At 33.3% G+C, this 438,943-nt stretch overlaps 33 protein-coding genes and 3 long non-coding RNA genes across 83 annotated transcripts; 16 read left to right on the forward strand and 20 right to left on the reverse strand.

The window, feature by feature from the left end:
* The first annotated feature begins 311 nt into the window (after positions 1-311).
* nvy (CBFA2/RUNX1 partner transcriptional co-repressor nervy) lies at positions 312-33,303 on the forward strand. The gene is made up of 8 exons (XM_067352987.1): positions 312-861; positions 11,586-11,961; positions 21,752-22,179; positions 23,114-23,260; positions 27,535-27,806; positions 29,247-29,917; positions 30,219-30,517; positions 30,933-33,303. The coding sequence occupies exons 2-8, from the start codon at positions 11,607-11,609 to the stop codon at positions 31,185-31,187; spliced, it is 2,427 nt and encodes an 808-aa protein (XP_067209088.1). The 5' UTR covers positions 312-861; positions 11,586-11,606; the 3' UTR covers positions 31,188-33,303.
* LOC136999310 (uncharacterized) lies at positions 11,981-15,263 on the forward strand. The gene is made up of 2 exons (XR_010889684.1): positions 11,981-13,437; positions 13,582-15,263. It is a non-coding gene; the product is annotated as an uncharacterized lncRNA (long non-coding RNA).
* On the reverse strand, positions 32,536-36,421 carry LOC105669198 (nucleolar protein 9). Its single transcript, XM_012362008.2, has 2 exons — positions 36,253-36,421; positions 32,536-35,700 (listed from the first exon to the last, which is right to left on the reverse strand). The coding sequence occupies exon 2, from the start codon at positions 35,658-35,660 to the stop codon at positions 33,723-33,725; it is 1,938 nt and encodes a 645-aa protein (XP_012217431.2). The 5' UTR covers positions 35,661-35,700; positions 36,253-36,421; the 3' UTR covers positions 32,536-33,722.
* Positions 36,422-36,470: 49 nt separating this feature from the next.
* On the forward strand, positions 36,471-37,759 carry LOC105669200 (BOS complex subunit TMEM147). Its single transcript, XM_012362011.2, has 4 exons — positions 36,471-36,677; positions 36,768-36,906; positions 37,016-37,237; positions 37,333-37,759. The coding sequence occupies exons 1-4, from the start codon at positions 36,601-36,603 to the stop codon at positions 37,582-37,584; spliced, it is 690 nt and encodes a 229-aa protein (XP_012217434.1). The 5' UTR covers positions 36,471-36,600; the 3' UTR covers positions 37,585-37,759.
* Positions 37,760-40,895: 3,136 nt separating this feature from the next.
* LOC105669199 (6-phosphofructo-2-kinase/fructose-2,6-bisphosphatase) lies at positions 40,896-51,641 on the forward strand. Of its 2 annotated transcripts, none has more exons than XM_012362009.2 (6): positions 40,896-42,096; positions 46,339-46,503; positions 46,715-46,878; positions 47,015-47,398; positions 47,656-47,925; positions 48,133-51,641. In XM_012362009.2, exons 1-6 carry the CDS (start codon positions 41,898-41,900, stop codon positions 48,559-48,561), a joined length of 1,611 nt encoding a protein of 536 aa, XP_012217432.1. In that variant the 5' UTR covers positions 40,896-41,897; the 3' UTR covers positions 48,562-51,641. The 2 variants fall into 2 exon arrangements, with proteins under 2 accessions (XP_012217432.1, XP_012217433.1); XM_012362010.2 differs by lacking the exon at positions 40,896-42,096 and adding an exon at positions 45,068-45,216.
* Positions 51,642-51,874: 233 nt separating this feature from the next.
* On the reverse strand, positions 51,875-55,990 carry LOC136999308 (uncharacterized). Its single transcript, XM_067353004.1, has 5 exons — positions 55,476-55,990; positions 54,729-54,783; positions 54,548-54,610; positions 53,584-53,698; positions 51,875-52,745 (listed from the first exon to the last, which is right to left on the reverse strand). The coding sequence occupies exons 2-5, from the start codon at positions 54,744-54,746 to the stop codon at positions 52,309-52,311; spliced, it is 633 nt and encodes a 210-aa protein (XP_067209105.1). The 5' UTR covers positions 54,747-54,783; positions 55,476-55,990; the 3' UTR covers positions 51,875-52,308.
* Positions 55,991-57,102: 1,112 nt separating this feature from the next.
* LOC105669157 (neuropeptide CCHamide-1 receptor-like) lies at positions 57,103-117,841 on the reverse strand. 5 transcript variants are annotated; one of them, XM_067352999.1, is made up of 9 exons: positions 117,577-117,841; positions 115,163-115,558; positions 114,846-114,886; positions 61,323-61,589; positions 60,815-60,963; positions 60,065-60,264; positions 59,629-59,810; positions 59,277-59,491; positions 57,103-58,816 (listed from the first exon to the last, which is right to left on the reverse strand). In XM_067352999.1, the coding sequence occupies exons 4-9, from the start codon at positions 61,587-61,589 to the stop codon at positions 58,558-58,560; spliced, it is 1,272 nt and encodes a 423-aa protein (XP_067209100.1). In that variant the 5' UTR covers positions 114,846-114,886; positions 115,163-115,558; positions 117,577-117,841; the 3' UTR covers positions 57,103-58,557. The 5 variants fall into 5 exon arrangements, with proteins under 5 accessions (XP_067209100.1, XP_012217370.2, XP_067209102.1 ...); XM_012361947.2 differs by lacking the exons at positions 114,846-114,886; positions 115,163-115,558; positions 117,577-117,841 and adding exons at positions 84,040-84,127; positions 84,294-85,825; XM_067353001.1 differs by lacking the exons at positions 115,163-115,558; positions 117,577-117,841 and having other exon boundaries at positions 114,846-114,989.
* Positions 85,902-114,851, forward strand: LOC105669263 (neuropeptide CCHamide-1 receptor-like). Of its 4 annotated transcripts, XM_067352996.1 has the most exons (8): positions 92,502-92,526; positions 109,185-109,287; positions 109,549-110,006; positions 111,241-111,430; positions 113,392-113,525; positions 113,787-113,960; positions 114,166-114,416; positions 114,606-114,851. In XM_067352996.1, the coding sequence occupies exons 3-8, from the start codon at positions 109,692-109,694 to the stop codon at positions 114,817-114,819; spliced, it is 1,278 nt and encodes a 425-aa protein (XP_067209097.1). In that variant the 5' UTR covers positions 92,502-92,526; positions 109,185-109,287; positions 109,549-109,691; the 3' UTR covers positions 114,820-114,851. The 4 variants fall into 4 exon arrangements, with proteins under 4 accessions (XP_012217556.1, XP_067209098.1, XP_067209097.1 ...); XM_012362133.2 differs by lacking the exons at positions 92,502-92,526; positions 109,185-109,287 and adding an exon at positions 85,902-86,100; XM_067352997.1 differs by lacking the exon at positions 109,185-109,287 and having other exon boundaries at positions 92,256-92,660.
* A 9,628-nt stretch (positions 117,842-127,469) lies between the features above and the next one.
* Positions 127,470-267,692, forward strand: nrm (neuromusculin). 10 transcript variants are annotated; one of them, XM_012362048.2, is made up of 23 exons: positions 127,470-128,521; positions 209,191-209,377; positions 215,232-215,386; positions 225,844-226,014; positions 226,692-226,853; positions 233,618-233,802; positions 237,432-237,582; positions 239,186-239,297; positions 239,501-239,679; positions 240,050-240,394; positions 240,948-241,214; positions 241,645-242,001; positions 242,256-242,516; positions 242,869-243,126; positions 243,717-243,734; positions 244,292-244,432; positions 246,778-246,814; positions 252,693-253,129; positions 254,698-254,808; positions 255,815-255,933; positions 259,754-260,326; positions 263,578-264,413; positions 267,450-267,692. In XM_012362048.2, exons 1-22 carry the CDS (start codon positions 128,416-128,418, stop codon positions 264,409-264,411), a joined length of 5,166 nt encoding a protein of 1,721 aa, XP_012217471.2. In that variant the 5' UTR covers positions 127,470-128,415; the 3' UTR covers positions 264,412-264,413; positions 267,450-267,692. The 10 variants fall into 10 exon arrangements, with proteins under 10 accessions (XP_012217471.2, XP_067209554.1, XP_067209552.1 ...); XM_067353453.1 differs by lacking the exon at positions 267,450-267,692 and adding an exon at positions 262,441-262,495 and having other exon boundaries at positions 263,578-263,859; XM_067353451.1 differs by lacking the exon at positions 259,754-260,326.
* On the reverse strand, positions 131,959-203,173 carry LOC105669215 (uncharacterized). The gene is made up of 5 exons (XR_010889800.1): positions 203,072-203,173; positions 202,370-202,520; positions 166,241-166,298; positions 159,842-159,964; positions 131,959-133,984 (listed from the first exon to the last, which is right to left on the reverse strand). It is a non-coding gene; the product is annotated as an uncharacterized lncRNA (long non-coding RNA).
* Positions 267,676-277,072, forward strand: LOC105669175 (heme transporter FLVCR2-like). 2 transcript variants are annotated; one of them, XM_012361967.2, is made up of 7 exons: positions 267,676-272,823; positions 272,902-273,130; positions 273,245-273,482; positions 274,060-274,271; positions 274,433-274,536; positions 274,637-274,747; positions 274,858-277,072. In XM_012361967.2, exons 1-7 carry the CDS (start codon positions 272,612-272,614, stop codon positions 275,207-275,209), a joined length of 1,458 nt encoding a protein of 485 aa, XP_012217390.1. In that variant the 5' UTR covers positions 267,676-272,611; the 3' UTR covers positions 275,210-277,072. The 2 variants fall into 2 exon arrangements, with proteins under 2 accessions (XP_012217390.1, XP_067209560.1); XM_067353459.1 differs by having other exon boundaries at positions 267,676-273,130.
* Positions 277,073-277,747: 675 nt separating this feature from the next.
* On the reverse strand, positions 277,748-280,655 carry LOC105669261 (leucine-rich repeat-containing G-protein coupled receptor 5-like). Its single transcript, XM_012362131.2, has 5 exons — positions 280,367-280,655; positions 279,756-280,177; positions 278,868-279,527; positions 278,566-278,765; positions 277,748-278,390 (listed from the first exon to the last, which is right to left on the reverse strand). The coding sequence occupies exons 1-5, from the start codon at positions 280,464-280,466 to the stop codon at positions 278,111-278,113; spliced, it is 1,662 nt and encodes a 553-aa protein (XP_012217554.2). The 5' UTR covers positions 280,467-280,655; the 3' UTR covers positions 277,748-278,110.
* A 140-nt stretch (positions 280,656-280,795) lies between these two features.
* LOC105669168 (DNA polymerase delta subunit 3-like) lies at positions 280,796-282,742 on the reverse strand. Its single transcript, XM_067353460.1, has 2 exons — positions 282,418-282,742; positions 280,796-282,340 (listed from the first exon to the last, which is right to left on the reverse strand). The coding sequence occupies exons 1-2, from the start codon at positions 282,484-282,486 to the stop codon at positions 280,985-280,987; spliced, it is 1,425 nt and encodes a 474-aa protein (XP_067209561.1). The 5' UTR covers positions 282,487-282,742; the 3' UTR covers positions 280,796-280,984.
* A 491-nt stretch (positions 282,743-283,233) lies between these two features.
* Positions 283,234-289,014, reverse strand: LOC105669238 (valine--tRNA ligase, mitochondrial-like). 3 transcript variants are annotated; one of them, XM_012362087.2, is made up of 16 exons: positions 288,873-289,014; positions 288,101-288,332; positions 287,456-287,702; positions 287,124-287,352; positions 286,780-286,959; positions 286,541-286,665; positions 286,065-286,339; positions 285,703-285,985; positions 285,481-285,603; positions 285,277-285,384; positions 285,000-285,159; positions 284,512-284,801; positions 284,116-284,331; positions 283,845-283,956; positions 283,502-283,734; positions 283,234-283,417 (listed from the first exon to the last, which is right to left on the reverse strand). In XM_012362087.2, exons 1-16 carry the CDS (start codon positions 288,988-288,990, stop codon positions 283,364-283,366), a joined length of 2,985 nt encoding a protein of 994 aa, XP_012217510.2. In that variant the 5' UTR covers positions 288,991-289,014; the 3' UTR covers positions 283,234-283,363. The 3 variants fall into 3 exon arrangements, with proteins under 3 accessions (XP_012217510.2, XP_067209559.1, XP_012217511.2); XM_067353458.1 differs by having other exon boundaries at positions 283,234-283,431; XM_012362088.2 differs by lacking the exon at positions 288,873-289,014 and having other exon boundaries at positions 287,456-287,745; positions 288,101-288,241.
* Positions 289,013-296,318, reverse strand: spn-E (spindle E). The gene is made up of 12 exons (XM_012362086.2): positions 296,059-296,318; positions 295,576-295,873; positions 294,733-295,190; positions 294,169-294,529; positions 293,725-293,888; positions 292,720-293,362; positions 292,299-292,645; positions 291,923-292,135; positions 291,170-291,850; positions 290,490-290,942; positions 289,963-290,306; positions 289,013-289,877 (listed from the first exon to the last, which is right to left on the reverse strand). Exons 1-12 carry the CDS (start codon positions 296,158-296,160, stop codon positions 289,733-289,735), a joined length of 4,209 nt encoding a protein of 1,402 aa, XP_012217509.1. The 5' UTR covers positions 296,161-296,318; the 3' UTR covers positions 289,013-289,732.
* A 415-nt stretch (positions 296,319-296,733) lies between these two features.
* On the forward strand, positions 296,734-310,508 carry LOC105669257 (SIN3-HDAC complex-associated factor). 5 transcript variants are annotated; one of them, XM_067353461.1, is made up of 7 exons: positions 296,734-296,850; positions 301,473-301,575; positions 301,697-301,850; positions 302,171-302,339; positions 302,706-302,865; positions 303,261-303,645; positions 306,576-310,508. In XM_067353461.1, the coding sequence occupies exons 1-7, from the start codon at positions 296,754-296,756 to the stop codon at positions 306,579-306,581; spliced, it is 1,074 nt and encodes a 357-aa protein (XP_067209562.1). In that variant the 5' UTR covers positions 296,734-296,753; the 3' UTR covers positions 306,582-310,508. The 5 variants fall into 5 exon arrangements, with proteins under 5 accessions (XP_067209562.1, XP_012217545.2, XP_067209565.1 ...); XM_012362122.2 differs by having other exon boundaries at positions 303,261-310,508; XM_067353464.1 differs by lacking the exon at positions 296,734-296,850 and adding an exon at positions 299,317-299,457 and having other exon boundaries at positions 303,261-310,508.
* On the reverse strand, positions 298,124-299,876 carry LOC136999419 (uncharacterized). Its single transcript, XR_010889799.1, has 3 exons — positions 299,719-299,876; positions 299,200-299,403; positions 298,124-298,352 (listed from the first exon to the last, which is right to left on the reverse strand). It is a non-coding gene; the product is annotated as an uncharacterized lncRNA (long non-coding RNA).
* A 76-nt stretch (positions 310,509-310,584) lies between the features above and the next one.
* LOC105669219 (rhythmically expressed gene 2 protein-like) lies at positions 310,585-312,764 on the forward strand. Of its 5 annotated transcripts, none has more exons than XR_010889797.1 (4): positions 310,585-311,137; positions 311,523-311,865; positions 312,376-312,533; positions 312,625-312,764. XR_010889797.1 is itself a non-coding variant. In XM_012362055.2 (3 exons), exons 1-3 carry the CDS (start codon positions 310,853-310,855, stop codon positions 312,426-312,428), a joined length of 681 nt encoding a protein of 226 aa, XP_012217478.2. In that variant the 5' UTR covers positions 310,585-310,852; the 3' UTR covers positions 312,429-312,572. The 5 variants fall into 5 exon arrangements, 3 of the variants coding, with proteins under 3 accessions (XP_012217478.2, XP_012217480.1, XP_012217476.1); XR_010889798.1 differs by having other exon boundaries at positions 310,586-311,137; positions 312,388-312,533; XM_012362055.2 differs by lacking the exon at positions 312,625-312,764 and having other exon boundaries at positions 312,376-312,572.
* LanB2 (laminin subunit gamma-1) lies at positions 312,753-327,450 on the forward strand. 2 transcript variants are annotated; one of them, XM_012362052.2, is made up of 23 exons: positions 312,753-313,135; positions 314,264-314,525; positions 315,502-315,803; positions 316,249-316,454; positions 316,710-316,813; positions 317,946-318,134; positions 318,339-318,564; positions 318,733-319,162; positions 319,325-319,676; positions 319,936-320,124; positions 320,445-320,630; positions 320,796-320,998; positions 321,283-321,498; positions 321,613-321,883; positions 322,052-322,230; positions 322,511-322,641; positions 322,826-322,936; positions 323,012-323,210; positions 323,287-323,524; positions 323,639-323,814; positions 323,973-324,155; positions 325,963-326,080; positions 326,300-327,450. In XM_012362052.2, the coding sequence occupies exons 1-23, from the start codon at positions 312,977-312,979 to the stop codon at positions 326,533-326,535; spliced, it is 4,866 nt and encodes a 1,621-aa protein (XP_012217475.2). In that variant the 5' UTR covers positions 312,753-312,976; the 3' UTR covers positions 326,536-327,450. The 2 variants fall into 2 exon arrangements, with proteins under 2 accessions (XP_012217475.2, XP_067209558.1); XM_067353457.1 differs by lacking the exons at positions 312,753-313,135; positions 314,264-314,525; positions 315,502-315,803; positions 316,249-316,454; positions 316,710-316,813 and adding an exon at positions 317,364-317,730.
* A 551-nt stretch (positions 327,451-328,001) lies between these two features.
* Syx6 (Syntaxin 6) lies at positions 328,002-334,761 on the reverse strand. 3 transcript variants are annotated; one of them, XM_067353469.1, is made up of 7 exons: positions 334,357-334,756; positions 333,221-333,438; positions 332,884-332,978; positions 332,508-332,567; positions 331,567-331,799; positions 331,314-331,408; positions 328,002-328,232 (listed from the first exon to the last, which is right to left on the reverse strand). In XM_067353469.1, exons 1-7 carry the CDS (start codon positions 334,389-334,391, stop codon positions 328,156-328,158), a joined length of 813 nt encoding a protein of 270 aa, XP_067209570.1. In that variant the 5' UTR covers positions 334,392-334,756; the 3' UTR covers positions 328,002-328,155. The 3 variants fall into 3 exon arrangements, with proteins under 3 accessions (XP_067209570.1, XP_067209568.1, XP_067209569.1); XM_067353467.1 differs by lacking the exon at positions 328,002-328,232 and having other exon boundaries at positions 328,843-331,408; positions 334,357-334,761; XM_067353468.1 differs by lacking the exons at positions 328,002-328,232; positions 334,357-334,756 and adding an exon at positions 333,773-333,949 and having other exon boundaries at positions 328,843-331,408.
* Positions 334,762-335,289: 528 nt separating this feature from the next.
* Positions 335,290-338,691, reverse strand: LOC105669247 (gamma-soluble NSF attachment protein). Of its 2 annotated transcripts, XM_067353466.1 has the most exons (9): positions 338,405-338,691; positions 338,063-338,130; positions 337,752-337,836; positions 337,481-337,498; positions 337,187-337,394; positions 336,782-337,030; positions 336,360-336,617; positions 336,126-336,269; positions 335,290-335,351 (listed from the first exon to the last, which is right to left on the reverse strand). In XM_067353466.1, the coding sequence occupies exons 1-8, from the start codon at positions 338,452-338,454 to the stop codon at positions 336,138-336,140; spliced, it is 1,068 nt and encodes a 355-aa protein (XP_067209567.1). In that variant the 5' UTR covers positions 338,455-338,691; the 3' UTR covers positions 335,290-335,351; positions 336,126-336,137. The 2 variants fall into 2 exon arrangements, with proteins under 2 accessions (XP_067209567.1, XP_067209566.1); XM_067353465.1 differs by having other exon boundaries at positions 335,290-336,269; positions 338,405-338,690.
* Positions 338,692-339,748: 1,057 nt separating this feature from the next.
* Positions 339,749-340,672, forward strand: Chrac-14 (DNA polymerase epsilon subunit 3 Chrac-14). The gene is made up of 2 exons (XM_012362069.2): positions 339,749-339,870; positions 340,184-340,672. The coding sequence occupies exon 2, from the start codon at positions 340,184-340,186 to the stop codon at positions 340,574-340,576; it is 393 nt and encodes a 130-aa protein (XP_012217492.1). The 5' UTR covers positions 339,749-339,870; the 3' UTR covers positions 340,577-340,672.
* A 1,396-nt stretch (positions 340,673-342,068) lies between these two features.
* LOC105669224 (E3 ubiquitin-protein ligase LRSAM1-like) lies at positions 342,069-348,092 on the reverse strand. Of its 4 annotated transcripts, none has more exons than XM_012362064.2 (13): positions 347,711-348,092; positions 347,278-347,520; positions 346,784-347,167; positions 345,255-345,284; positions 344,634-344,735; positions 344,378-344,486; positions 344,109-344,270; positions 343,940-344,039; positions 343,505-343,748; positions 343,316-343,441; positions 342,963-343,157; positions 342,633-342,830; positions 342,069-342,396 (listed from the first exon to the last, which is right to left on the reverse strand). In XM_012362064.2, the coding sequence occupies exons 1-13, from the start codon at positions 347,792-347,794 to the stop codon at positions 342,271-342,273; spliced, it is 2,103 nt and encodes a 700-aa protein (XP_012217487.1). In that variant the 5' UTR covers positions 347,795-348,092; the 3' UTR covers positions 342,069-342,270. The 4 variants fall into 4 exon arrangements, with proteins under 4 accessions (XP_012217487.1, XP_012217485.1, XP_012217486.1 ...); XM_012362062.2 differs by having other exon boundaries at positions 346,754-347,167; XM_012362063.2 differs by lacking the exon at positions 345,255-345,284 and having other exon boundaries at positions 346,754-347,167.
* An 83-nt stretch (positions 348,093-348,175) lies between these two features.
* RpS15 (ribosomal protein S15) lies at positions 348,176-349,228 on the forward strand. Its single transcript, XM_012362068.2, has 3 exons — positions 348,176-348,333; positions 348,523-348,608; positions 348,839-349,228. Exons 1-3 carry the CDS (start codon positions 348,325-348,327, stop codon positions 349,185-349,187), a joined length of 444 nt encoding a protein of 147 aa, XP_012217491.1. The 5' UTR covers positions 348,176-348,324; the 3' UTR covers positions 349,188-349,228.
* Positions 349,229-349,297: 69 nt separating this feature from the next.
* Positions 349,298-352,127, reverse strand: Rbsn-5 (Rabenosyn-5). The gene is made up of 7 exons (XM_012362066.2): positions 351,529-352,127; positions 351,266-351,388; positions 351,003-351,143; positions 350,735-350,896; positions 350,305-350,656; positions 349,733-350,132; positions 349,298-349,620 (listed from the first exon to the last, which is right to left on the reverse strand). Exons 1-7 carry the CDS (start codon positions 351,662-351,664, stop codon positions 349,393-349,395), a joined length of 1,542 nt encoding a protein of 513 aa, XP_012217489.1. The 5' UTR covers positions 351,665-352,127; the 3' UTR covers positions 349,298-349,392.
* A 146-nt stretch (positions 352,128-352,273) lies between these two features.
* On the reverse strand, positions 352,274-355,355 carry LOC105669165 (uncharacterized). 2 transcript variants are annotated; one of them, XM_012361955.2, is made up of 3 exons: positions 354,660-355,355; positions 354,127-354,318; positions 352,274-353,944 (listed from the first exon to the last, which is right to left on the reverse strand). In XM_012361955.2, the coding sequence occupies exons 1-3, from the start codon at positions 354,915-354,917 to the stop codon at positions 353,762-353,764; spliced, it is 633 nt and encodes a 210-aa protein (XP_012217378.1). In that variant the 5' UTR covers positions 354,918-355,355; the 3' UTR covers positions 352,274-353,761. The 2 variants fall into 2 exon arrangements, with proteins under 2 accessions (XP_012217378.1, XP_012217377.1); XM_012361954.2 differs by having other exon boundaries at positions 352,274-353,998.
* A 1,000-nt stretch (positions 355,356-356,355) lies between these two features.
* LOC105669223 (uncharacterized) lies at positions 356,356-359,163 on the reverse strand. Its single transcript, XM_012362060.2, has 7 exons — positions 358,816-359,163; positions 358,251-358,427; positions 357,732-358,125; positions 357,399-357,592; positions 356,959-357,300; positions 356,745-356,873; positions 356,356-356,654 (listed from the first exon to the last, which is right to left on the reverse strand). The coding sequence occupies exons 1-7, from the start codon at positions 359,008-359,010 to the stop codon at positions 356,580-356,582; spliced, it is 1,506 nt and encodes a 501-aa protein (XP_012217483.2). The 5' UTR covers positions 359,011-359,163; the 3' UTR covers positions 356,356-356,579.
* A 96-nt stretch (positions 359,164-359,259) lies between these two features.
* LOC105669222 (ribosomal protein S6 kinase-like 1) lies at positions 359,260-362,803 on the forward strand. Its single transcript, XM_012362059.2, has 6 exons — positions 359,260-359,658; positions 359,741-360,883; positions 361,000-361,133; positions 361,208-362,240; positions 362,321-362,416; positions 362,480-362,803. The coding sequence occupies exons 1-6, from the start codon at positions 359,563-359,565 to the stop codon at positions 362,582-362,584; spliced, it is 2,607 nt and encodes an 868-aa protein (XP_012217482.2). The 5' UTR covers positions 359,260-359,562; the 3' UTR covers positions 362,585-362,803.
* Positions 362,623-367,468, reverse strand: SMC2 (structural maintenance of chromosomes 2). The gene is made up of 8 exons (XM_012362058.2): positions 367,195-367,468; positions 366,684-367,106; positions 366,336-366,614; positions 365,350-366,123; positions 364,692-365,279; positions 363,927-364,548; positions 363,605-363,858; positions 362,623-363,226 (listed from the first exon to the last, which is right to left on the reverse strand). Exons 1-8 carry the CDS (start codon positions 367,360-367,362, stop codon positions 362,801-362,803), a joined length of 3,534 nt encoding a protein of 1,177 aa, XP_012217481.1. The 5' UTR covers positions 367,363-367,468; the 3' UTR covers positions 362,623-362,800.
* Positions 367,469-367,531: 63 nt separating this feature from the next.
* Positions 367,532-369,978, forward strand: RpL15 (ribosomal protein L15). 2 transcript variants are annotated; one of them, XM_012361963.2, is made up of 5 exons: positions 367,532-367,664; positions 368,035-368,215; positions 368,795-368,931; positions 369,291-369,401; positions 369,653-369,978. In XM_012361963.2, the coding sequence occupies exons 2-5, from the start codon at positions 368,044-368,046 to the stop codon at positions 369,845-369,847; spliced, it is 615 nt and encodes a 204-aa protein (XP_012217386.1). In that variant the 5' UTR covers positions 367,532-367,664; positions 368,035-368,043; the 3' UTR covers positions 369,848-369,978. The 2 variants fall into 2 exon arrangements, with proteins under 2 accessions (XP_012217386.1, XP_012217387.1); XM_012361964.2 differs by lacking the exon at positions 367,532-367,664 and adding an exon at positions 367,722-367,746.
* A 144-nt stretch (positions 369,979-370,122) lies between these two features.
* Arpc3A (Actin-related protein 2/3 complex, subunit 3A) lies at positions 370,123-371,409 on the reverse strand. Its single transcript, XM_012362019.2, has 4 exons — positions 371,256-371,409; positions 370,729-370,905; positions 370,456-370,651; positions 370,123-370,349 (listed from the first exon to the last, which is right to left on the reverse strand). The coding sequence occupies exons 1-4, from the start codon at positions 371,259-371,261 to the stop codon at positions 370,195-370,197; spliced, it is 534 nt and encodes a 177-aa protein (XP_012217442.1). The 5' UTR covers positions 371,262-371,409; the 3' UTR covers positions 370,123-370,194.
* Positions 371,410-371,833: 424 nt separating this feature from the next.
* On the forward strand, positions 371,834-375,127 carry LOC105669201 (zinc finger protein 271-like). Its single transcript, XM_012362012.2, has 3 exons — positions 371,834-372,007; positions 372,081-372,254; positions 372,331-375,127. The coding sequence occupies exons 1-3, from the start codon at positions 371,834-371,836 to the stop codon at positions 374,578-374,580; spliced, it is 2,598 nt and encodes an 865-aa protein (XP_012217435.1). The 3' UTR covers positions 374,581-375,127.
* A 2,759-nt stretch (positions 375,128-377,886) lies between these two features.
* LOC105669156 (uncharacterized) lies at positions 377,887-383,664 on the forward strand. Its single transcript, XM_067352885.1, has 8 exons — positions 377,887-378,023; positions 378,856-379,023; positions 379,197-379,503; positions 381,541-381,640; positions 382,154-382,289; positions 382,398-382,565; positions 382,882-383,021; positions 383,290-383,664. Exons 1-8 carry the CDS (start codon positions 377,891-377,893, stop codon positions 383,455-383,457), a joined length of 1,320 nt encoding a protein of 439 aa, XP_067208986.1. The 5' UTR covers positions 377,887-377,890; the 3' UTR covers positions 383,458-383,664.
* Positions 379,630-402,781, reverse strand: LOC105669202 (pyrokinin-1 receptor-like). Of its 5 annotated transcripts, none has more exons than XM_067353255.1 (6): positions 402,233-402,779; positions 395,822-396,594; positions 395,107-395,516; positions 386,966-387,183; positions 386,130-386,568; positions 379,630-385,571 (listed from the first exon to the last, which is right to left on the reverse strand). In XM_067353255.1, the coding sequence occupies exons 2-6, from the start codon at positions 396,193-396,195 to the stop codon at positions 385,309-385,311; spliced, it is 1,704 nt and encodes a 567-aa protein (XP_067209356.1). In that variant the 5' UTR covers positions 396,196-396,594; positions 402,233-402,779; the 3' UTR covers positions 379,630-385,308. The 5 variants fall into 5 exon arrangements, with proteins under 5 accessions (XP_067209356.1, XP_012217436.2, XP_067209355.1 ...); XM_012362013.2 differs by having other exon boundaries at positions 379,630-385,574; XM_067353256.1 differs by having other exon boundaries at positions 385,491-385,799; positions 402,233-402,781.
* Positions 402,782-409,677: 6,896 nt separating this feature from the next.
* On the reverse strand, positions 409,678-416,777 carry LOC105669248 (glutamyl aminopeptidase-like). 5 transcript variants are annotated; one of them, XM_067353249.1, is made up of 17 exons: positions 416,560-416,777; positions 415,748-416,040; positions 415,592-415,641; positions 414,521-414,779; positions 413,774-414,164; positions 413,532-413,679; positions 413,161-413,449; positions 412,867-413,037; positions 412,688-412,785; positions 412,464-412,598; positions 412,088-412,392; positions 411,935-412,020; positions 411,729-411,856; positions 411,370-411,585; positions 411,051-411,294; positions 410,823-410,958; positions 409,678-410,717 (listed from the first exon to the last, which is right to left on the reverse strand). In XM_067353249.1, exons 4-17 carry the CDS (start codon positions 414,741-414,743, stop codon positions 410,336-410,338), a joined length of 2,952 nt encoding a protein of 983 aa, XP_067209350.1. In that variant the 5' UTR covers positions 414,744-414,779; positions 415,592-415,641; positions 415,748-416,040; positions 416,560-416,777; the 3' UTR covers positions 409,678-410,335. The 5 variants fall into 5 exon arrangements, with proteins under 5 accessions (XP_067209350.1, XP_067209349.1, XP_067209351.1 ...); XM_067353248.1 differs by having other exon boundaries at positions 415,592-415,644; XM_067353250.1 differs by lacking the exon at positions 415,592-415,641.
* Positions 416,778-417,964: 1,187 nt separating this feature from the next.
* LOC105669260 (acyl-CoA Delta-9 desaturase-like) lies at positions 417,965-434,618 on the reverse strand. Of its 3 annotated transcripts, none has more exons than XM_067353269.1 (6): positions 434,572-434,618; positions 423,457-423,719; positions 423,158-423,288; positions 422,735-422,940; positions 422,234-422,416; positions 417,965-422,156 (listed from the first exon to the last, which is right to left on the reverse strand). In XM_067353269.1, the coding sequence occupies exons 2-6, from the start codon at positions 423,707-423,709 to the stop codon at positions 421,799-421,801; spliced, it is 1,131 nt and encodes a 376-aa protein (XP_067209370.1). In that variant the 5' UTR covers positions 423,710-423,719; positions 434,572-434,618; the 3' UTR covers positions 417,965-421,798. The 3 variants fall into 3 exon arrangements, with proteins under 3 accessions (XP_067209370.1, XP_067209371.1, XP_012217553.1); XM_067353270.1 differs by lacking the exon at positions 434,572-434,618 and adding an exon at positions 432,331-432,872; XM_012362130.2 differs by lacking the exon at positions 434,572-434,618 and adding an exon at positions 430,743-431,303.
* Between the last annotated feature and the right edge of the window lie 4,325 nt (positions 434,619-438,943).

The following is a 438,943-nucleotide window of genomic DNA, read 5'->3' on the forward strand; positions in this document are numbered from 1 at the left end:
AAAACCTACATCGCGTGAAAAGAGTGTTCCGTTTCTACATGGGGGCGTAATCGACCTGAAATAACTCCGCCAGGTGCTTCGCAAATTGTTTCTATCAGCGTACAGTCTCCGGGGGGATCATCGGCGATGCCGAAGACCACGCCTGGAGGTATCAAGAAGCATCGCAGGTTAAGGCCGGCCGGAGGTTGCGTGGTGGAGGTTAGCAAACCACCACCGCTTCTCCTCTTCGCCTCCTCCGCCACCGGCTGGCAGCCTGCCTGGCTCGCGTCGTCCTTTCGGTTCTCCAGCGAGACTCTCAGTTGGCCGCCGACTGCCGTCCGGGCATCGCGTTCGTTTGCGTCACTCTGCGTTTGCGTTGCTGTTTTGGAATTCGCTCTGTCAGAATACCATCGTGCGTTATCATTTCGGTATTAACATTTCGAGAGAAGAGCTTTCCGTTTATCTTGAAAATGCTCGGTTCAAATGCGTTATTTTCTTCCGATCTTGTCTAAAAATTTTGTTTCCATCTTTACAGGTTTCAAAGTTTCATCTTGTTTTCATACGTTTCGAAATTTTGTCTTTGCTTTTGCGCGTTTTTCGAGATTTTCTTTTTATTTAAAAAAAAGTTACGCAAAGTCGTCGATTCGTCTTTCTTAACTTACACGCGACTGCTTATCTCTCGACCGGCGCGGAAAATCGGACCACGAGAAGAGTGCATTTCCGCATGATGAAGCGCATCGTCGACGTTCGCTCGCGAGAGCACCTACGGCGCTTGTGAAAGCCCGCAATCGCGAAACTGTGACTGATTGACAGCCCGCTGCCTTCTCTGGATTTTTTTGCGGTTTAATCTGACACACTGCGTGAACATCGATCAGGCAGGAGGTGAGAATCTGCACAGTTATCTGCTAATTTTTTCAGCATTTTCGATGATTGTCGCAGCGGATGTCTTTTAAAATAAAAAATTATGCGCTACCAATATTTACGGATTTAAAAACATCTCTTACCAAATGAATAAACTGCAAGTAAATTAATATTTGTCCTATGTAGAACTAAGAGATTATAGATTATAAAAAATATGGAATCATTTGATTGTGGAGAAGTTTTTGAAGAAGAAAAACGACGTGTGATTTTCAGAATATGTGAGCTTGAATATCGAAATAATGAAAAGAAAGATACATATAATCATACATGACCATATGTCTGTAAAGTTCGCGTTGCAAAGCTAAGAGCCTCGTAACGTTGGGAACGTGATAACTAGGAAATCGCGTGCCACGCAAAATTACTGTCATTTCAACTGTCACTGTAACGTTGCAAACTGCAATTTTTATCAAAAAAAGTTTCACGTGTACGATTTCATTGCATCGATCAATCTATTGGAAATACCATACCTTGACCTTTTTAGCCGCATTTCTTATTGATTTAATATGTAGAGCTACAACACAACTGCATTGTTTTTTGCACATTATATGTATTACACAACATTCGTAAATTCTCTCATGTTAATTTTGTCAGAATTAAAATTAATAAATTTGTTTCGTCATAAGCAATATAGAAATGTTTTGGTGGTTTATAAATATTCTTAAATATATATTTAAATATTACAAATATAAAAAAGTCTATTTGAATTCAGATGAAACGTGTTGAATTAGTCGATCTGTAATGTCAATTTATAATATTTGAAGAAAATAAGAGCAAAAACAGTCATATATTGCAACAGAAAATAAACAGCTCTTTTTGTTTTCACCTAATTTGACGCAGGTGTTAATGTTACGTTGTCAATATTAATGTTTCTCATATTGTACATTTATCAAATTTATTTGTGAAATATTTAAAAGAAAAAGTTAGAATCAAGATTTTAATGATATTTTTAATGCAAACGGAATGTGTAATGTCTGCAAGGACGTCTTTCGTCTATAAAAACATTAAATAGATACTTATTTATTAAACAATGTAAAATGAATTTGAATTGCTTGAAATTTTCGAGCACTAAATGAAGCAATATTTGATTATTTTTCTCCAAATATTCTTGAGAACTGTTCGAATTTATCTCGCGCATGTATTTGTAATACACACTCGTGTCTCAATCTTGCCACGAATTCATATTGTAAAACAATGAAATGTTACTTGAAAAAGAGATTTTAATCTGAAAGAGTTAATATGAATAGCTGAAGTAAACGATAAGATTGCTGAAATGGAAGAACGTCCGAGAGATCATCGCATGATTTTGACAGATGTTGATAAATCTTTACGAAACATTTCCGTTGATATGAATTAAATGGAACGATCCGTGAAAAGTGATCGCAATATCCACCAACTATCGCGTTGAGATCGCTGAAAGAATTTATCGCGCCAAACAGCGGAGAATCAAGCTATCGAAGCGCAAAGAGTACGTATGTAATGCGGGAGTAGAGAGGGTGGGATGGGATGAATCGCCGTGGGGCAAAGACTACCAGAGGGAACTTGGAGTTTTCTTCGACGGGGTGCACGGAGATAAGGACCGAACAGCGCGACGAAAACCCCTGTCAGGTGCACCCTTTCGCACGGTGTTCGCCAATAATCGGTTCCCCGACGGCGTATAGCGTACGTCACGATTAACCATGGTGGAAGCGTGCTACGAATTCGTACTCACCGCGCACTTCCGCGATGTCGCGCGCGCGGAACGCGAATTGCCGATCTGTGCGCTCTCATCCCCCGCATACTTTACCGCCGCTTTCTCCCGATGCATAATAATAGTAATAATATCGAGTTGTAGTGCAATTGTTTATAATCACCTCGGTCAGAAATTAAAAAGTTTCTCAAGCTATCGAGTGACCGCGACACTTGATAGCATTTTCATCGATGCATATATTTTTTAATAATCAAATCGACATCCATTCCGGGAGCACTTTTAAATATCATGTTCCGCAAATCGCGGAAACCGAAAGAAAAGAATGGCCGATGCTTTACAGTCGTATCGACGAGCTCGTTAAACAAGCCCTTGAGTGCTTGTTTATGAGATGCCCCTTGCCGTGCCCGCCGACATCCCGATGAAAATACCGCGTATTCCACGCTCGTGAGTACACGCGCGCGGGAAGGAACGTACGCGCGTGCACGTACGCCGTCAGTGCGGCGTGTTATACCGAAGTATTATATCGATTAACTGTTGGCAACAGAAGAGAGAGGCGGAGGAAAGCTTGTCAGGGTCTGCGGCGTGGCTTTGGCTTTCCTATATTATTAATCTTTCTCTTTCTGCCTCCCTTCCGCTTCCTCGCGCTCCCGTTCTGTCTCTCGCTCTCCCGACGGCCCACCCCTGGTGGTTGCCTTCCGCTTTTGCCCCTCGTTTCGCCCCTCGGCCATCCTCCCGCCCCCGTCGGCGAGCTCTGTCTGCCCAGCGAGCTCTGTCTGCTGCTCCGCTCCGACCTGCCATATACGCGTCCGTCGAGTCAGTCAGGTGTTGCGGGCAGCTTCCGCGCTTCAAAGAGAATCAAGAGTTACGGCCGGGGAGAGAGACTCGACCTCTCTGCTCGCTCTTCCGCGGTTCCTTCTCTCACCGGTACACCTTCCCCGGTTTCTCGTCGGTCCCTACGTTTGCGTTGCGTTGCGTTACGTTACGTTGCCGTATCATAGCGATACCGTCGGCGGAAGTCCTCCTTTTTCGAGGACGCGTAATTAATGCAAACTTGCGGTGGCACTTAAATTACATTAACTGATGATGTTTGCGTAGGAAAGCTTTGGGCTGTCCTATGGATTAAAACAGAGTTCGTTGCGAATGTCCGAAAATCCTACGGAGAAATGAGGTAGAGAAGAGTTACGTAGTAATTGCATTTTGTTTTTATGCTGGTGCAAAATTAAAATGCATAATGTGAGATAGATTTCGATAATAAAAATAGAATTTTTGACTTAAGAAATATATAATGTGAAAATAACACGAAACATCATTCGCCGTAACTCTTCATTTTGCGAGATAATTTTATGCTTCTTTACTTTTTCCGATCGCATAACGTTGCTACACTTTTCACATATTTCATTGTTTCTTTTACCGGGAGAGAACTGACGGCCGAAAAGTCGTGTTGACATTGCTAGCTACATAATTCGAGGAGAATTGTGGCTATCGAAACTTTTATCGGCGATAATCCACAGACGATTGAATTGCACGTGTCGTCGAAGTCGCTCGGTGGATGCGCAACGGTGAAATAGATTCATACCTTACTGGGCTATAGAAATGCCGGCAATTGTGTATCGGTATGTGTGTTGTGTGTTGTTGCTACCCATTCGCGCATCTAAACGCGTTTAACGGCCCCAGCGTAGTTAACCACGTGTCCGACAATTTTCGCTGACGCTGACGAACCGGCCGCACTATCGGCGCACCTGCGAACGCCATCCGATATTTTCATGGATATATTAAGTGTCGATCGATCGATTGTTGTTACGTCAGTCATCTGGACGGATACAGCTTAGAGAAAGTAATCGTGATATTCTGAATGTTACAAAATGTATTTTATAATCATGGAATTAATTAAATTTCCGACTATAGAATATATATTTGAAAAAAGAAAAGCAATTAAGTATTTTAAATTGCATACTTTACAAGCAAAATGAGATTGAAAACTTAAACGACAAAATTTGTGTGTGACGTTAAATATAAATAAAACAATCACGAAGCCGCAAATTCACACATTTATGATAATTCTATAACATAACTATGATGACAATTAAACCGACATTGCTTGAAATTTGGGCTTAATTATCAGCGAGATGTGACATACAATTATATACGTTCTGCAATTTGATGATTATTATTGCTAGTATTGAATGTCAGACTGTAAGTGACTAAAATATTAATTTACTTCATAAAGAAAGAGATGCTGGAATATTTTTTCAGCATAGATTGTAATTGTTTTAATATATTTAATTTCTGTACTCGCGCTTGTAATCGCATCAACATTAATCATAGATCGCAGATTAGTATGTTATTCATAGTGTGTTATTCATAGGACAGCCTATGTAAGAGATAAAATTGTGTAGACGCAGGGTGACGAACGTTGATGGACCAGCGCGGTAATTAATTATCCGTGCATGCGATGACGACGCCCTCGATTATCTTCTCGTTAGTCTTTCGTGGAAAAAGTTTGCGCATTTAACGCGTTTGCGTCTCGCTAGCCCGATACGCCCGGTAAAATGGGACAAATCGTTTTGTTTAATTGAAAACGCAGATTTTTTTTGCACCGAAATGAGGTGGGCGCAGGTCGGACTCTTGGGAACGTTACGGATATATTTTCGATGGCGAAAAAAATATCGCTCGCCCGGGATTATCGCCCGGAACATTGGCAGTCTGTGTCATGCGTGAATAAAAGAGTTAATTGCAAATATCGGAGCAATATTCGGTGCCGCGAAATTCGTTTCCGTTTTAGCATTCCATAATTTCCCCGGCGCACCCCGGCCGTTCCGGTTTAACGCCAAGTGTGTATACAACGTGGCCGGGACGTCAAAAGCGGGTATAACTGCGACGTACCTGCGCATGACATCTTTGTAATGAAACCAAGCAGAACCTTCGCGAAGTAAAGCTTCGATACCATTAACGATGTAACGGTTTCACATCGGCTCCAAAGAGCCAAGTATTTACGTTTCGTTCTCTCTCTCTCTCTCTCTCTCTCTCTCTCTCTCTCTCTCTTTCTCTCTGCTTGTTACAAACTTTATAATATACGACGCCGGTCAGCCATTTGCATTCTTTCACGAATAAAAATAGAAATGGAAGATTGTAGCAAGCTCTGTACAAAATACCTGCGCCGAACAATCTAAATAATTTATATTGATTATTATTGCAAACTAATCAAAATGAATCTGAGGCGTGTTTAAGTGAATACTCGCGACGCGAGTGAATAATCAAACGTCAACCAACGAGCGACTAAATCTCGATTAAAAATCGCACTTTTCGATCGCGGCGGATAATCCTGTCCGGGGATTTTCGCGCGGACGATTCCACTGAATGCATTAATTGGCGGCGGCTGCTAGTCCTAAAGATCAGCTCGACAAGCTTCGCGAGTTCTCTTCATCGCGATGACGACGACAGGCCAGGGAGAAACGAGAAATCGAGAAAGAGAGAAAAGCGAACGAACGCATCGTCGAGAGGTCGACGACGACGGTGCGAGAGCGCGGGACGCGGCGCGGCGCGGCGCGTCGCGGCGCAGCTCTGTGCGTGACATTTTTGTAATGAAACCATGCTAAACGCACGTCGCGCGCGCTCTCGGCAGTCAGTACGGTAGACATCTGGCCTGCCTCTCGCTTGGCCGTTCTAATATTGGAAATTTCAGTACGTCTCCACCCGCCACCGCGGCCGCCTCCTCTTCGGGGGCACCGTACCATGTGCGGGACATATGTATAAACATAAGCTCGGTCTGCCGCGAGAGACGCTAAAGCCGTTTCCTTCGAAACGTGGCCGCGATCGATGTGCACGATTATTCGCCTGACACCAACAACTTTCCCTTTTTCATCTCCTGTCTCTTTCTATTTCGCGCAGATTTTTAATCAAGATGTCCGTTACGTCGTATATCAGGTTGAAATCGCAACGGTTGAAATAGGAAAGAAATGTTTCGTATCGGCTGCTGACCTACATACTTGGTGCAGCATTAATTCTATTATATTATTTGCACGTTGATTTTTTTTATGTACAATCGAATTTTTAACCGAACATCTAACGTTATCTGAAAATCATACGTGATATACGGATGAGGTAAAGTGAAGTAATCAATAAATTATCTTAATAAATGATTTTCTCTCTTTGCAACTCTTTTTCTCCGTTAGCCAGAACGGAATAAATCTATTTCTATCTATCCATCTATTTATCTTTCTCTCATCCTCTTTTATCCGTATCGCTTTTTTCCCACCGGCTGCGCTGGCCTGTCCGGCACTTTTTTCTCCTTTCTTGCACCGCCGTTGAAAGTGGAGCGAATTTAGCGAAACGTTTGATGGAGTCGTCGTCATTGCCAGTGAATCTTGCGTTTTATTTCGAAAATCGCGAATAGCACGATTGTAGGGAAAATGGGTGGGTGTGAGGAGCGCGGGGCTGTCCGTTTCTGTTTATTACGCGCTATCGTTACAATTATAATAATAAATACAATCAATTAAGTTCGGCCCACAGTTGTTGTAATATTATTCATGACAATAAACGCCGTTTATAATTACATCGATTGCAAGTATAATTAATAAAATTAATTCGGTACGCCGACGTTATTTGCAATTTACCACAGTCCTCCCCTTTTCCCCGATGAAAAACTGGTCGTCGACGTTTAACACATACGAGGAATAAAAAAAAATTCGAGGACGGTTTGTCTCTGATCTTCATCGAGATCTGCGTTTCCACTCGCGCCGCAAAGCGTGACGCGCGCGCACGCGAGAAAGAGGAAGCTTTTAGATCCGCGCGCGTAACCACAGCTGCGCGCAATTACGAGCGGGAGAGCCGCGGATTTTCTGTCGCGGCACGTATATCACTTCGCAGCGGCAGCCGCTCTTGTTTGCTTAACTAAGCGTCTTAACGAATTGCCGGAGACGCGCGTCTCCGGCAAGTCGGGGCCAAAGCTCACCTTAACGACGCGACGAGGGCGGAAGGGGGACTCTCCTCTCGGAGGCGATCGATCGCAGGTGACATCCGAGTTAATTGCGTTTTCAACGTTGCGCGCGTAGCGTGCAATATCGCGAATGTAACTACCTGCGAAAGTTCTCGCAGCGCTGTAAATGCATTACTTTTCCCACCGAGTGTTAAAGGTACACCGTACACCGTTGGGATAACAGTTAACCCTTGCTGTTCCGTCTTTCTTTCCGGTTTTTCATTTGCATCTGCTTTTACATTTGCAATGTGAAATTCTACGTCTAAGCATCGAGGGATCTAATCGAACTTTTCGATAAACTTGAAAAAGTCAATATTAAAATATTACTTTATATATAATTGTGATCATATACACGTGTTAATTAATATTATATTGCACAGCCACACTTTTAAATAACTGACTTTCAATTACATTCTATTCTAACTGTAGCCTTGTGTAACGGACAGCGACATGGCGATTATAAAGACAGAAAAAATAGGTTTTTTTTAACACAAATAAATGACAGCAATTGAATTATTTGAAGCGTCAAAGGCAATTGAACGAAATGTTTCTGGATTAAAGCAAGAATTTTTGTTTTATGTTTCAAAGCAATTATGAGAGAATTCAAATTGCGCAATTTTTTGTAATACATGATTGGTATTCTTTAAAATCAATACTTTGTATCTTGTGTTCTCCATTTCGACAAGTGCGTCTCGCATGCGTAGAAATATCTGTTTATATTGAAATTTAAAATTTTTACATGATGTGGAAAAAGAGTAATCGCGAATAATGTGTAGCGATATTAATGAGTTTGATACACAAAGTAAAGTGTCCTCTAACAATTAATATTACTCTTTCATTAATCAATGTTCGCATTCTATTCGCTTTATCACCGTAATATGTGTCATTTGACAAAATATATCGCAACACTTGTGCGTGTACTGTGCGAATGGATTGTAGACAACTGTAACAACAAAAGAAGACGCCAATTATGGTGACCATCTGTCACGATAAAGATCGACGCGTTGCGTCCGCGATTTGCTCTCTGTACACCGTGCGTGAATCCGCCGAAAACTACGCAACCTTTTTCCATCGTTCGCACGAAATACGGGGGTGGATTGATTGATGAACGGCCGTACAAGAATCGAAGAGCGTTGTTACGTGACCAGAATATGGGCTGTTGACGTTTTTATTACCCGACAGTAATCACGCTGTGATTTTATCCGAATGGCGTTTCTATAATTATTCCTTTCTAATCAAATAATCACGATGATGAATTCTTCCATCGCGTCATCCAATTGTTTGATTCAGAACTGTTACAATCAACATTAATGATCGAGCAGAGATAGAAAGTGATTGTATCTTTTTATGGTCAAATTAATGAAATTAAGAAATTCAATTGATCGACGTAAAACGATGCAAAAACGTTAACGACTGATCACAATATTCGGCAAGCGTTTTTACTCGAACGCTGAGATTGAGCAGAGTGCGACAACTGTGCGAGTATATGTTACTCTCTAGCATAGACTTTATCGTCCGAATTCATCGCGCAATTTGCTCGGAAAGCGAACGAAGACCCCCGCGCGTCCAATTTCCCGGTGTAGTTACGAACCACGTTAAAATTCGACGGCATTTGGCGATGCAGTTTCGCGCGAAAAATTATAGCGAGTCATCCGAGCGGCCGTTTCTTGGACGCAACGAAGGGCTCGTTTGCATTTCACGTTAATAACGGGACCATGTGGCACCGAAGGCAGTCTGCTGCCAGGGCTGTGTGCGCGTCAATAAAATAAAATTCCATCCGGCAGGAACGGCGGCGGTGCGCCACGTGGATCTTAAAGATTACTCCCGCGTTTCCGCATTCGTGCCATTTAATTTTTCTTCCCATGTAATTTTGCTCGCATCGAAACAAAAATATTACGGAGCTGGTGCGTATCACTTGGCTCCAAATCGATTTACACACATGTGCACGATGTTGTAAATTACAAGAACTGTCTAAACTTTTTTCATAAATTAACGATATGGTCGCATGAATATTTATCATATTTTTATCCGATTTAATTTTAATGATAAAGCATCGGGTGATATTATATAATTAATTTTCATTTTTGTTTATTTAAATTTTATCAATTAAATGCTAAAAAAAATCTATTAACTTTCCACAAAATTTTCTAACGAAAAATCGTTTTTGCGTGTATACGCGAGGTGGATTGTATGGAAAGAAAAGTCAATTATTGTAATTCAATAAAGTCAGCAAAAAAATGGCACAGCTGTGGGATTGCTCGTTATGATTATTTCCTTCACTAGGCGCCATTCAATTTCCTTACAACCGTGCCGTTTCCGGTGACATGGTTTTGTCCTCAGGCACCGAATGGCACATGCTGTAGAACCGATGCACGTGACTTTCTGGAAATAATATCGCTGGAGCATTCAATTTAGAATATTATGCATACAAGTATATCGTTCCTACTTATCGCTTCTATTTATCTGTCGGATAATTATTAATCTAAAATTGTGGTAATATTCGCAGGAAGTTGGTGAATCGGTAATATCGGTAACGTTTGATATTCGTCGGAAAATTATTCATACATTACATTTGTTCTCGCTGAATTGTAAAAACAGGAACGGAATGTTCGACCGTTTTTAATGCCGGATATAATGTCGGCGCGAAGCACCACACTCGTAAAAGTCCTAGCAACGCGATTATGGTAATAAATATAAAACGAGATCTTGCAGCGTAAGTACGAGATAAAGAAGAAGAGGCGCGAGCGCGAGCATAAGCGGAGAAAAGGAGGCTAAATCGTATGTGGTATTGCGTACAAAACGCAAGGCACTTACGCAGTTGCTGTCGCGTACCCACCGGTACCACCTGTCAAGTTCATGTAAATCTTCATAAAAAAAATTTACGATTCGTGTGCGTGTTTGAAAACATTCGCGCGGTATTTATATGTGGTAAAAAAATGTGAATAGGAAGAGTAGAGAGCATTGGAACGGAAAGTTGATTATTTAAAAATCTGATAAAAAATCTTGATCCATAGTTTTATCACCGCAGTCTAATAAATCCTGTGTGTTATGAGAATCTTAAATAAGCGTAAAGTTTTTAACGCGCATTTCTAACGTTCGCATAAAATTAGTTTACGAAAATTGTCCGTAAATTTTCCGCAATATTATTACAAGTGTTTTCCGAGAGTTTCGGGTCTCATTAGAGTTTCTAATGAAAAAAATCTTTCATAATACTTTCCAATAATTTCCATAACAAAAGGTCCGCCGAGGTAAAGCGGACAGTAAATGACATTTCAATTTACCGGACTGGCTAAAGATATATGTATTTCGATTTGCGATTTAACGAAGTTTTGATTTTGACTTTTAATTTCGTTATTTAAAGAGAGTTTTAATGTAAAGTGCGAAACACTAGTAACAACAGTTGACGTTCAATCAAACTTTTCAATGGAAAATCAACTTGAGCGAAAGGCGAGAGAGATTTGCGAGACTCGCTGCTGCGCGTCACCGCGTATATTTGCTCCATGTTTGGGAACATTTGCCGAGATTTTCCATGATGGTCCATTTGTAGGCCGCGCCCGTGCCGAGTGCAACCAAAAATGACGGCGGCGTGATCAATTATGGGCGGCAGCGTTCGCGGATCCCCAATAATCCCGTGCTCTCGCGTCGTGACGAATCTTTGTTGGTTTGTAAAACTAACGTCCGTCCGTTCCATTAAAACGGTCATCGGTATGCACGGCGACGGCTCCGTGGCCGGGCACGTAGACGAAACATGCGGCTGGTACGGCACTCTCATGAAATAGAATCAATCAAATATGAATCGTGGTGCGCGATGACGTGCATATGGGTGTCCCGGTCTTCCGCTTGCTTGTTTTTCCGCGCGCGTCGGTCGCGCTTGTGTCGATTCGAGCTATAGCTAAATCACGGTGGATGCACGTTCTCGCATCGTTACACGTATGTAGCTACCGTTAGCTTTAAGTATCTTAAGATCCGACACGAAAGTGTGTAAATATTTGCATCTAATTTGTGTTGGTCGCGTATCCACAGGTGAGAACGCGGTTCGCGAGCATGAAAGTGGAGAGCGGAGCGGCGACAACAACGGTTCTTCATAAGGTCAAGGTCAAGGAAGAGACGAAGGAATGCTGCAACTACCAGCAGGCTTCGCCGTCGTCCACATCAGCGGTCACTACTACGACCGTCGCGACGCTCACTATCTCCGCCGCGACGGCGATCACCACGACCGTCACTAACAGCAATGGCATTTCCACCGTGGGCGCGAATCCGTCGACGACCACCGCGGTGGTCGCCGTTGCCGCCCCTGTTCTGCAGTCCTCCAACATTATCTGCCATCCGCCGACGACGACCGTCTCTAACACCGTCGATCCTTTCCCGGTTGATCTCGATCTTAAGGCCAAGAATAAGGGTGAGTAACCTGATTTTACATTCGCGTAACAAAATATTATCGATTGTATGTAGAGTAGAAATAATCAATAGCGAGTGAATCGCACAAGTGTTTTCCACGCAGCCTTGGAAAAATATTATCAATTCGTGTGACATATTACGTGACTTCTTCTATCCTCTTTCTCTTTAATATCAATGTCACTTTTGTCCTATAGAATAATTTCTGTTTTGTAAAAGCTTTTGTAAAGTAGCTTTTGTAACTGCCTAGTAGCTAAGAAATCTTTAGAAGCGAATATTTTTGCTTTCTTTGCGTGGAAGACGATCGATCAGGTGAGGTTGGCCTGTTTGCCAGCGTGTTAATATCAATTTGTATTGATCTATTGATTTCTCTTGGTATTGTGGTCTGGCTAATGTCACGCTTTGCAAAATGTAAGCGAAGGTATCGCTAGACTCTTGACGTAATAGAATTAGCTAGACCATTGTTTTCGTGACACAATAGGGCACAGAAATTTAAGATGATTACTTTTCATCATTATTTATCTCGTTCTTAATAAATCTGACAATTTCTATTTCTCTGTTAAATATATCGATGAATGATGTAATATTCACAATACAATATGTAACTTTTATTGATTATCTACACACTTGTAAAACACCGAAGTATGATTCGGTAAAATGATATAGATTGGCGAATATGAGTCTTAAATTTTGGTCCACTACTATATATATATATATAAAAAATTGCGGTTGTCGTCGCGGTCAGCAGGTTATTGCAGACAGTTCTTATATTTAGAAAAGCGCAAAGAGGGAATTGAAATTGAAATACATGCAATTTTAATCGCCGTTGTTAACGTGAACGATTGCGTATTATTATTACTTGATGTTTAATTATAATTCAATCGGCCCGACGATTCCAAGTATCTCATTGCGTAATATGTGACGTTCAGAGTTGTTAATACCCCCTTCACTTCCATCCCGGTCAGCAATATGTTGTAATAACCCGTCGACGGAGTGACACATGTCGTTTAAAAATTAACAACGTGACCACTCTAGTTTATTTGATCTATCGCGCGCCATAAAAAACAGATTATTCCGGTACCCAGCTGAATCGCTCGAACGCGAGTTCGCTATTCTATTAATTCGGGATATCGACGTTCCTCGCTCGAGAGCATGTCGATGGTATAACGCACAGGTGCGGTAAGTGCAGTTTATCTAATTTTAGACGCGCATCACGGTACATTACTTTTTCCGCACTTAACGCGGATTTCACTGCTTGGTGCAGCTGTCACTTGTCAACCTGTCGCTTGCAATCTGTCACTCGCCATAGCCAAGATTATGACATATGGCGACTGACCTTAAATTGCTAACAAAATTATTAAGTTTTTAATTAAAATTTATACAAGTAACAAAAGCAGTAAAAATTCATTAAATTTTTTATGAAAATGAATCAAGTTGTCACGTAAACGCTCTCTATGTACAATAGATTGACATAAATCCTGTAAGTTCAACGCGACTACAATCTTTCTCAATTTAATTGAATTAAATTCAATTCAATTTATTCGGCCGAAGCTGCACAGAAGCAGTCTTCATTTAACTATTGCGAAATTACACACTTGAAAGCTTGATTTCGTTTCCTTTTCAGTAAAACGTACAGCGCTCTTTTCCAAGTATACTTGCAAGTTGACCCCGATTCACCGAAACTGAAAATTAAAAAGAACGACCTCGCCAATGTCCGCGCGAGAGCCCACGCTGTGGGCGCGTCGTGCATTAGTTCGAAATATTGTATGGCGGTACCCGTATATCCAGCCCGCGCGCACTTGCTCTCTCGCTCGAATCGTACATTCGGCCCGAGCCGGTTATCTAGACGGGCTGCGAGCCCGCAGCTAACTTGGGAACCGGGGCTCAGGAAAAAAGCCCCTTCTGGCACATCAAAGCCCCGTCATCGCGTCCGAGTGCGAGCTTTCTCTCTCTCTCTCTCTCTCTCTCTCTTTTCACCCTCTCTCTTTCTCTACTCGTTTTGAGATTGATCAAATTTTTTGACGCAACATTCCATAAAATCATCATAGAGTGTTGAAGTGTGATATCGCTTACTGTCGATTGATATAATTAAAAATTTCAAAAAAATGTGATAGAAATATAATATATATAAATACATAATAATTTTTTAAAGAAAAAAATCGATTTTATGTTGGCCGAAGAATTTATGCGATGATTCGCTAATTAACTCGGTAGTTTTGGATTATCCTGCATGTGTTCTCGCGGTCTTTAGCACGCATAGGTGCATAGGCACACATATACATGCGCACACATATATACACATACGTATGTGCGATCGCAAGCAGGAGAGAGACAGAAAGAGACAGAATGCTCCGTAGGGGATGATGGCGAAACTCCTGTGAGCAGTCAGTCAACTTGGTTGGTTGGCCCGGTGTGTGTCGGTTAGGTTCGTGCGCCGCCTGACTGCCTGGTCCAGACGCGATAAGGCACGTCCAACACTTCCACTGGGATTCTGCTCGGGGCTGATATCATATCCGCCGCAGCGCCGGGGCATCCCCGATGCTTCGCCGTTCGAGGTGTATTTCGCGATAGTCACCCGCACACCGCGTGTACCTACGGGTGCGGCTTACGACCTGGAGCCTCTGCCCGACCCCCCCTCTCCCTCTTGCCGGCGTACGTTTGTCCTCCTCCTCCTCGCGACCGATGAGTTTCATAAAACTGAAAGATCCGTAATAGTAGACTCTGACGAGAGAATACTTTAGCGACACGAATTTTGCGATGTCACTTGGAATAGATTAATCCTTTTGAGATTATATTCGACTAATTATGTTTGATCTTTTAGAGCGGTAATAAAAGTAACGCGGCACAGCCGTGTCTACGAACATTAATTAACGAGATCGCTTTAACAGATTCTCCGCGCACAATTCGGGTGTGTGAGTCGGGCGCTAATCTTAATACGAGTTACGAGCAGCTGCGATTAGTGACACATATATTCTTCTGTCGTCCGTCTAGAAAAAACATTGTGTGTTATTAGATAGAATATATTTCAAATTTCGTGGCAACTTGTATAAACACACAAATCAAGATTAATCATAATTGCTTGTAACTCGATATTTTTCGTATTTTTGCAAGTTAGTAGATAAAGAATGCACGAGTCAGACATAAAATTTCGATAATTACGAGTAGTAGAGATTTTCTCTTTGTACATAGTTGCAATGAATTGAGACGTAACTAATTCTTATCTTTCTGCACTTTCTATTTATAGAAAAAAATAGGAAATTAATGAAAACATAGTTGATTAATATTTATGAGAAAATGAAATTAGAAGGCGATCCGGGATTGAATGAAAAATCTCGTTGTCAGTTATTTTTAACTATAAGAGAACAGGCCGTATACATCTTCCTGCATTAATTCCTGGTAAAGAACAAAAAAAAAAAAAAAAAAAAAGACATTGAACGTTATGACGCACCGAGAATCAAGTGTGCAACCGATCAGAGTAGGATAGTGACCGGGATGAAATCTCGACGTCCTCGGCCCTTAAGTGACACGCTTGTCTGCGAGATGAAATCGAACACATGGAGTTACGGAGATGTGAGATCGAATCGGCGGGGAGGAAGCTCGCGAGGAAGGATGCGAGAAAAACGGCGGGAGCGACGGAAGAGAGATGAATGCTCTACAAAGTGAGAGAGCAGGACAGAGGCGAAGGAGAATTCGAGAGTGGGAAGACCGGGGTAGGGATTGCGATCAAAGCCATCTGTTGCATTGTCCCGGCAATTAGGAGGCGACAGCTGAGTCCCACCGTACTTACTTCCAGCCAGGGACTCTCAGCCGTGTGGAGCACGTGCGCTTTATCGATCTCGCTCTCTTCGTGCCCCGTCGAACGTCGCCCACGAAGACCACCTTGTTCCGTACGAAACTTTGCGTACAATTCGAGTGCGTAAGGCCGGGCACACTAATCTTAGTACGAGCAGCTGCGATTAGTGGTGCACACATTCTCTTGTCAGCCTAAAAAAACATTGCATGTTAGATCAAATATATTTCAAATTTCGCGACAGTTTAAACATGCAGATCAAGATTAATCATAATTGTAACTCGACATCAATTTTTTTTTGTATTTTTGCAGTAGATGAAGGATACAACTAGTCAGACATAAAACTTTAATAATTACGAGTAGTAAAAAATGACAAATTCTACGAAAGAAACTTTATAACATAAACTTGTAAAAATTTCATAGTTTCTTATAATTATACGTTTTCTAGAATATTTTAATAAAGTGGTAAGAAATAATAAGAATTGCCGCAAGCGTGCTGATTAATTGCGCGAATATTTGTGTTAGTAACAATGCGCTGTAAGGTAACTTGGAAAAGGAACGGTTGATTGACGTAATAGTTTGCGGCGAACTCCTTCATGGTTGCGGGATGTCTGGTCGTGATGCGAAGAAATAAAGAGCTTTGATAAGAAGGAATTTGATACACGGGGGGAATCAGTGTGTGAAAAGTCCGTGAAATCAAAAATTCAATAACTCAATTTAAAGCGCGCTAAACTGCAATACACACGTAATAACAATTTTAGTGTTAAAGTCTGATTAATTGCATTCTTGAACTACTGATTCACAAAACTGCGATCAATAATAATATTGTTGTAAGCCATATAGGTACATATAAGTTACAGTAAAAAGATAACAAATAAATACATCGGTGATATGTTAAAACAATTTACATTTTCTTCGCGTAAGCTTGTCAAAATAAAATTAGGTGTTGCTCGAATATGCAGATGTGTAGGAAATAATTGATGTAAATATGATGTTCCTTCCTTCCAATTTTTGACTCTTATTCTGAATATAGCACTACATCTTATATGATGGATATCTTTGAGCGGAACTCAAAGAAAAATTTACCCGCGGCACCAGAGAACCGCGACGCTTCAGACGCAAACGCTGCTCCGAATTGTGCACATGTGTGCGCGCATATGGTCCGCCAAAGCCACATGGGTAAATTTTGATTTTTTACTGTCACGAAGATAAACGGGAGCGTGCGGAAAAACGGCGTTTAGATTTTCCTTCCGTCAGAAATTCGTTCCGTAACTATATATCTGTGCTCAGTCGTCACATATTCTCTGCGACATCGATCCTTAATTTTGCTCATTCGGCAATTATTATTACGATAAAAAATAGTAGATAAAACATATGCGTATATCCGTTCAGCAATATAACGCGGCGTAGATGTTCGTCACGATTAAACAAAATCGGCGAAGGAGAGAACTGCGCGCATTCCTCCTGATAAGCCTCCAGCGACGGAGAGGAACGGAGTGACGGGCGCGAAACAAGGATAGAGAACCGCTGCAGGAAGTAACAGCTGGCCGAAGGGATAGCAACATCAGCAACACCAGTGGTAGCAGCAGCAGCAGCGGCGGCGGCGGCGGTGGTGGTGGTGCGGCAGCACCATCACCATCACCCAGCTAGATACCTTCTCTCCGGGATTCTTGTACATACGAGTGCATAGATATGCACACACACATGACATAAGCGAGAGCTGTACGCTGCAACCGGCAAGATTGCACTCGTCGCAAGAGAATTGAGTGACAGTCGCGCGCAATCACAACGCGACGCTGATTAAACATTCGCGTATCGCGCACATGCTCTCGCATGCTGATGGTCTTTAACCTTGGGCATGCCCATAGAGAACTTGACAATGCACCTGAGAACTGCCAGCATCGGCATTAGTGCACAGACCATCTATGCCTGTGAACATACGAGGATAGTCTGGAGGATAAAATGTGCAGTAAAAGTGAAAAATAAATATTTCCTGCAAAATTGAGTACGGTGATTACGTAGAAAAATCACGACGTGCATACGTGAAGAGCGTTTCCACTTAAATTTGACAGAAGATGATCATTTTTCTTCATTTTTCGTCCCAGAGAGAAGAGAGAGTTTCTAGTGCCAGTTTTAAATAATTAAACAGACTTCATTAACTGCCGCGTATCGTTAAATGGTAGTACATCATGACAATTTATATTACAACTATTTCTCCGGCGCAATAATGGAATAATAATACCACAACATCGTATAATATATAATCATGTTTGTTAATTACTTCATTACAATCTATTTACATAATTGTAGCGTTCGCTTATTATTTGCATGTCATTATACCCCGCGAATAATTGTAATTATAATTTTATTTGGGATATGCGATGGTGCGCGCGATCTAAAATTTCCGAATCGAAAAAAAAACGGGCGTGCGACCGCGAGTTAAATCTCATTGCGAGTATAATTAATCTTTGTTTTATCGCGCGGCCCACTTGATCACCAGCGTATTGAGACATTACGATTTGAAAATGGATGAATCCTGGATGCTTGCACCCGCATTGGTGCCGTCATTGTGCCGCGGAGATACATCGCTGCGATTTCGTATCGTAAAGTCATCGTCATTAGAGAGAAGCAACCGTTCTATCAGCTCGCTCGACTGTACTCAACCGCTCTGAATCGAAACGGACGAATTATGCCAATAAATGTGGCGAAACTCGTTTCGAATGCGCAATAAAAGGAAACGTTTGTCATAATGTAATTAATTAAATTTGTCTGATATATTTTACTTTGACTTCGAATTGTCACGCGGAAACGACATCAATGTTAATAAAGCGATAGCGAATAAACATCAGCAGAGAGAATGGGCAACATTTATCACATATTTATGGCGTATTAAATCGAGTAATATTATCACAAATGTTAAACAACTGAATATACAGATTACAATTAAGTACTGTTCTACCTGTTCACCTATCAACTGGCAAATTAATTCAATGGCAGACGACAGAAAGAAGCGCGAAACAAATTATATTAATAAAAGCACTGATAAAGGGGTAATCGATTCTTCATATACGATTGGAAATTATTATTCAATTCTTAAGCTACTAAATTATTTGGATATTTTCTAATGACGTAACGATAACGATTTAACGACGATTTAATGTATGCAACGATGTGTTAGATAATTGAAGTTTACGACTGAAGGCATTAGAATTGCAATTCGTAGCAAAATCGACGATTACTTTTTGTACTTGTATTTTTTTTCCAATTCGTTTAATCATGCGAAATTGTGTAAACGCTATTTTCGCAATTGCTGTTCGCAATCTTTCCCGGCCAGCAGCTCGCGGCGGCAGTTACCGAGGCCATCGAGAAGATTTTTTCCGTGGGATATCACGATGACGCCCTACGTAACCCTCCTCGACTTTATGCAAGCGATGGAAGATGGGCTTGTGTATACTCAGGCTCCCCGTCATATCGCATAAGCCATGAGTTTAGTTTGTCGGGAGTTCAGGTACAGGTAATTACCTACTGGCTACCGGCGTCAGGTGGTAGTGACACAGTAGCGTCGACCTCCTCCTCGTCTTTTTCTTCCGCTTCTTGATACGCATCATTTCCCTCTTTCTCTCTCCCCCTCTCTTCTTCTCTCCCTCCCCCTCTCTCGCTCGCTCTTTTCTCCGTTGCACGTCTGCTATGTATTTACACGCACCTACGCAAAAATGCTTGATGGCGATCAGTTCCATTAGCTTAATGGGACTGTCCTTGCCTCTCGTCAATAGATTGACTATCTTATCTGACAGTCTTCTCATGCAAGCGTAAAGTTCGAGTTCCGCATCAATTATTCGGTATCTCATTACGCGCTGCTTAATGCCTGGAGGTTAATTATTTTCATGATGATTGCGAAACATGCAACTTTTACGTAAAGCAATAAGAAATTGTTTGATTATTCCGAGTACAGCGCGTTCTGCGTGTAACAAACTGATATAATCAGTTTATCAATTGCATTAAACGTGTGCATCTCGCGTTAGCGCTTATAGCCTTGCGTTATACGTTTTAACGTACGTTTATGGGATACCTGCGGCTGCTCTTCGATTATGGGCGAGTCATGCGAGTGTACAGGTGTAGCAATAGTAAAGCCAGAAATGCCTCCATGTGCGAATTATGGTGATGGCACTTGACGGACACAAGTGTGATTTCAATATGATGATTGCGTTATTAGCATGTTCCAGAAGATAAAATGGTTGAGATTACGAATCAGTGAAGGAACTGGCTAATTATATTTTAATCCATTTTTTATTTTTAAAACGCGAATAGCTTTGTAGAGTTTGCTCTTGACAGTTTTAATATTTGTAATTTTTACATTATTTTATTTTTACCTACGCTTTTATAAAATATTTCTATCAAATTGTATTAAAAATCGTAAATGTATTAAAATGTAGTAAAAAAATTGTAAAACTGTATTAAAAATCATAAAATATTATATCAATTTTATATTAAATATATAAAAATCTGTTTAAATTCAATCTGATTGAAATTGTAATGTATCTTACGATATATATTGTCGAGAGAAAGAAAGAGAGAAGCTTTCATTGTTTTGCTTTCACAACTCGTTTTATCTTGTGAGCGGTGAGCGAGGAGCGATATTGCGAATTCAGAAAACGATTCCGAGTAGTCGAAAAGGAAAGGACATAGGAAAGGACCAAATAAAATTCTAGAGATTCCGAGACTAATTTCTTTTCATTGCCATCCACCGAGTAAATTATTTAATTAGTGAAGTTTCTATTCGTCGTGATTCTCAATCGCCATTCGCCATGTACTGTCAATTCCACTACGCAGAACAATTTCCACAAATTATTACGTAACGTTATTTAAATTTTTAAGTGAATAATTCTTTTTGTAAAATTTTATTCGTAATTAAATATTTGTTAATTCACATTCTCATTCGAAATCAATGACACAGATCTTTTTGCTACATGAAAAAAATTAATATTGATTACAGCGATCGTTACTAAGTGAAAGGATTAAATCCATATCAGTATATATACATATTTATGCGAATTTCTCTCTGATAATTCCACGATGATCAAACTATCGATCGCGATGGAGTAATTGCGAACATCGAAGATCGCGAGCAAAGGACCATCTTCGCAGGACTCTCCGTCGGATCGATGATGCACGAAGTACGCTATGAGAGTTGGTGTCTGTAACGTTTCGTTATCGGCATACTCGGTATGCTCTCATCGTTTTCGCCACGCATGCCGCAGGCGTTTCACGAGAGATAACGTGCACTGTGCGCGCATAGAACGGGAACAAGACAAGGTGGATGACACGGCCCGTAATTGCATGTTATCCGTTGCACCCACGCACGGGCGTGTCCGCACGTGTGTGGGCATGCAGACGCACGTGCGCACACACTCACACGTGCGCACACATATGTAAGGATGTGTATATGTGTGTAAGAGTGCATACGTGTGCGTTCGTGCGGAAGAGTATGCGCGCGGCGGGATTCCGGCTGCCCGTTCCACGTGCTTCGTGCTTGACGTCCCCGGATATACGACACAAAGGACGCGTGGGTTTTTCTGGACTCAACGGCACTCTTTTAGTTGCAATTAATGCTGACATTTCGAGAAGCTTGTCATAAATCGACAGACAGTGATACAGATTAGTTATCGAGATGTGCGAATAAATGTAAAGGTTCAAGGTACGTTAAGACTCGTTTATAAAAACTGCAGATCGCAAAATGCAGCTCGAAACGCAAAATAATGTAGTCGCTACGAACGCAAAAAAAATTGAATCAACTCATGGCGCGTGCGGCCGATTTGCGTATGCGTGTATCTTGCATACGATGACACGTTGGGTTATTCATCATTTGCGTTTGCGTCAGCGAAACACGTTGAGCGAATAGCAACCTGCATAGATGGCCTTTGACTGTCGACAACCAAATTGAGAACAACACCTAGCTCGATTCTACAAGATTTCTAACCACGTGGACCACTGACTTTCATTGCAGTGTCCTCTGCGCCGCGGGAGAAATCCTCGCGGGAGGAAATGGTCCAGCCCGAGGCGCACTCGCCTTCGTCTCAGCATCAAAGGATCAATCAGCAGAAGCAGGCAAACGGCTCTCGGTCGGAGTACAAAGGCGCGTCCGGTTGCTCCAGATCCTCCGACAACGACAGCCCTTTGCCCTCGCAGTCGCTTAAGCCCGAGCTGGAGGAAGGGCCCGGCACCGCCAATGCCGCCGCGTCCAGGACGGACGAACAGAGCGGCGACGGCGCCGCGCTGGCGAACGGCACCGGTGGTGGTGCGTCTAGGTGCGTCAGCGGCATTTTTGCGGGACACGGCAAGCTCAAGAGGTTACTGGGCACCCTGGTGCAATTCGCCACCGACATCTCGACGGACACGGGTGACACGGTGCGCACGCTGGTGCTTGCGCTTCTGGTAGGTAAACAATATTCGCACGTTTCACGAATTCGGCCAGACGCGAGAAAATTGAAAGATGTCGACAATTGCTAACATGTCACTGTGACGCTTGATAATATGATTCTAATAAATGTTAATGATTCTTTTAGTAATCTGCTTAATTTTTCGTTAACATTTTGATAAAAATCTTGAGCGCCATGATTTATGCGACATGCGCATGCAGCAATCTTTATTAGCTTATCGCGTATTGCATCAGGTATTTGGCTGAGCATCCGTGTGTACCAACAATAAGTACCAACATACGCGTACCAGTTGATAGAGTTTTCTGCCGCGTACTGAAATCACGGAACGTGCAACATGCATGAGCGTACTTTCCAGCGCGCTGGATGCATTCTTAAAGCAAGCCGCGGGCATTCTTGCAAAGGATATTACATTATTTTATTAAAATCAATTACTATTTTTGGTGAATAATATTGAATAAATATTGTAAAATTGAAACTGTCAATTTTGTAGATTTATAAAGTAATAAATTTTAATATTATTTTATCGGATATTTCGATAAGGTCATCAAAACTCGAGATCTGATTGCAACTATAACAAGCAGATTTTGTGATATGCATGCGTGCACGCGGCACGAATGAAAAAAAGCATAGTTAATCGATGCCGACCGTGCCGTGTCGTTAAACAGCTCGTAAATATTCAAAGTACGTACATAATGCATAATGTCATCGTGTGTACCGAGCGTGCATACGTCCCGGAAACGTGACATCTGGTGACCGTGCTTAACTGTAAAACGATCGCGGCACGTGACAAACGCAAAACCAAATCCAACCAAAGCCGCGCGCGCAATTCGTTTCGCGGACATTCCGGAAATGTATCGGGATTCGATCTTTTTGCCGAAGATTGAATTGTGCACGCGGTGATTAAACGCTCGCTGTGTTGTTAATTGCAGAGTGGCAGCATGACCGCCGAAGAGTTTCACTCGGCATTGCAAGAGGCGACCAACTTCCCACTCAGAGGATTCGTCTTGCCGTACCTTAAACATACCTTGCCCTCTCTTCAGAGGGACTTGAGCAACGCTGCCAGAGCGAACAACCAGGTAAACTATATTTTTACGTTTAAGATTTTCTCAGCTCAGACTCGGCGGAATGTATTTAAAAAAATACTTAACAATATGTTAATTTTTTTAAATGTGGTGAACCTTGCTTGTGTTGTGTCATATTATGTAATTTTTTTTTAATAATACTTTTCTACAATGCACGTTATTGTCACAGTGTACTGACAATGAGCGTTTTGTCCTGAATATTTCAAGAATTTATATTTGCATAAAGTTTTGATTCAGTGACGCAAGTTGTAAGAGAGAAAAATTTCTATATGATTTCCTCAGATTTGGCGAAATGTGCAATGAGTGCACGAGAGTGCAATGAGAATAACGGTAATGTCTGATCCATAAGCAGTCCGATGCTTTATTATAATCACCATCGCGGTCATAAATCATTGAGCTCATGTGCAATGTGGTGCGGCGCGCAACAAAGCATGAAGACGCGCATTTTCTGCGTCGCAAGAATTGGTATCCGTCGTGAGATTAGAATCTGTGCCACAATCAGAATAAGTCATTTACAACAAGTAGTTTACGCGCGCGGTTTCTTTTTTATCGAGGCTTTTACTTGGCCGACGCTTACAACAAGACCCAACATACTAACACTATCCGAATCTAATTCACAATTTTAAACTGTTTCTCTCTTAAAATTCTTAATTACTGCGTGTATGTGAGTTTAAGTGTACGTGTGCATGTATGACCGCAGTGCGTGAGCTCAGGTCTGTGGGTTTGCCAAGCCCAAATGACTGTGCGGTTCAGTCATCCTTGCAGAAGCCGATTCTCGTTTCAAGAATCGGCGGAATGCGCGACATCTCGAACAAGGGAAGATCACCATCCGCAGTATTTGTTATGCAGGGGTCGGTCCGTACGCTTTCGAAGATGCCGCACGTGCCTGATGTCTCTCTCTTGGGTCGCGCGCCGGATCATAAATTTGTATGCACTACTGCGTTCGGACGAACTCAGGCACGCCTCTGAATACTTTCGCGCATTCATTTTTTCGTGATATTGTAGCCGATGGTACCATAAATATACCGTTTAAGATAATGAACAAGACATTGCAGAATCGTGCAGTAAACTTTTCCCCTTTAAAATTGAAAGAAAGAAGAATCGAATTCTTGAAAAAGAAAGGCAGTCTTCTTACTTGGTGAAAAAATCTGTTTACGATTATAATAAGTTTAGATTTGTATATGATTCCGTATAAGTCTTATTGACAGAAATTTTAATAGAAATTAATTTCTTTTATTACATGAGAATAATGTAATTTTTGTATGTCATTGTAACATGATGCTTGGATTTAGACTTTATTCACATCTCGCACAGTAAAATGCTGGTTGATTATTCATTAGTTAAATTTTAAACCTCGAGCTCTAAGCGGCTGCCACGTCAGATGCCAGTTTCCCAGATTATAAAATTCATTTTCCAAACCAGCGACTACGGCAGTGCATTCGTCACTTCATTTCTTTGTGGTTCTACAATATTTAACTAACGCGATTGTGAAACGGCCACTATAATAACATTCTACGATTATGCGAAATGTTATTATCCCCTTCTTGAATTCGTTACAAGAGTAGCAATTGTTTCATATTGTTAATTTTTTAAGGTGTGTTGTCAAAATATTTAACATTAATTAATGAAAAAATTGCAAGTAAAAGCATCTCATGAGTTCATTGCCGGGGAAAAAATCGATTTTAAACACGCCGAAGAATCTGCGTGAGAAATTGCATATTCCGGGATGCTCTGTATAACGAGCGCGACGCGTAAGCGCGGGAGGACCCGGTAAAATCAACAGAAGCAAGCCTGGCCGGCTGGCAGGCTGTTTTAATTTCCCAGGCTACTTTCCGATCGTCGGTGGGAGCTCGCCAGTCTGTTCCAAGATGGATGAACGACTCGGGACGTCGAGCGAGACGAGCGACTACGGAAAAAAAGCTACAATTTTTGCTCCGCTCCTGAATCTCTTCCGAGCAAGAATACGCCGAGAAATAAAATTTTGATAGTCACGCGATATTGTGCGCGATACGTGACACGCAATCACGTACGTTCAGCAAACGATAATTTAATTATTACTGATATCGCAAAAAAACTTATACTTTTACTGACTCTCAATCTCTAAATCTATTTCGTACGAACCGAACGGTTTGAAAAGTTACGCGATCACAAATTTGTATAAAATCAGCTTCTCTATATGAAATAATTTAGATTTTGGCGGAAAGAATTACTCGGGAGAAAAAACTGATTAAGTAACACTGCATTTCGGAGAATTATACCGGAGCTCGGAATTGTTCGTCTGTAATGTATATAATCTCGTTCTTAAAATTATCCCTTGCATACAATTTCTCGCGGTAAATCCGTGGATGTACGATTTAATCCGATATACTTTGCCATCCATGCACGCATTGGCTGGTTTGAATCCAGCGCTCGTAATTATTTATGTGTACCGAAAAAAATAAAGGCATCCAACACCATATTTTATATTGGACGGTAATATTCATGCGAATTTACGGGGAATTAACGTTGGAAAAAAATGCATTAGTACTTCTTTATACGTCTCCGTTGAATATACAAATCTGGCGTATTAAAATTGAAAGTATTTGCGAAAGATTTCTCGGACTTTACACGCGCCGAACACTCGCTTCTGCATGAGCTCAGGAAAGAGAGAAGCTTGGAATATTTTCTGAGATGCAAAAGAACGGTTTACAGACAGTGACGTGACTAGGAAAATATTATACGATAAAGCGATCTTCGCGAAACAATTAGATAGTGAAATCGTATGATAATAATCATTTTGTGGCTAAATTACGTTTTTCCTTTATTCACTATGAATTAAAAGTCATTGTTTAATCAAAAAAGCACAGCACTAATCGAGTTGAGCAAATTATGTTTTCCATTGAAAAGATGTGTTCTTATGCGCATCAAGTAAAATCAAAATTGAAAACAGGATTAAAATTAAGGTAAATTAAGGTGTTTAATTTTGTTAGATTTTCCGATAGAGTATCAAAATTGCTGAAATCTAATTTCGTATTCATGCAATGCGAGCTTTGACGCGAAGAAGCCGTTGTTTCCGGTCAATCGATACACGCTACGTCTTTAATTTCCGCGAAATTCGAATTCGGAGGATTAATAGAAGCCTTCCGTTTACGCTACTGTCCAAAGGTGCAGCTGTCGAAGGCGAGTGAAATGGAAAGAGTGAAGCGCGCCGCACCGGGCGACAGAACGCTTTCGGTGAGGTAACGAATTGCAAATTAATAGCGAGCATTTACATTTCTGCTGGCGCGCGTGGGGATCGAAAGTCGCAGGCACAGTGAGACGGCTTGGTTCTTCCCTTCCCGTTTTCCCTTCGCGGTACGTCTTTCGGCGAAACTCGCCGTTATATACATGTAAATCTTTCCAATTTCTCGCAAGATTTATTTTTCACCAATGATTAAGACAGTCAGGCATTTGTATGTGTTGGATTAATATTTTTATAAACTAGTATATATATATATTAATATTTTAAATAAGAAAAATTGTCACGATTAATTTTCACGCGGAAATGCACGCAAAGAGACGACGAACATTGTCGTTGGCGAATGTACGTTTTCGCATATGTACGTGGCAGCGGTCATCACCTGGTCGGTGGATCGATGATCGTTAATTGCAAGTCGTGAAAGCGAAAGAACTCGAAAGGGAAGGAACGACAAGTGGCGAGGGGGGATCGGGAGGAAGGTACCGATATTGAATTAGAAGCGATAAATCCCATCCTACCCTTTGGTATTGGGGGCAAGAGAGAGAGAGAGAGAGAGCACGACGGAATAAGGCGCTCCACGGGAACTTCAACTTGGTGGGCGCGAATGGCGGGAACGGCGATAAAGAAAGCAGTGAAACGAATATTAAAAGTCGAAACCGATGTGATCGCGCGGGCCAATCAGTCTCCAACTCACTGATTTAGGAAAAGACTTACGTTAGTATATTGTTCAGCGTTCTAACGTATTGCAACTTTTTGCCGAAGTTGGGGTTACAATTTTTTATGGAAAAATTAATAAAAGATATATGCTTTGGAAACAAACGTTGAGAGCATTATGTTACGACAAAAGATAGTAACAATATTATTTGTTTTAACACTTTATCATTGTTTGCATCTAGAATAATTAATTAAAACTGTCGGGAACTCAGAAGGATCGATGTACCGAGTGATTGTAAAATAATTTTTGCATTTAGAAAAGAAGAATGAACATATTAACGTGGAACGGTAATAGCGAAGGCAACGAATGTAAACACAATCTTTTTTGCATTCGCAGAGTTGCGTGCAGTTTCTCCGTTCCAACGAGTCCGCCGTTCTAGAGGCCGTAGGGTTGGTCTCGACCGGTGAATCCGTCGAGGTCTTCGGTGAGCACGGGAGTGCAAACGGGATCGGCGGCGCTAATCAGTGCTCCACTCAGTACACTATGCGTTCAAATTCTAATCCTGGCGTCGGCGCTATTCAGCACGCAGCAGGCAGTAACGCTGCAGGCGCGTTGCATCATTATCCTGGCGTCGCTCACGCACCGAAACGCCGTGCCTCCGACACCCCGTGAGTGTATACGTGTATTATTGTATTTTATTCATAAATTTAAGATGCTTCTCATAGACTACAATGGTTCTCCATGGATTTTTTCTATCGCGGTAGAAAAATCGACTTCACGATAAAAGAGGTCTCAAGAGCCCGGTGAGACAAGAATGAAACAAGGAATCGGAGTAGTTTTCTAAATGAACTACAGTGAAACTTTATCTTCTTTCAATTAACGAGGGCGCGTAAATTGCCGCTCAAACAGATTTACGCGCGACAAGATCGCGTGGAATCTTTGCGAGTCTATAGTGATAATTTACGCTATAAAACGAATAGCACTTGTCTCTGCGCGTACACGAGCGCGTAGTACGTTTGCCAAGCCGCAAATGTGTCGTCGTTTCGGAAAAATCTTGGCCGCCAGCCTGCACTTCTCGCCGATATTTATCGCGGTCAAATACCATTAATGCGAAACTGCCCACGCGGTATTTAACACTTTGCTGCTATCGATAATTTACGCGGAAGTATCTCAAAATGCTAAAAAGAGTCCTAAGCGATTGAAAATCGAATTTAAATGTAATTCACACATCGATTATTTGTCGAATCATATTTCTCTTATTGTTCATAAGAGCTATCCATACCTTTTGTACTTTTCAGCGATTAAAAATAAATAAAAAAAAATGATTTTGATGAAAAGAGATTCCTTAGCACACGCGTTCCACGTGTCATCTCCACCGCGAGGTGAGGTGTTGATGAAATTAGTGTCGGACGGTCGGGATTTCCGGTCAGGATAGTATGCACGTAAACGGAGGGGCGGGAGGGAAAGGGATCGCCGTACGAAGCGAATACGAAGGCGACAAAACGCGGTGTGCGCCCTGGCAATGCCACCCTGGCCTCCTCTCGATATGTCTGCTGGTGACGTTTCCATATATCATCGGAGCACCGCCACCTTTCCCGAACACCCCACTACGTCCTCGCGCTACCCCTTCACGCTCTTCGCACGAGTACCAGCGAACTTGCCTCGAGTGCCTATCGGCATCCTGCTAATACACACCGCATCGCGGCTCACACGTGTCGACGAATGTGGATGTACGTGCCTACACATAGACGAATATCTTTGATTCGTAGGCAAACTCGGCGCGACGCTGAATACCCCAAACAATCGGCTGTGCAAAAGAGTTTTGTAATCAACAATGCGAGGACCGAAGCGAGTTAAGAAATGCTCCAATGATTGAAAGAGAAAATAAAATACATCTATTCAAATGTGTCCAATTTTACGCAAGTTGTTGCCGACTCAATGTCTCTCAATTTTCGCAATTGTCCGCTGCAGCTAATAATTCAAATTTGCAGTAAATAATTCAAATTTTTCTATAGCAAAAAATTAAATTAGCTTTTTGGATTTAAAACTTATAGTATTAACAACTTTCACTTCTTTCGTTAACGTTAGTGAATCCTAACGCGCTTCAGGTACTACGAAAACGGAGCTCTTCTAGACGACATGCCGGTGTACGGCAAAAGATCTACCAATCCGTGGAGCCATCACCATCAGCAGCAGCAGCAGCAGCAGCAGCAGCAGCAGCAACAACAGCAGCAGCAGCAGCCGACGGACTCGTCGTATTGCTGGTACCATCCGCTGCATTCTTCGGGTGGATCGATTCAAGGTCACGCGCACGGCCATGGCCACGGACCGAGCCCGATGCCGCCTAGCCTCGTGCAGATTAATCAGATAAACGCGTTCTCCACGCCGCATCATCTCAGCCAACAGCCGCAACAATCGATGAGTCACGGGCTGCAGACACCGAACGGTGGCAGCCTCGACGACGAGTGGAAGAACATCCACGTGATGCTCAACTGCATCCTTGGCATGGTCGAAAAGACGAAGAGAGCACTGGCGATCCTCCAGCGGCGGGGTTGTTCCAGTCCGGCGGCGGCCGCGGCACCTCCGCCGAGTGTGATCGCGGCGCAGAATGGCTCCAGTACCAACGGCAGCGGCAACAATCCCTCGTCAACCAATGGCGTGCAGGTCGAATCGTCCACCGGCGATCGGGATGGCAGTTTAAAGCGATTGTCCGGCGAGATCGTCGCGCAGACCATCAGGGCGACCGAGGACAGGGTCGCTGAGGTCAAACGAAGAGCCGGTCGGTGTTCTCGTTATACACGGTGTGGCTAAAAAGTTTCGAGGAAAGAATAATCGATCGAAGCCAAGAGTTTCAAGGTGTAAATCAATGAAAAAACACCAAGATTTTATGACAAGATGTGTCAAATGTCGTGGGAATTATATAAAACATTAAGAGTAAACCTTATAAATTTTTTTTAAATTTAGTCTCAGAACTTTTTAGCCACTCTACATTTTATTAAATCTTTTGACTGTCTTGTATTGACTCAATATTGAAAGCTACTAGGATTCTAACCGGAAATTAATCTTATTAAAATTTCTAGAAGAAGCTGTGTTAGAAGTGAAAAGGGCCGCGGTAGCGGAAGTGCAACGCGCCGTGGCAGTTGCGGTCGCGGAATCGAGAGCGAACGAACGTTTGAGAGTTCACCGATTATTAGATCTTCCTCTGTCTCAAAGAAATCATGGAAGTCTCCGTCAGGGCTCATTCCTAAGGATTCACGGGAGTTCGAGTGCGGTAGAGACTAACGCTAGAAACGTGACGACGCCGACGACGACATCGAATTCGACGCCGTCCACTACAGAAGACGAGAAAGATGTCCATCTCACCAGCATGATGGGATCCGTAAGTGTAATCACATTTCTGTGTAAGAATATGTAATGTTTAAATTATTATATAATGAATAAATTCAGTTTATGTGACTGCGATAACGAGTAATTAATTTCTTCACTAAATTTTTCGCAAGTATCATCAATTTTTAATATAATATTTAAAATAAATGTCGTTCAAAATCTTAATTTTTGCATAAATTTTTATCTTTTGAGATTCTTCCACATTTTTAGATCTCCACTCTATTTTTCTCATTTTTTTTACAATGAACAATGTACAAAATAAAATTGATTTAGAATTAATTTTTTTAGATGCCTTTTATTCGATTATTAAATTTTTATACTGTTCAAAAATTAGTATTAAATTATTCAAGTAAGAGCAGAAACCTATCAAAGTAGAACTTTAATTAAATATTTTATTTATTTTCCAGAGTTGTTGGAATTGCGGCAGGCCCGCTCTAGAGACTTGCGGTGGTTGCGGAATTGCCCGGTATTGCGGCTCTTTTTGCCAGCATCGCGATTGGGAAGCCGGTCATCATGCGACTTGCAACAATCTTCCTCCGCGCGAACCACGAAGATCGGCCTCGCGTAGTCCGCCGAGGGTCGCCGCCACAAATCTTTCCGCGAGCATAAACGAGGTTGACGCCGCGTCGGTGGCGTCTACCGGCGTCTCAAAAGGAAAGTGACGTCGCGGTGCGAGGAATCTGGGCTACCGATCGGTCAAATCAATAGATTACGAATCGCGCTGATCGCGCGTTCGCGTGTTCCTACGAGTACTCTCTCTTGTAAAAAAATGGATGAATTAAAATGAACCGAGAGGAATTTGTCTCTTTGGTAAAATTGAACACGTTAAGCTTTGAAATTGAGGATTAATTTAAAATGTCGTTAAATCGTTAGAACTGAAACAATAAGAATAAAGCAGCAAACAACGAGTTTTAAAGTTATTCTGTAAGTTGAAAATTTAAACGCTCATATATGTTCACAAAATGAAATTCTGCTAATTCTTTTTAATTCATCTATTTTCTGCAAGGTCTTCACCGATCATACATCTTCTGCGTACTCTCACTATTGTGTGCTTTTCTTCCCACGAAACTAACCGGAAATTTTTTTTAATCTGGAAAAAATACGCGCGGACGAGAATCCAAGCAACTCAATATATCTATATATCAGAAAATTGATTATTCGCTTGTCAAGAAAAATAGTTGGAAAATGTTGGAAATAATCAATTATCCATTGAATAGATACTTCTGTAGTTTCAGTCAGACGATGATATATGATAAATAAAATTTATCAAAATTTAATCAATTAGAAAAATACAAATCTCCAACTGATGAATCTCAATTTTGACATCTCAGTAGTGTTTAAAATTATACTTAGCAATGAAACAGCACAAAAGTCCGGAAGACATTTGAAAGATTGAAGCATTTTCTGAAAGTGTCTGTTTGTATATAATACTTCGATAACTTAATATTTATTTTACATTATTGGCTGAAGTGGTTGATATAAAAAAAAAGCACGAGAACATACAGGAAAGCATGTGAACTTAGATAACTCGATTACATGTCTTGGGTGAAACGTCAAGTGTGATAAATGTGTTTTAGGACTTTATCAATTAATCACGTAAAATGAGCAACTGATTTCACGTCAAGTAGCGTAACCGACCAAATAGATGTTTGCGTTTTCCAAGTAGATAGCGCCGGCAAAATATGCACAGCACTGTCGTGAATGTACGCGTTTATCAGCATCAATCGTTCTCTTTTTTATCCTCTATCAAATTGCAGATTTTCAATGTTAGTAGAATTACACAAAACAATAGAAATAATGCGTGTCTTTAAACACTTTCTTCCTCGAACGAAAGAATAGATAATGAATTCGATCAGTGAATCGACGATGCGTGATTCGTATTATTCTGAATCGAGATTAGCGCAGTAAATAGTAGTATTACGAAAATAACTCTCTCATTAGCGTAAGCGTTTTCTCGTTTTCATCATTAGCAGATTGAATTTTTTTAATATAAACAAAGCGAAACAAAGCTGAAAAACGCACTCGTTTAATTAGCAAACTTTATGTGGATACAATTAAGAAAATGCATCTTCTTCTTTGATAAAAACTTGACGAAGCACAAAATTTATTGCTTTCGAAACCAGTTAACATATATATGATGGATAAAATTATATACGATTTGTTATACGAGTTAGTTTCTCTTCTTGTTAAACGATCGAGCAATATGTGTTCTCTCACATGGATGTAACTTTTTACTGTGATTCAATATTATATTGCAAAATATCGTTATGAAAATAATATGTATCGCGAGGTGAAATTGATATAAATAGTTACACGCACACATACATACACATACATACACGTATCACGCACAGCCACACATACATCAATGATTTGATTTTTTTTGCGTATTTAACACTCATCTCGATGTTTCTTACAAGAACGAATCACATCGATTTTGTCCTAGTCAATTGATAGATTTAACAATTGTTCGACTAATGTAACGAGAGTCGAATCCTTTACTTTGCGCGCACACCTCAGGCTATAATTAATAATTATATTATATTATATAACATACAATATAATTATTAATTATCACGTACATTTAAGTCTAGTCACGGGAAGATGAAGCGGATTTGTCGATCATACGCGTTAGCGGACTTTGCTCAAATCTAGACTATGAATTATTGTAATTTTTCCTAGGCATATTGCGTTGCGGGGATGTATGATGGATCCTATAAAATGTATTTATAAGTTAACAAAATATATGATTATTCTATGTCAGAACGTAAGAAACAATATCGGATATTTTCATTTTACCTCACGATTATATTAAGAAACATTAAATGATGAAATAATCAAATACACATCTAAATTTTGTTTATGTAATATCAAGGTTAAATATAAAGTACATTGCTTTTTAAGTATATATATATATATATATATATATATATATATATATATATATAATAAAATTTTTAATACTTATTTTTAATAATGCATCATAATATTTTTCCAAAAGATAAGAGATATTTGTATCCTTGTATCCTTTCTGTGTATCTTTCTTGCATTAAAATCTATTTTTCTATCATAAATTTATAAAAAAGAAAGATGTGTTCGACATTTTAGAGAAACAAAATACTAATTTTTTGTCAGTTATTTAATATATATATCAAAAGTAATATTATACCATAAACAATGGCATATTTTTGGAATTTTTATTTTTTTGTTTTTCCAATGATATCCGCGAATAACGCTCTGGTCTTCTCCTCTTTTCCTTGTGTTTCCGACCAGTCTTTCTTATTTCTCGCAAATAACGCAACATTCAGCTTGGTAAAGATAATCTGGCCCGATTTTGTGGATCTTAAAGATTCTCCAGCTGCGGCTAATTCCTCCATGATGAGGAGTTTTTGCTTCATATGCGCCGATGCCCACATTTTGTCCACGCATCTAGATCCATGCGTGCTTTTAGCTAACTCTGCCCAGATACCGTGTAACTTCTTGTATAACTTTTCTCTGCTCTTCTCACCGATGTATTTACTGTCCATGAAGGCATCTAGAATGCGACTGCCCTTTGGATCACCGAATAACCATAACAGTTCTTCATTGTCCATCTGCAATAGAGAGTTCACGATTTTGATGGGCTTGTTGAAATTCAATATAGCTTGTGTTATTAAACTTCCATGTAAATTAAGAATTGGTCGTGATTTATCCGAGGTTGATTCCAGTTGAGTCGGACTCTTCAAAGTAACAATACAACGCATGAGTTGTGCTTGATCTTCTGTAGACTTGTCACATTCCAACGACTTGATCATTGCATTAACAAATGCACCTTGTTTTGTTTGCAACCTCTTACATGCATTTCCAGCACTAATTAATATTCCAGTAAAACCTCGTTGCAAAATTCTTGGAAAATATTCTGAAATTTCGTCAAATATCTCTTCAAAGATTTCTTTGGTAACACAATAATCCATCAATCTTTGCACACTGAAATTTGAACTTTGTGCAAATTTTTGTGTCAAACATAAAAGTTCCAATTTTCCAGCAAAAAATATTTTATATAACTTCTTGAAAGTTTTTGGCTGTGCCACCATTAAACAAGCTTCTAATAACCTGACACAACTCTCTGTGGCAAATACATTAGTTATAAAATGTTCATCTTCTTTCGATTTAAAACAAGCGATTATAATTTTCTTGATGATAGTTTTTGTTAAATCTAGATCAACATCTTTCAACGAATATAAGACACACTGTACTAAGCCAGAAGTAATGTCTTTCTGTGCAAAGTCACGAAACAGTGGCCATTTCTGTAGTTGATTGCAACTTTGTATCAGTAGATCTTTATACTCCTGTATCACAGGACGCCTTTTTGCAAGGCACGGTACAATAAATTTCTTTTTATCTTCATTATCAGACTTTCCAATTAATCCTGCTAGACATTCTACGACTGTCCGCAATACATGGTTAGCGTAAGTGTCAAACGCAAATTCTTCAATATTATTCAAAAAATATTTACTTAGCTTCAGGACAATGGCATTGTAAGATTTCACTTCAGATGGTTTAACTTCAATAGTATAAGTATCAAGTTTATCTTCTATGACAACAGCATTGTAAGATTTCACTTCAGATTTAACTTCAATAGTATAAGTATCAAGTTTATCTTCTATGACCAATTTATCAGTTTTTTCTAATTTTGGTGTGATTGTTTTATCTTTCACAAGCTCATTAATGGTAGATGTAGGAATTCTGTTGCCTCTGTCAGCGCAGACCACTATTATTTCTTGCAAGACATGACTCGCAAATTTGTCGCTGCTCAATTGTCTTAGAGAGACTTCGAATGCTTGAACCAATGTCTGAATGGCCTCCAAGCTAGCATGCTCCAGCAGAGATTCCATGACACGAGATCCAACTTGATTACGCGCGCATTCAGCTTCGCGACCTGTTATTTCCTGATATACGTTCTGCACAAACATTATCTTTTCTTCAGATGTGGAAAAATCTTTGCGCATTAGGTCGAGAATACGTATCAAGTATTGATAAGTATCTTGATCAAGATTGCTGCCGGTATCTCTCTGACGAGCAAATTTCTTCACCATCTGCGTGTGAGAACGCCTTTGTTTCCGTTTCTTCCCCACAGCTTCGTGAACTTCTGACATGTTTCTCGATTTGATAAATGTAGAAAAAGATTTAAAGAACCTAAAAGAGATACAATATTTAGAAAAATTAATTTACTTATATTTTAAACAAAGAAATGATTTAGAATGTTAAAATGAATAATTTTATCAACCCTTATACCTTATAATATATCAAAACATTTGTTAAGTTAGAACTTTAGAATATACATTTTCTTTAATGTGATGCATTGAAATCTTATATTTTAAGGAAAGAAAGAAATAAAATTCTATAATATAAGACAATTAATGATTGCAGTAAAGTTCTAGGTCTATCAAATGATATGATATAAGATTCTAAGGCTTAAAAATAAATAAAATATATTTTAACATACTATGTCACTTCTTTCTTTAGAATATAAGATTTCAATGCATCGCAGTAAAGTTCTAGGCCTACCAAATAATAAGATATATGATTCTAAGACAAAAAAATGAATAAAATGTACATTTTATTCGAAACAATTTCAATGTTTAAAATATAAAATTTTAATGCTAAACAATCAAAATCAGTATCACGTGAGTTGAAAAAATCTATAACAGATCAATCAAAATTAATAGAGTTGAATGAGACACTTACGTAGAACAATATACGCAATATACGTAATATACGCAATATACGCAATATACGCAATATACGCAATATACGCAATATACTCAATATATTCAATATCCTCAATATATACGAATCAAATTAGAAAACATCACGTCGACCACATGGCACGTTTCGTCTGCGACTACCTAACCAAACCTGACCAACCTAACTTGCTGGACCACTGACTCTTGCTTGCATTGCATGTGTTCTTACTTTTATACGCATGCGTTGAAGCCGACGGTATAGCGATGTGTAGAGTTGTAGAGTAATTCATAATTTTATTATGAGTAGTTAATTTTTTTCGGACCTTAAATTAGCTAAATATCACTGAAAATGACGCTATATCACTTCGGTAACTGTTTGGCATTGGTATATGTGCCATACTACTTAACTTACAAATATTCTGGCTTGTAAGTATCCAAGGAAGGATTTATTATGAAGATTCTCTAACCTAAATTTAGCAATATTGAATAAAATGTTTCTTACACTGACATTTTTAGATCAGAATATGGTGCTTTCTGGAAATGCATTCAGGCAGGTGGTATTTACATCTTTACACAACTCGTAAAAATGCTGGCACTTGCCACATTTTTTCCAACAGCTGACAATATTGGTGAAGAGGGTTTTGATGTGTTTGGAGTATGTATTATCAGATTTTTTTTCTTTGCAAACGTTAATACTTTATTATTACTTATTTTATTGGTTCAAAAATAAATATTACCATTGAAAAGTAAAAACATATTTTTAGGAATTTTTAAAGTCATCTATTGACTTAGCTGACTTGGTAGGAATTTTGCTGGTACTAAATAGCATTCCTGGGAAAGGCCATGCCAAGGTATTAACTGCTGGTATAGGATGGGCAGGAGCGGAAGTGCTACTTACAAGATTCTTACTGCTTTGGGTCGGAGCTCGTGGTGCTGAGTTTGATTGGAAATATATTCAAAAGAGTCTTGAATCAAATATCAATTTGGTAAGTATTTTTTGTCTACATTTTTTGTAATTATTTATCGTGAAAAATTGTAAGAGACTTTTTCTGTACTTATATGTGTTATTTATTTCTAACAGGTGCAACACATAGCAACTGCAACGTTGGTTTGGTTGTGGTCTCGACATGATTTACAACGTCGCTTAGTTCCTGTAGTAGTTAGTATGCTCATACTCACAGTGTACAGGTCACTTGTGCTGGACTTTCTTACATCGTTCTTATTAGCTGGCCCATGGTGGACACTTATTATTAAGGCCATTACTACTTTGTTCATAAGCGCAACAACATTACACATTTATGCAGGTCTCGCATATTCAATTGGAATTTTCTAAGCAACATATTTATTTTCCTATTTATTAATGTACAGTTGCATTGAAGAATGACTTCCATTCCATTTTCCAGTAATGTAATTATACATTAATAATATACGTGATACATATGTATATTCATAATACATGTGTATATTCACGATATATATAAATAAATGCTGTTATTTGTGTTATTTAATTTTATTGTTCTTTTATTTTGCTTAATTAAAAATCTCATTGCGATATATGAAAACTATGTATATACGGAAAGAGTCATTTCTATAAAGATAGTTGAAGTGGAATTTTGCAATAGATATGCTACGGTATATCTTTTGCAGTAAGAGAACTTTTTCAGAGATAATTAGTTCTCTATTTCTACTTGATTGATTCTTTCGATCAAAAATATAAATTGTGAAATTATTTTTTATTATATTGCTCTGTGTGACTGTGTGTACGCGCGCGCGCGCATGTGTGTGTGCTCTGTTACACAGAATCCTTAAATTTATTGTTAACCATCTATGATAGTCAATTCAATTCAAAATATTTCAATTTATATTCCCGTGCCGAATAATTTTTATTATCTCTATTCTTTACTTTAACGACACATCTCTATTGCGGTTAATGGACGGCAGTGACCGCAGGCCTGTATGTAGATATTTGTAGTGACAAAGTTATTTTAAAATAGAGCTCTCCAATGACAGGCCTTGATTGTTTCAGAGCTGAAGCTAAGCCAAAGCTAAAAGGGACGAACTATTTTTCCTCTCCTTTGTGCATAAATATCTTTTTGGAAGGAATTTAAAAGCTTAATTTTGATTAATTTCATGATAAATTCCCAACTATATCTTGTAATTTTCAATAATATACATCAAACTTATGTTCCAAATATGCAATAATATAAATTGATAAAGAAACTCGCGCGCATAGATAAAAGAAACAGATTTGTAATATTCGATACAACTTACTTTTAGTTTTATTACTCGTTTTAAATTACTTTATTTTCTTTAAATTCAGTATCAAGTTAAAATTTTCTAAAAATACATTCTCTTAGACTCTTCAAAGTTTAGCAAATCGTAGAAGATGTTACTTTAATTTATATAATACGTTATTGAATCATCCGAGTAAGTTGGAAAATCTTCCATCGTTAATTTGTACACTGCAAGTATATAAATTTTCCAGTTTTCCTTGTTTTGACATCATGCTGAATTAACGGTCGAATAAATCAATGATTCATGAGATTGTGAGATTTTGCGCAAGTGACTCAAGAATCTACTTAGGGACACGATAGTTCAGTTATACGGACCTGTCGAACATTCTTCAGATTAGTTCGATAAAACTTGATTGACAATGCTGGAATAAGATTGACCATTAACTAATATACATTATATCAATAAACTCTCATCAAGATTGACGAGAATACGTTCTAACAATAAGATCGATTTCGCCCAGCGATACTGTTCTGTATATCGATTCGCACTTTTATTGCATACAATTGATAGAATTTAATAAAATATTTAGAATTGATTTTTCTCTAACTAAAAATAAAATTTTTATATAAAACTTTATGAAGTTCTGCTATATATTAATGAATTATGTGAGAATTATGTAAGAACGAAAAGTTTGAACTTGTGATAGTAGTTTGATAATTTTGTTTTGTTATAATCTTTTAAATCATGTATGACCTCTATCACGCATCGGAGTAGTATTTATCACGTGTAGCAAGAGATATACATTTTGATGTGCTTTCTCCTTATCATCTAATAAGTTGAGCCTTTGACGTTTACTTACGTAATGGGTAAGTAGACATAAAAAAATGGGTAGGTGTAATTACAAAAATCGAATGTCTCATGGCGTCATTGTTTATGAATGTCTTATTATTGTAAACAAGTTTTACTGTCGTAATGTTTTGTTATCATAAGTATATTTTTTATCCATGGTTTCTTCATCTATCGGAAATTTCCTAATTTTATATAAATTTATAGAGCTGATGCGCTAGCGGATATTTACCTATTTTTTAATTATGTTTTTTATATACATATAAAACATAATAAAAATAAAAATTTAATATAATGAAAATACGAAGAGTATGAATTCATAATACAATTAATAATATTTGCAGGTGAAAGAGAGCGAAAATATGATTTCATCTTTTTTAAATGTCCTACTAGCTATCTTTCGGCCAGGTTTCTTTTTGTGTTAACGTCTTCGGAATGGGCACATTTATTTATAACTATTTCGCAAAGGATGCATATAGCAAAGGATTACTCTTGTAGTTTATACAAACATTGAATCGATAATTTCACGGGGGGTATTGCAAAAATAGCACATGCTGATATACACGTGTAGGTGGTATCACTTATATTTTAGTGTTCTAATATTACAATTCGCGGTGCTTACGTATAAGATTTTCTCAATAAGACTTATTTTTTTGTGGCTAATGTTATTTTGAAGCGACACCAAAACAGGTTCCAAAGTTCACGTTTTGTCTATACGAAGAGGCTGCTCCATATTGCCCGGGTACACGTGATGTAACCCAGCAGGTCAGGACATTAATGATCCGGCGTCACCTCATTTAACTCAGTGACGCCGAACGTGCGTGCGCTTGGATAGCTGTTTGCCAAACGATTACGTGAAAATAGGAAAAAATGGACTTTGGACGTGCGATCGGCCAAGAAAAATACAAGCCGGTTTCATCAGGCGTAACATGTGCAATTTACGATTCTAATCAAATATGTATGTCGCAGACAACATAAACCATCGAGACCATCGAGACAATCGTTTAATAATGTTAGACACAACGACAGAGGCATAAGACTAGTTAAATCTCCAAAAAACTTCTCACTGCATCGAGACCAATCTCTTACGATTATCGCGACTTTATCGCAACACTATCGCAAAGAATTTCAAACACGTTAAAAGGTTGAATAAAAATTGTAGTTTTGATAGAGAAAATGTGCGGCGACATACGTCATAAATGTGTAAATTGACTTAAATCCCTGTTAATAATTTTGTTTTGATGTAACTTTACTTGTGAAAAACTTACAAAGCGAATCAAATAACAATTGTAAGATTCAACAACGACGAAAGGTCAGCGGAGCTAACTTGGCGGATGCAGATAGCAAGAATTTTCCTATTCTCCGTGGAAAGTTTGCGCACAATTTTGGAGTTTGCGCGAAATTTCCCTCGTTTACGATTCTCAGTATAAACAGATGCATCGATTTACAGCCACAAGGAAAAACGAATATTCGCTCATGGCGCGCACGTTTGCTCATCGCGATGGAGGGGCCAGCTGATGTTCGATTGGCTCGCTACGACGGAGAACTCGCTCATCGAGTTCTGGTCGATGCTGCTAAAAGCCGTGGTAGCACGAGAAGCACTAGTCGTCAGACAGTTGGGAAGTGTATATCGACCGTTTGCGTCAGCAACAAGCACGATTCTATTCTTGTACAGCGAAGCATACTTGCGCTTTGGTCGCGATAGAGTGTGAAAAGCGAAGAGCAGAAGCTGAGAGAAGCCGTGGATGAGAAGTCGTCGAAAAGTTTCGAGAAGTATCGACCGAAATTTCTCTTTGGGTGCGCATCAATATTGATACCACGTCAATCGATTATCGTCGAAAGGGAACAGAAGCGGAAGGGAAAAAATTTCAACAAAGCGGGAGAGATTAGAGCGATCACGACAGTGATCGTCCCGGTTTGTGGCCCAGAATTTCGAAGAAGAAAAGCAATCGGTGAGATTGGAGCGAGCTGTCGTTGTTACTATGTAAATTACCAGCGAATAAGCTCATCTGCGCGCGCGCACTGCTGTCAACGAGTTACGATACCAGAAGCGACGACAACAACATCGTCGACAGCGGCGGAAGGAACGGACGCGAGCGAGAGGAAATTGCGCGGCACGCCGCGAGCTAGAGGCCTGGGCTTTTCTCTGATCGATCTCAAAGAAGCTCGCAAACTGGCTCCGGAAGTGAGGATCAAGCAAATTGGAATGCGGGAGGACCTGCTGTCCATAATACGACACACGAGCAGCGACCACTTTTCGGAAGAGCTTTAGCCGGGAGCTTAACCTGGAAGTAGAAACCGGAGCAGCGGAGAATCGGCCAAGCTGGCGCGACGATTCGCGGGTAGAAATATTTGCGCGATAGAGTAGAGGTGGCTCCTGCTCGTTGGCTTTTCGAAGCGACTCGGGTTATACTCGGGCTTCCTTTTGCTCCGAGGATCCTCGCAATTATCCCTTTGATTGATCTTTATTTTGTCGTAATCAAAAGAGAGAGAGAGAGAAAGAGAGAAGGAGAATCAAAAATTTCCGGAAGACCGATCGTTCTCCGTTATACGGTTTCCTCGGTTATGCCCTGGGTCGCAGCATGTTTTGAGCTGCTGGCGACTCCGTTATTGGGTTACTGTCTCGCGGTCAGAAAACTGGCTCTACAAGCCGGCGTCCTGCAGGAGAAAAAGAGCGATCCCGCTGGGCAGCAAACGTCTAACGAGGAGACACCCTTGAACGCTGACACCACCATGGTTCCTAACGCGGAAGAGCAGCGTCAAGGTAAAGTGTTTCGCGTGTAGCGACTGACTCGAGGGATGCTGACGTTTGCTTATATAATTCGTATTTTTTTTTGTTCTAATCATTCCTTTTTAAATGCCTACTTTTACATTACTACACGATTGAATGACTTATCTAAACACAATTGGGTAAATATTAAAATTGCGAAATTTATATTTCGGTCGAATAAGAAATGAGGGAGAAAAAAAATACGCATGTATAATAAGATATATAATCGAGACTTTTGGTTTTATAAGTGCATTTTGTTATGCAATCTTTAAATTAATGAAAAGAACCTTGAATTTTGTAACAAGAATCATAAAATCTTAATTATAGTCCAAGTCTTGTGGTTGCATCATTCCTTTTAAATTAACAAGTATTTAAAAATTTATTAAAGCATTTAATTAATTTCATGGGTGCCTATTATATTAATAGGGTTTTAATACATTTCGCAGAAAAAATCTCCAAATATTGTATTTATGATAATCTCAAAAGTATTAGCATACAATTGGATTATCTTTTTAAGCGCGACATAATTAATATACTATTGTTTGAATAACTTTACTTGTTCGAGCAGTAGATTTATCATTTAAAAAATTATTATCGCTAACTACACATGCATTTATGTTGTTCATTATTAAAACAATATTAGTTAATTCGCTTTAACAACATCTTAAGCAAACATTTATTGCATGTTGCAGTAAAAAAGAAATTTATAATTTATATTCTTTACTCTATTTGAATTTGCTTTTTTTTATTTAGAAAAAAATGAACACACACACATAAAATAATAATATTGCGCAGATAACTTTTCTATGATGTACATTGTTCTTATGTCACATTAGAAGCCGGTTTAATAAAATCCGATGAAATGAAAGAGATGAGAAGTGAAAGGAAAACAACGATTCGATTATTGAGGTCGTCGTCTGTGATATTGCAATTCAGTTCTATTCACTGTATACTAGATTTATACTTTATTCACTCTATTTCTTGTGTAAAATTAACGGCATAGATTTTTGCGTACCTAGCCTGTAAAGACTGTATAAAGAACGTGCACGAATTCATATTATATTGTTATTGTCTTCTGGGCACAAGGGAAGGCGCGAGTGGCTAAAATTATAAAAGATATAAATAAACATGTGGATATGGTTTACGAATATAATCTTCATGATTTTTATTTTTTATACGCAACGCGTTTAGTAAATTATTGGTACGCAAAAAAAAAAAACAAATAGTGTTTCATTTTACACAGCTCACAATCAGATTTTTTCGAGCATTAATGCAAACTTAAGCAGTTATTATCCTGCACGTGCAGTTATTATCCGATCAATCTACGTTTCACATTTGTTACAACAATCATTTCTTTATTTTTGACACTGTTCTCGAGTTACAAACGACATTTTTTTCACGTAGGATCAGATTCTTATAATTTGTTCGAAATATAATTCTGTGAAAGAATCGGTATATCACAATGCTTGATGAAAAATTTGGAGTTATTAAAATACTATTAGAAGTTAAATCACATTTTTATGTGATTATTTAAATTAATCACATATTATATGTAATTATATTATTTTTATGTAAATTATTTCTGCTATTATAAATATAAAAAAGAATTTGAAATTGAAATTTATAAGCAAAACAATAAATTTTTACGAAAAATTGCATAATATAATACTTTTTATGAAAAAATTTTCGCCCAATTAAAAAGCAAATATTATATGTCTGTTAAACTCGTGTATATTGAAACGTACGTTCAATTTATCATTCTGACTGACATTGAGAAATCGATAACTTATCACTACACGTGTGCTATCGGGAACAAAATCGTATTCACATTAAGTAATCTTATCTTTTAAGTAATTTATGCAAGTTTAAAAAGTTTTAAAATTGTCACAATTTCTCTCATTTGTAAATTCAGGCACAAAAAAACTTATAAAAACTTTACGGAATAACGTTAATTATTGTGACTTTTTAATGATAATCTGAGGCACAATTTAAAACTTAAATGAACCTTTTATTAAAAAAAGTAAAACTTACGTAAAATTAATTTAGAAATAAAATTTTTAGTCACACAGTTATTCATATTTTGTAAATTTAATTCTATAAAATCTTTTCAATTTTGGTATTAGATAAAAGTTTAATAAATTAAATAAAATTGCAACAAAAAAGGATCAATTACAAAGTTGATAAACTTTTCAGGCTTTATCTTAAAAAAATTATCAGGTTTTTAATGTGAGTTCTTTAATACTCTTTGTTTATATCAGTGAATAAATAAACACATTACATGCAATATTTATGTATATGCCTGAGAATGTATACGATAAAAGTGTTTTTCAATATGCGCAAAGACGATAAATTGATTTCACACGCATAGTGATCGAAAGTATTAATTATCTCTTGATGATGTTTTGATTAGATAACATGATTCAGAATATAAGGAGTAGCTGTGTCATGGTTTCATACTAACAATAAGATATAACATGAAAGATAAACTTATATTCAAACAGGTGATGCTCTGGATTTCTCTCTTAAGCTGTTATTTCCGTTTTGTTTGTAGATAATCACAATGATAATTATTTAATAATATAAATTCAATATCATTATGAATCATTATAAATTAAAATTTAGCGTTTCTACTAGACTTATAAATATAAATAATATGGTTTCAACCAATATAATGAACTTCTTGGCATTTAAAATCCTTGAAAAATATTTAGTAGTAATAAAAGACATCGCAAACTTGCAAAAATTTACATAAATTAAAGTATAATTATTGTTTTTTCGTGTCGGATAATTTAAAGTATTACCACGTTTGAAATATGAATTACAGAGTTGGCTTCAACTTCGACAACGGAAAAGTTCAAACAAAACCAATGCACGCGCATTTGCAATTCTAAATATAAAATTCATTCCCGGTAGCGGCAACGTACATATTCAATTGCTCGCCCATTCGATGTCTCAGTATTCATTAGATTCGTGTAGAGTCTGCAGCGAGCAAGTATCGATTTTTTTTCCGTCGAATGTTGCTTCAATTTGTCACTCTTGTCAAGTGTTCGATGACAGTGAAGCGTTCTTTTTATTTGTAATCTTTGCGCTTTTACGGAAACATGTGTGTGTTAGGTGAGATAATTTATATGCATGTGCAAAATAGATAAATAAAGTAAATATTGATGTTATTCATCTGTTACGCAAAAGGATATAATTTAAAAAAAACACGAGATTTGAAAACAATGTACTTTTAAGATAAAGTATTTTTAGAAAAATACTTTAAATAATGCACTTTATTGAATAAAGTTATAGATACTTTTTGTACAGCAATTGTTTTTTCCTCGATATGTAGTAAATTTTTTTGTAATCTATTCACCTTGGACACATTTGGAAGTTTGAAACTTTTATCACGTTCTGACTAATCTATTTACGTAATTAGTGGTAAAACATATCTTACATTAGTGGTAAAACATTTATGAGAATTTCCCGTTTTTTTGTTCATATGAAATACGTTCCACAGCTCCGATTACTGTTGAGATAATGTTACAGCCTTTCTTAAAAACACGTATAGTTTTCGCAACAGAGAATTAATGATTGTCGCAATATGAAATTGTTTTTCTGCACATGATAATACGTGGTGTTTCATAACGCACGACATGTTTTCAACTTATGCTACGTAACGCTAACGTAAAAATTTAGAATAATGAATAATGTATGTAGCATTGTCGTTATGCTTGTGGGTTTTATCTATTACAAACATTTTACGTTTAATTTTCAAGAGCGAATTTCAATACTATGTTTTCGCGAGTTCAGAGTCACGTTGTCATGTTGTGCAAATTGCATATACCTAATCGTTCTCATATTTCCGCTGCTCATATCTATAGATCGTAAGATCATATATATTGCCAAAATGTTTTCTCTAGTAGAGCGAAGTGTGTCTCATTTAACGAACCTATGACTAATAATTATATTTAGCTATTCTGTATTTTCCGAAAATTTTATTTACTTCACAGTGCATTGGAAAATATGTTTCACTGAACATATGCTTTATCGTCATTTTTCAATGTATGTTTCCTCTTTTAAAAAATAAAACCTTACGCAATAATAAAATTAATTAAATTAAATAATTAAAAGCTAAACGTGATTTTAGCACATTGTACATATTGTGCATATTCACGTGACAGTTTGTTAATTGTTGCGATATCAATAAGTACAAATAGAATTTTAACGCTCCACTGTCTGTTTTCTATTTAGATCTCGGCAAAGAGAAGGTCGCAGCAAAAATCCCGGGAGTAGCGAAATCATCGCGTAAATTCGCCGGGGTTGTCATAGCCACTTGCGGCTTACCAGCTCGTGGAAAAAGCCAAATCGGGCAGAGTCTTGCTCGCAGACTCAATTGGAATGGCGTGACCACAAAAGGTAAATATATATTTAACAACTATTTTAATTTACTTGTTTTATTTAATAAATTCTTTCTTCTCTCTTTCGCTTTCACTGCATGCGCGTCATCCGTGTATGTGTTGTATTTTAGTCTAGAGATTTATCTCCTAGTTATTATTGCATTTGATTTTTACTTTTAATGAAACCTACACACGGATTAAATTACAACATACTATAAATCTTGTTTTAGTATTCCGTGTGTGTGATTATCGAAGAAAACGGCTTGAACCCCATATATCTCACGACGAGCTCTTTCGATCGGACAATGCGGCAAACAACGCATTAAGAACTCTCGCTCAGAGAGATGCCATGCAGGATTGCGCAGCATGGCTGACATCCGGAAATACCGTAGCGGTAAGTATTCCAAACCTTTTCATTATTTTCTTCGCGAAATAACAATTGCAAAGACAATAGCAATATTCTTGATTTAATTGTGTGATGATTAAATAAATCGCGTAATTACTTACAAGAGCTTTCTTTCTCTTTCAAGCTCCTGGACGCTATGTTGATCACACGAGCACAGCGCACAGAAGTTTACGATTATTTCTCCGGTCAACTCGGTTATCGCGTTCTGTTCATCGAATGCATTTGCAACGATCCGAAAGTTCTAGAGCACAACCAACAGGAGATCGTGAGACACAGCGCTGATTACGTAGACGTCGATTCTACTTTAGCAGCGGAAGATCTGCGCTCAAAAATTGCCTTTTACGCTCGATCATACGAGCCCATGAACGAAAGAACTTATCCGACGATCAGAATCGATATTGCTACTATGGATATAGAGACCTGCAAAGTATCTGGTCATGTCGAAACCAGCGTGCTCGGATACCTTGGAGATATCAGTCTCGAATCTCATACACTTTATTTTTCGAGGGTAAATAATTATCTATAAATATACAGCATCATTTTAAATAATATTAAGTAAATTCGAAGAAACCAATTCTCGAAAACATTGAATTGTTTGAAAAATTGTCTAGTTTCTCAATTTTGTTGTATATCAATTTCTCAATTGATAAACTCATAGAATTCATAAAAGCATGCATCGCTTATTTCTTTGTATATTTTCTGTTTCGTTCTTTCTACTTTTATAATTTATTCTATAAACTTTGATGGTTTTATATTACGTTACAGCACGGCGAAAGTGAGTACAATGTGCTCGGTAAAGTCGGCGGCGACGCAATATTAAGCCCCAGAGGAGAGCGATATGCTCAAGCTTTATCAAACAAGTTTAACGAGATGCGTATTCCCGATCTTCGAGTTCTCACCAGTCGTCTTCGCAGAACAATCGCAACGGCACGGGGAATCGAAGCCCCTCAAGAACACGTAGCCGCTTTGAACGAGTTACACGCCGGCGTGTGCGAGGGCCTCTCTTATGAGGAAATGCAAGAACATTATCCGCAGGTAATTATATGTCAATATTTTTTCATTCAGCGATTGTTCGAAGAACAACAAAGATATTTTGATTATCAACTAAAATATATTCGAATGCGAAACGATAGATTAAATCCAAGTGAAATTCGGGGAATAAACTTTTATCAGAATTAATTGTTGATTACGAATGATAAGCGCGATTACGCTATTTTTGACGCCAACGTAATTTCACGATAGGAATTCGCGTGGCGTGATCAGGACAAGCTGCGTTATCGTTATCCGTGGGGTGAGAGCTACATCGACGCGATGCACCGCGTCGAACCGGTAATCGCCGAGCTGCAGCGCTCAAACAATGTCCTCGTGGTGTCGCATCAGGCAGTATTACGCTGCATCATCGGATTCTTCCTCGATAAGAAACCCGAAGAGCTGCCCTACATGGAGGTACCGCTGCATACAATAATACGTATTACCAACCAAGGCTACAATTACAAGCTCGAGTTCTTCAAGCTGCCGATCGAATGTGTCAACACGACTCGTGTCAAACCGACGAATTGCAGCGGTGACCGCACCGCTGCTGATGCTCTCATCACGGTTCCCGATCATTTCGATATACCGGATCCTTGGCGAAATCCCGGCAGCGGACCCACTCTTGTGCAACAACATTAAAAGAATCGATACGCCTGCTTCGAAAATGGTGTAAATCGAGATTTGAAATACGATACGAATACCGTTCTTGAAAAATGTTAATATGAAATAATCGTTGATTGATGCATGGTTTGCATATAATATATAAAAAAAAAAAAAAAAAAAAAAAAAACACGATTACAGGAGCAGAACTAAAATATAAGTGATGATGTTGACTCTCGTTACAAATAAATCATATTTATAACGATTATACATATTTTACAGGAGAATTAATGAGGTTTTCAAATATTGATTTATGCCAAATTCGAAATGTGCGACTCACATGATTATCGCTTACGTCAATAATTGTCTGCAGACCTGCGGCGCTGCCGGAATTAATTATTCATTTGTTTGTAGTTTTGGATATGGATAAATCACTACTATTATGGAACGAAATTAGTATCACTATTTTATAAGTATTTTTGTAGTGGCAGCTAACGAAATGTTGTTTACATCGCACAGTAGCTTGTAAAAGAACATAATGTGTCGATTTGATCTACTTGTAATCAACATGTGGGTACGGTAGACGTAGAAAAATGTTTCTTCTTGAGTTCACAAGATTTCTTTTACGTAACAACAAACAACTCACAGATTGTCAAACATGAATATATTGACACTGATCGTTGACGAAGTTCTGAGGCTGTTTTGGATCGACTTGGATTGACGATAGGTCTACGATAAATCAACATTTTGCAACACGCCTTCTTAATGAGTAGCAATTGGAAGCCCATGGTTCGAGCCCTCTACGTATCACGAGTTTTTTCAGTAGTTTATAGTGGTTGTTCGGTCATAGTATGCTCGATAACTTGTGTCATATAGATTAAGATATATTACCTGTTGTGCTAAATATACGTGCAAAATTGTATATAAAACAAGCGGGAATTTGATGTTAAAAATTATTTGTGATAGAAAATACATTACTCCACAAAAGATAAGAAGCACTTTTCAGACGCTCAAAATTCAACAATTTTCAAACCGTTGTAACTCGATATTTTTTATACAAAATGTAGGACTGGTTTCAAAGTCGCGTGATTCAAAAGGAGAAAAAAAACGTAGCAAAATAAAAAAAACGCATTTTATAGGTAAAACGTTGTAGTTTTTGACACTTGTCATAAATTTTGAGAGAAAAATTTTTTTATCAAGCTACACAGAGTGTTGAAAGTAAATAGTTCCAAGAACAAAACAATCTGTCCTTTTTTCAAGCTTTATTTTTCGAGAATTGCAAAAACAAAAAATTTTTTTAAATGACTAAAAGCACGCAAAGTACAAACTTGAAGCTTTAAAATGCTTTTTTAGTTTTTTGTCTGCGATGATATTTCGTCAAGTTAGAGCGGTTAAAATTGTTCAGTTTTGAGCGTCTAAAAAGTATTTTTTTGTGGAGTAATGTAATAGCGCGCAAATATTATCATTAAAATACAAATCATCGTTCCTTTGCATCTCGGCATTTTCAAAAGTGTTTTTTTCTTAAAGTAATTACAAAATTTTTATTTCGTAACTGTGATTATTTTTATCGATGCATGATCTCTTCTATTGCAACTTTTTATTGTTTCAATGTTATCGAATTTACAGTTTTATTGAAAAAAAAAAAAATACATAGTAAAAATGTTTAAATAGCTATAAATACATGTAATATTTTATTTTACAATATTAATTATACTTTAATTAATTATTCGGCTTTTTGTAATGATAATCAAAATAATGGAAAATTGTTTATCTGGTTATTCTAGAACTCATATTTTTATAAAGTGTAGATATTAAATATAATTATAATTATTTTTGTTTTATATTTTAATTAGTAGTGCAATGTGTTTGCAATTATTTTTAAGCCATAAATATATTATTTCGCGTAATTATAGAAAAATTCTTTACAACGAAACAAATGATCGAAAAAGAATTTTAATATTGAAAATTTGTTTAGATTTATCAAAAATTTATTACTTTTTAATTTATCAGCGGCTTAAATCATTACGTTTATAGACAATGAAAAAGAACTTGTTATCCCGATCAATTTTTTATGAAAGAAATATCGTCTGTTACGATTATTGCATTAAATGATTTAAACGTATAATCAATAAGCATAACAAATTTATCTTTACTGAATCTTTTGATCCAAACAAATTGTTTTGCCACACATATTGACAAATTAGATCTGTTTAATTCGACATGTTGCCTTATAGACTTGTTAGAGAATATATAACTTTTAGCATAGATATAATACAATACACCGGAAGAAAAATAAACATTTAATGATAAATGCATTTTGGCATAAATAAATTAATAGTTATAGTTAAGTTGTGTGCAATTTATAAAATAGAATTCAAAAATTAGCATCTTGGATGAGTTTGATATGATTTATGTGTAACTAAGATGTTGTTTAAATGTAACTAAAATATTGATAAGCAAGCAAAATTTTGTAGAATAACAGATAAATCCTGCACGCCAATGATTTTATTGATATTTTACTGTGTTTTATCTCGCTAAGATAGATTATTGTATAATCACGCATAATATTTGATTAGATTTAAACGTGAGATCTCGCAGAGAGAGAGATTCAATGCAAATGCTACGAATCTGAGATTCGCGCTTCCGAGGATTAGTTCGATAGTATACTCTTTTCAAAGAAACCCCTTTATGTGTGCTATATATATATATATATATATATATATATATATATATATATATATATATCTTCCTTTCGAATAAGAAGTCGATCTAGTCGATCTTCCAATATTTCGACTGCTAAATATATATTTCGTGACTTTAGAACTAAGTAAGATCTGCAACTTCCAGTTGATTCAAGTAATTGACAAATGATTGTAATGAAGACGCTCAGTTATGAGCCACTAAAAAATGCGCGTAATCAAAAGACGGAATACGAGCATCAATTATGAAAATCGAAAGATACAGATCTTGATTAGCTCTATTCGAGGTACTCAAGTGTTGCGAAAGATGAATTATAATTTGTAATAAGTACATTATATGATTAAGATATATTATATTCATAGTTTGAAAGCCTTAGGTTTTTTATTTGTACACTCTGAATAAATTTTTTTATAAAACTGTTTTGTCTTTCATATTTGTTGTCCCAACTACTTATCACAAACAGATGTATTGGAAAAAAAACCGTTAATATTATAACTGGCATAGATTTTCTGCGTCTATTGATATAGATTTTCGAAAATTTATAAAAAACGCATAGAGAGAGAGACAGAACGAGGAGAAAAAAGAAAAATAAAGAAAGCGGGAAAAAGCAGGAAAAATTTAACAAGAAGTAGTAATTTATAATAATATTAAATTATTATGGTGGTGAAATATTTATTTATTTAGCATCTTACAGTATATACATTTATAGAGTATATACTGCTTATAAAGTTTGCAAAATTAAAATTTGCAACATTATAATAAACTTTGTGACTATAATGCATTTATAATATCTAAAATAATTAATCAGCTTTATAGAATAATCATGCACGTAATGACTAGTAATAGTGGATGACTAGATAGGTTTTCATAAATGCGTACTGCATAGATACGATATCTTTTAGGCGGCTTTTTATCACGTATGAAAAAAGTACTAATAATATTTAGTAAGTAGAGATGTCTTGGGAGAAAATATACTTTGTAAATTATCATTATCTTAATACCAATGCGGCACATGCTGCAGCTGTAGAATATAATTTAGAGATTTCCTCCTTTATACTTATCTATTCAAGAATGTCATACGCAGCACTATATACCCGATCTCATTAATTTGGCTGTGTAGTCTCTTTGTTTGACGGCCAAATGCAAATCCAGACTTCTCAACATTCTCGTCCGTATTTCTTGCACGTTGGATTCTCGTTTACGCAAATCGCTGGCTAGAATCCTATCTCTCGAATACAACAATTCGTTCTGTTGGAACGATAAATCGTTGAATTTGGCCGTATTTAATGAGGAGGATCTGTTTCGCGATTCCCGCATAATGGTCTTCATAAATTCAAGAGCCATTCTTCGACAAGTATCGAAACCTAGTAATTGTATTCTGCTACTATGAATTGCGTTCATACGGTTCTTGCAGCGCATTTCTCTATCTACTATTTTAGCGACCGAACTGGATGTTCCGGGTAAATCTTGAAATACTTTGACAAGAATTTCTTTAGTTAAATCTTCTTCATTGTCCGACATGTCTGTAAAATAATAGAGAAATATCGATAATGAACTGATTTTGATGAACGTCGAACGAGACGATAATCGATTATTGAAACTGGCAGCACGAAAATTAAAGAATAGAAAGAGAGAATATTAATCTACGAACATGTAAAATATTCTTTTTACAAAATTTAATTATATGTGTTTATTATGGATTGCATTCTACGATTGATAAATAAAAAAATAAAATTTTTTTCCCGTAATGTTGCAACATTTGTCAGTAAAGAATTTTATTGTCTGTGGCATAAGTTATGGCAAGATTGACCTTTCCTTGGACAGCAAATCAAGTGACTTATTCCGCTCCACATATTACACGGATGACACGGGATTGGCGTCATGTCGCGTTGAGAATCACGCGTGAATTTGACGAAATTGCCAGTGTACCTTGCGGCTAGATTTTCCACTAACCGTATATAAACTGACGTCGTTTCGTGTATGATTTTTATATTATGCTGAGACTGATATAAAAGTTTTATATAAAGATTTTCAAGACACATGCGCATATCTGTGACAATTGATAAAAGTTCTATCTCAGCATCAGATAAATTAATAAATAATAAATGAATTTATCTTTTGCAAATCGGTTATCCAAAAAATTGTATAATTAATAATAATAATTAATTGTTTAAATTATCCTAACATGATATTAGAGAGTTTGTTGTAACTAGATGAAGAAAATAAAATTCTGTTCAAAACTTTATAATAGAATTTTAGAGATTGTCACTTTTTTCTCATAAGATTTTACGAGATTATAGTTTAACGAGATTATGTAATGTCCGATGAGAAATGAAATATATAAGAGAAATTTTATGTTACCCAGATCATCGTTATCGTTATTAGTTTCTGCGACATATGTGCCGTCCTTGATTTCTTGTTGTAATTCTAGGACTCTGTTTAAAGCCAATTGGAGATATTCCTTTGTATTTGGATCCTGTGGAAACATGAAACATGCACTTCGGATGTGGAGCATTACTGGATTTGCTCAAAACTTGCTACATTAATAATATAGATAGATCGTTTTATCTCGAATATATCAGATAATAACTTTCCTTATCATTATCGAAAACTATTTATTAGACATAGCTGTAACATGTTTATTTATTTAACATACAAAATAAACCACCTTTCTATTTTAAATAATTTAAAAGTATGAAAAAAAGCTCTTTTCATTTACACATTCTGTATAAAAATTAAAACAAAAAAAATAGTATGTGCATTGATTTGTTTGTTGCATATATTGAGCTTCTGTCGAACCGCTTTGTTGCGGTTAAATTGGCTACAACGATCTGTACAACGTTCAAAAATAAACTATCAAATGCAATTGTATTGCGACTTTATATATATATGTCAAATATAAAAAATACACTCCCATACACATCTTGCAAATTATTTTAATTGGTAAATTCAAAATATAACAATTCTCTTGTTAAGATTTTCTAAATTTTGTAAGGTTTTTTAGTATCAAATGTGTAACATGTAGCCATAAAATAAATTGATACGGCAAAAGTTGAAGTTCACCATACTGACCGCAAAAACGCAATTCGGTTTTGTGATTTTTGGAAGGCAAAACTTGGCTAATATTTGACTCTAGTGAATTGTTTTGTATCTTTACGAACTTGTTAAAACTTGAAAATAAATAAGATTTTTATTTTGTGTCATCGAGTAAAGTTAAAAGCGATCATATCGTTTATTAAGGAGACCGAATTGGAACAACTAAGAACGTTATTTTAATTATAATAATTTTAGTACAATAATAAAATAACTAATTAGTTCAACTTACCGCATATTCTCCAATGCCTTTTGTTCTTTTAAACTCACTACCAACATCTTCTAAACACGGTGCCTATGTCATATATTATAATCCATTAAAATTCTATTTTATAATCTTTTATTATTTAAATTATCCCTATATTATTTTATTAACTATAGCTATATATATGTTTTCACTATAAATATCTTACCGATGAATATCTCTTCATTATAATTCGATTCAACTTAATGCTGCAAGATTTCTACCTGCAATCCAATGATGCTTGATAATCAAGAGTAAATAATAAATCTGAAATTTAATTTCTTATGTTTTTCGAAATTACATTCGTGAATAATCGCAACAAATAAAATTTTACGAAAGAAACCGCAAAATATGAGCAGCATTATTTTAACAATTCTTTTTTACCCACATAAAATATGAAAATTCAGCTATTTATTTTGCTTACAATTTTGTATGATGTTATATTGCCTCGAGTAGCAAATACATGTTGCATTGTAATGCGCTGTACTGTATAAACTGTTATTTGAGTTAATATACTAACAATATACGAGACAACTCTACAATACACTTGCATACGATGTTCTGTGCTTTACCGTACAATTTCTGCATATTAATTAATTTTGTTAATGCATAAATGTTGTTCTGATTTCAATAATTCTTGCGTCAAATATGTTTAAATTTATACATTTGTCATTGTACATTTTACACGTTACAGTTTCATATTTTTCAAATTTTCTAGAAATGTTAGAGGAATAAACGACTCTTAATATCTTTCGCCAAATATTTATGTTATAAAAAACGCTGCAGCTTTTAAGATAAAATTTAAAAAAAGATTTGTATAGACTACATGTAACAAGAGATACAAAGCTGGCATCTGTGTGGGTGGATCATCTTGCAGTCTCATCGTCTGCAAGTAATGAAACCTCGTATTACTTACGCGACTCTGCCTTCGTGTAGAAGCGTGCGCTTAAAGTTTGTCCCTTAACTTTCGGATCGGTTATCTGTTGTATCAGCTTCGTTATCAGGTGCAGTCAGAGTCTTGAGAAATTTTTCGCGCGTGCAGGCACACTAATGGTTTCTCTATCGCGCCAAGTTTCTCGGGCAAATCGTTTTTCTTTTGCAAAAAGAGTTTTTTTCACGTTCTTAAGTTGCGCAAAGCACCGTATTCTCGTTATTCGCTATACTTGTCCAAAGAACTATCAATGAAATCAACCGTTGACTAATGCCGGTAGTCGCGTACTACCGATCTCCTCCTGACCGTTGTCTGGGAAAGGGCCTCACGCGGGGGAGCCTGTCTACCCTATCTATCCCCGGTCCCCTTCGAGTTGCCGTTTAACCGTCACGTGAAGGTCCGAAAGAGCAGCAGATGTAAGCCCCCCCCCTCCCTTCTCCTCTATTCAATACCCTCTGCGCACGTTCTGTTGAAGGGAATTGACGAGTGGCACGTGCGAGCATGTTGTACGTGCGTCGACGAGCATTGATTATTTTTACTGGACTTGGAAATTAAGTCCTCGAGTGGTCTTTTTCATACGCACGTTCTAAAGTTTACTTGGGTGAAAAAACAATAGGTTATTTATAAGAAAAAAATGATATATTGTTCAAATTAAATAATATACACGACGAGTTACATTTATTAAATTCAATCACACGAAGCATGTGAAAGATATACAAAGCACATATCTTTGTTAGTTGGGCCTTCTTGTAAGAGGGATACGATACGCTTAAACAATATATGTACAATATATCCTGAAACTATCAATCTTTCAAATTATTTGACGTCAAGGTTAAAAATCATTGATCAAAATTATATATACCAATGCCGTCGTGCGCACATTGATGTCTCATTTACTTCAAAGATTTTTTAAGGTAATGCTCGCTAAATATCTAAGGAATGTATTTATTTATTTTAGCCATTTTGCTCTCATTTTTCATTTATTTTTGTATTTATTATCAATGTATAATGCCAAACATCTTGTATACACGGTGTCCAACAAACCTAACAAACCTAAAGTTTTCAGAGTTCTACCAGGAATCACACTTGGATCTTTGAGTTACTAATCACGTGTCTAATTTGATGTGATTTATGAACATTTCTACTTATGTTAGATAGCGAGTTCCTGAATCTATTTCACTTATACTAAACGACATATAACTGGGGAAAGGCCCGTGTGCATTACATATACATATACGAATACACATATGTACATACACACACATCTTTAAATTACTAAAGACTAAATTATTTTATAGAATCGGTGCAACCATACTCTCAAAATTTAATTGGTATTTTTTTTCTATTATTGAGATCAACACTGGAATCGATAATTAAAGCAAATTCGAGAGTAACATATTGTCGGTATCATATTTTTGATAAGTTCTTTTACGAATTTTTAATTGTAAGTTACTATAATATTCACTACTGCCTAATAATATCTAACAATGTCTAATAATGCTCTAAATCTGTACAATATCTGTACAGATTTTTCTTTTGAAATCCATCCTTCCTTAAAGTTTAACAAATCGATAATTTCAGGACATCTTGTATAGAATGACATAAACTAGTATTCAATACAGCCATCATCGAAAGTTTTTCCATTATTTGAATTATTTTTTATGTACTTGTATGCTGCGAGTAGTACATCGTACATTTAATTGAAATATAAGTAATGCTACAATAAAAGGTTCGCTAAATATTGGCTAATAGATCAATTATAGGATCGATTCTCGCCAATGTTACATAGTTTCACGTAATTTTATAAAGATCAGATAGTTTTATCAATATACATTACACTACACATTTTCGGACGATAGAAGATAAACCTATTTTTATCTGATAGACATGTACTTAGAAAAGATAAATTTAATTTGTATATGTATCCACAATTAAAAAATATAAAATAATACGTTTAGCATTATTTATACTTACAGTTAGTTAAAGTACCAAGATGTTAGATAAATTTTCTTTTATACCTTTCTCGTGCTTTCTCATGTTTTTGCTTTTGTACGATATTTGCTGTGAAATTTACAAATTTATAAATTAAGCGGCGAATAGTTATTTCAGTTAAAAAAATATAAAAAATATAATTGTACAAAAAATATAATTGTACTTACTTTTTAGTATTTAATCTTTTAGATAATTAGTCGTTTATTATATTAACAAACAAATTCAATTTTCGTTGTTTTTATGATTTTAATAAACACACATTAAAAATTGTTACCATGAAAGATCGATTCTTAATCGCAATTCCCACAGATATGAAAAATATATGGCACGATAATGCCAAGTTATCGGCAAATTGTCTGTAACTTGACTAGGTTGAGCAAGAAATTAGTGTATGTATAAAGTATACATATAGGTATACGTATTTAAAAATAGTAGAAAGAATAAATTCCTTTATGATTTTTTTCACCACTACATAATGGGAAATCTGTAAAGTGTGTATTTTACAAAAAAAATTGTTATTAAAATAAGACTAAGTAGAAAAATAATTACTTTGCGAACATAGGAGAATGTTCACACGCGCTTTATGGCTTCACTAAGCCGGCACTCTTTCAACTGTTCAATTCAATTACATTATCAATCTCTAAGGAAAGGTTTGACGACATAGGCTACCCTGAAAGTCGCTTTGAATGAAACGTAATAAAGAAGATTGCAATTTGAGTTTGCAAATATATGATGTATGAAAGAAATTATTTGAAAACGTGCATATATAGTGTAGAGCAAAAATTGTCGACTTATATATACGTGTAATTTCGTAAATTTATTTCTTTTAAATAAAGAAGTCATACGAATAGACAATTGTGACAGTCGAAACAGTATAATTACTTGAATGAAAAGTGCTTGTGATCTGTCGTCTTTTGATCGTTGTAACGGTTTTGAAACATTAAGCATCAGATTAACACGCAATCATCCTAATGAGGCCGTGATCACTTTGATTTTTCATTAGCCAATCGATAACGGCATAACAATTGCGTTCGCAATTTGCAATAGGCGTTTGTACCTCGTTTATACTTCGAAATTACTTACGAAATAACGAGTTTCGATCGCTCGGGATAGATTTAGTCGTTTCTATGCTGCCCATCTCGAATACCCCGGTCGAGTTAAACTCCTGCGTACGCTTTCGAAAGGTGGAACCAAAACTAGTTTCACAAAATGTGCCCTGCATATTACCCCGATTTCTTATGGAACTACCATTACTACGGATTCTCCTTTCCATTCGATCTCTACCGCAGATAGCCGAGCCACCCGGTATACAGTAGCACAAATATTTGTTAAACCTACAGCAAACAAAAAAACAAGAGCGGTAGATTAAAAATACGTCGCTATCCAATCTCCATGCACAAGATTTTCTCGACGCAGTTTGTCAAATTACCAGCGATTTAAATAATAAATCAAAATAATAATCACATTATGAGAATTTTTTAAATTTGATAACATATAGGCCTATTGTATGAACTCGAGAGAGAAGCAGCCGGCAGGAAAAATATATTCAAACGGTTTTCTCGTAAAAATCTCCATGAAAAATGCATACATTAAATTTGCATACGTTTGCGATATCACTAGGCGAAGAAAGTCGTAGAATGGCAAAAAAAATTATAATGTAATTTTTACCGACGTAAATAATGTTTGTTAATACAATTACTTTAGAATTGTAAAAGTTTCGTTATTGCCATGAGTGAAAAATTATTCAACGACTTTTATTTATGAGGCAATAATAAACGTCATACATGCGCTTACCTTTGTCGAAACGTGCGGCTGATTAAATACAGAGCAATCGGATTAACGCAGCTATTGCTAAAACTTAGGCAGAAACCGATTATTCTGAAGATGTGCCAGAAATAATCATAGTCGTCCTGCGACGAAGGGCAAAAGTGGAACCACAGCATGAACACGTGATATGGCAGAAAACAAATCACGAAAATGATTATGAAACACACTACCATTCTGCCCACCTATTAATTACAGCAATGAATTCGTTAATAATAATATCTAGAAGATAACTAGAACTAAATCGTATATATTGCTCCATGATGTGTAAAGCATGCCTATTCAATACTTTGCTTTTAAGAGATATGCATTTCTTTTTTACCTTTCTGCGCGCTCTTATCTGTTCCAGATGATGATCACAATCTGGAAGTTCACTTGGTATATTTCTGGTGGACAATGTTAAATGCCGCGCCATGCCCAGATAGAAACCAGCTATCACACACAGCGGTATTGCGTAATATGCCAGAAATTTAAACATTACCATGCCTTTTTTGTAGGTGTCTCCTACGTAATGCAAAAGCATGTTATAATTGCATGTATATATAATGTGTATTAAAATTACTCTTTTTTCTCTTTCTTCTACTCTTCTAATATTTTCTCATTAATAAGTTAAATGAAAAAAAGATAACTTTTTCTTCCGATAGATGAAGTGACATTATCACAACTGTCATTACAAACTTTACAATTTACATATACATTTACATATTTTTGATTCGCGACATTCGTGATTGCACGTTCGAGGGAGCATTATGTCTTACCATACTCGTCGGGGTAAGGATTGCAAATTAAAATGCTGTAGTTGTCATATATCATTATAGACGGAACGTGAGAGAAGACAGCGGCAGGCATAGCTAAAGCAATCGCTAAGATCCAGATGAGGAGTGTCGTTAAGATGGTTAGTCGCTTTGCGCTTAAATTCGCTACGTGGTGACGAATGGGGTTCACGATAGCACAATATCTGTGAGAAAGTGCACGAATACATTACATCTGTGTGTGCAGAGAAGCAGTATTTAACTCACTTATTTCGAAAGTAAAGCACTCAAGACCTACATAATTGATTAACTTGCATGTATTTGCATGTAGTTGCGCATTATCGCTTTTTGTCTAAACTCATTCTGTCCTCGATTCAAATAGCATTTTATAAAATTAAAAGAAAGAAAGTATTAAATTATTTCATCGAATTATCATAATCATTGAAAAGTAATAATCGTCAATATAAAACATTCAATTTTACGTGTATTTAATTTAGCGATAATTTTTTCTTACATTCATTAAAATGAGTTATATGCTATATCTATGTCAATTATTTACAAGAATTAATTTTGCGAAATGCTTGAATATATTATAATTGAAATTTCAATTTAATCGCTTCATTAAGATTTAAATTAAATTGTGGATATTACTATAATAATACTATTACGCTAGATATATGCACACGCACAACTTTGTCTAATTTCTTGACTTAATCTACACAGTGCAATAAGGTTCTCAGCAGTTTATGTGTTTACCTTTCGGCTGATAAAGCTGCTAGAGTAAATACTGACACACCGATCGAAATGTCTTTAGCAAATTCGGATAATTTGCATATAGTTATGCCCCACGGCCATGATTCAAGAGTATAAACAATAGACGTGAAAGGTACACAAATTAGTATCACCTATAAATAATAAGTTAATTTTAGCTATATTTTTTAAATCTCTTAGAATAATTTTTAAATAATAATTATTTATAGACGTTGTAAATTGATATAAAATAAAACGTAAAACTATACACTTTTTTTTTTCATTGCAGAATAGAAGTATTTTCCTCAGAAAAATTTATTTCCAAGAGGAAAAATTTATCCTCTGATATTTTTATCTTTGTCCTTGAAAAAATATTATAAGACATTTTTTGTCTTTATTAAGATAAAGTTATTTATTTCAAAAAAATTCTTTTCTTTAAAAAAGTATTTCTGGAAAGAGGTAACTTCTTGAAAAAATGTTTGTTAAAAGAGTGTTCAACGGAATTGATGCTTACCAATAAATCGCCCCAAGCCAAAGATAAGACGTAAGTATTTGGTATATTCCTCATATTGGAGTTACATAGTAGAATAAGAATCAAGATACCGTTTCCTACTACACCCACAATCAAAATTAGAGAAAACACTAGGGGTACGATATAAGTCTCGGGTCGTTCACTCAACGGTATGTATTCGAAATCGGGATCACACTTTTCGCAGCTTATATTGCTCGCGTTCAATTTCTCAATGCTCATGCTTATGTTTAAAATATCGTCTTCTGTCATCTACAAAAAAATTACTTTTGTTAATCTTATGAAGAAAACAAACAATAGGAAAGAGTTTATCGTTATCAATGCACGACATAAAAAGAAAAAAAATCAGAATAGTTGCAAAAAAAACAATATTACCTTATTTGCATTCACAAAAAGAAAATAGATTTATGAAAAATATTTTTTAATTATTACACATTGATTAACAGCTAGAGACACACTACATTACATGCAAATGTGAAAAGCACTACGAATGAGAAGATTAATGGGGTGTTTTATTGATATGTGACCTAGTTCGCTTGCAATCGGTCTTTAAAAAATCTGTACAAATTAAAACACGATGCACTTCATCACAGCATATGAATGTATAGCTTAAATACTAGGCAATGTGTGCTGTGCAAAACTGCGCACAATACGATCTGTCTCAAATATGACAATAAAATGCATCGTGGGCGGAACCTATGATAAACATGATAAGTATTCTTAGGCGGATACGCGCAGTTTTTTATTCTGGAATTGTAATCAAGCAAAATACATTTTTGTTCGTGATATTTTTATCATAGATAAAATAATAGAGATAATTGAAAATTATAAAGATTATAGCGGTATTAGATAATAGCGCTATGTTGTGCAAAACTATATTAGTCAGATTAGATTTATCCGATTTTAATAAAAAAATTTAGTATTTTGTAAAGGGAATAATGAAAATATTTTTTTAGTGTATTATATCTATATTGTAAAAATTGCACATATATGCGCTATATATAACATATATAATAAAATATTGTCCGCGTTCTATGATCATTTACATAGCGTTACATGTAGCAGTATGGATTCAGACAGCTAGATGCACGCATATGGTACGCGATCTAAAAGGCCTTGATTCTGTTTATTCAAGTTGCGAATATTGTTGTGTAGAGAGAGATTTGCTATCTTTAAACATATTCAATACAGTTTCTATCACATCAAACGGATTGTAAATTCGCTGCAACTTTTGCATATAATTTACCAAGTATTGCATACTTCTTCTATTACAAATTGTTAAAAATAATCGGCTTGCAAAAGATTAGCAAAAAAATATTAATTTTTACAATATTTCTATTTGCTACACGTTTCATTCTTATATTTTTATGTTCTAATCAATAACCAGCCATTAATCTAATTTAAAATTTATTTCACTTCTCTGCATTGATATGTGTTTCTTTTTTTATACAAGTTTATCATCGAATAAAATTTTTAAGATTTTAAGAACAGGTAATCATCTAGTCATCTATACCTTTATACATTCAATACATTAAAAATTATTCTATCATTAAATTTCAAAATTTTCAAGTCTTTGTAAGAGATTTATGTAATTAAAAAATCTCAATGAAAATATGATTGTATAATTCCATGGTTATTTATCATATATTTAGTAAGCTTGCATATTCTTATAGATTTTATTATTATGCGCGCATGTCTCAGTATGGTTATGGATATTGTACTCACATCACTGATCAACATAATTAATAAATATAAATATAAAAATATGCAATTTATTTCAGAACAAATATTTTTTTCTTTTTGTCGTAATAATGTAGCTTTATACATATTTTAATAGCTTTTAACATATGTATTAAAAAATCATATTTATGCCTTGATATGCAAAAATGTAATTAATCTTTTAAAACAAGTTAAAACGCATTAAGTGGAAATATTAATAATGATCCAATAGGTATTCACTTGCAATTGGATGGAGCGCAATAAAATGCAACTTTGGTTTTTACGTGCCAATAATTTCTTGTTCAAATAAATGTATTCGTAATTTAAATTATAAAATATAAAAATGTTTAGTAAAATTTTAAATTGTTTGAATCGTGAAATGCATCTTTGCAAAGTTTAAAGTTGACCGACTATATTATAGATTATAAGTATAATTTCTTGAAAATTATGCTATAAATAAATTTACCACATTTTGAGTTACGTATTCATGAAAGTTCTGAAGAATCAACTCTACGCAACAACAAAATCGAACTTAAATCAATAAATCACCGTGATATACTTTTAACCTGTGTACAGAGAAACTTCTTTATCAAATTTTATCAATATTTTATCAACTGTTCAATCGATGAAGTTAAAACTTTTACTTGTAGCTAAGCTTAAATTTCACAGAAAGCAATCAGGTACGACGCATTTGTTTTGTTTCTAATTAATTTTTTTCACTAAACTCTTTACTATGAGATTTAAGATACAGTATGTCTAAGAAGTACGTAGCCGATATTTCTTTTATTCAATTAATTTCAATAAATCTAAAAGAAATTGCGCATGGCATGCTATTTACTATAGTACGAAAATGTCAGACATTGACAACGATAGCGACTAAACGATTTACTGATGTGATTGTCACAGGTATGTATTTTTATCATGACGTGTATCCATATATGCATATCGTTATGTAAAGTATAAAACAGTGAATATGAAATAAAAAATATTTGGAAATATGAAATACATATTCATTTATGAATATAACTCATGCTTAGCACATGGAAGTTGAATTATTCAGTCTGTTAAAAGAATTATAAAATGAACGAGTTACAAGCTGCATGGCAAAGTGAGCTAATATAAATATTTGAAATGACGAATTCCGAAGCTGTAATTTTCTTTTTTAAATATTCCATATTTGCTTGCATTTCTAAAGATGCGGTCGCTTTAATTCGCAAAATATGTTATTAAACTACTTACGATTTTAAATATCTATAAAAAGTACGATGTATTAGAACAACTACGCGGTATTATACATCTATTTATTCAGTCTCTCGAAAAGCGTCAGAATCCAGTGCGAAATTTCTGGACTTAATTTTGAACGGACCTTTGACTTGCAATATTATTTATTATTCCGGATGCGTTTGTTTGTTATTTTCTATTTATACCACACTTGAATGCAAGATCGTATCAGAACTCGATGAAAAATATTTTGGTTCGTGCATATATACATACAAAGTAGGTGAAGGAAAACTTTCCATCCCGTTTATTTTGTAACCGATGCGCGAAAAATACTAAAAAAGGTTAATTTTGTTTTCGAGAGAGAATTGCTGACAAATATAATTGCATTGTTTTATCCGTTTGATTGAGGTAGACCACCTTTTTAAAATTTTGAAATAGAGATTAAATAACACATCGTTTTAAAAGTCGTTCGATTATTTTTACAACTGTGCTTTTTTATGTATTTAGTAAATATTTATATAGAAGTTGTATCCATCTGTTTATAAGATGGATTATAGTGCGTTTTTAAAATTATTTATCAAATAATTATCAACATTGATATGTATGTAGTTTCGTCTAATTGGAATTTAAATCGTATTAATTTTCTTTTGCGAGTTTTCCTTTCTCGAGAACAAAAGAAATGATATAAAAAGAAAGTAATGGTATTATTTTCTTTTTAGTGTATGAAAAGAGAGTTGAAATTGTTGTGTTTTATTTTAAAAATGATAAATGTGCTACTAGAGCTGAGCTTTGAATATTCAATGAGAAACGTTTAGAAAAAAGTGTTTCTCATATTTATGTATTCATATGTATTTCGAATTTGTTAACAAAATTTATGAACACTGAATCAGTAATATATAAAAAACTTTATTCGGAATGCAAGTTTATTACTGACACTAACAGTAGCTTCAGATATACTTTGTATGGACTGCTCATGTGCATGTATGTATATACAGGGTGAGGCAAAAGTATGGAAACCCCCGAATAAGTTTTGAGGAAGGCATTTTACGAAAAAATGTTAAATACAAAAGTTTTAGGAAATTTCTCTGGCTTTTCAATGGTGACCTTGGATTTGACCTTGAGCTTGACCTTCAAGGTCATTTCAAGGTCAGAGCTATTTTTTTAAATGGAAACCCCTATTTTTGATTCCAAAATCTAATAGCTGGTGTCAAGAGCTTTTCAAAACACTATAATGAAGTTATTTTTTATTAAGTACTTTTCGAGTTATGAGGCTTGTAAATTACAGTATTTTGACATAAAATACAAAATATCTTGTAAAATATTCAATTTTTGGGAATCTTACCTTAATACTTTTATGCATAAAATAATGAGACGAATTAATTGGTATAAAGAAAACACATAGTTGCTTTCAAGAAAAAATATGTAGTTTGCAACATGCAACTGCATACTTTTTCTTGAAAGCAACTATGTGTTTTCTTTATACCAATTGATTCGTCTCATTATTTTATGCATAAAAGTATTAAGGTAAGATTCCCAAAAATTGAATATTTTACAAGATATTTTGTATTTTATGTCAAAATACTGTAATTTACAAGCCTCATAACTCGAAAAGTACTTAATGAAAAATAACTTCATTATAGTGTTTTGAAAAGCTCTTGACACCAGCTATTAGATTTTGGAATCAAAAATAGGGGTTTCCATTTAAAAAAATAGCTCTGACCTTGAAATGACCTTGAAGGTCAAGCTCAAGGTCAAATCCAAGGTCACCATTGAAAAGCCAGAGAAATTTCCTAAAACTTTTGTATTTAACATTTTTTCGTAAAATGCCTTCCTCAAAACTTATTCGGGGGTTTCCATACTTTTGCCTCACCCTGTATATGTATGTATGTGAAAGAAACCATGAGCTAAAAAGTTTGAAGATCAAGTTGGGCATAAATTGTCGCGGAAATGCGAGATTAACCAACTAGGAAACATTTTGTCTGATGTTTTTTATAGTTTGCTAGCGATATGGCTGGTAGTTTCTATTCTGTTATGTGTGAGATTACAGTTTCTATAAGTAAATCTTTACTTCTTCAAACTGCGACCGATTACTTAGCACAGTTTTGTATCGATCGGCCGTTACTGCTCCAGCTTCTACATTCCCACCTCAAAGTAATGAGCCCATAATAAACGATATTGAAGCAGCACATCACACTGTGACCCCATAATCATATCAGTGCGTTCCTTTTAGCGAATAATAAGATTTTTATTAAATTTGTTGCGCGTTAATTTAAAATTAATGAAAAAAAAAATCTGAACCATTGAATAGTGCTATGAATAATTTTGCAGTTATAAAGATATTCTTTTTATGCAAACATTATTCTTATATATGTTTACAGATAGATGTTTTAATTAATAATTCGTAATGTGCAAATTGAATTGTGTGTATTTCATTATTGTGTAATAAAGCGAGCAAAACATTAATTATGTAATTAAACAGATTAATTAGCTGTCGGTATTGTGATTGTAACGGCTGACAACAAATCAATCCGCGAAATTCCCATTCTAAAGTATCTCAAACGTGAATTAATATCCGTGTAAGTTATCGTAGCGTGCAATATATGCCACTAGCATGGCATATCGATTGATATCATTATTGTGATACATTGTTCAATATTGTTGTCCGTCAGAAGTAATTAATACTGTAATTGAAGATCAATTCTTGCTAGTTCGTGGCGAATTATTGTTATGAAACTAGAGTTGGTTGCAAATTTTAATTCAATTTATTCGTCGGCCTGTTATGTAATAAATATATACCAGGATTATAATTATTTTCGCGTTTATTAATTTTAAGAGTAACTGCATTCAACGTGCACGCGGTTGCGGTTTGTGCATTTATGCGGTAACACGCATCGTCCTATGCACTGTCAATTAAAAGATTTCAGTAAAACTACCGACATGACTTCAAAAACTAATTATAGATTTTTAACGAGCTTTTTCTTTTATTCAAAAATATCCATCAAATTGCGCTCACAAGAAACGCTCTATTAATCTGCACAGTATTAAGAACGTATAGCTTCTATTAGCTTAATCTTCGATTACCGCTTTTGTCGCTGGGAAAATATTTACGCTGCACATCAATTGATAATGCCTCGTAATTAACGAATGCATTAATTAGTGAGAATGATGCATTACTTTGCATCGCTCAACTTCTTCTGTTTTCTTGCATAAAAAAAGGTTTCATTTCATTATTAATTAGTTACGGTAATATTCTATTACAATATACATGTATATATTGCGATATCTCTTACAATTGAATAAATCATAGCTTTTTCTTAAAATTACATTGAAGATTTTGTTTGCTTTTTTAGTAAACTGAATAAAATTGAGTCTTTGATTGAGCAAGAATGTAACATTTTCTATTTAATCGACGGACTTAACGCAATATTGTAGAAGTGGCACGATTTAACGATTTGTCGCTCGTTTCGCTATTTCGGAAATTAATTCAATCTTTCCTACCGGCGTTCGATATTCTTGGTATATTCTCGACAACTTCAATTTCTACAGTAATTTCGAATCAAACGCAATTCTTATCGATTTTGCCCCGGAAGGAATGCATTTTTCGTTCACAAAGTTTAACCATATTCCGATACGGAATCAAAATTCACGCTATATTGCACACTATGATCATATATTGTGCAAGAATCTAAAACGTGCATAAAGCTTTAATGGTAGCATTGTAACTTGATATGTATGAAATAACTGTAAATTTGTAACAAATGTTCACATGTGATAATACAGTGTGTGTCCTTTAAAGCATCCGGAAAAGTATAAAGACTATCATTATATCAAAAGTAAGTGATTTTGAAAAAGATATTAATGTATAATACTTTTCCTATGTCTGTTTTATGAAAGTTATTTCTGCTGCCAACGAGTAAAATCGACGATAAATCTGAGATAAGTACATGCATAAATGTGGAGATATAATAAACTGTTCATTTTGACATTAAGAAATTTTGGAAGATAATAAATTTAAATCTGATTCGGATATAAACAATATCATTAATCTATTTTAAAAACAGATTCGACATTTGTTCCATTTTAAAAGAAAATATCTCACTTAACTACGTGGGAAGAAAAAGTTGTTTTCAAAAAAGGCAAATCAGAAATCGATCGTCATAACGTAGACCACGTTGCAATTGAATTGTGCGTTACTTTAATGACGCAATCAACTTATTGGTATATTAGTGAATAATAAAAGGCCTTAATTTATCGTTGCGACATTGCAATTTGAATGCGTTCAAAAACTTATTACATTACTACAAACGTATTACATATTTTAACTGTTCGAGCATACTTTCAGCTCGAAAAGTATAAACTATTTGAAATTTCATCTGATCCGAACTGTCCGAACTCGATTATCCGAACTTCAGCACTATTCTAAGCGAGAAATGGGTTACTCATCCTTTGTTTTTATTATTTTTCTTTGCCGAGATTTACATCGATATTATGGCGTAATTATGAGACACATTCTTTTGCATTTGTGTTTTTGTGCCCGTGTAGAAAAATTAATTATATTCAAAACATTTTTATTACCTTAATTATATTCTTGTTCAAGTTGTGCATTTTACATTGTTTAAAGTTTATAATTATTGTATCTTAATGCTTGAAAATGTACTTTCAAATATAGATGCAGATAAATTTTCTTCCTAAAAAAAACTTTGTATAAGAAATTTACATAAGTATGATTTCAACTACGTAGTATATAAAAGATTAGGCGAAAAGCGTGAAATATTGTGTAAAATTTTTCTCACGAAGTATGACGCCATTTGAAACTGTATAAAGCTTTTGCGAATTTATCATGGACTGCTGTTTCTCCATCTAAGAGAAGGTCTCGAGTTATATTCCGCGAAACTTTTGTAAAGTTAATCCATGGCTGTAGATTTTGCTGTCATATTTTTTACGAGCTGCAATATCATTTATATTCAATGATATTTTTAGCTATTTCGATCTTTGCTTCATTGGCATTTCAGTTAATGCTTCTCATTATTGTAATTGATTGCTAATTGGTATTTCGAAATTATTAGAATTATTGATATTAGAAGCATTGCGTTATTAATTTGTATATGTATTGGCTCGACTAACAGAAGTGCATCATGATCGATAATATTTGTTTACGAGTATCAGTACAAAACTGGTGAACAATTGGTGGATCGATAGGTAGAATCAAACGTACACATCTTTCGAATGTACAATACATCTATTACCTTTTTGGAAATGCAAATCGACACAGAAATTCTTTTTCTTCTAATTCGTCAATAAGATAAAATCATCATTGACGGTTTACTTATTACAGCTGCCCACTAGTTTAATTTGTGTGCGCAAATTTTGTGAATACTTATTAAAAATTTATATCAATATATCGGTTTCATAAGCTACAAAGTTGCTGACGATAATTCACTACTCAACGATTATGGACCTAGAAGTTTTGCACTTTGTGATATCAATTGTGTATTTTTGCCGATGTTTTTCACTTTTTGCACTTTTATTTGCACATAAAGGAATACGCGCCATTGGCAATGTAAAAATGCAATATCCTTGTATTTATGAGAGTACGACTCACGATATAAAAGATTTTAGATGGAGCGCGCAATTATTAGACCAGCAATTACAATCGCTAAATAAATATAAATATAACTAAAGAGCAAAAAGAATTAATATTAAGTTTTACGTAAAAACATCTCGATGTTGATTGGAGTCGTTCACAGTACAATAATAAAACTAAAAAAAATTCCATGTTTCATAAATAATAATTTAATGTTCCGTACAAATGTATATTATGGAAAAAGTTGAAAGAGAAAGTCATTTGAAAGAGAATTTACTTTTGCACTATTTTGAGATACTCAACTCCTTGATGCAAATAATCACACCTTGGAGGTTGGAAACTTTGATACGACGCATATGATCCAAAACTTTCAGAGTAGCGCACGTGCAATGTGAAACAACAGTCGACTGCAACAGGTCTTAGCGAATTATCGTTATCGTCTTTATGATATCGCTTTTCATTAATTGCGAGAGTGTAGTAGACACTGCGAATTGTGCGTTGTGATAGTACCGAACCAACTTTATCGTTGCGCGTATCTATATGTATATGCACTCGTTGTGATATGCGTAACGAGTGAGAGATGAAAAGACGTTCTCAAGAATTGTATTGCTCTTAGCACGGTTGCCGTTTGTACAATCACATATACCTTTCGTATATTCCTTCTTTTCTATGAGAGCGGCTTCTTTGGCATCCGAGGAATTTCTTAACTTTATACGAAATTGCAACTCAAAAGATACAGGTTGCATTTTATTCGGCATATTTTAAAAGGTTCAAATGACATGGAAATCCGTACCTAGTCACTTGATCGCGCCAATGAATAAAAGAGCGAGCGCAATTTCGGTGGATAACGGACCCGAGAACGTGAGCTACGCGACGATAGAGAGCTCAAAAATGATGACGCAATAGAAAGATGAATAAATGTCGATGAGAAGAAATGTGACCATATTGGTGATATTGCCCTTTAGATCAATCGATTCAGATCAATCGATGAAATAAAACGTATATTTCGTGCTACCATAACGAAAACCGCTTCTGGTGCTGACATATCTATGAAAAAAGCTAAAATATTGTCTTTTGTATTGCACGTTCGTCGTCGTCGTATATTCAACCATTTATTATTTAGAAATTGAATTTCACTGCGGGGGGTTTTTGTTACCGAGTCACATCTGATAAAGTTGACACTGACGTCGGCATTGATGAACCGCATCGAGTGTTTTCATATAATTTACAATTTAATCTTACATAAATATTTATTCCATAAATGTAATATAATTAATAACATATTTTCTACTTTTTATTTGTTAGAGAAATTTTGAGTTAACACACTAAATTTAAGTTAAAAGTAATATAAAAAATGGCCAACGGCACGCATGCAAATGAATTTCATGCGGCACCGGTTTAGCAATTTACAGATAAAATCGATAATTTACATTATATTTTGTTAATAGGTGAATTTATTAACGCATTTTTGTTTTATTATATATGTATAGGTGTATGTATGCATGTATCCGATTTGTGCATTAACATTTTGCTGCAGTTTTGTTTTTATATAGCATGCGTACGTTTTTTCTTTCCGATTTGTGTATTCAAAATAGAACGGCATCAAAAGTTGGTATAATGTTAAAAATGTTTTGATCATGATATTTCTGTTTCTTACACATATATCGCTATGGAAAAACTCGAAAACAAACAATTAATAAAAATTAAAAATATAATTTATTGCAAAAAAATCAAACGTTCAAGTAAACAACATGTAATGCATAATTTATATTCATAACTTTATTCTATTTTATTCTAGTATTTTTATATAGTATCGCGGTAAGACACGCGAGAAATGCCGGATATCCGATAATACCACGTTTAATTCGCAATTTGGAACATTTGTCGAAGTAATTGGTGCAGCGTGTAAAGATATCAAATTCCATATTCCATTATAAGCCGCTTATCGATTATCGCGCGATTAAATTGTAAAGATTAAAATGTAAATTATATGAAAATACTCGATGCGATTAATGAAGTATTAAATTATTCTTTATATTTCCTCTACATCTAATTCTTCCGAAACCGATCGAGTTACTGATTATAAACACATTCAGGTTGTAATAATAAAGTGTATGATAAATTATAAAAGACACTTTGTTAAGAATCCGACTGTCGGTTCCATATTACTGTTGACAGATTTGATTTCATTTTACTCGTGTAATAATCTCTTGACAGTTTAATAAAGAATCTCCGAGAAGATTGTAAAAAGAAAGATGAATGTTTCGCAATGATGAAATATACGCTCAAACGAACGTTTTCGCATGTGTCCCACGCCTTTTTCCTGTAACTTTTTCTGTAACGATCTGCAGAATGTGATGACAAGAACCCCTCGCTTTTCCCCAAATGCTCGCTTTCTCTACTAGACCGTTACTACAAAAGAAATAGTACAAGAAAGAAGAAAGACGTCAAAGTATATGCGCGTCAGATATATCATGACGGAAGTATTGAAATGTAGCAAAGGAAATGTTTGGTAAATTCGCATCATCATCGATGAATAAATAAACGCAAAAATTGCATATTGTAATATTATTGAACGTAAATTATTCTCGAGAAATCTTTCGCAATCTTATTAGAGCTTTTCGTACTAAAGGAGGTGAAAACTCGCGACCCGGCTATAAAGCGGCACAGCGAAGAGCGCCAAGCTGAGTGAGATTGAAATGAAAAGACAATTTATTTGAGATAAATCTAAAAGAGTGCATACAGTAACGATTACGTTGAATAAATAAGGCAAAGCAGACTGCCAAACGAAAGAGCGGCTACGTCAACTGCCGGTTATTGAAAGAAGGAAATAAAAGTTATGCCGTAATATCGCTTTTATGAAAACATTGTGCAGAAAAGAAATCAAATCAAAATTCTTAACTGCAAAACAATTGCGGAGCACCCCATTATTTGTATCATTTCACGTGCACAATAATCTATACATTTTGTCACATTACATATTATATTATTAATTTTACGCGAATATAGCGCTATTTTGCGCGCTAAAATATACGCTTGGCATACATACACATATGTGTAATATACTCAAGAGAATACGTTGAAATATACGTTCTTAAGTACACAATTCCGAATATGCCATTATAGCGGCACAGTTATATTTATTATACATATACGGTGTGTCATGTAACTTGCGTGTACCAAAATTGGTTGTTTGCATTACATTACATGATTCTCTGAATTGAGGTGAAACGACCTCATGGTAATTCAAATAACTATGTTCGCATTGTGAACAGCCGGAGCAGTACGTATGTCCAACGGAAGAGTATGCATACTTGGTGGAATTTTTAATATCCGATTTTCTGCATAGAAAGAGAGCGAGAGAAAAAGAGAGAGAACGATAAAAGCTGAGAGTAAAGAGAGGGATTTTACGCGTAAATCCTCCCATCTGGACTTCGTTTAATCGCACCGAGCGATATATGCGACGTCGAGTTTAAATTGCATGAGTTGTCCAATGTTTGCAGGAAATGCAAAACGATACTGGAAACACAATCAAACTGTTGTTGACGCGGCAAGCCTCTTATTACATTTTATTGTAAATTTCTTTAAAAAACGGTAAGAGATGCTGCTAATTCTGTCATCTAGTATATTTCAAAGGAATCATCTTTCACACAGCGCGAGCTTCATTATTTAAACATAAACTTGAGCGTGAATCAATGGAAACTTTTTTTTTACGAGATCTCTTTGATTATCAGATCTAAGCTCGCACGTGTCCTTTAATTTATATTAAAGGACGTATGCACTTTTTCATTACACAAATTTCAATAAATTTGCGTAAGATCCTATAAACATATACAAAGTAATCAATAAAATTACTTTGACGAATGCAAGCTTGATCTCGGAAAGAATTTCTTCCGGAAAAAGACTACGCGAAACATTCTTTAAATGCCTGAGATACTGGTTCGATGCCTGATATCTGACACGCTTTGAGGCAGCTGTTTGCATGTATGATCGTTTCTATCAATTTCCAAGAACATTTAGAAATTAAAAAAACATTTCAAAAGTTTAAAATCATTTGCTATCTTTCATATCGTCTTTACATCAAAATATATTTGACAAAATAAAATATTTAGGTAAGAATTTTATAATAATATAATATGCTGCTAATTTGATTTAATAAATTGATTTCAAGTAATTTTTTAAATTAAATTTATTTCAATCAATCTAAAAAAATTATATACATATATACTAAAGGTAAAAAGGTAATTTAATTTAATACAACTGCATCAATAAATCGTGAAGTCGCTATTGTTGTCGATAATGCCTGACACCTTTTCTGGTATCCTATTAACTATAGAAAATCTTTTATAAAAGGTGAGATATGTATATATATCTATCAATCTATCTTTGTAAATTCCATAGAAATGATACTTGTTTGAAATTTAAAAATAGTAAAATAGTATGTGTATAAGTATAACTTACGATCGATTAAGAATCTCGGTCATCCCTTTATACAGATCAATCGTTTCAAATTTAGGACAAACTATAGAAATATAACATGCACGGATAACAGGTGAACAAAATTATGTTAGATATTTAAACTAACACACAAATAATGTTATATGTTTTATGTAGAATAATGTTTTCTAATATATTTAGTGACAAATTCTATGCACTTCGAATACACTGCGACGGCCACAGAAATACTACAAAATATATCCAACTATTTAGATATAGTTAGAAATAATAAAAAAGTTTTTATAAACGTTTTATCTTCCTATATATTTACAAAAAAATATATATTTTCGACTTTTTGCTAACATTGCGAAGTTGCACAGTTATTGTATCCTACTCAATCCTTGAGGATTTCAATTCCCTCGGTTTTTATATACGGTGTTATGTAAAATTCATCATGTATAGAAACTTTTCTAGCACACTTTTCTAGCAAATATTTTTACTGATAAATAAAATAAAGTTACTAGCAAACTTTCTTTATGTGCAAATTATGAATGATGTTAAAAGAACTTTATCGTTCTTTGTTCTTTCAAGTGTAATTCCAAGTCCTGTAATTTTTAACAGCTAAAGATAAAAGAAAATCTCAATGTACATATTTTACTAATTGTTTACTCAATTAATTTACTTGCCATTTAATTGTTTGTACGGCAAGAAAAGAAGAAAAGCGAAAGAGAGAAAGCGGAGATATACATGTTACATTTAATCATAATCAAATTGCAGTAGATGTATAGTTTTCCATTAAGTATAAAGAAATAATATTATGCATTCTCTATTTAATTTATCTTTGTTAAAGGTAACATAATAATAATGTAACGTTATTGCTTGTTAAGAATTAAGCAAGAGACGCAATCTAATTTCATAAAAGCGGAGATGCAAGCAAAAATATCGCTTTCAAATTTTTTATCCAGCATCTAAGAAAAGAAGATTTTGATGCATTCTTTGCAGTAATCCGTGCTTTTTTTCATATCATTGTCGCGTGTTCTTAAAGATCCACAAACAAGCATTAATGGCATCTCACGTTGCGGCAATGTAAGCAATTCCAGAAAAAATGCTGAAAAATCTCTTTTTAGAGAATATTGTATGCGAAGAAATAATAAATTAATGTTGACATATTTTCGCAACCTGCGCTTTAATATAGTAATCTCAAAATTGTTTTCTTAAGTAGATTTTGGAACTCGACATCACGTCTGAATACAATACTATGTATACTAGTATGTATAATACTATAGTATATTCAAATAAAACGAAATGGAAAGAATTGTGAAAACGTGTCGGAGTAGTGTATGGAAAATCTACTGCAGCGAAACGTTATTATTACCTTTGCGATTTGAAACTCTACTGACAATTGAATTCGAGGCTAACATGCGTAGAAAGATACTACAATAAAAAAAGATAAGAAAATTGAAATTGCATGTTCGAAAACAGGAAATATAAAAAATATTTAAATAAAAAATGATTAAATGTTAGCTCCCTTGCGGTTACTAATGTATTTAATGCTTTTATGATGATCCATATCTCTCTTCCGTTTTATTTTTCCGGAAAAAAAATTTTATATTAAATGCGACATATAACTGAGTGCTTTATGCACGTCTCCGACATAAATTCTCAGCTTCATACGATAGACTTGGCCAACATACTCGTAACGGGATATTAATCGTCTACGAAGACAGGTGGACGTAAATACAAGATGCAAGTGGCCCTTTAGGGAGTTAATGTTTCATGGAAATAGCAAACGGGTGTTATCTAAGGAATTTCCTATGTTCCTTGATTAAAGTTGCTATTTGAATATGGTTTAACGCTATATCGTCTGTACCGTACTTCCCGCCTTTCACTGCACCTTTTCACTGTATCGAGAATTGCCTAATTTCCTCGTGTTTTATCTTTCTTCACCTCGTTTGCGCCCACGAGCTAATGTCTTTTTGCGGAGTTTGGCGGAATTAAAAGCCATCGTTTGGTAAATGGTAAGCGTTGGATAAAAATATTTTTCGCGACAACTTTTCGCGATTTGAGAGGTTCCAATAAAACTCGAAAAATATATTGACCTGTATTCTCGCATCGTTGTCGCCGTGCGCGACTAAAATGTTGCCAATTGTAGGATCTATAACTGCATCAGGTATCAAGTCGACACAGTTATGCCCGACAGATATGTCTTTCATGTTGAAACGTAGATTGACTACGTTTCGAAATGGTATTATCTAGATTAATAATACATTTATACCAATTATTCGCCCCTATATTTACTGAAGCATGCGATGAACAGAATACAAAATATTTTCAGCGCAAAAGCGTACGATTAAAGAGAAGTGATTAATCATTGCGGCGAAATTAATATTTTTCCGATAACAGTTGCGTATTTCGATATTATTCGGGATATTTATCAGTTCGGTGCCGGAAATACCGATGTTATTAACCGCTACAGTTTTTTATACTTTTAAAATAATTGAAAAATTTTGAATGTTGTGAAAATCTTTGCTCCTCCTATCAAATATCTCAACGAAAAGAGAACTGTCTCGTGACTGGTAATCGTTCAGGCATTACTTACTTTTTCTCAGCAGTAATGCCTGACGACGTTTCATCGAACAAACAAATCGATATTTGTTCTCGAGGGAGCTTTTAACGTCAGAAATTATTTTTCAATAGGTCTCGCATACATTTTCGCATAACGTTTATCTCTTAAGGCGAAATGATATGTGTTCGATACGATATCAATTGCACATAGATTTGCATACGATATATATTGTTGCTGTAAATGGCTCTATCGGAATTGTTGGAATTTTACATTACAAACGATTTCATCGTCGATAAAATGTTAAAATCGACGTATTGCAATTTGTTCTATCTCAATAATATATTTTTATGATACGATTAGTTTTTTAGAATTACACCAAAATTATTTTTTATATTTATTCAATCGCATACATCGACTCAGCGAAAAGGATTATTTTTAATGACATTATTTTGACATACATCTAAAGTATTTACCCTTATTTCACCGTGTCCTATATTGTCAAATTGCCGCCAAATATTTCATCGATCCATTTAGCATATTCATATATTCATCAATGAGTTAAGAGCTAGGGATACATTTAGAACGTAATCATCGTATATTGTGAATGTGGCAGAGGAGAAAAAAGTCTTGAGTAAATATTCACTATAAAAGTTGCTCATTTGTTTCATGCCGTAGTGCGAATACTCGTGGAAAAGTTTCATTAATCGAAATCACCCTTGAAGAGTAAAAGTCTGAAGTGCGCTCTCATGTTCGTAATCTTTTAACATTTTTCTGAATATTCGTGAAACTTTGACATAGTCGTACATCACTTGTCGATAGAACTTCGCCGCAAGTTTGGCTTTCATAATATGCATCCAAGCTTTCATTAGCCAAACCGCCATAATCATAGTACATCAATAAGTTCGTTATATGCTAGCTGTTCGCTAACTACAAATCAATCTTAACTCTGGCAATAGCGGTGTACTTCATCTAGAAACTTAACGAGTTTCTTATGACCTCATGAAGCTTCTCCCCCCCCCCATGCTCTCATTACTTTACTTAGAATCTTATAACTGCGTAAATAAAGTTACTTTAATAAATCATGTCTTGTTAAATTTGCTACAATAAGACATGGAAGATATCGGTATTGTCGGAGACAGAAATTGTAGCGTTTCTCGCGCTACGCAATTAAATGTACGAGGTGTAAATGTATTTTAATGGCTAATTAATTGCAGATCAATACTTCCATCATTTATTATTATTATTAAATAAAGTGACGCGACCTCGTATTTTGATCTCGAAGATAAAGCAAACATTTTTCTAAAATATTTACAATTATTAAGCATTTATTTGTAGACTGTCGATCTATAAAATAAAACGATAAAACGATTTACGAGATTATTATGGGATGAGAAAGATTTAATGATATATTGCTGGATTATTTTTAGCGCTTTATAGAAACTTAAATTTATATTTTAATAATAAAAAATTAATATATAAAATGAAGATATATGAACTTGCTCATTATAAAAGGAAAGATCATTATACTCAGTGTTAATAAGTTTTTAGTAACTATATTCACAAATATATATAAATTTTCTCTCCACTTTGAAAAGATAGAAATAATTTCATTTAAGTCTTTTTTATTGCGCATGAAAAATATAACAATACGACATTATTTTTTATCATTGTAATACATGTCATCGGTGATTTAAGCTCAGAAAATCACAGGATATTTACAATACTTTTAAAGTATATTTTTATATCATCATCACTTCCGATTTTTGTTAAAAGTCGCATTTCTTTTATATTCCAAAAACATTTTGCAGAAAATAAATAAATCAGTTTTAATTAGATAGAATCTTCCGTATAATTGAGACAATAAACATCGCAATATTGGCATTGTATCTGTATTGATTTTCATTCTACACACAAATATTCAATTAAAAAAAAAACTACTTTTTAAGCCATGGTTGATTTCATTCAAGAACCTTTAAAATTGTTCATTTGACATTTTCAGTATTGCGTTTTAAATGTCGAATATACAAGTGAGAGACGATCAATCTGATTTGATGTAGTCAAGTTTAATTTGTACGTCAAGTCTCGTCCAAGATAATAAAGTCACGATTCATAAATCTCTTCCCCTCTTCTTGGCTGCTAAAGTAATATTGAAAGTTGAGGTCAATATGGATTTTTCTATTATCCCTTAATAAAAATCTCATTTGAAGGATTTATATCAAAGATGTCGATTATGTAAAGCACGAACAAACACTACAGTCTCATAAAAAAAAGCAGTGAGTATTATGAGAGAAAGAGAAAGTATTTGTCCTACAAGTAAATTTTAATACTAGTTGTATGTATATCAATTTTATCATTGCAATTTTATTATTATTTTTATCGTTAATTAATGTAATCTGTAAAATATTGGTATCTATACAAAATGTAATAACAAATTTATTATTAAAAAATGCTTTTTGTAAAACTATATTCAGTCTAATGATATTATTTCAAAAACACCATCAGAAGCAATAACTGAAAGCAACGTAGTTATATTAACTGAATTATTCATCGTGCATGTCAATGTACAGGAACAAAGTTTTCAAATACATTTTTTTTTTTTTTTTGTTTTTAGGAAAAAGGAATATATCTATCCATTCGAAAGCAATGGAAACAAGGACTCATTACTAAATTAATGTACTGCAATTATAAATAAAAAATAATAAAAAATTAAAATAAATTGTTGCAAAATGATAATTTAAACAAATAATACAGCATAAATAGCATAAATTCTTTCAAAACATTTTCAATTTTCTAATTTTAACATTCCTCTAATATTTTTTGTGACGCAAAGTGCACAAACACTCCAAAAGTTAAAAAATAATGTGTTTCTTCGTTTACGAAAATTTGTGGAAATGATTTACTGCTACTGACTTGAATTATACATTACAATAGTAACATTATCGAGTTATTTCTTTACTGAAGTTGCAAGAGGTTTGTTTTTGTTACGAGAAAATTGATGGAAAACTAATTTCGAACTGAGCTTGCAATTAGCAGCATCTTAACGAAAATAAAGGTTAATAAAATGAAAAGTATGTCGCTTTTTCGCAGTAACGTTGATGATTTTACACAAAGTCTTTCGAAATAATTTTTCCCGAATAAAAGATCGGTATTGCGTTACGATTTTATTTCTTTCTCCTTTCAGATTTTAAGTTATTTTTTGTGCAATTGATGTTGAATATTGTAATAGTCCATCAAAAATGCAAATAAAAACAGCGTGTTTTCGAATCCCTTTGTTCAAGTTGCTGCGATATGAAGTGGAATTAAATCGAAGGTGACGTTGCGTGCGGGTGGTTTCGGGGTCATAACTTATACTCTGATAACAATTTCTGCTAAAGGGCACATTGATTAATGCGGCATCGAGATGTTGTTTCATGTTATTTGCCAACATTGCTCTAAACAGTAGTAAACTTAGTTAGAAGTACTACATATCGCTCTTTTCGATTATTGTGTGAACGAAAAAATATTTCAAAATTATTTCGATCCTCTTTTTGGATCTGGAATATTTTTCTCATGCGAAAATCAAGCGTAGAACATATTAAGTCTTTTGCATTGATACTGTTATTTGATGTTAATTTCTTCTAATTTATTATGCTGTATTGTTTGGGCATATTGATATCGTGTATACATTTAAGTAAGAGTGCTCAGGTTGTAGCGAGATTGCTTACAGCTTCTATTGTAGTTGAGTTGAATACTCGCTCTCTAGAGAATATCGCAACATGTGATTTAATTTTCCACGCTGTGTAGAATGTATTTCGTAATATATCACGCAAATGCCGCACAAATTATTCTACAATGCACGTAATGTGTTTTGAACATTATATATGTTTTTATTAAGGGTAATAGTTTTTTAGAAATTTTAGTTTATATTAAATTACGTTATTTCTCTTTCCTATATTCGTGTTTTTCCAAAAATAATTTGAAAACAAAATTTAGTATATTAAAATAATAATCATAATCACTCATTTTCCACCATACATCGGCCACCGGAAAATTTCTTATGTAAAATAATATACAATAATAATAAATCGTGTAAAACTTAAAAATGTTATATTACCAATTAAAAAATCTATAAACTACTATGTCCGCCAAAACGGTAAGAAAACTCTTTCCTAGTACGATAAGAAAACATTCTTGGATAACAATCGTATCGTTCAAAAAGAACGATAAGTTAAAAGATACAATAAGATCTTCATATATATAAAAATAATACAGCTGACATCTCAAAGTTCATTTTTTATCTCGTCAAAAAGCTGCGTTTTTATAAAACTGAGTTCTAACTTCTTGACGTTTATAAAAGGATTATGTTCTCTTTTACAGGAGATTTTAACTTTAGAATTTTATTTCCAGTCCAAATTTCATAAAAGCTAATGATACGCGCGAATATAACAAAATTTTTAAAAGACAAAGTCAAGTTGAGTTTTCAATTCTAAATAATTCGGATAAACCGCGATTTTAAAATGCTATTTGATGCAATTTTCTTTTGAAATTTCTTCCTTATATGCATTTTATAATGCGCAAAATATTTAAATTGCATTAGATTTGAATGTGCATTTTTAATCACTGACAAAAGCTGTTTTTCCCTTGTTATTACCATAACTCTCGTATTTGAGAGATCGTTTACAAGTCGGGAGATTGCAACAAGATACTTCGCTATTAATAACGCGTTAATAACGTGTTCTTAGTCAAACGAGGTAACGACTAAACTTTAATGTGCTTCTGCTAATATGTTTGCTAAAGCTATATCTGCAGAAATCTAAGAATCAACTTATTTTACACATCACGTATGCTCTCTAGTTGAGCTCACGTATGCTCTAACTTGATATCATGAGATCACCCAGTGATCTTACTTATCATAATGCAATTTTCCTTTATTTTACAACTTTCTTCGGTTGCTATACTTTTAAATTCACTTTACAACATAGGATTACTAAAGAAACGTATAAGTATTTATTTCGCTACGAGTAACTCTATTTGTATTCAATGATGCAAAAGAATGCAAATATAGAAGGATTAAAGAATGTCTTCGCGGTATGCAAATTACACAATTGAATACTTGACCTGAATTTCAGAGATTATCATGAGAAAGATAATTATCCGTTTAAAATTATAAAGATATTTAATTCTACTATTTAAAGAATTTACCATAAAAGTTTCGACTGTACTACAAATTTCACTCGTTTCTCTTTTAATTACGTAACACATTCTTGTTTAGTGTCAGCACATTTTGAAAACCATACTGTAATATCGGTGTTAAAAACATTCTTATGAAACAGTGCGTTTAAATCTTTTAATCGCATTTGAAGAGGAATTTAAAAAATAGCAAAAAAGATCATGTATTTGATAAAGGATAAAAGATAGAAATACGTGCGAAATAGAAATGCTCAGCTTTAAAAGTGAAGCATAGAGTTATTAAATTATTTGCAACAGTTTTATAATATTATTAATATCAATTTAATAATTACTAATATTAGGACATTAACAAAAACAAAATTTTTATTATATTTAATTACAAATAGTTATGTATATTTTTAATATTGTCGTAATTGATAATTCAGTTCATGTAAATATTTTTAATTAAAAAATTGTTTAAGTTAGAAAATTTAATATTAAAAACTATAAATAATAACAGTAAAAAATGTTTATAATTACTTATAATTAAAAATAATAAAAATTTTAATTAATATTATAAAGCGTTATTAAAAGATAATTATTTTTGCGAACGGTATCTCACTCTTTATTGTAAGCAATTTTACAATATATTTTTCAAATATGCTGATAGTGAACAAGATCGTCGTGATGTAATTAGGTAAAAGAGGCAAGTGAAGTGATGGAATAGTCGAAACTTTCGTGTGACAAGATCAAAGAAACATTACACCTATCAGAGACGGCGGTAGCAAATATACATTCGAATATCGATGTCTCTGGTCTGTCGAAACTATCCGCTCAGATGACAGGCGCCAAATAGTGCTCGTTGCAACAAGCTAGAAAGTGCTTCTAAAGTTGCTTAACATTAACCTAGTTATTGATATCGTGCCTACAGTGAACCGAAAGTAGGTCTTTTCCGTCCTGTGTGTGTTAACGCGGAAGTCAAAATTCCAGAATGAAATGTGAACACGTTTATGTTCTTTACGCGTTATCTCAGAATATATTGTTATGCTTGCTGACAAAAGTAAAGAAAATTACAAAAAAAAAAATTGTAGTTAGTATTATTCAACATGATAAAAGTTAAGGAAATATAAACTTAAATTACATTTAACTAATTTCATTTCAAACTTATTTTTCTGATTAAAAATAGAAAAAGAGAGAAAAGACATGGAAAAAAAGAAAGAGAAAGAAGAGAGAGAGGAAGGAAGTATGAGGAAGGAAACACGAAAAAATGCTAAAAAAATACAGATATAAAAAATACGTTTTATAAAAAGTTTCACAGAAATATAGAACTATAGAAATTAATAATATACCTACATATCTTTTAATATATTAAATTATGTAACTAGTAACTGAAGGTAGAAAGCCAAATAAAATCATCTCCTTATTAATTACGTTTTGCTAGAACTTACTATAGAGAATAAATTAGAGCAGTCCGTACAAATCATGTTATACAAATCTTAATTATGCGTTTCGTGCGCGATATTAGTCGCAATATTATTAAAACACATACTGTTATCTCGTAAATGTATTAAAAAATTTAAACTTATAATATACGCAACGCAAGGGAAGAAAACATGTATTATGTGATATACTTAGCTATGCTTGCAAAACATGCATAAATGCAGAAAAGATATTAAAATTAATCACATTTTCATAAAAATTATATAATTCTCGATAATAACACAAGTAGACAGCTTTACAAAAGATCAATTGATTTAAGCATGAAACAGTGATATACATTTTAACGCAAAGAAAAATTAATTTTAATATTGTTAATTGTGCATTTCTTCACATATTTTACGCAAAAATAAATTGCAGCTACATATTTGACATATAGATAATAGATACATGTATATCAAATAAAAATTCTGCTTAAAAAAATAACCCTGAATACGCTGATAACGCAAAAATGTCATCTAACTTGTCTTCAAAAGTTTTTAGTTGATCGAAACACTAAAAACAAAAAGTAAGTTACGAAAACGATTTACCTTGTAAATTCCTCTCTAAGCGCCTGCTCTTTTATAAAACTGGCGCGTTTTCTTGAGATTAGACTAAATCGATTTTCAGCTTTTAATGCTAAAACACATTTTGTTGATACTTTTACGATATACATTTATTTCATACATTATATAACTTGTTTTACTTATTTTAATTTTCTTTTTAAAAATTTGCAAATACAAAATAAAGTCACCATTATTAATTTTTACTAAAAGAAATGTCATATTATAGTTTATAGTAATACCTTAGGAATTGATTTTTCCAGGAAAAATTCTACCAATTCGACCGATATATTAATTAAATATTTTAAAGATCAAAAATTTTATATTTATCCGGAGAAAATGCGTTACCAAGTGTCAAAATAATCAGGAAATATTAATAAAACACACTAATCGCATTAATTATCGCATCACAGAGAAAAGAAATAATCTATTAAAAATTGCTTCATGTACAGTAACGAGATATCAATTCGACAGATCGGGTGCGCAGCGTGAACTGAAGGAAACCACGGATTCACAGACGATCCACGACCGCTTGACGCAGTCGCAAAACGCGATGCCAGCAAGTTCTCCCATCTTTCTCCCTTTATACTCTCCATCTGTCTTACTCTATTCTCATTCTACTCTCATTCTACTCTCATTCTAGTGCACAAAATCATACTTTTCGAAAAAAATATAAAGAAAAAAATTGTGTGCTGTAAATGTACAGCGTAATTATTACCTGCCGCGGTTCTATCAGCTCTTCGATTAGCGATTACAACTAAATTATGTACAAGAATAAGTCGTGTAGCAAATAAGACGGATTTATATAAATCCTTACGACCAAAATCTATTTTTTTTAATAAAATAAAAAAAAATTGCTTGTTTCTAGAACTTGAAGAAAAAAAATGGCCATATAAAAATGTGAAAAATATGTAAAAATGCAAAAGCGTGAAAAGTTACAGTTTTATGAATTCCAAATACTCTAGGGACGTCATTTTTTATAATGCAACTTATATACTTGATGGCATACAAATACTTTGCAATTACTTTAATGGATTATAATATTTTTTATTTGTGTCTCTGCTGGAAATGCAACCTGCAATTTATCTTTCATTTACGTCGTAAAATATTAATAGAAAAATATTCATATAATACATATGTAATAGTGGTTGCAACATCACACGGAAATTTTGATTTGCTTTCGGAATTCCAATTCGCAATCGCAATCTATCCTCTGATCCATGCTAAATATGTATTAAATTGCAGATTCAGATTAATAGCAAACAGATGGTTATCATTTGTGTCTCTGTCAACTCTCTTGGCTATCATGATGATAATTAATGTGCTACGGTTACGTCAGTTGTACGACACAATGAATCGCTTATCAAAAAAGGTGCAATTTATGATTTAATATTTAAAGATATTTTGATCTCACGTTGATAATGTAATAATTTTTCCCAAGCATCTAGGGATGAAGTTAATGAGAAATAATTTTCTTATGTCATTTATTAGCATCCGTATATTTGTTTTATCGTTTTATCGTTTCACGTGGAAATAAATTTTCTTGATTAAAACTTTTTTTCATCACACGTGCGCCAAATGATTATCGTGTCGAAATAATCGCATGAGCTTTTCTTCATTGTCGCGAGGTCATGTGTACCGAGAGACACCGAAGAAGATATTCTAGAAACGATCAGCTGCCAAACTATCGCCGTCAGTTTTGTTTGCGAATCCACTTGAAACTCAATTAGAATTCTAGCGATAAGTGAAACAGCGAACGGGCCAATCGTACCTGCATCGAGTACACTTCCACTTTCCCGATATCGTTGCTCATCTTTTTCTTTCGTTCCTAACTGTCGAGTACAGAGTGTCAAAGCGCATGATCCTCTTTGCGGCTTTATTTTGCAATACGAACTTTTGTGTTCATCAACTTTTATCGCGAGTGCCTCGATTTTCGGATTTCATTCGAGATTTGTTCGCGATTGTATGTGATTGATTACGTCTAGAACCATCGTTGGAAATAAGCAAAAATAGAAACGACAGAACGGGACAAAAGTGAACGATGCACAGGTACGTTTTTCGTACAATTTCGTAATTGCTTATTCGATCATTTATTATACAAAAATTTTGTTTGAAATACGCGAGATTAATCAGTGATGTTATTTACGTAACTGATTGGTGCGGATTTCGATCTTCTTTGGTTAAAATAGTTATTAAAATATGCAGATTTTGATTGAGATAATTTGGTTAAAGTTAGATTTGCAATTAAAACCTAACATAAGCATTTTAGCGAATTGAAATAATTCTCTCATCGCACATTGCGCCACGTTAGCCAATATCTTCTAACAAAATTACGTCGCATATGAGAATCTCGTACATTTTAGTTCTTATTCTATTGTATTTGCAGTAGAATTTTAATTTGAATAGATTTTCTTTTGATGCATGTATTTCATATATTTGCCGTGTTTTTAGCAAATTTAATTATGTGTTTACATACATCGTATTATCTATTGTATATCATGTGTTTCCTAAATTGCTGAAAAGTTCACTTAAAGCTAATGCTCTAATAAATACTTCATATACCCGCTTGATCTTTGTGCTACTCACAGTGAACTATATATTTATTTATATTTTATATTAATATCACGATTTATTTATATTAATATCACAATTTATATTAATCTTAAAAGAATAACACAATTTATATTATGGTATTTTATTGTCCTCTAGAAATTTTCTTTATGTGACTATCAGTTTTACATGTACATATCAACTAAAATGAGAAAAAAGTTAAGACCCTTTATTAGATGCGCGTTTAATATTCAGTAGAGTTATCTCAAAAATTGTCCATTTCTATTAGATGTACAAGCGTTGTAAGCAATGTACTTTAAACTTAAAGCTCGAGAAGCATTTTTAAGATAGAAAGGCTTTACGAGTTCGAGAGACATTTCAACGCTACAAACTTAAAAAAAAAAAATTATAAAATGTTGAATAAATCATGCGTGTTAAACATCGAGTTGTGTGCTACAAAGATTTTCTCATAGAGTTTTCCTTTTTATTTTTTCCTTTTTTTAGATTCTCTCCTAAGTAGTTATTTCAATAGGATTTGTGAGACGAACCGCATTGTACATGTTATTGCTTTCAATCATTTGTAAAGTCTGCTTTATGTGAGAAAATATGAGGTAAAATATTCGCAGCATATAAAGTGGAGGTATGCTTTTTTATGCATATACTGAACTGAGCTTGCAATTGAATTTCTAGCTTACGCTCTGTTTCATATTTTCCGTAGATCATCGATTTGCAGGACCTCGGCTCCTCGTTTTCTAAAAAGTTTTTTTACTGTTATCGATATTTCGTGTTTTTTTAACAATTAAAAAAATTTAAACGTTTTATGAGCAAAGTTTCATCGCGTAAAATTGTAATGATATATGTATGTAATTTGTTTAATAGAAAAATTTGTTTTTATTAACTTAATATTGATCAACGTAAGTATTATATAATGATGTATGAAACAGATGTAAGTAGAAATTTAGGAATAATAGTAATATATATGTTTTTATTTTGGTGCTTGTTTTTTTAACAGAGAGATCTTGTAATTCTTTAGAAGATTGGTAGGAAGGACTTTCTGCTTCTGACATCACGACATATGTACAATTTAACCAAAGCAAAAAGATTGTGGCTGACCAATGCAATTATGCTCTTTGTTTGTAGAACTTCATTAAAAATGAAATTATAAAGATGTGTATTAAATATTGAATTGACTTTATAAAGATCTTACTTTGTTCTTTGAATAACACTTTGTCAACGACGATTATAACATACAACATCGACTATAATAATAATTAAAAATAAAAGATTTGGGAATAATATTAAAAATTGATGTTAAATGACATGATAGAAAATTATCAATTATTTTCAGAGAAGACTATTTTATGACAATGGTTGACTATTTAATGGTTCAAAACTGAGATTTATGTTGTGATTTTTCCGTACGTATATTCGCGATATAAATTCGCTCATAAATAGCGCATTTATGATACAGCATGCACCGTAGTGAGGTGAGTGCAATCATTTTGCTATTCCGGCTTTCGGAGGCTTCAAAGCGTTATACGCAACGAAAAAAGAACTAGCGGGGAAGAGCAAAATCGACACGTATCCTCGGGCGTATCGAGAAACTAGTTGCACGAAGGATCGCGAAAATGGTAAAAGGGTTCGTGTAAATAGACGCCGCTTCGATGCGTTGGACGCAATTCTACACAATCAAAGGATCGGACACTCGACTGGCATTCAACTGACAGTCTATAGTTCTTTCGAGCTAGCAACAATTGCTTAAATGCTCGAATGCGTTACAATTCGAAGAACGTTTTCGAGCACTATCTGATGACAGTATTATCGATCTTGGAAAAGTGAAAGATGCAAATGAGATAAACGATCAGCGCTAAAATATGACTACTATTGTATAATTTATTAACTATTGTTGATTTTTACGATACTAATACTATTAAAGTTCTATATTTTCTAGAATTTTAATTAAATCTTTTTTTGCCATTTTAATAAGTTTGTGAAATTGTATTATAAAGTATATAAAGTCATTAGATAGTTTATTTATTATTAAATCTGATAGATATAAGCTTTTCGCGATATCCGCGTGCTCGAGATTTGCAAAATTATCGTTTATCGTCATCGCTAATAATATTTAATACATAATAAAATTTATAAGTGAATAAAACAGTTTTATGTAATTTTCTACTGTGTAAAATTTATTATTTTGCATTTAACTCATCCGTAACAATAAGTAATAAAGTGTTACTGCAACACAGATGATGCTGATATACTATGTTAAAAGCATAGAACGCGCAATACGAATTGTGTCATGTGTCATTTTTATGTAGAAAAATCTATTTCATGGTATAAACCATGTATATATAACCATTATAAACCATGTAAACCATTGGAAATGCAACATTCATAGAAGTATACGTAAACATGGCAAAACTATTACTAGCTGCTTTATCTTTAATATGTTATGCGCATATTCATGTAATTAATTGCATCGGCTCAAGTAGATGTTGTTGACAAAAAAATAATATAAAATAGAATCTTTGAAAATTGAATAAAATCTTTGATATTAAATCTTTTTTTACAAGATAATACAAAGCTATAATAATTAAAAATAGTAGAAACATTTCAGACATTTTTAAAATAATAGCTATTGTATTTGCAAAATATAAATGTAAAAAAATATATGTATTTCAAACAAGTGTTTATTGTTTAATTAATTTGTAAAGCTGCTACAGCAGCCTTTAAAATTTGATATTGAGCGAAAATGTTTATCTCTCTATTTCCATTTCTCTCTATATAAATCCATTTATCTTTCTATTAACTGAAATTTGAGTATTTGTTAATTAGCAGGTTATACAACAAATATGCAAACTTGATATTCTGAACCTGCATTGATTTTCTTTGCATGTTAACTGAGTGTAATTATATCTCAAGCTCAACATATCTATAGGCTCACATTATCTATACGTATGCACTATTTATCATTATTACTTTCATAAATTTTTTTTTTCTTAAAAAATAATTTTAAAATAATCATTGGATACAATTAAAATATACGAATAAATCATTATGTGTTTAATTAATAAATCTGAATGTTTGGATAATATTTATAAAACCACAAAAAGATAACATTACTCAAATATTAATTTAACATTTCTATCAAAGATATTTTTTCACCAGTTCAAATTTAATAGAAAAACTTGGTCATTAAGACGGAGAGACCGTGAGATCGTATTCATTACATAAAAAATTAGAAGTTAGATAGTGTTATAATGTTGTCATTTACAAAATATTCGTTTGATCATCGATTAATTATGAAGAAGCAAATATATCATATTGTATTTTAACATAATGTTATTATTAGTAAAACAATGTAAAATCTGTTATATTAGAAACAGTCAAAGAACAGCTGAAATATTTCCTCCAACTTTTTCTGCTTTGCATATTTTAATATTTAATTTAATTGTAATAAAATTATCTTTAGTAATAACATGACAAATATTATCATTTTTCAGTAAATCAAGTACTATGTTATCTGCTGCGAAAAGCTGCAACTGCTTGGATCGATACAACAACATAGCCGGCTTAGTAGAAAATGTACAGAATATCATCCGATAAATTCAAATGTTCCATGTTCTACTTATGGTATACAATCAAGATATAAAATTTTTCAGCCACATTTCACTATTTTTTTACATTGAAAATCTTCATGTTAGATACACATACGCGCATAAAATTTTATTGACATATCCACATATTGTCAGCGATATATTATTCATGTGAGAAATAAATGTGTTTTATACTTATATGCCGTTGACTATAATCGTATACAGTATGCAAAATAACTATGAAGTAGAATGAATTTGTTTTTTCAATTTTTTGTGTAAACAAAAATTACACAAAAATTTAATGGCGACCATTAAACCGTTAAAGTGAACGTAAAGCTTCGAAACTCTACTAATTGCTAATAAATAATGCTTAACAAAAAATGAAAAAAAGATACTAATTAAAATAGATTATGATTAAGTTTTTTTCTACATTAGAATAGAAATAGATTTTCTAAAATTTGATTAAGATATTAACTAAGTAAGATATTATTTGATAATTTATAAAGTCGTTTACAACTTAACAAATGTTTATTGTGGTAAAATATATAACTATTTTAACGATATAAGTACATACTTTTTGTTTCTGAATAGAGCTTTATATATTTTTTCAATTTTTAAACGTGTATTAATTTTGACTGTGATATTTCACCGTAGAACGATTACCATAAAACGATTAAATGATTAAGACGACGGACTATGTGTAGACGTAATGAATTTACGCGCGCGTGTACATTTGCTTTCAGATAAGAGCCACCGGGATAATGAGCGCAGTTTTATCGGAATAGGATTTAATCGAATGTGGCGTACAGTGCTTCTTCGTTTGCATATTACAGTGATTAAAGGGAATATTTTAATAACATCGCGTTACATGTTTATGATGCGGTAAAGCAAGGTCAAGATAAAGTAAAAGTAACGCAGCAATACATATAAAATCTAATTCAGACGTAAACAAGCTTTTTCACGATTGTACCTTCAGCAAATTGAAACGGAATATACAGGTGCGGAAAAAGCGTGAATGAAGATGTACAAGTGTTAAGTTAAGGTTGATAGACTTTCAGCACTTCTGGAAAAAAGTAGGTAATAAGTATAAAAAAAATTATGAAAAACAAATCTATATTTTTTTGATAGCACCGAATCGATTTTTTTGTTGTAAATATTCTATTAGATAATGTTTTTCAATTTTAATCGCTTTTAATTCAAGTTAAATATTCTATGGACCTTGCAGCATATGTACAAAGGTGATAATTCGACTTCAGATTACATCTCAGATAACTAATAATCTTATTGAACTTATCTAGGTACGTTATGGAGTTTTTGGAAGCATAAAATCATAATCATAATTAATTCAGTCATATATCGTTACCAAGATTCTTCTTTATCTTTATAGATGTGCTTAAACCCTTCATTGAGCATTGTATAAATAATATTCATTATAATACTTTGTCGATACGCACGTAATAACGACAGTTTTTATTAAAGCCTCATTTAAATATCATAATTAAACGTTTGGACTTTCAGAATCATAGCGCTAATTTTCTTCCTGTCTTAAATTGATTGACATATTATAGCTTGTAGTGATAATAAACATACTTTTTAAAAAATATAAAAAAAAGCAGATTAGATTTAAAAATATTTTTTCGGAAATAGAAAACATTGTACGCTTAAAATTAAATCCCCAATTAAGTGGCATTCTTTTTATACAATGCAAAACTCATTTAAGATGCAAAGGTATGATCTCATTATTTCATCAAAATTTATAACTTATGAGTATATATTTTTGGTTAATAATTTTCTTTTCAAAAAAACTTTGTATTAAAATTTAAACAACGAGAAATTACAATAAAAATTATATTAAAAGCAATATTTGGAAATTTATTACAAACATTAAAATAACCTTGTGACATAAAGTAAATTTTTATTAAATCTATGTTTCTGATACACAAAGCATTGGGTTTTATTCTACACAGTGCACTTTTTAATCAAAATACTGCGCGATTGTGGAATGTAGAAATAAATAAATGCGCACAAGTTTATATTAATTATTCTCACTTAATTAAAAAAACATTTAAACAAAAGTTTAAACTGTTACGATAAGAAATAAATTTTTGATTGGCGAATCAATATATAGATTTGCATTGAATCATGCAGCATGCTTTTATGGCTATAAGGTTAATCCATAGAAGGGAAGGAGAGGAGAGAAAAGAGAAAGACGGTAAAGGGCTGATTCTATGTATCTCAGGGGTAAGTGGTGGTGGATCGCACAGGGAGGGCGATACGTTCGTTCTCGCGCGGGAAACGCCGCCAGTAGCACCGCGTTTGTAGACCGGTGCGGTTCCTCTTTGACTGATCTTACCGCTCTCTCTCTCTCTCTCTCTCTTTCTCTCTCTCTCTCTCTGATTTTGCTTTACTTTCAATTTTTGCTCCAATCGCTTTAATTGAGCGTTAATTGATTATAAATTCGTAAGTACGCGATTAATAATACTTTTTTTTTTTTTTAATCGGAAACGTATTGAAATCGACAGATTTGTGCTGCAAACCTAACTATCAATTCCAAATACGAAATATTGTTTTTAAAGTTTTCTATCTCTTTTTGTATTGCTTGAAATTTGTATATGTGTGTGCGTGTGTGTGTTGCCAATAATTTTTTTAAAAATATTTGAATTTTTCGTGAAAACTAGCGGGAGATAAATATCACGGAAAATAGGAAGAACGTATGGCGATCGATAAGTATTGTTTTGTATATTTACATACGTTAATTAGTTTTTAACTTTTATAACTTGTAAATTGAATCTAAAATACAATAAAATAATAAAACAATAATAATTCTAAAAAGTTTATTATTAAATTTATATGTTATTATCGTTTATATATATTTCTACGAATTTTTTTCTATAGCATAAAAAGTAACTACACATTTCGTTGCTTTTCATACAGAGTGTTTTAAAACTTACAGATATTCTTTTAACAATACATTCTCTGATTTATTTAAAGTTGATTTTTTTATACAAAATAATATAGAAACTTTTATCTTGCATGATTTAAACACATAACTCTGATAAATTGCGTAGTGTTAAATTTGATCCGCGAAATTAAATTTATTTCATGATAAAAATTCAAATATGTTTTTATTTGCATTAGAATGAAATGTCCATTGTTCGAAGGCGTATATGTTATATGTTCTCTCGAGAATGACACTCGAGTATGACAGTGTGACATACAATATTATCATATCAATGTTTCATATAAAAATATCAAATATAGTTTCCTAAATTCTGTGATTCCCTCCGCATTCATAAATTGTGCGCTTGCTTTTATCCTCTTTATTTCTTATTTTGTTCCCTCAACTAGCTTTACAATTAAGTAGATTATAAATACTAATTTTTAACAAAAAGCTTTAAAATTGATCGTTTCGACAAAATATTCTTGCAATTATTTAAGAATATAGTTTAATTTAAAACAATATGCAAAGAAGAGATTAATAGATACAGATATATGACTTTTACCACCAACCTATTGTATATTATACTGAATCAATGATTCCTTTGAATAAAAGTTTTGTGTAAATGCACAATATATTCGGCAATTACACAGAAATATAAATTAAAGAGTAATTTAATATCGCATATGACAACAATATACGACACAAATACATGCAGCTTATAAATTTATTATTTTTACTATTTAGTGTTAACACTTTATCAAAGTAAATTTCTTAGCATTTGCCGTCGCCGTCTTTGCAGTGATTTTCTAAACATCTATGAATTACGTTATCACTTTATCTCAGTATTGCAAAGATTAAAAGAAATACTAGTAGAAACTTTTTACTAAGATACTGTCAGCAATCTCTTTTCGATAGTTTTGTAGTTGCTTGTTTCCATTCATCGATAAATACAGACGACCGGATTTCCGTACAGCGGGCAGAGATGCTGCATACGAATCGGGAAAGTTTTTGATTAGGTGCTTTAACTTCTTTTTCGCACATTTAGGTCGGATGTGGGCTCTTCGAGTTTACGTTTGTTGAACTATATTTGCTGATCAAACGTGTTCCGTGTGTCAATGTCTCTGTTACAGAACTCACGTACCTAAATATACAGTTGAACGAGGCAATCTTATAGCAACAGTTTTCGCTTATTTATATCGCCATTTATCATTAAATTTCAATTTTCGCGATTGCTGAAAATAGATGTCGAAATTTTGTCATCAAATAGCCAAATTACATATTAATTAGTTTAATTTGTTCGCCGTACCGTTCATAGGTCAATCGGGCGCAATACTCGTGATATATTTAATTCAGATACATGTGCATATTACACTTTTATTTTACAATTTGCAATTGTAGAATATATGTAACGTTAATATAAAAATAAACAAAACAATTTATTGAATTCATATTTAAAATAGTTTGTTAATTTTCAATATATTCCTCTATATTTTTTTCCAAGTAACGTAAAAATATGTATTGTTTAACTATACAAGTAAAAGTTCAAATAGGCAGTCTGCTAAACAAACCCTTCACATAATATCCTGCATAAACTAGATCAAGGTCTCAGGGTTAGCAATCTATAGTTAATTAAACATTATAATAGGGACAGAGTAAGTTAATACATCTGCAGTAGGCATACTATCCTCATTATATTCGTCCGTTTCATATTCCTATTACTTTACCTATATTTAGATAATTATCTTTCTATATAACTTGTAAAGCGGAATATTCTCTTTTATATTATCCCTTTAACACAATCATTTTTGCATGTAAAAAGATTTGTCAATTTTCTTTACTTTTAATATAGTTATTTAAATTAGTTTAGTCTCATTTTTATGAACTCAGTTGGATTGTATTTTTAATCACAGATTTAAGAGAGAAATCTCAAATCTCAAGAGAGAAACCTCGATACTTTAATATAAAAAAATAATAAAAAATATAAATAATTTCGAAATCATAAACATTATTATAACATTAACAAAAATTATTGTTGTACTCATAGATGTTTTCAAATTATTTACGATTTTTTTACCTAAAAGCAATTTTTTGCAACGTGCTTCTAATTGCTGTTACAATGCATGCCTATTTTTGTAATATAAAATAAATTGCAAATGCGTCAGTAAGTGTTAAATCAGAAAATACTTAATGATAATTACGACACGGAAATTGAGACTATATGATTGAGATTATATGATGAGCTTTTTCTGAGATAAATAATGCGAATACTCGTTAAAGAGATTGAGTTATCTTTTCGACATACAATTAAAAAGTCTAAATGCAAACTTTATATTTCATATAACTGATAGCTTACTGTACAAATAAACTTGCTGAAAAAATTATAACTTGTAAATAACAAAATGGGAGTTCTTTGTAAGATCAAAATACAATTGAAATACATATTCAAATGTACAACTTAATAGCGTAGAACAAAAGTGCCATGCATTTTTAAACAAACCAGTTCGTATTCGAGCTTTACACGAATTTATAGTGGTGTTCGTTCGTGCAATCAATCCTATTGTTTTCCGTGTAACCGTGCATGAATTTTTACACGCAAATACTACCGTATTAATTTTTTCAAAAACTCTTAAAAAGACAAGGCGCGTCTTCATGAGTAATTAAGTCATTTATGAATAGTTATGCTAAGTACATATTCCCTCTCTCTCTCTCTCTCTCTCTCTCTCTCTCTCTCTCTTTCTCTTTCTGCGTATAATTTGAAAATAAGCGTGTGTGAGCAGGCACGTAAATCAATTCTAAATTGTAAGATTAATGTTCACAATATAGTATAGGTGTAAAATGTTTTCTTAATGTGTTACCATAAAAGCTGAATCTCTTTTTGACATTGTAAACGACTTTTATTCCCTTTTGCACAAAGGGTCTCAGGGAGTCATTATAAAATCTGACACACAGATTACATGATTAAAAATCATCTTTCTGATACATTCCTCTTTCTAATATGTTTAAAAATTGCATCAGATCTAATCATTATTTTAGTACTACTCTAAATGTTCTGTCACCTAAATGTGTCTCGCACTTGTGCAAATGCCTTTGGCGATACTCCTTTACGCATTTATGGCTTATAGTCACAGTCTACCAAACATCAATACGGTAGATTTAAACGTTTAATTACTTTCATTACATCTGACGTGAAGCTTATAGCGTTTATTCGCGCATTTTCTCCTTTTCATTTCGGTATGTCACAATCTAGTTTACGCCTTTCGGTTCAATACAGCGGAAAATCTCGTAGCGCGGTTGCGAGAGTAGACTCACACATAATATCAAACATCGGTTTAATATATACCGTATATATGTATGTACATCAAATATTATGCAGTATGTGTTAATTTACCCGTACGACGTAATATTATACATTATTTATCAGTAAATCACAATGCGTTAACGCGAGTACAGAATGCGCATTAGAAACATTATGCGATTAACTATAATAGAATGAAGTACACTTGCATCATGAATCGCTAACGAGAGAGTTGCTATACAACCTCATGAGAGCTAAAGCTTTACTGATAAGTAAAGCGTTGAAAAGTGAGACAAAAGAAAAAAAGCGTGATAGCATTTTTTGACACGAAACGAGAGAAGCGCAATCGCTTGACACTTTTCGCACGCATTCTCGCGACCGTTTTCGATCTTTAAGACCTTAAACAATTAAAATCAAGCATTATAAGTCATTTTCATAAATCTGAAAACGATTCATGCGCATTGCTTTTAGGAATCCGTCTCTCCTTTGGTCATTAATATTCAAACGCTGTAACTTATGCGTAGCCCCCGGAGGAATGATGACGCACTCGTGTTCCTCGAATATTTCAGAGAGAGAGAGAAATCATAGAAGTGCGTCGAATAAATTCATACATAAATTTCACGAGAACGGTTCCAATTTAATGTGAAATTTCTCGCCAATACACATGTTCACATTCAATCCGTAAACTCTAAGTATACCTCCTCCACTCGCGTATATCTTATCCACTGTTACGAAACTTCGCAGTACAAATAAGCCCGCCATCGTGTGATAAAATTTTAATCTTTCCATTATTTATGACAACCACGGCAAATAATGGATTTTCGGATAGACGGATAATAAGTTCGAAGATTAATGTTCGGTTAATACGCAATCTTTTGCGCATTATCAGTTGCTATCTTAAAAATTAATGCAATCATGTTGCTAAGTAAAAAAATTAAAACTTACAATTAATGGAAGTCTAGTATGTGGATTAATGCCGCATATCAAAATTCGGAATTAATGTTCAATATACATTCATGAATAAAAATTTATATATTATATGCGCTAATGTGCATACAACTTTATTCGCTTTTGGTTTTTAGTATAATTTGCATTTTAATATTTTCCTAACATAGATTTGCTTCTTATGTTCTCGTCTCTACCAGAAGATGATGTGACGTAAACAAATTTTAGCATACAGCTTGGAAAGTCGCAAATCATACAGCATAAAGGATGAAGTTGGCGTTGTCGATATTAATAGTGATAATAACGGTAACGAAGATTATAATGATAAAGCTGTAGGATTGGCACGGGATTTAATGAGAGTTAGTGAATAGCAGCATCAGGTTCGTCGTTGAATTTATCGATATTTCGCGTCCAAGAAAAAACGAAAAAAGTAAGAATACGACAAAAAAAGGAAAGAATTATATCATAAGAAATTGGTTTGAAGCAAAAATACAAAGCAATGCTCGAGATCAATTTTATGTTTTTTTCATAATTAATTTTTTAATGAGGGTTTTTAATTTTTTATAAGAGTTTGTTATATTTATTTTCATAATATTTCATATATTTATCATCTTACCGTGAATATGTATAACGCACTACATAAAAATTCCCACGTTTCATGACACTATTATGTTTCGCAATAATGCTATCCTGAAGAGAGAACCGGCGCTGCTTACAAATAAGCTCACTAAACACGCATATTTATGTGTTCCATATATTTGCGTTAAGTACTGTTTTAAAAGTGTTTATGTGCTATTAACATGAACTCCTTGTAATTCTTTAATTTGTTTTGATATACGATTTGACGGTGATAACATATTGATCTCAAGCTTTTAATCGCATAACATCTATAACACGAAGGAGCAACATTTTGTCTCAATTATGAATCTTAATATCTTTGATCCCCGGATGCAAACCTTCCCACGATGTTGTGTTCTATGGATCATGAATCTAGCAAGATCGTAAAATGCATATTGCAGTTAATAAGTGTCGAGAAAATTAATGCAGAGATCTGTTATTCTCCCACAGCTAAATAAAACTAAATATTAGGTCTATAACTTGAAACCCGATTTTTTTATGTTCGTGAACCTAGCATATCATTTTCCAGCAGATCAAAAATAAAAGAGAGTTCTTGTCGCATGCAGTCGAGTTCTATAGTTCCTTATAGTTTTTAGTAATAGTTCTGGTGATTTTATCCAAAAAAACACCAATCGAAAAAATGATCTGCTAACTTCCCGTAGCAGATCATTTTCTAGCAGATCAAAAATAAGAGAGAGTTCTTGCCGCATGCAGTCGAGTTCTATAGTTCCTGATAGTTTTTAATGATAGTTCTGGTGATTTTATAAAAAAAAACACCAATCGAAAAAAATGATCTGCTACGGAAAGTTAGCAGATAAAAAATAGAGGACACTGAACATATATGTGATATGCTGGCCGTATATTGATAGTTCTGTTGATAATTAAAGAGTTTTCGTGTAGTTCTGAGCCAGTACATTGCTTTTCCAAAGAGTTCTGACGACTAAAATAATTAGAAAATTTTTTAACAATTATTTTACCCGAAAAACACGCATTTTTGTACATATATGTGATATGCTGGCCGCATATTGATAGTTCTGCTAAAAATTAGACAGTTCTCTTCTAGTTCTGGGCGAGTACATTGCTTTTCCAAAAAGTTCTGACGACTAAAATAATTAGAAAATTTTTTAAACAATTATTTTACCCGAAAAACACGCATTTTTTAGTATATGTGTGATATGCTGGCCGTATATTGATAGTTCTGTTAATAATTAAAGAGTTTTCGTGTAGTTCTGGGCGAGTACATTGCTTTTCCAAAGAGTTCTGACGACTAAAATAATTAGAAAATTTTTTAAACAATTAATTTACCCGAAAAACGCGCATTTTTGAGCATATGTGTGATATGCTGGCCGCATATTGATAGTTCTGCTAAAAATTAGACAGTTCTCTTCTAGTTCTGGGCGAGTACATTGCTTTTCCAAAGAGTTCTGACGACTAAAATAATTAGAAAATTTTTTAAACAATTAATTTACCCGAAAAACACGCATTTTTGAGCATATGTGTGATATGCTGGCCGTATATTGATAGTTCTGTTAATAATTAAAGAGTTTTCGTGTAGTTCTGGGCAAGTACATTGCTTTTCCAAAGAGTTCTGACGACTAAAATAATTAGAAAATTTTTTAAACAATTATTTTACCCGAAAAACACGCATTTTTGAGTATATGTGTGATATGCTGGCCGTATATTGATAGTTCTGTTAATAATTAATAATTGTTTAAAAAATTTTCTAATTATTTTAGTCGTCAGAACTCTTTGGAAAAGCAATGTACTTGCCCAGAACTACACGAAAACTCTTTAATTATTAACAGAACTATCAATATACGGCCAGCATATCACACATATACTCAAAAATGCGTGTTTTTCGGGTAAAATAATTGTTTAAAAAATTTTCTAATTATTTTAGTTGTCAGAACTCTTTGGAAAAACAATGTACTCGCCCAGAACTAGAAGAGAACTGTCTAATTTTTAGCAGAACTATCAATATGCGGCCAGTATATCACACATATGCTCAAAAATGCGCGTTTTTCGGGTAAATTAATTGTTTAAAAAATTTTCTAATTATTTTAGTCGTCAGAACTCTTTGGAAAAGCAATGTACTTGCCCAGAACTGCACGAAAACTCTTTAATTATTAACAGAACTATCAATATACGGCCAGCATATCACACATATGCTCAAAAATGCGCGTTTTTCGGGTAAATTAATTGTTTAAAAAATTTTCTAATTATTTTAGTCGTCAGAACTCTTTGGAAAAGCAATGTACTTGCCCAGAACTGCACGAAAACTCTTTAATTATTAACAGAACTATCAATATACGGCCAGCATATCACACATATACTCAAAAATGCGTGTTTTTCGGGTAAAATAATTGTTTATAAAATTTTCTAATTATTTTAGTCGTCAGAACTCTTTGGAAAAGCAATGTACTCGCCCAGAACTAGAAGAGAACTGTCTAATTTTTAGCAGAACTATCAATATGCGGCCAGCATATCACACATATGCTCAAAAATGCGTGTTTTTCGGGTAAAATAATTGTTAAAAAATTTTCTAATTATTTTAGTCGTCAGAACTCTTTGGAAAAGCAATGTACTGGCTCAGAACTACACGAAAACTCTTTAATTATCAACAGAACTATCAATATACGGCCAGCATATCACATATATGTTCAGTGTCCTCTATTTTTTATCTGCTAACTTTCCGTAGCAGATCATTTTTTTCGATCGGTGTTTTTTTTTATAAAATCACCAGAACTATCATTAAAAACTATCAGGAACTATAGAACTCGACTGCATGCGACAAGAACTCTCTCTTATTTTTGATCTGCTAGAAAATGATCTGCTACGGGAAGTTAGCAGATCATTTTTTCGATTGATGTTTTTTTGGATAAAATCACCAGAACTATTACTAAAAACTATAAGGAACTATAGAACTCGACTGCATGCGACAAGAACTCTCTTTTATTTTTGATCTGCTGGAAAATGATATGCTAGGTTCACGAACATGGTTTTTTTTTGGAAAAATTAAATCTTTATTTAAGAAACAAATGAAAAAATACATTAATCAAAGTATTGGCCATCATTAGATGTGACTTTTTCCCAACTTTCTGGCAATAAGCGGATCCCACGGCGAAAGAACGACTCATCTTTAGAGGCTATCCAGTCAGAGGCCCATTTTTCGACGCTTAAGAGTTGAAGTGTTCCTCAACAAGTGCGTGTGCCATCGACCGAAACAAGTGGTAGTCGGAAGAGGCACAGTTTGGTGAATAAGCCGCATGGGGTAGCACTTCCCAGCGAAGTGCTTCCAATGTTTCCTTGACAGCCTTAATGACGTGAGGTCGAGCGTTGTCATGAAGCAAAATCATTTTATGCTGTCTTGTCTCATATTCTGGTCGTTTTTCGCGCAATGTTCGGCTCAAACGGATTATTTGTTGTTGGTAGAGATCCCCTGTGACTGTTTCACCAGGTTTCAGTATCTCATAATATACCACACCCTTCTGGTCCCAAATACAGAGCATAGCCTTCTTCTCATGAATATTGCGTTTTGGCGTCGATGTCGATGGTTGGCCTGGATCGCAAATAGTTTTTCGGCGTTTGGGATCATCGAAATAGATCCACTTTTCATCGGCAGTCACAATTCAATGCAAAAATCCCTTTCTTTTTTGCTTGGCAAGCAGCATTTCGGAGATGGTTTTTCGCCTTTCGATATCTCTTTCTTTCAGTTCATATGGCACCCATCTTCCTTCCTTGTATAGCTTTTAAACGCTTGGAAATGGCTGCTTGAGCAACATCCAACGTTTCTGCAAGTTGATTTTGTGTTTGATATGGATCTTCATCCACCAATGCTTGCAGTTCTGTATCTTTGAATTTTTTTTGCTGGTCTGGACGTTCTTTATCATTCGTGTCAAAATCACCAAGTTCGAATCGAGGAAACCATTCATTGCAAGTTGTTTTCGATATAGAGCAAGTTCCCTATAAGCTTCAAGAAGCGTTTGATGAGATTCAGCAGCAGTTTTCTTCAAATTGAAACAGAAAAGCAAAGCTTCGCGCAAATAATGCTTATTTGGTTGAAATTCAGACATTTTGTTCGCAGTAAAAAACTATGTTGTCACAAACACAAACTTTTATATACTGAATATTGTTGACAGATGTCAAAACTATAAATGATGCCTTGTTCAGTTATTACAGTTGACGATTGTCAAAGTTACAGTTTATCGCTAGATGGCGGATTTCAAGTTATAGACCTAATAAAACAGACCGATAATCACGAAATGCATCTTAATATTGAAAGAAATAGATTCTGTTTTGATATACACGCACACACATACCGTCTTCTATAATTCGATATTGGAAATACGTCGTACGTCAATAACATGGAAAAAGAAAAGATGATGTTATTGGAAATTGTTATTGGATATGACTTTGGCGGAATCACTGATAAGAGGAAGAGAAATGATACTCTGTTAGCGATCCAGGATTTAAATAACAATCCTGAATAGTTATACGATCAATTCTGTATATGGGTAGATTTATATGCACGTCAATGCTTTATATGAGATAAAAAATAAAGAAAAAAATCTTTTACAAAGATAGGTCATTTAAATTTTATTTTTTAAATTATAACAAATGAAAAAAGTGCTCGTCTTTCGCTGTTCTATTCATCACTCTGAAAAAAATGTTTAAAACATATAGAAAACTGTAGCAAGAAAATGTGATGGAGTTTTATAATAAATACATAAATCACGTGTAAAACAACCACGTAGGTACGCGGAAACATATCTTAGAAATTGTGGTAGAATATTTTGTAAAAATTCGTGATAAGTAGCTCTACTTAGTCTTATAGGTGCGAAATTCCATATTGCGTTACAGTAAGAAATTAGCACTTCGAGCACTTACTTTAATTTGTTATAACTCAAGAAACAAACTCTCAAGACAATCTACAATTATGTTTTTTCCTCTATTTTTCATTCTGCATTTATTCTACGAAGTAACATTTAAGAATCAAGTATATAAAATTGAATGAAAGACTTTTGTTAAATCGAGCATAGTAAATGGTTTCTCAAACTGTTGTTTAAACCTTTTTCTTCCGTTCTTGAAAATTTGATGGAGTAGAACGGTAAAACATTTGCAGCGTTCCGTACTTTATCACGTAATAGATTGCGATATTTCATGATGTTGCAGAAACACGTTTATATATTGCTGCACCACAAACATATATTTAGCATTCTTTCTTCGATTCGATTTTGGCTCTTATTTGCCAAACCAGTATCTGCAATCTAGTCAGTAAACAGTAATTTATCCCGATCTCGTACGCAAAAGGTCCTTTATATCAATTTGTGTGTCTAACTTCATCATCTAAACTGTTTACGAAAAGATCAATGCAATCATAGCACAAATTTCTATCGAACAAATCAATAGTGTAATAATTACCTTTCTCTGGACATATTTACAATAACACGATTCGCTGCTATCGATTATGAAACAAAAGTTATCATTTCCGACTACACTACATAGACGTATTATTACAAGAATATTTCCCGATCGTTACTGATATGGAACCGATCGCAACATTTCTCGTATAATAACCACATCACATTGCATATTCGCATTTTAGTCTCTTAACATAAATTTCCAATTTTAAAACTGATTTTAAATTAGGCATTTGATCATTTATTTTACTTCATGTTGATCATAAATATTTAAGTATTTTGCAGCACGTACATTTCATTTAAATTCATGCACAATAATTTCCAAGAAAAGCCTGTTCTAAATCCACATAAGTCATACAATATATTTCGATAATTCAAATCTGCAGACTCTTGAGTTTGCAATTACGTGGAATTTAGGATGCTAATTTAAGTATAGAAGCACATTAAATAATTCTATAAACTAGAAATTATTTTCCTTTAGCCGATAAGGAGGGAGATAAATGTGTGCGTATATTCCTTCGAAGCGTAATTTCCTTTGAAGATTTGTACGACCGCTACTTTTTACATTTTCCTAACGTTATCGCTACTCTTGCCAATAATTAGTCGGACTTTCTATGAATTGCTTTATTTAATCTGTGTTTAATTAATTTTTACGGCTGCCGCAACTTTTTTTGTTTTGAAATATAAACATTAATAGATTATAAAATCTTGGATTTGTACATCGAATTCATCAGAATCCAAAGCTTTGATTTATTGAAACGTTTGTTACGTAAACATGCTGTATTTAAGATAGACGTATGCTTTTGCATTGGTTTTCCGATAACGAAATATTTGATTGCACATGCAAAAGAAAACAGAAATGATTTTGTTCGTCGTGTACACCTGTCCACACAAGACTAGTTTTCCTTCTTTTTTTATTCATTTAGTTTGCATTACAACGCGCTTCATACTGATATCGAAGAAATGTAAACAATTTTTTTATGCGTTACTATCATTGATTTACGTCTTGTTTATTAAGAATGGTCAATATTAATAGTCTTGCATGCATAGATACGCTAGTAAAGAAAATCTTCGATTAAAAGCGTTGTAGTACATAGTCTTATCTATTCTAATTCTAAACTATGTTGTGTCGAAATTTTAATAATAAAAATTTAGGGATTATTTTATAATATAATATTTTTCGTTAATTTATAATAAAAAAAAAAGAAAGGAGAAAAATAGATGGCAGTATAAATGAGTTGAAAATCCACCGATCCTCTCATTTATACATATATGTTTGATATCAAATTGCGCGCACACGCGCGCGCGCGCACACACACACACACACACACACACACACACACACACACACACACACACACACACACACACACACACACACACACACACACACACACACTCACACACAAAATCATTACATATATAGTATCTAAATATTAGAGTTTCTAGTTCAACAAATTCTAATTTTCAACAGCGTTGCACATATGGTGAATAGTTAGAATCAAATCATTTTGATATTAATATTATATAATGACGGATGCACTTTAAATGTTAATCTTAATTATATAATAATATTAATTAATGCAAAACTATGGTTTAGTAAAATGCGATAAAAATGTTGATACGTAAGAAAACAGAATAATTTTCCGTGCAAAAATAAGTAAAAAATGTAGAATAACATTTCTTCATAGGTTTTATTTTCGAGAAAATCGATTTTAAGAGATAGAAAATTAATAATAATTTTTAATTTAAATATAATGGAACGATGATTTTTTTCTCTAATTTATAAATATATGCACAGAAAAAAATTGTTATTTAAAAGTGAAAAGAATAAAAGGTAAAAAGTAATAAAAATTAGAAAAAAATACGAAGAAATAGAATAGTATAGATAGAAAATAGAAGAATAGAAGATAGAATAGAAACGTATAGATAGAATATCTATTTTCTACTCTCAATAATATATCGCATTTAAGGTATTGTAACATCAGATGCGTCACGGTATATCAGGTACTATTATCATCTTTCGAAAGAGTTTTGAATTCTAGTTGTTGAGTTGTTTATTTTAGATGTTTATTGATTTTGCTTCAGTGATAAATGTGGAAAAAATTGATGTTAAACCCATATCTTTTAAATGTAATAAATCAAAATAAATTTCCATTTTTCAAAATTCAAAGATAAAAAAAATGTTTTATATCTCAATAAATTCATTGTTTCCTTCTAAATATTGCGTAGAAATAAAAAACTTATTTCCGTAGTTTGAAATCTTTTTCTTTGATTAAACAAAGAGTATATATGTATGAGCTTTCACATTTCGTAACATATACCTAATCTCAATTATTTTAACATAAAATTATGTTTTGGAAATAAATCCTTTAAATAATTTGTACATATTACAAGCGACAAATTTTGTAACGCAATTTAATATTTGTTTATTTTTTTTATTAATTTAATGTAGCACTGTTACTTCTGATTCCTAATGTATGTAATGTAAACGCGACAGTTTATGTAATCTAATTTACCATATAGAACCACGAAAGATGACATTTTACATTTTGGCGCAAGTGAATACGTTGGTGAATATATGTAGTCCAAATATAAATAAAAAATTTTTATGAAAAAGAGAAATATTTGAATTTATAATATTTATACAAAAATCTGATAAATTAATAAAAAATTGGAAAAATTTATAAGCCATTAATACGATTATTATATGCAATTTTTATTTCTTCAGCATATTATTAATTTCCTTGTTCACAGCACAAAAATCTATTTCATATGAAAATTAGGCATAATTTAGAACATATTTGCATGCCTTATTTTCATTGGAATAATTTTAATAATTTTAAAAACAGGAAGATATTACTTCAAGACGTTTCTGTTAGAAATATATTATTTTGCTTTAAACTATTGTATCGTATAAAGCGGTTTGTAGCAACAATTTCCTTCTCTGTGTAAAGTTATCCCAAAGAAGGTGAGGCGGCAAAATATATTTCTTACTTACTCTGGAACGCTTTTAATCAACTAACATAACTCGACACGTGCCAAAGAAGCTATGAAACCTTTTATCGCGAAGTCGTTCACGAAGTGAAAATGCGAAAAGGAAGCAGATGTGTTTAAAGGGTGGCTGAAGGATAACGCAAGGCATAACGGCGAATAAAGGCAAATGCTTTTGTAATTTTACGGCAATCCACGAGAAGAATTGCCAACAATTTTATGTCGATCCTTTCGAAGGGGAAACTCACATCCGACGGTTTACACGTCTGACCTATGCTCTTAGCTACTAAGCGAATACATTAATGCTGGTCGTTTTTTTTTGCCACTAAAGAGCAATTATAAAAACCGCGTTGCCAATGAACAAGCTCTATCGCTCTCCCTTATTCGTGTGGTCTTACATTAGTTTTCCTACCGTCGGGCGGAACGCGTTTTGGTTCTAATTAAACCGTTCATTATATTCGTGGCAATGAGACGGGCATCAATTTTAATGACGATACACAACTCTCGCCACTAACTTAATTATATCAAGACATATTTGCATTTGAACATTGGGTCTTTATAAGCAATTGCATTTTTTAAATGTTCCTACTTTTAATACGAAAAACGTGAAAAATTTATTATAGAGAGAAGTCGATCATTTGATCGTTTAACTTATACATTACATTTATTTCTTTTGGCAATAAAAAAAGTTTCATAAATTATAATATATGTTGCGTAAAACATAAATTCAAAAATGAATTGTGTGACTGGAAGGCAAACACATAATAAAATGGCAAGTTGTTCATGAAATTGCCACTGTTAAAATGTAATCCGCTAATCCTCTAATTTTTAATATTAAATACTTTGTTTTATATTCATAAGTTTATTAAGTTCTCTCGTTCGTAATTTCGCGATTCTCTAAGAGATAAGCATCTTATATTGAAAAGTTTTGTGAGAAATATTAGCACAAGATGTTTAATAATAAAGAGGGACCATTTTCGATCACATACGATTGAATACGAGGTCGAATATGCATAATTCGTTTATATCATGCATGCAGACAATCGCTCTCATCGAAATTTTGTCGTTACCCCGAAAGTTTGCAAAAACAATGTGTTGCATTGACATGATTTTAATATTGAATACTATAGACTAGAGATATATTGCTTTCATTGTTTTATCAGCGCTTTATTGGCGCTGACAGCTATTGTAACGTGTGGCACGTTAATAAGTTTCTCATGCATAATTTATATAATCAATGTGTAATAAGACAAAAAAAAAAAACAAAATGTTTTTCGAAGAATTTATAATAGCTAGTTAAACGAGATTTATTTGACATACGTTTTGAATACGTGTTGAAGACTTGTCATCCATTTAAAGTCAGTTAAAAAATAGAATTATGTTATTTACAATGTTATTATTTTTTAAATTTAATGTAGCTTATATTCTGAATTCAACACTGAATAACTATACAATCGTACATGCGTAAGTAAATTTTTATTAAGGAAAACTCGGAATTTGTCAAGAAATATACTTCTGCTAGATTGTTACATTTTACAATTTGTTTTAAATGTGTAATAAAAATGTATATTTTCTTTGCAATTTCTATATATTTTTCTTCTATAATTGTTATTTAATCTGTTTGACTGATACTCAATCAAGACGATTTTTCTGTTTAAAGTTAAAAATTCTGTTTGTTACTAATATCTCTTAATTAGAGAGTTAATTGAACTTCATTAAAAACATAAACTTTGTCACTCACAAAAGTTACTAAGATCGCTAATACGGCGTCAGTTCTGCCTTCGATGGTATTGGTAGTTGAATTATTACGAGGTCAGGTAGATCGTAAATGGACGGAAATCACCCGGGGCTGACAAAAAGAAATTTCTTTTAGCTTTCGTATCGATCGAACGCGAGTGTGAACAGTGTGACACGCGGTAAATCTGCCTAATGTCTTTGCAGAAAGCGCATTTAATCGTGCAATTTAATAATTATAACTTAAAAATTTAATATTTATTTTTAAAACAATTGCTTTTCTCTTTTCTATACCTGGTTTTTAAAAAAAAGTCTGACAAAATACACATTGTAAGAGCAAACTGTCGAAGAACTGTAAAAGAACTCAAAAAGAAACTTGTGAAAATTAAACATTAAACTATTTATTTTGCAGAATGAGTTACTACTAACTTAAGAAAGAAGAAAAAAGTATTTCTAAAAATACAGAATTAAAACTGTATTGTCACTTGTACTTTAATAAAATATGGTTACAACATATAAGTTCAATGGTAATTCAATAGTTTAATATATCAATGTTAGACTTAATGTTATAATATTATTTTTTGTCGAACATTATATCTCTGACAAAGTAGAAATATTAGATTTGTGAATAAAAACGTAAAAGTAAAAAAAAAAATATAACTCTGAATAATGACTGGTCGTTTTGAGATAAACAGCAACGAAGACAGTCTAAACAACTGCAAATTCGTCCGTCCACGTATTCAGATTTGATTATTTTCCCGATCCAAAATTAACGGCCACCATTTGATCCGCGATACTCCCTAAGAGGGAAATGGTTAAAACGATCTTCGTCATAAGTCGTTAAAATGTTTACGAGCTAAGCTATCAGAGATTTTACACGAGGGATCTTTTTTCGCTTCCGCAAAGAGAGATGCGGCAAAGACTAATATTCCACGATTTTCTGATAATATTTTTTTGCTGCAAAAAATAGTTATTCCATCGTTGAAAAAATTTAGATCGCAAAAATTTTATTCGCGCAATTTTCGCATATTTTGTAGCGCGTGCATTTACGCACGCACACATCTGATTTAACATATGTGACCTACAATATAATATCTAACAAATTATAATAGCGGTAAATTGTGATATTATTGGCTTCAGGTAATTATAATATCATTAGAAATAATCATAATTTCACAATCAATTTGATAGATTAGTTATCGGGCATTCAATATTTAAAGCTCATCACTATTGTATTATTATCGCCATCATTAATGCTTTTAGAACATTTCGAATTACATTAATAAGGTTGTAGTTTCAAAAATAAAACTCTATCGCGTCTGGCTGTAGAAGACGGTAGTAAATGAACTTTTCAGGCTTCCTACATAAAAATCTCATCAACGTTTTCTTTCTATGTTACAGCCGGTACATGCAATTGTCACCGGAAGCTTTGTGATACGGACAACGGGAAAAAGAAGATCGAAACGTAGAGAGAGAGTGATATTCTATTAACGAAATAAAAAAATCCTTTTTCCTCGAGACTGTTTAAACTAGAACGAATAGCGATGTCTTTGTCATATGTGACAAATACCTCGCCGGCCTCTATGTTGATGGAGACAGCGCGATCAACGACGTTCACATTAACGTCAAATTGCACGGAATGCTTCAATGTAACGAACGAATTCAACGAAACGTGGGAAGTACCGTACATACCGTACCGTGAACGACCCGAGACGTATTTCGTGCCGATTATTTTCTTTCTGATCGAGGTGATTGGTCTTACTGGAAATGGTGTACTCGCTCTTACAATTCTTCGACATTCCAGTATGAGAAATGGACCCAATGCATACATTCTGTCGCTGGCGATTGGCGATATACTGGCACGTAACATTTAAATTTCTTTTTACAGAAAATTCTGTGATACAACCTACAAATACCTACGCAAAAACAAGCTTATTCGGAATGCCGTCAAATATTTGCGTTGTTGTAAATATTTATTAAAAGATATATGCTTTAAACAAATTATTTATACACATTTTTGCTACGCTATCTTGCTCATTTTATTCTTTCCGTATTTGTATATGCAAATCTAAAATTTCATAAATGTTTATGTTATATTTATCGACAAATGAGCAATACGGAAGAGACCTTAAAAGTAAATAAGGTCTCTTTTAAGAATACTTTTATAACAAAAGACATTGTATCAATCATATTTAATCTCTTTATCATGAAGATAAAAGATAAAATATTATAAAGTTATATTACAACGTCGCTTTAAACTTTTGACGGATGATGAATCGCTACTGGATCTTTATTTTTCTAAAGACTTTGTTGAAATTGATAAAGTTCCTTTAAAGCAAATGCGCTTTTAGAGCGCTTAAAGAGCGCTCCACGCATTTAATAGCGTGAAATGCGATTTATTTGTTTATTTCATTCATTATAAACCTTTTTACATCAATAAAATGAAAATGTTTATATTACGCATAAAATGTTTCTGCAGTTTGATAATTTTATTATTTGATATAAATTGTACTTTGCATGTGTGGCAAACAGTATGTTTATAAAAGATATTAATTTGACTGTCAAACTAATGCATCTCTCTCTCTCTCTCTCTCTCTCTCTCTCTCTCTCTCTCTCTCGCGAGATACAAGAGCATAATCGATTAGTTTCATTGCCATGCTAGTATGTGTACATTATGTACAATAGTATAAATCCATTAATTTTTGTATCATCGCTTCGTGGCAAATCCTATAAGGATAGCTCAATTCACGCCTCCCAACTTTGCAAATAATTAACGCCTGTACGGTTTTTGGCTTGTATATAATTCTGGAAATTTTAGACAACTTTGATCTTCAATTGTTTCCAAATTACCGCTTTTTTTATTGCACCGACTATGTGCCCCGCAACAGGTTCAATACCAAATTTTATTTTAACACTTTAACAGATCGTTAGCAATTTTTAATAATAACTAAATAAAAACAAATCTAATTGAGCTTTCAGTTGTAATTATTAAATTAAAGCTTAACACTGTGTGCATTTCTTTTTTGTAATAGATATTTTTGTTCATGTTTGATTATCATAATGTAATTTCTCATTCTCTCTCTCTGTTTTCAGGTTTTATTAATATGTGTCCCGTTCGTCGCTACTATCTATGTCTTTGAATCTTGGTATTTTGGATTAATAATGTGTAAAGCCGCTGATTATGCAAAAGATCTTTCCGTGGGAATATCTGTTTTCGCATTAACTGCTCTCTCAGCAGACAGATATTTCGCCATCGTGGATCCTTGGAAATTTCACGCCACAGGTATATGACTATAGTTTCATAAACTGAGATGATGTAAGAAATTGCATCAAATGTAAAATATCAAATAGAATTCTAAGTGCTACAAAAATGGATTTTATTAATTTTATTCTGCTGATTTTAAATATATTTTAAAATATTAAAAATATTTTTATATTGACGTATATTTTATATAAATAAATAAAACTCGCATTTTAAAATACACTACGCGTCAAAATTAAGGGATAGAAAATTTCGGGTCGATTTTTGGGTGTTTTTTGAGCGGTTGTATCTCCGCGAAAAATAAACGAAAAAAATATTTTAAAAAGGTGTTTTAAAGCTTGAATTTTCTAGTTTCTGAATCTTCGAAGAAAATTCCCGTATCATCATTTTTAACTGAGTTATCCTCCATTGAACGGACCAATCTGGAAATGAAAAAAATTTTCCCAAATTGAGCAACGTGCATGGATCAGAAAAATTTTTTTTGTCAAAAATCGATTCCACGATGTTAAAGCTCGCACAATTCTCAACAATTTGCTTTTTTAGTGAATGCTGTGCGATTTTTTTTGACCGAGTTATTGGCGGTTAAAGCAAAATTGGTACCTTCAACTTTAAATCCGTAGCTCCGGAACAAATTGTCGTACGACATTCACCATGGGCTTTTTGGAAAGTTCTCCCCTATAAGACGCTCTCTTTAGAATTTCGATCTGACATTTTTTTTATTTTGATATATCGATTGTAAAAACGTGTTAAAAATCGCATTTTTCTCTTTTTTCATTCATCTGGGCGGCACTTCGTGAAAAATGATTGAAACCCCTTAGTGTCTACGTTTTTTTTTAGTTAAAGGTATGCCCAGTAATCACGCAAAATCCCGAGAGCGCTGGATTTTTCTTTCCTAGTGTTCTGAAGCTCATAAGTTACGTTAACGTACGAAAATGATTAAAAATCCTTTATTTCGCCTCAAAAATGCCAATAACGCAAAAATTCGAAACATTTTCCATCTGATCATTGATCCTTGCTTGGTTATTTCCACGATAAAAAGTCAAATTTCCGATATGATTCTCAATACAATAACACGGCAGATTACCGTCGGCATTAGCGTTACGCTGCTTCATTGTCTGTAGCCCCAATGGACATATTCACGCGCGTACTCGTATCGAACTCATCGATGAAAGGGCGTAAGCATGGATACGCGATAAGCTCGAACGCAAGGCGCCCTCGCGCAATCTGCATCTTATTATGGAGATGAAAACATTGTTGTTTCGAGCGGGATTAGTTCGACGTGCAATTGCGTTCGCCGTCACGAACGGTTCTAGATGCGAGTGCCGTACAAATGATCTGTCCTCTCGGACAGACGTTTGGCGTCTTCGGCCTTGCCCGCTACGATGATGCAGTTCGCCAGTTTGCCGAAAGCGAGCTATAACTCTGCTGACGACAGACTGGCTAACTCCCATCCTGTTGGCGATAATCGTTTGTGAGTGACCTTCGTCCAGAAGCGTCAAGATTCGTGATACGTCGGTATCCGTTAGATAACGCCGTGGCATCTTCGCGAAAACAATACAGTCGAGAAATGAGTTAAAAACTCGCAATGAAAAGCCGTAAGCTCGCCTAAGAAAAAGGTGAAGTGTACATCACCACCGCAGGAGTCCTAGCACGTCTATTGCAAAGATCCGCACGCACGTGCGCGCGCGCGCGAAGTGTAAATCCGATCAGCAACCTCCTCCTTGGTCCGTTTAATGAAGGATAACTCAGTTAAAAATGATGATATGGGAGTTTTCTTCGAAGATTCAGAAACTAAAAAATTCAAGCTTCAAAACGCTTTTTTAAAAATATTTTTTTCGTCCATTTTTCGCAGAGATACAGCCGCTCAAAAAACACCCAAAAATCGATCCAAAATTTTCTATTCCTTAATTTTGACGCGTAGTGTATAATAATAGTACAGCGTGGAGCATGTGATATTTAAATCATTTGTTTATTTGTTTAAGGTAGTAAAAGACGAACAATGCGATTTGCTGCGGCCTTTGTGGGACTCATTTGGTTTTTGGCTATAGTGTGTGCGACTCCCGCTGTTTTCTCATATCTGAGATATTTCAAAGTTAATCGACACATAAGCTTTCATGTAAGTAGGATCATTGTATTCATAACTAGAGTTTTTATTATAGAGAGAAAAACACAACCGATTGGTTTCGATTATTTTTTTGTATTAATTATTATTAAAACATTTAATATTAAGTTCAGTATTAAAATTTAAACAGAAAAAGTTAGTATTACCAAAATAGAAAACAATAAAAAAATGTAGTAACATTAAAATAGATAACGTTCTTTTATAAAGCTTTAAATGTTTTTATATAATGATTTTAATATATTTATATAATTTAAGGTATGCTATCCGTTTCCCGAGGAATTTGGACCGAACTATCCAAAATTGATAGTAATGGGCCGTTTTGTTTTCTACTATATGATACCTCTCTGCACTATCGGCATTTTCAATATATTAATGTCTAGGCACCTCATGCGCAGTACGCGAAATGTACTCGGTCAACTGCGAGGCCAGGTAATTTAAATATTTTAATTATAATGTATGCAAAAGTTAGAATATTTCTATTTTTAATTTTTTCCGTTTCTCCCGTAAAAAAATTTTTTTTATTATTTGCAAGCAATTCAAGATTTACGAGATTATTATAATCTTAAGTTATTATACTTTATAAATTTAATAAACATTATGCACTGTTTGCGCGTCAATGTACATTGTATTTCAGATGAGGCAAATGCAAGCACGGATAAAGTTAGCAAAAATGGTGAAGGCTCTCGTCATCATATTCGCCATTTGTTTTTTGCCTCAACACGTATTCATGCTGTGGTTTTATTTCAACCCAAATTCGCAAAATGATTACAATTATTTTTGGCATTACTTCCGCATATTGGGCTTCTGTCTTGCTTTTATCAACAGTTGCATCAATCCGATCGCTCTTTATTTTATGAGCCAAAATTTTAGAAAGTATTTCAACAGGTAAGTTTAAAAGTTTTTATCACAATTCTATAATGTTATAGTAGAATAAAACGATAAGCGAAAAGTTAATAATATAGCTCCATAAGATCCTAAACTCTAACGGAAAACTTGTCAAGATTTTCTTCTTCAACAAAATTGTATTAGTTTAATTGATTTATTTGATTAATTATGTTCGAATAATTTTGTTAGATACTTGTTCTGTTGCGCTACAAAAAGGGTGCGGAAAACGTGGCACCAATGGTCGTCGGATATAAGCTCTCGCCGATGGCGAAGTTTCTCACGTGTCAATTCGAGAAAGGAACGAGATGGCATGCCCCTTTCTACCATGGTTAGCGATATGCGACCTTCTAATACTCCAATAAAAGAGCAAGAAACTACCCTCACCGCCACATTTAATAAATAATAATAAAGATAATTGCATTCACTCACCGATCGATGCGCAGCAGCGGAGTTGTCGTTTTGTTGATCATCTGCAACACACAAAAATAAATCCAGATTAGAGCCGCATTCAAAATGAATAATATTTGTAAAATAATAATGCGCACATTCAACTTTTTAACTTATTTATCTAAGCAAATATCTAATAAAATATTTATTGAAAAAAGTTTAATTATTTGGAACAATAATGTACGTGTCAAAAATTTCTAATAATCAAATATAAATATTAAATGTTGCAAATATTTCATTGAATATTTTTATTTTACGCATAGCACTTTGCAAATAATAAATAAGAAATGATCACTTACTCTAAAGTTGCTCCGCCGGCGCCTGATGCTCCTCCTGAGCCTCCTCCTCCTCTCATGTCAGTCCTCGCAGTCCTCGCAGTCCTCGCAGTTCTCGCAGTTCTCGCACTTTTCCAAAGCACTCACATCACTCACATCACTCACATCACTCACATGCACTCACACGCACTCACACACGATCGCGATCGCGACACGAATAGTTTTCATGACACTTTTACACTTACACATGAGGTACGCATTGCACGCATTGCACGCGTGCATTTTCGAAGATAAAAACCGCGCGATACTTTAAACCGCATTCCCGACGTCGCCAGTAAAAATAAAAAAGCCCGAAGGCGACGTTACACGCGACGCGAATACGATAATTGCTCGATATTAATGCGCAAAAGCAGAATTGATCTGTAAAATACAAAATCGAGTTTAGATTAGTAATGTGTTAAACATAATTAATATTTTATAAAGAAAAATATTATATGTATTAAATTTTTCAATTATTTCTCATAATATTTAATAAAATACTTATATATTGAGAAAGATCTAATTTTTTAGTAAATATTAAAAATTTGAATTCAACTTGATTAAAATTTGGAAAAATTGAAATTATTTGCGTTGTAAGAAATAAATAATTATTATAATATTAAATTTATAATACTAATTATAATACTAGTAAAATGACCTAAAGCGATTTGCGATATTTAAAGCATTTTACTATCTCGTGTTATAATGTACAAATTGTGTCTAGATATATGTAAAACGTAATTGAGAATAAATAACCGTGAAATCAAAATCTGAATTGCTGAATGCAGACATTAATAACAACGGAAGCTATTAATCGATAGTTATTTAGAAGGATATTAGAAGGATTGTGATTTCAAAGCATAATTACGATAGAAAAATAGGAGTAATAATATTAAAAGGAAACGCGCTACGCGAATGATCTGATCTAGTCGAAGGACAAGGAGCGAATGATAATAAGGTAACAACAAGAAGGCAATATCTAATCTGCCTTACTTAAGTGTCGCCGTACGAATAATAACAACGCAGGAGCAAGGACAAGGTCGCGCCGGGGGATCGAGATACGATTTGGAAAGAGTAGGGGAAAGGAATGTGTGTACCGATACGCGCGCGCGCGAGAAAAAGAGAGGATATATCACGTAGCTAAGTGCGTACAAAAACCACCCCACCAAATCCTTTACATCGCAACTCAACGTTCAAATTCTTTACGACATATTGTTCATATTATAAGATATTCCTTGCATTCAAAATTTTAATTTCAATAAATAGTTTACTATTGTATTTTTCGCCTTCTCTATTATGTATCGTATCTTTAAAATCTTTACCTGTAGATTCGTTAGCATTGTCTAAGATAAAAATTAATTTTACTCTATTAAAATTCCGCGTTTTAAAGCTTTTAAAAAATTTTACTATTTCGTGTTATAACACAAGTAAATAAAATATACAAGTTAATATTATAAAGATAAATAATCTACGGAATAAAAATGCCATAAGACACATCGCTTTGTGCAAACATTACTGTCCACATAATAACTTTCGATAGAATAAATTATTAATTATAAATTAAAATTTCGAATGCAAGGAATATCTTGTAACACGTAAAATATTTCATATTATGTTAAAAGTGACCACTTTCAACGTCGATTAACTTTAATGTAATTAATTTCATTTAATTAAAGTTAATCGACGTTTCAAACTTGTCGACAGAATCACTAACATAAAAAATTAAATATCGTCATCGAAAGAAAATAAAATATTAAATTTTTTTTCTTTTAATGACGATATTATTTATGCTAGCAATTTTGTCGACAACTTTTAACGGTTAAAAATAATCGACGTTAAAAATAGTGAAAATAAATGATACAATATAATAAAATGCTCTAAATGTGAGAAAATGCGATCGTATATTATTTTACATACGGAAAACACAGAAAACGTATTAGGTAGTTAGGTATAGTTTAGTTTTTTTAATTTTTATTTTTTAATTCATAAAGTTCTAGAGTTTATTGTTTAGATAAATAATAATAGTAATATAAAAAACAATTATAGAAGTTAAATATCAAAGTTTTTAAAAAATTAACTTTCATATAAGTATATAAAATTTTACACAATTTATACTTTACATAAATTTTTATTATAATTTTTATTTATATTCCTTTGTATTCATATTTTATAAACAACGCATAAGATTGATCAAATATCTTTTGATTTATATATTTATTTATGTAGAATGTAGATCTTCTACATAGTAATATAGAAGTATCTATTCAATAAAAATTCGAAATGTGCGACTGGCAAAACGCAAGAACTATTATAAATCAATATTTTCAAGAAATATGACCAATTAAATGTGTTATTATTAAAACAATTTAATTTTTAAATAACAAATAAATGATAAATACCTCCATATTTATAACATGTTCCTACAGCATCCGGTACTCTTCCTAATTTGCCTGTTCTTCTTCCTCTCGCAATTATAGTTGTTATCTGATACTCTTCTTGAGCGGCCTCCTCATTTTCCTCTCACAATCAGACTGATTGATAGCAGTCATTCGCAAAAATATGTTAATCTGTAAAATACCAAATTCAGATTACAGTTATGCTAAATTTTGTGCATTATTACATTTTCTAAATTTTTTTCAGATATCAATTGTGTTATTAACATAAATTCGTTAACATCGGTCAAATCGCGTATTTTAAAATATTTATTGCATTAACATTTATTGTGAGACAGGTGTGTTTGTACAAAGTAACGTGTTTTGAGCTATTTTATGCCGTGGATATTTATCTTTATATAATTTTGATTCGTATATTTAATCTATCTTAAACAAACATTTTAAGAGAGTGACATGAATATTATTTAGCGCCTAATTTAATTCCAATGAGTTAAATTTTCGACATGCTATATTTAGTAAAAGTAAATATACAGCTCGCATAAAGTGTGTTAATAATATAACAATTTGTACTTATCGAAGTTGTATCGGTGACGGACATTGATAATATCTCTGGATTAAATTTTTGACATGCCACATCTAATGAAAAAAGGCGCCGTACGTTCAGCAGCTTGTTGTGGCAGTGCAATCTGTGGGCACTTGAATTTCATTCGTTTCAGTTACGGTTAATTGCGAACATTCACAGTAAATAATACGTTCTAGTAATCGCGCGTCACTTACATATACATACCTAATGATAATTAATCCTTGTTGTGCATTTTTATCTGGTAAAATAGGCGACTGATCCAGAACGTTCGCGCTCTGTGTCCGACTTGATGCGAGGTAGAAATTGTAATGGCAGCGGATTCAAAATGGATGCCAGTAGATAGCGCAAATAGCATCAATATCGATCATCGATATATCTACACCAGTAAAGTAGGTAGCGTTGTTATCGATCATTGATACATTCAATACTAATCGACTGTTAGGTTAGTTGTTCATTGTGCGTGTCCGCTCGGAGCGCAAAGCGTAAACGCTCCGTGATAAAACGCGTATTTTATCAAGTGCGTAACAATATATGTGCAATGTGAATTTTTGTTAAAGATGCCGAATGAAGTGACGGACGATTGCTGGAATGAATTATTTATCGGGAATATCCGCAAATAACGCCGATTTTATCATCACGAATCATCTAGCGACTACATTATCGACATACAATTACAGCAAGTACAGATTCTTATTTTTGAAGCGTTACGAGTATGCAGCGAATATTCCTCTACACATGTAGCACACGGAAATTTGAATTCGTCGGAATTGCTTCTCACACAGCATTCGTGCGCATTAATTAATTTAACAAATCTCTGTAACAAATTTCTTTTTGAACAATGCAAGGTAAAAGTTGAACAACGCGCGCGCGCGCAATACTATTCTGCAGGTAGAAATGTTTTAGAAATATTTATATGGAACTAAATTAAAAGCCTCAGATTCTAGACCAACTTTGGCGACTGATGAACAGTACCATTTAACAACAGTGAATACTAGCGCGAGAGACAGTAACCTTATTTATTAAATAAAGATAATTTAATACTCACTGAATACGCTATGTAGCTGCAATGTTATAACCCAAATGTTAATCTGTAAATTACAAAATAACATTTAAAATAATTAATAATTCAGAAGATAGTGAATAAAAGTAAATTTTTTAAATTTGCTTTTAAATAAAAATTTATTAAAAAAATAAAATATATTAAAAAGCTGGAATAATTACATTTGATTTGTCGTTTAATATTTGTCTAGAATATGTTCCGAAAAGTAATAAATCGCGCCTATGACTTCATTATGTGAATAGGTAATCTTCGAAAATGCTAAATAGCACGTAGTGAAAAATCAACATATCATTAAATATTCAATATTATCAAAATTAATAATAAATAATACTCGATTGATTTTAATATTAAACACAATATCATTTTTGAATTTTATTTTCTTTATACGTAAAATTATCTATTTATTGAGGAAAAAGACGTAAATTATAATTGCATATTGATATTTGTATATAAAATTTTTGTTTCTGATCCACAAATATAAAAAAAATGTCTCGAACATTAAATAAAATATTTGTAAAGATATAAATTACTGCCAATACATATAAATGTATGCTGCAAAAAAAATTAATTAATCTTTATACACATTATGTGAATAATAAATAGCAATACATATAATAATTTGATATTTGCTGAATTAATTTAAAGTAGTAATTAATATTGCAGTTATTAACAAGCAAAAATTTGCGACAGTAAATAAGTAAAAAGTCACAAATAAACTAAAATTCCAATTATTAATTGCACATATAACGCGTTTTAAAGTGAATAGTGAATTGTAAAACTGATCAAATTAATGCTGACGCGCGCGCAAACTGATTCACAGGTAAAAATAAAAATAAATCTACTAACTTTTGCAACAAATAGAAAAATAAATTATATAATTTAAAAGGGAGATTTTTATAGAATATAACATTCTTCATTAAAACTCACCGCATATTGATATTAAGCCATTACGTACGTAGTTTGCAAATGTGTAGTCTTCTATTGATATCAGTATTTGTATCTCTTCAGAGGAAATGTTGAACATCAATTTCTGAAATAATAGAAATAAATAATAATGTAATAAATTACATATAATAAATGATGCTATTATAAATCGCTGCGATATGGCAGTTTTACATTCTATAGTAATAGTCCGCAGCGTACGAGCGGAATGAAAAATATGCGCAGCAAGAGTAATCGCGACTAAACTATAATAAGCATATTTCATTACGGTAATAGCGCATATCGCGTGGCTGTCCATCGCATAACCGTGGGGAAATAGTAGACTAGTATACAAAGAAAATTAGTACATAAATTGCGGACCACACCCGTCCGATTAATGATTAGGAAGAATTAGCGTCGTTTACAATTAAGGCCTGGCACGAAAATTTCGTGGCTGTTGAAGAAGTCGAGTGCAAATAAATATACTTTATTCGTATAAAAGAGTACAATGCAAATAGATCTTGAGTATGATTGTAATTCGCTTGGACAGATTTTCAACTTGCTTGCGTCGCGCTCGTTTCGCATAATACCAAAGCATAAAGTTCCTTGTACGTTGCACGAGAGCTTACTACAATTGGATACCTCCACAGGTACTTTCTCGGTTGCGCGAATTCGAAGGCAATCGCAGCCACGGAGCAGTTTCTACCCCGCAGTGTTAGTAATCTGATTTCGGTGCAGCGAGCGGCTTTACTGGTACCTTTGCCTGCTAAAACACTTGAGCGTAGGTAAGCAGATTGCATATATCTGTTACGTATACGCAGCAAACATAAAAGTCTTTCCACATTAAGTTTTTATTTACGTGTACTGGATATTCCATTTGCATTATGTAAAGGTCTTCATTTATGGTTTTCTGGAAAATTTTATCGCTAATTTTTTCAGAAAGTAAACTTTGCGACCAATAATGTGTGAATTACAAATAACAAAATGTTTGTTAAGTCAGCAACATATTTTTAGAATTAATAAAATTGAGACTTTTTAACAATTTCTAATTGTAATTTAAAAAATTCAATTAAATTTAAAAACACTCTTAAGTCTAACTTTTACAGGCTTGAGATTTCATGAGTAATATTTTTAATGATTGATTGTAAAGTCTTAGCTATTATGCCGCTTTATTCCATTACACACAATGCGTGACAATAAATTAAAATCATTAAATCTGACTGATAACGTAATCATTGCGGCTTTTCACACGCAACGCAAGTTATAATATACGTAGATATAGTTGAATTATTCTTACATAAAAAGCGTTTGTTTCGGCTTTAGCAAACTGGGATGCGTGATATTAAATTCTCCTACTATTGCAAAGAATTCTGAGGCGCGTCACGATTTCTGAAAAAGAAGCTACCTATGAGGATCAAATAATAGAGCGGCATGTTTTATTTGTATATATTTTACATTTTTTATTTATTCCGACATATCAGCAATTCCATATATGACCAGAAAGATGTGAATGTTTCACCGAAATATTTTTGCATATAAAAATGACATTACATAATTTATGTATAAAGCATTATGGATCACCGTAAGTTTTAATAAAAATTCCGAGAAACTTCAGAGAAAATGGAAAAATATGTTTCGCACAAAACGCGTCCGATAGAAGCTGACGTCAAAGCTTTTTTGCAATTTTATCAGATCGGTTACGTGAATGGTTAAAAGGGTAGAAACTTGTTAGGCGACTGATTCAAGTGAACAAAAGCTGGCGATTCTAAGGATAGGCTTCTAGGACAGAGATAGTATGTCCAATGTTCATTGTCCAACGTTCCCTCATCATTGCTTTCTCGCTCGAACGCGGCTCATTCGCCAAGAATGAAGAATCGTCTTGTGCTTTCTACTTTTATCTCGCAAATTGCTAGCATCAATACTATTATCCTTTGACTAACTCGGGTAAATGAAATCCTGGTTTAGCAAGATTTTATCTTGTATGTAAGAATAAATTGAGTCAATCAGATAGCAGGTTGTAAGTTATTTTTTTTTTTCATAAAGCTGACAATTTCTTTCTCTGCGATGTATTGTACTAAAAAAAAATGCAAATTTTTTTACAGTAAATTATAATATAAAAGCAGTAGTAAAAATAAAATTATTTGATCTTCTAATACTGCAATAAACATATCGAAATAGGGCAGATTAGTTCTTTGTAGTGATAGCAAGAAAGCTTTCTTAAATTTTTTTTAAAGTGAATATTTTCGCTAGAGATTACCACACGTTTTGAGCAAATTATTTCCATCCAACTTCCGTATAATATTTAATGGATTATGCGACAATGTCACGCAAACGTGCGACATAGAATAAGATAGCATTAGGGAGCAAGTCACGAAAGTGGAGCACGCCATATTATTATCGTTGTTCAAGCTAGAGGAAATCATTAAAAGACAATGTTAAGTGTTTTTTATCAACGCTATGTACTCGATGCTATCTGTATGCATTTATTTTACTAAACATTTAATTTATCATTTAATTTTAGTTTATATTATCGAATAAAACTTTAAATAAAGAAATTTGAATATTTCCGAAAATAAGTTTATGAAGAAAAAGGGGAATATTTTAAACTTTGCATGTTTTTGCGAAACATAATGCAATACATTCCTATTTGCGCGAATAATTATTTGGCCAAACAGACGAGTCGTGCAAATGTTCGTAATGTTGCATGTAAATTACATGCATCAGCTGCATTATGCTACTGATAATTCGAATTATCCGGACGAATGGTTCGAGACTTTTTTCAGCGGTCGAAATTGCCGGAGGTAGGATAGGAATATTGGAACATTTTCAGGAGAATTTCTTCGCTATGGTGACGACAATTGCACCAATACCACTCCGTCTGGATCCCTGAGGATCACCCCCGTTCCAAAGATTACGGTCGACATCTCCAGCTACAGTATTTCGATGGAATCTTTCTCTCCACGGTGAAAAACGGGAACACCGATAAGATTGCATTCTACCCAAGGATGGAGCACCGTGATATATGTACCTTGTTCACTTCAAGTCGCTTGATTAATTATTATAAAAGTAATCTCGGTAAGATTATTGTTCCAACGTCTTATGGTTGTTCGATGTGCGCGCGCACGCGATTAGATCGAAGCAGCTAGATGTCATCAAAATTAGGTATTCTTCCTTGCATGTTTTAAATTGAAAAAAAGAATTATTTTAATCGGCAATGATGAAAAATTCTTTCGGAGTCATGACTCGGGAAGCTAACTCGTTTAAAGTAGAACGCGATATTCGACGAACCTATTAAAGCAGCTGTAAGATATTGATGTATCGACTAGTACTTGTCGAATATGTCGCATATATGACACACATTTAAACAGCTCTGACGTGATACACACAGCGAATGAAATTTTTATGCTGCATGCCGCGAATAGAAGGTTTCACGCCGCATTGTTCCTTCGAATTCTATCATTCGATCATTCTATCATTCACCGTGAATGCTCGTTGTTTTTAACCGCACGCGAACAGACGGAAATGATCTAGACATTGCCAACAGACTGGGCCAAACTATTTTGGAAACATCGTACAGTCTATACTTTTTAGTTCTACGTTTGCCATAAGACAAAACAAAAACATGATAAGATATATTACTGATTTTGCTTTTACCATAAATACATTTATTTTACTGAGAAGTAATAAACGTCCTTAATGTATGCACAATAATTACTTCATGCGTAATATCGATTGTCTATAACATGTTTTTGTATCGTCATATTGGAAATACATTTTTATATTTAAATTTCTTATATTATTTTAATTAGCTTGTTTTTACACATATAATCGGGAAAATAAAACGGAAGAACATTCATAATAATATATATTCACACACAGAAATATATGTAAAACTTCTAAGGAAACCGAATTTATAGTGCAATAGTGTAGCTATTTCAACTGTCAGTTATCGCGGATGAGAATTACAGAGTCAGATAAGACGAAAAATTAGTCTGATGTAATTTGTTTATGACATGCTCGCGCTGTCTTTTACTACTTCTTCACACGTGCAGCCCGACCAATAAAAATAATTAAAAATTCAAGCAGAAAGTTATATGTCAAATTCTAGATATTCAAGTTTGTTCGAATGCAGAGAAATGGAACCAATGCGCAACCTGGCTATTGAAAGTTCGTCTACAAACTACCTGGACACAATTGCCGGACATCCTGCGTGTTCACACTAGAATTATGGTAAAATAGTTTGAATTCTCACTCACAATAGAGACGTAAGTACTATTGTGCGCTGCACGTTTGAAAGACTCTTCATATCGAATCGAGAAGAACCTGGAAGATAAAACAATAAAAAGAAACGATACAATTGTCGAGGTTAAAGTATTTATCGTGACACATAAATGTCGTGATTGACCTACTTCTTTCTGGATTTACTTCCCGCGTCAAACGTTATCATGCTTTATTACAATAAACGAAAAGATATCTGTTATATTGTATATTGATTTTTTACTTTATAAATCATATAAAATTGTTTCAAATATAAAAAATATTCTAAGTCACTCATAGGATCAATAAAATTTTTTTAAAAATTTATTGCACTCTACTTGCATTAATTGTATTAATTTTATATTAATTTATATGAATTTTATATTAATGTTTTGACAATTAATTTTTAAAACCCTTTTTGAAAATTTTTTATATATACGTTTTAAGTTGATGTTTCTTTAAACTTTCTTTTTGCATACAGTTTTAAATGGATATTTTTGAAGTACTTTTTATGTATCGTACTCTTTTCTATTTTTATAAAATTTTTTTGACGTGTAACTTAATTATTCATACTTTTATATTATCTTTATTTGCAAAGTAAATCAAATTAATAATATGGAAATAAAATTTTGTTTAAGTTTATCGTCAAACGAGTTATTCGTTTGAACGTGCACAGAATACAAGTACGTATCGCATATAAAAATGCAGATAATAATAAATAGATTTCACGCCATTAATTGTCGATAATATATTTCCATTTATATATTTGGCAACACATTTTATATATATATAATATATGTTCAAGTCTCTTATATCTTTTTAATTGACATTAAATTCATTTATATACTAAATTTAATGTCGTATGACCTGGAAAGCTTATTAAAAATTTAGTAAATATCTACATTTGTATCCGAAGAATAATCAATTTACAGCCATTGCGAATAGACGTATATATCTTGTAAAAAAAATTTTTATATTTCTATTTATATTAGATTTGTAAAGAAAATTTTTATTAAAAATACATTTAATTTATATATATAAAGAATAAAGAGAACTCAATAAGAAAGATATAAAAATCGTTATACTTTATTTTACATTAAATGTGACATGAAAGCTTGAAAGCATCTTTATTTCGGTCTTTCAACGCTTCCAAACAATACTTCAACAGTTTATACACATCCGTGAAAGCATTTGAAATACAGAGTGCAGTTAGTGTCGCAAGAACGCAGACGCTATTTTGCGGAACAGTCTAGAAAGAGAATATCCACGGCTGGATACGCTTTTATGTGTGGATGGTGCCCGATCTTCTTTTGCTTTAACAATATTTTTCAGTGTCACAAAGCGTGTCACGCGAGGCACATATACCATTGTACTGAGGCCAAGGTACAGTTCCACACAATCTTTAATATCTTGCGAGAAAGTTTCGTTTAATTTTTACGAAAGGACGTACAAATCTAATCCCCACTAAACGTTTATTAAATTATAGCATAATATAATTAAATTTAAAGCATTTTAAATATTAATTATATTTGCAAAATATTTCATGTTCTGTAGCTTCAACATCTTTTATTTAAATAAAGTTAATAAAAATGTAAAAACAACAAAATATTATTTTTTAAAACGCATTTTCAAAACAAACAATTAAAAAAGTATTGGTTTTGTTATTTATATGAATAATCCGAGTGTTTCCTCTTTGAATATTTTATTTTGTAAATATACACATATGTATAGCATATGAAAATCGGGGGACAAAGCAATAGCATTCAGACATCTATTATTACCTTAGTTTCCTATTATCACAGCAGTGATTAAGTCGATCGATTATCCAGTTATTAAATCTCAGTCGAGCTTGGCAAAAGTGAAGGTACGGAAATGATCACACGTTCCCAGCTGTTATTCCGTGGAATTCTGTCTCTCATTATTCGAATGAGGTCGAGCGCTTCATGTTTCTATTATTCCGTAAAATTTTTCGGTTTCAGCTTTCATCGATAATACTTTGCAATATATTGTTCTTACTAAATAATAAAAAAAATTTTTTGGGTCTATAAAAAGTTGCGAGCATTTAAAGTTCCGAATGTTCTTTGAAAATAGTGGTGGAATAATAAGTTATTTTGCACATTTGTATAATTATGATGTCAAAAAGCTTCACGCATCCATTTTTTCATATTTTTACTTAAGTAGTCGACTTGTCTTTTTTCTGTGATGTATTCTCAAAAAAAAAAAAAAAAAAAAAGTCGAAGAGTGTGAGATCAGGTAAATGAGAAGACTACTAAACGGACTCACACAACCTATCCACTTGTCGCCAAGTTTCTCATTCAAAAGCCATTGCATAATTTTAGCAAAATGCGAGGTAGCACAGACTTGCTAAAACCATATTCCTCTTCTCACACTAAGTGTTACATTTTCCAAGAGTGGAAAAAGTTGAGTGTGCTATTGCACACGATGCAAAATATATATATATATATATATTTAATTATATTTAACATCATTTTTATCTCATCAAAACAAAAAAAAAGGAAATAAATAGCTTGAAGGAAAGAGTGAGAGTAATTTTTTAATGCGTATTAATATCTATTATTATTCATCAATTAATATATCAATTTAAAGTTCTTTTTCAAACGTTGATTGTTTGCACAGTGTTCAAAGCTGTTTTCATTAAAGTTGAATAATTTTACAGTTTTTATCTTTCGTAAAATTTTTTTATACGTAGCATTTAAATCGTTGTATTTGAAAAACGTTTTACGAGCATGTTCTATTGTTTTACGCGACCATTTTCAAAGTTAAAAATAAATCTTGCATATATACTTGTCATGTATAAAACTGCAAACACATCGCGCGTGAAGTATCACAATCTGTACAACCCCCGTCTGTTCAATCATAAACGCGGTTTCTGTCACTTCTGTCAACAAGCATCACCCAACAAGCCCTAAAGTCGTCTTCAACAGTTTCAATCGCTTGATGTCGAGAGGAAAAGAGAGAAAAAGAGAAAAGGGAGATATTTCGCACACGAAGAGAATCTTAATTAGGCAATCACAGACCGGCACCTTCGGTCTCCGCAGGCCTCGTGCTGCTCTCGTCTCTTCTTTCCTCTTCAACAGCTTTCCGCGCTGCATAATCGCCCTCATCGACCCTCGCACCTCGCATCTCTTTCTCTTTCTCCCGCACCTGCAGCCACCCACAACACCCTCAGAGACGGAAGAACTCTTCTGGCGGCCGGTTGTCGGCTTCCCTCTGTTAGGGACATGCGCAGCGACCCGCGGAACGACAGGTGCGCGCCGCGTCGACGGCCGCGAAACGCTTAGTGTTGGGTAAGCGCACGATTCGCCTCCACCTCGGCCTCGAGACAGACCGACCCGCCAGTCGCTCGCGACTCTGTCTCTGGCTCGGTTGCCCGTTCCCGCCAGCCTCGTCGTTATCGTCGATCTCTGTTTTCTTACCTTGCACGGGGCTGCCAGCGATCGGAAGAAAGATCGTCACACCGTAAACGATCGCACAATCGCGTTTCACAAAAATTGCGACAAGTCGCAGATTCTCGCTCGTGGAGATCATCCCCTAAATTCCCGCTGGCTGTCGACGCCCCGGAACCGCAGAGAATTCACCGCCGCTTATCGAGCGCGCACGTGTTTCGCTCCGCTCTTTCTATCACTTCTCTCTTCCTGTTAGTCTTCCCTCTCTCAAAAAATTTCCTTCGTACGACTTTCTATTGAAAAGTGGTGGGTGCGCTTTCCACGCGTTTTTCTCCTCGATCGGACTTTCGTCGCGTGTTAATTTTATCCCGATAATAATAAAGGTGCGATCATTCCCTACTCCAAAACAATTTCGGAGTGCTGGTGCGGCTTTTCCGGCAAGTGGTATCTTCGTCTCGAGCTGACGAAACGCTGAGTTCTCGCCGGTTTCGCCAATTCGACCGTGAGTGTGGCTATTTTGAGTGAACGTCACCGTGCGGTGCTCTTGATGAATGCGGTGCGTTAAGAAAGTTTAGACCCGTCGGCATCCCGGCATCCCAAGTGGATTCCTCCTGACCATGCATCGAGGACAAGATCTCCTCCGCAGGATCATGGGAATGCAAGCGGCTGCAACGATCGTCTTTCTGTTTCTCGGCGGATCAGTTGTTTTACGTGGAGCCGAAGGTGAGTCACCGTTCTTAATTTCTCGCTTGAAATTGGCTTCTCAATCAATTATCCTTAAGATTTCCGCGATCTGTCTACACGTGTGTGATGTATTGCACGCGTGACAAGTATTTGTCTGAACAAGAAGAAAACCACCAAGCTTGCGAGCATAAATTTAGTTGCGTGTGATTTAATATATCGGAGTAAAAAAAGCAACGTACAAGACGAATTTGAGATTAAATTCTGCCTTCATTTTTATCGTTTTTAACCAAAGTAAAAATCGTACGTGTTAAAAATCACGATAAAACAATCATATTTTCTGATGCAAAAACAAGGCTTCAGCTGTAATACAGAAATAAACCATGCCGTGAAATCTACTTAATCCGCTGCCTAAAAGATGTTTTATCATCCATAAATAAACGGATGTAAACCGTTATGACGCTGTTCGCGGAGCAAAGCTTTCTTGGTAGCTTAGTCACCCTGAGAGACACAGTTTCAACTGCTGAAGACTAGAAGTTAGTAATACATATCTGCGAATATTTTGATATATTTAAAGATGAAATAACAGCACACCGAGAAAAACAATATAAAACGAAATTATATTAATCTAGTGTTGTATAAATAATAGCATATTTTGACTATCAGTTTTTGCGACATCGTTATTAATTTACATATTTCTGATAGTTTTGATAGATACATATAATATATGAATGACATAAAACTGTCTGCAAAAATGATTTGGAGTCGGGATAGCTGAAAGTGTATGACATGTTAAAAAACAGTATTGGACCCCTTTAATGTCTCCCTGAAGAATTGAAAATCTCGACGAAGAGAAACAGACCGACGAGAGAACGGGGAAACAATAATGCTCAGCGAGCAGAAATCCAGAGAAAAACGCTTTTATGTGCAGGTATAATTTCCCCCGTGGAAAAGCGGCGCCCACTGTCCCACCTGCGATTCAGCGAAACGAGATTTTAATGTTGCACGAATGGCGAATGCTTGCGCGCACCGTAAACTGCACGAGGACGGGGCCTCGCGTGCTCAAGGCCGTGGAATAATAGCTGTGCACAGCCCCCGGATGTGTGTACGGCCATTGAAAATCAGATGAAAGGGAAAGAAACGGACGCGATATCTGCACATCTTGAGGGGCTGCGGGAAAAGTTCAACCTGCATGCATACGCGGCATTCGCCGCGACACACGTACCACACGCACACACGCACGCACACACACACACACAATTGAATATGTACGCACTGCCGCGCTCTCTCGTAATCAAACTCCTGTATCGAGTGAAAAAAGATTGTCCCCAATCGCGCTTCGCCGTGGGATTCCAATATTGCGAGAGAAAAAAAAGAGGGAAAGGGTGAAAAATATTTTCGTACCCCGTATTCCGGTATTCCTCGAATGTATATTGCTGCACTTCGCATTGCACCCGGATTAGGATCGCGGATTGTACGGATATCGAGCTACTATTCGTTACATGCAAGATGTTCCCGCTGAGATTTTGCGTAAAATTCACTATTATAGGTCGTACAATTACGCACTGTTACGTTACATTATTTTACGTTAATAGTATCGTTGAAATATATCTTTGTGAGGAAAATGCAATTTTTTGTGCGTATATGTGGTGAAAAAACTTTATTAGAATTTAAAAATACGTAGCTAGTGCATCAATATACTGTGCGGCAATGAGCAGGCTCTTTAAATACACTCTTCGAGAATAAATTTATGTTGACCCTATCTACGCTGACCCTTACACGATGCATACATAGATGCTATCTCGTGCGAAAAAATGTATATCGTATGTAAATCATCGCGAGCTGGTTTTATCGTTGATGTGTATCTTTGCATATAAACGACATTCTGAAAATCACTTAGCGATGTTTTGCGGTGTTAGTTCCATAACTTTCGTTACACGAAACAATTTGGAACTGTGCGCGTGATGTATTATCGCGTGTCGCTGATGCGTTGAGAAAAGAGTTACTTTTGAAGAGAGAAGAGAGAGCAAGTACTGAATATTGAGTCACGAATCAAACATAAGAGTGAAATAATTCACTACTTTTTCAAATGCACAGAACAACACCGCTGACTTTGACTTTTTTCAACTTCGATATTTAATACAATATGTAAACATTTAATATAAAAGTGTGCATAGTTTCTTATTCGTATTTAAATGATTTTCCAGTGGAAAAAAATATAAAACATTCTAAGTTTATGTACCGTTTAATCCGTATCACAATGTTAATAACCATTTTAATAAAATTAATGCACAATGCAATTTCTCATTGTCTTGAAATAAAATCTTAAATATAATATATCCTAAAAAGTCATATCGTATTGCACATCACGCGCGCAGTTATATCGGAAATACTTGAAATACTAAAAATTTGAAGGCACGTCACGTGTTGGCCAAGTCCCAAGCAAGTTCTAAATCCGTGTGGCTCAGGAACTAACAAATATAATACGATAGGCCGCGAAACGTATTCGCTCACATAGCGAGCACATGAGGGTAGCAAGCGCAACAGAAGCTTTCTAAAAACGGCGCCGACCGCTTGGAACGCGATATATTACATCCGCATAGCGATAATACACAAACGTGTGGAGTAATGCAAATTACGGTATATTGCTTGTGTGCTGCTTCACAGCGTGTAAAATTAGAAGTTGACATCCACTAAATTGAGCAAAAGTAGGTATAAAGTTCGGTGTACAAGGAAACAGTGTATGCAATAAACATTATAGCTTGTATATCAAAATTCAAATAATTTTTCATTCATTTTAATCAATACAAATATTTTTGTTGACCATAAACCGCACTTTGATTTCGATCTAGAAATATATCCAAAATATCCGAAATGTTATTGTTAATCGGTTTAAAATCGTGATAGATATTTTGTTACGCCATATAATACGAGTATACCTCTATTAAATTTAGGTAAACCAGTTTAAATAAATAGAATGGACCAATATATTAAAGGGAGACATAAAACTGGATATGTTTAATGCGTGTGTTATTGGAGTAATTCCAATAATGGGTATACGGGATATTACGTGGGCAGCAAAAACTGTTACTCAAAATGCAGCGATCCGATTCAGCAAATATAGATTTATTATTGTATCATCTCTGTATTTGCGGTCACGCCCAGTACTTTTCACGCATATTTTTGTAACAATAGCTAAAAAATATTTCGCTGATTTTCAACAACAAATTTTGTTTTAATAATAATGCATAGCAATTTTTATTTTAATAAAAATGTGATATAAACGCATATTTTATGTACCTTCGCTTTTAAGTGTATTTGATGTGAGCTTCAATTAGCAAGCGTATAAAAGAAAACTTGGTAAATGTCCTAACAATTTAAAGAAAAGATTAGTGAACAAAACAGTAAATTGTCACAAATATATGTCACAGTGACGTTACTGCCTCGGTAACGCGTTCTATTTATATACTTTTTTACATTTTCTATGCATGCATCTTCTGATATTTTTTGAACGGCCACACCCCTACATATTGTATCGTCGCGAAAACGAGCGAGCACAAGTACAGCGGATACTTTTTTTCCGGATATGCTCCAATTTTTCGGTTCGATAAAATATGTAGCAATGATAAATGCAGAAAAATCTGGAAATACGATAACGCGACTCAGTGCAATAATTTCGTCGACATCATTAAAATTTGCGTAGTAATGAGAACTGTAAAACTTTCGACCGGTCATCAGATACAATTAAAAATTATCAAATTCTAATGAAAACCACACATTTGAGTATACACGTTCTCTTAAATAAAAATAAAAATAAAAATTATTTTCAAATAGTGTGATAAAATGCGAGTAAAATTCACATAAATATAAGTACAAGTTCTTATTACGTACATTTATTAATATTAAATTAATGTTTATTGTCTTTAACAAATATTTCCGCAAAGTATATGCTTAATTAATTAGAGGTGTTTCTGATTGCAATTGCCATCGCGTTAATTTTAGATCTCACCAATGTTTCGTAATGGAACATCGTTTATAATTGCATAAACAGCGGATTCACACATTTTGGTAATTACCGTGATATCATTGCCGTATATTTCGCAAGTATTGCTTCGGCTTGCGCGATAGAAATAAAATAATATATATCTATATACATATATATATATATATATATATCGGGGTTTTTGTAGGAAATGATTTGTCATAAATTTCATTCTAGACTTCATCGCACGGCAATCAAAAGTTCTGTTAACTTGTACAAAGTTTTATCAATTTACATTCAGAAGGAGACTGTCAGGGGATGATATTAATGATAGTAACGCCGTGAAAGGAAGTCTGGATCTCTAAATACTTACTTCTCGTCGAAACTTTTGAATAAAGGTAAGCAGAAATATACGAATTTCCTCGGTAATATCTGCCTGTATTTTTTTCAACATTACTTTAATAAGATACTTAGCAGAAATACTGTCCACTCTTCTCAGAAAGTAATGGAACGTTCGAAATAGCTACGCGAATCAACGAACTGTGAATAAACGGGTTCTGGAAATAGGAATCTTTCTCTATACGCGGTGTCGCAAACAAATGTAGCGAATACAGATGTCTTAATAAAATTACAATCTAATTCTTTTTAGGAAAAATGTGACAAAAATGCTACATAGATATAAAAATTGTTCAAGTATTTTGACAGTTTTAAATAAAAATCTATTAAAATTAAATTTATTTACACAATAGTATGAAACAAAAATTCTTAATTACGCTTGAAACGTAAATGATATGTGGTATATTTATCAAACTGACCGTGTGTGTAAAAGCACCCAAACCAAATAATTATACTTTAGTCGATGTGATCTCGAGTTTCACGCTACTCGTCGCAGTCTTACATAACTGGAAATATACGCGAAAACATCGCGGCTTCGTTTTACGCTTATCAATCCCGCTAGCTTGGGAAGTTTAAATGAAATAAGTTTTTGGATAGGCGTAGTGTGTGTATATGCCTTGCATAACTTTGGCGTCATCCTCGGTGGCGCCAGCTTATTTCGCGGCAAGCATGCTGCTGCAGACGGAAATAATTACCCTCGCTGTGGGTTCACACGATAATAATAATTACTCGCGTACTTTTCGCGCCCGGTATACGACAGAGTACACCGCGGGTGTTGCATAACAGGAGCGCAATCATAAAGTGTAATTCTTCCCGTCATTCCGCGCAAAAATTCATCAAAAAAAAAAAAAAAAAAGAACGCTGTTACTTTACCAAATACGCGTAGAAGAATATCACTGGCTTCGAGAGTTGTGCGATTTACCAGCAAATACGTTTACCTTCGTTTACAGTTACGCGGCTTACGCAAACGGTTACGGTATCTCGGTCCCTCCTGTAAATTTACTCTTACGAGGATAATCCTTATCGAGACGTATTGGATACCAATTCACACCAATGCAAATTCTGCGTAAAGCGTCGATAAAGCGAGTTAGTTTGTGGATCCGATGAATCCGTTTCGCAATACAAGTCTGCTTTGAAATAAGAAGATTATATTGACATATGAGTGTTTTTTGTCCATACATAGGCAGATATAGTATAATTGCAAATAGTAAAAATATGTAATGGAAATTTATGTTTGTCTAATATTACCTAATCTTGTTTATTCTATAATTTTCGCAAAAAATATTTATAATTTTGTAATATGCAATATGATTGCAATAATGAAAATAAATATTAAATCACAGTGATGTGCACACCGTAATTCATGCATAAATCAAATAATTTTATTCCACAGTATGTTGTAAACGTGTTGACGCTATTAAGTCGGAGTTATGAACAAATTCGCACCATTGCAAATTTGTAGAATAAGTAGAACCGATTTAACAAGAGAGGAGAGCTAATGGTTCGCGAAACATTGCTTCTGAATTTAGTATGATGCCGCACATATGCATATTCGCATGGGAAGAATTTTCGGTTCTCGCTGTGAAAAACTGTATAAAATGCGAAATTTTCATTGGAGTGTTATACCTGTAGCACACATGTCTTCAACAGTAATCGTACTGTGAAATATAAAATAGCTACAATATAAGGTAATAATGTAAAACGTGTAAATTAACAATAAAATTTTTACGCGTATGCCATGATGCTTCAACGGTTAGTCAAGATTAGCGCGAAAGAGAGAGAGAGAGAGAAAAAGAGAGAGTATATACGTTTCTGTGTACAAAGGAGTTATCATGCATATTTCAGTTTGATATTATGAATCATAATACTTATCAGCACTGTGTTGACGCGCAACTATGAATTAGGTGTGCAGATTGCAATACGTGCATCGTATATTATTATCACCCGCAAATGCATATCGATTGTGTTTTGTGACGATGAAGGTGCTGATTACAGGCACCAGTATGCTCATCATCTTTGCATTGAATTTACCACAGATACACATCGCGTCATTGTGACGGAGTATAATGCAATTACGTCACTGTGAGTCTCTGTAAATATAAAATCTGTATCGTAATCTGCCATAAATGAAATCCAAATTAAATATTTGATATAAATATTTGATTTTTCTCTGTAATTTGACTGCACTATTATATATGCAAATGTTTCTCTTCATTATTTATTACTAATATTATTTTTCGATAATATTGAGAGAAGCATTAATCTATCGAATATTGAAGCAGATTACAACTCTTTGATTTGTAATTAGTTAACAGTGTAATTAGCTGAACGTCGAATATTGCTTCTGAGGGATTAATATACACGCGGCAACGTGTATTAGTACATTATACTTTTTATTGATTTTTTTGTACATTACCTACAAATAATAATTTCATCCATATTTATCCCACCATTTAAAAGTAATTATACAAATAAGATATTAGATCGGTGAGTTAACAAAAGCCTGAGTAATAATAAAAACACGTTCGTGCGATGTTATATCGCGCGTTTACCATCTATCGAAGACAAATGATTATGAATGTTGTGGCTATGATTTGATGTGAAAGGGAAGGGATCTTAATATTTGCCGCGCAATGCTCTACGTACATCAATAACGCTTTACATTTTCGGCTTCAGACTTTTCGGATCAAACGCATCATGATTCGATGTTAATACATACATTGTGACTATTGATACAAAATTTCAAACTATAATTGATTAATTGATTTATTGTATCAGCTATTGTCAATATTTGAACTTTAATCTTTCACACATGTCAAACGCTTGAAAACAACAAACTGTTAAAAATAGTTCTGAGTCATGATGCACGAATATCCGAACGTGATGCACACACAGCCCGAAGAGTCTTAAACTAGTAAGACATTATTGACGCCTGATGTACACACACGAAATCAATAATGCCTTAATACACGAAGTTGAACCAAGTTTCGACAATACAAGTCGGAGCATCGTGTTCATGCAGGGCGGTAATCGTGATATAGGATAGATATAGGATAATTTCGTATAGATGTAGGATAATTTCCTGTCAAAAAACAAGTCAAAATTTTGCATTGGTTTGTGTGTTAATGCCTAAACTACACATAATTGTTCTAATTATATTTGGTACGTTTTAACCAGAATTCAGAGGTTTTTTGTATGATCAAGTTACATAAAATGTATTATTTGTGCGTCAATTCTTGCTAAAATTCTCGTAGCGAAGAAGTGAATACAGGAAGAGATTATATTACACACGCAATTCGCATTTACTAGAATTAAAATTGTTACGGACTCTCATCGTGTTTTTCATTTGCTATTGTACTGTAATCGCGCGAACGACGAATTTGCATGTGGAACAATTTTATATCTCTTTTTTTGGGCAACACTTTGTACGGATTTAATTTAATGTATGAGCAAAGCTTTTTGTGTCGTGGTAATATTTTTCAAAATTTCTCCAGTAATATGCTCTGCATAGAAGAAGCAAAACTACGAGCTCAGAAAGTGCAGAGTGATCCACGAGTGGTGGAGCACCAATTCTGCCCTCACTTCCACGAGGGAAAATTGTAGGATGTAATTTCGTGTTCTTTACTGCGCTGTTCTGCTGGAATTCGTTTCGACAAGATTTCTGTGAATACAATTCAAATGCTCCTTCGAAATTTTGTTAATAGTATTATATTAATGATAAAATTTTTTGGAAAAAATGTTTTTAAAATATATAATCGTATTTCTGAATTTTTTAAAGTTTTTTTTTTAAATAAAGAAAACTGTTAGTTTTGTGATACAAAAAACCAAGTTGAAAGAAGCAGAACGAGGGCAATTATAATTACTAATAACTAATAACTAAGCTTATTAGATCGAAGTCCTATATTAGCGAGCTTTGGATCAGTTGTAAAAATATTGTTATGTGCCGATGCAGATGATTGCGCGGTTTTATCTTATGAAAAAATCAAAAGATATAGAAGAAAGCTATAAAGAACGCATGTAAACTTTACCTTTACATCGTAATATGTTCATTTTTCACAAACTTCTAAATTTGTGAAAAAAGATTAATAAAAGAAAAACTAAAAGAATCGCAGCGCGGAATGCAAAAAATCTCTTTGTTATAAAAAAAAAAAAAAAAAAACAAAGTAATGAGAGTTTTGGTCCAATTTTAAACCCTCCTCAATCTGATAAGATTGCAATCGATAAGGTTTCAAAAGCACGCTTTAGTCGTGCTATTTGTTCGCATTAATGCCACGCATGGAAACTGTCTCAACTCAGGAAATTTAAATCCCTTCCTGTTATCGACGTTGAAAATCAGTATCGAATATCTACACGCGGATTATTCGCATTCAATATATCGTAGAAACTCTTCGAACTGTAAATGCAACCGCAACGATGTAATCGATGCGTTTCATTTTCGATACTCATATCGAGGGATACATAAAATGTCGCTTGTCGTTATTCTCTTGTGTTTTTCACAATATCTATAACAACTCGATGCTATGTATCACAAAGTATTTTTGCGTGTCACGTGCCATGCATGTGGGTCCCATTTTGCTTCTGTCGAGCCGCATTTCTCGGCTCTCGGCTGACGCGTTAATTTGTAAGCGTGTCAACCATGGCCCCGTTCGTCTCGGGGCATGCTGTTAATTGCGAGCTCGCTGCACTGTCAAGTGTGCTGAACAGCCTGCTTAATGATTATATTAATGGATCGTGCAGTCTCCACGAACCTGAACATGTTGCGCAAATTAATCATGCACCATAATCGAACCCGTTTTCATTACACGATCCCATATTGAACGCTAACATATTATGCACTGCTGTGCGAAAAAAAAAATTGTCGACCTTTAAACTACGCAATTTCCTTATATTACACCCTTATGGTCCAGAATTAAATATCTATTGCGCCTGAAATAGGAACGCATGCATCTTTCTCGATATATTTGCCTCTTTATCACGCGGCACCTAACGTTAACGCATTAACCGTCAACTCGTGCGTGAATTTCCCACTTGATATATCGCACGATAATCCGCTGATGGATTTAACAATATACGTATTTTTCAAAGGAATATCCCGATATCGTACACGAGAGCTTTAGAAAAATTTTTATTATCAGCGACTGTAGAGAGATGGATAGATCAAGAGAATATCAAAGTAGTTGCATAAATCTGATATGCTTTTATACCTTTCGCGTTGAAACGATAAGGAAATGTTTTGTAAAGTTTCTTTTAATAAACTCAACCAAGATGCTTCATCGCATAGCTGCTCTGTAAATTGAATTATAAGAGAAACAGAAAACATATCTGCAGACGCTACATGTATTATTTCATTAATTTATCTCATCAACTTTGAATTATTTAGAAGCACAAATCAATTAACTACACAATTTAATAAGTAGATTAAAGAGCTATTATAACAAATCCTTTGTTGAGTTAATTTGACAAAGCTGTATTATGATAATATATAAAATATAATGAATTAAAACAATTTGATTGATTAATATATTGATACAAATATTACATATACAATTACAAAATAAAGCTTTATATTTCCAAAACATATGAATAGTTTTCGAGAAATGTGATAATATTTGTCAAAACCTACTTAATTTATAACATTACTGCGGCAATCAGTTATTCAATACTTGATATTAAATTTTCACAGATACAGTATTATTTCTATTTTCAATAAATTACTTCAATCAACTACTTCACAAGTAGAGCATTAATTAATGATAATTATAGAATGTTCCGATAAAACAACCACAAATTTAACAATTTATATCACATTTAACACTTTATTTAAATGTGATATATCCATTACAACTACATTTTCGATACTTTTTCTCACAGTATTTCTCATTCTTTTTTCTTTCTCTTCCCTCTAATTTGCATTGTAATCTGCTTTGTTTTCTGACGTCCTAAAATCAACGGTCAGAAGCATTCTGCCGGACGGCAAAATTAATACGGTCTGCGCATAGGGTAGCGAATTTGATGAGACAACATGAAATGTTCCCAATGCGGTAAAGGAGACACTAGGTATATAATGTGTACGTAGACGTTCTCCATGTACATGATGTACGATTACACGATTGTTAACGGCATGCGGCTTTCGGGAGATTAGCACACATTGATCATATATTTCATTCATGATACATTCGATATTTACATCTTGATACGACATTTGATACATATTGCAGAACGCTGTAATGCTTGTCACAATAAACACAAATGCCATTAAAAATAAAGTATAAGAAAAACACATCTTTCTTTATTTAAAAATCTTGATCGAAATATTTAACATTTATTACCGACTTCTTTTCTTTTCAATTTTTGTTTTCTTCTCACACAAAAGTTACATTATATAAAAAGTATAATATATAAAATGTAAAAATTGAATTAATTGTATATATTAACATGTTTTTTTATCAATTTAATATAGAAAGTTATTTTGAAACGGTTTGTCCACGTGAAAATATATTAAGACAAGTTATTTTGGATGTTATTGCAAATTATTGAGATACAACTACCGCGGAGTTGAACGCATAACCGAGTTTCCAATAGTGACCGATATGAGGTCACATAACTTAAGCTAGTTTAGATTCAGCAAAACTTTGTTATGCGAAGTTTGCCTACGTCCAATGCTGGGATAGAGATTGCGAAACGACAAGGAGTGCAAGAGGGAAAGATAGAGTCGCAAATCGAAGCGATCGGTTCAATTCATAAGTACAATAACGTGCTGCATTTTGCGCATCAGATATCTTGTTTACACTAATTTCAATTTGGAATATTGACCTTCATCAATTTGCGTAACGAGGATACAATACAATAGGTATGCGTAAGGCTTAACCGAGTTTCAACAATCCGATAAACATTAAACACAAACAGAATTACAGATACGCAGGAATCCTGATTAAAATGATGCAATTTCAAAACGATTTAAGATCAAATATTCCACTAACAAATAATTTATCAAAGATTATGTTCTTTTTTGTCGTTTCTAAATTTTTAAAATATCTTACATATGTAAAAACATTTAGAGAGAGAGACATGTAAAAATTTTTACATATTTTAAATATTATTGTCAATGCAATTTATGAGTTATTACAAGTGTAAACAGTTAATGTGAAATTCTATAGCAGTTATTATCCCATCTGACAAGCTCAATGCATTCAACTAGTTAGCTACGCGCGTTGACTTCCGGAAGATAGAAACAGAAACGATGAGAAAACGACGAATCTCGAATGACGAATCTACGTGTGAAAGACCAGGTTCCCAGTGTGCCGTTCGCTAACTCATATGAGAGAAGCGGGACTTGCTAGTTAACCACTTTGATATATGTAATTCTGCTGACTTGTCTTTTGTGGACAGATTCTCTACGTTGTGTATGCAGTATGGAAGTACTTGCTTAGATGCCACAATTTCATTTCGAAAATTGAAGAGAAGCATGTTCATTTATTTGTAAAGCTCATTTCTATATTCAACAGTAACAATTTATGAAAGAACAATTTAGTAATTTTATTTCGGTAAAATAAAAATTTATAAAAATTTCCACAAAACAATTTTGTGGTAATTATTAACTGATTCTAAAACAAGGTTTCGATTGGATTTAAATTTTTTAACATGTTGCTGTACGCATTAAAATTGAAATTTTTCATTTAGATCAATAGATTGTAAAAAAATAAAAGTTTTCACTGCTAAAGTTCAATAATTTTTATATTACAGAATATGTTGAAAATATAACTCCTGTATTACAATTAAAATACTCTAAACTGAGAAAATAAATACAGATCTAGACATACAGAGACATAAAGCATTTGTCAGAGTCGCAGACGAGAAAGCATCCATGCAGTGATTACGGGCTGACTAGGTCAGACCGTACGGAGCCGCGTAAGCAAGTACTAAAAGACAGCGCGAGTGTGTAAATTAAAAAATTGCGTCAGATTTATTTTTCGTCTTATCTGACCTCGTAATTGCTATCCGCGGTGACAGTTTAAATAATTAGGTACACGAAAATGTACACTCAGTTTCTGTGTAAAATACGAAATATATTTATAAGTGTTAACAAAAAATCTTGTAAATTTTATTCCAAATTACAAATCGTCTAAAGCAAATCTAAGATTTTTTTGTTTATTTTAATAACTAGTTACTCTATACGTACCTAACATTTATGAGGGAAAAGAGAGAGAAGCAAAGTGTATCCTTGCATAGACACCAAATCAAAAGGAAAAGCGCTATTGATGCTGGTGTGTATCCCCTTTTTCGTACTTTTTATTTAAATAGACAACTTGTAATCAGCAAAAAAGTATCTCTTTGATACAGAATCTTTTTTTAACGGGTCATTCCTGATTGATCTGCTTTTTTTTTAAAAGTAAGAGCGTTGCACAAAAAAATGTTGCACAGCGGCCGACCTCATAACATCCTGTATGCTTTCTACAAAGAGTCGATTGCTCTAATAATCATCAAATTCAATAATAAAACTTTTTTTTGTGCAAAAACAAGATAGAAAAGTTAGAATATAAATGGAAAAATTTTACAATTTTAAACTTCAAAAATGAAAATAGAGATAGCAACGTTGTCCAAAGTGATAATAATTTTGAACGAAAACATGTGTAAAAATATTTCTCTTTTAATGTAGCTGTATGAACGACGATGCACGATTTCGTCGTCAGTACGATTTCGGTCATTTTCCTGCTGTGGCAATATTATCTGAACGGAAATACGTAAACACGACGTGGTTGAATATCCAACACAATCTCGACGTGAATCGCGCTATCGTGCGGTGCTTTAATGAAATCCGAGACTGGCCCTCTCTCGTCCAATGCCATATATTTTGCAGAGTGACGCGGGGAATTCAGCATACCATTGAAACTTTAAATATTTGTTATTTATATAAGTGAATTAAAATGCGAGATAAAATAGAATAGTAAAATTATAAAACGTAGGTAGATTACAATTTTACTAAAAGCACGTAGGAAATAGTGAGAAAAATTAATTAAGATATTGCTCGATTGCGCCGCTAAATATTCCTCTCTACCAGTTTCTATCATTTTTTTCTCATTCCTCTTAATAATATTGCAGCTTTTTATCTCAACAAAAAGCACGGAATTAACTGCTCACAATATAAAAGTGTAAAGCTATATTAAGGTACAACACATGATAATGATGAAATATACCTTAAACTCATTATCAACTACTTAACATTTCCGTGTTTACTTATCGCTACTATACTGTCACTCGTAAATACGTCTTAACAATCACATAAATCACCATCGTTGTTTGCGATGAGGTATTTACCAGGGGATATACTCTTATTTGCAGTAATTTGAAGCCCGAGCAATAACTCATTGCGGCTATGACGAAACTTTGGGTGCTCATTTGTAACTGAAGCGACGGTTTACCTTTCGGCCAAGTACACGGTAATCTGGCGCGGTATCGGAAATCTAAATATTTGGTGGACCCCATTGGTAGACTACCGTGTGCGTAGTATATGCGCGGATGTAACATACCATCCTGTAGCCGAGCTATCAGCCGATGGCTAGATTTTCGGTCGATTGAGACTCAAGACACGAACTCAATTCTGGATCGCTGCTAGCACTCCGCCCATTTAGGAACAGCGGCCGCACTCAATCGCGCACCAGCCTCACCGAGCCTCACCGGTATAGAGTGTCTTAAAAATTCCGTCGCGTTTTGTTTCCATTTACGTATTTTTCGGCCAATTTAAATGCTATTTCTTCATGAGAAAAATATCCAAGTTCAGTAGTTTTGGCTTAAATAACAAAATGTTTAAAAAAAAATGGAAATGTGTGGAATTCTTCTTTTGCTATACAGAATTTAGTTATATAAATTTTATATAAAAAATAAAACTTTTGAAAAAATAATATCAAAAATAAAATCTTTTTGAAAAAAAATTAAAAGAATTACAGACTATACTTCCAAAAATACATAGACAAAACGAATAAAATTGGTGATAATTCTGGAACACCACGTACGTCGACTAAAACGGCGAAAACGGGAGGCTTATCGCAGTTGGAATTAGGTTCGCGTAGAGTTGAAGAACGTTGTTACATCATTACGTTAGTTCGTTGCTCGCTATAACTCGGACGTATCTTTTTCTTCATCGTTTTTGAGACTTTATGTAGCTAGATAATAGCAGATGATAGTTAAGATAAAAGATACCCGATATTGATTTTCAGTTTCGTGTCTTCGAGACAGCGAGAAGATGATATACGCCGTGGGGGGATGAGGCATGTCGGATATTAAGAACATATCGAATATAAAATGCATACAGTGTATGCTTCTTCAGATAAATACGTCGCGATATTAAGAAATCTTCATTATTGAATATAGAAAGATGTAATTTGTGGATACTACGAGAAATTAAATTTAATATTTTTTATATAATATTTTATACTCGTGTAATATAACAATTATATTTAAAACATAAATATCGATACTGGACTTTCCGTATGTAATGTTCTTGATATACATATATGAATACTTTGAAAAAGCAGCTCATCCAAGAGTGAAATAAAGAAAAGCTTGTGAACGAATCTTCCCGTTTCGGCCACGATGAGTAACATCTCATTTGAATATCATCACGATTTCTTAAAAAGTTTGGCTAAAATTTAGGGTGCGCACGTGTACGCGTGCGCGTGCATCACATCATGGTGAATGAATAAATTACGATCGTGTGCCGCATCATCGCATCTACTCGATCTTTAAATATGATGGATTAGTTTGCACGTGCTTTCCTTTCAGACACGTGACTAATTTTGAAAAGACTTAAGACACTTTGGAACGTTCAATAAAATTTTGTTTACCATCGCACACGGATATTTTTAATTAGAAATAAAATCAAAGAAAAGCATAAAAATACTAAATATATAGATGTTTTGTATAATCATTAAAAATAACTTAAAATTTTCTTACAGTAAAATTTTGCATATTTCTACTATTTTGAGTCTCGGTCATTTAATCAACAGCGAACTACAAATTAGTATAGCGCAATATTAATTAAAGTCAAACTGGTTTTACGATAAAATAATGAATATAGTGTACTTAAAATCGAATGTCGTACTTTGCTGTAGTTTGCTCAGGAAATTCAGTCGTAACGAGCAAACGTTTGCCCTGACAAAAAAAGAACAAAGTTCCCACAATTAGAAAGTTTCGTCCGCGGGAAAATGGAGACTTTGCACTCGGTGATAGTTAAAGGTATACATGCATTCCCCGCTATTCACGCTTTTCGCCAGACACGTAAATGTTTACGTGTCTGGCGCAAGTAAATTTTCTAATCGAGACCACGTTAGATTAAAACACTCCCCGCGGAGCGTATAACTTCGTCGATTGCAGATGCGATAAATCGATCGCAAATTTTTTACTCGCTTCCTCTCAGTTCTTTTTCTCACTCGAACTTGCGGCGTATAAATCGCCTGAAAAATGGTTCCTCGTAAAAACAAAATGGAAACGATGATCCGTTTATATCGCAATTTTTCACGCGTCCACGCTCGGACATGGATACAGTTTGACAATAATAAGATATTATTAAAAGAAACTACAATGATTCAGAAATATTTAGCACGTTACATCAGGACACTCTGTATACACATTATACATTCAATCAAATTATATAATGCATTTAACGGAACAAAAGTCGGTGTTTAACTCTCTGCGTATCTCTTAAACGCTATTTCGCCACGCAAATCGTCCGAATTTGACGAAAATTTAATTAGCTTAACAGAAGTTTCATGAATCTATGTATACCGATTATATCGGTAACATAGTATCCAGGGATTATATGTTCGACGTAAATCGAATTATGTGCAAAAGTTAGTTGAGCGGTTGCCTAAAACGCCCATGATTATCGATTGACTTTAAACTCGCAACCCAGTTGAATTTCCATTAAACAGTAATATTTTTATTTTGAATAAACTTATACTATCAAAGTTCTCTCTAACGAGGTTCCATTAAGCTTTTACTTCTCAGTAATATTTGTTTTAATTTTGCATTGAAAATGTGCCTTTCTGTTCATAGAAAACTTCTGAAATACTTGTAATGAACATGAAAGAATTTATCGTCTATAGCTATTTTTATACCGGTATACCAAGTTAGCGAACTGGATACAGAGACAAATGATAAACGAGAAGCGATGATTCAAAATCGATTCTTTCTGTTGTCGGTAGCACTGGAGTTTGAAGCGTAATTCATATCTTCGCCGTACGAAGAAAGTTGCGTTGGAAACGTATCGCTGTAAAACTTAAATCATCCTAACGCTACGTAATGATAACAGAGATCAGCACAAGAGTAGTTTTCTCAGCCATAAGTGGAAGATCAAAACGCGTTTTATTATTTCAGTATTTGATTTGTTTTTCCGCGTTGGATTTCAGTATTTTTCTCTTTCCTTTAAAAACGATCTTTGTGAGAGAAGACTTACTTTTCAAACAACTTATATTGCTCAAACGAGTACGATTAATCCATACTGCTATTTTTGCACTTACTCTACTTATTTTGAAGAACCGCGTGAAAAGTGACGTGACATATGAAAGCAAAACCTTACACTTTTCCACGTACAGTAAGGTCAGTTAGCTCGGAGACGTGTTTTGCAACACAGCGTAAGACCAAAGTCAAAAATAGCATCAGTTTCGCCGACATATCCGTCATTATTTGAACGGACGTGTTCAAAGTTCCTTCCTCACTTCCTGTTCGATCCATTGCTTCTCACGAAATGTCCCTATCTAAGGGCCGCGGAATCAGCGTTCTTGAATATCAATCTGGCGAACCGGAAATGTAATATCCGTTATGTATCTCATGGATGTCAGTAGATATCTGCGCGGAGTTATACGACAATAGCTCGCATGTGTTTTCTACGCGTTGGGGAAAATCCCTTCATGCAGGATGGTGGATATGTTTCCACGAGAAGAGATCGAATTAATGGGGTTAATGCGCCATTAAATTTATCGATTAATTTATCTGCGCGGAATAGAAACAATTCTTATTGACTTTATTAATATTATTTTATAAATAAATTTTTAATAATTGCTAAGAATCGAAAATAGATTTCTGTTGCAGTTCGAATTGTCTGTCAAAAAGAAATTTCTCGAGACTGTCAAAGCAATGCGTGTGATTTTATCTACCTTTCTACCATGAATTCGAATGCGAAACACTATGCTTATGCTTGGTATTCACCTCAGTGCAAGAATCAAGAGTGCTCTTTCTGTTGGGAATGCTACAGAAGGAACCTACTTCGCATACTTTCTACGATGGAACGAATCTTTACGATAGAATGATGTATAAAGTTGCAATGCGTCTGAAAGAAACTGTGAGAAGTTAAAACGCGATCACTTTGCAACAAGTAAGACAGCACTTTGAAACAACATCAAATCACTGTGAATAGAATAAATAAACAATAAGTCAAACAGATACAATAAATTTAAAAAATTTTAAATTTTAAAATAGTTATATAGCTTTAACAACTTGATCCTGATATAATACAACGTAATTACCATTATTCTTCGTCGATATTCGTCGCTCTTATTATGTACAAATTTTCCGATAATAGCTGTTAAATACACTGTTAAATCACTGTTAAATACACCATAATGCGGATAATCAAATGTTCTTTCTTAAACCACGATGCATTATTCGTCTGCGAGTTACAAATGAAGATATATATTCCGATGTAAATCTCAGAATAAAACATTAAATGTGCGATTATCCGTAGCCACATTTTTAGTGACTGAAGTTAAATTATACAATGCTCCGACAACCGCGCTTCTGGCTCTTCTTGCTTTCTACATCATTGTTGAAATTGCATAACTCGAAAAGCGATTCTTCGAGAAAGAAAAATTACATAATAATAGATACCCATGTATAATTAAAAATTATTTTTCTGAATTATTCTGTTTAAAATTACACTCGGAAATTAATAATTACGAGTGTACTGTTAATTCATAAAGTTCTATGTAATAATTATTTCTATTTGTTCAATTTCACAAGAATCTAATGATGTTTGAACACAACTGTGTTGATTCATAGTATTGTTTCATTAGCATTAATATTTGATTTATTATCGGAATAGATTATTAGCATTAATAAATGATAATTTAGAGATAAACTCGCGCACACAATGCGCTAATCTTTTTACTCTATCTAGCATTACGCTTAATGCCGCTCCAATCCTTTTTTTTTAAGTCTGCACAAAGGGTAAAGCGATAAAATACTTTACGCCGTTTCTTAACGTCTGGTTCGCGCACCCACGAACTCATTACACATTTTAAACCGTTTTTTAGTCGACCTCATCCAACTTTTCCTTCGATCTTACTCGGCAAAACTCTAACGTAATTTCATAATATTGATGTTTGGTCACATTTCCAGGCTTTTTAGACTCGTGCAGCTTCAAGCACGAATTTTAATCGCGATTGTACTTCGAGAGAAGCTATTTTATTTAGAAATAAAATTTCACGTAAAAGACGAACAAATGTATTTAGCAAAATTTTACATTGAAACACGTTCGTATTCTTTCATTATTTGCAGGAAACTGTTTACGGTTTCCGCCGTGATAGGAATGTCTGGCATAACCCCGCCCGTGATTTCCAATTGTGTTCTATAAAGGTTCGGAAACAGCGTTAACAGGAGCGAACTCTGGTCAAGTCATCTAATTTTCTTTTTATTTCATTTTCTGCGTCCTTTTACTCAATTCCCAAGTTCCTAGTTGCTCGTAAATGGTAAGTTCGTTGCTCGCAGTTTGAAACAATAACACATCAGCATGTCATCAAAAACATTACAACTTTCTTGATCTATTCAAATCATTAGATAAAGTCAAAATTGAAAACATAAGAATATCGTGAATTGTAATATGCTTAAATGTACTGAGATTAATTTTTCCGCTTTATCAACTTTATAAAAGTCTATTTGCCAGCGTCATCAATATTCAAAATGCAATTAATTATATTTTATATAAAAATTTGCTGATGCTATTGATTCGTGGCTCAGAAAAATTAACTAATAAAATATTATATATTCATAAAGTCTAAAATTAGCTTAATGCAATTTATATTATTTTCATTAATCTCATCGTTATTTACAATAGCGTATTGATAAATTTAAAACTGGAGCTTATTTAACAATTCACGATATTCAGAAATATCAAATAATAAAAATTAGAATTATTTTTAAAGATTGCAAAATTGGAGCATTTTTTGTTAAATATGTTGATCTAAAACACGTGTCTCTCAGATAAATTAATAACGATGTTATACATAATTTTAGTTTAGAAATTATAACTATATTTTTAAGAAGAAAATTCGAATGTTGTAAAAAAATTAGTCGAGCAAAATATTTATTATAAAAAATTGTATATATGACGCGTGTAATCATTGCTCTGCAAACTTGTCGCACGCAGAAATATATCCGCTAAATTTGAACTAATGAAATTATTGATGACATTAGTGTGTTGTACTCGATGCACAGGAACATAATTACTAAAATATGTAATGCTCGTTAATATGTAGGCTAGTTAAATAATTGCTGTAATTGAATCAAGTAGAAATGCGCACGACCTTAAAAGATGTAGAAATTCCTGATAAAAATTGCCAAATATTTGATGGTAAAACTTGACTGAGATCTTTATAACCGAAAAATATTTTTACTAGTTGCAAAAATCAAAGCAGATACTTCCGGCATATCACATTCCCTGTGACGCACTACACCATGGACCATGTTGCAATGTCGCACAGTTTATTTCTTTTTTTTTAATCAATTTGCTACGAGCAATGCGACACCCGTTGAAAAAAACATCGCCCTCCCTGACGGCTCGGACGGATACGGCGCACATATGTATGTACATTTTAGCGGGCGGAGACATATGTTCTACTATTTCTATTTTTGAAAACAGCGATAAATAGTGCAACACCGAAAAACGTGACTTTTTACACCATTCTGCATGTACGTGCAAAACATGTTTAATCTGCACTTCAGGCATCGCAGTAATGTCACAAACAAAGATACACAACTTTTAAACTCTTCTATTATCGTAATAAATTATTTACGTATTTTGTTATAATATAAAATAATTTATTGTTATAATTTACTGTGTAAACTATTCCTTAGTTTGTAACGCAAAATTAGTTGCTAAATCTTTTAAAAGTCACTTTAGTCGTTTTGCAGTCTTAAGCCAGCAGTCTGTAAGAGCAGCGATAAAAATCTTATTTAGTATCGCAAAGTATGGACGAAGTGGAAAATTAGCTATAGCTTTGCGTTACTGTAATTACGAAGATAACGTTTCATCTTGAAAAACTTTCGAGTAAAGTCAGACGAAGATGTTGAATTTTTATAATACGATGATGAACCTATGAGAATTAAGACTGTATATAACATCAGGTGTCAAACTAAACGAAAGGGATCCAAAATTTTATTCTCAGATTTAATGAACAATAAACTTATTTGCTTCTACAATGGCAGCTTGATTAACATTTAACTTAAAATTTTCAATTTTTTTTTAAACTAATATATTAATAGTACAACTTTAATGTTATTAAATAATTTGAATTAATCAGAAGTGCTGGCAAACTTAGTTTTCCAATCGATGTAAATTTGTTGTATTATGACAATCCGGCCTGATTACAGTCGATATGTAACTATTTGTAATGTTCATTATAAACTCTCGCGACAATTTCGCATGCGTAGATTGACAAAAGCCCGTATCCACATTCCGCATTTCATGCTAAATGTAACTGCATAATTCTCACATCACATTAATGTTGAATACAAACGTCATCAAATGTCACAAATGCAATCCAGCAGCGGAAAGTGTGGTAAATATTAGGTCATTTCATAAGTTTTGTCGTTTTTCTAATCAAAAGTTTGACATAAAATTATAGAAAAGCATTATGAGTTCAATCATCAATGTATTCTCATTTGTTTTTTCTATCACCTCTTCCCATTTAGAAACTAACTTTTCTATCTCTAACTTATAAAAACTCTGAGATTAAAAATTAAAATAGTCTTTGATGCCATTTTTGACATCATCAAAATTTCCCTCCCGTTCTTCAACCACTCTGTCAATTTTTTTGAAATTTGCACCAATTAAAGATTAAATACTAATAAAAAATAAACAACTAAAAAACAACGTGGTTTTGACAGATAGGGAACAATACTTTATTGAAAAAGTCGATAATGAAAAAACGATAGAATTTATGAAACGATTTAATATAAAATATGAACACGTAGAAGATTATTAAAAAATTTATCTTTAAAAATTTCATGCATATATATATATATATATATATATATATATATATATACATAAATAAAAATAAAATTTCTAAGCAATTATTTTTCAAAAAATCATATATTCTATCTAGATCGAAATTGAATAAAGTCGCGCGTTGTTGGAATCCATGAACGGTGCGCAATGGGAAGAGTAAATTTTACAGTTCGCACGCGATGGAATTTTAACTGGCCGCTCCCAGACGTAGCTATCACGAAACATAATCGCATTTGCTCGATTGTCTGGACGGCGATCGACAAAAGTGCTATTCGCGCTACCGCATTAGTACCGCCCAGATCAATCTGTGTAACCTCGGAAAATAGTACGAAAGCTCTATAACTGAAATGCAAACGAAACGAATCCATTTATTTCTCAATGTAATTCGGTGTGAAGTAATCGAGAAACGTTTTCGTACGGAGAATCATTGTTAACCCTTGCGTGCTTCTTTTCTATCGTGAAACCTGAATAAAGTTAAAATTAATTTATAAATTTTTGATTAAAAATCGAACAATCTCAAGCGATAAGCCGAGAGCACAAGCTTTTACATAAAGCATAACGCATAAGCATAAGGAAATTGATTGGTCTATATATAAGCATAAGCAAATGCATAAGGAAATGGACCAATCAATTTCCTTATGCTTATGCGTTATGCTTTATGCAAAAGTCTGTGCTCCGGCCAATACTTTTTCTAACGTGACTTAAATTCTGCTAACGCAATTTTACACCAATATGCTTTTTTGTTAAAAAGTAGTGACACTAGTTTGCTCATGTTCTGAGAACTTTTACCTAGTGCAAATCCATTTCCCAATGTGACGATGCACAAAGATTACCCGCGGTAATCTTCCATGAAAGTTTTATTTATGAGCAAAGAGAATAATGTGCACACGGTGGTATCATTTAAACTGCACTCGCCTGTTACCGTCTCGGCAATCTCGTTTTCAACTAATTATAAAAATATATTACATACTGATTACCCGGTGAAGTGCACCGGTTGAAGATCGATTGTGTGCCACCGTGACAGGCATTGCCATACGAATATATTTCTCTTTGGCATGATGCTGGATTCTCTCGGCTCTTGCCGTACTTACATCATAGTTGACTTAATGGAGTGCTTCGTCGTCCTCATTAGCAGAGGCGCAACAAACAAGAGCAAGCTCCGCTCGCATACATTTCCCGTACAAGAATCTCGCATACATTTCCCAATATACGTGCCTATATTCTTACGCGCGACGAGCAATTCTCTTTGCGCTTTATTATTTTGCAATCTGCACGGAATATATATCACGCTTTCATTCAACAAAAAATTTTAAGTGAGGCAATTTTTGGTAGTATTTTAATCTTCAATAGCTATTCTATTCGCGTTTTTCCCCGATTTTTCAATTAAATTCTGTTTTATATTAAAAAATAACCAACTAAAATTTACCAAACTTTCGATTTGTAAATAGTTGCTATTTTACTGAAAATTATCTTTTTAATTATGATTACGCAATAACAATACCATTTAAAATTTAACTGTCAAAATTTTTGGTTTAGATACTTAAAACGTCAAAAATCATGAGTAAACAGTTTTTACGGAGGTGTTATTTTTATCATATGCTGATTTAAAATTAATAAAGTAACTATCAAGCACAGTTTTGAGTCATTTTTATAAGCATTGCTGCTAGTGATCATTGTATATGTACGATATTTATACGATATATAGATATAGATAGTTTGTGCATTTCATATTGATAAAAAAAAAGCGGATACGTACAAAGCCTATATACACTTGCTACCTTTGATATATAACCACGCTCTTTTTCCCATTCGCTGTTCTCACTAAATCCCACTAAACCTTTCTCTAAAACCTATTCAAAATTCGGCGAATTTTAATTTTTCTTTCAAACACGGTATTGTGACACTGCGAGAATATTTATTCATTCCACGCTGTTCAGATATATAACACCAAAGTTACACTACAATAATTATATACCGATATACTTTGCTCAAAAAATTGAGAGAAATAAACGTTTATCAAGCCTTCTTTATTTTGTATTGCGTGCTGTCGCATATTTTTATCATTTATTTTCTCTGCAAAAATAATTAAGTCTGCAAGCGTAAAACGGTATATAAATTTCAGCATGAAAAACATGCGTTGCGTGTGGCTGCGATATCATTTTACACATGGTTCTGTTCTCGATGTGAGAGCTAACATCCTTCCCAAATGCTTTTCAAAAGTGACATAAATTTTTTGAGCTTACGATTTTACGCATTCTCGTATAACGTGATTTAATGCAAAATTTCATGACGCACAAAAATGGAGACGACGCGTTATGAAGTTGCCAGAATTGTTAAGCACATCCATATTTTAACAAGCATAAAAGAGTGTGATATTATCACGAATCTGTTTTCAATTTCTGCAAAGTAACGCATCGCGATTTATAAATGTAAACACTTTCTATAAGCTTTTGGCGATGTTTTCATGAATATTTAAAAAGCTGTTAGAATGTGCGGAAGCACGGAGATGAGTGTGTATCTGGCAAAAAGCAATTATAGGTGGAAAAATTGATGTCGCAGAATGAAGCTAAATTGCACTAACATTAATTTTGTTGTACAATTGTAAAGAATAAAAATTGTAGTCTTATTAGAATTGATAATGATTATTTATTCCTAGATTTTTTAAAATTACTTAATATAAAAAATTAAAAATTCTCTATTAATTTTTCCAGTGTAAATTCTTTTCATTGTCCAAATTTTAATATGATGTGTAGATGTGTGTAAACATGTTGTGCTTGAAATCTGACACATAAATAAACAGAGAATTTGAAACGTTAATCTTCATCTACAATAAAGATCGAATAAAAAACATGTTTTAATACATTCATTGTTAAATTCATACGAAAGACTTTGTACTTCAATCTGAATATTCACAACGCGATGGAGACGTCGTTCTTTGCAGATAAAAATTGCTTATATTAGTTTTTTAAATTTCTATCGAGCAAATTATTAATATTCGATTCATGTATAGTATTTTCTTTTAATAATTCACTGTATCGCGTGTAGATATTGTTATTCCATAACATATAGAATTCATCTTGAATATAAATTAACTCGCGCTATATTCAGAGAAATATGAACACTTAAATAACTTCGCAATTTCCATTCGGTGATGATTTGATTTTTTTCTTCATTTTCTTCCTACATTTGCGATTATTAATTAGTAATTTGTAATTCTGATTAGATGTTGCAGTTAGGCAAAATGCAATGCACTAACCTTTGAAACAATAGAGATATAAAATTTACTCGTTCATCCGATCGGTGAGTACAGCTTGCTTCCGCAATATTGCTTCCAAAAGGAAATTGTGGGAAATGAACTACATTGCATCTGAACCGGTCTGAGAAATACATGTAAATGGGTGCATTTCTCCAACATCGCGATTTTCATTCCGAGCAAAACACATTTCTCAGTAATAATGCATAAGTTTAATCTCGATTACTCTAAAATTGCCAACGAAATGTGTGGACACAATAATGAAAAAAAAAATTTAATTTTGCAGAGTGTTAATGGCAACATATTTTCACAATTCTCCATTTATGAGCCCGTGTCACTAGAAGATGAGTTTTCTCGCTTTCACTATTTATGATCAAAATGGGAATTCATAGACCGCAATCGATAGTTGCTGTGTTACTGTCGTGCTTATATGCGTAGCCTGCAGCTATATGAAAATTGAATTCTACCATGCAGTCTCTATTCGATCTCTAAACGCCGTGCCTAAATCATACCGTGCCATTACTCAAGTGTTTTAAAAGGTGTTCCATTTGCAGGATTCGTTTTCACATATTGCACAGTAAAAAGAGTTTTTAATTGCTCGGAGCCAAAGTTAAATGTATCGCAGAGACAATGTAATCATTCTCTCTTCGACCGTTGCCATTTGCAACGATTATCATTTATGCACAATAAAAATGATTTCTGAAAACTTTAATGAAAAACAGATAAAAGTAGAGAAAAGTGCGTTAAAAATATTGAACAACTTCAGTGATCTCCAGCAAGTGGAAAATTTTAATCGCTCACGCGATAAAATCACGTTTCCCTCAGATTTATTCGCCGAAATTCTAAACTCGAATTTTCGCTTCCTTGTTTCCTCACTGCCCAATTCTTCGAGCATAGCAAAAAATCCGTCGACAATGCAGTGAAACCCAGTTTAATTTAAGATCAACTCGATGCTGTTTTTATCGAATTAGAGATTCGTGCAGTTGTAATCGCGGGCATAATTACTCTTCGACATTTCCACGACGCGAGAGAAATTCATTGAAACGCTCTCGATAACGGATATATATATTGCGAGATAGAAATTTTTTAGAATACGGGATTGATAATTTGCAATATGAAATTAACAGTGAATGACAAGCTGGGAAAATCACTTTAAAAGTTAAACGACGGCAAATGGAATATTTGCCTGTGCTAGTTCAAATTTCGATAAAACGTTGTTTAATTTGAACAACATGTTTATTACAAGAGAGAATGCGTTTCACAAGGAATATAACGCGTATACGCGTGCACCGTTTTACAAATTGTACATATTTGGTAGACAATGCATTTTCCACGCGGATCAAACAAATGGTTCAGAGTATTCCGCGCAACTGTATATTTTTCACCGTCTCGTCGCTTTTCCAACCGAGCGCATCTTGCACTTATCTTGACGAACAATATTTTTATCACAGAAGATTTGCATTCTCTCTTCCAAAATGTCACACATTTTTCTCAAAATTCCTTTCGCAAATAATGCATGTACATGCAGCAGCATTTGCGTAACGAAAGTTTAAAGACTGACTCAAAAGCGAAACGTTCTGCGTTCGTAAGATTGTTTGTCGTATATATTTCTAATTAGAAAATGATACTTTATTCTACAGATGTCACGAGTGCAACGTAGCAGATCAAAAACAGATAAGCGCAATTCATTACCGACTCGATTGTGCAAACTCCGCCCGCGCTTGCCTTTGGTTTTAGTTTATTCAGGGACGATGATGCAGCTACGTCAAAGTGCATTCGCGTGTACACCGCGCTAGTATCTTTGGCCGACTATTCGAGAATCTAAAGCTGCTGCAACAGCAGCAAAGCGTAGTCGCGCCCGATGAGAAGCCACCTTTATAAACTTCCAAGAAATCACTAACGAGGAAACTCCCTTTAAACAGTTCCACGATTCAAATAAAAATCGCAAATTTGCAGAACGTAGCTATACCTTACACGTGACGAAAAAAACGAAAAAGAATGCCCAAACAAGCTGCTGTAGACAGTTTTCGCAAATGAGTACGGTTTTTTGCGGAATAGACACATCCTAATGACCGTTGGAAAGCAAAATATTCCGTGATAAATTACAACATTCTCTCATTTATATGGAAAAATATTTTAAAACACATCACAGTTTAAACTGCGCTTGCAAAATAGAATGCAAAAAAGAACTAACGTTTCTTTATTTCACAGAGCAGGTAACATAAAAATCGCTATAAGAATAATAAATGGAATATTTTTTCCGTTTTCTGATTATTCAGATCTGATTTTCGTGATTGATACTCTAGCGTAAGTGATGTAAAACGTAAAAACATTTCCTTCTCTTCGCTATACTCTAGTGGCACAAATTTGCTTTTAGGCAGCGCGACTTGATGTGATGCATTGTCTAACGACGTTTGTAGATATAAACATACATTTATAATGGAAGAGACGCATTGTTCATTGGACGAGGCACGCTGGCACGCCATTTATACGTTCCTTAATGTAGCGACTTGTTATTTGCGACTTTGCGCAACGCAACCCGCCGCGCGAAACTTTCTCCCTTCTGGTTTACAACAAAGAGATACGCACCCGTGCGAACATTCTTTGCATAACATAGTGTTTTTACACACCCAGAAAGATTTCTCTTTTCAGAAAAATTTCGTTTTTTTAATGTGTTGGCAAAAAATTACGGGGGAAAAATCTGCTATTTCAGGCTACAGTTTCAGACTAATTGTCAAATAGTAATTTATAATTTATAATTATTCAAGTACAGTAAAAATATATTGAAAAGTGGGTTATGGCAAATTCACTGCACTGCAGTCGTGCTGAAATGCATATTTAATAGGTCAGGTTATCTCGAATGGAAATAATACGTTGAAATTCTGCGCAAGCTTATATTTTTCATGAAAATACGTTCTCTCGCGGCTATTTAAAGTATTGCTCTTTCTCTTTTAAAACATAGAATAAACTTTCCAAGCTCTCTTGTTTTGCTTCCTTTTGTTTGCCAAACGACCCTTTAAGAAGCTCGCTATCCACTCGGAGGTAAGAATTCCCTTGAGAATTATGATCTGGATTCTTTTTGGCTGCAAGTGGCTAGCTATGTGTACCTATCTAGATCACACTGAAGCATAGTAAGACCACAATGTATATATGTAGAGTAGAATCCCACGTTCCGTTCCGCATTTTTGCGCAAAATATCGCCGCAAAGTATTCTGCCAATGACCGGCTGGATTATTATCAACGCGCGTTAGAGTCGAAATTGCGTACGAAATCAGACGATTCTAGTTTAATTACATGTTCCTTGAGCAGTTAAGGTTGGTTTCGCTCTGTCAATCAACGGTTAGACTAAACGGCAAACTATTGTCTTTAATCGTCAACTGTTTGCAGCATTCGAGAGAAACTCGTTAACGTACATTTTATTGACGTGCACTACTGATGGCAACTACTCGCGTTACTCACGTCTGACTAGAATGCGTCATACTAGTATGCAAGCGGTTTCCGACTATGAATTAGTAATTTGCACATAGCGTTAAGAGCTACGAGCACATATTCTCACAGTGAAATGTCGAAGCGCATACTGCGTCAAGTGCAGCTCAGACACGCCGCGATCTCACACGCTCGTTTACTGTAACAGTGTTCCTTCCGCGGTGCGCCCTAACGATCCCGTGTGTCATCGCGGTAAATAGTTAAGCAACAAAGCAGTTTAATCGAAAGATCAATCAGCGTTTGATGGTTAGTCGATGCTATCGACCCTATCAGTGCTGTACAATTGTTCAGATTCAATGATATGTCAATTAAGCAGAACTGTAGTCCGACTAAACGTATTCCTACTCTCCTATTGTGACGTGTATATAGTGATGTTAATCGAACGGGATGGAAATGCAAAATAGGATATTTTTGAATAGCAAAACGGACGTTTATGCGCGTCAATTCAGCATATCAATTGCATACGCATATCACTGTGTGCACAGCTTGATAAATATAATCAAACATAAAATATTCCACCGTACGCGTGCATTTAATGAATTTTTGCGTACTATGTGGCAGCGAAAAAATCACGGTGAAACAAACTTTTCTCTTTCCCCGTAAAATAAATCGCCCTCTTTCTTTTTACACGATTCAATCTGACATTGGGCGAGAAGAGTGCAAATGTGCCAATGGCGAGTGAAACGTTTCCATTCAATTATCTCGAGCGAACCCAGACGGCGAATTAATAAAAAAAGAGTGAACGAAATTTTACTTCACAAGCCATTCAACTGTAAAATTATTATAATTTTCTACGTTTTTTAGAACGCGTTCAACTCATTTACTAGTTCAATTAAAATGTTCCATTAAAATTTTTAAACTTTTTAACCGCCACATTTTTATCACGAACATTGACAGTCTTCTTTCGCGTTTACGTGTGATCATCAGGCCGGTTACAATTCTACCAAACTGAAGAGAGCCCGAAATTAAATGGAAATGTAAAGTACTTTGCTTGGGTTCTTGAATTGATCAAATTACAATCAACATTATTCATAAAAAGTTTACACGGAAATGAAATAAAACGAGGTAGTGTAACGATATAAGAAAAACATAGAAATTCTGAATGTAACTAGGTTAGAAAAATATGCTTCGGAAGGTCAAACACACCGTTAAAATAATGCATAACTAACATGCAACTTGGAAAATATTAAAATGCAATGCGAACGTGTGGCAGCATAAGTAGTCCCGATTTACATGCGGTTAAAATTACGCTGAACACTCTTATCTAATATACGATCGCGATGTTATCGCGATGCAAAAAAAACGTAACTTTATAACACGGCATTTAATAAGATTGATAAAAATCGGGAAAAAAAATGCATTTGAGGCACGAATTAATCGGCTTTTACGATTCGACACCACCGATCTAACAACCTAGAAGTAAAGCCGGCTTAATTATCCAACAAGTACACAGACGTGATTCCCGAAGGACGTGAAACTCTCGTGTATACGGAGTAAACTCAAAAGGTGGAGTCGTCCGGCGAGGAGGGTTGTTAGACACAATGTTTGGAACGGAAAATGTAAATGTACTCTTCTCCGATTCGCTAGCGTTTCCATGTTACAATGAAACGAAACTTTTAAGACAGCCAGCGTGAGGCAGTGTTTACCTGACAGTGAAAGCACTTGACTGTTAATATAATTGTAGAAAGTATATTTAAATTCATAAACTTGCACATATGCATTTACAACTTGTAATCATTGCTTTAATTCAAAAATATGTAATCGTAAGAGAGATATGCTCAGAAATGTTCAATAACGAAAGTATAAAAAGATTACGTTAAGTAAACAGTATTTTTTGACTTTAAATAATCTTTAAATAAAAACGCATTAAAAGTTTGCGATAAAAGACTATCAAGTAATATAACTCAACAGCAAATAAAAAGTATAAGTGTATTTTTTGCATATTATAATCTTATAATGTAAAGATTGTGTATGTAAGCGCGCGCACAAGCACGAAAGTACGCAGAATGCTCTGAGATGGATTAATAATGATTAAAGCTTATAGAGTTAATCATCATTAACGTGCGGTTATCGCATTTGACGTCGGTGATAAACGGCTTGACGACATTATTGCATAATGCATCGCCAGCATGAAGACAGGAGGAGATAGGAAAATTGGTAAGACGGTTGAATAGCAACAATCTCTCGTATGAGTGTAGTTAGGATAAGAGAAAGCATTTTCGTTTCTCAAATATTTGTGTAACTTTACGCTTTGTATTGTTGGCATATAAATAAGAAAAAAAGTAATGTATCACAGTGGCATATACATGTATATATGTAACGAAATTTAGCATATATAGCAATTTACAATTTACTACTATATTATACGAAGAAAAGTAAGAAGTAGAGATATTTTCAATTAATTTAGAAATAAAAAGTTTTCGTTGAATATAATTTTGATATTAAACAATAAGTTAAATGTAACTTTGCGTTGTGGCCACACTTTAAAACTTTAGGAAAAGACTTTAAAATAGATCGATATATCAAGTCATTTATCACCGATGCAATATCCGCAAAACATTAATGATATATATATAAACATACAAAGTGAAGCACTCATTTACTAAAATCACAGGTAAAAATTAGACATTCATACTGTGTTTACGATTAAGTCAGATCATATGGAACAAGTAATAAAAAACAGCATGTAAATAAAAAAAAATATGTCAGACTTATTTTTCATCTTATCTGACTCCGTAATTACCATTCACAGTAACGGACAGTTGAAATAGCTACATTGTACTCTACACTCAGTTTCTGTGAAAAATTCTAAATATATTCCTACGTTTGCATATAAATTTTTTTTCGCCCGTACCTCGCAACAGTTTTTTATTTCTTGACTTTTCCTAGTATGTCTCACATGTTTTATTTTAATCTTACATTGTTGTATACTACGTTTCAAAAATATATGAAATCTTGACTCACCGTCACGATTCCTGGCATCTCAGAATGCAACTGTCCTCGCGCTACGAACTCTACTGTCATCAGAAATCGTCGTAACTTGGTGCGAATATAAATGTCCAATCACGTCGGCGTTCTTATATAAAACTAGAGGAACCAAAATAGAAATTGAATTTTAATACAGTTGTACTGCACTTTTAAACAAAATGGAAATACTTGATATGGCTGATATACTTCATCGTGTTATCGTGAAATACACCGTTGTGTAATTGGAAAGCAATTCTTTGACAGCGATAAATGCGGCATGAATTTGCAGAGACTGAAGAAATGGGTCAATTATGGGGCTTAATGCTTCAGGAGGATTTTTGTTTGAGATACTGATCTATTGCAGTACCAACCAAGAATTCTAAAAACTTAGTATCTGAAATATCACCCCATTAGTGGTAAATCCTATTTTGTCAAATAGGTAAAATTACAGATTTCTTTAAATTAATGTAACTTGATGCAACTCTTGTTACAAATCGCAATAGCAAGTCATTAGATTCCATATGTGCAGACAAAAAAAACATATTTTTTTGTTGTTCGATGAATCTATAAGATAAGAAATGTAATCTTTGTATTAGATTTTTTGAGAAAAATCTTAAAATTATATATTGTTAAAATTGTTTGTCGCATTCGTATAGAAAACAATGGTTATTTTGTGAAGTTTGTAATGGAACAAGGGAAATAAACAGTGTCTCTTTACGGCCAATCCTCCTGTGTTATCGGAAATGTCGGATCAATTGTGTGAGGTCAGTGTCTCAAGAGGAAGGAATTGTAACAGTGACATATCGGCCCACTGCAGTACACCCGCAGTGAACCGATACAACGGAGTTGGGGGACCAATTTTGGAAGTTCCTCACATTACGTTCTATGCATACGAGTACGTGCGCATGTGGGTCAATGGCCGCTTTTTGGCGATTTGGCACCTCTACATGTAACTAAATTAAATTGAACTTTTTTCCCGTTTAATCGATATCGCATACTTTGATAACACAACATAGTGCTCGAGTTGTACAATATTAGTATGCAGATACTTCGTTATCGGGAAATATAGATGAAAAAAATTAGGATTAAATTGGCGCATTATATAAGAATAGATATAATTAATCATTTTTAATTGTGCTTTTTATTAGTTTAATATGCCGTTTGAAATATTCATTATCTATTTAATTTACGTTGATAATATTAATAGATAATTTATGCATTTTATAAAATTCTCTTTTCTACACCAATTATAATATATTTAATCCTGAAAAGACAATGAAAACCAAACGTTTACCTTAAATTATTTAAGAAATATTTTACAAAGAAAAAAAAATATTGATATTGATAGAACACAGAAAAGATTAATAATATTTTAAGCGTGCTCTTTCTTTCCTCTTATTAAAGATATTGTAAGCTTTTTTCGTTTCGTTTGTCTGATTACGTGCCCCGTAACATAATTAATAATTGATTATTTTATTTATTTCTTTCTGCAAAAGTAAGTAAAATAAAATTATAATATACGTTTCTGATATTTTCTGACCTATCCATTCATGTACATTGATAACAAAGTGTCTATATATATTTTATAGTTGGTATTATATTGTATTGTGTTATCAAACAACAAGATATCGACTAGATAGCGACTAAATGACAAAAAAATTTGATTTAATGGAGTTGCACATTGAAACGCTAAATTATAAAAATGATCAAATGCGATCATTTAGTTTAGGCTTTTTGATGTTGGCGCGCGCAACAAAATGTGCACAAATTTACAATTGCGTTACCGATCATTTAACGCAATTCAATCAATTTTTTTCAGTGTTTCATTAAAATTCACTAAAATTACAAATAAATTGCAATAAATGTTTCGCGGCAAAAATAATCACTTTATCCAATTTAAAACAGTTCACTTCTCTCTCACACATTCTGTCCAATATAATTATTTTGCATTCAAATATTGTAAGAGCTACACAGAGCTTTATGAAAATTAATTAGTATTAATTGTCAGCTCTATTTCGGAAAGTAAGATATAATGCAATTTACACATTCTCATCAAAACGAAACTAATAATTATTTGCAAGACCATTTGTAACTAAAAATACAAATGTATTCCTGATGCTTTAAAATAGAACATGATGTAAAAAAACAATATTGAGCCAAAACCTTGCACTAAAATAATGCTGATCAAATATTTTGCAAAGATAATATTGGCACAGTATATTGCTTGCTATTTAGAAAAGATTAATGTTCCTCGTTTAAAATATGTTAAACGTACGGGAAGATCTACGCACTTTGCGCTATTTGGGCTCGTGATATAATAATCTTAATATGAATGTTTATTTTGTGTTCCTTAAAATGTCTCCTATTTCTATCAACATTCAGATTAATTACATGAAAAAGTTTTGACTAAAAACGTAAAACTCCACATTCTAAAGTGTTAATATTACATTTGCGATCGTTACTTGTAACCTATGCGCTCGTGCAGTCCCAAACAAATCGAGGCAATATCTCGCACGATTAGCCGACGGTTTTCGCTAATTCAATTAGGTTCTTATGAGACCCAGGCCGGAGCCATTTGTTATTGCAGAGCAGAAAAGGCGGATCTCTCGAGGTAGATTTCCTGAGTGCACAGCCCGTTTGGCGCCGCTCTGTCTGGCAAAGTTTCAACCCCTTAAACGGATTGAGAAAAAACTTTTTCGCCATATTGCATTAAAGAAGCGGCCTCGTGATGAATTTATTTCATCCGGAAATTTATGGTTATGAATACGAAAACGATAGCAGACAGTGCTCCGGAAATTTTCACCCGAACATGTGAATCGGAATGGCTTTCGCTACGAAAGGTCAATTCGTACGTTAAGTTGGGAGCGTATTTGGACTAAATTATCGCATATGTTTGCAACAGAATCAACAAATTAATAGAATCAGGGATGTATCTATAATATTAATAAAATTCAGGACATATGCATATATGTATATATTAACATAATTAATTTATCACACATATACAGATAATGATTTTTAATATTTTCATCTGTCACATTAGAGCACTCTAAATTTATTATGTAAATATGTGTGATATCATATATACTCACACATCGCTATGCGCATATATGTGTACGCATGTTACATTGCCTTAAGCGTACACCAATTGCGTATGCGAGCCAATAATGCAACGCATAAATTTAGATGGTAACACTAACGTGCTTTTGAGTTGCATAGTTGAGAGCAATTCGCGTAGCGGTTGTTTAAACCGACCGATTTAGGCAACGTTGATGCGATTAGTTGTGAATTAAATCCGCGTGCACTATTTCGGTAACTTTAACCAGATGCTTTTACGTTAATGATATTAAACGTGATACGAATAATCACGGCACATTTTTATCGTGCGTTTATCGATTCGATACTTTTGATTTATTTATTTAAGTATATCTCACACAAACGAGCCGCGATAACGTCGAGGATGTTCTCATATTTACGCGCATAAATCCTCGCCACCCTTTCTATGGTTCGTAATATTTTTGATGCCGTGAGTTTGTGCACTAGACACGTTTTACGTACGAGCTCTACGTGACTCGTACTGCAAGGATTCTCTTTGAAATACAGGATTTTGCCAACAGTGCCGAATATCCTGTCAAATAGGATCAAACTTAGAAAAACTGTGCATGTTTCAATATTCAATATAATAAGACATCCGCTTGCAAATATATATCTTCTGTTAAAAATTAAATTTTATCAAATTAACGCATCCACGAAAATCACTGGTGGGTTTGGAGTTTTTGCAAAAAATTTCCATGTATTAAAAGTGTAAAAATAAAATGTTTAAAAAACAGTATTTTATATTTTTACGTAAAAACTAAATTTTGTTTTATTTTTTAATTTGTAAAATTTACATTGCGGTTTACATCGCAAACGTGTTAATTGCCTACACGAGTAGTTTTAGGTTTCCCCTGATAAAACGTACACATATGTCAGCTCGACACACAGTAGTGGCCCTTATCACGCTATTCTCTGCGCATTAGAATGACCGCACTAAATTTGATCCTCATTCAAGTTTTAGTATGAAAAGACGCTACGAGCGACAACCAATGGATCTCAGAGAGAAGCAAAAAGAATCGAAATAAGAAAGGATCTGCGGAGGGCAGAAAGGGAAAAGGGGGTAAAAGCACGCTTTGTGTGTCTACGGGATTGTCGTGGTGCACTGTGATTTGTTACAGCCTCTGGAGGACGATTGTACTCCATCTTGATGAATAATTCATCAGTCAAGCACACACCGAAACCGTGCAAGTTCTGCGATTGGACCACCCGGTAACGTATCCCAAAATGTTTCAATAAATCCTCCGGCGCGCCGTTGCCGCCGTTACCGTCATTGTTCTCGCTCGAAAGCCGGCTGCCACGTCTTTAAATCCCGAGCAACATTTTATTGATTGCGATTTTATGATATATGTATCGTCGTCGTTGCAATAAATTGTCCGATCATTTCCCGACGCAACGACCGAATGAAATTCAAATACTAAAGTATTAACTGCACTCCCCTTCTTTTCTTTCCCCTTCTATACAGAATGTTACAGTCATCAACATTTCATCTTCGAGAGCATATAGCTCTTCTGTATTTCTGAACTTGTATACGAAACCAAATAGTCGTTTCGCGCGCGCGGCAAAAGTCCGAAACATGCTCCGCATGGTTGTCAGGAAGCGTTGACATCCTGTAAATCAATCTCTCGTTTCTTTTGCGTCCCTACCTCCTGTATCGCGGAAACTCGTTTCCTCCGCTGTTTGCGGAACACACTTCGTGCAGGAAAACATTCCGGGACATCCTGCGCGTTCGCCGAGGGATACCCTCGCGCTCCCTGCCGTGTTTGCCTCTCCGCGCAGTCTCCCATTTTCGAGAAGATTTGTATCCGTGGGTGTGCCGGAGACTCCTGTTCTGAATTCCGTGAAATACTTTAGCGTGTGCTGTCTCTGATAAACGTGCACCGTGTAGACTCCCAACTAACGAGCCGATTCTGAGGTCGGGTGCATATAGGGATGCTTAACGAGGTCTCGCGCGATTAATCCGCGGCATACCGGGCGCTCTACTGTATCGCGGCAGCATCGAAAAGCACCGAAGTCGAATACTTGTCGGAGTACGAACAAGAAATTGCACGAATACGTGGAATAATTCACCAATCGCTTTTCTGTTCGCACTCGCATAGATTGTCGGTAATTACGTCATTTTAGTGAATTCGAAGGAAAGTTTAAAGCGATGAATTTCGCGATGTAGGGAAATTACAACGTATTTATTGTTATCTCTTATTTAAGCGGGAATTATGGAATTGTCGCAGATAGACGATGCATAATTTGAATACGGAATCATAAAACGAGTTTAATGCGCGAATAATTATGATCTTTGCAATTTATTCATTATATTTTCCGGTATAGTTGACAAATTTTATAACGATGCTTTAGAAATAGCACCGTAAAAGAAACGTCATGCATACAAAATTCAACCAATAATTTAATTTTATTCGTTTCAGTTGAAAAGAACGTTCCTATAAATTTTAACGGAATGCGCGCTGTTAGAAGTTCTATATTGATCGGTACTTTAGCAGAGAACATTGAATTCACAATGAAAAAGAAATAATCAAGGAAATAATAAGAAGAGTAATTACTGTTTAGCTAGTTAGCTTTGTAAGCGTCTAATTTATTTTTCATTATCAAAAATTTATTTTTATTTTTATTTTAAAAAAACGATAATGCCATTTCATTTCTTTCATTATTACGATGAAAAAATTAAAATTACTCAAACAACGATAAAATTACAAAATTGTAATATGAGTATTAATATATAAAAAATATAATTTTAATAATTCAGTATTAAATATGAATAACTGGATATTTTGCAATAATATTTTCTAATCAAGTGGAAAAGAAGTATCTAATATTTAATATGAAGTTAGTTTATGCGAGTAACAATTGCACTCCATTGGTCATATACATAAAACTCAACATGTATGCATGAAACTTTGAGGTCATCTCTCTCCGCAATGTACTAATATATTCTAGAAGCAAATGCCTTGCGGCAATAACACGCACGTGAGGAAAAGCCGTGCGAAACTCTTACTTTACTTTAATTTACGAGTTCAGTATTAGGAACAATTCGAAAGTTTCTGTGTATGTGAGAAGAATACTATATCTCATTAAACCTAAATTATTCAGTTAATGTGTAAGGAATGCATATTAAATATTAATCCGATAAGCTTCTTCTTTTTAATCTTTCTTAAGGCAGTTAAGGCATCAAAAGATGAGTAAGATCTTTTTTAATTAATTAAATTAAGTGTGCCTGTAATATGTTTTGTCAAATAGTATAATTTTGCTATAAGAAAAATCTAATAATTTAATATTAATTTTAATTCATACCTGACATCTTTTCATGTTTGTTTGCCGCCGCATTAGTTCCGTATAACAGTTCAGTCACCTGAAAATCAATAATTTTATTTATTACCAACAAAAATAAAAAATTCTGCAGTACAAATGTTTATTTTCGAAAAGCCATACAAACATCAGTAAATAATACTTTTGGCAAATTCATACATTTGAAGAAATACAATTAGTATTAAATTAATGATGTTTTCTCCTATTTTTGCATTCATGCACAGTGTCATGAATCATGCGTAATGTTTAATTTGATGAGCACAATTATCGGATTTCCTCGTATTTTTTGCATAAACCGTAAAGTTTCCTTACTCGACAGACGCAATAACGACCCAATAAATGCTTTACTATTCAGGAAGCGTAAAAAAAAACTCACTGCTCTTCTGCGAGTTTCTTAAACTTCCATCGAAGTTAAAGAGCGCGTTGATTTATAAGATAGGCACTGAATATTAAAGTTTCTATTCAAGATTCATTGTTTTTCGACTAATCATCTTTTTCCTGGCGCTATTTGCAAGTAGAATCCGCATTTTTACAATTAGATTAATTTTTAAATTGCGATATTATTGCCGCTTTCTTCCGATTCATTATCATTCTTTGCACGGCAAATGCGTGAAAATATTTATAACATTATAATAATACAATAGCAAAAATAAATAAATAAATAAAAATATAAAAGACGAAGTATAGGTGTTTCTAGACTTCATGGTAAGGTTTAAAAAGGCAGACACTTCGTATAGCCGTAAGTCGCTCGTTCCTTCGACTTCGTTACCGGCGCGATGTGCGATACCATACAAAGCAGTGGGAGCGGTAATTGTTCCGATGCAACGGGCCGTCTTAAGTAGAAACGACGTGCGGCGCACGAGGTTCCCACGTACAGGCTTCCTGTATATTCGGGCGCAGTCAACGACACGTAAAGTCGCGCGTCTAGGGTCACGCCGACGTTCCCTCAAGCGTGGTTCCTTCGACTCGGTTCTCATCGACCGACCGGCAGGCATACCTTCCACGGCTACGTCGAGGAGCTTCCAACGACCTCGAACGTCCGCGCTGAAACTTTAAACCGACGAAGCGTTTTCACGTGGTGCCCACGTAAGAACCCAGCTGTTAATTATACATGCAGATTATCCTCGATTCCGGTTAGATATTAGAGGGATAGAGAGGAAAAAACAGGAGAATAGATTTTATTCCGAGATTAATAGGCTATTTTCTAGAGAAAGAATTATAGAACGATTACGGTAGTGATTAAAAAATAAACGCAAATGACTAGAAATACGTGTGCAGTATAATAAAGTTAAAAATATTTTGTAATTTACTTATTAAACTACTTAATAACATCCGAAGATAGAATAATCCAAAATAAAAGAGAGGAAAAAAGAGCGAAAAGGAAAGACTTATTCTGATAATTAAATTTTTTTAAAAGCAAGAGATAAAAAATAAGTAAAAAAAAAATTCAATCAATATAAATTAATAATGAAAAAGATAGGTTTATGGAAGTAAAAATGTCAAGATGAAACAATGTAAACCATAATAATTTCAACAAAATGTTATGAATAATTTTCAAGAAAATATAATGAATAATGCTTCGCATTAGAAAAATATAATGTGGTCGATATCTTTTAAGAATTTTTTAAAAAGAAGTGGCTCTGATAAATCTTTTTGAATCAGAATGTAAAAATAATATATGTGTGTGTGTGTGTGTGTGTGTGTGTGTGTGTGTGTGTGTGTGTGTGTGTGCACCCGCGCTAGAAAACGACTATTAAGAATACGATTAGAGAAGATAGTCCCAATTGTCTCAAACTTTCTGCGTCCCGTTCCTATCTATTTTCTCTAATGTCACTAATAACGTCGTTTCTTCGTTTCTTGCTCTTTTCGGGAATTAGACCAAGCCGCGTCGTCGAGGCGTGAAAAGGGTAAGAGCACATCGGAGCTCCAGCGTACGGACCTACCTAAATTACTCGTGGGACATTCATGGAAAATTTATATAGCCTTGATTACGTAAGAAATTTATGCAAATTGGAGATAGCAGTTTGATAGAAGACGTGCGCTTCATCTTTCAAGAAAATAGTGTCCGGAATGAAATGGAATATTGTATGTTAAGTGGATTCTTGGATTTATCAGTGACAAGGCGGTGACACGACGATGACATGGTGGCGATAAAACAATGACAAGATGTCAATTTATCCTTATAATTGAAATTTATCCATTTGTCAGAAACGAATTTGTCACAAGTGAAAGAAATGGATGTGGAATCAAAGAAAGAGACGCTATATTTGCCAGCAAGATAATATTATTTACGAAATAAACTATCTTGCAATTTACTAAGGTTTTGTTATTCCAGCGCATCAAACCGCGAAATGGTTACCGCCGAGGAAACGTAAATCTTGGAAAACAAAACTAGAGAAACTTGAATGAATCGCACGGCACGTCGACCGTCTTATTAAAACCGACGAAGAGCTTGATTAACACTTCTGTCGATATTCGCGTCGCAAACTGGAATAATCATAGTTGTCGTATTTCGAAGTAATGAAACAATGCGGGAACAATTTGTATCCGAGATGAATCTGCGCGATACGAAATACAGACTATACGTACTTCCGTTATAATGCGCATTAGTACATGCAAATATATATGCAATATGCAATGGAAATAAATTTTCTAACGTGGGAGAGATTCAAGACGTCTCTTATTGTTAGATGATAACAGATTTGTCATAATTTTTCAAGCATATATTTTCACGCTTCGCGATAGCAGCATGACGAAGATATGCTGTTTATTAGTATAATAGCTCTTGTGGCTAACTAGTCTTCCAAAATAATATTAGTACACGTGCAAATTGACATAAACCAGACGATTTAGATTTTAAATTAAATAGCATTAAAATAACAGTATAGCAAAAAAGTTCTACACAAATACGATACGTTCTTACGATATTTATTCTTTGCGTTTAAGATCGATAAGATAACAGATAAGCAAATTGGAAAATATTTCCTTCCCATCAATCATCGCCAGGGAGCAAGCAAATCGAGTCAAAAAACGTGCTCAATGCTGATCTCGGGATGATTTCCGCACGGAAAACAATGGCACTGATTTTCTCACGATACCGACTGCATGGCAGGATGTAGCTTGAATTTAATTCAAATCGGGAACGTGCGAAGTGCAATCTGTTATCGTCACGTATACCTCACCTCAATCGTGAGCAAAGTAACGGTCCATTTACCACCATAACAATGGCGATAATATATCTATATATATATATATATATAAGTCCGCAGAATGGTACAAAATATAATGAACATAATAATGTGCTAAATTGTATAAGAAATCGATATTAACGTAACAAGGCCATTTCAAAGGACAGGCGAGTTTAAAAAATCTAATTAATTTATGTAAATTCTAGATTTCTAGAAGCGAGAATTTTCAAATGTTCGCTTGCCATAAAAAGAGATATTTTATATCCGAGGAAGATGACTTTGGTCACTCGGTAACACTTCCGCGGTACTTTCTTAGGAAGTTTCTTCGCAAAGTTTCGCAACTACATCTCATCCAATTCGCATTGTAATGAGGCTGTTAGACTGGCCATCGTACTGTGTTAACTACTAATTCAACCTGACCGACTACGATCACTCTTGCAAAAAATATACCGCAATGTATGTGAAATTAATCGAGAAAATTAGAATTTCTAATTGTATGTTTTAAAACAGAATGTAACTTTAAATACATTTTCGATAATATTTTTCTTTTTAATTTCAAGCAACTTATGGCTTCACAAACTTTCGAAAAATATATTACTCTGTTGGAAAAAATAACAATTAAATTTTTGTGACAAAAATGACATTATTCAAAACAGCTAAATAAAAAGGAAACGACAAAAGAATAGGTTATAAAAGATGACTGTGCTGTGAGTTGTTTCTTGTATCAGAGGTAAATCGTAAGACATAACAATTTTCGAGAGATTCGAGGATTACATTTCAGCATTAAACCACATTACTTCGGTCACGCTTTGAGACAGTGTACACAGACAATTAAATAATAATCCCTTTGTTAGAAAGCATCCCTTTGCTAGAAAGCATGTTGATAAGATTGTACTTGAGAAATGAGCAAATAAAATGTTTATGCATCGCGGTTGTCAAAGAAAAGTGTCTTTTTGACTCTTGGCTCTTTTAAATCAAATGTAGAGTGCATTATTGTTAACACAAGTCAAATGTACTTATGAACTAAATAACTTATCCTTGCAACAAAATACATGTTGGAATTTTCCTATTATAAATACAAAATATAAATAATGCTCGTGCGGTTATATTCATTAATAAAATATCAGTTTGCAAAAGGTAATGTGAGAAAGTTGGTAGATTGATACGTTTACAGAATCAGTAGAAATACTTTCGAAAATCAATCGTAGCAATAAAATGAATCGAAAACCAATAACCGAAACAATTTTGTTACAAATTAATAAGCATTATCTGTAATGACTAAAGCACGTTTTACATAAACTAAGAGAGCTAAATATATTGTACAATAATACAATATAATTGTTCAAAGACCGTGGTTAGTAAACCATTTTTAGAATTTATATTCAAAGAAGAATTTTACGATATAATCTAATGCATAAAACATTTCGCAACATTTTAAATATTTATTTTCTACTATTTTGTACAGACTTCGATATTTTGGTAATTAAATATCGTTTAATCAAGTTTAATCAAAGAGTTTCTCGTCGCGAGAAAGTCTCTTAGTACGCCGACTATCACCTAATTATAGCAACGATGTGGTAACTTCGTTTTCACCTTTGAACATTAAGCGAATATAGAACGTTCCTTCTACGATCATGCCCTGGAGACTTTCAGTGTCGGTTTAAACTATACTCAATATCGTTTTAACTTCAAATTTGACAAACTTAAGGAAGAGAGTTTAGCATCGCATTAAACGATCAATCAAGAAAGCTGATAATTGAAAGAAATATTCCTGAAATATTTAAAACACTTATTTCTAATTAATAAGTAAATTTTTTCGAATTTATAGATGTGTCACATTCTAATAATGTTTCAGTATAGCTATATATGCGAGTGCTCTTGCGATATTTCACGTTGTAACTAATTTTTTAAACAAATCGACGTTCGTTTATACAAATGGTAATTCACAGGAATTTTTTTTCCGATGGGAAGTAATCGGTATAGTAGCGATAATGTTCATTGTTCGATATAAGCAGATCGATATTAACGATAATAGATGCATAAAAAATTTATATTATTGGATATAAGTGCTTGCAAAGGAGGCGATCAAGTGAATTCTCGTTACAAGAATTTTCCGATTATTGGATTTGACATATCACCAATTGCTTCGGATAAATAAAATTGTGTGGCTTTTTCCTTTAGATATGAGATATTTCTATATAAAAAAAACCAATCAATATTTATATGATTCGTATAAAATATCTACATATGTACAGCATATAAAAATTATAGAGAATTGGAATTACAATAATATGTATAGGATTTTTTCAAGATAAATGTTAACATTATTGCATTTTGAAAAAGATAGAAAAAATATTTTATGGTCTCATGTCAGAACAACTTTGACGATTTTTTTAACAGTATAATCGGTTTTATGTTTCATCTTTCTACAGTATAGTAGATTATACAGCGAGTTATTGCATATGTGTCAGTTTCTATTTCAGTATATCGGGAAACCATTTCGTCACAGCGCGAATTCTCTGAACCGCAGATATTTTGTAAAACGAGAACAAGGTTATATTTATCTGAATAAATTATGATTTGTTAAAAAAAGTTTTCTTTGCTAAAAAAAATCTGCACTAATAAACTATATGTTTTTTACTATTAAATAATCATGTAATATGATAAACCGAACATACTTAAAATGTTTATGTATCCAGAAGTATGTATCCAAAGTAGATTTGATGTATGTTCCATTTAGACATGCTGTATCCTCATCAAAGTGAATATAATTATATAATTATGCGTGTCTTTTACATGATGGAGAGAGCTTTATTTACATATAATTAAGCTACGTAAATGTAATTAAACATAAATTTAATTGTGTAACGATGCTACGAAATTACTACCGTGTATACTTTCATGGTCGTCGTAATTCTAATATGTATTTTTCTTTTACAAGCTTGACCAATCAAACAACATAAGTAAAAAAAAAATTTAGTTGGAGCGAGACAAATATTATATCAAGCAACAAAATTAATTAATAATGTTGTAACTTGAATAAACAATCTTAAAATATCAGATAAATACAAGTTCAGTTTTCGTATTCAACTTTCTTTTACAAATCTTTTCTGTGAAAAATAATGATACTTTTCGATATCTCTAATATATATATATATATATACATACATAATAATTCATTGAAAGATATAAATAACACGTTCGCAATTTTAATGGTACGACACGTGTAGCAAAACGATACATTATTCTTTGGTTTATGTTCTATTTATTACCACTACACCGACTTACCAGACGTCAGACACAATCGATAAATATAATTAACTAAAGCTTTTAGCATGTATATACCATTTATAAATTTGTCAATGCTTCTGGATAAAGTTAAAAATATATTTTCTGCCTTTAATTTATTTTTACATTTATTTTACAGTCTAATTATTTTTTTCTATTTCTGTATTTTTACTCACTTTGTAAGATTGTTGATCAGACAACAATAGAAAATTTTAAATGTCAAAAACAACAGATGTGAATAACATACCAATATTATTTGCCTACAAAACATTTTGTAATGACATTAAAATAAATACTAATAAATTTTATCTCATATAAAACGTAGAATCAAGCTCCAACGTGCATGCATTTAATATGAATCTCGAATATCGATAAAGCAAGAGTGATGTATTTTATTCAGGAAGTTCGCGGTTGCTTTCGAAATGTGTGTATATTCCCAGCATCCCATTTATACTACTTTCCAAAATTTCCAGAATGGTTCGAAAAAACCTAGTTCAAGTTAGGAACTTGTCAAATCTTATAATACTATCTTCTAACATTATATAAGATGCAATAAGATTTTATTTAATTTGTTTATATATTTTTTGTATTTGCTGTCAAAATAAATTTATTGAGCTATGAAAGTGTCATATTGAAAGTGATATAAGCTTGAAATAGAAAAATACTATACGCATGAAGGTGTTTAATCTCCTTCTCTATCTCTCTTTCTCTCTATTTATCAATCTACCTATTCATCTCTAGATCCACGACCTCTACTTATTTTCGTACAGCAAGAAATTGGCATATCGCCATGCCTACAGTGGTTCCCAATTGCTTAACAAAGCCACAGTGCCTCTGACATCTACTGCCAATTACATCGATTACATCATGTGTCTTTCACGCCGCCACTACGAAAATATATCTGTCTCGCGATTTCACGGGAGGATTTCGCGGAAAGCAGCGAGCATCTCTATTTGCATGATCGCGAACCCTCGGTGACGACGACGACGCGGTTTCTCGTTCGCCTCCAAAATCGCATAGATCGTAAAACACTTTTTCGCAGGAACGGTTTCGTATGCCGGGGATCGATACTCTTGCCCGCCCGTCGAGGGCATCCCCGTCTCTCCTAGTTCCAGCTCGCCAAACGCTGCAAACTCCAGGAGATTTACTTGGGTTCCGCACCGAAAGGTTCGTTTTATGCGTTCGTTCAGAGCGGGCGGTGGCTCATGGTTAATTTCACCGTAATTAATGTAAGTTAATACACGTGTCACATCTCGATTTCGTTTATATTATCACAGAGAAAATATCTGTCGGAAAGAATTGGACGACTTTTTTAATTTCAACCTTCATTATACGAATTATGTTAAATTTGAATTTTTTATATTGTTCATGTAAAAGAAAGTTAAATATTGATAAATTTCATTAAAGCATTGGGTTTTATCTAATACATTAATACAATATTACTCATGTTAGTAAGCTTTTCATAGTTTCGTATAATCCTCGTCCTTATTCATATTGAAATATACGAGTAGTTCGTATCCGCAGCAGAGTGAAGTAATAACTATTATAATGATAGCGGAGAGAAATTGCGTACAAAGTTCTGTATTTCCTAATTAAGCAATTATATTGTGTATTCTAAGGCAGATTTGAAAAATGTTTCAGAACTTTTATTCTTATAAATAGCCGTTCTATTTTATTTTTCCAAACTAACAGATTTCTAACTCTATTAGCGCTATCCGCTGAAAATGAGGGAAGCTCTTATTACTCCAGTTATCCGCATTACAAGAAATGTTTACGCGCTTTTCATTTGCAAACGGAATTAATATCGGACGAGTTGACTGTTACATGGCATTTGCGGTAAACGCAAAAGCTGCACGCATATATACAGATGAATATTATATTAATCCGCTAATGTAATCAGCAATTCCCACGTTCCAACAATTTCCCGACAAAGTATTTACTCGTTGTATCTGTTGTAGTGTACGCAAACAAAAAAATTATAATTATTAATCCTGTCTTTGGAAAAATCTGGAAATAAAGTAGCGGCTTGTAAGTTTGAATCACTATATATGTAGTAGTTTCGAATTAATTCAATTTTTATTTGTCTTGTTTCCAGACAAGAGTCAATAGGATCTATAAAATTCTTTCCATAATGATGTTTCCATTCTTTTTCGTGAAAGTCAATAAAGATACGGGCAATACGTGCGACTACTGCAGACTATATTTCCTGAACAAATTTCATCCGAAACATTTTCCGTTATCTCTTCAATTCTGAACGATATTCGTGTCGATCATATAAGTTTGCATGGCAGGTCTTATATAAAATTCACGTATTATGAGTATTTCAACGAAACCGATTTCTGAATTTCGATTTCGCTGTCTATAACACGGAATTGCAACCACTGTTTATTCGATGTATGTATTCTTCAATATGTTCATTAATGATTTTTTCATTGGCAGTCAAGGCATTGCTCCTGCTGCGCCACAATTTTAAGCTCGTTGCCTCGAATAGCGAAATCGCGTGAGCATTGCCACGCGAGAACAATTCACGTGCGACGTTATCTGCATCATCAATAATACCATAAGACCGCTCACATAAGTATGATGCGCACGAGAAAAGTTTACTTCAATATCAATAATTATACCAACTTCATATTATATTACTTTGTATTAAATAACATTTTGTCTTTATCCTCGATTTTTCATTTTTTCTTTTGCAGGTAAGATCCTGAGATGCTAAATTACAATGACGTTAACGGCTTCTAGCAGCTTCCAACTCATTTGCTTCCGACTCACCGCTAAAACGTAGCGGCTCTCGTAACATTTTCAACACTTGCAATCGTATGTATATAAATTACATTACTGAAACGTTTATGGTTACATGAAATATTTAGTTTAATAGAACTTGTTGTCTCACATTGCACAGATATAATTAATTTAATTAAATCACATACAGTGGAGTTTATCGCCAATAATATTAATAGATTACGTTATTTTAATTCTCTGAATAATACGTAATATATAAATTGGCAATATAGTAATCGGTACCTACATGTGAGGATATTACAAAACTATTAAATTTGGCATAATCTATATTGCAATTGATATAATACTTGCAATTAATAACTGACACAGAATTATGCGGTTTTTTATAAGACCCTCCCCAAAGGTTTTTCTTAAACGTCGATTAAGCTTTTCCTTCCGATTACATCGCAAACATAGGTGCTCAAGCGAATTAATCGCAGTTGCGGCGATCGCTGGCGTATGACTTCATCCGCTTCCCTGCTGCTAGCAGCAGGATATAGATCTCCTACCCTGTTCAACTTCTCGAAGCAATGAGCACTCGGCATTCGAACTTCGCGCACGCACACGACTCCGCGAATGCACACGGTCGACCGACCGATTAGGTGCATGACTTGGGTGCGAGCCAACCTGCGTGATGCTGTATTTACACATTTCGTGAAAATAGTATGGCCCTGCTAATTTATATTATTAAAATTTTTTTAAGTTTGGATATTTTTAATGTGATCGGTAAAATTGCTACAACTAATGTTACTGCTGTGTAACTCGTGTCGGCATTCTCTTTGCATTCTCACAATCAGTGTGTAAAATAGATAATAAACCAGAGAGAAGAAAGTATCCATTTTTAATATCGGTTACAAAGAGAAATTTCATTGCACGGTACATGCACTAAAAATGAACGCGGTAATATACACTATTCTCGTAATATACTATATATTGTCCAACCGGGAGGAAAACGTTTTTGCTACGGGTCGACATGACCACTGCTTCATATATTTCAGTTTCATAGCTTTAACGTCACATTATAATACCATACTGCGTATAATAGATAGTATAACGGAAAAGTCAGTTTAATCTATACGGCCTTTAAAATGTATTCACTATTGCGTTTACTAAATTATTCAAGTTACCTAATTATCCTGTGTATATTCAGTGCTGGCAATATGTTAATGTTGTAACGAAGAGACGTGACTGGTTCAATAAAATGTCTGCGCACAGCCTTAACGAAATATTGATAAAGCAGACTTTTGCAGCCCATAAAAAGATTTATTAAAGTAAAACGAACTTGCTTAACTTATTTGGTTACTTGAAGGTTCTTGAGAGATCTAAGACTTGTGAAAGAAATTCGATCGAGATTTTTAGTAATTAATTTGAACGGGAAAGTATGTGCCATTTAGTTAGAAATCAAGATATGACGTGCGCTATCGTTCTCTTTTACGGCAATTTTGTGGATCCTCTTGATTATTGATAAGAAAAAAACATAAAAGAACTAATTTGACGATGCGAGAAATAAAACGATGATACATTTTATCCCATTATTCAGCAATTTAAACAAATTAAATAAAAAAGTTTGTGTGAGTTTTCAGTAATTAGACTCGCTGGTGTGAATAAAAATTATTGCGTTACGGTAATGAAAATACACGTGGCACAGTAATGTTAATAGCGACCGTGAGCTTGGGATGGTTATATTGTGTGAATAAATAGGTTACTGGCTAGACCGATGTACCAATTAGATTTGCGAGAAACTCATTAAAACGTTAACAATTTCATGGCCAGACGCGCGTGACGTAAGCAAATTGTCGCGGAAAGGACCATGGCGCGCTAACTTATTTAGTATTTAATTCAATGCAAAATGCGCCTTTTAGTGCATGCGTATGTCATTTCTTTGAATATTCGCGTGCAATGAAATTCGCACGCTACGGAAAAGATTTGCATTTATTAGCTGACGGTGGCGATTAGATTTAATGTTCGAAGGCATTTGTGAAAGTTTCGTTTTCTTTGCGATGCTGCGTTAAACAAAATTCTCTTTCCATCGATCGCCCTACCCGCAGCATATTCGATGCTACACTGCGGCACATCGACATGTTGAAGTTACAAGAGCTTTCCTAACTTTACTCGATTTATTTGAAATATTAATGTATCGCCATTTCAATCTTTTTTTTTTTTTTTTTTTTTTTTTTTTTTTTGACTTTGAGATTATTGCGCGAACAAATTGACATAATCACAGCTTGGCAACAATTTCTGGGATATCGCGCTGCACCATTTGAAATTGGAAGAAATGCAATTGAATGGAAAGAAATATTGCAATGACGGAAAGATGGCTTGAATTGCTTTCCAGAACATTAGATACGTATGAGTTAAGCAAGCATAAGAAATCAAAACAAATTTCTCTCTGGACAACTTATATATTCTGTCCAAAATATTAAGGTTTCTATATGGATCAATAAGCTATATTTGAAGATATACTTTCTGATGCATTTTTTAAACAGTATTTATGCAAACGGTAAATGTAAAATGCATGTGTACCACGTGCGAAGAAGTTCTACGGTGACACCATAGTATTCGTAAGCATCGTGTGAAAGTTTCATAACAACGTTGTAGATAAGAGAAGATCGAACACCTATTCGAGTCACGCGCTTCTACACGTGCATGATTTTCTCTCTAATATCCTATCGAACTCCGGTCAATTTCAGCATTCTTGCCTAATAAAACAAATTGATGGAACTTGAGATTACTATATTCCTAGTACTATTGAAACTAGCCAAAATCGCATTTCGCCGTGACCGTCAAGATCCTGGTAATAATTCTGCGGAAGTGAAAGGTCAGCAAATTAGAAATTAGTTGTAAGGGCTCATAGCCACAAAGGGGCAAAACCTTTCGAAAGCTGTTAGACAGTTGCGATCAATTGCTTAAGGCTACCTTGATTTTATTTTTGATAATATGAATTACCTTATTAATTGGGTACTCAAGAATATTTTACGATTTCGACATACAACTTGAAAGATAAATAAGATGGAAAGAATAAATATTTTTGTTACACAAAAAAATTATATATTGATCGTAAATTATATGTAATTATATAGTTATTATGTCAGTATTGAAAGATTTTATAAATAAGATAATAGATGAACGATTTTGTCTTTAGATTACATGCTATTCTCAGGCTTTGTGATATAATTTCCGGCGTATATCCTTTTATATCAACGCCTTGCTCTCGACAGCTACCTATGTCATTCTAAGATCAAAGAGAATTTTAACACAAAATATATATAATATATTGTGCATTTTAGGTTAGCAAATCTTTTAAATCTTTTATTACATTTTATATTACGTATACAGACTATATGTTGCTTTTGTATATATTGAAGTAATTATTACCCAGTTTAACAAATTTGGAAAATTTAATGAGAAAACAAATTTTGAATATTTTTTACACTTAACAATCATCAAACAACTATTATTCTAAACTGAACGGAAAAAAATTTATAATAGTTTATACGCACACACCAAAATATCTTAAAAACTTCTCACAGAAACTAAGTTTCTAGTACAGTGTGACTATTTCAACTGTCCGTTATCGCAGATAACAATTACGGAATCAGATAAATCCGAAAAATAAATCTGATGTAACTTAGTTATGTATACGCTCGCGCTGTCTTTTTCTAGCTCTCGTGGCAGAGATCATGCGAAATTAAATAAAAACAAAGATTCTATAAAATGAGACTTATTAAATGAAATAATAGAGCAAGTGTTGTGAGCGTGAAACATAGAACTAAAACAAGGATAGTGAAACAAAGCATGATGAAACAAAGCTAGTTGTGTGTAGCTTCGGAATTCGAAATATCGTTTCGCTCTTTAATAGCGGTTCATCGACGGTAAGCGGTGAAGCAATATCTACCGGTTGACTCCGAAATAAAGCGATGGCTCTGCTCTCTGCCATTCGACAAATGGAATTTGGCTTCTGCTTTCACGTTATTCCCACGGGCACACTAGTCGTCGCACATCCACACCCTCTCGCTCCATCTCTCATGTGATGTAACGTGTGTGCACCGTTACGGCTTCACGCATCATATGCACAACCGATCCGCGGAAGAAATTTGATATATCGCAGCAACTCGAGCTACCAGAGTTGCGACGACACGACGGTAGAAGATTTTTCCCATATGTATCCTTTCTGACCGCCATATTTTCGCTGCTCCACAGCAAGATGTAATATTATGCCAATTCGATTCTGTCACGACTTTAAAACATACAGCATGTTCTATAAATCGTGTCCCATTAATTTTATTAACAGATTCTTTGGCTTTAAAATCTAATTTATCCTATCAAAATGTTATCTAGTTTTCAGTTAATAAATAAATAAATTCGTAAATAAAAATGGTAACAAAAAAAGCTTTGTGATATTCTATTTATATGTCAAAACAGGTCAACCAGTAAAAACAATGTCGATGATAATAAAAGAGAAAAATGTTTCGAGAGCAAACTAAAATTTCGCAGTTTTCGACTAAATTAACAATCACGATTTTATTTTTCCAAACTTTGACATTTCGACTATTTATCTAGAATAGTATTGTAATAGAAATTAAATGTCTAATCATTTTTAACATAAAATTTTTGCAACGTGTTCACGTGTAGCACAGTAGAAATATTCTGCTATTACGATTTTTAAATTCTTAATTCCTATTTTGTATTATGTTTTGTTTCTTTTCTTTTTCATTTAAATTCAAGTGTAAAATTTTATTATTGTGCTGCTTTTTACGCATAATAAATCAATAATCTCGAGAAATTACTAACTAAGTTTAGCTTATTACCAAAGTTGGAAATGATTAACTAAAGTTAAGTCGCGAAGGACTTAAATAACGAAATTTGCCACGCTAATATTTCACAAATTGATTATTTACAAATTTTCTTAATTTATAACTAATTAATAAAACCAATGCAAAAATTTTGAGCGATTAACATTTGTAGTCGACTTTTCAAACATTGTAATACAATTTCTATTTATTTGTATTGTATTAAAATTTTCCGTTTTACATACGTGATTATTATAGCGTATATATGTACAAACAAAATATACTGTACTGTAATTAATTTGATTGATTTTAATCAAAAAAGCTTTATTCATCAAAAAGTTACTACGATAAGTAATCAGAAATCCACATTTTCCTGTTGCACACGTATCATAATAACTTTAAAAATATAAGACATATTTGACTTTTATGTTAATCAAACTTTTGCACATGAAGAATAAATTTATTTAATATATCTAATCGCAAAAGCCAGTATTTATGTGTATTTGTGTAAAATAGCAAACAATTGAATTAAAGTCATATAAAGTTGCAATATTACAAATATCATATTCCACAAACAGTTGATAAAATGAATCTTTTTGAGTAAAAATGACTGACTACTTATCAAACAATTTTCCCGTTACATTAGAAGGAATATTTTATATCGTTAAGTTGGCGTTTTATGTCAAAAAGTATAATTTATATGCTGATCTAAATGCGTACCTGTCAGCTACGTCATCTTAATCTCAGATTTCATTGAATAATTCCGCGACGTGTCACAAAAAATTTTTATTGCATTATTGAACAATGGGTTATATTATCTGACCTGGATGCTTAAACTAAGATCAAATTGGAAGGTATATAAAATCCATATTTAAAAGTAAATGCAACAAAAATTATCTTGATAATAGTACAGAGAGACAACGTACTGCGAGACAAAGGATAGACGATTAAAATTAACATAAAGAAAGAATGGAATAGAAAATATTGATCCTTGCAAGAAGCCTGAACAAATAACATTACACCAAACTGAAACACATGTTAATTACTTGCATGTGTAGAGAGAGAGAGAAATAATATTATTATTTATGTCCTATCTTACATATATTGAGAATATACAGCATGCTGCTGCGCAGTAATTTATTAACACATTAAATTTGCTTAGAGTTACGAGTAATGAGAAAATAACAGCCGTAGGAGATCAACATCGCATCTCAGCCCTTACGTCTTGAGCTTAATACAGAAGAGCAAGTCGTCAAGTTGTTTATGTGTCACAGTGAAGCACCGCAAACATAGTTATAATATCAGAGACGCGTATTTCCTCAAGCATACCTCTTTAATACTAATTTGCGCTGGATTTTAGTAAAATCAAAATACATCAAGAAATTTAACGTATGTCATATTATCGATGTTATAAGCATATTTAGCATCGGTTCAGTTATATTATTGCCATTTATTTTTTATATTGCTTGACCGCAATATTTGTTCAACCTTCATCAACTTTACCATTTTTCACACCTCCGTATTTCCTACTAGATACCGCAGAATGCATTACTAACAAGCAGAATTCGCGAGTTTGATCTTTTTCTGTTAATAGCATTTTTGATGAACGCTGACGATGCACATTTAAGAGAGCGCTTCTATGAATACGAGAAGCTTGATCGTGAATTGTAGCGCGTTACTTCTGCAGTACTCGTATTCGATTGGAAAAAAGTGCAACATAGAGAGATTCCTCTTGTGCCATTAAATAAATTTTTTTTTCTTTACGCTCTTTACCGATAAATTGTAAGTACCATTCAATAATGTCTCTTGATTTAATTTTGAAAAGCGTTAAGGAGAAAGAAATAGAAGAACGTAAAAGACGACTTTTTCTTCTGAGAGATATAAAATTTCGTTGCAGAATCTTGAGATATAGTAATGCTATTCGCATAATACAGAATATTTTATTGCGAAAATATATGTAAATCATCATTTTTACTGACAACTACAATTTGTTCCTTTCAAAAAAGTGCTTCAACTATCAAAACACTAGAAAATCGAAATGTAACATTAATCAAAAATCATTATTCCTCATTTTGTCTTTAAAGATAATCTTTTCATATAGAATATGCATAATATATTAAATATGTCACATTAAGATTTTTCATAAAGATAGTACGAGTCGGGGCACGACTTCTAGGTAAAAGATAAGTGTACCTGGGATTAAAAGAGCGGATGGGGTATCCCGCGTGAGATAGCTTCTGCTCAACGAGGAAGCTCTTTTCCACGGTTTGCGTTTTCACTTTCCTAGGAGCTACTCTCTAATGCACACTGTTGCACGCGAAGATGGAAGTGAAGAATAAGCTTACTATCCCTTCCTGATGATACACATTATAAGTGCGATCAATAATGCCATTTAAGCGTAAATAATAATTACTTTAGAGTACTTCTGACTGCACATTGAATAATTAAATTATTAAATTATTTTTTTATGCTTTTACGCAATGTTGTTACTGCATAAATGTTACATTATACATGTATAAAATTGTAATTTACCATAATTCGATATGGTTCAGTTCCTTCGACGATGCGAGCAATTGAGATATAGAGAGTAATCGTATTCAATTTTAATATAATTTGCAACAAGGATGTAGAAATGAAACTAAATATCATTATTATTCATTGGATCCCTATTTGTACCACCATTGTATAGATTCACATGTAACGAGACAATGGAAAAAGATTCAAATAGAAAGCGAGAATAAACGATGAAACATTTTCAAGACACTTATTTTATATAAGGTTTTTTTCCTGAGAAAGTATGAATATTGCAGTTTCAAACTTTAACTACTTCATAATTTATATCTCATACATATGTAAGAGCGAAAGTACTAAGTATATTGCCAATCGTACAGCCTTCGAACTCATCTCAAACTTTGCACAAACACACCCTTGTGTATATAAAATTGTGTATAACAAAGATATCGGGCAATGTGGCGCAGCTATCTAACCGTTGTCTAAAAAAACAGTACGACCCAATTAAAAAAAAAAAACAGTAGAATAGTGATGTATGTATATGTACAACTACTGTGGAACAACTACCGCGAAATACGGCTTTAGAAAAACATCTAGTCACGCATGCAGTTTTAGAGATGTGTGCTGGAGCGAGCTGTGGCGAAATGCGTAGGTCATGAAGCTTAATCAAATTTAATTGTCCGTTTCCTATGCGAACATACGCTGGCAGGAATATGTACGGTATACTAAACTCCAGTTAAATCTGCCGCTTCTCGCGAGAAGCCGGCTTTATGTATCATCTGAACAGCTGAAATGGTTGTTTTAAGCACAAAGCATATATAATTAGCCACTTGAAATTTTTTGTAGTTAATATTAGTGATGTAATTTGTCGAAAAAAGTAATCGGCGTTGTCTGGAAATTTGTTTTTTTCAACTTTTATGTAGAAAATAGAAAAAAGATGTTCTTTTAAATATCCACAAACTTTTAATTCAATAACAAGAACTGCTTGCGCGCAGATTTAATTATCAAACAATTCAAAGACAAGCATTTTATTAAATGAACGATACTAACTTTATTATCGCGGAACGACATCAATGTGTAAGCAAAATTAAATCGAGACTGTTTAATATAAAATATTTTACTTCAACCGATTAATCGCCCAATCCCCGAAGAAGATAAACTACGACAAAGATTTTTTTAAAGATTTAAAAATTATCTTTTTTTGCGAGAGCATTCATCAAAATCGCGGTATCGATCATAATCGCCGCTATTATCGGCACAAGTTCCTTATTCATATAACTGACAGAGAAACCCGTATTTGCAATGCTAACATTTGTGAGCGGGTGAATTCTCTGTCTATGTCTCTCGATTCGGTGTACTTATCACTGATTACCGTTCGACTTATTGTTAGAGAGATTAATGTAGGCCAGATTTCGAAGATAATAGTTTATTTTCGCAATACGCACGATTCGAACGAAACGAATACGAGAGAGCGTATATATGAGAGCATGTGTGAGAAAGCTGCCTCTGTGAAGGTAGATATATGCGATTTCCATAGGTAATCCTGCAGTTCTTGCCGCCTAATTACGTAGCAGCACGTGCTGACATTTCGCACGCACCAGAAGAAAACAATAAATATACTCGAGCACTTCTTATAATATTCGGTTGAAGCAGCACGTCGTTTTCGAAAATTCTCCTACATTACAGACAATTTACTTACACATAATTTTAAGAAAACTTGCGATATCTTGGCGACATTCTCGACATCATCGCTGTCGCCGCAATGCTCTCGAGTGACGCTTAACCGACAACTTGCAGTGGAAAAGTTCTTCGTGTTATGAACATTTTGAACCGCGAGGTCGAAAGGTTATTGCAGATTTCAGACGTGTTCTAACAACATCGCTACATGACATGAGTATCTACCGTTATGTAGCCATCCAGCCGAGATGAATTTCTATTCCCTCCGCTCGAAAGTTACGAAAGCAGTGACTCGACGGCTTGTCGGCTTACAGAAGAGCGGAGGATTATTGACCAAACCCCGCTGGTTCTCGGTAACACGAAGAGACGTACCTAATGCAAACACTGTTATTCAGCGATGATCAATGAGCACGAGCATTTTTCGCTTACCCGACAGACTTGTTCGATGATGAACTAACGAAAGAATCGAGTGTCGATCGGTATCACATCTCTAAACAATATTTTCATAATAAAGGTATAATTGGAGCGACAGTATTGATCGCGAGCGAAATAACAGATTATTGTTATTGTAAGAAAAGTTAAATTCGATAAGTTAAGTGTACAAAGTTACTATAAATAATATTTTATACTTTCTTCAGCTTTTTATTTTAAAAAATTCTCAACCACAACACGTATAAAATTTTGGTGCAAACATTAAACAAAAAATTATTTTAATTTAAAATTTTATAAAAGTCGAAAAAAATTTTTTTATATGAAACAATTACAAATTTTAATTATTTGTAACTCTTTTACTATTGAAGTCTTTCATTTATTTTAAACGTAATTCTGTAATATATATTTACGCACGATTTGCTGCCAAAGGCTAACCACGATATAAATAAATGTTAAAATAATACTAAACTTCACAAGTATAGATTAAACGGTAGGATGCAAATGGCGCGGTGGAATTCGCCGCATAGTCACCCGCACATTTTGCCATGGATGTGTAAGTGCGTCGTGCTGGCAACTGGTAAATAAACGATCGTACAAAGAAAGCAGGAATACATATAAATTTCCTGATTCTCTTTTCTAAATTGCGGTCGTTTATAAAGAGTCCATTTAACTACGTAAATAAGTCATCGTTGCAACCGCAAATATTTCATTATTTTTAAGAGATAATTATAAAAATGGAAATTATTACGATATGAAAAAATAATTCGATGAATATTGACATTATTTTTTGCTATTCAACGTTACACGATTTAAAGAAGTTAGTGAACTAGTCACTTAAAGAAGTAAGAGTTATTGAGATTTGTAAAAATAGATCATTTTTCTGTCGGTCGTATGGCATAGATTCTGCAGCACAAAAATCGAGTTCTGGGAGCTTTCCAATCGCAATGGCACAAGCCATTGAGCTGTGGTGCATCGCGGGTTTCTTTAGAACAATGGATATCCGTAGTGGTATACCGGTCGCGGCATACACAACGAAATGCACATTTCATTATTATTCCAACACGGAATCTCCGTTGGAGCTCCAAATTCAAAAAATATTATGCAATTAGGGGTATCTGTGTATAACGCACGGTGTTAAAATTATTATAAAATCTTGCTTCATCATCATTTACAATCTGTCATTAATAAAATTTGTCGAGCGCTTATGCGTACGACAATGTTTGTTTGATGTAATTAATTAACGAAGAATGCAGAATTATCGATTCGGTTATCTATTGTTATACTTGGTGTTAAAATTCCTAACATGGAATATGATTACAACAATATATGTTAAGTAAATATAATAAAATTCATTTATTCATTATAAAAGAAGATAGAAAAATATAAAATTTAAAAAAACAAAGGAATGACTGATATTGCTAATGGCGTATCTTTAGAGAGAGAAAAATTGTCGACGTTTGTACAATAATATTGAACATTCAAAGCCAGACGATTGATCGAACTGATTCCATTTAAATGGGAAGTAATCGAAGTCGAGCTATCGAAGCGCATATATATAGCGAATAATTCAGACGCTATAAGCAATGCGGATGTTGCATCTCTTATCGAGTAAACAAACCGAAGCAAACTGTAAAAGACAATGTTATTCTAATGTCACTCTTTCATTGTTCGCAAAGACGTACAAAAATGCACGTTTCCCAGTTGATTGATGAGTCTTAATCATCTTTCATCTTGTGAAAGTAACCAATAAAAGTCATCTAAATCTTTACTTTAACTTTGTCAAAGAGTTTGTAACTAAAAAAATATGTAATTTTTAATATACGTAATTATATACTGTGTGTAATATACGTAATATAAATATGTAGATATGTAACTCTAAAACACAAATATCCTTTGACAGAATTGTACAAAAAGCACAAAAGAAATTGACACTGCAGGTTTGAAATTTTACGCATGAAAATGTGTACGTACTTTTTTCCAGAAAATATGTCGAGTCATCTTTTTGTTACACATATAAATCGCTATATGGCGATTTTAAAATATTTATTTTAGAGCATACGATGCAAGCATTGCAGAGAGTATTTTGTTGCGAGCTCGGAATGTAGGTCGCCTGGCTAATTTTGCTCAAACGAAAACATTCAAAATTTATGTATCAAACTGGATAAAGCAGACTTAAGGGCCTTGATAGCATGATATCTAAAGCTGTACCACCATCAATAGATAAAAGGACGCTGAATACAAGTGCTCGAGCGGATATTTTTCCCATTTTCGTTAGCAGAAATGCAGGCTCGACTTTTATTCGACATTTTTTCGCGTTAACGCTTGCTTGGAGCGTTCAACCGATTGTGATAGAATAGCTCAACGCCATACCATGGATATTGATAACTTGTGTGATCGTATCATGGTAGAATGAAACCGATATTTGCTTTTAAACGGATGCAACAGTATTTATTCTGTCATTCGTATTACGCGGTAACGCATGTTAGGTACATATATGTATATCCAGCTTTTCGCTTTCCGCCACGGCAATCGAACTGTGATTTTCAATTCTTTGAATCCCAATTCAAATACAATCAGCGAACGCTTTAATCTCCAGATCGCAAGAGCCCCACCTTTTATCAGTAATAGTAAAATGTGAACAACCAAGCTTTCTTACGAAAAAGTGAGTAACGAGAACAATTCGTGCTGCGGAAAAGTAATCACAAAAGGGTCAAATAATTTCGCTCGTGTAACATTTGTTTCGCGGAATGAAGATTTTCAGAAGATAAAGCGCGGCCTGTTCCCATTTCATCGAGATTGCCAACGTAAGATGGTGTCGATGTCGCGCTCACGACAAATGTACAGCAAACATTGCATCGCCGTCAGACGCGGGGTGCACTTACTCATTGTCAGTCTCATCGGTCTCTCTCTCTCTTCGCACGTACACGTATGTATATATGCTATACGGGTATAACGATCTCCCACAGGGGGGCCATACGTGGTTGTGCCAAAAGTGCATTGACCCAGCGGTGTGCAATACTATTTCGCGCGCGCTTATATTTTGCTACGATGGCGAATATCGCTCTATAAAGCGCCGCTGAATGCGCCGCAGAGGTTCATTCGCAGCGGCATCGCGAAATGCTGACGTCGGGATAAAACGCCCTGTAACATATAACATCGAGTCTAACGAAACGCGTGGTCCGACACGCCTGTTATGTATAATCCGCGCCGGGCGGATCCAGAAGCTTTCTCATCCTAGATCGAATGCACGTTGCATCCTGCAGCACGCTTGGCGCCGGATACACCGACGCGGATTGACTCGAAGTAAGTAATATTTATTTTGCGCACGTTATAGACAAACTATGATTCGAAAAATGATTGTATATTGTTAATGAACTGTAGAGTGGCTAATTTAGATTATCGCTGTACGCGTAATAGTTTTCGGAATTAAATCAAGCGAAACGTACGAAATATGCAAGACGCTAAAGTAGAACTTTTGTAAAAATTTATTATTTATTTTACTTTTTTTTTAAAACATATAAAAATTGTTATAAAAACTTTTTAATACAAACAGTGCATACATCTCCATAATAATTGTTTGGAATTGCATATTTCGCATACATTTCACCATTTGCTTGTTTTGAAAAACTAGTTATATTTGTTTGCATATAAGAATATCTGATATGTATAAGTATATTTTTATGTTTGTAAAAAAAATTCGTATGAAATCCACTGTTATATAAATTGCGTATTTCATACAAAAAGAAATTGAAATTGCTATTGCAATACTATATGAATTTTCCGCCATTGATAAACGACGCAAAATTCAAGAGTAATGTAAACCCATGTGTTGTTAAAATACGTTCAACTACATGTTTATTATTTTGTATCAAAATAAAAGTCCAAAATTAATATCGCAAGGCAAAAGAAAATTTTTTCATATTTTGTCAGCCAATATTTGCATTTTGCAAAGCTTTGCATAAAATATGCATGTACATTATTAGTTGTTAAAATTACTTTCTTATACCATCAAGTGACACTTTGTTTAAGACAATGTAAAAGAGGAAAATGAAAAACGAAAAAACACTATTCGTCGTATATCACATATATAGATGGAATAATTTGAAGTTGGCCTTTACCCCTCGACCTCACAAAGTGGTTAAAGTTAGACCATTCTCTTGCAGTAATTACTTCCCCTTACGGGATTAATGGAATTGTGTACATAGACTGCGTAATTACTTTGTCTTATATTACTAAGCAGAAAGATAGTACGTGAATGTGGTGTGGATATTATCGAATTATTAAATCACAAGCATTTTGAAATCATAAAATCTTTTAGCGTAACAACTCACAATTATGACGGCGTAATCTATGACAAAAAATTAGGTTTCCGGATTAACTTATTTACAATATTCTGATCATATAAATAAATATTCATTTCTATCTGACTTTAAAATACAAGACTCGTAAAAATAAAAAAAAGTTAAATTCTGTTTATTTTACAGATCAACAAGTTTCGTAAAATACCGTAATAGAAGAGAAGGAATTTACCGTAAGAACTTGAACAGCTTGTTTCGAAGGACTTTAAACGAAATTTGATCTTTCCTGTCGTGAACACAGAAATACTGAGAGTACGAGAATACGAGAACATTTCGATCTCTTGTCTCATGGCACAAGAGAGTCTCATTTAATGTTACCTCTTGCCAACTTTCGACGAAAACGAGTAGTACTTCTGTTGTAATGTACCATGCTCGCAATGCACGGTACGATACAATGTCTAATCGGATTATATTCGAACGTATGCTGCTGAATATAAGTTAAGATTAATTGAATTATGACTAAATCTGCGCGACGTCATAAAACAGATTCATTAAACGATGATCTCAACTGCAACGTGCATCGATCAAATTTTATCTCATTTATTTTCATAATAGTATCAATGTTTAAAAATACAAATAATTTGATTCTTTATCTACTTATACATGGTACTGTAGAAGCTATTCAATTTATTTATTTAATGAAAATATAAATTTTTAATTTGTTAAACGTGCCTTGTTATGTTTTTGTACAAAAATATTTAACACGAAGATGGCTTCTGCACTACTCAATTAATAGCAAAATGTTTTTGATGACTTGGTAGTAATTATCATTATTTTGATGTAGGAATCGCATTGCGAACGCTATTGTAAATAGAAAAAAAGAAAGAAAATTGCTGACTAGTACGATATATTATTCTTTCTTTGTATATAAGTTACTTTAAACGCTAATTGTATTCTCGTCAAAGTCCAAATCCTACATTAATAATTTATTTTGCATCGTACAACAGTTTAAAACGCCGTCTTGCTGTGATGATTTTCCGAAATCTGTAACGTCCAAGTTAATCGCGCTCCGCATTTGCCGAGCACGATTTGCATTTATATAAAAGTGTGCTTTTCCCGGAATTTACAATGTTGAACTTATCAAGCAAGCCTGTAAGAATACGACGACATCTGCCGAGTTGTCGTATTCTAGCTGTTGTATTAGCTGACAGAAAAACGCGGCGCCATGGAAACGACGCGGGCCAATGTTAAAAGGAAATGAGCACGTTTTCGTGAAACGGAAAATTTCAACTCGACGTAACCTGTACGCAGTTCGCCATGCAAGATTCGCGATGTCTGCGCAAACTCGTTTTCTTGCACTTTGGCACACCTTTCCGTTCGTGAATAGATCGTATATCACTGTATCACCGTTCCTTCGAACTTTATTCGGTCCCTTTTCGCGGTGCTACAATAGCGAGAATAAACTTGCACCAAGAAATTTTGCTGAGTAATTTCGTGCCAGTCGATTCGCGAGTATTTCAAGACAATTTTTGCATGAACGATTTGTAGATAGAGAAGAAAAGAATATGAAATATCAGTTTCGTCTTTTCCACGTAAATCATTTTGAAAACAAATGCAATGTATAAAACTATACATGTATTGCCGAAGCACAAGTGCGTACAAATTGTACTTTTAAAACAAAGTCAATATTTTTTTATTTGCTAGTAAACGAATAGCTGAACGCTTTATGGAGAACAAAAAAAAGACACGAGATTTTTTAATCTTCAATAATTTATAGTATTTTAGACTATTACGAGTTATGAAGCATCTCGTGAATGAAAACGCCTTATCTAGAAAACTATTTTATGGCGCGCAGGTGCATGCAACGATGCTGTAGCCTTTTACTCTCAATGAGTTTCGCTCGTTACACCGGCGATGTTATGCTAGCAACGCGAGATGATACGAAGCGGCTCGATTTTGTTATAACGAACGTACCGTTCTCATTTAATTTTGATTTCCAATCGATAAGAGAGAGAGAGCAATTTTTGCACAAGCGTCCTCCACTCGTTGAAATTAGTTCAATTAGTATTTTTCAACGATGTACTCTCGCATTATTTTATAATACAGCGTAAGTATCATCTACGTGACAAAAGCTCTATGTAATATTTTTAATTATATATCCGTTAAGAGAGTTAAAATTACAAAAGTGTGTAGTAACTGGTATTTCTTCTTGAAACAAAAGTAAGAATAAAGATGCGCCATATTATAAAAAAACACACTCACGTGAATCTAATAAAATATTATTTTCTTGAATAGTAATATAAAGAATCATGTTCTTATTTCAGTTCTGCAAGAAGTTTGAAATTAGTTTTCACATAACTGTGACAGACGACTTCCGCCATAGAGTGGAATAACTTTATTCTCCTAAAAGACTGAATACCAAATATTTTAGAAGAATAAGCGTTATTTCAATAATATGCAATTTTATATTGAATTCTATTTTTATCAGTTATGATTCTATATTAATATGTAATTAATATATCTTTTATTTCAAAAAATATTTCTGATCTTTACAGTTTTCTCGATACGTAAATAAATCTAGAATTGCTTTTTACTTATATCAAATTTAGTTTTTATTTAATTTCTTAGTTATAAAATATGTAATGTCGATCTTAGCAGCAGTGTAATGGTAAAAGCAATTTTGTGATGAAATTATCTATAAATAGCATTGGAGATTTTAATAATTTTATATCGTAAAAAGTCGAACGACTGATCGGATTATTGAATGAATTTATGGAATCCTCGTTTCAATGTGGATTACTACAGAATAATCAGATTAATATCTAATCCTACCTATAATTGTAATTTTCAAACATGTACGAGTATATCATTATAGAGCTATAATGAAGTTAATATGAACGTAATAACAGTTAACACATAAATTAAATGAAATTTTACAATTTCTGATTTGTGCATTTGTGAAAAAAAAAAAAGAAATCATTCAACGTGCGTAAAGCAATAAGCAAAAATAAAAAAGAAAACTAGTTGAAAAGAACGACCGCGGAACACGTAGAAAATAATTTGAATCGTGCTTTGTGATTTATGAGCCGTTGCAACAGTCGCAAGAAGTAATACCAGATTTACTATATAAAAGCAATATTTCTCGGAGATGTTGCGTTGCGTCTTGAAATCGAAGCAATGAATTTCCTTGAGAGTAGCGGTCAATATTTTGAAATATCGTCTTCGGTGACATTGTTTTTCTTGAACTTTCAAGCACATTTAAACGAACTTTACGTAGGATATTGCTACTGTCAATGCTGATTGTGGCTGAGATTGTTTTGTATTAAACTGGGAAACTCGAATATCACTTAAAGGAAAAGCAAACAGAGAGCAATTCTATTACGACAACGCACTAAGAATTATTTATCAAACACGATATTTTAAATGCGTATTTGTACGCTTGCAGTATTAATGCAACTATTGAATACATCTAGAGTTATCTATGATTATTAATTTGATCCTTATTAGATTACATTTGCATATTATATTTGTCTTCTTATACTGTGTGAATAATGTGAGATAAAAAAAAAATAAAAAAAGAAAGAAGTGATACTCGAAATTTGTCACTAAATTTGCGAGTGTCTACGACAATCCGGAATTGTGGCAATTTAAAGTACGAAGATCGAGGTGCGGATTACACGTTACAAGGAACGTTTCTCCAAAGAGAGAAATTTATTACGGTACGGCCATGTTCTGTCCGCAATGCTAAATCCGATCGATGAACGTGACGTTGAAAATTTAAAGCAGATCTGTTCCACTTAGCAGTTTTTATGCTTAATCTTCCTAACACAACGGTAACGGCTTTAGTCTCTCTCTCTCTGCTCTGTTTCGAAAATTCTCTCTCCCTTTCATCTTGTTTCGCACAGACTATCCTCAGATAAGCTGTCATTTGACAGAAGAAATATGCTAATACTAAGAATAATGCATTCATTTGTTTATCGTTATCATGTGTCACTTTAAATGCCTTTGTTCGATTTAATCTGTTATAATGAAACTAACAATGTAGATAATTATATCCGCTACAATTATTGAATGCGCCAAATAGAATGTCGCGAAAAATACACCGCATTTCCGTTTAAAGATTGATCGAAACAAGTTGGAACCAGCCCGTTTGTTATGAGAAATTGCTTTAACTTCTGTTCATACTATTCAAAAGATAAGAAAATCGATTTGCATTCCTTTGCAATTTTCTTTTCAAGAAGGATTTTTCAAGAAAAATGCAGAGTTAATTGCTTATTCAGTAAAAAATTGTCAAAACTGTCAAAAGCAAACAGATCTTTTTGAAAATGTCGAAATTATTTATTACGCAACCTAATATTTTTACTTGACTTTATCAACTTAATCGGCAATGCATTCAATTCTCTTAATGTGTCATTACTCGCGCGATATACTTTCAAATGAATAAATAACGCGAAACACGATAATTATCTATAATAATTGCAACCGTACACACTAATTAATATTCCACAATAATCGTCTGTTGTTCGCGTGTACATATGATGAAAAATGTTTGTTGCAAATGCCAACCGTCAAACCAAGAGAAACGGTCGTATCTCACGCCAAATTACATGCCATCCTATCTCTATAAATTCGGCACGTCGGTCGGCAGCGACTATTTTGCATTTTTATGCTGCTATACGGAAAGGGTTAATTTTACTTTTGTAATTAAAAGATATCTTGCAAATTATTCAAGATAAATTATTCTAGACTTATAGGAAGCAATCTCAACTGTCGATTAAAACTTATTTTTTGCTACTTTTCTATACGAAGATATTGACATTAATATCGATTTTATTTCATTCTAATTGTAAGCTGCAATCGACCGACGCTGCAATTATCTGTTCTGTATAGAGCAATGACCTACGGAACCGTGATCTATCTTATTATTACTGATCAGCTGATGTGTAGTATACATAGTTTTATTACATTTTAATACATATTAATACTAATAAATGTAAAATAAAAATGTTCACAACAAACAGATTTTTTTCTACTATGTAGACGTTTGCGTGGTTTGCGTGGTTTGAAACATGTCTTCCGCGTGAATCAAGAGACAGATGCAAATGATAAAATCTAATATTATTTAATTTTATTTAAGAGATGGAATATACGAAAGTAAGGTAAAAGCAAATTTGATTGATATCGTGCGGTCACTCGGTGACTCTGTCTCGTTACGATCGCGACACATTTTAGTCAAAGTTCAATATAATCGATACGTCATCTTGATACGCTTTTTTCTCGTTTATACATATTCCTCTCTGTATCTCAATTTTTTCGCTAACATGTCAGCAATAACATTATTAAACGATATTTCCAAAAATCAGAAAACTGAGTGCAACACAATAACATTGCTTAAATTAAATAGGACAGCACTATTCTGCACATATAAATATACACGCGCGCTCCAGATTTCAAAAACGTTACAATCGGTGAAAAATTGACATAGCGTCAAAAACGAATTTTCTGAAGCTCCTATTCTGCAGATGCTTATACATAATGCATGTACTCTTATCATGACATATATGCTTGTGCAAAATTTAAAAAACAATAAAAAATATAAAAGACTATATATATTTTATCTCACGATTACAAAATATATCATCTGTAAATGTTTTTATTTAGCTCGACAATTGAATTATTTAAAATCTATTAGAGGGAATAATAAATTTTATGAGTTACTGGTATTGTATAACAAAGCGCAAAAATATATAAATTTATTGAACGTAATGACAACGTAATACTTTTTTAATGTTTGTTCTTCAATTATATTTCAAAAGATATTTTATTTTGAATAATGCGCAAAATATTTGATAAACTATTTAATAGTAAAATAAGTGTTTGATAAATACTTTTTTGATACATAATCAAATGGGCTTTATTTAAAAGTTTACGAAAACAGTTAAGTTTTATTACTTACAGAAGCAATCAGAAAAATATTTTAATTTTGAAGTTAATCTACCAAAAGAAGACTCAACACAGTCAGATTCAATATTCTTAATGTAAAAAGTACAAACAGCACAAAAACAACGAAGGCGTGCCAATATTGAGATTAATTTTCCATAAAATTACTCGTCTTTGAAATTGGCTACAATGCATTCACTCGGCTCCCCTTTTCCTCGAATAACAAACCGGATTAAAGCCTTCGAAGGGATTATTACCACCCGATCGCAAACTAGTAGGATGTGGTTTTGCCAGAAAGTCGAACCGTTTCTTTTATGCTGTTCTGTTCGATACACCCAGATACATCCATAGTTTTAAGTTCGTTATTTAATAACGCAAAGTTTGCACACACAAATATTTTCCAATTTTTTTATAACATCTACACTACTTTTAAAGATAAATTAGTGTATGAAAAGTTGCTAATATTTCAAAAGTGTATAAATATCGATTAGAGAGAGATTTCCAAAGAGAATTTATTCTCTGATATAATGAATTTCCATCGATTATATATTATTTCCTTATTAAACTATTACAAAAAATGGATCTACAGAGAATAAAATTCTTTAAAAAAATCAGGATAATATTCTTCTTTTAAAAGCCTCAAGAGAGAAAGGCCTTCAATGTATACCTATGCGTAAAAGAGCTGATAATGAGATTATATCATAAGCCGCTCGTGGCCTCGGAAGAGCAAGTTAAACGATCTATCCAATTTTCTTTTTCTTTTAATTGGTGATAGAGCTAACTATGTTTTAATTAAAGTGACTAAAGCCGTAAGAGAGTCTACGTTCGGGGCGACGGACACGTTCACCATTGGCCTTGCGGTTTTCCGATATCGCATTCAGTCTCGTCAATTGAATCGCGTCGTGGGTTTTGTTTTAGTTACAAGCGGAGAACGTGCGGCGGGGAATCTTTCATGTCCACTCCTCTCACTCGAGAGCGAAATTGGATTGTAGCGAATACCACGTGGTTGGAAACCTTTGAAAGAATTCCACTTTGAACGATGTGACTTCGTTCATCTCCAAACCATGTGGACCATGTATGAAAGAATCGCTAGTAATCGATGCACATTATGTACTTGCAACTGTGTACAAAATCAAAAATTTTCGCACGACACGAAAGAATCATAACATATGATAAAAAATAAAACTCGCCGTAAACTAGAATTGACATTTATATTATATTGTATGTGCAACACACATTGTCAACAAAAAAGTGGATTAATGTTAAGGCTATATGCTTTATAATAATTTTTATGATAATGCATTTAAAATATGAATAAAATAATATGTTTCATGAGATATTATTTTTTGTTTCACTTCCTCAATATCAATATATAAATTGCGTTTCATATAAATTTCATAATATGTCCAAATATTATATAAATTTGACTATCTTTCCGTGTGATTTATTACTCATTAGTGTGTAAAAGCTTGTTACGTCCGCATTCTGAAATGATCAATATTTAAAAAACATAGAAATTGGACTTGCATAAAATAACGAAATGATAACGATTCTATGTAAAATTATTGAAACATTTTCTTAATATACGGCAACGGCTTAAAATTGGAATAACGTTTCTGGAGAAGCTATCTGGCAAATGTGTGTGAAATCGCAGTGCGTCACTATGACAGGAATGTGTTAGAAATGCTGACAATCTGCTAAATGTGGGTCACATATGTGTCACTTATGACAAGTATAATATCAATTCGCAACAAGCTGACATGTACGATATACTGCAACATATATGTTTTGCTAACAATTAATCTAATGAAAACTTGTAAATAGAAATCTATTCCAATTGTGCAAGTAAATAAAAATTGAAAAAAAAAAAAAACAGATTTAATCGCGTTCTCTCAATGAAATTTCTCACGTTTGCAATTACATTTAATCCTCGAAGATAATTTATTTCGTTGCGCGAGCTATTACCTGAGCTCGAACAGATAAAATTTCACGTTCAACATTAAAGAATAGTGAGGGCGAGTAATCAAGCGCTGATTCGATGCTTTATATTTGCCCGGGCAATGGATATTGCAATTTGCTTTTACGGTACGCGCGGAAAGACCAATACATTCATCGCATATCGACGTACATGCATGCGTTTATTTCACGGGAAATACGCATCGAGTTGGCGTTATGGATACACTCGTGGATTAAATTCTGAATACAGAATCGCGATAATTTACCACTAAATAGCGTTGCAATAAACATAACCAACATCAGTTAGGACAGCGTGAAATTCAAGAACTAGTATTAACAATATTTATATCGTACTATTAACGATAGTAATGAACGTCCTATTAACGATGCACGACATTATATCACGCATTGAATTCCTTTTCAACGGCCTCACAACGTGAGCAACCTCCATTAGAAGCTGCGGTACACCTTTGTTTTCTGAAATCCTTACGTATTCAGATGCACGATATATTTCAGAAAGGGAAACTGCGCAGGATTCTCCTGCTGAATAAGAAATTCCGCATTAATACAGAGATACACGACAAAATATGAGGCGCGAAAGCTACAGAAGACAGCAGTTAATACAGCGAATTTAATATATTGTCTGCGTAATTTACCAAGGCACTCGCGACATACGTATATTTTACACGGAATCCGCTCGTAAAACTAATGTCTTTTAATGTCTCTTACAAGAGTTTACGCAAGACAAATAGTATAACCCGCAAATATCTCTTTCCGCAAATCTATCATTGAAACAGAACAGAATATAATGGAATATTTGACAATGGACTTTCAATGACTATTTTTATTTCTTCCTCCTCCCCCTTTTTAATTTAATTTAATAAAACTATTTAATGTAACTGTCTTCACACATGCTAAAATTATTCTTCCTTTTTATTATCAGAATTCTCATGTTTATTTCAACACAGATATGAAGATGCAACAATATTACAAAGTAAACTAGAAATACTAAAATAAAGGAAGAAAATATTTTTTATTTAGAATGTGGCCAAAAAGTTTTCTTTGCCTCGGGTAAAATTTGTTTTTGCAATCGTATGTATCAACTGCTTGTACAAATCACACGGTTTCGTGCGTCACAAACGATGTGCTGAAATTAAATTTCAACAAAATAGAATCTGTTGAGCTGTGCGACGTTGACAGAAGTGGAAACTTCTCCAGAAGTACAAGCAGCAGGTAAAAACATGAAAGCTACAAATTCGACAAATTCTAAAACTCGGTCATACAAACGGAATTCAGAGACGAGAATGCAGTTCGATACACGGCGTCAAACATGGATTCACTTCCTCGGGACTATTTCGGAAATGAAAAGTTGTTTCGTTAACTTGCAAAGATGGGCAACGCATTTGAACACGCATTCAAAAATCGGAAAGGCATCTCTCGAGATAATGGAAAATAAAGTAGAAAGCACTCAATAGCTAATGGCAATTGCTATTATAGCAACCGTAATAGTACAGAAAGTGAACTTTCTGAAGTGTGAAGATCATAGTATCAAATGCCAACGAGGGGGAACAGTGAGAACGTCTCAAGTCGTTGCAATTCTCGCATCCATAATGCACATCATTTGCATAATTAGATGAGTTCTGGTGAGAGCATGATCTAACAGCATCTACATAATCGAATGACTTTTAGCAGATTCAGGATTGAGGTCACAATCTCCACTTATGACGATAATCTAGATCTACGTTATAATGCAAAGAGATGCACAAAGATTTTGTTCAGGTATTTCTCGCTTCTTTTATTTTGTAATTTATTTATCTTTAATTGGAAAATAAATAACGTAACAAACGTATTATTCTTTTAAAAAATAAAAAACAATTCCTTTTTTCAAAACAGTGTTTCTCTGTGTTTTCTTTACGTTTCAAAAACTGTATCCTATTGCAACTATTAATTTAATTACACTCAAATAAAATCGTATTTCGCTTATGGTTTGGCTATAAGAACGCGAAAACCAAGTGGTATCAGATAGGTGGAAGTTGCAACACTGAGAGGCTAACATTTACGTTAGCCTCGCAAGCTCGAAAGCACTAAAATGTCTACCTGATATGCTCGTCAGGAATATCTTCCTAAGTCGCGGCTGTAGACCTTAAAGCTGAATTTTCAAGCCCGGATGTGAATGCAGCTCACGCACCATCCGCTAACACGGTTAGATCTCATGGGAAAAAATAACGCAGTAAGCAAGTAGAAAAAGTCAATTTTATACCGACAATCAGTCAGACTATTCATTGCAGATGCGATAAATGCTTGCAACATAACAATTATTACTTATTTGTAAGTTTTTATTTGAATTAAGAGGTTTCTCGAGAAAATTTCGCAAATGCCAAATTTATTATGCATTATTATTTTGATTTCTTTTTAGAAAAATATTCTTTTAAAGACATATTAGATTTTAAGAAATAAAATCTACTTTTAACACACTAGATTTAATACTACTTGAATTATAATTGTAAATTGTTGTTAAAACAGTAATTTCATATCTCTTGAAGTAAAATTTTAACTTCTCTTTCATCTCGTAAGATGTAAGATGTAATTGCATTCAACAAAGTAACCATTAAGGCTAGTTTAAGCAGCTCAAAATGTCGCGTGGCGTACAATAGCTTGAAAAAGAGGCAAAATTAAATAAACGTTTTATCGCAATTTATATTATGTATATAATATCATTAAATGCATTAAGATAATCATATTATTAAAATAAAGTGAAATATAAAACCTATATCTATTATTTCATTTTTGAATCAAAATTGATTTAACAACTTGAATAATCCAATTTCTTCCAAAGATTTTATAAAAATATATTATGTTCAGAGAATAATAAAACCTCCCATAATTTTTTATAAAAAAATTTTATATAAAAATCATAAGATAAACAGTATTAAAATTTGTTGCAGATTATTATGCGGATTGTGATGCAAATTATTAAAAAAATTCCATCACTTTTGATTTTAGAACACATAAGTTGAAAATAAAATTGTTATCTGCCCCCAAGATAAATGATACTACTACATTCTTTTTCTCAACGAAATTTCGCTGCTACACCGCAGCTTGGTTTAAAGTTGCGTTCTCACCTGGAGAGTTTCCTTCGAAAACAATTCTTCAAACCATATTCGTAAACTTTCATTAAAAGTCGAAGCCCTATATATATACATATATATATATATATATATATACTCAACTATCTTCAAATCTTAATTAATTCCGAGGGCATACATTATATGGTCTAAGACTTTCTACCGGCAAAAGTTCTTCAAACTTCAGCATTACGAAGCAAGTTGTTTACGCGCACATTTTTCAGAATGGTCGGTTTTCTCTATACAACGGCACTTCGTAAACTTTCCAGAATGCGTATAGTTAGCAAAGAAGCAAGAAGAAGCTTGCTTTTCTCTCTCTTAAGGATACGCATCGTATTTCTCTCTGAAGTCCCTACAATGGCGTAGCTTGAAGATGCTAAAATTTTGTTCTAATGCTATAAATGATGCAGAAATGTCATCAAATCGTTCGATATACGTGAAGAGCTACTCGATACCAACAAGATCAAATAGATAAGACAAACACGCCAGCGAATTGCTGATTAAGAGATATTGTTAATTCATTAAGCGCTAATTTAAAAGTGACACGCCATGTGTCAGTCGTTTCATCGCATAAACGGCGATAAATTAAACAATTTTAACAGCCGTATATATTAGCAATGACTTTAAACAAAATTGGATGAATGCGTGTACAACGTGAATTTGATGTATCGCGCATTGAAGCGTATCATGCGAATATAGTATACTGTACATGTGTCACCAAAAACATGCATCGATACTGGTGAAACATTTCGACATTCGTAATATTCCGTAGAATCTGTAAATGCTAATTACAATGCGCTAAAATATCGATTGGCATAAACATTTCACACATTGTATTATCCGTATTATCTTGATAACAATTTGATTGATATTTTCGATATCCCACTGATGAAATGCATGCAAAATAGGGATTATCCATTTTGCAACATGATACAGTGAGTATAGACAATTAGATATTAATCTAATTAATTGTGCACTAAATATTAAAACACAAGGAAAAGAAAGGGCTAAAATAGCCACAGCAAAATCTAAATATTCAAATTAAATGTTTAAAAATTAATATTTACTAATTAAAAACCAAATTAAACAATTAAAAAGAAGACTTTTCCGTTTATTAAAACGAAGAAAAGAAAAGACTAAAAGAGCCCTTAATTAAATATAACCAAACGTTTTGGTCATGGATTTAGCTATCTTCAATGAATAACAATTAACTATCAAAATGTTTCGATATTTAATTGTTATTTATTGAAGATGGCCAAACCCTTGCCTAACACGTTTAACTATATTGTATTAAACATTTAATATGTACATTTAGATCCTGCTACAGCTCTTTTTAACATTTCCTTTTCCTTCTGTTTTAACAAACGGAAAAGCCTAATTTTTAATTTTTTAATTTTTTAATTTGGTTTTTAATAAGTAAATATTAATTTTCATAATTATTTTGCATTATGGTTTATATAGAAAGATTATACAAATTTATATTGCACCAATATTAATATATTAAAGTCTTTTGTAAAAAATTGAGATATGTTATTGTAATTTAACTTTTATTATAATGTATGAACTATAACCAATAGACAGAATGCTCTATGGAACATTATGTGTGCTTTAAAGTATACTAGTCATGAAAAATACAAATTATAAACACAAAATAAACCAATATTTGTGATTTAAAACTGAGTCATTAAATTTGTAATTTGTCACTGTGGCACATTTTATAGAAGTGATATTTTCAAAAGACTCTTAAAAGTGATATTTATAAAAGACGCTTTTTATTTGAAAAAAATATAATATACTGTCGTTAATGCAGAATTTATGTTACACGTTTATATCAAGCTCATAAATATTATTTTGCTATATGTTAAATGCTTAAAAATCGTATACTCTAGAAATTTGAATGATTTTACAAAGTAAATAATCATCGTATATAAAATACATAAAGACTATATTTTTGTACAATATCGTGTATTAGAGAGTTTATCTGCTTTGTTATATTTAACCCTTTCTTTTATAGAAAAGAACACCATATAAGCCACTGATCGGGTTTCTGAGAATCGGTTTTTCCCTTGGAGCTTTTAAGTCCGAGCTTAAAGGACTTTCAGTTGGAATATATATGTGTACATACCATTGTTTGAGATGCGTGCATTGGTGTGCGTTAAGCCTTCGCTTTAAAAATAGCAGAAAATTGATGTCCTCACACAGATCAATAATCGAACTTTTTAGTACAACAAACTTAGTTTTCACAGCACATAGTGGTCTTCTATGGACAATAAATTCTAGAAAATGATAAATTATAAGGTATAAAAAACAATATAAGAAGCATTTACGCAAACAAAAAATACAACATAAAAGAAAAATTTTATATTAAAAAATGAATTCAAAGTGGGAAAAATACATAAGAAGTGTAAAACTAACTCAGAATTGTTTTATACTAATGTTAACTGAAAAAATACATAAATCAGTATTCGAAATAATTTGCACATTTCACCGTGCTCCGATATTCATCACTGCTAGTACTGAATGCTATAGTGTATGTAACGTGAACTATAAATTTCAATATTAGCAGTGAATATCAGAACAGCCTCATTTGATTTTCAGTTAACGCCTACTTTTTTCTCCTTTCCAAGTAGGTTAAATGGTCATATCTGCCGACATTTTATCGTCATAATAATCTCGTTATGGCGCCATGTTGATTATTAAGACAACAAAATATCGCCAGATAATGATCGGTTACCGCACGCGTCGGCAGCTTCGGCCAACGTCGCTCTTTTGTTCCGCGTTAGCCTATGTATAGATTATTCGGAACATTTGCATAAATAATCAGTACCTGTTGTATCATATGACAGTCAGATTACGATGCTTCCGCGGCCGCTTCCTGCTCCGGCTTGCCGCCGCTCGTCGCCGCAGAGATATCACCAGAACGTAGACGCGGTTTACGCACAAGCTCGAAAACGCTTGCGCAGAGCCGCTCTGCGCAGACACATAGGCGGTTCTCAATTGCGTGAAGTGAACCTGTCTACATTTTGGCGGGATTTCTGCGGCGGTAAGCAGCGGCGAATGGTGGCAAGCATCGGTGACAGTAAGCATCATAACTGACTCTCAACTACAACATAATAGGTACTTTTACTAATTATTTATGTGCCCCGAACAATCTGTACATAGGCTAACGTCGAACAAAAGAGCGGTGCTGGTCTAAGCTACTACGGCATCCGCGGTTACTGTAGCAAGCGGTCATTATTTGACGATATTTTATTGTAATAACTAACATGACGTCATAATGAGCTATCACGACAAAGTGGCAGGTATAATCGCTTGCTTTGGCCTGCAAAGTAAGTACAATAAATTAGATCAAGCTATAATTATGGCATTTTATTAATTATAGTGGCATTTTTACTAATTATTTATGTGCTCCGAATAATCTGTACATAGGCTAAAGCCGGACAAAAAAGCGATGCTGGTCTAATTATAAGCTACTACGGCGTTCGCGGTAACCGTAGCAAGCGGTCATTATTTGACGATATTTTATTGCTGTAACAACCAAGTAAGTAGTCTTAATTACAATGCGCGACAAACAGGAACTTTTACATACACTAAATTTTTCCACATATACTTATACTTTCACATTTCTTTCACATTTCTTTCGTCATGTTGTCTTAAACAATTGTTAAAATACCACTATAGATTGATTGAAGCATATTAATTAATACATCTATTGAATTAATATTGCATAAGCATTTATATTTTGGCTTAAATAACTGCTTTAAGTAATTTTTTACTAATTTTTATTAATATCAAACATTGAAACTTTTTTATTTGATTATATTTTGTTATTACATTATCTTTTAAACTATATTTTGGCTTTAAATAACTAATTAATAATAATTCTGCATAAAAAGTAGATTTTAAAGTTTTAATATAATATATTGAATTATTATATTCCATATATTATCAAAACTGAAATATATTTTTTATGCAGAATTAAAGTTATTTAAAGTCGAAATATAATTTAAAACAATGCAATGAAATATAATTAAATAAAAAAAAGTTTCAATGTTTCAAAGTATCAATGAAATTATTAAAGAATTCTGAAAAAAACTGAGGTGTGTGGTATGAACATATGTTAATGTATCGCATCTACCTACGTGTTAATTATCATATTATCCATTATCTGCTATAGAAAATGTCATTGAAACTGCGAAGCGTTATTTAACAGCTGACTCTCTTTACGATCATTAATGCGATAGAATTGAGTTGATCACGCCAGAGATTTTAATTCTATTATATATTATTGGGCACATTAATTCCATTACTGGTGGACCATACTATTCTAAAACCGTAGTACATCATGACAGTGAAAAATAAATCGGGATGTTCACGTTTCATTACATTTTATTAATTGCTTAACTCGAATTTATCTCGAAACCATTAGTTCTATACTACTAACTTTTTTCAAAATACCAATATCTTGTCAATGAAATAACAAAACTTCAAATATTATTCAACTTATATATGAAAGTGCAACAAGCTTAAAGAAAATATCGTTAAATTAATAATATAAATTTTATTCTTAACCATACAAGCATAGAAATAAGTATTTGGAAATCGTATCAGATTCTATGCTGGAAAAGTATAAATAATAAATAAATTTCTTTCTTTTTCGGTTTTCCATCGGGGCTTTTCTAATTTTATCTTGCCTGCACATAGAAATATACATTAATAAAGCTTTTACGCGGCGCGGCCTTTCACAGAGCGTGTAAGCCAATTTATCCCGAAGTAGACCATAATGCCTCCCCTTTGAACAGCAATTTTACTATTAATTTCCATTATGGCACTAATAAACTTTTTTTCACAAAAGTACGTGCTGCCACTTAATTTCTGGCGGCACTTCGACCTGATACTCGCTAATACATACGCATTCTGCGCGACAACTACTTATTACGACACAATAATAGACTCCTATACGCTTCTACAAAAGTTCAATGATTAAAGACAAGAGAAAAGCCTCTGGCGTACTATCAAAGGGTGTATCGTACTCCTTTTATGGGAAAAAAAAGGTTACGTTGCAACACATAGCAGTAGAATATAAAGTTGCTCTGAAGTTACGTCCTTGACCATGTGTGAGAGTAATCAATAATAAAAGAGCAAGGAATAAACCGCTGAGGTTTTGTAGCGTACTGTGGGAAATTTATTAGGTGCTGTATGCAAAACATTTGGGATAATATATAAATAATAAATAGACAAATTGATAAATTAAAAAAAATCGATTAAAATATATAAAAACATTATTAAGACACATTACATTTTTTTTACTGTGCACAATTACAGAAAAAGAGTTCCAAATATCAATACTTTTTTCTTACAGTGTGATTAAACATAAGAACAAATTCAACAGAAGCGTTTCGTATTCATCGGGTATTTATCAACAAGAAGCGCGCTTTGGGCGTCTCATTAAATGCATACCGCTAGGGTAGGCGTCATAAATTTCGCGTTTCCAATATTTATATGCGCATCGTTTGTCTTGGCGCTAAATCTCCGTCTAGGTTAATTCCCGTCCAGCCATCTCTCGGCCTACTCTGTCTCCCGGTACCGACTCTATGCTAATGCAGGCTGCAATTTGTATAATTTCGAAATGGGTTAAGCACGCGTCGGAGCATCCGAGGTCGATAACTTTTTCTGCCTCCACGATAGAACGTCGTTATCTGCACGTGCTCTTCCGCAACGGCGCTCGCACCAAAGCGTAGTGCTTACTTTACATTTTAATGCCTCCGGAGTCACGTCGACATCTCGAAACGCTACTAATTTTATGTAGGTTTGACAGTAAACTTCCCGATTGCACTCGCCATCTGAATAACTACGGCCGAAAATAAAATTCTCCAGCAAACATGCATATTCGTAGTAATTCTTTCGGAAAAAATCAAAATACTCAATTTTGCACTTGGCTGTGATATGTAATCTTCTGTAATCGATTGAACGTTGAAATACGATGCCAATTCCATTTGAACGGCTTTGAATAGTTGGTTGCTTTAGTCATAAAACATAGCTTTAACGGCATTAATTGTGACTGCTGAAGCGTTAAGATGCTACGATAATCGATTTAGCTACATACCACTTGATTCGTAGTTATCGTTATTTCATTCAACACTTATGTAAAAGAGGAAACAAACGATAATTCCAAAATATTCTATATATAAATGATATCAGAAACAAACAGATTTAACGAAATTTTGCTGGCAAACTCACTACTTCAAAGAGAAAAAACGTTACGTTGTCCGTCATGGAAAAATACCCAAAATAAAGTAAAACAAAGTAAAAACTAAGAAAAAGAAACCTTCCGATCTTTATCCATTACATCTCATTGTAGAATGTGGAAAAATGAATTCGAGAGAAAAATATGCTACATTTCACCTGCCTGACTTGATACATGACATTGACAATGTTAATACAACAATTAAATGTAACGTAATTTTCATTAATTTCTTAAAATTTTTAATTTTTTAAAGAACAACGTAGCATAAAAAGTATTCACAAGATTTCAACTAAAATTGAGCGTTACTTTTCTTAGTTTAAAAAAACTTTTTATTAACAATTTAGAAAATAAAAGACGGTTTAAGATTGACGATCTTTTTCAACTCACTATCAAAATTATATTGACAATTATTTAGTTAATTTATTAGCAACAAGCTCATAAGACGACTAAGTGCACGTGCAATATTTCGCACTGTCGTACTCGTGTGGTTTCCTTCAAACAAGAAGTTTCGACTGACAAAAGCTAACTAAAACTGAAAGTACATCAAGCGCAATAATTATCATTGTTAATGCCCGTTTTTGAGCTTATAAAAATTTTATGAGTGCATGTAACATTTATACATGCTGAAATTTAACCGCAAATCCTATTAATTAATAATGTTAGGCGTGAAGCATGCTCCACAAACAACGTTCTCATCGCAATGTTTCAAACTACTTTTCAGACGCTTCAGGATACTCATTTATGTAAATATTAGCTCACTTACTAAATATTTTCCTTCTATAAAGATTGAAAAAGCCTTTAATAAAAAAGTACAGCGTTTTTCTCGATAAAATTGGTTTTTTCAACATTTAATTACAGCATCCTACTTTAAGAAAAGAAATTTGTAACATTAACTTAATTTACGTTAACATAAAATATTTATTACTAACGTAATAAGAATGTTCTCTCGTAAATTATGTAGTTCATCAGATTATTAAATTTTCAATTAAATTTTAACTCTGAGGTTGAATTTTAACTTCTGCTACTGATTTGTTCTTTTTTCTTTCTTTTTTCTAATTTAATATCTTGAAAACAATTTTAGTTTTTTAATGTAATATTCATAAATTTCAACAGTTGCGTCTCGTGGAGCCTGACATACAAAGTTTCACAGAAAGCGCGATAACAAGATAAGGAATAGAATATGGATGATGTATGTAGATATGTAGAATTAATCTTGCGCAAATTTCCAAATTGATTCTTCAGTTTCAGAATTAGAATACATAAAGTTACTTAAACCATACAAAGTCAGCGAAAATTCAATCGACAGTGATGGACATCTATCCATATTCGGCCAATAAATCACTGTTTGTAGATATTTGTGCAAAGCCCATAAATCGCAATCTTCCGTGTTCAAATGTTCATATCCCATCTGTTCTCTCGATCGCGCTGGTAACACCGGCTGGTACGGAAAGTTATTACGAATATGTTATCTATACTTCCTCTTTTACCCATCACTTAAAAATTTCTATAAATCGGGAAATAATGGGTACTTATACAAAATGCATTAGAAAACTTTGAAATGCGCTTTTTCACGAGAAAATAGCGTTAGAAAATGAAGTTTTTGTTTTTATTTTAATAAAAGAATCCGTGATTACGCAGCGCATATAATAATACTAATATGATGATTTTTTCTTCCGTTGTAATGTTTTTAAATCTCAAGTATTTCTTCAGTATTTTGTTTATGTTACTCGCGATCGCAAAAGTCCTCAACATGTATTATAAAAAAATATACTGTTCTATGTAACTTTGTACAAAGTGTGAGACAACGGATTTCCTTTTTCAAAGAAACACTTTAGAGAAGGATAATCGAATGAAGAGTCGTTCTGTAACATACGAGCTGAAAGTAGCTAAAAAACAAACTTCTCGCACGTGCGAGAGACGGGCAGAAACTCGTAATGCGATTCTCTCTGACGTTCTCCATTATTCTCTACTTAGATGTAATATTTACTATGCCACACGATATGGCTTCAGAATCCGACTCTTATATCTAGGCAATTCGCCGTGTGCACTTCGTGCTCACTGAAAAGCCAAGCTTTTCCGCTCTACGCGCACGCTGTATCAGTTACCGTATTGATTAACTATCTATCTTGTTTTTTTAATAAGCAATAAGACTTTTCCATGTTGAATATAATTTTTATATTAAAGAATAAGTTAGATTTAACTTTTGTATTGAAAGACTTTGAAACGAAAAAATAGATATATACAAAATAAAAATGCTCATTTGACTAAAATAGCACAAATTTTGAAAATTATGTAAAAAAATAATAAATTACGAACAAACTATTTTTTATATTTTAATTTTTCTTTAATATCTATAGCTATTTTTATTAGCTTTTTGCTTATATTATGATATACTCCGTGACAGTATACAATAAATAATGAGAAATACTACTATAATAACTTATAACTTTTTGTTTCTCATGGATTATAAGATTTAACGTCTACGTGCATAAGACCTAAGGTTTACGGTATCCGAAGCATGAAATTGCGCAAGTTTTCTGATACGACAGTGCATCCTCATAAAGTACGAAACCGCGCAATAAAACAACTTGCTCTCTGATTATTCGCTCGCTCTTACTATCGATATTTACAGCTTCAATAGAAATTCAATTATGGATTCAATTTTGCATCGTTGTTAAAATTGCCTATGTTTGTTTTAGGAAGCGACTCGTGGCAGAAGACTGAAAGGTATGCCGAACTAGGAATGGAGGTTTTGTTACCTTGCAACCTGAAATTACCACAATGTGAGGGGCTGCACAGTATCAAATGGTACCGCGGATCCACACGGATTTTCATCTTTAGCATGGATGCCGGAATTATACGCAGTAATAGCGGCATTGCTGCCAGGTAATTAAAATATTATAATATCACATTACGTGAATACTGCTGCTGGTTTAGGTTAATTAGACTCGCATCTTCACTTAATTAAATAATTTCCTTGCAATTTTAAAGCACGCATGTAATTTAAAGCAGCATATAAATTAGAACAAGCTGCTAGTAATAACTTACAAAACTTGCAATGTAGATAACTGTCGACACACAAATAAAAACTACTGCAGATGTTAAAGAAATATTAAAATACTAAAAAAAAGTGCATATATAATTTTTTAAATAAATTTCAAAATTCGTACACTTCTTATTTCTTACAATACATGTTTAAGATATAACTTTGCAGAGATCTATAAAATTTCCTAATGATAATGCTCTCATTAACATTTCTCCGGAATTTCTGTTTCTTTTTCGAACCGTATTAAAAATACCATAGTACACACACATCACTTGTGTACAGCTTAGAAGGTGGAACATTCTCTTGAACTATCTATGATTTTGGTAATTTGGCGCTTCTACGGAATTGTAACTGCTGCGATTATGCTCATTTTAGGGTCATCACCCTTCGTAATTGCATTTTGTGGTTCACGATCTGTATTTGGGACACTTGACCAAGCCTTCTTGTTTCGGTATACATATGTTGCGCGTTAAGCGCATATATACATTCGAATATTTAGAACTCCCAATCGGTTATTGTCACAAACTCTGATCGTTTTAATATCACCAGTATCCAAACAGTGGATTCAGTGTTGTTTACTTTTGCGTATAGAGTCATTGACACATGTAGCGATACGTTGTAGTGACTTTTAATCAGATGAGAGATTGTGGATGTAGCAATAAGTAAATAACTCATAAATTAATTAATAAGCAATAAATATAATTAATAAATATAAAATAAATATTTATAAATATTAAATAAATGTTTATAAATATTAAATTTTACTGTATCAATTTATTTGTTGTATAAAATTAAAAAAGTGCACAGAGAGAAAATGAAGAAAATATGATGCGCGAAACTATCTAATCTAAACATTAAATAATCTTGCAAATCAGTAAATCGACTAGTCATCTATATTTTACAATTACGATTTGTTTCTCTAATACGAGCATTTAATCTGAGTATTATTGTCTTGCTGCAATTAAGGTATAAATTCGAATCTAAGTGTATCCACAGCTCCTTAGGGATTTCTCCAATAGCCAAGAGACCGAGAATCGATTGCCTCTGTCAATTTGCATTAATACTGACAACTAATCTAGCGTAACAGATGTTATCTATTAAGGTCTTTAACAACGAATGCTTTGTTCAACAATCAGTGATTTCTAATTTATCTACTTTTATTTCCTCTAGTTGATACAATTTTATTAAAAAATCTAATTGAATAAATTAAAAACTTATTTATTAATAGATTCTATCTTCTAATCTAAGAGAAAAGATATAATTAATTAATAATTAATTAATTTTAAAAAATCAATTAAAACTAATTGCAAAATTATTAGCTGGAAAAAACGCAAAGTTTATAGGATATTCCGATAGACATTCAAAGAAGTTTTTATGCACATATCAAACGAGCTACTCGAATCATGACATAAATCATGACATAATCGATACGGCGTATGGAAAAGCACACCATAAATTAGTCATTAATAAATGGCGGCTCTGCATGGTCAATTAGCGCATTTAACGCCTCAACGTCATTATCGCTTTTTTTTTGGTCTACGTATATCATTTGGTATAGTAAGATAGAAGATGGATTTATACAGAATACACATAACTTTGCTATTTTTTGTAGAAACAAAAGTATTTCGCGACAATGTTATTCTTTTTTATATCAGAGAGGAAAAGAGAGAGTTCCAACAATATGAGAACAATACGAGAAAACATTTGGTCTACACTATGCTTCCATTTATTTGGCATAACACACTCGCTGTATTTGTCGAAAAATAACGAGGTCATCTACGGCGACACGATAAAAGGCAAACACAGGTGATACGTATAAAAGGCAATTCATAAAAATCTGGTTTCAACATACTCGTACGTGCCTCAATATATGATATAGTTTTTCTTTATTTTTATTGAATAATGCATAAAATGCGTTATAAAATATCTATTTGTATTAATTTCTTTCTGAGATTTACTCTTTTTTGAATAATATATATATATATAAATATAAATATTATAATAATGACAGATCGATTTTCTACTTTAATGTTATGTTCGAACTAGTTTACAATCCAATACGGTATTGTCACAAAGCCTTCCATGCGCCATTATGGGCTCTTTGATGCACATTCTGTGGCAAAGATCTCTTCTATAGAGGCGGTATCCTTTAACGAGCATTAAATTCCTATTATAACGTATTCCCTATGTCTCTCAGCACTTTAATAAAATATTAAAATGATAGTCGTATCATTGAATATAGTATTTGAATTACAAGTCAAGCGTGTTTTACATAATTGAAAGGTACTTAATTAAACTGTCTTTAATTAAACTGTGATTAAGTAAACAGGGTGTAGGCTTTATTTATCGACTGTATTAAAGGTCAAGACTAGTATTACATGCAATTATATAAGCTCCTACATTTTTTTCCATAAAACGTTATACTTTATAATACTTATAATTTATTAATAATATTTTATAAAGCGCGTTTCTATAACATTTCACGTTAAATTTTAACGTTCAAATGCAAGAAAAATTTGTTACTATAAAAACGAATGCAACTTTTTACATAAGTTTTTTGTTTATAACGAAAGTTATGTTAGGTTAGGTAAAGGTAAAGTTACTTAGGTAAAGTTACTTATTATATCCTATCATATAGATTAATCACAATTAGAGACAATCTAGTCCTAGTGCGTCGTACAATAGCAAAGCAATATCCGGTAATTATATACTCATGAATTATATACGTTCGCATTACACTTGTTTCGTTAGAAGCATGCTGTTGCAATAGACACTATGCATAAAAGTTTTCCATTTAATTACCGAACAAATTGCATTTAGTCGTAGTAGAACTTTCATCAAATCGATGCAACATGCATTATATATTTACATAATATGACTCTAATTTAAAATTACAAAAACTGCAGAGTATTGTTCAATGGAAAATGACTATTCTCGACACAAGTCTAATATATGAATATGCGAATTGCATTAATAAGACATATAACATTATACTCTTATAATATTAATGTAAAGCATGTTCTCTATTTGTGGGACATTTTACAGCACAGTGTGTTATTATCCAGATTAGGTGAAATCCGGATTTGCAGCTAGAAATATAATGTATGTTGTCTCGTCATGTGCGACTTTATTATATTCTGCGTGCTGCAAGGAATGCGTAACTACTCTCGACACAATGTTACTAATAACGAATTTAAATTCGCAACATGCTTGAAATTCTAAAAATAATACACGCTCCTTTAAATTTGCTATACAAAAAATACAAAAAATGTGATTTGATGAAGAAAAAATTTAGGTGGCATGGAAAATATTAAAAAATACATAAAAGTGGTTAAAAAGTAAAAAAAAAAATAGTGTAACAAAAAATAGATTCACCGACCGCACGTGCAGACACCGTTTGGCACAACACGTCAGAGTACAGATTTTTAATATTTTCCTATATGCAACCTAAACCTTTTTCTTCCTTTCTTATATGCTATTAAATTGAAGAGAATTTGAAATTGTAAACATATTTTTAAAACATATTTTTTATATTTTTGCATATTAATTTATAATAGCTAGTAGTTCTTGCGCTCTGACAACCGCGCTTTTGATTTTTATTATCTTCTACATCATTTCTTGTTCTTGAAAAGTCACGCGTTACATTATTTTTTTTACTTAACAAATATATAAGCGTTTAGAAACCTTAGAATTAAGAGATATTATTTTTAAGATGTTTATCACACACACAAAGCGTCGATAATCTAATATATACGCGCATACTGTAAGAGGAATAATATAATTTCGCGTAACACATTGTCGCTGATTAGCGGTGCAACACATCGTCGCACCAACAATGCACTAATGACGCCGTAAACGGTTCGTCGATCAAACAACACGCCGGAACATTGGTTGACCGCGATCACCTGCATTTCATACCAACGCAGAATTTGCGGCTTGCAAAAACAATGATTTGTCACACGCAATGCATTCTACCAGGAAAACGTAAAATAAAAGCAACACCCGCATTTCGCTTGAAAATTGTCCATGGCAACGTTTTAATCTGATTCATAAAGGCACTGGATTTGGAAATATTGTATGTCTATATATATATATATATATATATAGACGGTATATGTTGAATCTGTGCTTTTGACGCCAACGCGCGTATTCACGTGAGAATGCTACTGCTTCCATTTTTTAAATAAATATTTTTGTAAGCTTAATGTTACAATTTTACAAAAAAAAGAGATAAACAAATATTAGTTAATTATTTCTACTGTCTTTCTACAAAAAAATAACTGAGTTATGTGAAACCATCTTGATAGAGATCTAAATTATACTGATTGTGAGTAGTGAGTTCAATAGCGACGTTGAATGTACCGACTACTGTACTTATGTGTCTATGGATATATTCAACATCTATTGACAGAGAATCTCTCTCTCTCTCTCTCTCTCTCTCTCTCTCTCTCTCTCTCTCTCTCTCTCTCTCTCTCTCTCTCTCTCTCTCTCTCTCTCTCTCTCTCTCTCTCTCTCTCTCTCTCTCTCTCTCTCTCTCTCTCTCTCTCTCTCTCTCTCTCTCTCTCTCTCTCTCTCTCTCTCTCTCTCTCTCTCTCTCTCTCTCTCTCTCTCTCTCTCTCTCTCTCTCTCTCTCTCTCTCTCTCTCTCTCTCTCTCTCTCTCTCTCTCTCTCTCTCTCTCTCTCTCTCTCTCTCTCTCTCTCTCTCTCTCTCTCTCTCTCTCTCTCTTTCTCTCTCTCACGACCTATATACATTGACTGTGCATTTGCTTGCCATTTATGGACGTAAATACTAAGACCTTCGCCTGAATTTCATTGCTTCACAGTTCACTGTCACACATTAATAGAACATTCACAAGGTCGTCTTTGCATCGTCGCAGATTTAATTATGATTATTATAAAAATTTTTACATTGTTATATTATACGTCAAAACATGTTCCTATCGTGTAATTTACTCCTGTCGTAAATTATTAATGCACACAATTGTGCTTGAAGGCCGCTGCATCTCGTTAATATTTCCGAAATACGATACGTACAAATACATACAATGTACGTACATGTTTACATATATACACATATATATGTATATGTTTGCGTGTGCTATATGTAATATGTAAATAGATTTGGATCAAACAATCGCAGTAGCATCGTCATCTTATCGGCATAAATGGATTACGTTACTCAATCGGGATAACGAACAGATTAATCTCATTGATTGCTCGATTCATTATCCGGTGTTAATCGCAATTTGAGATTGACATTACGTGAGGTCATTATATTCGCATTGGTATGAACTGCACATGCTTCAGCAGAATATCGTGCGAACTGTTATTAATTAAGTGCATAAACAATTTACGTGTTCACGATTAGTAAAAGGTGGCATTGTAATTGTGAATACACCGCCGCTGATTATAGAAAAGTAACACTGACGTATTGCAGCAAGTAAAATTCTGTAGGAGATTTATTCGCGTCACTTTTATTGCGTAAAATGCTTATTAAAAATTCTTTAAACAAAGCGCTGTCCCAACATGTCACCATGATTGCACTGTAACACCAGCAGACTAAAATTTCATTATAATGTATAAAATTATATGGATCAAATGTACTGGATCAGTTTATCAGAAATTATTGTTTTCAATTGAACCACAATTTTATATTAATTTTCACATCATTCTTATATCGTTGCAATGTTTCAGGGCCGACATAGAATATTCGACAAATTCATCGAAAACATATCTAAAGATACCCGAAGTTCAGCTGGAAGACGGAGGCCTCTACAGATGCGAAGCTACATACTTAGCGGTCAAGCGAGAGTGCAACAATGTACAACTCATTTTTCTTAACGTCACAAGTAAGTTGCATTACATTATATGTGCATGTTATTAAGTAGATTAATATTTTTTTCAAATTTAATTTAATTCATATAAATTAATACCGAAAAATTTAGTAAGTAAAGCTATTTTAAGAACTTATTAAGAACTTTATTGAGAGCTATTTGTAATATTGCAAATTAATTAATCGATTGTATGCAATTCTTTTAGTCTCATAAATTGTTTGCTATATAATTTTTCTAGTACATATATTTATATTTCAAAAACTACAAGGCCCTAAAATACATACACATTTTATTTTATATTAAGCATAAAGAGAAATATGCTCATTTTTATTTTTATCGCATCATACTGTTATATTTTATCGCGCTATTATAATTTTAACATAATATTTCTCAAAAGTAGCGCTATGTGACACAATCTACTTATATCCCTGCCGTTTTGTATGATATATGAAAACATATTTACGATGCCCGTACTGCACGCGAAAGAGTGAAAATGGCATGTGTAAATCGGAACACAGCCCGAGACTCGCATTCCATAAATCAGGCAATGTTTATTTCAAACTAACGGTTACACGTGATCGTTCTCGCCAATATTTCAATTTTGCACGATACGCGACTGAACGATAGACAACTGGTTACAGATGGTCCTTTTACGAGATTGGCAAGCAGTGATGCGTTTCGCTTCAAAATATTTTCATATTTTGAAAATAGGAATCTCATTTACATACTTGGCGATCAATTACAAAACACTCAACGCCCATAACTTCCACAATAGAAGGTTTTCGCATCGCACATCAATGTATTTAGGAGTGAGATTTATTGCAGACCAAAATATTACGATACTTTTTAAATGCCATAAAATTTCAATTTTAATAACTTTAATAGCGCTTTTATTTAAAATAACGTTACTCGAAATATTTCATCGATCGTAAAACTACGCGTTTTGAATTCTCAGAATATCTTCGTCTACAGTTTGACTCTTCTTTGAAGAGTCGAAGTTTCAAATGTTTTCATATGCTTATCTATGCTAAGTCAGTTCGTAACTATATGAAATCAATTGTAGAAGAACCTACTTCATCGTGCACGAGTTAATTTTCGCGGAAGTTGAATAACCGCGAACTGTGATCTAGGTTAAACTTATGTCAAATTACATATCGATAACTCGGGTTGGGATCGAATGGATCTTAACTTTCCAAAGACCAGGCAGTGTCGACAAGTTGAGCTCAAGTTAGATTCTCATAGGTGCTATACATCACGTGCACCGAATAAACGAGTAATTCTCCGGTAACTCTTGATTTGAGGTTTATGTCAATTCTACAGGTCATTTGAGTCGCGTTATATAAGTAAATCCACTTAACAACTAAATGGCATAATTACCGCGCGATATTATTTAACTGGGTTGGTGTTTTATCATCTCTGATATTGTGGTTTATTCAAGCTACGCTCGTTAATTTATCTTGCATTAAGTCTATACACGGAATCTTTGGAAATTAAGGATGTTTTGGAAGATGTGCAATTACGAAAGGTTCAAAAATTTATTATATATACAACATGCATATTTTAAAGGACGTCACAGTCGGAAAGGTACATTGGCTTCTAATTATCTTGCACGGAATTATGATTTAATTGCGCTATTAAATTGCGTAATTGCTCCAAATTTATCACAGAAAACATTTATTTTCTACCAACCGCAGATTTTTTGTCAGATGCACCATCTATTTAAGTGTTGTATCTACATTATCGCGAGTTATCTTTGTAAGTTCGTGAAGAATGAGACAATTCCCCTGGAGCAGTTTATTCAGTAAACGTAGCGATTTTCTGAGCGCATGTACGCGAGCCATCATCGCGGCGGACGTGAATAGAATCACTGTGTATATGAAATTCCGGCTGCTGATCTGTCTTCCTCGCTGTCGCGCACCGTACCTCGCGATATCACGGCGAGTTAAACGAGCAGGGTGGAGAAGTTTTCAAGTACAATCGCGACCTACACACGCACATAAGCGGTGTTCAGAAACTTTTGTCTCTCGTAATGGACGATCATATTCTTCTTAAAGTTTCAAGTCGGAACTGCTTTGACAGAAATTAATTTTAAAGTCTAGTTAAAAGGTGGGGTCTTTATCATATTCAATCATATTCAAAAATTTTTAACTGAATAAAGTGGATAAAATAAAAAAAATAAGAAAAACAAGATTACATGATTATAAACAATCGAATAAAGACATTCCGTATGATTCCAATTCTCCAATTTTTGCAGTTTTGGTTGCAAAACCGATTGAAACATGAGTAGAACACGAAAGAAGCTTGGGAGATGTTGCTCCTGACGCATAAGTGATCGCGACCTCAATTTGTCGAACTTAAACCGCTGCCTTGCGAATTTATATAACGGGCTGCTCTTCTGGAAGGCAGAACGTGTCTTGAATTCCGAAAAACGAAACATCATCGTGTTTGGTTATTTTATGGTAGACAACGCCATTTCTATAAATGAAAATTGTTCGGAAATTTCAAATATCACGTACTCAAAATAGTTTTTAGAATTTGAGTGCTTTTTAAATTCATACTTACAACTTTAGAAAAAATGGCAGTAGCTTCAATGTTAGGCGTTACTTTTAAAAAACATTACGTCTTAATTAGTAAAAGATACTCTTGTGAGAATATAGCTCAATGAAAAACATATATCAAAATTATAAATTTATAATAATCAATATAATTTTTATTAATAAGCAGCAACTTTTTTTTGTCAGCATTTATAATCCATTTGAACTTTGAAACACAATAAATTGAATTAAATAAAATTGAAAAACAATAGAAGCAACAATACGAAAAATAAAAGTGCTTATTAAAAGAAATTACACAGCAGAATCTCCTGATCTAGAAGATCAGTCTTAATTTTCAAGATTGATATTTACGAGCGACTAAACAGCACCAATTTCGATAAAAGACAGGATATATGTCGCACCCATTATACCGCAGCGAGGTAAAGCGACGACGTAAAAGTAGCTTGCGAGCTCTCCTGCGACAGGCGTCGACATTAATCTACATAGAAGAGCACAGCACGAAGCTGCGCACGAAACGATATCGCGTATCACACCCGTACCTGTATTTTAGCTCACGTACACACACGGCATCGGATTATCCGAGCATGTCATTCTAACTAGGACATCACGGTGTAGATTTATCGTCAAATAAATAATATTAACAGGAAAATGAAACAGAACCGGAAGAAAAGTAATAGCGACTTTCGGACTCAATACTTTTTATCATAAAGACGGAGATTGTGATATTTTTACTTTACTTCATTGTATTTCTCCGTGTGATAAGATTAGATGGTAAAATTCAAAAATGTACATCATGCTGAAACAATTGTCCTCAAAATTATTACACTCTGCTACTCTATTATACTATTATTCTATTATGCTACTACTGCACTATTATAAAAATTTTTGTACATTTTTTACACTCGAGTACACACCAAGAATGTTAGTTATGCGTTATAATGCTCTTTTGTTCGGCGGCTCATTTACTAGATTGTGTCATTACAAACTCAGATAAAGCTCTGCAAAATAGCTGCAGGTACACGCCATAGGATTTTAACACACCGACGTTGCACGAATGCGCTTTCGTACTGAGATTAGACAGCGAGCTGAGGTATATGGTATATAGAGCCTTCTTTCGTTCCGTACGTGCTTCGCTTTGCGAAGCGCTTTCATCCTCGTTCTGCAAAGTTACGAATGATTACGATACTTCCTTTTAAAGCGGCAACAAACCCGAGTATCGCGGACGTCCAGTTTCAATGACGACAAACGTCCTCAAAAATCCTAACAAAATTACTTTCGCGAATTCCATGAGGCGTTCAGACTCGCTTTTGCTCGTTAAATGGCGCAATTTCTCCGTTTTTTTTTAAATTTATGTAAAGTTTAAAAAAGCAGTACAACTATTTAATGTTTTTATGTATTACGATCTGTTGTTACTACACTATAACTTATGATAAAACAAGCATCATTGAAGAAAATCTTTTTCGGTTCTAAAACTTTATGATTCTGTGTAGCGCGAAAAATTGATATTCTTGTATTAATTCATGATTAAATTTCCTCGTGATCCAATTTTCCATTTATTTAAATTAAAATTTAGATACAGTTAATAAATTGCATATGCATATAAAAGGAGCTAAAGGCTGAGAGGAAACTCGAATCTGCAATATGATATAATGCGAACTGTTATCCAGCAGAACAATAGAATATATCTGTACACAAGAGACTGGAAATTTCTATATAAAGTTGCGCCAATTTTAGATAACTTAGAATAGTGTCTTGGGATTTATATTTATCTAGCATTGTTCCTAGATATTTGTGAATCACGACTGTGTATGTTAACTATTAATGAAAAATTCATAATTACATTTTATTCATTAATTCGTTTATTCTATAAACTATTTTTTATCGGTATATTTTAATGTTGATAACAAATTCAGAGCTATTTAAATAACCTATTAGTTAATTAATTCAAAACTAAATCTTAAACCAAAATCGTATGATATTATTGATTTCTAGAGTTGTTTTTTCAATACGAAAAATCACGGCAACGCATATATTTGCGTGTTTATTAAACAAAACTACGACAGAAATTGCATTCCGTATACATACATTTCGAGAATTACGATATCAATAAATTTTATCCTGCTGTTCAATACGTTAGGGAATAACTTTACGCTTTTACGGCTGCTACTAACGAAGGAGATACCGTTTCGCCGGACGAGCGATAAAAAATTGCAAAGTTCGTGCTTACTTCATAAGTTTCGCCAATTTCAAACAAGAAATGCGCGAATCTAGAAAACGTCCCGTAAAAAATCGCGAAAGCTACTTACGATCTAATGACGCCGCTGCCTCCGCCACCGCTCCTCACTCTTGAAGTAATCTCTTTCTATAGTAGTACAAAGTTGCCGTCGTAGCTATGGGTCGTTGAGGCGACTTTAAAAGTCGTTTTCAAGTATATTATTCATAAACTTTATCGCCGCCGTTGGAGTGTGCCGTCGGAATCCCGCTCGCGAACCGAATCGCCTCTCATCGTAATTTTCTGGGTATGGCAGAGCCTGACAATGACAAATCGGTCGCTGACCATCGATGTGCGATAAAAAAAGGGATTTTGTTCAAACTTCGAATTTTTTTGCAATTAAAAAGGATCGGATTTCGCTGTTGCAGTTGTCAGTTGAACGTGCACCTCTATATCAATGAAAGTTATCGAGCCGCCGTATCTGATCAACCGGGACAAACTAATAATTACGGATTGCGCAGTGAATTTACTTAATACGGGCAAATCGTTCGTTTTCCGTAACGCAAGAAACGGTCTATATCGCGGAATGCGTTTTCCAATATCCATTATGACGGGCCGCCGCGGTCACCACCGTTTCGAATCGCTTGCAATCGCGCGAAAATAATCGACCATATGACCACTTGAATTGCCAGCCGTGTAAAACGGAGAGATTAATGCCGCGAACACCGAGCGACTTCTCGTTTCGACTTGTAATAATAGCACAATTTTCTCGGCGACTGTCGTATTATCAGACCGATTTTACGCAACGCTTCACCACGCCGCTATCAGAATTTTCATAAATTTTAATATCAAGAATAAAAACTTGCTTTACCAGGAGAAAAATTTCACTTCAATTTCCTTGCCGAATTCGATTCGTGCCGAGAATAGTTCGACCTCGTGTATGTAAAGTACGAAGGTTTTTCGTTTCCAGCCGTTTTTTCGTTTGCATACCGCTTGTCGTCCAATCTCGTTTTCTCGCATTGACCGGAACGGTAGTACATTTTTAATCGACAAGTGGTCGCACACTTTTTTTCCGTATTAAAGGATTACAACGAGTAGAATAGTTGACGGATTCCAATACGTGCGGCAGTAGGTAGATTTACACGGCGCCGTTGGGCATTTGCCAAACGAACTTTATTTCCTTTAATTTCGGGAAAATGATTAATGCAGCTCTTTGTAATTTAGCAACTTGCGTGTCTTCTATATCTTTATCGTATCCAAGAAACTAATTAAATTTGCACGAGTCCACCTACTTTTTAATATTTTTCTCATCGCGTGTCAAATAATTAACAAAGAAGAAAAGTTTATTAAAAACATAAAACTCATTTCAGTTTTTATTTGATTATATTATTCTACTTGTATAGTTCATTATAAAAAAAATTTATTCTATTCTGTAGAGAAATTTGCTGTAGTTTTCCGCGACATTTTATATATGACAATTATATAAGATAAGTCTTAAATATACCATTTTTCAGAGGATAAATGTAAAAATCAAAAATAAAATGTTATATGAATGTAGGTCGGGACTTTTTTTTATTTACTAAGTTATAGTACAAATTAAAGAAGATATTCATCTGTCGCTGTAACAATATTATTTATTCATCTAAACAATATTTTTATCTGCTAAAAATTAAATAAAATATTGGATTTTTAATCAATTTTTGATGAACTATTTTTATCTGACCTGAATGTCAATCTGTTACTTTTATTTGAAGTGATAACATGCAAAACAGTTAGACACGTACTTTTCTTTCGCTGAATTTTCATACATATTTAATATGACTGAATTAACAGCAATGACAGTAAAGCTCGTCGTATGTATCAAAGATTTTTTTTACCTCCAACTCGAAGAATTTTTTCTGATATTGATAAACCTTCGGAAGCACAATAGATTTAGCAGTAAAATTAAATAATCATGGACGGCCACGGAATAATCATATATTTCAATAAGAAGATAGGCACATTTTTTTAAATCTGTTATGAAAAATGAAGCTTAGATAACTTATAGGTATTTATATAACATTTTTTTCTGATTTTTGGCCTTATATTCACTCTCTAAATTGTTATACGTATATTTAAGACAGCCTGTACAATAAAAAAATTAAAGAAATTGTTTCACGAAAGTTTTAGATTGTTAAATAATACTCAAATCTAAAAATATAACGAATCCGATAAGATATACTATCCATTATTACAATAACAGATTCGTTTCTTTGACATATTACGGCATTAATTTCTCGTGCGAACGGTGATCTGTTCTATGTAATTTAACCGGATAATTTATTGAGTAAGGATGAATACAGTTCCGAAAGCGCCATTTGAATGCTATTCAAATTTTATGAAGGACCACTTGTCTCATGACCGATCCAATTGAACCTTTTCTACGGCTGCAAATTGTGGCCTTCGAGAATATAGAGCGTGAATTTACTCAGTGCTGCTGATTGAATGAGGACTCGTTATAGACTCTTAATTTAAACTTGTTAGCATAATTTATGTATATATTAAATAATCTCAAAAATCTGCTATCAAGGGATGATGCTATTGTATATTTTATATTGTTTTTAAATTTATTCTTTTAATAATATTAAAATAAGACAAATTTGACTGACTTACCGGTACGATGCGCAGCAGCGGAGTTGTTTACAAGTTGATCTGTAACATATAAGTATAATACATTTATATTAGCAGCCTTTCTATGTGCATCACATTACATATTATAATATTTTATATGCAATATCTTGCAAATAATATATAACAAATAACTTATTAACTTTAAGGTTATTCCGCCGGTGTCCGATGCTCTTCCTGAGCCTCCTTCTCCTCCCAGTTCTCCAAAGCACTCACACGCGTTCGCGATGTGAATACGAAAATCGCCCGTGATTTTAAACGGCACTCTCGACACGTACTTTGTCATTCGGACAAAGTAATATTCGAATATTATCGCACGGATTATACCGTTCGATATTCGCCGCGTCCATAATAAGTAACGACGGAGAAGGATATACGGAAGGGTATAAGGGTAGACGAAAAGGGAGGAAAGTAGTAGGGATACTATTAAAAAGAATAACGCGTCGATACGGAACGCGATCTACCTCGTACGAATGCCGTCGTGCGACTAATAAAAGAACAACAGAGGGCAATAAATATATCAAGGACAAAGTCGCGCCGATTTCGACTTGAAGGAAATGCGGGTAGTAAAGAATGTGCGTGTGGATACATAGAATGTGAGAGAGAAAGAGAGTGAGGGTAAAGCGCGCAGGGTAAGCGACAACGTAAACAACTCCACCAAACGCCTCGAGTCGGCTTCAAAACTCTTAACATAGAAACATTAATGAAATCGAGATTATATTCAATTTCTACTCGGTTTCAATGAATATTTGATAAATGCTTTAATGTTAAATCTAAAATAGATACCGTGATAAAAGAAATCTCTGTTTCTGGAGCGATCTATCTATATATGAGCAATGGAAACTTTTGCACATACTCTTAATATAATAAATGTAATAAAATTTTCAAGCTTTTTCGAGCTACTAGAATAGATTAAAATTGTGAGCATCAAGATATTATTTTCCAGTGATAAAGCATGTGTATTATGCACGAAGGTCATTCAAAATTCAATTTGTTACCAATTCTGAATGCAGTGAATATTTTGTTTGTCGGAAATAAAGGGTGTACGCTATGTATGGGAACTCGTTAACGAATTGTTTAACGAACCGCACGCATCACGTTTCGTCAAATATCGATCAATATCTGGAATTCGTTAGTCGACTTTATAACAAGTCGCTCGTGTTTTGCAAAAAAGTGTTTTTGTAAAAGATGGCAGCTTATTATTACTTATTATTACACCTCGACGAATTATGGCAATCTATCGGCATCAAATTTCAATACAAAAGAGCACAAATTTATCATACATATCGACAGTTTTATAGTTTTAGAAGTTTTATAATTGTAGAAACACGCGAAAAAGTTTGTATATAACTTTGTATAAACAATCTGTAAATGTAATTTTTTCGAGATTCTCGAAGAATCACGAAGGTAAATTAAAATTACATGACAGCATATGCGGCCGCAAAAATTTATGATTTTGCCGAAGGCGTCGCTCGTAAGATTGTGAAACAAATTTTATTGAAAAAGTTATTTGCTATTCAGGTATTAAAAAATGCAATATACCTACGTGAGTTATTGTTAGGCGTCTATGTTAGAAAAATCGCGAAATTACACTTTTTATTATATTATTACAACTTTACTTGCAAAATGAGCGCACATTCCTCCCAATAGCACTTGTATATATTAAAAATTTATTTGTATTCGGTATTTCATTCAGTTCTCTGAATGAAGCCGCGTTGGCGGATGAATTCCCAGGTTTTATCTGGCCATTTCAAGCACGGGTTTACGGTGAAACTTACAAGGCTGCATTTACATAAGAAATTACGACCGCAAAATCTAGAATTCTATAAAGAGTAAAGACTCAAATTGCATATGGTAAATGAAATATTTGTACGCGTGGACTTCTTCTAATGATTTTAATAAATGTTTACATAAATAAAAAAATATTTAATTTATTTAATAATATAGTTTATATTTTCTAAAATTAGATAGCTCAATTTTTTTTAATAAAGCATTTAAAAATTAAAAATTATAATATTTTAATTAACCACTCAAATTAATAAATTTATTATTATAAAAAAACGTAATTAACATATACATTGCATCTTGTTATATAAAGAAAAATATTCTAGTCAAGAAAAGCAGGAAATTCAGGAAATTATTATATCTGATTGATAATGATCTGATTGATTGAGATAAATAACATTTAGGTGATGTATCATGTAAGATATAATGGGATTTTTGTATCTATTTTCCCAAGCTGAAAGATATATAGAGCAAATATAAATTGTATCGATTTGCGTGAGACAAAACGTTCGAAAATGTCAATATAACCCACGTTTACACTAGAGGTTTTGTTATTTATGGTATACAAACGCGAAACGCGCAGCAGATTAAGTTTTGGTGTTGATGTTTGTAATATTTTATAGGGCGATTAAATTGCATATAACTTTAGACGAAAGCCGGGTGTATCTATAAATACATTTTATTTATACCAAGATATCATAGATGTATTTTTTTGCGGAGCATTCTCGTTATTTTCTTGAACATCAAAGTAAAACCGGTGGATGTTTTTTCGCAGAATACTATCTTTGTGCATAACAGAATATACGATGTACATTTTTGTTAAGAAATTTTCTAATACAAAATAGATGTTATTCTGTCAAGGAGCTTATTTAAAGAATGTATTTCTTGAGAACAAGAAGTAGTGGATGTAAAGAGAGAGGAAAAAAGGAAAGAAGGAGGGAGGGGAGAGAAAATGCATTGGTTTATTGTGTAGACGTATTTAAGATGATAAAATTGTCAAGAACAAAAAATGTTATAATTATGTGCATTAAATTATTATATATTATATATATTATAATACATTTTAAAAAGAACCGTAATTGTTGCGAGGCGCGTGGTCAGGCGAACAGAATGAAAGAAAATTTAGCTTATTCTTTAATATAAAAATTATATTCAACAGTAATAATAAAAATTTGGCCAAATGGTCAAAGCGAATAAAAGTAACTTTATTAAATGGAACAGTGTTTAATACAAATGTATTTGTGTATGTTTAGTGCAACCAGCGTTTGTACGTGTCATTGATGAAAATTCGAAGAATACACTGAGCACAGGTGCTACTTTAGGACCTATCAACGAGGGTTCAACGATAGCTTTGTATTGTGAGAGTGGCAAAGGCAAACCTATACCTACAGTCGAGTGGTTTAAAGGTGACCAACCACTTGAAGGTAAGATTTGCAATATATCGCGTTTATATTGAAACCAATATAAGATAGTATGTCAAATCTATCCATAAATTTATGTGCATTATTTATTATTGACATTAATTATTAACCATTGTATTGACAATTTTCTCACTTTATCTGCGGTCAAAAATTGACCATGGCAAATATAGTGCGTAATAAATACTTGTAAGCTTATAATGCCAACTTGATGTTTCCATCTCTTTAATAATACAAAAGATAATATAACTGCACTGAATGCGATTTTATTTTATTCAGAATATTCTAACTAAAGATAAATGGTTGCTATAGACTTATAATTTTACGTCCACTTTCCAGTAAAATTGCACGTAACGTAAAATGTAGAAGGCTCATTACCATTGAACCATTATTCAACGCGGATATTGAAAGACAAAAGAATCTTTGATATCCTTCATTAATCAGTTATCCAACAATGATAGTACTATCAAGAATTTTTTTATTCTTATTTAATTGCTAATTTTATATACGTAATATATAAAAAAATACTAGCGTACAAAAAATACTACATAGCAATTTTTTTACTACAAATATTTCGAAATATACTTTATTCATTCCGTTTGTGGACTTGTATTATTTTAAAACATAATTAGAATTGTTTTTCTTGATGTGTTTGTGAAGAAATATAAACTGTTCCATTTCAGCGACGAGTTTGTCGACCATCACTGATACCGGAATAGGCGCTGGCAGTAGTTTACTCAAGATGCAAATTACACGGGAAGAGTTAGATGCAACATTCACGTGTAAAGTCAACAGTATTGCTCTCGTGGAGCCACTCTCCGTTAATATTAAACTTGATGTACATGGTGAGTACCCTTACTTTGTTTAAGAATAACGCAGGATATTTCTACTCGCTGAGAAAAAATGTCCATAAAAGATATACGCAGTATTATAGAAATTTTTTATTTCTGTGCGATTTTTATTTGACAATTTTTATTAATTTATGCATGGACATAAAAGACTTCCTTTTGTGCTTCCTTTCAATTGCTTCGCAGTTGAACGTAAATTCTGAAACAATTTTTCTCAGTAGTAATATTAATATGCTTGTCCGAACTTTATAATCATAAAACTCTGAATGTGATAGACTGTCAATACTAGCACTTTTTAAGATATATCGATAAAAAGTAATGATTTTGATCATCAATTCCATGTGAAGCATTGACTATGAATTGATTATTGCATATTTTATTGATGAAGAATGTTATGTGCTGGATCGCTTACAATTTCGATCGTGTGTTGTAATTTGCACACGATATGTGCAATTCAATAACCGTCGATACAAACTCAATATAAACATAGTAATAGAATGAACGAATGTGGATACTTTGACCTAAATTTGCAATAATTCCGTTGGGTATCGTTTATTCATTAAATCAAAACATAGATGCAACGGGTAAACTCACCGTTGAGGTATGAATATGAATGGTACTATGAACAAAGTGCTATATCATCGTGGCTGAACGATGAAAATTTTTGCACGAAGTGTATTTGCTGCGAAATATAAAGTAACTTGAGTTTTGAAGTCAATTAGTATTTTTTAATACGGTCTCAAATAAGTTATGTAATATCAAAGATTAAGGAATTTTAACGAATCATGCTTCAAGAATACTAATAAGAAGCTTGTTTCTAAATTTATAAATTCTGTAGCTATATATATATATACATAAGAAAATAATATTACAGTATTCTTGTCAAGACATCATTTACAATTAAACAACTGCTAATGTTATAAAGAAATATTTCTATTTTCTGCAAATATTAAATATCAAATTATATAAATTAAACTAGATCAAACTATATAAAGAAATGAGGAGAACATATATATGTTTAAGAAAATATTAAATGCTAAATCTAGACAGTTCAGGAAACAGTAATAATGAATACACAGTAATAATGAATATTTAACAAGTTTTTAGCTCATACAGTTAAAACTAGCGATGTATTAAACAATTATTTTAGTTTATATAATTATAACATAATTAACACGCGAATATATTTGGCCATTATTTTCTAATTTTTCTATAAAACACATTATATTTACAGTAATCCGTTACTGCACAATTATGTTTATATTAGCTTTTAATTAGCAAATTAATATGTATTTATATGTATGCTCTTTTCGAATATATATATATATATATATATATATATATATATATATCCGAAAAGATATGCAATTTAAACTATTTATGCCACAGTCGCATTCGTTTTATTGACATTTCGAGACTGAACATTATTATATTTTCTACATCCATTTCTACTTCTTTCTGTCTTTCGAGCATAAAAACGAAATTTTACTACAGACTAACGGAATGACGGAATGGAATAGCGGTGTCCGCACTGTCCGAGAGTTAAACTAATTCAAATATGCATATTACATACGGGAAAGTGAAGTGCATTGCACTCGCAAACGTACATGTACTATTAAACGTTCTCAGAACACAGAATTCAGACATGACAAATAGCCGTTTTAGTTTGTACGAAGTAAGTGTACTTAAAAGAAAGATTTTGTCTTAATGTTGTTCTTACACAAGTACTTTCTGGCATACTTTTTCATAGAATTAATCATAAGAAACTTTCAATCTGATGGATTGAAAAAGCAATCATGTTGCACATCCCCATATTTTACCGCACAATAACGCAATTTTGACAATCTATAAACGCTATATCGAATTCGCTTTGAGAGATGGCTTCGGAATAGATTGCGCTTAAATCCTTTGAATTCACGCAAAGACCCATGTGAGTGCAGACTTCACGCTTTGAAAAATCTCATATAAAGAGAGAGTGCTCGGAATTTGATGGGGGCAGAAAAGTGATTTACATCTTAAATTCCTGCGCGAGCAGAATTGCGTATCAGTTATCAGCCACTTTATTATCGAATTTACATCGGAAAACTGGCAGAACATATTTCAATTTTGCTATGAAATTTTATATGAGATAACCGTTATTTTTTACATAAAGTAACTTAATTTTTCCCATCAGATAAAGCTAATTCTACGTATGAAAAATGTAGGTCACATAATTTTGTATCACATTTATCATGATAAAAGATCTTTTTAAAGTATATTTTTTTGTATACATTAATTAAGCTAAAATAATATGAAAAAGAACCAGTTAATTTGAATACGATTTTTCACTATTTTGTTAAAAAAAAAGTACGTAGAGTATTCGCTTTTCTTACGCAGTACATTTAACTAAAGTTTTGTTCAACCAGAAAATACATTTAATTGCATAAATTATACGAAAAATTAAATGAAATTATAACTATATGCAATGCAGTTCAAACAACTGAGAAAGCTTAATAAAATTCTCCTGTCAGTTGCATATTGTCGCGCTGATGTGTAATTTAAATAGAAAAATATTCTGCTTCAGCAAGATACACTGTTTTGATATAAATGCGAAATACCGAATTTTAATAATTCACTTATTACTCAATTTCATTTAAAACTGCAGCAAACCATAAATTATTCGATATTAGTAAACGATTTGCAGTGAAATAAGACTCTCTTTATAATTATAACATACGAAGAAAGATACATTGTTTCTATAAGCAAAAGCGCGATTCATGACAGTGATCAGTTCTACATGTGGTCAGTTTAATGTAAAAAATATGGATATAAATTCTCAATAAGGCTTTTCTAATGACCTGCGATGATTCGCAGGTATAAAAGTATAAAAATATTGCAAAACGCCCATGGGATATCTGCGAAAATCTTACAGTCTCACAGCTGCTCGTTGAAAGTTGTGAAAGCAAGGTTGCGAGAGTGACGAAAACTTGTGAGCAAGCACCTGGCGGAGTTTTCAGACGCACAGCTTTTCTTATAGCAAACAAAACCAGGAAATCGCATTGCCATCGGCTACAGACTTAAAAAGTCTTGTGGTCGGCTTATCGGGCTACGAACTCTCAGAAATGTTTAGGCGAGAAGAAAATTGATTGAATACTGAATGAAGAGAGATCTTTCTCACCTTACATGTTGAATGTGTCTTGAAACATATATACACTTGAATTATAATTAAAGGATGAAAGAACATTTTACGTTTTTAAAATTTTAAAACTATTTCGTAATGCAGAGCAAGAATCTTTAAGTTTACAATTCCCTTTGCAACTAACGTGTAACACCGAGGATACACGTAAAACACGCAAAACTTTTCTTCGAGAATAATCATAGTTTGTTAATACAATCGTACTCTCCCGAATGCGATCAAAGTTAAAAAATTTTTTTTAATAATTTCTATTTTATTAAGAAATTAAAACTAGGTACTCTAGTTGACACATTCTATATATTTCTCTAACAAACTCCGGATTAGCAATTTAACAAGATGATCATCAGAAGATGAAGTATTTTCAATTGAATGATAAATGAAGAAATAATTTACTTGTCAATTTTTACTTAAACATAACATTTTCAAAATGAACAATGTATCTACGTCATTCTCTTAAAAAGCGCAAGTGTGATAAAACACGTTCGATAAACCAATTCCTTACCGCGACGTATGGATTCAAAGTAAACGTTGGTGAGCAGATTTGTTCCTGGATCAAAAGCGTCAGCACATTTTCCAACGAAAAAACTATTTGCGCAAAGGAGGTGACTTTTTATCTTTTTTTTTTTTTTTTTTTTTCTCGCCTTTATCACCGTTCCCTCCATTTCTCTGCATCCACCATGCCATCAGACAGGCGAGTGCAATTGAAGGCAAATGCAATTCCCGATATTAGATTCGCCATTCGCTCTCTATTCGATCCTTTTCTTTTCATATTTTTCTTATATTAAATACCGCTCAACGAATTTTGCCGATGAATTATTGGTGGATGCTTTCTTCATGACTTTGCGAGACCAGCAAGCAGACCACTAATACCTGCCTATATATCATGTATAGAAAATGCTGAAAATTCAATGGAAAAATATTACGATATTAATTTTTTTATTTGAAAACGCAATTAAAAATTACTTCTATCAGAAATGATCAAAAAATTTTGCGAAAACATTTAATTCTTCTGGTAAAAATTTCCTTAAATATTTTACGAAATACTTATTAAAAAGCAATGCAATATGTAATATATGCACGGAGAAAATTTTATATAAAAAATTACTATGTACGGTATTAACCGCGGACCATGAAGTCGCGGACCGAAAATTTTTACTATGTTTCACATGTGAAAAACATAGTAAAAATTTTTATAATTCCTTCATGGTCCGCGGCTACTACCGTACATAGTAATTTTTTATATAAAATTTTCTCCGTGTACATAAACAGCCGTATCAATGATTAATCATACAGTGTTTACAAATTTGTTTAACTACACACGATCAAATTGCTGCAAGATATTTTACAATCGTTTAAATTTTCACGATTATATTCGTAAAAAATCCGACAAAGATCCAGAAACACGCGTAATAGCTCGGCGGAAACTCGATCGTGAATCTCACGATGCAGCTTGATGTACGTGACAGCCTGTTACGAAATCCATCGGCGTTAATGGATATATCTACATGTGCAACGGCGGATACACCGTCACACCGGTTAACATGCCATTCTATAGCCCATTTTTATCGCGGGATGCGTAACCTCCCTAGAAATTTCCGCATCGATTTGACAATGCCGAAATGACAGTTTTCGTATATTCCATTAACCGTGAATGTCCAGAACAAGGGCGGTTCCGTAAGCATTGAAAAATTGTCGATCATGCCGTTGACATTTCTGCTGCCGCACACTCCGATGTACGAGATGTCTAGTGTCAATCACTGGCCATGCTAAATAAACAACTTATTTATCTAAATATTATCACATTACTGTTACTGACATGACGCGAAGTAAACTAAAATGATCAATTTTGAAAAATCCAGCAAAACTCGAAAAATTTCTAAAAATTCAGATTGCATATTTTCATTTAATTTAAAAGCTAAAATAATTGAATAGCTATTTTAGTGTTTATTATGCGCATAAACTAAACCACTCCCATATCTGATTATTTTCTTTTTGAATCAACTCTACGTGCTTGCGAGAAATATAACTTCGTTGCACGTCGAGACCCCGGAGACATGAAACTGTCGAAATTGGCGTTTTGAACGTCTCACGTACGTCCAATCGTGTCGCTTTACCCCCAATTACACATACCAATCCTAATGTCGCTACAGTGCCATACGAAGTTCAGATACCACGCAATCATCATTATATGACGTCTGCTAGCAGCGCCATTCTGTGTATCCGACAGAGAGTATACAGAAACGGCAACACGTATCGGACAGCTACGGAAATCGCTGAATGTTACGTGAATTTGGTAGCTTTGCTTCGGCACAAAAGGCTGCTATAAACGTCCCTCGATACAACCACCCCCAGTGTTCAAAGATCACGAGAATTTAAACCACAAAGAAGTGCTTGTAGTTCCAGATGAAACTGTAAAAACATTATAGTGCGCGAAAGTAAATATTGTTACGCTTTTTACTCTTGTCGAATTTCTCTCCTGCCAAAAACACATTCTGAATTTGTGTACGTACCAATCAGTTTATAATGAAAATGTAGCTATAATTTACATCACAATATATAATCTCTGATACATTAAATTTAAATACATGATTGGCTTGCGCAATTCAAATTGCCAAGTACATTATATGGTCAGTCAATGTTAAATATTTGTCAGTCCAACAAATATATGGTTTGCAAATTATTTTAAGCAAAAATAAAATTGGGAAAATCATGTAGAACACAATGTTCAATGTGGCCCAAAAATTCTTTTTAAATATTTATTATTGTTTTATTACTTTACATATTATTCAATTAAAAAATTAAAGCTCTATGATAACTTATAAAAAATGTAAAATTTTATGTTAAAAATAATTTATGTATAAAGTGTGTGTGTCTCTTCGATGCATTATAAAAATATTTTTCTCTTTGCTACGATGTTGTTTTCAGAGAACAAAATAACAATCAATTATCGAAAGTTAATTGAGGTGTATTGATTGAGGCTTTTATCAGAATTTGATATAGATTGCTGATTTATATACAATTTGTTTTGTTATTATTACAATGCAGAATTATGAGAATTATGAGAAAACCTTATAGAGAAAATTATTTATGGATAAATTGCTATTTTGTTTTTATCTTTTTTTTTCTTTCCCTTTTCTCGTTGTTCGGATTGCGCATTGTACTTGAAATTTTAATTAGTAAAGCTGGAATGACGTCATGTTTTGATTCTGTGACTGGGAAATAGTAATCCCCGCGGGTGGGGGAAATTACGAAGTAATATAAATAGGAAAGATAAGTAATTATGGAGTCAGTATGTGTCGAACGGACGCAGTGGTGTTTTATCCCACGTATTATCAGTTATATGTTGTATCTCCTTTCTTTCACAACATCGAACATTTAAGTAAAAATTTATCATTCATATTTATTTAGTGTCTCCTCCATTACTTCGTATATTGTTTCGAGCAGAATCATGATACAAGTGTATTATAGAGACGATTATAACGTTGTACAAATATTTTAACGTTGTACAAAGACATTAATTTTAATGGCATATCGCGGTTAACCCAAGTAACACCTTGATCTTCTTATACTATTATTATCTTTGCAGTGCGCCCGTTGGAAATGGACTTAAGTGGAGTAGTCGATCATGTCGTGCAGGGAACGAAAATTTTATTGCAGTGTAAAGTGCTAGCAGCGCGGCCCGCCGCCAACGTGACCTGGCAGAACGGAACGCAGTTCGTAAATGAGAGTAATGAAAGATACGACCTACTTGAGACGAAAATACACGAAAACGTAAGTAAATATTACGACATTGCATTTGTGTTTAACACAAATAACTTCTATTCTGATTTGGCATTTTTTTCATTCTTATTAAAATGATCATTTTCTTACTGCTATCATGGAACTATTTGGTCATTATTTTAGTAACTTAAAACCTAGTTACCAAACTATTTAACGTTAAAATAAAATATGAAGTAAAATATTGATCAATTTTCTTTTGGTAAAAGAAACAAAGTTTAAATTTTCAACAAAAAAGATTGAATGCATCTATTACTGAATATTTTGTACAGAATTTCTAATATAGACTTTTTCTTAAGAGATTTAATTTTCTCATGTCAACTCTATCTTGTTATTTGCATGAAAATAAATATATAGGAAAAGCTTATTTAGCGACAATGAATAGCTCTTCGCGAAAGTTTTAACTCGCTTACTTACTCAGCGAGAGTATGCAGACTCACAAGTGTGGTGCAAAATTACATTTTAAAATATTCAAAATCGATCGGTATAGTATCTGCTGTATATTTTAATTCCCCTTAGTTTTCGCAGAGCAAGACATTTTTTTTATTCCGGGGAAAGTAGTAAAGTCAAAATTAATCCAACAACTTCAACAATTGAGAGTCAATCGATTCACTTCTCAATTCCTTTTTTTTGTTTCTTTTTGAGTTATATTTATCTTTTATTATATACGATTCAAGTTTATTTAAAATAGAAATTCCATGCATAAAAAAATCGCATTACCTGCAATTTATCCTTTCATTATCTCGCCTAGACAGAATAGTTGAGCGACTTCTTTCAACTCTACTTTATAAAAACTGTTGACGCAAGTACAATAAGTAAACGCAAAAATTTTAAAAGGATCGAATATAACTCCCTTACTTCATTAAATAGATTATATTTCAAATGAATTTTTAAGAATGTGAAATAATTGAATAAAATATAATATACTAGAGACACATAGATAATCCATTACTTCAGCTTATGAAACTATGTCGGTGCTACCATATTGCAAAAATACTCGAGAATAGATGGAATTTAAATTATTTTTTTCTTTTTTCATGTATGAAAAGATAGTGGATTACTTGTTTGCACATCTAATGGAATGACATAAAATAATTTAGAAAATAGAGTGTCAAGAAATCGTCATTTATTTTCGATTCGCGTGACTCTGTTTTGTTTTCGACTTGTAAAAAATCAATTTCATGCTTGAACAAGTAGCTGCACGGCGACGGCGGCATCGAAAAATCATTAGACTCTCACTGTATATCGTACCGTTGCGCTATCGCGTATACGTGTGTATGCATGTTGAAGTTGTAGGCGTCACGCAGCTATCATAAATCCATTACGGAAGTATCTGAGGCTGTAAAGCCGCGTGCACGCGAAATGACTGCATACGGGACCACTCATATCTACGCAATGCAATTAGTATAAAAAAAAAGTATAAACATCACTGCGGCTAAAAATCATAAGGTGAATAAAACAGCGCGATGTCTCGATTACAAAAAGTTCTTTATGCACAAAAAATGTCTCGCCAGACAAAACCAAGCCATATCTATCGATCATATATTATTTTGTTCTCTTTGTACACGACACACGCATGAACTAAATTAACAATTACAACACAACTAAATTACGGAAATATTAAATCAAAATCAAATTTGTCAACTACACGATCCATTATTCACGAGTATAATAAAAATTATTTTAGTAGGCAATAGTCAATGATTGCGGAGCGCCGGCAAAGTTAATGAATTGCAGTTGATTGAAATACTAGATACAGTTTGCATTGTCGAAATTATCGATGTGTATTTCTAATGTCCGCGATATCATAATTAGCATTGTTTGCTATATGTCTGATTACGAGACGAGCGGCGGCACGGTTAAATCCGCTCGCGACACTGTACCTGATAGCAGACGGTATTTGCATAGTGGTAAGCAATTACACGCCGCAAATTCCTAGCGATGTGAACGTCACGTCGTAACAGGATTAAGCGGATCACATTTTTAAGCCTGATTACTCCCTTTTGCACGAAGCGGACTCAGTAGGAAGAGGGTTTACGACGATTTCTCGGCAGATATTCTCTTTTCTGTTCTCCTTTGGTGCATTTATTTTTATGCATTCTTCTAGTAAATTGATTGATATTATATTGATATTCGAGAAATGATAGAACGCTTCGTTGATTGAAGTTAATAAGTTAATAAAAGAAGAAAAAAATTCATTTTTATACTATAATTGTGATTCTAATTACAATATGATGAAAAGTAAACATTAAGAAATTGTAGAAATTGTAGCATATTTTGTAGAAATACTATGTAAAATAGATTATATAATTGTTTTTTTGTTTTTATTAATTAATTAATAAATAATTTAGATTATATAGATTAATCTTTCTTTGATAACAAATTGCCTTTAATATATATTTTAGCAATTAAATAAAATCAAAAGTATATAAAATTTACATATATCAATTATAGCTTACATAATAATTTACAGAATTAATTGTAAGTAATTAAATTATATTTTTCTATACTATATAAAAAACATTTTCAGTGAAATCTCAGCAAACAACAAAGCTTCATCTTTGACGTAATAATTAGTTGAATTATTCGTAAGAAAAATAATAAATTGTACATATATCTACTTCAATTTTTAATTTAACATATAACATCAAAGGAAGAAGAGTTGAAACAGACGAACCGAGCGAATATATCTCGGAAAAACGAGTGATATTTTATACTCTTTATATGAAATCGTAAACTCAAAGTGAGTAAACATGACATGTAATGAACACATCTCTTTCATAACAAACTCGGACAGAAATCTGAAGCTTTGCCATGTTTCCGAAGTGTATCTACCTAGTCAATTGATATACGTACTCAAGACGAGAACTCTTTTAATTTACCAACTATCGTTGTTATTTTCTAAGTCTTAGATTCCAAGAAAACTAAATTAACTGAAAATTTTCATTTATAGTGATGCGTTAAGTAAATACATATAATAATGATAAAACATATTATTATTACACAATAGGAAAATACGTGGAAAATTTGATCAGCAAAACTCGATAACGAGCTGTAAATCATTATTATAACTTGTTAGTGTATTTTTAACTGTGTCATGCAATTGCGAAAGTTAAGCAAAACTCCGAATATCGCATTCCAGAGAGATATTGTGCTATTTTTTTGCTTCTCGAATTGAGAGTTAATATAAAAATTCAACAGTTTTAATTGGAAATGTGCGATAAATATCAAAATGTACAATTGAAATATAATAACATAGACATTCTTGATATACAACTGATATCGTTACTGTCAAAATAGTGAAAGTTCGTTGGTTCCACTTTTGCCGCAATGTTGGGTTTCTGAAAATTCATGAATGTACAATATATTCATGATATATATTCTATATCGTGTATCCATTATTAATTTTGTCGCTTCTGGGTAGCACGATTTAGATGGCGATCTAAATTATATCCGGAAGGATCTAGTTGAGAAATAATTGACCTATCCCGATAATATTCATCAATTTTCATGAGCATCGCTTTAATTTAAGCACTTGCTCGAAGCATTTAGCGAAATTGACGTATAAATAATTAAAGTTTACATTATTTCTATTGATCGTTTAAAATTATCTCTGTTCGCAGGAGGACAGTACATCGGACACGATAAGTTATCTCGCGTTTACGGCATCGGTATACGACAACGGCAGAACGTTTAAGTGCTACGCCGAGAATTCGGTTACAAATACTGAAGATTTGAAGCCAATGATGAAATCGACAACGATCGAAGTGTTGTGTAAGTATTAAGCGAATGAATTAGCCATTATTGGTGTCAGCAATCTTTTCGCATTATTATTTATGATTCTGTCCGTGTGATTTCAATTTTTTTAATAGTGTAATTGCGTGTTTTTATATAAACAAACATTCAATAATTTCGCAGGTAAGTTGTGGAACAGGCAGTATATAATCATTTTCACAGACAAATAATATAATAGTCAACAAACTGTGATCCGGAATTTTTAATAATTATAATCACGGTTAATAACATTGGAACAACAACTGTTGTAACAAGATTGCGGTATAACCCAAAATAATACATTTGCATTGCAACGGCGAGCATATTCTGTGTCTACTACGAAACTGCAAGCTACAAAAGCGGTTATTAACATTTGCATGCACTTAGCCCTTATGAATTAAATCCTTTAAATAAATAACTATACACACCTGTGCGCTATTCATCGGCATAATGCTATGTAAATTAATGTAACTTGCAGCGGGCACAAGTAGTAGAACCTTACCTCACGTTCGTACTTGAAAACTTGTTTCTTGTTTCCGCAAAATAAGCTGCGATACGTAAAATTTACGTACAATTATAATCCAAAAAAGACTGCATTTTTTTCGATGTAAATGACGATTATTACAAATTAATTATTCCAAAATCAGTGCGTTTGTAACTTTTTACAATAAAAATTGCAAGCGAAGGTCTTGATTGTGCAAGTACGGTAACAGACAAAAAGAAGACGGACAGTTGTGTGTATCTCCCTGATGTTTCCAGTTACAGTGCGAAATAGCGGAGAAAGTTTCGTTTTGCAGCGCCAGAACAAGACTACCCATGGATTGGAAACGAGAAACTCCAGACATCGAGTTTGGCACGTTTCCAACACTCCGGCTAGCATCGTGACAGGCCACTCTCGCGTCTACGTACTTACAAGAATTTTGTTTTATATTCCTCGGTTTTGCTGGGTCGCGCGTTAAGTGCATAATATTGTGACTCGAGCGAATCTAAATTTTACATTCAATTTAACTTTTGCGTTATCTGTCTCAAACATCTTGAAAGTAGTCATGAAGATAAAAGGGTTCTTACCGCAAACAAAAGTGCTATTCTCTTCGTAGAAATAATTTTTAAAAATACACCATAGAAAAAAAAAGTTGTAATATTCTCGAAACACAGATTCAATAGAATTTCGCAATCAATTTCTCACGTGGCGCTTTAAAATGTTCAATTTCTGGTAAATATTGAATATTAGTTTTCAAAAAGTAATTAACAAAATAAATTTTAAAAATACATCACAGAAAAACAAATAATTTTTAATGTTCTCGAAACAGATTGAATAGATTTTTGCAATCAATTTCTCTTATGGCGCTTTAAAATATTCAATTTCTGTTACAGTATTGAATATTAGTTTTCAAAAATTAATTAGAAAATTAAGCAATTTGTACACATGTATATGCTAGTATAAAAAACTTTTACAAAATTTATTAACACTTGAGAAAGATGAAAATTATATTTATTTTTAATTCTTTTTTATGTAAATTTTCTGTGACATAGATTTTGTTCTCTCTAAATTCTGGGCATATACTTTTAACGCTCGTAACATTTACGATTTTTTCTGTTGCAGATCCACCAATAATTAATATGAAGCCACACAATATAACAGTTAATGAGTCGAACGACTTTCTAATATTTTGCGACTATGAAGCAAATCCAGCTTCGCTAAATAAAGTGACATGGTGAGTGATCTTTTCTAGAAACGATATGCTAGAATGAATTAATCTTTTAAGACGTCAATTATTTTCTTGCGAAAATTAAATGCTGATGCTATTAGACAAATTAGCGAAAAAAATTATCACGCTTTCCTTTTATTTTTATTATACTCTTCTGTTTTGGAAAATAAATTGCTGCTATCTTGGTTTTATTCCTCTTAATCTGCTAGGTTACGAGACGACGAAGAATTAGTGTTAAACGACGAACATTACGACGGTGGAATCACAGAACAAACAGCGCTTACGGTGAAAAACGCAACTCCCAACGACATGGGTTTTTACAAATGCATCCTGCAAAATAATGCCGGCATATCCATTTCCGAGCAAACCGTGGAGGTTTCAGTCTTTTGTACGTATCACAGTCAAATAACAGGTCTTTGCTAAATATATATGATATAAAACGGTCGGTTTATATCCAAAGTTGCTGCAATCTCATCGCGAATCATAAAGCTCCGAAAAACAATAACAAATCTAAATTCAGAAATATGTGCTACTATCTCTCCGAAGAAATGTTACTTTCTTTCTTAGCGAGTAACTTTAGCGCGAAGCAGTTTGTTCGTTTTTCTTTCCCTTTTATTAGAAAACGACAGCTTTATTGAAAGCTACGCGATTACATCGGAAATAAAGTTGAAGAGAGTTTGCGCGCGCGGCGTACTTTTGAACTCGCGATCGAGATTTATATATCCGGGCGCAGATATATATTCCGTTTTATCACGTAGATAAACCAGTAGTGGAAGTGGTAATGGATCCGGAGACACCGGTGAACGAGGCGGATCGCGTGAACGTTTCGTTAACGTGCGAGGTCGATGCCGGGAATCCGGCGGCGCTGTCAGCCGTCCGTTGGTATTTGGACGGTGATCTATTGAAAGAACTTCCGGACTGCCCGAGGAACAGCACTGCCATGACAGCGTCCACCGAGGAATCGTCGACATTCTGCGACATCGATCCCAGCAAGCTGCTGCTGGAGTCTGTTGGCCGCTCTTTCCACGGCAACTATTCCTGCGAGGGGAGGAATGAAGCTGGCTGGGGACCAATCTCCCCGAGCACGCCTGTCATAGTTTATTGTAAGTCCTCTCTGTCATACGTCACTCACTCGTGTTACGCGATGATGGAGAAGCTCGCAATGCGAAATACCCATTATGTTTTCGATCATAATTCGTTACGTCCATCATACTCCTGTTTCGAAATTCATGCGCATTCCAATGATATCAACAGAAGTTCGATAGATTATTCAAAATGTGTATTTTACATTCATTATTAACAAGAATTTTTGGAAAATGATGTATTATATATTGTAATTGCAAGCTTCTATAATATTCCATCACAAATATCAAATAGCATTATAAGAGCGTTCGTTTAAAATTCATGCTAATTGCTAACAAGTGGTAACGATGCATTATTGAACGCAGACTTTCTGCATATGTATCTTTCATGTGTACGCAATCAATATCGTTTATCTGCTAGTCATCAAAGCTAGTTACGTTAATAGGATTATATGTAGCACAGTTACAAGCCTTTCCCTTATTTTCTCTCTCTCTCTCTCTCTCTCTCCCTCTCTCTCTCTCTCTCTCTCTCTCTTTCTCTCGCGTGTCCTACATTCGTGAAACATTTCCATAGATAAACCCGGTCCGGCATCAATATTCTATGAACCTCGGCACGTGGTGAAGAAGCAATCATTATCCATCACATGCTTTATTTTGGATCCTGGACGGCCGAAAGTATCCAGCTTTAAGTGGCTACGCGGCGGGCACAGACTTGCAGGTGAAAACAATGCCACGGTCGTCATCGAGTCGGTTAATTTGGAAACCGAAGCGAATTTCACGTGCATGGCTCATAACGAGGCCGGCGACGGCGAGCCAGCATCAACGTTTATCGACGTATCCGGTGAGCGACATATGTCAATACAGCCAAAGTTACAGCCAGTAATTACAGAAACGGCACAGCGCGACATTTTCGAACCTGATCGCCCGCGGTATTTAAAGGTTCAAACAATTTAGTTCGTTTTGTCCCCCACGCTACGCATTCGAGATATTGTGATCAAAATTGTGTTCGGTAATTTTAGGACAATATGGATTTTCGTTCTATACGTCAAGCTAAGCATTATATTTATTTTTTCATATTTCTGAGACATTGCATAATATACAGCATAACATATCTTGGTTTTGACATAATATCATAATATAAATTTGACATTTTACTTTAAAAGAAAGCTTTTCTATTCTTATACGCGAAATGATAAACTGCCCGACGCTTCTTCCAATTATTGAATGACAAATTTCACTCTGCTTGACCAAGAATTATCGTTTTGCGTTAGCGGCACCGACATTCATTAAGAAGATGCATTCGTATCGCGGTTTCGTCTACAACTCACCTAACGTGAGCATCATGTGTTGGGTCGAATGCGCTCCTATCTGCAATATTTCCTGGCTGAAGGATGACATTGCCATAGACTTCTCGAAAACGAATCGATACTACGTGTCGAACGTTTATCATCCGCCTAACCTGAGGACCAACGACTTCGAGAGCGTCCAATCGACCCTCGTGTGGAATCTGACGGCCTGGCCGAACGGTCAGCTCGATCGTGCCGACGATAGCGTCAAATTCACCTGTAAAAGCAGCAGCAACGGAATTGGACCGGGCGTCGAGAGCAGTACTCACTTCCACGTCGAGTGTACGTTTTATTCGATGCCTTTTTTGCGCGAATGTATCTCTGCTTTCTTACATTCGATTGTATAGCTATCTATTGAGGAGAAGAAAGCAATGATCCTTCTATTTCGTAAAAAAGAATTTTTTGTATTCTTTTTTTTATTCTTTTTTTGTATATATGTGTAAAAAATTTACAAAAAAAATTAATTTTAAAATTGTGACTACGATTATCGCCGTCCCATGTGTAAAGATGATTAAACTTCAATTTTTCTCTTCAAGTCCCTCCGGAAGATATCGCGCTATCGAAGAAGATAGTCAACGTGACAGTGGACACCATACCGGAAACTGTCGAATGCAGCGCGAAGGCACGACCGAAGGCGAGCTTTCGATGGTTTCGCGAGGGATCCATCGACACAATTATGGAAGGCCACGTGCTTGACTTCAAAATACCGCTACCGCGACGTAGTAATGGCACCTACTACTGCGAGGCATCAAATTATCACGGTTTCCTGAATATTTCAATGGTCATAAATGTGCAATGTACGTTTCACTATATTCCTAAACTTTCTAAAAATGAGACTTTTTAAACAGTTCTAACAATGAGATTTTTGAACAGTTTATCTCCCAAAAAATATATGAAATACAATTCTTTTCCTGTCTTTCAATTTTATTTGCAAAGAATTTTTGCAGGAAAAATTTCTACAAAGAATTATTTTCCTTCAATTTACATTTCTATATAAGTTCTATAATATCTGTCACAAAAAATTAAAACTGTTTTTACAAATTTTTAATTCATTCTCAGTCTATTAATCATACGTTCTTTAGAGACTGAGCACAATCTTTTTACTTCGCGCTTCCGACGTTTAATGGTGGTCCCATATTTTCCATGCAGTTAAACCGGAATGTCACATAAAGAAAGAACGATTCGAGGGCCAGGATTACGTGGTCTGCTCGGCTATCGCCAATCCGGAGAAGACGGACTTCACCTGGTCGTTGAAGAACGATAACGATACGTTGGAACAAGGCGCAAAAACACGAAACGGAAAAAGTTACATGCTTATCGATACTTCGGTCACTAACTTGAGGACATACGTGTGTGTGGCGAATAACACAATTGGTTACTCTATACCATGTGAACGCGATATACCAGGTTAGTACAAATTTTTCTTACTTAATATTGCGCAGTTCTTATAGTTGCAAAAAATAAAATGGATTTTTTTTAATTTTATTTAAAAATATCGCATTTTCTAAAATAATATTTTTATAGAGAAACGTACGTGAAAAAAAATAATGCTAATATAATTTCAAAAGTTCTTTGTACCTGTAGGGAGTTCATGAGTTTGCGTTATATGATTGAAAAGTTGTACCGAGCAAAGTGAAGTTTCCCACTATATCTGCCTTGAGTGAATTTTCCAATAAAATCAGATATCTGCAAATGCATTATGAGAGAAAAATGCAATAAAAATTTTTAAATGTCGGAGATAAATCAATATAATCTGACATAAATATCATCAAAATATTATAATTAATTGTAATATTATTATTTCTTTAATCTTTAAATAAATTTTGTTATATTTTGTTATATTTAAAAATTATCTGTGACATTTTCGCAATATAAATTTGCAATATATTTGCATAATTACATATTCATCAAATCATTTTATTTACTCATGATCATATCAAGGTGATGAGTTTCGATCCATCATTTACAAATATTTAACGTGTTTCGTTGCTTTACAGCTAACCATGGACGTAAAAGTAAGTCGTGTCTCCAGATTTTGTGTATAACGTATTTTGTATGTAATTATTTCCAATATCTGTGTCATATCAATATATGATTTTCAATAATTTATTTGTCGTTTTAATTAAAATAAATACATTACACGTTACACTCAAACGCATTGCATAAATAAATAAATAAATGAATAAAAAGAATTGCTACATACATTTTTACACTATTTTATTATAACATAAATAATAAATTTTTTCTCGTACTGGTTACATAAATTTGAAACGCGATACATATCTTTTTCAATTATCCGGTCTTTTTTCTGATCCTTTTATTCTACGTAATTCTTCAAATTTTTCTTTATTTCAAGCTTTTTCTATATTTTTGGCAAAATACTCAACATAGTTATTTGCAACAAAAATCGCTGTATGGATTATTGAGAAATCCATTATATTGTTTTTTATTGCTTGTTGTATTGTGTTCGGTATTTTCATATAAATGATAAAAGGTTCTCCCGAGCGTTTATCTTTACACATTGTTTGCATGCCATTGTCGATTATTCTACATTACACCTGTCGCGTTGTAGGTCACATACCTTGGTGGCATCAATTGGAGGGTAATCTGCTGCTGATTATTATCATCGTAACAGTGATCATCATACTAGTTCTGATACTGATTTGCGTGGCCATCTACATCGTGTGTCGACGGAAAAGCAGCGAAATGAAATGTAAGTAGTCTCTTATATATTATGTAGTTATCAGCGATCGTTCGCTAATCGCAGCGATTTGCATGACATAGATCGTAAAGTGAGATTTCTTCGAGTCTTCTTTTATTGAATCGGTGACTTAAATTATTATTTTGATACACACGAAATTAATGTAATTTAATATTACGTTAAAAGTTACGGAATTCAGTTAATTTTATTCAAAATTTTTAACAAGATCTCGAAGAAATCTAATTCAACAGCCTCTAGCTGTTACAACAGTTATATATATTACAATGTAACATACACAAGTAACAGAAAAATTCTTTTGATACAATTGGCATACAATCATATACATTACATGCTTTACATTTGTATATATATCCAAAATAGCCCTTAGCAAAACGTGGATATATTACCATTTCATAATATAAATGTGATCTCGTAGAATATTTTTTATCTTTTAACAAGAAATTAATAATTACTATATAGAGATAAAAAATAATGTTGCAATTAATCGTGCATTTCTTTAATAGTATATTTTTTATCTCTATAGTAAAGTATACTATGAAATAACCCTCGTATTTATGTTTTTAGTACGTATTATTATAGATATTACCTTTGTTTTAATGTAAAAATTATCTTCCCAAATAGTTAAGTATATATATATATCTGAATATGCCAATTTATTTTTTTATGTTCTAAAAATTATTAATTGATTACTTGTGTTTTTATGCTTTCTTCTGAACGTAGTTCAATTTGACTAAAATATAGCTTTTCGTAACAAAAAATGATTTGAATCACACGTGTATGTATAATCGTAAGTATATCAAAGTTAACTTAACTGCATTAATCAATAATATCGCATTGAATTAATTTATTTATTTAATATTTATTGGTTTACGAAGCAAATTAATTATTTTAAAAAAAATTTTTTTGTTTTTTAACAAAATATTAATCCGCTCTGCGCAAACAAACATAGATATATTACACATTGTTTATAATATTATATTTTCTTACAATTAATACCAAGTAGAATAAAAGCATGCTCACTATTGATATTTTTGTATAAAGTAGTTAAACAATGTGAAATTTATATTTAGATATATATAAAGAATTGTGAAGAAATAAAACACATGCTGTGCTGCTATAATGTTATAATTAATCCGGTAATTTATAACATAAATAATAATGATAATGCAATATTATAAAATATTAATTTATCAAAATAATTCAGATATTTTTAGAATGTAATATATTATACAAATTAAATAAATATGCAAGACGAAACTAAATTAAATGAAAATGTTAGATTATTCTGTGACAGGATTCTCTGTTATTTTAAAATAAATAGAGATTGCTTTAATATAAATGTTTCGAATTCGTCTGGAAAATTGATTGACCTAAAGAATGGTTCCAATTTACGAGACGGACTTATTTTAGATTAAGCAAGCTATTCTCAAAATACATCCAAGAATATTTTATTTCTTATCTTTACGTCTATCAGATCAAAAATCATTTGATTTATATATACTATTTTAATAAAGAAAAAAATCCTTTACTTTAATAAAGAGAAAAAAGAAAAAAAGAAAAATTAATATGATAATATTAATGACGATTAATATGTGCGGAAAATCCTCATTCATAAAACGAGAAAATATTACTTACTTAGAGGTTACTAATTTCATTTACAACTTTTAATTGAAATAAATTTAATAACATCTTATTTGAAGAGCATGGCGAAATTCTTTTCAGTCCTGCCACTTTAAGTTATCTGTTCTGTAATAATTGCGGCAGAATGCATATTTGCATTTACAGCATTAATTAATTGCTCTTTATTTCGTTTCCAATTCTTTCATTATTATTTTAGTTAATTAATTGCATGTATATTACATAAATGTAGTAATATTATTTTTTGGAAAACAAACATAGCACAAAAATACATTCAACAAAAATATAAATATAATGAGTTAATTAATAAAATTATTATTACAAAATTTCTACAATGAATGTTATTGTGTTTCAAAGTTGGAGCACTCATGTATTAATATTAAATGACATTAGAGCAGTGCTTTTAATTACACAAGCTATCATATTCCTGTAAAATTGCGAGCATAATGTAGAAGTCAAATGTAATATCAAATTTTCTTAAAAAGCGTTTTTCATTACACTTGTAATAATTTCCCAATATAAATATAGATTTAAGATAATTTTATAAACGGAAAAATATATTAACAAGTGTTGTTCTCAATTAACGACAGTTAACATTATGGCAGCATGCATGCGTTTGTTCAGAGTAGTTTTCACTAACACGAAACTGATTCGTTTCTGCTCTACTTTTTAATTTGGACTTGCTAAACAAAACACAGACATTACTCGGGTGGTCCACATGGAGGAACGCGAACAGTAAGTATGAACCGCAGCACATTGCGTTTTTTATTTATGTTTTTTTGGTTAAACAATTCGGTCTTAATTTGTCAGCTTGGAGGCAGTCTTGTTTAGGTTTGCTTGCATATAGAAGCAATGGGAAAAACCTGCCGGCTTGCTAAGAGGGTAGAACGCATTTTTCGTTTTATAATGCACGTAGTAGTTCTCTATTGTTATAGTAGATATGCATGCTGTATTATTATGCGTACGTAATCTCTATGAATGTAGTTTGTCCATTGTTATTTGTATGTCTTCTTCATAATACTTTAAATGATAGATTTAGGGGCATTTAATAGATGAGTGTGAAATAATTCTCGTCAATTTATATATTGAATTGATTAGAAACTTTCTTGGAATTTTTATCTTCTATTTTTATCGAAAATTCTGAAGGAATTTTCTGATCAACACAATATACTATATAAGAAGTTTTTCCATGCTAGTTGACACACTTTAGAAAAATTAATAAGTCATTTATATTAATTACATTAAACAGCAGAAACAATTAAATAAATGAAAAACACAAGAATTTATGATACGTACTTTGCACATGACAAAATAAAATTATTAGAATTATTTCCATATAAAGTGTTATCAGTATACATAATAATAGAATTACACATATTATTATAAATTTATAAAATGTTTATGGAATGAACCATTAATGGACTGCGCAACGCAAACACAAAACTCAAACAAGTATATATATATATATAAACACCGCACAGATTATCATCTAATAGACTGTGCACACGTTGAAATATAATTACCATCAAATTACAAATTCACTTTATCTCATTTTACTGACCAGAGTTATTCTGGTGTTGGTGCGATATATTCAACGGTCAAAATAGAAAAAAATGTGAGAAAACATATAATTGCTATTATATTGTATCGCCGTATACCAGCGCACTTCGAATGCCTGAATATATCTTCTCGATATACCTTCGTGCGATAACTTCTCACATTAATTAACAAAAGTAATATTTCACGCTTCGTGATCGATAAACACGTAAAGGATAGTTCTATTGGCGCTTGTATACACGATAGCATGCAAGTTCGTCTCCGATCTGAAATCTCGCAGGAAGTGGTTCTCTCTCTATACACGCCTGAATACATATCCTACTGCATAATGTAACAATTACTTCCGGCTTACAATAGTTTACTGTCAACTTGGGCAAGGTAGGTAGTTAGTTCATCGCGGAGTGTTCTACATAACGCTCTTTCATGTGCCGCAGTTACCGCGCGCGTGTAGCTCCTTGCATAATTTAACGAAGATCGCTTGTAATCGTTACTACGGCTTGTAATGACCATGCAAAGTTACCACGGATATCCTCCGAATTACAAGGTAGGTGGCGGGTTGCACGGATTAGGGTAAGCATTTCCCGGCACTCTATCTATCTTGGGAATCGGCGACAAAAATTGAGAAATGCCGCTCTAGTTAGATTAATAATTTTAAAGCTACAACGGGAGACGCGTAGCGAAAGTTTGATACAATTCTATTTATAATCCACTTTGTGTACGGAAAGTGCAATATAATTAAAAACTCGATCGTGTAGAAAGTTCTCTTCGCAACTATTTATGAAGATTAAAATTATCCTATTTTTCTACCTATCTATAAGTTGATGTTGTAGAAGCGTAACCTTTTGTTGTTGGAAAAATGCGCGCCGCAAGCTTCTTGCAACGTAATGTTATAAGTTATGTTGCTACAAAGGAGCAGTTGGAAAATATTTTTAAACGCGAACGTTCAAGGTTGCTTTAATACTATATTTTTAGATAGAATGCATCCTCATTTTTCGCCATATAACTTTTATCACAGACGCAATTTTTTTGATACACGGGACGGTATAGCGACACGTTTTATCTCACGTCACGAGTTGCGCATCGAGTTTACATTTAATTTAGTCCTTTCTCTTGTCAAAATCGGTTCTCGTACTAAGCATTTTTTTGTATTTTTGAGAAAATATACAAGGAATTATTTATAACGGAAACGGATTGGTTACTCTATACACAATAAACACGTAGAAATTTCTGGTCTTACTATTCGTGAACGAGAAGTTAGCAACGCTTGATTAAAAAAAATAATGCCCACATGGGAAATTGTTTGGAAAAACGAAACAAACGTGTTTATTCTGCCGATACGACCGACCGCGCGTCTGCGAAGTTTTATTGTTGAACTACTGAATGCGGCACTTCTCAATAATCATATTCTTCGCGTGATGGAGAAATGTCGCGTGACTATGACAAAAGGGACTGTACTGTGCAAATTGTTGCCTCGGGTCTAAACAGGATGTAAAACGATGCATTCATTCCTGCATGGCATTTAAGGACATTAGAAATCTGTTCCCTATAGATCCTAGAGTTCACTATAGATTCAAATTACACCAGCACCAAGCAGTACGCTTTAAATGTAAATATATTTTTTCTGGTAGCAAGTGTTAGAATGCGATGACCCGATTGTTCGATATTGAATTCCAAAAAGTACACGATGGATGTTAAAAAATAGCAATTGGGAAAAATAGTAATTTCAATAATTTTATTTTGAGTTTTAAAATAATTTTAATTGTAATTAAAAATGCAAATTATATATATTTCTGCAATAGTAAATCTATTTAAAGAAGGAATCAACTTTGCGTCTTTTTTCTCAAGCTTTTTTCTTTTTCTTTTATAAAAAAAATATATATTTTCAATTTTTGAACAAATTAAGCAATATCAACGATAACGCATCATGTTATTTTAGTCTATACGAGCTAAATTAAACAGCTGTGTGAACGCAGCAAACACGAAACTGCGATATTCGTGCTCTAATTTTGTGCAAGGCGCGGCCAATAATTGTTTCATTTTCTGAATGAACCCGATTTCATGGTTTAACGAGTACACTTCTGTTAATATTGGCCGATCTCTGGAATGTGCAATTTCACGGATTCGCAATCTCATCATAACTTCTTTTCACGCCATTCATTTGTCAATGCTCCGTGATAAATCGAACAAGAAATACGCTTACATATGACACCGCGATAAGTCTTTTTTGATGGATTGCCGCTGCACTCAGTGCATCTGGTACGCGTGCACCGCATCTCGGAGAGTACGTGCCGCATGCCGATCGCATTCGACAAATTATTTTATTTCAAACGAGTTTAAAGGTCTCCCGATCGGCCCGATTTAGCGGACACGAGTCATTAGCTCCGGTACACGCGCGTGCACGGCGTGCAAGTCGATAATTGCCGTCCGCTCAGCAAGATTCGATCCACAAGCGATGTAACCCGGCAAGCTTTAAACGGAGCGTGCAATAAAAACTATAAAATGCTGAAAAAGCTTCAAATCGACGAGCGAAACGCAATGGCGTGACTAAGAGCCTCAAAATAAAAAAAGGAATGATATAAGGAAGAAGAAAAAAAGTTTAAAAAAAAAGAAAGTAAAAGAGACAAAAAAGTGAAAAGAGAAGAGTCGTAGGAAGGAAACAGATAACATAAAAAATGAATGATAAAAAGGTAGCAGAAAATTAAGGAAAGAAAGAAATAAAAGTACCGAAAGATTAAGGAAAGAAAGATAGCGACAGATATCGACGTTGTTCAAAATGAACGATGAAGGGTTCTTTAAGTCCATCTGCCAGAAGGCTGCCTAAACGTTGACTACATCACTAGAGAGAAATATACCGAATGGAAAATGTCGTACGGCGAATCGTGTTGGAGCAATCGCGGTTTCCCGCAATGCAATCTTTTATACCTTACGCGCGCTTGACGGCAATACTCGGCGACGCTTTCTCAACTCATATTCTTCGCGACGACATTTTTCCACCCGTTCCCGTGAGGACTTTGTCCCGCGGAGTTCGAAAATTCCACGCATTAAAGTTCGCATATGCAGTTCCAGAGACGGTCGAAGCCCGGTTTTAAAAGTCACATCATCTTATTGAGAAAATTTTCCGGCACATTTTTATCGCATAAAGAGAATATGAAAGTTACAGTCTTCTCTGTGTGGAGCATAACTTTAGCAAAATACTTATAGTTTTTATTACAGCATAATTTGATTATTGTTTCTTCAATTTGCCAAGTTTAATGTTAATCATTTTTAACGTCATTTGTGAAATTTATTTTAAAGATTATGCTGACTTATTCAAGAGAATTTATAATTGGATTAAAACACGTATTGTTATACTACTCCTTTTGTACCATTCCTTGCAGTACAATTAGTACAACTAACTTGCTTAGTCACGCTAATTATACTCGGTGCTCGTTACACGCGCAACGTCTAAACTGTGCGCAATAAAACAAAGGATACACAAACCATTAAGCTTATATTTTTCTTTTCGGGATTTACGTAAATGAACTCGCGCTTAATCATGGTAACTTATTCCAACAGAGATTAATTTATTAACGGAATTCAGTATCGATCAAGTCGCTGTTTTATTAGTCGCAGAATTCTCCGTTATTTCGCGAGCGAAGAAGAAAGACAAACGCGTTTGTAGAACTACGGCGGATTTCTGCACCGAGATTTATTCCCGTCTTTAGGTCTCCTGATCCCTCCAGAGACACGACACGCCACGCAATGTTTCCCATTTAGATAATGCAATTCGAGATATATGATAGCTGAATGCACACCGAATTGTTTTTTGAAAATAAAATATCACCGAGAAAGTAAAGGAAAAATTCTATTTTCGCGGATAGATTATTTTTCTTTCGAGAAATCTACGATTGTTTATTACAATTTTTCTGATATTTTGATTAAAAATATACGCCAGTATTTTTTATTCAAAATACTTGATTATTCAGGAATCAGCTCGTTTGATCTTTCATCTGTCACTCGCGTTGCGGTCAATTTGGGTCAAGTGGGATAATTGAGATCCTTGAGTAAATGGGACAACGCAATGATTTTCCAATAATACATGCAATATATATATATTATTTTTCGACTTGTCTCTAAGAGCAAATAAATATTCAACTTTTGATTGAAGAAGAAAACAATGTGGAATAGAAATTTCAAGCACAAAAATATGAATTTGGCTTTTTTTATTCTTTAATGATATTACAATAAAATAAAACAAATTGGATTGACTTACCGGCACGAGGCCAGAAACAGACTTATTCAAGTTGATCTGTAACATGTGAAGTACATACATCCAATTTATAGCAGAGTTTAATGTAATTATTTGAAAAATAATTATTACGCACTTTTATTCATCTTTTTCTTTTATGCAAACATCTAATAAAAGAATTATATATTTGTATCTATAATAACCATAAATATTAAAAATTGCAAATTTTGTTACTAAATATTTCAATGTGCGTTACATTACATAACAATTACGTGCAATACTTTACAAATAACAGATAACAAATAAATGTCTATTGACCTTAAAGTTGCTACATCGACGCTCGATGCTCTTTCTGAGTCTTCTTCTTCTTCTTTCAATCGTCTCTGCAGTTCTTCAAAACACTCACACGCATTTGCGATGCAAATACAAAAATCGTACAATGTTTCAAACGGCACTACGTGCAATTTTTGTATTCACACACGCAAACGCGTGTGAATGAAGAATTGCAAGGAAGACTGAGAAGAGGAGGAGACTCAGGAGGGACATCAGGTGTCGGCGAAGCAACTTTGAGGTGAATAATAATTTATTTGTTATCTATTATTTGGAAAATATTGCACGTAAAATATTATAATATCTTGATAATAAGATCTCTTGGGATCAAAATTATAATGGGATAAAAACTAATAATTCCTCATTTATCATTATCAAGTCGGCTAATAATGAATGCCTGTCTTCTCCTTAATTTGATCAGAGAATTAATTTTATCACTGCGTCGTCCCGACTACCCGCCCGATTCGATTATCCCACATGACCTCAATCGTTATACAGTCCAGACGGTGGACCTCCCAGCCCGACGATATCCTCGGACTCGGTGCAAAGCCCGGCGCAGCCGACGCCGACGCCGGCGCCGAGGTGGCCTCTGAAGCCAGGCGTGCTGGTGCACATCAATCGGACTCACAGCCTGCGATCCGGCCTGAGCGTTCGCGCAAACGAGGCTAACCTGCGTAACGAGCTAGTGGCCAAACATAACGACGTGCCGCTCAGACAAAAGTTCCTCGACGAGACGTCATTGTCGTCGAACGGCCGTAATCCGGCGCGGACGGTATTCCGGCGTGGTAGGAAAGATCAGAGCGGGCAGAGGACGGCCAGCATGAGCAGTTTGCACGAGGACGGTATGCTCGCCCGTGCTAACAAAATAAAAGCGATGTTTGGCGTACAGCTCAAAGAGCAAACCACTCTGCCCGGTATATCCAGAGAAAAGACAGGTAAGTCATACAAAGTTCCACAGTCGCATGTTGAGTTGTTTACTCGCGGCATTACGAACTGCGATCCAACGTTAACTCGATTACATTCGCAATCTCTCGCTTGCCTTCTGTAAGTCATCGATTGTTTGCAAAATTTTAGAACTTGGTATTTCGGATGAAATATTTAATATGCGTATTTTTTATTTTAGCAAAATTAGCTACATCGGATATGCTTATGGCAATATAAGCCAGATGTGCGACCGCACTCGCGGATGTAAATATTTGTGAATGCAAATAGGTTAAACAAACTTTTTGCAGCGAAAGCACATCGAATTTACCTCCGATTTCTACCGTCTTCGTAAAATGTGGTATTATCGACACAATGATAATAACGATTACTCTATTTTTCTTTGAAAAATAATGACGTTCTTAAGATGCGCTTTGAATTTTGTTTGCTGCGTTATCTGCTTTATGAGCACATCATAGCATATTTCGTCGATACATCTTTATTATATTATAGAGAACGCAATATATGTCTCAATATTATCTCGACGATACTTCACGATATTGATTTTGTGATATCATTCTTGACAGAATTCGTTTCGCGTTATATTACTTCTTACAGTTTCTTTCTTGATTGTTGTCGCAGAAGTAATAATAGATTTTAAAATTTAATTTTCTATTATGGGTGTCTTTTACTTTTTGTGCGCTTTTACATGATAAATGAAAGCATCACCACCGTGTTTCTGGGAAGTAGTGCGTATGTCTCGTACCATCGTAGACCACTTTGAAAAAGCTCATTAAGCATATAGCTATATACGCAGCGCGTAATTAACGCTCTCTAACTTTTCCATCCGATGCCGGCGGAAACTTCGTGGAATGCTCGACTTTGCTAGATCTTGAACGCTTATTTACGAGCTTCATTATTACTTAGTCACGTTAAAAAGTGAGAATATATGAAATAAGGATTTCAATACAAGATGCATTAAAATTTTATTTACTATAATGACAAAGGTATATTTAAAAAAGAACGCATATTAAATATTATTTGTATTTTGTAATAACAAAGATATTATTTGCTCATATGTTTTCTTGGAAAATATGAATATTATTTTAAAGTTTTTATAATGCTTTTTGAATATAAAATATATGTTTGCACATCCATTCGTTTTATGTATGTGAACGCTAAAAACATTGCGATTTCTATCAAAGTTGTTAATATGACTTAAACTTACGTACTCTAGTTCTCTGTTTTGTTTACAATTTTATAGCTTATAACTTACACAAAAATGTTTAATTAATCTAAAAAAATATTTCTATATTTCTTACAATTTATTATCCTGTTGTGCATTAAATGTTTTATTTCAAGTTGCGAAGAAATATAAAAAGCTTGCTTCGGAAATATTATATAATCAATTCGATAATCTTTTTCTTTATGTAACTTTTATGAGGCGTCCAACATCTCAAAACTTGAAGTAAAACATTTATCCTGTATTTTTTAACATCTGATCGTTGTTTGATTAAGCTGCCGCATGAGAGAGGCTTTATATGTTTGTGACGTCGCCCGTTGTTGATTGTGTGTTCCTTAGCTGTGACTTATAAGAGAATCGTACCGCGGCAGCAGATATTGCACACCGTGGAATCATCTCACGAGCTGAATCATGGCAATGTGTCTCGTAAGCGAAAAAAACCCGGAGCAGGTACGTTATATCAAACATTTTTATATAACACGCATGCTTGCAATCTGATTTGCTCGAATGCTTCGATTTAGAACCTTCTTCAAAATGACAGACCTTCTCCCTAAAATTGTATGTCATTTTATCGCTGCACACGTGATATAATCTATTCATTGTCGGAATTCATTCATTGACGAAACAGATATACATTTAAATGTGAGCACACAGACAATACAGTGTACAGACACAAGTGCTAGAATTATTAGTGCGAAATAGAAAATTATTTATTTAGGTAATCACACATGTCGCACGCAAGAGTTCACAGTTTCGTATAAACGAACAATGCACACAGCAATCGACCACATAAATTTCACTTATCGCAACCACTATTAATCACAGATATTATTCATTCTCTGACTTCCGCCGTGGCTTTTATTTCACGTATTCCTTCATTCGCGCAACATTCATCGCGATATTATTCTCTTAATCTTTTTCATATTATCAAAATCATACAAATTCTCTGTCGCTTACAATCAAAGTTCTTTTAACTAGGAAATCTTGCTAGTGAAGTTACGAGTAGCTAATGACAATTATCAACAGCAAACGTGTGACATGACATTATTATTCTGCTATGTATCTATGTTTCGAATGAGCACTATGATTATAGCGAAGATAATTTTAGTACTCATATAAAGCGTGAATTAGACGAGAAAACCGAAATACGAATTGGAATCCATAGAATTGAGTCGCGGCATTCAGAAATTCTGAGTTCTGATTGTAATTCAGAATTATAATGATTATAATTAATTGCCTGGAATTTTTTAATTTCACGATCACATCTTGGAATCCAATTCGGACTTGCAATTTGTTTCGAGTTTTACGATTCTATTCTATCTTTTATACAAAAGTTTGTCGTTATTGGATTAAAGCGGAATGTGTTGATCGATCGTGAAACATCGAGTCTGCTGTCGTCGTCGACAATTTACGCCACGACAATTTGTACAACATCGCTTTCTTTTTGCAATTGCAGATCCCAATCAAGCGAATAACAATCATGTGAACAGTGTGTCGGAAGCTCTTCCCGACTCCGGGACAAAGACGTTCTACGAAAATTTACCTTTCCACGGGATTCAAGCGCCACCTAACAAGGTTAGTATAATAATCATTGTGCGTATAAAACAAGGCAACGTTTTATTAGATCGCATGAGCCAGGCTCGATTTGCATACCAGCGTGATTGTCGAAATAACGACGGCAAGTGTATCAGTCGCAACAGTCATGAATTTTCTATGCTAAATATTAAAGTTAAAGGCCAAAATTAATATTGTAATTTGTTTAAAAAATTTTTTTTCAATGCAGAACAACATTTTCGCCACTTAAAAAATATTTAACTAAGATTATTCGATTTCCAACCTACTCTGTGTCGATACAATTTGAGGAAACTACAAGTAAGAGCAACTTAAGTGGACATCGATATCCTCTCGGTATAGTTCCATCAGTTAACCACCAAGTTTCGTGAACAGCTCGTCGATTAACGTTGTCTCCTTCTGACCAAATACATTCGAGAGGTGCTAGTAAGTGAAATGCGGTGAAAGGCCAAGAGGGTAGATATTAGTATGACCCTTCGCGTGGTTCGAAAGCTCCGGCACTTAGAAGTGCCTCTACTACTCCGACATATGGTTCCTCCGTATTGCTCGTGCTTCACTTTGTGGGAGCTCAGGAACAGAGGTCCCTATCAACCTTTATAATGGCGTTTACTTCGCAGTGACTTTCCGTATCGCCGTTCCGCAATTAAGAGGCCGCATGATATTGGCGCCCGCCTTATCGAATTACCGCACGCGGATGCACTCGTCACTTTTCTATCCTTTTTACCCATCCAAACGCTCGGTTACCGCGTTTATCGCAACTAATTGATTCACGTGTAAACGTTTAAATAATTAATTTTCTCGTTTTGCAACTGGCTTCCCCTTCTGTTTACATTTGAATAATTAGAGTTAAAATTAAAATATCTTTCTTGTTGGAGAAACCATGCAATTTTCTGCAATAACAGACATTATCTACGAATTATACATGAACCATTATACTAACAAAAATTCCGGTAATTAAAACATGAACGAGAATTTTTAGTCAGCAAAAAAGGCAATGTCGCGTGCGAGAGAAAGCGTATCATATTCCTATGCATTGAAAGGCAAAGTTATTATTATCCAAGTTTCTTCTATCTTAAAAATGCAGTTGATTACATTACATAAAACTTTATGATGTAAATTTTATCACATCAACCAATTTCTTCACTTCGCGTTTCTCAAATGACTAAATATATCGTCCTCTGAATTGTCGAGCGTCGTTCAAAGGATATTCTACTTTGTGACGTCGATTCAATTCAATGAACGTTCCAAACTCTTTGTGTATATCCGAGTCTATTTTGATGGTAATGCGATCGAACCTGTATCATCTTATCACGAAAACGATTCTTTACAGTATAAATAATACAAAATTTTGCATATTTTAATATTTAACACGTTTATGGTCTTTATAGTTTTCATATTTTGAAATGACATAGTCACATTTCAATTGGAATATTGATGGAGAGAGAAAAATAATTAATAGTGGTGACTGACAATTTGCCGTCGTTATGTCGCAGCGTAGTGAATACACAATGCTTGTCAATCCAGTTTCGAAGTTGAGATTCGTAATCACATTGCTTTTAGCAGTAAATATTATAAAATCGATGTTGCTGAAATGACATATCGGACTACATTAATTCGTTCGGCACGTCATTAAAACGTTTTCATTATTACTCGCGTAAAATTTCAATATTGTACTCTGTAACGCTACAAAATAACTGCTGATGAAAAGTAGATAAAATTTTCATAAAGATTAATATTAATATAATATGATTCTTGAAAGGTATCATATTAATGATCATATTAATCAAGTTTATGTATTTTGCATATTGATTGTTTTAACTGCTTGTTACATAATCTTGTGTATAACATTTCTATACGATAATTACGATAACGTTTTATCGATTGTCTTACAGATAATTGCAATACCAACAATTTAACAATTTGATAAAATTGTGAGGATAATTTACCAATGAAAGAAGTAAACGAAATTGTATTAATTCTTAGCAAGTAAGTGCTATTAATTCTTCGCGCTGCCTAGATACATTTTTTGCGAACTATCGGATACTTTTATTAGATATAGAAAGTCTCCTAGCCCGATCGATATTGCGGAAAAAAGAACACCGTGGTGGACAGGTAATTCAGTGCTGTGCGAGTGTAACGAGCATTGCTATTTTGGCGGAAATAAATTCACCGCTCGCTTTTCTTTTAGCTTAATCGTGCTCGCACTAACGAAGAACCAATTGTTGCAATCTTTTTACTTTACGGTGAAATATACGAATTGCAGCTTTGTAACGTTATTATGATCGAAATTAATACGTTTGGTTTTGTGCTGATTAATGAACAAATCGATTATCGGTGTTACACATTTAATGAAACGTGACATTCCTAATTTAAGAAGGTGACATGACACTTGCTATTTGAATTCGATATCGAAAAAATAATTACGCGACTTTTTTCAGTTTAATCGTTCAGTTTAATAAGTAATAAGATTAATTCGGTACACGCTGAATCGGGTATTCGTACGGATTGGATATAAAAATATTTGCGCTTGTTTAAATCGATAAAAAATTTAACTGAAATAATTAATTCTAATTATGTGGCAATACGATAATAATTATGTTAGCTTCTATTCACAGTTCAGTTCATGAATTGTTTATAACTTAGATGAGATATATTTATATAGGCGGAAAGCTACCAAACTTGTAACTTTTGAGACAGTAGATAGTAGACGTTAGATTGAAACTGATATAGTTACGTGCTTTTACTTAATTATTAAACTTCCACAGTAGTCGCTCTTGGTTTAAATTTTCCATTAAATCACGACTTCTGTTTTTTGTGAATTACACTCCTCCACAAATTTTCATTACACTGATGAACTAGTTTTATTTAATGGAAAACACCTCCTGTCTGACATGACAAACACCCACAAGTGCAAAGCTCATTTTGGCAAGCGCGCCGGGCGAAATTAGCCGAACCGGTTTACCTAATTCGCTAGTATTCACAATTCAAGCGCAATCTGAATCAATCAACGTATAATTCGATGAGAGGCAATAAGCACGGTTACTGGACGCGGAGCACTCGATAATTAGAACCGATATCCAATGAATGATTGTTCTAACGCATCGCGCTGTTTTGCAAGTGTTGCGATGCTATATTTTAATTAACTGTAATTACACTTTAACAAATAGCAATTTGAAGAAATTTTTTTATTTTTCTCAAAGGAATAAAATTTCGATCTTGGACTAATACATATAGGATTAGAAAATTACTTTATGATTATTATTAACAAATAAAAATTAGAAAAATTTTTTAATCAATTACAATGTAGTAATTTATGTAACTCAACAGTTTTATCCCACATAGATCAAATGAAAATTATCTATGGAATACTGAATCTGCGGAATTATCAATCAGTCTATCTAGTCTACCCGATAGCATATAACATTGTTACAATAGCAAACCTCTTCGTAACATCGTTATTAAATGCATAAGTTTAAGCAACTTGCTCATATAATTATACAAGGAAGCAACGTAACTATATCAGTAATCCTCATCCAAATGCCGAAATACCAATAGCAACTCAGAAATTGACATAGATTGCCTCCTTATGTCCTACGGCGGAGAAGCACCATTCCGGCCAATCTGCTGTACGATGCCGACTTTACCGTCGCTAATTAAGTGATCGCGATTACCGAAATGTCATTACCCTCGGGAGTACGGGGCCGTTATCGCATCGTCGACGGCGCATGATAATCGAACGTTAGTCAGCACCGAACCGAAACGACGCCTGAAGGCTATCAGATGTATGTGTATGCGAATGGCCCTTGGCTGCGTTTTGTTTTAGTTGGTTTCTCCTAAGTTTGCCCGAATTTCGGCTTTGCATGGCACGTTACATCATTCCGTCACGGCCTCGCCGTGCTCCTCACGGCCACCCAGCAGAGCGGTCAGTCTCTGCGACGGCAGTTCCGGCTACGAGTCGATCATGAGCCACCTAGGGCCTCATTACAACATGCCCAGAAGCAATTCCCCGGTACTTAAATACAACACCTTGAAGCCGCGCGGGCGCAAGCAGAAGCACTCGGAACATTGCCGCCGGCACGAGAACATTCGCAGGAAATACGAGCTGTACGCGATTCCGATCTACAAAACGTGCCCGCACAAGAGCGACAGCACGACGACGATCGCGACGATCGTCCGTTCGATGGAGGATGCGCCGTCATTGATTCTGGACCAAACGTCGGCGTCGATGAGCCTGCTGACCCGATCAGCGCCATCGACACCGATATTGCCGTCACCGACGATGCCGCCGATACCAGCACCGAGGACGTCTAGAAAAACCGACCCGTCCAAACACACCTACCAAAATGTTCCTCCCCCCGTTTTTCCACCGAAAAACGCTTCGTTGCCTAAGCTTAAGGTTTGTCGACTATTGATGATCTATAATAAGAAACCCCCGCATCTAATAACGCTCGTGGACGATGCGGCTTTGTGCCTCTCAATCGATCCTGTCGCCGTTGACTCACATTGTCGAGTAGTTTTTCATTGATTTTAATAATATCAGTTCCCATCGCAGCCATTACAGTCGCAATTTTTACATTATAGTTATAGAAAAATATTCTGGCATCAAATTATAATTTTAAACACAGTTGAATCAGTATTTATGCTATTAAGAATATTCGATAAAACACGTACTGATAATGTGGAAATTAAAATTAGAAATATGTATATGAATACATGGAAGATATGCGTCGAATTTAATATTTCCGCAAGTTTTAGCTATCTTCATATACATACACAAGACTTTCATTTTATTCTGCATTTTATCGATTATTAAATTGAAGCATAGTGCTCTTCAAAGTCACAAAATAACGTTATTATGTCAGTTCGTGAAATGAATGAAACGATTGAAAGGGGTACATGAAAAATGTTTGTAGAATTGCTTGTGTCAGTAAATGCAAATTGTGATTTGATGGGACAAATTAAATTCGATTGAGTTTATACCAGACTTTGTTACACAGTTTGATTGACTTTTAAATGTGTAACTCTTTTCTCTCATTTGAGTCATTATTGAACATATTTTAAATTGAATATTTATTACTAATAAAATAGTCAAATTTGGAACAAAACAACTCATTAAAATGAATGAAAAATTGTATTTATTAATTATAAGTAGATTTTCATAACATATTGAACAAAATACCATGTTCCATTATACTATGTAAAAGTCACACAGGAAGCATTTATAAATAATTATAAATAATTCATACCTAAGCTTTAAAATATGCTATTTTATTTAATTAATCTGTTTTGCAACAAAATTTCAATATTAAAAGCTTTTTCACTGTTTACACATACGTATAGTTTTAAAGTCGCGTAACTCGGTTAAAAACAATTATAACAATTAAAATTTTAGAAAAACGCATTTTGTAGATAAAATGTAGATTTTAGTACTTATCATAAACTTTTCGAGAAAATTTTTTTTATTGAGAACAAAACAATGTGTTCTTTCTTTGGACTCAGAAGTGTAAAGATAAAAAATGTTCAAAAACGGCTTAAAACACGTGAAAGTACAAGTTTCAAGCTTTAAAACGCTTTTTTAATTTTTTGTCTACAATGATCTTTCGCCGAGTTAGAGTGGTTTGAAAATTGCTACATTTTGAGCGTTTGAACATCTCGACGCTGTAGAGCAGGCGGCCGACTGGCTGAGTGCGCGCCATTAATACGCACGATGCCGTACTAATGGCGCGCACCGCGCACTCAGCCTCATTCGGCCACACGACTCTGTCGTGTCGAGACGGTCAAGCGCTTAAAATTTAATGATTTTCAACCGCTGTAACTCGGCGAAAGATCATCGTGGATAAAAAATTAAAAAAACGTTTTAAAGCTAGAAACTTGTACTTTCACGCGTCTTAGGCTGTTTTTAAAAAATTTTTTATATTTCTAAGTCTTAAAAAGAATTCGTTGTTCTGTTTTCAACAAAAAAAACTTTCTCAAAAAGTTTATGCCTTTTGGGCTTCTGAAAAGTGTTTCCTATTTTTGGTGGAATTGTATATAACCATTTGTTTTATATTTAGTTTGTCTTTTGTCAGTAGGAATGTATACAAGCTAGTCTGCTAAAAGCCTTCCTCAAAACAAAAGTACCTACTATCGAAACTTTTATAGTGGTTTGATCATAGTTTGATATCTTAAAAAAAGATTGCGATTGTAAGAGTTTATAAAAATTATCGTGACATTTTATTTCTTAAGTCCTTACAATTTTTATATCGAAAACGTAAAAATTTTATCAACTTTAATTTATCTCTAACCGCGAGAGTTACAATCGATTCGATTGACAGAGAGCAGCAATGTCCAGCGAGCGAAAAGTCAATTCGTTCCCCATTTGAGCACCAAGTAAAATTTAGCATGTCGCGTCTACTGCATGAATACGATTTACGTGTCCGTAATAGATATAAAACAGCAGCTTCGAGCAAATAGGAGATTAAAGTTGCTGGAAGCCGAGTTATAATCGGAAATCATATTTTCCCTGCTAAGCTGGATCCGGGCATCTATGTAGCGACCGCCCTTGTGCATGTTGGCCGCACGTCAAGTAAGTTTCCACTGTCACACACGCTTAATCAATGACTCGAGCTCTTTATTGTTTCGAAAGCAGATAAGTCTGAGATATTACTTCGAACGTTTCTGCAATTGTTATTTGCAACACTATATTTTTGTTTCTTTTTATTTTTACCTAAAACAAAACATTTTTCCAATATTTTTCTTTACTTATTAGTCTGTAAAATATATTTTGTCAACGAAGACTCTTTAAAGTCGAATGCAAAGAATTCATGAATATTAAAAATTTGTCGTGCAAGCAATAATTTGTAAGTTATTTTTGTAGATTATATCACAAAACATGTCTAGCGGAATAAACTAGTTTGGAAAGATACATCTAATATATCGGTAGATAGATTGGAGATTTTTTATTCCAGGCATCTTTAACACGCGTACTTTGAATGCATACGAAGAAAAACTTTTTCTTCAATTAATGATATCTCAATCCCTGATTTACATGTTGATTAAAATATTTCGTTTTAGATATATATCAAATTTTAAAGTAACTTACTAAATTGGTTAAAAGTTATCTTTTAGTTAGAATAATGATTATAAATGATAAAATACCTAGGGTCTTAATATACTCTCACATGAGAGATCATTTTGAAAAGTACGGATTAATATCAAAGCGTCCTTATCAGTTATCAGAGAATCATTGCACGTACAATCTGGCAATGCTTATGTTGGATTAATAGGATTTGAGAACGTGCAAGTTAGATTATATCTATGGTATGATGAAGTTACAAGGCGCTTACCTCTATTATCTTTGTTTCAGCAATAGAAACGTAAATTGTATGTAAACCAATCGCACGTGCAGATCGTACTCATGTTTATACATCGAATTGCCGATGTGAAATCCTGTGCATCTATCGATGAAACCCTTTCGACGACATTACATTGAAATAACATTTGAAATCTTTACTTTACATCGTCACGATGTGATGTCTCCCTAAAATCAGAAAATCGAAGTAATGTGTCGGCCGACCGGCTTTCTCACGCACACTCTCTACGTCGTGTTAACCATTCGTCGCGTTAACCCCGTCGCCTTATCCCAACTACTAACCGTGCCTGTTGCAGACCGACAGCCTATACAACTACAAAGAACACTACCAGCAGCAACCTTGGCAGGAGATGCAGCAACACAACTACCCGTTACCGAGCAACAGTTCGAATCAACTAACACTGCCACTAACGCGCAACCTCTACCAGTCCTCGATAGCTAGTCCCCTACAGACCTCCTTCGTTCACACTAACAACAGTCGGCCGTCCACCCTGATGCATCACGAGAGTGCCACCACCGGCAATCATCTGCCCGCGATGCATCAGGACGAGGAGCAACAGCAACAGCAACAATCGCCGCCGAATTACGGCAATCATGACGCGAGACAATTATCATCGCGTCGACACACGACAAATCGACAGAACGAGCGTAATCGAAAGCACCGCAAACCGAGCGATCGGAGCAAGTCGAAGCAGAGCCGACAGAGAGGGAATCCATCTCCTCGGCGCAACAACGGTTCCCTCGTGGAGCCGCCTGCCTGCGAGACCAGCTTCCAGGCTCCAGATTTAAGTAATATATCCGAAGGAATGTACAAGATCCCGTATCCACACTGTTACGAGGACAATGTCGCGGAGTATTCCGCCGATTACGATGGACCGAATTCGACGGTGACGCACCAGCAACAGCAGCAGCAGCAGCAGCAGCAACAGTCATGGGAGCACCAGTCGAATCACTGTGCCGGCAACAATACGTCGCAGCTCATCACGAACGCGAGCGACGCGAAAGCTCGCAGCAAAACGTTCAAGACAAGGCTGCCGACGAGTCTCAGCGACTTTCGCAAACCGTCCACGCCCGTGATAATGCAGTACGAGCTTCACTTCCGAGATGTCGGTCAAGAGATTGATGTCTAAAGGTAAGTGACCCGAATCTTTTGATGCGCAGCGACACGAATGTTCCTTCAGCACGCGGGTGATCGTATTTTCTCCGAGGAATGCCGTGGCGATTTGTTTAACGCCCCGAGATTACTACTCGGTACTACACTACTACATCTTAGAGATAACGCACACGTGCGTGTCGAACACGTTCTTCATGATGTTCTCTACATACATGAAAGGTAGGGCAAATTTTCTTCTTGATTTTTTTTTACTCTGTTTATTTTGTATAACATTTCTCTTCGTGAGCTGCTAATCTAGAGATTTTATGTTTTTGTGTGATCTACAAGCGACAGTTGCTTTTGCGTTTGTTTGATTTTCAGTTTTAAATATTTTTCTCTTGCATTTTTAAAAATATGAAAATTTGACGCACAGTTATATCTAGAGTTTGTGCTTTAACAAGCTTGTCGAAAAATAATTCTAATATTATGGAAATTTTGCGTATTACGTGCAGCATACAAATTTTATATTATTATAAAAATGTCACACTTGATCTCATCTATATCACATAACACCACTATTGTAACATCACCAGCTGAAAATATTTCTTTTTAATAATCATTGCCATTTTTTTACACAGCGCAGTTCGATATTTCAAAATAGAATTATCGATAGCGCTACATGTAAATTTTATTTAGACTCGTGTTAGATTTTAGCACTCGCGATTTCTTTTTGATAAATCGCGCACTATAAATCAATATTGCAATAAAACTTTATTTGCAAAAAATGATAGGTAAGCCTGACGCTGAGCGACATAAAATATCACTGCATAGCACGCAGATAAATCGGTCGCTCTATCGCTACGATGACATATGGAAACGTTATATTTAAAATTTTATTCAAACCACTCAGTCCGAAAAGAAAACTATTTTGCGTGCGTATTTATAAAGTTAATTCCGTTAAATAAAAGAAACGGTTAGATATGAAATAAAAAAGGAAAAATCAATGCATTAGTTGAGTATTTCTGTCGAAGAAAGGACAGGTAATGCAATAATAACAGATGTACGGTACATATGTGCTTTCCACCTTTTCCTTCCAACTTTTTCTGTCTGAAACAAATCCGATTCCGATGGAACATCCGATTTGATATATATAGTTCACCGTATATAGAATGCCCCGAAAAACGAGTGCAATAATAGTAAGATCATCTTTTCTATCGATATTAATCTATCGAATTTCAAGGCATCGTGGATGCAGAATATGCGTGACTCATACAACATATACTACTGGCGCGCTTTTTCTATCTTATTTTATGGTGACCAGTTACGAAGTATATCATAGATTTCAAGTAAAGTAATAAAATTTTTATGAGAAATGGTATGTATTGTACTTAGAATAATATGATAATAATTATTAATCATGTAAAATCTTGAGAAATTGAATAAGGAACGATATTAAGATACAATTTGTGTAAACTCTCGTAGTAATCTCGTAATACCTTTAGCTTATCGAGTAAAATTATTTTTGTACAAACTATTGATTTCCTTGAAATCAAATTGTCAATAATTTTGTACTGCTTCCAATCACGTTAAGAGCAAGTCGAATTGTTAAGACAGTTTCTGGTTGCTATGTATCCTGCATGTCACTATATTTCTTCTTTCCTCTTTCTCTCTTTCTTTCTCGAAAGTGCAATATCTTGCCTGTGAGGCAGCTGACGCAAAAATCGTAATGAAAAGAAAAGAATTATTGCATGCGTACCATACCAATTGTATATCTCAATGTTTGTTCATAGGAGGGTCAGCTGACAAAGAGCGATACGTACATTTACTAGGACAATTCGGCGTCCGACAGGCTCTGTAGGTACATTGACGGAGAATGTCATGTTGCTTACACGCATAAATCGAGATAGTACAGATACAAAAGTCCATTAGCAATGGATATAAAACTCGAACTCGCTTTACTCGTAAAATTACGATCCCGATTTCCATCGAATTATATATACGTGCTATTTTTGTGCAAATTATTTTCAGTTCTTATTTCATTGCTTGTGTATAATCTCTCTGTCCATTGAAAAATTTCTTATGTCTTATTATATAATAGTTACAACTAATTAATATTTTATTGTCCGCAAAGAAAATTGCTTGATAGAAAATTGTTAGGATATTCAGGCTAAATGATTTTAAAATTGCAATCTATTATATCGTATGATATCGCTCTGAGTTAATCGCAGAGAAGGATGATCATCCATTTATTTATCATTAATATCCGTATTTATTGCGCATATCAATTCTTACAAACTGATTAGTCTACTATAATCGTCGCTCTTTCTGCATACAGTAATAAGAGCTACGAATTAATTAAATAGCATCGGATATAATAGTTGAAACAATAATTTTCTCAACTCCAAACCACGCATATATCAGTTTAATTATTTGTGGAGTGTTCAGCATGCAGCATGATAACATTTATCATTGCTACAGTTGATCTTAATAACAGAGATGAAAATTGTAAGCGGATTATTGGCTAGACTTAATGATCAATAATCCGTTTGTAATTCTCTCATCCCTTTAATAAAATCTCGTTGAATTTCCTAGTCATGTTGAGTTTCCTAGTCATTGTTATCTAATTAATAAAACATCGATCACAAACGAAAAAGTTTAACACTCGAAATAGCACACCAAATTATTTATCGATTACTTACACAACAGGTCTGTTACGAAACTTCGCCAGCAGTCCGCCGTAGAATTATTGCGTGCGTAATTTCCGCACAATTTGGTACCCAACAATACAAAAGTTCGACAGACGTCTTAGCTCTTTACTGCAAAGATTTCGTAATATCTTTTTTGTAGAATGATTGGAAAAATCTAAGCTGTTTTACATAACAGTGCAAAAACTAAGATTTATTTTAAATAAGATTTTAATCTTATTTAAAACTATTATTGATAGTGAAGAAATTGAAAGTGCCTGGAAAACATTTGAAAGACTTCAAGGTAAGACGTCTTTCAGACGTTTGTATTATCTGGAAAATGGATCATTTTTCATTCCGAGATATTCGTCATGCTTTTCTGTTTATGCAGCCGTTCAAGCCGGAGTTTTCGGATCTCGATTATGCGGACGTGGACTACAAGTCGTACGGGCCGATTAACTATAAAGCCGCCAGTATCGCGCTCCTCCAAAAGCAGCAGCAGCAACAACAACAACAACAAAGACAACAACAACAGCAAGCTCAACAGCCGCAGCGACTTTTGGACAGAAGGCCGCAAATGTACGGTGTTTCGGACGATAACGAGGAACTGCTTTAAATCCTTTCCCGATAAATCTTTAATATATACATTAACAATCCAGCCTATTTTAGTCTTCTCGGGGAGATGCAAGATACATTTTGTAAGCGAGAGATAGGATCGTGATAAAAACTCGCTAAATTCGATTTCTGTGAGACACGTTGCCATAATAGATTTGTAGAATTATGAATCTCATATAAAATGAATTTAACGAGTTATCGTTACGACTTTGCGTCATGTAATGCGTTTGTTTATACAAATATGATTGGCCTACACATATTACGCAAGTTTCACCGCAACATAATTATCTTTTAAATGTTAGTTTATATTTAAAATCCAAAAAACAAAACTTTAATAAAAATTCAATTTTTTCGCTTTTTAAATGGCATATTAATTTTTCATAAACTTCTAGAGAAGAAATACACAAGTCAAATAATGCACGTATTTTATTTAAAGTTATCAAAATCTGCGAATCTGTGAAATATAAATGGCTTTTTATAAGGTTTTTATGTTGAAACGAGTATAACAGAATTTGTTCGATACAAAAGCCATAAATGCCTCGTATTACACATAATCGAGATGCAAAATAATTGCACATGTCTGCGAGTACGTTTATGCGATGTCCAGTTGCTTCAGAGAAACATCCGGGACAGTCTATACAGGTACCGTTACGCTTATAATATATTCTCTTTACATGTAAACGCGATTATTTATGTTACGTTGGCTTCCTATGTTCTGCATCATTTCATATGTCATATCTATTTTGCAAATTAAGCTTTCTCAGATAGAATGAGCTTACTTTGATTAAACGTTCGAACATTTGAGGGAAAGGTTGATAAATCACTCGTTCTCATCCTTTTTTCGCGAAATCGGCGAAATGCGACGACGTATGAACTTGATAGAACATACGACAAAATTAAAAGGACAAAAAGGGAAAAGAAATCGCAATATCTATAAATTTATATAAATACCTTTGTATGAAATTATACAAATTATCGACATGTGTTCTGGGATCAAATTATCGAAATAACGCGCTAGCCATGGCGATAGAAAAATAATCTTGTTAAATATCGAGTTAAAAAAGAAAAAAGTGAAACATATCGCAGCCAAATATAATTAATCCTCATCTATTCGGATTATTGTTATACATATAATTATTAATAAGCGGCGCTAGAGTACATAATTCTGTTGATATTATTCTAGAATATCTTCCTACATGCGTTTGTAAATTTGTAAGTTACAAGAACGATGGTCAGTTGTTTGTGTATAGATCGACTATCTATCTAATCGCGGATGTAGACCAATGATTAAGTCATCAAGGGTCCTTTTGTAAATAATGTATCTTTATAACCGTTAATTAATGTTATCGGCATTCACTGATCGTGAATGATCAGTTACGATAATACGTTTTACCGAACGTTGGTTTATAAAACCGACTTTTCGATCGTATGCAAAATACTTAAGAACTTTATATGCGCGTAAATTATACGGAAAAAATATTGACATTAGACACATTCAATAGTGCTGTAATAAAATCACAGCCTGTAAAAAGACTCGATTCTGATTAATGATAATTTATACTGTTTGTTGTATAGTAAAAACATTAGATTAGGTACAAGAACCGCGCTTCCATGGTGATATCGTCTTATCGTATCTTTTTATTCGCCAATATCTCTCCACGATCGGATTTCGATTTTCTTTTCTACGTATTCGATTCAGTCGCGTCTCTTTGCCTTCGAACTGAACGAAATTCGTCGTTCATTGATATACATATATACCAGGTGCCGGAGATTCTTCCGGAAATTTCAATACTTTTTTTTATTTACGAATTCTTTGATCAATTCAGAGTCAATTTTATCGCAGCAGAAACTTTATTGGACGCAACTCCCTTTTTTCATGTCTTCTCAATAGTCAATATTAAATCTTTGCACATTGTTACAAAGTTTCAAGTATTCAAATTAAGACTCTATTGAAAGTAAATAATTTTAATAACATATTTTTAAATCCGAAACTTTTTAATATTATGCAGTATAAAATTGTGGAAAAAGATATCAAATTTTTATTAAAAACATTTATGCCAAATTTATCAAACAGTTTATGATTGAAAATTTGCATAGCAAATTTCCTCAATTCTATAACACATATTTTTACAAAATATATCATGTGCAATCAAATGACATCACAATGAACGACTTTTTCGAACAAATAAGATAATAATTTTTTTTTAATAGATACAAAAATGTGTTTATATCGTATCTTATTCTATCCGATAAAAAAAAGCACACCTTCTTCATTTTATTTAAAAGTGTTGTTCAAAATTTAAAAAAGCTTGCAATATGAAACATATTTTACAATAATATAAGATAAAACATATCTTTATAAAAAAAATTCCGTTTTTTAAAGTTGTATGAAAATTAAATGAATGAGATGATAGGACATGAGAACACTTCGTTCATCAATATCCAGTTATCACATGGAGTATTCATTCAGCATTCGGATGTTTGATATTTACGGTTTATTATTGTCATGTTACAAATATATGAATAATATGCAACTGAATCTGACTTAATTTTGCCGACATTGGTGCTATTACTGCCAATATCGGCCTATCAATCTTGTAAAAAAATTGCACTTGTAATCACGATATCGACTCTCTTCATCGAAACTTGCACGTGATAGTTTTGTGGTCAATAATTCTATCTAAAATTATTCAGTATTTACAATTATTTATTAACATATTTGTGGCCTGATTTATTAATTATTAGTTAGTTATATGCTTCGGAAACCACAAGTCCCGAGAGATATTCCAGTCTTGTTAATGTAAAATGTATAAAAATATTCTCCCTAGCATAAACAAAGTTTTGAAAGTTCGGAACTAATTTAAGCGTCGCAAAACGTCCGAGGCGACGATGACATATACACGTACTCGAAACTAGCCATACGCATAGACTTGTATAGATGTATTTGTGTAATAACTAACGCTAAGAGTGTAAGGTGACTTTTCACCACGTTTTATATTCGAGACATCGCCCTGTGAACTGTTGCTCGGTGAATTGAATAGTTTGTAACATGCATTGTATAATACCGATTAGGACCGAATTACGATCCTAAGCGTTTAAGAACTGTGACACATTAAATTATACGATAAGAGTCAAGTAATTGTTAGAGAATGTGCAGTGGCGGATTTATATTTTCGGTGAGTCAAAGCGAATATTAATTCATAAAAAAGAGAAAAATTCTTCTTTAAAAAAAAAAAACAAAGAAAAAAATTTATAAATATTGATGAAGCTAATATTTCATATTCATGCAATACAACTACAAATGTAGAACAGTTCAAGAAATAATGTGTCACTATAAATCTGTATATTGCGAGGGTCCTTTCATATCTTAAGGCCCACAAACATAAGCTTCATTAGGGTACCGGTAAATTCGCCACTGAGTATGTGTATAGTTTTAACAGAACACTTATGAAGCTCCGCAGACGATCATTTCCTTAAATTTCACAATAATAATAAAATTGATAATTTATAACGTGATCACGCAATCTCCCATTGAAGACAAATAATTGGAGAGGAAGTGTGTGCAGAAAATGAAAAATATAAATAACGATAAAAATGATTTGGGCGAAAATGCATTAGCCATACGCAAAATACAACCAGTTATACAAGCGATTGAGCACGAATCACATATTTTTACAATGACAATGTATGTTTCTACATATGCCGTTTTTCTCGGATTTTAGCCTGTTTCTTTGATACACCATCGTTACACACAGAAAGAACCACAGAGAACTAAAATAATTACAATGCATTTAAAGATTCGAAAAAAAAAAAATTAATAAATGAGAAAGTTACATTAGAGATGTTTAATTTTGTAATAAACTGTAGATTTATGTAAGATTAAGGGGATAACAATTTACGTCGCCTCTATTGTTAACGTGTAACGTCCAATAAAATTCTGTTATATGCAACACATTACATTCGCTTCTCATTCCCCCAGAGAATTAGCGAACAGATACATGAAAGAATTGCCTAGATGTAAAGGTATTAAAATTTCTAATTCAAAAATAATATATTGAAAATAATACATCTTATATTTAGTATAAATATTTCTGAATTATAGCAAAAGACACGGTCGTGTCTCACACCATATTTAGACTTTTTCTCTTATTAAAAAATGTCATTGTCACGTAATTCACCTACCTATTTTGCTTTTTGTGAGATCCGGTTAGATCCAGTTAATCTTTACATGATTTATGTCAAAATTATTCTGCTTTCAACAGCCTCGACTGACAATATTCGAGCAAAGATGCAACAGCGATACATTTTGCATCGCGATATTGCGTATACATATGAATTATAATTATCGGATGCTTTAAAAATGTTAAATGAAAAGCGCATGTCATCGGTTTGTTTTTCAGCTATGCTAAAGTGTAGAATAGCAGCCAAATCTGATAAAAGTCATGATAACATTAAATACATTTAATACAGATTGTCGGTTTCTTAAGTCTGGGCTAATAAAATCATTCTATTTGATGATGAATACAGATAAGGTAAAATCACCACGTGATATTGAATACGCCTGGCCTTGCGATGGAAATGTTGAATTGATATCCAGTTACATTTGATCTCAATTTCGATCAAAAGCTTTTTATCGTCGTTGATTTTGAAATAAATTCGTAAAATATAAAAAATTTCGAAGTGTAAAATATAATTCCAAATCGTGCCGCACTCTAATTCGTTATTCAAATTTTAATAAGGGTGTTTTTAACATTTCGACAAATGTTATAATACAATTTTAGCAATACTATCGATATGTGGAGTAAATATCTTGGCGTTTGTTAAAGAAATAATTTAAAAAGCTGCCTTTTTTGTCGATAAGACTTGAACTTGTAAGCATTGTAACTTAAACAAGCATACCAGAGCTAGTTCAAAAGTGTACTTTGCAAAAGAGTGAGAATGGCGATAACGGAAGATAAAACTTTAAGTGAAGTACTTACCATAAAAAATTCGACACAAATAACGAAGTCAAATGAGCAGTCTGACATTGAACCCTTAAAATTGAAAGTGTACAAAAGAAGATGGCTAATGCTGATCATTTGCATGATTTATACTGCAGGGGCCACTTGTCAGTGGATAGAATATGCCATTATTACTAACATAGTTACTAGGTATTATATAATATTTTTCTCAAAAAATCCAAACAGATTTAAGTGTAGATCGATCGGTATTTTCTATGTATTATTTAGGTATTATGGGGTATCTTCGTTAATGGTCGATTGGACATCGATGTCGTTTATGGCATTATACCTGTTTGTACTCCCAGTGTCGTATGTGTCGGATAAATGGGGCCTACGATGGTCCTCGATTATAAGCAGCGGTGTGAGCTGTCTGGGTGCCTGGATAAAAACTTTTTCCATTCAACCTGACAGGTTCTACATCGCTTTCATTGGTCAATCGATAGTCGCAATCACACAGGTTATTCTTAAATCTCTTTAAAAATTCTGATATTATATGTCTTTTTATATCACATTTATCTCATTGTACACTATTTTCTTCATTACATGTTAATTACATTTTATATTTTATTAGACTGTGATTCTACCAATGCCAGGACGTTTGGCCGCGCAATGGTTTCCTTCCACCGAAGTTTCGACCGCCACGTCTTTATGTATTTTTGGTAATCAATTGGGAATAGCGCTCAGTTTTCTCCTCACACCTATGATAGTGAGAAACCACGAAAATCTGGATGACATTGGCAGCGATCTCTCACGTTTATGCTGGATCGTTGCGATTGTTACCACGGTTGGATTCGTTCTGTCGCTCTTACGTAAGTTGAGCATATTTGTCAATCATATGATTATTTAATTCCGAATTGTTTCAATCAAAATCTGAACTCAATACATATAATTCTTCTAATTTCTTTATAATCTCCTACATATGGCTAAATAAATAAGATATATAATTTACATTTATTTACGCCATGTTTAATATATTTAACTATAATTTAGAATAGAATATCTTTTTTAAAATAGTCTCACTATTCGCGTTCATTGAGCTGTAGTAAACCTTTATACACCTTAATTAGAAAATTGTTCAGAATATTCTACATACAATTTTATTAATATACATTCAATATATTAACGGAGCTTTTAATGTACTAGCGGTATAAAAAACTTGATAATATGCATCAATCTCATCTTTTCTCAGTATGATGTCTATCAAATTTTCAACACGGCTAAATTTTCCGATACAGCCAATAATCCATTTTAATCTTGGTTTTTCTGTCGGTTTATTTCTATTTGCATTAGTCGACTACGAGAGGATGGACTAAGTAATTAAAGATCGCTCGCCCTCCAGGAAGGATTATCGCGTTTTAATTTTCTCAACGTGTTTTTTTGCACTAGTATTTCAGAATGAACCAAAATTGCCGCCGAGTGAGACGCGTGCACTGCAAAAAATAAATCGGGCGAAGAAAGAAGAGGAATTCATCGCACCGATAAAAAGCCTTTGTAAAAACAAAAGCTATCTCATTCTCTGCAATTCTTACGGTTTGAACGTCGGTGTGCTAAATGCCGTGGCGACATTGCTGAATCAGATATTCCTCGCGCATTTCGAGGTAAGCTAATGAATATCCAACGATGCGGCAAATCAAACATCCGAAAGAAGAAAACTGGAGCAAATGTTTACAAATTTACGCGCGTAAACGGAATCTAAGAACATATTTCGCACACACGTATAAAGTCAAATTAAGACATACTTATCTCGCATATTTTTTAGAACGGAGAAGAAGATGCGGGCAGAATTGGCTTAGCTATGATTATCACCGGCATGGCCGGTTCCGTTACTTTTGGTATCATCCTTGATAAGACGCATAAATTCAAGTAAGATAAGCATTTTTTTTTCAGAAATGTAACTTGAATTTATACTGAAAGCGATAAATTACTCATTGCCAATTTGTTAACTAATAATTTCTATTTTCAGGGAAACTGCTGTGACCGTATATTTTCTCACATTCTGCGGCCAAATACTATTCGCGGTGTTTATTTATCTTGGCATAAAATGGATGGTATATGTGTCAGCAACTTTCCTAGGGTAATATCTATTAACATTTGCATTTATACCATATGCTTTAAAAAAATTATAACAATTCAAAAAAGTCCATTATAAAATCGCATTTTTCTAACGTATTATATTTTTTATAGATTTTTCATGTCGGGATATTTGGCGCTAGGATACGATTTGTGCATCGAATATACGTATCCTGAGTCGGAAAATGTATCAACGGGAATCCTCAATATAGCAAACAATGTTTACGGCGTTATACTCGTTATAATACTCGGATTATTATTAAAAGACTACGGTGATATTCCGGTGCACATTGGCTTATGTTCGGCTCTATTGCTCGGCTTTATACTGACTGTTTTAACGAAAGATGAACAAAGACGGCAGGATGCAAGGAAAAAGGCTCAGAGTCAAGGAAATGTGAAGATCGAGAAAAACAATATCGATGATATTTCAGAAAATCATCTATTAACTTATAATATTAATTCATAGGTATAAATTATATATTTAATTGTTACTCTCTAAGCCATATATATTTATGATATTTATGTATATAAAAAATTAATTTTGCATCGTACGCAAAATCAAAATGGAAAAACTACATTTTACTTTATTTGATTTTGTTATTCAAATAGTGTTTTTGAAAATAAACAAATTTATATTGTGAAAAATTAAAGAACTGCATAAGATGCAAATTTAAATTGAAGTAAATGCATTTTGAAAAGATTTTAAATATTTATATTTTTTTGGAGATTTATATTTTAAAAATATGAATAAATAGAAAAACAATAAAATATTACATAAATTCTATCCAATATTTGCTATTTCTGTAATAAAAATATAGATGTAATTTTTTTGCTACAAATCACAAAATACATAATGTTTTTTTATCAAAATCCTCTTTTTTCTATTTTTTTCTAAATGCTTTTATGTGAACCACAAATTTCAACTTTTTAATTTTAATTTCTGAAAAAACTCTATCTCCCAGAGCACCGTCAAGCCCGTTGAAAGTACAAATGCGAAAATTTCATATTAGTTCCATCAATGAGCGTTCCATCAATGGATAGGAGAAGCCATTTCGGAAGCCCGCGCGGAACTTTTATCAATAAAGATGAGGACGCCTCACCGTTGTTTTTAGATAGCACAAAGCCATGGAAATGAACGCCGCATAATACGCTGCATTTGACATGTGACATGACAGATGCGTCCACCACTTGTTACTCGACCGGAATACTTGATATACTCCATCAGAGAACAAAAGTTCTCTCGACGCGCGGACTATTATACCGCATGCTTTCGATCAATCCGACACTCGTGCTGCCTGTCTGCGACAGCGTTGTTATCTCGCGATTTCGCGAATAACGCAATAGCAAATCGCGCAGCCGTCTTTTCTATTTATCTTTCTCGTCGTGCAAACGTGTAAACTTACAACAGAAGTTTTCAGATAAAATTGTTCTCTTATTTACGGTAGGCGCTATAAGCGGTAGATGTGTAAACAGTAAAAATATCTTTTACACACCCGGATATTTTTACGTCCAACAAACTAACGAAAGCTAATATTATTTTTTAAGAAATTGAAATGCAAAGGAATAATTTTGACGATCAATTTTAAATTGATTACAAATAATTTATTACTTTAAAATTTAATGTTGTAGAAGCATAGAATAAGTATAAGAATATTCTATATTAAACTAAATATAAAACATTCAAAATTTTAATTGTTAATTCAGCGATTACTTCGCGAGCTCTGTTTCTAAATCACCTCGAACAAAATCATTTAAACAAGCAAATAACATCTATCAAACTTATTAATGTATCGGATATGCATTACGGTTACGCATCTTAAATTCCGAACATGTCGTTAATTCACGTAAGCCATTACGACACTCGTTACTACGATGTTCTCACTTTCTTACTTAAAATGTCCAATGATGAAAAATGTTGATCGGACGCTCGCGAAAGAATGTATGTTCCATTAATTTATTATTTATTATTTATCATTTCGTTTACGCGCACGCACATACAGAGAGAAAGAGAGAAAAAGGGAAACAGGGAGATTATTAGTCCGATAAAACTTTTGTTTTGCTTAATTGCTAATTTACTGAACACCGCATTGTATAATGCATTCTATCATTGCAGTAATATTACACCGTATTTCATTGCTCGCAAACCAAGCGTTAGAGAATCGTTATGTATTCTCGAATAAAAAGCAATGTATTGCGTAGGTTGTAAATTCGATATAAAATTACATTTATCCAAAATATAAACGCAATTTCGCCATAATAGTCTAACATGTAATCTGGATGAGACTGTATTACGAAACGACAACGAAATAAAACGAAATCGTTTTCTTCACCTTGTTTCGTATTCACAGAGCTTAGGCACCCAATCTTATGTACTTCGCATCGCATATAAAGACGGAACCGGTTGAACGAAGACCAGTCGAAAATTTTTTGGTGCACGTCTAACAGTAACATCGGCAAAAATGGGGGAAAATATTTTATTCGTGGTAAAATATTTTATTCGTTCTCTGTGTTTAAATAAAAAAATATTGAACATTTTGTTATTAAAAAAAGTAAACTGATTCTGTATTTCTTTTTAGCTCATTTTCGTCCTCCTTTGCATCGGGCTAGCGGCGACGTCAGATTTATCGGGATATAAGCCCAGGGGATGGCGTCCGGATGGTCCACGCTTTAATTCCAATAATAATCGATTGCATACATATTATGGTGCTCCGGGATTAGAAAATTACGAACCTCCGGATAGTGCGTTATCTACGACGACGACACCGCAACCACCAACTACCACTACTTCTACCAGCATAAAAACTTCGACAACGCCTCGCAATAGGGAACCAACGACAGCACCAAATGAGCAACCTGAGGACGATTTCAATACGAATCCAGCACTAGCAGTTGCAAATTCCTTCGCATTTAATCGACCTGTGTACATTTACAACGCCTTTCCGTTTCCACTAGCTCAAATTATCACACAGTAACGCGAGGTAAATGACATGAAATTGACATGAAATATATTAAATATAATGACATTTAATAATTTAATGACATAAAATATAATAACATTTCTGTGAAATATATTGAAATGCATTAAAAGTGCTCATTTGATCATAAATGCAAATCTCAGATTATGTAATTAAAATTGTTGTTGTTAGTAATTACATAACAAATATTGACAAATAAAAAAACAATCACCTAATGATATCAGCATTTTATGCATCTAATTATATAAGTATAATAAATATTTCCATTTGCTAGTTATTATATCCTACTTAATTATAAGTAGACCCAGCTCATGTACCTGGGAAAATTAATACACATTTTATATTTAAAAAATTATAAATTTTAATTAAGTGATTAAATTTTAATCATAGCGTTAAAATCTGCGATTGATTCGTCTCCTCTTCACGATTATTCTTCGGGTCAAAAAAATGCCAATTATCGTTAGTATTGCGAGCACGGCGGTCGCTGTGGCCAGAACAACGATCATTCCGAGACTTGTTTCAAATGTTACTACTTGTTTGTTAGAGACACTCGCAATATTTTCAACAGTCATTTTCTCCATCAAATGCGAAAAATCGTCGCAGAAAACTTCTCCCTTCCAGTTGTACCAATGGATCATTCTTTTATTGATTAACTGAGGTGGACCGGCACACCTAATTAATAAATTGGAAAATAAGATATATTAAGAAATTTATTTATAGTAATAAGAATATTAACAAGTTTCAATTGAATAGCATTTGGCAAAAGGAAACTAAAAGAAAGATAAATATTAATACAAAATTTTTAATTTGTAATAATATATAATAACATCAACTTGTATGTAATTACCTAAGATCATCTAAAAGACTGGGCTTCGTAGTGTAAAGTATTGGGATTAATTCATTTAACATCCACTGCAACGAACAGTTGCAAATAAATGGATTTCCTTGCAAATTAATAAGATATTTTGTATTTGAAATATTTTCATTGTTAAAATTTTTAAATAGCTTTGATGGCAAGTGAGTAAAGCGATTATAGCTCAAATCTAGCTGAAAAGTGAAAAAGAATTGCATGTTATTTTTATCATAAAATTGAAGAGTTTCAAAAATTAATGATAGAATTATAAAACTTTATCAAATTTTAATACTTACAGAACAAATATTCATATGTTGAAAAACATTTTCTTCAATCGTACTCAACTTTGTATTACTTGAAACAGTCACATTAATACAACCATTTTTCCTCTCCCTCAATAGTAAAAATGTTTGTTCGTCAATCTCTTCAATTGTCTCCACAAAATTTACTTCAAACCTTTCCAATTTTAACTCAGATCGGATTTTTATATCTTTCAAATGATTTCCACTAATGTGAAAAATTTTCAAATTTGGAAAGTTTTTAAGAGAAACAGTTTCGGGAATTATCGTTAAATTATTAAAAGATAAATCTAGCATTTCTATATTTTTCAGAGAAACGTCCGGGAAGTCTGATAAGAAATTCCCGCTAATATTTAAACTTTTTAATTTGTTCAGTAATGTTAAATTTTTATGTACGTTAGAAATGTGATTCTCTTGAATGTTTAAGATACAAATTGATGATTTTTGAAGTGACAACGCGTTAATAAGATTACTTTCTGCGTAAAGTTCTGACAGTGATAATGGAAGATTTTGGAGATCCAGCGAGAGAAGACGATTGTTGTTGATACGAAGGATCTTCAAATGCTGCAGATAGAGCAGTGAATCAGCTGGGAGAATAGTAAGTTTATTAAAAGAGAGATCCAAGTTTATTAGCTCCGTCAAAACGTCGAAGAAGTTCTGTAAAATATTAAAATTTAAAAAATTTGTAATATACAACTGATCAGTTTTTAAAAATCGTAATTTTCAAATTCGAAACATCGATATTTTTTCTAAAAAATCAATTTACGTAAAAAAATCATGTATGATATACACACATACACATATACATATAGTATAATAACGATGATATACATAGTTAAAATTTAGATAAAAACTTTTTGCTGAAATTAAATTAAATTACGTTACCAAATTAGAAAGGTTGTTATGAGACACATCGAGAACTGTTAACTTTGTTGTTGTATTTTCTGAACTTTTTTTTAGATTACTAATCTGATTGTGACTTAGATTAAGTCTGGAGAGCGAAGAAGCTGTGTTTAGAATGGAAAAATCGAAATCCGACAGTAAATTGTGAGAATAATTTAAATCTTCGAGAGCATTGATATGTTTGAAAATATCCAAATGTATGTTATCCAGTTGATTCTGGGACAAGTCTAAATTTTTTAAGTGTTTTAAGTTTTTCAGCTCGTTTATAGGTAAGAGTGCTATATGATTTTTTGCAAGAATAAGCTTGTTTAGTGATCGATGCTGATCCAGAGTAATAAGATCGAACTCAAGGACTTGATTTGTTCCTAAATGTCTATCATGACAATCGATGATTGGTCCCGCATCTGTAAGAACGTAAAATCTATTCATTCTATGATAATAAGTAACAAATCAAGCAATGCAGCGTCAAATGTGTATGCATAATCACTATTAATTTATTAATTATTTAAATCTATTAATAATTATTTAAATTTATTTATTATTTATTATTCATCATTTATCTTTTCATATAGATTTTTTCTTTTGACACTTACTTGAAACAGAACACACGCAAGTTTTGCATAGATCACACAAACATCTGTTGCATACAATTAAAAGCAATAATGCGAGAATGTTATAATAATTCAACATCATAATATTCGTAATTAACTTCACACTCAGATATCATTCAGCGACTACTCATTCAGTCATATCAGAAAATATACACGTGCTATAGCCACGCTTTTGATCTTGATAGCATATCTGATAAGTGCATTTTAGCCAGATGATATCCAACATTACTCATCGTGTCAGACTATCGGCATCAATAACTTTCAATACTTTTATATATGTTGGAATTCCTATTAATACACTACTAAAATATCGTACAATAATAAAAAATAATTAATAAATCAATTAGTCTTCTAAAATAAATTAAAAAATACGCAATTATTATTAATTATCATCGATTACAAATGACAAAATTTTCAAGTCCAGAATTTTTTTGTAAATATATTTAAAAATTTGTCATTACATTTAATTTTAATATTGATATTATATATACTTGTTAATAATTAATAAACTTAATTATTAATAAGTAATATACAACATAATATCTATTATACAAACAAAAATTGAGTTAATTAAATAATTTCAAAATTTAATACACATATTTAAGACTTCTTGAAGAAATCTGTTAGTGTGGATTGTTTTTTCTTTATTTTCTCCATCTTAGGTTCCACTTTCTTCACATTTCTTCTTCTTTCTTCCTCTTTTTTCTCCTCCTCATCCTCTGAACAGCTCACATACATATGTTCTTTCTTTGTCACAATATAATCACCTTCTTTATAAGTTCTATTAACTAATTTTAGAACCTTTCTTTTGCCATTTTCATGTTTTATTCTTGGTGGAGAAGGACTCTTTGCTTTTGCAGGAGGCTCAGGCTCTGGTTCAGGAATTGACTCTTCCATTTCTACATCACTTTGTGCTTCTGAATCGCTGGAATCACTCTCAACAAAAACTCTCTTCCGTTTCTTGGCATTTTCATTTGTTTCTTTGCTTCGATTTCGTTTCCTTCCACGTAAATTATTCTTTTCTTTAGTTTTTCCTTTTTCGGTAGATGTCTTCTTAACTTTATCATTTTCTTCCGATGATACAATTTCTACAGGCTTTGGAGGAGATGTGAGCTTCTTGAAGAAATTATCTAAGCCTTCTTTCTTCACAGAATTGCTTTTAGGAGATACTTTTTTAGAATTAACTTTGGAGTCTTCCTTCTTCTTTTTAGAATTTTTAATCTTCTCTTCAAAGCTTTTATTCTTAGAAAATTTTTTATCTTCTTCCACAGAATCTTTTTTTTTCTTTGTTGAATCTTTTTCCTCTTCTGTTAATCCTTCAATTGTATCCATTAAAGTTTCATTTTTTTCTGTTGAGCAACTATTTATTTTCATCGAGTCTTTTTTCTTCAAAAAGTTTTTATCTTTCTCTGCTAAACTTTCATCCTCCTTCTGACAGGATGATTTCAATTCTTCAGAATTCTTTGATTTTCCAGACATATTAAAAAAATTATTAAATTTATTTTTCTTGGTTGAATTTTTCTCAGACTTTGATGAATTTATAAGATCTGTGGGCTTTGAATTTACATCTTGCATTGTAAATGTTTTTGTAGCTGTACCCCAACGTAGTAAATACATTTCTTCATCACTTCGTACTTTGCAAGCATCACATTTTATTGCGCTATAATTTATATCTCCAGTGCCAGAAAATTCACTGGCAAGCAAATTAAGATCACCAAGAGGCTTGTGCACACTATAGAGATGCTCTGAAATAAGTTTGCTAAATTTTTCTTTGGCCTTTGATAAAGCAGAGTCTCTGACAACTTCCATACGCATTCCATTGTCTTTTAGGTGACCTATTAGTAGATGTGTGCATTCAATATTGTCTTTGTGATATTTTTGATAGAATTCCCATAAGATTTGTTTTGCTATATTAACATGGATTTGCAGCTCTTTACTCAACCATTTGTAAGTAACCTATAAAAATATCATGACATTGAAAATGCTATAAAAATAATCATTTAAATGTTTGCAATGACGAAAATCATAATTACCAATTTATCATTGTCAAAAACATAGCCAGCTAAAGTTTCCAAATATTCGTTCAATCCTTCCACAACCATTTTTCTTATTTAAACTGCTAAACAGTCTAATTTGCTCCTATTTCTTTACTTTAACTCATCACAAACATAACCTGAAAGTTTATGAAACGCCCGCCTAAACAGAATATGAACTAAAAAATCTGCGAGCGATTGCAGCGCTTGTCTAAACGGAATATGGCGAAACTAAAAAATCTTTGGGCGTCTGCAGCGCTTGTCCAAACGGAATATGGCGGAACTAAAAAATCTTTTAGCGATTGCAGCGCTCGTCAAAACGGAAATATGACGGAACTAAAAAATCTTTGGGCTATTGCAGCGCCTGAACGGAATATGGAGGAACTGAAAAAACTATAGGCGATTGCAGCGCTTGAACGGAATATAAAGGAACTAAAAAACTATAGGCGATTGCAGCGTCTGAACGGAATATAGAGGAACTAAAAAACTATAGGCGATTGCAGCGCCTGAACGGAATATAGAGGAACTAAAAAACTGAGAGCAATTGCAGTGCTTTAACGGAATAGAGAGAAACTAAAACACTATAAGCAATCGTAGCACCATGTGGCGGAATACATCAGAACTAAAAAAACTTTTAACTGAATTTAATTTAACTGTTTCATTTTTATTACATGTCAAATTAAATATTAGAATTAATTAGAATGTTTTTTGTAACATCTGTGTAATCTGCAGTTTTAGTAGTAGCAAATTGTGAAAATTTTTTTACGAGTTAGAACTGCTTAAAACGCAGAATAGAATAATGACTTGCGGAAGACGTTATATTTTTTGTAAAAACAATTTTATTGGTAATTACATTACTGCGTTATTAAATGCAATTATGTCCATCGATGAGACATGTATGAAAGCTACAAATCACGTATATGTATCTAACACAGATTTTCTTTTTTCATTTTTCCTTTCTTGCAATGTTTGTTCTAACTTGTTTCAACACCGAAGCATCCTAAAAATAAATACCTATTACATTAATATAATTCTTTGTTACATATATTTATTAAAATAATAAAATATCCATTTCTTTACTTACTGTAACTGCAAAGAGCAACAAACAATCATCTGTATATCTATATCGGATGGTATAAACGCCGCTATTAGAATTATTGTCACTGCCTGTCACTGTCGTTACCTTATTAAAATTGCTGTCATTCATTGATTCCACCAAGTGAATGGGCACATTCCAGATTCTACTAACTCCTTTGATCATATTCACATTTTCTTGATAAAAATTATAATCGCACAAGTTGTTGACCAAGATATTAACTGTGCAAGTGATAATAGGAGTATTAATTTTGCTAATTTTGACCTGACTTAAACTATAAATTATTTAACTAATACAAAAGCTTTTATTTTACCATTTTATTAAAACTCACCTTCCGGATTTGATTTCTTGCTCACGTTCGCCATGCAGCTTCTGATTACGTTTATCAAATTTACAAGTTCACGCATTTTTTTCTCTAATGTAACATCTCTTAGATGCGCAGACTGTTAAAAAATAGAAATAAAATTAATAAAAATAAATTCTTATTTAATTATGTGTACAAAAAGTGTTTAGAAGAGAAAAAAATAATTTTATATACGCAACGCACACATAAGTTCACACATTCAAAAAAGTAATAATATAATCCATATTATTTATAATACCTCATATGGCATAGGATAGGCCATCTCGAGCAATGAAGAAACCGGATTGAATCTTGGGAGACCTTTCTTGGCAAGTCTTGTATATAAATCATCTGCTAAATAGGGTGTGATAGGCGCAAGGATACGTAGTGATATCTCCAGACATTTCACCAAAGTGTCGGAATGACTGGCCTCCATAACGGTATCGCCGCTTTTGAAGCCGAATTTCGTACCTTCCTATATTCAAAAAAAAAGAAAATATACATATAAATAAGTATTTATAACCTGGAATATCTTGCACGTTTCATAAATAGTTTTTGTTTCTTATTCTAATGTCGACTATAGTCAGACAAATACGTACAGTAAAAAGTAATGAGAATATGTGCAAGAAGTGAAAATAATATGGCATTATCGTACCACGTAAAAATCGCAAAACTCATGATGTAGAAACTGACGAATCGCGGCGACCGCCTTATGAAAGTTTCGTGTCGTGAATGCATCGTTCACTGTTTCTACCATCCATGATAATCGACTCAGAATCCATCGATCCAAAGTGGTCAGATTTTTTTCATCGTTTTCGTATTGTTGTTGCTGGTCCTCTTCGCTGCACTTTGTCATTAATAATACGTACTTGCTTGCCTGCCAGATCTTATTACACAGATATTTGCTCGTTCGACAATCATCGACATCAAAACTGATGGTGCGATCTGTAGAGAAAAACAAAACAAAAAATTATAAAATATCAGTTAATTATATCAATCTTTCTACAATTTTCTCAAACTCCTACATTTTTTAAAATTCTTAAATCTAAAATTTTTGTATTTGTAAAATTATTTAAAAAGTTAAGGCTTAAATTTCTTTGAATTTTTATAATCCTTTATATTCTTAAAATTCTCATTTTTTACTTGTAATATTGCGAGCGCATAATGACAGCCTCAAGGCATCAGCGCCACAATCTGGTATTCCCATGGGAAAGGATTTCATATTCACACGTAGCGTTCGTTGTAATTCTTCATCGCTGAGAATGCCTGCCCTGTGACTGCTCTTTGCTTGTGCATTCAATTCCTGCATCAAAATTCTTTTAATTTTAATATTTAAATAATTAAAATTATAAAACATTAATTTAAAAAAAATAAATTATTTAAAAATAGCTCAATTATTGCAAGTTCAAAAAATACTCACTTCTAAAGTACAGCCATTGATAATGTTTTCCGGTGAGATGACATTGCCTGAACTCTTAGACATTTTTTTGCCATTAGCGTCGCACAAAACACCGTGAAGAAGAACCTCCTACACACACATAACACAGTTATATTATCGCTTTTTAAACATTTATATTAAAATTATATATCATAAAATACATATATGAATAATTTATTGTTGCACCTTGAATGGCAAACAATGTGTCAACTCTAGACCCAGCATCACCATCCTCGCAACCCAAAAACCAAGGATATCATGGCCAGTTTCCATCAGTGTTAATGGATAATGTTTTGCCATGTCCTCTGTCTGCAAAATATACAATAAAAGATGTAGAAAATTGTATCTAAGATAAATAATCAAAAAATAAACTTAAAAATTATATAAAGTAATATTAAAAATGTTAACCTGTTTTGGCCAGCCTAGCGTAGCAAACGGTACAATCGCTGAGGAGAACCATGTATCAAGAACATCGGGGTCCTGATGTATCTTCACTGTGTCCCCATATCTCTCATGCGCCCAAGAACGCGCCTCTTCCTCAGATCGTGCAACTATCCATGAAGTGGATTTACTGCTGGTGAAGGAAACATCACCGTTGCCATCACTATCGTCGTTATTATCGACATCGTGATTAATAAAATATGCCGGAATGCGGTGACCCCACCACAACTGCCTCGATACGCACCAATCCCTAAAAAAGATCCCTTTCTCACTAAAATATAAATTAGATACTTATTTGCATATTTTTGATAATTAAAGATTAATTTTACCTAGCATTATCAAGCCAGTTGTGCCATAATTGTTCGTGAATGTCGCCGTCGCTCGGATTGATTCTCAATTTGCCATCCTTCATGGCCTCATGTGCCCGTTTGGCCATTGCTGTACACCGCACGAACCACTGTTCCTTCAGCAGATATTCGACTATGTCGTACGTGCGTGAGCATCGTGGCAAAATCATTTGATGATTGTCCTCCACGCTTCTCACCAAGCCTCGCGTAGACAGCTCATTTACCAGTTTCTCTCGCGTGATAAATCTTGGCAACCCCTACGTGAGTACATTATTATTATTTATTATAATAATTAAACAAATAGATGAGAAGACAAATAAATCGATAAATAAATAATTAAAAAATATATTAACCTATTCTTTAGTACAAATAAAATTAATAAAAATTAAGATAATTTTAAAAAAAGAATCAACTGTATGTACGTGTGTGTAAACCATTTTTTCCATAAAATCGCATACCTTGAATTCTTTACACATGTCCGTCATATTGCCATCTTCGCCGATAACATTGATAACTGGCAAGTTATGTTTTTTAGCAATGTTGTAATCTAAGCGATCGTGTGCTGGTGTAATTTTCATTGCACCTGCAAAAAAAATCATTTTTTATTACAAATTTTATTATTTTCTTGCGTATATACTATTAGAATAAGTAAAAATTAGAGTAAATGTTTCTAATTCTATTTTTTATATATGTTTACCGGTGCCAAATTCCTTCTTGACTGAGGAATCAGCTATAACAGGTATAAAGGTTTCCCTTACGGGATGAAAAACATGTCGACCGATGTATCTCGAATATCTCTCATCATCTGGATGCACAGTGATTGCTACATCCCCAAAAACTGTCTCCGGCCTAGTTGTTGCAACTACCAATTCTTCCTCTGCAAAAACAAAACTTAATAAGTTTGCTAGAGACATAAAACTGTAGAAAAACAGTGATGCAATTATGAAGAATAGAATCTTTTGCAACAAAATCGGAATACACGGTATGTATATCTACATACACATTTTTAATATCGTAATTTTTTTTAGTACTTATTCTCACTCGAATCTCTGATAGGATAAGCTAGCTTAAACAGTTGGCCAACGGTGACCTTGACGTCGTAGCCGGGTAATTGAAGCCGCGTCTTGCCGTTCACCACGAAATCTTCAACTTCAATCTCCGAAATGGTGCTGCGTAACGCCGGCGACCAGTTGACGAGATCTTTGCCTCTGTATAACAGATTGCTCTCGTTTAGCCGGACAAACGTTTCCATTACCGCTGTGCTATGATTCTACAAGAGCAACGTCATGATAAATATATGAGTTTGATAATAATATAGTGACACAACATATACACACAATAACAGAAATATACAATATATGTATAGATATTACTTGATCAATAGTAAAATATTCTTTGTCCCAGTCGAGTGTGGCACCAAGAGTTTTCAGTTGTTGATTGATGACCATAGCTTTCTCCTTCTTCCATTCCCAGAGTAGTTGTGTGAACTCGGCGCGGCCTATGTCATGTCGCGTGATATTTCGCGTATGCTGAAGAGTACGTTCCACTACCGCTTGTGTTGCAATCCCTGCATGGTCCAAACCTGGTATCCATAACACGGGATGCCCCTTCATTCTGTGCCTATGTGTATGCATATGAGCAATACACAGTGTGAGAGAAAAATCTATAATATAACGGTAAATTTATCTATAATAAATATAAAGTTTTAAAAATACAATAATGTAATAACAAACATAGAAATAAGATTATAGTACAATCAGGTACCAAGAACCTGATTTGATAATTTATGACTTGGTTTATTTTAGATTGATGGTGAAATAATAAAAAAACAAATGTATATCAATACATCAATTAAATAACAACAAAAATACAAAATATCTATTACTTAAGCATAGTAAATGACTGTGTCCATGTTCTCATGTAATCTATTATTCAATATTTTTATATTGTTGATTTATCTGAGTTATATATTTATGTCTATTAAACTACCGGATATTTAAGTAAATATTTGCACTAACCATCTAGCAAGAACATCCTGAATCGTAGCGGTAAGTGCATGACCCAGATGTAAGACTCCTGTGATATTAGGTGGTGGTAAAACCATAGTAAAGGGCTCATTTTTTTCTTTTATCTTCTGTTTGTTACTACTTGTCCTTGTCCTTGTATTAGAAGCTGCAAAATACTTATTACTCTGCCAAACATTATACCAGTCTCGTTCCACATCCTTCGGTTTGAATATCGCAGGAAAATCTATATTTGCAAATTTTAACAATAAAGATATTATTTTTCTCTTAATTTATAGTCTCTTTAATTTCTAGTTGATAATTTTCTATTATATCTCAATTAATATTTTACTTTCACTAATGTAAAAAAAATTAAGATAACTTTTATTCTAGGCAAGAAATTTTCTTTTTTTTGTCTAGACTAGAGAAAATAGCATTACATATTTACAACTAAAAACCTTAATTTCAATTACAGCTGCTCTGATTAATCTTAAGTATATTTTTTCTTAAAAAAAATATCAACATAAATCATTTGTTGCAATTTTCCAATTTTCAGTATCATATATTTTTGAAGCTAACAATAAATCACAAATTTAAATTCTAGATATATAACGCATATAATACTGCATTTAAAAAAAGTTTAATATATTACTGAATTATATTAATTTTTAATATTATTAAGAATAGATTTTCTTTCACGAAACAAGTTAAAATCGATCATTAATGAATGTTTGCAGATTTGCATAAAAAGAAGAATGTAAAGTATTTATAAATATGAAGAATTTACCTGATAATTTTTTATTATTACATAGTTTTGTTATGATTTCAGTAGATGTGCTATAACATAATTTTTTACAGAAAAAATTCACATGCACAAAAGGGCAATTGTTCAATGAACGTTGCATAGCTTGATGCTATTTGGGAAAATTCGAACCGTAATAAGAAACAAACAAAACTTCGACAAATTAATATGTTTGTTCATATAGCTATTGCATAGCTACATATATACATGTTTGTTGTTTTTCACATAACAAATATCATTTCTACCCGCGTGCGAATGCATGACATAATCTTAACCTAATCCTTAATCAATCTTAACCTTAGTTTTTCACGCATGTGTGGAAAATCGAGTTTTGCACAGTGCTGCCAGATTTGAGACGCATATTCCCTCCCTCATGCTGCTTATTGCTTGCGTCTCAAATCTGGCGTCACTGATTATGCGACAACTGTTTTTTTAACTATTTCGAAAGAAAATGGGCATTTTCTAGGATATCTTTAAGAGACTGCATTTAGCTTCTAATTATTTCTTTATTTGTATTAATAACAAGTGTCTCAGTTTCATAAAAAAAAAAAAAAAAAAAAAAACATTCTATCAGAATTTTGCATTTAACATAACAAATAATATTAACATTTATAAAATGCATAATCTCTTTTAACTAAATAAAAAAATATTTTAATCTCTTTTTTTGATTCACTTATAATTATTCCCTATTATCTATATTGTAAACTTACTTACTATTGAACTACTTAATTAAATGAATAAATCATTAAATATTATATGAATTGTTAACATAAATTTAAATAATACTTTACTTTACTTCATTATTGCGAATAATTAGTATATTAATAATAATCTGCAATTTTTATTTAATTCCGTTTAGCTATTAACAACGTTTCCTCATTTTTCCTGTGTTGTTCTGAACAAAGATGACCACGCAACTCCAATAGACCAAATGTTTCTACTTCGCATAACTTGCAGAAAGCGGTAACATTTCTCGCCTTTTGTACATCTCTATCGAAAAATAAAGGAAATAAATATGTGTATATAGCTATGTATAGCTATATATATTGGTAATATATAAAAATTGTTTACATACTCGCAAGCGAGACGCTGCAAATCCGAGAGGTTCTTAAATATTTCTTCCGTCTTTTCATCCTTCTCAAGCAGTGCTAACACTTTATGCAGCGGATATATATCACATTCTCTTGTCGTTTCATTAGTGGGTGGTAAAAAGAATGATTTGTTGTAGCGATTCCAATTCTTAGAAAAATAATCATTATTGTCGTCAATCAGTGGATTTAGCAATTTTCTTTGTCTGTCTCTTAATTCGAGCAAAATACGCTGGAGTCTATTCTGACAGTTTATAATATGATCATTAAAATCGTGGGAATCGTTGTGTAGTTGCATGCCTTCATTTATCCAATAACGCAGTTTATTTATCTGTGAAATAAAGGTGTATAAATTGCTCATCAATATTAATTTTCTGCTCTTATTGTGATAATAATACGAAAACAATATTGTTTGACTATAATAAAAATAATAAAAGAATATAACAGTAAACATTGTAATCTCTAATAATAAAACTAATGAAGTAATCGATAAGGAAGTAAACGTTCGACATACCTCATTCATATCGTCAATAAAAATTTCTACGTCAAATAGAATTTCTATATCGTGATCAGGAAACATAGCTTGCCCGGTAGAATTATCCATCGGGCCCAAACCACACAAGGCTCCTGTGTAGTAAGTTTTCCGGGAGTTGCATCTCAACTCCATGCGCGGCGCAAAACAAAGCACAAGTAATGTCGCGAGTCCGGGAATATTTGGTAAGAATGTTGTGTTTCTTAGAATTAAGTAGTCATTGGATCCTTGACTAACGGTCTGAGCGACCAAAAGACGCCTCGATTGATCGGGATCATCATCCAAGAGAACGGAATTCACGGAATTTAGTTCTACGTTGATCTTTTTTGATCTTCCCGCGAATGTTAGTTGAGTCATTTCTATTTCCAAGGGAGAGTGTGGGCCTTGGAGTATTACGCTAAAGTCGCAGTCTTCTTCTTTGGGTGGTTCAGGATACTAAAATTCATCAGAAATAATATAAGTACATTTTTACATATACATTAAACACACATGTGCGCGCGCGCGTAGTTGACATAAGAAAGATATGCACATTGCATGCATTTTCTCTGCAAATTATTATAAATTATTTTAAATTATTTGGTTTATTAGTTATTAGTTATTTGATGTTGTCAAATTATGTTACTAAATAAAATTCTCATATTAAAATCAATTACTTTACTTACTTTTAATAAGTGATCTTTATCATATTGTTCCTCTTCGTAAAACTCTTTCTCCTCTGTCGACATCGCAGAGATATTATTAATATTCGTCCTTACTTCATGATTATAGTTCGATAAATAATTTTCTTCTTTCCTCACTGCATATCCTTTCTCAATCAAGTCTTCGTTAATATTAAATTTTTCTTTTCTATCATCAAGAACAATCAATTCTAAATTAATAATACTATCAACAATGGAATAAATCTTTCCAAAAATTTGCTGACTTTTTTTAACTTGTGTTCCAAAATAACTTTTTGAAATTTTCGACCATCGACCGTAAGGATTAATTTGATTTGCAGGTCGCAGACAAGCCAAACTGCAACGAAACGCTAAACAAGGAATTTTTGAAATTTCGACGTCATCGATTTCTCTTAGATCGCTAAATCGTATTCGGGAAGAGAATCCGTGATCAATGAAAAAAATATCGATTAATTCTTCGCTTATTGAGGTAAATTCCTCTATTATGGCTCGGTGATAAATGAAAGAATTGTCCTTTTCCATCGGAGCGGCGATTATAGTTGAGATATTGGAAAGAGAAATAAGTTTTTTCAAAGGATGCTCATTGAGTTTTCTTTCAATAAATTGTAGTTTTTCGTAAGTGGCATCGTCATTAAGGATCGACCAGAAATATCCAGGACTAATAATCTAAAAGTATTAATTATATAAAAATCTAAATTTATATTATTTACAAGATAATGAAAATTTAGATAAACTTACGGTTGATATAAATAAAGGTATGAAAGTCACATCAAGCTGCGGCAATTCAGGCCTGATTTTAAGAATATTAATCTCAGTTTTCTTCACACCTCTTTGAAAGAAAAGCCTCCGTTCAAATCTGTGAAGATCATGATGCCTCGCTATTTCATTTGCTTTTTTTGTATTTAACAATTTTATCGCAAATGGCACATTGCATTGCTTCATTTTGACAGCCTAATAAAAAAATATAATAATTAATATTCCAAATATTGTAATAGTGTTATTTTATAATTTTTTTTCTTTTTTGCCTTCGTAATTTATTTAATTTAAAGCTTTTACGAGCAATTATTATATATTTATATGCTACGTGCTTCATTTATATTGTGCAAATAATTACCTGATAGACAAAATTTGATATATTATAAAGGTTTTCATCATTGACTGTCGATTTCTTCTCGCGAAATTGTACGTAAACGCGTGTCGATTTATCAAAAGATACTGCTATTTGTTTTTCTGGGATTCCTTGATACTTAGAGAAAATCTTCTGAATTTTTTGAGCATACAAATATCCCGGTTGATCCATTGGCCAACCTCGTAGATATACTGTTTTTATAGGATCGGCAGCACCCAAACATTTTGTGATATTTTCTTTAAAATCTTCAACATTTCCTGAACGTTTAATAAAATAATTAGGATAGAATGCTCCTGCGAGAATAACTTGAAGCACGAAGTCACGATCCATAGCTAAAAATAATAAAGAGTTAAATAATAGAGTTAAAAATTAATAAAACTAATTTAAAAACATGATTAAAATGTACCTTGCCAGACGACTTTATTAACTCCGACACTCTCAGTGATGCCTAATCGCTGCAATCTACAAGTAATTTCATTCACCATAACGTCTAATTCGCGTAGAACCTTTGCCTGGATCCCGTTTCTCTGAGCCCATTGTATTTCGGCATGATAACTGCTTAATCGACGGTTTGCTTTTTCATTTTGCCATGCTTTATAAACATGTAGAATGGCGATACAATCGCTATCGGTATTACGAGCCCATTTTCTCCGATTACTATAAGAAGAGACGCTAGGATGACACGACGTGTTAAAAATATCCTTAACGGCCATGCTAGCTCCTAGAATAATAGCGTCTCGTAAAACTCCGAAAACATGACCCAGCATGATTAATTTCGAAATTCGAATGTTGATGGGAAGAAACGCCATTATTCTGCCGAGATCAGTTAATTTTCCGTCATACGGCTGGAAAGAGTTATCCTTATTTACTAAAGCACCGACTTCTTTGAGGGTCATAATAGTAGTCGCCAAATTGAAAAGAGGCGGCGGATCAAGCGAAAGAGAAAGAAGCACACGTGGCTCATCAAGATCAAGAATCTTGGCACGGAGAACGGCAGTAGTGAGAGGAGCATGCATTATTTCTGGAGTGCTCTCATTGTTCAACATATCCTGTAAATTTTATATAAAGCATTAATCGATAAATGTTACATAAGAAAAATTTTCGCATTGTATATAAAGAAAATATTGCGACATTTTCTATAATTTTATAAAACATTCTTATAATGTAAATTATATAAAAACACTAAAAACTCTTAACACAAAATAATCCTTTAAATTTATTACTGAAATTTATTGAATGTAATCTTAAATCTGAAATTTGATATGCAATAGTAAAATAATTTTATGCAAATTTAATGAAAAAGAATATAATAATACTCAATCTTGATTCTTTGTAGTGATATTTTCGATAGTGCATATACATAGATTATAAGTCATTATAAATAAGCTCGTACAACTCACTTATTACTTACGTAAAACGCTTTTGGTACTAATCTATAAACTCTGCCATCCATCACACGACCTGTACGACCAGCTCGTTGCTCACAGTTGGCTTTACTTGCCCAATTAAGTTCCAAACTTTCGTAATGAGTGACAGGATCAACTTTAAGCCTCTTCACGAGACAGAAATCTATCACTACAAATTATAAACATGTATTAAATTATAATTATATTATGTATTAACTATTTTTTATTTATCAATAATCAATTATATACACACATATATATATATATATATATATATATATATATTAAAATATCTAATTTTATATATATATATATATATATATATATATCACTCTTATTAGACATTATTTTAATACTTTTACTTTTAATATTTATTTCTCTTTGCTGTTAAACTGTAATTGTCTTCCTTTCTCAAAAATTATAATGTAATTAATAAAAATTTTATTTACCATATTTTACATCCGGTACAGTAATACTACTTTCAGCAATATTTGTGGAAAGTATGATGCGTCTATGATCTTTTGGCGGTTTAAGAAAAATAAGATGCTGCTCATCACTAGAAATAAATGAATGCAAAATCAGCAGGTCCCACAATTTATCTTCATGATAAACCGACGACAGATAATTATATAATTCTTGAATTTCATAAATTCCTGGTAAAAATATAAGAACAGCGTGTCTCGTAAAAGATGAATCTGAGTCTTCCTCATTGTCATTTCTATCAATTTCATCTAGAGCATTAATGATAAGCGAGCAAAAGTTAATCATCACTTCAGTGATTTTTGGTTCATTAGCAAACACTTTTGGTATCTGTAAAATACATAAATCTATTGTCACACAATTACATAAATTACACAAATTTTATTTATTAATACTTTATGTTAATACTTTCGCAGTGTTTATTACATGTTATGTTTTACTTGTATTTTGTATCCAATTAAATATAGTGAGCATAGTCAAAAAATTTCCTTATTATATTATATTATTTATATCTTTTTATAATTTATACTCACCACTCCTAAATTTTTTATCTCGTCCAAGTAATACGTACAAATCTTAAAAGTTTTGTTTTCCTTAATCTTGATAGTTGGTGCAGGGATCAAATTATTTCCTACTCGACTGGAAAAATACTTTGCAAATCGCGTTTCATTGATCGTTGCTGACATTAGAATAACTTTGACTTGTCTTGAATTTGTTTGTAACAATTTTCTAACAACTAATAAAAGAAAGTCCAAATTTTGATCACGCTCATGAATTTCATCTAATATGACATGAGTAAAATTAAACATATGCTTCTGATGAATCAGATGCTGAAGAAGAATCTCAGTAGTGCAATAAATTAAACGAGTCTCAGATGAGACTTCCTTCTGCATACCTACTTGGTAGCCTACAAGGCTACCAAGAGGCCATCCTCCCTCTTGACTCACTCTTTTAGCAATATTTATTGCAGCTATTCTTCTCGGTTGGGTAACTAAAAAATATAAAAAACAAGATGTAATTTTAATTGGTAAAAATTATAATATACTACCAAAACTTATTAGCATTAATAGTTAACATTTATTATAAGAATTATTAATGTTAATATTATCAGTACATAAATAACTCAAAATTACTACTACTAAGTACATTACTCCTAATAAAATATTAGTAAATTATCAATTAGATTCAAAAAATTACCAAAACTTGTATAAAACAATTATAATTTAGTTTAATATTCCTGCACATAATAAATTAATATTTTAAGAAAAGTAAAAAAAGTAAAGACATATTTGTAATAAGAAAAACTTTGATACAACATATAAGAACTTTACTTTGATCATTCTATTCACTTGTAACAAACTGATTTACAAATGTACCTATAATGTTGCAGTTGATCCTTTTCTTCATACTAGCGTTAAGAATGAGTTGTGGAATTTGAGTAGTCTTTCCACAACCAGTTGGTCCTTTAATGACAACTACAGAATTTGTTTCGATTTGTGATAGTATATCTCCTGTAGAAAAAATGGAAAAATTTTTGGACTGCGAATTGTAACTAAAATTGGACTTTTGATACACTTTTGCTAGATCCTTCACATAGAGCTCTTGCATATTATCTTCTAATCCTTGTAACTTTTCAGTGAATTGAGATTCTTTTCTATCTCTGCTATTTATAAACTGTAAAAATAACACAAAACATATTAAATCAACTTATTATAAGTAAAACAATTTTACTTAACTTTAATATTAATCTTACACTATGAGTTAACACATATTGTTATACATAATAATATATAAACTGAAATAACATATTACTATAAAAAATATATTAAAAATAAATAAGAAATTATATAAATTTCTACCTTTAAACATTTTTCAGCTTCTGCTTCTACATCGTTCATTGCATGAAAAACATCTTCCTTAGATTTAATAGAATAATCGTGTTTTTCATTAAAGGAAGCCATAATGACAAATAATGCTATAGTTTTTATATTAACTGCAAATTATATTAACTTTCTTACATAAAAGAAATATTCTTAGTAATTTAATGAATATATAAACATAACTTGTTCTTCCTTAGCCATTCTTAGCCTGTTGCAGAAACTTTGTTTGAAACAACCACGTCACTCTTGGGCTGCGTTCCGTAAAGAGCATATGCGCGCATGTATCTACAGTATACGTTACGTATACTGTAGATACATGCGCGCATATGCTCTTTACGGAACGCACCCTTAATCGGGTCTGATAACTTCGCAGTTATGAAACTGACCAATCACAGCTTTTCCTCTGAAAAATGAAATGATTGTGATTGGCCAGTTTTATAACTATGAATATTACTAAACTCGATTAAGGTTGACATGTGAACATAGTCATTGAAACATGGATTGGCATAAACTAGTGTAAATCAATATAGATCGCATAAATCGATAAATCCTCCAATGAACCAATCATCTTTCTAATATATATATAGAAAATGCCAATGTAAATTCTCCTTTACATGTATTTTTTGATGAGTTTTGGAATACACAAATTATGAGGATGGTCATGCAATTTTAACATGTTGGCAACACTACATACGTGCACAGCGCGAAGAGCGTGCGCAAAACGAGCTCATCTTAAAAGTGTCCGGCCGCCACTGTCATCTATCTCAAGAGGTAAGTGCCTGGCATTTTCACAACAGTCTATTAAGGAAAATCCAATAAAATTGCAGTGCGAGCACGGCCGTGGTAACGCGTCGTGTGAAATTGTTGTAAAGTACAATAGTGTCACATGCCAATACACGCCATATGACTAGCAAATATGTTCGCGACAGCCGCCGCGTCGTGCGGTCTTTGCGTTGCGCGTCTCACCTGGTCTTATCATGACGACTTCACGCGACGCATTACCGCACCACGGCTCTAGCAATAACCGTCACATGCTGTTTTTCTTCTGTCATGCGAAACTTATTGCGAATGCTACTGTCTGCCGTTCTCTCTCTTTCTCTTGTGGTTATGGCGCGATTTCTCCATTCACGTCAGTGAGATAAACGCCGATTTTCTCATGGCATCATCATATTTATCGCGATCTGAAACTACCTACGGCTATATGTAAGTGTACAGCATAATTTCGTAGTTGTTTATCATATAAACAACTTGTATGTTGTGTTGTATCATACCGCGCCTGTGAGCGTCACAACCATCACCTGTCATGGCGCGCGTCGTCCATACGGCTTGTCCGAGACACGGTGAATTTACGTCTGTTCGTTGCACTTTATCTGATTTCCTTCGAATTTTATTTTCTCATGTTTTTTTCTTCGATACTAGACAAACAAAAGTAACGCATAATAGTTGTGTCCATTTATTTAGAATATAATGGCACAACTCAGCGTAGCTAAAAGAACGGTTAGTCGTTAAATTGACAACTTAACCTAACTCAAATCTTAACCTGTCTATCTACCAACGCAGACATGGTTTAAAATAATGATAGTATAGATTATTTGTCTCAGATTCGAAGTTTAAGATTTATTTCAATATATAATCAAAGACAAAGAACTAGATAAGGCAGAAGTCAAAAGATTTCAATATTAAATTAAAACCATCCATCTTATTGAGAAAAACAATAAACTCGGAAAAATGTGTGATAAGTAAATGCATAATAAATGTGGTATTGTCAACAAGTTGTCGGTTTAACGCGGTTAGATCGTGCTATGGACACGCGCGCGCGCGCGTGTGCATTATACACATACATATGCGGCACGATATATATATGATTGTCACGCAATGGCGACCACCACGCACCATGTTACCAATTGCATTCGCGTACGATCTTTTGCGCGTCATGTTACCAGTCGCGTTTGCCCTCTCGCGCGTCGTGGATTACGTGCAACGAGGGGAAACTGCATTAACAATTTTTGCGCATGCGCAATTGCAATTATTGAACACTGCGCTAGTTTCTTTTCATGAGAGATCAATTTGCAACTGTGATTGAAGGATTATAAGGCACAACACGTCAGTTTGGAAGTACATATTGAATATGTATGTCATCAATTTGCTTACAATAATTGAATATAGTTTATTCTCTAATTAATTTTATCAGAAGAAGAAATGGCATAGTCATATAAACTTGTTATGAATATACATCATCATCTATCATATCTTGAATCAATTTTTTGAGGCAGCTAAAAACAAAAGATTTTGGAGTCAAGAGTCCATATAATTGAATTGAAGGTATAATTTGAACAATAAGTTTAATTCGATATACGAATTTGCAGTAAAAATCGATTATGGAGACAAAAATGAGTAAGAAAGAAACAAAAAAGAAATGATGAACACAATGTAGAAAACAGTGGTAGCATGTCGACAAAACACGGATGAGCTAAAAATAGCACAAAGCACAAAACAGAGTGCAACGTGCGGATTATTATGCGAGGCGCGACGCGTTCTCAAAATAACGTCGCTTTTTTTTATATGCTCGTATTTCTTTTCAACAAAATTCGTATAACGAAAGCTTTAAACTTAAAAATTTGCGTAACTCAATTTTCTCACAAAATTAAAGATAATTAATATAATTTTAAATCGTAAATAAATATGATTTTAATATAAAATATCTAGAAATACAAATAATTTATGATTTAAATACACAACTAATCGATAATTATCAATTGACAATTCTTGCGATTGTCTTATCTCAGACTGAGATACTTTGTAAGCATATTACACATACTACACAAGCTTGGCTGTCGAGAGCTCAGACAACCTTGATTAATGATTGAAAATACACTAGCAGAGTTTATGGAAAAACAAGCTTCTATCCTTCTCCAAAACCGCACATTTTTTTCTCACGGTAAAATCAAATCAAATTGAATTAAAAATCGAACTTCATTAAACTTTATAAATAAATCCAAACTTTAATATTACGAAAATAAACATACTACAAAGTTTCAGATAACATATAGTTATTTCCAAAAAAACAATTCGGATGCAAATGCTCCAAATTTGCATGTATTTTACTCTCAATACTCTAACCTTGTTATTCGAAAGTGTTGCATAGCGATGGATACGTGTACAAATGTACGTGCACATCGCCAAGAGTGGTTCTGAAGGAAAACGAGTTTGTTACGAGTGCATATCTCCATGTCTTTCTCGCTATCAGCCAATCGAGATTGTGGATTCTGCCACACCCCCCGCTCAGTCTCCGTTGGGTGGCTGTTTGGTCATGACGTCGCTGACCTGCTTTTGAAATTCGGTAAACAAGATCTCGCGAGAGAGCCAGCAAACTACTTGGTAATAATATATATATAATATGAATAAAAGTAAACAAATCGCTTAGTACGAATTACTAAAAATGATTAAAAAGATAACTGCGTATCACACAATATCCGATTATTAGCATTTTCAAATGAGGATTAATATTGTCGAAAAATTGGAAAAAGGTGTATAGAAGTGATAATTAACGAATTATGAATTTTGAAGTAAAATATATATTTATGAATGTTACTTCTGTTTTAAAAAAATAATATTAAATAAATAAATGTGAATACGCACGTGAATAGATAAAATGGTTTGTCCTCCCAGATTGATCAAATTTTATTGTAGAAGACGAGCAGAGTAAAATTTAGCGGATAAGATAATTTTATCCAGTTATTTTGAGAATGAACTTCTCTTAATTTGTGCAACAAGAAATTTTATTTGCGCAGAACATAATCGGTAATGGCACTGGACATTGAAGAAAAGAATGGAGGGGAAGAAAGAATTTGGAGACGCAGTGATGCGGAGTGAAGTTATCGCAGGGACAGGAGGGGGATTAGCATCGCGTGTATACGTATCTTTTATAAGTCTATGATCGGTGGTGGAAAGAAAGGGGAAGATGCGCATGCGTATATCACTTGACGACGTTTTCCGGTGCGCGCGTAGCACAGCCACGCTTCTCCATGTTGTACGCGCGTCACGTCGGTTGCTGAGCTTGATATCGTAAACAAGCGCACGTTATAGCGCTAAGTTTCTTTTGGGAAGTCTATTGGTTATTGGAAATAAGTTTCCAATCACTGAGAAAAGGCAAGTGAAACGGTACTGCTTTATCTTAAGAAAAATAGATTGTCTCTTTTATTTGGGGAACAAGTAGCTAAATTGAATTGGCATTGTTTTTGATATATTTGATAACATTTGCTTTTCGATATCAACAGTGTTAATTTTGTTTTATAGAAAGTAAGGTGAAAGAGTGCTGCTGTGTCCTAAAAGGACACATCCATTTAAAAAAATAAGTGGCCGAATTGAAACGGCGTCACTTTGACACATCTGGGACCTTTTTGCTTTTATCATTAACAGTGCGATTCGGAAAAAAAGAATATTATAAAAAGGAAGGTGAAGGAGCGTTGTTGCATCTCCAAAAAGGACTAATACTTATTTTGGAAAGAGAACTTCTGTTGAGTCGGCATTGGTTTGGACATATTTGGCAAAAGTGCTCTTCGCTTTTGACTTTAACAGTATTAATACTCGAAAAAAGGGGGATTAAGAAACTGAAAGCTGTGTGTCGAAAAATATTTGCATTTTATAAGAAGAAAAACAAGTGACTGTTCCGGCGTCGGTTGTAATACATTTGGCAACAGTGTTTTTCGCCGACATAGTATTGGCTTCCAGTCACGAGATTTTCGAATCTCGAATTCATCGGTGTCTTCAACGAAACATGACGCTAGTCGCAAGTGCGCTCAATAAAATTAGCGGTCATTGTGATAATATTGATACATACGTGATATTATTTTCGTATTTGTTGCTACGGCCATATTTTTTGGACACTTCATCCACATCTTTGTTACTTCGTGAACTTCAGGCATGTTCAATTTCAAGTATCAAGTTTAGTGTTTGCATACTATGTAATTTTGTGGTGTTTTATAAAATGTGTAAAATTTGCAGAAAATCTATTCTTATAAATTATTTATATTTATGAGAAATGTTAATTTTATAAAATTTTACACATATATTTTTGTTGTATATTTAATTAACATCAAGTTTTCATTATTTTACAAATTTCAACTTTAATTACAAAAACTAAAATATTATGGAAAAGAGAAAAAATAAACTAAAATATAGATATGATCAAATTATAGGGAAAAATTTACATATATTCTACAATTAGCCAGAAATCTATAATACAATTTACAAAAAGTTATGCATATATGTATGTATATAATAACAAATGCTGTTATTTATATTATAAAAGATATAATATTTTACAAAAACTTATTGATATATTTACATTGTTACATGGTCTAATGTATTTATCTGCTTTTTTTAAATTGCAGAAACGATAGTGACTTATCCAGCAGGCAGGATGTTCAGTTTTCATAAACCAAAGGTGTATCGATCTAGTACGGGCTGCTGCATTTGTAAAGCTAAATCTAGCAGGTAGAAATAATTTCATAAATATTTATTCATGTATTTACACATGCATTTATACACAGCACATATTTACCCACAATTAATATTAATTTTAATTTTATAAAAATTGTTATAAATTTTTTTACAGCTCAAGATTTACAGACAGCAAAAAGTATGAGGATGATTTTATGCCATGTTTTCAACTCGAGGAAAGGCGTAGTGGGGAAATATGCAATGCATGTGTACTTCTAGTAAAGAGATTTAAGAAACTGCCTCCAGGAAGCAATCGACACTGGAGACATGTAAGTCTTCTAATTACTATTGACAAATTATTAGGCTATCAATATTAACATTAAATTTTAATGATACAAAATTATATAAATTAAGAATAATGTTTCAATAATCAATAATGAATTGAAAATATTATTGATGTTAGTTTAATAAAAAAAAAGTACATTATTTGCAATAATTTTGTTTTGTAAATAATACATCTTTTTCTGCTATAAAAAGGCCTTATTTGAAAAGGTTTAAAATATTACACAATATAAAAACAATATAATTCTATAATTCTATAATTATATAATAAATTATTTTTATCCATAAGAAAAAAATTTGTTTACAGGTTGTGGACGCGCGCGCCGGTCCTGGAATCAAATCGCTAACAAAATTTAAAGCAAAAAATAAAAGGAAGCTTAAAGATAAACCTGACAAATTTATCAAGAAGAAACATACATATATAAAAACAGAAGCCGATCGAGAACAAAGTCCGGCGATGAGCGATGATTTGACTGGTTAGTTATAAGTTTGTGATTAAAAATAAGATTTTATTTATAAATTATTTATGATACATATAAAGAGCAAAATTACACTTCTTTGTCTGTATTAAAATACGAGAATTATATTTTAGATATCTCTGATTTTTACAAATATAAGTAAACAAATTATTTCGAAAAAATTGGAGGAATATTATAAACAAATCTTGTAAAATTTAAAAGAAAAAGTCAAATTTTCTTATTAGTAGCGAAAACAACACTTTTTATAAGAATATAATAAAATGCAGTAAAAGATTAATATTGATATATTAATGGTTTATAATAAAAATAATAATAAATATGACCGTTGATATTAATATCTATTTCAATTTTTTATTATTGCAGAAGATTACAGATTAACAGACAGTAAAGCTTCAAGTAGATCGGAAAGCGCTTCCGATGATGAAGACGTTGGCACAAATGAGAAACAATTGGATCTTGCTTCTGAAGATCAAGATATGACAGAAGACGATTCTAATTTCATTGATCTATCATACTACAAAAGGTAACATCAAGATCAGCTTTTACAGATTATTTAAATATATAATATGAAAAACTTTAATAACTTAAATAACATAAAAATTTTTAGAAATTTTATATAAATTGTTTAAAAATTTTGAAATTAAAAACATTAAGTAACATAAGTTTGAAGAACATGGAAAAAAATATGATAAATTTTAGAGATTCTAGGAATTTTAAAAGTAAATTTGAAAAATTTTAACATCTTAAAAATATTGTAAATTTTGTAAAAACGTTGCATAGAACTGGAATTTTTGAGAATATAACATTTTATGTATAATAACTCAATATTTTTATTTGTTTTTGTGTTTTTGATATCTATTATATTTTATATCAATTTTTTTTCAATCTTTGCATTTATTATAGATTTTTATTTCACAGGCAAATGATCTGTTGCGGAAGCATTTTCAAGGGTGCCTATGGTGAGGTAATAATGTGTCCTCCTTTTCTCAAACCTTGCACTTTGCTCACCAGGCAGCTCGTTACTTCTTTGACATCTGCCAGTCCTATTCATAGTTCCGCATCCGCCAGTCCTGCTCATAGTGTTGAATCTACATCATCAAGTCCAGAAACAAATTCTAAACAAAGTACCAAGACCTTCAGTGATTCGTCATCCGATTCCGGTTACGACGAGTCTTCCAATCAGTACGAGAGCAAGATAGCGAAGAACGTCCAGGTCAAAGAGGATGTGGAGATGATGGAGGAGGCTGTGAGACCCATTGAGCTAGATCAGTTATCTAGCTGCAAATCATTGCAAGTCGTCAAGGTTACTAATCAATCACTCCAGTCGATCTCCAATTAATGTCGGCCCTTTGTAGAGGGTTAATTTATTCTTTTCCTTCTGAGAAAACACACACGCATAAATATGTACATACATATACAAGATATCCATAAGAACCGTTAGATAATTTTTTTACTTACAACTTTTAATTAGAATTGCAATTTAAAAGTCTAGTTTTTTCTCTCTCTTGGTAAAAATTTTTAATTTTTAATCTAAAATTTTTAGTTTAAAATGATTTCTTCTGGCTATTTAAGTTGTAAGATAATCTCTTAATCGCAATGTGGTTAAAACTTCAATTAAAAAAATTTTTACTTTGAAAGATTTTAAAAAATTTTTCTTTAAAAGATTAAATTTTTTTTTTGTTTTTTTTTTTTTTTTTTTTTTAATTCTAAGATACATGGAAGCATTATTTATATTCTATTTTGGCAACATTTACTTATCTAAATTATTTTAATTCTTAAATGTTACTTTATACTTTTAAGCCTTACACTATATGTTCATTAAAATCTTATAATTTCGCAGAACATAATTTTTTTCAAAATGAATATATTTTGATATCTTTTCAATTTATCGCGGAACAAATGGATTATCCTGTATATATAGATAGATTTAAGCTTAGATTAATTAAGTGTATCATCCCCTGAAGTGCAGCAAAATAGCTCCGGAAAGGTTTAGATCTTCATTTTGAAGATTCAAATGCCATTTGGATGCAATTTATCGTGTTAAGAATAATTCGTTAAGTTTTGCGATGAACTGACGTAAACCGCCGCTTCTCGAGCCAATATAATCTTTAAGTCTTAAAGTTTAGCAATATAAACACATCAAAGTACTGTGATGATATTGTAAAGTGAGAGGCGCTCACAGATTTCTTACGCCGATTTGAGCTGGCGGTTTACGCTCTCGCCTTTTTAACACGTCAAGTGCCACCACTTAAGGGGAAAGACGTAAACAGAATGTGCTGGAACAATCAAAGATAGTAAAAAAAGTTGCAATAAAATAATGAAGTAAATGTTGACTTTGATTGAAAGTCTAATTTGTGAAGATAGTTATTGAATCGTTGGATACAAAATATCGGATTTCGAGAGATTCAACTTTCCATAGAATTCTCTTTAATATTTTTAAGTTTTCTACATTAAATCAGATTGAAATTATGATAATGGCTTATTCTAAGAAGTATAAAAAAAGTACCGAATCTTTTCTGTTGTATGTTTTATTTTTTTTTTTAGGAATTATCTTAAAATTTTGGATGTCATTTTATTATGCCTAACGATTTAATAATTTAACACTTGACTATAACAATATATAGAGTAAAACGTTGAAATTTCAGTATTTTTACGAAGAAAAATTAATGAAAAAGGTTGATTGTTAAGAAAAACATTCTATGATTGTTGCGGAACACTCTGTACAAGCTTCCAAGCTGCCAATCTATTCTCGTCTGGGTCCAAAAGAGGAAGATAAAGAGGAAAGAGGCGAGTTTCTGCATTTACTTCCGGATCACTGCGCTCCATGACGTAAATTAATTAATAGCGGTCATCGACGACCCAGGTCGATAGCAATAAATACAAATGTTCATAGAGCGGGGCGACTGATGAGATCCATTTTTAGTCTGTATTTAGACAGTATTAGTAGAAAGATGTCGGAAATATAGATAGAAAAGTTAAAAGTGGCAATCAGATTGGCAAACTGGACCAGCGAATTTTTGTTCGGTATAGTTAATATTTTAGAAGATATAATACTTAGATATATTTCTATAGATAAGCAGAGATGAATAAGAGGAGAGAAAGGGGTAAATACTAAAGTAAAAACTGTTGGTTCCTAGTTAACAAAGAAGAGATGGGCACGCTTTGCATGTTTAGCGCAAAGTTTGTTCAATCCTCATTTGATATGGAATATTTTAAACAATCTTTTCATCATCTACGAATTTTTGCACTATCAGTGCCACCTTAGAGTCCATTTCTTTTTTCTAGAAGAAAGATAAACTGCAAAGAAAGATTGACTTCAAATTACTTGAAAAGTCCAGATGTGAAATTGTTTTACTAGAATTTGAGCTCATATTCAAACAGAGGTCCATACATAGAGTATTGTACAAACGAAGAGAGGATAGTCGAAGATTGTTAATTGACTTAAAAATGAAAAACAATTCTTTAAAAATTAGAAAAATTTCAAGTCGACAAAATAATTACAATTTTTTAGGGCTGTTTTTCGCTTCTGATTAAAATTCTTTAATTATGAACATTTATGTTTTATATTGAATGCTATAATAACGATAATAACGATAATAAAAATAATTATCCATAATTGAAAAATTTTAATTTACATCATTTGCGACTATTCTCTTGACATATGTTAGCGCTAAACGCGGGAGGGAAAGACGGGCTAAAAAATGTACAAGCCGAGTACCTGCTGAGAACAAGCCGTAACTGTGATCGTGGGGTTGTTTTCAGAATTCTTTCCGCTCTAATTTCACGCACAATGGAAAAAGAAAATCAACCATTCGACGAAATTCGAGTATAATTCGAGATAATGTGTCTGTTGCAATAAATTAAAATTATTTAGTTCTGTTTAATATATTATGTTGATCAAGTTTGCTGAGATTTTCTATCTTAGTTAATTAATTTAAAGGGAATATAGATAATATAAAGAAATGAATAGATCAACCTAATATTTAAACAGATTCGTTAAAATCTGGAGTTATATAGCTATAGAAGCGAAGATCTATGTAATCACATTTAAGTGAGCCGAGAATTGATAGACCGTGAAATTAAACATCCGTAGAATGATTAGTTTTTCACAGTGTATTAAGGATTCATTTTGTTCAATCATTCTTTTAAAGTGATACATATTGCTTATTTACAGTGATATATGAAATATTTGAATACTCAGAAATGCAGTATATTTTTGTTATTTATGTGCAGGGATAAACCACGGACTTATAAATTATTATATTTGGAAAGAGGAAAAAAGGGAAATATAATGACTCCCAGCTGAAAAGTTGGATCTGATCTGAATGCGAAAGTAAGAAATGTGCAATACACATTGTCGATCCCGTCCAGCATTAAGTGAGTCATTATTTTTTTTATTTTTTGTCTTATTCGACAAGATATGAAATCTCGAGCTGTTCTCGAAAAATTCTTCCAACAATATAATAATCAAATTTTCGAGTTTTGACGGCGTTACTTGCTTATAACGGTAGACCCAAAAACAGTGGTTATTTTAAAATTAATAAATTAAAATTAGAATATTAAATTAAATTTGAAAATATTATATTAAATATGTTAGAGTCGAAATTTTTTTATATTAACTAAAATTTTAAATAATTTATATAAAATTAAAAAAGAAATTAAAATTAAAGATAATGTATATAATCGCCGGCGATTATATACATTAAATTATATGTTGAGAATCTCCTGGAATATAAATTTTTGGATCTACCGTTGAGTTTAACCGTCATCGGAAAAATCGGGGAAGGCTCGTTTTGCCCATTGAATTTGCGAAGGCTTATCGACAATCGTATAATAATATAACAAGGAAACGATAACAGTTTTTTCATAATCAAACATCGAAAAGTCTGATCTATCGAAGGACGATGCGCATTGATCGCCTTTTCCCGCGATAGATCGTATTTGTACATTTTTTGTATGATCTCTACGATTTCTTTTACTGTGAGATATAATATTGATAATTATTATATCATCTTATTATGATTTATCATAGTTAATATGCGCGACAATCGAAGCTGAATCATATAGCAAACTTAAATTGAAATTTATGTTTAACAATGTTTTCATAAGTCTGAAAAACTTGGCAAAGTTCTTAAAAAATTCAGTGCTATGATTCCGTTTCGATGGAAAAAACGAAAATCGTCTCTTTTATTTATTTATTTCATTAATCGACATGGAACTAAGTTTAATATTCCTTTTTTCTATGTATATTTATACATATTGTATACACATATATTTTTATACGGATTAATGATCTTCGTGATTTCTTTAACACGTAATTTTTTTAACACTGCCAGGAAACAAAACGCGTGGTTATCAGCGAGAGATAATCAGCGAAATGGCAATGGCTTGCAATATGTCATGGAAATTATTTATTCTTTGTCTCTTAAGTAATCAATCAACAATAATTGATATAAATTATTTAATATAAGCTATTTAATTGACATTAATTGATTAATATTAATAAATATTGTCAACATATTTCAATGATACCAATAGAATTGATATTAATCAATTAATATTAATTATTAGTTAATATTAAACAGATATTGAACTAGAGAAGAAATTGCAAAGCGATTTTACATTTAAATACGGTGTGATAAATGACGTATCAATACGATAATAGAAAAATATCCGAGTATATTCAATGTAATACTCGAGTTTTAAAGGAATGAAGCAAAAACAATTAGATTGTAAATTAAAAATTTATTGAGTAGATTATATGAGAGTGTATAATATTGTATAAAAATACACAAGTACATGATACAAAATTTACAATAGAAAGATACAGGATAATATATAATAAATATACATAACGTACAATAATGATAGAAAAATAGGAAAGTTATATTACTATCGCGGTGACAACTGTAAAAGGAGCAAAAGATCAACAGAGTTATTTAAATTAAAAATATCTTTGCAATTGTAAAATTTCTGCAAAATTATACAAAAATTTCAACTAGTTTCTTAAATTGTAAAATTCCTACATAAGTAATTTTACATTTTAAGATATTTTAAGATTTTAATATGACTAACTGTTGAGAGTTACAATTGCACTTCAGACTTATTGCAAAAATAATAATTTTGCAGCAAAGAATATTATATTAATAACACATTCTAAAAAACGCGTGTCAGCTCCTTGTCAGTAGTTGATCCGTCGATATCGATTCATCAATTTACAATAAATCTAATCATTACTTTAACCAACAAATTCTTGGCATCTCAAGATAGTAAGCGTTCAATTCTTTTCACTTTTATATGATTAATAACTAATTCGCGAGAACACACGCAACAATGGCAATCATTATCGTCAAGAATAAAAAATTCTCGAATTGAAGTTTATACTAGATTGATAAAGAAATTTGCACGTTTTAGTTTCTTTCTAATCTAAATTTTTTTATCAATCTGAATAGACGAAATGTAAATGATAAATGAATGAATGTTTATCATAATAATAGATAAACCGGATCGTGTTCAAGCAAAATTTTTGATACATGCATTTTCTATAAATATTTGTAAAAAAAATTGCATATTTATCATAATAGAATATTCGCTGTAAAATGAAATAAAAAAAGCGCGTGTTCTCGCGGTACAAATTAATTAATAATAATCTAAGGACGGAGGATCTAATCGAATAATGATTTATTCGAAGGTGTAGCAATACGATTTATATCTCTCAAGTTTTTGCAAAAGTTTCGGGATTTTGAGACTTTTATATATTATAAACTTTAATAGCGGAAGAATATTTATAGAAGTAATGAACTTAGTGGAGTTTAATAAAATAAAAGTGAAATGTTTCATATATAAAGATTTTAAACATTTAATTAGAGGAAATTGTTTTTTATATCTATTTTATTGAAACTATAATTTATTTTAAATTTTATATATTTTTAAAAACTTTTTTAAATTTAAAACAAATTTATTAAAATTTTGTAGATTAAATAGTTAACAATATTAATATAAATTTAGTAAATCTGATTTTTTTCATATATATATAACATGATATTTATAACAAAGATTTTTTTTTTAATTCTCTTGAAGTTATATCAACTTGGAAATTAAGAGAATGCCTGCTCAATTAAAATAAAATAAGAATGGAAAGAAAACAGAAATGCACTATTTGCAATATTAGAAGATATATTTATGTGTTATAAGAGAAAAGATATGAATATATGTATCCTGTTAAGTAAATATATCTTTTAGCAAATAGGGCTAATAAAATTTCTCTTCTCTATTATACTAATACATGAACACAAGAAATGAACTTTCATCGATCTATAATTAGATGATAAAGAAATTATAAAAAAAAGGGAAGTTGAAATTTCTAAATACCTTTGAGACTTTTTATATCTCGGAAACCCGGAAGCTTTTGTAATAAATTTAAGTGAGGATTAAAGATGAAATTTTTGCATAAACACTAAATATAACGATTGTGAGACTGATCAATATATTTAGCAGATAACTTTAATTATGATGATATATATGTATATGAGTGTGTGTGTGTATATATATATATCATCGTAATCTTGATTGTGTGTATGTATGTGAGTATAGTGGACAAGATAATTCGATTAATTAATTATTTGTGCAAATATATCGTGAAGCTCTACCGACGACAAAATCGACGACTGCCGTAGAAATAATATATCACTAATATATTATGTTTATTAAAAAATTCATTCGTTTTTTTTTACAAATAAAGTTAATAATGAAACAAAATGATTATAAATGGAATAATGAAAAACAAGGTCAATAAAAGAAGGAAAAGAAACGAATGAACTTTTGGACTAATCTACTATTATTATCTCGTTATAATTATTATATTGCATATATATATATATATATATATACATATATATATACAGCGCATTTGTATATATGTATGTATGTGTGAAATAATTCTGATCATTGTGTATAATTATGAATATTATATATTGTGTATATTTATAGCAGATATTACGTCGACGATAATCTCGTCGGTTCTCATGGGCCAAAAATCTTTGGAACTTTGGCCGAAATATTTTGTGCAACAGACGGGACGATCGGTCCTTTTTTTATAATAAGGAAGAAATACGCCACCTTGTATCTATGTACAACTTTGTAATAAATCAGTTCATTTATAAATGATTTTGTTTCTTAATTGAAACTTTTATTTTAAATTGTTTTTTTATTTTAGTTTCAGTATATTTTGGACTACGAGACGTGTTCATCCCGCGTTGAGAAGTTTTTTTATGTCATCTAATCAGTAGATTTTATCATCGATAAGGTATATACCCGAGCATACCAGCGGAGAAAATTACATACGGCAATCGGATTCTATTCTTCTCTCACCAGATGTCACCAGCATCAATCATCGGCATTGTGTATGTATGTGTGTATGACAATTTTGTGATCGCAATTTGCTCTTTTGGCCCTTCGTGTTGTGTCCTCTTATCCTAAAATTATCAAGGATACGAAAATCTGTCAGAAATATGATTAATCGCGTTCGGCCGCGCCTCGTGACTTTCGATGTGACCGGCACACTCTTGATGACCAAGCTCGAAGAACATTATGTCGAAATTGGCTCTCAGCACGGTTTGTTGATCGAACCGAGAAAATTGGCGCGAAGTTTTAAGAATAATTTAGCGCAACTTAGTCGAGAGCATCCGATATATGGCAAACATACCGGATTGGGATGGAAAAATTGGTGGAGAACGATTGTGCATAATGTATTCAGGGATCAATACGTTTCTGTATCGAAAGATACATTAGATAAGGTATATATAATACTGCTGACAATCATGCAAATAAAATATTTAATAGTATTATATATAGAATACTTAATATAATAATTGCAAAAGTGAGAAAATCTAATTTTAAAAGTAAATTTTAATCGAGAAAATTATTTTTATTTATATTATATTTTATTATATTACCTACTGTTTGTTTAAAATATTTCGATTGCTCTGTAAACAAAAATTAATGTTAACTTTTAATATAATCTTTATTTTTATATTTATATATAACTTTTATTATGTTTATTTGAATTTAGTTTACACAATTTACATATATGTTTTTATACTCTAAATACTTGATGTCAAAATTTTTATTCTCGCTTTATGAATGAATCTCTATTATCATCGACCCTGTTATCATTCTCAGGTCGCTGACAGCTTGATAAGTTGCTATGGCACCAGCAAGTGTTGGTACAAGTATCCTGGCACCATTGATCTACTCAAATTTCTGAAGGAAAGAGATGTTATTTTGGGTGTTATTTCAAATTTTGATGAACGATTGGAATCGATTCTCAAAGACACCCAAATTCGTCAGTATTTTACTTTTGTTTTGACTTCATACGACTTTGGAATGGAAAAGCCAAACTTACCAATTTTTGAGGAAGCATTAAGATTAGTGAAGTACATTCAAAGGCAAGAAATATTGCCTCAAGAAGCAATACATATTGGTGATGGAGTAGATAACGATTATTTTGGGGCAAAAAATGCAGGTTGGAATGCTTTATTGATTAAACATCATGATAATGAAATTGATGAGAGCAAATTGTCTAAAGATGATGTTTTTACAAGTTTAAAAGAGCTTCAAAGACACTTTAAAAAAACTCTTGGAACAAATTATGTTGTGTGATAATATTATTTACTATTCTAAAAATATTAGATTTTTGTAATAATGTAAAATGATTATATTTTATAGCATTGTATAATAATGATAGTGAGAAAATCACAGAGTGATAAAACTTGAATATGCAGATTTGATTTTGTTTTTTGATTTTGAATATTTTAATCTTAATTTTTTGTTTCAATCTTTGTATTTGGATATTCAAATTTGTTTTTGTTTTTGCCATACTGTACATGTACCTTTGTATTTTTGATGTATTACACAAATTGATACTGCTCATTGCAGACTTACTAAGAAAATTATAAAGAGCCGATATGATTCTAATAAACAATACAAATAATTCAAAATTAAGAAAAACGTTTGTATTTCCTGAACATTAAAGATGATTCCATAGAAACATTAAAATGGATCTATCTGAGTGGCAATTTACAGTGATTGTGAATGATGAAGATGTAATAATACGGAACAAAGTTGGATATAGCCATCCGATATATCATTGCACCCGGAAACAGCGTGAGCGATATCACACCCACATATCTGGTACACATTAGCTATATCGTACTACGTTCTTTTAAATATTCTGATGTTTTTAATGAAAATAAACTATTCGGATTGCTCTAAATTTTTGTAGGGAATATACTTTTGTACGAACCGTGATTAGCAGCGTAGGCGGGATACCTTCTGTGACGTCACGTGTGAGCGAAGCGGCGCGGTGAGGGTAGCGAGGAGGACAGACGCGTGTGAGCGGCGCGCCGTTACTCGTCGGTGGTCTACGGTGAAGTGAGTTCACGCGTTGCACAGCATCCAATTCCTGGAAAATTATTGGGGAACAGACGATCGATAACGCGATCGTTCGACGATGATGATCTTCGTTCATGGGTGTGCTGCCTGATTTCAGACATAATCTTTTATTTTGGATTGGTAAACAGTGAGACGGCTTAGTGATTGAACAAAGCAAAGTATATTTTTTTTTCGAGGATAAAATGAGACTGTGCATGATATGGGGCTTCCTATTCCTTATGGGGAGACACATCGTCTTAGCCGATCCCGAAGCCGATCCATCGGAGGAGTTATTGAATCGATTCCACCAGCCCAAAAATCACAAGGAAGACAAATGTTACGATGAGAACGGCAGACCGCAGGTTTGTATTAAATGTTTACATTATTTGTGTGCACAATAGATGAAAAGACGTATTTGCATATCCCATCTTTTTGGAGATAAAATCATGCATAAAAAATGTTGCGAAATATTTTATTCATTGTATTAATATAAGTGGAAACAATATAATCTTTGAAATATCGTTTATAGTGTTACATTCTATTTCCGTTACAAAATTACTTTAAAAAATAGGATGTGCCAATGTTTTTTAATCTATATACGAATAGAACTATATTTTATAATTATTAATACATATATAATTATCTACGTAATATAAGTATATAAATTATCTTCTATATCAATTGTTTGTAGAAATATTTGTATTATTTATGTGTGTCAAAATAAATAATATAATGCTTTATGCAAAAACAATATCTATTGTACAGAACATGAGTTATATAAAATTAATTTTGTTGCATGAAATTAATTTTTCTATACATATAACAAATATATTTCTTTAAAAAGTTTTAATATTTTCTTAATTTATTATTATTACTTATAATATTTCATAGTTTCTTACGTAGCATTTATGATCTTGGTTGAATTCTAAATCGAACCGGCACCATTCAGTAGCTTTGAATTTCGGGAAGATGTTAAAGGGTTATCGTGGGGTTATTCACGAGTTATTTGAACTCTCGCAAAGATAATTATGCGAACGATAAAATAAATGGAAAGATATTCTTTTATATATATTCTGTGAGATATATCTTTTTAAAAATAGAACTCTTTCTATTTCAATCAACTGTGTGTCAAGTATAAAAACACTCGATTTAATTTAATTATTTATGCAAATAAATATTATTTAATTTTACAATTTTTCTAATAACTATTTATTAATTGGTAAAGTAGTTTTCGTTTATATATAATAATCGATAGTTTTCGTGTTACAAACGATTGAGGAAGAAGGGCTATGAACAAATTTGAAACTTTGAAACAAATAAAACAACAGAGTTCAGTTAGTTTCAAATAATTTTTAATATAGAATTTAATAGAATTTTAATTTAAAATTAAAATTAGTTACAAAGATTTATGTTAATTATATAAATTAGCATAATACTATCGAAATAAATTAGTTTTGAATAGATATTACAAAACGTTGAACGTGTTTCAGAGATGCATACCAGCGTTCGAGAACGCAGCTTTCAACGTGCTTATGGAGGCGACCAACACGTGTGGCGAGGAACGTCCTATCGAGTTCTGCAAGCAGACGGGCGTGCAGAATAAGTCATGCGAAATCTGCCGATACGGCGACCACTCGGCATCTTTTCTTACTGATCACGATAACAACGACAATGCTACCTGGTGGCAGTCCGACACTTTATACGAGGGTATCGATATTGACCCTACTCAGGTCAATCTCACCCTTCACTTGGGTACGTTCTTTTGTCGTAATATATTCGGAACACCCTGTAGAGAAATCTGTATATCACAGAGGGACATTTATTTATCTTTAGTACTATCTTTCTCTCTCTGTGTGTCTCTCTTTTTCTCTTTCTCTTCGCTTCTCTCTTGGTCTCATCCTACTTCCTTATCTATGAGGATGTGTGTATGATGAGATAAATTGTGCAGCGTGTAACTGATGATGGAGAAATCGCGAATGACTTCTCGAGAATTTTAGCAGCAAATTTATTCTTCTAAAATAATTTTTAATTGCGATTTTGTCTTTAGGATTTTAATTTAGAGCAAATTGGAATATTTTAAATTTTATAAAATTTATCTGCCGTATATTTACGGTGACAGTCTTAGATAAATTATTTAAATATTTAATTAAATGTAATTACATTGTTTTATTATTCAATTTAATAGCTTAATTTCTAATCTAATTCAGTTCAATTTAGTGTGAATTCAATTTAACATAAATTTAATAAGAGTTCTATCTACCGTTTTTGTCGTTTAGTCGGTTTTAAATTTTTCTCATGAATCAACGAGAGAAGAGGGGATAGAAGGACGGAGATAAAAAGAGAATAGTATACGCTATGGTTGAAATTACAATCTGTACACCATATGTTTATTCATCAAAATATTCGCTTTCATCTTACATTTTTTTCTTATATCCTGTTACTTTTATATCAGCAATGGCATAGCTTAAAAGGCGACATTTTTATGTTTCAAAATGTGTACCTACCTAATAATTTAAACATGTGCAATAATTCTGATAGTAGTGTTATTTTAATCATCTTCAAATCTCTGATACTCGTTAGAAATATTACTTTTTGGTCATGGCCTGATGACTTGTAAAAAAAATAATTTTATTTTTTATATTTATTCTTAACGTCTTACGTCTATATTTTTCCTCACGGCAATATAATTAAAGTATGAACAATATATAATTAGATTAAATATGTTTAGGCAAAACGTTTGACATAACGTATGTCAGAGTGCTATTCGAGTCACCACGGCCGGAGAGTTGGGGTATCTACAAACGAAAGAATGAGAAGTCATCGTGGGAACCTTATCAGTTTTACTCGGCATCATGCCGGGACACGTACGAGCTGCCAGAATCTAAAGAGACCGTGCGCGGCGAAGACACCCGCGTGCTGTGCACCTCTGAATTCTCCGATATCTCGCCACTCATCAAGGGCACCGTTGCCTTCTCGACTTTGGAGGGCCGACCGTCTGCATATTACTTCGAAACCAATCCTGAACTTCAAGTAACTCGCAACAATTAAAAATAATATTAAAGTATAGTCTATAGAATTTAGAAAAATAATCTTAAACAAGTTATTGCGATTTTTTTACATTAAAAATCGATTGGAAATTAATCTATTTTTGTTAAAGAGAGTAGAGGATTTATGTTATAATAGGATTTATAGCTATAATATATCAATAATTGGAATTAAAACTGTAAACTGTAAAACACTGTAGGAATTCTTAATCATAAGCTTGTGAATGTTTAAATTAGAAATTAACTGATTGTGTTTTTAAAACTTATATTTAAATGAGAAATCTTGTAAATAGTTTCGAGGATTTTTTTATTGTTTAATATAGGAGTCACTCTTTTTAATTAGCAACTGATTAAATCCACTTTTTCACAGATTTTGCCTTTGTTTATCATAGTTATCTAATGGGTGACATACGTATGTGATTCTTTTATAGGAATGGGTGCAAGCAACGGACTTGAGGATCACCTTGGACAGATTAAACACGTTTGGCGACGAAGTTTTCGGCGATGCGCAAGTGTTGAAATCTTACTATTATGCGATAGCTGACATAGCAGTTGGCGCAAGATGCGCTTGTAACGGCCACGCCGGAGAATGCGTGAACAGCACCAGTGTCGACGGCAGAACTCGTAGAGTTTGCCGGTAATTATTTCTATTTTTTTATATGCGTTAAACGATTTCAATTAGCACTGAGCTATATTTTTAAATAATAAACACAATAACTTATCTCGTTGGAGTGATAATAAGAATTAAACTCTGTAATAGTTATTACACAACGGCAATATTTTCTAATTCCAGATAAAAGAATTCTTATTTCTTAACAATAACGTATAATAATTTTCTGCAAAATCGTGAGTAATGCTACAATACAGCTAGAAAAACTGAACTTGTTTGTAGGTGTGAACATAATACCGCTGGTCCAGACTGCAACGAATGCTTACCTTTTTACAACGATGCTCCTTGGGGACGTGCCACGACTACGGACGCACATGAATGCAAACGTAAGTATTTAATATACATATATTTAAACACACACTCATGTTTATATATATCGTACACTTTCTTATGTTACAATTAAAATATATGCAGGTTTACCATCAGCACACATTAGTGTACACATAGTAGCTTTTGTACATTGCAATTTTTTCATAAATATTGAAGATCAATGAGCACATAAATATTAAAATTAATAAAAAAAAGCTATTGAGATTAATATATTTTATTAACTCTAATTATTATTTCTAATGTTTCTCTGAAAAAAATATCTGATTATTTACAAAAAAAAAACTGCATTGTGGAGTTTATTCTTTTTTACATAACGTAGTATGTGTATCCGATGAAGAACATGGCATGTATCTCAAAGACCATAAGCGACTGCACCTTCACTGGTACAACCTGATATCAGCTTTACCTTTTACGTGCATCTCGCGCTCGATCGAGTGGGGAGAATTGCACGGCTTGCCGGGAAAGGTGCATGGCCGCTCTGGATGCACTTTTCTCTGCAGTTAGTATACTACGACATCGCGATAAAAGACGTACTTGCTTATCGAAGCTGTCAAAACTCATTATGAAGGCTATCGTGAAAAATAGATCGCATAGGATTTAGCAATTAAAGAAATTATAATTTGAGATAATCGTCTAAAGCGACAGTGATCTGAAATATGTGATTTAAAGCAATAAATAAAAAGGCAATTGTATCTGTATTGTACAGCCAGAAATAAATCTATAATTATAAAGTTAAATAGTTTTAACTGAGCAATTATAAAGAAATAATTAATCGAATTATAATAATACTGCATAGATTTATGTAATCATTCCCGTGTCAAAAAAATGAAATTGATTGCGTTGTTTATGATAGCAAATTGCATATCAAATTGCATATCGTGGAATGGATCGTTCCCTTGGAATACACTATCAAGTAAATTATTATGTCATTTTTGATAAGAAACATTTTTCATAATTTTGAGAAGTATGAGAATTTTGTAGTAATACACAAAAATTTTTTAATATTATTTTATTATCTGTTAATTCAAATATCTAATTATAATTAATATAAAACACTCTCAAATAACCATAGTTTTGATTTAAAAAAAGTGTATCTCTAGGCATTAAGTTTGTCATTAATTTTTGTAGCTTGTAACTGCAATGGATACTCGGATAGATGCTACTTTGACAAAGAACTGTACAAGGCAACAGGTCATGGAGGTCATTGTTTGGATTGCCGAGCGAACCGAGACGGTGCGAATTGCGAGCGATGTCGCGAAAATTACTACCAACATCCTGAGAGCAACTATTGCATTGCTTGCAATTGTAACGAGATCGGTAATTAATCAATTTATTAACATTTATTTAATTATTTCATTAAATGACAGTACGTAATCAAATAGTGATTCATTTCTATATAAATGTATTAGAGGATTTGTTTTATATTTATGTACATCCCATCGAAAGATTAAATTAAACTTTTATCAAGATCTATTTTAATGATTAATGATAAATTTTAAAATATAATAATCACAATTGCAGGTTCGAGAAGCTTGCAATGCAACAGCGAAGGTAAATGTCAATGTAAACCTGGCGTGACGGGGGATAAATGTGATCGTTGCGCAGACAATTTTTATAATTTTGGCTCGTTCGGCTGCACTTCCTGCGATTGCAACTTGGCGGGATCGGCGAACAACTTCCCCAGATGCAATAATGTCACGGGAATTTGCGTCTGCAAGGAGAACGTTGAAGGAGAACGTTGTAGCGAGTTAGTTTTATTATGCTATTTATTTCAATTATATATTCTTATTACAAAGAACAATATACGCACACAGTTTAAAGTCGGGTAGAATTAAACTAAATGGAAAATATTCTTTATTTTATTCTCCGAAGAGTCGAATATGTGTGAAGTTAATCGAATGTGGAAATTAACCAGGTGTCGTCCGGATTATTTCAATCTGGCGGTGGACAATGAGTTCGGTTGCACCCCTTGCTTCTGCTACGGCCACTCCTCAATCTGTCGGCCGGCGACCGGTTACTCGAAGTTACTCATCGAGAGTATGTTTGTGCGAGGAAATGAACGTTGGACTGCAAATGTAGCCGGCAATCCGATTCCGTTGCATTATGATGCGCTAACGCAGACGATCTCCGTTACGGCACTCGATCGCGACAACGTGTACTTCCTTGCGCCCGACAGATTTCTCGGAAACCAACGCGCGTCTTACAATCAGGACTTGTCATTCATACTTAGAATAGGAGAAACCGGTCCAGCTGCTACAGTTCGCGATGTAATCTTGGAGGGTGCAAACGGCGAGCAGATCACACAACCGATCTTCGGTCAGAAGAATCGCTTGCCGACCGTCACAGTAAGTATTCTTGTTCCCGTTGCCTTTTATCTTTCTTTTTTTCCACTTATGTACGTAACTTATTTTTTTTAGTATTTTTCTAGTGAGAATACATATATTATTCATCGAATATTAGATTAGATATTTCTTCATAATGTCTTGTTAACATAATCACTGTTACAGCCCCAAGAATATCGGTTCAGATTGCACGAGCAATATGGATGGGAGCCTCGATTATCCTCTCGAGCCTTCATGTCGATTTTGTCGAACCTGACAGCGATAAAGATTCGCGGAACTTTCACGCATCAAGGCCGTGGATTTTTGGATGACGTGAAGCTGGAGACAGCTCATCGCGGCGCGGCCGGTGAACCAGCTGATTGGGTAGAACATTGTCAGTGTCCTGCCGGTTACGTCGGCCAGTTTTGCGAATCGTGCGCACCTGGATATCACCATGATCCACCTAACGGCGGCCCGTTCGCCACCTGCGCCAAGTGCAACTGTAACGGCCACGCTGACATCTGCGAGGCTGAGACTGGTATCTTATTTTATACACTCATTTACATTTATATTTCTTCTTATACTTATCGTGAGAGAAATAGAGAGAGATATTTGCGAATGATTATGTTAATTATACGAATGAGCTAAAATTTAACTTATTTATGAGTATCAAGAAAATACGCACGCCTAAAAAATGCAATAATAAAATTCAGTTATTTTAAGTTTCGATTTTACATATTGATTAAAAGTATAGAGTGAAAAAATAAGTTGAATACAATACTTTCCGTATGTTTCAGGACAATGTATCTGTCAACACAATACCGCAGGAAGCAATTGTGAATTATGTAGCAGAGGATATTACGGTTATCCATTGAAACAAACTCCGGACGATTGCAAACCATGCCCTTGTCCTGACAATGGTCCTTGCATTCTTATGGGTGATAATCCAGACCCCATCTGCTCAGAATGTCCTAATGGCAGGACTGGTAAGTTTGTTATGTAAAACTTTATCTATACAGACTTCCAATTAAAACTGATCAATTCCCAGACAATGTGAGTAGCTACAAAATATTGTGGACATCCTTTAGACACAGATTTGGAACGTTTCTCATATCGTTTTTCTTTACGTTTTATATAATTTGTTTTATATTTATTAAATAAAAAGTAACTTATCTAGATGCATATTATTAATAATGTAACAGTTGAAGATAATTAACTTTTTTTTTATTAACCAATGTCTCACATAATTTCCCCTGTTTTTAAATTTATTATAAATTATAATGCTACAAGATATTTATTTTTGCAGGACGTAGATGCGAAGTATGTTCAGATGGTTATCACGGGAATCCTGAAATAGGTGTGGCTTGTCATCTCTGTGATTGTAATAATAACATCGATTTAAATGCGGTTAAAAATTGTAACAATCGAACGGGAGAATGTCTCAAGTGCGTCAATAATACGGCGGGCTTTCATTGCGAGGAATGTCTGCCAGGTAAAACTAACATTAGAAATTGATGTTTTCAAATGGATTGTGTAACATTACTTAAGGGACCCAAGATAAATAAGACTTAAAAGTAATATAATTTTTGAAAATTTTATCTATTATATCCATTTTTATTTATATCTATTAATTAATAGTTAATACGTTTGATATTAGGATATTACGGAGACGCATTGTCAGATCGTAAGGAAGATGGATGTAAGCTATGTCAGTGTTATCCACCTGGTACTGTGGAGCTTGATGATGGAAGAGTCGCGCCTTGCGATCAATTGACAGGGCACTGTACCTGCAAGCCGCACGTTGTCGGTCGCAATTGTGATAAGTGCGAAGAAGGCTATTATCATATTATGAGCGGAGAGGTAAGATCCACTGCATTAAAAGAAACAATTGCAGATTAATGAAATAAACTGCGTTAGGTTCATTGCATATGTATATATAGTTTCACTAAAATATTTCTTATTAAATTTGATTCCTGTAATAATCCTGTGATTAATTGGTCACTAATTGAATAATATTTCCATTTCATTATTTATCAATTCAATAAATTAAAATTAATTATTGTTACGACTTTTTCACATCTAAAGAAATATGAATTATTTTCAAGTTATCTCAGTAAAGAATGTGTTATATCCTCATATTGCAGGGATGCACGCCTTGCAACTGTGATCTTGAAGGTTCTTACAATCGCACTTGTAACCCGATAACGGGCCAATGTCAGTGCCGATCCGGGATTACTGGTCAACGGTGTGACGCCTGTGAATCCTATAAGTACGGATTCAGTCGTGAGGGCTGCAAGCCTTGTGATTGCGACAGCATTGGCTCCCAGCAGTTACAATGTGATCCAAATGGACAATGTCCTGTGAGTATTTATAATTAGAGCTAAATATTCTATATAAATTAAGAAAATTAATCTATATTTTTAAATTTTTTAAATTATTTTCATTCAATGGTTTTTTGTTACAATTGTCGACAGTGCCTGCCAAACGTCGAAGGTAGACGCTGCGATCGCTGCAAAGAGAACAAACATAATCGTCAGCACGGCTGTGTCGACTGTCCTGATTGTTACAATCTCGTACAAACGGCGGTCGATGATCATCGACGGCGCTTAGCCGAACTCGAGAACACCCTGCATAAAATCAACAGCAGTCCTACCGTCATCAAAGATTCAGACTTTGAGAAAGAACTCAAGAACGTCCAGGATAGAGTAAAAGCTTTATTGACTATCGCCAAGCAAGGATCTGGCAGTAAATATTATTATTATCATCATCTAAATATTGACGCCGAAACTTTACGAATATTACAAAATACTGATTGAAACAAAATAATAATATTTAAGATATAAAATAAGATGTAAAAATCTTGATTTTGTCCTTAATAATATCGTAAAAAAAAGATTGGTGTCTTTGTCGCAGGTGAAAATAAAACGTTGGTGGAACAGCTGGACGAGCTGCGTGAACAATTAAATACAATCGACAAGATTTATCAGACTGTAGATGTGACGACGGATGATGCACGCGATATAACCGAAGAAGGTTTAACGAGCATCGATGAAGCTGAAAAAGTTTTGGACAAAATCTATGAACAACTAACGGTAAATATTATTTACCTCCTATATATATTATTTATAGTGATTCGAAAAATTAATCAAATGTTTCGAAAATCTCAAAAGATCTATATTATCTATAATATTATTTTATAGAAATTACACGCAACTACAAAAATCTTGATCTATATCTTATATATGTCCGCCCTCTTCCTTTTTTTCTATTGCATAAAAAGAAATTTTTTTTTAATTTTTGAAACATTTAAATAATTTTACAAATAGTTATGTAGTAATTATTAGCTTGTATATTCAATTTTATAAATGCCAGGATGCGGAGGATTACTTGGCCTCTGATGGAGCAAGCGCTTTGACTCATGCAAAATTGCGTGCCGAAGAAGTTGGTCAGCAAAATCAACAGATGACTTCGATCGCGCAGCAGGCTCGCCTACATGCTGAAGTGTATGTATTTTGCATCGCTAATATACGTGCAAATTGTATTTTATATTAAAAAAAAGGTTTTTTTAATTTTAATTATCTTTAAGTTACTTAAATTTTTTTATATTAAACCATCAAATAAATTTTGTAAGTTACTTTTAATTTTTTATTATCATATTGTACAAACTATATTAATTACATTTCTTAGGAATACTAACGAAGCCAAGAAGCTTCACATGCTGGCAGAGCAAGCACGAAATACGACATTAGAGGCTTATAATCTTGCAAAGCAAGCAATATCAAAGAATTCTAATATAACGTGAGTAATATTTCTTTCTTTGCTTTTCTTATTTCTAACTTGTATTAAAAATAAGGAAAAAAAATAATTTTTCAGGAATGAAATAAAAGATCTGGAAAACAAGTTAGTGCAGTTGGAGGATCGTATGGACGAAGTGAGAAATCTGACTAATATTGCGGCGGCTAAATCCTCGACTGTCTCTCAGGAGGCGTTAGACTTGCTAATTCTCGATCTAACGCTTCCCTCAATCAACATCGAACAATTGCAGCAACAAGTGGAAAGCGTCAGCAACGAGGTATTACAATATATGAATAGATAAATACACAAATGATACATAATGTTAAATTAAAATAATTTGTGTTCCAAACCAGGGATTGCGAATAAAAGAGCAGGCGCAGCTTTTATTGGAGCAAAACGAGAATTTTATCAAAGAAATGGTGGAAAAAATTAGAAAAAGCGAAGAACTTTTAGAAAGAGCTCAAGATCAACAAGCTGCCACAGCTGAACTTCTAGCTGAGTTGGACGAAGCGAATGAGACTGCGAATGACGCCATTAATCGTAGCAATCAGACTCTGAAAGAAGCTCAGGAAACCCTGAACAAATTGGGAGGTAAGTTCTATAATATAAACATAAAAAGCCTGAAAAACATTCATTAAAAAAAATTGGGAAGACAAATGTCTACGAAACTTTTTCCCTTATTTTAAATTTTATATTGTTTTATAGAATTTGATGCTGAAGTGCAACGCGAACGTGTCAAGGCTCAGGATGCTTTAAAGAACATTCACAGTATTGAAGAATTGATTCGTAATGCCAATCAAAAAGCTGAAGATATGACGATAGTGATAAATGGAGCGGGGAATAGTGTCGATAATGCGCGAAAAGTAGCCCAGAACGCTCAGGTGATTATTAATTAAAGAAATACTATAATATATAGTGAAATTATTGAAGCAATTATTGAATTTTTTTATTTTATTAAAGTTATTGCAATGTTATTTTTATTTTTTTTTACTTTGTCTTATTTTTACATTTATTATTTTGTATCATTTTGTTATATCAGACTTATGCAGATAAAGCAAGCGTTAACGCGAACGATATTAGGATAGAAGCGAATAAAACAAAGATTGAAGCTCTACGACTGGAAAGCGAAGCTCAGAAACTGCATCTCAGAGTTGATATCACAGATACGGTAATGAAACAATACGAGAGTCAGATGGCTAATGACGCTAATGCCACAGCCGAGGTAAAAATTTAATTAAAAATAGAATAACCTATAATAATATACACTCACCCGAAAAAAAAGCGGTACACTGAAAATGTGGGAAAAATTCATCAAATTTCAACTGACGATAACTTCGTAAATAATAAAGATAGAAAGTTCTATAAAATATGGAAATGAAGCTAAAAATCTCTACTTTAAGAATCAATTTATTTTAATGTTGCAAAATAAATTTATTGAAAATGGCGGATGACAAAGCGCGAGCATGCAAAATTGAAAAATAATGGTTCGAGTTTGCGACGGTGCACGGTATAAACAAAAAATTGTAGCTTATTGGGATCAAAAGCGTACGAAAGTACAGAGTCTCCTCTTTAAAATGCTTTTTTATGCATCTCGATACGATGATTTTTCGCCGAGAGATTCGCATTTGAAGAAAAAGGCAGATTCTTACTTCTAGGCCTCTCACTTACAGTACAGTCTGCAAATCGTTCTCCAACGCGACGGTATACTCGTTCTCGTCCGTCTGAAGAATACAGACAAAAACGAGATTCGTCGCTAAAAAGAACGGTACTCCATTCTGCATATGTCCAGCCTGCATGCTCGACAGCAAAATTGAGTCGAGTTACGCGATGGCGACGCATAAGCGAAGGTACATTTGCTGGCCTGCGCGGAAAAAGACCGTGTTCCGCTAATCTGTTTCGAATAGTGTCAACGGATACATTACATTCGCGGACATCTCTTAAATTGTTTCGAATTTGAACAGCCGTTCGATGTCTGTCTCTTAATGAATTTAAAACAATAAATCGGTCATCGTTTTCATTCGTACAACGAGGACGTCCCGAACCAGGTCTTCTTTGGACAGAATTAGTCTCCAAGTACCTAGCATAAGCACGTTGCACGGTTGACACTGATAAATCAAGTGCCTCAGCAACGTACCTTCGACTTCTCCCATCTTCAATTAACGCTACAACTTGAGCAGCTTTTTCAGGACTTATCGTCGCCATAATTGACCAATAATTTCAATGCGAAAAGATTAATTATTGTTTACTTTGACGAAGTCGTACGAATAAGTAACGCGTCTCGAAAGAAAAAGATCAAGAGAAATCAAGCACTCTTCTCGCAATGTGCGGTCGAGCATAAACAAAAAGTCAGGGCGGAGAAATCACAAAAGATCTGCAGACATCTCCTTCGGATGCAAAACAATTGATTGAAAAATAATGGTTCGAGTTTGCGACGGTGCACGGTATAAACAAAAAATTGTAGCTTATTGGGATCAAAAGCGTACGAAAGTACAGAGTCTCCTCTTTAAAATGCTTTTTTATGCATCTCGATACGATGATTTTTCGCTGAGAGATTCGCATTTGAAGTAAGAATCTGCCTTTTTCTTCAAATGCGAATCTCTCGGCGAAAAATCATCGTATCGAGATGCATAAAAAAGCATTTTAAAGAGGAGACTCTGTACTTTTGTACGCTTTTGATCCCAATAAGCTACAATTTTTTGTTTATACCGTGCACCGTCGCAAACTCGAACCATTATTTTTCAATTTTGCATGCTCGCGCTTTGTCATCCGCCATTTTCAATAAATTTATTTTGCAACATTGAAATAAATTGATTCTTAAAGTAGAGATTTTTAGCTTCATTTCCATATTTTATAGAACTTTCTATCTTTATTATTTACGAAGTTATCGTCAGTTGAAATTTGATGAATTTTTCCCACATTTTCAGTGTACCGCTTTTTTTTCGGGTGAGTGTATATATATGTTTACTAAAACTATTTTTTTTAATCTGCAAGCAAACTGAAATATTGAATTATCCTTGTTTAATGTTTAGGCAAATCACAAAGTCGGCCAAGCAAAGACCAATGTGACTCTTGCATCGCAACAAGTTAATAAAGCTTTATCCGAAGTAACCGAGATTATTAGAGAACTCGAGAATCTGCCGGAAATAGGTGAGTTTTGATCTTATTCCTAAAACCTTTCAACCTTAGATTTATTACTTGCTTTGTTTGATCTATATTTGAATCTTTTTAAAATAATTTCCAAAAATTTATCTAAAAAAACAATTTGATTAGTTACAAATATCAAGTATATATTATTAAACTGTAAAACTTAATTTTATTGCTTTTCTTATATTGAAATTAAACAATTTAAATGTTTTATATCTTTAGACGACGCAGACTTGAATCGCCTAGAAGAACGCCTGGTCGCTGCCGAAAAAGAAATTAAAGCCGCAAATCTGGACCAACGAATTCGCGCGTTGACGGACGCGAAAAATCTACAGACGCAATGGGTTAAAAATTATGAAGATGAGGTCAACAGGCTGCGAATAGAAGTGGAGAATATCGATGATATCCGGAAGGCTTTACCTACTGATTGTTATCAACGCGTTCGTCTTGAACCTTGAAATTTATTCCTTTTTACCTTATCATTATTTGCATAATTTTTTAAAAATATATTAAATCATTAAAACATTAAAATTCCGCGTATTTTGTGTTAAGACTCGAGGATTTTTAATTTGATTGTTACAGCTTGATATGCGTGCATGTATTTATGTATGTATATACGTATGTGTGTATGTAAAAATATCAGAGAAATTTTTATTATTTTTACAATATCAAATGACAAGTTTCTTATTTAATCTATTTGATGATTGAAAAGCATTTTGCATACTAGGTTAAAATTTCATGCATAAATATATACATACATACGATGGAAAAAAATGTTTTATACCAAAGATTTTCTTATATGTATTGGAGGATTATCATTTTATCGTTCAATCTGCATCTATTCTAATGATTACTAATTATGTATAAATATGTATATAGATCTGTATACATCCATACATGCAACTGCCATATTCATCGTCTAGAATGATTTAGAATTTAAAAAAACAATTACGATAATTGGTGAAACAATGTTTTCCAACAATATCCTTTTTGGAGGAACAAAACATTCTGGAATGATGAAAAGATCATGAATAAAACAAAATTGAAAAATTTTTTTATAATGGTTGCAAAACACTGATTAGAATATCAATATGATTTAGAATCATAGTTTGTCATCGCATAATAATTTACTATCGAACTATCAACTGTTATCTATATTGCTGAATTTCGAGATTCAGCAAGTAATCAAGATGTAACTTGTGCCAGCAATATTTTTACAAGATATTTTTACAAGAGATTTTATATATATATATTTATATATATATAAAATATATATATATATATTTATATATATAAAAGAGCATTTTTATATATACGAGCTTCGAATGTTGTACAAACTGTATCGATTGAAGACAATAAATATCTCAAAAGTAGTAGCAACGAATTATATATCTCGCAATATAATGAAATAAAAAAAATAAATTTTTTATTATTAATTAAATAATATTATGATTCATCTATCTGCAGTTGTTCACAAAATTATCTACAAGTTCTACAAAAATATTTAATGTAATAAAAAGAGAAAAAAGAAAGCAATTTATATAGATAAGATGTATAGAAAAATTAATTTTTTGTAACTGATATCTTTTTTTTCATTAGAGAGTTGATACACTTCTAAAATAATGAATTAATAATAATTTCTAAAACACATAAAACTATATTCTAAAATTTTTCAAATTGTTTGATCAACTTCATGAATTACTGCATGTTTTTATCTTGTAGATAAAAAAAGATTGTTCGTGTCTGTGGATTAGGAAGTTTGTGTGATTAGAAACGATTGTAATATATTATAAAATATTATTATGTATGTAATATTAGTAATTAAAAAATTTTTATGGGGGGGTCTTTGGGGGGTAATTACAATAAACACTATTGTATCTGTGTTAATGATGAGAGACATTTAAAGAGTGATTACCATCATAAATTATTATAATAATGATATTTATTTTTGTCATTCATAAAATCTCACTATCAATAATAGGTACGTTAAACAGACTTAGATTATTTCTTAAAGCTACAAAAAGAACTCTTATCGCGAGAGAGAGGAGATGAAGAGGAAGGAAGCTACAGGACACAGTTCATTTAATTATGAACAAAATGATTAAAAACACCAATATAGCAGTCAACACTCCAATGGCTACCCATTGTCTCCGATCTAGAACAAACGGAAAGTAACATCACATGCGTCACTCGAGATTTTTACGAGATCGATGCGAATCATTTACGAGATTAAATTGTGGTTTTACATTTTCATGAAAGTACTTGTATCGTGATTAATACAAATTTGTTGATTACAACATTGTTCCAGCCGATGCTTCTATTTTAAAATATTCATAGGACTCAATTATGATTCTTAATTTACTTTTTATTTTGATTTATTCTATTTTAGCTTTGCTTGAAAAACAGTTGATAAATATTCTTTCTATTTAACTCTAAACTCGGCTAAATTACCGAAGTAAAGATTAAAACAGTAAAATTTATAACATAGAATATCAATTGTATAACTTTCAGAATTGTATATATTATAATTGGAATTCATACAGTTACTCACAAAATTCTGATCAAAAGTATTGAAAAATTCAATTATTCAGGAATAGCTGTAATTATGATTTATTATTTTGTATCTCTTTCTAATAAAATACAGAAGATACATAAAAAAGATTTAGAAATGCAAGAGAGAAAACTTTACACAGAATTTTTCAAATATTTTTTATGAATCTCGTGAGTATAACTGTAAATATTAGTCTAAAATAAAAAATCGTAAGGAAGAGGAGTATTTATAGTTGTTTACAATTCACAATACAAATCGGTTCTCAAGTTTTATTCGTCACTATATTCTCTTTTTCCTTTTTTTCACAATTGGTCATCGACGAGAAAGAGAGAGATAACAATAAAACTACGTTTTTGTTCGATTACATTTACAATCTCTACGCTTTTCTCGACTCACATATATATATATATATATATATTCCTTAAAGTTCTTATGCACAAATTGTCTTCTTTAACAAAGAAAAATATATAACCATTATCTTCAATAGGTTTTTTTAACGTATCATATATTTCTTTTTAATTTCCAAAATTTCTCACATACAGCTATGAAAAAATGGGATTTCAATGCATAATTTCCATTAAAATAATTTGTGCAAGATTTGTTTTGGAATGCAAATTCTGAAGTATATTTAATTCTTTAATTTGATTTTTTATTTCTTATATGTTCCTGAAATACATTTAATTACTTAATTTAACTTCTTTAATTCTGAAATTTCTGACTTTGTATAGATTCTTGAAATCTTAAATTCTTTGACTATTTTATTCTTATTTTTTTTAATTCTTACATTTTTAGGTATTTAATTTCCTTTTTATAGATCTTTCGATTCTAAGATTCTAAATTTTTACGCGTGTTGGATCTTTAAATTATCCTTACTCTTTCCTTTGGAGAGATGATGTTAATCTTCTTTGCATTGCTGATATTTAGAACTTCAATACTTTACTTTTTAAATTTTTCTCTTATTTTGAATTTTCCAAAATATTGTACTCTAAATAATATCTAACTAAATTCTTATTTTTCACTAAATTTATTTATTTTTGTTTTTCTCAAGGATAGAGAATTAAAACATGCGACTTATGGGGTGACCTGTACATCCTTTGGGTGCTTAAATTATGTTCAATAATTGCACAATATATAATTTTACTAAAAGTGCTCCCTCGGCAATCTAACTGGTCCGTTCTGATTTCAACGTTACACTCGCATTTTTTGAACAAGGCTCAATATATCCTTGGTAATTGTAATAAACTACGTCATCTTACGTAGCAACGATCAAAATAAATTGATTAATTTTTTCACTTTTTAAAATTTTTTTTTCTAAAACTTACATCGGCCGACATAATGTTTTAATCTATTGCGATCTAAACCGCAACATATGATCTATTTGCATCTAAGTAGAGGATTTTAATTTTGTCCTTACTTTATTTTTATTTTACTTCTAATTTTCACTTTATTTCTACTTATAATTAGTGCTAATTATAATTAGTGAAGAGAGTGTAACAAAAATGCAAAATATGATTAATATAACTATCTCGAAACAGAAACTCGCGTCGAAAGAGATTTACTCTTTCATTAAAAATTATTTATTTTTCAGTCAATTGTTAACCAAATTGTCAAATAAATTATTTACTAAACTTCTAAATTATTTTTAGATATTAAAATTAAAAAAAAGAATTACAAAGTTACGATTGATCATCATCTATTAATTACTTGCTAAATAATTAATCAATTACTTGAAAAAATTGCAAAGTTGTTTTTTTATTTATAAAGTTAAAAAATTTATTTTCTAAATTATATTTTATTATCAAAACAACTTAGCTAATAATATAATTAAAATATAAATAAAACATTAAAATATAATTAATAATATAATTAATAATGCCATTTGTAATTGCTTTTTTATATAATTAATAAAAATAATTTAGATATCATTTAGTAAATAATTTTCTAAAACAGATAATATAACTAATTCAGATTACATAATTTTGATATTGGATAATATATAGGCTTCTCATTTGCAACAGCTTCTTTTTTTCTAGCAATAAATTTTTTCTCTAGCAACAAATTTAAAATTGGTATTTTTTCAATTTGATAGGAATTGTTGCAATTTTTAAATTTCTAAACATTTCTATTTGCGCTGATACACAAAATGCAAATTTGCACTACAAATCTGCAAAATAAAGTGTACTCTCCAGATTTTAAACAACCACCATCTTTTTAGCTATACAATTATCTAAAGAACAATCATATAGTTAAAGATTGATTCAACAACACCAATAAAAAATATTGCAGCTGTAAAGCTGTAAAGCTTCTCCTTTCCATGAAGTTATTTATCTTTTTTCTTACACTTTTTATTTATAAACTTTGCATGTATGTATTTTAATAATTTATATATTTAGCATTTTATTTATATATTTTTAATCTGTATCTTCTTCGAGTATAAATGTCAATGAAATAACATTAGAAAATGATTTTGACTGAGAATATTCAAAAATGTCATTACAATACTTCTCATTGATGTTGTCAAATTAAGGATCCAAGAGAATTAATCCCTGGAACACAGGAAACAGTTGGCGATTGTAGTGGACAGAGAGGAAAGAGAGGAGGGCTTGTTATCAGAGGCGATTAGATCGGCCATACTACTGGAGGCCGAGGGTGTAGTAGGGGCGGGAACATAATTATTATAGTTACCATTACTCATGTGTAGCACCTTGGCCATCTTCTTCATAGTGGCATCCAACTTGGAATCTGTTGTCTCCAACTCATTCCCAAATTCATCCAGCATTCTGCAAAAAGCATATCTCATAATAATAAAGGTAAAATAATAAATTACAAATTATATTATTGTATTATTAGCAGTATATATTAATATTGTTAAATAATATATAATTTTTCTCAACTGTATTACGAACAACTGAAGAAGATAAGATAAAATATTGCTTACACAGCTTGCTCATCCAGCTCGCTGTTGATTTGCCTAGATACCGTTTTCAAGGTGCCAACTGACTCCCCAATCATGTCTAATTGTTCGTCTTGTTGCCTCATCATGGAATTTTGCTGCTGTAATGTGTCACTGAGAAATTGCCTGTTTGGGCTATCCATTTCATTTTCCAACTTGCTGTACTTGGTGGTGCCATGATTGGTCGGCATTCTTGCAGGACTATTATCTAAAAGCGGCTGAAATTACATCAGATTTACATTATCATAGATATGTAACATAATCAGGACTGTCAAAATTATTGTAAATTAGATTTATTAATATATTTTTGATTAGAAGATATATCATATTTAATGTTCGGAAATTTTATAGTTTGATAAAGAGAAACCTGAATACCGTGTATACCATTGTAGTTCGCGAAGATTAGTAAACAAATTTATCAATTCTACAACGCTTGAACTGTCAAAATAATACTAATTGATAAGAGCAACATGACGAATCAATCCTTACAGGTTAAGTCAGAAAGTGCACTGAAATGCGTCAACCAATAGCCAAACGGTCGATAATGGCAACAAGATTAGACACGTTACTAAAAGATGTCGCTATAAAATAACAACACACCGCATGTTTTTTTACCTATTTTTTAAAAAATTACAAGATTTAGATTTATTAAATTTAAATTATTTTCTTATTGATGTAGATAAATGTTTTTTATTAAAATATTAATATAAAATTTTGAGATGTTCTAAATATTTACTTTTTTCCCATTTATTTTTCTGTATTGTTTATTATTTTCTTCATTTTTTATTTTATTTATGCTGATTTTACCATATTTTATTATTATATATATTGCCTATTTTTCCCAATATTTTTTCCCCACAGTATTTACTAGATATAGTTACGATGTAATTAAAATATAGTAGAATGTAATATAAATATACACAAACCTGTCTTGCTGTGCTGTCACGATCTCGGCTTCTGCTGAGGTTTAATTTGTCCTTCATGATCTGTGAAACGTTCAATGAATTAGTGTTAAGACGACAATCGTTAAAGTAAAGCGTTATACAATGATATTGTTTAATAATTTAACTAAGAATTAGAATAAAAGATCTAATATAGAAAATCAAAAGTATTGTTTAGCTTTAAAATATTATTAATAAGAGTCATTATTTTATTATTATAAAGAATTACTTTACAGTATTATAAAAAAAAATCAAACATCGACTGTATTGCCGAACAGTGCGAATAATTGCCGGAATAAATAAGAAAATTCTGTTTAGAAAAATGTAGACACATCAATTAATTAATTATTTAACATATTACCTTAACTTCCTCTCGTGCCTGCTCGATAAAGCTGCGTTGAACAGTAAGCTCCTTGTTGTCGATCTTAAATTTTGTCGGGTTCTTCTCAACAATACGTGCATAGGTATTAAGGACAATATAGAAAATGTAAGAACAAATAAATTTAAGAACAAAGAACAATTATAAAACAACTTCGTGTTTCAAATTCAAATTTCAATAAAATTAACACTCCTGTTACCGTGAACAAATATGATTTTTTCTTACAGTACGAATTTAAACTGAAATACATATTGAAGTTGAAATAAAATCTCTAAAGTTAATTAAAACGTAATTAGAATTTCAAATTGATAAAGGATATAAATAGTGTCCTCGAGGTCGTCGAGATCCCACTCGATAGAACGTAGCGCTTTCCGCAATTCGGTGGTGGTCCAGTCAAGCTCATCCGTACGCGAAATCGCTGATGCCGAGCCGCTCACCGGCGCACCACCGCCGGTCGGCGATATAATTGCAACATCCTGCAACTCGTTCCAACGACCGTACAAACCGCGGTTCTTATTCAATGCCTTGCACACCTCGCTGAAACAGTCAAAATTGCGTATCAGCAAATTGAGTTGCTGCTCGCCACACTTAATGTTTATCGAGGCAAATTCGCACAAGTACGCCCATATTTCAACCAAAAAAAAAAGCAATTGATATTTCAATTCACATCATTCAATACAAGAAAAAAATTCTATATATTTCACACACATTTCAATTTATACTTCAATTTTATTTAAATTTAACTGTATAATCACTATTTAATTCAAGTTGAATTTATGTAATTAGATATATAATTAGTTTCATTTTTATGGACATATTTTTATTTTTTATGCAGTTTTACGGTCATATTATTTCGTTATTCAATAATTACTGAGTAATTTCACGCATCGGCAACATTTGTGAGATCTATACTTTGCGAATCTTTATGTAAGTTTACTGTCTTCAAATAAAAATCGTTAATTTAGGAAGAAACGTCGATTTATGAATCACTTATTGTTTCACTAAAATGATAGATCTGTCAGACGCGAGTAACATCATGCAACGTTCATCATATGGGATCCACATCGCTCTGTCACACGGCGTGACAAGTGATTGGTTTTATTGGAACAATATGTCAGCTTGTGATAACATATACACGCAAGAGATATTCTTAGAAAAGAGAGATAAAACGCGACAACGCTTTGTCAATCGGTCGCCGCATCAATTTTCTCTTAATCCGTAATATCACACCTTCGACCGATAGCTCTTATCGGCGGCGCCGTTATCAGCGTGTTTACGAGCGCTCTCCTCACGCGCGCGGACACTCTCACTCGATCTCGCAAAAAGAAAAAATCCCCATGACAATGACATGGCAAGGGATCCACACTCGAATTGTTATCTTTCTTTTCGGCCACGCGACGTAACGTCGATCGCGAAAAAATCAATGCACTCGCTTCTATACCGCGGTACACTTACTCCTTGACGACAAAGAACGGATTTTCCAGCGTCATTCCTCCCTCGCTCCGTCTTTGAATTTAAAGTCTGATCCGCGGCCCGTCTCGCCGCGAAGGCGGCGCGGCACCCTCGGTGGAAGCGCGATCGCGCCTCAGCCGCTCGCTCATCGGTGGAATAAAATTCCGTGCGCGCCCGAGGTCCGAGGAACGGTACGCTCGTACGCGGGAAACGCTGTGCACCTGCTGTCTCTGACTACGCTGCAGCGAAAAACGGACAATAGGCCCTGCGACGCGCAAGTTCGGCCACTCGCTCGCAGCACCACTCGCGATTGCTCGCGATGTCGTGACGTCTGCTTGCGTCTGCTCCGGCTGGCTCCGGCTCTAGCACCGCCAACCACTATTTATTTGATTTTCATGGTCGTGCGCGCCCCGGCGCGGCGCGTCACGACGCCATGCAAGGCTGGCGATTGCTGTGATATTGATTCATCGTATGAATATGAGGCATTGTTCATATGGTCGTCACTAAAAATTTTTTATTCATTTTTGGAAGCTTTTGTTTAGCGAAAGAAAAATTGCTAAAATTTTTTTAAAACTTTCATTGTGCTATTCTATTTCGCAAGTTTTAGAACATTTCGTATATGTCGTGCATCGAATAGAGACGTACAAATTCTCTGATAGATTTTATGCATCTACATAAATTCGTCTGAATAGATCTTTACGATCAAGCAAATTTATACAGTCGCGCGCGACATATTTAAATTCACGTAAAGTCTCGTGAGTTTTAAATTTGATTATGCATATACAATTTGATCCTCCGTAGATTCATGCATTCTAAAAAGAATTCATCCTTGTCTCGATTCCAATTCTTGCATAAACATGTACCATTGCATAATTCTAGTTTATCCCTTGCTGACATTCTGTTCTTTTTAGTTGCATTTGCAGTATCTTCTTTCAATTTCTCCTTTCTTTAAATACGTAGTTATATATTTATTCCATAATGCAGAAAATATATTACAGCTGAAAGTAACAGATGCGATTACACGCGACTGATACATATAATCCATTTTAGTATTATTTAAGTATTATTTAAGTGAATTCTTGTCTTTGTAGAAACTAATCCTGAAATAAACTTTCGTTGATTAAAGTATACTTTATCGCAAATAAAACATTAACATTGGGATATAACATTTTCGTATGTTTTGTTCTGTTAAACTCTCATCATTGTAACAATTAAGTATAACGATCGCTAAGATAGTGCTAAATAGTGCTGAAAAACTAAATATTCATTTGTACTACTTTTGCCATGGCACGGACCAGCCTTCAATTAAAATATGTACAGCATTAGCTAATTATTATATTAGTCAAAAATATTAAGATTAATTGTTTTAAATACACACACGCATAAAATAAAAAATAAAATATAGACATTTAAAACGTTTTTAACATTGCTATATACCGAATGTCCCACCAAAAAGTTAAATTATCAGAATATCTAATTATTTCCTTTATTTTGTGACGATATAAAAAAAAAATTTCAAACATAACTTTTATGGTTTTGAATTATTTTTCTGCATTCAAGGAAACAATTAGATATCCTGCTTCTGGCGACACATTATGTAGTTTTTTCCAACAAAAGTATATTTTGCATTTACATTTTACATTTTTATATTAAATTTTGAAACTTTCAAGAATATGCCGAATTTATTAACGAATAGATTAAACTGTTTCCAAACACTCGATATACATGCAATGGTTAGGGTTACATTTTACAAGCAGCGAAAAATTTCTTACATCTAATGCCTTTTAACACAGGCCTTCCTCATAATCGTCCTCTTCCTCCGCTTTTTTCACCGGTTTCGACTGTGATGCACTTTCCGGCTTCTTTTCGGTTATTTTTTCTGCTGGTTGGTTAGTTTTATTAATTTCATTATGTTCCTAAAAAAATAAACAAACGTTTTATTGTGTTTATAATTAAATATAATAATAATAAAAATGAAGAAAATGAAACATAATGATAAAACTCACGTGTTTAACTTCCGATTCAACAGAAGCTTGTGTCATGACTTTGGATGCGTTGGGAGATACATAGGATTCTGCGGCATTGGCCCTTATTCCAGTAGGCTGGATAACATAAGGACTATCTTGCTGCGGTAAGGGCAAACCTCGCGCCAGCTTTGCATATTCTACATCCATGTGCTTGATAAAGGGATTATTAAGCGCCGCCCGAGCTGCATCTGCGTCCTCGTTGTCATATGCTTGCAGCAGCATTTCCAATGTTTGCACCTGGAAGAGTCAAAAAATTGATTATCAATTAAAATACTTTCATGACTTTTATTACGTATATATTTTCACAATATAAAATTATGACATTGAATGTATGCGATATTCATACACAATGCAGCCATGAAAGTGTTAAGTAAAAAGAATTTATTATTTTTCAGATATACTTCGGGAGCCTCGCAGTAGTTTCCCCATTCCTTGAAAGCTTTTTCAGCCGCCACTTGATCGCCCCGTGCTAACTGCACCAACACCAGTGCCACGGTTAGTCTCCCAATTGATTGCCAGTGCTTGATTTCCTGATACATGCCAATCTCACGGCGAATCGCGTCCGCTGCCTCGTCATACATCTGCAGTTTCACTAACAATCTCGCAATTTTGCTCAAATATTCCGCCGCACTCCGTGGACTGTCCTCACCCTGGAATTATATCACTTTCAGATCTCTTAACTTTTTGATATAATCTTAATGAAAATCTTTTCACAATTTTCTAAATATTAGTTTTCTTTTTATTTATTTTTGCATTTTATAATATATTTTTATTTTTATCTTGTAAAATATAAAATAGCCGTCTACCATGAATATGTCAGCCGCGCGTTTAAATAATTGCAGAGCCTGTTGGGGCTGTGTAGCTTCCAGCATTTTGGCTGCTTTGTCGAGAGCAGTTACACCTGACTCAGGTGAACCATGCTGCTGAAAGAGGCTACAGGCACTGTGAGCTAACGTTGGTACCTCTGACAGATCTCCCATTTCCTTGCAAATAAGCAGAGCCTGCTCAATGTTCCTAAAAAATTTGTATTCTTATAATATCGAATATATTGCACAAGATGCAACCTAAATTCTGTATATATGTGTACATATAATACATACTTTGCTGCATGGAACCATCTATATTGCATTAAATTGTAGTATTAAGGAAAATTAAAGAGAGAAAAAGAGAGAATATATTAAATATACAAATAAAATAAATTATAAAAGATAAAAAAAACAAATATTTTCATAATATCAAACATATACTTATAAAATTTAAGTGTTAATAATCTCAGTAAATAATCTCATGACATTTCGAGTTGTTGCAAATAAAATAAAAATATTTAGAATTGTAAAATTGTAAGATTCCTTTTAATATATAAAAGGATACGCTTTAGTCTGTTTGAAACAGTCAGCCGCCTTTTTCAAACAATCTTTGCATTGTACATACGACTTAGCTATTCGAAAGCATGTTGCTAAAAGAGAAAAAGTAGACAAGTACAGCTTTAACTGCAGTTTTTGTAAAACTTTTGAACAATTAATTAATTTTACTTTTATTAAGATATAAATTGCTTTGGGTGCAATTCTTTAAAAATTATTATTAAAATACATCTAATTTTGAAACTATTGCATATTTTACTATTATTCTAATATAATATTTTTCCTATATATTTATAACAAAATTTGTTAATAGCTTTTTACCTGCATGTGAGTATTCATCAGCTGCCACCTCATAATCAGGTCGCCATTTCAAGAAAGTAGGTTTTAAGCTGCAAAAGAAATTTATTTAATGAATAAGTTTCCAAATACTGTGTACAATAAGAGCATAGAAGATTTTTATAATCGTACAATTCAATAACAAATTTTAATTATTTAATAATCTATAAATATTAAAAGAGATGCAATAGTGCTCCTCCACAATAAGCAACTGTATTGATTTAAAATATAATTAGATATTTTCCTGACATTCAAACAATTAAGAAATGTCAAAAAAATCTCAGAGTGAGATCAAAATATCCGCGAAAAAGAAAAAGAAGTACTTACGCTTTTTCAGCCTGTCGTATATGCTCATTTGCCTCCTCGATCTTTGACATTTTTCTCCGAATGGTGCCGTTGTATTCTTCTCGTCAAATATAACGACAATAGAATTATGTCAATTGAAATGTATTGTTCAGTTTTGTGGAGGTATGCACAGATGCCGAAATAAATCTTTATCTTTTATATTTATCACTCATAAAAATGACGTATTCGGGACTACGAAGTACATATAACACCAAGAAGACTAGAGACAAGAGGCCGAACTCGACGATAACCTAGTTTAATTTAGCAACTGTAACGCCGTATGACGGAATCTATCAAAACTAAAAAATCTGCAGACGATTGCAGCGCTTTAGCGGAATATACAGGAACTAAAAAACTATAGGCGACTGCAGAGCCTGAACGGAACATGGAGGAACTAAAAAACTGTGGACGATTGTAGCGCTTTAATGGAATATAGAGGAACTAGAAAAACCTAAGGTGATTGCAGCGCCTAAACGGATTATGGAGAAACTAAAAAATCTATGAGCGATTGCAGCGCTTGAATGGAATATGAAGAAACTAAAGAATCTATGGGCGATTGTAGCGCTTTAATGGAATATAGAGGAACTAAAAAACTATAGGCGATTGCAGCGCCTGAATAGAATATGGAGAAACTAAAAAATCTATAGGCGATTGCAGCGCTTTAACGGAATATAATGAAACTAAAAAAACTATAGGCGATTGCAGCGCCTGAACGGAATATGGAGGAACTATAAAATCTATGGGTGATTGCATTTAAGTAAGGTACTAGATATGTAGGTATTCTCATCCGCCATTTTGGTTCCTACTAAATGGAGAATTATAGCGTATATAGTATAGTATAGCGTACATGTGTAACACGTCAATTATTAAAAATGATTCAGGACTTTTTTCGACTCATTTTTTGGCAAGGAATAACGCTTATGTACTTAGTGGGCAGTCTTTAATAGCGTTTTCGATTATACAGGATTTGAACGACCCAGGGTTGATCAATCACTATTTTACTATAAATGCAAGTCTTTCATTGGTGGAGAGGTTGCAATGACGTCATTAACCAACCCTGGGTCGTTCAAATCCTGTATAATCGAAAACGCTATAAGTGTCACCCTGTATACGCTATAATTCTCCATCTAATAGGAACCAAAATGGCGGATGAGAATACCTACATATCTAGTGCCTTAATTTAAGCGGAATATTTAAGCCAGCATCACATTGTGCAACTTGTTGCAGCAATTCGCTTGCGATTTAGTAAGTTACCAGAAATGCTGAGTGCCGTATGGTGCATTTTTAATAGTTTACTAGATTGTATGCAAATCGTATGCTGCAACAAGTTGCATAGTCTGATACAGGCTTAAGAAATCTGCGATGGCGGATTGTCTACTACGCATGCTTGTTTTTCTGGAAACAAGTCCAGTAAAGTTTATCCTATGTGTTGTAGGTTGTAGGTTAAGGTAACAATATTATTTTTATTGCATAATTTTTGTTTATATTTTTTTATAATTTTTACATTATTTTAAAATAGAATAAGCTATATTATTTTATTTCATTTTTTGTATGTTCTATAAAATTATAATATTTACATTTCATCAAATTTTACATTGTTTATGAAACAATACTATCATGTGTTACTTTTATTTTGCACTTAACTCTCTTTTAACAAATTTTATGTTATAATATATTGCAATATTTGCTATAGATATGTAAGATTATCATATTTTATATTGTTTAATTCATAAACTTATAAAACTTATAAACGTGAATTAGATGGCTGAGCGGTTAGAAGATCTAAATCTGCCTAATGCAGTCGTAACCAGAATTGTCAAGGAAGCTTTACCAGACGGAGTAACAGTTGGAAAGGACGCCAGAACAGCAGTGGCTAAGGCTGCATCTATTTTTATACTTTATCTTACATCATCTGCCAATGTAATAGCCAAGAAGGGCAATCGCAAGACTATCAGCGGACCGGATGTAATTCAGGCAATGGTGGATATCGAATTTGATCAATTCATTGATCCACTGCAGGAATCTTTGGAGAACTGGAAAAAGGTTCAAAAAGAAAAGAAGGATGCAACATCAAAGAAAAAGCAGCAAAAAAAGGATGAAGATGATGTTAATGGTGAGGATGAAGAAGCAGGAAAAGAAGTTATAGTTTTGTAAGAACCAAGTTTATCATACTATATATTATTAAATAAGCATATATTGTTAATTTACTTAATAGTGATAATTAAAAATATTTATAAAGAAAAGAGTAAAGAGCTTAGAGATAAATAATAATAAAAAACTTGTCTTAAGATAAACTAAAGAAGGATGAATATTTATTTTGGTGTTTGTTTAGTAACAATAATTTATATATTTTTATATATATCTTTCAATAATAGCTGTAATTTTTTAACGACTAGAAGATGCAACACCATGATTTAATGTTTTAATACACAGAAAAGAAGTTGGATTAGTTGTTCAAAAGTTAAAGACAGACTTGTAAACAAGCTTTATTATATCATTTGACAGCAATTTTTTCGCATAACTAATTGACAAAGCTAACGTTTACATAAAAAAGTAAAATTCAGATTGTATCAAGATTTGAAAGTGTTTTCACACAGAGATAATTGTTTATCAAAATTTGTCGTAAAAATTATTTTGTATAAAAGCTGGTTCTTTTTAATTTCACGCTCAACTACAAACAGATATTATGTTTTTCTATCTCTCTTTGAGATTTGTGTGTTGAATATATTATATATTCTGGATATGTTTGAAATAATGATTTATATATAAAGTAATTATAATTAGATATTATGGATGTAAAATATCCAGTCTTTGATTTTCTCAGAACTCACACTTTTTTAATCTTATTTAGTAATATCCTTCAAATAAAATATAATTAAAATCTATCTAAAGCAAAATATTTTGTAACATATATATATATATATATATTTTAAATTGTGTGCAAATAAAACATAGTTTCAGCTAAATTCACGGACGTCTTGTGTAGTATTTTAATATCTATCCATAATTCTCAAGATCACTCTGTATAATATATCTATATAATGTTGTATAATATATATAGCTTTATGACATAACATATCGATAAAGCATAAAATCTCACACGTTAGATTTGTTTTTGGACAAATAAATTGATTAAAGTTTTACTTTTTTTATATAGTTTTTATATTGATAAAAAAGAAAAAATGAGTAAAACTTTTAATGTATCTAATATTTTTCTGAATATATTACTTTATTTTACTAGTATTTCGTCTATTATTTAAATAACCGGTTAAAGTGCACATAAAAATATCGTTAAATTATAGTGGAATGCTATCTAGATTTTTACTAAGAAAAAGTCGATATAAAACTGGTCAAAGAATTTCCGAATGGGAAACAGTTGGATTTTATGGCAGAAAACTAGTTACTCACAAAATTGGTCAAATGTTTGAAATATTCCATTATATTTTTTAATAAGAAAGAAAAAAGAAGAGACAAATTTTTATACTTACAACTTATATGTTGTAAGAAGAAAAAAAATATAATTAGATAAAATATTCAACTAAAATAAATATTGGAAAAAATGAAATGATACGAAATACACTTGAGCAATTTTGTGAGCCACTATATACACAGCATTGATATATTTTTTCTATATAAGTATGTGAAATCGATATTCATGAGCATTATATTACCATGCAGTAATAAATATAATTGTGCGCGTTACATTTTCCATTATTATGGAAATAATTTATTCGCGCGTGCATGTGATCACAGATCAGGAAGAACAGCGTATTTTAGATGCTCACGAGGAGCACTAAATCGAACGATTAATCGCGAATAAGCTGAATATAAACAAGATTCTCGCGAATTTAAGGCTGCACAACTCGAACTTTGCGCTCTATTGAACTTCTGCACATTGGACACTCTGCAGAAATTTTATTCGCGCAAGGGGAGCAACAGCAGAGGTGTCCGCAGGGTAAGAAAATCACTTCACACTGTAAAAAGAGAGAAATCATATAATATAAAAAATATAGTTTATAATAATAAAAATTTTATCGTGCATTAAAATCACATGTGGGAAGTAGAAAAGTTATAAACACAGAGCAAAACAAATAGAAAAAATATAATATATATAATAATAAATAATGTGAACACACACCCATTATTGTAACATAATTTTAAAAAATATATTACGAGATAAACAGATGAAAATTTGAAAAAATATACTTACTTGCAGATCAAGGCAAATTACACATTCAATCATATTGATGTTCTGAACGAGATTACAGTCCTGATTACTGGTCGATGCTTCTTCGAGAGGTGCGGAAGGCATTGCGAGTGATCTGGATTCGTTCAATTTTACCTCTGCCAGATAATTTTCAACTGCCAACATTATAGCAGCGCGATCCTTTTCACAATTTATACCAATCTATAAAGCGAAAAAAAAAAACAATTTTATGTGTATACGACTATTAATTTTTTAAGTCTATTTTTTATACATTGTGAGTAATATTCTTTCTACATTGTGTATTAATGTTCTCTCTCTAATACAATTCCGTACATCTTGTAACTGTTCGTCGCTGATGTTCGGCAGCAAAGACGGCAATTTAGCCAGGAATGGAAGGCAGTGTAAAGCTCCTGCTATCGCCACGTGTCGTACCAGCATAGGTTCCAACATCTCCAGCAATCCTTGCGGTCGGGCTTCCATCAGAGATTGGTACTGCATCAGCCAGAACAAACTGCCCCGTCTCGCATTCTGTGAACATTTAATTAGTTTCACGAAAAATATTAGATGTAATAATAATACAATAAAATCAATAAGAAAAAAAATTAATTTTTCCAAATTTCTGACAAATAAAAAAACATTATTTGTCAGAAAAATTTGGAAAGAGACAGAAAGATATATATAATTACAGAGATGCATCGCTGTTGCTCTATTGTGTTAATTGTTTCTAGTAACTGGTCTCTCCTGGTTTTCTGCTGTTCCAATAAGTCTATAAGAATGGCTGTTAAAGCCACGCGTCTATCAGCAATTTCATTCTGAAAAAAATATATACATTAAAAATTATATGTATATAATTTGGGAGTTAAGCTAGAACTTACAAGTTGCTGATTGATCTCCAACTTTCTCCTTTCAAGCTCAATGTTGGTGAGCGCGGCCAATTGCGACTGCACTAGGTTCACTTGCTGCACAATGCTCCAGGAGCGTGCGTCGCTACGTTCCAGCAATGCTGCAACTGCCGCTTTCTGCAAAACTTCGTCCTGGCGTAAGCTGTCGACGAGGTCTTGTCTGTTTTTCTCCTGGTCGTGTACTACCTGCGCCAAATGGTCGTTCTTCCTCACCTCTCTAACATAATTCGAATTATATTTTCACGATGGTTCTTCATACGATAGTTATAAAACAAGTTATATATTCATAAGCAATCGTTTCAAAAATAAATTTTAAAAAAGTAAAGGAACATCTTTTCATGTGTTGACTCATTTTCAAAAAATAAAGTAGGTAATATACAGAAAAGTGAATTTATAACTTTTACTAACAGCGTAAGCAGTGATTGCGCATTGTAATCTCTATATTTCGTATATTCCTCCAATTTCCTCGCTCTGCACATTTCTTCCTCCAATAATTTCTCCATTGCAACTGCAAAACAGATTATTCATGTGCAAATTTCTAATTATACTTTCAAGTCATTCTGCGCTCGATACTCACGGAGAATATCTTTCATACGCAGTAGAGATTGTTCCGAGTGACAAGAGCTTAACAATTGCATCTCCTCCTGCTTCTCCTGTTCCACTAATTCTGCTTGACTTTGTCTTTCCTCTTCGCTGTTCTTTAGAAATTCTTTAATCACATTGTCGGCTTCCTTTTCAGCTGAAAGAAAAAGAAACTTATTATTTTTATCTAATATTCATCTCTTTATAATTAATAAATTGCACACCTAGTGTAAAATTTGTAAAGGATTCAAAGTGAGATCGTACCATTGTAAATATACGAAAGTAAACGCGTTCGATTTATATCTCTTTCCTGCTGCACTTTCTCGAGTTCTTGCTCCAATTGTATCTGCTGCAACGCTAAATTTTCCAAAAGCTGGAAACGTAACACTTTAATGGTTAAAGTATTTAGAATCTTTTTAATGCATTTGTATATGATAATTAACAAAATAAATAGTTACAGAAACATATTTCATTAATTTAATTTTGATTTAATGAATAAATACAATAATGTTTTCATTACTTTTTTCCTGTGCGCTTTAAGTGTGGATTGTACTTCCATCTCATATTCCTGCTGTTGTTTTATGTTTTTCTCAACCGCCAACAAGGCATTTTGTCGATGTTCCTGTCGAGAGTAAATTTTACTGTAATACATTTTTGCTATATATTATATATTTTTCAACTCATATATAGTAACATATTAAAACTTTTTAGTGCTACACAAATGAGATATTATTAAAAGAAACAGAGTTAATTACAGAAAAGAAATAGATCAGAAAAAATTATAAATTGTGAAAAAATTAAAAATAAATATTGTAGAAGAAATATATAATATATTCCAAACGATTATTATAAAATTGACAAAACTTAGATAAAAGAAAAAAAGACCGAAAACATGAATAAATTAAATAATCAGTATTTTAGTGATGTAAAAAACAAGATATTAGATATTTGCTTTATATTAAAAATTATGCTATAAAAATTTTGTTGTTCAAGTTTTTTTTCTATTAAATCAGTTTATTAATTGATTTTTATAGATTAGACCACTATTGCACTGAAGATTTTTTAAACTTATTACAATAAATTACAATAAAATGGATGATAAGTGAGAAGCATACGAAACTCAAAGAAGCGTCCAACATGCCTTCATTTTGTCTAGCTTCTGTAACGCTGCCTAAAAGAGAAAAAAAAGAGAAACGATGAATATGCGGAAACATCAAAAGCACATTCTGTGAGAGTTATGATCACTCGTAAAACTGATCAAATTCTGTTAAACTTTTTAATAATATAAAGCAGAAAAAAGTATGTAAAAGAAAAAGAGGATGTTAAAAATAGGTCGATTTTGGCCCATGGTGTAGAACAAAAACTACAAATGGTTTCTTATAGATTTTATACCGTAAAATCACGTGGTAAAGTCCGTTTTCCTCTAGACAGCGGGGAAAGTACAGAAAAATTGAAAAAAAGATCATACAAAATGCAATTTCCCGTATAAAAACACATGTACTTATGGATGTACTTGAGTGAACGCAAGTGTATAGTCAGAGTAAGGGAATCATTGAGCGGCTATTCTCTGACCGTACGACGTTAATGATTGCTGTGACAGCGCTGCCATACAAACAATTAGATATTATAATTCTCTTAGATGAGAAGAATCTGTCTGGAACAGATATAAAAATTGCTTGGAGTTTATACTGAGTACGGGAATCATTGAGCGGCTATTCTGTGACCGTATGACGTTGATTGATGTGACAGTGCTGCCATACAAACAATTAGATATTATAATTCTCTTAGATGAGAAGAGTCTGTCTGGAACAGATATAAGAATTACTTGGAGTTTATACTGAGCAAGGGGATGATTGGGCGGCTATTCTCTGACCGTAGGACGTCAATGATCGCTCTGATAGTGCTGCCATATTGAGAATTAGATATTATAATTCCTCTTGCAAGAGAAGAGTCTCTCTCGAACAGATATAAGAATTACTTGGAGTTTATACTGAGCAAGGGGATGATTGGGCGGCTATTGTGTGACCGTAGGATGTTAATGATTGCTCTGACAGCGCTGCCATACAAGCAATTAGATATTATAAGGATGTTAAAAATAGGTCGATTTTGGTCCATGGTGTGGAACCGAAACTACAAACAGTTTCTTATAGATTTTGAACACTTGTGTTCACTCAAGTATATCCAGAAGTACATGTGTTTTTATACGGGAAATTGCATTTTTCATGGTCTTTTTTTCAATTTTTCCGTACTTTCCCCGCTGTCTAGAGGAAAACGGACTTTACCACGTGATTCTACTGTATAAAATCTATAAGAAACCATTTGTAGTTTTGGTTCCACACCATGAGTCAAAATTGACCTATTTTTAACATCCTTCTTTTATAGTTTGTAAATATTGTATACACCAATAATATATTTCTAAAGTAAAAAGTATTTAAATATTTAATAGATTTGATCAATTTGATGAGTCACTGACAATTAGAGGCTGACAATTAGGATGTTGCTAAAATTATTTGACTGATTTAGAAACAAATTCATAGAATTAATATTAAATAATTTTGAAAAAAATTTTCTAATTGTCATCCTCTATCTAACAACAATAATATAGCCAGCAAATTGTTATGTTATACCATGTTATTATACCTGCACATCATTACTCTTATTGTTATATACCGTCTGCATGTCATCCGAACTTATGTCTCTTGAAATATCGGTCTCAGATACGGAATCTTCTGGCGAATACTCGATGCCACTCTCGTTCGCCAGAAACGCGATGATCACTATCGTGCCGCCATCCAAAATATCTTGAGGTGGATACAAAAGATTCAGTCCATCGATATTCAAACTTGTTAATTGTTGAGCATAACCCAGAGATTTGGGCAACTTCTGCAGTGATTTATTGTAGCTGATGTCCAAATTGGTAAGCTGCTGCATCTGTCCAATACCCTCAGGTAATTGTTTTAAGTTGTTCCTCGAGACATTTAGAATTGTTAATTTACTCAAGTGAACTATTTCATTAGGCAGTTTGCGAATATTGTTGTCTTGCAAATAAAGTTCCTAAAGAACAAAATAAATCACAAAATTTTAGTATTATTGATAATATAAGCAGTAAAATTTATGATACATTAATATATCATATAAAACTATCATAGCACAATTTAATATACCTTGAGAGAAGTGAGATACATAATATCCGAAGATAATGAATTAAATTCATTTCCATGAATGTCTAAGACAGTTAGCAGCGACAGATCACTTAAGGCACCTCCACCCGAGAGGGAGCTCAGCTTGTTATCAAACATTAGCAGGCTCTTCTTTCGGAACACCTTGCAGAGCGAATAAATACCCGATGGCACATGCTTCAAGGCACATTCCGACACATCAAACACTGGCTCTGGATTTTCTCTGGCCTGTAGAACATTATATAATAAATAATAATAATAAAACAGTGTAACATTTACTGAAGTTTATGATGCAAAAGCAATTGCATTGTATAAGTGTAAATGAATGGTTGCTTAATGTTAATTAATTCTGTATCGCAAAGACTATTATCAATTATTTAGATTACAGCCGTCATAATCTCAATTCGCAAATACGCACCAGGTACAACTTGTACTCAAGCCGCGCTTTGTAATCGGCGTTAGCCTTGCTCCCGTGCTTCCTCGACATCCTCCTTATTTGCATCCGTTGTCATGACAAGGGAGCAGGCGATGATCTCATTTCGCACTGTTTTACACGAGCGACATGTGATAAATGATAACAACACTTCAACGTTGTGTCAAGTACAGTGTTGGGACATGCCTGACCATTTTTTCAGATGAGTCTCTTGTGTACATAGTACGTCATTGACCACGTGACAGACGTCGTTAATTCCATATAAAAAAAGTTTTTCTTTTCGTTTATCGTAAAAGTGTCTTCAATCTACTTTTTGCAGCCAAGTTTTCTTCACACATTCTCTTTTCCTACATGAAAAAAAAATAGAGTAGCATACGCTAAAGGTACCTTTTCAAGAAGCTGAAATTGAGCATCAGCATGAAAAGGCACCTTAAACTTTTCACAGTATCTCTAAAAAAAAAAAAATCCTATAAAGACCTAGCGTGGTGCATTCCAATCTATATTGAGTTCAGTGTCTATGATTGAAGCCATTTTCACCAAACTCCATCTCGGAGTAAACGTAAAATTTCTTTTCATCGAAGGTATCAGAAACTATAAACATGGCCGAGGTAAGCCTCCAAAATTTTATATTAAATCTACGAAATTCTCGCACATCCATTATGCAAAATGTAACAACACAAAGTATACATTTTAATTAGCTACTAAAGTACATCGGTAAAACAATATTAATATGTTGCGAAAAATGGTTGTCACGTGTTTCACAAACATTTTCATCTACTTTTCTGTGTTTTTTACAGGCTGATGAAACTCAGAAGAAGAAGAGGACCTTCAGGAAGTTCACCTTCCGAGGAGTGGACCTCGACCAACTCCTGGATATGCCAAAGTAAGATGTGACATTTGAATGGTCGATTATCTAAACATAACCTGTTGCAATTGGTTAATTTTACTAATTTTATTACGACCTGTGTTTATAATCCCTTTTTTAAACAATTATTGAAATAAAATAATATTAATTGTATTTTTTGTTAAGCTATTTTTATAATAAAATCTCCAAATTATCTGAATGAGATAGAAAAAGGAATAAGAAAAATTGTGAATCAAATTTTTTTTCAGTGAGCAGCTGATGGATTTAATGCACGCGAGAGCACGTAGACGTTTCTCTCATGGTTTGAAAAGAAAATCTATGGCACTTGTCAAGAAGCTGCGCAAGGCTAAAAAGGAAACTCCGCCCAATGAGAAACCAGAAATTGTCAAGACCCACTTGCGTAATATGATCATTGTTCCAGAAATGGTCGGCTCGATTGTTGGTGTGTACAACGGTAAAACTTTCAATCAAGTTGAAATCAAGCCAGAAATGATTGGACATTATCTTGGAGAATTCTCTGTTACGTACAAACCTGTAAAGCATGGTAGGCCTGGTATTGGTGCTACGCACTCTTCGCGATTTATTCCACTCAAATAAGTGGCATTTCTTATTTCATATTAATAAACTATGAAAAAATATCTTTGTTTAATTATTTGAACCTTTTTAATTCTTGATTTATTAAACACTTTACAAATAGGAAACATTACTTTTCTGACGATTAATAGGAAATTTTATTATAGAAAGAAATTCTTGATACATATACTTTATGTGCTGTAATATAAGAAGCGCATTGTTCGTACATCTATCCGTCGCTACTGTTATTTTGTTTCATAGCAAAGTAGGCACTTTGAAGCTCTCGAAGATTGCTTTCTAGTGTCGCAACTTCATCGTATTTGCAATCAGCGCGAGCTTGTTTGATGTATGCTCGAAGATTACTCATTTGTTCGATTATTGGATCCATAGAGGAAGACATCATGGGTGCAACATTGGATGGACCCCAGCCTTGAGACTGAGCTACCATTGCCTGTGCCTAAAAATTTAAAGAACATCATATTAAAATTTAAATCTTTATCAATCAAGAAATATGTTAAGCAATATAAATATATATATATATATATATATTATAGTTTGATATGCATTACCTGATTAGTTTTTGCAGGTAGACTGTTGTCTAAATTCCACATATCTTTCTTACGTTGTTCTTTCGGCTTCTCTCGTTGTTCTTCTTCCAATTGTCGCTCGTACGCTATTCGAGCTTCAATTCTTTTCTGACGTTCCTCTTGTAAAGCAGCGTATTCTTCTGTCGTGGGCAATGGTTGCAGAGTTAACAATTCTTCCTTTAGGAATATCATCGCTGATGTTCTAACCATCTGATACAGCCTCAGTTCTTGCCCTTGTGCTCCTTGCAACTCAGCTTCTGTATTTTTCTTTACACCAAGGACGAGAATTCTCTTGCTAGTAGCATCGATATTTTCACCCAATTTGGCTAACTTGACTCGTAATGATTGAGCATCGTCTAAATCATACATAGCCTCTCCTTCTCTAAAATAATTAAATGATCATTTTGATGTTAAGATTCGTCGATACAAGTTTTATATAAATAATTTGCATACCACTTGTGTCATTTTCTTGTGCATTATATTTTTTTATTTAATATGATGTAATGCGATTAAAGAATAAATCAACGTCTTAAATATAATAGAAATTTACATACTTTAATGACTCCCACATTTTGTTGTACATTGCCAAATGTTGCGAGGCTTCGTTCATGTACTCTCGCATTTTCTCATAAAACTCACAAACGATTGGTTTATCAAACTGCTTTGCTTTTTGCATCTCCCTTGCATCAAGCAGATTTATACAATGAGTACAAACTCTAAAGTGCTGTTCGCCACTAGCTGGATCATTAACTAACGATAAGACACTATTTAAACTACCACTGGAAGGTGATCGTGCCAATTTGGTGAGACCGATACCTGCACGTACTATCCTTTCGGGAAACGTCCGTTCTGACGTAGGAGAAAGAGCAGAATCGTCTTGTACAGATACAGGGCTAGTCATTTTTCCTGCAAAGAAATGCTGTTATTAAATGCTCTACATAGAAGAATCAATGAACTGTTTTTATAAATATTAATGTTACATACGTGCATCAACTAAAGACAGAAATACTGTACAGTTATGGCACATAACTGCCCCGCAGAGTCTACAGTGATGTTTTCGCCTTGCCAAATGAAAGCTTTTGGCACAATTGGGACATAACTTCACATCCTTTTCATCAATCCATGGTACAATGGTGCGTTCATGGGCTGTCATAATATTTATATTTGGGTTACATTGCATTAATTAAAAAAATAAACTAAATAAAAGGTATTGGAAGATGTCAATAATAATCATTTATTATCATTTTCTTACCTTTTCTGTCGACAGGATCTGATGGTAAATTATTTAATAATTTATCTAACCTTATAAGAAGTTTATTTGTTTCATATGCGTATCTCTCAAGTCGAGCATTTCTTATGTCTTTAAAATATCTCGTATGAGATGTAATTGCACCTAAAATAGATTTTAAATCAGTTATAATATTGTGAGTTAATCATATATTCTACTGCAAATAATCTCTGAATGTATTTTTTTAATTTGGGAAACTAGAGAATAGATAATAAAGCTGGATTTACCTATTTCTTGTGGTCCCCAATTAATTTCAGGACTTTGTCTTTTGTCCTGTGGTATTGCATTTGAAAACATTTCTGGTATATCATCTTGCTTCAAAATCTTTTTCTTGGCTTTGCCAAATAAATCTGGAACAAGGCCACTCTTGATTTCACTCCTTGCATTTTATAATCTTACACGGTGGACATAGTTCAACTCGAATCTCAAACTTTTATATAAACAAAGTTTGTGAATTGTAAAAGGAAAATGAAGCTCTTTGTAGATGTACCTTTCAGCGACTTCAAAATCTCCGGGTCGTCATTATGAACTTCCTCAAAATGCTTCGTTAAATACTTCGGCGCTTTGAAATCAGTCATGCATATAGGGCATATGAATCCCTCCAGCACTTCGCCGTTCCCAGCCATTGTAAAATTGTGATTTACAATTTACAATTCTCGATCGCGTTTGCCAATTCACTTATTTGTTCTAATGTAGGCGTTTCTCCGGTATTTCGGAAAAGAACGCGCCTTGCGGGAAGCCATATTGAACATAACAGCTGATAGAAATATTAAATGCCTTAACCTCATGCGATAAAAATGACACGTATTCGGAGTCGATTTAAATCGGCTGCTTTTTTAAGTGATCAATATTTGTATTGAGTATAGTATGGTTTCTATGATATGTTCTTCTATTTTCTTTCTTTCTCTTTTATTTAAAAAAGCAGTGTATTTCAAAGGGCTCCTAATGCCATTTTAATCACCGTATATCAGCTTTATTCGTTATAAGAAAATTTCACTTTTATATATTCATTTGCACGAAATGTATTTTGCCAAAATAAGATAAGATTGATACAAAAAGCGTCAATCATTCCATGAAAGATTAGATATAGTCAAAGAAATTGCGTGCGCATATTCTGTTCGTATTTATTCATATGTATATATTAGATGCACTTTCCATCTCTTTTCCTCTTCCTTGGTCCCAAAATAAAATGATAAGTATTGATAAAATTGATAATAATTAATAAAGAAACAGAACATTTTTAAATGTTTATTTGTGTCTTACATTTACATAAATTAATATACAAATCAGTAACAGACATAACAGGGATCTCACACAAATATTAAAAAATAAGAATGTTATACTCGATTTATAACAGCATTGAATTCAGATAAACTTAGAGGCCATCCTTCAATAGTTGTTTAAAAATTCTTTTTAGATATCATAAAATTGAACACCTCGCTTTAGTAAAAATGATAAATATTTTAGCATTAATTAATTTAAATTAATGTTTTTATACAATGTTACACGCCTAAAAATAATGTCATTTAAAATCTTCTGTTACATATCTTACAGGTTAATTCTACATTTATATTATGTTTATAATCGAGATCCATAAAATTAATTGCATAAAAATCACAAAACATCCTTCAATGTAAAATATTCCATTAAAGCAAATATATCCATATAACAAAAGATAATTTTGCAACAAAATTATGTGCAATATTAAGTCATATTTATATATATTACAAGTCAAATAGAAACACGAAATAAAATTTCCTTGGTAAATTAAAACAATGAAAAATGCACTTGCTCAAAAATATCCTAAATATCTTAAGCCAATCATTTCCTAAATTGCACATGTTTTGCCCTACGTTTTATACATATTTATATATACATAAATATTTTTGTGTATTAATTACAGTGGCAATTATTGACTTATTTAAAAAAAATATAATAAGAGAAATATATAATATTGTCAATAATATCTGTGTTGTCACTATTACTAACTTAGATTTATTGATGTATACTAATTGATTACTTGATGTATACTAATTGATATGTTATACTTTTCAATATTCACATATCAATATTGCAAACACATCAAGATGATTTCATTGTGCCTAGATTGCAGAACTGCCCAAGCATGCACGCGCGCACGTTTTTTTAATAATATAAACATAAATTAAAAGATATTATGTAGCATGTGTTGTGCTTTTGACATAAAAATTATTATCAAAAATGATTATCATTGAGACGTAACCACACATAGTCATAACATAAATGTCTCTCTCAGAAATCTCAGAATACAATATATTTTTTTCTATCTGGATCCAATGCTCACTTAACGTATTAATAATGATAATGGACGGAGTGGAGGAATGTATAAGCAGCCAAAAAAAATATACAAACGCCTAAATATACTACAACTCTCTTTTAAATTGCATTTGTGCTTGTCCAAATAAATATTTTTAAATTGCAACATAAAAAATCTAAAAAAAAATAATTTAAAGTATAAAAGTCACATTTTAAGTCACAAAGATGCCAGTGAGACATGAATAACATGACTTTTAAAAAGTCGAAAAGAGCGACATTTAGTCGCTAAATAAACTAGATAATTTGCAAGATTGCAATCCACAAAATTGTAATAAACTTTTCGAAACACGTTAAAAGATTTATAAAATCAAAACAAAATCCCCTTGTGTGCTCTCACTCGCATAAGAGAGCGACTGATTAAACTTTACTTAACCTGGGATTTGATTAGCGATGGTGTTAGATTCAACAGAGACAGACGGTGGGCTTGCCGAGTCCTGCATTAGCGTGTGTGTCTCTTCCTCTTGATCAGAGAGCGGCACAGCTGGCGCGTCGTGTGAGCCGGCTTGTTTCATCTTCAACTGGCTCGGCACCTCTGTGAGTACTGGCCCGTACTGCGAAGTGGAACCCACCAGCAAGTCAGTCGATGGATTCAAACCGCCCAACATCTTTCCTCATAGCAACGCGTACATAAGATAAAGAAACGAGCGTATAGAGCGTACCAGAGAGCGGATGGCTTCCGGTAAAATAAAATTAGCTATGCAAAATATTGTACGGCTGAAAATTGCTTGCCTACCTGACCACTGCCACCTGTTATGCCATTCCTTGGCGATTTGCTACGACTGAAAAAGCTCAACCATGCCCAAATAAAGCTGAGCAGTATACCGACCAGCATCATTCCAGCACCTAACGCTATGCAACTTTTCCCCGCATCCTCAGCATGCTGCTGCACATCTGTAGCCACTGTTGTATGTTCGTCCAGTTTTACCTATAATTGTCCAATTAATATAACTTCACAGATATAAATAAAACTATATAAAGCTAATAATGTTGGACAATTATTTAGTTGTAGACAACTTTTTGTTTTCATCAATTTTCATAGCCCGAGTCTTATGTTCAAGAAAGCCTTAAGAATGATCTTAAATTCTTAATCGCAAATTAAAGATTTTCTTGTTTAGCAATTATATATCTATTATGTTATAGCATTTTAAAACCAAACTAAAGACTAAAGGCAGTATAAGATTAGACTAAAAATCTTCCCAAAAATCAACTTGTGTTCCTTGCTGGAAAGTAACTAACGCATCATAATCATGATGATTGCGATTTTACCTGCGGTGCATGATTCGTCTGCGTCGAATCATCCGCAGAGATGAGGCTGACCAGCATAGTCGTAAGGCCGGCGACGAAGAAGCAGAGCGCGACCGACAGCAGTACCCATTCAAGCCACTTTCTGGAGCTGAGCTTGTGTCTAGACATAATACGCCAAAAGCCATGCCTAAGTCTACCGCTGCCACCGGTGCTGTCTCCTCGGCTGTCATACATGTAGCCGACGGTGGTCGGTTGATAGACGGCTCCGCTGTCTGGCATGTCCTACCGCAAAATGTACGCAATTCTTTCGCTTTAACTGCTTCGCGTTCCAATTGTACAGGTTAAAATCGCTTGATTGAAAGACTGAATCTCGAATCTCGATGCTTTCAGCTCAAAAAAAGTCACAACTGTGTATTGCGCGTTGAAAATGTGCTACGCGTCGCAGTCCGATACGATTGCGTGACTTGGCGAAGACTTGACTTTTCTGGTGAACGCGCTTTTTATGTATTTATGTTCTTTCTTTTTGTAGCATTACAATGTGGCTACACGACCGCATGTTATACATTGTATACGCAAATTATGATAAATTACGAATGATTACGAGTAACTGTGAACACGAACACGCATAGAGCTAATAGTTACGACACTGTAACACCACTGCACAGTGCACACATACACGACCGATAATTCAACACAATTGCACGCGTATTGATGCGTGAAACTTCTGCGAATGCGCTTGAATGCTGCGATGCCAGATTTGAGACGCAGCCGCAAGAGGGAGGAAATATCACACACATGTGTGCTTTATGTTATATTATATATTATATTATATATTATATATATATATATATATATATATTATATATGTATAATATATGTACGTTATATATGTTATATATATAATATATATAAAGACGTCCTAAAAAGACATCGTGTTTTAATTTCTTTAACAATTGGCATTTTAAATTTTGCAACAAAAAACTTTCCAAAAATTTTAAAAGGGACGTTTTAATTATTTAAGTATTTTATGAGCATCCTAATACTGTTAAAAATAGTCCAGAAGCGAAAATAAGCATGTAGAGATATTATTAAATTATGTTTGAACGACCAGAAACTCCATTTTAGCTGAGATTTCAAGAAATTAATAGGAGTTAATAGGAGCACATGACGATGTAGGAGCTCACTCGGAGCAGTACAATGATGGTAAGTGTACCAACTGCACTAATCGGTACACTTACCATCAATACATTCATAATGTTGCTTTAGCTAATCAATAGATAGCACTGTTTTGAGTGAGCTCCTGTGCAATCATGTGCTCCTTGTAACAATTTCGTAAAATTCCGGATAAAATAGCGCGAAAGAAAAGAGACAGAAATAGTATGTCTGCTCTTTTCTAACTAGTTCGAAGCGCGAAATTCACATGTACGCTTGCGCATATGCGTAGTATCCCCTCCCCTATGCTGCTTACTGTTTACGTCCATTATGTGCTTGCGTTCAACAATAAAATTTCTCGAATATTTAAAGAGTACACTTTTTTCTTTGTATAATTACATATATATAATTTATTTATTTATTTGTTTTTTTTATCAATATTTGCAAGGACAAAGATATAAGAGAAGAAGATATAAATTATGAATCCATCTGTCATGCACTTGTAATTTGTAATTATATAAAACAATAATACAATATACAAAGATATAAAGAATAAGAATATATATTCTCAATAATTTATCCCTTCTTTATTAGAACTAGTTTTTTAGAGGATAATTTTTTTATGTATATATTGTTTTTCAACTTTATATAAAAAGACTTACATACATAAAAATAAGCATAATATAATATTAATACAATAAAAGTTTCCAAAATATATGTACAATATATGCAAAGCAAAAATTTAAGAAGTTTTAATTAGACAATTTCGTTATCTACATTTTTTAAATGCTAACTCTCAGCTTCTGAATAGTTTGAACCATCTTCGATACTTATTGTACATGGAACATACTCTTGTCCAGATTCCTGAAAACAATAAAGGTAAATTATAACAAAAATGAGAATTAATTTGCTACATGTAAATTTGCAAAACGATTATGGTAAATTTATACATACTGAGTTTACAATAATTTGCCTGCCTTCCTCCAAATTCAGATCGTTTATTTCTTCTGTTGTTAAGATTATTACGGAATCTTCAGATATGCTATTTTCATCTATATAAGTTATAGGTATTTCCGATGAAACCTGCATATCATGCACATTTCATTAGCAAACAACATATCATAAATTTCTATCTAATAGATTTTATAATTTTTAATGTATATGTTACCTCACAATAGTTAAAAGCAGAGCCTTCTTGCGTTTTATCAATGACCTCAGTATCATACTGCGGTGTATCAATTAATCCTCGTTGTTTTTTCATATTTGATGATCTTTCCCTTTTTTTCCCATCTTGTTGAAGCCTTCGCCATATCGTAGTTTTTGGAATATGATACGCCATAGATGCAGCTGCTTGGGACATTCTACCACCTTTGCAAGCGGCCACAGCTTCTTCTAATCTTAATTTCTTCAAATCCTCATTCTCAGTTTTGCGTTTTTTCCAAAACGATAATGGCAATTTACCTTGATCTACTAGCCGTACTTTGTCTCTAAACAATGTAGTCTTTGGTATCTGTTAGATTAGGTTTCAGATAACAATATTTTGTTAAATTTATTAATAAGATAAAAAATTTTAAGAGAACAAAATAATGAAAGTAAAATAAAATTTACTTTAAATTCTAGTGCAACTTTTGTCAGATTCTCCCCTCTCTCCAAAGCTTTAACAGCTGCCTCTCTTGTGTCTAGAGCATATGTCCTCTTCATTTCAGGACGTAAAATTTGATAACCTTCTTTTTGTATACGTCTCCATAACACAGTTTTAGGAATTCTGAACATTTCTGATGCATGTTGTAAACTTGAACCACCTGACAAATAAACAAGCAATTAAATAATATATAACATTATTAATAACAAATATATGTACATATATTGTACATCAGGATATAATATAAAATATAAAGATTCCACAATATTAAAGGGCAAAATAAATAAAAATATACTAACTGATTACAGCAGTGATTGCTGCATTCATACATTCTGCGGGATATCCATTCCTTGATGCATTTAAATGTATGCCTAATGCTTTTGCTCGCATATATAGTGTTGAACGTGGAATATTGTGTTTAGTAGCAGCCTCTATTAAAGTTTGTCCTAATTTCAAGTCATTAATAGCAGATGTTAACATATCATCACTATAATCTCTCTTTACAGTCTCGCGACGACGTTTCTTTTTTTTATTTGAAATACAGTTTTCAGTAATGGTTTGTTTATGTTGATCCTGTAAATCATTCTCTAAAGATTCAACTACATCTTCTTCAACTTCATCCATTTCTGTAACAATCTCTTTACTATAATTTCTTTTGTTTATAGTAGTTGCACTTTCTTCGAATCCATCTATCTGTTTAAGATATCATACAACAATAATATATTATAAATTGTTGAATATAATACTAAGTTGCTTTACAGCAAATAGAAACTCAACAAGTTGCAATAAATAATTAAATTCTATAATTTAATACTAACATTAACGAGTCCACTTATTTTTAATGATCGTGCAGCCTCGAGTAAATTATTAATATTTTCTACAGGGACTCGAACTTCACCATGATATATAAACTCAATAATTAATTTTATATCCTCGGGAGAGATATCACTCAGAATAATTGTTGGGTAATCCTCCGTCACTTGACTAAGAACTTCCTATAAATAATGCAATACTAACTTTATATAATTGTTACATATTTGTACTAACTTTATAATTGTTACACATTTGTATTAACTTTATAATTGTTACATATGTGCACTACAGCACGTTGTTATATTATGCATCATTATTGTATAATATAACCAAGCTGCATTGTGCATATACATATATAAATTAACTTCGTAACATAAATTATACAAAATAACATTAACAATCAGTGACTGAAATTTTTAAAACTTGATTATTTCTATCAATTGCACTTGGTTTGCTACTATTGAAAATACAACACGTAGTTTGTTTTCATTCGTGTAATCGTGAGGTGTGTCAATATGTGAAATTGCTTATGAAAGTAATTAGTTTTTCGAAATAGTCAGAACTATTTACTTGAAACAAAGTGCTACATGCGCATAATACAATACGATGCGCATGAATACGTTGACCAGCTGCAGACAAAATGACATCCACCATACAATCCTCTTTTAAGAGCTGTTGCACAACATTGGATAGGTAGTTTTGATAATTATTCCATTTAAAACGATAACTCTGATTGATTTCATGTTGACCGGCAACGTCAGTCATGCCGTTTCAGTTTCGTTTTCTTTCCGATTTTTCGAAATGACTTTGTGAATGGAACTTGGAACAGGACTGTGTGTGGTATGTAATTGCATAAGCACAGTCCGCACAGTCTAAAGCGAACGATGTGAACAATGCTTGTGATGTTATTGGCTCATAAGCGCTTATGTGTAAGCGTTCAAAACGAACACATCCAACGTATCGCATATTTGCGTATCACATATAAAATATAGGAATTTTTTTTTATATTACTTGCTCTGAATCTCAGCTTCACTTTCTTCGACTGCCTGTCACTGGCCTGTCACTTTTACCATTCTTATCAATTTTTAGATAACCCATAAGTAATGGTGTTTCGTGTATTTTGTGTCACATTTGGTTCTTAACATGAATGTGATGCCGTTTTAAATCTTATTAAAATGCGAACTGCTTCTGAAGTACAACAAAATTTGTTCTGATGTACTCTGCATGTATAAAATATATGATAAACTGAAGGGACAAACAAACAGAATTTTATAGTTGTGTTTTGAATAGTTATGATACATAAGTATGAATTAAGTAATGGCACCTGCAAAAAACAAATGGATTAGACGTTTTATAATTACTGAAATAAAACGGCACAAGAAGGGTTTCACAATTTACAAAGTTACTTCTATGGTATGATATGTATTTTAGAATGTTATACTTTTTATCTTCTTGATCTCAATAATGTTATTCAGCTTTTGTATTTTCATTGTAGGTATTTCTGAAGTCTTCTCATGAAGAAGTGTCAAAAGTATCTGTGTGGAAGCGTTATAATGATTTTAAAAAACTTCACTCAGAACTCAGTAACATACACAAACGTTTAGGAATAAAAGAGAGTTTTCCAATTTTACCCAAATCAAAATACTTTGGCAGATTTGAGGCTGAAGTTGTAGAGGAAAGGAAAAAGTATGCTCTCAAGTTTCTAGAATTTGTGGGACGCTATTCATATCTGTATTCAAGCGATGTTTTCATAACATTCTTTGAAACTAGTCATGTGGATAATTATACTAATGATTGTGCACATTCCTTAAACTCTGATACATCAGAGGATGATCATATTGTTACTGTGAATGATTCTGTGCTTACAAATGATACTACAACACAAAGTCATTTTCAAGTGCCGTGTCGATCTAAAACATCTCACAATATTTTAATAAAACCATGTTCTCCATTGTCAAATACTACTTGTACTACGAATGAGAATGGATTTACAAAATCTTGGAGGAAAAATGAATCTCATAATACTACTAATTTACAGAATATAAATATTAAAAAAGAAGAACAAAGTTATAAAACGAAAAAATCTCATGTACAAGATGCTAATACTAAAGATTGTGACACATATAAAGGAATTAAAAATCTCGAAACAAACGATAAAACAACTCTACGTAATGTGTCAGGATTTGATAATCTCAACAGTAATATCAATAGACATCTTTCAAATTACAATGTAGCACATTCTACTCATTCCACAACATTGCATGAAAAGGAAAATCTTTCACAGATACAGTCGGATTCTACGCAATATCTTTTAATAGCTGCTGCTCATATGAGTGCAGCCTTTAAACATGAATCTATAGCAGAATACGAGGAAGCTTTTACACAATACAAACTGGGAATTTCATGTCTTATAAACGGTGTACAGTTTGATCCAGACAGTACAAGAGTACCAAGTATAAAAGATAAAATATCGAAATATTTAGCACGAGCCGAACAATTGTATAATAGATATTTAAATTGTAACATCTCAATAGTAAGCAAATCAGTATCAGACCTTCAACATTATAAAGTACTTAAAGCAATGAGATCGGTGATGCTTGTAATGGATATACGTACAAATTGTAAAAGGATAATAAAGGTAAGAAAAGTTGATTGCATATATTTTGCTATAAATTTTAATATTTAGATAAATTAGGTAAATTTGTAAAACGAAAAATTCGACTTTTTTAATTATAATGTGACTGATGATTTTAGACTGTAGAAAAATCTTCTGTTCGTGAAAATAAGATAACTGATTATATATTACGCGGACAAATACCATATATGGTGCATTTGCACGCATGTGTTGAAACGGAGACAACTGTATTTTTGATTCTGCAGTATGCAAGGTACAGTATGATGATTTTACGTGTAATATTACTTTGTATAATGTTATTCATATAATTTTTGCATTGTATTATAGTTGTGGAAAACTGTGGGATTTTATAAGACTACATTATAAAACATCTGACAATTTACATAATATAATTTCAAATCACATATGCGCAAATAAATATGTTAATGAAAAACTTGATAGCAATGAATATATTCATGGATCAAATAAAACAGATAAAGTTGTACAAAATAAACTACAAAGAGAAGATGATCAATACTTGACAGATATTCAGAATGAAATCTATCTGGAGGTGCCTACTATGCAATTGTTAGAAAACTCACAAAAATTATTAAAATCTGTTAATGCCACATTACAGAAAAGCAATTCCATCACGAGTCGATTGAATGATTTTAAAGAAGTAAAACATTCAGGAAACATATCATCGCCGAATGCAAAAGCTATTACGCAGATCTCTCAAGAATCGGATCTCATATCATCTGATGTTTATCGCAATAAATCATTAAACAATAATATAGATAATATTTTAATAAAGGATTTTATAGAAAATAAAAATTCGGAAACTAATTCTTTATCAAGAAACAATAACAAGAATTCACTTAAAAATAAGAAGAGTGATCCATATTGCAACAACTCTACTTTGAACAATATTTCGACGCAGAATATCTCGACCAACAATACGATATACGCCTATAAAAATAATGATACAGGAAGTAGAGATCGAATAAATTCTTCAAACGTTAATTGTACTGATGAAACACAATATCCGCATTTATGTAAAGATAATATCGATGAAGAAAAGCTTTGGCAAATACCTGAAGCGGTAATTCAATCGTGGACAACTGAAATTATTTTAGCCCTCGAAGCACTTCATCAACAGGATACTTTAATCTTCGATTTCAAACCTGACAATATTCTTCTTGATGACGCAGGGCATATACAGCTCACTTATATCACACCGCAGCACAATGTAGAACTGTCCAAATTAACGCATCCATATTCTTCACCCGAATTGACAATGTTTTCTCCGCTTATTCCGATTACATCTGCTACAGATATATGGAGCCTAGGAATTATTTTGTACGAATTGTTTACTGGCACTGTACGTAAAATTTGATACTTAATCATAAGGAAAATTATGCGTTTTTTGAAAATTAATGAAGTTTAACTTCTATTTTACAGACATTTGTTACAAAACACCCAGGATTATTCCATTCACATTCCACAATTAGCATTCCTAACAAGCTAACGGAAAGTGCAAAATCTTTATTATATGGCGTAAGTTTATGATTGCGAAACATTCCAATATAAATAAAATATTATACGATATAATTGTTGCAGATGCTGAAATATCATCCGGATGAACGATTAACGATAGACGAAATAAAACGTCATCCGTTCTTCGCAGGAATCGATTGGTTCAGTATGGTCGATTCTCAAGCGTAAATACTTATATCATTAGATTAATTAATTTTACATAATCGTTAATGAAATTACATAAGTATTTATTATTGTATAGTAGAAATACAAATAAATTTATAATTTAAAGAAATATACGTTAATATTATAAAATATACATCGTATGTTATAAAAATGGATACTTAATCATAGTGCTATGTAAATATAATTTTACCATACAAATAAAAATGTGAATGAATCATCTCATTTTCTTCTTATTTTTTCAGTTCTACTTATTGTAGACATACCGTCAATGAATCTAGTTGTAAATAGAACATTAGCATTATTAAACATACCATCCTTTAAGGATACGACGATGAACTGGGAGTGTTTAAAGTGTCTCTTTAACATTGTACTTATATTTTCTGTATGTGAGAGATCTAACGCGGCATCTACTTCATCCAAAATATAAAGCGGCGCAGGTTTATAAAGAAGCATAGCTAAAATTAATGATAAGGCAACTAGGGATCTTTGACCACCAGACAATTCTCCTAATGACTCTTTCCAAACACCCGAAAATCCGATCTTCACCTCCAAACCCTCTGTTATTGCTTCATTCTCCGGTGGTTGTAATTTAGCTTGAGCTCCAGGTAGCAAAGTACTGAATATCGAGCCAAAATCCTTGTTCACCTGTGAAGCCAGAAAACTGTGGTTAGTGTGGTCCAAAATATACATCCCGTATATTTTGAAAAAATTCTAAATTTATATGACACTAATATATGAAAATGACAGTAAACAAATCCGTTTATAATGTTCTAAGTTTAAATGTTGTATTGCTGTGTATAAAGTGATATAAATCTGAGATAATTTGGAATTTATTTTTCCTCTACGAAAATATCTAATAGATTTCCAGTAGTTAAGAATTGAAAATAAGAACTTCATCATGAACTAACTTTGCAAAAGTGCAAATAGATAGCTTTAAAAGACTTTCTCTTAATAACAATACATCCTGTAAATATAATTAGATATAGAATAAATTTTGCAAGAAAATTCTCTGAAAAATTGTACCTGCTCCCAAGCTTTGACCAAAGTTTGCTTCTTTTTCTCATCTAAATGTTTAATTGTTTCAAGAATTTTTTTCTTATCATTTTCAACTATTCTTTTCTTTTTTAACGTGTCGTTATATTGTTCTTCCTCTTTATCGAGAAGGTTGATTGATCGTGTATTTATATTGCGACATAACTTCTCGCGCATTCCTTCCAAACGTTGCACCTTTCTCTCCATTTCATCCGGTTTATTGACTTCAAAATCATATATACCGCCTAAAAGAAATATATAATAGAGTTATAACACGTTTCTTTAGAATCATCTGAGAATTTGTTCTAATTACCTTTTTTTCCAAAGTAAACTTTTTCCTGTTCAATCCAGTCATATTTTTTTGTGAGATCAGAAACTTTACGCTTGCAATCCGCCGCGCATTTTTTGATATCATTAACTTCATGATTTAATTTTTTAATGTCCAGTTCTAATTCTTTATTTTGTTTAATAATATCTTCTTTTCTCGCTAACAATTTTTGCATATCTTTATTTTGCTGATTAATAATGTCCTTTTGCTGCTTAACACTCTTCTGCATTTCGTCAACTTTAGTTTTGATTTCATCCAATTCTTGGTGAAAACTTTTTCCTTTTTCTTCTAACATATTATATTCTTTCTCTGCCTCAAGTAATTGTTCATTGCCGCTTTCAATAGCCTTTTTCAATTCCTTAATTTCCAATTCAAGCGTTTCTGATTCTTGTTCCCTCTTTTGCCATTCTTTGCGACTTTGTTCCGCTTTTTTCTTTAAGATATTTAATTGATTTTCAGCATTCTTCAATTGTGTTTCCCGAATATTTACTGCATCTTTTAATTGAGTTTCTATGTCGTTGGCACGTTTTGTACTCTCCTTCTCTAGATTTTTTGCTGTCGTTATCCGCTGTGTCAACTCTTCAATAGCCGCATTTAAACAATCCACCTAAAAAAACTAATATGTATTAGTAAAGATGAAAAAAAAACAATACCTGTAAGTTGTATATACATAAAGAACATATAGAGAACAAATTTTAAGGCTTGGATTAATGTATATTAGATATTTAAATGACATATATACGTGCGTACCTCTTCCTTGATTTTATAATGAGTAGTTTGTTGTAATTGCTGTTTCAACATATCAATTTCATAAGTTAACACATCATGTTTCTGTTTTAACAATTCATATTGTTCTGCTGTTTTTGTAACATTTGATATAGCAGTCTGTATTTCTCTTAAAGAATGTTCTTTCTTATTCAGTTCATTTTGAGTTTCTTTCAATTCTTCTAATTTTAATATAATCGATCCAGACTTCGATTGAGCACCGCCAGATAACGTACCAGCTGGATCAAAGAGATCGCCTTCTAAAGTAACGCATTTTTTCATGATTTTTTCATGGAATGCTACTTTTTTGGCAGTTTCCATATCTTTGCATACAAATATTTGACCAAATATCCAATTAATTGCAGGTGATATTTCATCCGCAAAATTAATAAGAGAAAAAGCAGGTTGGACATTTTCCTTCCCAACCAATTTTTCTGCCAAAGCGATCGTTTGTCCATTCATAAGTTTACCAGCCACTCGATTGAGCGGAATAATTGTAACACGTTGTTGTAATTGTCCATGTTGAAGGATTTTCTTACTTGTGGTTTCTGTGTCAACTATTACATTATAAAGCTGTAAGATAATTACATTTGTAAAATAAAGATTGTCATAGAAACATGTAATGTAAATTGAAAAGTATTACCTTTCCTCCTGCAGCAACTTCCAAAGCATATGCAGCTTTTTTATCCTTCACGGTAATTAATTTGCATACAATACCTTTTACAGATCTTGCATTAAAATTCGGTTCAGGATTTCGAAATTCAAATTTTGTTCTAGGATACCTTGATTCAAACTGATCCAGTTTTTCACGCAATGGTTTTATTTCTGCAATTAATGTATTTCTTTGATTTTTTAAGTCTTCTAAATAACCATCCTTATAATTTAATTTTTGCATTTCATTCTTCAGATTTTTCAATTCCTTTTCTTTCTTCTCCAGATCCATACTGTACTTTTTATATTCATTTGTAGTATTGTGCATGTCACTTTGTTTCTTTTTCAACTGTTGCCTATTGTGACTTAAAGTCATTTCACATTGTTTAAATTCAGTTTGCGCTTGTGTTATACTTTGTTTGGCACTTATTAATTGCTGCTCCAAAGTAGCATTTTTGCCATCCTCACTCTCTAGTAAGCCCGCAGTGATCTTCTGATATTTCTCTTGTGTCTGCTGTACTGCTTCTGTATCTTTTTGAGCCATTTCTTTTAATTTCTGAAAAAATCCCCCAACTTTCTCCAATTCTTTCTCTTTTAAATTTAATGCGTTTTTATCATCTGCTATGTTCATTTTTATCTGATCTATTGCTTTTTTTGCTGCTTTAATATTCTCCTTATTACTGTTTACTTCAGCTGAGGTTTTGAATTGTTTTTTTTCATACTCTTGTAATTCTTGTTCTAAGGATCCTAATGTACCACCTTTTTCCTATTAAAAAAGATTACTTTATAATCTAAAATAATATTACTTGCTCAATTGTGTAATATAATTTCTGTTATTAAAAATATTACATTATTAGATTATATATAGTATGTCTTTTTTAAATTTTAAGCACATCAAGCATATTCTAACTATACAATATATGAATTTGTTTCATAGAGTTCATAAAAAATATTAAAAAATCTAATATAAGATCATACCATTTCCTTTTTCTTTTGTAGTTCAGCATATTTCAGCTCTATATTCTTAATTTCTTCTTCACCACTAGCTATATTCTCTAACTTGGAATCTATTTTGTCTTGTACTATCTTGACATCTTCGTCTGTTTCTTGACTACTTTTTAGAGCAGTAACATATTTCCATGCAAGATGAATTCTTTTGCTGTGTTCAAGCTCTCTTTCTATTCGCTGAAATTCCACATATTGGATTCTCTCTTCCTTTAATTTGTTCAATTTTGGTCCTATTTCTTCTCTCAGTATCTGCAACACATATGTAGCAATTAAATATAAAGAAATATTAATACTATATCATATGTATTAACAACATACATCATTAATTTCTTTTAATTTGCTATCCTTTTTTTCTATAGTAGCCAGAGCCGATTGTTTCTTCTTCTCATACATTTTTGTTCCTGCTGCTTCTTCAAGCATAGATAATATTTCAATTGGCTTCATGTTTAATACTTTTGTTATTCTGCCTTGCATAATCAGAAAGTGTGGATTATTCACATTCAATTGGACAGAACAGAACAAATCTTGTACACGTTTATTTTGTACATTTGTTCCATTGATCATATATTTATTTTTACCACCAATAACTATTTGTCTTGTAATCACTATTTCTTCATAGTGTTCATAACCCATAGGAGATGACTCTCTGTCACGATTGTCAAATGTTATTGTAACACTCGCCTTTTTTATTCCTGCTTGTCCTGATTTGTAAACCAAATCTTGTAAAGATGTAGCACGTACCTACAACAAAATAAATTAATCAGTTATGTATAATTCACAATTTAACAAATGCTATGTCACAAATTTCAAAAAAATGCATGAAATTTACCTGACCAAGGTTTGTAATGCCCAAAACAAAACATATTCCATCCAGTACGTTTGATTTTCCACTACCATTAAATCCTGTGATCGCGTTGAATTCTTTGTCGAATCCATTTATTTCCATTCTTTTGCCATAGGATTTGAATCCTTCTAATACCATTGACTTAATATACATGTTAATTAATAGTTAATGTCACTTATAAAATTCAAATACTTCAAACTCACTTCACTCGACTTTTTTAACTGAATACTTGCAGAAAACCAACCGATACATTTCCTAGTCAGTGTTGTCAAAAATCCCTACTGAATTTTATGGTTAGTTTTCAACACAGCATTTAGGGATTATGCTGATAGGGATTTGTGCAGTCTATACTTACTACGTCTGTGGTGAGAATGCGCCACGCAGGTGATCGTCTTCTGGTAAAGTAGCTCCATCGTCAAGAGCGGCCTTCTTTCCTTCTGTTGTAATCGCGTGGGGTAAGTGATGTCCTGGAAATCGTGTTAAATCTTAAACATCTTAAATTTCGTGAGAGTGACACGTGAAGAGATTGATCACTGGGTATTTTTGCTAAAAATTCTTTCAAAATTTTCATAAATTTCTGTATCGATTGATTATATCCGCGAAAAGAGATACTCTAACCCTAAAGAGGCTTGCCCTGATATTCAGCACGTTTTTTTTTTTTAGAAAGATTTTGGATACTCTTGCGATTTTAAGATTCTCACAAATAATAATTTGACTGTATACATATTTAATAAAACAATTTACATACATAGAAAATTGTTAACATTATAGTATCAAGTTACAAATGATGTCTGATTTAATAGTTTGTCGATCGTTTCTGCTTAGGGATTCGCGATGGGTGCATATAAGTATATGCAAGAATTGTATCGCAAGAAGCAGAGTGACGTGCTCCGCTTCTTGCTGCGTGTTAGATGCTGGCAGTATCGCCAGTTGACCAAGCTGCATCGTGCCCCTAGACCATCCAGGCCTGATAAAGCTCGTCGGTTGGGTTATAAAGCCAAACAAGGTAAGAATCACTATTTATTTATTAGAGAGAAGATAAATTCTACACATATGTAGAAATATTTAATTAAGCAGTTTACGGAAATATTTGTCTGAAGTTTTAATTACAAAGGCAGTTTAGTATCATTTGTTTCCTTCACATATTTTACACAGTGAACACTTGTTTTCAGTACTAATGTATATCCTCAAGATACATGGCAGAGATATATCATATAAATTTGTTGAATTGTTTCTTTTTCTAGATTTGGCCATTTTTTTAGACTACATACTTCCCATTTTGTGAGGAATGGATATGATTTCATAACTGCTGGTAAATTTTATTTTACGTTCCGAAAATAACTCATTATTTCAAAGTAATAATACAATTATACTGAACTGCCTTATTTGTACTTAGCTTAACATTATAACAAAATATGCAATATACTTGACAAAAATTATAAATGATGATCTGGTACATGCACCACTCTTATGTTTTCATGAAGAGAAAAATACCATAGCTACTGATATATTTATTTCATTAACTTTATAATGAATATGATTGTAAAATGCAAAATGAATACAATATTTCATTTTTATGTTACAGGTTTTGTTATCTTCAGAATTCGTGTACGTCGTGGTGGACGCAAACGTCCAGTTCCGAAAGGTGCTACCTATGGCAAACCGAAGAGTCATGGTGTGAACCAGCTGAAACCTACTAGGAAATTGCAATCGGTTGCCGAGGTAAGATGTTATAATGTATATTAGTTAAAATTATATATATATATATATATAATGTGTGTAGAATCTTAGAAATCTTAAATATCTATATCATGCACCATTCTTGTAAATAGAGAAATATTGTATATTTATTGATTATAGATACATTAATTATGGAAATTATAAAATTTTCTTAATTAATGAACATTAGTAGAATAGATTAGTGTTTTTTTTTTGTATTTGTAAAAATGATGATAGAACTTTCTTAGAATGAAAAACCTTGATTATTTTTCTTCCTTGGATGTCTGAAATTGTTTGTCTAAAGATTAAATTTTTTAAATTATATTTTTGTATTAACATAGATTGTTCTTTTTTCCTCACAGGAACGCGTTGGCCGCCGTTGTGGTGGATTACGAGTACTAAACAGCTATTGGGTAGCCCAGGACTCTTCATACAAATATTATGAAGTTATTCTTATAGATCCTGCACACAAGGTGATATTTACAACTGATTTACTGAGCTATCAATTGTTTTTAAAAGAAAGAAAATCACTATCTTATTACAATTATTAAATATGTTTGTTTTAAATTTGTTCTTAATTTCATAATATGATGACATTTTATATTGATAAATGAAAAATCATGATTTTTTCATCTTCCTTGGATGTCTGAAAAGGAAATATATTTTAAGAATTATTTTTATTTATTTATTTATTGTATATTTCTAACATTTGCTTTTATTTTAGGCAATCCGTAACGATCCTAAAGTGAACTGGATATGCAACGCAGTGCACAAACATCGTGAACTTCGTGGCAAGACCTCTGCTGGTAGAAGCTCGCGCGGATTAGGCAAAGGACATCGTTATTCGCAAACAATTGGTGGCTCGCGTCGCGCCGCCTGGAAGAGGCGAAACACGCTATCTCTTCGCAGGAAGCGATAATTATTTTATTTCTAACATCCATGTCTGCATTGCAAGATACATCATTCTGTTGGTGTACATTATATATTGTATCAATATTATGATGTATTTTGTAATAAAAAATAAAAATCTCTTTCTTAAAAGTTGTAAAATTGTGGTAAATTAAATATCCTAAATTCATTATTCCTTTATATATTTTCCAGTAATCAACGTTGCATAAAAATTTAACATTTGAAGTATTTTCCTAAAAAAAAAGCAAAATTGATATAAAAATGATAATAGGTCATAACGAATAATTTTATTTCTTGATAACACGTAGTGTTTTTTATTTCTTGATAACACATTTCAAAACAATATAAAAAAATAATTCACTGTCCTGGTCCAGATAGTGATTTGTCCATGAACTTCTTTTTTGCAAAGCAGAGCCACCATTTGCTTGGTTTCCCATCTTCGCCGTATACTTTTTCAACAATCCTAACAGCCGTTTCCTGTCTAATTTGATAAAGATACTGTCTCATAAGATCTAAAATTAAAAGTAATTCTATTAGTAAAAAATATGGAAATATTTGTGTTTATTGAGTTGTTCTTATTCTTTAATTGTCAAAATGTTTCATTAGTTTGATACTCACCAGCTTCAGCAGGACTGTTTGGTTTAGCATATACAGAATTTAAAGGAAAACCAGGATCACCGGGAACATCAAATTTGGAGATAGCAAGAGAAAACATCTCGTTCATGGCTTGCGGTTGGGTTGCACATTTTTGTAATTTCTTTAAACATTCAGTAATAAATAAAGTAATGTAGATTAAAACTCTGTCAGCTTCGCTCTGCAATAAAAGTATACTTGATGTATACAGTTTAGCACATGGAATTTTACTTCACAGTAAGCTTTTAAAAGAGTTACTTTAATTTCGTATGTTCTGAAAAACACATTTGCTTTAAAGAAATACAATGCCTCATCAATTATATCCTGTTCTTTGTTATTAAAAGGAGGCGCAGGACCTCTAAATGTCGTTTTAATTGGCAATAGTGCCATGTTTCCAATGGTGCCATGGCTCTTTGTAAAGCTGGAATGATAAGCCTAAAAGAACAAAATAAGAAGTTCCAAATTACAATGTTACACAAGTTTGATATGCTTATGACTGCTAATCTATTATTGATGAATCATAAACATTGCCAATATAATGCACCATTAGTACATACTATATATTAATTAAAATTCAAGTAGTAAATTAATCTGTACATGATACTTTTAAAATATTATTTAACATAAGTGTTTAATTTAGAAATTACAACAAAAATACATTCTAAACTAAAGAGGAAATAAATTACATTACACTTTGAGTATACATTATACGGGTAACGCCCTAACAATTGCACGTAGCTTAAAAATATTTCCTGTTTCTACTGATATAAAATACAAGAACTTACAGGCATAATGGTGATAAAACAATTATTTCTTAAAAATATTTCTGTCTACTGTGACATATAATATATCGCATGGACTCTCCAGGACTCTCCCACTAAATTCCGTGAATGCTGTACATACTAGAATGCGTCTTTCTATATAAGTCTGGCACATAAACATGGATGACAAAGAGGGCATTTGGATTACTTTGTCTCTTTCCTTCGTAGGCTATTGAAAACCACCATTATAACACAGCCTATTTCAGCGACTGCAAAAAAAAGCAACAATATAAAAAGTCTCTTACACAAAATCTCTTTGCGGACTCATATCTAAACCAATTAATAGTTCACTAAGGACAACAGGCCACGTTAAAGAGGCTATCGACAATAGATAAAAGTGTGATGACGTTCTGCAACGCGGAGAAAAACAACAGGATGCGTGTGTGCATATGACAGTGCGTATGCGGTCCAGCATTTTAAGCCTCGAGGATGACATCGCCGATCTCGTGAAAGCGTACACAGATTCAATGTGTGCTCGTGAATTTTTCAGAAAATAGACTGAAGAGAGATTTGCCTGTACTTGTACACATACTCTAATCTCGATGCAGGTCTCGGACGAAATGTTGACGCAGGCAAATCAAGACAACAGTCTTTGCCGCGTCTGTCTAACTGTGGATTACAACAACCAATACATCTTCCGCAAGAATTGGAATGATTCAGATAATACGAGTACCCCTGAGTTGTCAGAGAAACTGCAGTTATGTGGAGGAATAGAGGTTTGTTTTTTTCTAATGTCGTTCTAATGTCATTATTTTGCGTAGATTATGAAGCATTTCTTTTCTCAAATAGGTGTTGGAGGAGGATGGTTTGCCTACTAGCATATGCATCAAGTGTGTGATGAAAATTAATGTTGCTTATGAATTAAGGGAACAGTGTCAAAGAGCGGACACTGAACTTAGGAGGCTTTATGGGAAAACGTTGGCAACTTTGAAGAAAAATGTTGGCAATTATATTTACACAAAAGTAATTGTATTTCTACAAGTAAAATGATCATTTCAACATTATTAAGACTGTTAATTATATCTCTTTTTCTCTGCAGGATCAGTACTGTCAAACTGAGCAGTTTTGCACCTTGGATATAATCAAATCAGAAGATAATATAGAGTTAACTGTGGATAATGAAATTAATACAGAGAAGAATATCCTTGCAACAGAATCAAAGAGCATCAAGGGATGTAAACTTTCGGATACTTTCAATCAAATGAGACACACAGAAGACACTCTAATAGACAATGAACCAGATTTAGACTGTGTTAATAAATCTAAACAAGTAGAACGTGAGAAAGTAATTAAAAAAGAAGCTTATAGAACGAGAAGACTAGCTATGTTTAAAAGAGTAACATCTATAGAAACTTTGAAGAGTCATAAAGAAAGGCAAAGAAGATATATCAAGAAGAATGCGAGCATCAAACGCGATACGAGTGACAGTGAATATCAAACAAAAGTGAGAAATATTCATAGAGCGGAAGAAACTTCTGAACTCGCATTACAACATATAACACTCGCATGTCCAAAATGTGATAAATTTTATTTCAGTAAAAAATCTTTAGATAGACACATGTTGACTCATAATCATAAAGAGTTTAAATGCGACAACTGTGATAAGCAATTCCTTTGTTTGGACAAGTTACTTAAGCACGTTAATCTGCATAAAACGAAGGAGAAGCCGAAGCCGGTGTTGTGCAAAATCTGTAACAAAAGTTTTAGAAAAACCGATACTATGGTTAGACACTTGAATGTTCATAAGAAAGCAAATCCTAAAGAAGTTTTCTCTATACTGAAAGAGATACGTGACAAGAGAAGATTAGAAAACAACCAGGAGTCTTGTGAGATAAATAAAGATGAAGAAACGATGTATGACGAAAAATCGCATGGAGAAAACGACGGTATGACGAGAGAACTGAGAAAACGTAATGCAAAAGTGGAACAAAGGGATTCAGATTTGGCAAATAGCGATTCCAGCAGTGACAAATTTGAGCCATTCGATGACACAACGCTTTTTCACTGCAAACATTGCAGCAAACGTTATTCTACCGAAAGATCTCTTCAGCGTCATTTGTTAGTACACGATGAAAAGAAATTCGTCTGTCACGTCTGCAACATGAAATTTTTCCGACAGGACAGGCTTAAGAGTCACATGGATCGGTACGGTCACGATGAGACTAAGATGTGTACGGAGCCGCAGAAACCGCCCGATGACAAATCCGCTATCAAATTAATAAACAGCTGGATAAGGGAAGAATTGGATTCTGATAACGAAGGCAAAGGCTTCCCTTGTACAATCTGCGGAAAATCGTACGCCACAAAGAAGTCCCTATTGAAGCACCAAGTGAATATGCATGGCGGACAGGACGAGTATTGTGCAAGTTGCGGTAGCGAGTGTACCTGCGCGGACAAATACAAAAATCAAGAGAAGAGCAACGAAAAGTCAAAGCCATACACATGCGAGGAATGTAACAAGTCCTTTGAGAAGGAAATCAAATTACAGCGACACGTGCGCATTCATGAGCGTGCTAAGGAACAGCAGGATGCGAACTTCAAGCGTTTCCTCTGCCACATATGCAGCAAAACGTTCCGGCAGAACACCGGCCTTATGTTTCACATGAGAACGCATACGGGTTACAAACCACACGTTTGCAAGTACTGCGGTCGCGGTTTCACATCCAATTCGAACTGCATCAATCACGAGAGAACGCACACCGGCGATCGGCCGTTCGTCTGTCAGTACTGCAGTGCATCGTTCGCCAAGTCATGCACCCTTAAAGCACACATCACCACGCATACTGGCGAGGCGAATTACCATTGTAAGACCTGCGGCAAGTCATTCCGGCGGCTCAAGTATCTCAAGGAGCACCGATTCACACATACAGGCGAGAAACCATACGCTTGCAAGATCTGCGGCACTGCGTACAGTCACTCCGGCAGTCTGTTCGTACACGAGAAAAAATGTAAGGCGCAATACAGCAATTATCAGACGGGACCAGCGCAAAATCTACAGCAGACTCCCTATCAATCTCCGCAGACCACCGGCGGAATTTCCACGACACCGTCTTCCTCGGTTATCACTCCTATCATCACCACACTGCCTCAGGGTCATCTGAACGTCATTAACAGCGCTCTGAATACGCAGACGAACAAGGAATACATAGACAACATCCAACGAATGAATGCACATGCAACGGCCACGGCCGTTTCATCGGGTCTACATTCAAACACCGATATACATCATAATCCCGAAATGAGTTCCGTCCGGAACTTCGCCATCATCGGACAAATGTTTCACACATAGGAAAACGTAAACACGAATCAAGACTCTACTGTGATAAATATTTCATTTTTAATGATACTTGCGAAAAGTAGACATATTTTATACTTTGAATATAATCGCGTATCGCTTTTTTTCTTCTTTTAAACAGTAGTAAATATACGTTCTGTATTGCATGTCATAAAATGGGAAAATGGGTATGGATGTATATTTCTATTGGAATGTATATTTTTATTTGATGATTATTAGAAATTTTTTATCATATACTTTTATGGCAGAAGTTTTATTAATATTTTATTAATATTATGTCCAAGTTAAACAGAATCATTTAAGAGCACTTAATGTTATATTTTACAGTTTACTTATCAAATTTTTATCATTGTACATACAATCTGTAATCATTATGCTAATAGTTTGTTTATCGAATTAATAAAATAAGACTCTGTGAGTAACGTTAAATTTTTATGAGTTTTATTTCATTATAAAAGTAATCACTAATATTTTGTATTGAAGTTGAAACTTAAATGTACATGACTTAATTAAGTAAATAAATTTTCCTCTTTTACATGAACTTTATTTGATTTCTGAAATATTTATGGCTGTTAAAATTTGGTATTATTAATCTATCATTCTTTTTAGGTTAAATAATATATATTCGTCATTTACCAATTTACTCTTGTTTATATTTCGTTACACTTTTACAAAGTTTATAACTTTAATATTAACATTAATTAAAATAACTTAGAATTAAATATGAAGTAAAATAAAATTAGATATTACTTAGAATTATATTACTCTCAGGTTTTTTACAATTAAATGATTTATTAGCATTTCTTATGATTTATTAGCATTTTTTACAATTAAATGATTTATTAGCATTTCAACTTTCCAGAATACCTTCTAGAAATTTTAAAGAAGACGTGTAAATTGTTTAAGAATTTTATCAGCATTCTAATGGCCGGAGCACAGACTTTTGCATAAAGCATAACGCATAAGCATAAGGAAATTGATTGGTCCATTTCCTTATGCATTTGCTTATGCTTATATATAGACCAATCAATTTCCTTATGCTTATGCGTTATGCTTTATGTAAAAGCTTGTGCTCTCGGCTTTGTGCTCTCGGCTTGATATAAAGCAACCCAGAAATGAAAATAAGTATGTAGAAAGCACGCCGTTAACTCTTGGAACGATCCGAAACTACACTGAAACAGTCGAGTTTAGCCGGGATTTTACGAAATTGTTACCAGGAAACCAGGAGCACATGATAATGCAGGAGCTCACTCATCTAGCAACAGTGCCATCTATTGATTAGCTAAAGCAACATTACAAATGCATTGATGGTAAATATTTGACTGCACTAGTCGGTACACTTACCATCAGTCGTTATATTGTTTTAGCTAATCAATAGATAGCACTGTTACGAGTGAGCTCCTTTGTCATCATGTGCTCCTGGTAACAATTTCGTAAAATCCCAGCTAAAATCGACTGTTTCAGTGTGGTTTCGGACTGTTCCAACGGGTAACGACATGTATTCTACACGCTTATTTTCTCTTCTGAATTACTTGTCACAATGTCACAGGATGCTGATAAAATTCTTAAATAATTTACTCTCGTTTTTAAAGTTTCTGGAAGATATTTTATGCATAAAATTTAAAATGCCAATTGTTAATAATTTATTAATTAAATATTAAGAACCTAGCTTCGATAAGATAGTTATACAATTCTTAATTATATCTCAGTCAGTTTTAACATTATTAAAGTGCTCATAAAATACTGAAAAGTTTTCTATCATCTTGTTTTATTGTCTTAAAAGTTGACTAATGTTAATTAAATTATAAAAATCAAGCAAAAGTAAAGCAATAATTAAATATTTAGATTTTCATCTTCTGATATGCATAAATCATATTATATATTTAATATCGCCTTCATACCCAGTTCAATAGGAACGAGCCAGAAAATGATGTGCACGATTCTTAAAATAAAAATTCTTAATCACTGCATGTATGTGTGTATGTATAACTGATTCAGTGTTCAATCTTTACGGAGAATATACGCGGTTCTTGCTTGATATGTACATTCCCTCTATTACGATTTACAGAGAGACGCTTCTCCGTTTTAATCACTCGTTCCACATCGGAATGATGAAGAGGGGATATCGCGTTGGTAGGGCCAAGTGGGGCTAGGCAGGCTAAGTAAATAGCCGCGTTCAACCGGCATTTTCGCAGGTATTGTCACCAGTGCGTTGGGCGTTGTCTTCTGTTATAGAACTCGAGAAAATGTAAGTAGATCCTCTTTATTCTTACTTTAATACAAGATCCAAACTTCGTCAGCTAACTAACTCATTACAATAAATTACGTTATATATTACAGTGAGTATTTGATGTAAAGCTCATGTACAATAGTTCACTGCCGGATAACATTTGTCAAGATTAATTAATTAAATGCTTCATCATGATAACGAAGCAATAATGATAATGATTGAAACATGAATAAAGATGGAAAAAATGGTTTCCGAATAATTGCGATGTAAAATATTGCGTTATATATCCATATCGGCCAAAAATAACCTAGAAGAGAGATGCCTTCATAATGGCGTTATTCATCAATATCAAAAATGTACAGACGAAGTACGAGTCGTGAACGATGAATAAAACTTTTATTAGTTTCTATAAAGTCCAAAGATTGCGTGATATTGTGCCAATTCAATGTGTTGATCTTTTATACAGAATATTTAGAGTGGAAATTTCTATAGAAATTTTATTCCTGCCTTATGTTTTTAAAAGAATGTAATTTTTTTAATTAACAGAAATCTTTATAGCGTTACACATAAATTTTTATAATTACATAAAATAATTTTAAGTGTTATAAAAATGATAACTCATGTAAATAGCTAAAAAATATAAGAAATTGAATTGTACAATAATCTCAAAATTGCAAAAGAGTGAACACTAAATATTGTATATTTGCATCCTAGAAGTTTTTGTCGAAAATATGTTAATTCATCAATATAACATAATTCAGTGACAAGAGATAAGAACATTCGACTAATCATGTTACATGTTACCCACTCATTTCACTAAAGATAACATTTATTAAATATTAAATTTAATATTTAACTTATTGGAATTTAATTAAATAAAATATTAAAAGAGTCAAAGAGTTAAACTTGAAGTTCCCAAAAACTAAATTCTTCTGATATCAATATGAATATCAATGGATGATCTTGAGAGAATTAAAACATATTGAAAATATTATCCATCATTGGAATATTCTCACGTTCTAAATTATGATAATAATTAAACATGGAGATAATAGTTCTTTTTTTTTCAGCAATATGCCTACCTACAAGCTGACTTATTTCCCCGTTAAGGCATTAGGCGAGCCAATTCGCTTCATATTGAGCTATGCTGGTGTAGAATTCGTCGATGACCGCTTTAATCAGGAAGATTGGCCGAAGATTAAGCCGAGTATGTACACCTGCATGAGCTAATTAAAATTTATAATACTTGCAATCAATCCGCAGCAGAGACATGATTTCCATGTTACTCTTTGGCGCTCACTTATTTTTCATTATAACATATTTTTTTACCCTTTAGAAAATTTAAAATATTCTTATTACACAGCAAATTATTACCAATGTAATGCTCAACAAGATATTTACCGTTCTAGTGAATTTTTTGTAGATCACAGAAGTGGAAATAAATGTTATTTTGTTGACAATGGTGATTTCTGTACTTCTTATTATGTATTACAATTGTCCTAGGGGACAATCGGCGGTATTGTCATGCAAACACAATGCTCCGTATTCAATCGTTTAATAACGTGCCGCGTTTGTATGATTTCAAAATAAACAGCGTATTGGTATAAGGAAAGCATTTTCGTATAATTCAAACTAACTGATAATGCACAGTTACGCCGTAACTAAATTTATACGATTGATAAGAAAGCTTTTCAGCATCACGAAGCTTCTACACAAAAAGAGTAATTTTAATAAATTCATAAAAAATAGAGACGAATTTATACTTGGATCCTGCGTTGTCCGAATTTGATTTAATCATTTAATTGTATTTAAATGAATTCAGCTTTAGTGATGAATTGTTAATTGTCAGTTACTTAATATATATGAATATGAAATTATATCCTACAGATATAATATTTTATCTGTATTATTATATCTGTAGGATAGATATAATTTCATATTCGTTGCATTAGAAATTCAAATAGCTATTTTATCTCATAGACTTCCGATTTTATTATGTTATTTAATATAATATATTCACCTGCTCTATTATTTTTCAGCTACGCCATTCGGCCAAGTACCCGTACTTGAAATAGACGGAAAAAAGGTCAATCAAAGTTTTGCTATCTGCCGTTACTTGGCGAAGCAGTACAAACTTGCCGGCAAGAACGATTGGGAAGCACTGGAAATCGATGTTACTATTGATAATATCAACGATTTACGCGCCAGTGAGTAGTCAATAATTCATTTATTCAATTTTTTTCCAATTTTTTAACCATTAAGGCCAAAGATTCGAATTTATTTCTCAAAATTAATATTTGAATTTAAGTGACCAATTCGATTCTTTGATTGGATTTCTTTGTTCATCTTAATGTGCTTTCTTTTCTTTTTTTTACATTAGAAATTGCGGCTTTCCACTACGAGACCAACGAGACAGTTAAAGCGGAGAAACGCAAGGTTGCTGACGAGCTGGTGCCGTTCTACTTGGAGCGTCTCGACGCACAGGTGCAGAAGAATGGCGGTTACTTCGTCGGTGGCGCTGTGAGCTGGGCCGATCTCACTTTTGTCGCACTTCTGGATTATTTGAACCATATGCATAAGGAAGACATCATCGAAAAGTACGAGAATCTGAAGCAACTTAAGCAGAAGGTTCTAGAGATACCGAACATCAAGAAATGGGTCGAGAAACGTCCGCCATCTGATCTGTAGTTTCATTGGAAGATAATTGATTATTCACTTATCGGATTAAATCGCATATTTTTCCCCTTTTAATATCTATGTACGGCAGGTGTGTACGATAGATTGTCGAATATATTTTTAATATACTATTCCTATAATATACTATTCCTATAATATACTATACCTGTTCTTTAACATTCGTTAAAGATGACTGATTGTTATTCACTTGAGAAATAGATTATTTTTTTTCATTATACAGCTAGTTTTGTATTTCAATAAATCGCTACTTCAATCATTTTGTTTGTGATTTCTTTCACAATTGCAAACCCTGTTTTTCCGTTCATTCAATTTGTTAGAGCACGTCTACGTTTTTATATTTCGCGCCTTTCTTTATGAGATAACTTATATTTATTCAGGTTGAGGTCAATATAATTTTATTCGTACTGAATTCCCCTGGAGAAAATCTTGCATTGAGAAGATAATTGACAGGAATGTTGATTATTTTTCCAACGTCGAGTATCCAGAACCACGTAAGATTTAACTGCTATTGAATAACAAGAAACGATAAACAAGATAAGAGGAGATAATTAAACTGTAGCTATTGCGAAATGCTGATATGCAGCGCTGTAGAAGGTTCGTGTGGGATATCGTGACTTTTGAAGTTGCTATGTCACAGCATTATCGCAGTATCGACGTAATGTAGTCGAAGGTCGCATGAGTTAGTTGCAATCGAGGGGAATTACGGCTATTCGTTGAGTAACTGGAAACATGCGCGTGTTTCTCGTCTATTATGCCGCGAGGACACCTTTGGATAATAGTATTTACAATAAAAACTTGAGTAAAATAGTGTTGATGAATATATTCTTTTCGCAAAAATATCTTTGTATAACATTGTTTCGATAGTGTTATTAAAATGTTTTGGACAAAGTTCAGCCAGCATCTTTTAATTAATCCTTTTCAACAATATATAATGTTCATAATATATTTTAAACTCTTTATTTCAATTGTTATATTTTAAACGTTTGTTCCAACTATATAATATATGGAAGAAATATCTCTAATTGATATATATTAAAAAACATATGGAAACGTACGATGATTAATGAATAAAGAAAAAAAAGAAGCAAAAATACATTTTTTACTTTATTTCTTTTACTTTTTATATTAAAATTATGATTATTCCTAATATCTCAATATACATTTCAGCATTGATTCGATTCTGTTAGTTTTTATCGCACATTTTCTGCATATATTTTTTATGCGTACAAAATTTGCAATTCATTCAGAAGTAATGAGTAATTTCTATTAATAGACGCATAAGCACACAAGAAGAGCTGACTATGTACTTCACATAATGATACGTTATATTGTAGATAAGGTGGGGACAGAACCACGCCTCATCGACGATAAATCTTGATTGCACGAACGTTGATATGCGGACTGTGTTTAAAAGAACGCATGTTAAATAAATGACATTGCAAAATTACATTTATAATAGAGTATTGACAGATGAGATACAAACATTCATTACGCATATCAATATTACGCAAACATTCATTATGCATATCGTACATGCATATTAGGTTTGTTATCACATTTTGTTATCAGTTGTATACATTTAAGCTGAATATATTTTACGAAAATTGTTGTCTAGTTAACAGTATCGCATATTTACATAATTATTACATCTCGACATAATTGTAGATAATAAATATCTATAGTAATATATATTTAATACCGTAGTTGATGCGTGGCTTGATACATTTTAATAACAAATAAATGCGTTGTTCATTTGAACGAGGTAACGTTACGAAGAGTACAAGTTAATTTGATTTTTCGAGAGCATTGTAATTGCATCAATCGGCATTAAGCGGTAATTAGCTGGCATATTTGTCTCTCCGATATTTCCGCGCCGCTCTTTTACCAAAGAACATTTAATATAATACAAATGCTTTAATAATATAAGTAGTTATCACCTTTAACAGTAAATACACAATTTTTTAATAATCTTTGTATTGATAACTCTATTTATCATAATAGACTTCGACATAATTATTAATGATCAGTGGTTCCGTGATCAGCATGTCGATTACAGGAGAAGATGAGAAAAATACACAATTTCCATTTCCTACACGTAAAATCTGTATGTGTGTGTGTCTCTGGAAGGTAATGCCAATTACATCACACACATAAAACATGTTATAAGTGTTATTTTGAATATCCGGTGTATATCTAAACTTGCTAACATAAGAGCGTATGTCCTCGAGCTACTGCAGACTGTAGAAATATCTCGCGCTTCAAAGAGACTGTCAGTCGTTCTCAGTTCGTGAGAAGGTGCACATCGGTCTTCAGAGTCGTTTTGCAAAAAAGATTGGATTACAAACTAGAAGGTAATAAAAAAATATTTTCTCTCTATTACGCTTCTCGATTAAATGGATAACGCTCTCTCTTGTAAACTGATATTTAAAAAAAATGCTACTTTATAGTAACAGAATAAAAAATTATATCTTTTCTGCACTTTGCAATCTACTTCTGTAAACTGATATTAAAAAAAAAATGATATTTTGAAATAGCTAAATGCGGAGCACCGTCGAATCGTATAAGAATAATAATCGATCTAATAATGTGTGAAATAGTAAAAGTTCACTGTGCAAATATGTTTGATTACGCTATTTTCAGAACATGCCGACGTACAAGGTAACATATTTTAACATTACCGGTCTAGGCGAGCCAATTAGGTACTTGCTCAGCCAAAGCGGGATTAAATTCGAAGATGTCAGACTCACCTTCGATGAATGGCCGAAACATAAACCAAGTATGTTACGAGTTCCAAATAAAATTTCATAGAAAACTTGTTTTGTCGATTGCGTCGAAACGCATTTCGTTGCTCTGCAATCATTTAATTAATTTCTACGAACTGCAGACACGCCCTTGGGACAATTACCGGTTCTCGAGATCGACGGTCAAAAGTATCCTCAATCTAAGGCCATCAGTCGCTTCATCGCCAAGAAGGGCAATTTATATGGGTCCGACGATATCGAGGCGTTGGAGATCGACGCCACGGTCGAAACTATCGACGATTTGAGAGTAGGTGAGGATCGCCGGCGACATTAATTATATAATCACACACACGTATGTGCGTAACTTCTTGTTTCTACCGCGTAGATGAGAGATTTGATTACGCAATATGATGCAATGTATACATTGCTATGCAAGCCGGTTACAATATTGCTGTTGCCGCGCTGTGCTGCGCGCTATAAAAGCTGAAGGCTATTTGGAGTCAACAAGCCGTGCATTTCCTGAACAATTGTCGCGCTCTATATCATTATTGCTCTTTTTTTCCGCGGCGTTTTAATGAGGAGTGTTCTCTGTGACGCAAAAATTTCAATGCAGATTTATTTTCGCAGCTTTGAGTACGTATTACTGGGAACAGGATGCCGCCTTGAAAGCAAAACTCAAAGAGACCGCTGATCAAAAATTGCCCTTCCTGCTCGAAAAGCTGGAGGCTCAAGTTAAGAGCAACGGCGGACACTTCGTCCGTGGCAAGGTAAATGATTACCAAAGACTTTTAATCCAAAGATATTATACATGTTATCTTTTTTCATCGCCAAACTAATTACATTTATTAAAATCGTTGATATAAGAGGTGCGCGCGAGAAAATGGCAATTCTTCAATGCACGATTGAACACATAGATTATTGAAATTATAAAATAATATGTGTAGAAATTTAAGAGAAAATATGCTTGTCTATGCATTGTTAAATCACAATTTTTTATCTATTTAAAAATACGAAAACATGTTTTTGTATTTCTAGTTATCATGGGCAGATCTTTTGTGGGCTGCGTATTGTGAATATCTATCGGTTGTCTTGGCTGGAGATCCGAACAAGGATCATCCGGAATTGAAGAAGTTAGTGGAGAAGGTCCGCGCGCTTCCCAATATTAAAGCTTACATCGAGAAGCGACCGAAGACTGAATTGTAAATAAAACAGTCTATGCTTTTATACTTTCACTTTGATTTCATGTTATATCAATGTTGCTCTTTTCTAAATTTTTACAGTTTTGTAAAAAAAATTTGTGTTAATTCGGAGTAGTTTTAGCCGGTTACTCTGCAATCTAACAACTGATATCGCTATATGATAAGCGTAAAAAGAGATTAAGATCCATCGAATAAACATGATTTAATTTTACATCGACACTCTAAGAGACACTTTCTTCTTTAAGCCCCCTCAGAGAAAAATGCTTTATCATTGTTTTTCTATGATAAACATAAAAGCATTTTTCGATGTAATCTAAAAAAATATATCGCAAAAATAATTTTTCATAAATGATTCTTTAAGATAGCAAAACCTAACATTATGCACTTATTGGAATATCTTGAAATAAGTAGCTATTACGTTTTTACTTAGCAAGATATATGCATATGCATGTTTATGTACAGCTTTCGTATATGCAATAAATGGCTCAGATGCATCTATCGTCGATCAAATTATCGTCATGAAATAATATATGTATAAAAATAAATCCCGAAGTTTATTCGAAATTATGTATATAAATCGATGGCATCAATAAAAAAGTTGCGACTATATTTTTGGATATTGCTAATTTTTGCAATATTATTTTATTAATAATCTATCTGAAAAAATGGTAATTCTGATTAGCATTTATTTAATATTCTAGTTTTACTGTAAAAGATGAACAAAAAATTTAGAAAACTATTATATAAAAGTTTTCTTACAAAATACCGATTTTTATTGGCGCCATCGAAATAATTTTATACAAGTTGATACATTTTCTTAGCGTCGCATAAGATGAAAAAAATAAATAAGTTACACAGACTTTTATATCCTATATAAATTTTCAATTACGATTAGCGTACGCTAAAATTCTCTCTCTTATATATTTCATTTAATTACAAAATATAAAGATCAGCGGCGGACATAAAACAAGCTATTTTATACATTGCATCAACATGATATAATCTTAACAGAACACTTTACGTGATTACATCGTAATATTATATCATCATCATTATTAATTTTATCGTTATCAGAAAGAAAAATTAATCTAACACTCTTAAGGTTTTACAAACAAAAATCAGGATGTTTTATCATATGATAACAGTTTTATTTTTTACTCACTATCGTATCAGAGAATATGTCCATCGTTCATGTTTATATTTTTGTGAAAGCTTAATGCTGAATTTTTCTCCGCGCTTATAACAGACGACTAGCGTTATTAACAGCCATACTGGACAGGGAGATATGAACGTACGCGAACGTACGTATTTTTATCTCTATATTAAACACTCACCTGTGTGGGTTTTTTCGTTTTGTTCATGTCGCAATTTCTGGTTCGACTGCTTCCATAAAATCGCGGACGCGCGTAAACCGTTCCGCTCAGTCTGAGAACCGTAGACGATTTTAATAACGTTTACATTCTTTTTCATTTTCTCATAGTTTGTTATTTGTAACTCTTCTTACGTGACATGTTGGATCAATTCCGTTCACTTCGTCCCCTCCAGCGATAATCTCTCACTGGTCGCGTCGCGCGTTCCGCGCCAATTCGTTCCAATGATGCAACTGTTTTGTGCATTGTCCGGCACGCAATTAATTCATCGTTGCATCGAAACTCGTAATTTGCTTAATTCTTCGATCGACAGCTACGTATTCTCACACAGGTATACAAACACTATAGGTGAAAGCGCATACTACCACGACCTTTGAACTGTTCTATTGAGAATTTACACAAGAGAGTGTAAGGATATGGCATCCAAGGAATCATTTGCGTTACCTTTAATTCGAAAGGCGACGCTCCGCTGCGGAGAACGAATGTCAAGTGACCAGATCGCAGTTCAGCTCGCCCATGTATTGCGCCAACTCCGATCCGGTGAACTCATTCTCGTCGAGGTCCTGTAGACTGGAGTTGCTGATCGTGTTGGTGCTCTCGATGCTTGGATGGCTCTGAAATCGTGGCGGCGGCGACGCTGGTAACGCGTTCTCCACTTTTGGCTTCGTCGAGTTGATCGGCGGATTTTTCCGGTGTTTTGCGGCGAAAAGTCCCTTCGTGCCGAGGCCGAGTTTCTCCGTGAGGATCCCTGCTGGAAGTGCCAGAGAATATCTTCCCTATAGCTTGTACTGGGCCGTAAGAGATTTTTATAAATATTTACGCTTTTTATTTACTATTTATATCACAAATGAAAGTAAAGCAAATATTCTTGACAATAAATAGAAACAAATTTGTCCGTTTTCGAAGAGTCGAATTTCACTTCTTATTTTCAAGTGTTTGCTTTTAAATAACTTCGTTGTCAGAACAGATGTCAATGCTGCAGTTATAAAAAAATACATATATAATTATTATTATCATGTACATTTTTATTACTCGCATCTTTCTAGTTTATTTACGCTTCAATTTCGAAGCGACAAGCACACTGCTTTGCTTTGTTAAGCAAAGCGTAAGAAAATGCACTTCACTTGTTAGGTCGTCATTAGATACGCGAGATAATATTCTATGCGTGTACGATCACGCACATAATAGATCGGTATCTTCCAGTGTCTTCCGATTAAATTTCAGCAAATTTAAAAAGCCCGTTATCATTATTTAGGCACCGTGGATTAATTAGAGCCGCGAAAAGGCAGCAGCAAAGGGACGCTACCTAAAGTGACAGCTTTCGGCGATCTGTGTATCTTCAGCAGATATTCGCTCGCGGTATGGTTGCCCTCGTTGCTGAGAGCCTGTTTACTTAATGTCGTCATCATGGTGAGCTGGCTGGAATTGGAGCTTCTGGACACACTTCTCGCGTATTCAGGACGGCCTGCAGATTCTTTGACAGCAGTCGCGGTGACAGGTCGCACCTGTTGCTCATCCCGTGACTTCGCGAGTTCATTCGGCTCGCAGGAGTTCGCGTTCGCCAACACGATATGCGTCAGTCGCTGCTGCTGCTCGTCACTGACAGATATCGACGGCGAGTGCTGGGTGTCCTCGAAGCGGTGCCTCATCGACCTCTGACATCGCGACAGGCTGCTGTAGATCGGCTGTCGACGGTTACTCCTGTGGGACGAGCACTTCCTGATGCAACGCTTGGGCAACATCGACTGAAAAGGAACATTAAATGAAATTATGGAAGCTTTCCCATTCTCGCAATTTTTCTCTTAAAAATCATAATTGACGTTTTATCGATAATGCTGAGGGCGCCAAGTTCGCAGTTCGGTTGAAGAGAGTAATTTGTGTCAAAGGTAAAAAAACATTACAGACTACGTAAATGTATAGAGAGGCTATTTGGAATAGAGATAAAAAAGTTTTAGTTAATATAACTACTTTTAATATTAATTGTATACAATTTTACATCAATTAATATAAAATTACACTCGTCTATTTCTTAATTAAGTTATAAAGTTAATTATACAGTTAGTTATGCAGCGAAAAATCAACTAAAATTAAATTAAATCAATTGGAATTTGATTTCTCCGGAATAAGAGCCAGAAAACTCACCTTGAAGGCTTCCCTGAACTTGTTGGACATGATATTGTAGAGGAGCGGGTTTACTGTAGTGGATAGATAGTAAAATACTCCTGACACGTACGTGAGCGTAGTGTAGACTAGAACTAAAGCGCCTTCCGGCTCAGATTTTCTGCTCTGAGCGTATACGGCCAGCAATCTCTGAGCATGAAACGGCGCCCAGCAGATGAAGAAAGCCACCACCACTGCGACTGTAATGACAAAAAGAAAATCATTGTCGGATCAAAGCAAATTTATGCGGTCTTTCAATTTCTCATGCGCGTCACGTGAACAGAAAAAAAATAGAATAAAATAACTTCCCGTAAAATGAGATTAACGCGTGCTTAAGCAGTCTTAAGTGATTAGCATAATTAAGATACTTTCGCTTCTGGATTTGCAAAGAGCCGAATGCTGTTTAAAGTTACTCAAGACTTCAAATTCATAAACTTTCGAGTCGATAATTTCAACTATGAGAGATTGATAATAAGTAACTTTACGACAGGAATAATTAACGCGAGTGTATTAAGGATTAATAAAATTACTGCACGAGTCAAACAATTTGAAAACTTTCGCTGTCTTATGAAACACTGTTTGCCAAAGTTTCACATTATTAAAACTAATTGCTGCATTATTAAAACTAAATTGCTGTAAAAATTAAGTTATAAAAAAAACTTATAAAAATTTTTTTTCCATTTCGATTTACAACAGCTTGTTCGCGTTGTTTAAAAATTGTTAGTATATATTTAGGATTAACTGAATGAAGACTTTTTGCACATAAAGACAAAATGTGAGCAAATCCCGTGTCACTGAAACGTATCGAGAAAACCCGCAATGTAGCACTGCGGAATCATCAGAGAGACAATTTGCCTTCATTTAGTGCCGCTCTAAGTCACCTTCCGGAATCTCATTACTTTACACCAGGAAAACGAACTTTTATTACGTCACACTGTTCTCTGCTGTAAGTGAGAAATGTCGGAATTTTCGAGAGATAAAATGATTAAATTCCGGTCGAACGATTTTTGTGTAATGCACAGTTAACTATAAGGAGGCGAAGCATTTCATTAAACAGAGTGGTCGATGAAAACGTTATCTCTCACGCAATGATTGTGAATTCAGAAAAAGAGTGAAAAAAATATAGTAAAAAAAGCAGCTTTATCCTTTGCTCGAATGTCTTTGAACGGTTATTACGGGATGACGAATGTGACAGGTGTCGAAAAAAGGCGAGATTTATGTAGGGTAGAATAAAACTTTCAACATTGATTTACGCAAATCTCTGTGAGAAAGCTTGGAAAATTATGTACTAAGAAAACACTTGAGAGCCAGCAAACGCAAAATAACTCAAATAAAATCGTATTATAAGAATCGTGTGTTACTTCCAATAAATATCGAGTTTTTGTAGTTTATTTGTAATTATCTCCGTGGCGCTAATTTAAAAAAACTCGATATTTAATAAAAAGAAAAAAGAATAATGAACAGTGGATTATAATTTATATAAAAGCTGAAAGATAAAGAAACTCGGAATAAAATCGCAACTTATTAAGAGTGTTTAAAAAAAAAATCGAACTCTTTGCCTTTTGTTACACGAGTACTGAGAAAAGAACAGAAATAAAATGTAAAACATTGTTCACCTTTAATATTTCTCAGAGTTTGGACAATTTTCCACAACATTTCTCTCGAGTTTTGAAAAATATTTTACAAAAAAGCGTCTCACATGTTCTAGAGGAGCGTTCTGTAATTTCCAGGAAACGATGTTGGTTGACGACTTTTTACAATTTACGGAATATTGCAATCGTAAATACCTGTTTTCAGTCGTCTATCGATCAAAACGTAAATGAATCGTTGGAGCGTTAACTTGAAACATCGTTCCGTTTTTCGTCGCAGTTTTTCGCAGTGCTGGAAAAAGTTCAGCGACACGGAAACGCAGAGGTATTTCTTTTCTCTCTCTCTTTTTTTTTTACAAACTGCAAGGGAATTTTATTACTACTCACGGTCGTCAGCAAACGAGATTCACCCACACGCTGGACAGTATGACGACCGACATTTTTATTTCGATTATCTCTTCAACCGAAGCGCCTGGCCATCAGACTCGAAGATAAGCGATCCCAATACGATCGTAAATTCGAGTCAGACCGTATCGCGACTCTCGAAATGGTTTTTCGTTTCCACTTTCGTGAATCTTGCCGGCAGCCGATTCGCATATTTGGATATGAAATAATTCGGATTTTGCGCTAGGTAAAAACGTGTTGACTTTAAATTTTTTTCAATTTTTGTTACTATGTTCCAATTGTATGTATACGCGTTTGCTTGCATTTAAATGTCGTTATTATTGGAAAATACGGATAAATGTATTGCTGTCCACGAATGTGTAAGTCAACAATACACTGTAAAAAATTGCCTAAAAATTCAGACACATTTTTGTCTAAATTTTCAGATCTGGGTGCCTGAAAGTAATTTCAGACAATCTGTCTTAATTATCAGAGTAGTTTCTCTGAAAGGTCAGAATAGTGGCGCGTCTGTCCGAAAAATTTAGAATTGGTGTCCAAAAAATTAGACAACATATTTGAAAGCAGCATCTGTCTAAAATTTCAGACATGCTGTGGTTTTATAACCCGATGCGTGGATGTTCGCGCAGTAGCGAAGACGCAGTAGCAGTGTAACAAATGCAGTTGAAGCAGTCTCAACTGACGTCGCGTCGTGGAATCCATTACGGAATATTAGTTGGGCTGATAGCAGAGAACGAGATGTAAATCGTAGTCGTGGACGTATGATAAGGCGGAGAAAAACGTAAGTCGTGAAAAGTTATTGTGTAGATACGTTTCGCGACTTACGTTTTTCTCTGCCTTACCATACGTCCACGACTACGACTTACATCTCGTTCTCTGTCATCAGTCTTACATCCGAAAAGTTTTATGATCACGTGGTGTTTGTGTTTTTTAATAAAATATATGTATACCAGTGAAAAACAAGTTTGGATAAGTGTGGTTTTTTTAAAATACTAACAATATATTTTGGTTTAAAGTATACTCAATGATGCGATGTTTCCTACCGGGCTCCCGACTCCCAAGCGCCACGCAAGCGAAAACATGTACGCGCTTCTCGCTTGCGTGGGGCTCGGGAGTCGGAAGCCCGGTAGGAAACATCGCATCATTGAGTATACTTTAAACCAAAATATATTGTTAGTATTTTAAAAAAACCACATCTAAATTCTGATAAAAGTGTTTGAATATTCAGGCATTGAGATCAGAAATATTCAGACAACTGTAGCTAGAAATTTAGACAACTGTAGCTAGAAATTCAGACAACTGTAGCTAGAAATTCAGACAATATTCTGTCCGAAAATTCAGACAATGTGACTGTAAGAAAACTTCAAACACTTTTGTCTGAATTGTCAGTCAGTAATTTTTTACAGTGTAGAAAATTATAACAGAAGAATGATGCGCAGTTATTACGGATCAAAAGCTCGCTTCAATTTCGTTTGATAAACGCAATATTTCATGATCACGTACCACGCGTATTGAAAAACTTGCCGCCTAAAGGCACGTGCACTGTGATCTTTGCGGTAGGTAAATATCCGCAAAAGCGTAACGGGCAAATAAAACTGTAGACCATCGCCGATAAATTTACGAGCGATCGATTTGCTTGTTGATAGAACAATGGTTGAAATAATGAAGGCCTTGCTCAGGAAACTCGCGTATCTCCAAACGATCGCATGCGCATGTATAATTTTTCAGGTTTAATATTGTAATTTTCAAGTAAATATTCCAATTATAAATATGCATTTCTAAATGTAATATATATTCCTTTCCTGAATTATTTTCCTCAATATGTTCACGAAGCAAATGTACAAATATAATAAATATCTGGTGTATTTCATTGTCAAGCGATGACCAAAAGATCAAACATTTAATATCCCATGCCATTTATAAAAACGATTAATCTCTCGTGTATGCGTCATTTCGTGTCCAGTGGACCGGATTGATAACAGAGGATTCCATTATGAAGATAAGCAGTGATACAGTGAACTAACTTCTTAGAGTCAATGAAATGTGTCTTCTTCGTCTTCATTTCCGAAGAACACGAATGTTTCGGACTTCGGAAGGAGGAAAGGAAAACAGAGGCGCGTACGTGGGAGATGAAAACTTTTTTTTTTTTTTTTTTTTGCAAGAAGCACACATTATTTCCGCATGATAGGAAGAGTAAATGAAGGGAGAAAGTTTTTGATATATACCGTAATAAGAAACGATTCATCGGAGGCTTGACGAGAGTTTCTATTGGCCAATAGATTGATAAATCGACGTAGGGGCGCACGGATGCGGTGAATAAGATGGCTTATTACCTCCTTAGCACTTGACGATATTGAGAAATCGAAAGTAAACGTGAATGATGGTTTTTTTCGATATGTATTTTTGGTCGCCACGTGGCGCTCGGCTAGCATTTGGAAGTAAATAAAGTAAATAAAAACGGTTTAGGGCAAAAGTGCGCAGATTGTAAAATATTGTGAAACTCTTCTACACCGAGAGAGTTTGTGTAAGAAAATACGACGGTTATTATTTTAAACTGACAACGTGTATTTTTCACAAATGCAAAATTGATTAAACTTCGAACTCGTATCGAATCGGTCGCGCTACTACATCGTGGATATAAGAGTTTCAGCGCTCTTGTTAGCATGAGAGATTTATGTTACTAGCGAGGTATTTTCGTAAATTCGTTTGTATAACAATCTTGTACAAGAATTACGGTTGCATAACCGCGAGAAATTTGATCAAAAAATCTTACGCTTCAATAAATTCTTGCGCAATTCCACTTTGTCAAACATATGTAATTATTTGTTCTACATTTTTCATGAAATTTTATAACACGATAATCAGTATGTTTGCGCATGCATAAAGCATACAGATTTCCGAATAGTTTATTTCTAGCTCGCGATGTCAAGAAGAACAGATACAATAATGAAATAGAGATCGGAAAATGATCGGCGCGCTAACGCGAGTAATAAATCGCAGCTCGAAAGATCTGCAAATTGTCATAATAATTTAGCTTAAATTTGGATGTAATCCACGATCACACAGAAGCTTCGATACGATCGAGGATCACTCCTCGCGGCTTACGTAAGTTAAATTGGGCGGAAAATAGACTGGAATCGGCTGGCTACATCAAGCAAGAGTATACAAGCCATAGTTCGCCAAAATGTATCCAGAAATACACCGCGTAAAAGCAGCAATCGCGTTCTGCTTCATCAAAGTATTTGTGTCAAAAATAGCTACTCTTACATACAGAATCAAGAATGCAGAGATGATTATTTTTTCAAGACTTTAATAGACTTGGAATCTGAGTACTATTTATAGAGATGTTTAAAATTACTGATATAAATCATAAAGTTAGATATTTATTATACTAATGGCTTGTAGGATTCATTGTTCTGCAAAAAGGGTTGGCTTCATCTAAACTGCGTCGGTTTTCGCCCCATATATCTCTCCTTTATTTGCGTCGCTTAAATTCGTTGCTGCGAGATACTCGAAGACCTTGAAAGCAAAGTTCACAAGAAATTCAATAAAAAGATCGACGCAGGTCTGAAAGTTTGTTCGGGGAGGCTTGTTCGGGCGGCTTCGTCCTTCGCGATGCGACCGAAATCAGGACACGCCGTATGACGTGATGAAAGATTAGAAGCGTTAAGAGAAGAAGAGCAGGCCGTTTATCTACGACCATTATTGTGCGCGAGCGGAATAATTCTTCGGAGCTTCAGACGCAAGCTCTTGAAATCAACGTTGCTCGTGTAACGGCGGGAGAAGATAAGACGATAGTTCGCGAAAGAAATATGTAGCGGTTGGAGTCTTATATTCCTCATATTTCAAATTTCGTCGCCTCGCTTGGGGTGTCTGTAGTAGATTTTAATTTTTTGCATCACGTAAAATATTATATCTGGATGTGATTCCGCCGGAAATGTGCGTTTCTTCCATGCGGAATAATAACAGGCAGAGATTGAAGAATTACGAGTTTTACATATCTCGCCCAATTTATGTTCGTATAGCATTCGTTTGACATTTAAAAAAATGCGAGGAATAAGCTTTTGTTTATTTCTTGAACTATTTATTTGATCTGATCCTGATTTTCTGTAATTAAAGTTCAATTTTAATTTCAAATTTTAATTGAGAAAAAAGTATCTTAAAAATTCAACTGCAAATTTATTGATATTATACAAATCATATGATAAACTTGTGTTAACGACGATAGATAAAACATAGAAATATGATATGACCCTAATAAAACGCCCAAATATCTTTGAAATTTATTGAGTCGATTCGATTAGCAATATACGTATCCCTCCTGATAATCGCAAAAATGTATGGTAATCGAAATCGAAATCGCTTAATCGATTCGCTTATTTCGTTGATATCTCAATGATCGTATCACATCCAGCAATTTCATTGATCGATGTATCGGCGGAAATAGCCTTGTCTCAAGGGAGTCGTTGATGAGTTTCTCCATGGGTTCGTCGATCTCATTCGTATCACGTGCGAACCGTAATATCGTAAGAACATCGCGTCGCGTGATAATTCACGTGTCTAAAAGCAATACGGAAGAATTTTCTTTTTCGTAAAAGGTCAATGATTGTAAATCGTCTCTACGAGAAAAACGTAAAATGTTAGTCGATTATAAAACTAAAAATCTAAATATTTTTACTATTTTAAGATAACTATAATTTTTAAAAAATTTGTCCATGACGAAAGAAATGTTTTTCTTAAAAATAAGCTCATCGTTTTTAATTACCGGCTTGCAAAGAATTAAAAATGTGACGCTAGAAATTCAAAAACGCGAAAAATATTTAGATATTTTCAGAATAGATCAAAATACGTAGATTTTATCTGAAATCTAAATTCTGCAGCAGAAAGTCTAATATGGTAGCGCTCGTAAAGGCAGCCGGAGTAAATGTCACGTGAATGAAAAAGGCTCACCTTGAAGCCATGATTGCGTACGACGCCATGGCGGTGACAGGAGGGAGAAATTTATACGAGACTCTAAAGCCGATGAACGCGCGTGATTTCCTCGAGTCAGCGTTCGGTATTTGTCCGTCGGCGACGAGTTGATATCGCGAATTTCCGTTGTGGAAAAAAAATACGAAAGGCTAGACACGTCGACGCGAATCTCGTATCGTCGAAGATCAATCACTTGGAGAATAATTTCTCTCCGGAATTTCCATCTTCCGGTGATCGAGCTAAACTTTGGGAACTAGAACTTTGGCAGTTGTTCATGTAATTCTCATAATTTACAAAGTTTGACCAAGCAGTGTCTGCTGTTGCGTCAAATTTGGTAGCGATTAATGAAATGCTGCATTGGCTCAACAATTATATATTGTTTAAATTCTTATGACAAGATTCCTTCAAGAAATCTGTCTGACTAGTTAAAAGCATGTACACAACTCTCGATTTCGCCAAGATTTAATATGTAACATGTAACGACATTTTACGAGACATATGATTCTACTCAGACGTTTATGCCAACATAAATTCGTTAGATGATTTTTGTTATGATCGTCTCGCATGAGAAGCGACTAGCAAATGTCTATGATTTTCCGACCGTAGAATTTGAAGATTTTTAAGTCTTCAAAAGCACAACAAAGAGATTTATGTTCAATAAATAGGAACTTCAGTGATAAATGTCTGCGCCAATGCAGTTGCATGCTTACGAAATTACTCACATTTTATCAATATGCTGCAAGATGCGCATGTAGCATTACTCGAATATCTGCGTTCTTGGCAAATTTCAAATAATTAAGCACGAATTTGAATATTTGACGAGATCACTGCAGGAATGTCTAAAGATATTCGCGGCCGCAATGCCGAGTCGCTTCGAGCGGTTTAAAGTCGTCTGAATTTTCTGCAACAAAATGCTACAAAGGAGACGCGCTTGAATTATTTGCATGAGAAGCTAAGCGAACTCAATTTAACGAGAATATATACGTTACATTTACGTTTCGACATTCGTATTTCGTATATGGAAAATTGGAAAAATTTTAATTGCTTTTCAAGAATGTGACTCAGAGAAGCTCGATTCTGGGTATTTCAAACCGCGCTTATAAAGATAGCCGATAATGGCTGTAATTTCCGATGGCTGTTCAAAGTGACCCCATTACTTACTCAGCATGCGAATGACGTTCTTTTGAGCGTTCGTCTTCCCTCTGTTGCTGTCCACATGATTTAATCCACCGGGTACGCGATGCCTTTTGCTAACGGTGCTGGTCAGCAGACTCGAGCGTCGCAGTTTAATGGCGATCAGCACGTACAGCACCGTGATGATCGTCATCGGCAGCGCGAAGAACAAAATCGTTGAGATCACGAAAGCGTGCTCGATCAGCGTCCATCGCGTCGAGCACCTGGCACTGTCCAGGATGATGGTGCCGTTTTTGTCCTCGTAGATGATGCCGAATTGTATGGCTTGTGGCACGGCGAGGCAGAGGGCTAACAGCCAGATTACCACCACAAATTTCACCGCCCGGGACAGCTTAGACATGGTGTGTGAGATAAAGGGATGACAGATCGCCACATACCTTTGGAAAAAGACGAGAAATAGTGAGATTAGAGACGCATGTTTCCGTCAAATATCTGTCGACGGTTTATCCGCGATTATTCTAAGGGTATTTACTGAATTTCGCAAAATCCAGGATTTCAATGCAATATCAAGTAATCCGCTCATTTTTACAGTCAAAATATGGAAAATAATTTTGCAAATTATTATAATAGAAGTTATTCGAATTTTTTCGTGTAAAATAAATCTTATTTTGCTTTCACAGCGGCGGCATTGTTGCAACAGTAAAATCCTCTTTTCTCGATAGTTGTGCGTTCCTATATTTACCTCTCCACCGTGAAGGCCGTGATAGTGAGAACGGTGGCGTTGGCCGAGGTCTCCGCGGCGAAGCTCTGGATGATGCAGAATGCCTCGCCGAAAACGTACGGGAAATTCGACCATATATAATACATCTCCGACGGCAATCCAGACACTAACAACAGCAGATCCGACACCGCCAGACTGAAGAGATAATAATTGGTGGCGGTGTGCATGGACTTGTTGCGTGCAATCACCACGCAGGTGGAGATGTTGCCGATCAAGCCGGTGAAAAAGATCACCGCGTAAATCACTGTGATCGGTAGCACGATGTACAGAGAGTCCCGTCGATCGGAGAGGATTTCCTCCGTCCACGTGACATTCGGCATCAGGTCCGCAATCATCCTGTCGTCTTTTATTGCTCCTCCTTGGCCAACAGAACTCGCAAAAATATTCGGTTTCGCGTTTGTAAGATCGATGATCGAGACTTCATGCCGAAACTGAGAAGTCAAATTTACATAAAATATTTCTGCGTGTATTGTCGAAGGTTATGAAATTATTCATAAGTCTCTCGCGTCATCGTTGTTGATACTGTCGCATGATTTATTCCGGAGAATAGAATTGCAATGTTTCGCGGATAGTATCGACACGAAAGTTCATTATTGAATTACGAGTGACGTTGTTCGCGGATTTCGACGTATTCCGTTCGATTGTCAGGTATCAATACTTCTTCAGGAATCGAATTGTCGCAGTTCCTCGCGAATCAAACCCGCTCGCTGCTTTACCCTTGTCCACGTGTTGACCTAGAATTACAAGAATTTGTCAGATTTCTCTCGACATCCGACAGCGACGAATTCAAAAGAACGAACATCGATGATATGCGATAATAATCGGAGCAATTAATTCAGACGAGTGGCATCGTTTCCGGCACTTGTGCTATCTTGTGGAATATCGCCGCTATTATGGATAGCGGTTTCCATCATGCGCCGATTAACGTGACGACATTCCACGCTATCCCCGACGCCTCGATTAATTTCGGTCAATTTGCGCGAATTGAAGGACCGCCTGTAAATTCCCCAATCAGACTGTTTGCAATATTATTATCTCTATGGCTCATCCTGATTGATAGACACCGGTGTAAATTTTTATCGGTGTGTTTAACGCATTTTATAATTGTTACGATGTGTAGCCGGATGCGGTATTCTTGCCTTCCTAGATTGCTTCATCAATTTCTGTGTGAGCGTAGAAGCCGGTAATTACTTGGTAGATTCGATCTTTCATCCCGCGGGAAACTAATGCGGTCAATCATTCGCGTCTGTTAATTACACAACGGATCCTAACGTAGCCGCTGGCAAGATTTGCTTGTGACGTTGCTGCGTGTTCGCATTATAATAGCGTCATTACGACGGCGGATCTAATTGCTCTATTTTACGCGAACACCGCAGCATTTCACAATGCATGTCGTTAGTGCGCGAAATTATTCACGAAATTCGTACGCTCGCTAATGGAGTAGAAATCTTTCTGAAATCTTTACTACCAGTCCCGTATATATGATATCCCTGCTACCGGTTAACAAATATCCGCTTTCCATCCAATTTATAGATCCATATGGAACCACTGATAAAGCTATCTCTTTGCGGTATATACATTCCGATATATAATTTGATCGTTTTTGGTCACTAACTCTTTTTTAAATATAGACACATCGCCCACTCGCTTTTCGAAATGTCACCAGATGTATAGTTAAATAAAAACAAATTGCCATATAAAAATCGTGAAAATATAATTTTTTTTTTATTCAAAAAATTGCGGAATTTAATGCGAAAATCTAATCCGATATTTTAAAAAGTTAAAATCAAAAGATCGGATTTTTCGAAAATCACAAGCCGCACAAGCTAACTTCGCAGCTTACACTGCTCTCTCATCGGGATCCTAAGTGCGTACTGCGCATATGGCGAAAATTGTTTCTTATTCCTCGCACGCCTCTTATTTCTTGTTGCCTTCACGACGATGTTGCCACCGTCGACGCGCCGTTGCGCTTTCGTAAACGCTGTCCACGGCGAACAGAACGGAAACACATGGCGCTATTTTCGACGTGAACTCGTTCCTCCCGACCGATATGCAACGCTAATTGTCTTCAATGGCTCGTCAACGTTGTCGAATACTGAGAACCGCTCCGGTAGCTGCCGATTTCTCTTCATATGTTTATTTGTCTTACGTCGCTTCTTCAGTCTTCCGCGGGATTCTGTTCTCATAAATTCGCCGAGTTCTGAAGATTTCAAAGTGTCTTGCTTTGCTTTTATCGTGACTTCTCACTTTACTTCCATTTATATCTTTACTTGAATAACCGAATCGTCTACGACATAGTTTTAAAATATGCGCTTCTTTACAAAGCCGCGGTATCGACACGCTCAAGAGAAATACATTAGAATAATTAACATTAAAATGATTGATAGTTATAACGCGAGATTATAATAGCGTCCTATTTATTACATTAAATTTTAATAATTTTCAGATAAAAATGTCTGATCTTTAATTAGCCTTTCATCTGTCGAAGCCATTGAACGTTTTTTTTTGTATGTTAAATTTTTTGACATTGCGAATCTTTCTTCGATGCACCGACTCACCGGATTACGCATGCATCTCATCAAACAACAAAGGTTTTCGGGGACACTAGGTTAGTACGCTCAAACTATTCTTTTCATAAGCCGTTAGCACTAACATTTTATTAATGAAACAGCGAGATTTTTTTAAAACACTCATAAAAATAAAATAAGATTGTCGTAAGCAATCGCATAATCGCGTAATATTTGACGATATGTATCTCGAGCGTTGATCGAACGAATGCACAGTTGCGAATCTCGCCGCCGTCACTTTTCGTTAAACTCTTGAGATTGAAATCACTGAGATCATCATTTGTTTATATGTTATCGACTTGATTTACATTAATTTCGTAACATTTACCGCGTTTGTTCGTCCGCTCGATGCATGATTTATATGACAGCGTCGCGAAATCTATTCACGTGTCGTTAACCGCCTTGATGACGATCTTGCCGATTTTCCGCAGTATTGTCTTCACTTCAGTTTCACAAGTGCGCCGATGCGTTAATTAACAATTATCCATATCGGATCAACACAATGTTTAACACGATTAATGCATAGATTGATTAATGCACTCTTTATTGGAACAACCGACCCAGATCAGCGTGTAATGATCGTTGTTAGCACAACGCGCAATATTATAGTTCCATTAACATACGGAGCTCTTTGTTGGACAGCTATCGATCGAGAAATTAATCCTTCATTCCGGGGAGGCGTTAACGGGAAACATCACTGGTATAATTCAACCTGTCATCTGATCCGAGTTGGATTCGCGTTATCGCTAAACTCGGCGCAAATAGGGAAACGCGAGAAATGACGTCAATTGACAGTCGCGGATGATCATCGAGGGCGTTAAACCTATTTGCTTCAAACAAAACATCGAGATGCAGCTTCGAATATTGGTCGATTGATCGCTCGCCGATTGCAGCGATGTTTACGCAAAATTAGTGCTTGATAACGCATCCGCATGGTGATTTCTCGCTCGACCGAGGTCATCGATAATCGAACGCATGAGAGGAGAGATGTAGAAAATTTAAATAAGGCATTATCGAGTTAAATTAAGCACACACAATGTATCAAATTTCTCACAATGTATCAAATTTTTCACTTCGTGACTTTAAGACATGTGATTAATTCTGTAGCTTCGGAAAAAAATCGTCGATAAAGATATTCAAGATTATGATTTATTAATATATATGAAATATTATATATTATAAATCTATATTTTTTATTTAACATAAAATTAATTTTTTATTAGCGAAACCATAAAAAGAATTTTTACCTGTTTTAACTTTTTCATTTTTTACACTTGTATAATTTTGCAATAAATTAAGAAAAATTATGACAAATTCTATTTAAATTAAAAAAGTCTCTTTGCATTGTTTGTAATTGTAAATCGTATCAAAGCTAAAAGTAAAATCAATTCAGCTTTCGGCACGTAGCCAATGTTGCAAGTTTAATTTCTAATGTGAACAAACAAGTTCAAGAGGATTCAATCAAATAATAATATCGTGCATCTTAATATGTTGAATATTGCAGAGCGATTTGATTAATTCTGACAGTTGGGATGATTGCGTGCTTTTGATAGCGTTAAATCTCTTCGAACTCTATCTTAAGGTTAAATGGATTTCAATCTTGACTTTATTAATATGTCTAGCAAAACATCTTTAACATTTTACACATACTAATGGTGCTGATAATCGATGAGTAAAAGAATTAAAATTTTAAAAACTAATACAAAAGTTTTCCGTGTGCAAAATTCTTTCTCGCGTGTTTAACGAGAGGGGACGATAAAACTGATACTGACATGTCCTCGAACATATAATCTTGTGCTTTACGCGCGATCCTCGCTGCTTGTCAATCTAAATCCTCAATTACTAACAGATGATACGCCGTATAACGATAATAGCTTTCATGATACCGTTTTCGTTGCAGAAAGATTGATCAGATTTAAATTTTTAGATTTAAAAAAGATATTTTCTGATAGCTTTATTAAAGTGCCGCGAGTTTATTTGATTTCTTCAAAATGATTATCCATTATCCTATCATGAGAATATTAAACTTAAAAAGAGGCTTTATGAAGATGAAACTATGCTCTAATTCCATATTATAAAAAGTATATGAAGGAGAGATTTTACTGATAAAAAAACCGACAAACTTTTTCCACTCTCCTTCATAAGACAGCAGCCACTATGGCATCCAATTATTGGAAATAGCATCCCTCGATTATGCTCGTGCGCAATATTCGCGATTGCAGCGCAGCTTTCAGTACCACTAAATGATGATACCGTTAAATATCTCGAATCACCTATTGATCAATTGAAAGTTCATCGTGTGCGGGGATTGCACTTGCGATAATAGAGTACCCGCCGTGTAAGTTCGCTTATTCATTTATTTCCCGTTTTCTTTCAGGCAATCGTGCCACGATATATCGATTTTACGTGCTCTATCTGCAACATCTTTCCAGCATAAAAATAACCGCGGTTTGAAGTTCAATTTTAGCACGAGTAAATTTGACTCTATTATTGTAGGACCGATTACTTTAAAGATGAACGATTAATTAGTGGGCGGAACGCGCGGAAATATGGAGAGCATTGTGTATCGAACGGTCGAGGGGAAGCCGCAATAAATCGGAATTGAAGTCAGCAATGGGAAAATGCAGATAAACGTATTCGGTTGTAAACATATAACAATGTTATTTATCACGAAAGTGCAGAATTTTCCTTATTTACTGGTTCAGTCAAAATTGATAAATTAAGTTTTACTTCCAAGAAATTCTTGCAAAACATGCACTGTTTGCATCCGTGTTTTTGTTCTCTTCTCATTGATTGAGAATCTTCACGTTTCTACGCGCCGATTTACATGCAGAATCACTTTCAAATTACAATAAATTACACAGATAATTGAAAGTAACTCATCGCAATTCTTTCACCTGTTGCGCGAAAAATAATCATTTATGCGAAACGCGTCTGTGCAGCGATAATCGGGGTGCGTTATCGATCGGCAACGGTCACCCTCGGATCATTCCCGGGTAAGCGAGACGTCTGACATTTACCATCGTAAAACGCATAAATTTCGACGATCCACTTTGTAACGGACTTACACGTATTCGATCACACGATGCATGCGCCGATCATAAATTTTAATTTGAACCAGCACGATCTACGTCACCTGTTGCACCGCAATTTCAAAACTTTCCGAACGAATTTTGCCCAATTATCAGTGTCTTCGATTATTCAAAGTTTTGATATCGCGTAATAATTTTAATTTATTCCAAGCTAATTTGCTCTCCCACAATCTTTTTACCATATATAGAGACCCATAATGTGTCCATTCATATATTATTGCAATATATTTATTTAAACAATGTATATTATATGTTTTGATTTATTTTGCAGGAAAAGAGAACAATGCGCATTATGACTTTGCACCTTCTTACGCGTGTTTTTGCTTCTTTAATTCGCGTCACAACTTGTTTCTGTCCATTCATTGCATAAAGATAAAATAAAAACGCAGGCGGAGCGCCAGGATTATGACAGTGCCAATTTCCCGTGTTGTGAATCATTCGTTTAGAAATATGCAGTGTATCTCTTCAATAAAACAATAATACTTTGAACTAATCTGACACATTCTGTGTGTATCATTTTGATTTCTATTTCGCAAAGATTCTAATCGTCATAGATATACCTTTCTCATTATTCATTATTAATAATAATTTATCGCGTATATTTTATTTCACGTCATCCCGTTTGAAATTAATTCTTCACTTTATACATATTTTTTAAATATATATATATATATATATATATATATATATATATATAATATATATTTACTTACAGCAACTGTTAAATCCAACGAAAATCCAATCTTAGAGATCCGGAGATGATCGCACCACGATGACACGCGATCGTGCAGGGTGTCTTTGAACGTATTCCTTTTTCACACAATTGCAAGAGGAGAGCGTCACACCGTGCCGGGGAAAAAGCTGAACTCGATTTGGCGTGGAAATGCCGAATCGCCCTCGAAACCAGCGCGTGCCGGAGATGCTCATGGTGGGAGTTTCGCGCCAGCGCGTGAAGATAGCGACCCTCATAGCGTAAAATTTGTTCGATCTAGAAAAGTGAAAGTATTTTCTCTGATTACACGCATACAAATATATAACAGATATAGCTAAAAATAGTTTGATTTACACACTTCATCATTGTAATATAAATTTAACATTTCGCATTTTCTGGACAAACAAAATTTAAAGCATTTCTAGATTAAAAGTTTTTATTTATTTGAAAACGAATTATTTTGAAAACGCGAATATCCTTATTAAAATAAAATTTGAATTGTAATTACTCTTATTAAAAAGTTTGTTCCAATCATAAATTTTACAGGTGTGAGAGTAACTTCATTTTATGTTAAATTCTTTGTTACATCCAAAAAAAAGGAATTTTGACAAAGTAGATGAAAAGGCAACGCGGCAACGCAACCGCAAAAATCCTTCGGGTGCTTTAATCGTAAACTTCGGTCTGTAAACACCTGCTGCGTTGTTGCGGGATCTAAAGTGACGCAGTAAAGGAAAATTTATGGCGAGAATAAAGTTAAGCTGCCTTTGCTGTCGCGCGTAGTCTCGTGGACATCTCATTCTCTCGAAAACTTCCGCTTACCTCCTGTAATGGCGCTTAATTGCCAATTCCGGCGCTCGTCGATGGCGTAATTTTTCATTAGCAACTTTCCTTGAGTCGACTCTGTTCTTTTGGGTCGTTGTGTTGGACCAAATGACTTTTAAAAGAACATTCTTTGACGGCGCAAACCTTACACGACTGACCTTTTCCTTCGTTTATGCGCGTCGTATTTTTCGCGCTCGCTCGTTTTACTTATTCGATAGAATGAAAAGCGCATCTCTAATTGCATTTATAATTTATTTTTTAATTAATAATTTTTCCGCTTCATTATTTAAGATTACTCGCAATTTTAATTATTTATAATTTATTCAGACGCACTCATCGTGCGCTTGTGACTCCACAGATCTTGGAGTAAGTCTAGGTTTCGAACTTTATTCGTTCATTTTGTGCGATTCACGTACATTTCCATTTTCTCATCCCTTTCCTGTTATTGTTCCTGTCATTCTCTCTCAGTAACATCCACCTGAACTTCCTTCGATTGGTCTTTCTGCATTTTCATCAGCATCGCTTGCGGCACTCGCAGAAGAAAGAACGAAGTCCACTCCCCACGCGCATACTGAATAGAAACTACTCATTCAGCCTAGAGCATCGTAGGAACTTTTTACGGGAATGAAATTTTACAGTTTTCGCCTGTATGTTCACAGGATTGAATGTATAATACTAACAAATGGTAGTTGGAAAGTCATCAAATCCTCCTGATTTCATAAACACTTCGATGGAGTCAATTGGAAACAAAATTGGATAACCGTGTAAAAAAACTGGATAACCATAAAGTTTAAACAGATAAAGAATATAATTTTATATAATGTCTTTCAATTTATAAATTGTAATATATTCACATGTTTTCATTCTAGAATTATGCTGCTATCAAAATGATTCGTTAGATGAGATAAAAATAGATAGAAAAAAAAATTTGCCATCGAAAACGATAAAAGTTATATCTTTTCGGCTTCGAAAGATCGCTACGTCTTCCTGTTTCTCGTTTCCTGACCTTGCTATTGATAGGAGGCTTCTAACTGTACGATATAAAAATAAAATTCCAGAACGAATCTATGATGTGGCGTGACGTGACCGAAAAACATGGCCCCCATTCATTTCAATGAAATATTACAAGAAATATTACAAAAGCGTTGTGCTTAAGCTGTCAACGCGACATAGTCTCGCCGAAATAGCGAAATTATCATCTCTGTATACGAAAAGACATTTCGTGATGCAAAGAGAGAAATATACATAGATTTATCTGTTTTCTTTTGTACATCGGTAGCCAAATCCCTGTTGCAGAACCGCCCATTATAACTTTTACAATCTGCATGTGTAAAAATCGCAGCAGCGCAATGCGAAGTTTAAACAGTTAACATGAGCCAATCGATCGATTTAGTTTATTGCGTCCTCGACTCGACGCTTTAACTTTGGCGTATTTCAAATAGAACGCATTTGGATCCGAATCGGATCTTGTATTAAAGCCTGCACGCCAAAATATGATAAGCTCCAAAATGTAAAATAGGTGATAAAATATAAAAAAATCTAAAGTATAAGATCGGAGATTTCAACCGTTTTTTGCATATTGATTACATTTAATTGTAAATTAATTATAAATATTATATTCGATTTGGTTTGGATCTTATGCGACAGAAACGCTTTAAATACAGTTCAGAATCCAGTGCGTTACAATAAAATAATTGTAAAAGAGAAGAATGCTTTTGAAACAAACACTTCAATTTCACGATTGTTTTCATTTCTCACTTAACGAGCCGAAAAAAGGGCTAACAGAACCCTCGTTTCGCGTATTTCTCAACCTCGACAGAGGTCAAATAGAATTATTATTTGCGGGAACAGCTCGTCTGGAAGAGAAAGGAAAAAGAATTGGAGAACGCGTACCTATAGCGCGAGTACGATTGACTTTTTGCTCAAGTTCACGAAGTTATTTGACAGGCGGCAACTCTGCGCGAGTAAATAGTTCGTGTCGACAATTTTTCAACGTCTGGAAAAACTAGAAATTTTCCTTCTACATCATGTTACAACTTCTTTTCATTGCGTTAAAGATCTTGTTAGCGATTTTAAGCAGTTTTAAATGACATATTTCCCAAATATGCGATTGCGATAAAATAAAATGATAATAGATAATCGTGTACAATTTATCCCAGTCGTCCTCTTGCAACACTCGTCATTTTATAAACATTTATGCCTTGTCCTTATAATTTAGAGGAGAAAGTATATGACCCGAGTGTCACTATGCCCATTTCGCAAACTTCTCATCTACGTGTGTTTCAAGGGCCAAAGTTTGTTTATGTTAGGCTGACGGGTAATATTGGAGAAGTTTGTGAATGTAATGTAATTTGGTTATATTTGCAAAGTGTTCAAAATTGTCTTGCCTCGGCAAAACAAGGAGGCTTCATGAATCCGTGGAATAATGAAGTTTATGAACGTAACAAGCTAAATCCCCGTTCGTTTTAATTAATTTCATAAAAGATAACATTGCCCTTGTCAGTAGAAATTTGCAAAAACATTATTATTTCTTGAGAAACAAATTACAGTAAAGGGGAAACAAATTGCAATAAATTCCTCATTAGCTTGTAAATTATATTAACAACGATAGCTCTTCATTTTCATTATCCTTTATATTTAGCATTTTCTCATGCTTCTCTTCGTGCCTCAAAGCAAGCGCGATTCAGCTTGAGATAAATGCGCGCGGTGATAAGAGCCAGGCAAAAATCGCGAAATCGAAAAAATAGGTAATGGATTTTGCAAATGCAACGCTATATATCTTATCGCGTATGGATCGATCGCGTACATTTTCATTGACACTGCGAGATACTCTTATTTCCGACGCAAGGGGAATAATAGAGAACGGACAGAATTTTTTCATATATCATAAAACTGCTTAATTGCAATGTATTCGAATAAAAAGGCCTCTTGCGATGTCTCTCTCATTGATTACACGTAAGAAAAGAACGAAGGGTCCGTTTCACGATTTCATTATGTTACTTTAATGCTTCTCCCGTTGATTCAAGTTCTATTCATCACCTTTCCCAATACTTTTTCTCGCGATTACAGCGCAACGATATAACAACGTGCACGTGTAATGTTTCTTTCATCTTCTTATTAGCGAAGTTTGATCGAAGTTCCACGCCAAGTAGCCCGCGAAGTACTTCTTGCGTTGCCAGCGCAGAGCAAATTGCTCTCCCTCGAGAATTCCGTGGAACTCTACATCGGAACTCTACATCGAAACGTTATTATTTTATGCATAGAGAAGTTATGCATTTCTCATGGCAATCATTAAGAAATTCGAGATTATATTATTCGGAAAAAGAAAGTTCGACTTAAGAAACTTTGCTTTACCGGTCCGCTTTTTATCGCGCGCTGAATTTTGCATTTATGTTTCATAAGCACATTTTACTCATGCAAGAACCGTAGAATTATTCATTTTAGATGTCTAAGAGTGTATAAATAATTTCGTCACTGATAAAAATAACAATACTGAAATAAGCGATCGATTCAAAATATTCTCTATTATTACACCGACTTATTGCCAATTTTGGATTTTGGCATACCTTTTTTCGTATTCTTTCAGCATGAATCCCTATTATTCCCCTTGCAATCTGGAGCAGAGAAGACAGCATCCGTGGGACTTCATTCAATTTCTCATAACAATGTGGAGGTATTATCTCGTCGTATCGGTGGTATAATTGCGCCCATTCCTGCATAGAGAAATCGGCGAACAATTCGGGACAATATCAGAGCATCCCGAAAAAGGTCCTCTGAGGCAATTCTCCGAAGCAAGCGGTAGCGAATCGTCTCTTACTTTTTACGATCACCAGATACGTATTCTTCGAAAGCCGCGGCCCGACAATTCGTGAGATTATCCGACTGCATCAGCATGTCTGCCCTCGCCGATCCTGAAAAAAAAGCAATGCACATGTCAGAATTGCCACGATTGCCCGCGAACGGCTGGATGATCTAGAAGAACGTCAGTAATAATAACGTCGACTCTTGACACGAAAGAAATCCGTAGATCGAGCAAAATCCGCAAGAACCGCAGACGATCACGATTCAATTAAAGATAGATACGTACCGTTTATTTCTGTCTTTTCTTTGCGGAACAGCGATGTCGGAGAATCGCGAGTGTATTTACAAACCTAAAAGAGAGGAGTCAGTGCGCATTAACAAAGAAATTGCGTGGAATAAAGGAAATTACGAGCTTGAAAACTGAATGGACTGAGATTAACTTGAGACAATAGTTTTACATCCTACGAGCAGAATTATGTACAGCAAAGAGGGAGGGAGAGAGACGGAGAGAGAGAGAGAGAGAGAGAGAGTGAGAGAGAGAGAGAGAGAGAGGAAAAGGAAGAAAAATCTTAATCCTCGTGGTTTCCTGTAATACTTGGAAACTCGTTTATCTCCGTTCGTTGAAACGCAGAGACGGAAATATAGCTGATATTAATTGTCGGGGCGGCGTTCCTCTCGCCATCGTTCTTTCCATCGCAAATTGCCTTAATCTTTCGGTCTGTTTCAACCCCCGCCGAGCCTCGATTGCAAGTATGTAATACATGACGCACGAAAGCGTCGCGAACGTAACTGCAACGTCAATAAAAGAAGATGAGACATAAGTGACCAGCGCGACTCTTAAATTACGTATAAATTATTACACTGGTTTATCTCAGCCGGTTATAGCTCGATCGTGTCCGGATGTGCGTTAGACGAGATAATATTATTTCGGAATGTGCTCGTTACACATTTAAAATGCTTTGCAGGATATTCTCATGCACGCTACGCGATTTTCCTCGAAGGCTAATACGTGGCTAATCGCACATACGTGCTCATATGGCACAAAGGGCTTTGCGGATTTGCAAATTCGATGCAATTAACTGCTTTTTCCATCTTAGAAAGAGCTTTATTCCGTAACATAACGTAACTGTTGAAATTGGATTTTCATTGCACATGGCATTTCTCCGTCTCTCTTTCTCTCAATGCATATTGCCTAACGAAACACACACATATCGTGGCACTTACCGTTAAATTTAATTAATAAAACCACTTTTACTCTTTTCTATCAATATTGCCATCGAACAGCAATTTAATCACTTGTGAGTATATAAAAACTTGTGAGTAATATAAAAATATTCAATGGAATGCTCTTCGCGCAGAGTCAGTGAACGTTTAACGATTTCATGTGTTAATCCGGTGACACATATATGCTCATATAGGAAGCTCAGGTTGGAATAAATCTGTTCTGATAACTAAGTCGAGGGATGAAAGTATACACGATGTCCTTCACTACTGAATCTTCCTTCATCATTAATACAAAGTAGCGGACAGTCACAAAACAATAACTCATCTAACAAGAAAATAAAATGAATTAATTTTTTTTTTTTAAACAAAGTTGTTTTGATATTTTTTACCACACTTCTAATTTCTTGACTCAATTCATAGGTCATCGACCGTTGAATTAATTAGTGCTCGCAGAAGCGCTGTATCATGTTTCTTGCATGTTCCCACGACGTGGAGAATTGTAAGACGTAAGAAAGTTTACAATTTGTCATAGTATATCAAGTCATTACATAATTTAAGCCTCACACGGTTGTAGAATGATTAGACTGAAAGAAAATAATGCAGTATCGAATGATAAAAAAAGAATGATTGACACATTTGCTGCATAAATGAAGTATATAAATAGAATCTCTGGAATGACCAATATATAAAATTAAGATCAATCTAATAAAAATATATAGAATGAAAAAATTTATAACCTTACAATGGAATAGCTACAAATACCTTAATAGAAAATGATGATAATTTGTGTTATAAAAGATATTTTTTGCGGTATTATTCCGCAAAAGGGAGGCTATGTTGTTTGCGTCGATGTAATGGAACCGCAACATATTTTAATTAGTTGTGTAACCAACGTTTTGTTGGATGTCATATTGCAGCGCGTCTGTTTACATCATGTCAAAGTGATATACACGACGCTTTGAGAGTCGTTTCATATCTCGAATTTATGCGTTGTATTTTTTGCCGTTGAATCCACTTGGAAATCACTCGCAACTCAATAGTGCAAATAAAACAGGAAGCGATCCATACTACTCCGCGTTGCACACATTTTTCCGTGAGCCGTTGTACCTCGTAGAAAATATTTTCACTGTCGCCCGACGTTCGTTACATCGCGAAGTGTTGTCGACATAGTTTCCGCGCGCAATATTTTCGACTAGCGCACGTTGAAATGACGAGGCGAATCAGTTTATCCCTCTCGAGTAAAAAAATAGATCGCTAGTTTGACCACGTAGCAAAATTTTCAAAGTTTGCGATGGGTGAAACAAATCTTTATTTTCTTTTATTTTTATCAGATTCTTTGCTCTGGAAAAGGATATATTATGTTAAGCAAAGTTCGTGATGAAATATGCTTTTGCGTGTGTCTTAAGATAAATTAAAACCCTTGCCACCTACATTATTTTATTTACGGCAATAATCGGCCAATCGAACACATATTAAACCAGTTATGAAGAAAATAGAGCGCAATACAATCAATCTCATAATAGATCCGACCTTTTTCATGTGCGACATACGAAGCAATTTGAGATCCAAAGTCGGGGGAAAAATATCTAAAATATTGCGTTTGATCGCAAAAAATTGTATTTGTATAAAGTTGTATATAATTTAATACAAGATTTTTTTATAAATATATTGCTCATAACAGATATACATATGTGCTAGCAATTATGAAAGTGACTGAAGTAAAAAAATCAGAAAAATTGCATTTTTTATTTATATTTGGAAAAAAGCAAATTTTTTCCTCAAAGAAGACTTACATTATAAAAATAAATTCGAATTGATTTCAATCGTGAAAAAAGCAATTTTATTAAAAATGTTTTAAATTTATCGAAACGCAAAAGCCGAAATATCTCAAATAAAAAAATACACTGAAATCACTTTCAATAGAATCACTTGCAATACTCATCATAAAATGCAGACTGATGTTTCGTATTTACCATAGCCGTACTGTCACGATAATCACGTAACAGGCTAAAAATTTTAATCACAATGTATATTCAGCGTACTGAACACAGATTTCCTGATTGCCTCTGTGTAATAAGTAGTAACTCTTATAATACTATGCAAAATTATGATAAAATATCTTCATCTTCAATGAAGATTTCGTGTACAAGAAAATGTACAAGAACCGGTAGACTCCAAGTCTTTTTGTCTTCACATTAATATCACGCGTATCGAAATATTCTTTTGTTCATATTATTACATAAACACACTCACATTATTAAAACATTTTCTGCATGAATTCTTTTTGAGCCAACTGATCGAATATTTTGCCATATTTAGCAACCCATTTGATATTTTTCGTAACAGTCTCAAGAGCTTTGACTCGATAGTTTTTACCGGCACCAGCTTCGGGATATTTCGCAAAAAAGCTGTTCATCTCTTCCAACTTGGTTTGCGTGGCAAATGAGCTTGTAATACTCGGTATAAGTTGTCCAAGATAACGGTCGTTCAATGTGTATCTATCCACCAGGAAATTCCAGTTATTGCGTACCCAATCCCATACTAGCGATGTACCAAGGGGATTTCTCGAAATTGTAATTAAGCAATTCAAGAAATCTTGAGTGCGAATAATTTTCTCATCTTTAGCTTTCTCAATGTATCTAAATAGATAAAAGAAAAATAATATACATATTATTTGATTTTGAATAAGACTTATCTCAGAATAAATATTTGTAAATATTGTCGATAGTAAACTTGATACTAACTCTGCTAACATCTTAGTAGATTTTATACCAGCCAATCCAGTCATCAACTTATTTCTTTCGCTTGAATCAGTCTCAAATTTTAATTTGTTGAACAAATAATTCCAATTCTCATCTTGAGCCGATTCATGATACACACCTAATGAAAAATTTGTTTTATTAAGGTTTTTAATAATTTTATGATATAGTGTATTGCGTAATGGATGGTACAATTGCGTCAGATAAACTAACCAAAGTGATAAACTAATTCACGAATGTCAGGATGTAGCACCATTCGTTCGTTCAGATGTTCTTCAAGAAGAATTTTAGCTTGGCTCAAGCATTCATAATTCTGCATTTGACAGGCAAATTTGAGTATTATCGGACGCACTCTCCTGTGAATATGAGATAACGGCACATTTTCTTCTTCGACAGTATTATTGACCGTCCAAGTTACATCCGAATATATAGTCTTAACTAAACGTGCAGCGAATTTCTGAAATTATATTAATTATACACGTAAAAATAATTTTCGCAGCGACAAAAAATAATATTCTGACTGATATATTACCTGAAGTATATATGCAGAATCTGATACTGTGTCCCTGGAGTTTAACAAAGTATAAATAGATACCAATTTCGAACTCGCGACTTCCCATGGAGCAGAGTGATATTCCTCTGTGAGATATTCACACATGAGTAGCACGGTCTCATAATCTAATTCACCGGCCTCAGCTAAACTAAAGGCATCGTTCAAAAGATTTGCTCGATCCAATACCGATAATCTCTGTAATAAAAAAGGAAAAAAATACAAAACAATAATAAAACACATGCAAAGTTAATTAAAAAAGAAGCTGAAACAAGATCAAAACAAAATTTTATTTTCTTATTTTACATTAAATTGCAAAAGAGAAAGTTAAGCGAATTTACCGTATGATGACTTCGAAGCAGTTCAGTAAAGTTAGTCCACTCTTGTGGTGAATAATTAACTCGATAATAACCTACTTGATCCACGTTAAATTTGATCCACTTAGTATTTGCGTCAACTTCAACTACCACTATAAAATAATTTTTTACATAGAAAGTAAAACAAAACGTTTCTTACAGATTGTAAATTACAAAATTAAAATGCATACGTTCACTCGCATCCTTATCGAACCATACAAGAGTAGGATACTCAACCTTGTTTGTGATATAAGTAATTGGTATAGTCCACTTATATCTATAAGATGTAACACAATCGTTAAATAAATTTCTTCACCATATTATTTAAATATAAAATAACCTACCCATATTTCGATTTTGAAGGATCGGATTTTGAATCCGGATCAGCCAAGAATCGCTTTTGTGTTAATATATACGTGCTGTTGTCTTCAGATTTGTTCACACTGATAACGGGATAACCTTCCTGCCGTGTCCAAGTATCCATTATACTAGTTATGTTCAATGTTTTTCCAATCCCTTCTTGAAAAATGTTGAAGAGATCCGCAGTTTGCGCATTTGCGTAGGAATATTTATGCAAATAAACACTGATACCACCAAAAAAAATAGGGTGCGGAAGAAAGTTTTCCATCATGCGAATTACAGATGCTCCCTAAAATAAAAAATTTGAATGGAATAAAAAATAAAAATTACAAAATAATTAAGAGTATACTGTAATCATACCTTTTTATACGTTATATCATTAAACAGTGCAGTTATCTCATCTGGATTTTTAACCTCATGAACAATGGGATTAGAGCTCAATGTTGAATCAGTAATGAATACAGGATGCATATTATGAACCACAAAGTCATCCATCTGAAAAAAACATTTGCTTATGAATATCTGAAATACTTATTCATATATCTTGATAAATATTATATATATATAATTATCAAAAAACTAACATATCCATTGTTTGGATAAATATCATTTGCACACTTATATGACATGAATGTAGCAAAACCTTCGTTGAGCCATAAATCATTCCACCAGGCTAAAGTAACTGTAAAAAAAGAATATGTCCCATGTTTCTATTAATTCACATTTGATTCAATTAAAATAGTGTACATACAGAAATACTTACCAAGATTTCCAAACCACATATGAGCAAATTCGTGACAGATTACATTAATAACATCACGTTTATCGAAGATGGAATTACTGAAATCATCATAAAGAATTCTTGCTTCTCTATAAGTTACTAAACCCCAATTTTCCATAGCGCCAGATACAAAATCAGGGATAGCAACCATATCTGCACAGAAAATAATTATATAAGAATTAAGCTATCAAGATCTTCAAATTTATATTGTTATTTAAAATTTTATTTTATTTAAATGAATAAAACTTTATTCGTAAATCTTTATTGAATACTCACCAAGTTTTGGTAATGGATAATCTACATCGAATAAATTTATATAATACTCGATAGCTTTTACAGCAGTCTCCACGGCAAGATAGCCTTTTCCTTTCGAATGTACTTTTGAAGAGTAAATACTGACAGGAAATTCTCGACGCTCCCTCGTCGGTCCTTTCGGCCTTCCTTTTGCCATTTTAGTGTCAGCAACAAAATCACTGACAATAAAACAAGCTAAGTATGTCGACATGGGTACAGTTTTTGCAAAAGTCACCATTGTTTCGCCACTTGTGATATTTGGTTCTATTTTCTAAAACAAAAAAAATAATCTTGATAAATTATTTGATTATTTTCAGAAATAATAATAATTAATACTGCTAAAAAGTATGTACCTCCACATTCATATTTGACAAGGCACTATAGCAACCATCTGTAGGATGAACCAACTGTACTGTAAATCTTGCCTTAAAATGGGGTTCATCAAAACAGGGGAAAGCTTGTCTGGCATAAGTTGGTTCAAATTTGGTAGTAGCAATATATCTATCATCAAAATGTACGAGATGCATTATAATCAGAAATCTTTCATAAAGTTTGTATACTTATTACATATAAAATAACAATCAACGTATACTACCTAGTTTTATTTAAAAATTTATTGAAGTATGTGCTGGAATAAAATCCAACTATTTTCTTTTTTAGATTTCCAGTAAAATTCAGAGTCAAGTCATACATTCCTGGCATAAGATCCTTCTCAGTTGATATGGTAAAGATTTCATATTCAGTAGGTTTGCTGATGGAAGAAATATTAATTTTATAATCCTCTTTTAGACCATGAGTTGTAATATCTGCAGATGTGATCTCGAGATCCTTCTGATGAAGAGCTATAAACTTCCTAGTGTCTTCGACACTGAAAAGAATAACCACCTTTCCAGAAAATGTTCCCTCATTAAGATCCGGGTGTAGTAAAAGATTATAATGTATGGGATAGACTTCTTTTGGCAATCTAAAGCTTGTAGTATCCATTGCTGTAAATACAAATAAATATCAGCACATACTTTGAAAGTAATAGATTTTATCTGACTGATATTATTGATCTCACATGTTGACATAATTAAGGAGGATGTATAAGGACAATATTTCCTCAACGGAAATTGAAAACAAAATTTGATTACTGGCTGACTGAATCTATAAATTCAAAGAAACATGACAAATGGATTCAGAAAAATTCTTATCAACGCATACATTCCATTTAACGGATAAATAATATGTGACACCAACGTACCGCCGTAAACAAAGCATTTCGTTGAACACGTGGCACAGTTCTTAATAACTATTTTTGAACATAAACACTTCAAAAATTCAATAAAAACAATGTTCTTACCGTTTTGATAGCTCGCAGCCACAACGGTTTTGTTCAGCAAAACGATCAATGTCACCAGAAAAGAACAGACCAAGCTTAAGATAAAACAGGCACCGCATAAGAAGCACAAGAACGCAATGGTAGTGTTGTTATAATGAGGCGATTTTGACGTTGTCGATGCCGTGTCGACTGCGTCAAAGTAATAGGCGCCGCCTTTCGGCCGATTTCCGACTTTGTTACCCATCTGGATGTGTGCGAGAGGGGATGCGTAATCTAATCTCTGTAATGTTTGTCAATAATTAAAAAATTAAAATGTTTAATTTCACGGAATCAACTGTGTGTGTGTGTGTGTGTGCTGCGATTGTCAGTCGTTTTTTTTTCAAAAAGGTCTTACGCGAAATTTAGAGCAAATAATTACTTGATCACTTTAAACACCTGTAATTTAAAAATTGTTACAAAAACATAAAAATAGAGAATACATATTATTTTCATTATTTATTATTTCTTAAATTGTGTATAATGAATCGTAACTAAAAAGATCAATATGAAATTAACTGACAAGAATACAGTTTTCTATTTTAAAGAATAGTTTTTGAATTCTGTAAAAATTAAAAATATCTGCTTCTCATGAATTTGAAACTACCTGTATATTTTATTACATTTGTTTATAATTTCACTTTATTTTGGTTTAAAAATAAATGAAAAAGTTGATTGCTCTATAATATCATAATATGATTCTCTATTAGTTCATTCAAGTTCACAACGCGAACTTCAACGCAAGCAGTAAGTGGCAGTTATGATCTCTCAATCGTTTCTTAGAAACAAATTATCGAATTAAAAGGTGCACCGTGTTTTGCTATGCTCAATTGCATTCGATGCAAAACAGAATTATGTATGACTTATTTTACGCACATAGTACGCATGCAAGGCTTTGCGTATACAAACCGCATCTATTAAATTTAAGATTTTCTGTTACTGTATTTTTATTGTAATAAAATTGTGTGAATTCCTAAGAAATCAATATGTTTTTTAAAAATTATGTTATCTTGCAATCTATAAGTATAATAATAATAAACACAATAAAATTTTTACCTGAATGTTCTTAAAGAATTAGACAGTATCGCATTTTACACAGTCGCTATCTGCTAGCATAGTAAAATAGATTGTATCTTAATTTTATAAAAATCTAAAATTTTTAAAAATATTTAATAAAAATCGGATTATGCGATAAAGTCTGTTTATTCGTACTTCCTCGTATTTGTAACTGTTGTCCTCGTCTTATTTTGTCGACTGAACTGTACTGTGTACTGAATACTGTAGCAGCTGTTCGATCACTATTACAATTCCACGATTTTAACTGTTCATCGCACTATACACGTCTGTAATGTCCAAGTGTCTCGCAAGATTTTGCGATCTGTCCGATCAACAGTGTTTATTTCTGACACGTCTATCGACACTCTCACTTTTTTTGTCCTTCCTTTGAGCGCCACTTTCAGAACGGTCAAGGCGATCGTAATCTAGTTTTACTGGTGACGTTGGTGCTGCAGAATTTTTAATTTATAAATAACAATATTATAGAAGATTGAAAAAGATACCTTCTTTTTTTTTTGAAAGACACGCGATGAGTATCTATAGATATACAAATATATCTTTCGCCAGTCATCGAACCGCTCTGCAATTATTTTCGATAAACATGCAAAAGATTGTCTTCTTATTTCGTTTTTCTATCTAATAAAATCAAAGTCGAGATGTTTGAAATAATTGCAAATAATTCTTCTACTTTCTACGCTCTATTTTCACGATTCATTTTTAAAGCCATTGAAATCTAATTTCTTAAGTAGTCGCACTAATTTTTTAAAGTAGTCTCATTTCTTGTGTATCACGAAGAGGAAAACGCAGTCTGATCGATCGGTGATATCTTTTCAAAGATTTTTATTAATGTTTGCGATAGTGCATTAATCCATTAAAGTTTCCCTAAGTCTAATGATCTCATTATCGCATTTTCTGATTCTGAAAAAAAATATCACGATTGCTGTTATTTTTTCACGTATTCTCTGTACCTTTCACTTCATAAGAGTTCTTCCATTGCTTGATAAACCAAAGTGCACAGCAATAAATGCGTAATTCAAATTCAACACGAGAGCAAAGAATGCTCTTAAAACATGAAACTTGTAAAGCTTCGTGGAAACATTTCACAGTTCAAAATCTATTCAATCTATTATTCAATTCTGTTTTGATCTCTTCCCCGCTCGATCATCCGAGAGAAACTGTGACACTATCGTCGGCGTCGGTATGCGAGAGTCGATTTTGCGACGAAAATCGCTCCTAATTGAATATGACACAGCGCGACACGGCCGACTTGCATTCGAATTCGCGAGCAATTGAGTCGAATTAGCTGTCGCGTACGCACATGTTCATTAACATTCGCCGAAATTGATGCAATTAGCGGATCACCGGCCGCGAGGCGAGGGAAATAAGTGGAGCGCACCCACACCGTATTTTAAAAGCGCAATTAAGAGCGCTTGATTCATTCATGTCGTTCACCAGGATAATATTCAATCAAACATATGAATAAAATGAGGAAACGTAGTCCTGCAGTTGCTATTCGTTTACAAAGAAATAAAATTTTAACTAAAATAGCAACATAAAGTTTCAATAAAATCAATTTTAAAAATACTCGACAATTTTTAAAAATTTCTGCACTTTATCGAATCGTGATCATATCAAATAGTTCCAGAAGTTATCGCGTTATCGATGGATTTAATAATAATATTTTTGTGCAGTTGCGATTACTTGACTCGATAAGATTTATTTGTTTTTCGCTTTCAATTTGCAGTTTATTCTACGATGTTTTCATTCTATATAGACCTACGTGATGGATTCTCGTAAAAGTTGCGAAATGATTCATTACGTATATCCGGCGTAGGTATCGTAAAACAGTCAAGCTTTTCGCAAATTGTTTGATATCTTGTTAAAATTGTATGTACGAGCAAAGATGTACTTTTATCGGGAATTGCAAATATTATGACATGCAATCAAACGATCCCACGTAATATGTATACACGCAAGGATAGGGCGAAAATCTAGAAACGACAGAAATTTCACAATGCAAAATTATGCAAACATGCGCCCGGATGTCGCAAAGGTGCGACCCGTTCTAGGAAACCCTGTGATTAAGCAAAGCAATTATTAGCACTTTAGAGAGGATACACAATCTATACGATGCGCTGCTATGCGAATAAGTTGCAATTTCGTCACTTTGTTACCTCGTATTCGACTATCTGTCGAAGTGAAATGCGCGACGGTACTCGAATGATAGGTAATTAAGCTATAGTAGATAAATGTAATTAATGAACGTTGGATGCGTTATATAACAATTATAAAAGATACGAATCCGCCCACTGAAACCGCCCAACGTCGATCGTCCACGACAAGTGACGTGACAGGAGAACAGCATCGAATTGGTCAGTATCGATAACAATAATTTATTTATAAATACAGTGTAAATAGCGATATTGTCTTAGCAAAATCTACGTTCGTATGGAACGAGAATATAAGTGCGATGAAGCGTCATTCGTCTCAACGACTTCTTTCGCACACATTGTTAACCACATAATCTCCTCTACAAACTACGCTCTTAAGATTTACAAACTACGACTTTGATATTATATCTAAAAACAAAGAGAAAAAATAACGATTCACAGTGGAAGCGCCGGTTTTGCTGCTTCTCATATACTTAAGATTGAAAAATTGTGGTCTCTCGCAAGGATCGTGCGTTTGAATCAGTTGTAATCAGTCTGCGAAATTATCAAACGGTCGCTCGGTCGTAGAAAAAGAACTCTAAATCATCACAGATGTCAAGAGATACTACGCGGGCATGTTTACGTACGGGTGACATAATAGCACAAATCAAAAACAGTCGAGCAAATATATACGATGACATGGATTTGCAGGGAAATCTTTCGATATATGTAAGCAAAGGACAATCAGCAAAGGACAGCAAAGGTAAAAATCATGTGGAAAAACCATCGAAAGACAGTTTAAATATCGAGAAGACAAAGTATAAAATAGAACGAGCTTTAAAAGAATTCATACATCAGAACGAGTTAATCCTATCTAGCAAAGCACGACAATCGAACTTCAACCTTTAAATAGCCGTTTGAAATTTAAATTAATATAATTATATTAAGTATAGAAATAAATTCTTTCTGATTTACGCCAAATTTCTATCGCAATGGCAGGTTTCCAAAAAAATAATATACGATTATCGACAATAATGGAGAATATTTCGATTGAGCTCTTTTAGTTCTTTTTAAATCAAGTTTTGATTTTATCCAAATTAAAGAGAATTTATTTCCATACTTAATACATTTTTTAACGTTTTACTAATATAACCTTTTGTAAATTAAATTTATTAAATTTATTCATATATATAATGTTGAACAATAAATTATTTAAAGAGAACATTATTTTAAACGTTCGTTGAATCTATCATTGACTACATTGATTATTACGTATTATACTCACATTATTATGAAACAATGTGTTCGTCAGAAATATATAGATTCACAAAAATCTATCGCTTGAAAGTCAAGAAGGCTGATTCACACGAGATTAGTTTAGATTAGTTTCTGCGACTAATGCTCAGCCGATCTCTCGAACAACCGAGAGATGTGTTCCCGTTCGTTGTTCGTTATCGCAAATAGCTACGATAAAATAGAGTGGATTTTAATTGACTGTCGCGCGTCGCGTAATTAGTATTACGAACGAACAATGCGCTTTCGTAACGAGCGCTTTGCGAAATCGCCGTTCGACACTGTGCCGCGTCAGACTCGAATCAAATACACAGCGATTATTTACGGAAGACAGATAGAATTCGAGTCCGTACGACTCGCTATCGAATCGCTCGTTAATTAATTACATAAGAAACGAACGGCGAACGCCAGCTCGATTGCCATCGCGTCACTTATGAGCATGGGCGGCGATATCGCCGATTTCTAATTCTGTGTAACGCGAAAATAACTCTGCACGCGACAACGACTGAGATATTATTGCTGTAACATATGTTGTGACGCGGTACAATATGATATCAAGTGTGATAGCACTGTAACGCTAAAAATATTCTTGTTTTTCTGATTTTGTGCGCCTGTGATTTAGAGCGATTCAATATCAAAATAAAATAAGTCCATTCTTTGAAAGATTTATTTTGTAGATACGTCTTTGTGATCTAAAATAAATCTTCTAAGTTACTAACTTTTTTAATTTTCTGCATTGAATTTAAGTTTTGATTTGTATCAGCTTTATATCGTGATACATTCACGAAAATCAGAACGTGAAGCATGAAAATCAGCGACTCGTACATATTCGATGTTACGACAGTGAAAGTGACGCGATGCCACGTAAAACCTTTGTCGTCGTTATGTCGAAACGAATCGAGGGATCAGTTAGGATTTCATATAAATGCTTATTAGTTATTGCTCGTATAACAAGTAATATGTGAGCTATATTTTTCTTATCTACATGGTCAACAATCGTTAAAACTGTTAAACCGTTTCTCATGTATGCGTTACTTAATAATCTTCGTTTTTTAAGCATCGATTTCCCTCCAATATAGTGAACGTATCTCAAACTCTACTAAAACAACTACGCAATATTAGAACAGCGACATTAGAAATTTATGATTACGATTCGCGTCACAATTATTACGGAATTGACCTCGAGGTATCGAAACAGTCTCGATATAAACGTGATAAGTTTAATACATCCTAAACAGTCATTCAGAAGGCCACGAATTAATTTGATTCGTAGGTACGTAATTGATTGTACGACACGCTAGCACACTAAATCCAGATCATCGCTCGAATCACGCGATTGTTCCGACGATTCATTTGCATCAAGATTATTCTCGAGCTAGTACCACGTGACTATAATGAACAGGGTATCTCAGCAAAATTACATTTCACTTACTTATCCTTCAATTAATTTTAAATCTACTTTTCCTCAATAAAGATAATTTGCTTTTAATTTGCAGTATCAAATATTTTTGCAATCAATTCTCATATTGTGAACTTATTAAAACTCGTTTAAAATTGAATAAAAAATAAGATTAAATATTTTTTCTATATTTTTGAGTTTAGTTCCTAAAAAATACGATTTATTTTCAATATTTTGTAACAAAATCTATCGATTTTTTTATTGAGGAAATATTGGCTACAAATTTATCAAAAAATTGATAAATTGATAAAGAAAATAGCTTCGTAAATTTGGTCAAAATCATTGGTGTAATTGCCTTCTCTGCGAAACCTCGCGAGACCTCGATTGAATCTTCAACAGAAATGAGTTTTCTGATAAAATATTATTTCGAACACAAAACAATGCAACGCCTTTCTTCCCTCCAACATAGATCCCTAATTAAAAACACTTTGATTGATCGATCTTAGAGATCGATCAGTTCGAGAAGAAGTTGCTATCGAGTTTTCAAATTGTTCTCTCCTTTGAGGCGATCTAACTTGAAGTAATTTTCCGATTTGAAGAAAGGAACGACATAACAACATATATATATATGATTAATATTATACAATAAATATTAATTGATGCCATTAAAACGACTGATCATTGTTCTTTGGGCGACCACCTTCTCATCCGACAATGCTGTCAATGGGATTTCCTAGCGTAGAGCGTGCATATTCAAGACAAACGTTATTATCATTAATGTTTACGCGAAATATACATTTAATGACTTTTATACACATTATCTTTTATATATTTGCATGAAATTTGCATTTGATATCAAAGGTTGCATGTACATTTTATCACGTATTGCGTAATAAGAATATAAAAATCGCTGAGAAAATTTATTCTACTGAAAAAAATGCTACATTAAACATATTTAATTAAAATTTCAAATTGAGATAATTATATGTGCATATTGACTCAAAGCAATAATTCCAAGCCAGATGAAAAAAATTAAATCGTGCGTCAGTAGCATTTTATACGCAAGCTGTTGGACAAAAAGTAATGTAAATTTTTTATCACTGCGTTCTTCGATCGTCGATGCACCAATTTCTGTAGCAAATCCTGTAAAAGTAACTTTCTCATGTCGCTCGACAATATAGCACGCGACTGTTGTAATCAGCTGAAAATTACGATTCAGAGATTATTAAGATTTTCGTAATAAATTCGCAAAATCATCGCAATAGCCATAAATCATAAATTAACCACATTCGCGCCGAATGTTCTACGTAGTCCCGATCGAATCAGTCAATGTCACAAAGGTGCCGAGTGACTGAGTGTCAAGGCTCAGTCGCCCTTGTTTATGATCTCGACGTTTTGCATATCCTCAGGCGCCATGTCGGCGTCATCCCAGCCCCACACAGCACCCTCGTGCGTGTGATCGTGATGATCGGCCGTCCGCTCGTACCTCGTGCCGTCTCCCGTCCTGGCCGCGCGCTTCTTTATCATGCCGACCGCCACGGTCTTCAGATCGTAGGCCCAGCCGATTCGAGCGAAGAAATCTATGAACGCGGTGGTGACGTTAGTGCGATAGTTGCCCAGCTCGCCAGCCTTATAGTCCCACGGAAACACGTGGTGATAATTGTGCCAGCCTTCGCCGAAGGCGACGATGCCCACGCTCAGGCTGTCGGTGGGGCTGATGGTGCTGCGATAAAACATTACAATATTGTTGGACATGTTTATTCGCACGCTTACACACTTTGGACTTTCAATGATACTCACTTGTCGTACGGCCTCATACCGTACATGTGAGCCGCGGAATTTACCAGCCACGTCAGATGTAGCGAGAGCGTATACCTGAATAGAGTACAGTACCACGAGTACATAGGCTTTTCATTCCAGAAGTAGCACGGCACCCAGCTGGGCAGCAGGAAGCAGAAGACCGGCATCAGAATAATGTATAATCTGCAAGAAACGTGATTTATTTCATGTAAAATTGGACCATATGTTTTATTAGAAATATGCACAAGTTTCCATCGTTCGCATGCAGATACGTCGCTCCAAAAACAGAGACTTCTTCTACCCATCTTTTGCCTGAAAGATAGCAAAAAGTGCCAAATGATAGTGCCAAAAAATATTTTAATTAAAAATATTGTACTATTTTAAATATTACTGAAGAAAATTGCCTTAAAAACGGTGGAAACTTTTGCCTTTAATAAAACACTCGATATTGTATGCTGATCGATTCTGAAGAACAGCATTTTTGAGTTATTTCTGTCGCACCTGCGCTGCCAAATGATAACAGGATCTTTCTCGAGATCGCTCATGTCGATCGTGGCACCCTTGTTGATGACGTCCGGATGCTTGCGCACCAAGAGCCAGCCCATGTGCGAGAAGAAGAAGCCCCTTTGTGCATTGTGCGGATCCGCATCTGTATCCGTGAACTTATGGTGGACTCTGTGATCTCTCACCCATTCGTAAATATGATTCTGCGAAATGTCATTAAAGAACTTTTCTAGAACTTTTCGAGAATATTTCTCTCGACGAAGCTCTCGATAAAAATGAATCTCTTTTAGAAAGATTTGGTTCAATATTTTTTAAATGTATTTGTGCTGTTACTAAAATATAAATTGCGCGATAAAATATTTATAATTATAAAATCGGTATCTTTTAATGCATATAAATAAGTTGTACTGGGACATTTACTTGAAAAGCTGCTGTCTGCAGAATCATAAGAAAGACTCTCAACGGCCATTTCGCTTTGTAAGCCCGATGAGCCCATAATCTGTGAGCACCCCCTGTAACGCCGACGCCTGCCACAACTCCGTATAATAACACTGAAAAAATATAATAACAATGTAACTTAAAGATGATATTGCGGTATCTATAAGACAACGAGATGCTTATAATAATTATTGTTACATTATTTCACTTTTGCATATTAATTGATCGTAATTAATAAAAAATGATCAAGTTTTAAAACATTAACATTGAATAGAACGTACGCCAAAGCGTTGTGTAAAGTTTGGCGGCTGTGAAACAAAGGTATAATCCATAAAGTGAGCCGAGATGAAGATAGACGAAAGCTATCACGTTTCTCCAGACGATCTTCCATTGGTACTTCGGTTTCGAGTTTTGTGCCTTTTGCAAGGGCAATTTCTGCGTCACGGCCTTCTCCGCCGCTGACTTCTTCTGAGATATATCTTGTGAGGCTTCAAGGAATAAAGTTGCTGAATTGCCGAACAAATTCGGTGCCATGCTGAAGTATCTAGAATAGATATTTGTCGTTCTAACATGCGGAAAGTTGCGCTGTATTATTTCACGATATTTTGAATTAATCATCAAGTAATGTTAGCATCTGTTGAGATAATTATAAAAATGTCACAATCTGTTTCAGATTCTGCGGTAGCAAAATTATACTGAATAAAAGAAATAATAAGATATATGTATGTAAAAAATAATTAAAAGCTGTCATAATTTAAAATACTAAAATTTTTTAAATGGTAAATAATTCCTAGAAGGAATAAACAGTTCTTAAACGTTTTTAAGATATCAAATTTTTTTGTGAATAATTAATTTGTTACATAATATGCATAGAATATAAAAGGAAAATGGTTTCTGTAGCTGTTGAATAATTTAGGAATGAAGAGGTCAAAATAAATAATAAAGTAATATATTTCACTGAAGCAAGAAAAGAACCGCTGCTGATCTATATTTGCTGTTTGTCTAAATATTCATCTGAGTATTTGATGACAAAACGAGAATCGTCTCGACAAGGGTATTCGTTTCAACGTCTTGATGTGATGTGAGTATAATAATGTTCAGGCATGCATATATTGAGACTTTCAAAATAGGAAAATATAAGAATAAAAACATATAAATGCATAAACTAATAGGTTTAATAGTCGACAATAATAATATATTAATTTTTTTTTCGTTTTGTGTGCTTTTCAATAAAATCTGTCGTAAATGTATTAAATATATTATCGGTCTGATCGATAAATCGATGCTAGCAAAATCAGTTAAGTAAATTTCAAGATGCTAGCGGCTACAACGTATGTATCACTTTTTTTTTTGTAACGTGAAAGGTACCAGCTGTCTATTGTCGCGTCGTCATTAGTCAAAGATTCATGGCTCCCTGATGGTTCTCGGCGTACGTTACAGCGTGTAATGATCTCGTTACGACTTTCCAGAACATTATGTGTGGTTAATGTGCCGCGTACATGTGGAAAGCGTATGCATGGATGAGAGAATTCTTGAAACATCGCGCCACAGCTTTCGACACGCCGAACGAATATCTGTATGAAGAGAATAATATTTCTAAAATGCGCACGAAAAGAGTGCGTCTTCAGCACGAACGGTGATGTCGCCGACCGCGGAAACTTCAGTTTCATGACAAAGAAATAACGCGATTGTTGCACCAGAGCAATCCGGTAATTGCCGGGTGATGTTACATTAGCGCGCAATCTTGTTGCGGTTTAGCAAAAGATGGATTTTCATTAAATCGCGCTTTTTTCCCGACGTAAAAGCCTTGTGATCGATTATTGGGGACGGTCGCGTCTTTTTATGTATTTCGAAACGCGTCGCAATTCGAAGAAACGTTAAAATTATTGCTACACCGGGTTTATCGAGTAATTTTCGTAAAGGCGGAACTGTAAATTCCGCAAATTGAAAACCATGTGGCAATGCAAATTAAATTTTTATAAAATTAACAAATCGCAGTTTTGATAATTATTCCGTGAAACGCAGCATTATTTTGTTATAAAGCAATAACCGATCTAAAATAAATGCAATTTACGTATACGATTAACGCTTTCATGTTTTTTCTGCATTTTACGGCTAATTAAACACAAACTAGCCATGCCTACTCTGACTGCGGCTGCGACCCTGATGGCGTGAAGACGACGTGAGTTATGTAGGTGCCCCACTTTTAAATGTTCCTTTCTGTCGGCGAATCTTCCTATTTCAGTTCTCTTTCTCTCTCGAGATGAGTTACGCATAATTTAACGGAACTTGATCCACGACGCTGCGAATCGTAACTCCGCAACTGTCAGAGTTCAATAATCAATCTGCGTTAATAAACACACCAACCTACATTCTGTTGTATGTGTAATAATTTATAATTGTCGCTCATAATTGATATATTATTAGTTGGATTTACTAACGCTTTCTTAAATAAGTTTACTATTTTCGATCAAAGTGTATTACGAATCTGTTTATCTGTTTATCTCGTCTCTAACGATATTCGCAAAGCATTTTCAATAATCTTCTAACAGAAACTGACATCTTTTACTTTCCTTGGAACGTTGGTCCACAAAAATATGACTTTAGCTCAAGGTTTCTCATAAACCATCGCTGAAAGAAAAAATAAACGGAATCCATTGTGGGACATTGAGGTGACGAAGTTACTATCGCTATTGACTGCGGTTGAACTTTACAATATTGCCATCATTCTTGCGACTTTACGACGATTAATAATATGCTGATGTAAATAACAAATAAATTTCCCTGATAATTGCAGATATTTTCACTTAATTAATTTTTATGCAATGCATAACGAAAGTATACATCCTCGAATTCTTTCGATATTTATTAAATTAAGTTTGTAATAAATGGCTGAAACAATATTGTTAGGTAATGCAATTCCTTTGCTGAATAAAAATGTTCCCTTATTATATAATTTATTTTTAGATATCGTATGTATTAATGATTTTGAAATTTTTGAATTTTACAGACTTTACGCAAATAACTGGCACTATCATGCTCTCGGTCTTAAGAAAACGCGTATACATTGCACAGATTAGAAATGTAAATATCATCACGTTGAAAGTTCATGTCACTTAAACGAGTGTCTATGACGAACACGTTTGCACAAAGCCAACTGTCAATCAACGTAGGCATACAAAGCAAAATGTAACAAGGTGTAAGCGAGTGTGGTTGACTAATGTTAATATTAACTCTTTTTCCAGAATAACTAGGTTGACGGACCATTTGCAAAGTAGCTTACGCTTTTCTTATTTAACAATGTCGTAAATTCTTATTTCACTATCCAATTTACGGTGCTAAGATAGCTGCATAGTTAGTAAACTTTCAAATGAAACCACCGAAGAGAAAGGCATATCATTATAAATATTAGTGTATTCCCGGATCTTAATAGCGAAATAAAATATTTAAAGCTGCAAGAAATTTATTAGCAGCACCTAAAAGTCATCGATCTTAAAATCAATTATAAAATCTTACTCAACGATTTACAATTTTGCTTATCTATGTAGGAAACATATTAATATATCAAATACGTCAAAAATACATATTATAATATATAAAATTAATCTGTAAAATTATAAGCAAAATTCCAAAATATATCGCAGGTTAAATTTGAAGATTTTTGAAGATTTGCATTAATTATGTTAGCTATTTATTCTATCGATTTATTCTATCGATGCATCAATTTAGATAAACAAATCGACATGTTCTACCTTGCTTCTCTCAATAGTACACTATATATCATGTATCGTTTTCGCCATTATTTTCTAACCCAGAGAGAAAAGATCCTTCTGACGAGAGGTTAATTATGGATTGACTATAAGTCAGTAGTACAGCTATCTCCTCACTTATTGCAACTATATTGCCGCCATACAAACGGTAAAGAACGGGTGTGAATAATCCATGTGAAAGCGCTGCGGAAGACACACATTTTCCGATCTCACAATCGATGTACGATACGAAATCTTACGGTGACGAAATTTGATTGTCGTAAAAGAAGCTGAGAGAATCACGATTCGCTTTTATCACGTTTGCAACGAGAATGTTGTCGCGAATTAAAGTATCTTATAGTAAAACGATTCACGAGTCTTGTTGACTTTTAAACCCGCATAAAAGTATAGAAATAAAACGGATGTTAAACGAATAAAATAAATTTCTCTAAACATTTTCACTTACAGATCTAATTAAATATTGAATCTGAAAACTTTGAATTTGAAAATATTTAAGGAGTGTTTTTTTAAAAATATAATTTAAACTCAAGAATAATTGTAAAATAATATTTAATATGTAAAATAAGGTAAAATATTAATTATATAAAATCAAATCATGTTTATGTTTACGTAAAATCAAAGATAAGACATCCTGTCTACTTCTAGATGGCACAGACTTCACATTGTGCCAGACGATGTATTTACGATACGTGAGCATTTCTCTCCGAGAGATTGTAGACTCAAAGAGATATCAGGGATAGTAAAAGTGCTTACGGCACTTCGGAACGGTACATGATGTAGACGGAGTACGCTTCAGTGGCGGAGAAAGGGGACAACTGTTGAAGAAAGGAGGAGAGATGAGGAAGACTATCAGTTAGTGCCGTACGAGTATGGAACAGGTTCTCCACAAAAGGAGGCCAATGGCGTCTTTGAGGTCATTGCCAATCATGGATCGAAATTCCTAGCCAGCTCTCGAGATGGGCACGACGCATAGCACGTGTCATCCAAAGCGAGATCGCCTTGCGTTTTCGATCGGAAGCGGTATGCCGCACTTGCAAAAAGTTTACGAAAGGAGGCACGTACAAGAAGTGTCCCCATAATCAAGGGGACAAGAAACAGTTAAAAATTTGCAACGTGAGCACGCGTTCGTTTGTTTGTATTGAGATTTGTAACAATCGAAAAGGATGATACTGTGAGTTTCCTCAGAAACAAGAAGAAATAAAGTCGAGGATAAACAAGATTCACAATAAAATTGAAAATTTAAAATATAAAAATATAGAAATTTTCTTTCGCTGAAAGCATTATAAATTAATATTAATTATTAATATTGTTATAAATTAACGTAAATGTTGATTATTATAAATTACGATAAACCAAAACTTTTCTTTTAATCGATTAACGATGGAAGGTTGATCGGATGCTCGTCGAAAGCAAGCAGGAGATGTTAAAGAGGAACATGACCTACTAATCCTACAGCACGTGATGTTTTCTCCCGAGATTAAACGTGTACTGCTACACATGATGTTCGGTAACTATCTTCTTCGAAGTAAAACAAGCACATGTTTGTTGAATGTATAACATGATCTATGTCACGTCATATTTTTGCATTCAACAGTCAAAATATACAAAATATAACAATCTACATATAACTAAAGTCTTCGAAGCACAGCAAAGAATTTTCTCATAGCTTTGACAGTTGCACTCATTCGTGTCCTTCGTCGTATGCAAAACGATTACGAGACTGCAAATTGCGAAAAGCAATGCGCGAAACCTGCAGAATGGAGTCGGTGTGATAAGTTGCACTTCGAATGCGTCATTGCGGTTGGTTTTATCAAGATCTTACCGAAAAATCATAATTGTTGTTAATAAATTAATGTAAAAATATTTTTCTCGATAAAGTGGCACAGAATGATTGTGCTGAAACATTTATTACGATTAACTTGAATGTTTGGTTTTTTTATCGGTTATTCTCAAGGTATCTAATAATGATTATAATAATAAAAAATATGTAAATAATAAAAATTAACATAATGTATATATTCAATGTTAACTGGTTTTACTAATAAGCAATATTTTTTCTTTATATCAACGTATATCTTTCCGCGTATCGACTTTCCATTTCTTTCTCTATTTCTTCGTAATTTTACTTTTAGCCGCATGGATTGCATACGAAACTCGAGCACGTGTTGCAACATAACTAATTATGTTGCAGCGAAATTACTCTCACCCACTCACTGCACGGTTTTGATTCCAGTTACTGTATTTTATACTCTTCACTGCATTTCGTCTTGAAATTGAATCTCGAACACGTTTCGCATTAACAAAACAACTCGATTGCATCGGAAAGTTATCGTATTATTCTATCGGTACAAAAATATCAACCTAATAAAAATACACACTCGTATTTCTTCTCAGAAATGAATGCCATAAGTGCCGATTGACATGGTAATTTTTGGATATGTACGTGCGTTGCACAAAATAAAAATTTATTATGTGAAGATTCTCTTCGTACGAGTTTGCCAGTCGACGTTCAAGTGCAATCTGAGCTGTGCAAATAATTCAAATGTGCATTCTTGGATCTCGAATATTTTGATAACTATATCAAATTTGACATGTAGAGCGAAATGTCATATTGTCCGCGTGATGATGATCACCTTACGAGATCTTATTTGATTCCACTCTAATAAGCAGGACAGAGCTGCTAAAGAAAGTGTGCCGTACGGGAAGTTTGCTAGCCGCGACAAATGAGAAAAAACTTAAAAGGTATCGGTGGAAAAAAAGATATTCACCACGCGATGATTAAGCACCGCGCAATAATGCTCTTAGTTCCATTAATTTGAATTCGTTCGATGTGACGGAAAGAATGCTACAAAAAACGATTACACGGTATATGTAGATAGAATATCCTTAATATAACATCTTAAAATCACAAGATATCCTTTTCGACTTGTTTTAGAATCAACGTCCTTTTAAGTTTCTAAAGTTTCAGAAGAAAAGAGACGTAAAAGAGTCCTACTTTTTCGTTAAATATATCAAACTGCATTTTAGCGGAAACTTAATGGTGCAATTTATGTGCAAAGTAATAGAACGTTAAACAGGAAAGGTATGATAAATGATGATCGCACGCTTTCGCGATAATCATTTATCACAAACTATTCTGGTCCACAGATTTTTTAAATTTCCTGTTTAGAAAGGAGCTCCTAGTATCTCCGTATAATTTCAATCATGTACGAAATGTAATAAGACACGTAACTGTACGAAAAATAATTTGACTAGTGTCGAATACGTCTAAATTTATGTCATAGCGGAAACTGTCTCATTAAAACACTTCTCTCTTTTCAATAGAAATCTTTACATTTTGTTATTTAGGAATGGACCGTTACTTGAAAGACAGCGAGCAAAACAAGCACTTGAAATTTCAACAATCACGAAAGTAACGAAAATTTAGTTCAAATTCGTATGGAAAGGAAGTAACAGTATCGAATAATTTTTATCATAACAGCTAATTGTGTTCGTGATAATGTGTCATTATTTACGAAGCTGCGTTTTTCAATTTTAAAATGTTACACAAGATAAAAGAAAATATTATTCGATAATTTGACAATTTAAACTGATGCTTCACTTCACACGTCTTTCATTGAGATCAATTTCGACGTGTAAATTTTATCAATTGCAACAAATTTGTCGATAGAATATTAAGAACATCAAGAAAGAGCGCGTTACTAATACCTTTTTACATACGTTCTTTAATTTTGATAATAATTATATACCGCAAAATCGAAAAAAATCTGAAAAAAATGTCAAGTCAGATGACTTACAGTTTGGATGACGTGCAAGCGTGAATAAGATCGCGACTTCCTTGCTGCAAGGATCACGAGAGAGCTCAAGACACAGAACACGGAGATTTTCCTGACAGTTCTCTCCTGGATGGATGGTCTGAGCTGATGGCGAGTTCACTACGAAATACCGAGATGCTGGAGTGTATGTCCCACTTATCAACTCTTCGCGCCGCCCCGTATAAAACGGCCGTCAACGAAATCCCCCGCCCGTCGTACCGATTGCCCTAAAAAGCACCGGATTCTCGCGGGGGTAGATAGCCACGCTTCGGCGACGGAAGTGACGGGTTGCAAAAACCGAGAGCAGCGCGACTCGTTGCTACAGGTATTCGCTTTTACAAAATCGATCATGTGGATGAAATGTATTCTCCCAGTTTCATGCTCCCGATTTGCGATCCGGTGTCGTGTCGCGCTTTGTCAATCGGCGGCCTCGATTGTTGTAGCGCGATTGTGTGCAAATCACACAAATGCAATTTTATTAGTTCGATTTTTCATAATTTCCGACCTAAAAAGTAAATATAAATTTCATACATTGCAAATTAATATGTATTAGATGACGTACCTCTAATAGAATCATTGCTTTATGATTTAAACAATAAAACAAACTTTTTATTAAATTTTGAAATAAAATAGTTGAAAACTGCATAAATTCTTCTAACTAATATCTAATATTTTAAACTAATTTTATAGGCTTTGATAAAAATATAAAATGTTAAGTATAAAATGCATATTTTTATAAGTTATTTATAAAAAACTCTAATTATTTAATTTTCTGTTTTATAATAAATTTACTGCGATATATTGTTTGTTCTGATATGCGAATATTACCGGATTATGGATTTTCTTGCATTTTCTAATTTTAACATTTAACAACACCAGAAGTTATATCACAATCGCTTCGCGACTCCACGAAACAGTTAATGGCAGGCTATAAATAATAGTTAATAGATATTACCGCAATCAACGCTATAATTTGGATCGAAAACAACGAAAACTGCATTCTGCGGTCTTTTTTGCCTTCGGCGATTAAGAAATCTCGACGGAATGTTAAAAATGTTAATCTTTTGTTTTATTTTTATATGCTTGAATATCTTGCACTCGGAATCTTCTTCAATATTCCCATGTCTATTGTTCCATCTATGTCCCTGACATTCCCAACATGTCAGTTCCATTTAACTGCCTTTAATTTTTTTTTACAAAAATATTCCTTTACATAGATAGAAAATCCTTTCTATAGAAGCCTATTTCTTGAAAAAAATGTGTAGAAACTGAATTCTGAATTAAAAAATTTCAGTGCACATTAACCTAGTTTGATACATCATATAAAGAATTTGTCTGATACATCTCATTGATTTAACAATAAGTTCAATGAAACGTGAGCGAATTACTCAATTATTTATTTTTATACAAAGCAAATTCTGAACAATCTATATGAAAATATTATATGTCAATGAATCTGTTAAAATACAAACGAAAGTAAGAAAGCATGAGTAGTGAACAAAAGAATCGGCATTTTGTTAGATTTGTTTGAGTTATGCTCATCTATGCTACGCCGAAAAAAAATTATCACCTTGCACGCAACGTTGAAACTAAGTGAGAACGGGGTTTCACATCCCTCTGTCAAACATTTGTTATGCATAAATTGCCATTGCATTGATCAATATTGATCTAAAAACAAGAAGAGTTTCATCAAGGTTGTCTTTTCCGGTTGAGATTCGGATGACAAAGTCAGTATTGCACATATTCTAATCAGATAAACCTAATGAACGCAAAAGATTAAAAAAAAACCATATTATATGCAAAAAGTTTGCATATTAGTATTAGTATGCAATTTAGTATGAAAAACAATTTTTTAGAAAACTAGATCTATTGCACGAGTAATTGTATAAATTACAGTTACGTATATTAAAAATATAGTTCAATGCAATACTTTTTCTGCTTCTTACATAAAGAATCTATATCTGTTCAAATTCACGTTTTAATACAAAGCAAAAATATAACTTATTTATCTAATTCTTAATTTGGCTACTGTCTAGATCCATTTTAAAATTAAATTTTGTTTTTTGTAATTCTGTAGATTTTATCATGCATGTATGTCTCATATTATGTTGCATATCATATCATAGCATATCATATCATATTTGCACAAGTCTTACGGAAATAAACTGTCATATAAAAAAATATTCAATAACGGTTGTAGCAAAAATTGTTGAATAAGTCATTAATCGATGCGATAAAAAATTATTTGCATTACAGTAGTGTAATATACATACGAAAACATTTAACATTTAAAATAACATCTTATTGAATGCAAATAATTTTTTATCGCATTGATTAATGACTTATTCAACAATTTTTGCTACAACCGTTATTGAATATTTTTTTATATGACAGTTTATTTCCGTAAGACTTGTGCAAATATGATATGATATGCTATGATATGATATGCTATGATATGATATGCAACATAATATGAGACATACATGCATGATAAAATCTACAGAATTACAAAAAACAAAATTTAATTTCAAAATGGATCTAGACAGTAGCCAAATTAAGAATTAGATAAATAAGTTATATTTTTGCTTTGTATTAAAACGTGAATTTGAACAGATATAGATTCTTTATGTAAGAAGCAGAAAAAGTATTGCATTGAACTATATTTTTAATATACGTAACTGTAATTTATACAATTACTCGTGCAATAGATCTAGTTTTCTAAAAAATTGTTTTTCATACTAAATATATTATGTTGCATATCATATCATAGCATATCATATCATATTTGCACAAGTCTTACGGAAATAAACTGTCATATAAAAAAATATTCAATAACGGTTGTAGCAAAAATTGTTGAATAAGTCATTAATCGATGCGATAAAAAATTATTTGCATTACAGTAGTGTAATATACATACGAAAACATTTAACATTTAAAATAACATCTTATTGAATGCAGAATTTCAATTTTAATAATAAATTTTGTTCCTCAAAAAAAATTTAGAAGTTATTTTATAACGTGTAAAATGTAAAAATACTTTTTTTTAATAATAAAATTTATATCTGAAACAAATTATGAAAAATATAATCGTACACGCGTGAAATATTCGTAAGAATTCTCCGAATAACAGAAATTATCACATTGAGCAATACTGCCAATAACAAAAATGCATTGCTTAAGATACATTGCATCGCTTGTTTGTCGTACTATTTGAAATTGTAGGTCATCAGTTTAATGTTTATACAAACTGATCCAAAACGGAATCCAGAATATTGTATAAACTTTACAAATTGAATTTGTTAATTAATGTCAATAATAACACTCTGTGCGATTAAACTGATTGTATCAAATCACGCAGACAAGTGTTTTGTACCCATATATCAATCGACAAGTTGCAATTACAGTCATGATCGCAAATACAAAATAAAAATCAAATCGAAAGTTTTTGATTCACTCTCCATTGTGGTTATCCGTTAACGAGTGAAAACAGTCGTGACAGCGATTGAAACGAAAAAAATACAAAAAAAGAAATCGACGAGAGCTGCTGATGATGAAATTCTAACTACGACGACGGTCGATGTATCCTTGCCGAAGGCAAGGGTTGCACAGTGCACTGCCACCCCATCCCCAAGGATGCACTCGCTGTCGCCGATCAGGACCACAACTAGCAATCGTGATCTTCGCCGATTCTCTTCGTGATTTTCGCTCGCGTCGCAAAGACATCACGAGTGCATGCGCGCGGTTGAGATCACGAGCGAGTCGAAGTCGCCCGTTCGTACAAAAAATCAGGCAGAAACAGCAAAGACCGTACCTGGATGGTGTTGGCCGGTTCGATTGATCCGCAGCACAACTACTGCCATACCTGTGCTTCACGGTGAAGGGACATACTCACAGTCTTCTCAGTCGATAAGCCACAGAGATAAATTAAATAAATAAATTCTCTCTACGAGTACATTGATCTTGTCTATTCTCTCAAAAATTTGAGATCTATCTTTGATCTCATGGAAATTTTTATTTTTATTTAAGTGGATTAAACCAATATCGTAATAAAAAATTATTTTTTTATTGCTTTTAGAGAATCACAAATCCTTTTGTGTAATTAAATTATACATGCTAATTGTTCTGCGGCGGGTCAAATTAAAACCAAAAAAAGAAAAAAATTTGTATGAACCAACGCATGTCGGTAAAATTTCCAAATTTTTTTCTTTTTTTGGTTTTAATTTGACCCGCCGCAGAACAATTAGCATGTGTACTTTAATCACACAAAAGGATTTGTGATTCTATAAAAGCAACAAAAAAATAGTCTCTTATTACAGTATCGACCTGTTTTACCTTCTATTTTTCGTGAAATTCTTTTTTGGACTGCATGGAATAAAAAATCCTTTCAAATCGATCGTTTCCTATACTATTAGCATACGAACTTTAATTACAGAAAAGGATTTTTCATTCCACGAAGCCAAAAAAGAAGAATTTATTTTACAATTACTCATTTTTCAATTATCTTACCTCAACACTTTTATGCACAAAATAATGAGAGGAATCAATTGGTGTAAAAAAAACACAGTTATCTTTAAGAAAAAACATGATATGATATTATTTCAGCTACATATTTTTTCTTTAAGACAACTATGTGTTTTTTTAATAACAAATAAAATTTTTAAAGATTTTTCTGTTATTATTCCTGTAAAAATTAAAAATTTTTTAAAAACGTTTCTTATTGATGCTTAACGGTTAAGAAACATTTGCTATCCAATATAAAATTATCCTGACTTTTGGTCATACTGTTTCATTTTGTGTGTAAATTTTAACCTCCCCCCCTCCCCCAATATCCTTAGTGCGCCACTGTGTATCATGAGTGACTGTGGTTTGACAACCTCATAAATGAAGATGCTCAAACCTACTTTTTAATGTTAATTAATTTACTGATTGCTGTCCGATGAACAACAGATTTTTTCTTTTACCGTGATAAGTTATTAGACTGCTTTTAATGTTGTACTGAGAATGGTCGAAAAATGGACCGAAACGTTTATAATTTTTCTAAATCAAGAATAAAAGAAGAACTTTTTGCAACTAAGATCCTGCTTTGGGCCTTTGATCCTCCTACTTCAAAGTTAATTCTTTTACTTTTACTTTTGTATATACATTAAGTATATTATAATTTGTTATTATCGCTACCCACACAACACATGGACGTCTTCGGGACGTACCACATATGTCCTCAGATGTCCATTTTATGACGTCAGTTTTTGGATGTCGAAAGGACGTCCAGAGAACGTTTTATGGACGTTCCAAAATATTGTCTACATCTTTATGAGAGATAAGATGTTTTGAAGATGTCCTGGGAACATCCATAAAATGTCCCCAGGACATCTGTGGTATGACCCAAAGACGTCCATAATAATGTCTCAAAAGACATCCGTTCCCAGAGAATAATGTAATTCGTGCGAACTTACACATATTTATATTATATATACTATATTATATTATTAGTGTATTATACATATATATAATCATATATAATAAAAATATTTAATATATATATATACTTAATAAAAAGTTGAAAATAAAAAAATTTAATAATACAAAAAATTTTTAATATAATATTTTTAACATTTTAAAATAATCAATTAAAAATACAAAAATTGGATTACTTAAAAATTGCAAATTTATTTTAATAAAAATTAAATACATAACAATAATAATCAATTATAAATGTCATAAATTTTATTTAAATAAATTGAAATTAATTATATAAAAATAAACTGAATTTAATTAATTATATAAGAACTTTTATTTATGTTTTATTGAGGTTTAAAAATCAGCTATTTAAATATTATATATTTTATTTAAGAAAATTGAAGAAATAGAAATTATTTTTATAAAAATTAAATCGATTTTTAATTGGATTTATTAAAAATATGTCAAAATAAAAAATAAATTGTACGTTTTAAATCATGTAATAAAAATATAATATAATTTATTCAAGTAAATTAAAGTTTTGTAAATAGTAAATAATTAAATAAATTAAAATAATAACAAATTACATTGATTACATTATAATTTAAAAATAAACTGTACATTTTTAATTAAGTAATAAATATATCATATATTTTATTTAAATACATGAAAATTTATTGTATAAAAACATTTTTAGTAATAATTTATTAATATTTTACAATACTTTACAATTCATTCCGTAAAAATTAAATGCATTATACAAAAATGTTGAATTTATTAACAATTTGTTTTTTTTAAATAAACAATCAAAAATTAATACATTTTAACAAATAGATGTAAGTGAAATTTATAAAAATTAAATAAAATAAAATAAATAAAAATTTAGATTTTTCAAAATTTTTTATTTTTTATAATCAGAATTAATTTTTGACTAATCATAATTTAATTTACATGCAATTACAAAATATATGTATATATGATTATTAAATATATTCATAAAATAAAAATATATATATATGTATATATATATATATATATATATATATATATATATATATATATATATAATGTATAACGTGCAATATTATTATGCCCGGGTACATAATTGTACGTAATTGTAATATAGTCACTATTCCTTTTACAGAGGCTGTGAAACACCGATACAAAAAGATCGACGATCGTGCGATCGAAACAACAATAATTGATTGGTTCCGGCGAGCGACAGATCGCCTAAAAAAACAGGAGAAGAATGTGTAATGCGTTTCATAATAAAAAATTTAAATTCTATTTAAATATTGTGTTTCAATTAAAATAAAAAAAGTATTTTATAGTTTAATTGCATTGGTGTCCGTTATTTATACTTGTATGCATTTAAGTACAAGTATATACCCATACTTAAACAACATATTTTTGTAGTACGGCATTAGTGCATCGTTGTAACGTAACATAATGGATTTCTTACGGACGTTTTTTTTTGAAAAATGATTTATGTCAGTAAAAATAGTATAAAATGTAAACAAATATGCGCGTTTTAATTTTGTTTTTGTCATTATTATAAAATATTTGTTTACTTTTAATTACACTATTTTTACTGACATAAAAATATATTTTACTAAATAAAATACGACAATAACGTACTAAGGACGTATAGAAGACGTAGTAACGTCACGATAATGACGTACTAACGACGTACCAACGACATACGACGGCGTTCTAAAGATGTACAAAGGATGTACTAAGGACGTACAGAGGACGTCTAAGGGCGGTACATTGTACGTACAAATGACATCTACTGAACGTTGTCGGAACATGTCTGGTACGTCATCTGGACGTCCGTACATGTCGAGTGGGACGTCCTATAGACATCCATCGAACGTCGAATTGTTGTATGGGTAGTATTTACTCCCAAAAAATAGAGAGCACTTTCAATAAACAGAAATGCTTTTAAACCTGGCAAAGTATTTATTGTATTAATAAAAGATCGACGCCAGAAATTCGACAAAATGTAGCTCACTCCAAGACAAATTAAAGTTATTAATGTAACAGTTACAAACATTGCTGTATTTATTTTCACAACAATAACGACGTTATTCACAAACAATAGAAATATATGAATTGATATTGATGTTACTGCTCGAATTGCGAATACCATTGAAGTTATTTCTTTTAATTTTCGCTTTCAATATGCACTCTGACAAGTGGAATGGTAGCAGAAGCATTTATAGTAGAAAACGAGGACAAGTGATAAAGAAGTTATTTGCTTGAATTTATACAAAGGCAGGAGAGAAAAAGATAAAGATAATGGTAATTAGAAAAGACATTCTGCAGACTGCAGAATGAAGCGAGATAATTGATTTCTGACTTGATAGCTTCTGAGAAGGCTTAGAACAATAATTAATTATGATCAACTAATATCGGTTAAACTAACTAACATCATTAAATAACAATTTTTTGTGCAAATAGTTTTTGTTGTTACTTAAAACTAATCTATGCATTCTTTTTTATTACAATTTTATATTCATGTTATAAATAGCCGATGTTGTATTGAGGTGCGTGTTGCTTAGCTTATTTTGTGACGTATTGTATTTTAATTTTTCACTCTCTCTACGTTCCACAAGATATGACATTTATTAACATTCAAAATTTACACAAAATTGATCAAAAATAGTTGAAAAAATTCTAATGTATTAAGATATTGCAATCGTTACTAAGAATTAGTTTTTTTA

This window comes from Linepithema humile, chromosome 4 (genome assembly GCF_040581485.1).
Source record: "Linepithema humile isolate Giens D197 chromosome 4, Lhum_UNIL_v1.0, whole genome shotgun sequence".
Lineage (NCBI taxonomy): Eukaryota > Metazoa > Arthropoda > Insecta > Hymenoptera > Formicidae > Linepithema > Linepithema humile.

Coding starts and splice junctions, on each gene's coding strand:
- nvy (XM_067352987.1), top strand. CDS start 11,607: ATGAAAGTGGAGAGCGGAGCGGCGACAACAACGGTTCTTCATAAGGTC. Junction 27,807..29,246: donor CGCCGTGCCTCCGACACCCC/GTGAGTGTATAC, acceptor AACGCGCTTCAG/GTACTACGAAAACGGAGCTC. Junction 29,918..30,218: donor TGAGGTCAAACGAAGAGCCG/GTCGGTGTTCTC, acceptor TAAAATTTCTAG/AAGAAGCTGTGTTAGAAGTG.
- LOC105669156 (XM_067352885.1), top strand. CDS start 377,891: ATGCCTACCTACAAGCTGACTTATTTCCCCGTTAAGGCATTAGGCGAG. Junction 379,024..379,196: donor TATCAACGATTTACGCGCCA/GTGAGTAGTCAA, acceptor TTTTTACATTAG/AAATTGCGGCTTTCCACTAC. Junction 382,290..382,397: donor ATGGCCGAAACATAAACCAA/GTATGTTACGAG, acceptor TACGAACTGCAG/ACACGCCCTTGGGACAATTA.
- LOC105669224 (XM_012362062.2), bottom strand. CDS start 347,794: ATGCAAATAAGGAGGATGTCGAGGAAGCACGGGAGCAAGGCTAACGCC. Junction 347,168..347,277: donor TGTATCTCACTTCTCTCAAG/GTATATTAAATT, acceptor TTTGTTCTTTAG/GAACTTTATTTGCAAGACAA. Junction 343,158..343,315: donor AGCAACAGCGATGCATCTCT/GTAATTATATAT, acceptor AAATGTTCACAG/AATGCGAGACGGGGCAGTTT.
- LOC105669247 (XM_067353466.1), bottom strand. CDS start 338,454: ATGTCAAAGATCGAGGAGGCAAATGAGCATATACGACAGGCTGAAAAA. Junction 338,131..338,404: donor ATACGACAGGCTGAAAAAGC/GTAAGTACTTCT, acceptor TTTCTTTTGCAG/CTTAAAACCTACTTTCTTGA. Junction 337,031..337,186: donor GCGCGGCTGACATATTCATG/GTAGACGGCTAT, acceptor ATATAATTCCAG/GGTGAGGACAGTCCACGGAG.
- LOC105669238 (XM_012362087.2), bottom strand. CDS start 288,990: ATGCAACGTTCATTGAACAATTGCCCTTTTGTGCATGTGAATTTTTTC. Junction 286,960..287,123: donor TTATCCTATCAGAGATTCGA/GTGAGAATAAGT, acceptor TTGTTTTTGCAG/AGGAAGAATTGGTAGTTGCA. Junction 285,160..285,276: donor TCAATGGCTGTACTTTAGAA/GTGAGTATTTTT, acceptor ATTTTGATGCAG/GAATTGAATGCACAAGCAAA.
- LOC105669198 (XM_012362008.2), bottom strand. CDS start 35,660: ATGTCAGAAGTTCACGAAGCTGTGGGGAAGAAACGGAAACAAAGGCGT.
- LOC105669261 (XM_012362131.2), bottom strand. CDS start 280,466: ATGATGTTGAATTATTATAACATTCTCGCATTATTGCTTTTAATTGTA. Junction 279,528..279,755: donor ATAACAACCTTTCTAATTTG/GTAACGTAATTT, acceptor AATATTTTACAG/AACTTCTTCGACGTTTTGAC. Junction 278,391..278,565: donor AGTCTTTTAGATGATCTTAG/GTAATTACATAC, acceptor TTTATTAATTAG/GTGTGCCGGTCCACCTCAGT.
- LOC105669175 (XM_067353459.1), top strand. CDS start 272,612: ATGGCGATAACGGAAGATAAAACTTTAAGTGAAGTACTTACCATAAAA. Junction 273,131..273,244: donor CGATAGTCGCAATCACACAG/GTTATTCTTAAA, acceptor ATATTTTATTAG/ACTGTGATTCTACCAATGCC. Junction 274,748..274,857: donor GTGTCAGCAACTTTCCTAGG/GTAATATCTATT, acceptor TATTTTTTATAG/ATTTTTCATGTCGGGATATT.
- LOC105669201 (XM_012362012.2), top strand. CDS start 371,834: ATGCAGGTCTCGGACGAAATGTTGACGCAGGCAAATCAAGACAACAGT. Junction 372,008..372,080: donor AGTTATGTGGAGGAATAGAG/GTTTGTTTTTTT, acceptor TTTCTCAAATAG/GTGTTGGAGGAGGATGGTTT. Junction 372,255..372,330: donor GCAATTATATTTACACAAAA/GTAATTGTATTT, acceptor TTTTCTCTGCAG/GATCAGTACTGTCAAACTGA.
- LOC105669202 (XM_012362013.2), bottom strand. CDS start 396,195: ATGATTGCGGACCTGATGCCGAATGTCACGTGGACGGAGGAAATCCTC. Junction 395,517..395,821: donor ACGGCCTTCACGGTGGAGAG/GTAAATATAGGA, acceptor CTTTTTCCAAAG/GTATGTGGCGATCTGTCATC. Junction 386,569..386,965: donor AGTTCAGGGAAGCCTTCAAG/GTGAGTTTTCTG, acceptor GTTCCTTTTCAG/TCGATGTTGCCCAAGCGTTG.
- LOC105669219 (XM_012362053.2), top strand. CDS start 310,853: ATGATTAATCGCGTTCGGCCGCGCCTCGTGACTTTCGATGTGACCGGC. Junction 311,138..311,522: donor CGAAAGATACATTAGATAAG/GTATATATAATA, acceptor TATCATTCTCAG/GTCGCTGACAGCTTGATAAG.
- LOC105669168 (XM_067353460.1), bottom strand. CDS start 282,486: ATGGTTGTGGAAGGATTGAACGAATATTTGGAAACTTTAGCTGGCTAT. Junction 282,341..282,417: donor TTTTTGACAATGATAAATTG/GTAATTATGATT, acceptor ATATTTTTATAG/GTTACTTACAAATGGTTGAG.
- Arpc3A (XM_012362019.2), bottom strand. Junction 370,652..370,728: donor TCAGAACATACGAAATTAAA/GTAACTCTTTTA, acceptor CTTTTATTGCAG/AGCGAAGCTGACAGAGTTTT. Junction 370,350..370,455: donor AAACAGTCCTGCTGAAGCTG/GTGAGTATCAAA, acceptor TTTTAATTTTAG/ATCTTATGAGACAGTATCTT.
- LOC105669199 (XM_012362009.2), top strand. CDS start 41,898: ATGCCCTGGGTCGCAGCATGTTTTGAGCTGCTGGCGACTCCGTTATTG. Junction 42,097..46,338: donor CGCGGAAGAGCAGCGTCAAG/GTAAAGTGTTTC, acceptor TTTTCTATTTAG/ATCTCGGCAAAGAGAAGGTC. Junction 47,926..48,132: donor TGCAAGAACATTATCCGCAG/GTAATTATATGT, acceptor ATTTCACGATAG/GAATTCGCGTGGCGTGATCA.
- SMC2 (XM_012362058.2), bottom strand. CDS start 367,362: ATGTATATTAAGTCAATGGTATTAGAAGGATTCAAATCCTATGGCAAA. Junction 364,549..364,691: donor ATTATAAAATCAAGGAAGAG/GTACGCACGTAT, acceptor TAGTTTTTTTAG/GTGGATTGTTTAAATGCGGC. Junction 363,227..363,604: donor TGGTCAAAGCTTGGGAGCAG/GTACAATTTTTC, acceptor CTGGCTTCACAG/GTGAACAAGGATTTTGGCTC.
- RpL15 (XM_012361963.2), top strand. CDS start 368,044: ATGGGTGCATATAAGTATATGCAAGAATTGTATCGCAAGAAGCAGAGT. Junction 368,216..368,794: donor GGGTTATAAAGCCAAACAAG/GTAAGAATCACT, acceptor TTTATGTTACAG/GTTTTGTTATCTTCAGAATT. Junction 369,402..369,652: donor TTATAGATCCTGCACACAAG/GTGATATTTACA, acceptor CTTTTATTTTAG/GCAATCCGTAACGATCCTAA.
- LOC105669222 (XM_012362059.2), top strand. CDS start 359,563: ATGGCACCTGCAAAAAACAAATGGATTAGACGTTTTATAATTACTGAA. Junction 359,659..359,740: donor TTTACAAAGTTACTTCTATG/GTATGATATGTA, acceptor TTTTCATTGTAG/GTATTTCTGAAGTCTTCTCA. Junction 362,417..362,479: donor CAAAATCTTTATTATATGGC/GTAAGTTTATGA, acceptor TAATTGTTGCAG/ATGCTGAAATATCATCCGGA.
- RpS15 (XM_012362068.2), top strand. Junction 348,609..348,838: donor CAACTCCTGGATATGCCAAA/GTAAGATGTGAC, acceptor ATTTTTTTTCAG/TGAGCAGCTGATGGATTTAA.
- nrm (XM_012362048.2), top strand. CDS start 128,416: ATGCATCGAGGACAAGATCTCCTCCGCAGGATCATGGGAATGCAAGCG. Junction 226,015..226,691: donor AGGTGACCAACCACTTGAAG/GTAAGATTTGCA, acceptor GTTCCATTTCAG/CGACGAGTTTGTCGACCATC. Junction 260,327..263,577: donor CTTCGTTGCCTAAGCTTAAG/GTTTGTCGACTA, acceptor TGCCTGTTGCAG/ACCGACAGCCTATACAACTA.
- LOC105669248 (XM_012362109.2), bottom strand. CDS start 414,743: ATGGGTAACAAAGTCGGAAATCGGCCGAAAGGCGGCGCCTATTACTTT. Junction 413,038..413,160: donor TTATCCATTACCAAAACTTG/GTGAGTATTCAA, acceptor TTTTCTGTGCAG/ATATGGTTGCTATCCCTGAT. Junction 411,857..411,934: donor CGATAAGGATGCGAGTGAAC/GTATGCATTTTA, acceptor ATTATTTTATAG/TGGTAGTTGAAGTTGACGCA.
- LOC105669157 (XM_067352999.1), bottom strand. CDS start 61,589: ATGACAGAAGACGATATTTTAAACATAAGCATGAGCATTGAGAAATTG. Junction 59,492..59,628: donor AGATAAGAGCGCGCAGAAAG/GTAAAAAAGAAA, acceptor TGTAATTAATAG/GTGGGCAGAATGGTAGTGTG. Junction 58,817..59,276: donor AGCCGCACGTTTCGACAAAG/GTAAGCGCATGT, acceptor TGTTTGCTGTAG/GTTTAACAAATATTTGTGCT.
- LOC105669257 (XM_012362122.2), top strand. CDS start 296,754: ATGTTGGCAACACTACATACGTGCACAGCGCGAAGAGCGTGCGCAAAA. Junction 296,851..301,472: donor ACTGTCATCTATCTCAAGAG/GTAAGTGCCTGG, acceptor TTTAAATTGCAG/AAACGATAGTGACTTATCCA. Junction 302,340..302,705: donor GATGAGCGATGATTTGACTG/GTTAGTTATAAG, acceptor TTATTATTGCAG/AAGATTACAGATTAACAGAC.
- LOC105669200 (XM_012362011.2), top strand. CDS start 36,601: ATGACGCTATATCACTTCGGTAACTGTTTGGCATTGGTATATGTGCCA. Junction 36,678..36,767: donor ACTTACAAATATTCTGGCTT/GTAAGTATCCAA, acceptor TGACATTTTTAG/ATCAGAATATGGTGCTTTCT. Junction 36,907..37,015: donor AGGGTTTTGATGTGTTTGGA/GTATGTATTATC, acceptor ACATATTTTTAG/GAATTTTTAAAGTCATCTAT.
- LanB2 (XM_012362052.2), top strand. CDS start 312,977: ATGAGACTGTGCATGATATGGGGCTTCCTATTCCTTATGGGGAGACAC. Junction 314,526..315,501: donor CAATCTCACCCTTCACTTGG/GTACGTTCTTTT, acceptor AAATATGTTTAG/GCAAAACGTTTGACATAACG. Junction 323,815..323,972: donor AAGTAGCCCAGAACGCTCAG/GTGATTATTAAT, acceptor TTGTTATATCAG/ACTTATGCAGATAAAGCAAG.
- LOC136999308 (XM_067353004.1), bottom strand. Junction 53,699..54,547: donor AAGGCATTGGAGAATATGCG/GTAAGTTGAACT, acceptor ATGTTTCCACAG/GATCCAAATACAAAGGAATA. Junction 52,746..53,583: donor TAACGATAACGATGATCTGG/GTAACATAAAAT, acceptor ATTATTTTACAG/ACATGTCGGACAATGAAGAA.
- Syx6 (XM_067353467.1), bottom strand. CDS start 334,391: ATGACGCTGGAAAATCCGTTCTTTGTCGTCAAGGA. Junction 333,439..334,356: donor CCGTTCTTTGTCGTCAAGGA/GTAAGTGTACCG, acceptor TGACTGTTTCAG/CGAGGTGTGCAAGGCATTGA. Junction 331,409..331,566: donor GAGCTGGATGAGCAAGCTGT/GTAAGCAATATT, acceptor TGCTTTTTGCAG/AATGCTGGATGAATTTGGGA.
- LOC105669223 (XM_012362060.2), bottom strand. CDS start 359,010: ATGACTGACGTTGCCGGTCAACATGAAATCAATCAGAGTTATCGTTTT. Junction 358,428..358,815: donor CATGTAGCACTTTGTTTCAA/GTAAATAGTTCT, acceptor CATTATTTATAG/GAAGTTCTTAGTCAAGTGAC. Junction 357,593..357,731: donor AGCAATCACTGCTGTAATCA/GTTAGTATATTT, acceptor TTTATTTGTCAG/GTGGTTCAAGTTTACAACAT.
- Chrac-14 (XM_012362069.2), top strand. CDS start 340,184: ATGGCTGAGCGGTTAGAAGATCTAAATCTGCCTAATGCAGTCGTAACC.
- Rbsn-5 (XM_012362066.2), bottom strand. CDS start 351,664: ATGGCTGGGAACGGCGAAGTGCTGGAGGGATTCATATGCCCTATATGC. Junction 351,144..351,265: donor TTGGGGACCACAAGAAATAG/GTAAATCCAGCT, acceptor AATCTATTTTAG/GTGCAATTACATCTCATACG. Junction 350,897..351,002: donor AGATCCTGTCGACAGAAAAG/GTAAGAAAATGA, acceptor ATATTATGACAG/CCCATGAACGCACCATTGTA.
- spn-E (XM_012362086.2), bottom strand. CDS start 296,160: ATGGCTTCCTTTAATGAAAAACACGATTATTCTATTAAATCTAAGGAA. Junction 293,363..293,724: donor TAGTACCAAAAGCGTTTTAC/GTAAGTAATAAG, acceptor TAAAATTTACAG/GATATGTTGAACAATGAGAG. Junction 291,851..291,922: donor TACCTTTATTTATATCAACC/GTAAGTTTATCT, acceptor TAATACTTTTAG/ATTATTAGTCCTGGATATTT.
- LOC105669165 (XM_012361954.2), bottom strand. CDS start 354,917: ATGCCAGACAGCGGAGCCGTCTATCAACCGACCACCGTCGGCTACATG. Junction 354,319..354,659: donor AGACGAATCATGCACCGCAG/GTAAAATCGCAA, acceptor GGACAATTATAG/GTAAAACTGGACGAACATAC. Junction 353,999..354,126: donor TAACAGGTGGCAGTGGTCAG/GTAGGCAAGCAA, acceptor CTATGAGGAAAG/ATGTTGGGCGGTTTGAATCC.
- LOC105669260 (XM_067353269.1), bottom strand. CDS start 423,709: ATGGCACCGAATTTGTTCGGCAATTCAGCAACTTTATTCCTTGAAGCC. Junction 422,417..422,734: donor GTTATCATTTGGCAGCGCAG/GTGCGACAGAAA, acceptor CGTTTCTTGCAG/ATTATACATTATTCTGATGC. Junction 422,157..422,233: donor GGTATGAGGCCGTACGACAA/GTGAGTATCATT, acceptor GTTTTATCGCAG/CACCATCAGCCCCACCGACA.
- LOC105669263 (XM_012362133.2), top strand. CDS start 109,692: ATGTCTTTGTCATATGTGACAAATACCTCGCCGGCCTCTATGTTGATG. Junction 113,526..113,786: donor ATCGACACATAAGCTTTCAT/GTAAGTAGGATC, acceptor ATATAATTTAAG/GTATGCTATCCGTTTCCCGA. Junction 113,961..114,165: donor TCGGTCAACTGCGAGGCCAG/GTAATTTAAATA, acceptor ATTGTATTTCAG/ATGAGGCAAATGCAAGCACG.